Source organism: Macaca nemestrina, chromosome 5, assembly GCF_043159975.1.
Source record: "Macaca nemestrina isolate mMacNem1 chromosome 5, mMacNem.hap1, whole genome shotgun sequence".
Taxonomy (NCBI): domain Eukaryota; kingdom Metazoa; phylum Chordata; class Mammalia; order Primates; family Cercopithecidae; genus Macaca; species Macaca nemestrina.
The window spans coordinates 14,625,635-15,202,350 of record NC_092129.1 but is presented as its reverse complement, the minus strand read 5'-3'; the positions used below and the strand labels follow the sequence as shown (position 1 = coordinate 15,202,350).

The 576,716-nt window shown below is 40.7% G+C and overlaps 6 protein-coding genes, 1 long non-coding RNA gene and 1 pseudogene across 36 annotated transcripts; 5 read left to right on the top strand and 3 right to left on the bottom strand.

The window, feature by feature from the left end:
• The first annotated feature begins 70,378 nt into the window (after window positions 1-70,378).
• Window positions 70,379-71,666, top strand: LOC139363281 (heterogeneous nuclear ribonucleoprotein A1-like; annotated as a pseudogene).
• A 5,567-nt stretch (window positions 71,667-77,233) lies between these two features.
• LOC105492069 (solute carrier family 22 member 16) lies at window positions 77,234-129,723 on the top strand. 7 transcript variants are annotated; one of them, XM_011758937.3, is made up of 9 exons: window positions 78,221-78,479; window positions 78,896-78,961; window positions 97,021-97,500; window positions 107,421-107,538; window positions 111,703-112,234; window positions 115,616-115,743; window positions 118,485-118,594; window positions 123,184-123,283; window positions 129,324-129,717. In XM_011758937.3, the coding sequence occupies exons 1-9, from the start codon at window positions 78,277-78,279 to the stop codon at window positions 129,531-129,533; spliced, it is 1,947 nt and encodes a 648-aa protein (XP_011757239.2). In that variant the 5' UTR covers window positions 78,221-78,276; the 3' UTR covers window positions 129,534-129,717. The 7 variants fall into 7 exon arrangements, with proteins under 7 accessions (XP_011757240.1, XP_011757241.1, XP_011757245.1 ...); XM_011758938.2 differs by lacking the exons at window positions 78,221-78,479; window positions 78,896-78,961 and adding an exon at window positions 77,234-77,378 and having other exon boundaries at window positions 129,324-129,723; XM_011758939.2 differs by lacking the exons at window positions 78,221-78,479; window positions 78,896-78,961 and adding an exon at window positions 77,463-77,631.
• An 8,877-nt stretch (window positions 129,724-138,600) lies between these two features.
• On the top strand, window positions 138,601-169,713 carry LOC105492065 (D-aspartate oxidase). Of its 14 annotated transcripts, none has more exons than XM_071096296.1 (7): window positions 138,643-138,802; window positions 140,869-141,044; window positions 143,306-143,384; window positions 143,848-143,918; window positions 146,025-146,133; window positions 149,570-149,746; window positions 161,542-164,054. In XM_071096296.1, exons 1-7 carry the CDS (start codon window positions 138,687-138,689, stop codon window positions 162,107-162,109), a joined length of 1,296 nt encoding a protein of 431 aa, XP_070952397.1. In that variant the 5' UTR covers window positions 138,643-138,686; the 3' UTR covers window positions 162,110-164,054. The 14 variants fall into 14 exon arrangements, with proteins under 14 accessions (XP_070952398.1, XP_070952399.1, XP_070952397.1 ...); XM_071096293.1 differs by having other exon boundaries at window positions 143,848-143,954; XM_071096298.1 differs by lacking the exon at window positions 149,570-149,746 and having other exon boundaries at window positions 138,639-138,802; window positions 143,848-143,954; window positions 161,542-169,713.
• Window positions 169,714-196,196: 26,483 nt separating this feature from the next.
• On the top strand, window positions 196,197-320,179 carry LOC105492063 (methyltransferase like 24). 4 transcript variants are annotated; one of them, XM_071096290.1, is made up of 6 exons: window positions 196,197-196,564; window positions 231,607-231,705; window positions 239,064-239,203; window positions 257,989-258,217; window positions 306,111-306,239; window positions 307,729-315,859. In XM_071096290.1, exons 1-6 carry the CDS (start codon window positions 196,235-196,237, stop codon window positions 307,768-307,770), a joined length of 969 nt encoding a protein of 322 aa, XP_070952391.1. In that variant the 5' UTR covers window positions 196,197-196,234; the 3' UTR covers window positions 307,771-315,859. The 4 variants fall into 4 exon arrangements, with proteins under 4 accessions (XP_070952391.1, XP_070952392.1, XP_011757231.2 ...); XM_071096291.1 differs by lacking the exon at window positions 307,729-315,859 and adding an exon at window positions 319,871-320,179 and having other exon boundaries at window positions 196,199-196,564; XM_011758929.3 differs by having other exon boundaries at window positions 196,202-196,564; window positions 306,111-315,859.
• An 83-nt stretch (window positions 320,180-320,262) lies between these two features.
• LOC105492064 (cell division cycle 40) lies at window positions 320,263-370,266 on the bottom strand. Its single transcript, XM_011758930.2, has 15 exons — window positions 369,893-370,266; window positions 358,042-358,128; window positions 350,300-350,429; window positions 343,971-344,054; window positions 342,340-342,479; window positions 341,589-341,685; window positions 340,120-340,259; window positions 339,234-339,308; window positions 337,029-337,074; window positions 334,616-334,717; window positions 332,944-333,059; window positions 332,557-332,690; window positions 326,203-326,279; window positions 323,545-323,689; window positions 320,263-322,566 (listed from the first exon to the last, which is right to left on the bottom strand). Exons 1-15 carry the CDS (start codon window positions 370,079-370,081, stop codon window positions 322,389-322,391), a joined length of 1,740 nt encoding a protein of 579 aa, XP_011757232.1. The 5' UTR covers window positions 370,082-370,266; the 3' UTR covers window positions 320,263-322,388.
• Window positions 370,267-370,544: 278 nt separating this feature from the next.
• On the top strand, window positions 370,545-444,557 carry LOC105492062 (WASP family member 1). 7 transcript variants are annotated; one of them, XM_011758924.3, is made up of 10 exons: window positions 370,547-371,086; window positions 411,094-411,137; window positions 420,123-420,283; window positions 430,962-431,096; window positions 435,690-435,843; window positions 437,163-437,280; window positions 438,796-438,968; window positions 440,821-441,000; window positions 442,156-442,784; window positions 443,699-444,557. In XM_011758924.3, exons 3-10 carry the CDS (start codon window positions 420,151-420,153, stop codon window positions 443,854-443,856), a joined length of 1,680 nt encoding a protein of 559 aa, XP_011757226.1. In that variant the 5' UTR covers window positions 370,547-371,086; window positions 411,094-411,137; window positions 420,123-420,150; the 3' UTR covers window positions 443,857-444,557. The 7 variants fall into 7 exon arrangements, with proteins under 7 accessions (XP_011757230.1, XP_011757226.1, XP_011757227.1 ...); XM_011758925.3 differs by lacking the exon at window positions 411,094-411,137 and adding an exon at window positions 373,313-373,352; XM_071096288.1 differs by lacking the exon at window positions 411,094-411,137 and adding an exon at window positions 372,321-372,381.
• Window positions 444,558-498,945: 54,388 nt separating this feature from the next.
• On the bottom strand, window positions 498,946-500,804 carry LOC139363111 (uncharacterized). Of its 2 annotated transcripts, XR_011623020.1 has the most exons (3): window positions 500,584-500,804; window positions 500,372-500,487; window positions 498,946-499,244 (listed from the first exon to the last, which is right to left on the bottom strand). It is a non-coding gene; the product is annotated as an uncharacterized lncRNA (long non-coding RNA). The 2 variants fall into 2 exon arrangements; XR_011623019.1 differs by having other exon boundaries at window positions 500,372-500,804.
• Window positions 500,805-560,984: 60,180 nt separating this feature from the next.
• LOC105492060 (G protein-coupled receptor 6) lies at window positions 560,985-563,426 on the bottom strand. Its single transcript, XM_011758921.2, has 2 exons — window positions 563,270-563,426; window positions 560,985-562,650 (listed from the first exon to the last, which is right to left on the bottom strand). The coding sequence occupies exon 2, from the start codon at window positions 562,630-562,632 to the stop codon at window positions 561,544-561,546; it is 1,089 nt and encodes a 362-aa protein (XP_011757223.1). The 5' UTR covers window positions 562,633-562,650; window positions 563,270-563,426; the 3' UTR covers window positions 560,985-561,543.
• Between the last annotated feature and the right edge of the window lie 13,290 nt (window positions 563,427-576,716).

Sequence of the window (576,716 nt, the reverse complement as noted above, 5' to 3'; positions counted from 1 at the left end):
GAGGGATGGGGCTGGGGTCCCAGGGACACTCGTGCACCTAGAACTCACAGGAGAGAATGCTGGAGAGAAGAAAGCTGCACACGGAGAGAACTCTGGAGCTCTGCAGAGTGTCATCTTTGGGTCTGCAGCAAAGTATTGATCAGCACATGCATGTGAGGAAAAGAAATGAGGCCAGAAAAAGCATCACCCAAAAAAGTTAGAGGGAACAATTCCTGGAGCTCCCACCAGCCAGAGAATAGCCCCTGTGGCCACCAGCCACAGTTGAAAACTTTCTAATTCATGGGGCACTGAGTAGAACACTCTGAGGATTGTCTCAGTAATGCAGCCCAATTCAGCTTACTCTAAAGGCTCCTGTGGCCCACTCCTAACAAGGCTTAAAAGCAAGTCTTGGCTGGCACGGTTGTGCGTGCCTGTAGTCCCAGCTACCCAGAAGCGTGAGGGCTGGGGCAGGATGATTGTTCAAGCCAGGAGTTCAAGACCAGCCTGGGCAATATAGTGAGACTCTGTATCTTTTTTTTTTTTTTTTTTTTTTTTTAACAAAAAGGCCGGGCACGGTGGCTCAACCCTGTAATCCCAGCACTTTGGGAGGCCGAGGTGGGTGAGGTCAGGAGTTCGAGACAAGCCTGACCGACATGGAGAAACCCTATCTCTACTAAAAATACAAAATTAGCCAGGAGTGGTGGCACATGCCAGTAATCCCAGCTACTCGGGAGGCTGAAGCAGGAGAATCACTTGAACCCAGGAGGCACAGGCTGCAGTGAACCGAGATCGCGCATTGCTCTCCAGCCTGGGCAACAAGAGCGAAACTCCGTCAAAACAAACAAACAAAAAAAAACAAGCCATGAAAGGATCAAACTGTTTTCAAGTAAATTAACTGTGTAACTGTGTCCTGGAACAACACTCAAAAGTTTTTTTGTGTATTTGTTTGTTTTGTAAAGAATATCCAGGCCAGGCACGGTGGCTCACACCTATAATCCCAGCACTTTGGGAGACTGAGGAAGGTGGGTCACTTGAGGTCAGGAGTTTGAGACCAGCCTGGCCTCAAACATGGTGAAACTCTGTCTCTTCTAAAAATACCAAAATTAGCTGGGTGTGGTCAGGGGGTGCCTGTAGTCCCAGCTACTAAGGAGGCTGAGGCAGGAGAATCATCTGAACCCGGGAGGTGGAGGTTATAGTGAGCCGAGACTGCGCCACTGCACTCCAGGCTGGGTGACAAAGTGAGACTCTGTCTCAAAAAAATAAAAATAAAAAGAATATCTAGCACTCAGTAAGGTAAAATTCAAGCAAGAGAAACATGAAGAAAATTATACCAAGGCATATCATAATCAAATTGCTCAATACCAGTGATAAAGAAAAAATCTTAAAATTAACCACAGGAAAAAAATTATGTTAGAAACAGGAGAACAAAGATAAGGATGGCAGCAGAGTTCATGTCAGAAGCAAAGCAAGTGAGAAGACAGAGGAACAATAATCTTTAAAGTAATCAGAGAAATATATTGTCAACCTAGAATTCTACTTTTTTTTTTTTTTTGGTCTTTCACATGAAATGGCCACTAACCTAAAATTCTATACCCAGCAAAAATGTCTTTCAAAAACAAATGCAAAAGACTGTTCAAACATACAAAAGCAAAAAAAAGACCCCCCTGAGGACCTATACGATAAGAAATGTTAAGGGGTGTCCTTCAAGCAGAAGGACAATGATACCAGATAAAAATCTGGCTCTACACAAAGAATGAAGAGCTCTGGAAGTGGAACTTCAACTACTCTAAACATGCAACAAGCTATGAATGGAGACCCTTTCTGTGGAGGCTTCCAGGACCCAAGAGTGAGGACAGAGAAGTACTCTGCCTGAGCTGACACCCACCAGAGCTGAGAACCAAGGATTCCTAAGAGGTGACATATGTGGCTGTGTTACTGCCAACTCCACCTTCTACCCAGTAAGACTGGGGAGGAGGGAGAGAGAGAAGTAAGTCTAAGGGTCACCAGAGCGCAGGACGTGTGAGGAGTGGAGACTTGCTGCCCTTCCTGCGGTTATGGGTAATGGGGTGGCTGTGCTTTCTCCCTAGTAAGGTTCTAAGAAAATGATTCCACAAATATTGGGATGTAAAGTAGCTGCCCATTGGACATTTGATTAGGAAAAGGATTTTCTGGCTTATTCATACATCATTAGCGATAGAGGAGGGTTTTGGAGAAAAAAGAAAGGGCGGAAAGAAGAGCTGCAGGGGCAGTCTGAACTCACCCAGTTGGTCAGGGCCAGAAAATGCATTTCCTGCGGTTCAAGTGGATACTACTTAGAAGGTGGCTGGATTTGTTCTATCCCTACCCCAACCGGGTTCTCTCTCTATTTACCGGGGAGCTTGAGCTGAGAGAGTCCGTAGAGTGCATATTCAGTCATGGGAGTTGAGGGGCATGGAGGTGGTTGAGCCTGGATTTACCATATCCCTGCCCTGCAAGTCTCTCTAAAAGAACCCAGATGTCTTCCAGAGAAAGCTAGCATGTTGATGCCTGCCTCACAGCCAGTCCCAGTGGGCCACCACTAGAGAGAAGGCTACCGCTGCCCTGTTAGTTTACGACCCTCTGCCCTTTCTTTGTCCTACCTCTCAGCCCAGTGCACTAGAGGAACTAGTTCCCAAAAGGAAAAGCGAGAGTAGGGGAGTGTTCCAGAAATAGAACTCCCTCATTCAGGGTCCAGGTCCAAGCTTGCACTGGACTGGGGGAGGACAGTGGCACTGGGAGATGAGGTGAGAGTAGAATCAAGTTTGGAATTGATGTTTTAAAGTGGACTGAGGGTTAATACCCGAAAACAACGGTAGAATTTTGGACCCGCCCAAGATGTAATTAAGAGATCTGCTACCCACTGGAAAAGGTTGAGCACATTTGAAAGCGTTTCAGAAAATGAAAAAGACTTTTCTGTCTTTAAGAAAACAAACAAAAAACCAAAACAAAAGAACAAAAAATACTGTCTTTCCCCAACAGGCACAATTACATTTGTAAAGATGGTTCCCAGCAGATGGTGAGGTGCTAATGAGTCCCGTGAGGCGCTCAGGAGAAAACTCACCTTCACCACCTTGCTCCTGGTGACTCCCAGCACACCTGGTCCAGCCTTTCCTCTGCAGCTGTTCTTCAGTGTATGGCTTGTCCGCCTGGAAGGAAAACTGGAGAGGGTGAGCTGATCCAGGGAGCAAAGGCTTCATGTGCCCTCTGGCCTTTTTCAGCAGGGTTAGCGGGGTGGGGCCCTGGGCCCACTCTCAGGTTTGGGGCCATCACTAGGTCCTGGCAGCTGCAGTCCAGTCTGGCCCGCAGGAGGCCACAGGTGGTGGCTAGGCCTGAGGAGAAGGTGGAATGTGGGTACCCCACATGGCTCTCCCGGGAAGGGCCCTTGGCAACATCCGCAGAGCTGGGCTCCACCCCAGTTGCAGCCTTGACATTTGGTTATTTTCTATTCTTTTTACTCTTCAAATAATACATGTTCTTTATAGAATCAGTTAGAATGCACAAATAAGCAAATAAATAAACAAATACTTCTCATAATCTCAGCACCAAACAGCCACTGTTAATAACATTTTTGTGAATTTCCTCTGAGATTGGGTGAGTGTATGAAATACACACACACACACACACACACACACAAGCAAAATGGATTAATATTCCATACACATACGTGGGACATTCATATTGTTTACAACTTTCTGTTATCCTAACTAAATAGGGTGTGATGAACACTTTTACTCATAATTTTTTGTGCATATGCCTTATAATTCCTTTGAATAACTTCCCAAAAGGAAGCTATACCAGGGAAGTTGTTTTTAAAGTCTAGTAGCTGAATTTCTAGCAAGTACTGGTGGAGGAGGAGGACCTGGAGAAGGGGGTGGGGGCATGGGGGGAGCTGGGCCTCAGGGGAGGCTCGGGAAGCTGCCCCTCTCCTTTGCTTCCTTCGGTTTCCCTGTTTAATCCTTCCCTCCTTCCTCAGGCTCCTCTTCCCCTGGTCTTCTCTCTCATCCTTTAATTCCTTCACCCTTTGGCCCTTCTGCCATTTCAACTCCAGATTTTTCCTCCAGTGCTCAAACCTCATTCTGTTCCAGGGATTTGAATGTCCCTCACTGCTTGGTCTGCCTTCCTACCCCCCGTCCCCACCAGGTTCCCTGTGGAGACCACGTGGTGGCAGCGTGGGCTTCCTGCCCTCTCAGGTTTGTGACCTGCAGGGAAGAGGGAGGGTCTTTTCTAGTGGCTCCCGCAATGCCCTAAGGACTCTCTGATTGGCTTGGCGTAGATCACACGCCCACCTCTGAACCAATGACTATGCCCGATGTTCACCGCGGCCTCATCTGGGCCACCTGCTGGAGCCCTGGAGTTGGGGTGAAGCCTCACCCAGCCCACAGGAACTAAAAGTGGGGCAGAGGAGCGTCCTTGGATGAAGGTCAAGCTCTGTTCTGGGAATAGTGGAAATATCCTTGGGACATTAATCTCCCATAGACAGTGAAACGCTGCTTGCCCATGGGAGGATATGATAAACGTGAAGATTTTGCTTTTAAATGTAAGAATTGTCAGTGTCATACCTAAGAAATGATGGGAAATAATATTAAATATTTAAGAGTGTTAAAATAGATCAACTGCAAACGTGTGTTCCCAGGACATAAATCTGAAGGGCATACATTAACTAATAGACGGGTTATTTTTCTTTAAAGAAAAATCCCTCATGTGTCTTATATATACAAAAGGGATTCATAAGGAAGGACTACCTAGTCTCCCTTTTCACCCCAAATTTACAGTGTTAAAAATAATTTTACGGCTGGGCATGGTGGCTCACACCTGTAATCCCAGCACTTTGGGAGGCCGAGGCGGGAGGATGACTTGAAGTCAGGAGTTTGAGACCAGCCCGGCCAACATGGTGAATCCCCATTTCTACTAAAAATGCAGAAATTAACTGGGCTTGGTGGAGCACGCCTGTAATCCTAGCTACCCAGGAGGCTGAGGCAGGAGAATCACTTGAAACTGGGAGGCAGAGGTTGCAGTGAGCCAAGATTGTGCCACTGCACTCCAGCATGGGCGACAGAGTGAGTGGGACTCCATCTCAAAAAAATAAAATAAATAGATAGATAAATAAATAAATAAGTTTACTATTAACTGAAAATCTTTTCAGTGCCAGATCTTGAGTTAGGCTCTTGATGTGTTGTTATTTTTAATCCTTACAACAACTCTACAAAGCAATCTTAGTACTCTTCATTTACAAAGGAGGAAAAAGAGGCTGAGAGATTATATAACCTTCCAACAGCGACAGCACTAGTAATACCCACCAAGTGATCAAGCCCAGGTTGTATGTACCAGAATGCCCTTCTTGGCTAAGAAAACCTAAAATTCCCTAACTTGTGTTTGGCTGAATTTCTGAGGGCTTTGAGTGCCCACAGTGCTCCTGCTGCTTCAAAAGCTGCAGCTTCAGCTGCTTTTGAACATCTTAGTGACTGCAGGGACAGAAATAGCACTAAGTGGAAAAAGGATCCAAAAGAAGAATCTAAAACTTCAGCTATTATATAGACACAAAGATATACTACTTAGGTCTTTCCAAATGGATGAAATGATGCCATACCTAGGTTTTCCAAAGAATTCATTCCTTTTGGTATGGCTGAACTGGTGAGGATTCTTAAGGAAGGACTACCTAGTCTCCCTTTTCACCCCAAATTTATAGTGTTAAAAATAATTTTACGGCCAGGCATGGTGGCTCACACCTGTAATCCCAGCACTTTGGGATGCCGAGGCAGGAGGATCACTTGAGGTCAGGAGTGTGAGACCAGCCTGGCCAACATGGTGGGGGCTTCTTAAAAGCATTCTGATGCCATCTCCTGGTAAAGCCAAGGGCTTGGGAACTGAAATGTACAAGAAATAAACATGCAGTGAAACACCTGAGAGTCTATTCTCTTTGTGCCTCCCGTCATTTCCGCAGGCTGAAGTTTCCATTTAATTTTTGCATCACATCTTTAGCACTATTGGACATCCTGGCAATCTCATTCACAAGATTTCAAGTTTGAAGTGATAGTGTTCGCTATCAGAGCCCCTTTTATGTCAAAGAAATTAGAAGCAGGAAGGTTGATGCATTCCCCCACAGGTGAGTCACCAAGAAAATGTTTGAGTCTTCAAAAGGCGATGGTTCCACTCTTAGCTGGTGAATTCCATGAGCATACAAAGCTCTGTTTGTAACCCTGTCAGATAAGAAGAATCTGGGGCGTGTTTTTTATTTGGTACAGGAAATAAGAGGTGGATGATGCCAGTTTGTGGAATTTGACAGTCTTCTGTTCAGTCAGTATCTCTTATTTTGTTATGCTTATTTTAACAGAAAAGAGGTCTTTTAGAATAATATGAAACTCACACTCTGCATGGGGACAGGTAAGGAGGGAAGCGTGGGATGTGTACAGAGAAAAAGCAGCATGCCTGTTTGCAGCAAAGGAAATGTGGCATGGGGTGGAGGGACAGGGCCACCTCAGGGAGCATTGAGAGCTCAGCTATGGAGTTTAGGCTTTCTTCTCAAAGTAGTGGGAGTTAATGAAGGTTTTTGACTAGATGTATCAGAATTGTGTTTTCTGTTTTTTTGTCTGTCTGTTTATTTGAGACAGAGTCTCTCTCAGTTGCCCAGGCTGGAGTGCGGTGGTACGATCTCAGCTTCCTGGGCTCAAGCCATCCATCCTCCCACCCCAGCCTCCTGAGTAGCTGGGGTCACAGGTGCATGCCACCAAGCCTGGCTTATTTTTGTGTGTATATATACATATTTGTAGAAAAGGGGGTTTCTCCATGTTGCCCAGGCTGGTCTCGAGCTCATGGGCTCAAGTGATTCATCCACCTCAGCCTCCCAAAGTGCTGGGGTTGTAGGCGTGAGCCACTGTGCCTGGCCAGAACTGTGTTTTAGGGAGAATAATTTATTCACAATATAGGAAATAGAACAGAACAGAGGGTGGAGGGAGGCAAGCCTGTGAGATGTCTACTATAGAGTCCCAGGCTGACACTGGAAGGCAGGTGTTAGCATCAAGGGTCAGAATGGAAAAGACGTCAGGAGGGAGAAGCTACTGTAGAGATGGAAGTTACGGGTCAGAGTGGATAACGAAGGAAAAGATGGTGCTGCACTGGGTGATTGCATGGGTGGTGGTGCTGTGTACAGATTGGGATGAACATGGAGGAAGCACAAGTGTTGAAAGAGGGGATCATGGGTCCACTTTTGAACACACTGAGTTTGAGGTGTCAGTAGGACATTTGTGTAGGGATGTGAAGAAGAAAGTTGGAAATACGCGTGTGGATACAGAGACAAGTCCAGGCTTCAGTGGGACTCAGACAAGTCCAGGCAGATGAGGAGGAAAGGGGCTAGAGAAATGGTAGAGAAAGGAGAGAACAGAGATCTGGGAAGCTGAGGGAGGAGTTTTAAGAAAAAGGTGGGCCAGGCGCGGTGGCTGTAATCTCAACACTTTGGGAGACCAAGGCAGGGGGATCACTTGAGGCCAGGAGTTCAAGACCAGCCTGAGCAAGATACTGAGTTCCCATTTCTACAAAAAAAGAAAAAAAAAAAAGTTATCTGGGGCGGTGGTGTATGCCTGTAGTCCCAGCTACTCAGGAGACTGAGGCAAGAGGTTTGCTTGAGCCCAGGAGGTCCAGGCTGCAGTGAGCCATCACACCACTGCACTCCAGCTTGGGTGACAGAATGAGACTTTGTCTCAGGGAAAAAAAAAAAAAAAAAAAAAGAGTGGTGTGGTTAGCAGTATCTGATTTGGTAGAGGGATGAGAAGGTTGAGGATAGACGCTGGTAGACTTTGGCTTTTACCCTCATCCCTGTCCAGTAAGAGTTCTCAAATTGCAAAGCATTTAAAAGTGAGTGGGAATCATTAAGGGAACCATACATTTCAAAATGATTAAAATGGAAAATTTTATGTTATATTTTGCTACAAAAGAGTAAATGAGAGAAAAATGTTAACATCTAAAAAAATCATATTGTTCTCTACATGTTTCTCTTTGCTTGAAACATAATAAATTGCCTTGAAAAGTAAGTGGTAGGTCAAAAACAGAAGTATTGATACAAACCACACTTTGGAGAAATGTGATAGCTAAGTGAAGGAGGGAGAGCATGAGTGACTCAGCTTAATGGGTAACAGGAAAGAAAGAACTTGTTTTTTGTTTGTTTTGATGAGGCAACTTGTTTATCTTTCTGGGGGCCATCACTTACCCACCACCCGCCCCCCATCTTTGTTTCCACCTTCATTGTGGAGTCTCACACTCAACCTGGAAACAACTCAACCTAGAAACAACATGGTGAAGGTGAGAATGAAGATGGGGGCCAGGTGGTGGGTAAGTGATGACCCCCAAAAAGATACATCCACATCCTAGCTCCTGGAACTGTGGATGTGACCTTATTTAAAAAGAGGATCTTTGCAGAGGTAATTCATAAGGATCTTAAGATGAGATCATCTGGATTATCCAGGTGGGTCCTGAATCCAATGACAAGTGTCCTTATAAAGGGCAGAAAAGGAGAAGACAGAGAGAATAGGAGGAGCCCCTGTGAAGATAAAGGCAGAGTTGGCAGCAATGCAGACACAAGCCGAGGAACACTGGGTATCACCAAAAGCTGAGACAGGAAGGATTCTCCCCTAGAGCCTTTGGAGGGAGCATGGCACAGCTGACACCTTGATTTCAGACCTCTGCCCTCTCAGAACCGTGGGAGAGTGTATTTCTGTGGTCTGTAGCCACCATATTTGTTGTGGTGATTTGTGAAAACAGCCTTAGGAATCTAAGAGGGGTGGGGAGCTTGGCCCCAGTCTGGGGTCCTGAGCAGTAGGGCTGTGTCTCAGGCTTCTCATCTTCCGCGCCCCACCTGGGGCCAACACAATCAGTTATTATGAGTTTATTCATTTTGGGCTCAAATTCACAAGATAGTATTTCACTCAAAGTGATAACTTTGTCTTCATTTTTTTTCCTTTCTCATTCCCAGGGGATTTTAGAAAATCAACAAATATTTTATTCCTTTTTTAAATTTTTTTTCTCACACCTTTACCCCAGAGGATAGAAAGTCAACAAATATTTTAGTACTGATATCTTTCTCTTTCACTTCAATTTTTAAAGCTGGGACACTGGCGCCAGCGGGGCCCAGGGCTTGCGAGGGTAGCTCCTCCCTGGAGTCCCACTCCTGCCCTGGCACACAGACCAGGTGACGGGGGGCCTGTGACCGAGCAGGGCAGCACGTGGCAAAGGGCAGGGGGCCAGGGAGGCCTCCCTCTGATAACTGCTGTGCATTCGAGCTGCTGATGGGAATGTCCCAACCCTTCTGAGGGTCATGAGGTGTCAGCTCTCAGCAAGCAGGGGGACTGAACTGTGCACGAGACCTCAGGGCCAGGCACCTGAGGAATGGTGATCCCTGTCTTCCCCCTGACTCTGCCTGGGTGGAGCTAGGTGCTGCTCTGGCTGAGATCCTCCTCCAAGCCAGACCTGAGGTTCTATTTTTGAGGACCAAAGGAGGAGAGGGATCTTGGTCTAGAGAGAGCTGACATAGCTGCCCTCCCTCCTGTGCCCGGGAAACATTTTTCCTTGGGGACTTTCAAGGTATAAGGACCTCCAGGAGCCGCTCCAGTCCTCTTGTGTGCTGCTGTCTGGCAGCCCTAGGGGTGACTGCTGGGCAGGGTGGCCCTGGGAGAGACTGCAGCAGGGTTCTGCGCTGCCAACACTGCCACTTCCCAGCCACCCAGACCCAGCCTCACTGGTCCTGGTGACTGCCTTTCTCTTCCATCTTCCCTGGGCCAGCGAGCCACCGAGTCCTTTGCTTCTTTCCCGCTTCAAGCACCTCTGCTCTTCTTTCTCTAGCTGACTTGTCCAGGAGTCCTTATCTGGAACCTCTGGTCTTTGTACCTCCTGGCCTGCCCTCAGCTGCTCCATTGTCTGGGTCCCAGTGCTTGCCCACAGTATTCAGGGGACATCCCGGACTCCTTGGCCACCACCCACACCATTCTGTATTCTGCTCCCCCTAACAGCTCCCAGTCTCTGCATGAACCTCCCACTCTGACTACACTGCACTATTGTTTCCTGGACACACGGCGCGCACTCCTGCCTCCACACTCCTGCTTCCTCCTCCTGGAATACCCTCTCTACTGGCCTACCACCACGCACTCCTTTAAGAGCGAGCTTTCCTCCCTCCATAAAGCCACTTCTATGTGCTCCAGGCCACAGAGTTCTCTCTCCCATGACAGTTTCCTTCCTGTACAATAGTATTGCCTCTGGAGCTTCCTCACCTTCCACCTGGTGCTGCTACGTTTCCACATGTGTGTGTATGCTCTCATTCATTCATTCTTTCTAACATTTGTTCCGAAGAAAATACATCATGTGCTTATTATGCATCAGGCTCTAGAATATAAAGATGAGTAAAACCTGGTCCCTGAATTCTAGAGGTCTCCAGGTGTGGTGTGTGTGCTGTGTGCCTCCCTCTGGCTCTTCCAGATCCAGCCTCTGCTCTGCTTATGCCCTGGGCAAAATGGCCCAAAGCCAAAACAAGCAAACTGGCTCCCCTATAACCAAACCAGACAGCTTGGGGCCTGGCAGTGCCAGGGGAGAGCTGGCATGAGCAGGGCAGAGGCTGACTCATATGCTGCCATCCACAGGCCCCATTGCCCTCTGGCTTCTGGTGGGCTGTGGCTGGGCAGCCCCCCAGGAGAGCAGAAGTTGAAGCTGCAGGGGCTGGATTGCCCTGCCCCTCGCTGTGGGGTCGCCCTGTCAGCTGTGTCACGATTCCTGTTAGTTCCCACTCTGCTGTCTCTGGATCTAGTGACTGTTCCCTTCACCCTCAGGCCAGGGGTGCTGCCCTCGCCCCAGCCCCCAACCCTATTCCCTGCTCACACCTTTGCAAATAGTGTCTTTACTAAACTGTCCCAAGTGTCTATGTGTGCCATTTCCTTCCTGCCCAGCACTCTGAGTGAAAGCGTTTTGAAACCAGGGAGAAGCTGGGGGACAGAGGCACACAAGGTGCCGAGGCTTCCACACAACCAGAGTCCAGTGCACAGCGGGCATGCTCATGTCTGCAAAAGAAACTTCCACTTTTCTTAATTCAACCCATATCCCACTCTACTGCCCACGTGGATCATTTTATCATTGCAGGATGACCAAAGTCATTAAAAATTTGTAAAACGCCTGCTTTAGTGAAGAGCTTCTGGCGAAGGCCTTTGAATCTGTGCCCCTGAGGGCTCCAGAGCAGGACTCCAACTGGTAGTGTAAGACGTGATGTCCTGATGTGGGTGGCAGTTGCTAGAACAGGGACTGTTTCATTTCATTAGCAGTGAAGTGTGCTGTCAGCCGTCAGTGTTAGCCACGGGACAAGATGCAACCTAATCTGACTCTGAACATCCTGTCCTAGCCACCACTGAGCTCTTCCCCCTTAGGAGGTCGCCAGAAGAGTGTTGATTGGACAAGGAGAGAGAGCCCTCTTGAAGAGGAATGGTGCTAAAGTCAACCTGAAGCCTTCTGAAAATTCAGCGGCCCTAGAACGGTCCCAAATGCTATTTACTGCAAAGCAGAGCTCTGTATCCAGAGGGATTGTCCTGGACTCCACTCAAGAGGTTTAGCTTTTAAAAAGCCTAAAGGATCCCTGGCTTATCTGTTGGGTGAGCGTAAGAGTCAGATCCCAAAGGATTACATGATATGATGGATGCTTCAGCTGCTTCACAGGAATTTAACAGAAATATAAGATTTCTCAGCTGAAGCAGAGTGTCTAAGAGACAAAACTTTTTAAAACCCCACTAATGTACAACCTCAAGCCACAACTGGATTCAATTACTGCGTGGAAAGAAAGGCATTTTCTTATAAAGTCACTCTGTGTCCGTGCCTGGCTGTGAGCTGGGTCAGCCATGACAAAGACAAGCTTGTGTGTTGTTTTTGGCTGTTTTTCCTTTCAAGCCCTTCCCCTGGCACTGCCAGGCCCCAGGCTGTTTGGGTCGGTTGTGTGGAGGCCAGTTTACTTGTTTTGGCTTTCAGCCTTTCTGTTCAGCATTGATGATAGAAGAGTGGGCCTGTGTCCTGCATGGCCAGTGATGGGCTATCAGCATGGCTCGGTGGTGGCACCATGCCCAGGTGCCCCTTAGGCGGCACACAGTGTTCGTTTAGGAGGCACACAGTTTGTGAGGAAGGTGAACATTCTATGGAAGGAGCCCGGCAGAGATTGTAGGGGACTTGAGATGGGTCTGGGCACATGTGGGTTTGGGTGTTGCCATTCTTAAATATTAATACAAGTACCTAACATGTGGAGTGCTTACTCTCTCTAGGCCCTGTCCTAAAAGCTTTACATGTATTACTTCATTTAAGCCTCCCAACAATTCTGTGAAGCAAATGTTACTATTATACCCACTTTACAGATGAGGAAATTGAGGAACAGAAGGGTACAGAGTTTGCCGAAGGTCACACAGTAAGTAGCTGAGGGCCCACGTGCTTGATCACTCCATTGTCAAAGAGTATGGTACAGAAACTTTAAAACCATGATATGTGCATTTATGCAGTCACTAAATATTTTTAGTGTTCTTTATTCATTATTTTCCTTAACATAGCATATTATATTAATACCTGAAAGACATATTTGTATTGTTATATAACATGTTTGAAATCACAAGAATGGAAAGACCCATTTGGTTCAGTCTGCCTTGGGGAAGATAAGAACATATGTACAGAAAGACCTAGCCAGTGCAATAAGGCAAGAGAAAGAAATAAAAGGCACCCACATAGGAAAGCAAATCAAACTATCTCTCTTGCTGACTATATGATTCTATACTTAGAAAACCCTAAAGACTCTGCCAAGAGGCTACTAGAACTGATTAATGATTCTAGTATGATTTCAGGATACAAAATTAATGTATAAAAATCAGTAGTATTTCTATACACTAAAATATCTAGACTGAGAATCAAATAAAAAACACAGTCCTATTTACAATAGCCATGAACAAAATGAAATACCTAGGAATACAGCTAACCAAGGAGGTGAAAGATCTCTACAAGGAGAACTACAAAACGCTGCTGAAACAACTCAGAGATGACACCACTAAATGGAAAAACATTCCATGCGAATAGGTTGGAAGAATCAGTATCATTAAAATACCACTACTGCCCAAAGCAATTTACAGATTCAAAGCTATTCCTATCAAACTACCATGTTATTCTTCACAGAGTTAGAAAAAACTATTCTAAAATTTGTATGGAACCCAAATAGCCAAAGCAATCCTAAGTAAAAAGAACAAAGCCAGAGGCATTACTCTACCTGACTTCAAACTATACTGAAAGGCTAGAGTAACCAAAACAGCAGGATACCAGTACAAAAAACAGACACATAGACCAATGGAACACAATAGAAAGCTCAGAAACAAAGCTGTACCCCTACAACCATCTGATCAACAAGGCTGACCAAAAACAAACAAACAAACAAACAAAAAGGAATAAAGGACTTTCTATTCAATAAATGATGCTGGGATAGCTGGCTAGCCATATGCAGAAGAATAAAACTAGACCCTTACTTTCACCATAAACAAAAGTTATCTCAAGATAGATTAAATATAAGACCTCAAGTTATAAAAATCCTAGAAGAAAACCTAGGAAATACCCTTCTCAACACTGACCTTGGCAAAGAATTTTTGGCTAAGCCCTTAAAAGCAATTGCAACAAAAAACAAAAATTGGCAAGTGGGACCTAATGAAATGAAAGAGCTTCTGCACAGCAAAAGAAATCATCAACAGAGTAAGCAGACAACCTACAGAATGGGTTGCAAAATATTCTCAGACTATGCATCTGACAAAGGTCTAATATCTAGAACCTATAAAGAACTTAACAAGTAAAAACCAAATAACTCCATTAAAAATGGGCAAAGTACATGAACAGATACTTCTCAAAAGAAGACATACAAGCAGCCAAGAAATGTATGAAAAAAGTTCATCATCACTGATCATCAGAGAAATGCAAATCAAAACCACAATGAAAAACCATCTTGTAACAGTCAGAATGGCTAATATTAAGCAGTAAAAAACAACAGATGTTCGTGAGGCTGTGGAGAAAAGAGAGTGCTTATACAGTGTTGATGAGAATGTAAACTAGTTCAGCCACTGTGGAAAGCAGTTTGGAGATTTCTCAAAGAACTTAAAACAGAGCTACCATTTGACCCAGCGATCCCATTATTGGGTATCTACCCAAAGGAAAATAGATCATTATACCGAAAAGACACATGCAACTGTATGTTCATCACAGCAAAGACATGGAAACAACATAGGTGCCCATCAGAAGCAGATTGGATAAAGAAAATGTGGTGCATATAAACCATGGAATACTATACTGCCATAAAAAAGAATGAACCATGTCCTTTGCAGCAACATGGGTGGAGCTGGAGGCCATAATCCTAAATGAATTAATGCTGGAACAGAAAACCAAATACCCATGTCCTCACTTACAAGCGGGAGCTAAACATTGAGCACACATGGTCGTAAACATGCAGACAACAGACACTGTGGACTACTAGAGGGAGGAGTGAAGAAGCAAGATGTGGGTTGAAAAACTACCTATTGAGCACTCTGCTCACTAACTAGGTGCAATGTGCCCATCTAACAAACTGGAACGTGTACCCCCTGCATCTAAAATAATGGTTGATATTTTTAAAAAACAATATATATAATCTTACATCTATTCTATGTAAAATACATATATTTTAGGGCCTGGCACACGATAGTAATGACTCATATGGAAAGCCAGCAAGCTTTCATAAGATATTGCACACAAGGAAAGTTAAGAACCAGCTTGCTGGGCTGTCTGATCACCAACTCAGGCTTTCTGCATGAGCTTGGCTTTCTGATAGGAAAATCCAGGGCTCTGAGCCTGGAATGAACATATGCATGGCCCAAGCTCCACCAGCAGCTTAATTCACTGTGACAGTTATCAGTTAGTTGCCTCCCAGCTCCAAAGTCGCCCTTCATTACTCGCTCTGCGAGAATGGTGAGGGTAGGCTTTGTCAGTATGGAGTCCTGGAGGGACATTGTGAGAGAAAATGGTTGCTCTTCCTAGTTCCAGGGGGCTTGCTGTCTCAGGCTCTTGCAGCCTGCACAGCTTTCTCTGCAGCCCCAGGCAGCCAGCAGCCTGAGATGCCTTCCTGTGGACAGCTTCCCTGGGCACCTGCCTGTGAATGACCTCTGCCAGATCCCCCTCAGGAAGCTTTGCAGTAGGGTGCAAAAAATGGGGTATTGCCCCTTGGATGGCTTCCTTGGAACCCGCTTGGGCATCTTTGCAATGGATGCCTTCCTCAGCACTCCGGAGACAGGTTTCTGGAGAGCCTCAGCAGTGAGGCCCCTCATGAACTTTTCCCCCATCCTGAAAGCCCTGGCCAGACCCTCTCCCATGAGGCCTGGATCTCAGCTCTTCCTTGAATGCTCTATCTCAGTCCTAGGGGAGAAAGCTGCTGTCTGTATCTGCTATTCCTATATTCTTTAGAGCTCTCTTTACCGGTTACTAGCCAATCTTTCACCACTCCAATCCCCTGTTACTAATCTGTTATAGTTAACTTTTCTTGTAGAAATTACTGATTTGTCTCCTGATCAGAGTTTAGTACATTCACCATATTTTTTCAGTCCACCATTTAAAATAAAAATGTAGCTCCCTACATGAAAAAACCTGCAAGAATCATGGAAGCAACAAAAACAATATGAAAACACTTTCACCGTTAATTTACTAAGTTAGAAGTTTCCATATTCTCTTTCAGTTCTTGGCTCTCTGTTTAATTTTTCTGTATTTGGAACCTGCGTGCATAATTGAGTCTGCACTCTAAGTTTATGAGTTGACCTTAGTTTACGTAAGCAGTTTGATAGCCCGATAGTCCCCAAGTAGCCACTGGTCACATAGTCCTTGCGTTTATGATCAGGCATGGCGATACAATATTCCATTTTCTTCCCGTGCTGAAATTTGCTAAGCTAGTTCCTGATTGTTGCATACATGGGTTGGTTCATGCTTTTCCATATTACAAAAAGCACAGATCAAAATATTTTTGTTCAAGTTGCATCAACCCCACCTAATTTTTCGTCTTGTTTCTTCCTTTCTCGGTTCTCTAACAGCTGGGCTCACATATTTTCCCACTGGGAGACAAGAGATTATAGGAAAAGGAGTGAGGAATCCAGAGAGAATGTCTGCATAAGAAGGAGGGTGGAGATTTCTTACTGAACTAAAGGCTTCAAGAATCGGCAAATACCTGCTCAGTAAATATCTCCTGCCAGGAAAAGAACCAGTCTCAGAGGTGGAGGCAGAGAGGAATCATTGGTTGGAGAGGAGGAATTTAGAGTCAGGAAGCAAGGTCGTTCTGGAGATCAAGACTCTTTTCTTGAGTCTCTCATAGTGTAACCTGTGACTAACGCATTAGTCATACTGAGCACGTGGAAACTACACAATATACACTAGAAAAACATTTTAGTTCTCAAGAATAGCCTCAAAATCAGACAATGCCTGAAGTAATTGAGAGTGGGAAGCACATTGTACGAGTGATTACTGTTCTCTGACATTTTAAACCACCAATAACTCAATTGTTTCCTGAATTCCCAGAGAGTCAGGGAACATGAAAAAACCTTCTTTGTCCCTCAGTGGAGTAAATGTTAACCTCATACTTAAATCTTTTTCTTTTTCACATAAAAGTGTTCCTGGTATGAAGCCCAGAAAGAAGCTTAAGCATAGCGCCCCCTGAATTGTTCATTTTCTTGTTCGTACATAATGCTTACCTGGAAATTCTTTATTTCACACTCATTCTTAAAAGGAATTTTGCTGACTGTTTTCAAAATTTTCTTCCATTTTTCTGACTTGGAATCACTAGAAATTAAAACTGTGCTTTTCTTAAAGCTCTGTAAACTGAAGCTAGCAACTTAAACTTCGGGAGAAACAATAGCAACATATGTATGTATATGTGTGTCTCTCTATATATATATGTACAACTTTTGTGCCTGCCTGCTGATGTATGGACTTCTCAGAAAGTCCACTTGAATATCCGATTCAAGTCACAATCCAGAAAAATCTGGATTGCAGTGGCAACCTGAAGATACTTGAGAGACTCTAGAAAAACTAGTCTATTGACTGCTCCGGGACATTCACCTTTGCTTTCCTTCTGTTTCCGTAGAAATGCCTCCTAATAAAGATCTGATTGCCTGCATCATATATAGTGGCCCACCCCGTCTACAATGCCACCTCCTAGAATGAGACACAGCTGTTTAACTGAACTGATCTATTCTCAGGACTAAGAGACTGACTAAAGAAGATACGAGGATGATATATTTAAATTTGCTCTTTTCTGTTCATTCCAATTTGTCTTTCTATTTCTTTGTCTATCTCTAACAATCTCTAAACCAAATTTCTCCAAAGCTATTTGCTTGGCGTTTAATATGTGAATTTTTTTAAGTTTCAAAGTGATGACTGAAATATTTCACCCCAAAATATGGCTCCCTGGTATAGTGAGTATGTGAAATTCAATGCCCTTAGAGATCAACAAGCACTAGAAGAGACTTTTCCCCGTAAAGATAGGACTGACCCACCGAGGAGAACAGTTGCTCTTGTTAGCCTCCATTATCTCATTATCCATTACAGGAAAGAAGACCAAGAATGTAACACCAGTTCCTATACAACCCTTGGGATGCACACCTGTTCCTATACAACCCTTGGCAGGCACACCTGAACAGAACCTTTTTTGAGATAACGACTATCTCCAAGGATCATTTAAATTCCAAGAACTACTTACGAGTTAATTTCTGCTCCCTGATCCAACCATTTTCCTTGGTGATCATTTACTGCCCCTCAATACAATTCTTTTCCTCCCCATTCACATAACGCATTTTACCCAGATTCAAGGCCCCATTCTTTCTGTAACCTCAAGACGGCATGTAAGCTGCTGTACCACATTGAGAAGATGGGTCTTCATTCTGAACGTTCCCATGTGTACACATTAAATAAGTTTGTATACCTTTTCCCCTATTTATTATTATTATTATTATTATTATTTTTAAGACAGAGACTCCCTCTGTCGCCTAGGCTGGAGTGCAATGACGTGATCTCGGCTCACTGCAGCCTCCACCTCCCAGGTTCAAGCGATTCTCCTGCCTCAGCCTCCTGAGTAGCTGGGATTACAGGTGCGCACCACACCTGGCGAATTTGTATATTTTTAGTAGAGATGGGGTTTCACCATGTTGGCCAGGCTGGTCTTGAACTCCTTACCTCAAATGATCCACCTGCCTCAGACTCCCAAAGTGCTGGGATTACCGGTGTGCACCACTGTGCCTGGCCATCTGTTCCCCTATTTTTTTTTTAAAGTAGTTTTGCTGCACATGCAATTCTCAGTTATTTTCTCTTATCACTTTGAAGATATTGTTCCACAATTGTCTAGTTTCTGTTGCTGTATAAAGGTATGTTGCAATAATCTAATTGTTGTTTCTTTGTAGATGATCTATCGTTTTTCTGCTTTAAGATCTTTTTGAGTTTAGCATTCTGCAGTTTTATTACTGCTTTTTGCAGACTGGGTGTAGACTTTTAAAAATTTATCCTGCATGGTATATGGTGTGCATCTGCAACTGCCTAGTAAGTTCTTCTTGCCTGCTGCCCAGATAGAGCCAATTTATCAAGACAGGAGAATTGCAATGGAGAGTTTAATTCATGCAGAGTTGGCTGAATGGAAGAGTTTAATACACATACAGCAAGCTAAATGGAAGACTGGAGTTTTATTATAACTCACATTAGCCTCCCTGAAACACAGTCTTGCAGGCAGGGGGCTAGGGAATGGGGAGTGCTGATTGGTTGGGTTGAGGATGAAATCACAGGGAGTCCAGACTGTCCGCTTGCTCTGAGTCAGCTCTTGGATGGTGGCCACAAGACCAGAGGAGCCAGTTTACCAGTCTGGGTGGCGCCACTGGATCCATCAGAGTGCAGAGTCTGAAAAATATCCCAAACACCAATCTTAGATTTTACAGTATTAATGTTATTCACAAAAGCAATTAAGGTTAGGAATCTTATGCCCTCTGGCTATATAACTCCTGAGCCATAATTTCTAATCTTGTGGTTAATTTGTTAGTTTTACAAAGGCAGTCTGGTCCCCACGCAAGGAGGGGGTTTGTTGCCGGGAGGGTTTGTTATCATCTTTGTTTCAAACTATAAACAAAATTCCTCCCAAAGTTAGTTCAGCCTATAACCAGGGAGGAAGAGGGGCAGGTTGGAGGTTAAATGCAGGATGGAGTCAGATCAGATCTCTTTCATGGTCATAATTTTCTCACTGTTGTAATTTTTGCAAGGGTGGTTTAACTTTCTGTATCTGGGAACCCATCTCTTATCAGTTCTGGAAATTCTCATTTATTATCTTTTTTAATATTGGTTTTTCATCTATTTTCTCTAGTCTTTTCTGCCACTCCTATTACATTAAATCTTATTCTATCCTCTATGTCTTAACCCCTCTTTTATGTTCTATGTTCCTGTCTCTTTGTGTTATATTCCAGGTAATTTCTTCAGATACATTAGTTAAATAATTCTCTTTTCATTTGTTTCTTATACACTGTTTAATTTGGTCATTGAGTTTTTAATGTCAACAATTACGTTTTTCATTTATAAATGTTTTACTTGGCTCTTTTCCAAATCTGCCGGGTCATATTTCATAGTATCTGAGTTACTTCCACACATTTATGATCTCATCTTGGATTTCTTTAAATATTTCCTATACAACCCTTGGTATGCACAATTTTGCATTTAAAATGCACTATTTTGCATTTAATAATTCTAATACCAAAGGCATGGGAGTATACATTTATTGTTTATTATTTTTGCTTTTTATTTCATATGCTGGCTTATTCTCTTGCTGTTTGGTGGTGGTCTTTGATCCTGAATACATTGTGCTTGATCACTGGGAGTCTTGGGGGCCTAAATTGAAGTTATTTACTTCAGAAGAGGTTGTCACTTGCTTCTTCCATGGCCCAGAGGACTGGTTGAGCCTCCTTCAAGGGTCATGGTTTATAGTGGGAGACTTGAAGTTGGCTTTTGCACCTTGCAATGGGCTTGGGGCTTAGTGTCAGATTTTATCCCACACTTACCTTTTAGCTCTTTCCTGGATTTCAGCTCACTGCCATTGTTTCTTTGTTTGGAGAGTTTGTTTGCCATTGCTGCAAGCCCAGCAGTGCATTAAAAACATGTTGCATCCAGAATGTGGTAGAATTATAGCAGGAGGCCTTCAGAGGGTCAGTTTTGTCAGAAAAGTGAGAATGGACGGCAGGTGTTCATAATGTTCAAGGTATATGAACACAACAGCAAGAATTAGACAGGCACAAGTAGGTGTAGCCCACCCTTCGAAACCTTAGGAACAATAAGACATAGACATAGGAAAGAACTAGAGCACATTTCAAAGCTCTCCTCTGTCTCTCTTTCTCTGTCTACATCTGTCTATCTATGTCTATATCTACAGCTGTATCATCTAAATGTCCTATACGTAATACCAAGGTAGAGATGGGTGAAGAACTGATACCCAGAGTAAGCGTAGGATTTCCTTTAAAGGCCTGAAGCTGGTACTCAGGGTGGAGGAAACAGCATGAACAGAGGTGCTGGGAGGGAATAAGTATGGGATCATCTCTGTGTCTCTGTTTATAACAAGGGCCTTGCCTCACTGTTATCCTTCTGGCTTCATAATTGCAGAATTTAACTAGTAATTTTGTGTACAAATATCCCTTTTGAGAGACTCCTATAATTTCCTTATTTACAATATGGATGCCCATTAGAGTCCTCATAGTCTTATCAGGTGGCTTTTACATGTGGACAATGTATGACTGTATTATTTACTCCTTTCATGATCATTGTAGCTAGGTGTGCTGAAATCGATCAAGCAACAGCGTCTCAGAGAGATGCACCTTGTTTCCTACTTTTGCATGCAAAATTGCTGTTTTTTCCTTTCGTTGTCCACTTATTGAGGTGAGGTTTGAGAGTTCTGGTTTCTGTTTTTTAACACTGAAATCACCGCTGACTTGTCCATCAAGTCAGCAAAGTCTTTCCTTGGTACAACAAAGTCTGTCTGGCTGAACCTCCATCTGGGCCTGTGGCATTCTACTGAACTTTGTAGTTTTCTCTATTCTTCAAAGCATAACTATCTGAAACAGGGTCTACTTCTGGGTTGTAAATTAGTTGTAGAAAATCTGGGCTTTGAACAAAAACCACATTTGAAGGCACATGTCTTCTTTTTTTATTGGCTTTTGCTCTAAAAAGCAAAGGCTGAAAAACAGCTGTTAGCTGTTTATACAGTTTTTTTTTTTTTTAAGTGTTAGACAATAGCTGTTTTCTTCTCCACTTACAATGGCACATTTTTTCTCAGGCCATTAAAGTCCTCTCTCCGTGTGGCCATGGGTATTGGTATGCACCTCCTCCCTTTCCCTAGGTTTCTGAGGAGACTAAGGGTTGTTGTTTTTTTCTTCCTTTCTTCAGTTTCTGGTTTTTGGTTTTGAATTCAGACTTTGGTCTCTCAGGATAGATGGCCGAATTTGGTCCCAGGCCAGAATCCTTCTGGGCCAACTTGACCCACGTATTCACGCAGGACGCTCTAGAGGAAGCTTCTAGAGGCGCACAGTGTTGATGGTTTGTGGCTAGATGACATGGGCAGAATTAGATATTGATGTAGTGGTTATTGCTGTCTATTCTACAGCCCTGAACATCGATTGTTTGCTTTCCTCTCTTAGGAATTCAGAAGACAATGCTTTCCAATCCCCTTGTCCTTGGACGTGCTCTGAGGATGCTGCCATTTCTCATTATCCTCATGGTCCCAAGCAAGCAAGATCAGCAGGGCTCAGGGACACACTGCACATGAGTGAAAAACACTCCCCAGCCTGCGAAAGGAACCAGCCAAAATGTTTTTCAGCACTCTTGTGCTGAGTGTTACCATAGCAATTTCTACTGTTTAAGACCATGGTAGCACCATCAAGTTACGTGTTATACCAGGTTTTACTGGAATTTTATTTGCCTACAATTTGCCTCCTTTTAATCAATTTCTGTTCTTTCAGGTCATCAACTTGTATTGATTGTACTTATGGGGGAGTAGTCTAGCCTGTGACTTCTGGAAAAGATAGCTTCTTATACCTCACTAAGAAGACACAGGGGCTGGGTATGTCTCCCTGAGATCTCAGACATTCAAATCCCGCCTAACGAACATGAGCCTCTCCCTTCATTTACCCATCCATCACACCATAGGCTGGGCCACCTCTAAACCAGTTTCTAGGACTTGGGATTTTTTTTTTTTTTTTTTTTTTGAGACAAGGTCTCACTCTGCCAGCCAGGCTGAAGTGCAGTGGCATGATCACAGCTCACAGCTCACTGCAGCCTCTTGCTCCCCAGGCTCAGGTGATTCTCCCACATCAGCTTCCCAATAGCTCAGGTGACAGGAATGCACCACCACACCCAGGTAATTTTTGTATTTTTAGTAGAGATGGGGTTTCGCCATGTTACCCAAGCTTGTCTTAAACTCTTGGGTTCAAGCGATGCTCCCACCTCTGCCTCCCAAAGTGCTGGAATTACAGGCCTGAGCCACCACACCTGACAAACTTGGGAATTCTTACAAGGTGACGCCAGGGAAGCACTGCAAGCTTGTTAGAAACTGCCTTTGCAAAACTTATAACAGTTAGAAAATTATGACAGTGAAAAAGATCTGACCTGACCAACTTCATCTTACCTTTAACCTCCAAACCGCCCCAGTCATTCCTGGGCATGGGCCAAGCTAACTCTGGGAGAATTTTATAGTTTAAATGATAATAACTCTTCCCAAAATAAAACTGCCTTTATAAAACTAATAAAAGGCCACAAGTTTAGGATTACGAGAGGGACTTGAATTCTGCTAAAATGTAGGCACAAAGGATTATCAGCCATTGTTCCAGAGGTCACAAGCTTTGTAACTTCCCCAATTACTCCTATAAATAACATCACTATTGTAGAACTTTTGAGATGTTTTTCCAAACTTTTGCATTTCTGATGACCGGATGACTCCACCTGGACCCGAGACTCATGACTCACCCTGTCCTGTGGCCCCACCCAGAAGTGGACTCGGAGCAAAAGGACCATTTTCTATACCCCAGTGAGCGCATCCCCAACCAATTAGCAGCACCCATTCCCTAGCCCCCGACTGCCAAACTCTCCTTGAGAAACCATAGTCTCCAAATTTTCTGGGAGGCTGATTTGAGTATAATAAAACTTTGGTCTCCTATGTAGCTGACTCTATGTGTATTAAACTCTTCCTCTATTGCAATTCCCCTGCCTTGGTAAGTCAGCTTTATCTGGGCAGTGGGCAAGAAGAATTCACTGGGTGGTTACATGTTGAAATAAAGATATACCTGGATAACAGACAAGCTTTGTACCCTTCACAGAGACTCTAGGGATTTGTAAATCTATAGTGACAATGCCGCCTCCAATCCCCCAACAACCCTCCCCAAAGTACTCCTCCGTCTTATTCTTCATCACACATGACTAAACACATTTTGCTCTTATTTAGTAAGGGAACAGCACATTGTGATTGTTGCTTTTAGAATAATTGGTCCAAATTAGATAATTAGAAAAATAGTTCCCATAGATGTAACTCAAAACAGTAGGTTTGTATGACACTATTTCAAAAACAAGTTTTGTGGTTAAAATAATACCTCCCTTTGGGAGATAAGAGTTTTGGCATATTAAAGGCTCCAAGAAGTCCTGTGACAAAGACATTTTGTGGAACTCTGTTTTCACAGGACATCTATTAACCTCTCTCAGTACAGCCATGGGGAAAACATTTCCTGAAATCTGTCTTGAAGTTCAAGTTGTCAGCATCCTCAGGCACATTTGCCCCCTGGGAATCCTGGTTTCAGCTGCCCCATCCTGCCGCTGCCCTGTCTCCACTGATCCTCACCGATTTCCTTTGTTTATGGGACAGGGCTCAATAATGGGTCAGATCAGGGTCCCACACACTTCCTCAGAGTTTAAACTAAGAGGGGAGGGGAGCTGATGGTGGAGGGAAAAGCTGCCTCTTCTCCACTGTTGTCCTCACCCACCCTCTTGCTTACAGGGGGCTGCTTCTCTTGTGTGGCACATTTGCTGTCACTATTAATAACTGTATAGTTCATTTGCCATCCTGTTCTAATTGTGGCTCAGTTGGAGGAGGGCATAGACATAATGTGTGAAGAAGGATGCTGACCCACAGCTATTCTTCCAGAAAAAGGCAGGCACCCCCAAAGTATAAGGGGAAGGGCACTTCCCCTTAGCCAGGTGGAGGCTGGCATGGAACATAAAGTCTAAGTTGAAATGGATATGGCCACCACAAAGAAACATGTGACTTTGCAAAAAGAGACAGATGGACAGTGACTTGGACAACTGTACCATATCAGAAGCACACCAGCTCCCTGAGCACAGAAACATCCATCTCCAGCCCAGAGATAGAAATGTTTGTAAAACAGTGTAACAAGTTCTGCCCAGTCTCCCACTAGGTGTCCGGGGAATGGGTTGGGGGGATGAGGAGGAGGAGGAGGAGGAGGAAACAGGCGTGTTCTGGCCAGTAATTCTCTCAAACAGGGGATGAGTATTGTTGCCAGCAGGACTTCTCAAAGGAACGTATCTTAGTTCAGGCTGTCATAACAAAATACCACAGACTAGGGGGCTTACAAACAACAGAAATTTATTTCTCACAGTTCTGGAGGCTGGTACTCCCAAGATCAAGGTGCCAGCAGGTTCGGTGTCTGGTTATGGCCCTAATCCTCATAGATGGCCACATTCTCACTGTAACCTCCCAAGGCAGAAGGGGTGAGGGGTCCAAGGCAGAAGGGGTGAGGGGTCCAAGGCAGAAGGGGTGAGGGGTCTCTTGGGGCCTGTTTTATGGGGACACTAATCCCATTCAGGAGGGCTCTTTATTACCTAACAACCTCCCAAAGGCTCTACCTCCTAATACCATCATTTTGAGTGTTAGGATTTCAAAATACGAATTTGAGGGGGGACACAAATATTCAGGTCATAGCAGAGGGTGACTTCCATTTGTCAATGAAACCAGACTGTGTATGTATCACTCTTGCCATCCATGCCATGGTTTGCATGTGATGTTGGGCAACAGGTTTATTTGGCCACATTCATGCCCACATCCACTAGACATGCACACCCTTCCCAAGGAGAAGGGGGAAAAAAAGCTAGAAACTGGTTGCGTAACAATCGTTAGTTTTATAACTGAGTAAGTTATGAATAATAGTGCTTTCAGCGATTTCATTACCAATCTGCCCCCAGGAGCAAGATGAAGCTGATAAAATATTTATGGGCTAGTAAATATTTTCTACTAATTTGCAAGGCTGTAATAAAATCCATGAACCTGATGGCCTGCAGGAAACATAACAAGAACTAGGAATGTAGAGTAATTTGGAGCTAGAAAGCCTCTTAAGACCCTACAGGAAATGACTCCCAGAAAGCAGATGAATCACAGTATTTTAAACAGAAAATAATGATGTTACGTTTGTACTTAACCAGTTATAGCCTGAGAACAATTTTCCACAAGGAAATTGAAATTTCCTGCTCTCCATTATTCTTGCGTTGAGAAATAAAATTAATTTAAGTATATAGAAAACAATATTCAAATAAATAAAAACAGTTACTGGAACACTGTATCCTGTAATGAATATGAACTTTTAGGATTGTAATTTTTAAGAAACTACAGTATGCACAGTCACATTGTGCCCTCTTGTGGCAGAAATATTGTGATCCGAGGACACGCCCTGGTGTATTTTATTCAGTAATTAATCGGGTTTGTTTGGAGGAAGTTTGTTCAAGTGAAAAGACGGTTTGCAGAAGGTAGTTGGCAAAGCATTGTTTCTGGGGCACTCTAGAGGGTGCACACCTGGAAGGGGCTGTTCTTAGCCAGGGGAGCAGCTGTCAAAAGGATTCTTGATGTTTTAACACATGCTAAGAAATACCCGTCACAGAACGCTGCTTCAGTTGTCGTCTAATGTTAAGCTTGCTCATTTAAAATATTTTATTATTGGTTATCCTCATCTATAAATAACAGTAATTGCTATTATTTAGTGAAACAGGCAGCTGATACACAGTATCTCATTTAATCTCAAAACTATGAGGTAATATAAGGAAACTGAAGATCACAGATATTAAGTAATGCTCTAGTTTACCTAACTAGTAAATGGAAGAGCTGGGATTTGAATTTAACTTCCCCTGATTCCATAAGCCTATGCACTTCCCATTCTGCCAAGCTGACTCTCTAGCCAACTATTTCTTGTACTGAATACATGTGAGATGCTGCTGCTGGGTTCCCTGGAACTGACAAGGTGTAAGTAATATACTCCCATCCTTCAGGAACTTACGGCCTAAATAGGGAAATAAAAACATACACGGAAAAGAAACCGCCATACGAGGCAGCATACAAGGAATATCCATGTAGAACTATTTTTTAAACAAACACACAAAAGATCTGTATAGTCATGTACATTTCTCCCCATCAGTGCAGTAGAGCTATATATTTTCTGAAGTTACTCTCCCATTGCTTTTGGCTTTGAGTGTGAGCAGGGCTTGTGGCTTGCTTCTAAGCTGTAGAATATGGCAAAGCTGTTGGGATGTATGTGATTATGTGTGACTACATGATTATGTTACATAAGATATTAGCACCCATCTTGCTGGGTTCTCTTTCTCTCTGGCTTTGAGGAAGCAAGTGATTGCATTGGGGAACACATGGCAAACGTGTGGGTGGTGTCTAGGAGCTGAGGGCAATAATTGAAGTCTTCAGTCCCAAAACCATGAGAAACTGAATTCTGCCAATGAGTGCCTCCAGTTGAGCAGTAACATTGTTACTCAACAATAGATAACTAGTACATTTATCTTTTAAAGTGTTATAATTTTAAATCTCGCATTTAGGTCTTTGATCCATTTAAAAAAAAAACCTGATTTTTGCTTTTTTTTTTTTTTTTTTTTGAGACAGAGTCTTGCTCTGTCACTCAGGCTGGAGTGTAGTGGCAGGATCTCAGCTTACTGCAAACTGCACCTCCAGGGTTGAACTGATTCTTGTGCTTCAGCCTCCTGAGTAGCTGGGATTACAGGCGTGTGCCACCACGTCCAGCTAATTTTTGTGTTGTTAGTAGAGATGTGGCTTCACCATGTTGGCCAGGCTGGTCTCCAACTCCTGGACTCAAGGAATCCACCCACCTTGGGCTTCCAAAGTGCTGGGATTACAGGCATGAGCCATTGTGCCTGACCTCATTTCAAGTTAATTTTTATAGATGGTGCAAGTTTCCCATTGTAAGGTACAGGCTGACATTCTCTCTCTCTCCCTTTTTTTTTTTTTTTTTTTTTTTTTCTCACTTTTTTCTCTTTTTGGCATCTGGCTATTCAAATGTTCCAATAACCAATGTTGCAAATATATCTTCTATCCATTGAATTGTCGTGGCATCTGTATTAGTCTGTTTTCACGCTGCTAATAAAGACATAGGGCCGGGCGCGGTGGCTCACGCCTGTAATCCCAGCGCTTTGGGAGGCCGAGGCGGGCGGATCACAAGGTCAGGAGATCGAGACCACGGTGAAACCCCATCTCTACTAAAAATACAAAAAATTAGCCGGGCGCGGTTGTGGGCGCCTGTAGTCCCAGCTACTCGGGAGGCTGAGGCAGGAGAATGGCGTGAACCCGGGAGGCGGAGCTTGCAGTGAGCCGAGATCGCGCCACTGCACTCCAGCCTGGGCGACAGAGCGAGACTCCGTCTCAAAAAAAATAAAAATAAAAAATAAAAAATAAAAAAAATAAAGACATAGGAAAGAAAATAGGTTTAGTGGACTCACAGTTCCATGTGGCTGGGGAGGCCTCACAGTCATGGCAGAAGGCAAAAGGCACTTCTTACATGGTGGTGGAAAGAGAGAATGAGAGAGAAGCAAAAGTGGAAGCCCCTTAAAAAACCATGAGATCTCATGAGACTTACTCACTACCACGAAAACAGTGTGGGAGAAACTACCCCCATAATTGAATTCTCTCCCACCAGGTCCCTCCCACAACATGTGGAAATTTATGGGAGTACAATTCACGATGATATTTGGGTGGGGACACGGAGACAAACAATATCAAAATCTTTGTCAAAAGAAAATTGGCCATATATGTGTCTATTTCACTGCAACCTGCACCTCTGGGGTTGAAGTGATTGTTGTGCCTCAGCCTCCTGAGTAGCTGGGATTACAGGCATGCACCACCATGTCCAGCTAATTTTTGTATTTTTAATAGCGATGTGGCTTCACCATGTTGGCCAGGCTGGTCTCCAACTCCTGGACTCAAGCAATTCACCCACTTTGGGCTTCCAAAGTGCTGGGATTACAGGCATGGGCCACTGTCCCTGGCCTCATATTTCTGGACTTTCTGTTCAGTTGCTCTATGTATCTGCCTTTACGCCAATGCACACTGTTTTACTTATTGTAGCTTTTTAATAATTCTTGAAATCAGATAGAGTAAGTCTTCCCACTTCATCTGTTTTTTTCACCAAAGATATTTGGCTATTCTAGATGCTTTACATTTTCATAAAATATTAGAATGCAAGTTCATCACAGTGCCAGAGCATTCCCCCTTTTCTGCCCTGTTGTCCCAGGCCAAGAGCCTTAGCCTCTTTGCTTTAGTTTCCTCAACCCTGGGTAACCTGTCCTGTGGCTCACAATTTCAGGGGACCTGTGTCAAGCTCTCTGAGAGGCTTTCTTGAAGCTCCTCTTCGGACTTATGGTGAGAAAGTGTCATCACCTCTCATAGGGTAGCAGCAGCTCTCACCAGGAACTCTTTCTGTAAACCCACTCCCAGTGGAGTTCCAAGGGGAGAGTCACCAGACTGTTTTGTGCCTTCTATGTGACCTGTATTCTTGGCCACTTGCATTGAATGTCTTCATCTTGGTCTGTCCCAAAATTTGCTTTGTGTCCAATATTTATCATGTCTTGGTGTTTCACTCAACACTTCCAATTCAATATTTTGTCACTCATCTAAATTTAAATGTTACTCATTTAGATAATTTCATCTAGAATTTTTAGTTGTTTTATAGAGGGAGGGATGTCCAGGGAACTGAGCTTGCAATAGTCCCGGAAACAGAAGTTTGCAATTATTTGCTTACCCATTATTGCTGCTATTTTCTTCCTGTTACCATTATAGTTATAGATCAATCATATGGAACGTACAAATTGTTTCTCTGTAGTGCAATCTCATCATAGAACAGAGAACTATCCTATTTGGGGAGGCAGAAGAAATAGAGTAATACTTTGCCTTTTGAATACATTGGGAAGAAGAAAAGTGCTCAGATCTCAGTAAAATCTGAACATTTCCAGGTACTTTTCAATATTTAGATGTAGCTCTTGTGAGTACTAAGCCCACCTCCCAGCTGGGGAATGTTACATAGCAGCATTTAAATGGGAGATGAACAATCTTAACCACATGCTGGTTCTGAGGCACTTTCCTGCAGAATGACTATATAAATCCAGGTGAGTGCTTGTAAAACATACAATTACACCCCCACAGAGTGGACTGAAAGCACGTAGTCAGGCAATGAGCACAGTTTCTCAAGATTAATAATAGGGCTATAAAAGAAATACAGGATCTCCTTCACTTTTTTTTTTTTTTAAAGGAAAAGGCCAATACTTATGCTTGAATGTCTTTATAGTTTGAGACACATTTTTTGTTAAAATAAATTAATACATAATTGATGATGTGTATATACATATGTACCTTGGTTTGGGGTTGATTTTTTTTATAACCTTGTAATTTAAATCCAAGGGAAATTTTTTTAAACTGGTAATTTACTTGAGTTTTAAAAACCTCATGATGAGGGTAATAATTAAAATAGTAGCAATAGCAGTGTAGTATATGATAAAGGCAGCATTTGAATCAATGGAGAAAAAATGGGTTAGTGTCACTCCACAGTCTTGGGACAATTGGCAGTTATTTAGAGGAATGTATCTATGTATCCGTACCTTTTTCTTTTCTTTTTCCTTTTTTTTTTTGAGTTGGATCTCACTCTGTTGCCCAGGCTGGAGTGAAGTGGCAGTCATAGTTCACTGCAGCCTTGACCTCCTGGCCTTAAGTAATCCTCCTGCCTCAGTCTCCCAAAGTGCTGGAATTACAGGTGTGAGCCGCTGCTCCTTGTGACCTTACTCTTTCTACCAATAAAAATTCCAGATTGTATTAGTCTGTTCTCACACTGCTATAAAGAACTACTTGAGATTGGGTAATTTATAAAGAAAAGAGGTTTAATTGACTCATAGTTCCACAGGCTTAACAGGAAGCATGACTAGAAGGCCTCAGGAAACTTACAATCATGGCAGAAGGTCAAGGGAAGGGTGCACATATTTACAACGGCAGAGCAGGAGAGAGACAGACAGCAAAGGGGGAGATGCCACACACTTTTACACAACCGGATCTCGTGAGAACTCACTCACTAGCACGAGAACAGTAAGGGGGAAGTCTGTCCCATGATGTAATCACCTCCCACCAGGCCCCTCCCCTGACATGTGGGGATTACAATTCAAGATGAGTTTTGGGCAGGGACACAGAACCAAACCATATCACAGATGAAGTTTTACAGGTAAAACACGAAGAAACACAAACCTTAGAGCAACAGAATAAACCCATATATATGTATGTGTACATATGTGTGTGTGCACACATACACATATACATGTACTCATGTAAAAATTTTGTAGCACCCAAGGGTGTAAAGTAAAAAATAAATATCCCCTTCTTCACCCAACCTTCCTTTTCTACTCCCTGGGAGAAAACAAGTTATCAGTTTCTTGCATGTCCTTCCAGAGATACTCTGTATATATTTAAGCATATATGTGCATACTTTTATTAAAAGACATTCTATTGGATAGAAAAGATTATTCCATTCACTGTTTGGTAAAATATTAATATCTTGAACATCTTTCCACTTAATACGTATTGTTCTACCAACTCATTATTACCGATTGCCTAGTATCTCACTGTATAGAGGCACCATATTTATTTAAACACTTTCCTAAATTGCTTTTCTCATATGGCAATGTTTCATGGTCTTCCCCTATAGCCCATATGGATCTCATTATGGGAGATATCTCTACTTTATTTTCCCCTATTGCATAGTATTCCACTCTAGGAATATACCACAATGTATTAATCCATTGACAGGTTGTTTCTAACTTTTCTCTATTACAAACAATAGTTTCTAGTACATGTCCTCTTATGAGAATTTCTCTAAGACAGCAGTTCTCAAACAGTCAAAGGATCACCCTGGCTATTGTGTTGAGAATAGACATGGCGTCAGGGATCAAGAACAAAAGCAGTGACCGTGGCAGGCCATCGCAAATAGTCCAGATAAGTGACTGAGTGGCTTTTACTAGAGAGTGGTGGCAAGGATGGTGGTGACAAGTGGTTGGAATGGGGCACATTTTGGAGGTAAGGTAGCAAGACTTCTTGACCCTTAGGTGTAGAGTGTGAGCAGAAAAGAGACATGAATGAAGATTCCAAAGTTGGGGGCCTAAACATCCAAGAAAATAAAGTTACCAATGACCAAGATATGGGACACTGGGAGATGAGCACCTTTGGGGACAAGATCAATGTCACAAAATCTGTTTTGGACATATTAAGGTTGAGTGCCCATCAGACTTCCCAGTGAGATGTCAAGAAACTAAGAAAGAAGGAAAAGATCCAGGGACAGACATTGACAAAAAGCAGCCAGTGAGACAGGAGGTAATCAAGGAAGCACAGAGTCCCAGTTTCCAGGGAAAGGAAGTGATCTAATTTCTTAAATGCTGCTGACAGGTAAAATATGAGAAGACGTACAGCACACTACAGGAATTGGCAAAGTGGAGTTCACTGTACAGCGCACTACAGGAATCGGCAAAGTAGAGTTCACCAATATGGGCTAAAGCCTGACTGGTGTAGGTTCAAGGGAACATGGAAGAAGAAGAATTAGACACAGTGATTAGAATTACAACTCTTTGGAGAGTTTTGCTTTAAAAGGGAACAGGAGGCTCGGTGCAGTGGCTCACACCTGTAATCCCAGCACTTTGGGAGGCTGAGGCGGGCGGATCACGAGGTCAGGAGTTCAAGACCAGCCTGACCAACACGGTGAAACCCTTTCTCTACTAAAAATACAAAAATTAGCCATGCGTGGTGGCACATGGCTGTAGTTCCAGTTACTTGGGAGACTGAGGCAGGAGAATCGTTTGAACCTGGGAAGCGGAGATTGCAGTGAGCTGAGATCATACCACTGCACACCAGCCTGGGCGACAGAGCGAGACTCTGTCTCAAAAAAAAAAAAAATTTAAAAAAAGGAACAGGAAAAAAGGGACAGTAGCTTGAAGGGATGTGGAATCAAGTGAGGATGCTAAGATCACAACATTCTTGTAGGCTGCTGGGAGATCCCAAGTCGAGAGGAGGAAAGTGCAGGGAAGAAAGGCACTAAGGATTCAATTGAGGATTGGCGTCCTTGAGTATGTGAGAGGAGCTGGGGACCCAGTGCACAGGTTGTATGGCTGGCCTTAGGTAGGAGCACAGGAGTTTGTCCTTCATAGCAATGGGAAGACAAAATACACGAGCATAAACTCAGGAAAGGGGTTAGATGTAGTGCTGGGAATGTGTAGAATTTCTCTACTAACTGTTTATTTTCATGGTGCATTAGGAAGTTAGGATCAGCTGAGACCGACTGGCTAGGTGATGAAGGGCAGTCATGCAAGGGATGAATGCGAAGTTTTGCCTGTGACGAAGGACAGATGGTCACAGCTGTGCCATAAAAGACAACTGATTTGGCAAGTGAAGACCATCATGTCCCCTGGCAAGGCAAGCTGGTAAGCTGCCCTAGCAAACCAAAAACCAAGGAAGCGTAAGGCCAGATGGGCAGTGTGGTTCTGGGGAGGGCCCCTTTACTGAGCAAATCCTGTAAACACTGGCTGAGAGCCGGCACTAGGCTAGGATGGTGAGGTGGGATTGTGGGGGAGACAGGCCACCCCTTCTTCGACTGTTTAATCTACAGAGATATATTTTTCTGCAAGAATAAACCTGATTTTTATAATTGAAATAATTGGGGGGAAAAAGATGATATCCTCAGGTATCTGGTGAGAACAGGTAGAAGAGGGAAGGGAAGTTGGGAGAACTGAAGAATGAATTTGCAGGAAAATGGGAGGCACAATTTTTACAGCTTGGAACAGACATGCACTTTCCTCGTTAGGCTCAACTCTCCTTTTTACTTGAGTTATGCAGAGCTAGCTGCACACACTGTGCTACCAGGTGACTGGGTGGACTTTGACAAGTCCCTTTACGTGTAAAGCACGTCCTGGAAGAGGTGCTTTCTGAGGCCCCAGCCCACAGCCCAGTGATTCTGCCACGGGACCTATTTTCCCTGAGCAATAATGGGAGAAGTTGGTTTTTAAAATAGACAAAAAGAAAATCCATCCCAAATATTAACTGTTTTTATAAACCTCTTAAGTCATTCTGTCCCTTTCCTCTTTTATGGTTCCAAGTAAATCCAAGAAGGTCATCATTAAATAAGCCCTAATTATAAAAGACGTGCTAAGACTTAGTGTGCTTGGCCGCCTCAGCTCCTTAGCCGGCAGTAATAAAACAATGAACCCCAGCAGGACTCCGTTCCAAATCATATTCTGCAGTTATTGTTTTGACTCCTTTCTTTCATAATTGCAAACAGAATCCCACTGAGCTCACACACTTTCAAAACGACTGTTTGCCCACACTGCAGAAAGTCGTGCGGCATTTTCGAAGAGCCGCTGTTGTTTTCCAATGGCACATTTATATCTCAAACCTACATTACCTAATGCTTGCTGCACGTTATGATTTTAATTTGCTTCTTATTAATGCCCTTCCTTAATGAAGTTTTAGAAAATACAGTTTTATGTCAAACTTTTTGCTACCTTTTTTTTTTTTTTTCCGTCTTTGATTATCTCTTTGTTCCACTGGACACAAAGCAGTACTTGGCAATAATCAATTCTAGGCAACCACATCAAAGAAGCTGTATTAGCATTTTCTGTTAAGGTCTCATTACTAAATAGTTGGTAAAGGCAATAATATTGTTTTTGTTTTCTTGTTCTGGCCTTACAAATATTCTTATTTGCCCATGTATTCTTGTATATTTCAATGATATTTAATCACACAGTGCTAAAAATTAAGTGATTCTAAGTTTTTTCTGCTGTTGGAAGAAACTGGTATGTGATTGCACAAATCGTTCTGTATATTGTAAGCTGGGATAAATCTTGAAGTGCTTTTCTTCATGACTGTAGGTCTATCTATCTTTAAAGCTTAGTATGAATTCTTCATATATCTGTGCACGAATAACTCAAACAACAAAGAAACATATTGGTTTCTATAACAGAAAATTCACGGGTGGTTGAACTCAGATAAGGTCTGATCCAGAAAACAATGTTTTTTTTTGTTGTTGTTGTTTGTTTGTTTGTTTGTTTTTGAGACGGAGTCTCGCTCTGTCGCCCAGGCTGGAGTGCAGTGGCCGGATCTCAGCTCACTGCAAGCTCCGCCTCCCGGGTTCACGCCATTCTCCTGCCTCAGCCTCCCGAGTAGCTGGGACTACAGGCGCCTGCCACCTCGCCCAGCTAGTTTTTTGTATTTTTTAGTAGAGACGGGGTTTCACCGTGTTAGCCAGGATGGTCTCGATCTCCTGACCTCGTGATCCACCCGTCTCGGCCTCCCAAAGTGCTGGGATTACAGGCTTGAGCCACCGCACCCGGCCTCAGAAAACAATGTTATGTAGGAGAAAAATATTAGAGAGAGGACCAGGACATTCATTAATACAAATACTAGGCTAGTTTTTCAGATTTTGTGATTTCTAAATAATAATTGTCAGCATTTTTTTTGCTGCGGGTGAGCATGTGTCCACATGTGTGCATCTGAATTGGTTTGCAGGTTTTGTGTGCCTCTACTTTCGTGTTGTGTTCTTTTTAAAAATTTTAACATTATGTATTTTTTTTAATGAATGAATTTTTTTTTTTTTGAGACAGGGTCTCCCTCTGTTGCCCAGGCTGGAATGCCGTGGCGCCATCAAAGCTCACTGGAGCCTTAATCTCCCTGGGCTCAGGCGATCCTCCCACCTCAACCTCCCGAGTAGGTGGGACCACAAGCGCATGCCACCACGCCCAGCTCTTATTTGTAGTTTTTGTAGAGATGGGGTTTTGCCATGTTGGCCAGGCTGGTCTCAAACTCCTGGGTTCAAGTGATTTGCCCACCTCGGCTTCCCAAAGTACTGGGATTACAGGCATTAGTGATACTCCTTTCCCTATTAATTTTTTAAGTTGAGAAAAGATAACTGCATATATTTATCATGTACATGTTGTTTCGAAATATGTACATATGGTTGGGCGTGGTGGCTCAGGCCCGTAATCCCAGCACTTTGGGAGGCTGAGGCAGGCAGATTGCCTAAGCTCGGAGTTTGAGACCACGCTGGACAACATGGTGAAACCCCGTCTCTACTAAAATGCAAAAAACTTCGCTGGGCTTGGTGGCACGGGCCTGTAGTCCCAGCTATTCGGGAGGCTAAGGCAAGAGAATTGCTTGAGTCCCAGAGGCGGAGGTTGCAGTGAGCCGAGATCGCGCCATTGCACTCCAGCCTGGGCTACAGAGTAAGACTCCATCTAAAAAAAAAAAAAAAGAAAAGAAAAAGAGAAAAGAAATATGTGCATATTGTGGAATGGCTGAATTGAGCTAATTAACATATGCATTATTTCACATATGTATTTATCGGCTTTTTAAAATGTGTAAAATATTGTGATTTCTTTTCTTATTCTAAATGACTTTGTGTTTATAATTTTTAATCTTCTAAAATGGTTCCCCCAAGTTATATAAACTTTAAGTCTCACAAAACCTGGATCTGCCTCTGCTGAGCAAAGGGTAAGGTTGCTCCCAGAGGAAAAGATCTTGTGCACACTCAGGAGAAAGGATACCTAATGGCAAAAACAGGGCATGACCAGTAAAGTTTTAATCTTTTCTGAACTTTCTTTGCTTTGAATTCTGCCTCTATGAGGCTGATAAATGTTTTCATTGGCAATGAAGATATTTTAAGGCAGGGATTATGTGTTAAACCTCTCTGGTTGTGCACCCAGTAATCAGCGAACTAACTTGTGTGGAAGAACATATTGCTGTATTAACACTTCTTTCCAGTAGTGATTCCAAAGTGATTATACAGTCGTCCCTTGGTATACCCATGGGATTGGTTCCAGGACCTCTCCGCCTCACCCGCCCCCTCACCTATATACCAAATCCATGCATGCTTAAGGCAAGTCCCACAGTCAGCCATGCTGAACCCGCACATAGGAGAACTCAGCTGTCTGTACAGGTGGGTTTCATATCCCTTGAGTACTGTATTTTCAATCCACATTTGGTTGAAAAAAATCCACGTATAGGTGGATCTGTGCTGTTCAGACCTGTGTTGTTCAAGGGTCAACTGTACTTTTTTTTACTTGAACACATAAAATTTTCATGGAGGAGTCCAAATTCCATAAAGGAGTTACATCATAAACTGAAAAGGCTCTATAGAGAAAGATTATTACAATAGCAAAACATGTTTGCAGAACAAAACAATGACTCAAGTCTTGGACGTGGACCCACTTATTTCAAATAACCATCCATTGGCTGTGTCTCTAGTATTTGTTGAACAGAACTTCAGCTACAGTAAGAAATCTTGCCTGATGAAAGATTATGATTAAGAATTACTGAATGTAACTCAGTGTTTTCTAACATCCTTGAGGAGCATATATTTGTTTTAAAGGTAAATCTGGAAAATGAGTTTTAGGAAAAAGTTAATGTGCATTTACTTGGGAGGTAAATAGTTAAATTAGACTCTTTTCCTTGGCCTTTCCAAGGAGGTTTGGGTTTCATGTTGAGTTTTGTTGTAAATTGAAATTCATTTGCAGTGAGAAAGCGTGTTGAGAATGGATTTTGTCAGGTTTGTCCAGAGACTGTTGTCATTGGTCTGGAGAGGGAAGGATCTTACTCCCGTGGAATCTTTGGCTTCTTCCAGAATGTCCTCATTTGGCAATTCTGGGTGAAACACGTTGGTACATTTTTAAGTAACTGTAGTTTGACGTCTTGGAGTTTGTTGGGAACAAATCCAAATAAACCGGCATCTGCCTTCTGTTTGCCTTGTTCATGCTTTGCTGTTGGCCAAATCACCTCTCTCAGCAGAGTGTCCTCTTTTTTTTTTTTTTTTTTTTTTTTAACAGTGTCCCCTGGTAAAAACCAGGGGGTTGTTTCCGAATGAACTCCGAGGTCCAGTTAGCTGCAACATTCTCTTATTCTAGGATTCTATTTTCAGGAACACAGATACTTTCAGACACATGTTAAAAGGCTTGGTTAACGTTGGAAATAGTTCCTCAAAACTTAGAGGTTAAAGTACTGTACTGTTAAAGAAGTTAAAGTACTGATTTTAAACTTTTCTAGAAATTTTCTGGGAACAAGCAGTGTTTTTCAAGATTTCCTAGAAGGAAGAGACCTTTTTTCCCTACCAGCAGTCTGTCTATCTTTTCAGACAATCATTTTGGATTAAGGATATTTATGTAAGTGGTTAGTATGCTTCAGAATGCCTAGGGTTTATTAAACACAGGTGTATGCATTGTCATATATTATAAACATCTTTCCACCTTAATAAATATGCAACTAGGCCATCATTTTTACTTTCATTTTAAAATTATATATTATTGGCCAAGCGCAGTGCCTCATGCCCATCATCTCAGCACTTTGGGAGGCCGAGGCCAGTGGTTCACTTGAGACTAGGAGTTCAAGACCAGCCTGGCCAACATGGTGAAACTCTGTCTCTACTAAAAATACAAAAATCAGCTAGCTGCGGTGGCACATGCCTGTAGTTCTAGCTATTCAGGAGGCTGAGGCATGAGAATTGCTTGAACCTGGGAGGCAGACGCTGCAGTGAGCCAAGATTGTACCACTGCACTCCAGTCTGGGCAACAGAGACTCTGTCTCAAAAAAAAAAAAGAAAAAATTATATATTATTTATTACAGAAGTAATAACATCCTAGTATGAAAACCTCAGAAGATTCAAGACTGTATATTCCCCTATGCCAAAATATAAATTTCAACAGCTGCATAGTACTTTCTTATATAGAAAACACCATAATTTACTTAACTAGTCCCCTGTGAACATTTGGCCCTTAAGTTGCTTCCTTTTTGCTTTTCTTATAAATAATGCTATACTGAAAATATTGTACATAGACAATTGTGCATTTCTCTGATTATTTCCTTATTTTAATACCCTTGTGATTATAAGGGTAATATACTGTATACAGTATTTAGTTATAGAAAATATAAAAATAATAAAAATACTTTTATCTGAGGCAGTTAGGACCAGTAGATAGACTATTAACTGAAAAAGTTGGTAAAGCAAAGAATCATAAGAAAAGAAATTTTATGAAAGATCCAGATGACTTCAATGCTATTTGAATTGTTTCAGAGCATAAAAAGAGAAAATACCCAAGTTATTTTATATGAAGCCAACATAACATTGAAAACAGTGTGCAACAATGATTGCACAGGAAAATTCTAGACTAATCCCATTTATGAATATCAATACAACAATCCAACATAAAATATTAGCAACCAGACTTCAGCAGCACATGAAAAGGATAATAAATTAACAATTAGAGTTTATTACAGGAATGCAATGACCATTCTTATTTTTTTTCTGAGATGGAGTCTTGCTCTTGTTGCCCAGGTTGGAGTACGATGGCACAATCTCAGCTCGCTGCAACCTCTGCCTCCTGGGTTCAAGCAATTCTCCTGCCTCAGCCTCCCGAGTAGCTGAGAGTACAGGCACCCACCACCACGCCTGGCTATTTTTTTGTATTTTTGGTAGAGATGGGGGTTTCACTATGTTGGCTAGTCTGGTCTCAAACTCCTGACCTCATGATACACCCACCTCAACCTCCCAAAGTGCTGGGATTACAGATGTGAGCCACTGTGCCCAGCCAATGACCATTCTTTATTTTGAACTCTTTTATTATGACATGAGAACATTAATATTATCTTTTCAATAGGTACTGAGAAGGCATTTGATACAATCCAGTATTCATTCCTGGTGAAGATTTCATAAACCAGCAATAGATGGATACTTTCAGCATGAGTAAATATCTCTATCTTGGTCTAAAACCTAGCACTGAGCATAATGGAGAATGGAGGAATACCATATGTTTCCATTAAAGTAAGAAACAAGGCAAAGGTGTCCAGGCACACTGCAATTATTTAACATTATTCTGCAGGTACTAGCTAATTCAATTAGATACAAGAAACTAGGCATCAACTGAAAAAAGAGGAGGTGGCCAGGCATGGTGGTTCATGCCTGTAATCTTAGCACTAGTTGAGGTGGGTGTATCACTTGAGCCCAGGAGTTCAAGACCAGCTTGAGCAACATGGCAAAACCCATCTCTACTAAACATATGAAAACTGAGATGGGAGGATCACCTGAGCCTGGGGAGATGGAGGCTACAGTAAGCCATGATCCTGCCACTGCACTCCAGAGAGACACCGTCTCAAAAAAAAAAAAAAAAAATAACATAACCATCATTTGCAGATGATATCATGATATATCTGGAAAATTTAAAAAGAGTCATTTGAAAAATTATGTCAAACAATATGGGAAGTAATTTGGCTTGGTAAAAATAAATAAATACAGAGAAATAGTCCTTTTTTTTTTTTGACAGTCTCACTCTGCCACCCAGGCTGGAGTGCAGTGGTGTGATCTTGGCTCACTGCAACCTCTGCCTCCCAGGTTCAAGCAATTCTTATGCCTCAACTTCCCAAGTAGCTGGGATTACAGACAAGTGCCACCACACCTGGCTAATTTTTGTATTTTTAGTAAACATCAGGTTTCACCATGTTGGCCAGGCTGGTCTCAAACTCCCGGCCTCAAGTGATTTGCCTGCCTTGGCGTCACAAGTTGCTGAGATTACAGGCGTGAACCACCACACCCAGCCCAGAAATAGCCTTTTAAGTATAAAACAATAATCAATGAGAAGATGTAATAGAAGATCCTACTTACATTGTAGCTGAAAAAGTAGATTAAGCTTAAAAGAAATATAGAAGTTCCAGTTCAAGAAAATTTAAACCCTACTGAGAAATACAGGAGAGAATGTGAACAATTGGAAAGGCATGGTCTGCTTTTGAGTAGAAAGACTCATCATAATCATGTCAACTGTCTTTATTTTAATGCAATCTCAGTAAAAACGCTGTAAGGAGGGCCGGGCGCGGTGGCTCAAGCCTGTAATCCCAGCACTTTGGGAAACCGAGACGGGCGGATCACGAGGTCAGGAGATCGAGACCATCCTGGTTAACACGGTGAAACCCCGTCTCTACTAAAAAAGATACAAAAATATAGCCGGGCGAGGTGGCAGGCGCCTGTAGTCCCAGCTACTCGGGAGGCTGAGGCAGGAGAATGGCGTGAACCCGGGAGGCGGAGCTTGCAGTGAGCTGAGATCCGGCCACTGCACTCCAGCCTGGGCGACAGAGCAAGACTCCGTCTCAAAAAAAAAGAAAAAAAACCCAAAAAAACAAAAAACGCTGTAAGGAATTTTTTTTTTTTTTTTTGAGACCAATTAAGGTGCCTCTCAAGTTAATATGAAAAATAAATTAGGCAGGAAGAGTTGGAACAATTATAAAAAGAAGGGGTGGAGAACAACCCAGATATTAAAGCATATTATTATATAAAACCAGAATAATTTATGTAGCACAGTGCTGGCATGTTACAGGCAGCTTGATGGAACAGGGTATAAAGTCCTGAAATGCATATCAGACATCATTTATGATATATACTGTTGTTTTGCGATATGATAACAGTGCATTTCAAATATAGAAGGAAAAAATGGATTACTTAGTTAATGGGAGTGAGACAAACCAGATGCTCTCTGGAAACAAGTTGAATTCATATTTCACATCTTATACCAAAATACATTTCAGATGGATCCAATATTTAAATATAGGAAGTAAAGAGAATGTTTTCATCATGAAATGGGGAAGAAATTTCTGAGTATAATATGAAACCCAGAAGAAAAGCTTGATCAATTGGACTGTATAATAATAATATAATTCAATATGACAAAAATAACCATAAGGAAAGTGAAAATTCAAACAACAGACTGGGGGGAAGTATACAATTTCCATCATATGTAAAGGTTTTATATTCCTGTTATACAAAAAACTCCTACAAACAATGAAAAATACCAACAACCAACAGAAAAATGAAAAAAAAAAATGTGAACTGTAGAAGAAAAACACAACAGGGTCTTAAGCATATGAAAGATGCTCAATTATATACATAATAAGAAAATATGAGAAAATACTAACTATAAAGTAGTAACATTTTACATGCCAATTTGGCAAATCTCAAAAGTTTGCTAACATAGTGTGTAGGTGAAAGTGAGAGAAAAATAAATAGTATTACAACATACTGAATGGAGTGTAAATTGGCACCATGACTATGAAGAATAATTTTGCAATATCCTTCAAGATGATAGATATAAATATACTTTCACCCAGCAATTCACCTCTGGGAATTTAGCCAACAAATAGCTCTCATATGTGCAAATAGCACATATTATTACGGCAAAATTATTCATGGTAGCTTTATTTGTAATTGTGAAAGACTGGAAACAATCCAAATGTTCAACAATAGAAGTTTGGTTACAATGTTTTTGGTTACTGTTTCTTTTTTTTAAATAATGGAAAAATATTGTAGAGCTATTTAGAAAGAGAAATATAGTGGCTTGAACTGTCCTCTACGACAGAGTAGAGCAAGTTACAGAACCATTTGTGTAAAAACAAAAGGAAGGAAACAAATATATTGATTTTTGTTTTTTTGCTTGTTTATGCATAAAATATTTTTGAAAGGATACCCAAATACCTTAGTTAGCTGGGGTTGCCATAACAAAGTACCATAGCCTAGGTGTTTTAAACAACAAAAATTAATCTTTTCACAGTTCTGGAGGCTGGAAGTCCAAAATCAGGGTGCCAGTATGTCGGGGTCTGTTGAGGGAGACAGACTATGAAAGCTCTTCAGTGTCTCTCTCTTTTTTTTTTTTTTTTTTTATGAGATGGAGTCTAGGTCTGTCACCCAGGCTGGAGTGCAGTAGCACGATCGTGGCTCACTGCAACCTCCGTCTCTCGGGTTCAAGCAACTCTCCTGCCTCAGCCTCCTGAGTAGCTGGGATTACAGGCGTGTGCCACCACACCCGACCATTCTTTTGGTATTTTTATTAGAGTCGGGGTTTCGCCATGTTGGCCAGGCTAGTCTGGAACTCCTGACCTCAGTGATCCACCTGCCTCGGCCTCCCAAAGTGCTGGGATTATAGGCGTGAGCCACTGTACCCGACCCAGTGTCCCTTCTTCCAAGGGTACTAATCCCATCATGAGGGTCTCACCCTCATCAACTCATCCAAACCTAATTACCACCCGAAGCCTTCATCTCTAAACACCATCACATTGTGAATTAGGGCTTCAACATATTAATTTGATGAGGACACAATTCAGTCCACAGTACCAAGAATTTGATCATAGTAGTTGCTGCTGGGCCCAGAGAGGAAAGCAAGATGTAGGAGAATAGGATTGGAAAGGTGATTTTTCATTGCTTGCTCTTTGTACCTCTGTAATTCTCTGTTTATCTGATATCAACCAAGTGTCCAACAATTCAATTCAGTTCTGACCCTCTGTGTTACCGACCACATGTTCTTGGACTCTCAATAGAAAGTGACATGAGTCTGAAAGAGTTTTTCCAGATAAGACATCACTGGAGGTTATGGCCAGACACGAAGGCGGCATGAGATGGAGAGACATCAGGGTAGGCTATGCAGGTTGAAGGGTAGGGTATGCAGGTTGAAGGGTAGGCTATGCAGGTTGAAGGGTAGGCTATGCAGGTTGAAGGGTAGGCTATGCAGGTTGAAGGGTAGGGTATGCAGGTTGAAGGGTAGGGTATGCAGGTTGAAGGGTAGGGTATGCAGGTTGAAGGGTAGGCTATGCAGGTTGAAGGGTAGGGTATGCAGGTTGAAGGGTAGGCTATGCAGGTTGAAGGGTAGGGTATGCAGGTTGAAGGGTAGGCTATGCAGGTTGAAGGGTAGGGTAATGCAGGTTGAAGGGTAGGGTATGCAGGTTGAAGGGTAGGCTATGCAGGTTGAAGGGTAGGGTAATGCAGGTTGAAGGGTAGGGTATACAGGTTGAAGGGTAGGCTATGCAGGTTGAAGGGTAGGGTATGCAGGTTGAAGGGTAGGGTATGCAGGTTGAAGGGTAGGGTATGCAGGTTGAAGGGTAGGCTATGCAGGTTGAAGGGTAGGGTATGCAGGTTGAAGGGTAGGCTATGCAGGTTGAAGGGTAGGGTATGCAGGTTGAAGGGTAGGGTATGCAGGTTGAAGGGTAGGGTATGCAGGTCAGCATTATCTGCTCAGGATGGTTTTCTTGAGTAATGGACCACCTGGTGGTCTGACCAGCAGCAACAAGGCTGTAATCAATTGTCCAGCATTCCTTCCCAGGTGGGACACTCCACAACTTTGGTTTGATATGTAGATTTCCTAAGGGCAATTCCTAATTCTTTAAGTAAAAGGCATAAACATTATGAAGGAGGAGCCACGTCTCATTCCTATTCTATCTCATATATACTTAGGGTTAGTGTCAGATTCCATAAGTTAAAGGACTCAGCCCCACAAAACCGCCCCCACTTCAGATGCTGGTCTTAAGTCATGGGCCACTCATACCTTTTTTTTCTTTTTCTTTTTTTTTTTTTTTTTTTGAGACAGAGTCTCTCTCTGTCGCCCATGCAGTGGCACGATCTTGGCTCACTGCAACCTCCGCTTCCTGGGTTCAAGTGATTTGTTTGCCTCAGACTCCTGAGTAGCTGGAATTACAGGCGCGCACCACCATGCCCGACTAATTTTTGCATTTTTAGTAGAGACAGGGTTTCACCATATTAGCCAGGCTGGCCTTGAACTCCTGACCTTGTGATCCACCCATCTCAGCCTCCCAAAGCGCTGGTATTACAGGTGTGAGCCACCGTGCTCAGGCCCATATTTCTGACTAGCTGTAGATTGGTGATTGCCATGAATCCCTCCTCAGTTTGAGTATTTCGCTAGAATGTCCCCCAGAACTCAAGAAATCATGTTCCTTATGTTTATCAGTTTATTATAAAGGACACAAGTGAACAGCCAGAGGAAGAGGTACGGAGCGTAGAACCCCAGAGAGTCCCAAGAGCAGAGGCTTCTGTCCTGTGAAGTTGGAGCCAGCCACCCTCCCAGCACGGGTTGGATGTGTTCACCAGCCCATGAGCTCTCCAAACCCTGTTGTTAAGGGGTTTACATGGAGTTTCTTACATAGGCATGATTGATTAAATCACTGGCCAATGGTGATCCGATTCAATTTCCAGCCCCTTTTCCCTTTCCAGAGGTTGGAGGGTGAAGGTTCCAATAATCTAATCAAGGCTTGGTCTTTCAGGAGAAGAACCTCTATCCTCAGGCTATCTAGAGGTCCTCCAGGAGTCACTTTATTAGCATAAACTCAGGTACAGTTGAAAGGGGCTTGTTATGAACAGTAAAAGATGCTCCTATTTTCTCTATCATGCAGGAAACTCCGAGGGTTTTAGGAGCTCTGTATCATGAACCAGGGACAAAGACTCAGTATATATTTTCTATTATATTTTACCACAGTGTTAATGAAAAGGGGTCCTGATCCAGACCCAAGGAGAGGGTTCTTGAATCTCATGAAAGAAAGAATTCAAGGTGAATCCATAGAGTGAAGTAAAAGCAAGTTTATTAAGATAGTAAAGGAATGGCCGGGCGCGGTGGCTCAAGCCTGTAATCCCAGCACTTTGGGAGGCCGAGACGGGCGGATCACGAGGTCAGGAGATCGAGACCATCCTGGTTAACACAGTGAAACCCCGTCTCTACTAAAAAATACAAAAAACTAGCCGGGCCAGGTGGCGGACGCCTGCAGTCCCAGCTACTGGGGAGGCTGAGGCAGGAGAATGGCGTGAACCCGGGAGGCGGAGCTTGCAGTGAGCTGAGATCGTGCCACTGCACTCCAGCCTGGGTGACAGAGCGAGACTCCGTCTCAAAAAAAAAAAAAAAAAAAAAAGATAGTAAAGGAATAAAAGAATGGCTACTCCATAGGCAGAGCAACCCTTGTGGATGCTGGTTGCCCACTTTAATGGTTATTTCTTGATTATATGCTAAATAAGGGATGAATTATTTATGAGTTTTTGGGGAAAGGGGTGGGCAATTCCTGGAACTGAGGATTCTTCCCTCTTTTGGACCATATGTGGTAACTTCCTGATGTTGCTATGGCATTTATAAACTGTTATGACACTAGTGGGAGTGTCTTTTAGCTTGCTAATGCATTATAATTAGTGTATAATGAGCAGTGAGGATAACTAGAGGTCACTTTCATTGCCATCTTGGTTTTGGTGGGATGTGGCCGGCCTCTTTACCACATTATTTTATCAGCAAGGTCTTTGTGACCTGTACCTTGTGCCGCCCTTCTATCTCACCCTGTGACTAAGAATGACTAACCTCCTGGGAATGCAGCCCAGTAGGTCTCAGCTTTATTTTAACCAGCCCCTATTTGAGATGGAGTTGCGCTGGTTTGTATACCTCTGACAATAGTACCTTTTGAATTTTGACCTATGTATACAAACACACACACACACACACACACACAAGTATTAATACTGAGTAATACTGAGGGTCGGGGGAATGCTCAGACAGAGTTACCCAAGTTCGCATAATTTGCCATGGTGAGAGTTGGACCTCAGGTTTCCTTACTTCTGTCTGAAGGTTTTTTCCCAATATGCTGTGATTACTTTTTCATCTCTTTGAAGATGTTTACTGCTTTCATGACTGAGTATTCTGGTTTTTAATATTTGAAGGTGAATCCTTTAGATTTAGGGGCATGGGGGCCACTTGTGTAAGGTCAATGATGTCTCCTCACATATTAATGCAACTTTTCTCTAATATTCCATGCAAGATATAGTATATAGAGAGGCAACCATGTGTATCATGCAAATTGAGAAAGACTTGGAAACTGTCCCATCCAAAAGTACTCATCTATTAATCTGCTCAAAGAAATGTGAAAGAAAACTTAGAAGAAATCCTACTACTGTGTAGTATCTCTTAAGTAAAATGCAAATACTTCTAGGAGAGGTACTCTTGAAGTGGGAGAATTCCCTGGCTACCCTTACAGGACATGCAACAGGGCTATTGCTCATGTGTTGGGTCACCACACACTCAAACCCCTAACAGGAGGGAGAGCACACAGAGGGGCAGGCACAGGAGCTAGGGCAAGTGCTTTGAGGCTCCAGCCCCAAGGCAACATCTGGGGTGGGTGCCTGTGACTCCCAAAGCCCAAGTGGGCATGGCATGTGTTATAGTGTGCTCTTTTAGCTTTGCTGTCCACAGATGGCTTAAGTGTTAACCAGTTCAGTGGATCTTCTGCCTTTTTGCAAGGGCAGACGGCCAGTGTGACAACTTTCTGTATCCCAAGCTCTTGTCCAACATCCCGGAAGAATCAGGTCACACACGGACTTGAAGGGTAGTGAATGTGGGGGTTTTACTGGGTGGTGGAGGTGGCTCTCAGTGGGATGCATGGGGAGCTAGAAGGGGGATGGAGTGGGAAGATGATCTTCCCTTGGAGTTCAGATGCTCTTTCTCTTCTCTGCCACACCATTCTGCTGTTCTTCTGCTCTTCTGTTCATCTTCTCATCTCCTTGTCTGCTCATCTGCTTCTGGAGCCTGAGGTCTGTTATATGGGTACAGGATAGGGGGGTCAAAAGACAACTTCTGGGACATGAAAACAGGAATGCCTGTTCCCATTTAGGGCCTCGAGTAGCTAGGCTTGAGGATGGAGCCTTTGCTGGGAAACCATCCTCTTCTACCTAGTATCTCTCCATCTCCTGACTATATTACTATTACACTGTCAACAACTATTATTAACTCCTGAAAAAATGAATTTAACAGATTTCTGCTTCCAGGTCAGATTCTAAGAGCAGGCTTCTACAGAAATGGGACAAGCGGTTGATGAAGAGTCAAATTCTGTAAAATATTTTAAGAGATTTATTTTGAACCAACTTTGAGTGACCATAGCCTATGAAAGAGCCCTCAAGAGGGCCTGAGAACATGTGCCCGAGATGATTAGGCTGCAGCTTGGTTTTATACATTTTAAGGAGATATGAGACTTCAATCAAATTCATTTAAGAAATACATTGGAGGCTGGGTGCTGTGGTTCATGCTTGTAATCCCAGAACTTTGGGAGGCTGAGGTGGGTGGATCACCTGAGGTCAGGAGTTCAAGACCAGCCTGGCCAAATGGTGAAACCCTCTCTACTAAAAATACAAAAATTAGCTGGGTATGGTGGTGTTGCCTGTAATCCTCGTTCCTCGGGAGGCTGAAACACAAGAATCGCTTGAACCCAGGAGGCAGAGGTTGCAGTGAGCCGAGATTGCACCACTGCACACTCCAGCCTGGGTGACAACGTGAGACTCTGTCTCAAAAAAAAAAAAGAAAAGAAAAGAAAAGAAAGAAAGAAAGAAATACATTGGTTTGGTCCTGAAAGGTAGGACAACTTGAAGCAGGTGAAGCAGGGGTTTCCAGCTTACAAGTAGATTTTAAAATTTTCTGGTTGGCAATTGGTTGAGTTTATCTAAAGACCCGAGATCAATAGAAAGGAATGTTTGGATTAAGATAACAGGTTGTGGAGGCCAAATTTCTTGTTGGCAGAGGAAGACTTCAGGTAGTAGGTTTCAGAGAGAATAGGTTGTAAAATGTTTCTTATGAGACTTAAAGTCTGTGTTGATGTTAATGCTGGAGAGGTATAATGAGGCATGTCCAACCACCACTGCCCATCATGGCCTGAAACAGTCTTTCAGGTTAAATTTTAAAAGAGCCCAGGCTGAGGAGGAAGTCCATTCAGGTGGTCGGGGCGTCTTGGAATTTTATTTTTGGTTTACAAAGGGATAATAAATTTTGATTTAAAAAACAAAACACCTGAGCGTGGGCTCAGTGGCTGAATCCTATAATCTCAGCATTTTGGGAGGCCAAGGTGGGAGGATCACTTGAGGTCAGCAGTTTGAGACCAGCCTGTCAACCACAGGGAGATCCTGTCTCTATACACACACACACACACACACACACACACACACACAAAATCTGAGGATCTTCGTCTTTTTTTCTTCAAAGACAGGCTCTTACTATGTTACCCAGGTTGGATTTGAACTTCTGGACTCAAGGGATCATCCCATTTCAGCCTTCCAAATAGATGAGACTAAGACATGTGCCACCACATGCATTCTCTCAGTTTTGTCATCTGTAAAATGAGTGAGCTGGACTAGTGTGTCCTCAGATTTCCTTCCTTCTGAGCTCCGTTCTGGCTAAATGATTTTTCAAATCCCTTATCTCACTTGTATCCCGTGGAAAACCTGGGGAGGGTGGAAGGGCAGGGGAGATTATTTTTTTTACTTGTCAGATGAGGAAGCCAAGATTCAAGAGGTCCATGATCACCAGCTATCTTAATCCATTTGAGCTGTTATGACAAAATGCCACAGACTTGAGTCAGTCACTCATAAAAAATCAATTTATTTCTCACAGTTCTTGAAACGAAGAATTCAAAGATCAAGGCGGCAGCTGATGAGTTCTCAGTTCCTCTGCTTCCAAGAAGGGGCCTTGGGGCAGCATCCTACGGAGGGGATGAATGCTGTCCCCTCACATGGTGGAAGGGAGAACAACAAAAAAGGACTGAGTGCTACATGGAAGCCTCAGGGCTTTAATCCCATTCACAAAACATAATCACCTCTTAGATGCCACACTTCTTAATACTATTACATGAACCATTACGTTTCAACACATGAATTTTGGAGGAAATCACTCAAACCATAGCACCAGGCAAGGAGCCTCTTTAGCACAGGCACTGAACTCCAAGTTTAGTTGCCTTTCCACTGTATCATACTCATTCATTCATCTTTTGACTACAAGGTGCTGGGGATGCAAAACCAGAAAGATAAGCCTCCTGCCCTCTGGGGGCTGACAGGGGCTGGAGAAAATGAATGCTTAGAGAACCTCATGGTCAGCTTCCTGCTGGAAAGCGAGATGGAGGAAGGAGGACAGAGAGTATCGGGGACAGAGCAAGTTTCCTGGGAGATGCCCATCACTGAAGCTGAACGAGAAAGGATGAATAGGTGTTTGGTATAAAGAAAGGGAGAGCCTGCGCTCTCAGGAGACAATACTTCATCCTTAAGTGGGATACTTAGGGTGCCATGTCAGTCGTCTGTGGTGGACTACAAGACAGAAATTTTTGGGTAGAGGGGTTTTTCAACCCTTTTTGGATAAGATTGTTTGTCACTACACTGTTAACGTCTGTGTCAGATTTTCAGGGTCATAGGCGCCTTCTAATTTGCTGTTCTGCCATCCCCTATGCGGTCTTTATACAAGAGGCTACATTGTGAAAGACTGAAGCTGGCAGACAAGTAACAGGCCATGCCATAATTACTACTTTGGGTGGTTTATAGTTGGTTTCACTTCCCATATTATGAAGGGGGATTAGCATTCCTCTTCAGATTGTCAAAAGACTCAGTAACTCACCCAAGTTTCAAAGGCAAAACACAAGAGCAAATTTTCATCACTTTAAAAAAAAAATGTATTGTGGATACTGCCTGGGCTGAGGGCTCCCTGGAGCAGGGACACGTTGCTTCCAGGTAGCATCAGTGCACCACATTCTGCAACTCTCTGCTTCAAACCCCAGCCCCTTAAGAAATACATTTTGGAAGCACAGCTGGAAAAATTTCTCTTTTGCCTTTCTCAGCCCTGCTCCTTATTTTTTGATAGCTTTGGCCAGTGTCACTGCGAGAAGCAGCTGTCTGGAAGATGTTGCTACTCTTCAGCTCACTCACAGACCTGTAAACACACACACACACCTTGCACCTCCCTACTGATGCTGGCAGAACCCGTCTTCTGCTACATTCTTTGGATTTCTAACACCAACATGTTATAACATTCAAGGTTCCTAGGCCAAAATTGTATCCATTTCTTGTTCTTTGAAAGAGACTGACAGTAGCTATTCTAGGTCTTATGCACATTCTACAGATCTCCTGTTTTTCTTTTATGCTAACAGGAAAACATTTCATTCACTGGTACCTTTCTTAATTTGCTACATTTGTTTAGGAACGAATCCTTTCAAAACTGCTCCACGTAGAGCCCTCAGCAGGTGTGCACGTGAAACGCATCAGAAAAAGACTGTGCTGCCCACGTAAGAGGAAAACATGCATCATTTTGAACGAGTGGAGAAGAAAGAAAAAGAGGAAAAGAGGGAGGAGGAAAGAAAAAAGCTGGAAAGGTCAGACTGAGTCCGGAATTCGTGGGTTCTTGGTCTCGCTGGCTTCAAGAACAAAGCCGCCGACACTTGCAGTGTGTGTTACAGTTCTTAAACATGGTGTGTCCGGAGTCTGTGCCTTCTGAGTCTGTGCCTTCTGATGTTCGGATGTGTTTCCAGTTTATTCCTTCGGATGGGTTTGTGGTCTCCCTCGCTTAAAGAGTGAAGCCGCACGCCTTCACAGTGTTACAACTCTTAAGGTGGCACATCTGGAGTTCTCTGTTCCTGTTCCTCTTGTCCAGAGTTGTTCATTCCCACTCATTTCTCCAGGTGGATTCGTGCTCTCCCTGGCCTCAAAAATGAAGCTATATACCTTCCTGGTAAATGTTACAGCTCATACAATCTGCGCAGACCCAAATACTTAAAGAACAAAGCACCCACGCTGCACAAAGCGACCCCAGCCAGTTGCCACTGCCCGGTTTGGGCAGCCTGCTTTTATTCCCTTATCTGGCCCCACCCACATCCTGCTGATTGGTCTGTTTTACAGAGAGCTGATTGGTCTGTTTTACAGAGAGCTGATTGGTCCATTTTGACAGAGTGCTGACTGGTGCATTTACAATCCCTGAGCTAGACAGAGGGTGCTGATTGGTGCATTTACAATCCTCTAGCTAGACATAAAAGTTCTCCAAGTCCCCACTAGATTAGCTAGACACAGAGCACTGATTGGTGCATTTACAAACCTTGAGCTAGACACAGGGTGCTGATTGGTGTGTTTACAATCCCTTAGCTAGACATAAAGGTTCTCCAAGTCTCCACTGGACTCAGGAGCCCAGCTGGCTTCACCTAGTGGATCCTCGCCAGGGCCATGGGTGGAGCTGTCTGCCAGTCTCGGGGCCCGGCCGGCACTCTTCAGTCCTTGGGCGGTCGATGGGGCTGGGCGCTGCAGTTCAGGGGATGGCGCTCGTAGGGGAGGCTTGGGCTGCTTAGGAGCCCACAGCGGTGGGGGAGGCTCGGGCATGGCAGGCTGCAGGTCCCGAGCCCTGCTCCGAGGGGAGGCAGCTGAGACCCCGGGAGAATTTGAGCTCAGTGCCAGCAGGCCGGCACTGCTGGGGGACCCGGTGCACCCTCTGCAGCTGCTAGCCCGGGTGCTAAGCCCCTCACTGCCTGGGGCTCACGGCGCAGGCCGGCCGCTCCCAGTGCGGGGCTGCGGAGCCCATGCCCACTCCGAACTCGCTCTGGCCCTCGAGCTCTGGTGCACAGCCCAGGTTTCTGACCGCGCCTCTCCCTGCACACCTCCCCGCAAGTAGAGGGAGCCGGCTCCGGTCTCGGCCAGCCCAGAGACGGGCTCCCACAGTGCTGTAGTGCGTCGAGGGGCTCCTCAACCACTGCCAGAGTGGATGCCAAGGCTGAGGAGGCGCCGAGAGTGAGGGCTGCTAGCATGTTGTCACCTCTCAAGACCAACATCCTCGCAGACACTCAAGCTTGTAACCTCCTCTCCCCTCCTCACATTTATTTGCCCACCCCAGGGAGTAGGTTCCCAAAGCCTGTCATTCTTCCCCATCATTGAATGAAGCCCTTTATTCTGTGTCTACTATCATCTCTTTAACCTGGAGGCTGAATACTAAGCTCCCAGAGGATCTTTCTGCCATCAGCTTCTCCACCCTCCTCCACCCTCTGCCACACCCCCATTATCAGACCAGTCTTCTGACAGCACCACTCTGGACAAAACCTTCAGTAGCTCCCCACTGCTCAATAGTCTTGGCCTAGAATTCAAGGCTCCCCTTGTTGTGGCCCCAACTTTATTGAGCACTTATCACAAGCCAGGTACTCTGTTAAAAGCATTTAAATGTAATTTTTCCATCCAAAATCCCTTTCCAGGAATGTACTTTCTCCCCCACTTCCTCTCCCACTCTCTGAAGTGTTGTGCTGCTATTGATGAGAGATAAGCATATGATGCAGGCCAGCCAGTAAGAGCATTTCACAGCCTGGCCACAGGCCAGCCAATCTGAGCATTCTACCCTCTACCACCCCACCGCCACTCTCAGCTTGCTTGCTTTCTTTCTCTCTCTCTTTCTTTCTTTTTTTTTTTTTTTTGAGATGGAGTCTCGCTCTGTCGCCCAGGTTGGAGTGCAGTGGTACTGTCTTGGCTCACTGAAACCTCTGCTTCCTGGGTTCAAGCTAGTCTCCTGTCCCAGCCTCCCAAGGAGCTGAGATTACAGTCACGTGCCACCACATCCGGTTAATTTTTGTATTTTTAATGGAGACGGGGTTTCGCCATGTTGGTCAGGCTGGCCTCGAACTACTTACCTCAGGTGATCTGCCTGCCTCAGCCTCTCAAAGTGCTGGGATTACAGGCATGAGCCACTGCGCCTGGCCCCATCCTTAGCTTTCTGAAATCTGTGTAGGTGTGGTGGAGAGGGGGCTTCTCTCTTCTGGGTTTGAAATCTACACAGAGAAGCAGAGAGGAGAAGTGAGGGAGAATGAGAGAGAAAGGGAGACCTGATCACATTGTCTCTCTGGATCCCATGGCGCGTGGGGCTTGCTCTACCTCTGGACTTTACCCAGAGTAAGTCAAAAACGTCCCTTGTTTTCTTCAGCCTGTTTGAGTTAGGTTTGCTGTTACTTGCAACTGAAGCCATGAAAAAAGTGTCAGGGGTGAGCGACGACTATCTGGCCGGTGGCAGGGAGGTAAAAGAATTTACTAAGACAGACCAGGCGCGGTCGCTCACGCCTGTAATCCCAACACTTTAGGAGGCTGAGGCGGGCAGATCACCTGAGGTCGGGAGTTCACGACCAGCCTGACCAACATGGAGAAACCCTGTCTCTTCTAAAAATACAAAATTAGCCAGACATAGTGGCGCATGCCTGTAATCACAGCTACTCAGGAGGCTGAGGCAGGAGAATCACTTGAACCCGGGAGGCAGAGGTTGCTGTGAGCCAAGATCGCAGCATTGCACTCCAGCCTGGACAACAAGAGTGAAACTCCGTCTCAAGACAGTTGTAGGTAGAAAAAGGCAGATTCATTAGAGAAAGTATGAAAATACCTTTCAAGGAAGCAATGGGCAGGCTCAGCAGAAGAGGCATTGACTGCAAGGAAACAAAGGCTTGCTGGACATTTTATAGGACGGTTCTGGGGCTACAGAGTGCCGCACTCAGTACTGATTAACGCCAAGGTTGCAGGGAGCTAACTTGGATTTTTTCGTATCAGCGGAAGATCTGGTGATAGCTGGGTATAGGAAGATTGTGAGTTATTTGTGCAGCAGGGCTGTGCTGGAGCATATACAAAGGCAGACTTGTAGCTTATCTGCTTCTTTTTGCTTTCCCCTGCTCCCACCAGCCTGACTCCCTTTCCCTAATTAGGACGCCAGAGAGAGCACTTAAGAGGGCCTATGTCATTTGATCCTCATGACCACCATGAGGCAAGACTGTTAGTTCACCATTTAGATGGGGAAGGGACACCTGAGTGATAAGCCAGTGCCCAAGGTCTCACAGTTTTTAAGTGGTAGAGACAGAATTTACAGCCAGGCCTATGACTCTAGGCTGCTCTCTTAATGATGAGTTCCAAGGCCTTCCAGGAAAATGTACCCGGTATTTCCTGTGTGCCGGGCACTAGGCTAAGTACCACACACTTGTCCTCTCCTCATCTGCTGCTGTTCCCAGCGTGTTCCACACACCCCTCAAAGAGGCCCTAGGTTTTCCCACATCTGCATCTTTACCTGGAACATGCTCTTTGCCCCACCTCTGTCTGGCAATATTTACTTATTTTTCCAATCTTGGATCAAATGTCGAATCTTTCTGGAAGTCTCCAATACCACACTCAGAAGCGAGTACTTCCTCCCTGGAGTCTTAAGGCGTTTGATTTGACCCCCAGGCCAGTCAGCTGCCTTTAAGCGCTGATGACACAGGAACTGGTAGGCATTTCTTAGGGAGAGTGGGGAACTGACAGTCTGAAGTTACCAGATTTAGGTTTTAGTTATTTTGATGGCATCTTGGCAAAACACCACACTTTTCGATAACAAGAAATGCCACTGTCATGGAATGGGCAGTGGCTTTGGGGTAAGACAGGGCTGGGTTTGAATCTGACTCTGCAACTCTAGAGCTTGGGTGACATTAAAAAGATTACCCATTCTCTCTGAGTCTCATTTTTCTTGTCTGAATATGAGGATGAGAGCAGTGTTGATCTTAGAGAATTGAGAGAAGTAAATGGGATAATGAATGCTAAGGGCTTAGCACAGTGTCTGGTGCCATGTATATATGTTTTTATATAAGGGATTACATCTTAAACTCATTTTTGCCCCTGCATGCAGAGCAGATGCAGGTAACACACATATTATTAAATGAAGGACCAAATCTTATGAATATCCCTCCTTTAAACCTTCTCCTAGTCTTTGATAGCAACTGGCCACCTGTAGTTGCTTAAAGAAGCTAAAGAGAATTGGAAGCAGCAGGATAGAAGAGAGGTAGAGGGAAATGGGAGTCAGAAAATAAACATCCTTTTAAGACAGGCCATCATGCTGGGCACTGTGGCTCACGCCTGTAATCCCAAGACTTTGGGAGGCCGAGGCGGGCTGATCATGAGGTCAGGAGATCGAGACCATCCTGGCTAACATGGTGAAACCCTGTCTCTACTAAAAATACAAAAAAATTAGCCAGGCGTGGTGGTAGGCGCCTCTAGTCCCAGCTACTTGGGAAGCTGAGGCAGGAGAACGGCGTGAACCCGGGAGGCGGAGCTTGCAGTGAGCTGAGATTGCACCACTGCACTCCAGCCTGGGTGACAAAGCAAGACTCCATCTCGGAAAAAAAAAAAAAAAAGGCCATCATAAGAGCAGCGCAGGTGTTCCAGCAAGGCAAAAACCAGGATTAATTTTGTTCCTTAGATGATCCACTTCATTCCTTACTTTGTCTTTTCTCGGAGGACACTGGGTGAGATGACCAATGACATAGGCTGCATTGTTCCTTTTGGAATTGTGCAGTGTTCCCAGTTCAATCTTCCTCATAAGCGGGCGTGAGGCAGTGGTGCAGTGGTGGTGCTGCCATGGTGGTAACAGCAGCTGCCCAGCAGCTTCCTGACCTCTGGGTTGAAACTCTGGAGGTGTGACCTTGAAACCAATACTCATGTTATGACCCCTGACTTCTCCTCCAGTCCTTCCAACAATGTTGAAAGTATACAATTATCTTTCTTATATCCCTCTCTGCTTGAAATACTTAGAGGGGTTTCTGTTTCCACCACTTAGCTCTGATTTATACACATAGCGTATAGAAACAAGCATATTAAACATTAGTTTTAAATTGGGCATGGTCACACTCCTATATTCCCAGCTACTCAGGAGGCTGATGTGGGAGGATTGCTTGAGGCCAGGAGTTTGAGGCTGCAGCAAGCTATGATTGCACCGTTACCGGTGGAAGACATCAGAGTGACTGGTGGTGAATCTGTACAGGTCTGCAGCAACCTCAGTTCTTGCTTTTTCAGAAGAAAGAATTCAACCGAGGAGCATAAGGCAGAAAAAGAAACTGAGGCAAGTTTCAGAGCAGTTTATTAAAAAAGGCTTATTTTTTTAAAAAAGACTTTAGAATAGGAAAGAAAGGAAAATTCACTTAGACCCAAGCAGGCACCTGAACGTCAAGTGCAGTGTTGAACCTTGATCCTAGGACTTTATAGGCTGGTCCCTTTCCCATGATTCTTCCCTCAGAGTGGGCTGCCCGCATGCACAGTGCCCTCCTTATCCTTGGGAGGTGAGCATTCGCAGTGTTTAGGAAGTTGTACACATGCCCATCTGAGGCTTTCTTCCCTTTTCTGGTGGAGTGCCCTCAGAAGGTCATCCTTTGCCATTTTGTCTCTCTCTTTTTTTGTGTGTGTGAGACGGAGTTTCACTCTTGTTGCCCAGGCTGGAGTACAGCGGCGTGCTCTCAGCTCACCATAACCTCTGCCTCCCGGGTTCGAGTGGTTCTCCTGCCTCAGCCTCCCGAGTGGCTGGAATTACAGGCATGCGCCACCATGCCCGGCTAATTTGGTATTCTTTTTTGGTAGAGGTGGGCTTTCTCCATGTTGGTCAGGCTGGTCTTGAACTCCCAACCTCAGGTGATCCACCCGCCTTGGCCTCCCAAAGTGCTGAGATTACAGGTGTGAGCCACCCTGCCGGGCCTCCATTTTGTCTCTTAATGCACATGCCCAGGAAGTTGTGTCTTCCTGGTGCCTGCATTCAGTTAACACTTCAGTGCAACAGGTGTGGGCCATCAGGAAATGCCTTCTCCCTGGTGCGGGCTGCCAACGTATCACTTTTAGAGAGGCAATGTGATCATTGCCAAAACATCACCTGACATTCCTAGCGGGTGGGGGAAGAGCCCTCTCCAGCCCCACTCATGCTTGTCTAACTACCTGTAACAGCGCTACTTGCACTCCAGCAGCCCGAGTGACAGAGTGAGACTCCATCTTTTTTAAAAAAAGAATTTTTACAACGTGAGTCAATTTATTTAGAAAATTACAGAGATATGACAGTTACGAAGATGGTCATCAGTGGTGGGATGCTGAAGTGTGGGAAACACTGGTCATATTTCATAATCATAACCAGGTAGGCATTATCGTTACCTTCAAGAGAAAGCGAGGTTAAATGAATCCCTCAGGATTACATAGCTGTTAGGTAGTGTTTCTGACTCCACAGCTCACTTTCTGAAGCTGGAGAAAGGAGTTGGAACTTTATTTGGTCGGCATCAGAGACCAAACATCAAGTGGCACTGTAACTGCGTCCTGAAGAATGAGTAGGATTTATCCAGTGAGGTGGGGAGGGATTTCCAGGCTGACATGGATAAAGGTGTGGTGGTGTGAGTGGGCACCCTGCGTCTTGGGAACTGATGGAGCCCTGCAGTTCTAGAGCAGAGGAGTTGCATGGAAACGTGACTGGAGGTGATACCTGAAAGGTGAGCAGGAATCTAGTCCTGGGAGTCCTTCAAAGCTGTGATGAGGAGATGACACAATTCTGAAAGCCAAAGAGCCATGGAAGGATGTTAGACAGGGTGACCTATTTGCATGGGAATCTTAGAGAGGTTACTTCATCCAGTGGAGAGCTAGGGCTTAGGATCTAAGCTGATGAGGGAGGGGTGGGCTGAGGAGCCTGTAGGTGTGTGATAAGAACTGAAACTATTTCCCTCCACACAGCTGGCTTTCTACATTGACATCATTTTACTATTTTCCTGTCTTCATTAACATGACTTTACTATTCCAGGAAACTCTTGCCCAGAAAGATATAAGTTACAAATACCTTGTGGTTCATTTCAAGAACTTCCCAAACTCATTTAGATGAATATCAAATGGTTAAGCTTTTCAGTGTAAAACAACAGTTTACTCCCCAGAATCTTTTGAACCCCTTGCCTCAAAATCCCCACCTCACTATGTCCTCCAATCCTAAACTCATATCAAGATCCGTATCAAACCCCATTCCAGCCCCTCCATTGAAATACCTGCCGGGAACCAGACTCCAAAACCTCATCTCCCTTCGTCCTCTGCTTTCTAAACACTATTAAGACTCTGGCAAGGTTGCTTTCCCTTACTGCTGTGAGACTTGGCTTTATCAAGTAGTAGTAAAACCGCCTTTGCAAAAATTATGACAGTGAGAGAAATCTGATACAGCTGGCGTCATCTTGCTTCTAAAGCCTCACAAGCTGATCCCCTTTGTTAACTTTAAAACAAAGAGGATAACAACCTCTTCCCAAAACTAATCTCCTTGCCCAGGAACTGAAACTGTCTTTGTAAGACTCCTGAAAGTCCCCAAGGTTAGGATTATGGGAGGGGCCTGAATTCTGCTAAAATGTAGGCGTAAATGATTACCAGCTATTGTTTCTTAGCTTGCTTTTCTATAAACCCTTACAGCCCAAGGTCACGTAGCTGGAGGGCACAAGATTTGTAACTTCCTCAATCCCAATTGCTCCTACAGATAACATCATTATTGTCAAAACCTAAAAATTGATCTTTGAGATATTTTTCAGACTTTTGTATTCTGGCAACCAACTGACTCCACCTGGACCCATGACTCATACCAAGGAACATGACACCCACACAGAAACTCCCATCCAGAAACTAACTCAGCATGCGAAGGCACTTTGGACACTTCTATATTTCATTCCCAATCAATCAGCAGGACCCATTTCTTAGCCCCCTACCTGCCAAATTATACCTAAAAGCCCTAGCCTCCAAGCTTTTGGGGAGGTGAATTTGAGAAATGTTTCCTTTCCTTCTGCTTGGTTGGTGATAATTAACTTTTTTTTTTTTTTTTTTTTTTTTGAGACAGGTCTCACTCTGTTGCCCAGGCTGGAGTGCAGTGGTGCCATCTTGGCTCACTGCAGCCTCAATCTTCTGGCCTCAAGTGATCCTCCTTCCTTAGCCTCCCTACTAGCTGAGACTACAAATGCATGACCACCATACCTGGTTAATTTTGTTACCGGAAAGGGGTCTTAATCCAGACCCCAAGGGAGGGTTCTTGGATCTCGCACAAGAAAGAATTTGAGGTGAATCCATAGAGTAAAATGAAAGCAAGTTTATCAAGAAGGTAAAGGAATAGAGAATGGCTACTCCATGGGCAGATGCTGATGGCCCATTTTAATCATTATTTCTTGATTATATGCCAAACAAAGGGTGGATTATTCATACCATCCCTTTTTAGACCACCTAGGGTAAATTCCTGACATTGCCACAGTATTCGTAAACCATTTTGGCACTGGTGGGAGTGTAGCAGTGAGGATGACTAAAGGTCACTCCCATTGCCATCTTGGTTTTGGTGGGTTTTAGCTGGCTTCTTTACAAGCAAGGTCTTTATGACTTGTATCTTGTGCTGACTTCCTGTCTCATCCTATGACTTAGAATGCCTAACTGACTGGGAATCCAACCCAGCAGTTCTCAGCCTTATTTTACCCAGCCCCTACTCAAGATGGAGTTGCTCTGGCTCAAATATCTCTAACATTTTCCCACTTCCTTTTATAAGAGAACCCTTAGTCCTAAGGGTTACAGAGGGATGAAGATCCATCTTCTGTAACTTCATGCTGAATAGGTGCGATGATATTTCTGCCTAACTATTATTAGGGTCTCTTGTATTGGGGGTAGAGAGGAGCTCAGTCAGAAAGGATTGGTATGGCGAGGGTCATTTATAGTCTTTAAGTTCTGACAAAAGGTGATATCCAGAAGATTAATAAGTGTCCAGTTTAAGAGAACATTGTGTAAACTTATCCTGCATTCCTACACATAAGATACAACAGCAATATATTCCACAAGAGTAAAGCTAAATAAGCAATATTATACCAAGTAAATGAAATAAGAAGCCTTTCTATGAACTGGGCAACTGTTGAAACCAAGCTGATATGATATGGGGTTGCTAGATGATTCCAGTATGTGTCCAGAATTAGAATATTGTTCAAGAATTTTACATTACTCATCCTTCTTGTTTCTTCTGAGCAGCAGCCAGAGATCACTAGTTGGTTCACAGGAATAAGTAGAGTTAATCTAGATTGTAGAAAAAAAAAAAAAAACCCTCAAAAACAACTGATGGGGCTAGAATCTAATAACAGGTGTACCATAGTTCTTGAAACATATTTTTTTCTCACTCCAGTCTCTCACTTTTACTAAAGGCAAATCATGGTATGACTGATTTACTTTATTATACTTGGCCTGATTATTTGTATAAAGTATAGCAAGAATAATTATTTTTCACATAGGCTTTTAAAGTTGGCTTTGTTCTATAAGGAATTTCACATAAGATTTATTTTTAAAGCTGAGCCCAGCCATGGGTTTGTACCCTCAAATACCTATGAGTTGGGTAAATTCCTCTCCTCTTGAGGTCCTAAGATAACCTGGGGCTCTGAAGCCTGTCAGAAAGTGACATTCTTTACTTACCAGAGATCGGGAACCCTATACAGGGGCTGTGTAGACAAGGTATGGAACCCTATACAGGGGCTGTGTAGACAAGGTATGAGGTCAGTTTTCCCAAGGGGCTTTTATTGACTCTCTAAGTCAAGTTTGATTCCTTAAAGAAAAGCATGCCATTCCAGTCAAAACCTCAGTAAAATAAACAGTTTCTCTAATTGTGCCCTGTTACAAATGAAAATAGATGTTTATTGTACTTCTGCAAATAACTATATTAACATAAACTAAGAATACTTACAATCTTCAAATTCTAGAGAAATCAGGTAGAAAGAAACAAATGTGCCCCAAATTTTGTTCACAGGAGTATACTTTACTCAATTGTTAAAAGCTGTAAATAGCTCAAAGGAAAAGTTCTCTTGACTCGGAAACACAAAACAAAGAATCAGCAATTTTTAAAGCAAAAAGTCAAAACAGATTCCAGTCTTCTGTTCGTTCATTCTATTCAGCTAACTCCCGTTCTGCTGATATTCATGAACATTTCAGCTTCTCATGGGTTTTTTTCCTCTATTGTAATGTCACGATCTCCAAAGTTACCAGAAAACCTACATTTAGGAACATCTTTTAGAATTCGATAGTTGATTATAAACCATCTTATGAAGAGATTAAAACAAGACAGCAGTTGTCTGTGAATGACAAAAAGTCTTAGGACAGCCACAGTCATAAACACAATTGAGGCCAGGCGCGGTGGCTCATGCCTGTAATCCCAGCAGTTTGGGAGGCCGAGGTGGGTGGATCAGTTGAGGTCAGGATTTCGAGAGCAGCTTGGCCAACCTGGTGAAACCCCGTCTCTATTAAAAATACAGAATTAGCCGGGTGTGGTGGCGTGTACCTGTAATCCCAGTTATTCAGGAGGCTGAGGCAGGAGAATCACTTGAACCTGGGAGGCAGAGGTTGCAGTGCCAAGATCACACCATTGCATTCCAGCCTGGGCAACAGAGCAAGACTCTGTCTCCAAAAAACAAAACAAAACAAAAACAAAAACAAAAAACCATGATTGACAAAGAAATTTGTTACCTCTGTGACACACAATAATTTAACATAACAGTTATTACTGATAATGTACACTAAGTTCTACCAGAATTATAGGAGTTTCACATAACTTTTGAACACATACCAGTAAAATATTTATACAAATACAGCCCAAAGAAAGTCAAACATTATTCATATTTGACAATGCTTCCTGTATACTTTTTATGCCAAATAAGCCAAATTATGTTATTTTTGGACTTTAGGAAACCTAATATCTTAAAAGATTAATTAGGTCAGAAAAAGACATAATTTATAATTTTTGTTAAAGAGCAGATCAGTGCTCTAACAAAAACCTGTTGTGCTTTTATTCCAATATTCAATTTGTGGAAAAACTAAATATTATTCGTTTAACTTTAGCCAATATGTTCACACACATAATTTCTTTCGCAAGACCAATTTTTCACAAATGTTCCAAAGAGTCAAAGAAGCAGTTCATTACCTTAAAGCATTTAGCAAATCTAATATCTGACCTGCCTAATTTAGACCAAATGTCTACATTTTTGAAGATATTTTTATTTTACCAATAATCTTCAAAACCATTTTTATTTCTCAAAGATTACTCAAGTCATGTGAACTAAAAGGCATCATGCTTTTTACTTTTCTGACAAAATATTTGCTACCTAGTTATTATACACCAAAGTTCTCTCATAATGGGAAGTAATTTTTAATACCCCCAAAAGTAAAAAATGTCAGGTAATGCAATGCAAAACAGTACAAAGCCTTCGGTTTTGAGAGGAATCTATCCACTTTTTAATTCCTGAGGTTCCATGAGGAAAACAGGTTTTTCCCAAAACGGGATCTGTGGCTCCTCCTATGTTTTTCCCAAGGATTTCCAGACTGTTAGAGCTTGAATAAGCTGACTTAACCACAGTGCTCTTTTAAAAAGTCTTTTTAAATCTCGTATTACCAGACTTTAGCCAGGCCAAATGGCCAAGATTCCTGGCTTTTGAACTTTATCAAAAGCAACCTCACGGGTGAAACCAACAAGTCTTAACTAAAGTTATGGCTTAATCACGAGTCTATGAGGTATTTTCAAAGAGGTAGTAAGCAGTTTTTACAAGATCTAGAATCTCCAATGGTAGCTGAAAGAAAGGAAGATTCAAGAAGGGAAACCAGAAGTTGTACATGGAGGGGAAGAGAATCAACAAATGTTAAAGGTCATGCAGAAATCAAACCAGAAAGGAGTCATCCCTTAAGCTGGAACTGAACCCAGGCCATCATTGTAAAATGGCAGAGACCAAGAGATAGTACGGTCACATGGTTACAAGGTCACGCTCCCAAGGACATGAAACAAGATGAGAGGGAAACTTTATCCAGTTTTTTTTTTTTGGTTTCAGAGACCTGCAGCAAAATTTGTAACTGACAGGTTTGCTGGGTCATCTTGAATAGTGAGTTTATAGGGGTCCTAGGCTTGCATTCTGTCCTAGGGTACCCATCTTTATGACAGAACAATACAGAAAGACACACAAAGCACACCAGATTTGCTACAGTGTAAGATTACCTCACAGATCCTTTTTCCCATTAATCAACACTTTAGAGAAGATAACAGAGATTTTCACCATTCATTCAATCAGTTTGCACAGCAAGAGAGAGGGGTCAGAAGTCTGACTGGTAAGAAATTCTTACCATTTTGCCAGCATGCCAGGCTTCTGGGTTCCCTTTCCCTGAGTGGCCCTAGTGACCTGGCTTGCTGCACCGTAGCCCTGGGGGCCAACCCTCAACACAAAGGAAAACTATCTTTTTCCATTCCGGCGGGAGCAAAATACATGTGATAAAACACAGACATCAGCCACTCTGCTTAGCACCCAATATCAAACTGGCAAGGCTCAGACTTTACCCCAGTTGGCCCCATAATTGTTAATCCAACCTCCAACGAGGAGTTTCAACTTGTGGGGGTAAGATGGTAGCCCTGGGTAACAGAAAAGATAAGAAAGAGAAAGAAGAGAAAAGGAGTAAAGCATTGTCTGTGGTAGGGTGGGGAAGGTGAAGAGCTCAGAGAGGTCAGAGAAAAACCCACCTATCCCAGCGATGCTGAATCAAAAGTTCAGTTTGTCAGTCACAAAGGGATCTTTTCCAGCAGTTTCACCACCTCTCAGGTTTCCCCCTTTAGGGAGGAAAAAGCTCCCCATGTCCCATGATCCTGTACATGACTAATTCTGTCACCCACAGCCATAAGCAAAGAGTGCAAGGCACACTAATCCAAAGAAATAGCAGTTAACATCCTGCAATGCCAAACCTGTTCTTAGCAGAGAGGGACTTTGTCAAGACAGGCCTCCAACTCCCTAAATTTTAGGAAGGACTCTATCTTCCTACGTTGGGCCTTGGACCCAGGTTTGGTCAAGCATCCTTGCCTTTTATTAAGAGGGGCCTTGAAACCTCTCTGTCTGAGGAGAGACTCTAACTCCTCTAAGTTGGGCCTCTAACTCAATCCCATCCTTTACCCGGGTATTCCACCACTTACCCATAGTTAACCAGTCAGTGCTAGTCTATTTCCTTTGGGTCAAGGGTCTTCTCAGCAGAGTCTCTTCATGGCTCTCCAGAAAGATGTTACTGGAAAAGGGTCCTGATTCAGACTCCAAGAGAGGGTTATTGGATCTTGTGCAAGAAAGAATTCAAGGTGAGTCCATAGAGTAAAGTGAAAGTAAGTATATAAAGAAAGTAAAGGAATAAAAGAATGGCTACTCCATTGGCAGAGCAGCCCCAAGGGTTGCTGGTTACCCATTTTTATGGTTATTTCTTGATTATAACCTAACAAGGGGTGGATTATTCCTGCCTCCCCCTTTTAGACCATATAGGGTAACTTCCTGACATCACCATAGCATTTGTAAACTGTCATGGCGCTGGTGGGAGCATAGCAGTGAGGATAACCAGAGGTCACACTCATGGCCATCTTGGTTTTGGTGGGTTTTAGCTGGCTTCTTTATTGCAATCTGTTTTATCAGGAAGGTCTTTATGACCTGTATCTTGTGCCAACCTCCTGTCTCATCCTGCAAATTAGAATGCCTAACCAGCTGGAAATGCAGCCCAGCAGGTCTCAGCCTTCTTTTGCCCAGCTCCTATTCAAAATGGGGTTGCTCTGTTTCAAACACCTCAGACAATTTTGTTTATTTTTTGTAGAGATGGGGTCTCACTATGCTGCTCAGGCGGGTCTCAAACTCCCAGGCTCAAGTGATCCTCCTGCCTTGGTCTCCCAAAGTGCTGAGATTACAGGTGTGAACCACCATGCCCAGCTAATTAAACCGTTTATTTGCTGCAACACCTCATGTTCTTAGTGCATTAGCTTTTCTGGACAGTGGGCGAGACGAACACATTAGGTTGTTACAGTTTGGGTGGTATTTTCTGGGATCTGGACCTGGAGAATCTACTCAGTCAGAGGAGGGAGCCAGCTGTGGTGGCATCAGCACCTGTAAGTCCCAGCTACTTAGAAGGCTGAAGCAGGAGGATCACTTGAGCTCACGAGTTTGAGTCCAGCCTGGGCAACATAGTGAGACCCTGTCTCTAACTTTATGAAAAGAGAGACAGAGAGAGGAAATAGGGGAAGAAGAGCCAGGGATAAGAAATGCAGGGGATGGCTGGATGTGGTGGCTCACTCCTGTTATCCCAGCACTTTGGGAGGCTGAGGTGGGCGGATCACGAGGTCAGGAGTTTGAGACCAGCCTAGCCAGCATGATTAAACCCCGTGTCTACTAAAGATACAAAAAAAATTAGCTGGGTGTGGCGCATGCCTGTAATCCCAGCTACTTGGGAGGATGAGGCAGGAGAATTGCTTGAACCCAGGAGGCGGAGGTTGCAGTGAGCCAGGATTGTGCCATTGCACTCCGGCGACAGGGTAAGACTCCATCTCAAAAAAAAAAAAAAAAAAAAAAAAAAAAAAGAAATACAGGGGACATCAACATTCAAAGGCAGTAGGGGAGTCAAGGTAATTTTTCGACAGAGAATCCAACGTTAGCCTAAATTTCATCTAGATTCACAGGCCCTGAAAAGCAGGACTTTGGAATTTGGAACCAGGAGCCCTCAGCTGGGTAGAACACAGTGGGTGCTAGGTAGGAGTGAGGGTGGCAATTAGAAACCAACCCCAGCCTGGCGCATGGTAGGACAGAGGTGATGGGGTATCTGGAATTGGAGAGAAGTGTGGGAAGCAGAGAGAGAGGGTGCTGAGACAAACTGGACTCTGGAATTTCCCCAGGCAGGCTCTGACTGGGCTCTCCTGAGGAGGGAGTTCAACTTGGTAGCTGGAGCAGGCTCCCTGGGCCAAGGGGAGGACAGGGTGGGGCAGAGCCTATGAGAATGGCTGCAAGACTCTTACTGCAAGAACTCAGTGAGCTGCCATCCTCCCCCTCCCCCACCACACAAACTCCCCTTTCCACTTTGTTGGTGATTTCTTATCTCTGGACGCTTCGGGTGCATTTATAGCTAACCTTATAATCGAATGCATACTTGTCATTTTATAAGTATAGCTCTGGGTTACTCTTTGCCCATCAATTAACTCAATTATGGTGTTTGCTGTCTGTCCTCTTTCTACTTTCTGGATACCTTGTATGGACCTAGATGTGGTTCCCGGGACACTTTGAATAGAAAGGCCAGGCTGAGATGAGGTTTGGGCCTGGAGGCCCCTTGGACGACAGGACATCAGAACATTTACTCACATGCCAGGGAGTCTAAGTCACCTAACTGAACAACTACGCCTTCCAGATTTAGAAGAACGCACATACATAGTTTCCTCTCAGACCCCTGCTTTCTCCCCTCCCTCTTCCCCCACCTCCCTTCCACTCACTGGCAGAAATATATCCACCCCGTATTGTGTTAAGATGACTGTATTGTATTTCTAAAAGGCAAGTGTGTTGTTGATAGGCCTCCCTTTAGGAAGCCGAAAGGCTTGCCTGAGTGGTGGGTGGGGTTAGAGCCAGGCGCCCAGTCTTCTTCCATTCCTGTGTGGAGAAACTGCTTTTAGGAAATTGCTTACATTTTGTTTTATTATTTCCTATGCTTGGACTATGTCCATTCATTCATTTATTCAACATGTATTTATTGAGCACCTACTATATGTCAAGATGCCTACTCTCGTGGAGCTTGTATTTGAGAGTAATGATATCAGAATGCACATATTATATATGTATTATATATGCATGTATTACATATATATATATATAATTAGGTCGAAGAAAAACAAAACCAGGTGGCATGGTAAGGGGCTAGAAAGTGATGAGGACTGATATTTTAGGAGGAGCAGAGAACAGTGACCTGACTGAAGTGAGGAAATAAGCCATGTGGCTCTCCAGGACCAGAAGTTTCAGGCAGAGGAATAGCACGTGTAAAATTCAGAGACTAGAGAGGAAGGTGTTTACTGTGTTTGCTGTCTTTGAGGATGGGCAAGGATGCCAGTGTGGCTGGAGTGGAGCAGGAGTTGAGAAAGAGTGGTAGGGAGGTGGGTCAGAGAAGCAGCCAGAGCCATGGCCGGACTTTGCATTTTGTTCTGAGCATGATAGGAAGCAGCTGAGCAAGGCAGGGACTTGATCTGGATTCTATTTCTGATGAGCACTTTCCTGCTATGTGGGGTGAGGGAGGAAGCAAGGAGAGCAGCTGGGAGAGACAGAGTGTAATAGAATCAGGGTCTATTATAAAGGAAGAGCAACCAGAATTTTCTAATGGAAAAGGATATGAAGTGTGAAAGCAAAAGAGGAGTAGTAAAAGGCACCAAGGGTTTTGACCTGAGCAACTCAGGGACAGGGGTGTCATTTACTTAGATGGGAAGTGCTGAAGATGTGTGGTGGAGATGCGGAGAAGGTGGAAGTGTTAACAAGTCTAGAGTGCTGGGGTGAGGTCAGGTTGGACATGTAAATCTGGGGGTCATCAATGTATGTTTTGAAAGCCATTAAGATTGTCTGTAAAGAACCACATGGTAAGTGTTTTAGGCATTGTCCCAACCACTCAACTCTGCCGTTATAATACGAAAGCAGCCATAGACAATATGTGAATGAATGATTGTGACCATGTTCCAATAAAACTTTATTTTAGAAAGCAGATAGTGGGCCAGATTTGGCCCATAGGCTATAGTTTGCCAACTGTTAGACAAGGTGGTATTACCTAGGTAAATTTTAAAAAGAAAAGAGAAGAACTCAGAGCCTTGGGGCACCCAACACTTAGAAATTGGGAAGAAGAGAGGGATCTAAGGGAATGAGATATAGCAAGCAGCAAGGGAAGAGGCAAATTAAGAGATTGGGGTGGCATGGGAGATGTCAGATATTTCAAGAAGGACAAACCAATATTATGGTGCCAATAAACATTGTGAAATACATTGAAATGGACAAAAAAATGGAGTGTTCTGTCTAGTATACCTTCAGGGTTATATTCATCTTTCATTGCTTTTGATCTATTTTACAGCTTTGTGAGTTATAGAAAACTGACAATAATGCAAATGATTCTTGTCTATGAAAACAATTATATCTGGTTGAATGCAATTACTTGCACTGGTAGAATTGGTAGAATGCAATTGCCCTGTGAATAAACCAGTTTTGCATTTGTAATCATGTGATGCTTAACCACAAGGATATGTTCTAAGATGTGTGGTATTGTTAGGCAATTTTGTCATTGTGCAAACATCATACGGTGTGCTTACACAAACCCAGATGGTATAGACCACTACACACCAGGCTGTAGGATAGCGCCTATTGCTTCGAGGCTGCAAACCTGAACAGCATGTTACTGAACTGAATACTGTAGGCAATTGGAACACAATGGTGAGTATTTCTGCATCTAAACATATCTAAATATTAAAAAGGCACAGTAAAAATACAGTAAAAAAGATTTGAAATGCTACATGTATGGAGTGCACTTACTTTGAATGGAGTTTACAGGACTGGAAGTTGCCCTGGGGGAGCCAGTGAGTAAGTGATAGTAAATGTGAAGGCTTAGGACATTATTGTACCTGATGGCAGATTTTATAAATACTGTACACCTATGCTACACTAAATATATTTAACACATTTTTCTTTCTTCAATAATAAATTAATCTTAGATTACTGTAACATTTTAATCCCATGAACTTTTAAATTTTAGCAATCTTGTTGACTTCTAATAATATTTAGCTTAATACACAAACACATTGTACAGCTGTACAAAAAAATTTTGTTATATCCTTATTCTATAAACTTCTAACATTTTTAAATTACTTTTTTTTACTTTTTAAACTTTTTTGTTAAAAATGAAGACAGAAACACATACATTAGCCTAGGCTACACAGGGTAAGGAATATTAATATAACTGCCTTCCACCTCTACTCCTTGTCCCACTGGAAGGTCTTCAGGGGCAATAAGATCCATAGGGCTGTCATTTCCTATGACAACAATGCCATCTTCTGGAGCACCTCCTGAAGCACTTGTCTTAGGCTGTTTTACAGCTAAATTTTTTTTTTTTTTTTTTGAGTTTCACTCTTGTTGCCCAGGCTGGAGTGCAATGGCATGATCTTGGCTCACCACAACCTCTGCCTTCCGGTTTCAAGCGATTTTCCTGCCTCAGCCTCCTGAGTAGCTGGGATTATAGGCACCCGCCACCATGCCTGGTTAGTTTTGTATTTTTTGTAGAGACGGGATTTCTCCACGTTGGTTAGGCTGGTCTCGAACTCCCAACCTCAGGTTATCCGCCCGCCTCAGCCTCCCAAAGTGTTGGGATTACAGGCATGAGCCACCGCGTCTGGCCTACAGCTAACTTTTTGCACTCTAAAATAATGATGAAGGTACAGTATAGTAAATACGTAAACTAGTAATACAGTTGTTTATGATCATTATCAAGTCCTATGCACTGTACATAATTGTATGTGCTATGCTTTTATACAACTGGCAGTACAGTAGATTTGTTTACACCAGCATCACCACAGATGCACTGCGTAATGCATTGCGCTATGATGTTAGGACAGCTATGATGTTACGAGGCAACAGGAATTTTTCAGCTCCCTTATACCCGATGGGAATACCAACATATATGGGGTCCGTTGTTGACTGAAATGTTGTTTTGCAATGTGTGACTGTATTAGTAAACTTATAAAGCTTTCCTTATTGCTTTTGTATGTGAGGTTCATGAACTTCTTTAAACTGGTTGTAACATCTTACTGGTTCCCTCATTAGCGAGTAATATAAAATCATTTACATGTGTTCATTTTATATTTGTATGTAAGTCATGATTTTACTTTTTGAAATTATTATTTGACAGTGGAGATTGAGTAAAATAAATATTAAGAATTCACAATTAAAATTGGCAACATGTAGATCATGGTGACTTTGATAAGAGCTATTTTGGAGTAGGAAGTGAAAGACTGATTGGAACAAATTGTATAAAGCTATAATAAAGACACACGGGCACAGGGGTAAATAAATAGACCAATGGAACAGAGTTAGAGATCCCAGAATAAACCCACACATAAATAGAAACTTTATAGATGGCAGAGTTGGCAATGCAGGAAAAGGATGGAGTCGTCAATAAATGGTGCTGGTGCAATTTGTCATCTATATGGGAAAAAAACAAAACTGAATCTCTACCTTGAACAAATCAATCTGTTCCAGTGAATTTAAGACTTTGATATGGTTTGAATCTCTGTCCTCGCCCAAATCTCATGTCGAATTGTAATCCCCAATGTTGGAGGTGGGGGCTGGTGGGAGATGACTGATCATGGAGGGGGATTTTTCATGAATCCAACCTCTTGCTGCTGTTCTCCATGTGAGTGAGTTGTTGTGAGATCTGGGCATGTGAAAGTGTGTAGCACCTCTTTACCTCTCTTGCTTCACTCTGGCCATGTGACATGCCTGCTTCCCCTTTGCCTTCTGCCATGATTATAAGTTTCCTGAGGCCTCCCCAGAAGCTGAGCAGATGCCAGCACCATGCTTCCTGTACAGCCTGCAGAACAGTGAACCAATTAAAATTCTTTTCTTTGTAAATTACCCCACCTCAGGTATTTCTTTATAGCAATGTGAAAAGGAACTAATACAGACTTTTAGAAGAAAATAGAAGAGAATATTTTTATGTCCTCATGTTAATGAAAAAATGTTAAAATAAGACACAAAATCACAAACTTTAAAGGAAAATATTTATGAATTTGACACCATTAAAATTTTAAAAACACGTTTGAATGTCAAAAGACACATTAGCTTTCTGCCCATGGACGCCGCCGAAGAAGCATCGTTAAAGTCTCTCTTCTCCCTGCCGTCATGTCTAAGTCAGAGTCTCCTAAAGAGCCCGAACAGCTGAGGAAGCTCTTCATTGGAGGGTTGAGGTTTGAAACAACCGATGAGAGCCTGAGGAGCCATTTTGAGCAATGGGGAACGCTCACGGACTGTGTGGTAATGAGAGATCCAAACACCAAGCGTTCCGGGGGCTTTGGGTTTGTCACATATGCCACTGTGGAGGAAGTGGATGCAGCTATGAATGCAAGGCCACACAAGGTGGACGGAAGAGTTGTGGAACCAAAGAGAGCTGTCTCAAGAGAAGATTCTCAAAGACCAGGTGCCCACTTAACTGTGAAAAAGATATTTGTTGGTGGCATTAAAGAAGACACCGAAGAACATCACCTAAGAGATTATTTTGAACAGTATGGGAAAATTGAAGTGATTGAAATCATGACTGACCGAGGCAGTGGCAAGAAAAGGGGCTTTGCCTTTGTAACCTTTGACGACCATGACTCCGTGGATAAGATTGTCGTTCAGAAATACCATACTGTGAATGGCCACAACTGTGAAGTTAGGAAAGCCCTGTCAAAGCAAGAGATGGCTAGTGCTTCATCCAGCCAAAGAGGTCGAAGTGGTTCTGGAAACTTTGGTGGTGGTCGTGGAGGTGGTTTCGGTGGGAATGACAACTTCGGTCGTGGAGGAAACTTCAGTGGTCGTGGTGGCTTTGGTGGCAGCCGTGGTGGTGGTGGATATGGTGGCAGTGGGGATGGCTGTAATGGATTTGGTAATGATGGAAGCAATTTTGGAGGTGGTGGAAGCTACAATGATTTTGCAATTACAACAATCAGTCTTCAAATTTTGGACCCATGAAGGGAGGAAATTTTGGAGGCAGAAGCTCTGGCCCCTATGGCGGTGGAGGCCAATACTTTGCAAAACCACGAAACCAAGGTGGTTATGGCGGTTCCAGCAGCAGCAGTAGCTATGGCAGTGGCAGAAGATTTTAATTAGGAAACAAAGCTCAGCAGGAGAGGAGAGCCAGAGAAGTGACAGGGAAGCTACAGGTTACAACAGATTTGTGAACTCAGCCAAGCACAGTGGTGGCAGGGCCTAGCTGCTACAAAGAAGACATGTTTTAGACAAATACTCATGTGTATGGGCAAAAAACTCGAGGACTGTATTTGTGACTAATTGTATAACAGGTTATTTTAGTTTCTGTTCTGTGGAAAGTGTAAAGCATTCCAACAAAGGGTTTTAATGTAGATTTTTTTTTTTTGCACCCATGCTGTTGATTGCTAAATGTAATAGTCTGATCGTGACGCTGAATAAATGTCTTTAAAAAAAAAAAAAGACACATTAAAGAGATTGAAAATACAATTACTCATTAACACTTAACTGACAAAAGATAGGTATCCAGATTCTGCAAAGAACACTTACAAATCAATATAAATAAAAATAACCTAATAGAAAAATGTTCAAAAAATATGAATAAGCACTTATCAGAAGAGAAAATTCAAATCATCAATGAACATATGAAAAGATGTAAAACCTCACTGCTAATTAGGGAAATGCAAATTAAAACCCCAATATAACACTATTTTATATCCCTTAAACAGACTAATCTTTAAGAGTCTGATGATACAAGTATTGGCAAAGATGTGGGGAAATTAGAACTTTCATACTCTCTTGATTGGAAGATAAATTGATATAATCACTTTAGAAAGCAATTTGGCTTTTAAGTTTTTTTAAGGTATATCTCCAGGAGTTGTTGTGGTATAGGATATGCATATAACACAGCAACTCCTGGAGCTATGCCTTAGAAAAACTCACAAATATGTACAGAGGGACAGTTTATAGCAGTGTTGCTGTAGTAAAATTTTGGCTATAACCTGCCTATCCATTAATAAGAAAATGGTGAAGTGACTTGTGGTTTACTGGGACAATGGAATATTATGTAGTAATGAAAAACAAAGGATTAGAGCTGCATGTATCAATATGGATGAATTTCACAAACAGATGTTCAAGAGAAAGAGCAAGTTGCACAATACATGTTCATACCTAGTTTTCAGTGTGCAGATCTCACATATTTTTTGTCAGATTTATCCCTAAGTATATTTTTAGTGCTATTGAAAATGGTATTTTAGGCTGGGCCTGGTGGCTCATGCCTGTAATCCCAGCATGGCTTTGGGAGGCTGAGACAGGAAGATTGCTTGAGCCTAGGAGTTCAAGATCTGCCTAGGCAGCATAGCGAGACCTCCTCTCTACAAAAAAAATAAAAATAGCCAGGCACAGTGGATCATGTCTATAATCCTATCATTTAGGGAGGCAGAGGTGGGGGTACAGCTTAAGCCCAGGAGTTTGAGACCTGCTTGGGCAATATAGCGAGACCATGTTCTCTACAAAAAGGGGGAAACAAGACAAAATAAATAAAAATTTACAAAATTAGCTGGGCATGGTGGTGCATGCCTGAAGTCACAGATACTCAGGAGGCTGAGGTGGGAGGATCACTTGAGCCCAGGAGGTTGAGGCTGCAGTGGGCTATGATCATTCCACTGTAGTCCAGACTGGACAACACAGTAAGACCCTATCTCAAAAAAAAAGAAGAAAACAGTGTTTAAAACATTCCAATTTCTAATTGTTCCTTACTAGTATATTGAAATACAGCATACTGTTGTATATTAATCTTATATCCTGCAACTTTGCTAAAATCACTTATTCTAGTAGCTATTAAAAATAGATTCCATCAGATTTTCTCTATATATGACCATGTCATCTGTGAATAAATACGGTTTTATTTCTTCCTTTTCAATTTGAATGCCTTTTTTCCCACCTAATGCTCTGGTTAGAACCCCCCATACAAAACTGAATAGAAGTAGTGAGAACAGACAACCTTGTCTAATTCCCAAACTTAGGGAGAAAACATACAGTCTTTCACATGATGTATACTGTTAGCTGTGGGTTGTTTTTTGGAGATGCCCCTTATGAGATGGATATAATTCCCTTATATTCTTAGTTTGTTCAGTGTTTTTATTATGAAAAGGTGTTGGCTTCTCTCAAATGTGTTTTTTGCATTGATTGGGATGATCATGTTTTTTCATATGGTCTGTTAGTATGGTAAATTATATTGCTTGATTTTCGGATATTAAATCACTCTTTCATTCTTGTGATAAATCTCATGTGTTCATGATGTACTGTCCTTTTAAAATATAAAGAGACATCCAATTTGCTAAAATTTTGTTAAGAATTATTGTATCTATGTTCATATAGGTATATTGGTGTATAGTTTTCTTGCCTTGTAAGGTCTTTACCTGGTTTTGATATCAGAGTAATGCTGGACCATTCAGTGATTTGGGAGGTATCCCCTCCTCTTCAATTTCCTTGAACAGTTTGTGCAGAATCAATATTATTTCTACATTAAATGTCTGACTCTGAGGTTTTCTTTCTTTTCTTTTTCTTTTTTCTTTTTTTTTGAGGCAGGGTCTCACTCTGTCACCCAGGCTGGAGTGCAGTGGCCCAATCATGGCTCACTGAAGCCTCGACCTTCCAGGCTCAAGCAATCCTCCCACCTCAGCCTCCCAAGTAGCCAGGATAACAGCCATGCACCACGATGCCTGGCAAAATGTTTTGTATTTTTTATGGAGATGAGGTTTTACCATGTTGCCCAGGCTGGTCTCAAACTCCTTGGCTCAAGCGATCCTCCTGCCTCAGCCTCGTAAAGTGTGAGCCACTGCATGTGGCCAATCCTGGGGTTTTCTTTGTGGAAACATGTGTTAGTTTGTTTGCATTGCTATAAAGGAATACCAGAGACTGGATAATTTATAAAGAAAGGAGATTTATTTGGCTCATGGTTCTGCAGACTGTACATGAAGCATAGTGCCAGCATCTACTTCTGGTGAGGGCCTCAGGAAGCTTCCAGTCATGGCAGAAGATGAAGCGATGCCTAAGTCACATGGTGAGAGAAGGAACAAGAGAGAAAGAGGAGGAAGTTCCAGACTCTTTCAAACAACCAGATCTTGTGTGACCTCATAACTGAGAATTCACTCATTACTGGGGAGGATGGCACCAAGACATTCATGAAGGATCCGTGATCCAAACACCTCCCACCAGGCCCCACCTCCAACATTGGGGGCTACATTTCAACACGACATTTGGAGACGACAAACATCCAAACCATATCATAAAGTTTTTAATTGCATATTCAATTTCTTTACTAGATGTAGGCCTATTCTGGTTATCTATTTCTTCCTGAGTGTTGTTAGATTGTATTTTTCAAGGGATTTGTCCATTTTATCCATATCGTGCCATTTCTATCTGGTGTAATCAGAATAGTGTTCATATCAAAATTCAGTTTCTCCATATCTTTTCCAGGTAACTCTCCCTTTGGTGCTTTGAAGCAATAGGGCATCTTGACTGGCTACCATGGCCCCCACCTTTCCTCCTAGGCTCAGCCCTTGACAAAAGTACTCCTCACTACTCTCTCATCTTCCCCCCACCTGTATCCCTCTAGCATTCCTCACCTGAAGAACTTAGGCTTTCTTAAGTCTCTTTAGTTAGCAGGAAACTACCTAATTTAAAAACCTGGTCAGGCCTGTAATCCCAGCACTTTGGGAGGCCAAGGCGGGCGGATCACCTGAGGTCAGGAGTTTGGGACTAGCCTGACTGACATGGATAATCCCCGTCTCTACTAAAAAAATACAAAATGAGCCGGGAGTTTTGGGGCATGACTGTAATCCCAGCTACTTGGGAGGCTGAGGCAGGAGAATCGCTTGAACCCAGGGGGCGGAGGTTGTGGTGAGCCGAGATCGCGCCATTGCACACCAGCCTAGGCAACAAGAGCGAAACTCTGTCAAAACAAACAAACAAACAAACAAAAAAAAACTCTCCAAGCTGTTTATTACTTAAGGGTTTAGTCCTTCCAAGAGTATTTATGTTTCAGAAGAGAATGTCTAGACAGGATTGTGCATAACAAAAGTAAGTCAATTTTTAATGGTGTTATTGTAGGCTCTGTGACGTAGGGGAGGGAAGCACTTTGGGAAAAGGACCCTCCTCTTTTTAAAATACTATTCAAGTACAAGTTTGCTCTTATTACTCTTCTGCTTTAAGACTGTCTACAGGGAGTTCCCTTTGTCCTTTGGTCAAAGTAAAATGTTTGACACAGCCTTGCAAGATCCTGCCTCTTCTCGAGCCATCAGACCCAGTCTTACTGCTCTGCTCTGCTGGAGCTCTGTCCTGGCCCTCAAACTGTTGGATTTCTCTGAGAAAGCGATAGTGTGCTCCGATTTTAAGGATGAGGTGGAGAAGTTCAAAGAGAGGGCATTTGCTATGGAACTGAGGCTACCAAAGTGACAAAGAGAATGCATCCCGATAGTGGCCTTATAAAGTGGAGTAGCACACTGACAGTGCGACCAGTGACTGCCAGGCTGACTAGAGAAGGCAACTCTCGCTGTGGATATAGTTGGAAACTGGCTTTTCTGCTTCAGCGCTGTGGACCAGCCATTGGCCTTTCTTCCCTAAAGTTCATTCACCTGATACCTTCCAGAAGGAAGGCCACCTCGTGCCTGGGTTGGCCATGTGCCAAACCCCTGCCCACTCCAAAGTGTGGCTTGGAATGATGTGATCTGCTTATTAAAAATCAGATTGCAGGAGGCCAAGGCGGTCGGATCACGAGGTCAGGAGATCGAGACCATCCTGGCTAACACGGTGAAACCCATTTCTACTAAAAATATTAAAAATTAGCCGGGCATGGTGGCGGGTGCCTGCAGTCCCAGCTACTTGGGAGGCTGAGGCAGGAGAATGGCCTGAACCCGGGAGGTGGAGCTTGCAGTGAACCGAGATCGCACCACTGAACTCCAGCCTGGGCAACAGAGCGAGACTCTGTCTCAAAAAAAAAAAAAAAAAGAAAGAAAAGAAAAGAAAAATCAGATTCCTGTGCCCCAGGCAGACTGACTCATCAGGGGTGGAGTCTAGAAATAAATTTACATTTATTTATTTTTTATTTTTGTATAGACTAGGTGTCACTATACGATGGTCTCAAACTCCTTGGCTCCAGCAATCCTCCCCCTTCGGCCTCCCAAAGCACTGGGATTACAGGCCTGAGCCACCGCGCCAGCCTAATTGTACTTTTTTTTTTTTTTTTTTTGAGACAGAGTTTCACTCTTGTTGCCCAGGCTGGAGTGCAATGGCAAGATCCTGGCTTACCGCAACCGCCGCCTCCGGGTTCAAGCGATTCTCCTGCCTTAGCCTCCCGAGTAGCAGGGATTACAGGCATGCACCACCATGCCCTGCTAATTTTGTATTTTTAGTAGAGAAGGGCTTTCTCCATGTGGGTCAGGCTGGTCTTGAACTCCCGACCTCAGGTGATCCGCCCGCCTCGGCCTCCCAAAGTGCTGGGATTACAGGTGTGAGCCAGTGCGCCGGGCCTTAAATGTACCGTTTAAACCAAGTTCTGCAGTAGATTCTCAGGCATGAAAATTTGAGAACCATGTTTGTGAGGGGCGTCATGCGGAAGGCCATATATTCTTGCAGCCAGTAGACTGAACCCGGACCTTGCATCCCCACCCTGGGCTCTCTCTCAGCGACAACTTTTCCCAGGTGTCGGGGCTTCCCTCCAGCGTGACGACCCCACGGATACGGTGCCAAGAGCCAGGCTGGCGGCTGGGCGGGCGGGAGAGCGGCGGGGCTGGGGGCGCGGGCACCATACGACGGCGGGCTCCGGGACCACAGCGCGCCGGGGAGGAGGCCGAGGCGGCGGGAAAAAGCCGAAGATACTTGAGGGGACGGAGGGACCAAGCGACGGAGGGAGGAACAGAGTACAGCCTCGCGCTCGTACCGAGCACTGGGACGCGCGGGGAGCGCAGGAGGCCGGGCGGGGAGGTTCGGGGCGGGGCGTGCTACCCGCAGCCCCCGGAGCTCGGCTAACTCTGCGCCCAGTGCACGGCAGCACCATGGGGTCCCGCCACTTCGAGTGGATTTATGACCACGTGGGGCACTTCGGCAGGTAGGGGGCGGGGTGGGGGAGGGGGCGCCACGCGGGAGGCGGCGCCAAGGGGTCTGTTTCTTTCGGTTGCGGCAGGGTTCTCGCGCGGCGCTCGCGATCCGAAAACATCTCCACTCCCTCCTTCCCCCGCGCAGTCCGGACACAGGCGTCCAGATGCCGGCCCCGAGCTGGGCTTGTCCCCTAGGACTCTGGCAGCGGGGCCTGGCATGGTGATCAGAGGCGCCGGGCTCGCTCGGGGTGCGCCTGTTGCCAGGCAGGTGGGACCTGAGTGCTCTCCGCGGCAGCCGATGCTAGAGGCCCCCCAGGGGCCAGATCGCACGCTTAGCGGGTGCCTGTGCCTGGCGGCCCGTTTCTCTAATCCCTTTTCTCACTTCCCTAGACGGCTGCTGCCCCCTTCTGCCCCGCGCCGCCGTAGGGCCTCCCTCTGTGCCTGGCAGGTGTTCCCCGGGGACAACCGTTAGTCAGAGTTGGTTGCCGTTTATTAAAACCTAATATGTGCCAGGTACACTGTACCGAGAGCTTACACACAGTTCTTCATTTGATGTTCACCGGGACCCTGCAAAGGAGGTGTTCAAATCCCTATTTTAGTGATTGGGAAACTGAAGCTGGCGGGGTCAAGGACTCATAGCCAACGCATGGTGGAACCACGTTTTACCTCCGTACACCCTCTTTTCATTTGTCAAACGGATTTAAAATTTTTTAAATTATTCATTCGTGCGTTCATTTATGGACAGAGCTCCTTTATCTGACTCAAGAGTGCTTTGAGAAGAGAGGTAGCCCGGTGAGGGGCCATGCAGCGTGACGGCCGGAGATTTGGAGCTGCGTCTGAATCCTGGCCTGCTACTTACCTCTGATATGATTCTGGAGATACTTTGTGTCTCAGTTTCCTATCCAGAAAATGGGAATTAGGGTTAGCGAAGAGATGATGTGGTGCTGTACTTCAAGGTGGAAGGTTGTATGCGTTTTGGTTTTGATTCCCAGTGTCTGCAAAAAAGAGCTGTTAGGACAGAGGAAAGGAGCAAGAAGCCCCAGCTGTTCCCTGCTTCCTTCTGCTTGCATCATTGAACGCTGTCTTGTGCCTGGCTTGGTCATAAGCCGTTGGTACGTGTTGCTTCCTTTAATTTTCACTACAGTCTGATAAGGTTGGTAGTATCACCCTCTTTTCACAGATGAGAAAAACAAGGTTTCTGCCTAAGCGTAAATCTAATACTAGCAGGGCAGAATTGGATGCCATTGGATGCCCATCACCTCCACAGCCCACACTCTCAACCATGATGCACTCCTGAGCACGGTTAGGTGACGGCCCCTCGGCTGGGCCAAGCTCTTTATGTATGATCTCATTTCATCCTTTTGGAAGCAGAATAGCACAGAGGTTAAAAGATCAGTTTTAAGGCTGGATGTCTGAGTTCCCATTCTGGCACTACTATACATTAACTATATGGTCTTGAGCATATTATTGACCACTTTCTTATCCATAAAATGAGGCTAATAATAGCAGTACAAATGTTTTCAAATAGGAGTAGTGAAAATGTGTATATGAAGACTCCGCATGCAGTTTCTCATCCTCACAGTAACTCAATGAGGTAGGTGGTACTAACACCTTAGGTCCCCTGTGTTTTTTAGGGATTAGCTGAGATAATTATATTAGCTCGTGTTTGACTAAGGTACCCTATCAAACAGATTCCTCAACTGGAAGTTTATAACTCTCCAGTTGAACTGCCCACAGCAGGATCTGTGCCACAAGGCCATTCAGGGGCCCTGACAGGTGGGGCAGCTCTGCCATCCATGGCATGGGGCTCCTTGTCTGTGCATGGAGCAGCTGCTCATCCATAGTGACAGCTCACTATGGTGAAGAGGGGCCAAATGGGTTTGAGGAGACAGCTCTTAGCTGGCCACCATAATGTATGCAGAAGTCTTATTATTCAGTAAGTTCTCAATAAGTCATGGCTATTATTGTTACCTGAGTTCCCATATTGGTGGTCAGGATTGACTTGTGAAAGCAGCTTACAGGAGGGAAAAGGGTAACAAACCAATGCTTATACAGTAGAAGGTGAAAACAGTGTGACTGTAACACAGTACCCCATTTTTCTCAGATATTTGTTCTAATTGGTCTCTATTTTTATAAACAGAAAAGAAAGTTATTGTGATGATTATTTAGTCCTCTTTTTAAGGGAACCTAGTGAAAGTGTTAAGTAGAGCAGTGGTCTCCAACCTTTTTAGCACCAGGGACCCGTTTTGTGGAAGACATTTTTTCCGCAGACCTGTGGTGGGGTCGGGGGGATGGTTTCAGGATGAAACTGCTTCACCTCAGATCATCAGGCATTAGATTCTCACAAGGAGCTCTCAACCTAGATCCCTTGCATGTGCAGTTCACAATGGGGTTCACGCTCCTGTGAGAATCTAATGCCGCGGCTGATCTGACAGGAGGTCGAACTTAGGAGATAATGCTCCCTGGTCACTGCTCACCTCCTGCTGTGTGGCCCAATTTCTGCATGGACCAGTACTGGTCTACGGCCCGGGGCTTGGGGACCCCTAAAGTAGACAACCCTGATTACCTCTCATTTCTCATTGATCATTTCTTGAATAAGGAAGCACTATTCTAGTCACCTTGAAAAGGGGGAAAACAGGCCAGGCGCAGTGGCTCATGCCTGTAATCCCAGCACTTTGGGAGGCCGAGGTGGGCGGATCACGAGGTCAGGAGATTGAGACCATCCTGGCTAACACGGTGAAACCCCATCTCTACTAAAAATACAAAATATTAGCCGGGTGTGGTGGCGGGCGCCTGTAGTCTCAGCTACTTGGGAGGCTGAGGCAGGAGAATGGCATGAACCCGGGAGGCAGAGCTTGCAGTGAGCCGAGATCGCACCACTGTACTCCAGCCTGGGCAACAGAGCGAGACTCTGTCTCAAAAAAAAAAAAAAAAAAAAAAAAAGGGGGGAAACGGGATACCTGAGAAGAACTAAAATACCATTCCAGGATTTCTCCTGAAACCATATTGTAGTTCCATAAACTTCACAGCTGAAGCTCCATATGGAAAGAAATTGAGGAGACTGAGATTTAGGCACCTGTGTTGGGAGGACCTGAACCTGGATCCCTGAGTTAGCTGTCCTGGGATAAGAGAAGTGATGGTTTAAAAGTTTAGAGTTGGAATATGGAGCCTGTGGCAGACCTTCATGGATGGACAGAGGTAGGGTTTTGTCTTTTGTTTTTTTTTTCAATATGTAGTTTTTCTGGCTCTTTTTGGACTTCAGCATATGAACATCATAACATCTACCATTTATATACAGCTGTGGTGTGCCATACAGTGCTTTCCAGGTGTTAACTCATTTCATTCCCACAAAGCCCATTGTTCAAATGAGGAAACTGAGGCACAGAAAGGATAAGGATCTTGCTCATGGTCCCTGGTGGTAAGTAACAAGGCCAAGATCAAACCTTGGCAGTCTGGCTCCAGAATCCATGCTCTTAACCACGATGGGCTCCACCAGTTATGCTTTTATGAGGAATGATATAATCTAGGACTGAAAGCAATTTTCTTCATCGGTCACCCAGATTGCATGGGCCCATTGCCTGGGGCTTCTGGCCACCCTTGCTCTCCCTCGCCTCTGGGTTTTCTGCCGATTGTGTTTGTGTGATTCTTTTTCCACTCATATGTCGTATCTATAAGCCTGTTGTCCTGGTTGACCCCTAGGTTGGGTACATGCATGACACCTCTGAGGGCCAAGAACCTTTGTAAAGGAGAGAGTGATGTGTTAGAATGCTAGACGCCTAAGGACATGGGGTTTGCTTTTTCAAGAAGTTATTCTTGCAACAGGGAAAGGGAAATTTGAATTGAAGGAGTGCTTAGGACCTTTCTAGCACATGGAAAGTGTGTTTATGTGAACTAGCATGGCTTGATTGGGGGCCACTTAGTGGTTGTTTTTGGGGTATAAGATATGAGAGTGAGAGAGGCAGGAGGTAAGCTTACAGTCATCTCCATGAGTGTTTTTGTATGTCATACTGCAGAGTTTGGGTATCAGAAGATTACTTTGCAGTGCAGAGGGTGGATTGGAGGGGCAGCAAGTGGGGCAAGGGGACCAGTGAAGACCTAGATAAGAGCCCAGGTGAGAGAGAAAGAGGGTCTGGACAGTGGGAGTGTGGGCAGGGAGAACCAGACGGTTTTAGCAGGCGGAGTTGATGGGACCTCTTGGCCCTAAGGCATGAAGGAGAAGTGAAAGGGACCACATGCCCCTCCTAGCCCACCCCATGCCCCATGCCCAGGATTTCTAGTTTGTGTGGGTGATGGTACCCTAAACTCAGAAAGTTACCTTCCAGGTGGGGCAGGCCTAGATACTGAGCTCAGTTTGAGATTGGTTTACCTTGAGTTCCTTGTGGGAATTCCAGGCAGAGACATCCAGTGGGAAGTTGGGTAGATAATCTGTTGCTCAGGGAAAATGCCCCCTTGTTAATATGGATCAGCTGGCCATCCAGGGCTGCAGTCCAGCTGGCCAGTGCCTTGTGGACAGATTAGGCATGCCTTGGCACCTGTTCCAGCTGTGTCTCAGCAGGGGCGTTGCTGAATACTTTTCCCTCTCCCTGGGCCCTGTAGATAGAAAACTTTTAAATTGATATATTGCATATATGCAGAAAAGTGTGCACCATAATCTACAACCTGATGAGCTGTCATACAGTGAACACACCCACGTTACCCCCGCTGAAATTATCTCCTCTTATGCCTTCTCCCAAGCTGTACTCCATCCCTGTCACCCAAGCTCACTATTCTCCTTACATCAACCATACTAAATGTTACATAACTGGGGTAAAAAGCTCGTGCCCTTTGGCTTCTTTTGTTCCACACTGTGTTTGTGAGATCCACCCATATTGTGTGTCACAGTAGTTAGTCGATTTTTATAGCTACCTAGTATTTAATGGCAAGAATATTTCACGGTTCATTCATTTACTGTCAACAGACGTTTAGACTGTCTCCAGGTTGGGCTTGTTATGAGTTGCCTTTCTTGCATTTGTCTTTTAGGGTACGGTTATGTGTCGCTTAACGACAGAGATACTTCTGAGAAGTTCATCATTAGGTGATTTTGTTGCTCTGCAAACATCACAGACTATATTTACACAAACCTGGATGGTACAGCCTGTTACACACTTAGGCTCTATGGTATAGCCCACTGCTCCTAGACTACAAACCTGTACAGCATGTTATTGTACTGAATACTGTAGGCAATTGTAACACGATGGGAAGTATTTGTGTACCTAAACATGGAAAGGGTATAGTAAAAATATGGTATTAAAATTATAATCTTGTGGGACTACTGTTGTATATGTGGTTCATCATTGACTGAAACGTCGTTTTGTGGTGTGGGGCTCTACTTGTGTGTGCATTTCGCTGGGTATATACCTAGGAGATGATGTCACAGGTGGTGCATGTGGTCAGCTGCCAGATAGTTTTGCAAAGTGCTTATAAGAAATGTCACCCTCATAGGCTATTTATTGGTTTTTCAGTTGCTCCACAACAATTGTCCAGTATTTTGAATGTCAAACCTTGTATCAGTACATAGTTTAACCAGAAAAGTAGATATCCTGGGGCAATGTTTTCATCCGTATCAGCATCTCCTAGGAAGCTTCTTAAGCTTGTAGAGGCCTTGACTCCACCTTAGACCTCCTGAATCGTGATTGCTAAGAGGGGGGCAGAAAAGACAAATCCTCGCTTCAGAGGCCTGCCAGGGTGGGTGCTGTGTTGGGGTGTGTGTGTGTGTGTGTATGTGTGTGTGCAGAAGAGAAAAAGAGACAAAGAGAGGAGAGGGGAAGAGAGAGAGAATAGTTCTGGTGATGACTGTGGGGGTCAGCTAGCTGAGGAAGAAAAAACTGAGGCCAGAAAGGTAGCGACAAACTGAAGAAGCTGGTAGGATCTGAAGACTGGACGTCTGAATGGTGCTGGAAATGGGGTCAGTGGGAAGGATGGGGGGAATAAGAGGGTAGGAGGTCATAGTCAGAACGTGAGCTTTTCAGTGGTGGAGCTGCTCCAGGTGGTGAGACTAGTTAGGGAACAAACCCAAATGCCTCAGGTAAACTATAGGCAAATTATACATGCTGCTGTTTGCAGGGGCTGTATTGTCATTTGCTGAGTTGAAATTTCAGGGATGGGAGTCAAAGAATATAAATATGTGTGTCATACATACATGATTTATGTTCTATTTCCAGTCATATTCATATGGGATTGTTATTATAGGATGCTCCTTAGGCCCTCAACAAAATTTAGTTTCAAGAGGACCTGATTTTCATGCCTCTTATTGCCATGGTGTCTAGTGGGTAGATGGTGGTCCATGACAAGCCACACTGTAATGATCTGGATGGGGTGATTCTCAGACTAGGAATGCTCCTTTAGTTAAAAACTGCATGCTACCCTTTCCCTCTGGGATGTCCTAGGAGTATCTATACTTTTATCATACTTTCACCATAATTTCTTTGACCAGTCTCCTGCCAATGGACATTTCAGTTTTCTATGTTTTGCAGTTATAGATAGTGCTGAAAATGAAATTTATAAATTCACTTTGGGATAGTTGATATCTTTGTGATGTTGACTACTGGTTACTTTTAGGGAAGTCAAGTTTTATTATTATCAAAAGTAGACAGTAACACCCATTAGTGTAATGTCTTTTAGCAAAGCAGAGACACCTAGGTGCTTGATTTTACAAAAAATTAGTGCATATGAACTGTTTTCTTAGGCAAGATTAGTTTTCCATTTTATTTACATCAGCGATTCACTAAGCAAAGATTTTTTTTTGTCTGTACAGTTCAGCTAGCTCACAAACTCTGATGTATGTTGAGATGATTAAATGAGATAATGAGTGTGAACATGCTTTAAAGTATGATCCAATGTAAGGTGTTAGTATTTATTTATTTATTTTCGAGACAGGGTCTCTCTCTGTTGCCCAGACTAGAGTGCAGTGGCGCGATCTTGACTCACTGCCACCTATGCTTCCAGGTTCCAGTGATTCTCCTGCCTCAGCCTCCTGAGTAGCTGGGACTGCAGTCGTCCACCACCATGCCTGGCTAATTTTTGTATTTATAGTAGAGATGGGGTTTCGCCATGTTGGCCAGGCTGGTCTTGAAATCCTGACCTCAAGTGATCCACCCTCCTCAGCCTCCCAAAGTGCTGGGATTATAAGCATGAGCCACTGCGCCCGGCCTAAGAGATTAGCATTATAGAATAAGCACAGTGACCAAGACAATGCTGAATAAGCTGTACATACAGCACAGGCAGGTATGAACAGAGTAGAGTGGAGAGGGGAGAATTGACTTCTGCTGTGTAAGATGAGGCCCATCTACAATCTGTGCAGTAGAAGCAGACTGGACTGCACTGTAGGGTCAAGGAGTCTCCTAAGAGAGCCATTTTTATTGACTGGAAGATGCTTCCTGAGAAAATGCCAGGGAAGGAAGAAACACCTCCTGAATGGACAAGCCTGCTTCCCAAGGGCAGGTGACCCATCAGCCATGCCAGGTGCTCACCCCCATGAGGCCACAGGCAATATAGCAACCCCAAGGCTCTGTGGTGACATGGCAACCAGTGCAGGGGCTGGGGACGAGGGATTCCGGCCTGGAGGTGTGAGGGTCAGCACCACTCATCTTCAAGCCAAGATGTTAGTCTGTGGGGTCTTTTGAGCAAGAGCAACACAAGCCTGTCTTCTCAGCCTACTCTTCCTGCCCAACCCCTCTGTCTAGGATGGACTGAGGCTGATTTCTTTTTTTCTTTCTTTATTTTTTATTTTTATTTTTATTTTTTTGAGACAGAGCCTTGCTCGCTCACCCAGGCTGGAGTGCAATGATGCGATCTTGGCTCACTGAAACCTCTGCCTCCCAGATTCAAGCAATTCTCTTGTCTCAGCCTCCTGAGTAGCTGGGACTACAGGCACGTGCCACTATGCCTGGCTAGTTTTTGGTGTTTTTAGTGGAGACAGAGTTTCAGCATGTTGGCCAGGCTTGTCTCGAACTCCTGTCCTCAGGTGATCCACCTGCCTTGGCCTCCCAAAGTGCTGGGATTACAGGCATGAACCACCATGCCCGGCCTGATTTCTGATCATTTTACTGCTGGCAGGGACATGTTAATATTTCCTGGAAAAAACAGAGCTAGCTCCCATTAGCCCATCAAGCACTGGGGCTCCAAGCTCTTCTCTTGGCTGCTCATCCCAAAGAGACCCTAAGAATAGGAATTAGTGTGTTCTCTCTCATCCTGGAGCTAGAAGAACACTACTTACTTCCCACCTGCATTTTGCTTTGTATTTTTCTTTTGTGGACTAGCTAGCTACCAGGGCCAGTGTCACAGATAGAGTTCAGTTTTGAAACTGTGGCCAACATGACCAGCCTGTGGTGTCCTGATAGCCACAAGACTTGAAATTAATTCCATTCAACCTATTATTTATCTATATGAGGTTCTATGATAAGTGAGGAGTGGTGGCTACATGCCAGCCTGGGTTATCTGTGAGGACTTGGAGAGGTCACTAGGTTGCGATAGTCTCCAAAGCAGGGTGTGTTCACCAGTGGGGGGTAGAGATGATCCCTTGGAGTGCCACCAAAAAAACACTCATTTTATATATGAATGTGTGTATAAAAGTCAATACATACAAATGGAAGTTTATATTTCCATAGACATAATATGTTAATTTAGCATTATATGAATATGTGTGTGTACATATGTTCACTTTATATGTCGACATGCACATCTGTGCACGCACACACTTTTAAAAATTTAACTGATGGGACACCCAGGCTAAATTTTTGGATACACTGGCCTATTGAACATCTCTCTTTACCAGGGTACTGAGCATGAGTCAATTTCAGCGCTGTTCATTTTCAGCCCAAGGTATTCTCTAGCATGCTATAGCCACTGCACTACACACTGTGCTGGGTGCTATGGGAGATACGAAAGTGACTTAACCACAGTTTCTGCTCTGATGAGACTTTAGCTCAACCTTTTGTAGGACTTCTGTTGTTGGTTTGGTAGAGAAATAGAAAACATTCACCTGGTGTTCTTTAAAAAAATCAACATAAATAACAGAATGGTACTTCAGCTGCATATTGTGTTCATAGAAGAGAAGGAAAAATGGGGACTAGAAAATGCATAAATGAGTGAGAATGGGAAAGGGGGAAGCAAGTAAAAAGACAGGACTGAGAGAAGCTGTCAGTGAAGGATAAAGAGACTGAAAATCGGTATTTAGGTTGGAGGGAAAAAAAAAACGTGGAGAGAGAGGAGTATGAGAGGAACAGGCTAGACCAGTAGGTCTCAAAACGTGAGAGTTCTTGTAGGTCTTTGAAGTCTGCAAGGGCAAAACTTTTTCCTAGCAATACTAAGATATTAGCTGTCTTTTAAAAAACTCTCATTCTCTCATGAAAGTACAGCAGAGTTTTCCAGAGACTAGGTGATGTGTAATAACACATCAGATTGAATGCAGACACAGACATGAGAAACCAGCTGTCTTCTATTAATGCAAGTATTAACTGTGGAACAGTGCCACTATTCTTACTAATTTTGTTTCATTTTGTTTGGAACACTATAACTATATGTTATTTAATGTTAATATCTAGTGAATTTATTAAATTTAATGAATTACTAAGCATTTAAAAATTTCTCCATTTCCAGTCCTTTTTCTTTTGCCTTAGGAATTGCATTTATTTTTATTTTTGTTATTTTATTTCATTTTAGATTCAAGGGTACATGTGTGGGTTTGTTAAATGGGTATATTGTGTAATGGTGTGGTCTGGGCTTCTAGTGAACCCATCATCCAAATAGTGAACATTGTACCCAATAGGTAATTTTTCAACCCTCATCCCTGTTCCCTCTCTTTCTTCTTTTGGAGTCCCCAGTATCTATTATTTCCATCCTTTTTTTTTTTTTTTTTTTTTTTTTTTTTTTGAGACGGAGTCTCGCTCTGTAGCCCAGGCTGGAGTGCAGTGGCCGGATCTCAGCTCACTGCAAGCTCCGCCTCCCGGGTTCACGCCATTCTCCGGCCTCAGCCTCCCGAGTAGCTGGGACTACAGGCGCTGCCACCTCGCCCGGCTATTTTTTGTATTTCTTAGTAGAGACGGGGTTTCACCGTGTTAGCCAGGATGGTCTCGATCTCCTGACCTCGTGATCCGCCCATCTCGGCCTCCCAAAGTGCTGGGATTACAGGCTTGAGCCACCGCGCCCGGCCTATTATTTCCATCTTTATGTCTATGTGTACCTGTGGTTTAGCTCCCACTTATAAGTGAGAACATGTGGTATTTAGTTTTCTGTTTCTGAGTTATTTCACGTAGGATAGTCGTTTCCAGCTCCATCCATGTTACTGCAAAGGATGTGATTTCATTCTTTTTTATGGCTGCATAGTGTTCCATGGTGTGTATATATGCCACATTTTCTTTATCCAGTTAACCATTGATGGACACTTAGGTTGATTCTTTGACTTTGTAATTGTGAATAATGCTGTGATAAACAGACAAGGGCAGGGATCTTTTTGATATAATGATTTCTTTTCCTTTGGGTAAATAACCAGTAATGGGATTGCTGTATCAAATGGTAGTTCTATTTTTGGTTGTTTGAGAAATCTTGATAATGTTTTCCATAGGGGTTGTACTAATTTATATTCCTGCTAAGAGTGTATAAGTGTTCCCTTTTCTCCACAGCCTCACCAGTATCTGTTATTTTTGACATTTTAATAATAACTATTCTGAATGGTGTGAGATGATATCTCATTGTGGCTTTAATTTGCATTTCTTTCATGATTAGTGATACTGAGCATTTTTTTCCTGTTTGTTGGCTGCTTGTATGTCTTCTTTTGGAAAGTGTCTGTTTATGTCCTTTGCCCACTTTTTAATAGGGTTATTATTATTTTTTGTATTAATTTGTTTGAGTTCCTTATGGATTCTGGATATTAGCTCTTTGTTGGATGCATAGTTTGGTTTGCAAATATTTTTCCCATTCTGTAGGTTATATACTCTATCGATTGTTTCTTTTGCTATGCAGAAGCTTTTTAGTTGAATTAATTCCCATTTGTCTATTTTTGGTTTTGTTGCATTTGCCTTTGAGGACTTGGTCATAAATTCTTTGCCTCAGCTAATGTCCGGAAAAGTTTATCCTAGGTTTTCTTCTAGTGCTTTTAGAGTGTCAGGTCTTACATTTAGGCCTTTAATTCAACCTTAGTTAATTTTTGCACATGGTGAGAGATAGGTATCCAGTTTCATTCTTCTGCATGTAGCTAGCCAGTTTTCCCAGCACCATTTATTGAATAGGGAGTCCTTTTCCCATTGCTTATTTTTGTTGATTGTTTGATGGTCAGTTGCTTGTAGGCATGTGGCTCTATTTATGGATTCTCTATTTTGTTCCATCCGCCTGTGTGTCTATTTGTGAACCAGTTCCATGCTGGTTTGGTTACTATAGCCTTGTAGTATAGTTTGAAGTCAGATAATGTGATGCCTCTGGCCTGGCTCTTTTTGCCTAGGATTGCTGTGGCTATTTGGGCTCTTTTGTGGTTCCATGTGAATTTTAGAATAGTTTTTTCTAATTCTGTTAAAAACAATGCTAACTCTATAGGAATTGCATTGAATTTGTAGATTGCCTTGGGCAGTATGGTCATTTAAATGATATCGATTCTTCTTTTTTTTTTTTTTTTTGAGACAGAGTCTTGCTCTGTCACCCAGGCTGGAGTGCAGTGGTGCGATCTCCGCTCACTGCAACCTCTGCCTCCCAGGTTCGAGCAATTCTCCTGCCTCAGCCTCCCGAGTAGCTGGGACTACAGGCGCCTGCCAACACACCCGGCTAATTTTTTGTAATTTTAGTGGAGACGGGGTTTCACCATGTTAGCCAGGATGGTCTCAATCTCCTGACCTCGTGAGCCACCTGCCTCGTCCTCCCAAAGTGTTGGGATTACAGGCATGAGCCACCGTGCCTGGCCCGATTCTTCTAATCCATGAGCATGGCATGTTTTTCCATTTTTTGTGTCACTTCTGATTTCTTTCATTAGTGTTTTGTAGTTCTCCTTTTAGAGGTCTTTTACTTCTTTGGTTAAGTGTATTCCTAGGTATTTTGTGTGTTTGTGTGGCTATAATAAATGGGATTGACTTTTTGATTTAGTTTGCAGCTTGAGTGTTGTGTAGAAATGCAACTGATTTTTGTACATTAATTTTTGTTTGTAGAAACTTTACTGAAGTTGTTTATCAAGTCTAGGAGTCTTTTGGAGGAATCTTTGGGATTTTTCTAGGTATAAGATCATGTTGTCAGGGAACAGAGATAATTTCACTTTTTTTTTTTTTTTCAATTTGGATACCTTTTGTTTCTTTCTCTTACCTAATTGCTATGTTTAGGATTTCTAGTGCTATGCTATTTAGGAGCTGTGAGAGCGAAATCCTTCTCTTGTTCTAGTTCTTAAGAGGAATGCATTTTACTTTTCCCCATTCAGTATGATGTTGGCTATGGGTTTGTTATATACAGCTCTTATTATTTGGAGGTATGTTCCTTTGATGCCTAGTTTGTTGAGTTGTTTTTTTTTTTTTTAATCATGAAGTGATGTTGGATTTTATCAAATGCTGTTTCTGCATTTATTGAGATGACCTTATGTCTCTTGTATTTAATTTTGTTTATGTGGTGAATCACATTTATTGACTTGCATATGTTGAACCATCTTGGCATCCCTAAAATAAAACCCACCTGATTGTGATGGATTATCTTTTTGATGTGCTGTTGGATTCAGTTTGTTAGTATTTTGTTGAGGATTTTTGTATCTATGTTCATCAGAGATATTGGCCTGTAGTTTTCTTCTTTTTGTTGTGTTCTTATCAGATTTTGGTATCATTATGATACTGGTTTCATAGAATGATTTATGGAGGAATTCCTCTTCCTTAATTTTCTGGAGTGGTTTCAATAATATTGGTTTCAGCTCTTCTTTGTACATCTGATAAAATTCAGCTGTGAATCCATCTGGTCCTGGGCTCTTTTCTTGTCGTAGTTGTTATATATTTTTTGTTACTGATTCAGTTTCATTACTCATTATTGGTCTGTTCAGAATTTCTATTTCTCTTGAGGGGTTGTATGCTTCCAGGAATTTATTCATGTACTCTGGGTTTTCTAGTGTGTGCACTTAGAGATGTTCATAGTAGTCTCTGATGATCCTTTGTGTTTCTGTGTTATCAGTTGTAATGTTACTTTTATCATTTCTGATTGTGCTTATCTGAATCTTCTCTTTTTCTTTGTTAATCTAGCTAGCCATCTAACAGTTTTGTTTATCTTTTCAGAGAACCAACTTTGTGTTTTGTTGATCCTTTGTATGATTTTTTTGGTTTCAATTTAACTGAGATCAAATCTGCTCTGATCTTTGTTATTCTTTTCTTCTGCTAGTTTCATGTTTGGTTTGTTCTTGATTTTCTAGTTCCTTGAGGTGTGGCATTAGCTTGTTAATTTGAGATCTGTCTTTTTGATTTAAGCAATTAATGCTATAAGCTTTCCTCTTAGCACTGCTTTTGCTGTATCCCAGAGGTTTTGGTATGTTGTGTCTGTTTTCATTCATTTCAAAACATTTTTTTAATTTCTGCCTTTATTTTATGGTTAACCCAAAAGTCATTCAAGAGTGAGTTGTTTAATTTCCATGTACTTCTGTGGTTTTGAGGGTTCCTCTTGGTATTGATTTCTAATTTTATTCCACTGTGGTCCAGGAAGATCCTGATGTGATTTTGACCTTTTCTTTTCTATTTTTTTTTTTTTTTTTTGCATTTATTGAGACTTGCTTTGTGGGCAAGCATATGGTGAATTTTAGAGAATGTTTTATGCACAGATGAGAAAAATATATATTCTGTGGTTGTTGGATGGAATGTTCTGTAGGCGTCTCTTAGTCCATTTGGTCAAGTTTGCATAATCAAAGCAACAGATCAAGCTCAATGATCTGTCATCATTGACAGCTTATTCGTGTCAATATGGTATTGAAGTTCCTTTTATATGACTCTTTTATATGACTGTCTATCTCTTTTTGTAAGTCTAGTAGTATTTGTTTTATAAATCTGGGTGCTCTGATACTGGGTACATATATATTTAGGATAGTTAAATCTTTTTGTTGAATTAGACCCTGTATCATTAGATAATGCTATTCTTTGTCTTTTTAACTGTTGTTACTTTAGAGACTGTTTTATCTCATATAAAAAGAGCAACTCCTGCTCCTTCTTGTTTTCTATTTGCATGACACATCTTTTTACACCCCTTTACTTTAGGCTATGGGTATCTTTACATATTAGGTGGTCTCTTGTAGGTAGCAGATTGTTGGGTCTTTTTTTAAAAAAAATCCATTTTGCTGAACTATATCCTCTAAGTGGAACATTGAGGCTGTTTACATTTAAGGTTAATAATAATATGTGAGGTTTTGTTCCCGTCAGAGTTTTGTTAGCTAGTTGCTCTGTAGTCTCAATTGTGTAATTGCTTTATGGGATCTGTGAACTTTGTACTTATATGTGATTTTATGGTGGCAAGTATTGTCCTTTCATTTCCATGGTTATAACTTTTTTAAGCATTTCTTATAGAACTGGTCAAGTGGTGATTAATTCCCTTAGAGTTTGCTTGTCTGGGAAATACTTTATTTCTCCTTGCTTTATGAGGCTTATTTGGCAGGATAAAACATTTTTGGCAGGCTTTTTTTTTTTTTTCTTTCTTTAAGAAAGCTAAAAATAGGCCCCCTAGGCCCCCAATCTGTTCTGGCTTGTAAGATTTCCACTGAGAAGTGTCATTAGTCTGATAGGATTTCTTTTATGGGTGATCTGATGCTTCCCTCCAGATGCCTTCAAGATTTTTTTCTTTAGCATTAAACTTGGATAGTATGATGACTCTATGCCTTGGTGACATTCATCTTTTATAGCATCTCCCAGATATTCTCTGAATTTCTTGCATCTCAATGTCTACTTCTATAGCAAGATCAAGGAAATTTTCCTGAATTATTCTCTTAAATATAATTGCTTACTTTTTCTTCTTCTCTCTCAGGATTACATATAAATTATACATTTGGTCCCTTTACATAATTGCATATTTCTCAAAGACTTTGTTCATTAAAAGAATTCTTTTTTCTGTATTTTTGTTTTACTTGTTTAAACAGAAAGAGTGGTCTTCAAGCTCTGAAATTATCTTTTCTGCTTGGTCTAGTCTTTTACTATAGTTAAAGTTTAATATATCTATCTTATCTTTCATATCCTAAGTTTTTGGGGGTTGATTTTCAACTTTCTTTTGCATCTCGGTGAGCTTTCTTACAATCCATATTTTGAATCCTTTATCTGTCATTTCAGAATTTTCATTTTAGTCAAGATCCATTGCTAGAGAGCTAGTGTGATCCTTTGGAGGTGTCAAAACACTTTGTCTTTTTGGATAGCCAGAGTTTTTATGCTGATTCTTTCTCATCTGAAGGAGCCTGGTATACTTTGGTTCTGTGTTCCACCTAAATCTCATCTTTTAACTCCCATAATTCCCATGTGTTGTGGGAGGCACATGGTGGGAGATGACTGAATCATGGGGGCAGGTATTTCCCATGCTGTTCTTATGATAGTAAATGTGTCTCACAAGATCTGATAGTTTTAAAAATGGGAGTTTCTTTGCACAAACTCTCTCTTTGCCTGCTGTCATCCACATAAGATGTGACTTGCTCCTCCTTGCCTTCTGCCGTGATTGTGAGACCTCCCCAGCCTTGTGGAACTGTAAGTCGAATAAACCTCTTTCTTTTGTAAATTGCCCAGTCTTGGTATGTCTCTATCAACAGTGTGAAAATGGACAAATGTTGAGCTGTTGCTTCCTATTTTTTAATTTGCCAACATTTGAATGAGACTTTTAAAGTTTGTATTCTTTTTTCCCTTGAGGGTGTGGCTGTAGTATATATTGTGTATGATTGTTTGGCTTTGTTTCTGGGGGCTTTCAGGGGACCAAGGGTCTCTATGGGTTCCTTGGTTATGGATATCATTTGTGTGGTTGCTTTCCCAGATACTGCTTGTTGTAGTGATGTGTAGGGTGTATGAGCTGACACAGTATCTTCTGTAGGGCTAGGAGTGTGGAGGTCTCAAGAAGCTTATCTCATATACTAGCACTGCACTCTTCTGACAGCAGGTTTTTTGTTTGATGATGCAGTTCAGTCTCTAGTCCAGTAAGTGTCGCTTAAGGGTAAGAAGAGCTAGCTCACCCTCAGGTCATCTGATGGTGAGTGGAAACCCCTGCCTTGATGGGTGTGCTGAGGTCTTAGGGGTAGGGGCCAGCAGGGGGCTGCACCAGTTCCTCATCCTGGGGCAGGCAGGAACATGATTCACTACCTATCATGTCCCTTTCACAGCACTTGTAACCCTCAGTTCATATAAACACTGTCCTTTGGCTCCTGGCCACTCCTGAGGTCTGTGAGAATGTTTCTATTGTGGCTACCACCAAAATGGCCTTGGGTCAGAGCCTCTTTTCCCAGTCCAGAACAGTCAGCTCTGTGACTTGTCTGTCCTCTATTGCAGGGACATTGCTACTTTGTGTAGGGAGCGGGAGATGGGCCCTGTTTTTTCTGAAAGACGAGGCAGTACCACCTCACTTTCAGTGGGGATGCAGCCACTGTGAAAAGTGCTAGAAAGCCTTTCTTCAATTGCATGAGTGCCAGCTCCCAGCAGGGAAAGTTTCTGCTGCATCTACAACAGTGAATGGGTGGAGTAGGAAATAGTCCCCTCTCCATGTCCCTTCCAAGCTACTACTACTGCCCCTTTCAGAAATTGGTGCTGTCCCTGCATTTCCTTTGTCCCAAGGAGCACTTTGGTGGGCTGTGCTCCCTGCTCCCCTAGAAGCAACCTGCACTGAGGGCTAGATTTCTGGGGTTCCTGCAGCTCCCCGGGTCCTGCCAGTCCCCCATGGTTGCCAAAGTCAGAGTGATTGTGGGGTATGTTTCTGGGGTATCTGGTGATACAACATCACAAAGGCTGAGGTTGCTTGGGCAGGGCGGTGGCTCAGAACAGGTGCACAACCAGTATGGTGCCCACCATCTCAGTTCAGGCCTGAGGGGAGTGCCAGCACACCTGCCTGAGTTGGTCACCTGGTATTCTATTCTCAGGAAGTTCCCAATTCACCACTGACAGCATTGCCCAGGGTCACGAAGGCAGACGGGGCTCTCCCACAATTTGGTATTCAGCAGTTTGTTATGGGGGTGAGGTGAGAAGGGATGCACACCTATCTACCCTTTCTGTAAGACTCCAGGCTCCTCAGGGGTCAGTCTGTGCCAGATTCTTTCTGTTTTCCTTTTCTCTGCCCCAGCTTCTAACTTTGGGCTCCCTGGAAGATCCTGGCTCTCTTTCCTCCTCTCCTTCTCCATTTTAATTTCTAATACATAAATGGAGATAAATATGATCCACATAAAGAAAGGCCTTTTGGAATCTTCAAAACTTGTAAAAATATAGAGGCTCCTGAGACCAAAAAGTGTGGGAACTGCTGAGCTGAGGGATAGTCAGAAGCATCTTCCAGTGAGAGGGAGCATCAGGATGCAGTGGGGTGGGCAGGTCTGCAAAGGAAGAAGGGTGATGGAGATTGCATATGTCAGTGGTGCAATTTGACCTCAGTTTGATCTGACAGGACCTATCTCCTACCTTCTATTTTAATGGTTTTATGGGAATGTTGGTGATTGCCTGAACTGATTCCGTTTTCAATCTAAATAATTAAGTTACCTGTTCAAAGGTCTGCTATACTTCTTAATTTCAGGGGTTGGAATTTTGTGGGGTAATCCAAATTTTATCTGTTCTATCCTGTTGTCCTGTGGGCATAATTGTCCTTATGAGGCAATGTTTTATTTCAGAAAATATGTCGCTGTTGGTTTGAGTCTATAAATTTGGAGACTGTATTTTTTAAAATTTTAAATAAACTTTTTATTTTTTGATCATTTTAGATTTATGGAAAAGTTACACAGATAGTACAGCATCCCCATATGACCCTCACCCAGTTTCCCCTATTGTTAACATCTTACATTACCATAACATATTTGTCAAAACTAAGAAACTAATATTAATACATTACTATTAACTAACTATATACTTCATTTGAATTTCACCAGTTTTTCCAAGTGTCCTCTTCCTGTTCCAGGATCCGGTCCCAGAGCACCACACTACATTTAATTGTCTATAGCAGTTTCTCAATCTTTCTTTATTTTTTATGACCTTGACAGTCTTTAGGTGTATTGGCCAGGTAACCTATAGATGACTCCCAATCTGGGGTCTTTTTTAAATTACTAAACTAGGGTTATGGTTTTTGGAAAGAAAACAACAGAGATGAAGTGCCCTTCTCATCAGATCATAGCAGGGATACAGCATATCCACATGACGTCACTGGGGATGTTAACCTTCATCACTTGGTGACATTAGTGTTTGCCAAGTTTCTAGGTTTCCCCACTATAAAGTTACTATTTTTCCTCTTTTCCTGCTTTGTTTTTTAGAAACAAGTCACTAAGCCTAGCCCACGCTCTAGGAGCAAATTGCGGGAATTAAACTCTACTTCCAGGAAAGAAGGAATGTCTATAGATAGTAATTGAATTCTAATGTAAGAAAGATTGGTCTCCTCTCTCCCTTTTATTTTTTCATTCATTTATTTATATGAGTATGGTGTATTGTATTTGTCAAGCTTCTCCAGAGAAAGAGAACCAATAGGATACACACACAGACACATACACACACACACAAACACCACACATACGTACATATATATGAGATTTATTATAGGAATTGGCTCACATGGTTATAAAGGCTAAGAAGTCTCATGACTTGCTGTCTGCAAGCTGAAGAACTAGGAAACCTAGTGGTGTAATTCAGTCCCAGACTGAAGGCCTGGTGTAAGCCTTGGTCTAATTCCAAAAGTCCAAGAACCAGGAGCTCTGATGTTTGAGAGCTGGAGAATATGGATGTCCCAGCTCAAGCAGAGAACAAATTTGCTCTTCCTTCACCTTTTTGTTCTATTGAAGCCCTCAAGCGATTGGAGGATGCCCACCTCAACTGGTGAGGGTGATATTCTCTACTCAGTCTACTAGTCTGCTAATCTCTTCCAGAGATACTCTCGCAGACACACCCAGAAATAATGTTTTGCCAGCTATCTGGGCTTCCCTTAACCCAGTCAAGTTAACACATAAAATTAACCACACAGTATGGATTCATATATATTTATTTTATGCTTTGGGATATATTATGCCATTTATGTTGTTGCTCAAATTGTTTCAGCTTGCAACTGACCATTGGGAACTTTTTCAGATTGCTACCTGGGCCCCTTTCATATGCCCTTATCCTTTTGTTTTTTGAGTATTTCCTTACTTTCTGGTATTATAAGATATTCTGGGCTTATTTTGTATTTTTCTTGTCCTGGCTTTAGAATCAGCCACTTTTTCTGGCTTCTCTCACTGGAGAATGGTATTTAGAAACTAAGATCTGGGCAATGGGTGTGCTTGTTGCTATTGGGATGTCATTGCTTCTAGGCCTTCTCAGTAGATGGAGCTAGGTAATATATGTATATATTCTAACTCACAGATATAAATATATCTATAATTATTTCTATATTTATCCATTTACATATATGTTAAGATAAACATGGTGGAGACCCTTCGAATTTGCTTATGTTCCTTTTCAGCCTATAGACCAGATATAATAATTAGCTTTCCTTCTCTTGCAGATTCCAGAGAGTCCTCTATTTCATATGTGCCTTCCAGAACATCTCTTGTGGTATTCACTACTTGGCTTCCGTGTTCATGGGAGTCACCCCTCGTCATGTCTGCAGGCCCCCAGGCAATGTGAGTTTGGTTGTTTTCCACAATCACTCTAATTGGAGTTTGGAGGACACCGGGGCCCTGTTGTCTTCAGGCCAGAAAGATTATGTTATGGTGCAGTTGCAGAATGGTGAGATCTGGGAGCTCTCGAGGTGTAGCAGAAACAAGAGGGAGAACACATCAAGTTTGGACTATGAATACACTGGCAGTAAGAAAGAGTTTCCTTGTGTGGATGGCTACATATATGACCAGAACACGTGGAAAAGCACTGCAGTGACCCAGTGGAACCTGGTCTGTGACCGAAAATGGCTCGCAATGCTGATCCAGCCCCTATTTATGTTTGGAGTCCTACTGGGATCGGTGACTTTTGGCTACTTTTCTGACAGGTAAAATCAAATATTTAGGATTGTTGCATTAGTGTAGGGTTTATTTTCCTATCTGATTTTCTTGGGAGACAAGGAATTATGTTTAAAACTTGTCATTTTTATACTTCCTGTCTAAATTCCTACCTCTATGCTGATCCATTATTTAGGGATGTATAATGATAAGGATAGGCTCTGAAGACAGTATACCTGGATCCAAATCCTGGTTCTACCACTTATTAACTGTGAACCCTAGGCAAATTGCCTAACTTACCTGCATTTCAGAATCTTTGTCTATTAGCTGGTGATAAAAAATATTATCACTTACTTCAAAGGATTATTGCAAAGTTAATACAGAACAAAAGTACCCTGGGCATATAACCACTCAATAGATACTTTGAATATTTTCTTCTCTTTCAATAGACTTACTTTTTAATAGGAGTAGCCTGATTCTAAGCAGTATATCTGTAAAATTATGGGCTTGATATAACAGCCTCTTTTAGTCTTTTTGTGCTGCTGTAACAAAATACCACAGACTGGGTAATTTACAAACAATAGAAATAGAACTATTTCTCATAGTTCTGGCAGTTGGGAAGCCCAAGATAAGGTGCCAGCAGCATTGCTGTTGGGGAAGGCTGTTGTTTGCTTTCAAGATGATGCCTTATTGCTGCATCCTCTGGAGGGGATGAATGCAGTGTCCTCACATGGAAGAAGGGGTGGAAGGGCAAGAGAGTGCTCGCTTCAACCTTGAGCTCTTTAGTAAAGGTGCTAAGGGCCCTGCTGTCGTGACTTTATCACCTCCCAAGGCCACCCCTCTTAATACTCTTGCGCTGGAGATTAAGTTTCAACATGAATTTTGGAGGGAATACTATCATTCAAAGCATAACCTGGCCATATATTTTTAAAATTTACATTAAAATGAATATGTAATTCTTAAAATAAACAAAGTTTTTATCGCTGTATGAACATGGACTACACCAAAGCACAGAGATGAACTTATTGGGTCTCCATAGTTGTGGATTTTACAAGCATGTGGTGGGCATTGAGTAGCTAAAGACAACAGCTTAGATCGGAAATCCCTGCTCTTGAGATATACCAGTCTAATGGGGCTGATAAACATGTCAAAAGAAAAATCATAGGGCTTTGTCATGGGCAGGACCATACCGCTCATAGTATGTTCAAAGGTACTAGGTATTAGTGTTTTCATTCAGCAAGCTGTTACACAAATTATCACTTGGGCCTTTTCTGTAGAAATGTGTTCACTGCTTGACTCTTGAAACTCAAAATATTTGCAACTACATGTATGAAATGTACTAAAATACATTTGCTGTATGACAAAAATGGAATATAAATAATGCTTATAACAAGGTCAGAGTACAAAATACATTAACTGAAAATAAATTTAGTTCCTTTGTCTGAACTTGGTATAGTTATATAGACATATATTGAACACTTACAATCACTTTGATAGATGCAGAGATGTATATATGTATAATAATATATAAATAAAAATATATTAGTGAAATTATACATATATTTCACTGAAATATATGTAGTATATAAATAAATATATATTACACTGAAATATATGTAATATATAAGTAAATATATATTATTATTATTAAATATATATTATTATATATAAATATATTACATATATTTCAGTGAAATATATATAAAATATATATTTATATATATAATTATATATAAAATTTATATATAAAATATATATTTCACTGAAATATATGTATATAATATATATATATGAAAGCAAGTTTATTAAGAAAGTAAAGGAATAAAGAAGGGCCACTCCATAGGCAGAGCAGCCACGATGTATATTTTTAAAAGTCCTTGAGAATTTGCAAACCGTTAACTGGTATTCATTTGGATGTGTAGCTTGAATTCAAATGACTTGGGAGCTCCAGAAAAACCGTCAGCTAAAAAATTGGTTTGACATGGTCCATGACTCCCAGTGTCTGTATTCTCTCAGAGGAACTTGTTGAAAGAGACAGCCTCCTTGCACTTCTTGTAGTCTTCTACACTTCTTGCTGGATGTGCCAAGATGGCAAGTCCCTGACCACTTTTTCCTCTGGGTCATTTCTCAGAGCTGTCTATGCAGCCAGTACCTTAAAAGATGAGTGCTATGGTTTAGATATGATTTGTCTGTTCCCACCAAAGCTCATGTTGAAATGTGATCCCCAGTGTGGCGGTGTTGGGAGGTGAGGCCTAGTGGGAGGTGTTTGGGCTATGGGGCGAATCCCTCATGAATGCATTGGTGCTGTTCTCATGGCAGTGAGTGAATGAGTTCTGGCTGTCACAAGACTGGATTAATTCTCACAGGAATTGATTAGTTCCTGCAAGAGTGGATTGTTTTAAAGTGAGGACGCCCCTCAGGTTTCTCCCTGTTTACATGTGTCTGCTTTACCTTTGACCTTCTCTGCCATGTTGTGATGTAGCATGAAAGCCCTTGCAGGAAGCCAGTACCCTTGATCTTCCCAGCCTGCAGAACTATGAGCTAAATAAACCTCTTTTCTTTATAAATTATCCAATATCAGGTGTTCTTTTATAGCAACATAAAATTAACTGATATGATGAGATAATGTCCCCTCTCTGCCCCAAAGAGTAGGCTTCCTAACTGCTTGCTACAAAACCAGTGAATTCCCCACATGCAGTGTTCCCCCTCTCTAATTCAACCCACTATCTGTGAAGTGTCATCTGGTTTATTGTGGGACTTGGGGATTAGAGGAACTGAGACAAAGATGCTGCTGCCCTGCTGCTTGCTACTGAAGTAAGTAATGAAGTTCTTTGTTTCTGACCCAACCATCTTGTGTTTTTGCCAGCAGCCCTTAAACAGTACAGATTAATGTATTAACTTAGAGTAAAATAAAATTTAATACTCTTTGTTTACCCTCATCTTGGGCTTGAGAGGATTCTCATAAATTATTTTTCAAGGTGAATAAGTAGCTCAGTGAAAACCAAAACACATGGGTAAAAGGGACCATGAGTGAGAATCAGCAGAAACAACTGGCAGCAGAAGCAGACTTCTGCACAAAAACTTCAAATGCTAGAATTATCAGGCATAAATAACTATTTTTAAAGAAATAGAAGACAAGCTTAAAAATATTGATGGGCCAGGCGCGGTGGCTCAAGCCTGTAATCCCAGCACTTTGGGAGGCCGAGGCGGGTGGATCACGAGGTCAGGAGATCGAGACCATCCTGGCTAACATGGTGAAACCCCGTCTCTACTAAAAATACAAAAAGCTAGCCGGGCGTGGTGGCGGGCGCCTGTAGTCCCAGCTACTCGGAGGCTGAGGCAGGAGAATGGCGTGAACCTGGGAGGCGGAGCTTGCAGTGAGCCGAGATCGCGCCACTGCACTCCAGCCTGGGTGACACAGCGCGAGACTCCGTCTCAAAAAAAAAAAATAATAATTAAAAAAAAAATATTGATGAAAACTGCACATTGTATTAAAACTGACATAAAATTGAAGAATACCTAGGACATCTACAGATAAAAAGTGAAATAGGTGAATAATAAATCACCTGGATAGTTTTAACAACCTGTCTTGCACAGCTACAAAAAAATCCATGAAATGGATGATAACTCAGAAAAAGTTATCAATATTAAAGCTCAGAGAGACAAAGAGGTGGGAAATATGAGAGATTAAAATTCATGGAGGCTGAAAAGGGAAAAGATCTGAAATTTATTTAATATTAGAAACTAATCAATGGTGTTTACCACATTAACATATTAGAGAACAAAATTCATACGATCAACTCAATACTCATAGGAAAAGCATTTGATGAATTTCAAAATCCATTCATGATAAAAACTGAAAGTAGAAGAATGCCTTTAACCTGATAAAAGTTTTCTACAATAAGGTTTACCATGAATATCCTAATTGTGAAGTTTAAAATATTAATTAATTTCTTTTTTCTTTCTTTCTTTGTTTTTTTTTTTTTTTTTTTTTTTTTTTTTTTTTTTTTTTTTAGACAGGGTTTTGCTATGTTGCCAAGGCTGTTCTTGAACTCCTGGGCTCAAACAATTCTCCTGCCTCAGCCCTCCCAAATAGATGGTATTACAGGCATGCACTACTGCACCCAGCTCTTAATTCTGAAATGTTAAAAACTTTTCCTTTGAAATTAGGAACAGACAAGGATGTATGAAATACGTCTTCTACTTAGCATTGTATTGGATAGTCTAGCCAGTGCTATAAGGAAAAAGAGAGAGAAAGAGGGAGAAGGAAAGGAAGCAAGGAAGGAATAATGATTGGAAAGGAGAAATAAAAAGTCATTATTTGTAGTCATTACAATTTTGTATGAAAAAGTCCTACATGTGAGTTGTTAGAATTAATGAGCATTTAAAATTAATTATATTTCTATATACCAGTAACAAATAAAAAATTTTTTAAAATGTCATTGCAGAAGCCTAAAAATATGAAATATAAATGGTTAAATATAGCAAATAGTGAGGAAGGCCCTCTGTGGAGAAAATTATAAACTTTAAGAATCAGATCATTGAAGTAAATAGATATATCACTAGACAAACAGATTGAGGCTCCTTCAGAGGCTCCTGGAATAGACTTGTGCATTCATAAACCTAAGTATAGACACATAAGGCATTGTATATTAACAGGAAAAGGATCAATCAATAAGTGGTGCTGGGACAGATGTCTAGCCATATAGAAGGAAATACAATTGGATTCATTTTCTAACATTTTACAGTACAATAGTTCCAGAAGGACTAAATGTGCATATGTGAAAAAGCAAAACTATACAACTTTAGGAAAATAGTTTAGGAGAATATTTTCAGAACGTAATGGAAGGAAGGATGATTTTTTAAAACACAAAAAGCATTGACTATGAAAGAAAAGAGGGATAAATTTGACTTCGTTACAAGAATTTTTGCCCACCAAAAGACACCATTAAAAGAGGAAAGATATGAATGTGCACACACAAGAGAGAGAAAATATTTGCTTTACATATAACTAAATTATTAGTGTCCAGAATAATCAAAGGATTGTTGCTTACATCAATGGAAAAAAGACAACCCAATAGAAAAATGGGAAAAAGATTTTAAGTCACTTCATAGAAAAGAAAATCCAAATGGCTAATGAAAAGATGAACTGTCAGTGATATATAATCACACCATTTACTTTTGACCAGTTGTCAGAAGTCAAAAGTTTTGTAATGCTAAGTGTTGGCGAGGACATGGAGTAATAGGATCTCTCATCCTGCTGGTGTGAATGCAAATTAAGAATCCAAGTTGGGTTAACCTTGAAGACTGATTTGGTATCATATAGAGTTGGTGATGTGCACAGGCACATGCTCTGGGGCATATACCCTGAGCATGCTCTTGCAAAGGTCCACAGAGGTACATGCATAAAAGTGCTCCCACAACATTGTTCCTAACAGCCCTGCACTCTGAACAACCCAGATGCCTTTCAGTCGTCTCATGGACACATGTATTATAATATATTCTTACAGTAGGATATGTAGGCATAAAAATGAATGAGCCACAGCTACATGAAACAACATAGATGAATCTCCTATACATAATGTTTGGTAAAGGAAGCAAGTCACAAAATAATACATGTGGTATTATCCTGTTATAGAAAATTTAAAATCATAATAGCAAAACTAACCTATACTGTTTATAAACAGTAATCTGTATTGTTTAGCATTGCTTATAAAAGTTGTAAAGTGAAACAAAAAACAAGAGATTGTCACCAAAATTAGAAAAATGTTTCCTCCTAGAAAGGGGAAGGGGATTTGTAGTCACAAGAGAGTTGCAAGAAGCTATCAGGAGGCTGGCAATCATCTCTTTCTTGCCTTGGGTTGTGATTTCTAGACATTTGACTTTTTATTATTCTTGAAGTTGTATATATTTTATGCATCGTTATATATGTATAAAATATTATAATAAAAAATCAAAGAAATAAGATCTGATTCCACCCTTAAGGCGCTAACAGTGGAGAATATAGACTTTTAAACAGGTAATTTCAATGAAATGTGGTAAATGCTTTTCTTTTTCTTTTTCTTTTCTTTTTGAGAAGGAGTCTAGCTCTGTTGCCCAGGCTGGTGTGCAGTGGTGTGATCTTGGATTACTGCAATCTCTGCCTCTCAGATTCAAGTGATTCTCCTGCCCCAGCCTCCCGAGTAGCTGGGACTACAGGCATGTGCCACCAAACCTGGCTAATTTTTGTATTTTTAGTAGAATAGGGGTTTCACCATGTTGGCCAAGCTGGTCTTGAACTCCTGACCTCAAGTGATCTGCCTGCCTTGGCCTCCCAAATTGCTGGGATTATAGGCATGAGCCACGATGCCCAGCCAGTAAATGCTTTTAAAATAATAAAAACTCACATTTATGAGCACTTTATTATACACTAGGTACTATTCTAAATGTCTTATATATCATCTCATTTAATTATTTAAAGAAGTCTGAGAGATAGACACTATTGTCCCCTCCCTATTTTTTTTTTTTTTTTTTTGAGACGGAGTCTTGCTCTGTGCCCCAGGCTGGAGTGCAGTGGCCCGATCTTGGCTCACTGCAAGCTCCGCCCCCCCGAGTTGACGCCATTTTCCTGCCTCAGCCTCCCGAGTAGCTGGGACTACAGGCACCCGCCACCTCGCCCGGCTAGTTTTCTTGTATTTTTAGTAGAGACGGGGTTTCACCGTGTTAGCCAGGATGGTCTCGATCTCCTGACCTCGTGATCCGCCCGCCTCGGCCTCCCCAAGTGCTGGGATTACAGGCTTGAGCCACCGCGCCCGGCCCCCCCCCCCCTTTTTTTAACCAATAAGGAAGAGAAAGCATAGAAAGTTCACATGGAAAATAAGGGATGGAGCTGGGATTTGAGCCCAGGCCAGCATCCCCAACTACTGCATCACACTATTTCTGAATTTCTGCTATGAGACCCCAAGGGATGATCAATGGAAGTTGTCAGATAGAGAAGGCCCCCAAGGGAAAGGAATAGCTTTGTGTCATGAAACAACCTGGCATGTTCAGAGAATTGTGGGAAAGTCAGTGTGGCAGAAGTAGAGAAGGGCAGATTGTTAAAGGAAATGACAAGAGACAAAACCACGATGGGGATTATTTCATTTCTAGGAAGTGTGGGAGGTGTACTGGTGTGCGGTTAGGAAGACCAGCTGGGAAGCTATTGGGATGAATTATGTAAGAAATGGTGAAGACTTGAGTGAAAACGGGAAAAACAGGGAGGAAAAGATGAAGACATATTTGGGAGGCATTTCTAAACTGACAAAATTTGATGACCAATATGCAGGAGGGTGCGGAGGAATGTATTAAGGTTTAGAAGCCTGATGGAAGGGGATTTTGCTAACCAGTTCAGGACATATTAAGGAGAGAGCAGCTTTAGAAGAGAAGGGAACACATTTGGATATATTCCAATGAGCTTGTCCTATCCCTATATTAAGAAAAACAAAGTGAAGATGTATTCAAAGTTAATACCAATTACAACAGCAATAAGAGATTGCAGCTCTACAGGACATTAAAGTGGAGAAGAGCAACTGGGGCCAGATGGTGGGTGGGGAGTTAATAGCCTATACTTAGGAATCCAAGCCAGGGAAGTGGATGAAATTGCAAGGGCAGAGTGTGCAGCAGAGGACTTTAGGGAGTGCCAGCATTGAGGCAGGTGGGTCATCAAGGAGGTACAAGCTGAACCAGATGAGTGGGATATTTCGCAAGCCAAGGGTAGGCACAGTCAGTGGCACTAGAGAGGACAGCCAGAAAGGACCAGGAGAGGCAACGTGCAGGTCCCTGGTGACTGCAAAGTGAGCTCAGAAAAGCTGGTTGCACCTGGTCATCATTGGCTGAGGAAACAAGTAGGAGTTGAGGAAAGAAATATTCCCTTCCGATAAATCTGTCAAGGGAGGAAATGCAAGGTGGCTAAAGGAACAATGGAGTCAAGAGAAGATTCTTGTCTTTGGTTGGAGGTGATGAAAACTGAATGGAAGAAGTCAAAGGAGAGGGAAAAACAAAGGAAAAAGAAGTGATGGGTTTCAGAGGAAGTGGGAAGAGGCACAATCCAATACAGAGATTGCAAAATGATATTTGGAGAGAAAGGGGCATGTGTCTTCAGAGAGGCAGGAAGAGAAGGCTGAATGCAAATGCAGTTCGTGTTGGTAAGTGGACAGAGCAGGAAGTTGTGGGGCTTCCTCTCTGATGGTTTCTGTTCTCTGCAGGAGATGGCCATTCATCTACTGAGAGAGAATACACTGGAGGTGGGAGAGAAGGTCAGGCAGTGATAGGTAAAAATAGTTGTAGGTGGCATTCAGGGCTAAAATTGAATTGGGGAACATTCATATATAGGGCCAATAATCCCCACTAATGTGCAAAGAAGCAAAGAAGGCTGAAGTGTGAAGAAGATGACGGTTTCTTGTTTATTTGCATATCCTCTGCTGCACCAAGCAAATCTGTTGGTTGTAATCTCCAGACAATATCCTTTTGCCTTAAACAATTTGTCAGAGACAACCCATAGGTGGAAAATATTCACAAATTATATATCTGATAACGGCCTAGTATCCAGAATATGTAAAGAGCCTTACAACTCAATATTAAAAAAGCAATAGACTAATTCAAAAATGGGCAAAGAATTTGGATAAACATTTCTCTGAAGAATATATGCAAATAGCCAATACGCACTTGAAAAGATGCCCAACATCATTAATCATTAGGGAATTGTAAATAAAAACCACAATCAGATACTACTTCACAGCCACTGGGATGGCTATAATGAAAAAGGCAGACACTAACAAGTAGTGGGGAGAATGCAGAGAGATCGAAATGCTCATACATTGCTGGTGGGAATGGAAAAATGGGGTGACCATCTTGGAAACCAGCTTGGCAGTTCCTCAAAATGTTACATACAGAGTTACCGTATGACTATCATATACAGTAGTAGGAATTTAACTACTAGGTATATACCCAAGAGAATTGAAAACATAAGTTCAAACAAAATCTTGTTCATAAATGTTCAGAGCAGCATTATTCGTAATAGCCAAGAAGAGGAAAATGAGCGATCAACTGATGAATAGATAAATGTGGCATAGCTGTAGAATGGTGCCACTCAGAGAGAAAAAAGGAATGAAGTGCTGATACATGCTACAACACAGATGAAGCTGGAAACCCCAATGCTAGGGAAAAGAAGCCAGACACAAAAGGCCACATATTGTTTGACTCCATTTATGGGAAATGTCCAGAACAGACAAATCTATGGAGACAGAAGGTAGATGAGTGGTTGTCAGGGACTGGAGGGAGAAGGGAATAGGGAGTGGCAGCTCCCGGGCACAGAGTTTCTTTTGGGAGGGATGAATGTATTCTGGAATTAAAGAGTGATGATGGTTGCACAACCTTGCAAATATACTAAAAACCACCAAGTTGTCTACTTTAAAAGGTTGAATTTTATGGCATTTGAATTATATCACAATTTAAAAATCTGTCAGAAATAGTATTTGTTTTTTAAACAAAGAGATGCCTCTATCAATTATGAAAAGATAGGGCAAGTAAGCACATTATTCTAGAAGTAGAAGGTAGGAAGGCCTCTGTTTTTAGAGGGGCTTGGCAAGAGCTGTCATAGCCTTGGTGGACAGAACCAGCCTGGCAGGGAAGATGATCCCACAGGCAGCCAAAGTCCTGGAAGGGAGAGGACAAATTCTCCTCTCTCTTCACCCAATCCCAGGTTAAGGGGTCCTGCGGGGATGACTCAGAGTGATCAGGTATGTATATTAGCAACTCAGGTAGAGGTCTCTCCACTGAACAGCTGGTTTTTTAAAGAAGCCATGGATCTTATGTTTTGCTCAAAATAAATAAAAGAAAAACAATCAATACATAAGCTATTCAAGGTATATGGGTAAGCCTATCTTTTATGAATTGGAGTGGATGTTTAAACTGTTACAACTCTACCTTCCACTATGTGACTCTTATTTTTCAGGCTAGGACGCCGGGTGGTCTTATGGGCCACAAGCAGTGGCATGTTTTTGTTTGGAATAGCAGCGGCGTTTGCAGTTGATTATTACACCTTCATGGCTGCACGCTTTTTTCTTGCCATGGTGAGTTGTGTTTTTTACCTCTTTAATTCCGCTGCAGTATTTTCATAGGAAATCTTAACTCTCTTCATTTTGCTCATTTAAGATCTAGTGAGCGAGATCAAGGACTAATCTTTGTCCACTCCACTGCAGAAATCTGTCTACAGTATACCAATGCCTTATGTTTAGAATGGAACTCATTAAAGTGAAAAATTGTTGCTGGCTAGGCAGAAGTGTGTTTACCTCTGTGTCGGGCATGTGGTCCACATCTCACAATTACTGAGGCATTATTTTATTTCTGAGTAATTATATTGGTCTAGTTAGGGCCTGTTCACTTGAACAAACAGACACTTAAGGTGTGTGGTTAAAGTCACTTGTATAATGTACAAGAAGAATGAAAACAGGAAGGCATTAGGTCCTTATGTTACCAAAAACAGGAGTTTAGTGGAAAGGGCATGAGCTTGAATACCAGCTTTGTCATATATTGGCTTGTTAATTGTATGACTTTGAGCACACTCATTATCCTCTTTGAACCTTAGGTTGTAGTCTGTAAACTGTCCATGTTATTATTATTATTCTTAGGATTCAGGGAGATTAATTATAAACAACCACAGTACAGCACCTGGTTACAATGGTAACTGTTACTAGAAATGGACTGGCCAGCAAGGAAGCTGTTTCCATGCTCAATGAGGCTTCCAGATAGATTTCTAACTATCAAACAACAGCAGCGGTGATTTTCGGTTGGAAATCACTGATCTAGGATAATAGAGGGAAGTTTCCATCTGGAGGAGGAGCTTGTGATCTTCCTAAACGCAGAGCAGCAGGTTGGATGGTCTGAGGGTCCAGAGAGAAGCAAAGGGCTTCAATCTCTCTGCACCCCCTCAGAGAACAAGATGGGGTGTCAGTTTTGGAGTCTTTTTTGATGGATAGAAAGGGTTTCTAGCAAACCGTACAGATGGCCAAGGATAAGGGAAATGCATAAAGATAAATCTAGGAGACTAGAAGATGTTGTACCTCATCAAAAAATAAATACATATATTTAGGAATGTAAAGAATTTTAAATACAAGATAGCAACCAGTAGTTCTGTTTCCACAGAGGACATAACTCTGTGACTGTACAGTGAGATTTCATGAGAGAAACCTTCTGGTGGGACTGAAGGTTCCACAAAGGCACAGGTACTGAGAAAGTATAAAGGTCATCTTTTGGAAGACTTAAGAGGATATTTCTGAAAATATCTGTTTCAGTCTTGCAAAATACCATGTGTTGGTTTCCAGACCCAAGGAAACAAGGCCACACCCACAGAATACATCTGTGAAATGTGGCCTTAATTTTCTGTGACTATTTCCTTTGATGTTCATGGGAAGTGGATTTGTGGTAGAATTCTGAGGATGGGAGATGCAGGCAGATTCAATTACTTAACGCATTTACTGATCTGCCCACAGAGTGTAATGCTAAGTAAACCAGACTCAGCTGTCTCAGTAAGTCTAGTAGGAAAGGCAAGACATTGATCAGCCATCTTCAAAAATAAATAAAATGTTGACAGTGAGGGCATAACAGCAGTGGGTCTGGAGGGTTCACCAGGGTCTGGAGGGTCAAGGGCTTCCTTGTTTTGAGAGATGGGTGAGAGAAGAACATTCCAGCAAAGATAGAAGCAGATGAAAGGGCCCTGAGATTAGAAAGAAAAGCCGAATGTCTGGAGAATAGAGAGGAGGAGAGACGCATAGATAAGGCTGAAGGGGTCAAGGCAGTTAGGTGGGGCTTTGTAGGATTGTCAGGATTTTGCTCTGTCTCCTAAAGGCAATGGCAATGCACAAAGGGAATTCTGGGAATTCTGGCTGCTATGATGGGGTGGAATCCGAGAAGATGTGAGGAGTAGAGTATTATCGGTGGAAGGGATGGGTGTGAGTGGATTCACAGTGTTTTGGAGTTAGTTGTATATGGATTTTCTGAATCCAATGACAGAAGAAGTTGTAGCTGCCTCATGAGAAATAATTAGCATTGAAAAACCTGACAGGGACAAATATTACAGCTTAATTTAACTGGGAAATTTATAGTATTTGAAAGTTATCACAATCTTTGTTTAGTGTAACAGCATCACTTACCAAAAGCGACTTCTGGATTCTTGGATATAGGGTCCCGATGATCTGAGTCTTGCCATTACAAAGTTGCACAGAGAAATAAAAGCTGTTGTCACAAAAATGTTAAACTGATTATGAATACATTAGTACTCATCGAGTACCTCCCTGCCTCCTGCTAGTGTCAACCCTTTCTGACAGTAGGAATATTCTTGTAGGCCACTTCTTTGTGACTGTCTGATGCAAGGCGAAATTGCAGTTATTACAAGGGACACGTGTTTACAAAAAGTCTTTAAAAGCAATGAGGGAACATGGGAACACTGTCTGAATCTTGCCCACAAGATTTGGCCAGTTGGGATTTGGCAGAGAGAGACCTGTTAACTTTTGAAGAAATTAACATCTGCAAGGATAATCACATAGTGAGCCTTTGAAAGAGTATGATTCAAATATCTAATGATTAAGAGAGGCCTTTGGGGAAATCAGTGGTGCTCTCGAATAATTTTACAAAAATTAACTTTATGATTTGTGCTGTAGAAGTCAAATATGAAATAATTTTGTAGAAAAAATAAATTCTTAGCCCCTTCCTCCCAAAAAACCATCATTGGACTCATTCTTTGTTTATTCCAAGAATGGTCACATATTATATTCTAATCACATATTGTAATCTAATTTTTATTAAAGATAGGCATATTTTCAAAATAAAGTTTTTCCCCAGTTTTCCTTCTTGTGGTAAAGTACACATAACACAAAATTTACCATCGTAACCATTTTTAAGTGTACAGTTCAGTGATATTAAGTGCATTCATTCTGTTGTGCAATTATCACCACCGTGCATCTTCAGAACTCTTTTCGTCTTGCAAAACTGAAACTCTGTCCATTAAATAATAACTCTCTGTTCCCTGTCTCCCTAGTCCCTGACAACCACCATTCTACATTCTTTCTCTATGAGTTTGGCCACTCTGGTACCTCATGAAAGTGGACTCATACGATGTTTGTCTTTTTGTGACTGGCTTATTTCACTCAGCGTAATATTCATTGTATGCATAGACTACATTTTTCTTATATATTCATCTATGGACAGACACTTGGGGCATTACTTCCACGCTTTAGCTGTTGTGAATAATGCTATGAGCAGGTGTGTACAAATATCTCTTCCAGACCCCACTTTCAACTCCTTTGGATATATACTCAAAGGTGGAATTGCTGGATCATGCTGTAATTGTTTTTTAAGCAATCGTCATATTGTTTTTCCTAGAGGCTGTACCATTATACATTTCTATCACACATTACACATGTGTTCCAGTTTCTCTGCATTCCCGCTAAAACGTGTTATTTTGGTTGTTGTTGTTTTTTTTAATTAGCCACCCTAAGGGGTATGAGGGGGTATCTCTTTGTAGCTTTGATTTGTGTTTCTCAATGATTGGTAAACATTTGTATTTCTTCTATTTGAAATGTCTATTCAAAGCCTTTGCCCATTTTTGAATTGCATTGTTTGTGTTTTTGTTGTTGTTGTTGGGTTTTAGGAGTTCTCCATAAAATCCCTTATCAGATATTTGATTTGCAAGTATTTTATTCAGTCCTGTAGGTTGCCTTTTCACTCTATTGATAGTGTTCTTTGATGCACAGTTTTAATTTTCATGAAGTCTAATTTGTCTACTTTTCTTTGTCTGTCAAAATAAAATTTTGATTAAATCTGTTTTTCTTACCACTAGTTAGCGTAAAGTTTTTGTCTCCATTTAGCAATTAGGATTTAACAATAAGGACCTCCTGGATACAGATAACTTGATGTGTGCATTTACAAGGGACTGAGAAATACATCCACATTATAATGGAATATTTCGATGAAACAAAAGGCAATGTCTAACATTTATATCATAAATAATCTCTAAAGTTTTGCCATTTTGGGCGGGTATGATGAGGGAAGATGAAAGGACCTATAAGAAAAAAAAAAGATAGATAGGATTGAATGTCATTTTATACATCTGATAGGGGTTTCAGAAAGCAAGTCTTTGTCATTTTCCTTTTTGCCTATATATGATTTGCAATGGGGTCAGACTCCTCAATAGTTATAAATGTGATCTTGAATATAGATCCCTATTATTTGTTTTTCAGGTTGCAAGTGGCTATCTCGTGGTGGGGTTTGTCTATGTGATGGAATTCATTGGCATGAAGTCTCGGACATGGGCGTCTGTCCATTTGCATTCTTTTTTTGCAGTTGGAACTCTCCTGGTGGCTTTGACAGGATACTTGGTCAGGACCTGGTGGCTTTACCAGATGGTCCTCTCCACAGTGACTGTCCCCTTTGTTTTGTGCTGTTGGGTGCTCCCAGAGACACCTTTTTGGCTTCTCTCAGAGGGACGATATGAAGAAGCACAAAAAATAGTTGACATCATGGCCAAGTGGAACAGGACAAGCTCCTGTAAACTGTCGGAATTTTTATCACTGGACCTACAAGGTCCTGTTGGTAATAGCCCCACTGAAGTTCAGAAGCACAGCCTATCACATCTGTTTTATAACTGGAACATTGCGACAAGGACGCTTACCGTTTGGCTAATTTGGTTCACGGGAAGTTTGGGATTCTACTCCTTTTCCTTGAATTCTGTTAATTTAGGAGGCAATGAATACTTAAACCTCTTCCTCCTGGGTAAGTAGTTAAAGTATATTTAAATTTGACAGTGAAGTGAGATTTCTACCATTTGTGTGTGTGTGTGTGTATGTGTGTTTCTGTGTGAATTTGAGAAAAAGAGTGTGTTTTTAATGGGCCTTTTAAAACCAAGAACAATACTGCCAACCATATTATTATGATATCTCTTAGCATTATGTTGTAACACATGTACATATGAGGGGACTTCAACCAGTTCATGGAAAAATGGAATTAAAAGATAAAAATCTAAAACATAAACTTTCTCACATGATTGCCGTCAAGGTCAAGACATTTTTGTAAGACATCAGCCATTTAGTCCATCCCTGAAGAACTGAGGGTCCTGAGAATGTACCCATGTCAGTGCGATCTTATTTACACTATTAACTGAAGAAAAATGGGTGCCGCGTACAGATTTTTTAAGATTAGGAAACAGAAAGAAGTCAGAAGGAGCCACCATGAGAACCGTAAGGTGGCTGCCTAGTGATTTCTCATCAAAATTCTTGCAAAATTGCCCTTGTTTGATGAGAGGAATGAGCGGGCACGTTGTCATGGAGGAGAAGGAATCTCTGGTGATGTTTCCCAGGCATTTTTCTACAAAAGCTGTGGCTAATTCTCTCAAAACAGTCTCATCATAAGCAGATATTTTCATTCTTTGGCCCTCTAGAAAGTTAACAAGCAAAATGCCTTGAGCATCCCCAACAAACGTTGCCATGACCTTTGCTCTCAACTGGTCCACTTTTGCTCTGACTGGACCACAGCCCTTCTTGGTAGCCATTGCTTTGGTTGGGCTTTGTCTTCAGGATCACAGTGGTAAAATCGTGTTTCATCTCGTGTTAAAATTCTCCAAAGAAATCCTTCAGGATATTGATCCCACGGGCAGTTTAAAATTTCCATGGGCAGTTCTACCCTTCTCTGCAACTGATCTGGGAACAACTGTTTTGGCACCCATTGAGTGGAAAGTTTGCTCAACTTTAATTTTTCAGTCAGAATTCTGTAAGCCAGACTAATTGAGATATCTATGGTATTGGCCATTGCTTCTGCTGTTAATCTTAGTCCTTGTCAATTAGGGCTTAAACAAGATGTATTTTTTTCCTCAGTGTGGATGCTCTGGCCCTGTGGTCTTCATCTTCAATATTGTCTTGTCCTTTTCATAAGGCATCAGTGATTTCACCATTCTTCCACCCAAGCTTCACCATAAATTTAATGTTTGTTCTTGCTTCAATTTTAGCAGAATTCATGTTGCTCTAGTGGGACCTCTTTTCAAACTGATATCTTATTCTTCTGAGTGCCTCAAACTAGCTCCTCTTCAGATATGTTCTAAGAAGTTAGTACAAATTTCTTTTAGTGCAGAAAAAAATCTGAAGACACATGCATAGTTTTTTCATAATATGCACTTTCCATTAACTTTTTTTTTTTTTTTTTTTTTTTGAAACGGAGTCTTGCGCTGTCGCCCAGGCTGGAGTGCAGTGATGTGATCTCAGCTCACTGCAATATCCGCCTCCTGGGTTCAAGCGATTCTCCTGTTTCAGCCTCCTGAATAGCTGGGATTATAGGCACATGCCACCATGCCCAGCTAACTTTTGTATTTTAGTAGAGACGGGGTTTCACCATGTTGACCAGGCTGATCTCGAACTCCTGACCTCAGGTGATCCGCCCACCTTGGCCTCCCAAAGTGCTGGGATTACAGGCATGAGCCACAGTACCCTGCCATCCTACCTTTTTGAAAACTCCTTGTATTTTCCATTTGAAAAAAATGCATCAGAAGAATTTAGTTCCTCCCTTTCTGCCTTCTCTCCTTGCTACCTTTTTCACACCAGTCCTTAACCCAGAGCTCTTCCCAGGGGTAACTTCTATAATGTTTGGGTTGCACCCTTTCAGATCTATTTCTGTGCATTTGTGCCGGGCATGGTGGCATGTGCCTGTGGTTCCAGCTACTTGGGAGGCTGAGGTGGGAGGATTGCTTGAGCCCAGGAGTTCTGGGCTGCAATACACTATGCTAATCAGGTGTCCACACTAAGTTCAGCATCAGTATGGTGACCTCCTGGGAGCAGGGAATCACCAGGTTGCCTAAGGAGGGGTGAACTGGCCCAGGTCGAAAATGGACCAGATCAAAAGTCCTGTGCTGATCAGATCTGTTTCTATGCATTTCCATATATTTGTGCATATAAATGTTTTATATTTTAACATAAATGAGATCACTCACTATATATTGTTCTTTGTAAGTTGCTTCCCTTTTAAAATTTAATATGCCTGGGCTATCTGGCATCTCTCAACCTTCAGGTGTCCTTAATTTATAAATTTTAGTTGGTAAAATAACTTTTAAATACATGCAACTATAATTTTTGTTGTCATACCTGTTTCATTTTAATGGCAGGTTAAATCACTTTAGATAGCTTGAGATGTGACTCCTAGCATAAACCAAATTTGAACTAAAATGTGAGAGAAATATTAGAAACCTCTTTTTATCCATCTAGTCTTAACTCCTGGTTATTTCTATGTAGGCTGCCTGTATTTTATATGATCCTCAAAACATCTTGCTTCTAAATTTTTATACATAGACATCGTGCCATCTCATTAAGGTGCTCTGATGACACATCTAGTTTTTTTTTTTTTTTCCTGATTTCCTCAGCAGACACATCTGCTTTTGTTTATTATAGCTCAGCAGGAATTATGAGAGAAGTCGTTTTAAGAAAAAAAGATTTACTCTTTTTTTTTTTTGAAGCCAACTAACAAGTTTATAGAAAGAGCTTGTCTTAACTTCAAACTCATGCTCTATGACAATTTGAGATGGTGCAGTATCTCTAGAACAGAGTGGCCAATAGTAGGTGTGTGGAGTGTGGCTGCGGAAGCTTAGGAAGGCTAGAAGTTGAGATCTTCGTGACATAGTTTTTTACTTTTGCCAAAGACATAAATTCTCAAAAAAACTGGGCAATCTCATAAATACAAAAATGTTCCCAAAGACAAACACACATGGTTTTATATTATCTACCATTTTGGATTTTTCACGTCAGTACCCTTCCCACTAGTATTGTTGCAGATGGGTGCTTCTGCTCAATAGTTCTCTGCTGTGAAATTTTTGAACAAGTTTTTATCTCCTGAGATGGTTTGGGCCTGGTGGGAATTTGGGCTCTGGTTTTGTGCCATTTGCAGGTGCGAGGAGGATTATGAGCATTAGAGCATTTCACAGGAAACGCTCATCTCCACTGCAGTGAGTTTAAAAGTGGCAGGGCTGGCTGCCTCGCAGGGATCCTTAGAGAGTTTCTAAAGGCCCTGGAAGTGAGGAGAGGGCTGCTCATGCCTTTTGGGTAGTGGGTTAGAAGGTGGGGTCCCCTTATGCTGTCGGGTGCCTAACCTTATAGAGGGCTGCTTGCTCAATGACAGGTGTAGTGGAAATTCCCGCCTACACCTTCGTGTGCATCGCCATGGACAAGGTCGGGAGGAGAACAGTCCTGGCCTACTCTCTTTTCTGCAGCGCACTGACCTGTGGTGTCGTTATGGTGATCCCCCACGTGAGTTATCTTATGTTTTATTTAGGGAATTGTTAGTTATACTGTGACTGTTTGATGGGAAGAATTTAGCTTATTACAGTTAAGTATGAAGGTCAATTCAGAGTATGATTTCGACAGAGTATATAATATTTAAAATATGTTTTCTTTAAAACATTCTGTTTCTGTTATATAAGTAATATATGTTCATTTTAGAAAATTTAAGGAGAAACACGTAAAAAAAAAAAAACAAAAAAAAACCTAACCTGGGTGCAATTACTCACACTTATAATCCCAACAACTCAAGAGGTTGAGGGTAGGAGGATGGCTTGAGTTCAGGAATTCAAGGCTACAGTGAGCTCTGATCACACCACTGTACTCCAGCCTGGATGACAGAGTGAGACCTCATCTCAAAAAATAAAAAATATAAAGTTCATAATCCCAATTCCCAGAGATGACCAGTGTTGTATTTTGTAAATGAAATAATCGTGTGTGAGGAAAGTCGATCACACTTTCCAGCATCATCATACTGAACATTCACTCATTTATTCATTCAACAAACATTTATCCACCATCTTTTATGTGCCGGGTGCTGGGAACACACAGCGCAGCCAGTTTCCATCAGTGTAACAGGAGGGCATATGGGACCCGTGTGTACTCTTTTGTCTAGGGTGGTCGAGGATGGTGTGCCTCTCAGAGGAGGTGACATGTGATCAGAACCCTCAATGAGGGAGGCAGCCATGGAGACATCTGAAGGATATGAGTCAGATATTCATGACTGTTAGAGTTTCAATACACTGTTTTTCATTGCAGGAGATTAGTAGTTTCCAGTGTCTGGTATGCATACACACCCCAAGGAGCTTGTTTTGAAAAACAGTTTCTTAGTGAGAAACACTACCAAGAAATTCCTGAAATGACTTCCACACTCCTATATTTTGGCAAACTGCATCCCCGCAAAATACCTCTTGCATCCAGAAGTGCTTCCCCTCTTCTGAGAAAAGATGTTTTCAGACCTGTATTTTAATTCTTGATTTGGAAAGTGTCACTATAACAGTACTTAAAATATTTTATTTAATGTTCTCCTGTGATTATATAATCATTAAGCAATAGTATATCAACATTTAGAGCAAAGCATTTTAAGTTTTGCATATCGTTTGAAATTTCATTTAAGCTAACGAGTGACTTCCTTTTATAGTAGCACTTTACTTAATGATTAGGATCGGTGAGCCAAATATTTTATGTAACGAAATTTCCGGGCGATTGATACCAACTAACTGAATGCAATAAAACTACTCAGGACAAGGAGGTCTCTGCTAATTCGAGGGAACGTCATCCACACCTTTAAAAAAGTAGTTTGCAGTTAATAGTAGTTGAGTAGATGACAGCTGCCTTTAAGTTGGTGAAGAGTTGGGGAACACCAGAACCTTTGAGATCTACAGTAAAAGGGAAGATGAAAAAGAGATTTCTAGAAATAGAGCATTAACCCACAACCACAAATATCTCCCTTCCAATAAATTTTTCCCCAAATGATAAGGTCAACACAATACAAATATTAATTTAATTAATAATTGTTAATTTAATTTACAATTGTAATTAAGGTGACATTAGCTCTTTAATAGAGGCATCCCAGCATCTCAGTGACTTAACATAAAGGATGTTTGTTACCTGCTCATAGAAAGTTCCATGTATTTGTACCTAGTTGGCCAAAGCGGGAGTGGTGAGTGGGTGTTTGGGTCCATGGAGTCATTCAGGGATGCAGACTGACAGAGGCACTGCCGTCCTTAACACATCAGCCCCAAGGCCACCCTGGGTCTCAGCGTCCAGCTGGCAGATGGGGGAGGAGGGAGATTTCAGAATACAGGGTGTATTTGTTAGTTACCTTTGGAAGTGGAACATGTTAGGGAGAATAAAAACCCAGGTGGAGATAAAGGTTTTGCTGTTGAGGAATGTATCAGCCACAAAGAAACAAATGAACAAAAAGTCTGTACTACTAGTTCAGTTACCACTTTCAAATTATTTTCTGAAGATAATTTATAAGCCAGGGATTACTGCCACAAAGGACACAATTTGTTTGTTTGTTTTTTTCTAAAGTAAATAGATTAAATAGGTACAAGATGTCACTCTGTTACCCAAGCTGAAGGGCAGTGTTGTGATTATAGCTCTCCGTAATCTCGAACTCCTGGGCTCAAATGATCCTCCTGCCTCAGCTTCTCCAGTAGCTGGGACCATAGGCATGTACCATCACACACAGCTAATTTTTTTGTTTTTCTGTAGAAATGGGGTCTTGCTATGTTGCCCTGGCTGGCCTAAAACTCTTGGCCTCAAGTGATTCTCCTGCCTTAGCCTCCTAGTGGTGGGTTTACAGGTGTGAGCCACTGGGCCCGGCCCACAATTTGTTTGTATGGCTCCTTGATTCATTCTGCTGGATCAGTTCCAGAAGGAGTGGGGAAATTCTTGGTGCCACCAGCACTATCTGGGTGTGTCTCCTTCCAAAACAGTCTTCCCAACTGGCTTTTATCACAGTTCAAACCCTCCAAAGTGGATGGGGAGGAGAGACACTAAAACTTTCCTCTACGTTTCATAAAGATGAAAAGCTTTCTCAGACTGTGTGTAGAGTTTAATATATTCAAACAGAAAAATAAGGCTCTTCATTGTTCTGAAAAAATACTGAAGGAATTAGAATGTTTTAAGTAGTGATTTTAAAGATTTTATATTTTCCTTTAAAAATATTACTTGTGATGATCTATTCTGCTAAATTTTTTCAGAAACATTATATTTTGGGTGTGGTGGCAGCTATGGTTGGAAAATTTGCCATTGGGGCAGCGTTTGGCCTCATTTATCTTTATACAGCTGAGCTGTATCCAACCATTGTAAGGTAAGGATGAATTATTTTCTGGTTGTTTTCCTGTTATCTTTCACTTGTGTGTCATTTCATTGTATTTGGCCTTTAAATGTAAATGCTTCTTTTTCATAGATGTTACCTGGATCTCTGAGATGGGAAAATGACATGCTGATACTAATTTTTAGTCTGAGGCTTTGTACCATATTAGCGAGGATATTAAACAAATTATTTTGAAATATCACTCTATTATTCCAAAAACATTTTAAGTTTCAAGTACCATAGACTTCCACTGAATCTCTGTATTGACTCAAAACTAATTTCTCAGGATGTGTCTCTCCATGTTCTGATGCCAATTGTGTTAGTCTGCGTGGGCTGCTGTAACAAAATACCACAGGCTGGGTGGCTTAAACAATAGAAATTTATTTTCTTATAGTGCTGGAGGCTGGAAGTCCAAGAACAAGGTGTCGGCAGGTTTGGATACTCCTGAGGCCTCTCTCCATGGTCTTCAGGTGGCACCCTCTTGCTATGTCCCCAAGGGGTCTTACCTCTGTGTGCACCACTGATGTCCCTCCCTCTTCGTGTAAGACACCAGTCATATTGGATTAGGGCCCCACCCTAACAGCCTCATTTTAACTTAATCACCTCTTTAAATACCTTATCTACAAATGCCGTTACATCATAAAGTACAAGGGGTTGAGACTTCAACACTTGAACTTTGGGAGGCACAACTCAGCCCATAACATCAGTAATCATTGGCTCCCTGAGATTACCTCATCTGGAGGTTCTCAAAGCTGGCAGCTCATCAGAGTCATTGAGGCATTTCATAAAAAATACCAGTCTTGGGTCCTTACACCAGACCTGCTGGATCAATCCAAGAATGAGACTCGGGATTTTTTTTTTTTTTCCTTTTTTCGAGATGGAGTCTCCTTCTGTCGCCCAGGCTGGAGTACAGTGGTGTGATCTCGGCTCACTGCAAGCTCTGCCTTCCGGGTTCAAGCAATTCTCTTGCCTCAGCCTCCAGAGTAGCTGGGATTACAGGTGCACACCACTACACCCTGCTAATTTTTGTATTTTCAATAGGGATGGGGTTTCACCATGTTGGTCAGGTTGGTCTCGAACTCCTGACCTCGTGATCCACCAGCCTTGGCCTCCCAAAGTGTTGGGATTACAGGCGTGAGCCACCGTGCCTGGCCGAGACTCAGGATTTTTAACAAGTCTGCAGGTGACTTCAAGTTTCCACCCCACCTCTTTGGGGATGTCTGATGTGATTCCCACTGATCTGGGAACCTCAGGAACTTTCAGGCTTTTAAAAAGCTTTTCCAAACACATTTTACTTGGAAACTCTTTATGTGGTGAAGAGGACAGAGGTCTTTTATGGAAGCTCTGTTGGGTACCTGGAATCCCCCCAGTGCTCCTGCCTTCTTGCTCCAGGGGGCTGCAGCAGAACTTCCAGGCCTTAACAGTGCATCCTTTGTAAACCACAGTTCTTGTTGCAGCCCTGTGTCTAGATAAGACAGCTGAGAGCAGGGAGATCAAGTACCTGGTGCAAGACACACAGCTGGGACCCCAGCTATAAAGGGAAAGGATCCTTTCTCTGATTCTCCATTGGATTTTTTTTTTTTTTTTTGAGACAGAGTCTCACTCTGTTGCCCAGGCTGGAGTGCAATGGTGTGATCTTGGCTCACTGCAACGTCTACCTCCCAGGTTCAAGCGATTCTCCTGCCTCAGCCTCCTGAGTAGCTGGGATTGCAGGTGTACACCACCATGCCCGGCTAATTTTTGTATTTTCAGTAGAGACAGTTTCACCATGTTGGCCAGGCTGGTCTCGAACTCCTGACCTCAAGTGATCCACCCTCCTTGGCCTCCCAAAGTGCTAGGATTACAGGTGTGAGCCACTGCGCCCGGCCCATCAGACTTTTTGACTCTTTTTTTCAAAATGATCCTGTATTTTAAAGTGTAAATAGTGATTAGGGTCACACTGCTGCCAAGAGATGTTTGTCCCACAGATCTCCCTCTGTGAAATTCCATAACAGTTTCCTATCTGCAGTCCTCCCTTAAATCCTCCAAGTGGCATTTTCCTAACACCTGCTTTATCAATAGAAGTTTTCATTTTCTAAGGGAAAAAATTTGTTAGTGAGCATTGATAATTTCTTAGCCTGTTAAAGACCCAATCTTAATGGCAACAAATAAACAAACAAGATATTAAGGTGTTTCACAGGAAACTTTAAAAAAAATCTAACTGCTCAGCTAGTGGGTTCATCCCTTTTAGGAGTATATTATTTGTCATGTGTTACAAGTGTGAAAGGCAAGTGACTTTCTGTAGAGATAAGTCCATATAACACCAGCCCAGAGATGCCTCCTCCTTGTCTCCACAAGCAGGAGGGATGTAGGACCTGGAAAATCCATTAGTCAAGAGATAGCATAAATCGTTCCCTAGGAATTTTCCATGCCCACACACCTGCCTGCTGAAATGCTAGGGCAGGCAGCCCTGTGGACCAGGATGGGTAAGTACATTTGTGTTGGCTGTAGATAGATTAATGGATATCTAGATGGATGGATGGATGGATAGATGGATGGATGGATGGATGGATGGATGGATGGATGGACAGATGGATGGATGGAAGAATGGATAGATAGATAGGTACACAGATATATCTAAGAAAAAAGTTTATCAGACTAATATGTGACCAGGGGTATGGAATAGCAGAGGAATAACTCCCTATGTAATTGTCTATTAGCCAAGTTGTCTGAGAGTAGAGTTTTTCTTCTTCCTTCCTACTTCCCCTCTAGGTCACCCAGAGTGCTTGGGAGAGCAGTCTAATAATAAATACATCTTCTGTCCATTTTACAGGTTGTGGAACTGGGATGCACACAAGATTAGGGTCATGGTCAAAGGCACCTGGCTAGTCAGTGACCCATCAGAACTCAGATCCACATCTTTTGGCCCTTTTGGATATCCAGTGAAATACATGAGAATTTTTATGGGAGACAGTGCTTAACATTAGCAAGGGATGAGTTGCTAGCGGTAGAGCTTTAGTAGCAGAGGGGAAGAAGGTATTTTGGGGTAAGGGCTGCGTGGACTCTTCTCAGATCATATTGTGAAAGTGGCAGCCCTGTGCAGATGTACAGTAGCAGACAGGCAGAATAACAGATTACATTCTAGCGCTTACAGGTTGACAATGGTGGAGACTAGTTGAATGCAATAGAGAGTGAAGTTGCATAATTGCAAACTTACGTTGTGGCTTTGGCTCCCTTGTGCCTGACCCAGGGAAGAAGTCGCTCTAAATCAGGGAGAATATCTTTGGCATGTCCTATGGGACCTTCTGGCCTCTCAGGTGGATTTCTGCTCAGCCAGGAAAAGCTGCAGATTTTCCCAGTTCAAAATTCAGATTGGACCAGATCCATGCAGTGCCTGGCACATATTAGACTCTCGACACACATGTGCTGAGTGAATGCATGTTATATGCTAAAACGGTGACAATCCAATCAAATAATGTCAATGTGCATTGCAATTATGAATGTTGTAGTATTTTTTAAGATCTTTTTTGTTGGCTTGGTTGTTGGTTTACAACCTCAGGTACATGACCTCAAAAAAATCCTATATGTAAATATTTAATACAGGAAATCTTTAACCAACTCTATGAGCTCCCTAAACACCCTAACACTGCATGCAAAACTTTACTTATGTATGATTTCTTTCTCAGAAGAATGCCATACTTTTGATCAGTTCTTTATAAATGTGTGTGACCCAGAAAAGATGAGGCACCATTAATTTGTAGAGGTACTTACTCACATAAAAGGACAGTCTTTCCTTACTAACATTCTATACATTTTCCTTAAGTAACCTTTAAAGAAAAGCACATTAAGATATTCCTTGACTCTAAAAAATTGAAATAGAATAGTCCACAGGTATACAGACACTTTGTTCTCTCAAATTCCCACTCCCTACCTGAAACAAATTCCTGCTGTAGAAGACCTTATTATTCTCAATGTTAGGCTGGATCAATACACATAAGGGCCTCACCTGCACAGCAGATGAAGAATGGCTTACCTCCGCACTCCTACCTTTTTTTGTCTTGAATTGTCTTGAATTATGTGCACGCTTGTATACACCACTGTTTCACACAATGTAGGTATTGTGATTTTTGAAAAATTTCAGTAAAATTATTTTCAAGCTTACATTTTTTTATGGTCATATGTTGCTTAATGATGGGCATACGTTCTGAGAAATGCATCCTTTGGTGATTTCGTGGTTGTCAGAACATCATAGAGTGAACTTACACAAACCTCGATGGCTCAGCCTGCTACACACCCAGGCTGTGTGGCACAGCTTATTCCTCCTCGGCTGTGACCCTCCACAGCATGTTACTGCACTGAATACTGCAGGCAGTCTAACACAGTGGTATTTGTGTATCTAAACGTATTGAAAGAGAGAAAAATTCGAGTTAAAATGTGCTATTATAATCTCATGGGGCCGCCGAGGTTGACCAAAACGTTGTAATGCGGTGCCTGACCGCCCTTATCCTCGTTGGGGAGGGTGGGAAAGGAGCTGCAGAAAGCAGGTCCCTCAATCCCGGGTCACTTGCGCCTTACTCCTCTCGGCCTCTCTCCTCTGTTTCCAGGTCGCTGGCTGTGGGAAGCGGCAGCATGGTATGTCGCCTGGCCAGCATCCTGGCGCCGTTCTCCGTGGACCTCAGCAGCGTTTGGATCTTCATACCACAGGTGCGCTTCAGTTTGCAGACCCTTCCCGAGGCGACACCGAGGCAGTTTCTAATTGCCTATTAGCGACTTCTCTGTCGTTATTTATCAAAAGCCAGTACATCATTTCCTAACGGGGTTTGTAGAAACAACCCCCTTACCAACAGCTCGCCAGTCGGTGAGTAGGGTGGTGGCTGCTTTGTGATTGGCTGTTGGTGGCCTTCCACCACCGCTGAGCTGTTCATTACAACTCTGCCTGCCACAAAAGGGCGTGTCTTCACCCTTCCCTGGAAGCCAGGCCTGTCCCCACCCCCAGGCCTGGCCTTGCCTCTGTGTTTCCACTGAGTTCCTGCTGGGCAAGGCAAATTCTGGGGGCTGCCTGCTCCAAAAAGATTCTGTGGTGTCTAATGGAGAGGGTTAGGAACCCATGGTTCTCGGTTGACCCGAACCTGAGGGGCTCCGTTTCTGGCTCCAGCAGTGTGAGCCATTTGCCTGGCTTCAAAGAGTAAGAGCAGGGACACTTAGTTTGCAGATCCTCAGGTAGGGGCTGAGAGGCCGGGAAGGCACGTGAGCACTGCTGCACCTGGTGGACTCTTTTGCTCAGGAAGAAGATGCGGGATGGGTGGAGGGCAGGTGTGACTTGCCAGCCCGCAGACCCTCCCTCTCCCTCCCCTCCAGTGCCTCCTGTCTCTTTTCTGATTGCCCCTTAGATAGACTCAGTCTGCAGGATTTCCTCCCGGCCTCCTCCCTGCCCCCTCTCCTCCCGGCTCCAGGCACGGGTTTCCTCCAACCTCATGGACATTCTCCCTGGATGTCTCACCACAAACTCAGTGTCTCCCAAGCAGAACTGGCCAGTGACACCTGTCTCCCTCTTTTGGTTAAGGATAGGTCAGTGGCTTCAAGCATGACACTGTGGCATCGGCTTCTTATTCATCCTGTTCTTTCATCACCAAATCCTCACATTCTCCTTCAAAACCACCCCTGCATGCCTGGCTCCAGTGCCTCCCAGTCTTCTCCTTGCTCTTCATCCCCCACCCCATCTGGGTAGCATACAAGGCACCATGGCCATGACCCAGTGCCCCTGTCAGTGTCAGAATAAAAGTCCAAACTAAGCGCTATCCAGGTCCTTTCCTGATTGACCCCTTGCCCAGCTCCCCTATTCTGTTCCTCAGGCAGCTTCCCCTCCTCTCCACACTCACCCCCACTGCAAGAGTTCCCCTCTCTTCTCTGTCCCTCCTCCTCCCCTTCCATGCCACTGCCCAAATGACCCCTCCAAAAAGAGCACTTCTCTCTCATGTTTTCTGTTAAGTAGCCCTCCAGGTATCCTCTTTCCAGGAGGCCACCCAGATCTAGTGACCCCGCCTCTCCTTTTCTCAAGTGTGTCCGTATAGCATTCAGTGGGTGCCTCTTTCACAGTTGCTGTCGCAGTGTGGCTTTATCATTTGCACGTGTGTCTTCATCACCCCAGTCAGGCTGTTGTGCTTTGCAGAGCAGGACATTTTGCATCCCCACAGCTGGCCCTAGCCGAGTGTTTCTCTCAGCTTGTGTGCCACCCATGCTGTTATTCACCTACTATTTTAGATCAAATAGATTGACTTTTGGAAATTAGGTTTGTCCTAAACAATAATATCAGTGAGGTCATGGGTGTTATACTAATTATGTGTTTTTCTGAAAGACACCAACATAATCTCACAAGTAATAAAACAGTGCTTGGCATCCCCCGGAGCTGCCTTGTACACACAGCAGGTACACATACTGCTCTTCCGGAATCACTGACTTGGCATGAGTGTCTCCCGCGTCCCCGGAGCTGGCGCTCAGTAAAGCGCTTGGATGTGCCATTGGGGTGTTAGAGCCCAGCCTCTTTCTCAGGCTGACTCTGAGGTTAAGAAACCATATGGGCTGTGTGGGAGGTGTTTTGGGAGAGTCTACCACCCTTTTTAGGTCATGAACTTTTCTAGAAGAATCGCCTTTGTGCTAGCACTTGTTTTCCTTATTTTTTTTAAAAAAAGATAAAATGGAAAAGTGTTTATTAAAATAATCAGTTGAAACATGCAAATATAAAATAGATAAATTTATAAAAGCTAATTACCAAAAATAAAACCAAATAAATATTTTTTAATGGATATCTTTAAGGCTCAATTAAGGACTACGGACTTAGAAGGGATCTCTAATTTTATTTAACAGATATTTAAACAAGCTCCTTTTATTTTTATTATTTTTCTGAGACAGAGTCTTGCTCTGTCGACCAGGCAGGAGTACAGTGGTCTGATCTTGGCTCACTGCAACCTCTACCTCCCGGGTCAAGCGATTCTCCTGCCTCAGCCTCCCAAGAAGGTGGGATTACAGGCATGTGCCACCAAGGCTGGCTAATTTTTTAAATATTTTTTAGTAGAGATGGGGTTTCACTATGTTGGCCAAGCTGGTCTCGAACTCCTGACCTCAGGTGATCAGCCCATCTCGGCCTCCCAAAGTGCTGGAATTACAGTCATAAACCACCATGCCCTGGCTACACAAGCTCTTTTTTAAAGTGCTTTACAAAAATTAGTCTTCATGTAATGCAGATGCTGTTATTCTCTTCATTTTACAGATGAGGAGACTGATGGACAGAAAGTAATTATTAGCCCAGGGTCACACACCTTAAAGGTGACAGAGCTGGGATTTGAACCCAAATACCATGCTCCCTTGCCTTTTACACAAGGTCCAACAAACAATCTATACAAAAACGAGCACAGAGCAGTCAGCTCCTTGTCCAGCCTGGCCCTGAGTAGCCCGTTCCTTCTCTAAGACAGTCTCTGGCCGCCAGGTGTGGTGTATATTTGTGGGAGTAGTCTGTGAATGTGCTTCCTTTGGATCTAACGAGTATTGCCTATTGTTTGTAATGAGTCAAAAAAAAAATCAAATTTCCCATTAAACTTGTTTATGGATGTCAAACTGCCTGGGGATCCAGTGTTTCATATAAACATGGAAGATGTTTATATTTTCTCTTTTGAAAAGAGGCACATGAAAAATCACTCATTCTGATGCTTTTATTATCAAGCATTATTTTCTAGTAATCTAAAAAAGGTGGACACGTTAATTAGCTTTTTGTGTGTTCATTAACTCATTTGGCAAATGTTGACTGAGTGTTGGTTTTGAACTAGCCACCCTGCTAGGTGCTAAGGAGCAGATGAAAGAAATAGCCTGTCTTGAGGGACGTCCAGTCTGGTGGGAAGAGCAGGAGAGCAAATCATCACCAGCCCCGAAGAGAAGGGCTGGAGTGGGGAAATGCCAGGTTTGGTGATTTAAAAGATACAACAGTGGTAATCATGGAACATTAAGAAACATCTTGTTTTTCAATATATCATAGCAGTAAGGCAGGAGCGGTGGCTCACACCTGTAATCCCAGCACTTTGGGAGGCCAAGGCAGGCAGATCACAAGGTCAGGAGTTCGAGACTAGCCTGGCCAATATGGTGACACCCCCATCTCTACTAAAAATACAACAATTAGCCAGGTGTGGTGGTATGTGCCTGTAGTCCCAGCTACTCGGGAGGCTGAGGCAGAAGAATCACTTGAACCTGACTGCCTGATTAGTCTTACTACCACGCTAAGAATATATATATACACACTGTATATATATATACACACACTGCATATATATGTTGCATATATATATACACCGCATATATATATATGTTGCGTATATATATACACACACACAGAGTAATGAGAGCTTACATTTAATTTCATCCTCTCAACAGTCGTTTGCGACAGATACTATCCTTTCATCCATTTTACAGAAAAGGACTCTGAGGAGCAGAGAGGTTAAGTAACTTGTCCAAGGCCATACAGGTAGCAGGTGCCAAGTACCCAGGCAATATGCATATGGAGATTATAAATGGGTCAAGAACATTTCTTTTTCCTTACTTTTTTATTTTTATTTTTTTGAGACCAGGTCTCTGTCACTGAGGTTGCAGTGCAGTGGTGCAATCTTAGCTCACTGCAACCTCTGCCTCCTGGGCTCAAGCGATTCTCCCACCTCAGCCTCCCAAGTAGCTAGGACCACAGGCACGTGCCACCACACCTGGCTCATTTTTGTATTTTTCTTAGAGAGTTTCACCATATTGTCCAGGTTGGTCTCGAACTCCTGACTTCAAGAGATCCGCCAGACTTAGCCTCCCAAAGTGCTGGGATTACAAGTGTAAACCACTGCACCCAGCCTTTGAGAACTGTTTTTTTTTTTTTTTTTTTGAGACGGAGTTTCGCTCTTGTCGCCCAGGCTGGAGTGCAGTGGTGGGATCTTGGCTCATGGCAACCTCTGCCTCCTGGGTTCTAGCGATTCTTGTGCCTCAGCCTCCCAAGTAGCTGGGATTACAGGCATGGGCCACCTCACTCAGCTAATTTTGTAATTTTAGTAGAGACGGAGTTTCACCATGTTGGCCAGGCTGGTCTCAAACTCTTGACCTCAGGTGATCCACCACCTCAAGCCTCCCGAAATGCTGGGATTATAGGCATGAGCCACCATGCCTGGCCCTTTGAGAACTTTTTGTTGAGGGAAAATAGCCAGCAAAAAGGAAAAGATCAAAAATCTGTGAGAAGGAGGTTGGACCATGGATGGAGGGAGATCTCTGAGGAGGAGGTGAGAGGCGATAGGGTCTGGAGAGCGTGAAAGGATCTGCCTGGCCGGAGGAGGGAGGGGTGGGAAAGGGGGGACTTATTTCGATGTTTGGTTTGGGGTTTGTGGGCTTGTGGGGAGCTGTCAGGGGAGCAGGAGTGAGGAGGAGGTGGAGAGGTATGATTTGTTTACTGCCTGACTAGTCTTACTACCAAGCTAAGAAGAAAAATTCCATTCTGTTCTGGATCTTCCATTTGATTCTATTTTGCTTTTAGACTTACTCAGTGTTTTTCAGACCCTGACTTAGGGCTCTTCTGGGGTTTCTAGATCACTGGATATACTTGCCATGTCTTGAGAGACCAGAAAACGTCTTTTAAATTCCTTTGGAATGTCACTTGTAATTCCGCTACTGCTTCTGGGTTAAGCTTACTCATATATTTCTAAGAATTAGGTTATCAGTGCTCTGCAAAACAAAATAAAAGACTGCCTTCCCAAGTCTCATCTGTTATGGATGTGATCTGGCATCGCTTCACTTTTGCTCTATGTATTTTATGATTCTCATTCTCAGATGCTATAAACATACCAAGCGTGTAGATTTATGAGAAAAGCCATACCTCAATTTATTTTTATAGGGTCTTTCCAGCAAATATATTTTGCTAAAGGAGTTTAAATTAAGTAAGGATGGATTGTGTTTTTACAGATTGCATGAGATTTAGCTCTGTTAATAAAAACCACCCAGCATCTTCATGATGATAAACAGAGAATAGATATGCAGACTTTAATTTTTAATATGACCTGCATTTTTAAAAGCAAATGCCTTGGCGCTAGTCTAAAAGGCTGCCTTTTATGTGTCAAAACCTGGAAAATAAAGAAATCATACCGAACTGTATAGGAAATTATATGGATCCCTCCCCCATAAAGTGGCAATTTGTTTTCACTGCCTCTGGTTAGCTTCCCCCAAATTCCATAGATTCCGGTTGATTGAAACCTGTTTTCATTCATTCATTCCCTATCATTTACTGAACTCTGATAGTGTACTGATTATTGGGGCAGGGACAGGGTTGACTAAGACACGCGTGGCATGTCCTAACCCAGGGCTCAGTTGCTTGTCTCCTCCGCAAGACTCTGGGGTCTGGAAAGATGGAGCAAGGGTCTTTTTTTCATTGTGACCACAGCTCCTAGGACAGCGCCTTCAGGAGTAATAATGCAGACAGTAGCTGGCAATTGAGTAGGCGCTCCACGGTGGCTCATGAATGAATGAATGAGTGAGTGATGAGATTAAGCCTCATTGGTGACGAAAAGAACTCGAAGTCCAGCACAAGTAACCAAAGGTCTCACTGAGTAATCACAGTGACAACTGTTATGTCAAATTCAATTGCATTACCCTCTGAAAACAGTTAGGAAATTCTGTTCTCCGAAGGGTGTGTTCCTTTCTTGATGTGTCACTTATCATTATTTTTAATTCCTTCTAGTTGTTTGTTGGGACTATGGCCTTCCTGAGTGGAGTGTTAACACTAAAGCTTCCAGAAACCCTTGGGAAACAGCTGGCAACTACTTGGGAGGAGGCTGCAAAACTGGAGTCAGAGAATGAAAGCAATTCAAGCAAATTACTTCCCACAACTAATAATAGTGGGCTGGAAAAAACAGCAGCGATTACCCCCAGGGATTCTGGTCTTGGGTGAATAAATGTGCCATGCGTGCTGTCTAGCACCTGAAATATTATTTACCCTAATGCCTTTGTATTAGAGGAATCTTATTCTCATCTCCCATATGTTGTTTATATGTCTTTTAAATAAATTTTGTAAGAAAATTTTAAAGCAAATATGTTATAAAAGAAATAAAAACTAAGATGAAAATTCTCATTTTTAAAAACTGCTTTCTTATTGCTGCAAAACTATTTTTCCGCATTTGCTTTTCTATGTCGTTGATTCTCAACCTTTCCCCACCACCCCCTACCATGCATGCCGGAGGGAGTTCACCTATTTCTATCCCACCAGTGCCACCCCTCCACGGCTTCCCAAAAGAAGGGGGCATGTGAGAATGCTTTTCTTTTGACAAAGCTCCTTGCAGATTCTATTTCTGATATTTTTTCCCCTCTTATGAAAATCATAGCTCTAAAAACAAGTGCTATTCAGAAATGCCCTCTCAAAAAATGCTTACCTTCACAATTAAACCATAAAAAAATCAGAGCTACGAAAATGATGTCTTGCTTCCCAGAACCTTGAGCCAAGAAGGCTTGAATGTGCAGACAGTCGTGCTTGTGTTTGGTCCAGATAAGGGACACATACCTGCCAGTGTCCAAGAGTGAGCTTTCTAGTCTGGTGTCCTTATTGTCCCAAAGTTACCAAATTCTCCCTATAAGTCTCCTTTACAGACCAGAGAGGCCGTGACTTTTTAACCCACTGCAACCTTTTTCAGTTGTCAGATCATCCAGGAAACTGACTTTAAGCACCATCTGGATTTGTTGCCAGTGTGAAAATGTTTGTAAGTATTCTTGCCTTTAAAAAAGTAATTTACATGAAGACTTTACTCTTTTGTTTTTTTACTATACATTTTTTCCCAACTCTACTTTAAACCATAGTCTTTCAAAATTTTTCAAAAACATTAATATCCTGGACCCTTCAACTGCAAATTATGTCATCTTCTTATCTGTGGAAGAATGCATTTCAGATTTACAGTCAGTTTCCCATAGGTTTTGGGTTTTTCCTTACTGTGGTTTCATCATAAGTTCATTTTTTTTTCGTTGCTCTTGAGATTTTGCTATAGGGTGGTATGTCTTATATCCTGCATTTGAATTGGTGAAATATTAGCATTATCGGCAGAGGCAAGTAAAAGAAGGCAGTTATATAGATGTTGTGAGTTTAAGAAGCATTGCCAAGGGAAAAAAAAGGAGGGATTTAACCTGAATTATTGACTTTTTATATGACTTTAGTTCCCTGGGTAATTGCTTAGTTCTTCACTTGGTCTTTCCATTAACAAAGGAAAAATAAAGCCAAAAACTTTTCTCCCTTTATAAAAGAAAATAACATACATAGGAGTTTATGGAGAAAAAGGAGGAAGACATTTCTTGAGCTTTTCTCTCATTTCTTATTTTGTCTCTTTTTTCTTTTCCCTCAGCCTATTTTTCTATTGCCATTAAAGTTCTTCCTCTTAGTTAACATTTGATTCTTTCTTTCTTTCCTTTTTTGAGACAAGGTCTGGCTCTATCCCCAGGCTGGAATGCAGTGGGCTTACTGCAACTTCCGCCTCCTGAACTCAAGCGATCCTCCCACCTCAACCTCCCGAGTAGCTGGGACTGCAGGCACCTGCCATCATGTCCAGCTAATTTTTGTATTTCTTTGTAGGATTTGTATTTTTTGACAGGATTTCACCATGTTGCTCAGGCTAGTCTCAAACTCCTGAGCTCAGGTAATCCACCCGTCTCAGCCTCCCAAAGTGCTGGGATTACACAGATGTGAGACACCAGGCCTGGCAACACTTTCTTGACTTTACTTTTATATTCTGTTAGTTTGTTTAGGTGATCATAGCAAAATACCACAGACTGAGTGGCTTAAACAAGAGAAATTATTTCCTCATAGTTCTGAAGGCTGGAAGTTCCAGATCATGGTGTTGGCATGGTTGGTTTCCTCTGACACCTCTCTGGCTAACAGCTGGTTGCCCTCCTGCTGTCTTTTAACATGGTCATCTGTTTGTGTATACACACCCCTGGCTGGTATCTTTCCCTCTTCTTTTAAGACCATCTGTCATATTGGATTAGGGCTCCACTCCAATGACCTCATTTTAACTTAATCACCATTTGAAGACCTCAACTCCATATATGGTTGCATTCTGAGGGTTGAGATTTCAACATATGAATGTTGAGGCATTTCTTTACATTTTTAATGCCCACTGTCTTTGTCAGTTTGGGCTGCTATTCAAAAAATACCACAGAATTGTCAGCTTAAACAACAGAAATGTATTTCTTACAGCTCTGGAGGCTGGGAAGTCCAACATTCATGTGGCAGAAAAGTAGGTTTTATTGCAGGGCTTTTTCTCTTGACTTTTAGTTGGCTGCTATCTCACTGTGTGCTCAGGGGACCATTTCTTTGTGTGCACAGATGTGGAGAGAGAGCAAGCTCTCTGGTGTGTCTCTTATCATAAGGGCATAATCCTGTACAAGGGCCCCACCCTCAGGACCTCATCTAACTCTAATTACCTCCGCAAAGCCCCATCTTCCAATACCATCACATTGATGGGGGGTAGGGCTTCAACATATGAATTTTCAGATCATGACATCTACATATGTGTGACTGTATCAGTCAACGTCTAGTCAGGAAAACAGAAACCACCAGAAATAATTCAAACAGAGAGGAATTTCATGCATAGTTAGTTATCAAAGTGCAGGAAAAACTGGTGGAACAAAATGGAGAAGTTACCTAGGGATCAGGAAGCCACTACCATGACTGGGTTGGGAGCCCACAAGCCTGCACTTTCTGCTTTCACTGCTCGGGCTGAAACCACATTTCTGCTGCTGACCAGAAACCTAGGAGCCCACATCCCCCACGGATTCTACTGAAACTGCCTATTATGCTTTCAACTGGAAGGGGTTGAACTTTTAGATTAAGTTGGGGAAAATTCACTCTTTTTTCTGGTATTGACTCTTCTATCTGTTATCATGGATTATCTCTCTCCATGTACTTGGGTCATCATTAATATCTTTTAATGAAGTATAAGTTTCTCCATAAAGGTTGTACATGTTTTTTGTTATATTCTTACAAGTAAATTTCCATTATAATTAGAAATGAGAAGTTTCTAATAATTATATTTTCTGACTGTATATTGCTGGCATAAAAGAGATTGATTTTATATGTTGATTTTGCATCCATCAACCTTGATTAAAGTATTTTTAATTCAAAAGGAAAAAATTTTCTTTACTGGGGCAGGGTGCAGTGGCTCATGCCTGTAATTCCAGCACTTTGGGAGGCTGAGGCGGGCGGATCACCTGAGGCCAGGAATTTGAGACCAGCCTGGCCAACATGGTGAAACCCCATCTCTACTAAAAATACAAAAAAATTAGCCAGGCATGGTGGTGTACACCTGTAAGCCCAGCTACTCAGGAGGCTGAGGCAGGAGAATTCCTTGAACTTGGGAGGCAGATGTTGTAGTGAGCCGAGATCTCACCATTGCACTCCAGCCTGGGTGACTCTGTCTTTAAAAAAAAAAAAAAAAGTTTTTTTTTCTTTACTGGAAGAAAAATTAGGCTTTTTGTTGTAAAAGTTCACAAAAGTGTATCATGCAGGAAGCCAAACATACTTTGTTCCTTCAGCATTTCTTAATATGTGCAGCCTTCTGGTTTTATACTTGGAAAATGGTGATGATCTCTAATAGTTGGAACCTAGCCGTAACACATCCGATCTGTCTCTGATTGCAAATATTTCAAGGAGTACTTCACCATAGCATTGGAATGATCAGAGAACAAACCACATACAAGTAGGTAAACTTCAAATAGGTGACCTTGTTTCTCAGTTCTGTGTCACTGAGGTTCATGCACTAACTTGACTTTGACAGGCCACAAAGTGTGAGAGGCAATGGAAGCCTGGAAGTAAAAAAGCCCTGGCTATAAGCTTCCTACTTAAGCAAACCAACCTCTCTTTACCTCAGTCTTCTCATTTGGAAATTCAGGATTATCATACAGTGTCCCTCTGGGAATGGGAAGATTAAATGAAATAATATATCAACATCATTTAATGCCCCTCTGCACAGCCCCGATATTTTACAAGGCTATTTCTCCATTCACTGTATGTGATTCCACCCACATTAGGTGTCCTGTCCACTCTTGGTCTTGCCCAGTGGGCATGGGGGCCCCGTCTGTCAGTGCTCCACATGCTGTCGCTGTCCTGACTATGCCCTACCACATGCTGTTATCCTCCCTCGTGGACTCTGCAGTTCAGCTACCTGGAGATACCTCTGCAGTTTCCCTTGTGCTCTGGTGGTTAGTTTCCATCCGTGATAGCTGCAGGAAAGACTGTGAAGCTAATGACACATAAACTTCAGGCCCCTTCAGTTGGACAGGCTCCTGTGATGGAGCTTAGTAATAGGTCCACTTGGACATAAGCTTTCACAGAATTTTGTAAATTTTGCAAAAGTAAGATCTAGTCACTACAATCAGCTGAGACCACTGTCTTTTTCCACTTGGTTTTTCCTTCTGTCACATTCCTCCTCTGTCACATGGCATCAAAGTGGTCACAGGCATTGTTTTCTTTTGTGACTTTGTATTTTTTTCCTCTAAAGAGGGCTCTTGAAACTGTACAAACTTCAGACCCCATAAAAGCTGAATCCGTCCCCTGAATCACTGTTAAAAGGTGTGTTGTTAGGGAGGTTCACACTCAAAATATGCTCTGAATATACTCAATTAAATGCTCTGTTCTGAGGGGACCACCTGTGTCCTTTCTCTCACTCCTATCAAATATGTAATGAAGACATACTAAATGCAAAACGGTGTAGGCAAGGGGGTACTTAATAAAATCTTTTACATGGTGTAGAGGAACATTTTCTTATCGAAGATGGTAAAGTTGACTATGGCAGCCAATGTCTTTGGCAACTTCCCCCAACAGAATATCTGGAAGTTTGGATGTTTGTTGTTTTACCTGAATTTGCCAGAAGTCAGTGATGGCTGCTCTTTTTACGTCTGAAGTCTACAGTGCACCAGCGTTTCACTGACAACTGCTTGTTCTCTAAGTAAGTTAATTTTTTAAAAATTCCCGGCCTCTCTCTGGGTTCACCCATGCCAGTTGGTGTCAGCCATTCTGCTGGAATTGAGGATCTAAAGAACACCTTAAGCAATTCTTGGGAAAAAGATCCACTGTCAGGGATTTTACCTGTAGCAACAAGTTGGGGGAGCAGGTGGTCAGCATCAGCATGCTACCTGATTCTTGATTAGTTAGCAGTTTCAGGGAAGCAGTTCAAAAGTACACCAACCCACTCTGGTCAATGTCTAACTAGAATTCTCCCTAAAGCCTGGTGTATAATCTCATTAACCCTGTGAGGATGATTTCACTGTCCTACTTCCCTGCCCCAAACTGCGGTACACATGGGAATCCCTGGCCCCTGAGCCTGGTATCTTCAATAGTCTTCCAAAGAATACAGGCTTAGGTCCTGCATTTACTGGCCACGGACACACCAGCAAAGCTAACACCCTGCAAGCCAAGAACACCCATGGGGAGCACAGCAGGAGGGGGAGGGTGGCTAGGGAAACCCTAAATGTGCTGCAGAGGTGAGGCCCTGGGGACCTCTGCAGCCTAAGTTTAAAAGTCTCTGAAGAAGTGTTGGGAAGATGATGAAGCCCAGCTGCCGTGCAGTCTCAGGGAGATCACGTCAATTCTTTGGACCCCAACCACTCACCTGGATAGCAATAACACTAGATTCTCCCCAGGTGGTTCCTGAGGTCCCTTTTAAAAGTCATCCTCAATGATACCTAAATCAATTTTCCCATCCATTTTCTGAAGGACCCTTCACTCAAGTCATAGTGCAACAGCTCTGTGTTAAAAAAAAAAAAAAAAAAAAGGTTTATTAGTCCTATCTGTATAGACTCTGCACTACTACAGAGAAGCTTGCTTTCTGGGTTTCACTTCTGAGTATGTTCTCCTCTTGTTGCTTTTCAGGAAAACATAGAATCCTAACATGTGCCAGGGGAAGAAAGAGCCTTCTCAGATCTCTTCCGTGGCTCCCATTGCTTTTTGCACACAGTCCTGCCTCCTAGCCAGATTTCCAGCACTTTCACACCCTGGTCTTGCACAAGCCTCCACATGAACCTCCCACTCTTTCCTCAGCTCACTTTGAACTTCCTGCCTCTGGGGCTTTGTCTCTCCAGAGATTTTTCTCCCCCCTCTTCTTTGTCCATCCAAATCCCACTGATTGTTTGGGGCCTTCCTCACTTCCCATTTATGCTCCTGGACCGGCCACTGGAGTCCACCATACTCTTCTCTCTCCTGATCCTTCACAGCACCTGCAGTAGGTGCTGTTGGTTAGAGGACAATCTTATTCTGCCTTGTTTCCTTTCTTGAGGGAGAAAACATCTCAGAAGTTCTTAAATCTTTTATAACCCTTGCAGTATGTCTTGGACAAAGTGACTGCTCTGTAAATGTTTGTTGATTGATTTTTTTATAGTAGGTGCTCAATAAAATATGTATACCACCTGTGATACTGGGAACTATGTATTTGGTCTTCATTCCCGTTTCCTTACATATGACTCCTAAAACCCTTGGAATTTCCAGAGTGATAAGATCGTCTTTTGTATGCTAATGAGATATCTGGTGGCTGGGGCCCCCTAGTAAGCTTCAGGATGGGAGCTGGTCATCTGGAAACAACAAGACGTGATTAGAGAGTGGGGACTTTCAGCCTTATCCCCAACCTCTGGGGAGAAGGAATTGAAGGTTAAGTTGGCCACTAGTGGCCAATGTTTTAACCATCGTGCCTACATATTAAAGCTTTCATAAAAAAAAGAAAAACACGACAGTGTTTGGGGAGCTTCCAGATGGCTGAATACGTGGAGGTTCCTGGAGGTGGTGCCCCCAGAGAGGACATGGGAGCTTCTTGTCCCTTCCCACATGCCTAGCCCTGGCTGTCTCTTCCACATGGCTCTTCATCTGTATCCTTTGTAATATCCATATTAATAAATGGGTAAAGGTAAGCAAAGTGTTCTCTTGAGTTCTGGAGCCACTCTACCCAATTGAACCATTGTTAATTGAACCTGAAAAGGGGCCTGTAGGGGCCCTGATTTTTAGCCCATCAGTCAGAAACCCACAACCTGGGGCTTGTGATTGGCATCCGAAGTAGGGTAAGTCTTGTGGGACTGAGCCCTAAACCTGTGGGATCTGACACTCTCTCCAGGTAGCTGGTGTTAGAATTGAATTGAGTTAGAGGACATGCAGCTGCAGTGTCTGCTAGGCAATCTGCAGAATGGGATGCTTAGTGTGTAGGGAGCCAACCCCCACACACCCAGTCACAGGAAGTGTTCTGTATTCAGTGACTGTGACAGTATTGAGCATAGCCGGAGAAAAAGCTGCTTTCCCGCACCACCCCCGCTCCGGCCCTCAGACCACTTTACAAAGAATTGGACATATCTCAACTTATCAGAGACCTACAACAGCTTGCAAGGGATTCTTAGTTCATTCTTGGTTTTCAGGTGGGCAATCAAACCCAGAAGTCAGGCGATTTGCTCAAGGTAAAAATGCAGGTCTCCTCACACCAAAGTTTGTGCTTTGGTTAAAAGCTTGAGCTTTGGCCGGGCGCGGTGGCTCACTCCTGTAATCCCAGCACTTTGGGAGGCCGAGGTGGGCAGATCACCAGGTCAGGAGATCGAGACCCTCCTGGCTAACGTGGTGAAATCCCATCTCTACTAAGAATACAAAAAATTAGCCGGGTGTGGTGGCGGGCACCTGTAGTCCCAGCTACTCAGGAGGCTGAGACAGGAGAATGGTGTGAATCCAGGAGGCAGAGTTTGCAGTGAGCGGAGATTGCACCACTGCACTCCAGCCTGGGAGATGGAGCGAGACTCCGTCTCAAAAAAAAAAAAAAAAAAAAAGAGCTTGAACCTTGACGTCAGATACCCAGACTGATTTTACCATTTAAGAGACCCTGGGCCCCTTTCTTACTGTCTTAGTCTCAATGTACTCATCTATAGAATGGGGATAGTGATAATAGTACCTACTTCATAGGGTGGTTGTGATACTTGATGTCATACGTGTGTCTAGCACGTGGTTAATGCTAAATATATGTTATTGAAAATCTTATTGTCACTATTTTGACACATGACACTGCCTCCCTGTAAACAAACTTGTTAACCGATGCCTAGAGCTAAAGCTCATGCCTAGAGCTCAGTAGACACTCATCAAATATTGAATCCCTTCTTTGAATATGTGGGCTAAAGCAGCGATCCCAAATCCCCAGGCCACAGACCACTACCGGTTCGTGTCCTGTTAGGAACTGGCCTCACAGCAGGAGGTGAGCCGTGGGGCAGCAAGTTAAGCTTCATCTTCATTTACAGCCACTCCTTATCATTTGCATTACTGCCTGAGCTCTGCCTCTTGTCAGATCAGCTGAGGCACTAGATTCAATAGGAGCACAAATCCTACTGTAAACTGCACACACAAGGGATCTAGTTTGCATGCTCCTTATGAGAATCTAATGCCTGATGATCTGTCACTGTCTCCCATTACTTCTGGAGAAAACCATCTAGTTGCAGGAAAACAAGCTCAGGGCTCCCACTAATTCTACATTATGTTGGGTTTTATAATTATTTCGTTATTTATTACAATGTAATAATAATAAAAATAAAGTGCACAATAAATATAATGCACTTGGATCATCCTGAAACCATATCCCCATCCCCAGTTTGTGGAAAAATTGTCTTCCACGAAACTAACCCCTGGTGCCTAAAAGGCTGGGGACTCCTGGGCTAAAGAATCATGTGGTTCTATCCTAGATTATCTCCTGAATAGTGCTTCTAGCTCCAATCAATCAACAACATTACTCAGCCCTCACCCCCTCCTTATTGCTTCCTCACCAGCTGACCCAGCAGAGCCAGGCACCCGGCTAACTGTGGGCAGCCAAACGAGGTTGGAAGTTGGACAGGCTCACCTATTATTCACCATACCTACAAATCAGCTGGAGAAAGCCCAGGCTGGCAGCCAGATGGAGGGCTCGCGGGCCAGAAAGGGAAGGGCTTGGCAGAGACAGCACCATGGAGATGACAGGTTGAGGTCACTTGCTCCTTTCTCCAGGGCAATGGATGACAGAGACAGCTGTGCAGGCCAATGGAAAGGAAGACCAGGGGAATGTCCTGAATCAAGTCACCAATGGGAAGCAGTTTCGCTTTCCCTCTGTCTCAGGGCACGAGACCAGCCAGGCACTGCAAAACAAGTTTTGGTGCCAGAGACTTTGGTGGTTTCCAAGACTGCTTTTTCAGAGACAGGTAATTGAATTCTTGCTTTCAGCTGAGGGGTCGTTCTGCCCGTGCTCTGGGAGTTTGGGGGTGTGAATAGGGTCAGGGGACAGTGATGGACAGGCCACTGTGCCAGGACACACCACGTTGCTGGCTCACTCCTCCTCCCTGGCAGCTGGTTATTCTTAGCCACAGATTGCTTGCTCTCTCAACTTAGTTGATTAGAGCTGTTTTGAGAGAGTTCCTGGACACGGGAGGCCGATGTGAAACAGCGAAGCCAGTAAGGGCATCGGTGGCTGCAGGGCTGCGCTCCTCAAGCCGGACCCCACCAGGCTGCTCCAGCCTGGGCCCCTTCCCTTCTCTTCCCTCAGCCCTGGCAGGCCCGCTCTCTCTCAGCTGACCAGCCCACTGTACAGCAATCAAATTAATGAATCAAATTAACACAGAAATGCATAGACTGCTCAAGGAATAGGAATAACACACTAAATTTCATTGGAGGGTTTTAAAGTCTCATAGTGTGAGAATCTTCAGAACTGGAAGAGAAAGCAGAGGCCACTAACAACCAAGCCCACGTTTCTCCTGCAAAGAGCCCGTGCTGAGGAAGCTGCCCTCCCTTCCGGAGGAAAGGTGAACCTCTGTGTGTGGGTGGCCATGGTTTGTACCATGTGGCCTCCAGTGCCCTGATTACTGTGCTTTGGACAGAGAAGGGCAACTATGCCAAAGTCAGATTCAGAGGCTGGTTGAGCCCAGCAAGCTGGCCTGGTGCTAGAATTTTCTCCAACAGGGGTGGCAATGACCAACTGGGACAATTGCATTTTCTCTCTCTCTGGAGTTTAAACCTGAGCCATACAGAGTCAGAGCAGGAACAGATGGGGAAAGCCAAGAACAGGGAAGCAAAGGCAGATGGGGAAAGCAAAGGCAGATGGGGAAAGCAAAGGCAGATGGGGAAAGCCAAGAACAGGGAAGCAAAGTGCGGGGATGCTGACAGTGGAGCAAGGTTCCATGGGTGAGGGGTAGGACACTGGGTGCCAGCCCCAGAACACCCGGCCGGGGCTCCGGGATGTCTGTCCCCTGTATTTCCATTCGGACTCTCCCAAGGAGCCCCCTTTATGAGACCACCTCACTAGGTCTCTCCTATTTACCACCCAAAGGAGCAAGTAATCCATTTGTTCTGTGTTACAGATGAGGGAGTGGAGGCTAGGATACCACGGGCTGCTCCTCAGGTTACAGAACCAGTCCAGGACAGAGAGGGAACTGGTGACAGTGGCAGATGGCAGAGGAGACTGAGTTCAGCTGCTGGAACTTTCTGTAATGTCCTTATTATTAGAAACAAGTTTGTAGACAGAGTTGAATTTTGAGTTGCTCATGGATCATGCCCCTCACCACTGCTCCTCAGGTAGTTCTGGGAGCAGAGACTACAGCTCTGTGGTTTTCCATCAGCCTTCCCTAGGTTGTGCCTATAGGGAAAATGGTTAAGGAAAGGGGGATGAGGCCAGGCACGGTGGCTCATGCCTGTGATCCCAGCACTTTGGTAAGCTGGGGCAGGCAGATCACAAGGTCAGGAGTTCGAGACCAGCCTGGCCAACATGCTGAAACCCTGTCTCTACTAAAAATACAAAAATTAATCTGGTGTGGTAGTGGGCACCTATAATCCCAGCTACTCAGGAGGCTGAGGCAGGATAATTGCTTGAACCTGGGAGGCGGAGGTTGCAGTGAGCCGAGGTCTCGTCACTGTACTCCAGGCTGGGTGACAGAGCAAGACACCATTTCAGAAAAAAAAAAAAGGAAAGGGGGAAGAATGTTTAGAAAACTCCCTCCAAATGCAGACCTACTTACTGGCTGGGTGTTCTAAAGGCAAGTCCAAGCCAGTTTTGTGCTACTCTCTAAAAGCCCATGGACACCTTGTTGCCCATACCCCAATATTTAATGGAAAGCAAGCTTATAGGGATACTCTCTTTATCCCATAAGAAACACCGATAGGCTAAGTCTTATTCCAAGTGGCTGAAGACCTAAGGAAAAAACTGTCAAGGCCAAACTTTGTCTGGTTGGGAAAATCCTCAAAACAAGGTGTATAGTCCCCATTTCCCTCGTCACAGGCCCATGGACACAGCACGGATTGCAGTTGTCGGGGCAGGTGTGGTGGGGCTCTCCACAGCTGTGTGTATCTCCAAACTGGTGCCCCAGTGCTCCGTTACCATCATTTCAGACAAGTTTACTCCAGATACCACCAGCGATGTGGCAGCCGGAATGCTTATTCCTCACACTTATCCAGGTGAGAGATTTCAGCTCCTCTATCAGATACAGTAGATGTCAGATAGAATGATGTTAGTGGAATTCTGTTGACAAAGACAGCTGGCTATAGATGTAAGTGTAATATGCAGGGTTTTTTTTTCTTTTTTCTTTCTTCTTTCTTTTTTTTTTTTTTTTTCTTTTTAGATAGGGTCTCTCTCTGTCACCCAGGCTAAAGTGGAGTGGTGCAATCTTGGCTCACAGCAGCCTCAACCTCCTAGGCTCAAATGATCCTCCCACCTCAGCTTCTCGTATACCTGGGACTACAGGTGCACACCATCATACCTGGCTAGTTTTTGTATTTTTGTAGAGACAAGTTCTTGCCATGTTGCCCAGGCTGGTCTCCAACTCCTGGCCTCAAGTGATCCATCCCCCTTGGCCTCCCAAAGTGCTAGGATTCCAGCCGCCATGCTTGGCCGTAATGTGCGGTTTTAACACCCTGCTGGTTCATCTCTTAGGACAGCCTCAGTTATGCCACAGGACAGAAACAACCTCCAAATCTTAACAGCTTAAAAGACAAAAGTTTGTTCTTGCTCACACTACATGTGGATTGAGCATCAGCAAGGGGCCAGCTTGTCATCAGGGACCTAAGCCGATGGAGCAGATGTCATCCTGATTGTCATCAGAGCTTGTGCCCAGGGACGGAGGGGCGGGGACCTCTGAGGTTCTCACCTCTGTGATTAAACACTTTACAGGAAGCAACTTTCAACGTTTCTGATGATGGCTCATTGGCAGAGTAGGCCACATGTCTCCACACTCAGCAGGAGGCCAGCAAGTGTGATTCTGTAGTTCCCAAAAGATGGATAGCAGAAGCATGCGATGAACAGCACTGACGACTACATGATTAGCGGCTCTCTCTTTCCACTGATAACAGTAATGACTGTCAAGTCAGAAATTACTTGTAATGGAGCTAAAATTATCCTAACTTCTAAGCCTGTATAAGAACAATTATCAGTACGTTTGTAATCAGTCAATCATAATTAGTCAATATGTATTAAGGCCTGAGATGCATGGATTTGTTTTTTATTATTATTATTATTTTTAGACAGAGTCTTGCTCTGTCACCCAGGCTGGAGTGCAGTGGCACGATCCTGGCTTACTGGCTCCCTGCAACCCCACCTCTGGGGTTCAAGAGATTCTCGTGCCTCAGCCTCCTGAGTAGCTGGGACTACAGGCATGTGGCACCACGCCCAGCTAATTTTTGTATTTTTAGTAGAGACAAGGTTTTGCCATGTTGACCAGGCTGGTCTCGGACTCCTGACCTCCCAGATTGCTGGGATTACAGTCATGAGCCACCATGCCCCACCAATGCATTGATTTTTGAACATGTCCATGCATCCTTTCCTTTCCATATTTTCCACTTGAAATGGAGGAGGAAGAAAATAGCATTAAATAGAAACCAAAATCACGTTGCAGTAATAAGATACATACTCACCGTCCCCATTTCCTCATTTCCACTCTCTTTTTCCTCTTTAATTTTATTTTTTTTAATCAAAGTTATATATGCCCATAGTTTAAACCATCGAATAGGTTACAACATTGATTACAAACCCCAGCAATCTGGAATATAAAAATTGCCCTGTCCTTTTAATCTGGAAACTCTTGTTCTTCAATTTAAGAAGCAATCTTTGAGTTACTCAATTGTTAACTTCCTCCCTTCTGAAGTCCTTTTCCCTCTTTCTGGAAATGTTAATATGCTGGACCTCCCAGACTGGTCCTCCAATTCTTTTAGCTTTCTCCCCCTCCTAGTTATCTCTCTCTGTTTTACTTTCTGGGAGACTTACTCAATTTTATCTTTTACCTTGCTATTGAATTTTTATTTCTACTATAACATTTCTAATATTCCAAAGCTCTTTTTTGTTCTCTGAATTTGCCTTTGTTATAACATCTTATTTGTGTTAGAGGGTTGCAATGTCCTCTCTTATCTTTATGAAGATACTAATAACAGTTTTAAAAAACTTTCTCCCTGAATAGTATCTGTGTATCTGTCATCTCCAAACTGTGGGGTGTTTTTTGTTTTTGTTTTTTTATTTTCTCATTTTTCATGATAGAGGTTTTTCTTGGCCATGTGGTATTCTTTACCAGCCTGCTGATGTTTCCGAGTGGGACTCTGAAGAGCAGATGGGAATTTCTCAGTGTTTGCGTAGGGCTTGTTGCCAATGAGCTCACTGGAGGAAGAGGGCAGGGCCATTTATTTGGGGACATCTGTGAGACATCACAGTTTAAGTTTTTCTTCTTGGGCAGGTCATGTTTCCCAGGGAAGAGGCTTCCATGTCCTGCCTGGGGAAGGTGAAGGCCCAGATGCCAGCTGGCATTCTAGAAGGTGACAGGGGAAGAGGCTGGGGTCCTAGCATCCAGTTTGCATGTATTTCCTTAACCCTCCTGTTTTCAGCATGGCATCCCTGCCTTTGCTGGTGCTTGGTATTTTCCAGTCCAAAGACCCCTAAGAAAGAATAGACACATCTTTTATTAGGGTGGTAATGGCAGGGACCTTGGCATTGCAGGTGCAGGAACTTGGCTGGTCAGCTCCTGGGAACTGCCTCCCAGGAAACAAACACGGGCACCTGGTGTGTCCACCAGATGCCAGCTGATATAGCTTGGCTATGTCCCCACCCAAATCTCATCTTGAATTGTAGTTCCCATAATCCCTATATGTAGTGGGAGGGACCTGGTAGGAGGTAACTGAATCATGGAGGCAGTTACCCCCATGCTGCTGTTCTCATGATAGTGAGTGATTTCTCAGGAGATCTGATGGTTTTATGAGGGGCTTTTCCCCTTTTGTGCAGCTCAGCTCTCATGCTTCTCTTCCTGCTGCCATGTGAAGAAGGACTTGTTTGCTTCCCTTTCCACCATGATCGTAAGTTTCCTGAGGTCTCCCCAGCCATGCTGAACTGTGAGTCAATTAAATCTCTTTGGTTTATAAATTACCCTGTCTCGGGTATGTCTTTATTAGCAGCGTGAGAACAGACGAATACACCAGCTTACACTAAGTGCTTTTCTTTTGATGAGAGTTCTTGGGACCATTTTCCAGGCTCTCCTTTGCCTGCATCAGGCCTAAGTGAGTGTTCAGAAGGCTGCCAGCTAGTCATGGAATCATCCCTCAAAGATGGTCGCTCATCTGAGGGTTCACAGGGCCATCGAGGCCCGAGTTCTCTCTTTGGCCAGGTGGCTGGGTCTCCTGGACCAGGGTTTTTCTCTCTGTGGTGCTACTAGATAAAGATTTTGGTCTTCTCTTTGGGTTTCTTTCCTACACACTATTCAGACGAGCCCAGTCATAACTATCTCCTGTGCTCATAAATGTCAATACCATATGGAGACCATGCCTGATCTGTAGGGTTGTTGTGGGGATTAAATGAGTTGACATATGAAAAGCATTTAGAACAGTACCTGGCACATACTAAGCACTATATCGGCATTTGCTGTTGTTCCCACCATTCCAGCTATAGTTCTGTTTTAGCAGCACTTGAGCATGAATTAGGTCACCAGGCTTCCTAGACCCACTGTTGGATGGGAATTGTCTGTTCTTTGGGATGACTTCTGCAGCATGTGAATCTCAGTCGCTATTTTGTTTGTAAGGTTTGGGATGAGAACAGGGAGTTGCATTTTGGTACAACCTCACACACTGGCATAGATTGTTGGGAAAATCTATTTGTGGTCTAATTTAGTTCCCTCTGCAGCTTATTTTTTATTTATCCCTTATTTCTAAAGCAGCATCCCCAATGTGAAATTTTGGAATATAGTGTTAATTTCACATGGGCACATGTTTAAAGATGGCAGTACATGTTTGCTACTAAAGAAATATTTATTGGCTCTATAACAAGCGAATTGTCTGAAAATCCCGCTACTGACATGCCTTCAGTGACTTGGGGGCTTTGCCTGGGAAGCAGGATGTCTCCAAAGGTCTTTCTATCTGTTCCTTGAATTTCAGGGACACCTCTCCAAGTGAAACCAACTTAGCATCCTCTCTGCCTCAGTTCCCTCATCTCCTCTGTGGCTTCCCTCATAGCAGCCCCTGAGGCTTATTGTTCCCTGGTCCCTAACCTAACCCTAGCCACTCTCTCATGATCCTTCCACAAGAATCAGACGGCCACATACTTCAGCCACAGCTGGATTTGTCTGTGATTTTAGGTCGTTCCTGCTATCTCTGTGCCTACACTGGACACTATTATTTTGAGGCTTAAACCTCAAGGCCTCTTGTTTCCTCCCCAACAGGCCTGGCACTCTTCCAAAAGTTGTGTCTGGGTCCAACCCCATGTGCTCTGGCAGAGGTGCCTGGGAGATGGTACAGTCCCTGCATGCCCCTGCTGGCCTCAGGAGTGCTACTCTGGCTGGCACCTGATTCCATGGTGTGGAGGGTAATGGCAGCCCCTGTTGGGAAGTCTGGCCTGCAGGGGGCTTGCCTCCAGCATGCAAGCCTTGTTTTCTTGTACCAGGAGGCAAGCCCCTGGGACTCCCCATCGAGGTGCAGTCTGTCCTCTGTCCTGGTTGGCCTGGTCCCCACAGACCTGCCCATGTGATCCACTATGTTTTCAGCCCCCAAGAAAGAGGCCCTCCGTCCTTCATCCTATTGTCTCAACTGTGTGGCCAGCTGGATCCCACAGCCATGAACTAAGCTCTGCTCAGGTTGGTTACAGACCTGCCAAGGACCTCTGTAATACCCCTAGTACCAAAAACCACCTTCCAGCTGGCTCGCATACCAGGTTTTGACCTTATTGGCCTGTTTTCCCTCCATTGATTAATCATACGAGCAGATTTGGACAGCGTGTGTCAGCATGCAAATCTCTTGTTGCTGACACATCCTCTGCCACAATGTGGCACTTTATATCAATATTCCTCCCTGCTTCCTTATTTTATTTTTGCCTCCTTAGTTTTTTTCCAAGTTTCTAGGAAGGAGCTTATTGGAAGCACTGTCATTATCATCATTTTCCTTTCTGTTCCACTTTGCTTTTCTCCATGATTACAGACACACCCATTCACACGCAGAAGCAGTGGTTCAGAGAGACCTTTAACCACCTCTTTGCAATTGCCAATTCTGCAGAAGCTGGAGATGCTGGTGTTCATTTGGTATCAGGGTAAGTGAAGAAATTTGAAGTTATTTTAGAATGTAGCATAATCTTAACAGGCATTAGAGTTCAACATAAAATATTTACTGAGTACCTGCTGTGAGCAGAGTGCTGACTTTGATGCAGGAGGATTCAGAAAGAGCATTATAGACTTTACCCCAAAGAACGGAAGAAAGGCAAGTTGTGGTATTAGACTTTTTAACAATAAACAACAATCACAGTTTCTCATCACAAATAGGATTGATTTTGGGTTTCCTCAGAGACCATGCAGTGATTTGCAAATTTGGTTAAAAAAAACATGTAGGAGGTAAATGCTGAGTTTGGGTGATGTGGGGATGGTGCAGCCGATGGAAAGCAAACAGGTATGATGCTGGGATGGCTGCAGAGACCTAAGGGATAGGGACTTCTTATTTATTTGGTGTCCTTGGAGAATGAGATCTTCCAAGAAGGAAATTTTGTAGGTCACTAAACTTGCCTTTTGAAGTGCCATTTGGAAAAAAATATTTCTGAAACTGTTAGCACACTTCTGTTTCATTTTTAATGTATAATTTCAGTAGGCATGCATAATTAAATGAAAATTTGAGAATAACTGCTATTTAACATTTTTATTAGTAAGAATAGCACTTAAAACATGACATCTTTTAATATCTTCCTAAACTGAGATCACTTAATATTCTATCACTTTCAATTTACATCTCAGTTTCATCATATGACATAACATACATGTCACTGGTGCATATTACACATGTAACATACATGTGTTAATCTGTGTGATAACAGTCTTTCTGCGGCCTTCTGAAAAAATGTGTCTTACCTCCTCTTTTGATATCAGGCTGCCCACTGACGTTTTCTGCTAGTCTAGTGTATACACTTGCATTGGGTGAATGTCTACCCTTTTCTCTTCTTGTTTTTCCTGACCGTCACAAACACCAAGACGATGCTGACGTCAGTAATTTCCCAAAAGCCCCTCCCCAAAGTAGTAGCTTTGCTTTTCTATCAATCTATGGATTGATTCTTCTGTATAAGTAAATCTAGAGCCAGTTGGTGAACCAAGTAGAAAAAACATTCTCTTTGATTTATGGTTATACTGTCTTTGTCCAAAACCGACATAAGCCAGTCTAATTCACAAATTTTGGCTCTAAGTAATTTTTGGAAACAGCCCTGTCCAAAATTCAAATGCCCTGTGCATCTTTGGCATAAGTATCTAGGCTTATTCATCTATTTATTCCTTCAAAACAACATATTCAGCATTCTTCAGTATCAGGTTCCTTCTTAGGTATTAGGGATATAGCAGTGAGCAATTTAGTAATACTGCTTGGTATATAGTACATGCTTGACAAATATGTGTTGAGTTAATTTTTAAGGAAGCCAGACACAGTCCTGCCCTTATGTAGCTCATGGTCTGTAGAGAATGCAGTAAATCAAATGAGTTACCAAACTCACTGGGGGCATGCGTTACCAAAAGGAAGAAGTTAGGGTGCTACGGAAGCATATGTCTGGAGAGGAAACTTGCTCTGGGAAGTGATGAGAAGCCATCCAGATCAAAGTGTTTCATCCAAGACGGTCAGGAAGAGCGTAAGTTAGTCTGGCGATGTTGCAGAGGTGAAGTGGGGGCGAGGCAGGGTGGGAGACGAAGGAGACAGCATTCCAGATGGAGGAAACAGCATACACCTAGCCCTGAGTCTAGGGCGACTGTGGTGTGTGGGAGGGACTGAAGGAAGTCCAGAGAAATGGGAAGCCATTGAGGGAGTTTACACAGTGAAGTGACTGGTCATAATTGCATTTCAAAAATATGTTTTCTCTAGTGTGGAGAATAGATTTGTGGGAAGAGATGATGATGAGATAGATTGGGTGTGGATAATAGAAACAGAGAGTGGATGGACTTGAGAAATGCCTAAGAGGAGATTTGATAGGACTTGTCAGTTGATGGTGTGTGAGAGGTGAGTAGGGAGAGAGAATCAAGGATGATTCTTGGGTTTCTGGCATTAGCACCTGCATGGATGGGTACCATTTTCTGAGTTAGGTAGGATTGGGAAAAGGGTGGATGTGTGTGCGTGTGTGTGTGTGCGTGCGTGTGTAAATGCATGAGACTTCTAAGTGGACTGATCCAGTGGGGAGTAGGTAACATGGGTCTGGATCTGTTTTTGGAGCTCAAGAGAGAGAATGGACTGGAGATATAACCTTCTAAGTGCTTAGGACTGGAAATGTAGCCTTCTAAGGGTCTGGCCTGTAGGTTGTGGTGAAGATACCGAAGAGGGCAGTCTAGCCCAGGGCAAGAGTGGGCCAGCACAGAGCCCTGCAGTAAAGGACATTAGTACCTTCATGGGGACTGCTCTGAGTCAATTACCTAGAGATATACACATTCTGATGTGGAAATTATTAGCAACTATGCACAGCACTCAAATTATTTTCCTTGCTATTTTTGAGCAATGATGATTTATAACTTTTTTTTTATTTTATTATTTTATTTTTTTATTTTTAGGCAGGGTCTCACTTGTCTAGGCTGGAATGCAATGGTCCAGTTCAGTTCACTGTAACCTCGACCTCTCTGGGCTCAGTTGATCCTCCCACCTCAGCCTCCCCAATAGCTGAGACTATAGGCTTGTGCCTCCACACCCAGCTAATTTTTGTAGTTTTTGTAGAGATAGGGTTTCACCATGTTGCCCAGGCTGGTCTCGAACTTCACCTCGGCTTCCTAAAGTGCTCGGATTACAGGTGTGAGCCACCATGCCTGGCATTATAACATTTATTCATTTACTGATGAAAACAACCCAATATTACAAATCTAAACATTTGCGTAGCAGCTATTAGTAGTACTATTACAACCTTCTTGTTAACAACCAAATCTAGACAGGAGCTTTTTAGAAAAGGAGTACTAAATTCCATCTTATAAAGCATGTTACTTTTAAGATGTTTTATTTGCCCAGTCACCAACAACTGCTATTTAGCTACTGAGTTATCTGAACCTAAGAGAATAGTAAAATAGATCATTTTCTCTTTGTATTTATAGAAACTAAAATTTTTAAATGCTCTAGGACAAGTGTAGTGGCTGATGCCTGTAATCCCAGCACTTTGGGAGGCCAAGGCAGGCAGATCACTTGAGCCCAGGAGTTTGAGACCAGCCTGGGCAACATAGTAAGACTCTGACTCTACAAATAATTTAAAAAATTAGTTGGGCGTGGTAGCACGCACCTGTGGTCCCAGCTACCTGGGAGGCTGAGGTGGGAGGATTGCCTGAGCCCCGGAAGTTGAGGCTACAGTGAGCCATGATTGTGCCACTGCACTCCTGCCTGGGTGATGGAGTGAGACTCTGTTTCAAAAATAAAATATAATAAAACAAAACAAAATAAAATAAATAAAAGCTCTAGAGAATGTCACGTGAAGTTTACTAGAAATATGTTATTTCACAAATGTCAGGAAAAAAATTTCACTTAATATGTTTGAGTTGGCAGATATTTCAGAGCACTCCTACCGAAGAACTGCCATTCTGGGCTGACGTGGTTCTGGGATTTCGAAGGATGACTGAGGCTGAGCTGAAGAAATTCCCCCAGTATGTGTTTGGTCAGGCTTTTACAACCCTGAAATGCGAATGCCCTGCCTACCTCCCGTGGTTGGAGAAAAGGTCAGTTGAAATGCTCCCTGCTATTTCCTTATCTGTCATAGCCATAAATCACTTCGTAGCTATTCATGAAATACATACTGAAAAGCCTCTGCCATCCCTCAGAGCTCTTTTACATTGCCTTGCCACTCACAAATGGCTAGTGCTTTGTAAAACAATCCGAAGACAGTGTTTGTGTCACAAACACTAAGTCACACCATGCTTCTAGTAATTTGTCTTCTATTTTTTGGTGTGAACTTTGATGCCTGACTTATTCCCTATCCTTCTTGCCCCAGGTAAAACCCTCTTACTGAAACAGTATCTTAGTTTTCCTCATCTGTAAACTGGAACACTTTGGAGAATATATTTCTAGCTATAAAATGATATGATTTACTCTAATTCTTTGGATGAGAGAATCTTTTGCTTATTATAAATTATTTTTGAATTTTTTCTCATTTGTGGTAAAGAAAAAAAGTTTCATTATTTCCTTTTATCTTAAATAAGAACTCTGAAATTAAGGACCTATCCAAATTATGCCACTGCTTCCTCACTAAGCTCAGTCCGTGATACCTTGAACTTGCATTTTGGCTTACTTTTCAGGACTTTCAGGAAACTAGTACCTGGTTTCCAGTTAGGAAACACATCAAGAGTATCTCCATTTGAGATACATCAATAAATCTGTCTTTAGTTTAGTCTGGACTTGCAGGCATGTTGAGAGTTGTGAAACATTGATCCTTTCAATTCCCATAGGTGTATATTTTGGTAAATAGGAGCGATGTAAATTATTGGGTAATGTTGGGAAAGTGACTTGAAGTAGGCCGGGGCAACAGTGATCTGGTACCAGATGTAGGTTATAGGATAATTGGTTCATATAATTCAAGAATTACACAACTTTTTGTTGAACACTTACATATAGCTGGCATTATGCTAGAAGCTGGTCAAAAAGAAGGATAAAATATGATTTATTGTAAAAATAATTTCATGGTCAATTGGGGATGACTGCGTGTGTATGTGTTTGTATATTAATTAACAATGGCAGTAACATGCATAGTAAAATAAACTACAGACTTATGCAGGTTGGAATGGGAGTAGAAAGAAGAAAGCCTAGACCTGCTAGGCACATGTCAGTGGCATCACAATCTAGTTTTGTAGCTTTTCAAGTGCTCTTCTCACTTTTACCTCTTAGCAATTTATATGGGACATTTTGCTTCTATAAGTCCTAGTTTCATAAAACCCATGCCCTTTTGTGCCTTGTTCACTGGCCCATAAACCGCTGTTTAAATGCCAAGTTTGGACTTGTCTACATCAGCTGATAAACGTATATTTTGAGCTATCACATGATGGAGTTGCCCACTAGCCAACAAGCAAATTTTAGCAGCATCTCCATCTTTCCTGTGTGGCAATAGTGTGTATTGTTGAATTTTCCCCCTTATAAAAATGACCAGAAATATAAAATTGGAAGCATTGATGCTAGTGATAAGCAATTGAGGCATCATATAACTTATCTTAATAAAATCCAGAATAAAATATAATAAAACAAAAAAAGTTAGAACATGTGGAAAAAGGCAATAAAATAAAATAAAATTTAGGTAAGTAGAAATTATTAGGCATGGCAAAAAATAGTAGAGTTAACTTTAATGCAATGCATAATTTTTTAGATTATGACCCAAAAAAAGCTCAAAATGGAAGAACATGTACAAAATATTGTGTATAAAAGGTGAGGTGTCATTAAGGAGTTCAACTTTTTTTGGTATTACTAGTGGTTTGGGTGTTGAAGTTTCATTATTACCCCCAAGTCCATTGTGTGGCTTTCTCATCTTGGATTTTTGTCTTAAGGATCAGTAAGGTTTCCAGAAAACTTGGCTGGAGCCCTGTGGTCTCCAGCAGATCAGAAAGAGGCAGATGAGTGAGAACCTAAGAGTGTTGTTCTCCCTCAGAGACATGGTCTAGGGCTGATTAAGGGCTTTCCTGGGTGGGGACAGCCAGGGGTATGTGTCAGGGATGGTAATTGAGAGAGAGCTAAGGGAGGTAGACAAACTCTAATAAACTCTTCATACAGATTCCTAACATTTCGCTTCATTATTTTTGCTTTCTTTTTACTCCTTATACATATTTTCTTTCAGAACCATTTGAAAGTAAGTTGCAGTTTTCCTCTTGTGGCTCAGGCTGGAGTGCAACGGTGTGATCTCGGCTCACTGCAACCTCCACCTTCCGGGTTCAAGTGATTCTCCTGTTTCAGCTCTCAAGTAGCTGGGATTACAGGTGCCTGCCACCACACCCGGCTAATTTTTGTATTTTTAGTAGAGATGGGGTTTCACCATGTTGGTCAGGCTGGTCTCAAACTTCTGACCTTAGGTGATCCACCCGTCTTGGCCTCCCAAAGTGCTGGGATTACAGGCATGAGCCACCGCGCCTGGCCCCAGGTTTAAATATTTAAATACTTGTTCTCAGAACAAGGGTATCCTCTTACATAAACACAGTAGTATAATAAAATCAATATCATTATATTGACACAACACTAAAATCTATGGACCTTATTCATATTCTGCCAATTGTCCAAATAATGTCCACATATAAATATAAATACACACAACCCATAATTTTTTCCAGTCCATGATCCCATTGCAGTCACACATTGTCTTCAGTTGTCATGTCTCTTTAGTCTCTAGTCTGTCTGTGTCTTTTATTACATTTACAAGTTTGAATAGTACAGATCAGTTGTTTTGTATAATAGAATGTCCCTCAGTTGGGGTTTGTGTGATGTTTCCTCAGGATGGGATTGAGGTCCTGCATTTTGGGAGCTTATAGGTAATCAGGGAAGAGAATGCATAGAAGTAATGTTGAATACTTATTGCATCATAGCAGGAGGCAGACGATATCAGTTTATCCCCTTATTGGGGCTGCTAACTTTCATCACCCAGAATGTCAGGTATCTCTACTGTGAGGTTACTGCTTTTTCTCTTTGTAATTACTAAATATTTTGTTGTGACATACCTGAGACTATGTAAATATCCTATTCCCATGAAATGAGTTCCCATGAAAGTAGCACTTTCACCTACGAGTTTTAGTATCCATTGATGATTCTTGCCTGAACTATTTATTACTGTGATGTTTGCCAAGTGATCATTTTATAACTCCATCTACATAGTTTGCTTTCTACTGTAAAGAAGTTTTCCTTTTCCTATATTTATTTATATCAGCATGAACTGATGGATACCTATTTTATTCAATGAATTATAATTTACTCCCTCTAATTATTTTGATGTTCAAATTGTCCAAGATTAGCTGAGTAGGAGCCCCTTCAAAGTGCTCTTGTGTCTTTTTGATATGTTCACTTGATATGCTTTTTTTTTAAAGCACTTTTTTACTTTGGGGCACAACAAAATTCCACACACCCCAAATTTTGAGAAGAAAAACGTTTTCTTTTCATGAATATTTTCCACCATCTTTCCCTTAACACAAACCGGATGCAATGCCACAATTTAAATTTATGAATTCAGTGAAGAAAGAAACCATCTTTTCTCTTTTTCCATTCTCTTTTCCTCTGTCCCCTGAAATTTTCACTCTGTTGCAACGTAAATCCTGATTTGAGGTGTAGCTAAAGAACACACCCAGCATCAGACCCACCTCTACCACAACCACCAGGAAGGCCAAGTTGACATTTAGGATTTCTAGATTCCTAAGAGTGCTGCATCTTCACATGGCAGCAAGGGGGCCCAGGGGCATGCCAGGAAGCACCCACCCTCTTTCCATATCTTCCCTGAAGACAGTTGTCCTTGGCCACTCCTTGGGCTCCGGGGTGCACACAGTGGCACAGTCTGCCCCTGGGAGGAAGACAGTGCAGGCCCTGGAAAAGGACAGGGAATAGGGGGATCCTGGGTCCCCAGAAGACGGGCTAGAAGTGAAGGGAGAGGACTCTGGCTGGGCGCATGCCTGAGCTCCACACACTCAAGAAGAAGGGTATGGCTGGAGAAGGGCCAGAGCGGGGTCCTCTGGTTGACCAGCCGAAAGAAGGTGCGGCTCAGATGAGCCAGAGTAAGTTTTGAGTCCTAGTGATAGCCTTGAGCTTATGAGTAATCAGGGAAGGGGGCGTGAAGCTTTCTTCACAAACTTTCTTCGCCCAAACTTGCACTGAAGCATTGGCTGTAAAGTCTAGAAGTGAAATGCAAATGCTTAACTCCTCCTGGGAGAGAGGGCTCATTGCTTTCATTTTGCCTTAAGGGGCAAATTGTTGATAAGGCCCTGGGGAGATGAGGAGAGTTCTGATGGGGCAGGGAGGGGGCGTGAAGGCCCAGGGTACTTGAAGAGGTGTCACTGTGGGAGGGATCAAAGGCAGGGACGCCAGCCTCCCCCCCAGCACACAGTCACCTCCTCTGAGGAGTCCTCCTAAGTCTCCCAGTTGGCCTGGTGCCGCCCTGCGTCGTGGGCAGTGTCTTCCTCTGCGAGGGGATGGGGCTCCCCACGCGGGACGGTGAGTGGGCGCCAGTCCCCGCCCCGGCCCGCTCCTGCGCACCCTCCCGGCTCCCACTACTCCGAGAGAGAGTGTTTGAGCTCCCGGCAGCCCGCGTCATTTCCACGCCGAACCAAATACTATCTGAATGATGTCTTCTTCCTGCTTCCAAAGCATCGCCTTCTAGAAGACAGGCCCCGGAGTTCCATCATCGCTGTGTTTTCAGGCCTGACTGCTGACCGCGGGAGGAAGGCTTAGGTCAACCCTGCCACCCCGTCCTCAGCTGCGGGCTTGCGGTCGGCATTTCCCGCCACTTAAAATGACCCCCGCCAGGGGGCTTCAGGCCGCGGGGACCGCAACGCCATCGGCCTGAGACCGGCGGGGGCGGCGGTGCCTGGGAATACGCCGCCTCCGGGCTGTGAGTCGGTTATCGGCAGCGGGGAGGAGAGGACCGAGGGCTGCCCTTGTGCCCCAGAGTCCTGGGGAGACCTTCTTCAGTCCGTTTATTTGATATGCGGGCCCGCCAGGAAGGCGGCGGAGACGTGAGTGCCTCAGACAGAAGGCACCGGCTGTGCTGCGGAGGAAGACTTCGGCGCCTCTGCTTCTCAGTCCCTGGTACCCCCGAGACCTGGCTCCCTCCTGACCCCGGTGTGGGGCCTCCACAGGCAGCTCCCGATGGCCCCTGGCCATGCAGATTAGCTCCCTGCAGCCCGGAGCCTGAGTCCGACCAGGCTGGTGGAAGAACAAGGCCACATGTCCCCTTTCCTCCCGCAGGAGGCTTTGCAGCGTCGGACTCCTCTCAGCCCAAGACGGGCCTTTCAGGGCGAGCACTTCAGGCGGGGTGGGCGGCAGGGCCACGTCCCGGTGAGGGAGCGACACCTGGGCCTCACTCTGGGCCGCCGCCCACTGACCTCCTGCCAGGCGACCCAGATGGGACGCCACACAATCTCTGCTTGTTCCTCACACTCAGGGTCTATTTTGTTGCCACCTACGCCTCTTCCACACAATGTGAGTGTTCAGCCTTCAGTGTTCTCACTCAAAAATAAGCATTTTCTCAGCAAGCCACACAGCAATGGCTTCAGCCTAAGCACGATTCTTCTGAAATAATACAAACTTCCACAAAAAATGTTTTTGTACTACAAATTAGATCGTTATTGTTTTTCAAAAGATAAAAGAGATCATCTCCTTCTCCAAAATAATAATAATAATAATAATAAAACAATAATGCCCGATAATATACAGAACAAACACAAACAAAAACCCCACAGAGTCCGAGTCACCTATGCAGGTCATATTTTATATCATATTCTGCCAGTGGAGTTAAATTCTGCTGCTTTATTACTGGCTCCTTCCAGGAAATGAATCAGCGAAGCATTAAGTCTTCCTCCAGGCAGCCCATCTAAATCAATCCTCCCGGAGGGACCAGGATTGTCCTGCCTTTGATGACATTCAGAAAACTGGGTGGCCCATTTCTGTGCTGGGCCGTGGTAACATGGACACACTTATCTCTTTCCAAGAGGCCATGCCTTATCCTGTGTCCCCAAGGAGGCCCCATGCTGACCTCAGCGCTGACCTCAGCACTGACCACACTGAGCTAGTTGCCTGGTACTTTCCCTGCCCCGCCTCTGATTAGGCCTCTCTGTAACTTTCTCTGGGAGAGTCCTCTAGCGCCCATCTTTTTCTTCTCCTGTATCTTGTGTTCTCCTGCTCGGCCTGACTCACAGCAATGCCTACGAAAGAATCTGGCTTCCTTGGCACCATCATTAGCCCCATTAGACAGCCGTGTCTGCCCTGGAGCTCACCAGGAGCTTGTCCTTTCCCCTGTCCCCCCTTGTCGTTGACGGGCTCTCCACATCACAGCCCCTGCCTCCCTGTTTAGTGCTAGCTGAGATTCCTTTCTTGCCATGGCTTCAGCTTCAGTGGAGTATGGGAATTGCCTCTGATACCAAGAGCACAGAGGGGATGAGGGGACTCTTTGCTCCTGGGAGGTCGAGTGTGTGTGTGTGTGTGTGTGTGTGTGTGTGTGTGTGTGTGTACATGTGCATTTAAGATTTGCTTAGTGGACCCTTGTTTTCCTCAGGGGCACAGCCAACTCAATTAACCTCCTTGCTGAAACTCCCAGTGAGGTGAAGGAAAGGCGCTGAGGATGACCATCCTCCATGTTTGTGGATCAGGCTGATGCAGTCTAGCAGAGGGCTAACTTAAGCTTGGGGAAATGGACGCTCTTATGTTTTAGGGTGATGACCAGAGGATGTTAGGCTGGGGCTATTTCATGAGTCCTGCTTCTTGAGTGCCCCCAACCCCATTTCCTCATGGGAGGTTGGGACAGTGGTGTTCTCTCTCTCTGGGATGAGGTCTTGCTCAGTTGCAAGAAGCCCCAAGAGGAAAGTCACCATGCTTCTTGTACCTCCAACCATGTCACCCCAAACTTGCAGAATAACTACCTCATATGGTCATAAAAGCAGCCTGGTAGGCACTTGGTCACCTAATTTAACATCTGACTTCTGGGTACAGTTTCCTCCTATGCATTGGTGCCATCTTATGCATTGCCCATGGGGTATATAATAATGACTGGGCATCGCTATGTGGTTGCATTACAACAGCATGAAGAAGACCAGTCTCCAGGCACATTTAATGAGTTTTCCTCTGGGATCCAAGGCCTGGGAGCAATGCAGCACAGGAAACCTGACAAGGGCTAGCCACTAGGATAGCTTAAGAAGTCACTAAGCACAGGTTGGACTTTTATCAGTAGCTTGACCAGCAGGGAACCCTTGAAATGGAAAAGAAAAGACATTTGCACTTATTGAATTCTTGCATAATCATCATAAAAACCGTGTAAGCTAGGCACTCTTATCCCTAGGAAACAATTTCAGTGAGTTTTAAAAATTTGCTGAAATCCCAAGGCTGACAGATTCTCTTATTCCCCCGAATTACGAAAATAATTCTGAGTTTTAATTAATTAGGATATCTGGAGCACAGAATATAATGTTCAAATATTAACACATGGAATCTACAATGTAAGAATCAAAAAACCCCACAAAATCAAAATAATGTTCAAATAATGATCAGTTAAAACTTTTCAAAATTGAAATATCATCCTTAATGAAACATAAGTGACATACAGGTATGGAGGATAAGAATACTCATAGATGATGCACTGGGTCTTGCATTTTACAGTAGCATGAAAAACCCCTAAACACTTTTTAAAAATAAAAGGTCTTTATTGAGCAGCTATAGTGTGTTAGGCACAGTGTTATGCTTTTTCCAGATGTTGTCTCATTTCATTTTCACAACGAGCCTAGGGAGTCAGTATTATTACCCCCATATTATGAATACGGGATTAAAGCTTAGAGAAGTGGAATAACTTGACCAAGGTCATATGAATCGTAAAGGGTAGAGGCCTCCTAAGCACTTTTTAAAGGTGTTTTCTTTGTGTTCACCTTTTGAAAGATTATAAACACACTGAAACGTGTTGCTCAGTATTACTACAAAACTCCAATTTACTCTTCTTTCTATGCCAATGTTAAGGTGAAAAACAACCTTTACAGAGTTATTTTACCTTTAAAAACATTTATCTATTACTGTATGTTTAAGAACATAATTTAAGTTTCTAAATTGGTTGTTCTTACCGAGAGAGCCAAAAAAAAACCTGTCCCCATAAAATTTGCTACATTAAATATTTTTTATCTATGAACAGTTTTACTTATAAAACAAACAAACAAACACAACAGTAGCTCCAGCTTCATTCTCTCTCTTTTAACTACTTTTAGTTACACCAAAAAGTAATTCATTGGCTTTATTGGTTCTCTGTGGCCCCAAAGTGTAGATGCTTGCCCGATTCTTTTCTTTGGTTTGCTCGTCTCAGGTAAACAACATACTCCCTTCCTTGGATTTTTAGAATAAAAAGCAACTGAATTTAGGTTCTGTTGTTTGAAGCACTGATGCTGGCAATGCAGCTTGCATTTAATAGGAAGTGCGTTGCAGGTTCATGTGATCTCAGAGCCAGCGGAACCTCTGAGTTCTTCTTGCCTCCTGAGGGTGCTGGACAGAGTACAAGCCCTCAACAAATATTTGTTGAATAATCAATGAGTCTAATCCAGAGGGTTCAAACTGTTCTTGAAACTGCTCAGTGGAGATACTTCAGAGGTCTCTGCAGAGGGAAGGAGTGTGAAGAGACTGAGCAGATGGAGCTCTGCCCAGCAGCTTGGCCTTCAGTCAAATGCAGAGAACTGCAAAGATGCTGAGACGACAGCCTGTGGCTGGTACTTGATGGAATACGAAGCTGAGCTATTGGGGTCAGGGTCTAAGATGCCACTGAGTAGCAATGTTGATCTCTTCCGCACTCATCAACGTGAGGCATTTTTTTTCTTTTTCATTCTTTCTTTCTTTCTTTCTTTCTTTCTTTCTTTCTTTCTTTCTTTCTTTCTTTCTTCTTTCTTTCTTTCTTTCTTTCCTTCTTTCCTTCTTTCCTTCTTTCTTTCTCTTCCTTTCTTTCTTTCTTTCTTTCTTTCTTTCTTTCTTTCTTTCTTTCTTTCTCTTTCTTTCTTTTCTTTCTTTCTTTCTTTCTTTCTTTCTTTCTTTCTTTCTTTCTTTCTTTCTTTCTTTCTTTCTTTCTTTCTTTCCTTCCTTCCTTCATTCCTTCCTTCCTTCCTTCCTTCCCTCCTTCTTTTCTTTTCTTTTCGAGATGGTGTCTTGCTCTGTCTCCTAGGCTTGAGCACAGTGGCGCGATCTCGGCTTGAACCTACACCTCCTAAGTTCAAGGGATCTTCCCATCTCAGCCTCCTGAGTAGCTGGAATTACAGGCGTGTACCACCACGAACGTGAGGCATTTTCTAGAAATGCAATTCAGCATCAGAAGGCCAGTTTTCTGCTAATCTTAATACAAGTTTCAATTAAACTTTCCAACCGGGAAGTGGGGTGGAAAGTTAGAATCACTTCAAAGAGTCCCTCCTTGCTAAGTTAAAATTAGTTGTCAAACCCATGCCATCATTGACCACCATAGCCACTGCAGAAATTTCTGTCTTTTCTTATTATTTTCCTTCACATTAAATCTGTTTATCTGGCCTTGAAAGTAGATAGTGCTCAGAACTGCTGTGATGATCACTTCTGCTCTCTCAGGGGCAGGCAGGATACAAGCACTCTGTCTCCATTTTCGAGGTCAGCCCTTCCCAGTTTCTCCCTGAAATGGCTTGGATTGCAGCAGTCGGAGAAAGAAGATGCCAAAGTTGTGCCACCCTGTATTTTTCTCCAGACAAAAAGAACCAATAGGATGTGTAAGATCGGCGTGGTGAGTTGGCAGGCAAGCAGGAGACCCAGGAGAGCCGATGGTGTAGCTCCAGTCCAAAGGCCAGCAGGCTTGAAATCCAGGAAGAGTCAACGTTTTTGTTCCAGTCCAAAAAGAGGAAAAAGCCAATGTCCCAGTTGGAAGGCAGTTCAGCAGAAGGAATTCTTTCTTCCTTGGAAAAGAGTCAACTTTTTTGTTTTAATCAGGCTTTCAACTGATAAGATGAGGCCTACCCACATTAAAGAAGGCAATTAGCTTTACTCTGCCTATGGATTTAAATGTTTTTCTCATTCAAAAACATTTTCTGCAGAAACACATAGAGTATGTGTGACCAAATATCTGAGAACCCATAGCCCAATCAAGTTGACACATAAATTAACCATCACAGGCCCAAACCAGGATTTCATATTGTCTTTAGTATTGGCTAACACTTACTTCCAGTCCACTAGGTGTGGGGCACTTAGCTGGGTCATAGGGATGGTAAGAAACATAAGATACAATCTCTCCCCTTGAGGAATTCGTGATTTATTGATAACAGTCCTCTAAAATGTATTGTGATTGATGACTGTTCAAAGTAGTGGCCATTATTTTATTGGAACCTCACAACCATCCTGTGAGACAGGCAAGGGAGGTATCCTCCCCATGATGCAGACGAGGAAACTGAGATTTGGAGAAGTGAGGTGAGTTGGCCAAGAGCTCAAAGCTAATGTGAGGCAGAGCTGGGACATAAAGCCAGGCTTTCTGATTTCACACCACTTCTCCTTTAAAACTTAGTCAATTCTGCCAAGCGTTTACACTTCTGTCTGCCAGTTCCTCTGTCAGCCCTTGAGGAAGGGCACTGCCACTCACACCCTTCTGGTCCCTCTTAGCAGTGCCCTGCATGCAAGCATTCGGTCTGCATCTATTGAACAGAGCTGCTGATAGTCTCTTTCTCTATTCTACAAGTGACCTGTGAATAAGATTACACGTCCTGGAGGTTATTGTTTATTGGGTAGACTTTCTGTTTTGTGAGATTAAAAAAGTTCTGGAGGCCGGGTGTGGTGGCTCATGCCTATAATCCCAGCACTTTGGGAGGCAGAGGCATGTGGATTGACTGAGCTCATGAGTTGCAGACCAGCCTGGGCAACATGGCGAAAACCTGTCTCTATCAAAAATACAAAAAATTTGCCGGGCATGGTGGCACATGCCTGTGGTCTCAGCTACTCAGGAGGCTGAGGTGGGAGGATCACTTAAGCCCAGGAATTCAAGGCTGCAGTGAGCTGAGATCATGCCACTGCACTCCAGCCTGGGTGACAGAGTGAGACCCCATCTCAGAAAAAATAAAAATGTTCTGGAGATGGATAGCTCATATGGATGGTGATGATAGTTGCACAACAAGGTGAATGTGCTTAATACTACTGAACTTTACACTTAAAAATCATCAAAATGGTAAATTTTATGTTATGTGTATTTTACCTCAATTTAAATAAAGACTACAGGTACTGGATAAGCCATTTCTTTTCATGATTGATATAGTTGGTCCAAAAAACATAACAATTACCAATCACAGCTGCCATTTAGCTCATCAGCTACAAATATTTTGTGTTCTTCTCGTGCTAACACACTTGTAGACATAAAGCTGGTGGGGATATGACCCCTGTATCTTTTAGTTAGGGAGACCAGACTAATACAAAGGAGCATGCAAGAGTTAACAATATGAGATAAAATGTATCAAATTTAGGTGTTAAATAAGTAGTAGAAATAAGAAATGCTTGGACATTTAAAATATCAAATCAACTTGGCATTTATTCAGCATCTATAACAATATAGGAATTCTACAAAATTTTAAAAGGGCAAAGCATGTAATTACCTTTGTTTTGAACTTTCAAGTGGTTTCCATTTAGATTCAGCTTTAGAAATCCCCAGTTCCTAGGATGTGAAGCAGTTGATGGCTCGAATTTGGCCTGATTGGGCCCTGGAAGCTCCTGGGGTGTTTGTTCATCAGATGATTGCCTAATTTTTGTTCCTGGGTTCCTTTTCTTTACTTCCTAGAAGTAGTTGATCAGGATGCTGACAAAGGTTCACTTCATGACCTCTCTTCCATAGGATAAAAGGAAGTGGAGGCTGGATGCTCACTCGGCGAATAGACGACCTGTGGGAACTTTATCCGTCCTTCGACATCGTGGTCAACTGTTCAGGCCTTGGAAGCAGACAGCTTGCAGGAGACGCAAAGATTTTCCCTGTAAGGGGCCAAGTGCTCCAAGTTCAGGCTCCCTGGGTGGAGCATTTTATCCGAGATGGCAGTGGGCTGACGTATATTTATCCTGGTACATCCCATGTAACCCTAGGTGGAACTAGGCAAAAAGGGGACTGGAATCTGTCCCCAGATGCAGAAAATAGCAGAGAAATTCTTTCCCGATGCTGTGCTCTGGAGCCCTCCCTCCACGGAGCCTGCAACATCAGGGAGAAGGTGGGCTTGAGGCCCTACAGGCCAGGTGTGCGACTGCAGACAGAGCTCCTTGCCCGAGATGGCCGGAGGCTGCCTGTAGTCCACCACTATGGCCATGGGAGTGGGGGCATCTCGGTGCACTGGGGCACTGCTCTGGAGGCTGCCAGGCTGGTGAGCGAGTGTGTCCATGCCCTCAGGACCCCCATTGCCAAGTCAAAGCTGTAGATGACATAGAATGACAGCAAATAGACTGAGAGACTGTTGATCAAAGCACAGAATAGGTTCAAATGACTTTTCCACTGCATGTAAGTTTAATTAGACATTTCTTTGTTTTCAACATTAGAAGTGGTATAACATGTAAGCTGAGCACAGTGGCATGCCTATAGTCCCGGCTACTTGAGAGGCTGAGGCATGAGGATCACTTAAGCCCAGGAGTTTAAGTGCAATCTGGATAATATAACCAGACCCCACCTCTAAAAAACCCAACAACAACAAAAGAAATGATGCAACATGCAGGCTTCCTTAGGAAGTCTACCATTAATGACATAGGGCATAAAGCTCTATTTTTTGTTAAAAATACTTCTTATAGAGTAAAATTTCTTTAGAACTGATGTCCAAGGACCTATGCAGATTTATATGAATGTTGGAAGCTACAGAGATTTTGATATCATTTGGCTTATAAATCCACACGAAGAGATAATGTATGGAAAACGCTTAAATCACTGTCAATTGTAGAGCTGCCCGTGATCTTCGTAGGTTATAGCCAAGTCAGCAACATAATTCCTCTAAATAAAATTACATGGTGCTCACACAATGCAGGATTATTATGTTTAATTGAAGACAAAGCATGCTTGCTCCTAGTACTGGCGGCAACCTTTTCCTCCCCTCAGCTGGTAATGATGGTAGGAGACAGAGATGAAGCTGCCTGTGGATGTCATATCAATTCACTAGCTGCCTGGGGTCAAACACCTAGGGGTTGTACATTCCATTACTGTAAATGATTGAGAGCTGGTTTGCAGTATGGTTGGGTTAAGCATTTTTGAAGATGAACAGCATGTGCAGCCAAAGAACTAATTTGCTAATTAAGGTGAAACAATCATTCTGAATGAAATATAATCAGAGTATTCTGCAGTTTGTTAAGAAGTTTTGGGGAGGAGGGGAATGTGTCTCACAATAAAATGAGTTGGAATTGTGGAGCTAAATGAATTGAACCTGTTTTTTGACTCAGGCCTACTCAGAGCCTTTAATGTGTGCATGTGTAATGTGAATCCTCTAGAGAGCTTGGGTGGATGGAAAAGGACGTGCTGGTATTGAGGTAAAGAGGCTTGAGGAGGCTGGGCACGGTGGCTCACACCTCCAATCCCAGTACTTTGGGAGGCCGAGGTGGGTGGATCACCTGAGTTCAGGAGTTCAAGACCACCTTGGCCAGCATGGTGAAAGCTCATCTCTACAAAAATACAAAAATTAGCTGTGCATGATGGCGGGTGCCTGTAATCCCAGCTACTTAGGAGGCTGAGGTAGGAGAATCGCTTGAGCCCGGGAGATGGAGGTTTCAGTGAACTGAGACACACCATTACACTCCAGCCTGGGTGACAGAGGAAGACTCCGTCTCAAAAAAAAAAAAAAAAAAAAAAAAAAGGCTTGAGGAGAAATGGCTTTAATTTTAATTTTTGGGGAAGATGACTTCTGTTAAATGATACAGTAAATTCTATTTTGGACATCCTGAGTGAGATATAGGGTTGCCAATGAAGAAAGTGTGGGAAAGAGAAAGCTCTTAGCACAGCTACAGCTTTGCTGTTGTGTTCATTCAGAACTTGCATATAATTTTGTTTGCAGAGAACATTCTGCTGGTAGACAGCGAGAGAAGAGCCCACCAGTGTTTTATGCAATCAGAATCATTCCTTGCAGTATTAACATTCTCAAGGAAAATCAAATGTGGGCTCTTTTCTATAGACTTCCACCAGGGGGTGGTGTTGTATCAGATTCAGATACATTGGTACATTCAAAAATTTAGAAATGACTAGAAATAAAAGATGGATACCAGGTATATATATAGTGTGTGTGCTTCTTTTGAGATTTTGGAGTTTATACACCCCAAGTGCAACTCTTCTGAATTCTAAGTATTTGAGAAATGTATAAGTTTAGACAGACTGGAAACACACATATGTATCATACATAATCTGTGAAAAATAAAAGGTTATGATAAAATTGCATTTTTTAAAGAAGGAAATAATTTTTTAATAGTTAAAAATAAAAATGAAGGCCACGGTTCAGAATAGGTAGAATTTCTGTCATTTTGAGGCAGCTTTAAGTGTACTCCTTTGTTCACTGTGCCTGTGGTTTAGATCCTGTGGCATTTTCATTGCGTGTGGTGGCTCAACTTCTATGACCTTTGCGTATTTGCTACTCTAGTTCAGCTTCACTCTGCATTTTATATTTCTAAAGTGCAACGCTGCAAGAGTGCAAGATTGGAGGCTTCTTGAGAAAGTGGTTGTGGCTGCATGCCCTGATTTCATTTTCACTAATTGCTAAGTATTTGTTCGCAGTGTCTCTGAAATATTATTCATTTCGGTCAGTAGCTGCCAACCTGGGCTGCACCTTAGAATCACCTGGGAAGTTTTTAAACAATGTCGACGCCCAGCACTGCTTTATGAAATTAGAACCTTTGGTGGGTGAGGCGGAGCTGCTGCATCAGTGTTTACTTAAAGCTGTCCACGAAGTTCTGAGAGCCAGGGCTGAGAACCACTGAGCACTCCTTCCCTCCTCTCCTTCTAGGCCCCCGCTGCTAGCATCACCATTATCCTTCCCTTCCTTCCTCACTAACTTGGTGCATGGAGCTCAGAGGGATGTGCTCACTCAGGCAAGTGTGTCCTTAGGCACTTCTGGGCAAGCTGGCCTAGAAGAATTAGCTGTCTCCCAAAGTAGCTCTTTAGAAATACTGGAACCACCTTGCTGGCTATCGGTCAGCTGCTCCAAGACAGCTATCTGTCTTTATCTGAAAGACAAGAGACTGAGTGTACAAATGGACAATGGCTAGACCACATATAAAAATAGAACTCTGGCCCACGAGCTGCAGCAACCTGCCCAGGAAACCAATTCCCTTATCTACAATAAACAACACAGGAAGCCAGCCTCCTATGTGAGTATATCAGACTTGCAGGAAGCCAGATTGCTATCTCTAGAAATAATCCAGAAAGATAAACAATAACTTCTGTAACAATTTGCACAAAATGGCCAGGACTTGATTAATAACTGACAGCATCCCTAATTTTTGCCCCTACCTCTAATTTAGAACAAATCAGAGAAAAAAAAATATTTGCCCCCACTTCTAACTTAGGACCAGCCGCATAGGATGTTCTGCTTCTAGTTAACTCGCCTACAGTGTCCCCAGGCCTATCAGGACATATATGAAGTCTTCTCTTTTTTCTGTTGTGAAGCTTTCTCACCCCTCTGCCTACCTTTGAATCTCTGCCAAATGTAAGTGTGTAAGTGTGATGGGCTGACTCCCTTGCTATAGTAAAATCTAAAGAAATAGGCTTTGCCTTTCTCATTTGACTGGTGTATTAGTCAGGGTTCTCCAGAGAAACAAAACCAGTAGGACATATGTAGATACATAGAAAGAAATTTCTTATGAGGGTTGGCTCACACAATTCTGGAGGCTGAGAAATCCCATGATGTGCTGTCTGCACGCTGGAGGCCCGGAAGCGCTGGTGTAGTTCTAGTCTAAGCCTGAATGCCTGAGACCCAGAGGAGCCAGTGGAGTAAGTCTGAAGGCCACAGTGCTGAAATCCAGGGGCAGGAGAAGACAGATGTCCTAGCTCAAGCAGAGAGCAAATTTGTCCTTCCTCACCTTTTTCTTCTATTCAAGCCCTCAACAGATTGGATGATGTCCACTCACATTGGTGAAGACAATCTTTTAACTTACTGATTCAAATGCTTCTCTCTTCCGAAGATATCCTCATATATACACCCAGAAATAATGTGTTGCCAGCCAGCTGGGCACCCTTAGCTCAGTCCATTTGACACATAAAATTAACCATCACAGCTGATCTTCATTTACTTCAAAGATTTCAATGTTTATATAAGTTGAGGTCTTCCTGGGTAATCGGTGCTACTGCCTGAGAATAGACTGCTTTATTTTTTCTTTCTTGTTTTCTGTTTCAGAACATCTTTTATTTTTTTCTGAACATGAAGAACAACTGATTTCCTTCTTAAATCTCTGCTTTCAAGTGTCTGGCCTTTGTGGCTGAGTGTCTGCCTGCTGTGTCTGTGACCCAGAGGATCGAGGCTGCTTTGAGCCCTGTCAGTGCCAGTGCGTGTTTCTTCTGCAGGCAAAGGTTATGCACAAACTTCTAGGATTTTTTTTTTCAACTTTTGGGATTTTATTTGCTTAGGAAGAAAAAATGTTAAACAGAAAGGCCATAGCCCAGTTGGACACAGTTGTATAGAAGAAAGGCTATTTTTAAAAATGACATATATTCTTCTTTTTATTGAATAATGCATTCAAATCAACTCATATTTGAACCAGTTTTTCTCAATCAATTAAAAGCTTTTGGAAAAAAGGAAGAAAAGGTTGGTGGAACATGTGTCCACTGGGAGTTGTAGTTCTTAGAAACCTGTTCCAGGACTTACATAACTTGTCAAATATTTGAAATAAATGTAGCATTTTTTTAATTTCTCTCATTTTTCTTCTTAAGGGTGTGAATGATGGAGGCACATTTGAAACCTGCTTCCTCAGGATATCATTCATTCAAGAAAAGCCAATTGAGATATTTAAGTGGTCCCTTTCTTCTTGAAAAATCTCAGCAGTTTTCCACCAGGCCTGGGGGTTTTATTATCCTAAGTGACTTTGCTGCCTATAAATCACAGCCCTAAGTAGCCAAAGGGAATGCGTTAACCAGATCTCTTATAAATATAACCAATGTTTCTTCAATTATTAGCAGAACAATTGACTTCCATCTACTCAGGGCACCTGTCAACCTGGTTTGCAGCCATGATTCCCACAATTCCACCTGCCAGAGACTGTTCCCCTTGAATTATAATTTTTTTATCCTGGTGTGTGTTCTATGGTAGGAGTCCAGGACCCAATTTTTCATGTATCCCAGTATTTCTCTTCCTTGCAGATCCAAGTCATCTGGCAATGGAACTCAACCTTTGTGATTGAAACTCCACAGGGTCTTTCTGCTCTGCCCAGGACTCCTTTCCTGGGAAATCTACTCAGACCTGGAAGATTCACTGTGTGGGCAGTATCCCTCAGGCCCTACCTCTCTGGTCACAGCTTATTGGATCAGAGGAAACTGTCAGGTTTAGGCCCCATTGCAGGTAACAGAAACCCCCTAAATAATCTGTTTAAACAAGGTGGGCATGTATTTCACTCACATAAAAGAAACCTCGATATAGGCAGTTTAGGGCTGTTGTGAGGTCTCCAATGGTCATCAATGATCCAGGCTCCTTCCAGCTCATACTGTGCTATCTCAAGGGTGTGGCCCTCGTGCTCACATCCAACATGGCAGTCAGAGCTCCAGTCATCACATCATTATATCCACCCTCCAAGGACACTTCCTGGAAGGTTCACATGACACCTTTGCTTGTATTTTACTTCATAAGATTTAGCCCCAGGGTTACACTGAGATTCAAGGGAAACTGGGAATGTAGTCTTTTGTCTTGGTGGCAGTGTAAAAGTCAGGGTTTTAGTAGGCTCTGCAAAAGTATCAAACTAAAAATTGAGTTAGGTCAGTGTTTGGGCTCAGAAACTGAAACCCCAGAATATGGCACGTTGACATGCTGAACTGAAGAATTCTCAAGGTCTGTCTGACCTCCTCTACCCCAATCCTCTGTTTCTCCCAAAGCACAGGATGCAGCTGTTCTCTGAAGTTCCCTTATTTGCCTGAAGTCCAAACCACCAAAGAAAAAATCAATTACCTCTGGTACCTTCCCTGAGTTTTCATCAACTGAACTCATATGACAGGAAGAAAGACCGAAGTCTGTCAACACACCTGGACAGACTTCTGTCACAAACCATGGTCTGCTCTGCAGACCCAACAAACTTTGTCCCAGGCCATTATATGTTCTTTAAACCCATTGAATTCCCCTAAAGATCATTTACAACTCCACTAAAATCATCCACACTTTCCCATCTTCTTTTCCCCTACCAAGAAGGGCATAGAACCATCTGTACCCCATTGGATTGTGGGGACTCACTCTGATTCACCCCTGTGCACATTAAGAAATTTGTATGCCTTTTCTCCTACTAATCTGCCTTTGGTCAGTTGATTTTCAGTGAACCTTTAGAGGGTAAAGAGGAAAATTTCCCTTGACCCCTACACCAGTCTCATTAAGAATTTGTACAAAGGATTTCCTGGTGATGGTAGGCTCTGGAGACGTGTAGACTGGGGCTTGACAATCCAGGTTGTTTAGGTTTACACAGTGGAAGCCAGGCAAGAGAGAGGAAGAAGAGAAAAGGCAGAGATGGAAGCACCAGGGCCCACGTACTGCTGGGGAAGCAGTGAGAATGACCTCAGTTCTGCTCCAGACCTATTTCTTATCTTCTGTCTCACTGGACAGTCAATTCTACATTCCTCAGAAACCTCACATTAAAAAAAAAATGCCTTTAAAACAATTATTGTTTTAAGAAGGTAAAAAAAAAAAAAAAAAGTGGGAGCTGAAGAATTTCAGGTTCCCAACAAAATAGTGGCTTTTTCTGTAATCATTTCAATAATAAGAATGCTTTTTATAGTTGTAGAGTAAAATCTAAACATCACAGATCAAATCCAGCATTTAGCAACTTTTGCTTAAAAATCTTGTCCCTTCTTTTCCTATCACTAACGTGATATTTTTACAAGTGCTTTTCTCCTTTATTGTTATAACCCATGGTTAAGATAAATAAGGTCAAAGCTACCCAAACAAAGCCTTTGCATTGCTCAGGCAACAGTTTTTTGTTTTTTTGTTTTTTTCAATTGGTGCTAGCTTCTAAACGTATTATTAGTTCCTAGTCAAGATCTTGTTATAACCAGTGGTGACCTCAGTAATGCAGATTATTTTCTTTAATTAATAGAACTGAGTTATGGCAATTTGTGTGACAAAACTTATATTTTAGGAGTAATGCCTGTATTTAGTTTCTTGTTTATGGATTCTATTGGGGGAATATTTTATCATAATCCTCCTTTTTCCTTGAGCCCATTAAGTGGATTCTTTCCTTTCAACTAAAAACCCTGTATAAGTCAATTTTTAAAAAACAAGTGGATCACTGTGATAGGAAAGCAGAGTTCAACTATCCACTAGACCAAAGGTCAGCAAACTGCTTCTGTAAAGAGCCCAGTGGTAAATACTTAAGGTTTTGCAGGCTACACAGTCTCTGTTGCAACCACTCAATTCCTCAACTTCACCATTGTAGTCTGAGAGTGGTCATAGACAATGCATAAACAAATGATCATGGTGTGTTTCAATAAAACTTTATTTAAAAAAAAAACAGGCAGAGTACCATATTTGGCCTGAGGACTATAGTTCACCTTATATTAGACAATAAGCTCCATGTGGTCAGGGAGATGTCTGATTTAGCACTTTATAGCCAGCTCAGGCACCAAGTCTGGTACTTGATAAACATTTGTTGAATGACTAGGTAAGTGAACTATTAATGCAACATCAATGGATAGATTATCCCAACTTAAATTTGATTTTTTTTAAAAAAGCAAGTCCCATTCAACAAGCTGGTGTTTTGGCCTGCTGATTGATTTTCCTTAAAACTGTAAAAATCTATCTACTACTAAAATTTCACAGCTTGAATATACCATTGAGAATACATTCATGGCCTAGATTCTCAGGCAGCTGAATTATCAAACCAGCTAAAAGGAACAGGCTGTAGAAAACTTTCTTGGGAGCAAAGCCAGCATGTGTGTGCCTTCACCCAGGTCTGCATATCTTCCTGGCATTACTCTACTAAGCCATGAAGCAGGGGCCATGAAGTAAGGTAAGAGGGCCTCTGGTAAAGGAGCAGCTGAAAGCCATGTCTCTTCCCTGTTTTTATGCCTTCTGCAGTCTCCAGGCCTGTTGTACCTGGGATTTGGCTACTGCCACAAGAGCAACAAGATAATAGATTTTTTTTTCTTTATTTCTTCTAAAAAAAAAATCAGTGCAGAACTTGCAGGTTTGTTACAGAGGTATACGTGTGCCGTGGTGGTTTGCTGCACCTATTGATCTGTCCTCTAAGTTCTCTCCCTTCAACCCCCACCCCCCAACAGGCCCTGGTGTGTGATGTTGCCCTCTCTGTGTCCATGTGTTCTCAATGTTCGACTCCCACTTATGAGTGAGAATATGCAGTACTTGGTTTTCTGTTCCTGTGTTAGTTTGCTGAGGATGAAGACTTCTAGCTTTATCCAAATACCTGCAAAGAAAATGATCTTATTCCTTTTTATGACTGCATAGTATTCCATGGTGTATATGTACCACATTTTATTTATCCAGCCTATCATTGATGGGCATTTGGGTTGGTTCCATGTCTTTGCTATTGTAAATAGTGCTGCAATAAACATACATGTGCATGTGTGTTTATAGTAGAATGATTTCTATTCCTCTGGGTATATACCCAATAATGGGGTTGCTGGCTCAAATGGTATTTCTTGTTCTAGATCCTTAAGGAATCACCATACTGTCTTCCATAATGGCTGAACTAATATACATTCTGGCCAATAGTGTAAAAGCGTTCCTATTTCTCCACAGCCTCACCAGCATCTATTGTTCCCTGACTTTTTAATAATCACCATTCTAACTGGCATGAGATGGTATCTTATTGTGGTTTTGATTTGCATTTCTCTAATGACCAGTGATGATGAGATTTTTTTCATGTTTGTGGGCTACATAAATGTCTTATTTTGAGAAGTGTCTGTTCATATCCTTTGTCCACTTTTTGACGGGGTTGTTTTGTTTTTTTCTTGTAAATATGTTTAAGTTCCTCGTAAATTCTGGATATTAGACCTTTGTCAGATGGGTAGATTGCAAAGATTTTCTCCCATTCTGTAGGTTGCCTGTTCACTCTGATGATAGTTTCTTTTGCTGTGCAGAAGCTCTTTAGTTTAATTAGATCCTATTTGTCAATTATGGCTTTTGTTGCAATTGCTTTTGGTGTTTTTGCCCATGCCTATGTCCTGAATGGTATTGCCTAGGTTTTCTTTTAGGGTTTTTATGGTTTTGGGTTTTATATTTAAGTCTTTAATCCATCTTGAGTTAATTTTTGTATAAGGTGTAAGGAAGGAGTCCAGTTTCAGTTTTCTCCATATGGCTAGCCAGTTTTCCCAGCACCATTTACTGAATAGGAGATCCTTTCCCATTGCTCATTTTTGTTAGGTTTGTCAAAGATCAGATGGTTGTATTTGTGTGGTGTTATTTCTGAAGTCTCTGTTCTGGTCCCTTGGTCTATATGTCTGTTTTGGTCCCAGTACCATGCTGTTTTGGTTACTGTAGCCTTGTAGTATAGTTTGAACTCAGGTAGCATGATGCCTCCAACGTTGTTCTTTCTGTTTAGGATTGTCTTGGCTATACAGGGTCTTCTTTGATTCCATATAAAATTTAAAGTAGTTTTTTTCTAATTCTGTGAAGAATGTCAATAGTAGTTTGATGGGAATAGCATTGAATCTATAAATTACTTTGAGCAGTATGGCCATTTTCACGATATTGATTCTTCCTATCCATGAGCATGGAATGTTTTTCCATTTGTTTGTGTCCTCTCTTATTTCCTTGAGCAGTAGTTTGTAGTTCTCCTTGAAGAAGTTCTTCGTATCCCTTGTTAGCTGTATTCCTAGATATTTTATTATCTTTGTAGTGATTGTGAATGGGAGTTCATTCATGATTTGGCTCTCTGTTTACCTATTGTTGGTGTAAAGGAATGCTTGTGACTTTTGCACATTGATTTTGTATCCTGAGATTTTGCTGAAGTTGCTTATCAGTTCAAGAAGCTTTTGGGCTGAGATGATGGGGTTTTCTAAATATAAATCATGCCATCTGCAAACGGAGACAACTTGACTTCCTCTCTTCCTGTTTGAATACCCTTTATTTCTTTCTCTTGCCTGATAACACTGGCCAGAACTTCCAATACTATGTTGAATAGGAGTGTTGAGAGAGGACATCCTTGTCTTGTACCGGTTTTCAAAGGGAATGCTTCTAGCTTTTGCCCAGTCAATATGATATTGGCTGTGGGTTTGTCATAAATAGCCCTTATTATTTTGAGATATGTTCCATCGATACCTAGTTTACTGAGAGTTTTTAACATGAAGTGATGTTGAATCTTATCAAAGGTCTTTTCTGCATCTATTGAGATAATCATGTGGTTTTGTCTTTGGTTCTGTTTATGTGATGGATTACATTTATTGATTTACATATATTGAACCAGCCTTGCATCCTAGGGATGAAGCCAACTTGATTGGGGTGGATAAGTTTTTTGATGTGCTACTGGATTTGGTTTGCCAATATCTTACTGAGGATTTTTGCATCGATATTCATCAGGGATATTGGCCTGAAGTTTTCTTTTTTTATTGTGTCTTTTCCTGGTTTGGTATCAGGATGATGCTGGCTTCATAAAATGAGTTAGGGAGGAGTCCCTCCTTTTCAATTGTTTGGAATAGTTTCAGGAGGAATGGTATCATCTCCTCTTTGTATTTCCAGTAAAATTCAGCTGTGAATCCATCTGATCTTGGGCTTTTTTTGGGTTGGTAGGCTATTAATTACTGCCTCAATTTCAGAGCTTGTTATTGGTCTATTCAGGGATTTGACTTCTTCCTGGTTTAGTCTTGGTAGGGTGTATGCGTACAGAAATTTATCTATTTCTTCTAGATGTTCTAGTTTATTTGCATAGAGGTGTGTATAGTATTCTCTGACGGTAGTTTGTATTTCTGTGGGGTTAGCGGTGATATCCATTTATCATTTTTTATTGTGTCTATTTGATTCTTCTCTCTCTTCTTCTTTATTAGTCTAGCTTGTGGCCTATCTATTTTGTTAATTTTTTCAAAAAATCAGTTCCTGGATTTGTTTACTTTTTTTTAGGGTTTTTTCATGTCTCTATTCTTCAGTTATTCTCTGATCTTAGTTATTTCTTGTCTTCTGCTAGCTTTTGGTTTAGTTTGCTCTTGCCTCTGTAGCTCTCTTAATTGTGATGTTAGGGTATTGATTTCAGATCTTTCTAGTTTTCTGATGTAGGCATTTAGTGCTATAAATGTCCCTCTTAACCCTGCTTTAGCTGTGTCCCAGAGATTTTGGTATGTTGTCTTTTTGTTCTCATTGGTTTCAGAGAATTTCTTGATTTCTTCCTTAATTTCATTATTCACCCAGGAGTCATTCAGGAGCAGGTTGTTCAATTTCCATGAAATTGTGTAGTTTTGAGTGAGTTTCTTAATCCTGTGTTCTAATTTGATTGCACCATGGTCCGAGAGATTGTTTGTTATGGTTTCTGTTCTTTCACATTTGCTAAGGAGTGTTTTACTTCCAATTATGTGGTCAATTTTAGAATGAGTGCCATATGGCACTGAGAAGAATGTATATTCTGTTGATTTGGGGTAGAGAGTTCTGTAGACGTCTACTAGGTCCACTTGACCCAGAGCTGAGTTCAAGTCCTAAATATCCTTGTTAATTTTCTGTCCAGTTGATCTGTCTAATATCGACACTGGGGTGTTAAAGTCTCCCAGTATTATTGTGTGGGAGTCTCAGTCTCTTTGTACGTCTCTAAGAACTTGTTTTATGAAACTGGGTGCTCCTGTAATGGGTGCATATATATTTAGGATAGTTAGCTCTTCTTGTCGAATTGCTCTCTTTACCATTATGTAGTGCCCTTCTTTGTCTCTTTTGAACTTTGTTGGTTTAAAGTCTGTTTTGTCAGAGGCTAGGATTGCAACCCCTACTTTTTTTTTGCTTTCCATTTGCTTGGTAAATTTTCCTCCATCCCCTTATTTTGAGCTGGTGTGTGTCTTTGCATGTAAGATAGGTCTCCTGAATACAGCACACTGATGGGTCTTGACTCCTTATTCAATTTGCCAGTCTGTGTCTTTTAATTGGGGCATTTAGCCCATTTACATTTAAGGTTCGTATTGTTATGTGTGAATTTGATCCTGTCATCACAATGCTATTTGGTAATTTTGCACACTAGTTGATGCAGTTTCTTTGTAGTGTCATTGGTCTTTATATTTTGGTGTGGTTTTTGCAGTGGCTGGTAATGGTTTTTCCTTTCCACATTTAGTGCTTCTTTCAGGAGCTCTTGCAAGGCAGGGCTGGTGGTAACAAAATCCTTCAGCATTTGCTTGTCTGTAAAGGATTTTATTTCTTCTTCGCTTATGAAGCTTAGTTTGGCTGGATATGAAATTCTGAGTTGAAAATTATTTTCTTTAAGAATGTTGAATATTGGCCCCAATCTCTCTGGCTTGTAGAGTTTCTACTGACAGGTCCGCTGTTAGTCTGATGGGCTTCCCTTTGTATATGACCTGGACTTTCTCTCTGGCTGTCCTTAACAGTTTTTCCTTCATTTTTACCTTGGAGAATCTCATGATTATGTGTTTCGGGATTGATCTCTGTATGTTCTCTGTAACGGTGTTCTCTGTATTTCCTGAATTTGCACGTTGGCCTCTCTTGTTAGGTTGGGGAAGTTCTCCTGGATAACATCCTGAAGTGTGTTTTCCAGCTTGTTTCCATTCTCCCCATCTCCTTCTGGTACTCCAGTCAAGCATAGGGTCAGTCTTTTTATAAAGTCCCATATTTCTTGGAGGCTTTGTTCATTCCTTTTCATTCTTTTTTCTCTATTCTTGTCTGCATGTCTTATTTCAGTAAGGTGGTCTTCAAACTTTGATATCCTTTCTTCCACTTAGTCAATTCAGCTGTTGATACTTAACGAAGTTCTTGTGCTGTGTTTTTTGGCTCCATCAGGTCATTTACGTTTCTCTCTAATAGACTGGTTATTCTAGTTAGCAATTCCTCTAATCTTTTATCAAGGTTCTTAGCTTCTTTGCATTGGGTTAGAACACGCTCCTTTAGCTCATTGTTGTATTTATTACCCATCTTCTGAAGCCTGCTTCTGTCAATTCGTCCATCTGATCCTTCGCCTAGTTATGCGCCCTTGATGGAGAGACACTGCAATCATTTGGAGGGGAAGAGGCACTCTGGCCTTTTGGGTTTTCAGCATTTTCTCATTGATTCTTTCTCGTCTTCGTGAGTTTGTCTAGTTTCAGTCTTTGAGGATACTGACCCTTGGATGGGGTTTTTGTGGGGGCCTTTTGTTGTTGTTGTTGTTGATGCTGTTGTTGTCACTTTCTGCTTGTTTGTTTTTCTTTCAATAGTCAGGTCCCTCTTCTGTAGGGCTGCTGCACTTTGCTGGGGGTTCAGTTCAGGCGCTATTCATCTGATTCGCTCCTGTGCCTGGAGATGTCACTCAAGGAGGCTGAAGAATATGGAAGATGAGTGCCTTCTCCTTCTTCTGGGACCTCTGACCTTGAGGGGCACCAACCTGATGCCAGTAGTACCACTCCTGTATAGGGTATCTGACAACCCCTGTTGGAGGGTCTCACCCAGTTGGGTGGCATGGGGAGCAGGACCCATTTAATGAAGCACTTTCTCCCTTGGTGGAGAAGGTGGGCTTCGCTTCGGGAAACCCACTCGTGTGGGCTTCCCAGATTCCTCAGAACTACCAGGACTCCGGAGAGGCTAAGTCTACTGGTCTGCAGAGATGGGGCCACTTCTCCCTCTAGGGGCTCAGGCCCAGAGAGATTCAGATTCTGTCCCTGAGCCTCTGGATGGCGTTATTGGAGATTCTGCAGGGAAGCCCCGCTCAATGAGGAAGGATGGGTTAGACCTGAAGAGGCACTCTGGCTGCAGACTGCCACAGGTGGTGTGTTGGGCTGTGGGGATAAGTCTTAGGACCAAACCATTCCGCCTCCCTGGCTCCAGCAGGGGAAAGTGCAGCCTGGAGGTGTAGAGATGGGTGCCGCCATTCCCCTGCCCAGGAAGCTTAGCGTGTTAGGCAGTTGTGAGTCCCAGTGCTGGCTGCTGCCCCGCCCCTAAAGAGCTCAAAAGACTTAGACAGCAGGCAGCCGCAGCCCGCAGCCCGTGCTGGTCACTCCTCCCTCAGGGAGTTTGGTAGGCTTAAGCAGATTCCAGCTGAGAGGCCGTAAGAATCTGCATGTTCCAGGGTTGGGATGCTAGGCCCCGGAGCGTGGGTTCGTGAGTGAGAACTTCCGATCCGTGAGTTGCACAGTTCTGTGAGAAAAGCAGTTTCACCTGCTGGGTAGACTGCTCACTCACTGACTGCCTTGGCTGGAGGTGGGAGGCGGTGAGTGAGGGGCCCAAGGGTTCCCCTTCCCTGTGTGGCTCTCAGGGGAGCAGCCGCATCACACTGCTCTTCTTTCTCTCTGTGGGTCACGCTAGCCTTCTAGTCAATTTTGATGACAGAACCTGGATACCTTGGTTGCTGATGAAGGATTCACACACTTATTATGGCTTATTTTGGATGGGAGCCTCTGAGCGCTGCTGCCTCTAGTCAGTCATCTTGGCCCCCAAGATAATAGATTTTAAAAAGTCACACCTGTGTCAGCAAATTGCTTTGGCCAGAAAGCCTTCTGGTGAGGCTGTTGGCTTGTCTCTGCCTGGCCCTTCCCACACTGCCCCAGGGCGCTGCTGTCTACCTGGCCCACCAATAGCCCTTCAGTATGTCGGATCTTCTCCAGGGCTGGCCTTGCCCCTGCACTCACTCAAATACAAGTTAACTTCCTTGAACAAAATCCTCTGGACCAGGAGTCTTCAACCCGGACTGTGCATTAGAATCACCTGGGCAGCTAAAACCAACCCAAACCAACCAACTGGACAAACTAAAAAACATACCCAGGCCCACTGCCAGACCAAGAGAATTAGACTCTTTATGATGCAGATGGCAAGTATTAGTATTTTTTAAAAATCTGCTCCCAGCCCCACCTTGGTGATTTTAATGTGCATCAAGGATTGAGAACCACAGATTTAGATTTCCAGCCCTGGTTATACATTAGACTCACCTGGGGAGTTAAACATATACAGGTGCTTAAGCTCTATTCCAGACCTCACAAATCAAAATCTCACAGGGTGGGAACCAGGAATGTCTATGTTTGACAGCTTCTCCAGGAGCTTCCTGATGAACAGCTAGGGCTGAGAACCAGGCCTTAGGCCATGCCAAGAGTATACTGTTATAATGTGGACCTGGGCATGGGCATGCTAGAACCTCAGCCACCTGAGCCTGTGGGGAGGAGAGAAAACCTGGGCTAGGCCAAAAGATGGATGGTGTTGCAGCCCTCCAGTCCAGGTCCAAAAGACCTCTGACCCGGACACCCACCTCAGTCCCTTGGCCAGTGCTGTCCAAGCCTGGCAGTGTAGGGGACGCCCAGGACCTTGAATCAGTCATGGCATTGTATTAGTCTGTTTTCACACTGCTGATAAAGACAAAACTCGAGACTGGGCAATTTACCAAATAAAGAGGCTTAATGAACTCACAGCTCCACGTGACTGAGGAGACCTCACAATCACGGCAGAAGGTGAAAGGCACATCTCACATGGTGGCAGACAAGAGAAGATAACTTGTGCAGTGAAACTCCCCTTTATAAAGCCATCAGATCTCATGAGACTCATTCACTATCACAAGAATAGCATGGGAAAGACCCGCCCCCATGATTCAGTTATCTCCCACCAAGTCCCTCCCACAACACATGGGGATTATGGGAGCTACAATTCAAGGTAAGATTTGGGTGGGGACACAATGCCTAACCATATCAGACACCAAGGCTGGCATGTGGGAGGCCTGAGCACTTACCAGCCAGCAGGGCTGAGGCCAAGCTTTGCAGATCTGGCTGATCTGCTACCTGGGGGGTTCTGGTATATCACTGGTTTCTGTGCCAGAAAGAGGATCCTGTGTTGAACCCCATCTCGTTTCCCTGAGAACTTGAGCCTCTGCTTAGATCTCACCAACTCCTTCCCTCTTCCTCCCCAGGAGCAGACTTGCTTCTTGTGCCTGAGAAGCACCAGAAGAGATTTTAGAAATATACCTCCTAGGTCCTACTATCTGAAATTCTGATTTATTAAGTCCGGAATATGGCTCATGATTTAGGATTTTGAAGTTCTTCAGGTGATCACGATGAAAAAAAAAAAGCATCGGATATTTTGCCTCAACCTAGGATCTAGTCTTCCTTCCCACATTCCTCCTCCCCCTCAAACACTAGGAGCTCCTTTTCCTTAGAGCCACCAATTAGACTGCTTGTCTAAATAACCAGTCCTGCTGAATTACTCATGCTCCCTTTTCCCTTAATGTGTAGTTCACCCAAGGTCCCCCAGACATGATGCCATAGGATTTTTTTTACCTCCTTCCCCCATTCCTGTCTTCCTAGATTGATCAAGTTTTCTTTTAGTCCTTCCCCTCTCCACTGCCACTAGTGAAGATGTTATACTTCACTCCTTCCCTCTCTCTCTTTCTCTCCCTTCCTTTTCCTTTCTCCTTTCCTTTTTTCCTCCCTCCCTTCCTTCCTATTTTCCTTAGTAGTTAACCTAAATATTTAGTATGCATACTTGACTTAAAAGGTGTAAAGTTGACCTCATCATTTTCTTCCCGATCAGTATAAGAATCTTAGAATACTGTAATCCTAAGCATCTCTCCCATCTTTTATGTTATTGTTGTCTTATGTTTTGATTCCACTTGTTTTTAAGTCCTCCACATTTGCTATTAAGAATTTTAAAGGCTGGGTGCGGTGGCTCACACCTGTAATCCCAGCACTTTGGGAGGCCGAGGCGGGTGGATTACCTGAGGTCAGGAGCTTGAGACCAGCCTGACTAACATGGTGAAACCCCGCCCAGAATCCCAGCTACTTGGGAGGCTGAGGCAGGAGAATAGCTTGAACCCTAGAGGCGGAGGTTGCAGTGAGCTGAGATGGTGCCACTGCATCCAGCCTGAGCAATAAGAGTGAAACTCCATCTCAAAAAAAAAAAAAAAAAAAAAAAAAAAAAAAAAAGAATTAAAAAACTACTCAGATGTAGCCACACATTTGCTTATATAGTCATCACTTCTTATAGTTAACTTCTGCCTGAGTTCAACATCCTTCTTGAAGCGTAGTCTCCTTTCCTCAAGGGTCCATGACTGTTAAACTCTCTTGGTAATTAAAAATGTCTTAATTTTGACTCCATTTCTAATGACAGGTGAGCTGTGTATGAACTCTGGGTTTGAAGTTATTTCCCTCTGCTTCTTGAAGATGTTATTCTGTTTCTCTGGCTCCCGTTGTTGCTATGGAGAGGTGTGCTGTAAGTCTAGCCGTTGTCCTTTGTAGGTAATTGGCTTTTCTTCTCTGATTGTTTTGAAAAATATTTTACCTTTGTCTTTGGTGTTTGTTCTGCAGTTTATTTTTAAATAATATGTCTAGGTGTGGATTCTGTTTTGCTAGACTGCTTCTTCAACCTGGGGATTTAGGCCTTTATTATTCTAGAAACTTTTCAGCCACTATTTGTTCAAAAATGTCATCTCTTCCTTTCTCTCTGTTCTCTCCTTCTGGATCTCCTATTAGATCTTCTCCAGGCTGCATGCCTATTAATTTCATGTTTTAAAAATCTCCACCTCTTTGTGTTCTATCTGAGTAATTGCTTTAGATTAATTTTCCAGTTTTTAGTCTGTCCTTGCCTGGGTCCAGTCTGCTTTCTAACCTATCCAATTAGTTTTACATTTCAGTGATTGTATTTTAATTTTAGAAATTGTATTTAATTGTATTTAAATTCTATCTTTCTTTTTTCATTATATCTTATTCTGTTCCTCTGGTATCAATTATTTCTCTTATCTCCTTAATCACTTTGAATATACACATTCTATAATCCAGCATTCAAAAAAGTTCTAGTTTGAAATTTATTCTATTATCTCAAGACTTTGGGGGAGGGTAGTAATCTTCCTATTTGATTTATGTGGAAATTAATACATATGGTGGATTATGTCTTCATGTATTTTGTAATTTGGGAGTTGTGGGACTATCTTCAGCTGATATTTTCTGCTGTGGAAATCCTGTAGCCTGGGTTGGGGAACTGTCTTTCCAGAAAAGTTTTGAATTGACTTCTGTCAACACAATCACCAATCTAAAACCAGTTTTTATATTGATTTCTCTTTGGGAATTTCTGCATCACAGGAGATGCCCAGAATCCTGGATTGAGGTAAACTTCTTTGAAATTTCCCTCAGCAGATAGATAGAGGTTTTATGATTCTCCTCATAGATAGGCCCACGCTTCACAGGTTTCCCATGCATCATGTAGGGATGTCATTTCTAATACTTTCTTTGTGCAGCTTCAAGTCCTCTTCCCTTGAACCTTTCCTGGATATTGAAACCCAAACTCCCAGGCGTGTAGCCATAAGGTCATTCTCTGCATATGTTGTTCTAGTATAAACAATCATTTTGAGAGTAGGATAGCGTATATCCAGAATTAGAAAGAAAATGATTTCTCTAATTCTGCAGGGACATAGTTCTACAAATATATACCTTTGATTTGTGAAACAAGACACTTCTATCATGCTAGGAAACTTTCTTCAGTCTCTACAATCTACTCCATTCCCCCCAGCAGGGAAAGGGGCTTCTTTGTGATGCTCACCGGTGCAATTCCAATATCTAGTCAGTGCTCGGTACACAGTAGGTTCTCAACCATTATTGTATGATGAAAAATGACCAACAGGTTAATATCTGCAAGACTGAGAGAGTCCTTACGAGTCAGTAAGATTTAAAAAAGGGCAACCTGATAGAAAAATGGGCAAATGATATGAACAAGAAGGTCACAGAAGACCAGTCAAGTGACTGATACATGTGTGAAAATATGTCCAATGTTACTTTTATTTAAATAATTATAGCTCAACAATGAGATTTAATTTTCCACTAACCAAATCAACAAAGATTATAAGGAAAGTTGATTTCCAAGGGTGTGGAGAAATAGACATTTATAAACTATAGGTGAATGTATAAATTGCTTTTTAGAAGGAAATAGTCTTGGTTGTTTTAAAAATTAAAAAATATTTGTTCCCTTTGACCCTATATTTCTCTCCTAGTAATTTATCCTAAATAAATATTGGTACATCTACATGATGGAGTACTTGCAATCATTCAAAACACTGTAAATCTATATGTACAAATATGAAAATGTGACCAGGATATGCTAAGTAGAGCAAGTTGCAAATAATGATGTACTCTAATGTCTTTTTTGAAAAACTATTAATAACAACATATAAATATTTATATTTCATTGTATACCAAAGGAAAATTTGAGACATATCCTCAAAATGTTAACCTTGATTGTTTTGGAGAAGAATTGTGGGAGATGTTTATTTTCATCTACATATAGATTTACCGTGATTACATTTTGTGTTATAAAGGGATGTTAATTGTATAATTTTTTAAAAGAATAATATAAAAAAGAAAAAGACCTACTGTTTTTGGTATTTAGGAGGATACTGGGGACTTTGCCCAATAGTTTCTCTGGGAGGTTGCAAGTGAGAACCAAAATGCAGGAGATTGAGGAGTGAATATGTTGTGAGGAAATGAAAATGGCAAACATAGCTCTTTCAAGAAGCTCATCTGTTGGTTCCTACAGGAAGCAAGGTACAGGGAGAGCCGTTTCAGATGGGAGAGACTAGAAAATGCTCAGATGCTGAAGGAAACAGACCCCAGGATGGGAGAAAAGGAAGATCCAAGCCATCGAGGGTTAATGTGGGCAAAGGTCAAGGGACCTTGATGTACAGAGTCCCTTGGGGAAGGCAAGGGAGAAGATGACAGAGAGAACTCTGTCATGACAGAGAGAACTCTGTCATGACAGAGAGAACTCTGTCATGACAGAGAGAAGGCCAGCAAGGGGAAGTGGATGTAGGCACGTTTGTAAGCATGGGTAAAGACTCTGCTGGAGGTCTTATCTATAATGACCTTAGTTATTCCCTGTAAAGTGGGAAGCAAAATCATTTGCCGATAATGGGTGGGATACCGCAGGATGGAGAAGGAGTTTGAAGAGAAGAGTGAGGTTTTAGAAGAGCCATATGAAAGATATCTGACCAGGGACACCTGAAATTGGTCACCAAGTAATGCCTGGAAGTTGGTGATCCTAGATTGGTGGTGCCCCAAATCTGCAAAACTAATTAATTAATTAAACAAAGGCATATTTATTAAGTGCCAATGGTGTGGTCAGCAATGTTTTCAAACAGGGGGAAAGAGTGATGAATGAGATAAAAGTCTAGTCTTCATGGAGCTTATATTCAACGGGGGGAGACACCATACGTAAGTACATACCGTAATTTGAGGTAGTGGTGAGTGCTGTGAAGAAGAAAACGTTATTTTTAATAGAGAAAATCAGTGTCTGCTATTTCACATAGAGTGCTTTAGTTGGGCCTCTCTGAGCAGGTGGCACTTGAACAGAAGCTTGAGTGAAGTGAGGGAATTATGATCCATGTGAATATCTGGGGAAGGACATTCCAGGCAGAAGGAACAGCAGGTGCAAATGCTCTAAGAGAATGAGTGTGTTTGGCATGTACAGGTAACAGCGAGGAGGCCAATACAACTGGGTGCAATGAGCAAGAAGGAAGTGGGAGAAGACTGGGTCAGAGATGTAGAACCAGGTCAGATCCTGCAAGATTTGGGGCCATGGTAAGGCTTTTGGATTGTGTACTAAGCACAATGGGAGGCTGTTGGAGAGTTGAGGATAAAGAAATGATATAATATCATTATTCTGGCAGCTGTGTAGATAACTAATTGAAGATGGGGCAAGAAAATGAAAAGAGAGAAAGCAGTGAGGCGGCCATTGCAACAGTCCAGCAGAAAGAGGAGAGTGGGTTGGCCTAAAGTGGCAGAGAGGACAAGAAGTGGCTGCATTCAGCATGTATTTTGAAGGTTGGAATTATATAATTTGCTAATGGATTAGATGTGAGATGTGAAAATTTAAAAAGGAGGTAAAGCTGACTCCAAGGCTTTTGGTCTGAGCATCTGGATGAATGAAGCTGCTATGTTCTGAGATGGAAAACATTGAGGGAGGAGAAGGTTTAGCGAAGGGGATGGGAGGTACAAATAATCAGGTGCCAGAGAAGCCATCACCACCATTCAGTTCTCAGTGCCTTGGAACCATGCAGCCCTGTAATCAGGGCCAGGTTAGCCTGCAGGCAGACTAAAAAGCACCCAAGCCCAGTGACTTCAGGGTACTCAGAATATCCTCTGTTTCCTGACTTTACTGCCCTAAAATTTCACCTGAAATTCTATCTGTTATATGTAGCGACTTTTAATAGGAAGAGAATTTCCTCTCCATTCTTCTCACTGGGGGTGGGTTGTGGGAGAGAATATACAAGGAGACTTCAAAAAGTTCATGGAAAAACAAAATTAAAATATAGAAAATATAAACTTTATTTGTCATCAGAAGTTTCGTCAAGTTCAAGACACCTTTGTAAATCATGATACAGCCATTTAGTTCACCCTTAGAGAACTGAGGGCCCTGGGAATTTACCCATGTCAATGCAATCTATTTTACATTATTAACTGAGAAAAAATGGGTGCATTTTATACATTATTTTTGAAGATCAGGAAACAGAAATAAGTCAGAAGGAGCTACATTGTCCTCCTAAGTCTAAGGTGGATGCCTAATGATTTCCCATCAAAACTCTGCAAAATAACCCTTGTTTGATGAGAGGAATAAGTGGGAGCGTGGTCATGGAGGAAAAGGACACTCTAGTGACATTTTCCATGGCATTTTTCTGCTAAACCTTTGGCTAAATTTTTCAAAACACTCTCATCGTAAGCAGATATTATCATTCTTTGGCCCACTAGAAAAATGCCTTGAGCATCCCGAAAAACCATTGCCATGGCCTTTCCTCTTGACTGGTCCACTTTTGCTTTGACTGGACCACGACCACCCCTTGGTAGCCATTGCTTTGGTTGTGCTTTGTCTTCAGGATCACACTGATAAAAGTGTGTTTCATCTCCTGTTACAATTCTCCAAAGAAATGCTTCAGGATCTTGATCCCACTTGTTTAAAATTGCCGTTGAAAGTTGTGCCCATCTCTGCAGCTGATCTGGACACAACTGTTTTGACACCCATCAAGTGGAAAGTTTGCTCAACTTTAATTTTTCATTCAGAATTCTGTAAGTCAGATCAGTTTTGAGATGTCTGTGGTGTTGGCTACTGTTTGTGCTATTAATCGTCTATCCTCTTCAATTAGGGCATGAACGAGATTAATTTTTTCCTCATAAATTGACCTGGATGGTCTGCTGCTCTGGCCTTCATCTTCAACATCGTCTCATCCCTTCTTCAAAAGAGTTATCCATTTATAAACCGCTGATTTCTCTGGGGCATTGTGCCCATCAACTTTTCAAAAAGCATCCATGATTTCACCATTCTTTTGCCCAAGCTTCACTGTAAATTTGATTTTTGTTCTTGCTCCAGCTTTAGCAGAATTTGTGTTGCTCTGATCAGGGCTTGTTTAGACTGATATCTTATCCTTCTTAGTGCCTCAAACTAGATCCTGTTCAGTCATGTTATAACAAGCTAGTATGAGTTGATTTTGGCAAAAGAAACTTTTGAAATTTATGTGTAATTTTTTCATAATAGGCACTTTTTATGAACTTTTTGGAGACCGTCATACATGAAGCATGGAGAGGGACGGTGTGTCAGAGTCTGAAGGAGGTGCATGAAAGGAACAATGCCTGAGAAGGCACAGCTCTTCAAGCAGACACCAGTGGTTTACAACTTAATGTGAATGTGTTGCAGGTCTCAGCTGAGAGTTGGCTTTGATAATGTAGAATTGGAGATGAAGAGGGTTGTTGCAGTAAAAGGTGGAAATGTTTGGGAAATCCACATATATTGGGTCTTTGCTCGGGTCAGAAGAGTTTGTTTCCGAGGGGTGGTGATGTGCTGAGCACAGAGGTATAGGAAGATACGTTTTGTTGAGGGTGAGCCATGCCTATACCCATTAAGGCTTATGTGAAAAAGTAGAAAATACTGACATGTACAAATGTAAAATGGGTATATGAACAGTAGGCAATGCATTTGCTAGTTCTTAAATTCGGAAGGAGACAAAGGAAAATGTATTTAGAAGAAAGGACGTGAGGGGGTCACAGGGGAATACTTTCAATCCTAGACAAGGCAACGCTGCTGAGATTTCTCTGTTGGCTAACCCAGGAAGGGTTTGTAGAAACTATGTGGTTTTGTTTTATTTTTTCCTTTTTGTCAGTCATGTATTAAATACTTTTGGGCTATGAGTGGAATGATTTAAAAGAGCTATTCAGAGACAAGGGAAATGACTGCTTGATCAGCATAATCCTGGGCTTTTAATGGGAGAAGGCTGAGATGGGTTCATTACGACTATTTTAAGCTTGCAACAAAGGGGTTTATCCACAAAGCATTTCTGCAGGCTTTCCTAGGAGAATTAGAAACTTTCACAACTATCTAATTTTAATCTTCCCAACATCCTTGTGAGGTAGGTAAGAAGGAATATTTTTACACTTTTTTTTTTTTTTTTTTTTTTTTAGCAGATCATAAAATTTCATGACAAGTATTTTCCAAAGAAACCATGTGGGGCCAAAGTGCAAAGCCAGTCAGAGAAGTCTGTCTTCTAAGAGCAAAGCTGTTTTTGTTGCTGAAGCATTTTGTTTAGTGTGTACTTTCTACTTTCTATTCTGACCTTATGGCTGTTGATGGCCTTCAATATAGTAATGCAGAGTTTAGCATTGATCACCTTAGTTATAAAGGCTTCCTTATGGTTTTAAGAGTGGACTGTGCATAGTGTGTGTGTGTGTGTGTATATATATATGTGTGTGTGTGTGTATATATATGTGTGTGTGTGTGTATATGTGTGTGTGTGTGTGTATATATATATATATATATTTTTTTTTTTTTTGGCCAGACATTTGTAGGTTTCAGAGTTGCAGAAAATTTCTCTGATACATGAAGCTGTTGAACCTTGGAAGCAATCTTTTGTTCAGCAGCTCAGAAAGCCTTTCCTGGAACATGAACTGCTAATGAAAGGCAGAAATTTTTTTTAAGTCATTGCTAGTTATTATCTTCATACTTCTTATTGTCTGAGGGGAGAACTAATTCTATTGATCTGCCCAGCTAAGTTTTACCCGTCAGTAACAAAGACTTAAGTTCTAACAATGGTGATGGATAACAGACAAACATAGCCAATTTATCCTGGGTTGTTAAACCTGAAACATAATGAAACTTTCCCCCTTTGTTTAATGTGGGATTTGAGGCAGACTACATAGAAATAGTTGTACTTCATTAAAGCATTATGGTCAAAAAGATAAAGACCTTTGTGTTAAAGAGGGTTTCTATGTTTTAAAGAGATTTGATTGTGACGGGTTATGGATTTAGCTTTCATTTTTATTTCTTATCAATGAAAGTTTAGATATCTCCTTTTCACATTTAATTTGTTAAAAAAGCTCAGGGCTGGAAGACCCCTGTGAAGTCAACGCCCTTTTGCTGTTAATCCAGAATTAGGCAACCTGAAGGATTTAACTGGTCATATTGTAATGCTAATGCTCACCACATACCCCATTATGCTGAAAATGAGTGCTGGAATATGATGATGTGGCTTGTAAACAATTTTCATTATCATCCACTAAACATAGGAAGGCTCTAATCTAATGTATCAAATGTACGAAATCAAGATTCCCTTGAAATTTCGTCAGTGTAGCTTTTAAGTGCTTCAAGAAAGACACTTTACATGTACATTGTAACATTGCTATGAGGCTATTCTTGGTGCATTCTGTGAGGCTGCAGCAAAAAGTGAGAGGATTTATTCTGAAATAATTATGTTACATCATTATCTAATTTTGTATAAAGAAAATGCACAGTTGGGCAATGGCCACTTTATTTTGTTAAATCTCTACGTTCAAAACTTATAAAATTCTATAAGTTTCTAGGAGAATGTTCTATGGTAAAGAAAGAGACTCATTTCAGTCTTTGTTGGTAAGAAACAGAGAAAGGCCTGGAAAAAGTTCTTATTGGCTTCAGAAGGTCTAGAATCAAGCTTTTTCAATGTCAACATATCTGATGTTTTATGTTTTACAGTTTGGTACTGTTTTATTTTGAAGAATATAAGGTGGGGGCCTGGGGAGTACCACAACCTGCATTCTTGGCGTTCATGCAGATCTTAATGAGATCCTACTTCAAATTATGCCAATGTCTTCTGCTCAAAAACCATCAGTGACTCCCCATGGCCTATTTAATGCAATTCAAACTCCTCAGCCTGCTCTTTTCCAGACCTACCTAGAAACCATCCCATTTCCATGGGAGGGCTCATCGTGTTCTTTTCAGGCAGAGGGAGTGACAAGTTTCAGAGGCAGGAAAGCACAGCCGGTGCTGGGGTACAATGAATGAGGGCACCTGAAGGTCAGGTTCACATACACCAAGTTCAGCATTGTGGATTTTTTGACATCCTCTGTTGCATCCTCTATTCACTGAACTCCTCTCTGTGCCAGAGACTGGTACCAGCAGGGAGGCAAAAATTAATAATTCACCATCCACATCCCACCCTGCATCTTCTGTGGGACTTAGGCTGGTAAACAGTCACCGCAGAGGCAGCTACGTGCTTTGACACCTGGTGGGTCCAAAGTTATAGCAATAATGGGAACTCGTTTCCTGAATTTTACATACTCTTTCCCCCCATTAAGGCAGAATTTAAAAACCACAAAGACATTAAAATAAGGACTGCTGCTATTAAAAACCTTACCAGTGATCTCATAGTCGGTGGTTGAAGCAGCTAATGTGCACACGCCAGCAGTAAAATAGCAAGACACAGACTCTTCCCCACTCTTCTTTGTCATCCATCCTACAGGGGCTTTTCTCCTGGCTGCCCTTTGTGATAGGGAACTAGTTCTCTGTCCTTCTCTCTTAGCAACAGCAACATTCTTGCAGATAGCATTTGCCTCCCTCTCTGAGCAACCACCTGAGTCACTGGGGTGGGAGAGGCGGGGTAGCCCCTGGCCTTCTGCTCTCTGGGGAGGAAGCTACTCTTGTCTTTAACACTAGAAACATTCTTGAAGGAGGGATGGGTGAAGTGTGCTCTGTAATTGGATTTGTATGGAATACTGATGGTGCCAACTCACAAATGATCAGGGCTTAGGCTATTCCAAGGGGCCAGTGATAAGGAATCAGGTGACAGAGCTGGAATAGTACCAAGAGCATGCTTTGAAGAGAAATGAAGTGTGAAGTGAGCAGAGAAAACAGGAAGAGAAAGGTGAAGGAGAGAAAAGTGGTGTGGTTACATGGCACACAAACCCCACAGAAAGCAGAGATGAAAGGAAGAAAAGAGCTGTTTTAGAATAGCACAGGTGGAAAGGGAAAGGATCCACTAGTTAAATTGGACCAATGTGCTTTTCTAGAACTAATAGAAACCTTAGTGAGATACTCCCTGGCATGTGATGACTTCAAGGAAAAAGACTAGGGGTTTGCTGGTAACAACAGCAGCATAGCTCTGGTTTCCGTTTCTCTTCTCTCTCGCTCTCTTTTTGTAATTGAGAGAGGGATTTCACTATGTTGTCCAGGCTGGCCTCCAGCTTCTGGACTCAAGCAATCCTCCCACCTCAGCCTCCTGAATAGCTAGGACCACAGGCACACACCATGGTGCCCAGCTTCATTTCTCCTCTTATTTCAATTGAGTTGAGATCCAGTGAGCCCAAGCCCTGAACAATTCAACCTGAAGGCAAGAGAAAAAGGAACATAAATAGGTGCAAAACTAAAACAAATGTCTTTATGATTTATAGTGAATGGCAACAATAACAAATTATATATGATAGTACCAGGTACCAGGTGCTTCAAATCTGTTAGCTCGTTTAACCATCTCATGACAAAACCTCAATACCCTATGAGGAAGTTACTATTATTACTGTTATTATTCTTCTCATTTTAAAGATGAGGGAACAAAGCACAGAGGGTAAGGGTAACTCATGAGCTGATGGGCATTGCATCCCAGCTAGGGCACTGAAGACTTCTGGGTGTTACTGCCTCATCAGAATAATCAAGGGACAGGCTCTCACCGTACAAGGTACCTATGGGTAATCACAACTCCTTCCTTTCACTCTACAGCTTTGGGAAATTCCCAGAGCACATAGGCGAATGAAGGAAGGAAGAAATGAAGAAGGGGGAGAGGGAGGGAGGAAAAGAGGGAGGAAAAGAAGGAAGGAAGGAAAGTTCCTTTTGCACTCCCTTCACTTCCCAGTGAGGTGCTGGGGGGAGAACAGAAGGGCTGCCAAGGGGGCTCCTGCACTTTTGAATATGAAGACCCCTTGTTAATGCCTGAAACTTTGCTAGTAACTATGCTTAGAGATTTGAGGGGGAACATTTGCACCATGGGTACAAGGATACCTTGTAATAAAAACTGCTCCCTACATATTGCCCCCCCCCCACCCTCAACCGTCACCACCGTGGGAGCCAGTGTGCCAGGGTTTCTAAAAGTTTGATCGTGGACCACCTGTAGCTTAGCTTTGGGGGAGTCACCACTGACTTAAAACTCTCTGGAGGTGGGGCTTTTGAACCTGCCTTTTAATAACTCCCTGGGGTATTCTCATGTACACGTAAGTGTGAGAGCCTCCGTATTATGATCTGAAATAATACAGTTCTTAGCCTTTCCCCAAGGCAAAAGCAGTAATGTGATGAGAAAGAAATATGGCTTTTGACCTCAGGATTTTTAATATATTCACAAGCTGAGTTGAAATGACACAGCCCTGAGATATTTGCCTTTAAGCATGCTGTGCCTCACTTTATCCTGACAGTTCCCTGGTAATCATTTCTGACCTTAAAAGGTTTTTTTTAAAAGCCTTTGACTTTGGGAAAGTTTTAACCAGGATTGTTTTTGACTTCAAAGTGATCTGTAGCTGGGAGATTATTTCTGGCATATGTCATAACGCTGAGATGAGTGGAAGGTGCAGGAGGGTCCGCACTGTATAGGTGGTCCTATGAAAAAGGCGATGTTTTGATCATTCTTAATCTAAGCCCTTTCATTGTCATAGAATCCAGGAATGTCTCATTGTGGGGGCTAATGTCTGTGAATAAACCTCTCTAACAATGCCTCAGATGTGTTTTCCGAACACATCCAAGAAAGTGGGTATGTGTGTCTGTGTGTGTGTGTTGCATCTTTCATCAGAACTTCCTGCCCAAGGGCTCCATAACCTAGGGTTCCCTCAGAGCCACCACTGCAGTGTTCACCCTGTCCATGCACTGTTCTCCCCACACCCACATCTTTGACCTCCGTTCTTTGTCCCCCAATGGCTTATGTGATGCATTGCCTGATTCTTTCCAAGTTCCTTCAGGGAAACCAAAAGGTACCAGGTTGGAGGTATTATTATTTGTGAGCCAGCCAATACAGGGTTGACTATGACTCTTCTTAGGTTAGGATGGATTAGCAACAAGAACTGTGGTATCTTGAGTCTGACTCCAGCAGAATTGGGGTGCAATGTCTGTTGTCTGTTAACAATTCCAGAGACATGATTAAGGCCTACCCCGTGCAAGGTATTGCTGGTTGTGCAGAAGTGATGAAGACCCCCATCCCAATGCCTGAGAAACATCCCTGGTAGAGGAAGGATAAAACAAGTCCGCAAATGTCAGAGTAAGAATGGGAGAATACGGTGTGAGGGGGAGCTAAAAAGTGTCAGGGAAGCCTTGTGCTCTCTTTCCCTGCCAGGTCTGGGCATTAAGACTTTCCCCAGGCATTTTCCATATGACCAGCCCAGAGCCAGCCTTATTTGGTTGTGGAATAGGCAGTAGTGTGATTTTAGGCAGGGCTCCCAGCCTCAAATAGCAGTTCCAATGTCTGTCATTCTATTATAACTTTGGTCTTCTAGGTCTTGAAAGCTTTCATCTTGATGGGTTCTTTTTGAACACAGATGTTTCTGTTAGGGTCCTAAGTCATGGTGAGCTGGTATCGTATGTATGTATGTATGTATGTATGTATGTATGTATTTATCTATTTGAGACAGGAACTGGCTCCATCATCACCCAGGCTGGAATGCAGTGGCATGATCTTGGCTCACTACAGCCTGAACCTCCTAGGCTCAAGCAATCCTCCTACCTTAGTCAGCCTTTCGAGTAGCTGGGACTGTGGGAACACACCAACAAGCTTGGCTAATTTTTTTGTATTTTTGGTAGAGATGGCATTTCACCATGTTGCCCAAGGTGGTCTCGAACTGCTGAGCTCAAGCAATGCACTCAACTCAGCCTCCCAAAGTATTGGGATTACAGGCCTGAGCCACCATGCTCGGCCTGAGCTAGTATCTTAATATTTAGCTACATCTTTAGGGTGGAGAGGAGAAAACTAATTGACAGTCCAGTGAACACAAATCCTATCTGGGATGTGGCTTGGGATTGGCATTTGAGGGGAGTTGAAGAATGGGTTCAAGTGTAGCAACAGGAGAATAAGAGGGAACTAAAAATAAACTTCGCTTAGTTCATTCTTCTGTTAGGGGCTGGCTCAAGGGTACCCTTTGAGGTTTCCCAACAATAACAAAGGAATATTTAATGGCTTTAAATGGGATTAAAACAGCCTTTTTTGGTGGACTTAAAAATTAATGATAGCACTTCACACTGAAAGACTTATGATTTTGCCTTCATGTAGCATTCCACTTTTAAGAATTTAATGTGACAAAATAACTATGAATGCACGCAGACTTGATTCATTCCTCACTCTTCAATTCAACAACTATTTATCAAGCATACACTATATGCCAGATACTGTTCTAGGCACCAGGATTATAGCAATAATCAATGGAAACAAAGTTCCTGACCTCATGGAGCTTACATTCTAGTTGGGGAAGACATCATAAACAAGGCATTATGTTACCAAATCTTACAGTCAGTTTCCAGTCCACATCTTATTAGACCTCTCAGTCTGTTACTTCTAGAAATACTTTCTTCATTTGGATTCTGGAACACCACATTCTCTTACCTTACTGCTTATCTGTCTCAGTACCCTTTGCTGGATCCTCATCTTCCTGACTTTAAACTGGTGAATCCCAGAATTAAGCCTTCAGATATTTCACACCTGTATGCTGACGATCCAATTTTCTATTTCCAGCCCTCACCACTCCCCTGAATTTCAGTCTTTTACATCCAACTGCCTATGTCACATCTCCATTTGGATGTCCAGTAGGTTTCCCAAACTGAATGGGACTACCAAAATCATACTGGATTTTCGACTCTAATTGCTGAGTTGAGTTTTTCCCTTCTCAGCTAACAGCAACTTCATTCTTCCAGTTACTCAGGAAAAACCTCGGAATCATTCTTGACTTCTTTCTTTCTCTCACACTGCACATCTGCTCCATCAGATTTAGCTACAAAGATGTCCATCACAGCATTGTTTATAAAAATGAAAAACTGGTAATTACCCAATTGTTCAACAATGGAAGAATGATTAATATGGTACATGTTGTAGTTAACAGGTTACTGTTTAAGGACATTTTCCTTATGGAAAATTTCAAATATGCTCAAAAATAAAGAGCTGTGAACCCATCATCTAGCTACGACAATGATCAACTCACAATCATTCTTGCTTCATTTACACTCCCACTTCTCTCCCATCTCCCCACTAGATTGTTGTTAATCAAATTTCAAACAACATATTATTTAATACATAAACTATATAACATATTATGTTACAAAAGCACATTATAAAGAAATATGTATAATATGATTTCATTTTTGAAAACCATCTACATGTGTAGGATAGCTATATCTGAACCATGTTATGAATGTTGGTATCTTCTTTTGCGTGTATATATTTTCCACAGTGAGCATGTACATAGAGAAAAGGTGATGAGGAGATGGGGGATGTTGATGCCAGACATTCTAACTTCATTTTTTCGTAAATTTGATTACTTTAATTCAGACCGGGTGATATGGTTTGGATGTTTGTCTCCTCCAAATCTCATATTGAAATGTGACCTCCAATGTTGGAGGTGGGGCCTAGTGGGAAATATTGGATCTTGGGGGTGGACCCCTCACGAATGGCTTAGCACCATCCCCTCTTTGTGATAAGTGAGTTCTTGCTCTATTCGTTCATGGGAGATCTGGTTGTTTAAAAGAGGCTGGCAGCTCCTTCCTTTCTCTCTTGCTCCCATTCTCACCATGTGATGCACTGGCTCACCCTTTGCCTTCTGCCATGACTGTAAACTTCCTGAGGCCTCACCAAAAGTGGATGCTGGCACTATGCCTCATGTACAGCATGCAGAACCAAGAGCCAATTAAACCTCTTTTTGTTATAAGTTACTCAGCCTCAGTTATTTCTTTATAGTGACACAAAAAAAGGACTAACACACTGGGTATGTCACATTGTGAGATAAAAATAACCATTTGATGGAGGTGAGGATACTGTCGCCTCTGTTTTCTCTTTGGACAGTCTATAATTTAAAATGGCCACATTAGCATCTAGAGTTACAGCAGGTTTTCTCAGCTTCCGCTCTCCTGACATTCTGGGCTGGACAAGTATTTGTTGTGGAAGGCTATATTTTGCATTGGAGGATGCTTAGCCATATCCCTGGTTAATAGGTAGCCATTAGATGCCAGTAGCGTCCCCTAGTGGTAATAACCAAAAACGTCTTCAGACATTGCCAAATGTCCCCTGGGGGGCAAAACCAACCCTGGTTGAGAATCGCTGCACTACAGCAGGTGTCCAAGTTGAAATGCATGTTGTTTAGGGGATTAGAAATGTTCTATTTCATGCATTTTCTTGGCTAAAACCTCTAGGAGGATGTAATTTGTGATCTGATGAAAGCTGCTATTGTGGTTTACTGACCTGCTTGTCTAATTAACCAACCTATGACACAGTGGTTAATGATTATCTGCATTTTTGAGACACATCCAGAAAGGACTGAGACAAGTTCAACTCTATAAGAAAAGCAAAGGTCGTGAATGAAAGCTTGCTTGTCAGCTACAACAGTGATCCATTAGATTTGCCTCTTCAGCCCACAGACTGACCCATTTTACTATTCATTATTATCCACAACACAGGAAAATACTGTGTGGAAGTTAAAAATAGATTTCTTCCAGAAAATTGATGCTACATACATATAAACAGTTCCTTTTTATTAGTAATAAACACATAGACACAAACACAACTGCAAAAGATAAAAGGCTATTTAAATATTCCATGTAATTTGACATTTTTTCCATAATGAAAACATTTTATTAGAGAACTGTAGAAATGAGATAAAGGAAAATATGAGGTCATCCTGCCCATTCTCTTCCAGAACTACACTGTTTTGTATGCACCCCCACTCCATCCTCCACCCCCAGCCCAGAGTCTTATTAAATATCCCCATTTTAATAATATAAAATACTGCTTATACTTCCTCCCACCCCCAGAGAGAAACTCAACAGAGGAGCAGAGGGTACACGCTAGTGGCACCATGATCTTTAAAAGATTACTTCTCTAGTTAGCGGTACTGTGTTGACTGCATAGAAAATAAAATTTCCAGTAAAGTCTACACCAGACATTACCAATCCAGGTTTATCAAGCACCCTACAAACTCTTATACATATTAACAGAGTTCGTTTCTTGATGCTTAATGGTTATTTTCTTGAAATTATTGGGTACTCTGAATTCCAGAGAATACTGCATAAATTATTTGTAAATTTCCTTATACTTTATCTTTGCCCACTTTGGAATCAATGCTTACCTTTTCTTTTTCATGACAACATCCAGGATTTTCTTTAATGGTAAATAAAAAAAAAATAATTACTACTGAGACCCTTCTGTGAGCCAGGTATTATTTGGGCATGAAATATATAATATTTTATGTAACATTTATAATCCTGCCATATATATAGGTCTGTTTATTCATGGGAAAACAGAAACTCAGAGAGGTCCAGTACTTTGTTGAAAGTCTCACAGTGCTTGAATGGCAGGGTCCTGGTTCAAACACAGTTCAAGTAAATAGTCACAGGATGTGAGGCTGGCTCTCAGTTTGTATAAGGAAAAACTCGTACTTGTTTAAATTTGTTAAAATAGAATCCATCTGCAATATCCCCTGGACTCATCTAAGAAAAAAGCAAAAGTCAACCCTAATGGAACGTTCAGGATCCTGAGGACCCGGTGTGGCTAGGGGGTGGACTAGATTGGGTGGAGATATTTTGTTAAATGTAGAGAAACAGCCCAACTGCTTTGTTCACTAGCAGGGAATAACTTGGGTCTTTCTTAAGCCAGGAAGAGAAGAGGATTTTAGAGACGAGGCCTCCCTACAGAAAATACCCAACATTCACAAGGGCAGGGAGGTAGGGCTCCGTATTTGTTGTCTCTTGTCCATGCTGTAGGCTGTTACCGGGGAAGAGAATAGGTCGGCAGGCGCAGTCTCCCACGGAAGCATGGAAAATGAAAGAGTAAAGCAAGGAAAAAAAGAAAAGTGACCACCGCTTAAAAAATTCTAAACCCAAACTCAAACCTAAAACCCAAACCCACCCCAACTGGGTTGTGGGAAAGGATTCTACTAACAGTTGAAAATGGAACATCCACCACTGGACTTCAGGCTGTGAGAGTTCAGTCTGATTAATTAAGGTCAAGGTGGTGATGGAAATACCAGCTGGGGAGCATTTTGCCGAAAGATAAATTTGTCCCTCTGTGTTTCTGCGAGACAGCAGGGAGGTGTGTGTTTGGAGCTAAATTAATTTGATTTACATCATGCCATGGTAACTTCTGTTCTCTCCCCACCCCCACCCCCCACCCGCTGTCAGATGTCTTAGCTGGCTTTTTCCCTCTCCTTGTTCACCCCCACACATTTCATAACACGGAAAGAAAGTACGAATTGGCTTCAGGCAGAATTTAGATATAGAATAACTCTAATTTGATTATTCTGCATTGAGTGCTATTCTCTTCTCCCCAATCCCTTCTTTCTTGAGAGAGAGAGAGAAGTTGTAAACCCGGGCTTAAGTGCTATTTATTTTTATATTGTGCTTAATGGTGCAAACTGCTTGACTGTTCCTTGTATGCTCACCTACCCTCCTCCTATGTTTCTCCAACAACACTAATATCAGAAAATGAAGCTGTGGCCCGGGATCCCGTTAGGAATGCGCTTTTTCTGGCCCTACATCTTTCAGCTCCGTCAGGCTTTGGAGGCCGGGGCGGAGGGCACCTCTTGAGGGAGCCTGCACAACCGGGCCCTGGCACCTCCGGAGGGACGGAGAGGGCGCCCTGTTACCGCGCTCGGCCCACCACCCTTCCAGCGGCAGGGCGCGCTCGGCAGGACAGGATAAGGTTACGCCGAGGCTTCCTCGGTCGGGAGGGAGGGAGGCGGGTCTGAGCCCGCGCCCCGGCCCGCGGGGGAGTTCCCACAGCTGGCCGCTCCGGCCTGCGGGGCTACATCACTGCTGCCGGTCAGGCGGGGCCCGCGGGACCCCATGGGTAGCGCCATGGCCCGGGAGAGGCCTCCCCGGAGGGGCTGCGGCACCCTGCGCCGGTGTCTACTCGGCGCCGCGCTGTTGCTCGGCCTGCGGCTGTGCGCGGACCTGCGGCGCGCCGGGTCCGGGTCCCCAGCCCGCAGCGCCCTGCCGGGCCCGGCCTGGCGGCCACGTGGGCCGCACCTGCAGCCTGCGCCAGGCTCGCCGCGTGGCGCCAGCAGGAGGCAGGTGACCTACGTGCGCAGTGGGCGCCCGGCGCCGCCGGGGGGCGGCGGGAGCGGGACGCCGGAGCCTGGCTGCTGTGCCCCGCGCGGGCGCCCCCGCCAGAAGGTCAGTTGCAAAGCCGTCGGTCTTGGGCCTGGGACCAGAATCCCCCTCCCGACCCCGCTACGGAGCCCGGCGCTCGGGTCCCGCAGGTCGCCCTGCGGGGACCTCCGCGGAAGAAGAGGCTTCCGCTTCTTCTCTTCCCCCTGTGCTCTCTTAGGCGGCTCCACGGGTCGCATTCTTCAGTGCCCAGATAGACTGAAGTGCGGCCGAGCGGAGTGCATTCACTATTCAGCCAGTATTTGTTGGGCGTCGCCGTGGCCAGGCGCCGTTCTAGGCTCCGCGCATCCGGCGAAGAAGGACGGAGCCCTATTCTCACGGAGGGTACATTTTAGTAGGGGAGGGTTTGCGTGATAGGCACGGAAAGGGAAAGGAAGGCGTTGCGGCTGCCATTCGTGTGCTGTGCTGCTCCCAGCCTTCCGCTCGAGGCCTGGACAGAGCTGGGTGGGTATCGCCGTGAATGGCCTGTCCACGCCACTGCCGTCATCTCGCTGAAGATCCACCAGCTGGCCGAATTTCCCTGGAGTCCCATTCCAGGCGTTGGCTGGGGGCTTGGAGGCTGGCGCCCGGTGAGAAGCCGAGCACCCAGCCCCACTTAATGAGAAGTTAATTGGATCCTCGAGGACCCAAGTAAAAACCTGGGTTTGTCTTATAATTCTCGACCGTGTTGTGCCTCCTACCTCATTAACTTATTGGCTCACACCTACTTGATTAGTCCAGTTTTAGCCTCTGATTGTTAAGGTTTTGGGCTCATCTCCTTTTTGGAGCTCGGTAATTTGCGTCATACAAGGAAATGAAAAGAACCACAGGTATGAGCTCTCCTCATCCTTTTACCCATCAACTCCTGCTTCCAGCCTCAACCACGTTCTCCAAAGCAACTACTTTCCGTTGCCTGGCTATTCGTCCTTTCTTTTAGACATCCCCCCCACCTCCACCCTGCTTCCCACCACCGGTCCTGGAGGGGAGGGAACAACTCTTCCTTTGCCTCGCTGCTGTCTTCGGCTGCCCAGTGCTAGCCTACTTTTCAGCACCACAGCCCAGCACTGCTGCCGCGGCTTCCCTTCCTCGCTTCCTTCGGGCCTCGCCCTCCGTCTTTCCACACCACTGCTGTTCCTTGCTGGGCCATCAGTGCTAACTTCCTGGATAAACTGAAATACCTTTTTCTATCTTGCAAACCTCACCTCCTGTGTAAAGTCTTAATGAGCTCTTCCAGAAGAAAGCAGCCACTTCCTCTCCAAGTTCCTAACTCACTGTCCGTGACACCATGTTAAACATTCAGCACAGTTTTGCCAAGGGCTTACCAGGTAGGCATCAGGTGCTGGAGGCACAAAACGAGTTCAGATTCTCGTGGAGGAGGCTCTTAGCACAGGCATCCGGTGATTTCCAAGCCTGTAATTGAGCCTTCAGCTCTGCCTGGGGAGTCAAGAAAGGCTGCTCAAGGCGGGGGACATTTGACCTACAATGTGATGTTTCTTTTTTTTTTCTTTTTTGAGCCGGAGTCTTGCTCTGTCGCCCAGGCTAGAGTACAGTGGCTTGATCTTGGCTCACTGCAACCTCTGCCTCCCGGGTTCAAACGATTCTTCTGACTCAGCCTACCGGGTAGCTGGGATTACAGGCATGCACCACCACGCCGGCTAATTTTTGTATTTTTGGTAGAGATAGGGTTTCACCATGTTGGCCAGGCTGATATCGAACTCCTAACCTCAGGTGACCCAACCGCCTCAACCCCCCAAAGTGTTGGGATTACAGGCGTGAGCCATGCGCCCAGCCAACAGTGTGATGTTTCTTAAGAGTGGGACTTCTTTTATTCCCCTGTGGATGTCCTCAAATATCCCATCCTTGACACCCTCAACCCCACCCTGCAGTTTTCCTTTTAGATTCACTCAGCATCTGTTTCTGCTGTCACCTGTCAAAGCATTACTCTTAACTCTTTGTCTCTACCTCAGACAACAGTACTGATGGCTGGAGCCTGTCCTACAAAGGACAGGTTTGGAATGCATAGACTCAGTGGGGCTCTGGAGGGGAGGTTCACACCCATCCTCGCTAGGAGCTTGGAGGCTGCCCTGGTGATTCAGGCTGGAGATGGGGGTGGCTTGCTGTGGTAGGTGTGGAGGTGGTGAGAAGTGGTTGGTTTCTGGATGTGTTTGGAAGGTGGATGAGGAGGAGCAGTTATTTCTCTCTTGTTTGTTTTGTTTGGGAGATAGATGGAAAGCAGGAATTAGGTTTTAGGCACGTTAAGTTTAAGATACCCTTCAGGCATACATGTGAAAATGTGAAATAGGCAGCCGGACGCGTAAGTCCAGAGCTTGGAGGAAATGTCCAGGCTGAAGGTGGTGATTGGAGAGTCATCTAAGTACAAGTGGCACTAAAACTGAGAGATTGTATGTGGTCATCTAGGAAGTGAGTGTGGCTAACAAAGAGAAGCAATCTGAGCCTGTGGCCTGGGGCTCAGTTTTATTAAAATTAAATTAGGGAAAAAAGTAAAGGAAATGTTTAGCTTTGTGCCTGGCATGTTTAGCTCTCAATAATGGTAGCTTTGCTTTCTACAGTCTGCCCCAGCTTTTTAGCCTCAGCCAGTCTCCAAATGTCATTCACTGTAACCTACAAAGGGGGCTTATGCTGACTCCTCTACCTGCAAGGTCCCATCCCCCTTTCTTATGACTCCTGACCTTTTCATCCTTGGACATTCCTCAAGTCAAGGTTCATAGCGCAGAAACCTTCCCATAGCAACCCTGCTTCATGCTGACCCCTCCCCCACTTGGAATGACAACAGAAAGAGTCTGATTTGTGCATTGTTTTGTACAAGTTGAGTCCTGATAATCCATTTTGGATGGAATGTTTTGTCTCCACAGTTGTTCTTGATGGGAAGAATTGCATTTCCCATAGTGATCCCTAGTAAATGTTTACTCCTGAGACCCCAATATGTGAAAGTATAAAAATCTTACTATTTCAGCCTATTCAGTAACAGTAAATGTCTTTGGTTAAAAATTTATAAGAAATAAATGAGCCTTTTGCTATTTCTAAAATATTAAGTTTTTAGCACCCTAAGGTAAAAATTTTCTTAGATTTCCTTCTCCCTAGCTATTATTTTCAGGATATACATCTAACCTCCGCAAATCCCTAGATAGTGATGATCTTGAATTTGTTTTATTCTCCCATTATTTCACAGTTGAATTAAAATATTCCTTAAAACTATAGAAAGATCAGTTATCTAATCCATCCTCCCACTTCTGGGAACACAGCTCAATAACCCCATGTCTCTCTAGGGACAAATCTTGTTTCTTTTCAGCCTCACATCAAGACAGCAGTGTAATATAAGCTGAATATACCATTAAGTAATTGAATAAAATTAGGAAGCTATTTGTTAAACTCCTTGGATCATAGTGTATTTAGATTTTGTTTGTTGAGAATACAGATCAACAACACTCTCAGGTTCTTGGTTACTTTGCCCCAGGCACCTCCCAGATTGATAAAGGAGAAAAAGTTCCATTCTATTTTGAGGACAACTTTCTGGGTAGATGAAAACCTGCATGAAATAATCGGGTTGCCAAGTATTTCTTGTTACTCTGCTTCCATACCAGGTGTTAGAGGCACCAAAATTCTGCCACTTTAATCATAGCTTATGCTCCTCTTAAAGAAAACAATCTACTATAAAAAAGAGTAGTGAAGTGTAGTCCTAATATAATTCTTTCTTCCCTCATCCCCTTCTTCACGGAGCCATGCAAGAACTAGCTCTAAATATTTTCAGTTCTTTTGACATCAGGGGTTCTAATCTTCAAGCTTTGCGAAATGAGAGCCGATGACAGATGATGGATAAATACTGCCCTTTCTGATTATGTGCAGCCTGGAACCTATATATTCTTGTGTATTACAGATTCTTCAAGCATTCTGTCGGGACTCTTCGTCTCCAAATTTCGCATACTATGCATGCATAAAAATATCACTGTGATTCTTTCATCTTCTCTCTGTTTTCTATCTGCATGTGTTTCTGTTTGGGTTTTTTTCTTTCTTAAATGAAACAGACCTTTATTATGATTATGGATAAAGTTCTTTTTGAAGGGATTTATAGAGGACTAGATATGGTCTCCATGATTTATGCTTTTTAATGCAGCTCTTGGGTGGATGTTTTATCTCTTATAGGTTGGCAATCTGACTAAAAAACAGATGCAACATACAGGGCTCATTTGCAAAGGAGAGACACTCACTTAGTGGCCAAGCTTCCCGAAAAAATTTCATCTCTCTTATCGGATGTATTTTACTTGACATTTAATATGTTGGATAGAAAAGTGACTTCTGAGTCACAGAGCTCCAGAACCCAGCAACGTGCTGGCTTGGTTCGTTAGTTACAGATCTTTTGGAACCATGTGTCGGGGGGGGGGTGGGGGGGGGAAGAACTGTTTCCTCGTCTCCTGAAAAACCATATGGCAAAATTTAGTTTTCTTTCTCACTTCTTGTCATCCTCTTAATTTTCTAATTCTGTGATTGTCATCAAGAAGAAAGAGGAAAAATGGCATAGGATGCCCCCTGATATATCCAACTGCCTTAGGAGTCCTTACGCTTTACAAAATACTTGAAGGTAGATTTGAATTGCTTGTGAAACATGGCCCAGCAGTAGTTTCCAGCTCTTTAGGTTTTTGTCTGTGTACCTACACTTCTGTTCTTCAGGGAGCAACATTAATCAGTCCTCTCACACTGTCCTTAGGAGGCAAAGCATTTTCATTTTAAACAAAGTCACTGAGGGTAATTGAATAAGCTCCAGCAATATGTGGGTGTGAAATAGCAGTAGCTTAGTTGCACAAAGAAAAGCAGGTTTTTATTACAACTTTGATGTGTCGTGGATGAAGAATAGAGGCCTGCACTTTTTCCAAACCCCGTAGTTCCTCAGAGAGCATTCTGTGGGCAAAGGAACTGCTAATGCAGGCTCGATTGTTTTTCAACCACTGGTGCTGGAGATTTTAGCTTTTTGTGTGTAATTTGTCCCAGTCCATTTTCTCCAAGGAAAAGAATGTCTTGTCAGTTTTCTCAAATAGAATTGAATTTCCTTTTTAGTCTGTGAAGAGAATCAGGTCAAGTAGTTAAACCAAAGACTGTCAAGGCTAGGCATTTGAGTTTTTCCATCTGTGCTGTAATACCTTTGGAGTCCTTGTGTTTCTAAGGAGTTTGGCATGCTTTGTTCTGTGGTTCATAGAAAGTAACATGAGCCTGTTTCACTTACCATAAGACACACACTGAGGCAGGAATCTACCGGCATTGATAAGCTTCTTTTAAAAACACCACTTGGGTCCACTAGATACCTCACATTAGCTCCATTAATGTCTTATGTTCTGATAAAAAAAAAAGATAGGAAAATTTGCTGTGCAAGAAGCATTTTTATCCTGTTCAAGTAATTGAATGAAAATTGAATTTTAAGAGCCTTATAATCTAGACCCATATGTAATATAAACCAATAGCAAGCTGGGTTGCTAGTTGACTGTTCAGGAGGTAAATTTGGCCCATGAATTTTATTTGAAACACACAGTGTTTTAAGTATTTGAACATAAATATATTTATATGGGGCTTATAGTGAGTCTGGTGAGGTCCAGCTCACCATTCTCTCTATTTACCTCACCTGTCTGATCTCTGAAGGCATTTGAAGTTACAACTATAAGCCAGAGGTTGTTAAAATTAGCAATTATTTTCCTAAAAAGTGACAATCAAGGCTAAGGTTGCTAAGCTCAGTGACAGGGTGGCACATGACTACTAGGTTCAGAAAAGCCAAAGGTCCTTTTAAATTGCTGCCGTTAAGGAAGATGAGTTACGTAAGGCTGGAGCTGGATATTGGGGAGGGTAAGATCGTAGGGGAATAGACTTAGTTAATCTAACATTCTTTTGCTTACAAACAGGAACTGGGCTCTAGCCTAACTTAAACAAAAAAGGAAGGAAAAAAGAATTAAAGAATAAACAACTCTATGTGCCTATAATAATTAACAATTAAATTTTTTAGAATGAAATTTATTGGGAAACCTTGGGATTTCTCACTGAATTGGAGGAAGAGTTAATGACTGCGGTGTGGAGGAGAGAAGGAAAAGGGCTGCTATGGAAATCCCAGCTTTCTGAATCCTTTGATTTTCTCCCTCAAGTGCTATTGCAATACAGCTCGCCTCACTGGACTCCAGGGCTTCCTCTCTTTGTTTTTTTTTTTTTTTTTTTTTTTCAAATTTCCAATGGCATTTTTCACAGAAATAGAAAAAGTGATTCTAAAATTCATGTGGAGTCACAAAAGACCCTGATTAGCCAAAACAATCTTGAGAAAGAAGGGCAAGTTTCAGGCATCACACTTCGTGATTTCAAATTATATTACAAAACTATAGTAACCAAAATAATACATAGTACTGGCATAAAAATAGACGTATAGATCAATGAAACAGAATAGAAAACCCAGAATAGGGCTTCCTCTCTTTGATATTCACCCTGGATCAGCTGGCTCAGGCCACGTGACCTAAACAAAGGCCAAGGGCCCCTGCCCTGTCCTGGAAGCCATTCTTAGTGAAAAGAGAAACGTTAAGTTACCCTAAAAAGTCCTTGGCATGCCTTAAGTATTCAGTATAATTTTTATGCAGTTTTGCTCTTAGGTTTTTGTTTTTCTCATATTTTATTTTGTTATTTCAACCAGCCCTTGGACTTGAGCACCTAGAAACAGAATATAGGGTAGTTTTGGTTTTACTAATCCTGGACCCTAACATCAATGTGTGTGTGTATGAATATATGTCTATACCTATCTAACTAGCTCTATCTTTCTTTAAACATTAACTATTTCTCTATCTACATATAGTCTTATAGATAGCCTTATTTCCAAGTAGCATTGACAATAAGTTGGCACCTTTGGTATACTACTGACATTTTTAATTCAGTGAATATATGCCCACATGATCTATGTGTATGTAATATTTTTTAAAGCAAAAAGTTATTTGTGAAGACATTTATTAATTTTTTACTTATTTATTTTTATTTATTTATTTGTTTTAGAGACAGGGTCTTGCTCTGTTGCCCAGACTGGAATACAGTGGCACAATCATGGCTCACTGCAGCCCCGACCTCCCAACTCAGGCCTCCCAAGTAACTGGAACTACAGCACTGTTGCCCAGGCTGGAGTGCAGTGGTACAATCTCAGCTCACTGCAACCTCCGCCTCCTGGGTTCAAGCAATTCTTCTGCCTCAGCCTCCCAAATAGCTGGGATTACAGGCGCCTGCCACCACACCCAGCTAATTTTTTGTATTTTTAGTAGAGATGAGGTTTCACTCTGTTGGCCAGGCTGGTCTCAAACTCCTGACCTTTTGATCCGCCCGCCTCAGCCTCTCAAAGTGCTGGGATTACAGGCATGAGCCACTGTGGCTGGCCTAATTTTTTATTTTATTTTATTTTGTAGAGACAGGGTCTCACTATGTTGCCCAGGCTGGTCTTGAACTCCTGGGCTCAAGCGATCCTCCCACCTTGGCCTCCCAAAGATTTGGGATTACAGATGTGAGCCACCACGCCCGACCCCCATTTTGAGGACTTTTAGTAGAGAACCTAAGTATCAGTATTTAGCCCGTGATCCCAATTAGGGTTCTCAAACCAAAGTCTCATATTCTTTGATTTTTTTTTTTTTCTGTCATGCATAGTTACCTCGCAGGAAAAAAAGAAATCTGCAAATTTCTTCAGGGCATCTAAACATTCACAGCCCCCCTTGCAACTGGCTAGCCTGGGATTCTTTAATGCATGATTATTTCTGTATCAGTTAGGGCTCTCTGGGTTGCCAGTGACAGACCCAACTGAAAGTAGTACAAGCAGGGATTGATTGAAACCCTACTGGAGAGAAAAAGAAGAGCTGCAGGCACCAGGAAGGCCCTGGAAGTTGACTATGACTAAAATGAGCACTGAAGACCTTAGTTATCCATATTAGGCACTACCACAGATATAGTGAGTATTTACTATTCTTTTTGGTCACACCTTTGAATATCTTTCCTGTATGTGAGAAATTCTCTTCCTTTCTAATAAACAAAACAAAAAATCATTGCCACTTGTTTTTGCACTCAAAGTGCATTCATGTGACCTAGGCTTCACCATTTAGATACACCTGCATGAGAGTTTGGATTATACCCTACAGATGCAAAGCAGGTACATGAGGGCCACAGAGTAGCTCAGTGGCTGAGATTCTAGCAGAGGCATCCAGAGCTCAGGGTGGTGTCCATGCCCAGCAATGAGGCTATGTCATCTACACTGGCATGTCTGGAGATGGTGTTTCTGCCCTTGAGATTCTGTAAACTAATAAATCTTTAATCAATCCTTTTCTGCTTAACTAGCCAGAGTACTTTCTATTGTTTACAACTAAGAACCTTGGCAGACCAATAAATTGGAGCTGGCAGTTTGGAAGGTTACAACTGTAACTTTTCCTTTTCAATTTTGCTTAGGTCTATTTAATACAGATTTTGGAACACGGTGATCACTTGGGGGCCCAAGTAAACTATGGGCGGAAGGACCTTTCCCTGACAAGATAATAACATTTTACTTCAGATACTAAATTACACGAATCTGTTAACTTATTACTAGATCAACTCAATTTAATCAACACCAAGCCCTTTTTCGTGGCACCTTGTACCCGAGGCATTGGGTGAGAGGGGCCAGTTTATGCTGTGGTCACAAACAACGCTCCCGGCTCATGATAGCAGAGGTTTATTTCTGCCTTTGCCAGATATCTGTTGCGAGTGTGGGGCGCTGCTTTGTGCTGTCACTGCATCTCTCTGGACCCCAGGCTAGTAGTGCAGCTGCCATCTGGAACATTGCTGGTCACCTTGGCAGAGGGTGAATACTCTGGAGGATCTTTGCATGGCATTGTTAAAAGCTCTAGCCTGGAAGCAACACACATTACATCTGCTCACAATCCAGTGCTCAGAGCCAGTTGCTCAGTCCCACCCAATGCTAGAGGAACCATCCTGCTGTGTGCCATAGTCAGAGAGTTAGAGATGGGTGGCAAGCAATGTCAACGGTCACCACAGTATAGTAACCCTTCAATCATCCACGTCTAAATGGACATCATCTAGGTCATGTTTCACGTTCGCTGTTTGGGATGGCTCACTGAATCTGCACATTTGACAGTACTGAATACAGCACGGGAGCCTCTTTTCAGGGGACCGAGATCTAAAATGAGGCAGATACCTGAATTTAGCAGAACAGTGAAATAAAACAAGACTCCATTTACATCTTACAAACAGTGCCGTGGTGCATCCTGGAGTTATGCAGTGATTCTTGTTGACATTGTTTATGTTAGATTGTTTGCAAAGAACAGGGGTGGAATGATGGTCTGCTGGTCTTTTTCTCTAGAGGGGTGGAATAAAGCAAATTATTTGAATAAATAAAGCCTTGAGTGTAAATGGGCCAAAGGCCTCTGATGAGATGAATCAAACTCCATGTCAGTCCGTCTTCATGGCCATCACTTACTCATTTGTAGTTGGAGCTGGCTGAATGACTTCCAAACATGTTTTCAGCATCCGGCCCTAAATCAGAGGCAATATTCGTGTTTTATAGCATTTGCTATTGTGCACAATGCGACAGCAAGTCATTTTAGTTTATTTTTCATGTACTTCGACTAGAGCACAATCACTTAAAAATCCCATTTAGCAAAATATGTGCTCATTGAGCTCAGAGTAACTAGGCCATAGAAGGAGGTCTTTTCCTTCAGCAGTTTCAGGAGTAGCACACGGGAGAAGTCAGTGAAAGTAATACATGGGATCTTGGAGTCCTGTTTACATGGTTTTACAAATTTCATGAAAATACTTCAGTCTGGTGCAGCTTCATCTATAAGATGGGCTTATATTTTCATATTTGCAGTCAGCAGTTTAAATTCTGCTCTCCTGCTTACTGAATAGGGACAAGTGGCATATCCTTTCTGAACTTGAGTTTCTTCCTTTGAACAAACGTTACTGATACTTAACTCACAGGTTGTTGTGAAGATGAAACAAGAGCAGGTAGGTGAAAGCACCTTGCAGGTGTTCACATGGAAAGAGTTCAGTCAATGAATCTGGTCTGTGTTCAGTCTTGTGTTTCCAGCTGGGGCACTGGCCTGTGAGTACCAAAAACGTGTAGATGTGTGTGCTTGTGGTGGGTAAAACCCAATATTCCTTGCCATTTTTAATATTTCTTTTATTATTCTTGAAACGTAACGCATATATAATATGCTCAGGGATCAGAGGAGTTGGAATTTTTCTTTTTAATCGGAAATAAAAGCTAGCCATAACTAGTACATTTCTGTTAGTGTTTGTATTATAAATGTATTCCCCATATAACTCATTTATTATGAAATTGTTAAGGCTTATTGTTCACATTAGTTTGTGATTTCTTTTTTCTCTCAAAACTAATTACAAATATCTTTTACAACATGCTGTTCTATGGATTTTGGTCCATAGTAGGATTGACAGTATAAATGGGATTCCAGGCTTTTGAAATACCATTTTCCCTCAAAAGAATGTTTACAAATTTCCTATTAACTGGGTCACTTACTACCACTCTGTTACCTCTTTAGTTCAAGGGAGGACAGTTGGAGTAATTGTGGGTTAAAGAGCTAATTGCTAAATTGTTTTTCTGGTCTTGTCTTCCACATTTTAGTCAATTAAGTGCATATTATTATACTTTGTGCTTTATATGCATTTTAAAGATAAACTCAATCAACACAATAAACAAAGTCTAAGTATCCATGCTGTGCATGGTTTTATGCGGAATATAATTCCTTCAAAGCGGCTTATAATTTAAGAGTGAGGTAGGAGGGGCCTACTATACTAGGAGAGTTGCATATATTCTTTCATTTAATTCCCAAAACAAAACCGTGAGGTAGGAATTGTTCTCATTTTGCAGACAGGGAAGTCAGGGCTCAACACTTTAACAAATTTGGGCAAGACACAGCTATAAGGGATGAAATGAAGGTTTAAACTAAAAATCCATGCTTTTTTCTATATTTGCCTGCTGAGAAGGGAGCTAACAACCAATTCTCATATATAGTGAATTCTTTACCAGATACAAATTAAAATCTTATAAACAAGAGGCACCACAAAGTTAACAGACAAGTGATAGTCTGGGAGAATATATCTGTAATACATAGCACCAATAAAAGATCAATATCCAAAATTTTAAAAGAACGCCAACAAAGTGAAAAAGAAAACTGAACAGAAAAATAAACGAGAAATCAGTCAGGGATTAATGGAAGAGGAAACCTGAAAGTCAAAAAATATATATATTTACATATAATGATGATTAATAAGAAGGGAAAGAAAATCAAAACACAGTGAGATTCTATTTCACCTCCATCATACTGGAAAAAACACAAATGTCTGACTGAAAAAAAAGGATTGATGGCCATATGCGCTGGCTCATGCCTGTAATCCCAGCACTTTGGGAGGCTAAGGCGGGTGGATCAGTTGAGGTCAGGAGTTCGAGACCAGCCTGACCAACATGGTGAAACTCTGTCTCTACCAAATACACAAAAATTAGCTGGGTGTGATGGCACATGCCTGTAATCCCAGCTACTTGGGAGGCTGAGGCAGGAGAAAAGCTTGAACCCGGGACGTGGAGGTTGCAGTGAGTCAAAATCGTGCCATTGCACTCCAGCCTGGGTGACACAGTGAGACTCCATCTCAAAAAAAAAAAAAAAAAAAAAAAAGGATTGAGAATAATGTAGGGACAAAGGAACTGGTTATTACACTGCATCATCCAAAGTAGCTTCCTATCCCTACTCCTCCAATATAGTCTCATTTTCTCCATAGCACGACCACTCTCTGACAATTTTTTCTTGCTTTAACATTTGTTTGCAGTCTCATCCCCCAGGAAGGTAGGGAGCTCATCTGTCTTACTCACCACAATATCCCCAGTGACTATGACAGTTCTGGCACATAGTAGGTTCTCAGGAAATACTGGCTGAAAGAATGGTTGTTTCTATGACTGGGGGACTAGACCGATGGGTTCGAGGAACAGCTGGATCTTTCAAGCGCTACTTCAAAGTCCATTTGAGGTGTCTAATTTCTGAATCAGAGTATTGCATTACAGACTCTCTACATAGATAACCCAGCATTCACTTTGCTTCAGATAACAGTGGCTGCAGAATAGAAGTTGAGAACCACATGTAGCTTATGTACGGCCCATAAGCTAAGAATGGTTTCTGCAGATGAACATTTGTAATCAGTTTGATGTTAGGATAAACTAAGTTTGTTTTTTGTTTTGTTTGTTTTTATTTCAGGTTCAGGGGTACATGTGCAGGTTTGTTACATAGGTAAACTTGTCTCATGGGGGCTTGTGGTACAGATTATTTCATCGCCCAGGTACTAAGCCTGGTACTTAATAGTTATTTTTTCTGCTCCTCTCCCTCCTCCCACCCTCCACCCTCAAGTAGGTCCCAGTCAGTGTCTATTGTTCTCTTCTTTGTGTCTATGAGTTCTCATCATTAGCTCCCATTTACAAGTGAGAATATGCGGTATTTGGTTTTCTGTTCTTGTATTAGTTTGCTAAGGGTAATGGCCTCCAGCTCCATCTTGTTCTGTTTTACGGCTGCATAATAGTCCATGGTGTATAGGTACCACATTTTCTTTATCCAATCTGTCACTGATGGGCATTTAGGTTGATTCCATGTCTTTGCTATTGTGCATAGGGCTGCAATGAACATTTACGTGCGTGTGTCTTTATGGCAGAGTGATTTATATTCCTCTGGGTACATACCCAATAATGATTTTGCTGGGTCGAATGGTAGTTCTGCTTTTAGCTCTTTGAGGAATCGCCACACTGCTTTGCACAATGGTTGAACTAATTTACACTCCCACCAACCATGTATAAATGTTCCCTTTTCTCCACAACCTTGCTAGCATCTGTTACTTTTTGACTTTTTAATAATAGCCTTCTTTTTTTTTTTTTTTTTTTTTGAGACTGAGTCTGGCTCTGTCGCCCAGGCTGGAGTGCAGTGGCTGGATCTCAGCTCACTGCAAGCTCCGCCTCCCGGGTTTACGCCATTCTCCTGCCTCAGCCTCCCGAGTAGCTGGGACCACAGGCACCCGCCACTTCACCCGGCTAGTTTTTTGTATTTTTTAGTAGAGATGGGGTTTCACCGTGTTAGCCAGGATGGTCTCGATCTCCTGACCTCGTGATCCGCCCGTCTCGGCCTCCCAAAGTGCTGGGATTACAGGCTTGAGCCACCGTGCCCGGCCTAATAATAGCCTTCTTACTGGTGTGAGATGGTATCTCATTATGTTTTTGATTTACATTTCTTTACTGATCTGTAATATAGAGCTTTTTTTTTTCATATACTTGCTGGCTGCGTGTAAATCTTCTTTAGAGAAGTGTCTGTTCATGACCTTTGCCCACTTTTTAATAGGGCTGTTTTTTTCTTATAAATGTAAGTTCTTTATAGATGCTGGGTATTAGACCTATGTCAGATGCATAGTTTGCAGACATTTTCTCCCATTCTCTACAGGTTGTTTGCTAACTCTGTTGATGGTTTCTTTTGCTATGCAGAAACTCTTAAGTTTAACTAGATCCCATTTGTCAATTTTTGCTTTTGTTGTGTTTGCTTTTGGTGTCTTTGTCATGAAGTCTTTGCTCTTTCCTGTGTCCAGGACAGTATTGCCTAGGCTGTCTTCCAGGGTTTTTATAGTTATAGGATTTACATTTAAGGCTTTAATCCATCTTTAGTTGATTTTTGTATATGGTATATGGAAGAGGCCTAGTTTCAGTCTTCTGTATATGGCTAGCCAGTTATGCCAGCACCATTTGTTGAATAGGGAGTCCTTTCCCCATTGCTTGGGAAACATTAATTTGAGGTATATACATTCCAGGTATATACCCCAGTGGAAAAAAATGCTATCAATAAATTTCATTCTTCTCATTAACAGATCTGTATTACTAAAAATTGTGCACAATTATTATTTTTTGAATTTCATCAATAAAAGTTGTAGAAATTTATCTTTTTATATAAGTACCTATTTATTAATAATATTCTTGATATTGCTTCTTGGCTCACAAAGTTTAAAGTATTTACTGTGTGGCTTTTTTCAGAAAAGTTTTGTCAACCCCTGCTACAGAAGTGGCCTCAAGGCCCTTTAGCTGTGACTGTTGCAGGAGGATGGGTGAGAAAAACCTTCAGTGGACCCAGTCATGTCCAGGAGACTCTTGTGCTGGAGTTTTTTCATCTGTAGCTTGAGAACAGTCCTCGACTTCCACAGGGCACTGAGAATGTTTTGGGACTTTTTGACCATTCATGGGAATGGCACTGCAAAGTCTTGAAGGTCGTGAGTCCATTGTCATGCAGTGAACATTAAAGTGGTAAATCTTGGATTTGCCTCCTACTCCCTGTTACCCACCCTTTATAACATAACTGTTGCATTGTTGGGCAGATTATAGCATGAAAGGCAGGTGATCGCATCTCTTCCAGCTTCTGGGGTCACCCTTTCCCCTAATACTTAAAATGGCTTGAGCCATGTACTACAAGTTCAGTACCTTTCCTTCCCTCCAATATTCTGATAATAATGGGGCTTATCTGTTCTGGTCATCTCTCTTTGAATTCTTGCTGCTAGCTCAGTGTTTCACCTCTGGCCACTGCTGTCTCCTCTTTGCTCTGCACTGCCCACTTCTCTAATCTTCCAGAGTGACACCAACACAGGCCTTACCGAAGGTCTCAGGGAAAAGGAGGAAGATGACAATGTAGTTCAAAACAGAAATCAACTAAAACTAAAGTTTTCTTGGCCATTGGGATTTCTTACAGGCTGTCTTTTCTTCTTAGGCCCCTGCTTTCTTCTTAGGTTCCTGCCTTCTCTTATCTACACATCAATCCCTTTTCCATTTTCAAGCCTTCAACACCCCTACTCCCTACCTGGCTCTAGCAAATAAATGTCATTTTCTTTGTCAGGCAATTTAGCTTCCTTTGTTTTTCCCTTTCCTTCCAGGTCTGTCCTAGACATGAATTATGCCACTCTGGCAGACGGCAGAATTGGCTGCAGTGAGTGTTTGTTTCCAATAATCCTGTTTCTCCTTTCCTCTCTACTATTAGACAATCCATAAAATGTGCTCAGCACAGTGCCTTGTGCATAGGAATCACTCATTATATGTTCATTGTTCTTATTATTAAGAGGATTGTGCCAACTTAGGCCCAGTGCTGGTCCCCTCATCCTAACTATGGCTACTGCAGTGTTATGGTACAGGGGAAATACATTACTAGTGGTACTTTGAGAGCAGCTATATATTGCTTCATGCAGAACCCCTTTTTCCCTTTCTACCTGTCTTCATTTTCTCCTTTGGCTTTTGGTGTTCCTTGTGAACTGTATTTATTTCTGTCTGCCATGGAAATGGGTACACAGAGGGTGATGACATAAACTTTAGGGTTCAAAAGTGCCCAGAAATGACCCAGCAATTGCATTCCAGGTAAATACCTAAAATAACTGAAAACATGTTTACACAAAACTTGTCCATGAATATTCATAGTATCATCTACCAAAAGTTGGAAACCATCCAAATGTCTATCAGCTGATGAATGGGTACACAAGATGTGGTATACCCATACAGGGGAAACTTATTCAGCTATAAAAAGGAATGAAGCACTGATATATGCGACAACATGGACGAACCTTGAAACCTAATGCTAAGTAAAAGCAATCACAAAAGGCCACATATTGCATTACTCATTTTTTAATGAAATGTCCAGAATAGGCAAATCTAGAGAGACGGAAAGTAGATTAGTGGTTGCCAGAGGCTGGGGGTAGAGGGGAATGGGAAGCAACTGCTGCTAGGAATGGAATTTCTTTTTGGGGTGATGAAAGTATTCTGGAATTAGATAATGGTGTCAGGTGCACAGGCTGTATATATACCAAAAGCCACAGTGAAACGGTAAATTTAAAAGAGTAAATTTTGTGGCATGTGAATTATAGCTCCATTTTAAAAAAATGTTCAGAAGCCCATGGAATGCATGACAGGTGTGAAAGTACATGATTTTCTCTGTTCAGATAAAGAGAAATGAACTGTGAGTGTCCTCTGGGACCTTAGCCTGATGGTACTCACTTCTGGGCGCAGACGCGTTCAGCAGAAATGTGGAGCCCACATGCTGGCCTCTCTAGGTAGCTCCTGGCTTGGCCTCTCAGGAATCTTCTTCTGGCTGCTGGTGAACTTCATGGTTCTCCTCCTCCCAACAGCTCCCCAGGTGTGGCAGGTGCATTGCAGAATCAGATACACACAGCCCTGCATTAGAAACATAGGAGCTTGCTGTTTGCCAGAGCAGAGAGAGCCTCAAGCTGCCATCACTGTGAGCCTGCTGACCTCCTAGTGCACTAGCTTTTTGCACAAAGCACTGACACTGACCACCAGGGTTGTCAAAAGATGTGGCCAGGAAGCTGCCAGCCCATTGCACCTCTTATACAAGAGAGCACTTGTTCCGCTAAGGATTTCAGCTACCTTGGCCCTTCTTTCTCACCTTCATTCCCACCCAGATAACTGTTGTCACTTCATTCTAATGACTTGTGTGCAAGAAGCATCCTATGCATTTTGGAGGGCTTTTGCGTTAAAAAAGGAACAGCATTTATAGTACCTTGCTTTTAGACAGCTCTTCCCAGTTTACAGAGGCTTGTTCTGTTGTTATCCCAAGTGATTCTCATCATAACCTTATGAGTGAGACGGACATTATTTCCATTCCACCAAGAAGGGATCTGGTTAAATTACTGGATTGAGATAAATTGCGATTATAATCCAGGTCAGATGAGGTCAGATTTCATGTTCTTTCTGCTCTATACTGAGACTGCCTCTATGCTGAAATCTGGATCTCAGAAAAATGTGTTGATTACTATACATTTGATATTAAGGCTTCTTAGAAATGTTCCAAGTGAACGAATATATCTTGAAGCTTGATTTCAGCAATTTTGTCAGGTTGAAATTTCAAGTCTGTCTTACATTTCTTAAAAACAAATTTGAACTGGTTATATAATTATAATAGGGCATGTCCTTTTGAATAGTGAATATTCATTTTGCTCAGAAATAATACAAAAAGGCTTATTTAACTAGTGTGCACTTAGAGGAACCTCACTCAGGAGCAGAGAGCTCCATCAGTTTTGAAATTGAAATGCTTGAATTTATTTGGATACCCTGGTTACAGAGAGTTGTTTTGGAAAATCCAAATGCCTGGGCCTTATTCCTGGGCAGGGAATGTTCTTATTTATAAAACCAAACTACCAGCACAGATTGGAGCCTGTTTAACACATACAACATTGTATCCTTTCTTGTTATGGTCATGTGTTGAGACAAGACACAGGAGAAAAGAGTGCTATCTATATATATAATTTGTTATTTTAAAAACATAGGTAAGCCATGATGCTGACAATTAAAATAAATATGTGTATATTTGTTCAAGTCATTAACTTAATAGAAAAAACAGACATAAAGTGCCCTTCATTGTTTTGAAAAAAAGTGTTTTAATAAAAAAACCATACAGGAATGTGAGAAGTAGGGTAAGGGAAATTGGAAATTTACTTTTCTGTGTCTTTTATCTGAGGAATTCTTAGGTTATAGTTATTTTGAAACCCAAACTTTTCAGTGTAAAAATAGAAGTGAAGAAAGAGGAACAGATTGGAGTCTGGAAAAAAAAAAGTAGAGAGAGAACGTACAGCAGGAAGGCTGTGTACGGGGGAATGCTGTGTTCGGCCTCATCTCAGATTTCCTCTGTACTGTGGAGATAACCAGGATGGTGAAGACTTGAACTGAGTTCAGAACAGTGGTTCTCCATGTTTTTGAGTTACAAAATTTTGATGAAAACAATTTGATGGAAGCTGTGGACAAGCTCTCCAGAATACTGAACATTTGCACACATGCCCATTCATTTGCAGTTGATTTCAGCAGATTCACAATTCTCATGAAGGTCGCTCATGAAGAGTGGGTCAGAATTGCCCATAGGAGTTTTCGGAATACAGATACCTAGGTCTCCCCTAGCACAGGGCTCCTGTGATGGACCACTCTGGCAGGGAGTCATGAGTGCCAGGTTAAGACGTGGCCAGTGGTGGTTGTGATGGTTGATTTCTAAACTTGGGATAGAGAGTTCAGTAACGGGTGTTCATCTTTAACTGAGAGCTTCTCCAGTGTGATGGGCTTCTCTCTCCTGGAATCACTTCACTCCTGGCTGGGCTGAACCCTCAGGAGGTGGACCTGCTGTCCTGGACAACAGCCCCTAGAGTCAGGACCCCTCCTCTCCACCCCCACACCCCTGCCCCTCTGCACCCCAGGCCTGGCCTAGCTACACCCTCCTTGTGCCAGGTGTGTGAGCGCCTTCGACTCCTTAAGTTAGACCTTGAAGAAGAGCTGTGTTTTCTTTTCAGGATAGTAGCCAGTGGTTCCTCCCTGCTATTGATTTTTGTGTTGTTTCATTTGTAAATAAGTGCTTGTTCTATGCTGTTAAAATGATGAATGCTGAAACAGTCTTTAGAGTTGGGAAAATTCATAGCTTCTTGAGAAAATAAATATAAAGGAAGTTATGGGTCATCTCTTCAACCTTGTCCACATCCTGGTTTATGTTCATATTCCTCCAGCTCGGCACCAACATTACTCTGGCATCTCCTAAGTTGATGAATAACATTGCACTGCCTCCATCTATACACTTGTGTCATCTCTACAATCGTTTAATGAACAAGTTGAGTAGAAGCCCCATATCCAAAGTCACGAATCTGTAGTAATTGGTCAGTTGTATACAATAAAATGTGGTTAAAACAGTGAATCACAAAAACATATACATAGACCGTCTATTTTAACTGAAAACGTACACATGTACGTTTGTTTGCCAATCTTTTGTTGTGTGCATTGCGCCTGGCTGGAGTTGTGATCTTTCTTGCACATAGCCATCTAAACTATATCACCCACCCTTCCCAGTTTTGGTTTCTTCAAAGTGGAGCAAGAATTTGACACTTGTAAAATAGCCTAAGTGCAGAACACCTCCAGATTTTAGTGACTTTGTTATTCTTTTTTATAGTTACCTCACCCATACCTAATGCACAGTATTTAGAAATGGCACCTAGCCTTTATTGACTTGTTTGTTTCATAGGAAAGAAAACTCATTTTCTTTCTATGCACACATTTCATTGGTTTACCTAATTTTCAATTAAATTATGTCATTTCAATAACTCGTACAACTGATAGAAACTGGTTTGGGAGCAAGTCAAATGACTCCTAGCGGGAGAATGAACCAAGCTGTTAGCAGCAGGAGTACACAGAGAGGGAAAATTCTGAGTTGGTTTTGTAGAGACAGATTAAGAGTGCTTCTATTGCAATGTGTGTTGAAGAAAATAAAAGTCGTGCTCCACGTTTTAAGGTACACTGAAGCTACTTTATTTTACTTGTAAAATAAATTCCTTTAAGGAGGAATGCACTTACTTAACTTTAAGAGAATCTGCACAACATCACTATCCAGGATGAATGATTAGAAGTAGACCAGAGTAGTTATGACCAGGAGGTTATCTCTGGGAGGTCATCTCTGTGGGATCAACCTCTCATGACAAACACTGTTTTCGTCTTGACCTTCACCAATTACTTTTTCTGCATTTAACCAATAAAATTTGCAGTAACAAATATTGATAGTTGCAAGGTTACATACCAACAGTCTTTGGAATTATGAAAGCTAACTTTCAATATTATAGACTAATTAGCTCAGTGCTGTTAAACGATTTGGACAAAACCTAACCTTATGATTTCAAGTAGACAACTTATACAGGTTTAGCTTAAAGTTTATGATAACTGGTATGTAAATACTTAACTTTTTAATCTATTAAAACAAATGCTAATTTTTAATGAAGTGTTTTAAATTCTCAAAAATGTTTCCTTGTAGTTTTTCTCAGGGTTCCTGCTAAACTACTTGTCATCTCTGGTTTTAATTTTAATTTGAACAAAGCTGAATCAAAGACATGTCGGGGGTTTTGTTGTTGTTGTTTTGATTTTGTTTTGTTTTTTGAGACAGGATCTCGCTCTGTTGCCCAGGCTGGAGGGCAGTGGCGTGATCTCAGCTCACTGCAACCTCCACCTCCCAGACTCAAGCGATTCTTCTGCCTCAGCTTCCTGAGTAACTGGTATTACAGGCATGCACCATCACGCCCAGTTAATTTTTGTATTTTTAGTAGAGATAGGGTTTCACCCATGTTGGCCAGGCTGGTCTTAAACTCCTGCCCTCAGGTAATCTGCCCACCTTGGCCTCCCAAAGTGCTGAGATTACAGGTGTGAGCCACCGCACCCAACCGACATGTAGGGTTTATAACAATTTATTTCCACCTAAAGAAAGAGTATGTCTATTTAGCTAGATTAAAGTATTACTGTAAAGTCCAGTTAGTGAATTTCCCTACTTTCTTCCAAAGTCATTAAAACAAATTGTCCTCAGCCCTAAGGATTATATCATGTTCTTTCCTCCCTGGCATTTAAATCAGTGTAAAAATGTCCCTTGGAATCATTTCTGTGGGGGACTGTAAAAGCAGTAAAACACATGGCATTTTCACAGGGCTTGTAGTCTGGTTAGAGAAACAAGATTGACACACTTGAAACAGATTATACCAAATGTTTGATTAAGTACAAAATGGGAAGTAAAAGTAATAATTGCTGAAGCACCTGCTTTGCATGCTCTATTTTGCACATAGTAGAGGCTTGAAGGATTAGGAAACTTGAGGGAATATATGGAACTAAAACTAGAGTCTGAAGAATAAGTGGAATCTGAACTGACTAGTGAATAAGCGGGAGAATTCTGGGCAAGAGGAAAAAGGCCTGACGCATGCAGTCTGTTGGGGGCATGATGCACCAGGGCACCAGGATTTGTTTTATAACTGAAATTTCCTTATGGTCTATCTGGGCACTTCCTAACTTCCCTGAATCTGATCTTGACACTGACTTGTCCTTGGTTGTACTTTTCTTTCCCTAACCAAGAATCTGCATAAGACCAATGATCTGTTGTAGCCTACCATTCGATCTCTGATGGTGTGACATTGGGAAAGTCCTGTAGGGGTGCATGCTTAATGATAACCACCTCTTTTTTTTTCATTCTGTGCACTCTTTTTTTCTAACTTTTATTTTAGATTCTAGGGTACATGTGAAGGTTGTTACATAGGTGAACTCGTATCACGAGGGTTTGTTGTACAGATTATTTCATCACCCAAGTATTGAGCCTAGTACCCAATAGTTATTTTTCCATTCTTCTCCCTTCTCCAACCCTCTACCCTCAAGTAGACCCCAGTGTCTGCTGTTCCCTCCTTTGTGCCTATGAGTTCTCATCATTTAGCTCCCACTTCTAAGTGAGAATGTGCAGTATTTGGTTTTCTGTTCCTGCACTAGTTTGCTAAGGATAATGGCCTCCAGCTCCATCCATGTTCCTGCAAAAGATATGATCTTGTTCTGTTTTATGGCTGCATAATAGTCCATGGTGTATAGGTACCACATTTTCTTTATCCAGTCTGTCACTGATGGGCATTTAGGTTGATTCCATGTCTTTGCTATTGTGAATAGGGCTGCAATGAACATTTACGTGCATGTGTCTTTATGGTAGAATGATTTATATTCCTCTGGGAACATACCCAATAATGGGATTGTTGGGTTTAATGTTAGTTCTACTTTGCTCTTTGAGGAATCACCACACTGCTTTCCCCAATGGTTGAACTAATTTTCACTCCCACCGACGGTGTATAAGTGTTCCTTTTTCTTTGCAACCTCGCCAGCAAATGATAACCATCTTTTATCGAGTACCTTTTAGTAGGTGCTTGCATGAATCAGGAGAGGCTAGGTTATGACGCAGTAACGAACATTCACATGGATGTTTGGATTTCAAATTTCAGTGGATTAAAATGAAGAACTTTTATTTCTTGCTATGCTACATGGCCAGTGTGTGTTGGTAGGGATGAGAGGCAAGGTCTCAGCTTGTTGCTGTCATTCAGAGACTCAGGCTGGTCCCTGCCTCTACTTACATATACCACTGCCACTCATCAGAAAGGCCCAAATCCTTTCCCCTGACACGTTCTAATTCTCCTTTTTAACTTACTAAGGATTCATCCTCCATGACATTTTCAGAGCCACTAGCGAACTTTTTAGTGTGTTCTGTATCTTATGGAGAAAGAATTTCATGAATTTCTTACCTGTTGCACTGAGTTTATCAGTGCAAGACAGCCATTTTGGTTTTCACCTGGGAATCCTTTCTGAAGTACTACTGGGCATGCCATGTCTATATTCTCAACTAGCTTTGGGGAGGATAAAACTCTGATACCTGGGATGGAGGCAGCATGGGGTAGTGGAGCAAGTATGGGACCAGCAGCCTAGAGGCTTGGGCCAAAATCCATTGCTGTCACCTCCTACCTGGGTGACTTTGCCATGTCATTTCACCTCTCTGAACTTCATTTTCTTCAATTATAATATGAAGCAGCTAGTCTTGGTTATTGTTAAGGTCTCTTTTAATGCAAAGACCCCCCTACCAGTACAATAGGTGCAGCGTAGGCCCAGCTACTTGGGAGGCTGGGGCAGGAGGATCACTTGAGCCCAGGAGTTCAAGTCTAGGCTGGGCAATATAGTGAGACCCTAGTCTTAAAATTTTTTTTTTTCATTAAAAAACATACACTGATTCCCTACAAGTACAAAGAAGTACAATTTAAAGCTTGAAATTGTTTGTGTCTTTTGGATTCTCTAACTGCTTTGTTTTTTTAAGTTTTTACTTATGGACGGAAGGTTGTTTTTCTTTAATGAAAGGAATATTAGTCATTTCTCATACAATTAAGAAATATATTCAAGATTTCGTCAGCTTAGATCTGCTATGTTGTACAGTTTGTCACCTGTACTCTCATTTTTTCCAGTCTGAAGTGGGAGAGGGGCCTGGGTCGAGGTCAGTTGCCACTTTGGCAGCTTCGCTTCTAACCTTGGAGATTCTTGCTCCCATTCACCAAAGAATCCTGAGTCCAGAGAGTTCCACAGCAGCAGACCCGATTAGAATTGATTGACTTCCAAAAAAGTCTGCTTCCTTCAGCAATTCTTCATGTCCCTGAAAAAGGCCACTTTGTAATAAAGACTGTGGATTTTTTCCTTCCATTTAGGGTTGAGGTTGAAATACTTTTGGTTCCAGAAGAGTCCAGTGGACTCTGCCTGCCTTGTTCTGCCCTGGTGGTAGCTTCCCAGAGATTCAAAAGAAGCTTTTATGTGGCTTCTCCTAACTTGTCAGCTACTATAACTTATAGTGCATTCAGACAGAAAAATGTTCTATACATATAGAATCATGCAAGGAATGTCCCGGAACCAGAATGTTATCTCTAATTGTCAGGTAGGATTTACTGAGACTACCAAATACTGTATCACTGTCAAAGGGCAAGAGAGTAGCATAGGTCAGTATGAAACATGAACGATATGAAAATGACAAAAGAGTTAATGAATGAATGAATGCTGAGAACTGAGAAATACATACATGTATACATGCACGGTTATGTGCAACCAATGACATATTCAATGGGATGTGATAGCCTCACGAGGAAACCACTGCTACTCTTCAACCATGTGGTAAATGGTGTATGGCTTTGCTGTCCCCCATCCCCCAACCCCTGGGGCTGTCCTACTCATGGCAGAGCACTTTATGTCCTGCTTGCTTTTGTCCTGTCTCAGAGGAGAGGATCCAAGCATCAACCAGTGTCTACAACTGGTTTCCAAGAAAGGCTGTGCTTCCCATCGATGTCCTGTGCCACGTGTGGCCTCTGTCTCCTTGTCAGCCTTTGGGGTGGCTGTGGGATGCTGCCGCTCTGTGTTTTGGGTGCTCTCTGTGGCCGCTGGGATGCATTCTTTCTGCCACGATCCCTGTTCCCCTGCACTAGGTGAGGCTGGTGCTGACTAGGTGAGGCATTTTAATTCTTTTCCATGATAAAAATCACGTCTGGTTTAGAGCCTGGAGTGGAAACACTTTCCCCGGTTTGAATGAAGTTGAGACTGATATGGGCTGAGAGCCACCGAAGAGACCGCGGGGAGCCCTGTAGACCCCCTGGGTTGCAGGTTCTCTTGTGGGGAAGATGGAGATTGCTGTGCAGGTGTTGTGGGAAGACCCCCCCGTGAAATGGGTTTATAGGGGTGCAGCAGGCCTTCCTCCTGGATACACAGTGTCTCAGGGCTGGTAAATGTGTGGGGGAAGGGTAACTGACTGAAGTAAGTCAATGAACATAACAGATTGGTATTGATTCAGATGATGTTAAACTTCCGAGTTTCAGAAAGTCCAGGTAACCTTATGTATTTTGAGTAGGGTGTGTATACATGTGGAGGCAGGGTGTGTGAGAGAGACAGACAGAGACAGGAAGAGGCAGAGAGAGAGATAATCCTTACAAATATGGTTAGTGTTTTTCTAAATTCCCTTTGCTTTCCTAGGCACACTTTCTCTTCTTTTTTTTTTTTTTAGATAAATGTTCTCCTTCTGTTGCCCAGGCTGGAGTGCAGTGGTGCAACCATAGCTCACTGTAACTTTGAATTCCTGGGCTCAAGTGAACCTCCCACCTCAGCCTCCCAAGCAGCCGGGACTACAGGCGTGTACCACCACGCTTGGCTAATTTTGTAACTTTTCATAGAGATAAGGGTCTTGCTTTGTTGCCCAGGCTGGTCTTGAACTCCTAGCCTTAGGTGATCCTCCCACCTCAGCCTCCCAAAACTCAGGATTATAAGCCTGACCGTGCCTGGCCCAAATATTCTTATATAAACTTACTTTCATAAGAAAACTGAAACTCGTCCCTTCTTTCCGGGTTGATGTGCTACCTCAATGAAACCCATAATTTGACATCTGAATCTGTACTATGTATGCAGACACTGTATAGTTTCTACCTCATGAAAACAAGTGAAAACCTTTGCCTTTCACTGGATCCACTCTAGGCATATGGCTTCTCTTTTAACTGCCTATGATAAAAATCCAAAATATATCAAATTTTATTATCTTAGCCATCCCCTGGTGTGTTTCAGTCTTGCTCACATTTGAACCATTTTGACCTATACAGAAAATGTGGTGAGTTTAAAGATGTCAGTTTAAGAACAAACTCCAACTCAAATTTGTTTAGCCACTCTTTCCAACTTATCAAGTTAACTTAGAGGATAAATCCAGAGCTGAGTGTTTATTCCTTCTTGTCTTTTATTTTTTATTCGTTCCTAAAAGTTATCAGGGCCTGCTTGAATTATAGTGCATTTTTTCTTGTCAGAGCTGATTTGATTTCTGGCTCCCCTGCCTCCCAGCCTACCCTCTGTGTCATGCTGCAGAGGCGGCAGATTGGCGCTCTGGATTTGAATTTCAGCATGCCTGCTGTCTACTGCCAGAGACATTTAGCAGATGGGCTTGCAGAGGGAGAGCTGGGTCTCGACAGGGAGGGGGCCTCAGGGGAAGAGGCTCCTATGGGACGGGCTGGCTCTGCCCGTTCTCACCTTGCCATTTTGACCCTGGCCCACTACTGTGTCTGTCACAAGATTAGCAGAGGCTCAGTTTTTGTTGTTGTTGTCGTCTTTAATATCCAGCACTTTGCTTATTTTGCATCTGGGTATGGAATTCTTCGAGTTTTCCTCTGAGGGGTTTGCAAAGCTTCTTGAATCTTTTTTTTTTTCTTCTTTGAGACAGAGTCTTGCTCTGTCGCCCAGGCTGGAGTGCAGTGGGGCAATCTCGGCTCACTGCAAGCTCCTCCTCCCAGGTTCATGCCATTCTCCTGCCTCAGCCTCCCGAGTAGCTGGGACTACAGGCACCCGCCACCTCAACCGGCTAGTTTTTTGTATTTTTAGTAGAGTCAGGGTTTCACTGTGCTAGCCAGGATGGTCTCGATCTCCTGACCTCGTGATCCGCCTGCCTCGGCCTCCCAAAGTGCTGGGTTTACAGGCGTAAGCCACCGCACCCAGCCAGCTTCTTGAATCTTTAGGCTATATTTTCCATCATATATGGGGATCTTTCTGTCGTTCTTCTTCTTCTTTTTTTTTTTTTTTGTGAGGCAGGGTCTCACTTTGTTACCCAGGCTGGAATGCAGTGGCACAACATGACTCACTGCAGCCTTGACCTCCCAGTCTCAAGCAATCCTCTCACCTCAGCCACCAGAGTAGCTGGAATTACAGGCATTTACCACCACGCCCAGCTAATTTTTGTATTTTTGTAGAGACAGGGTCTCGCCATGTTGCCCAGGCTGGCCTTGAACTCCTGAACTCAAGTGATGTGCCCGCCTCAGCCTCCCAAAGTGCTGGGATTGCAGGTATGTGCCATTGTGCCAGGCCTCATTATTTCTTTATTTATTTATTTTTTTCCTGCACTGCATTCTTTCTTCCCCTCCTCTGGAATATGAGTGACATGAATGTTAGAGCTCTTGGTATTGTTGCACAGGTTCCCAAGGCTCTTTCCTCCCGCCCACAATAATTTTTCTCTCTGTTGTTCACATTGGATACTTTCTATTGATCTGTCTTCAAGTTCACTGGCTCTTTCTTGTGTCAAATTCATTCTGCTATTGAATTCATCCCCTGAGATTTTATTTCAGTTATTGTATTTTTCTGTTCTGGAATTCCCGTTTGTTCCCTATGCTTCCTATTTCTTTGCTGAGACTTTCTATCTTGTCCTTGGTTTCAAGCATGTCCACCTTCACTTCATGGATTATTTTGTAATAGTTGCTCTTAAGTCTTTGCCAAAAATTTCAACACCTGTATCATGCCGACATTGGCATCCGTTAATTGTCTTTTTCCCATGTAAGTTGGGATTTTCCTGATTCTTCATATGCTGAGTAGTTTGGGATCGTATCCTGAAAATTTGAATATTATAAGGCTGAGTTTTGTTTCAATACTGGATAATGTCGATATATTTGTTTTAACAGGCAGTTATCTTGGTTGGGTCCAGGCCTCAAGTTCCCACCAACCTCCTGTGGGTTGTAATTTCCATGTCAGCTCTGTTTTCAAAGCCTTTGTAGGGGTTTCACCTCTGTCCTATGTATATCCCACCTAGTAGCCGGTCTGGGGCTTGGGCAGAGGTCTGTCGGTTAGCTCCAGAGGTCCGTCTCTTAGCTCAGCTCTCAAAGTCTTTGCTGTACCAGCCAGGATCAGATCCACACATGTACAGTTCTAGAGTGAGCCCAGGTGCTTTACAAACTCTTTAATGGGGCCGCCTTCCCAAGCTACTCCTTCTCCCCAGTTTCCCCAGTATTATCCAGTTCCCTGAGGTTTTTCAATCTATGGCCAGAAAATCTGAGCTTTTACCCCTGCTTTGCCTATGCTCTGCTGCACACTTCCTGTGACTGTGCCTGAGTCCAAGGCCAAGCTGCGGGAAGAGAGTGACAGAAATAGTCAATGAGGATTCACCCCACTCTGTGGAGGCCACTGCCCGAGATGGGAGAGGAAATTTCCGTTTTCACAGAGTTCTGGGTGCCTTCAGGCCCCCACTGTGGCTTCTACCATCTTAGTGGGATTACTTGGGAGGGAATGCAAGAATGGAGAAAGGAAAAAAAAAGGAGGAAAAGTGGGGATTTCCTCTACTCTCCCTGAGCATCAGGAGACGCCCTGCCTCCTGGAGCCTGAACTGCAGGGCTGCTCCTGGTGCTTCCTGGCTGTGCCAGTGCCCACTACCGGTGCCAGGCAGCCTAGAGTAGGGGCGGGCAGGATACCAGAAGGAAAAGCAATGACGACCTGGCTCCTAGTTTCGAGGTACTTTGAATTCTGGTCTTCTTCTCCAATCTGCCCGCTACTGTTTACTTTTCAGATTCCTCAAATAACCGCTCTGTGCATTCTGTCCAGGTTTTGCTGCTGCATTCCGTGGGAGGCGCGGGGTGGGAGTATGGTTACCCAGAACGGAAACTGAGATCCTTTGTTTTTAAATGAAGTTTTTGCATGGGTTACCTGAATTTTAAACATCACTGCACAATGTATAACTGATTCTTGCTCTTTCTGAAGCAGGGCCGGGTCTGAGAAACAGTCCACTTACAGGAGACTGCTGAGGGGAAGGCACGTGAGCTGTACCTGGCACTCCCCCCGCAGCCTTCAGAAGCGCTGGGCACACACTGAGGGCGTTACAGAAACGTAACAGCAGTGCTCACAGCCTCAGCCAGGGCTGGAGTCATGTTCTGTCCAGATACCATTTTGTGCCTCTCCCTCCCCCAACTACTCCCACCCCCACCCCCTCTAAAAAGGAATAAACAATTTCCTTCAGTCATTGTTTCCTGCCCACTAACAGATGCTCTTAATTAGCACAAAATTGCAGCAAAATTGCTAAATAAATCTATTTTACTTGTTTTGGATTTGTTTCTCCCAGAAAGCTTAGGCTTCTCCATCATCAACGCATCAACACACACTCACTTTATTGTTGAGTTGGAGTCAAGGACTCACAACTTAGTTCCTTGTTCGTTTCCACGCACACAACTGTGATGCACAGAATTGATGGTTAGCCATCTTTCCCAGCAGAGAACTGCTGGTTTTGAAACCCTTCAGGAGCTCACTAGGGGTAGGAACATGCATTTGGGAGTATTGAAACTTTATAAAAAAATATCCCAAACACTCTATCCGTTATCTATCGTGATAAAGAAACTGATCATTGACATTAGTCATCATATAATTTCATCCTCCAAAGGATTGTGTCCTTGAAACACAGAGGAATGGAGCATTAGAAGCATCCTTGTAGTTTATTTTATACAAAAAATGTAGAAACATGCTTGTAAAAGTGATGGTGGCACTATTTTTTGGTGATTTCTGCATGGCTGCCTAAGGTCATTCATGGGTGTGAGGATATGGTCTGTGAAGGAGGAAGCTGCTGTTCCAAATTTTAAAACAAAGAAAGCTTTTGCACAATACCGAATCGATAGCTCTCTTTTCTAGGTCATGAGTGGGCCTGCTTTTTTTCCTGTAAAATTTTTAAATGCTACAAGTTTTGCTTGAGGCTCATGGTCTTGAATTAACATATTTCTATTATGTGCACAAGTGTAAGCTGGTAAGCAAAGGAGTATTTTAAAAGATTGCTTTTTTTTGGCATTATCTTTTAGGAGTAAAATCTTGGAATTCAGCTTCATGGCTTGAGAGAATCATTTTCTTTTTTTCAAGAAACGAAACTTTATGCTGAGATCACAAATGGTAAAAATATCCCAAAGCCTCATGGCTGTGCTTGTTGCAGTCTTTTTGAGTCAAATCCATTATCTCCATGCACTGAGTGACTCAGTGATCACTTTTTACCCTTCGGAAAGTAGAATCTCAGATATCTGCAAAATAGCCACTAAGTAACATGAGCTAGTTGTGTATGGAATCTTCTGCTGTCCTTAATCTGAATTTTTGGAATTTTTTTCTAGTAATGAAAACATTTGCCTCTCATTAGAAGAAGCCTGCTCACTTTTCAATGCACATCTTCTGGACAAGGTGCCAGATAAGGCCTTTGCAAAACTGAAAGGAGGCTCCTTCCTTACCTTGGAAATCAGGACCACGCCTGCCCTGAGAAATGCTTATCTGAGGTGGGGCAGGCCTCTTCGTATGAATGCCCTGGTGGTTAGAAATAGAGGGGGTCCCCATTCCTGCAGGAGCTGGGGAACAAAGCTGCTTCTGTGTGGCAACTCATTGTAATACTCCATTTGACATTTCAGCTCAGGCCTGCTGGGGACAGACAAATAGACCAATCCAAAATGATGGTATTTCCAGCCACCTCTGCTTAAACTGCTCCTTTACCTGTCTGAAGAGGAAGTACAGGTGGCAGGCAGGATTGGGAATCCACGTTCCCACCTCCTGGGAGCAGTGGGGGTGGCATTGTTATGGCCACTTGATATTTGAAGCATGTGGATGACAGGCATTTAATGTACCCTGGCATTTAGGGAATTGTTTGGAGTAAAATCACATTGATTAAAAAAAGCTTTTAAAAAGGGAAAAAGGATTTTTGTCCTTTTCTATTTAACCTGCCATTGATGTTTTAAGGTGCTCAGAGAATTCTCTTTGTGGGAATTTGGGAAGGACAAATGTTGATTTGTACAGTAGAGAATTAAGACAATGATAATTGAAAGAGATGATAAAAGCTAGTGGTTTCCATGGGGAAATAATCACAAACTGCTGTCAGACTGATTCCAATAAGAACATTGCTTTATGTGAAATGTTTTTTAAACAGCTCAACCAAAGCATTAAGCCAGAGCACTTCCGAGGGCATCTATTTGCGGTGTTTCTATTATATGCCCATCTGAGACTCCTCAACTTAACATTATTCACTGTTCCAACTGCTGTGCTTAGCTCCTTTGTGGTCAACACTCAGTTGGAAATGACAAATATTAGGTGGCAAGAAGAATACTATTTGAGGACCCTTAAGATAATTCTATAGTTTCACCATATTGATTTACCATATGGATTCTAAATTATTGATCTGTGAAGTTACTTTTGTGTGTTAGCCCAGGTTAAATGCTACTACTGTGTTTAAGGTGTCTCTTTAATAATGCTGGAAAGACCTTTGATGTGCTTTTGGGCTTCTAGCAGTGGAGACTGCCTCCCACGCTCTGCCTTTGTATTTTCAGGCATTTATTTTGGAGTAATACTCAGGCGCTGCGCCTTTTTGTGCTCCCAGTGTTCCCCGTAGAGATCTCTGTGAGAGCCCCTATAACCTTTTTGGCATTTATTGGTTTACACAGCTGTGGCCTATATTAAATTGTAACACAGAGCCTGGCATGTGGCACAAATGCCCACTGAATGAATGAATGACTCCTTGATCAAGTCTCACTGCCTGTTTCCAAAGAATGCTGGAACAAGAAACCTTCCATTTGCCCCTGCTGGCCCAACCTCCACTCTGCTCCACCCCAGGAGGCTGACGTGCAGGGATCAAGCACAGCTTCACTCTTCCCTGCCTTTCCTTTGAGTTTGGTCAACAGGAGGCAGGAGATCGGTGGGTGGGGCAGACAGTTAGGGTGGAGTATGTAATAGGATTGGCTGTATTCCTCTACTACAGACTTCTCCATCTAGTTCCCTTAGGCTTGTAAGGGCTCTCTGGTGTTACTAGACACAGGTATTGCATTATTTATTCCTTATTGGTTTCCTTAAGCCCTGCCCGCACCTTTGTAAATAGTCTTTTTGTTAACTTCTCTCGAATTAGCCCGTTTGAATGAGCCCACTGGATCCTGCTGGGACCCTGACTGGTTGCCCAAGTCACCCAGATGACAACATTAGTTATAATCTAGACATCATAGGGAATAGGTATAATACCTTTCCTCACTCATCGTAAGCATATGACTAACACTCCTTTAACAAAAGACAGGTCAATGAGAGAAAAGCGTAACCAATTTATTTAATCAAAGTTTTACATGACATGGAAGCCTTCAGAAATGAAGACCCAGCGATGCAGGGAAAATGATCTGTTTTAATGCTTAGGTTCCATGAAGATGGACAGCTACATAGAAGTGTGATTGGACAAAAGGGTGTGATCTAATGGCAATAGGCTGAGGGGGGAACCCCAGCAAGGCCTGTCTGGTCAGCTTCCTCTTGGTCTCTCTGTGTAGCATTTCTTCCTCCTGGGTATGGGGCAAGATCCCTCTGGAACAAAGGTATTCGGGGAGAAGGGAGAGAGTGACCTTTGTAGATTTCATGGCTTGCTTTGGGGAAGAGGGTCTCCAGTTTCTCTCACCTGCCTTACAGAAGAGGAATTCTGGTTTCTAGAACCCACTCTGGGGAAGAAAGAGGAGTGAGAGACAGGAGGGCCACAGAAGATCAGAGAGAACTCGCCTTTGAGGCCCATCCAATGTCCTTTTGAGACAGCCAAGTATACAGGGGACCCCGGAGAAACTCTGACCAGCCTGTGCAATGGGAGGAATGTACACTGGGCCAGAGCCCCTGGGGAAGTTTGCATCATTTGCAGTGGGGAGGAGCCTGGCCTCTGTTGTTCTGGGGTGGAACCTGAGATTCAATCTGTGAGGCAGGAAGCCAGCTAGCAGAACTTTTGCTTTGCTGAGAGTCCCTGTTTCCCTTTTCTTCCTTTTTGCCCAGTAAATTCCATTTTTCTCATCCTTCAAAGTGTCTGTGAGCCCAATCTCTCATGGTCATGTGACAAAGACCCCATTTTACCTGAGCTAAGGAGAAAGTCTTACAACACTTTAAAGTTCATACCATGCCAAAGCACCAGACTTTGGGGAATCATGTTCTGAGCCCCAACAACATCATAGCCTGCCTCCCTTGCATTATTTCAGTAAACCTCCTCTTCTAGGCCAGCCTACCTCTGAATTAGAATCAGCTGGAGCAGGAGTCGGCAAACTACAGCTTGCAGGCCCAATCCAGCCTGCTGCCTGTTTGTGTAAATGGAGCTTTATTGGAAGACAGCCATAACCATTTGTTTACTTACTGTCTATGGCCGCTCTTGAGCTACAGCAGGAGGCAAGGAGTTGCAACAGAAACTGTGTGGCCTGCAAAGTCTAAAACATTGGCTATTTGACCCGTTATAGAAAAGATTTGCCAACTCCTCATTTTGAGGAAAACCATAACATGTGAACTCCATCATTTTCATCCAGGGACTCCTGGGCCAGATGCTGGGGGCCCTTGTGAGTGGTCCATGACAGTGACCTGGGAGGTTTTAAACCCCGGGCCTAGCTGAGTGCTCTTGGGACATCATGTTGCTGTGCTAGCTGCTGCAGTAACCTGGGAAGCACTCAGTCTGTCAGTGTGACCAAGCAGGACTGGAAGCATTTGTGTATAAATGTGTTGATAATTTATGATTTCAGAATCGAATAATTTCCTAAAGAGAACGACTCTCCTGAATATTTTAGCATTTTACTATAGAAGTTATTTCGTCTATGTCTGTCTCCCCCACCTGACCATGAGTGCTTCTTGGGAGAGCCTGCACAGGTTGCATGCCCATGCAGCTGGCCCTGCTCTGTGGGCTCCTGAAAAAAGAGGCAGCCTGTGGGAAACCAGGGAGGCCTCCTTCACTCTAGAGGGACTGTGTGGTGCTCAGCCCCTACAAGGGTGGTACAGGCTGTGAGGATGTGAGACTGTGGGCTCTACAGGGATCCTTCAGTGGTGTGTGTCTAATAATGCCTAAACTGAATAACCCTTGATCACTCCAAAGTGCTTGCATTGATCTCAGACCCCCATGTGAGAATGGATTCCTCTTCCCCAAACCCAGACTGTCTGCTTCACACAGACTAACCTTGTTCCCCACGACTTCCATGTTTTCTGTGTAACCCCGAGTCACCTAGGCCACCCCATCTAGGGGCAACAAACCACATTTGTACTAAAGCATCTCATGGCTGGCCTGTCTAGATGTGTCTTTTTTGGGTGCAGACAGTTCCTACCACAGTACCTGACTGGAGAACACTGTGTATATGTGTATTTACCAGTGCCTGGCACAGAGTGGCTAAAGCTCAATAAATATTGTTTGACCAAATGGTAATCAACATCAAATTCAGAGAAGGAGAAAAGAAATAAGGGTGTGGGAGGCATTAACTGGGAAGATGTATGACGAACATTCTCCAGCTTTCTTACTAGAGTCTCTGCCTGCTCAGCCTGTACAGAACAAGAAGAGCTGTAAGAGAAGGCTGTTCTTCCAGAAGGTGCCCCTCAGGGGAGACTGGCGACATGATTCGTGGGCCCAGTATAAAATGAAATGCAGGGCCTCTTGTTCAAAAATTATTAAGAATTTTGACTAACTCTAGGCACGCTGCCTGTGAGTTAGCCCTGCTCTGCAAGGAGCAGTAATAAAAAAATAATAAAATTACTAAGAATTTCGAGACAGCATCAGCAGAGCATTAAACTGAGCATGGCCTCCTAAGACTGCACATATCTTGCTCCCAGAACCCTCCCCTGCCTACTTCCTCACCGTAAAAAGGGGTTTAGGGGGCTGGGCACGGTGGCTCACGCCTGTAATCCCAGCACTTTGGGAGGCCGAAGCAGGTGGATCACGAGGTCAGGAGATCGAGACCATCCTGGCTGACATGGTGAAACCCTGTCTCTACTAAAAATATAAAAAATTAGCCGGGTGTGGTGGCAGGCACCTGTAGTCCCAGCTACTTGGGAGCCTGAGGCAGGAGAATGGCGTGAACCCAGGGGACGGAGCTTGCAGTGAGCTGAGATCACGCCACTGTACTCCAGCCTGGGTGACAGAGCGAGACTCCGTCTCAAAAAAAAGGGTTTAGGGGCCCATTCTCACTACACTGCAGGAACCCTATGCTATGACACCCAAAACCTTTCCTGGCGCTAGACATTGACCCCACCAGCTCCTGGAGCTCTCCCTTTCCCCAGCCCTTCCCCAGCATGCACGAGCCCTCCCCACCCCTGGGAATTGCAGCGAACCTCCTGGACATCTCCTGGTGCTGACAAATGTAGGTAGGGAGTTCTGAGCTCTAATAAGGATTTCCTGACTAGTGCCCCCCTTTTTACTGGAGGGGCTCCCATTTTTGCTTCCTCCAGACCACTGCATTCCCCCAACCCTTCATCCACCCATCCTTGCTGCAAAAGGGGGCTGAGCAGGTCATCCTTAACCACTCTGTTCATGGGAGCACCTCGAAACCTCTGCTAACAGGTGGTGGCTGCCTCACAGTGCTAGAAAGCCACCCTCCCCAGCCCTGGTGTTGGCAGTTCTGGGGTCCTCGCTCTGCCTGTGCAGGGTCCCAGCAGCCAAGGGCCGTGGTCCCATCTTCCTGCACTGAGGAAGATAAACAAATGCCCAGAACAAAGACGAGTCCGCAGCATTATGGTGCTTTGTTTAGAGAGGCACATATTTTTGAAGCTCTAAGCTTTGGGAGACTGTCATTGTTAAGGGAGTTTCTCTTCCTAGTGGAGCACAGCCTCAAATAAAATAAACTGCAGCTAAGGGAGAGCCCAATGGGGTCAAATGGAGTTTGCCTTTGATCATAAATGCAGAGTCAGACAGTCCCCGGGGCCTTTGCATTCTCCTGCTTAACCTGGGAGCTGGGCTGTCGCAGACCTCATTTGTCTCCCTGTGACTGATGTGGCCTTAAGGACAGCAGCTCCCAAAGAGCCCCCTGCTGCCTGTATGCACATGTGTGTGTTTTGCCAACAGCTAAAGCAGCCTTGCTTCCTCTCTGATACTGTGTCCTTCTCCTCCCACCCAGTTCCTACTTCCTTACACACAACCTATATTTTCTGTCTCTTGCAGGGTCCACGGTGGCATATAGATCTCCAGCCTTGGGCAGGCCCTGCTCAGTCCCTGGATGAAGAAGCCTGGAGATTCCTGAGATATATCAGCACCGCCCAGGTTGTGTTTCAGGCTCAAACGAGTTAGAGAAGAATGCAAAAGATCCTGATTGCCTCTTTCAAAAGAAGGAGGTGGGGAGGTTCTCAGCAACTCCTGATGAGGACTTGATGGGGAAGTGTGTTCAGAGGCGTTGTTGCTTAAACTCATCCACTCACTTGGAGGCAGATAAGATGCGTTCCATTTGCTAGGGCATGTTCCTTCCTCCAAGAGTGTCACCAACCTGAAATGTTTAAATGATTCATCCCAAAGTGTTTTAAAGATCCACTTTAGAAAATTGCTTTGGAAAACCATTTGAAATGACAGATTGGTCCCCGTGAGTAGGCAGTCGAGTATGTCACAAAACAAAACCATCATCTAGAGGTTCAAGCACCATTTTGTATTTGGAGGAACTTGCCTTTCCACTCTTCTGCCGCAGATGCTTGGCAGCCAGGGACGTGCTAGGCAAGAGAGCAGAGGAGGCTTTGCAGGCAGTGTGCTGAGGAGTTAATGAATCCAAAGGCCCTCTATCTCAGAGCACTTTAAATCATTACTGAGCACAGGCCTTTATTAGTGACTTAACACATTGTGGCAGCTCCTGCCCAGGTCCAGGCTGAGCCAGTGCCCCGAGCAGGCAAAGAGACTGTCCATTAAGGAGAGTCTATGGCTCTTGACATGTTAATCAAGAGGTTCCGTTCTCTCAAGTTGCCTGATCCCAGGGGGAAAGAGAGACAGAAAAGGAAATCAAGGCCCAAGGGAAATTTAGCCCTCAACTGAGAGGTGCTAGCAAATTAGGAGCTCAGACTGCCTGGGAGCTGCAGAGCGGTTCACTCAGGAAGCTGCACTGTGGAGCTGGTGCTGTACGCCGGATCCTGGATTTTTAAAATCTCCCTCAAGCCCACTCTTGACATCCTTGTTCTCCTCCCCAGCCTCTCTGGCAGCAAAGCACTTTTCCTCCATAGGAAAGAATATATTTCTAGATCTTTAGGAGGTTAGTTAGTTTAAGGGTAAAAGAAAGTCTCATTTCTCATATAAAGCAATGAGACAAACATAGGAATTTTAGTATTTATCACCCAGACATGGACATAAAAGCTGGTTGAATTAATCATGAGTGATGGGATGTTGAATTCGTCCCTGTGCTTCTCATGATTTTATCTTATTTTGCTGCTGCAAATTAATTTGATGGACTTAGGCAGACTTAATTAAAATACTGAAATTTTAGTTTTGTAGTTTGATTTTACGTGAATGATAAGAATCTGGACCTCTTAACTGTGATTTTCAAAAGCCCTTAAAGGCTCCAGAAGAAAATAAGAGGTGCTAATTTTATGAATTGAATTTGAGAACTATGGACTTCACTCACCAAAATAAATTTACATAACACAAGCTACCAAATTCCATTCTATATGTATTTCATGTTAATGTTCCATAACTTATAAAAGGCCTGTTTGCTTAGAAGAAGCTATTGAGGCATGAAATGGTCATTTTTAGATCCCTCTTGGATTTTTCCCAGAAACTACGGACTGAGAGGAGAAAAAATCTTTTTTTTTTCTTTCTTTTTTTTTTTTTTTTAAAGACAGAGTCTTCCTCTGTCGCCCAGGCTGGAGTTCAGTGGCACAATCTCAGCTCACTGCAACCTCTGCCTCCCAGGTTCAAGTGATTCTCCTGCCTCAGCCTCCCAAGTAGCTGGGATTACAGGAACCTGTCCCCACGCCTGACTAATTTTTGTATTTTTAGTAGAGACAGAATTTCGCTATGTTGGCCAGGCTGGTTTTGAACTCCTGACCTCAGGAGATCCACCCTCCCCAGCCTCCCAAGGTGCTGCGATTACAGATGTGAGCCACTGTGCGTGGACACACTTTTTTTTTTAAAGGCATCCTCCATAGTCTGATCTTATAAACCTGGGTACTTTACTTTGCTTCTCTGGCTCTCCTTGTTCTGATCCTGAAATGGAAGAGATTGTATCAAAATTATTTCTAAGGTCCCTCCCAGTTCTGTGAGCTTGTACTGTGCATAGAGTAGTATAGAATGGTTATTAACCAGGTATTTTTGAGTGCCTACAAGGTGCCAGGAATTGTTCTGGGCCCTGAGGTTATAGTCTCTGCCCTTAAGGATCTAACCAACTCGTTGTGAAGGTGGATAACTGGAAGTATAATTATTATTCAGCTTGATGAGCAATAATAGAAAATTTGTTGTTGAAGCTCACTAGAAGGATTTTTGTCCTCCAGAAGAATGATGTAAAGTTCCCGACCTCACAATGGTTTTTAATGCGGGGCCATTTTAGCCAGATGAGGTTCTGTGCTTTGATGTACTTCCGGGTTACTAGAAGATCAGCAGATGGGAGTCACCAGAGATGACACTAAATGGTTCTTAATCAGAATCCTTTACTAACCAATGCTCCCTATCCCTCTGTATGTAATGCAAAGCTTTATGGTTGCTTTTGTGGCTTATGCCTCATTTAGAACGCATCTTGACAATGAAAGCCTACAAAACTAGCAGAATATTACAGTCACTGTTACCTAAAAACTTCAGTTAGCAGAAGTGAGTCATCATGGGCAAGGAAAAAAAAAAAGCTCTGAAGATACTAATGCGAATTCCACCCCCATCCTCTTATGCTGCTTTTTTAACATTAAGAAATATGCTTCCCTCAAATCTGTGCTCAAGCTTGTACAGCAAGGCCGGCATTTGGTATGTGCGTCGTTGATGTATCCATTCCTCAATCCAGAGGGTATTTGTTGAACACCTGCTTTATGGCTGGCACTGTGCTGGGCCTTGGGATATTAAGCCACAGTAAAACACCCCCCACACTGGTAAATAGTTAGGGTGCAAGAGAGTTGTGTGTTCTCTAACAGGGGGCAGACAGATGGGTGGGGAAAGCTTCCTAGGCCGGGGGAGCCCGGGAGCAGAGGCATAGGGCTTAGGACAGCATGGCGTGAGACAGCAATGGGCGTGGCACCTCTAGACTTGTGCATTGTGGTCCTGGAGGCATGGCTGGGGCCATGAATTTTTAAATGAAATTCCAGAGGATATGGTGTTTGCGTAGAGTATGCAGAACATCAAGCTCAGTTTAATTAGGTACTATTTGTTTTTGTTTTTGTTATTGTTTTCCATATGAAAGACCGTGATACATGGCAGAGTTCTGCAGTCCACGGTACACTGTCTGCTGCTAACAAGAAATAGTTAAATCATAAATACAGTGCTCTGTTCTAAGGGAAGTCTCCAGATTCAGCTTTTCATGGCATCCCCCAAACCATATGCCTCCAGGAAGCATGCCTTGCAGTATAAAATTAATCTAAGCAACGGTGGCTGTTTTTAAAAAGAAAAATAAAATATGGTTTAAAGCCTGTTTTTCTGTCTATCGTCTATCTATCTATCATCTATCTACCTACCTACCTTTCTATCCACCTATCCATCTATCCATCCATCTCTACCTCTTTACCTAGTTGTCTACCCATCTATCCATTTGTAAGAATAACCTAAGAATAAGAACCCATGCTCTGGATATTCAGAATATAACTTTACAACAATACAATAGTATCTGTTGTATTTACTGCTACACACACACACACACACACACACACACACACACCCCGAGATGAAAACAATAAGCACAAAATTCTGCCCGTGAGCCTTTCAAAAATAATGGTACTATATAACCACACAGCATGGAGTTGATCGTTCTGTAAACATGCAGAAGATCATCGAAGTGATTCTCAAGTTCCAAAATTTTAAGGGTTTCCTTTGCCAGATTCTACTTATGGGTTGGCAGAAATACCAGTCAAGCTTTTGGGATACAAAATGAAATGAAAATAAATTAGATCCCTTTAAGTTAAATAATTAAAAAACATTTCACAAAATATTTTTTCCTAGAGTCTGTTTTGCTTTGTCTAGGCCTAATTTGCTTTATTTGGCTAAAATTACAAGGGGAATTAGAGAGACAGAGGACATAATTAGTTGAGCTGGAAGTTAGCTAGAAGTTACTGCCCTCACTTATTTTGCTTACAAGAGAGTTTATTGAAGCCCGGCCATAAATCCTAACTAGAAAGGGTGAAAAATCAATACTTAATTAATTTTTAGGAGCAGAAGTTTATGGAGGATTTTCAGTTGTTTACAAAAGCTAATGTCTGTTAATGAGATGGTTAATAAATGGTTAAAATTGAATAATTCTTGTGTTTTATTTCTTTTCTTTCTTTCTTTCTTTTTTTTTTTTTTTTTTTGAGGTGGAGTCTTGCTCTGTTGCCCAGGCTGAAGTGCAGTGGCACAATCTCGGCTCACTGCAACCTCTGCCTCCCGGTTCAAGCAATTCTGCTGCCTCAGCCTCCCGAGTAGCTGGGATTACAGGTGCACACCAGTATGTCTGGTTAACTTTTGTATTTTTTTTAGTAAAGATAGGGTTTCACCATGCTGGCCAGGCTGGTCTCAAACTCCTGACCTTGTGATCCATCCACCTCAGCCTCCCAAAGTACTGGGAATACAGGTGTGAGCCACCGCTCTTGGCCCTTGTGTTTTATTTCTGAGCTAAGAAAGGAAGAGGGGATGTTATCAGGGGGAGTGAATGAAAAAGAATGTCTCGTCAATGGAGATATATCTGTCCAAGATGAAATCTGTAGAAGAAGAAGAAATGCTTAAAGTAAACAAAGTGCCATCTTTAATAAAATAAACCCCTAGTTCCCGACTTTAGCAAAGGAGGAGCAGCTGGATCTGAAAGCCCTGACTCTGGACCTTCCATGCCTACCTGACTTTTGGAGGCCTCTGGCTAACTGTCAGTGCCAACCCCTTCAGTCCGTTGTTAGGGGTGGGGGTCAGAGGGGCTGCTGTTTTCAGTTTAAAGTTCTGGCCCAAGTGTAGCCTCTTTTAATTTGTTAAGGCAGAGATGCGACTCGCTGGAAACTTTCACTGGGGCTTTACAAAAGGCCTCCAGTAAACTCAAAAGGTCATCTGCATAAAAATCTCCCAGGGGGAGCTTATTAAAATGCATGTTCTCAGGTATCAACCTCAAAGATTGTGAGTTTGTAGATCTGGAGGGAGGCACAGGAATCTGCATTTTAAGTACCTCCCCGGTGATTCTGATGTAGGCGGACCGCACATTGAGAAACACTGTGGGAAAGGTCAGAGCTAGGTTTGGATGGCATTAGGAGGGAACGAGGAGCAAGGACCTACAAACATCACATCTTCATCTGTCATTATGGAGACATGTACACAAAGAACAATAGCAAATGGGGATCATCATGCCACTCTAATAAAAATATCCCAGGAGACTTCCCTCAAGCAGATGGCTCAGGCTTATAAGGTCCAGGCATGCTTTGGGGGCACACACAGCTGCCCTGGACTAACTAGTTTCCCACTGGAGGTGGGGCTCAGGAAGGCACCCATGTTTAAGGCACAGTAATCTGCCCACTAGCAGAACAGGGTCCAATGAACACACTGAGTTCTGACTAACTAGATTAGCAAACTTCTCTTCCCTTAGGTGAGTGGGTGGGGAATAGAAGGTGGGCAGGCAGAGACATAATTTCCATTTATCTGTGGGAGAATAGTAGGAGATGAATTATCAAATTAACATGTTGACGCACCCAGTTAATAAATGTATTCTGTAGCTGTTGCTTGAGAAAAGATTCAATTCCATTTTCTCCAATTATTTTGTCCTTTAAACAGTTGTTGAAGATCGAGAAGTAGAAAAATACTGGATTCAGAGAAAAGATATATAGGGGTTTCACTTTTTCAGCTTTCCTCTGAGATGTCCAAATCCTAGCAGAAGACACATTCACTGATAAATGGTGCGGGATGATTTTGCCAGGCTGGCCAGAGGGGATAGCAAGAGTAATGCAGATGCCGTGTTAGTTGAATAGGCTCCACCTAATATGCTCTTCTTAGATTAAAAATTTGGAAAATTAGTTAAAGGATTGGCCAAATCTAGAATATCTTTTTTTTTTCTTTTCTTTTCTTTTCTTTTCTTTTCTTTTCTTTTTTTTTTTAGACAGGATCTGGTCTCGCTCTGTTGCCCAGGCTGGAGTGGTGCAGAGGCGCAATCATGGCTCACTGCAGCCTCAACCTCCCAGGCTCAATTAATCAACTCCTGTGAATAGCTGGGACTACAGGCGCATGCCACCATGCTCGGTTAATGTTTGTATTTTTTGTGGAGATGAAGTTTTGTCATGTTTCCCAGACTGGTCTTGAGCTCCTGGGTTCAAGCGATCCTCCTGCCTCGGCCTCCCAAACTGTTGGGATTATAGGCATGAGCCACTGTGCCTGGCCCTAGAATATCTTCTTAGGAAGAAAATTGCTTGCTGTTAATGTTTTCCAATGGATGAAAGCAATGAATCTCAAAACATTCTTTGCATCTGGAGCGGTCTCTGGTCTATGCTGTGACAGCAAAAGCTACTGCATTCATGAAGCATCATGATGACTATGAGAGTTTTAAGGGATTGGGGGAAAATACTGTTGCTCAGTAAGGTAAATATCTTGGCCACAGAACTTGTTTTCCTTATTTTCTTTGGTTTCAGCAGCCTCAGCTGTGCGAAATGTACTAGCCTCAAACACAAGTCAGAATCCCTTATGAAGTATATTTGCTTTGTGTGCAGTTGAAGTTAGAGACTTGCTTCTGCTTGACTTACACACAGGTTCCCTTTGGTTTTCTTATCTAATTTTGGTGGATGAGTTAAGAAAAGTGCTTCTGTTAGCTCCGGAAGAGCCTCCTGCCTGGGGCTGTTGCCCTTCTCCCCCAGGAGGAAGCGCGTTCGAGCAGTGTATCACAAAGAACACTGCCTTATCAGCAGGGACTGCCTATTAACTTCACTTGACCCGTGGTCAGCTGTTTACCTTGGATAACACCTGCCACCTTTCTGGACCTTAGTGGCCCCACCTTATCTGCCTGAAATAAGGGATAACTAATCTTGGGAGTATGCTTCTGAGATCTATGCCTATGATTGTGCCTCACATCTTATAGTAGGCCCTCTGTGGGTAACGAAGACGTGTGTGCATGGTGAGCACTGTTGTCTGTGTCTGGAATGCCCTTCTTGGTCCAAGTCTCCCGGTTCATCCTCCAGGACTAGCACCCCGCTACAAAGCCTTCCTGACACCACCGCTCCTCCCACATTCTGCTCCTGATTTGTTCTGCCCTACACACCCTGTGCACATGGCTACAGCAGCTCTTAAATTCTCTCCAAACCTGCATATATTCTCCATGAGATTACTTATTATCTGGTCATTGAAATTCCTCCAAACACTTTATAGCAGTCTTGTGGTTCCCTGGGGAGGGGAGTAGTTAGCATTGGAGGAGGATATAACTTTCCTATTATGGTTTTCAGGGATGGGGAAGCAATAAGTCCCTACCTGATATTTATCATCCAACATTTCAAATTATTCACATTGATTTCCAATCTTTACAGATTGCATGCAATCACATGAATACAGACAGCCTGGCTACTGACTCTAGTCCTACACACAAGCCCTGGTCAGTGTGTCTTGACGACAGATTCAATTTAGCTCATCAAATCCGCAACAAGCAGTGCCGCCTCTACTCCTTAGGGTGAGTACTTTTCTTACAGCAGAAGAAAACACAAGCACTGCCTCAGGCAGCTCAGACCTTTTGAGCAACACAAAGTTGGAAAATGGTTGCAGTGTATAACAGGTGCCATGCTTTGCTTCCTGTCATTATTTCAGACAGATCTGTCTGTTGTGTAACTGAAGGCATGTACAGATCACTGAGATCTCCGTGGTCAGAGGCACTTTCCCTCCCATTCTGCTGGTAACAAGTTGGAAGCCCCCATTCTCAGCATGTGGATGATCCTCTGGGTGAAACCAGTGATTTCCAGCTAGACTAAGAGGATCCTTAGTATAAGGAGAGAAGAATATTACTGTGTGCCGGAAAAAAAAAAAAAAAAAAGAGAGAGAGTATGTTAGACTTTTTTTTTTTTCCTTGAAAGGGGATCTCAGTCTGTCACCCAGGCTGGAGTGCAGTGGCACAATCACGGCTCACTGCAACCCCTGCCTCCAAGGCTCAAGTCATCCTCCCACTGTAGTCTCCCAAGTAGCTGGGACCACAGGCACACACCCACCACACCCGGCTAATTTTTTGTATTTTTGGTAGAGACAGGGTTTTGCCATGCTGCCCAGGTTGGTCTTGAACTCCTGAGCTCAAGGGATCCACCTGCCTCGGCCTCCCAAAGTGCTGGGATTACAGGTGTGAGCTGCTGCACCTGGCCATATGTTAGAAATTTTATGCACAGTTATGATGTATAAACCAATACCAATAATGGCTATTGTTAGATTTGTATGTTTTATACCAATGATAAATCTGTATCTAGTTATATTTTTAAAAGGAACAAAAGGGAACTCTTATAAAAAACTATGTCATTTTGTCAAAACAGAAAAATTTATATCCAGTTATTCAGGTTGAAAATGACCTAGATGTACAAATGGATTAAGTGAGCTTTTTTGTAAAAGGATGGCTACAAAGTAATGGGACTATTTCACCAAATACACCAGTACTTACATAAAAACAGTTCCGAACTTACAAATGATATATGGCTCAAGAAAAAGAAGACAGGAGGAAATTATTTTTGTCAGGAACATCCTGTTCCATAGACTCTTTGTAAGGGCAATGTAGATTCTTAGGCTAGACCACTGAAGTCTTTAAGTCTTTTATAAACAGCACTGGGGACCCTAATGTGACATTGATTGTCTCCATGTCACATGCTTCCTCCTCACCTGTAGGTTTCATCACTTCTAGAGTCTACATTCAGGCCCAGGTACGACAACCACGAGCTAGAATCCTGGGTGGTCAGGGTTAGGGGCAGACATCTGGGCGATGTGGAGACCTACCCAAAGATTCCAATGTAGAGAGAATCAGCATCACTGTCAAACTATAACAAACAAGAATTACCAGTCATTGTGGATTTTATTCTTTCAAAAACAAAATAAGAGTTTAAAGATAGGGAAACATTCTCATATGGGTTAAATGAAGAGCAATGGTGTATATCGGTGGAGCTTGGCACATACTAGGCACACAATACGTACTTGCCATGTAGAAGATCGCTGGAGAGGAGAGACTAGAGAGGAAAGCTGGTTATGCTGTGATGGAAGTGTGGAGGCTGTGGATTGGAAGATGAGATACTCAGCCAGTTGATGGGCAGAGCTCTCTTTCTGGAAGCCCACCAGCCCACCTTCAAGATTGGAGGGAGGATGGGAAGTTGTGACAGCAGAATTTATTTTATGTCACATTAAAAATGTCTGAAAGTGGGTCATAAAAAGTGGCATAGTACCACATGCAAGTTGCTCCTGTTTTCTTGCTCCAAATTGCCTCTGTATTTTACTTAATATTTTACGCCCTGGGATAATTTCATTTAAAGGGATAACTGAGTAAAATAAAACTTAGAAAGGAGTTTTGGGGGAAAGTTTCTAAATTCCTTTTTGCTTTCCTTATACTTCAGAGCTGTTGGATAAGATAGCTCTGCAGGAAGAGTTCAGATTATTACATGTAAAAAGGTAGTTTCCTATTTTAAAATATTTTTATTGACACACAATATTTGTACAAATTAATGGGGTACATGTGATATTTTGTTACAGGCATAGCATGCGTAGTAATCAAGTCAGGGCCTTTAGAGTATCCATCACCTCGAGCATTGATCATGTCTATGTTTTGGGAGCATTTCCAGTCCTCTCTTCTAGCTATTTTGAAATATAAAATTTATGGTTGTTAACTGTAGTCACCCTACTCTGCTTTCAAATATTGGAACTTATTCCTTCTGAGGGAGGAAAATAGGCTCTGGAGGCAGGGAACATAAGGCCAATTCACACTTCAGCTATGACAGGGCATTTCCTCTCCGTAGGGCATATGCCCAGTAAATGACTTTGTAGCTTTACTTGGTCCTCTTCATTTACATAGGGTGTACACAAGTAACCAATGTAAACCTCTAGAGGGTATTTAAACCCTCAAAAATTCTGCAACAGGGCCCTTGAACCCCTATACTCCGGCCTGTTCCCACACTGTGGAGTGTACTTTCATTTTCAATAAATCTCTGCTTTTGTTGCTTCATTCTTTCCTTGCTTTGTTTGTGCATTTTGTCCAATTCTTTGTTAAAGGTGCCAAGAACCTGGACGCCCCTGCACTGGTAACACTTTTATCTAACTGTATGTTTGTACCCGTTAAACAACCTCTCTTCACTTCCCCTCAGACACCCTTCCCAGCCTCTGATAACCATCATTCTACTCTCTCTACCTCCATGAGGTCAACTTTTTAGCTCCAGCATATGAGTGAGAAGATGCAATATTTGTCTTTCTGCGTCTGACTTGTTTCATTTAACATGCTGACCTCCAGTTCCAAACATGTTGCTGCAAATGACAGGATTTTATTCTTTTTTTTAATGGCCAAATAGTATTCCATTGTGTATACACGCCACATTTTCTTTATCTATTTATCACTAATGGACACTTAGCTTGACTCCATATCTTTGTTATTGTGAATAGTGCTGCAATAAACATGGGGGTGCAGGCATCCCTTTGATATACTGCTTTCCCTTCCTTTGGATATATACCCAGAAGTAGGATTGCTGGATTGTATGGTAGTCCTATTTTCAGTCTTTTGAAAAATCTCCATACTGTCTTCCATAATTGCTATACTGATTTACATCCCCATAATCAGTGTGTAAAAGTTCCCTTTTCTCCAAATTCCTTGCCAGTATCTGTTATTTTTTGTCTTTTTAATAATAGCCATTCTAACTGCGATAAGATAATATCTCATTTTGGTTTTGATGTACATTTTCCTGATGATTAGTGAGGCTGAGCAGTTTTTCACATATTTATTCAAAACAAAAATAGACAAATGGGACTGTGTGAAACCAAAAAGCTTCTGCACAGCAAAAGAAACTATCAACAGAGTGAAGAGACAACCTGTTAAATGGGAGAAAATATTTGCAAACTATTTATCCATCAAGTGACTAATATCCAGAATATACAAGGAACTCAAACAACTCAATTGCAAAACAAACAAACAAAAATTCTATGAAAAAGTGCGCAAAGGACATGAACAGACATCTCTCAAAAGAAGTTTCTTATTTTCATTTAAATGTTTACCATTGAAAATTAACTTTGGGGCCAGGCGCAGTGGCTCACGCCTGTAATCCCAGCAGTTTTTGAGGCTGAGGCAGGCAGATCACTTGAGGTCAGGAGTTCGAGACCAGCCTGGCCAACATGGTGAAACCCCGTTTCTACTAAAAATACAAAAATTAGCCAGGCATGGTGGTGCACGCCTCTTGTCCCAGCTACTCAGGATGTTGAGGCTGGAGAATCACTTGAACCCAGGAGGCAGAGGTTGCAGTGAGCCGAGATTGTGCCACTGCACTCCAGCCTGGGTGACAGAGCAAGACTCCGTCTAAAAAAAAAAAAAAGAAAAAAGAAAAGAAAATCAACTGTGTAAAGAGCATCTGAATTCCACTGGGAAAAGAAATGAATAGATGACAATGGCCAATATTTTCCTAAAAACATGAAAGCACTTACTTAATTGAAAACTGAAACTAAAGAAAATATTTCTGATGCCTAAAAAAAGATGCTTTGGGTTGTGAGTAATTATGTTGATTGCACTTACTAAGGCTCCAGGACCCAGACAAGTATGCCCCTGTTCAGGTTGAATTGCTTGCCTGGGGCACAAGTAGATAACTGGCTGACAATACCTCAACTGATACTGAGGGAAGAGTGAGACCCAGACCAGAATTGGTGGTCCTGAAATTAGGAGTGAGAACAGGGAAGGTGGCCCCGGGTTCCCAGCACCAGGGAGTGTCAGAACAGTTTTGAGCTAGGTAGGGAGGGCAGGTGGTAAGTGAATTGTGTGGCCCTCTATATAGGCAGGACGTGCTCCTAGTCCCAGGGCCGCAGCAGCAACAAGACCGTGCCACTGCTATACCCAGTAATTCCCAGGCAAACCGAAGACAATGGATGCAGCTGCAGCTGGGAGTAACTTCCTGGCAGGAGGGCAAGGAGGGCTCCAAGGACACAGGGAGTCAGAAGACAGAGGCTGATGGCCCCACCTTCTAATCTGTCTCATCTCCTTTCCTCCACCCCTAAGAACTGAAGCAGATATCACCTCCATCTTCTCTTTGATGGCTGAAGTTTATTTACTAGGAGTCAAAGCTTTTTATTCCACAGTTAGTGGAAAAGGCATTTGTCTGTGAGCGTGCACTCTATGTCATGTTCAGTTGAAAATGAAAATTAGATCCTTTTCAGTTTTGAAATGAGGTAGACTAGACCAATTAAGATGGAGAAGACACTGAAAAAGAAAGGTACAGATTATGGAGAAAGGGATAGAGAAGAGAAAAAAGGAGAGCCTGTGGGTTCGGATGACAATATCATCTACATAATGACTTTAGACATTATGTAGGCCTGGCCTGCAAGTCTTCTTGTGTCTGGAGTGGGGAAGGGTGATGGTGGGGCAGTGGAGGGGAGGGTGGGGATGAGAGTGGTAGATAAAGTGAAAGGGGAAAATCACCTTTTCTCCTTTTTATGTCAAAGATTGTATTTTAGGGGTAGGCATGGGCATGAGAGGAAAGATTTGAAAAGGGCTAATACATAGGTACATATTTTTTGTCTCTTTTAGTTCTGTTGTAGGTTGTGCTTTTTAGTTTCAAGACATAAATTCTCTCAGTCTAAGATAGTAGATGATTTCATAAGTGACACATGGTTAGATAGCAAGAGCCCATATTTTATACAGGAAATCTGGGACCTTTGGTTACCATGAGCATTTCCAGAAGAATGAAAGAGCCAAATATTTTCATCTTATAATAGTTTAACACAGCAGGAAGAGTGTTCGTCTAGTGTATGTGAAAACCATGGACCTCAAGCTTCCTTTTTGGGCATTTTTCCCCCTATTACCCTTTCCATGAAAATTTAAAACCATAGATATACTGTACGTCTATTTATGTAATATGTACATATCCGTGTTTTATAAATAAAAAGAGGAAGGGTTTGTTTTTGTTCTGCCCCTAAGAATACATTTTACCCTTTGGGAGTGATTTCGTCTGATAAGGTTTGTCTGTGTCCCCACCCAAATCTCATCTTGTAGCTCCCATAATTCCCACAGGTTGTGGGAGGGACCTGGTGGGAGATAATTGAATCATGGGGACAGGTCTTTCCCATGCTGTTCTCATGACAGTGAATAAGATATCTGATGGTTTTAAATACAGGAGTTTCCCTACACAACCTTTTTTTGCCTGCTGCCATCCATATAAGACATGACTTGCTCCTCCTTGCCTTCTGCCATGGTTCTGAGGCCTCCTCAGACACGTGCAACTGTGATACAATTACACCTCTTTCTTTTGCAAATTGTCCAGTCTTGAGTATGTCTTTATCAGCAGTGTGAAAATGAACTAATACATCGTCCCTTTTGAGGATATGTTTTAGATAAAATGTGGCATTTCGTGTAAGGTTATTTAGTAAAAATAAACAATTATAAAGTGTTTTTACCCAGTACTGTGTCATTTATGCTTTAGGAAGCCTATTTCTCCCCCTCTGATAGTTGGCAGCTTGAAGATCTAGATAGATATTTGGCCAGATTCTGTGGTTCCTGCTAGGATGAAGAATGGAGGACTGAAACTCCTAGGGAAAACATTAATTATCTTACCTCTTTTAACCCTCTGCCTTCGACGGGAAGGTTAAAAACTTTCCCTGTCTTTGCTCTGAGTTCATTTTATTTGTTTTTTTTTACCTTTTAAAAAATGCTTGTTAAAATATATTTCACATGCCATACAATTCATCCATTTAAAATATACAATTCCATGGCTCTTTTAGTCACTATAGTCAATTTTAGAACATTTTCATTACCCCGAAAAGGAAGCCTCTGTACCCAGTAGCAGTCACTCTCAATTTCCCTCCAACCCTCTTCTCTCCATCCCCTGTCCCCCATCCTCAGGCAATCACTATTCTACTTTCTGTTTGTGTAGATTCACCCATTCTGGACATTTCACATAAATAAAAGCGTATAATATGTGACGTTTTGTGACTGGTTTCTTTCACTTAGCATAATATTTTCAAGGTTCAGCCACATTGCAGCATGTATCAGTACTTCATCCCTTTTTATGGCTGAGTAATATTCCATTGTATGAATTTTGGTATGGTTATATCACATTTTATTTATTCATTCATCAGTTGATAGACATTTGGGTTGGTTCCACTTTTTGGTGTTTATGAATAATGTTGCTATGAACATTCCTGTACAAGTTTTTATGTGGACATATGTTTTCATTTCTCTTGGCTATATACCATTTTGCATTCTCGCCAGTAATCTATGAGGTTTCCTATTTCTCCCTATCCTTCCCTACACTTACTATTATTGATCATTCTGATTGTAGCCATCCTAGCGGATATGAAGTGGTATCTCACTGTGGTTTTCATTTGTATTTGTAATGATCTTCAGCATCTCTTCATGTGCTTATGTTCTGAGTTTTTTGTTCCTGGAGAACATCAAAGGCCATTCACTTTAATACTTTCAGGACTATTTTTAAAAGAATAATCAAGGGCCTGAAACAGTGCCACAACCCACCCCTTCTGCCCTTCAGCAGCGTTAAACGGCATGGGACTACAGTACCACTTGCAGCTTGTCCAAAGAACACCTTTATACAATTTGGGAAAGGGCACCCCTCCCTCAAGAACTTTTACTGCTAGAAAATCATTTTTATGGTGATTATGATGGGAATGACATCTCCCAGAGTTGTCCAGTGCACAGTCCACACAACTGCCTGCAGGGATCCTAGTTGTTTTTCTCTAAGACATTAGAGAAAGAGGATCAAGATGGTTCCAATATTATTCTATTACCTTTGAAAATTTAGCCCTGTAAATCTCCCCCTTCCTATTTCTTCAACAGCTCTCAGATTTAATGGTCCTTCTATGTTGAAAAGTTTGTAGTTATTTCTAACCCCAGCATTAATATATGCAAAACAATATTGTCAGGATGAATTACATAATTTTGTTTCTTCCCCACAGAGAGGGAGAGGTTGCAGTCTTAATTGAAAGGTATATAGCTTTGAATATACATATTAACTGGTTAATTATTTCAGAAATGGGTTGTAGCAGGCACTACTCATTGTCCCTCAATATTTATTCTCCCCTTCTTTTTTTGTAACAGAACTCCTAATATTAGCAGGGCACATGGCCACCTTTCTGATGGCTGTATTTCCTAGCCTTCCATGTAGCTGTAAATGGCCATATGAATAGCTTTAAGCAGTGAGCTACAAATGGAAGTGGTGTGTGCAACTTCTAGGCCACGTCCCCAAGAAGACAGGATGAGACTATCACTTCCCCTTTTACCTTTCCTCATGGCCAAGGTACAAAAAATGGAATAGTTATCTTAGACCTTGAGATGGAAGCCATATGATCTATACTTCTTGCCTCATTAAATAAACATTAAATAAAATATTTCTGTCAAGCAAAATTTTCTATTTGTATTCTCCTTCTAGTTAAATAGCAGCAGAACATGATTTCCTTATAGACTACATATGTTTTCGCTGTAAATAATGGTTGTCTTTTTATTATAATTATTTGTTCAAAAATCTTTCTTCATTACTACTTTGTGAACTTCTTCAGATCAAGGACCATGTTTAATTTATCCATTTGTCCCTGGTGTCCAGTGTAGTTCCTTGCACACGTAAAATGCTCTGTAAATATTTGTTTATGAACATGAATAAGTCAGTGAAATATAGCTCACCACAGGCAATATTTGGATATTGAATATTGTACTGTGTGTTCTGGGAATTCCAGACCCTGCCTCATAGTTTTATTTCACTTAGGGCAGCATTTTGTAGGTCTGTCTGTCATCATTCATCTATTCAGCACTGAGGATTTAGAAATGAGCAAGATTGACATAGCCCTTTTCCTCATGGAGCATTACTGTCTGGTAACGGACAGTTCCCTAGACCTGTGATCACAAATATTCCTTCCATGATCCTGTGTCCTGTGCTCATCAGCAACCAGGTGGTGTATAGAGAGCACGTGCTCTGGGTCTACCTGGATTGGATTTGACTCCTGGTTTACCACTTTGGGCCATGTTTTGTAACACCTGTGCATATTACATTTGCTCCTCCTCTTGCTTTTTACATGACCACAAACTTGACCAATTTCAACTACACTTGAAGAAGTACCATTTCAAATAAATGAAAGTAAGAACTTTATATATCATTTAACAGAATATACTTTATTACATTCCAATGTGATACATGTTTATATATTAAGATTATAGTAAAAGTATAACGTAAATTAATCCAAAAATTACAAATTATAAATAGTTTTATGTTATCTAATGTATTATATAAAAGTCTCCCACTATTTAATGACTAACTTATATGTGTATGTGTGTGCTTATGATATTTATAATAGAGAAACACTTGTATATATGTAGAAAATTTCGGAAAAGATATATAAAAAACTGCTAAACATGATAATCTCTGGAAATTAATGGCTAAAATTTCTAGTGGTAAAAAACTCTTTTCATCTTTTTTAGTTTTATTTTATTTAAATAATATTTACTTATTTATTTATTTATACTTTAAGTTCTGGGACACGTGCAGAACGTGCAGGTTTGTTACATAGCTATACATGTGCCATGGTGGTTTGCTGCACCCATCAAACCGTCATCTACATTAGGTATTTCTCCTAATGCTATCCCTCCCCTTAGCCCCCACCCCCCGACAGGCCCCGGTGTGTGATGTTTCCCTCCCTATGCCCATATGTTCTCATTGTTCACCTCCCACTTATGAGTGGGAACATGTGGTGTTCGGTTTTCTTTTCCTGTGTTAGTTTGCTGAGAATGGTGGTTTCCAACTTCATCCATGTCCCTGCAAAGGAAATGAACTCACCCTTTTTTATGGCTGTATAGTATTCCATATTGGATATGTGCCACATTTTCTTTATCCAGTCTAACATTGTGGGCATTTGGGTTGGTTCCAAGTCTTTGCTATTGTGAATAGTGCTGCAATAAACATACGTGAGCATGTGTCTTTATAGTAGAATGATTTATAATCCTTTGGGTATCTACCCAGTAATGGGACAGCTGGGTCAAATGGTATTTATGGTTCTAGATCCTTGAGGAATCATCACACTGTCTTCCACAATGGTTGAACTAATTTACACTCCCACCAACAGTGTAAAAGCGTTCCTGTTTCTCCACATCCCCTCCAGCATCTGTTGTTTCCTGACTTTTAAATGATTGCCATTCTAACTGGCATGAGATGGTATCTCACTGGGGTTTTGATGTACATTTCTCTAATTAACATGATGATGAGATTTTTTTCATGTTTTTTGGCCACATAAATGTCTTCTTTTGAAAAGTCTCTGTTCATATCCTTTGCCCAATATTTGATGGAGTTGTTTGTTCTTTTCTTGTAAATTTGTTTAAGTTCCTTGTAGATTCTGGATATTAGCCCTTTGTCAGATGGATAGATTGCAAAAATTTTTTCCCATTCTGTAGGTTGCCTGTTCACTCCGATGATACTTACTTTTGCTGTGCAGAAGCTCTTTAATTTAATTGATCCCACTTGTCAATTTTGGCTTTTGTTGCCATTGCTTTTGGTGTTTTAGTCGTGAAGTCTTTGCCTATGCCTATGTCCTGAATGGTATTACCTAGGTTTTCTTCTAGGGTTTTTATGGTTTTAGGTCTTACATTTAAATCTTTAATCCATTGAATTAATTTTAATTAATGCTTCCTTTAGGAGCTTGAGTTAATTTTAATTAATGCTTCCTTTAGGAGCTCTTGTAAGGCAGGCCTGGTGGAGACAAAATACCTCAGCATTTCCTTGCCTGTAAAGGATTTTATTTCTCCCTCACTTATGAAGCTTACTTTGGCTGGACATGAAATTCTGGGTTAAAATTATTTTCTTTAAAATTGTTGAACATTGACCCCCACTCTCTTCTAGCTTGTAGGGTTTCTGCAGAGAGATCCGCTGTTAATCTGAAGGGCTTCCCTTTGTGGACCTTTCTCTCTGGCTGCCCTTAACATTTTTCCTTTGTTTCAACCTTGGTGAATCTGATGATTATGTGTCTTGGCGTTGCTCTTCTCAAAGAGTGTTTGTGGTGTTCTCTGTATTTTCCGAATTTGAATGTTGGCCTGTCTTGCTACGTTGAGGAAGTTCTCCTGGATAATATCCTGAAGTGTGTTCCATTCTCCCCGTCACTTTCAGGTACACCAATCAGATGTAGGTTTGGTCTTTTCACATGGTCCCATATTTCTTGGAGGCTTTGTTCGTTCCTTTTCATTGTTTTTTCTCTAATCTTGTCTTCACACTTTATTTCATCAAGTTGATCTTCAATCTCTGATATCCTTTCTTCCACTTGATTGATTCGGCTATTGATATTTGTGTATGGTTCATGAAGTTCTCGTGCTGTGTTTTTCATCTTCATCAGGTCATTCATGTTCTTCTCTAAACTAGTTATTTTAGTTAGCAGTTCTAACCTGTTATCAAGGTTCTTAGCTTCCTTGCATTGGGTTAGAACATGCTCCTTTAGCTCAGAAGAGTTTGTTATTAACCACCTTCTGAAGCCTACTTCTGTCAATTTGTCAAATTCATTCTCCGTCCAGTTTTGTTTCCTTGCTGGCAAGGAGTTGTGATCCTTTGGAGGAGAAGAGGTGTTCTGGTTTTTGGAATTTTCAGCCCTTTTGCACTGATCTTTGCTCATCTTCATGGATTTATCTACCTTTGGTCTTTGCTGTTGGTGGCCTTCAGATGGAGTTTTTGCCTGGTCATCCTTTTTGTTGATGTTGATTCTATTGCTTTCTGTTAGTTTTTTTTCTAACAGTCAGGGCCCTCTTCTGCAGGTCTGCTGGAGTTTGCTGGGGGTCCACTCCAGACCCTGTTTGCCTGGGTATCACCAGCAAAGGTTGCAGAACAGCAAAGATTGCTGCCTGCTCCTTCCTCTGGAAGCTTTGTCCCAGAGGGGCACCTGCCAGATGCCAGCCGGAGCTCTCCTGTATGAGGAGAGCTCATGTAGGAGCTCCCTGTAGACCCCTGCTGGGAGGTGTCTCCCTGTCAGGAGGCATAGGGGTCAGGTACCCACTTGCAGAGGCAGTCTGTACCTTAGCAGAGCTCAAGTGCTGTGCTGGGAGATCCACTGCTGTCTTCAGAGCCAGCAGGCAGGAACATTTAAGTCTGCTGCAGCTGCACCCACAGCCTCCCCTTCCCCAGGTGCTCTGACCCAGGGAGATGGACATTTTATCTATAAGTCCCTGATGGGTTGCTGCATTTCTTTCAGAGATGCCCTGACCAGACAGGAGGAATCTAGAGAGGCAGTCTGGCTGCAGCAGCTTTGAGGCGCTGTGGTGGGCTCTGCTTAGTCCAAACATCCCAGAGGCTTTGTTTACACTGTGAGGGGAAAACCACCTACTTAAGCCTCAGTAATGGTGGACGCCCCTCCCCACACCAAGCTCGAGCATCCCAGGTCAACTTCGACTGTGGTGCTAGCAGCGAGAATTTCAAGCCAATGGATCTTAGCTTGCTGGGCTCCTTGGGGGTGAGATCTGCTGAGCGAAACCATTTGGCTCCCTGGCTTCAGTCCCTTTTCCAGGGGAGTGTCCAGGCACCACTGGGGTATGAAAAAAAAAAAAAACAAAAAAAACAAAAAAAAAAACTCCTGCAGCTAGCTCAGTGTCTGACCAAACGGCTGCCCCGTTTTGTGCTTGAAACCCAGGTCCCTGGTGGTGTAGGCACCCAAAGGAATCTCCTGGTCTGTGGGTTGCGAAGACCGTGGGAAAAGCGTAGTATCTGGGCCGGAATGCACGGTTCCTCACGGCTTCCCTTCACTAGGGGAGGGAGTTACCAATCCCTTGTGCTTCCTGGGTGAGGCAACACTCCACCCTGCTTCTGCTCGCCTTCTGTGGGATGCACCCACTGTCTAACCAGTCCCAGTGAGATGAGCCGGGTACCTCGGTTGGAAATGCAGAAATTGCCCGCCTTCTGCATTGATTTCACTGGGAGCTGCAGACTGGAGCTGTTCCTATTTGGCCATCTTGCCCAGAAACTCTTTTCATTTTACATACTTCTTAGAACTTGAATTATTTCTATGTGTGTTTATTTGTTTAATTATCAGCAACTAGTTTAAATAGAAAACATATCAATATATAATAAAGTGTCTTAAACAAACAATTACAGAATTGTATGTAGCTAATTTACTTTTTTGAGATATATATACATCAATATTGTTTCTTGAAGACAACATTCTGACAATTCAGAGGAAGAAATTATTCACATATTTCACTCCAGATTTATATACAAATTATATGTAACGAGTACTTTTTTGACATAATGTTCTCTTAATAAACTATAAAATTGCCCTTGATCTACAATAACACTGCTTTGTTCATCTAAGTTTTGACTAATTAAGTGAAAATTCCTTTTGGATATGTGAGTTCTACAATATTCTGATCTATATAAAAACAAATTTATCTACAAGAAAAATGCTTTGTAGTTTCAACTGCATCTCTTGAATTTATATTTAATGCCAGGTGTATCAGTTAGCTATTGGTTGTGTAATCACTCTAAAACTCAGTGGCTTAACAATCACCATTATTTACTGTTGCTTGTATGTCTTTACTCTTGCTTGTATGTCTGCAGGTTAGCTGGGCTTCAGTTGATCCAGGCTGGGCTCAGCTGCGAGGCTTTCTTTCTTTCTTTCTTTTTTTCGTTATTATACTTTAATAATGTTTATCAAATAGTAAATAACTATTTAATAATAGTTCTAGGGTACATGTGCACAACGTGCAGGTTTGTTACATATGTATACATGTGCCATGTTGGTGTGCTGCACCCATTTAACTCATCATTTACGTTAGGTATATCTCCTAATGCTAGCCCTCCCTCTACCCTCCCCCCACCCCATAACAGGCCCCGGTGTGTGGTGTTCCCCACCCTGTGTCCAAGTGTTCTCATTGTTCAATTCCCACCTATGAGTGAAAACATAAAGTGTTTGGTTTTCTGTCCTTGCAATAGTTTGCTCAGAATGATGATTTCCAGCTTCATCCATTCCCTACAAAGGACATGAACTCATCCTTTTTAATGGCTGCATAGGCCTATTCCATGGTATATATGTGCCACATTTTCTTAATCCAGTCTATCATTGATGGACATTTGGGTTGGTTCCAAGTCTTTGCTATTGTGAATAGTGCTGCAATAAACATACATGCGCATGTGTCTTTATAGCAGCATGATTTATAATCCTTTAGGTGTATACCCAGTAATGGGATGGCTGGGTCAAATGGTATTTCTAGTTCTAGATCCTTGAGGAATCGCCACATTGTCTTCCACAATGGTTGAACTAGTTTACAGTCCCACCAACAGTGTAAAAGTGTTCCTGTTTCTCCACATCCTCTCCAGCACCTGTTGTTTCCTGACTTTTTAATGATAGCCATTCTAACTAGTGTGAGATGGTATCTCATTGTGGTTTTGATTTGCATTTCTCTGATGACCAGTGATGATGAGCATTTTTTCATGTGTCTGTTGGCTGCATACATGTCTTCTTTTGAGAAGTATCTGTTCATATCCTTCACCTACTTTTTGATGGGGTTGTTTGATTTTTTCTTGTAAATTTGTTTGAGTTCTTTGTAGATTCTGGATATTAGCCCTTTGCCAGATGGGTAGATTGTAAAAATTTTCTCCCATTCTGTAGGTTGCCTGTTTACTCTGATGGTAGTTGCTTTTGCTGTGCAGAAGCTCTTTAATTTAATTAGATTCCATTTGTCAATTATGGCTTTTGTTGCCATTGCTTTTGGTGTTTTAGACATGAAGTGTTTGCCAATGTCTATGTCCTGAATGATATTGCCTAGGTTTTCTTCTAGGGTTTTTATGGTTTTGGGTCTGACATTTAAGTCTTTAATCCATCTTGAATTAACTTCTGTATAAGGTGTAAGGAGGGGATCCAGTTTCAGCTTTCATATAGCTAGCCAGTTTTCCCAGCACCATTTATTGAATAGGAATCCTTTCCCCATTGCTTGTTTTTGTCAGGTTTGTCAGCGATCAGATGGTTGTAGATGTATGGTATTATTTCTGAGGGCTCTGTTCTGTTCCATTGGTCTATATCTCTGTTTTGATAGCAGTACCATGCTGTTTTGGTTACTGTAGCCTTGTAATATAGTTTGAAGTCAGGTAGCATGATGCCTCCAGCTTTGTTCTTTTGGCTTAGGATTATCTTGGCAATGTGGGCTCTTTTTTGGTTCCATATGTACTTTAAAGTAGTTTTTCCAAATCTATGAAGAAAGTTATTGTTAGCTTGATGGGGATGACATTGAATCTATAAATTACCTTGGGCAGTATGACCATTTTCATGATATTTATTCTTCCTATCCATGAGCATGGAATATTCTTCCATTTGTTTGTGTCCTCTTTTATTTCATTGAGCAGTGGTTTGTAATTCTCCTTGAAGAGGTCCTTCACATCCCTTGTAAGTTGGATTCCTAGGTATTTTATTCTCTTTGAAGCAATTGTGAATGGGAGTTCACTCATGATTTGGCTATCTGTTTGTCTGTTATTGGTGTATAGTGATTTTTGCACATTGATTTTGTATCCTGAGAGTTTGCTGAAGTTGCTTTAATCAGTTTAAGGAGATTTGGGGCTGAGACGATAGGGTTTTCTAAATATACAATCATGTCATTTGCAAACAGGGACAATTTGACTTCCTCTTTTCCAAGTTGAATGGCCTTTATTTCTTTCTCCTGCCTGATTGCCCTGGCCAGAACTTCCAACACTATATTGAACAGGAGTGGTGAGAGAGGGCATCCCTGTCTTGTACCAGTTTTCAAAGGGAATGCTTCCTGTTTTTGCCCATTCAGTATGATATTGGCTGTGGGTTTGTCAGAAATAGCTCTTATTATTTTGAGATACGTCCCATCAATACCTAATTCATTGAGAGTTTTTAGAATGAAGGGCTTTTGAATTTTGTCAAAGAGCTTTTTCTGCATCTATTGAGATAATCATGTGGTTTTTGTCTTTGGTTCTGTTTATATGATGGATTACGTTTACTGATTTGCGTATGTTGAACCAGCCTTGCATCCCAGGGATGAAGGCCAATTATCGGATAAGCTTTTTGATGTGTTGCTGGATTCTGTTTGCCAGTATTTTATTGAGGATTTTTGCATCAATGTTCATCAGGGATATTGGTCTAAAATTATCTTTTTTTGTTGTGTCTCTGCCGGGCTTTGGTATCAGGATGATGCTGGCCTCATAAAATGAGTTAGGGAGGGTTCCCTCTTTTTCTGTCGATTGGAATAATTTCAGAAGGAATGGTACCCGTTCCTCCTTGTACCTCTGGTAGAATTCGACTGTGAATCCGTCTGGTCCTGGACTTCTTTTGGTTGGTAGGCTATTAATTATTGCCTCAATTTCAGAGCCTGTTATTAGTATATTCAGGGATTCAGCTTCTTCCTGGTTTAGTCTTGGGAGGGTGTATGTGTCCAGGAATTTATCCATTTCTTCTAGATTTTCTAGTTTATTTGCGTAGAGGTGTTTATAGTATTCAGCTGAGATGGCTAAGGGAGGTTCTGTATTTTACAGAGGGCCGGCGGACTGGCTGGAGTGCAAACTCTCCAGGGTACGTTTTTATCATGATGACAGTGTAAGAGAGAGAACAGAAGCACTCAAGGCTTAGGATCTGGACTGGCATACTCCCACTTCCTTCCATAAAGCAAGGCACATGGCCAAGCCAAAAAGTCAAGAGACAGGGAAAGACTCTTTCTCATGATGAGCATGGAGTAATGTGGATGGTGCAGGGTTGAAGGAGCAGAGTCAACAAGTCAATCTGCCACATCAGATTTGATCATGGCAAACTGGGGGAAAACTGGGGCAGAGACTTGAGTGGTCTGAGCTGTGTGGATTCAATAGGAGGTAGAAAATAGGGAACAAGATCTGTTAGGTGGAAGAAATGGAAGTGCTTGTGAGAGGAGTGCTGAATTTTCTTTAGGCAAAAAGGGTTGAAAAAGCTATGGCTTAGGGACATCAGAGGGCTGACTTACCATGGGATGCAGTGGGAAAAAGAGCAGTGTAGTTGGGTGAAGGGTGAGGAAGAGGCAAATGAGACTATCAGCACCCCTCCACACCCATGGAGACTGGTTGCAGGACCACTGCAAAGATCAAAATTTAGGATGCTCAAGTCCTGGATATAAAATGGTGTAATATTTGTATATAACCTATGCACATCCTCCTGCATCATTTAAATCATTTCTGGATTCCTTATAATACCTAATACAATGTAAATGCCATGTAATAGTGGTTATACTGTATTGCTTTTTATTTCTACTATTTTTAATGTTGTATTATTTTTATTTTTGTTTTTTTGAATATTTTCAATCTGCAGTTGGTTGAATTTGTGAATCAGATCTGTGGATACAGAGGGCTGCCTGTATTAAGAATGTCTAGGTGGGGTGCCATGGCTCATGCCTGTAATCCCAGCACTTTGGGAGGCCAAGGAGGGTGGATCATCTGAGGTCAGGAGTTCGAGCCCAGCCTGGGCAACATGATGAAACCCCGTCTCTACTAAAAATACAAAAGTTAGCCAGGCATGGTGGGGCACACCTGTAATCCCAGCTACTTGGGAGGCTGAAGCAGGAGAATTGCTTGAATCCCAGCAGCAGAGGTTGCAGTGAGCTGAGATCGTGCCACTGCGTATCCAGCTTGGGCGACAGAGCCAGACTCCATCTCAAAAAAAAAAAAAAAAAAAAAAAAATTGTCTAGGTGGATGATCTCTGAACCGAAGGCTTATTTTAGTTAATTAAAATAAGGTAAATAGTTATTATCCGCTGAACTTGTGTATTTCCAGATTATGCAATCATCAGTCATCCCTCCATATGGGGTTGGCAGTTGGTTCTAGGCCACCCTCTCCCCACCAACAGATATGAAAATCCACGAAATACCAAGTCTGGCTGTAGAACTCACAGATACAAAACATTGGCCCTTCATATCAGTAGGCTCCTGCATCCCATCAATGCTGTATTTCTGATCCATGTTGGTTGAATTTGTGGACATGGAACCCATAGCTATGGAGGGCTGACTGTATTTATTGAATAAAATCCACTTACAAGTGGACCCACGCAGTTCAAACCTGTGTCGTTCAATGGTCAGCTGTAGTAGAATCTACTAGATTGAAGTGTTTCTGCACTGCGTTTAGGTTCGGCCAAGTAGTGTAGCTACTCTGTGGGATTTTGGTATCCTAAATCACATATAAGTACAGTATTTGGGGCAGAGAAACCATAATCACCATTTAAAAAAATCATTCTCAGTTAATTTCATGTTTTACATTAAAACTGGTGCTTTAGGTAGGTCGCAGTGGCTCACGCCTGTAATCCCAGCACTTTGGGAGATTGAGGTGGGCAGATCACGAGGTCGGGAGTTCAAGACCAGCCTGACCAATGTGGTGAAACCCCGTCTCTACTAAAAATACAGAAATTAGCCGGGCATGGTGCCATGCGCCTATAATCCCAGCTACTAAGGAGGCTGAGGCAGGAGAATCGCTTGAACCCGGGAGGCAGAGGTTGCAGTGAGCCGAGATTGCACCACTGCACTCCAGCCTGGGCAACAGAGCGAGACTCAGTCTCAAAAAACAAAAAGAAAAACAAACAAACAAAAAACTGGTGCTTTAATCAAAGTGACAATCCTTGCACCATTAAATAAGGAATATTTCTGAGTCAATTCAATATTCGTAAGTTTATAATTTTCCATATGATGTGCTACCTATTGAGTACTTAAGTACAATTAATTCATAATTTCTTCCCCTTTTGGTGTGAATTTAGGTGAGGGAACCTTCTGCTTCTTGCGTTCTGGATGCAGCAGATTCACATACATTTGCCTTTTTTCTTATCTGCACTATTTAAAAATATATTACATTTCTAAGAAAACAGCTGTTGTCTTTAAGTCAAATTGCATATGCAGCACTGTGGCCATTAGAATGGAGACAAATTACCTCATTAGTAGAACACACCTCTCCTCAAGAGAACTAATCCTGGGGCTTATATTTTTGGACATATTCTGAGAAAATCTAAGACTATTGGATAGTCTTCTTTGTTTCATTGCTACTGTGCTTTACATCACTTAAGCCAATTTGATGTTGCATCTACATGTTTGAGTATGTGATTCTCTGGTCTTTGTTTAGCAGATAATTTATCTTTCATCCAGAAGCTTTAAGCAATAATACTTTTTTGTGAAAGAAAGTTTATTGAATGTGTATATTAGCCATGGGTTAAAACAAGAGAAGGCTTGATATAACTAAGAACTTTGGCCTTGGAAGTGTTATCTTGTCAGTCCAGCACTTCGCTTCATCGCATTTTTAGTTGTTGATTTCCATCCTCTTTCTTTATAGGCTGGGAAGTGATGATACCCATTTTGAGGTCAGCATGGCTAACAATGGATGTGAGGTGCATCGTTTTGATCCTAGTGTCAAGTCAGCTCACGTTCTGGAGAGTCAGCACCTTTGGTATCACCGCTTGTCCATTGACTGGCGGGATCCCCATCCAGCTGTTGCTGCCCAAAAACCACATAGCAACACCAGAAAACTGGGAAGCATTTTGAATGAATTTGGGCATCACAAGGTGAGGTTTTCATTTGATTTTTTACTTGAATAAAGTGAACAAACCCATCAGCTTTTTAAAATGCAAACCAAGAATAGCAACATTGACATTGGATTGTTGAAGGTCCAATTTTAATCTTACTAATCACCCAACATTATTTATAGAGTCGACTCTAGACATAAAGTGTTGGCAAGGATAGACATATTTAAATTGATGTGAAGATTTTAGTTGCTGTTGAGTAATGTTAATGGTCTTGTCCAAGACTAGGCAAGAAGACTAAGGAACTTACTTCTGGCATAGGCTGAAGAATACCATTTTCATTTGGCAACTGACTTACACTTTTCAGAGAGAGCAAACTACTTATGTTGACCTCAAATACAAAAAAAGAAAAAAAGAAAAAAGAAATCGGGGTTATGCTTACTAAGATATTGCTTGTGTATCATGTTTCTCACTGTTGTGACGTGTTTCTCACTATTTTGAATCACTAGGCTCTACACAGAAAATATATATAGCTTTGATTAAAATTTACTTTATAAAGTTGAATGGACATTATGTATGTTACAAATTATATAAGTATATCAAAGGATGTCAAATCTCTGCAAACATTTTATTATGAATAGACAGCAAAAAAGAAACCCAGTTTTTGCACTGTTCTTTAAAAGCAATTTTTAGTGTAGTATACCCGAGCTAATTGTATTCTGTAGGCAGATACTAGAGAATTTCTCCTGAGTGCAGTTGGCTTGTGTTTGATCTTCAGTCTTTCTTGGGTTTGGCTATTTTGGTCTGTATTCCCAGCCGGAGATGCCATGTAGTTTAGAACAGGTCAGAATGGGTGTTTCTATTTGAGAAACAGTGTGCATGAGACTCAATTTTAAACTTGAGTTGGCTTCTTGATCTTCAGTAAGAGGTTTTTCCAGGCCGGGCGCAGTGGCTCACGCCTGTAATCCCAGCACTTTGGGAGGCCGAAGCAGGCAGATCACAAGGTCAGGTGATCGAGACTATCCTGGCTAACATGGTGAAACCCTGTCTCTACTAAAAAATACAAAAAATTAGCTGGACGTGGTGGCGGGCACCTGTAGTCCCAGCTACTCAGGAGGCTGAGGCAGGAGAATGGTGTGAACCCAGGAGGCGGAGCTTTCAGTAAGCCGAGGTCACGCCACTGCACTCCAGCCTGGGCAACAGTTCGAGACTCCGTCTCAAAAAAAAAAAAAAAAAAAAAAAGAGGTTTTTCCCTGCATTGTTATTCCTCCTCCTCCTCTTCCCCATCTTCCTCCCTTTTCTCTGCCTCCTTTCTTCGTCTTCCTCTTCCTTCTCCCTCCTCCCCCTCTTCTTCCTCCTCCTCCTCCTCTTTTGTTCTTTAAACATCCTTTAATTAGATAGCCCATGCTTCTTCAAGAACAACTTCAAAGAATTTGCTGTTCTTTTAACACACAATTAACTACTGATTTGTATTTTACTTTGCCACCAAGGGTAACTGGTGGCATTTAATAGTCAGGAGCCTTAGTGAGACACAGGTAGGATTTTTGGGTAAAACCTCAGAAGAGAACTCCTTTTTACATGCTGTTAATGTTTTTCATATGTGTGGGAAGAAGCAGGAGCATTTTTCAGAACCTTATTTAGGGTTTTGTTTTTTTCTTTTTTGCTGCTTGTTACCTTTGTAGATCTGTTTTTTACAGCTGAAAATTACAGGCCTAATTCTCTAATATGTCAACTTTAGATTATTCAAAGAGCTAACTACTTATTTTTTTGTGTTCAGTTAGGAGTCTTGCTGTTCCTCCTTTATGCTCTTTACATCTTAGCCCTCTCCAGCACCACTCTTCAAAGAAAAGACTGAGTAGGAGAAAAAGAGAAACTCAATGCCGTTTTGCTTATTTTTTTTCCCCCAATATTTTAGCAAAAGATTTGGTAAAGATGAGGATAAAATAAGACTTTGAAAAAGTGATCTGTGGATATAATTGATCTAACCACATTTCCTATGGGAAATGTATTTTTAGATAACAAGGTACCTACCTGAATTGTGTTTGTTTAGCTCCATGGGAGCTGCGGCGGACCAACCTTTCTGCTAAGGATAAAGCATGAGGCCTTTTGCAATGCTGCTCCTGAGATAGCAGAAATATTTACAATGATGCCTAAAAAGGAGCAATGTTTATGTTTCTAAGGCTACTTATTTTTTAAAAAAATATTTACAATGAAAGTGATCTGGCACAGAATTATCAGGAATGCATTTCCTCCTTTTTTTTTTTTTTTAATTCCTTGTTGAAGAATTTAAAAGATACTGATATGCTTCCGTAGAGATTTTCTTTTTGGGTCAATGCTTTAAAACAAAAACAACAAAACTAAACCCATCAGCAAGTGATTGCTTTCCTTAGGAAAATGCTTCTAGGAGCTATACGGGGCCAGATAAATGGAAACCTTGTTTGTGTGTTGTAGCAAGCTCGGTCTGTTTTCATTTTTCTGCATGTACAGATAATGGTAGATAGGATGTGGCTGTGGCAGGGGAAGCAAATAGAAAAAAACACACTAACAAATGTCAGCGTTTCTGCCTTCACACCTTCACTCATTTATTCTGAAAGTGAGTGTCGATACCAAAGCGTTTTTAGCTGTTTTATTTCAGAACTTTAAACTATTTCATATAGTTTTGTAATAATTTCCCTGTTCTGCTGTTAGTTTTCCTATTCTGTATATCTACACCTAAATTCCAGCCACTCAAGTAAAAATATGGGCAAAAATGGAAGCAGTATTCTGAGATAGTGACAGAAAGATGCATATGGCTTTTGTACTGCTTTTAAAACTCTTCGGTAATTTTAACTTCAAACTCGAAATCAAAAGCCTGTTCTAAAGCATCAGGCTAGAGCAGCTGCATCAGCAAAAGCATGTGGACCAGAAGCCCAGTCTGTCAGGGAATAATATCACTTGAATCCAGCATTATGTGAAATGATTAACTGTCTACTCTTTGCAGAAGTGGTTATTGTTAACTAAGCATACAGTTTTTTCAGAATGCAACTAGAAATATTGAATCTGAAATTTCTGCTCATTTTAATCATAATGTATGGTTTTTTTCTAAAGTCTTTGTTACATTCAGAGTATCCTCAATGAGCCGAGCTAGGTCATGAGGAATTATAACTATTAGTTTTGGTCTTAACCATGCTGCTGATAACTCTGAATAACAGAGCTGCCTGAGGGTTTCCCTGTGTAAGCTCATTAATCTTGGTTTGAAGCATGGTCCTCTTACTGGCTTTTGACGCTGGGCGAGTCATTTAACCTCTCTGGCACTCAGTTTGATTGTCAGTTAAATGAGGACAAAGATACGCCCAAAATTGTGGGGTTTTTCTGAGAAGTAGGTCTGAGAACACAGTGTGAAAGTCTCCAGCAGAATGCCTGGTGTGAATTAGTCACTCAGTTGTTTTCAGTAAACTCAAAGGGTTTTTATTAACAATTTTAGTAAATTTTATAGAAAACCTTTTTTTTTTTTTTTTTTTTTTCCTCTCTTTCTTTCTTTCCAGGGTAAATATATCAGAGATTTCTCTGGAAATTGCTAACCACCTAGTTCCAGTCAAGAGTTTTTAATGAGAGCTTTGTGTGAAACTCAAAGGCAATTGGTCCTTCAGAGGTGGTTGTAGAGAACTATTGTTTGGTGCCTCCAGGCGCTGAACAGCTTTGTGGGTAATTGTATAGAAAGTAAATACTGTGCTGTATAGAAATTAAATAAACTGCTGAGAATTAATTCAGATACATGCCACGCAGAACAGATGTAGGCCCTGGGGCTGGGGCCCTCTGGTCAGACGCCCTGGGATAGCTGGCCTCCCTGCCTGTCAGCTCAGGGAACTGTGTCTTCCTTCATCTGCCCTTGTCGCCACCCAGGCCGTGGCTCAGTGTCCACCTGAACCCTCACAGGACTACCAGTTTCTGCCTCCCTTGGCTGGGAGCTCACCATTGATTCCAGAACATCTGTTTTGTTGTGTGGTCACTATGATTACATTTGAGAGAATATGGGCTTTGAAATTACACAACTGGGGTAACATAGCAAGATTCCATCTCTACAAAAGATTTAAAAAATTAGTTGGGCATAAGATTTAAAAAGTTAGCTGGGCATGGTGGCATGTGCCTGTAGTCCCAGCTACTCAGGAGGCTGACGTGGGAGGATTGGTTGAGTCCAGGAGGTGGAGGCTACAGTGAGCCATGATTGCTCTACTGTACTCCAGCCTGGGTGACAGAGCCAGACCCCTCTCTCAAAAAAAAAAAAAAAAAGAAAGAAAGAAAGAAAAGAAAAGAAAAAGCAATTAAAGACTCGCTTTTTGTTTTTCTTTTTACTTATCAAATTGGTAAATATAAATAAGATATTGATACTGCCCTGTATTGTAATGCTTGTTGGGAATAATACACTTTGCTGCTGGAAACGGAAAACAATATACTCTTTCAGGAAAGAAATATGACCATATGTATATAGTGTGTCAGTTTTCATTTCTAGAAATATTTTTTGCCTTAAATTCTGTTTTATCTGATGTTAGTTCTGCCATACTTGCTCTCCTTTGATAAGTATTTATGTGAAATAACATTCTAGATTCTTTTATTTTCATTATTTTCGTATAGTTTTAGTTTATGTATGGCTTCTAAGAGCAATGTATTCAATATATGTCTGGATTGTGTTTTTAAACCCAACCTGAGAATGTCTTTAAATAGTTGTGTTTAATGCTTTTGTATTTCTGTTTATTGGGATTTCTGGCATATTGGGACTAACTTCTACTCTTTTAAATTTGGCCTTTGGCTTTCTGCACTTCCCCCTCCCCCCAACTTCTTGCTAAAGCTTTTATTTCTATTCTTCGTGGTTACCTTTAGATTTAAAAAGTATATAATTAACTCTAAAATTTTAATACATATAAAATTATTTAGTATTTCTATATTCCTTCTAAACATGATAAGGATCATCAAAAGTTAACTACCCATTGAACCTGGGTGCCCACATTACTATTATCTGGAGTTTTATATATTTTTATTTTTATTTTTATTTATTTATTTTTTTTGAGACGGAGTCTCGCTCTGTCTCCCATAAAAAATTTCAAATGCCAATGTTGCTAGAATAGAATGAACCCTCACATATTTTCCACTGGGATTCACCGTTTTTTATTATTTTGCCACATTTGCTTTCTCTGTCTCACTGTCTCTCGCTATACACTTATCTCTGCAACATAAAAAATAAAAAACTCAATAGAAAGCAGTGGATGAGTATTTCCATAATAAATATATCTGTATATGTGAGTTTAATCCATTTGTATGTATTGTTTTTGCTGATATATTTGGATTAATTGCTTCTTACTTTGGTATATCTTAGTCCAAGAGCTGACATCATAATTAATGTAGAAACAGTGGAAATATCCTTATTAAATTCAGGGAAAAATAAGGATTTTTATCATTACCATTAAAAAAAAAGATTAGAGCTCTTTAAAAAAAAATTCACATTTTGAGATAGATTCACGTGCACCTGTAAGAAATGATACAGAGATTACAGATAACGAACATTTCTAGCACTACAAGGATCATGTTTCCCTTTCATAGCCACACCTACCTTCTTCCCCTTACCTCCTTCCCTAACCCCTGGTAACCACTAATCTGTTTTCTATTTCTATAATTTTATCATTTTTAAGAATGTTTATAAATGGAATCATACAGTGTGTAATCACCATTGTTATTTAATACAGTTCTTAAGATAATAGCTAATACAATAAGAAAAGAAAAAAAATTAGGAGGATAAATTAAGAAAGAGGTAAAAATTTTATTATTTGCAGATATTGTTATTATTGAAGGACATATTATTTGAAGATAATATGATGGTATACTGGAAAACTCAAGATAATCTAATGAAAAATTATCAAACAATAAGAAAATTTAATGAGTTGTCTGAGTACAGTATACAAAAAATTTTTAACTACATTTTTGTGAATAAAAACTAGTTAGAATACAAAAAGGAAGTAAAGTTTATTTACAAAAGCAACAAAAGTAAAGCTAAAAATAAACTTAATGAGACATGTGCAAGGTCTACAAGAAGAAAACTTAGCCACTCAAGGACGTAAAGGAAAACTTGAACGAATTCGAAAGCATAGTACCTGCTTTGATGTAAATACTCAACATCATAATGATTAACTCTTTCCTATGTTAATCTACTGATTTAACATGTTCCCAATAAAATTGCCAATAGGATTTTTTTTTCAGAACTAAAGAAGCCAATTCTAGAGTTCATATTGAATTAACAAGCAGAAATAACCAATCAAATTCTGATAAAGGAGTAATAAAGGAGGTTAACTAACCCTATGAGATAATAAAGCTTCTTATACAACTATAATAATAAAAATGGTACTATTGCATGAACAGATAAACAGATTAATGGAAGATTTTAAAAATCCAGAAATAAATCCACATACCTCCAGAGCTGATATATGATAAAGGTACTATCTCAAATCATAGAGAAAAGGTGGATGTTTCAGTAAAATTATGGGTACTTATTTAAAAAATGTTTTTTAAGCTTTATTTGATGGCTTTTGCCAAAAAATTTAAACCAATAAAGTTTTTTTAAAGACCATAAAAATATTAGAAAGAAAACTATGGAGACTTAAAAAAAAGTCCTAGAGTTAGGAAGTCACAAAAGAAAAGAATAATTAATTTGATTACGTACAAAATTTCCACATGGTAAAACTACCAAAAACAAAATTAAAAGACAAATAACAAACTGAGAAAATACTGACAATTCATTTTTTAAGCAGAGAGTTAATTTCACCAGTATAGAAGGGCTTCACCAGTATAGAAAGACCCACAACTTGATAGAAAATTGGATGAAGAAATAGTTGATGAAAAACAGTTCACAGAAAAGGAGATACAGATGGCTTATATGGAAAAATATTAAAACTTGGACATATGAAGAGAAAGACAAATAAAACTATAGTTGGATATAATGTTTTCATCAGATTATCAAAGATAAAAAGTCGCAGAAATATAAATTGCTACAGCGTTTCTGCAGGGCAGTTTGGCAATATCTATCACACTGCAAATGCAAATCCAGCAATTCTACTTCTGTGAGTTTGCCCCCCAGTCATATCCCATATGTGTGAACCGATATATGAATAAAGTTATTGTTTTTTGCAGCATTGTTTGTAATAGCAAAGGGTAGAAAACAATCTGCATAGCCACCACTGTGGAAGTAGTTAAATGGAGAATTGTATATCTTTTCATGGACAACGTATGAAGCCACTAAAAAAAAGACAAAGCAAATTTTAATCTATTGATGTGGAACAATTTCTGAGATACATTTTTAAGAAAGGGAATTTACAATGCAAAGCAATTGCTAAACAGTTTTGAAAACAAAGAACAAAGTTAGAGAGCTTATGCTACTTGATTTCAAGACAATGTAAGGAATAGCAATCAAGATAGTCTGGTACTGACGTAAAGATAGACATATAGATCAATGGAACACCAAGAGAATTTGGAGATGGAAACACATATATACATTATCCTTAGCAAACTAACACAGGAACAGAAAACCAAATACTGCATATTGTCACTTTTAAGTGGGAGCTAAATGCTGAGAACACATGGTCACATAGAGGGGAACAACAGACAGTGGGGCCTATCAGAGGGTGGAGGGTGTGAGGAAGGAGAAGATGAGAAAAATAACTAATGAGTTCTAGGCTTAATACCTGGGTGATGAAATAATCTGTACAACAAACCCTCATGGTACAGGTTTATCTATATAACAAACCTGCACATGTACTCCTAAAAGGGAAATAAAAGTTTTTTAAAAATCTGCAGTGAAGAAAAAAAAGAGAAACACATATATAATTAATTGATTTTTATGAAGGCATCAACATAATTAAATGGGAAAAATTATAGTCTTTTCAACAAATGGTGCTGGAACAATTGGTTATCTGTAAGGGAAAAAAGTAAAACCTGACCTGAATCTCACATCATCATGAAAATTATTTTGAAGTGGAACATAGACCTAAACATAAAAGCTAAAATTATAACACTTCTAGAAGAAAACATGGGAGAACATCTTTACAACCTTGACACAGGCAAAAATTTTTTAGACAGTATATTTCTTAGCATAAACCATAAAAAATTTTTAAAAAGACAAATTGGACTTTATCAAGATCAAAACTTCCTGCCCATCAAAAGACATTGTGAAGAACATAAAAACTGGGAGAAAATATTCATCACAAATATATCAGAAAAGGACTTGTATCCGGAATACATAAAGAACTCTTACAACCAAAAATAAGGAGACAAACAATTCAATTAACAAACTAAAGTTTAAACTGGCACCCCACCAAACAAGATATACAGATGGCAAAAACACCCATGAAAAGATGTTCAATATGATTAGTTATTAGGGTAATGAAAATTAAAGCCACAGTGAGATACCACTTCATAACTACCAAAATGGCTAAAATTTAAAAGATTGATGTTACTAAGTGATGATGAGGATATAGAGTAACTGGAAATCTCAAACATTTGTAGTGGGAATGCAACCTCTTAGGAAAAGAGGTTGGCAGTTTCTTAATTTCTTAATATATTTACCAATTGATCCAGTAAACCCATTCCTAGATATTTACCCAAGATAACTGAAAACATATGTCTGCACAAAGGATTGTAACTGAAAGTGTGTAGGAGCTATATTCATGATAACCTCAACTGGAAACAACTCAGATGTCTGTAACATGTGAATGGGTAGAGAAGTTACGGTATGAATGTATCTCTTAAATGTACCATATACCTACCACACATCCATATAGAATGAAATACCACTGAGCAATAAAAAAGAACAAGCTTTGTGACACATACAACACAAATGAGTCTCACAGACTTTATGCTGAATGAAGGAAGCCAGATTCAAAAAACCACCTGTTATGTGATTCTCTATATAAAGTTCTAGAATAGACAAAAGTATTCTATGATGATAGAAAACAGATCAGTGGTTGCCTAGGGCAGGTGGTGAGGGAGCAAAGTTGGAGATTTACTGAAAAGATCACAAGGGAACTTTTTGGGGTGATGGAAACATTCTATATTTTGAGTATGCTGGTGGTCACATGGGTATATACATTTCAAAAGTTGTTGATTAGCTGGGCATGGTGATTCACACCTGTAATCACAGCACTTTGGGAGGCTGAGCAGGGTGGATCTCTTGAGGCCAGGAGTTTGAGACCAGCCTGGACAACATGGCAAAGCCCCATCTCTACAAAAAATACAAAAATTAGCCAGGTATGGTGACACACACCTGTAGTCCCAGCTACTCAGGAGGCTGAGACAGGAGGATCAATTGAGCCACTGCACTCTAGCCTGGACAACAGAGCAAGACCCTGTCTGAAAAAAAAGTAATTGACCAATATACTTAAACTGTATGAATTTCATTGTATATAAATTATATTTCAATAAAAGCAAATTGCAGAAGAGTGTGTGTAGATTTCCACCATTCTACTACTCACATAATTGTTTTTGAAAGTATATGCAAGAAACTAGTGATGCTGGGAGACTCCAGGGAGAAGAACTAAATGACTGAGGAAGAAACTCTGTACTCTTTATATCTTTTGATTTTGTACCTTGTGAATATTCAAACAGTTAAAATATTTTCCATGTTTTCCTATCCATTTTTTAAAAAAATTATCTACTTTTGGAGTTCCTTTTAGATGTATTTTGGAGCCTCTGAGTCTATCCTTCTTGTCTCTTCATTACTTTTTCATTCACTCTGTCCTATGTTAGGGTAAATTCCTCACTACTAGCTTCCAATTATTTAATTTTCTTTTTAACTATATCCAGGCTAGAGTTTATACCATTTATTGGTATTTTTACCAAAAAAAAAAAGACTATATTTTTCACTTCCAAGGTTTCTAATTGGTATTTTTCCTATCCATCTGTTCTTTTCTAGTTTTGCATGCTTTTATTTAAAAGTGTGTTGTCGCTGCTTGCATGTTTGTGAAAGTTGATATTCTTCTTGCCTGAGCTGAGCATCCTAAACATACTTATTTTAAACTTTTGTCAGATTTTTCAACAAAATTAATCTTGGAATGAAGTAGCATTCTAATTATTGCGTTGGTTGTTTCTCTTATCCTTTGACTTCAGTGTGTATTTTGGAATTTTGGCTTGCTGGCGTATTTTCAGTAGAAGGTTTTTGGTTTGGTTTTGCTTTTCTCTTTCTTTTTGGCCTGCCCTTCTCTGCCTAGTGAGTTTGCAGTAACCTTCAGGACCTGGTTCTTCTAGGCATTTGGCTCTTACTCTTCCCAGTGGTATGTGGACTATTCAGACACTGAACCATCAGAGGTCCAGCTCATTTGGTATTTGCTAGGGTTTATCACTCTCCTCCCATCTTCTTAGGCCAGCAGCTAGTTTTATGCCACAGCTCCAGCCAGTGGTTGTTAGTGTGTTTCAGTCTCCTTTCTGCCGCCAAGGAGTTCCACTCCTGCCCCTGGCTTTAAACAATGAATGGGCTCTGGCCGCTCTCTCAGGGGAGCACCTTGAGTTCCTATTTCCTGTAAGAGATGCACACCCAGCACCACTGCCGCCTGCTCTAAGATGGAAGCCCGCCATTTCCGGCCTGCCATTCTGCTCACCGCCCTGTGTTCATTCATGAAGGTGCTCGTCTTGGTTTTGAGTCCTGCTGTGTCCTTTTTGTTTCTTTTCCTCTCTTTCTCCCTCTCAAATAGTTCTCCCTATTTTTGCTTTGTGTTTGGCGTGGGGGAAAGGGGTGCATCTCACCTTCATATTTTTCTTTAAATCAACTTGAAATGGAGTCAGCTTTCTTAGAATTATCTGAACAAATAATGTCCATAGACTTGTGAGTCAACTGTCCTAGGTTTGTTTGTTAATACATTTTTAAAATACCTAACAAATGAAAGATTTTGAAATGTTGCCTCCAAATCATATCCTACACCATTATTTCTCAAATTTAATGTATGCATGAACCACCTTGGGAATGTAATTAACATGCAAGTAGTGATTCTGGAGGTCTGGGGTAAGACCTGAGGTTCTGTATTTCTAGTAAGACCCAAAATGATGCTGATGGTGCTGGCTGGGAAACTGTACTTTGAGTAACAATGTGTGTACCACACTTGGAGAAACAGGACCAGAGGAGAAACACATTGCCCGTGACTATGGCTTCATAGTCATGCGCAGTGCTGAGACTTGAATGCAGTCCCCGCAGAGCACAAGCACTGGGCTACTCTGTGCCCTGTTGATGCCTTCTGCCCTCAGCCTGAGACCCTGGTGTAAAGGACAGACACTGTCATAGTTTCATTGTTTTTATTCCCATGCAGCCTATCGTATCCGATTTCTGTACTAGCTGTTGTACTGCAACACATTTTTTTCTCAAGACGGAAGCTCTTTTATAAAAGTGTTCCCTGCCGGTCTGCCACACCAGGTCAAGGTCCAGGCATGCCTGAGTCTTAGATAATGATTCACCCTCGAGTCGGAGCCTTGCTTCTGAGTTCTGTGTTCCTGAATGAGCTGTGTGCCTCACCGGCAGAGACTCCTTATTGTACGGATCCCCATTCCAAGTACCTAGCAAGGTTCTGGAACTAGACAGCATACATGTTGGCCTTTTTCTCCAGCACCTCCCTAAATAAAACGTACAAGGCATGAACATTTGAATACCTTATCTGTGGGCACAATCTCCCCTGGAGTTAACAAGCAGCAGCCCTGAGCGTCCAGAGACCTTAGCTCCTGATGTTTCAGAATGCTTGGGCAGGAACCCTTACGGAAAACCAGATATGCTGTGGTAAAGGTGGAAGTCCAGGTGATTCTTTCAGGTCCCAGGGCAATTTCTCTCTAAATTTGTTTAAATTCCTTTTTCAAAGAGAGGTGTCTATCTTTCTGTGTATTTGAAGGCAATTTCGTTGTGCAGAATTGTGATTTAATCAGGAAGGTGCTGTGTTTCTGTGAAATAAGCCAGTGGCAATTTAGCAATAATGAGTCATTCATGGTGTTGAATTGCAATTTGAAATGCAGAGACGTCTTTCGGTCTCTGTCACTCTGCAGTGGACCCTAAGGACAAGCCATCTTGGGAAAGTGAGTCAAGAACTTCCGAACTCAACATTTAGGAACTTTTTTTTCCTTTTTTTTTTTTTTTTTTTTTTTTTGCCAAAATTCATCCATAAAGGTGAGATTTAAGGTGTAGCTAAATGTCTTGGCTCTTTTGAATATTTTTCAAACCATTCAGTATTTAACTAACATGGAGCTGCAATAGAGTAGAAAGCCCATCTGATGAGAGAACTAGCTACATCTGGCTTTAGCTGTTGTGTTAGAGTTCTCCAGAGGGACAGAAGCAATGGAATAGATACATATATATAAAGGGAAGCTTAGTAAGTATTAACTCACATGATCACAAGGTCCCACAATAGGCCGTCTGTAGGCTAAGGAGAAAGGAGAGCCCAGTCTGAGTTCCAAAACTGAAGAACTTGGAGTCTGATGTTCAAGGTCAGGAAGCATCCGGCTAGGCCAGTCTCTCCTTTTCACGTTTTTCCTCCTGCTTACATTCTAGCTGCGCTGGCAGCTGACTGTACCCGCTCAGATTAAGGGTGGGTCTGCCTTTCCCAGCCCACTGACTCAAATGTTAATCTCCTTTAGCAACACCCTCACAGTCACACGCAGCATCAATTCAATCAAGTTGACACTCAGTATTAACCGTCACAGCTGTGGTTGGTATTTTCTTTGAGGTGTTCTACCTTCCATTTTCCCTGGGCAGAAGCCATGACTGGCAAGGTTGTATGTACACGGTGCTCTGGAATCTGGAGACCACTCCCAGCTGTACAACTGTGTGGGGCTTAGACTCTCGTATTAGAATGGGGAACACTGGACAACAAACCAAAACAATGTCAATAACACACCACAAGCAAAGAATCCAACCACAAAGGGAGCTTGGTTAAAATGTCACCCAGGCAGGGTCAACCCCAGAGATTGTGACTTAGTAGTTCTGGGATGGAGCCCAGCATTTTTAACCAACCCCACCCACCTCTAACCCAGGTGATGTGAAGATCATCTCTTTGAGGAACCTATGTGTGTGGAAAGGACTTAAGTGGCTCAGCCTTCCCTTTGCAAATCCCCCACCCTCTTTTGTTCATAAAGCCCTTGAAACAAGAAGGGGGTCAGGAGCCTGACTGTCAGCTTCTGCAGCATCCCCTTTGTCTCCCCACCAAGTCTCTGAGTTTCCCATTCCTCAGTTTCCCCTATCGTAAGGTGCATGATCTGAACCCTTGCCACTGGAGAATGTTGTGGAAAAAAATGAGCATGTGTTAGTGAGAGAAAGGAGTAAGGAATTTTCATCAGACCAGATTTGTGATTTCATGGTGAATGATGACTGATTATGGCTTCTTCGAGATTTTTCAAAGGACCTAGTATTACCACAAAAGAGGAAGATTTCACACATGGAAGAAATCAGTCCCCAGGGTGCTGGCATTTTTCTTTGTTGCTATGTACAAGGAGTGGGCGTACTTGTCTGAGAATCTTGCCATTTTCGAGAAGTTTGGGGGAATGAGAACCAAGTTCTTCTTGAGGGAGCAGAGGGCTGTTAGCCCATGTGGTTACCTGGGTTTCCCTTTGTGTGACTTCCTTTCCTAAAGGAGATGATGGGTCTGTAGAGGAATGTTATGTTCAGTGAGCACAGCTCAGATTTGCAAGGTCATGCCGCTCTGCAATTCCTTTATGAGTGTTAAAAAACAGTTAATGCCTTTTGACAGGAAGAGGATGAGAACCTGCTATCATATTAGTGAATTCTCTGAGGGAATGTGTGTTCCTGAGCAAATCCTTCCAGGTCACACACATGCTGGCCATTTCTGCCTGGGGAGCTCAGCAGTGCCAGTTTTCATACATGCCCAAGCATAACAGACACACCCATGAAACAGGCTCCAGGTGCTTGGGAAAAGACGGTGATAGTTTCATTCAGAGGTAAAACCTGATTTATTTTCCAGCCAGTGAAAATATCAGGAAAGGAAGGTTTCATTTCCCCCTTTTTAGTTAAAAACATAAGGACCTTTTAAAAAACACAGCTTTCCTAGCATGGAGTGGCATTCAACAGTTTTGCAATTAAAATGATAATGAAACATTTCTTATAAGAACTTCTCTTTAAAATCAGCATGATGGGTTCACAGCACACTATTAGAAGGAATTATGTAAAGCAGCCTCTCTGTTCCCAGTTTTATTTTAAGATTTAATTTATTCCAGATTCTGCAGGAAAAAACCACCCATGTGACAAGCCTGCTAACAGATGTCAATTTAGTTTTATAGCACATGCCTGCACTTCAGAGTCAGAAAATGGAGATTATTCTTTTTGCCTGCTGTTTATTACATGACGCAGCTTCATAACATTGTGCCCCAGAGGCCAGCTGATTAATAACCTGTGGGCCAGCAACTTATCCTTGCTTCTATCTGTCTTCTGCAGTGTTAAGTGTAAGCTTTCTTTCACATTACCCTTTTGGATTAAGAGAGGTGCTGGAAAGAGCAAAGGTGACAGAAAATGGATTTTTTTTTGTTTGTTTTAATGTCATCTAGCTCAGAAGACAGATTATACTGTAGTATAGGTAGCAGAAGAGAAATAAGATTAAAAAATAAAAATTATTAACTAGACAATACCAGATTTATACTAAAATTTTTTTGTGGTGTTGGTGGGTAAAACAGTAAAACAAAGTTAACTCTACATGATAATTATTATGTTAAATTCAACCATAATAAGAAACCTTCACTTCTTCATATTCACAGGGATCATTTCCTTATGTTCCCATGATCTAGTAATTATCAGCTTATATGTATATTGCATTTCTGTTCACATCCCCATCCATCTTTCTCTCCATCTGTCTGTCTGTTCATCCATTCATCCATCCAATAAATATTTATTAAGCATCTACTGTGCGCAAGGTCCTGTGCTTAAATAATAAATGTGGAAGGATAAAGAAGTCTCTTTTTAATTTTTAAAAATGTTTAATTGAGGTAAAAATACACTTACCACAAAATTTGTCAACGTAACCATTTTTAAGTGTACAGTTCAGTAAAGTACATTCACATTGTTGTGCATTCAATCTCCAGAACTTTTTCATCCTGCAAAACAGAAATCCTGTGCCCATTAAACAATAACTTCCCTTGCTCCACTCCTACCTGGTAACCTCTAATCTTCTTCCTGTCTCTATGAATTTGCCTAATCTAGGTACCTCTTATAAGTGGAATCACATATTATTTTGCCATTTTGTGTGTAGCTTATTTCATTTAGCATAATGTTTTCAAGGTTCATCTGGGTTGTAGCATGTGCCAGAACTCCCTTCCATTTAAAGGCTAAATAATGTTCCATTGTATTAGGTTAGTGCAAAAGTAATTGTGCTTTTTGCCATATGTATAGACCGCATTTTGCTTATCCATTCATTTGTCAATAAACGCTGGAGTTGCTTGACCTCTTGACTATTATGAGTAGTGCTACTGTGACCGAGGGTGTACACATGTCTCTTCAAGGCCATGCGTTCAGTTCTTTTGGGTATATTTCCAGAAGTGGAATTGCGGATCAGATGGTGATTCCATTTTTAAGTTTTTGAGGAACCACCGTAACTGTTTTCCATAGCAGGTACATAATTTTACACTCCCATAAACAAGTCTTTTAAGATGTAGCTTAAAAGAAGTATGATGAGTGCTATAAAGTAAGAGTACAGTGTGCTATGGGAATGTTTAATAGAGAATGCTGGTCTAAGCTGTCATTGGTTCCCATATTTCTGATGCCTCGTCCACAGTGGAGGCTTGGTAAGTGTTGAGTGGGTGGGTGAATGAGCCATCCAGACCCTTGGTCATTAGACCTCTCTCCCGTGTTTCCTTCCTGCTATTCAGTTGCCCTCCTTTCTACGGAATGGATCTGGGGAGCGGTGAGAGGATTTGTTAGCTGCTTCTTGGTTGCCTCTGTTGTTCTCTGGCAAGATTATGGAAAAAAATTTTCTAGTAATTTTTTTCTCATTCTGTATATGATGTAATATATTCAGAGATGTTGAGATAGTTTTGCCAGATACATCCCTGCCTTTTCTTTGGGGAGGAAAAAGGGAACCTGCCCGTGGATGTGAGATGAAAGTGTAGTGCATGTAAGATAAAAGTGTAGTGGATATAAAAGTGTAGTGATGTTAGGAAGTGGTGGGGTATTCACGGAGAAAAATGTTCTTTCTATTCTTAGAGCATTGCTTCTGTTTTCTAAAGAATTTTGTTCTATAAAGACAGCAAAAAGGTCTCTTGCTCAGTTCCTCATTTGACTTAAATCAGTAGCATTTTATGTTATATAGCTAGTTTAAATGGAAATTTCATTCTTGAGATTTTTCAAGAGAATTCCAGATATTTAAAATATATAGACATTATATTTGAAGACTTAAACTTCTTGTTCCTGATGTTATAAAAAGAATCTGTTTATCAGATCCCCAAACTAATGAAAGACATAATTATTATTCTGTCCAATTTTTCATGCTAGCAATTCAGGCAAAGAAAGAGGCTGGCCACAAAAAAATATCACAGCTCTTTCTTTAGAAATTTGTATTGGTTTTGAGGTTTGCCATGGTGTTATTATTCTGATCAGCTAGAAGGATCAGTTGTTGGTCTGAAATGAGTCCTGAGGGTTTCTTATAATTGCTCTGGTCTTGGTATTGGCACAGGAGAGCAATGTTAATGACATTTTCAAGATGCTGGCTTTGGATCAGGTAGAAGGCATTGGGCCATGGTGCCCCGTGGGAGTTGCTGGCTCCCAACCCAAGACCTGAATATCAACTTTACAACCTGTTTGTTGTGTGACTAGCAAGGTGAATTAAGTTCTTTGAGCCACAGTCCATTTTTTCCATGAAATGGGGGTGTTGATATCTTTCATGCAGGACTGTTGAGGGGATTAAAGACAAAAAGGACTATAAAGAAACTAGCACAGTGATTGGCCAGTTACTCCCCAGATGGGCACTATTTATTAAGTAGTTATTGGGTTGGATTTATTTGAATTGTTTAAGGCCTATATTCAATTACTGGCGATGGAGTATTATGGTATGGATGATTTGGTATATTTTATTGCCCTTCACTTTCTTAGTGATGGGGGAACTTCTATTAGGTTAACCATTTACTGCAGAAAATGTTAAAGAGCGCCAATTTTCTGGATTGGATTCTGAAAGTGTTTAGAACAGCAGCAGTGTGACTCTGATATCCAGACATGCCTTTAGTGCTCTTGGGACTCATCTTTCTCCACTGACAGCCATGGATGTAACTGGTGTGTGTTTCAAATAGTCCACCTGCTTCATGGCATTGGTAGGCGTCTTGTAATTTAGTGATCTTTCCCCTGTGCATCTCCTGGGTGTAAGTATTTAAAGTCATACAGGCTTATTGAGGATATTATTGTGAAATAATATAGGTGGTGAGTATTCACATCTTTGAAAACATTTTATGTAGTGACCGTTCAATACTTTTCACTACATTTGACTTATGTCATTGTATTTCCCTTAAGGTTGAACTCCCTCTTTCTGATACCTTCTGTTATGTGATTTTGACTCCTTTTGGGGACATATCAAGTATAGTGCTAAGTGTTGGCTGAACTAAGTGCTCGGGAATATACTGGATAACTAAGTTCTCTGACTACATGAAAGTGGTGTTACTGCCCACCTCTGTCTTTGTTGTTGTTACCACCCCCCACTTTTTTTTTTTGTAGACAGAGTCTCACTCCATCACTCAGGCTGGAGTGCAGTGGCGCGATCTAGGCTCACTGCAACCTCTGCCTCCCGGGTTCAAGCGATTCTCCTGCCTCAGCCTCCTTAGTAGCTGGGATTACAGGCATGAGCCACCACACCCAGGTTTTTGTATTTTTAGTAGAGACGGAGTTTCACCACATTGGCTGGGCTGGTCTCAAACTCCTGACCTCATGATCCGCCCACCTCAACCTCCCAAAGTGCTGGGATTACAGGGGTGAGCCACTCAGTGTGTTAAATGTAATCACCCCATTTGATGTGTTAGGTCTCAATTCAATTTCCCAACCTCTTTATTTTTCACTACTTTGCTATGGCTATCCTATGCTCTAACCTAACTAGATGGTTTTACTTGCCTAAACTTTCTCATCCTATGTAGCTTTAATCATAAATCCTGTTATCTTTAATATTTTCTCTGTATCTGAACAAGTATAAAAAAGGCACCCATCTTTCCAGTCCTATCCCAAATGCTGTCTCTTCCACAAAACCTTTCTCTAAACCATTTATTTTAATATTTTAAATCACATAAGTGGCATATGTTCACTGTAGAAAATTTATATAATAGAGAACTCCAAAGGAAAAAGGATGAAAATTAAAGTCACCTGTAATTCTGCTGCTGAGATAACTACTATTAATATAGATAATCTCAGGTCAGGCATGGTGGTGGCTCATGCCTGTAATCCCAGCAGTTAGAGAGGCTGAGGTGGGCAGATCACTTGAGCTCAGGAGTTTGAGACCAGCCTGGGCAACATAGTGAAACTTTGTTTCAACAAAAAAATTGAAACATTAGTTGGGTGTGGTGGCACAGGCCTGTGGTCCTAACTACTTGGGAGGCAAGAGGATCACTTGAACCAAAGAGGCCGATGCTGTGGTAAGCCATAATAGCATCACTGCATGCATTCTAGCCTGGGTGACAGGGCAAGACCCTGTCTCAAAAAAAGAAATCTCTCCTTCCACACTTTTGCCCCAGTGGTATATACATGTTAACAAAATTAAGGTGGGATGGTCATATATACTATTTTATAGTCTGAGTTTTTTAATCTTAAAATATCTTGAACATTTTTACGTAGTATTAAACATTTCATCTACATATATTGCAGCATTGTTGATAATAGCAAAATTCTGGAAACAACATATTTGCTCTTTAATAGGGAACTGAATACATGAAATATAATAAAACCCATTCAATTGAATACTTGGTGACTACTGAAATACATGGTATATATCTATATTTTGCTGATATGGAAAAATATCCAAGATAATTTGTTAAGGGCCCAAAGCAAAGACCAAACAGTGGGTATACTATGACACCCACCATTTGAATAAAAATAAAGAAATGTTCATACAGTACGTGCTTGTTTATGTACTCTGAGGCACAGGTCTTTGGAAATGGTTTTGGGTAAAAGTGCTGATATAGTTTGGATATGTGTGTCCACCCAAATTGCATGTCAAATTGTAATCCCAAATGTTGGAGGTAGGGCCTGGTATAAGGCAATTGGCTCATGTGGGCAAGTTTCTCGTGTAATGTTTAGCACCATCACTCTTGGTACTATCCTCACAATAGTGAGTTCTCATGAGAGCTGGTCACTTAAAAATGTGTAGCACCTACTCCCTGTGTCTTGCTCCTGCTCTGGCCATGTGACGTGCCTGCTTCCCCTTTGCCTTCTGCCACGATTGTAAGTTTTCTGAGGCCTCACCAGAAGCCAAGCAGATGCCAGCAACATGCTTCCTGGATAGCCTGTGAAACTGGGAGCCAATTAAACCTCTTTTCTTTATAAACAGCCCAGTTTCAGGTATTTCTTTAGAGCAATATGAGAATGGACTAACACAAGTACTTTGGGTTTTGGAGTGAAGGGGTATCTTTGGGTCAAGGCACTTCGGGTAAAGTTACTAGGGATTCTGGGGTGGGAGAAAGACACTTCACTGTCCTTTTGACGAGTTTGAACATTTTTCTTACCATATGCATTAATATTTTATAGTTTTTCTATAAAATCTTATGAAATACTTATCTACAATGTAATTTGTAATGCCTACTTATATTCTAATGAGTAAATGTATTGTAGATTATTTAACCACTTCCCAATTGTTGGATATACAGATTATCTCCAGTTTTTTACTACCATAAACTGTACAGTCTTAAGGCTTTTTATATGCTTTGCTAAATTACCCTCAAGAGAGTTTGTGCCATTTTACTCTGCTGGGATTCTTCCAATGGATGTAATGGCTTACTCATTGGAATTCCCATAAAGCTTTGTTTTTGTTTATTTTATGGAAGTTAGCTAGATCCTTGCATCATAATTACCTGGGTACTTAGGGTATCTCTTTGATACACTATTTATCTGTCTATATACTACATCATGTATCTATTTATACCATACACTGAAATTGTTGAGACAGCAATTTTGTCATATTCACCTTTTTCCACAGCAGCCCACAGCATAGTGCTTGCCCATGTGAAATGCACAGTAAATAAATACTGGATGCATTGAGATGAACTAGTTTTCATGCTGTTAGTGAGCATCTTTCTAAAATGATAGTAGTGAAACTTGTTCAGCTGGCTGAGTATGCTATGGTCATAACCCTTGTTAGAGACCACCATACTCTTTGTGGAGCATCATTGTTGCCCAGGCTGATTGCAAAGGCACAATTACAGCTCACTGTAGCCTTCACCTCCTGGGCTGAAGCGATCCTCCCACCTCAGCCTCCCAAGGAGCTGATACTACAGGTGCATGCCACCATGACCGGCTCATTTTTCTACTTTTTTTTTTTTGAGATGGAGTCTTACTGTGTTCCCCAGGCTGGTCATGAACTCCTGGGCTCAAGTGATCTTCCCACTTTGGCCTCCCAAAGTGTTAGTATTACAGGCATGAGCCACCGTGAATAGCTGTTTTTATTTTTAAAGTAAGATTTCCTATATGAATCTGTTCTCTTATAATGGAACTCCCTTATAATTGATCTGGAGAAAAAATTGTTTTAGCATATTTTTAAGCAGTGTCCAAGACAGTGCTTTGTGATAAGTAAGAGTTTTTCTCTTATGGGTGAAATTCTGGTTAACTGTTGTGAGTTTTCTCTTCAGCTAATGGCTATTATTTCAGAGATGTTCCACTAAAGAATATGTCTTTGAGGACAAAAGTCTCTGGTCTCAGGCCTAATACAGCCAGGCTCTAAAATTTCACAGAAAAATTAAACTCACCAAATTTCCTATTATCACCACTATAGCCATCGTTTTCAGTCTCTTCCCCTAATCTAGATTTTAATGCAAGCTGTTTCAAAGAGGAAAGTGCAGGGATAAAGTTTAGCCTCTTCTAGCTTTTGTGTAAAAAGTGATCATGTGTAGAGAAGCCTGAGGCATTAGCAAGGAACATAAACAGAAGGAATATTTCACCTGCAGGAGAGGTAGCGTTCAGAATGCCCTTTTCGCAATTCACACATGGAAACCAGAAATGAAATACTCAGCATGCCTGTGAAATAATTACCTTGGTCTGAAAGAATTACGGAGCATAGAAAGGATAGGAATTTGGCCAATAGTGTTGCTACAAGCAATGCTAAAAAACAAACACACTAATATCATCGGTGGCACTTTCAATATGCCTCCCCCTGACAATAACACAAACTTTACTCTCTCATGGTTGGGCTTATAACAGGCAAAATTTGAAGAAAATTTATCATGTGAAGAATGCCAAACACCCTTCTTTTTGCTTCTTACACATTCTGTTATCAAGGATATTTTTTCTTGAATGTTTGGGGGCAAGTTGGAATAGTTTTGCATGGTTTAGTTCAGAATAGAATATTCCTATTTATATTTTTTGACATGCTAAGCTAAGTGTTTTTAATCTAAACAAATTCATTTATTTATAAGAAGACTCTACATTGAGGAATCAAAATGAAGAATAAGCTATTATAGATTTTAAAAATCTTCTATACAAGTAGAATAAGGTTTATTGGGACAGCCAGACATGTTAAAAGAACTTTAGATTTCTATAACATTTTCCTGACAAAGATTTCTTTACTGTAACTTAAACAGCACTTTTTTGAGGACCTTTTCCATTTAGAGTGAATTTAACAATCATAGATTTAATATAGGGTAGCAATTTCCAAGAAATTATTGGACAGCAAAGGATAAGTGAGTCCTGTTCCCTAGGCAACCTCATGGAGGGGTATAACATCCTTCAAGCTCCTAAAATGAAGTTTAGAGTTGCTACTATTTTTGGTTTCAGCTTCCTCTGGAAATGGTTTTTATTCCTTGAAATTATTCTTGTATGTAATGAAGTCTGAGCTCTTTCCAATTATTTTCCCTGTAACGTTAGTCTTGTATGTAACAGCATCTCCATCCTTTGATCTCAGCATGTATGGCTATAAGAGGAATGGCCGCCCTGGAAATGAGATCAAATTGGGGATAGCAACGAATCTCATGAGAAGCGAGGGAAGAGCAGGGACATTTCCAGCCATTTGTCAGGCTTTTGTAATTTCATGAAGAAAAGTACTCTGGGCTTTTCTGACCCACGCAATCTTTTGTGATTTTTTTTAAAAGCGAATGTACTATGGGACACTCAGCTTTAGGTGGAAAACATTTTAAATAGAAAAAATGTTGGAATGGGTGCATTTCTGATTCTTTCAGTAGGCTTCTTGTGTGAGTGCCAAGTGCCATCTATTTGGGCATGGCAGCTTCTATGTGGTTCCCCCAGGATTGTCATTCTTTCTTATCTGCCATCTTTCTCTTGGCCCTTTTTCCCTTGTTCTCTTTGCCCTAATTCTGTTTGTATTATAATGATTTTTTTGTTTGTTTTTTATTTTTGTTTTTGTTTTTTGTTTTTCCCGCACTAGGCCGACAGTGCATACTGAGTGATTGCAATTTTAGGAACACTCATTCCTTAAGGAAGGCGCACTGGGAAATCCCTGCAGAAGGGCCAGGTGTCGGCAACCTTTCAGAAATGGAAGGAGGTCTTGCTGCTGACCCCCACCTCTTCAACATGTTGGAAGTGGTGATATCTTGTGGCCTAGAAAGTCCAGGGGACTTCTGAAAGTGTATTCTACCAGTTAGATTCATTTGAGCTATTGAGCTCATCTTTGAAAAAGATATTCCTCTCTGGGAGACTGAGTTTATTCTTGACAGAGTATAACTACTTAAGTCATGTAATGTTTTTTGTTTGTTTTTAAGACACAACCTCACTCTTTCACTTAGGCTGGAGTGCAGTGGCATGATCACAGCTCACTGCAACCTCAAACTCCTAGGCTGAAGGGATCTTCCTGCCTCAGCCTCCCGAGTAGCTGGGACTATAGACACATACCATCATACCTGGTTGATTATTTATTTATTTATTTTTAATTTTTTTTTTTTTTGTAGAGATGAGGGTCTCACTATATTGTCCAGACTGGTCTCAAACTCCTGGCCTTATGCAATCCTTGGAGCTTGGCCTCTTAAAGTGCTGGGATTTATAGGCGTGAACCACTACACCCAGCAAGTCATGTAATCTTACTGGTTTCTCACATAGTTGTTTGTGGTGCTTGGCTAAAGGAATGGAAGCTGGCAAAGGTGGAATGGGAGAAATGTTGGCATATGGCTTGGTGTGTGCATTCTACAATAAGAGCTGTGGCCAGCCAGAGGGCATCTGACAATGAAGGCTGTGGGTGGGAAGGCACAGGAGGTGGGAGAGAAATGCAGAGGAAAGTGGGAAGGAGAAACACTTGGGAATCATTTGCCTTCTTTGCCATTTTGACTGAGGCTATAGACGTGTCTCTCTGCAGCGTTCCATGGTAAGATTTCCTCATGCAGGTGAACCATACATTGTTAATTTATGCTTGTTATATATTAACTACTATCTAGTTCATACTCTATGCCATAGGTGAAGAAGAGAGGCTGAATTTTTTTGTTGTTGTTTGCTTTTGCTGGATAATACTGAGAATTATTTAGGTATTCTGTAAACACTTTTTGAAGGCCTCCTGTCAGGAATTCAACCAAGGACAGGGAATCCATGCTGAAGGTCCTTGCCCACAAAGACATCATGGTCTCTAAGAGGAGATAAACATTTGTACAAAAATTATATAATCTTACCATGGCACCACAAGGGAAGCAGAAGAGAGGTAGCTTATTTGGCTTGGGGAGTTAAGGAGGGGGCATAGAGGAAGTGATATTTCAGATGGCTCTTGGAAGCTGAACAGGAATTTACCAAAGGTAGAAGAAGGAAGGGGAAATGGTAAATGCAAGGGCACAGAGGCAAGAGAAAGAATGAGACATTCTGAGAAAGGTAAAAAACTCAGCATGGCTGGCACAGAAGGTAATTTGTGGAGGGAGCAAGGGCATGAGGCAAGAAAGGGGGGTTGGGCTCAGGTTTTGAAGAGCTGGAGTGGCTGTAAAGGCATTCAGATTCATATGCAGTTGCAGGGAGCCAGCAGGGGCCTGAAGCAAGGGACTGAAATAACTAGGTTCAAAATTAGATACATAATTCTGGAAACATTGTGGAAGGTGGACAACTCCAAGCTAAGATCTCTTGAGAGAGTAGACATAGGTTATTAAAAATATCGGGCAAGTAGCCAGGCACAGTGGTTCACATCTGTAATCCTAGCACTTCGGGAGGCTAAAGTCGGGGGATCACTTGAGCCCAGGAGTTTGAGACCAGTCTGGGCAACATGGTAAAGCCCTGTCTCTACAAAAAATACAAAAGTTAGTTGGGCGTGGTGAGGCACACCTGTAGTCTTAGCTTCTCAGGAGGCTGAGGTGGGAGGCTGAGGCGGGAGGAATGTTTGAGCCTGAGAGGTGGAGATTGCAGTGAAGCCAAGATCGCACCACTGCACTCTGGCCTGGATGACAGAGTAAGACTGTCTCAAAAAAAAAAAAAAAAAAAAAGGAAGAAGAAGAAGAAAGAAAGAAAAGGAAAGAAAAAAGCTACCAAAATTTAAAATGTCAATGGGCATGAGGGACCTTTACTTTTTGCTTTATACATTTCTGCCTTAGTTGTATTTTTACAATCAATTGTTTTTAACTTAAAAACATTTTTTTTTATGTCAATAGTTTTTGGGGAGTGGGTGATTTTTGGTTACATGGATAAGTTCTTCAGTGGTGATTTCTGAGATGTTGGTGCACCCATTGCCTGAGCAGTGTTCCCTGTACCCAGTATATAGTCTTTGATCCCTTATCCCCCTCCTACCCTTTCTCCTGAGTCCCCAAAGTTCATTGTATTATTCTTATGCCTTTGCATCCTCATAACTTAGTCCCACTTATAAGTGAGAACATCTGATGTTTGGTTTTCCATTCCTGAGTTACTTCATTTAGAATAGTGATCTCGGCCACGCGTGGTGGCTCACGCATCCCAGCACTTTGGGAGGCCAAGGCAAGTGGATCACCTGAGGTCAGGAGTTCGAGACCAGCCTAGCCAACTTGGTGAAACCCTGTTTCTACTAAAAATACAAAAATTAGCTGGGCATGGTGGTGGGCGCCTGTAATTCCAGCTACTTGGGAGGCTGAGGGAGGAGAATCGCTTGAACCCAGAAGGCAGAGGTTGCAGTGAGCCAAGATCGTGCCACTGCACTCTAGCCTGGGCAACAGAGCAAGACTCCATCTCAAAAACAAAACAAAACAAAAAAACTCCATCCAGGTGGCTGTGAATGCCATTATTTTGTTCCTTTTTATAGTTGAATAGTATTTCATGGTGTATATATACCACATTTTCTTTATCCACTCGTTGGTCAATGGGCATTTAGGATGGTTCCATAATTTTACAATGGCGAATTATGCTGCTATAAACATGTGTGTGCATGTGTCTTTTTCATATAATGACTTCTATTCCTGTGGGTAGATACCCAGTAGCGGGATTGCCGAATCAAATGGTAGTTCTACTTTTAGTTCTTTAAGGAATCTCCATACTGTTTTCCATAGTGGTTTTACTAGTTTATATTTTCATCAGTACTGTAAAAGTGTTCCCTTTTCACCACATCCATGCCAACGTCTAATATTTTTTAATTTTTAAATTATAGCCATTCTTGCAGGAGTAAGGTGGTATCTCATTGTGGTTTTGATTTGCATTTCTCTGATAATTAGTGCTGTTGAGCATTTTCGCATATGTTTGTTGGCCATTTGTATATCTTCTTTTGAGAATTGTCTATTCGTGTCCTTCCACTTTTTGATGGGATTATTTGTTTTTATTTTGTTTTGTTTTGTTTTTTCTTGCTGATTTGTTTGAGTTCCTTGTAGATTCTGGATGTTAGTCCTTTGTCGGATGCATAGTTTGCGAATATTTTCTCCCACTCTGTGGGCTGTCTTTTTACTCTGCTGATTATTTCTTTTGCTGTGCTCATGTTCTTTGCCCACTTTTAAAAGGAGAAAGGTCAAATCCCACTGCAATAAAATTTTGTGCTTTAGCAGAAAACACTTAAAATCTCCATTTGAGAACCTAGAAATAAAGCCAAATACTTGCAGCCCACTGATCTTCAATAAAGCAAACAAAAGCATAAAGTAGGGAAAGGACACCCTGTTCAATAAATGGTGCTGTGTAAACTGGCAAGCCACATGTGGAGGAATGAAACTGGATCCTCATCTCTCACCTTATACAAAAATCAACTCACATGGATCAAAGACTTAAATCTCAGACCTGAAACCATAGAAATTCTAGAGGATAACATGGAAGAAACTCTTCTAGACATTGGCTTAGGCAAATAATTCATGACTAAGAACCCCCAAGCAAATACAACAGAAACATAAATAAATAATTGGGACCTAATTAAACTAAAACCCTTCTGCACAGCAAAAGAAATAATCAGCAGAGTAAACAGACAACCCACAGAGTGGGAGAAAATATTCACAAACTATGTATTCAACAAAGACTAATATCCAGAATCTACAAGGAACTCAAATCAACAAGGAAAAAAAAATCCCATCAAACAGTGGGTGGTAAAGGACATGAACAGACAATTCTCAAAAGAAGATATACAAACGGCCAATAAATATATGAAAAAATACTCAACAACACTAATTATCGGGGAAATGCAAACCCAAACCACAATGAGATATCACCTTACTCCTGCAAGAATGGACTTAATTTAAAAATTGAAAAATAATAGATATTGGCATGAATGTGGTAAAAAGAGAACACTTTTACACTGCTGGTGGAAATATACATTAGTTCAACCACTATGGAAAACAGAATGGAAACACTATGGAAAACTAGAAGTAGAACTACCATTCAATCCAGCCATCTCACTACTGGGTATCTACCCGGAGGAAAAGAAGTTAGTATGTGAAAAAGACACATGCACACACCTTTATAGCAGCACAATTCGCAATTGCAAAAACATGGAACCATTCTAAATGCCCATCGACCAACTAGTGGATAAAGAAAAGCTGGTATACATACACCATGGAACACTACTCAGCCATAAAACAGAATGAAATAATGGCCTTTGCAACAATTTGGATGGAGCTGGAGGCCATTATTCTAACTGAAGTAATTCAGGAATGGAAAACCAACTATCTCATGTTCTCACTTATAAATGGGCTAAGCTATGAGGATGCAGAAGCATAAAATGATATAATGGACTTTGGGGACTTGTGGACGGGGGAATGGGTGGGAGGAGGGTGAGGGATAAAAGACTACATATTGGGTGCACCAAAACCTCAGAAATCACCACTAAAGAACTTATCCACGTAACCAAAAACCACCTGTACCCCCAAAAACTATTGAAATAAAATAATAATAATAAAGTTCTATTCAATACTTTATTTTTAAGGGAAATACTCATTCCTAAAGTATTTAAAAATTCCTCTAGGGCTTGGTATAAACAAAATTTGAACTGGGCTTTTTGTCTAGGAAGAAAATGGACATATGTCTCATTCTCCACAAACAATGAAATCTGTTTTTGCACTATCAGTAATTTATTATTTCCCCAGGAATCCTATTAATCTAAATTGCAGATAACACCGAATAAATACTTTAGATCTACCTATGAACTGTGCATTTATAATTGCATTTACATGTGGGTTTGGAAATCACCCTATAGATAACTGAAAATTGACTGTTTTAGAAAAGAAATGTAGATAGATTATATAAATTTTTTACATGGACTATGGACTCGCTTTTGTTGATCCTTCCCTGTGAACTGTTTTAAGTTCAAATGTATGTGTGCCTTAAAATTTTCAGCACATAGATCAAGAATCTCACCATTAATACAGACTTGTTCATCACACTCAGTTTTTTGGAATCAAAAAATTGAAAATGTATGTTCTTAATTAGCCAGGTGTGGTGGCATGTTCCTGTGCCTGTAGTCCCAGCTACTTGGGAGGCTGAGATGGGAGGGTCGCTTGAGCCTAGGAGGTGGGGGTTGCAGTGAGCCAAGATGATGCCACTGTACTCCAGCCTGGGCGACAGAGCAAGACCCTATCTCAAAAAAGAAAAGAAAAAGAAAAAGAACATGTATGCTTTTAATTGAAGATGCTAGAAAGCTGTCTTCTGCATGAACTTATTAGATAAACATCCACTTACAGTCCTTCAGAGTAAAGTAACCAAATTTGGCAACTGCACTTCAAAAGAACCAAGATGGCTCGGTGTGGTGGCTCACACCTGTAATCCCAGCACTTTGGGAGGTCCAGGCGGGCTGATCATCTGAGGTCAGGAGTTTGAGACCAGCCTGGCCAATGTGGTGAGAAACCCCGTCTCCACTAAAAAAAGAAAAAAAAAATTAGCCAGGCGTAGTGGCGCATGCCTATAGTCCCAGCTACTTGGGAGGCTGAGGCAGGAGAATCACTTGAACCCAGGAGGTAGAGGTTGCAGTGAGTTGAGATTGTGCCACTGCACTCCAGCCTGGGTGACAGAGCAAGACTCTACCTCAAAAAATAAATAAATAAATAAAAATAAGAAAGAATCAAGATGGTGCTGTTCTTCCTCCCCTCATGTAATGTAAGACAAGACAATTAGAACTCATTTTTCTCCTTTACGACATTTATGGAAAACAGTGGTATGAGGATTGTTAGTAATTTAAAAAATGTAGAGTAACTTAAACGTGCTAATATAACGTCTTGTAAGAGATTTGGCTTTAGAGGAAGTTCAAATATTATTATATGCCTGAAAGAAGCCGTTATTTAGGCTGTGAGGTAACAATTCTCATTCTATGTAGCTAAATTCAGAGCTCTCTTTGGTGCCTGAAAATGTCTGCCTGAAACCACCCACTCCTCAAAATGTAGTGCATACATTTTATTTTGGGAAGGTGTTCATGGTGATAGGTTAGCAACTGACTGGCTGCTTAGCTCCATCAATGGTGTACACACACTGGGAAAGCTGCATTCTACCCTTTGTTTCCATTGAAAAAAATGCCATTGGAACCCCCACCCTTCCCCCCACCACCAGCTCCAGTAAAACTGCATTGCCTCATGGCTGAAACCTCCCAGGCATCAGCAATTCCTTTAAGGAAGGAGGATGAGTAAGAGGATAGAGGATCCTGGAAACCTCAATCTAAAAATTTTAAAACGAGCCACCACTGAAGTCAAGTAAGATGACACAGTCCCTGGTTGACAACCCATAAAACTTTAATGATTATCTCTACTCTTTGTGTTCTGAGCCAACATATGCACTCAAAAAAATCTGTTATATGTATTGATCTCTTTGATTCAGTTAAAAGTATATATTTTTGGATGATTTTCAAAGGATCATCGTTTGCCAAAATCTCCAACATGTCGATTAATATCAACAAAGAAATAAAAGAGTCTTTTTACTTTAACTACTAGACGGCCATCCTACTCTTTTCTCTGTTGTGGGACTGAGGAGTAAGACAGAATTTAGGGCGGTCAGAGAGGATAAATCTCAATCAGGAGTCCTCTAGAACACTCCTCTTCCTTGTTCTTTTCCTTTATATGCTCTTCTTCTACCTCCTTCTTGTCAAACAAATGAGATGTTTAACATCATATGAATATTTAGATGACTCATTCCTCCAGTGCTCCATCCCTTCCTTCCTTTTGAATTTGCAATCTTTCCTGCTTCTGCAGTTCAAAAATTGCCAAGTGTGAATCAGTGGATGTTGTGAAACATGAAAAAAAAAAAAAAAAACAACAACAAAAAACTTCTTCCTAATTCATATTAGCATAAAAATACAATGGCCACAATATTTTTTCAGGGAGGTCAGCTCTCATTTTTTATCATAGCTCTATGTAGGTTAAATTGTGTGGGTGCATTTTAACTACTATGGGATCAAAAAGTCTCAGGACAGCCTGCTGAATTACGCCTAAGAGAAGCTTAGGCTGTTTGCAGTCATCGATGGAATGCTGAAGTCAAAACATTGAAATGATCTTTTCCTTAAATATAAGGAAGCTGTTCATGAGTATTAAAAAAAGATGCCTTTTTAAAGGGAAAACAACAGCAACAACAACAACAAAGAACTCACCAGAAACACATTTTAGAATTATATGTGCTATTTGATCTCAACTATTAATATTTTCTAAAGTAGATAAAATACTGCAAGAAATATAACCAAAAGTTGATAGACATTTCCTCTTGGGACTGGGATTTTGGACAATGTTTTTCTTCTTTATATCTTTGTTACTTTTCTGATGTTTAACAATTACCATATTTTAAACAGCAACAGCTTCCCAAATTACTGTCCCTTCCTAAGGAATGGAGAGGCTTGGGGTGGGGTTGGGATGTCATATGTTTGTTTCTTGGTATATTGGGTCTCAAATAATTTTTTCTTTTTGACAATTTAACGTGCAACACGATGTGGAAGGTAGACCTGGCCTCTTACAATTAGACCTAATCCTGCATCTGAGAATTAAAGAGAATAGCATAATCCATTTTTGGTGTGGAAGGGGATGAGTTAAGGGAGGAACCCCTGTGTAGCAGAACAGGGAGGGGTTTTGTGGCAATTATTCCAGGTTCTACGGCTGCAAATGATGGCTCTCTTATTATGTGATTATATTAATTTATATGGAATTTTATAAAACATGAAATGGCAAAGAAAATGTCCTAGCCCCAAATTATGCCATTTGGTCACACAGAACCTATGAAGTTACTAGGAATGGCAATGTCATTACTCTAAAAAAAGTACACAGAACAAGGAGGTGGGAGAGGGGGCACTAGTTCTAATGATGTCGTGAGCTACAACTGCTGAAATGTGTGTGCCTTTTTTTCAGCCAGGCTGGATTTCTGCCACTCACTCCCAGGAATGGCAGCAAGCAGGCCATGCACGTGCTAGAAGTTCAACAAAGACTCAGATTAATAAATACTCCACATTTGCTTTTCTTCTATCATTTTTATCAAAGGAACTGTTTAGTTATGAACCCTCACCAATATTGTATTTTGTGCTTGGATCCTTTAATATTGTGGGGGTGTTAAGAACATGCTGCAAGAACCCCTATTTTGAAGTCAGACCCAGTTAGAATCCTGATTCCACCACTTAATAGACATGTGTGATCTTGATGGGTTGTTTAATCTCTCTGCATCTCAGGTTTGTACGGACACTGTTTGCCATTGGTCTTGGCTTCAACTCTCACAAACTGTATGACCTTTCTAGACCTCAGTTTTCCCATCTGTAACATGAGGATAACAAAAGTGCCTATTTCATTTGCTTGTTTGAAGATTGATTGAGGCATTCCTTGTAGTGTTTAGCCTGCTGACTGGCTGGTTACATGATTTGGATGTTTGTCCCCTTAAAATCTAATGTTGAAATGTCATCCTCAGTGTTGCAGGTAGGACCTGGTGTGAGGTGTTTGGATCATGGGGGTGGATGCCTCATGAATGGCTTGGTGCTGTCCTCAGAATAGTGAGTGAGTTCTCTCTAAGTTCACACAAGATCTGGTTGTTTTAAATAGTCTGAAATCTACCCCCTTGCTCTCTCTTGCTCCTTCTCTTGCCTTTTGATGTGCCTGCTCCCCTTTCACCTTCCACCATAATTGTAAGTTTCCTGAGGCCCTCACAGAAGCAGATGCCAGTGGCCTGCTTGTACAGCCTGCAGAACTGTGAGCCAAAATAAACCTCTTTTCTTTATAAATTACCTATCCTCAGGTATTTCTTTATAGCAGTGCAAAAATGGCTTAATACAGCTGGACACAGAGCAAGTGCTTAATTAAAGTTAGTTATTAGTTGTGTCATTATCAGTAGATATAAGATAAACAGATAAACATCATGTTCTGTGGAGTGGTGCATCCAAAACAAATGTTAGGAATTTTTCAGCAATATCCAGTGAGAGCCAATGAATGGTTATTTCTGCAAGTGAATTGTCTAAGCGCTCTTACTCTGTTTTTCCATCTAATCTATGTCTGATATCTGGTATGTTTGTTTGGTTATTGTATGGGTGATATGTATAAGTGATAGGTACTGATCTTTCTGTGTAGAAAGTTTTTCCCCTCTCATTCTAATTGCTACACAAATTTAAAGGAAGTTCAAAACTCGTACCGCTTGAATTTTTTCTTGCAGGTTTTGCTTTTCTTATTTCCTGGCCTTTAGCCATACATCTATTTATAGTTTGCTTTCACTTAATCCCTCCTTTTCTCTTGGGCAGGGCCTTGTATATATGTGTTGATTATAAGCAGAGGGGACTTTACCATAAATTTAGTGAAACTCAAGTTTTAGGGCCTGTCACTTGCATGGGCCACAGGCCCCTTCCAAGATCTTCACTTAATTCTGTATTAGATGTTATAATTTTGTATTAAAAAAAAAACAAAACAAGGTCCCTCAAGTGAAGCTTGAGGCCCCATAAAATCTGGATCTGCCCCAATTATAACTTACAGCTTTTTTTTCAGGTTAAAGACTTGACACATTCAACTTAAAATTGTCTAAAGTGAATGTTACTGTGGGAGCATTCTGAGACTAAGGATATTTTTGTTTTCCTGTTCTGCTTGAGGTCCTGATTACATCTTGCTCTGCTTCTTCAAGAAAAATAATCTATGCCTTCATTAAAGTCCTTTGGCTGGTCAAAATAATGTCAGTATCTGGCTTCTTAAGTATATTCCAGAATTTCAAATGAATAGATAAAGAGGACACCTAACTTTGGGAACGTGCTGCCTCAAACTAAATTCCTTTCGATTTTTTAGTGTAAAGGAAGTGACCAGGTATGATTTTGCAGCCCAGTTTTGCTAAGCACTGTAGATTTCCAGAGTAAGAGAGCAGGGATAGTGCAGTGTGGTGATCATGAGGACTGTTGCAGGAGAACTGCCGTGATCCTGGAGCAAAGGAGGAGGAGGCAAGAGGGAAGGATGTAGGGAATCTAGCCAAAAAATAGAGATCCCAGAATTCGAAAGCTGCTTACCAATTTGGCAGTGCCAAATATGAACAGTAGATGTTTAGGTGGGAGCTTTAAATTTCTAAAGACACAGATTATCGGCCTATTGCACATCCACTAACCACTTCTTTACAAAAGCTTTGAACTCCCAATGTTTCCAATGTGGATATCACCCAATAAGTAGCCGAGAATACTAGAATATGTTGAATGTATTTCAGATTAGGTTGAGTTGCATGTGAAAAAAGTAACAGTGGTTTAAAAATAGAAACATTTTTTTTTCCTGCGAGACACAGTGGCTCATACCTGTAATTGCAGCATTTTGAGAGGTTGAGATGGGAGGATCGCTTGATGCCAGGAGTTCAAGACCAGCTCGGGTAATATAAGACCCCATCTCTACAAAAATTTTTGTAAAAGAGCCTGGTGTGGTGGTATGCACCTATAGCCCCAGCTACTCAAGAGGCTGAGGTGGCAGGATTGCTTGAGCTCAGGAGTTTAAGATTGCAGCGAGTTGTGACTGTACCACCACACTCCAGCCTGGGTGGCAGAGCAAGACCCTGAGAAGAAGAAGAAGAAGAAGAAGAAGAAGAAGAAGAAGGAGAAGGAGGAGGAGGAGGAGGAGGAGGAAGAGGAGGAGGAGGAGGAAGAGGAGGAGGAGGAGGAGGAAGGGGAGGGGGAAGGGAAGGGGAAGGGGGTGGGGGAATAAAAAAAATTTTCTTCCTCCTCTTACATAAAAGAAGTCTGGAGGGAGGTAGTACAAATCTTGCGTGGAGACTCCACAGTCATCAAGAACCCAAGCTCCATCCAGCTATCCCCACCTCCTCCTCTAGCATGTAATCCTTCTTCCTATGGTTCAGTATTGCTGCTGGAGCTCCAGCCATTACATCCTCACTGCAGTTGAAATGATGGAGGAAGCCCTAAGTATAGCCTTTTCCTTTAAGGAAACTTTCTGGAAATCTCACATGACACTTTTACTTATATCTTATTGCTCAGATTTTAGTTACATGGCCACACAGTCATAAAGAGACTGAAAATACAGTCTTGTTTGGGCAGCATTGAGGTCAGCTAGAAGTCAGGGTTTTGTTGAGGAAGAAGGAAGAATGGATGCATGGGCAAGCAACAGTCCTGCCATGCTATATTTACCTTTAAACTACAGTATATATTGGTATTTTCTTTATTTTATAAAATGCTTTCTTCAGTACATTTCATAGGATCTGAATTTGTACTAATGTGCAAACTGGTATTGATCAGAAGTAAATTTAGAAAACACCAGATTGTGCCTTTCTGGGCACTCCTGGTGCAGAGAGATTCTTGGCATAGAGGGATATTAACTTTCAAAAGATATTGGGAGAAAAGAGGGACTGTGCTTCTTTCTAAAATATTGTGGCTGTCTTTAAGTTTACCTAGCTAGCCCTCAACTTCTAAGGAGGATGAAGACTTAGAGTTGTAGAGACTTGCCTCAAAGCCGTGGTGTGTGTGTGTGTGTGTATGTGTGTGTGTGTGTGTTGTGTGTGTGTGTGTAAATGCATCTAAGACTCAGAGCAGAGGAATGATGTTTGGGATGTGGAATCCCCTGTCACTAATTAATTACTTTGTGATCTTAAGTATATCATTCGGTTTTATGTGTTAAATAAGGAGTTGGATCAGATTTTCACAAAGTCCCTACTGGCTGTAATCTTCCATAACCCAGAACCTGTGAGGTCCATTTAACCATCCACCTATCCACCCATCCACCTATCTACCTCTCCATCTGGTCTGTTTGTCATACATCCATTCACCCACCCAGCTACCCATCCATCTATCAAATATTTTTGAGCACCTGCCAAGTGCCTATAGTGTGCTAGAGGCTAGGTATTAAAAAATAAATAATTATCAGGCATATAGTCCAGTATAAGGCATAAGGAATATACACCTCTTTTGCCTCTTGTCAGATGAAAATGCAGTTGAAGAAACTTTTCAATTTCATCTGCTAATGTACTGTATATAGATGGCTTTTGGCTATCATGTTTGAGATACTTCTGTATATTTCCTGTACCAAATTTTAATTTTGCCTCTGAGCCACCTCCCAAAATATAGCTGCTGTTATTCACAGAAGGCACATTTTGATAGTAACTTAAATCAGACTATCTTAATATTTTTTGGATTATGGAGAATGGGTGAAAATAACAACAGCTAACACTGATGGCGCTCTTACTCTGTGTTAGGTTCTGTGCATGGTGCTTCACATGCATTTCTTGTTTAGCCTCAACACAGCCCAATGATATGGATGATATGGGTCCTATTGCTTTCCTCTGAAGCACCGAGGGGCTAAACAACCTGCCTGAGAGTCAAGGTCCCCAACCACGACATTGTTCTTAGGAAAGTGCTTATGTGCACAGGCATACATTTTTGCACACAGTTCCAGAGACTATAAGCCTCGCTGAAACCTTGGCATGTGTTTAGGAAATTCCAACCTTGTTATATCATAATTAAGAAAGCAGCTGGTTAGAAAACTATCCTATACCTTCCAAGGCCAAAGATTACCAGCATGTGGATATTTTCTGCATCTGAGTGTGGGCTGAGGCTGAGAGTGTTGTGCACACATACCATGAAAAGCTCACCTGGTGTTATCAGCCAAGGCCAGTGATTCTCAAAGTGTGGTCGTTGTACCAGCAGCATCACCAGCAGCTGGGCTCTTATTAGAAACACAAGTACTTAGGCTCCACTTCAGATCTACTGAGTGAGAAGCTCTGTTTTTATGAGCCTTCTTGGTGACACTGCTGTGTGTGATCCTCTGAGTGGCACAGTCCAGTAGGACTTTGTGTGGTAATGTAGATGTCCTGTGTCTGCACCGTCCAGTATGGTAGCCACTAGCCATATGTGGCTATTGAGCACTTGAAATGTGGCAGAGAAACTGTAATTTTAATGAATTAATTAAAATTAAAGTGGCCACATGTGGCAAGCCTCTACTGTTCAGGATAGCAGCTCAGTGGTTTTCCTAAACATTCCAGTGCCTTACATCTGAACAGTTCACTTCCTTGTACACACCCACAACAAAATAAGAAACTGAATGCCATTTGGATAATTACATATTGATATTATCCATTTCCTTATTTCAGTGTTGATCTCATTTAACTAGAAAATATATTTGAGATGGGAGCCTTATAGTTTAATGCTAATGAAATATTCCATAAGATAAAACCAATTTGTATCTATTTCCAAGTCCTATCAGAATTTATGTTAAGTCATCCTTTCTCAGATTATTGCCCCTGCTTTAGATCATGGTGATAAGAGTTTTAGAAAAATCCAGCAATGCAAATTTCTTGATGCAATGCGCCTGTACTTGAAGGGCAGTTGTGGTGCCCTGTATACTGTCAGAGGGGGAGATGACCAGCAGAAATTCCTGGTGTTCCACAAAAAGGAAGTGACATGAATAGAGAAATGGGCAGAAAGGTTTTAGTGGCATTTTGAGGAATAGCAAAGAATTACATTTGGCTAAGTGTCGTGTGCATAAAGAGTTGAAAATCAAGACCCTAACACAACGTTTGTGCTCCATGGAACAATGGAATTGATAACTGCTGTTATTCGTAACTGCCAACCCTCGACCTCTCTTGTCTCCTCTCTTTCCATCAGTGAGGTCTGAAGCAAGGTGATCACAGAGGTGGAGGATGGGAGGCCAGGGGGAGGGTGTTACGGAGGCAGAATAAGTGGGACTTGTTATCTGATAGGATATTGCACCTGCTGTGAGCCAGGACCTCTGATAGGAACTTGATACCTAAAGAGAAGTTAGATTCCTGCCCTGAAGGAACTTACAACCCAGGTAAGGGAATCAGAAGATCAACACAAGAGTGACCATGCTACCTACTTCACTAGAACTCTGCGTGGGGTTCGGAAATGGAGGACATCAAGGTGGCTCTGACAGGTCTAATGTGAGTTGTTGTGTTGGGGTTAACTGCAGCACTGGGACTCATATGTTGTATGACTGGAGAGGGAAAGTTGAGACTTGGAGGTTGATTAATTAAAGGTGATACTAAAGTCTGAGGCAAGGCTAGACTCAGTGGTAAAAATAATTTCCTGTATATATTTTTTCAAAGCTGTATTCCTCAGTCGTGTGTGTGTGTGTTGTGTGTGTGTATGCACATGTGTGTACACACACATCCGAAGACTTCTTAATGTTGTCTCACCTCCTCTCATTTCTGGCTTCTAACACTTGACCCCACTCACTGCTGATTCTTTCATTATTTTTATCCCTAGTTTCTTCTCACTTATATTTTAGTATATGCTTAAAACACAAGCAAAAACTAAATACCAAATGCGTTTCTTCTGTGTCCCTCTAAATTAATGCTTGCTTTTTGCATTGGGGCCGTGTTTTTTTGTTTGTTTGTTTTTTCTTAAGTCACATTACTGGCTCCAGCATGCTCTGAGGTTGACCCAGTTCCACCATCTAAGGGCAAAGATTCTCCTACTGAACCCCAAGAGCATGTCTTCCTGAAGATTTTATTTGGATGTTTACTTGGGTTATTTGTTTATACATCTACTCATTTAAGAATCATTTATAGATGTCTGAGTTTTATGTCCCATATCCTCCCAAAAATACTTTGGAACACTTGCAGATAAATTAACCAGGTGATGTAACTTTAAGGCATTGGGTTCTGATCTTAAGGTGAGAAATTTGTTTTCAGCTTCCCAGGGAAGTAGGGTACAAATGGAAATAGAAAAGCAGCTGCCGGGAGCTGTCCGTGGTTCTGCCGTTGACCTTCTGCCTGACTCTGCCCTCGGCCAGGTCGCTTGCTACCGCCTCGGTCCTGCCTACGTTTGTGCTGCTTGGTTCCTGCTTGGTTCTTTACTGTTGCATAGGAATCATCCTGCTGACTTCTGACATCTTGGCTGGTCACCAGCTCACCCATCATCTGTCCCTGACTTGGGTTTCTGGGGCTGCGTATTCTATCACCTCACGCAGCTCAGGAGATTCTTGCTCAGCAGCCTCAGGTTGGATTATTTCATCAAGCTCCATATCTGGCCAGAAAAAAAGAGTCTTTGCTTGTAAATGTTTTCCTCATTTCCTTTTTAATTCATTTGAAGAGTGTTGTTCCCTGCAGAGGTCATTTTTGTAAGCTAATTACTACATAAAATTATTTTATTTTATTATCAGTTCAGAATTGGTCCTACATTAGCTTAGAGTGACCCTTCATATTTCTCGTAATCTGTAGGGCAAACTTCATCTCTTTTTTTCCTAGTGATAGCAGAAATCTTGTACTATTATATTTCTGCCCGTTGACAGTGATAATTGAAACTGATTTAGTGTGTTTAAAGTCTAAGACTCTCAAAGAGACTTTTAATCCTCTTGTTCACATTCACAATAGATTAATTTGTTCTATTTTTCTGCAACAACAAGACCCTCTTTCTAATGCATTTAGCTTCTAGTTTTGCAGGTACAGATATGTCTTCCTTTAAGTAAACTTGATATATAAAAGCCTAGATATATTTTATCATTAAATAACAACTTTTCACCATTAAACGAAAAAGCAAGAAGTTGTATTGATGTAATTATTTTAAAATTGTGATTGAATATTGGCCCAAAATGTAATGAATATGGAGAATGAATGTTGATTTGTTGGGGTGGTAGGGAATTGATGATAATCCAATTATTTATTTATTTTTATGTATTTATTTTATTTCTTTTTGAGATAGTCTTGCTCTGCTACCCAGGCTGGAGTGTGGTGGCATGATCTCGGCTCCCTGCAGCCTCCGCCTTCTAGGTTCAAGTGATTTTCCTGCCTCAGCCTCCCAAGTAGCCGGGATTGCAGGTGCATGCCACCAGGCCTGGATAATTTTTGTGTTTTTAGTAGAGACAGGATTTTGCCATGTTGCCCAGGCTGGTCTCGAACTCCTGGCCTCAAATGATCCACCCACCTCAGCCTCCCAAAGTGCTGGGATTATAGGTGTGAGCCATCATGCCTGGCTGATAATTCAATTTAAAAAATATTCATAAATAACTAGATGATGTGGCTAAATAAATAACTGAACTCATTTACAACACTTCTTTTCAGAATTCTGTTTTACAAAATGAGAAATTTCATAAAAGGCATCAGTAAGTGCCTTAGAGTATATAATTGTGGCCCCAAAGCATGGAGGCAAGCAGCTGAATTTGCAGGTCAATTAGAGCCTGAGTGTAAAGCCCCTCGTTCTGGTTAGGGGATTGATAAACTGCATGGTTCATATTGACATTTTATTGGTGTTACTTGTGTAGCTTTGGCTCTTAGGGGGCTCAGTTGTTTTTATAATAGATAGTAATTGCCAGTTTTAAACTCTAATATGCATTTTCCAGGTAGGAAAAAACGTATATCCTTTTAAATATTTAATATAAAACAATAAGTTGAAGCATTTTTTATCAAAATATTTAAAATGAAACATTATGTAAAGACAGTTTAACATGTATTTAGTTAAAACGGATTTGTTCTCTCTTCCTTTAAATAGCATGCAGGTTTTTGTCTACTCGAGGGAATTGTTCAGACATGGAGGTGGAGGTGGGTTTAGGAATGCCCTCGCGTGTCATGTGGCTTCAGGATGAGAAAAGCAGCTGGGTGCTGACTGGGCTGGTGGCAGCAGAGGAGGCTTTTATGGTTTGTCTGCACTGGGCTCCCAGCTTAGCACAACCTGCCTTGTCCTCAGTGCCTCAAGAGCCAGGGACAGGAAGGTGTTAGGACAATTAAAAATTGTAAACCACAACCATTTTTTGAACCTGCTATCCTGCTTTCGGGGATTTATGCTAAGAAAATAACAGAACACACACACAAACTTGGTTGCCCAGTTTGTTGATCACATCAGTTTGTAACATCATCCATTTGGGAAAATATCTAAATGGCCACCAGAAAGAGGACTGATTAAATAAATTAGATAATTACAAAAGCTGTTAAGAATAAGTTATTGACAGAGGCTTTCATATTTTTTTAAGCAAGAGAGCTCTTTTCCCAAATGAAAATTTGTGAGGGATTCCAAATATGTCAAGGAGATCAAAGGGGAGCTGCTCTTGAATTGAGATCTGGAGCTTCACCCACTTGCCATCTTCCTCATCCCTCCTGGGGAACCGCAGTCACCTCCTTCAGATTCTGAAAGCTCTGAGGGCCTCTGAGAGAAAATTTTAGAGGAAAATTTATTGACATGGAAATATATTCATGGTCTGTTATGTTAAAAAGCAAATTTCAAAACATAGGATAATTTCAATTTTGTAGAAAATATGTGTTCCAGTTATGCTCATACGTGTTAGAATTTGTCGTGTGTGTGTGTGTGTGTGTGTGTGTTTACAGCAAAGAAAAATGTTTGGGAGTTCAGAAGTAAACTGTTTTAAAATTCTAGATTATCGGTATTTTACTTCTTTTTTCTTTTTGCTTATCTATGATTTTAATTTTTAAATAATGACCATGTATGCTTTTATAAGAAAATATTTTTTGGTTAAATGCATATTAATTTCTAGAATGCACAGCTTTGGAGTATATAGTACTTGACACAATACAAGTAACTTTCACCTTTTTTAAGAAAGATTTTCATAAACAGCACTTAGTCTCTGTTCTAGTTATCTATTGCTTCATAATGAATTCGCCCCCAAGCTTAGCTTTTTAACCCAGCAACTGATCCTTTGATGCTCTCTCGTAGTTTATGTGGGGCAGAGTTTTGGGAAGGGCTTTGCTGGGTGCTTCTGGCTCAGGGTCTCTCATGCAGTTGAAGCCAGATGAAGGCTTGGAGCAGCTGGGGGTTGGCCAGGCATCTCTCTCTCTCTCTCTCTATTGACTCAGGACCTCTTTATGGGTCTTTCTGCAAAGGCTAGTTTGGATTTTCTCATAGCAGTACAGCCTCAGGGCAGTCAGACACCTTTCCTGATGGCCAAAGTTTTCAAGAATGAATATACCCTTGAGCAAGGTAGAAGCTGCATTACCCTTTACCACCCAGGCTTGAACGCCACTTAGAATCACTTCTACCAGACTGTGTTAGTCAGTCAGTCATTCATAGCTCATCACAATTCTGGAGGATGGGCTACATAATTGGTGGGGCCCAGTGCAAAATAAAAATGAGGGGTCTTTTGTTCAAAACTAGTTAAGAACTTCAAGACAGTGACAGCAGAGTGTTAAATCAAGAACTAAACCTTTCTAGGCTTGGGGCCCTGTGTGACTACATAGGTTGATCCCATGTCTCAGTGGTGGGGGTGTCAAGGCCACGTGTAGAAAAGCATATTAGATGGGAGATAATGGTGTTACATCTTCGGAAAATAATATCTACTACATTCTCTGTGACTCATCTCCAATTAATTTGGTGGCTCACACTTTTACTATCTAAAACCACAGTTAGCCATTAACTGTAGAGGAGACACTACAGGCTGCCATAATAGTAAAAAGGATGTATTCTAAAAACCCTTATGGAGATGATGGTTGCCTCTAAATAGCAAAAATACCTGGTTTAGATTTGTTATGGGTTGAAGAAATTCATAGATTAAAGCCCTAACTCCCAGTGTGACTGTATTTAGAGATAGGGGCTTTAAGGAGGTGATTAAGGTTAAATGAGGTCATAAGGGTGGGACTCTAATCCAACAGGACTAGTGTCCTTGTAAGAAAAGGTGGAGATACCAGGAGTGTGTGCAGAAAGGCCATGAGAGGACACAGGGACAAGGCAGCCATCTGTAAGCCAAGTGGGGAGGACTCAGGAGAAACCAAACCCGCTGACACCTTGATCTTGGGTTTCCAGCCTCCAAAGCTGGATAAAATAAATTTCTGTTGTTTAAACCACCCGATCTGCTCTGGTTTAAATGTTTTTATCTCCTCCAAAATTCATGTTGAAACTGAATCCCAATGCAGCAGTTTTTTGTTTTGTTTTGTTTTTTAAGGCGGAGTTTTGCTCCGTCTCCCAGGCTGGGGTATAGTGGCACCCTCTCGGCTCACTGCAACCTCTGCCTCCCGGGTCCAGGCAATTCTTCTGGCTTAGCCTCCTGAGTAGCTGGGATTACAGGAGCGCAGCACCACACCGGCTAATTTTTGTATTTTCAGTAGAGACGGGATTTCCCCATGTTGACTAGGCTGGTCTCGGACTCCTGGCCTCAAATAATCTGGCTGCCTTGGCCTCCCAAAATGCTGGGATTACAGGCATGAGCCACTGCTCAGCTGTATGCAGCAGTATTAAGAGGTGTGGCCTTAGCCGGGCACGGTGGCTCACGCCTGTAATCCCAGCACTTTGGGAGGCCGAGGAGGGCGGATCACAAGGTCAGGAGATCGAGACCACGGTGAAACCCCGTCTCTACTAAAAAATACAAAAAATTAGCTGGGCGCTGTGGCGGGCGCCTGTAGTCCCAGCTACTCGGGAGGCTGAGGCAGGAGAATGGCGTGAACCCGGGAGGCGGAGCTTGCAGTGAGCCAAGATCGCGCCACTACACTCCAGCCTGGGCGACAGAGCGAGACTCCCTCTCAACAACAACAACAAAAAAAAAGAGGTGTGGCCTTTAGGATGTGTTTGAGTCAGGAGGGCTCTAGCCACGTGAATGGGATTAGGTGCCCTTATAAAAGGGCTTGATGGAGGGAATTTGCCTCTTTACTCCCCTTCCATCCTTTCTGCCATGTGAGGATACATAGGTGATGCCATCTCTGAAGAACAGGTTCTCACCATACACCAAACCTGCCAACCTTGAACTTGGACTTCCCAGCTTCAGAACTGTATGATATAAAGTTTTGTTCTTTATAAATTACTTAGTCTAAGGTATTTTGTTAGAGTGGTACAAACATACTAAGACACAGACCTAGCAGACTAATACAATATCTAAGACTTACAAATATTTACTTTAGTTGTCCTATTTATTATTTTCTTTATTAGTCATCTTAATCCATTGAATATCCCAGGTTCTCTGTCAACTGTCAAGTAAAACCAAATCTAATAGCAGATGCCAGTTTTATTAATATTCCATCTTTAAAAGCATTCTGATGAATAAAGGCTTTATTATTCATTTTTTCTGGAGTATTATTTGTGTCCAGTAAAGGTTCCTGTCCACTGTACTACTGTAGTTGATTTATGGATTTATATAAAGTAATATTGCTTTTAATAACTAGGGTCAATTGTTTGCAAATTTAGCCACGAATAACTTCTCTTCCCCTTTCTGTGTGTGCCACTCCTCCCTTCAAGGGCTGGAATCTATTTCACCTCCCCTTGAATGCAGGCTGGGCTTGCAATTTGCCTTGACCAATGGAATGCAGTGAAAGTGATGTTTGTGACTCCCAGAGCTAGGCTTTACTTAAAAGGTGTTGCAGCTTCCATTTCTACCCTCTTGCAGGCCAGCAAACATGTCATAGAATCTGCGTGTTTTGCTTGAGAGCCCCCTTAAAGGGGAAAAGGCTCAGATTAGAAACTGTAGATGTGAGGATATTGAGTAGTCTGAATGAGTTCCCATACAGGGAATAGCAGAGGGCCAAAGACAAACTGCCCCTACTAGGCCTGATTGTGTGGCTGAGAAGGAACCAAGGAATGAAGTAGAGGAGTTTCATGATGGTGGTTTCAACTGACTTTGGAAACTTGTTGACCTGCCCTGGGTTTGGCACTTGGCGAGGTCAGAGCTGTCAGTGTTGGCTGATATAAGGACTTATCCATTAGAATGATAACCATAATTGTGTTAGATGGTTGCTGGCCCTTGGATCTCCGGAGTAGGGCACTTTTTTCTAACCATTGGCCCTGGGAATTGGCTCCTAAACACATTGCAGAAGCTCTATTGCAAAAGCTACCCTGAACACTGTGAAGCGTTGAATTTTATCTCCCCCAAATTAATATGTTGAAATTCTAAACCTTAGTACCTCGGAATATGACCTTATTTGGAAATAGTGTCATTCCAGATGTAATTAGTTAAAATGAGGTCATACTGCAGGAGGGTGGTCCCTATTGCAATCTGACTGATGTCCTTATAGAAAGAGGAAATTTGGACAGACGGAGAGAATACCATGTGAAGATGAAGGCAGAGATCAGGTGATGCAGGAGCCGAGGAATGCTGAAGATTGCTAGCAAGCCACGGGAAGCCAGGCAAGCGGCATGGGCACATTCTCTCTCATGGCTCTCAGAGGGACACTTGATCTTGGAATTCCAGTCTTCACAACTGTGAGACAATACACTTCTGTTATTTAAACCTCCCAATCCATGGTCTTTTGTTACGGCAGACCTTGGAAATGGATACAAGCACCCATGCCTCTTCCTCTCCTTCCCTCGAATCTCTGCAGTTCTGGGTGGATGATCACAGGGATAAACTTGTGCCTATGATGAGGAAGCTGCCAGGTGCCATCAGGTTTAATCTAATTAAAAATGAAAATTCTCATTTCTTCAAAAGATTTGTGAAAGTCAATTGATTGGATATTGCAGGTACAAGGAAAAGGAGATAATTTTTGATAGGAGGACCCCTTTAATACACTGGAAATAATACCAAATACGTTGTTTCATCTACTTTCTTTGAGACCTTTCTACCCAAGAATGTCACTTATTCCAGAGTTTTCTGGGTGTTAACCTTAAGTTGTTTTTCTCCACAAACCTGATTTATCCTAACTGTATTAGTATTGGCGCTTGATTATTCCCATCTAATCATTTGTATGATTTTTAGTGGCGTAATTGTTGAAAGCTGATATTAGAATCTTCAAAGTGGCATATCCTATTCAGCAGTGTTTAGTGCTTTATAATAACAATAATATTGGATGCATTATGCAGTAATAATGGAAATCACATTTGCAAAATCATTGCAGTAATGGGACGTTTTAAAATGCGAGAAATAGAAAAAGCACACTGGAAGAGCAGAGCATGTTTTATTCACAGCCTTTTGGCTGCCTGTACTCTCAGGTCAGAAGGCAGAGAAGAGCTTATGTGCTCCCCAGAGGGCACCACCCTGGGCTGCATGATTTAGGCGGCTTTTCAGTCACTGGAATCAGAAGAGGGTGGGAGCATTGTTGTGTTTGAAAATACTTTTTGCTCTTTAGAATAGATTAGCATTTTATAAATGAAAATTGGATTTTCAAAGAAAGGCTCTGCTATGATTTAGCCTAATGATTTGGTTCCCTTTGATTTGCTCATAACTTCTGATTGATAGTTTATTTTTAAGATGTTTGGAATAAATATACAAAATATATTCCTTATACATCACTAATAGAGTTTTTAGGTCAATTTAAAGCTGATGAACTTTACTCTGTCCCTTTAATACTTCGATGTATTCCTCACATTCAACATATGCAAACTCACAGAAAACCATGGTGAACATGACTCTGTAAGGAACCTAAAACATTCTTGGCTATGTGAATTGATAGAACAAATGCTGGTTTTAGGTTCTGGATATTTTCTGTACCAATTAGACAATTTTATGAAGTTTTGATTAAATATTTCCTTTGGCAGCTTAATTCCCCTTATTCCAGGATTATTCCGTTTAAAATTTGCCAAGATTAAACAAAGCCATGGACATGCCAGGGCAGCAGAGTTGGGAAAAATGAGTGAAATAATTTATTTATGAATAGTGTTTTATTTTTATTTATTTATTTTTATTTTTTATTTTTATTTTTTGTAGAGATGAGGTCTCACTATGTTGTCCACGGTTGTCTTGAACTCCTGGGCTCAAGTGATCCACCTGCTGGGATTACAGGCATGAGCCACTGCACCCAGCTAAATTTCACTGTGTCTGATTCACAACAATTATTTTAGCCTGTTATGTATTCACATGCAACCTGTCTTTGCTCAGTTCCTCTCATGAAGAAAGGTTTTGTTTTGTTTTAACTTTTTCTCTTTGAGTTTGGAACTATTGAACGGACAAGCTGGTTTACAGACACCCAGTCTTTCCTAAGGCACTCAGTATTCTTGGGGTATTACCATCACTTTTTCCTTGGTGGACCGGGAGGTACAATCCAAGGCAAGAATGTGAAACCGTGTCTCACAGAGTCTCAGGCATCAGGACAAAGCCCATTTTCTTGTAGCTGTTATATGTAAATTCTGTGTACCTTCTCTTCCATTCAACTCTGAAATCACCCAAGGAATGTGTGTTAGGCTGCTGTTGTGTTGCTATAAAGAAATATCTGAAGCTGGTTAATTTATAAAGCAAAGAGGCTTACTTGGCTTATGGTTCTGCAGGCTGTACAGGAAGCATGGTGCCGGTACCAGCTCCTGGTGAGGCCTCAGGGAGCTTACAATCATGGTGGGAGGTGAGGAGGCTCCAGCCTGTCAGATGGCAAGAGAGGGAACAAGAGAGAGGGGGGCAGAGGTGCCACACTCTTTCTAAACAGCCAGATCTTACGGGAACTCAGAGCTAGAACTCACTCAGTATCTCGAGGACAGCACCAAACCATTCTTGAGGGATCCACCCCTATGACCCAAACACCTCCCACCACACCCCACTTCTACCATTGGGAATCATATTTCAAGATGATATTTGGACAGGACAAACATCCAAACTATGTCAGAATGTTTCTGTGGCATAAGGAGCCTCACATTTGAGCCTCATATGAGAAACTTATCAAACAGACATACAATGAGAAGGGAAATAATGGGTAGCATACATCTTGGTGTTTATCTGTTTTTCTAAACAAGCAAAGTTATTTTCACTTTCATGGGGCAGGATATTCATGACTTCAGTCAGCAGCTTCCTGAAGGGCTGCTTAAGGTTCTGCTGTCCCCTCGTGGGGCTACAGCCTTTGCAATGATTTCCTCCAGCCTCATTATTCCAGTTTATGTCTGAATGCTGTCAGCTTTCCTCCATGTGGTAAAATTATGCCCCTTGAAAAGTGCTCTGCAAATGTAAACTGGCAATATTGGTAATAATACTTTATTCACTGACCTATATTCGCTCTCTAGATAGCACCTTATTTTCCAGACTTCAAACCTCTTTGGGACTCTGAGTTACCCATTTTTCCTCTTGGGTGTATTGGAAGAGGCAATGTTATGTAGGGGTTACGAACACAGGCTCTGTAGACAGACTCTGTTCAGAGTTCACCACTGCCTCTCTAGCCATGTGACTGGGGATGGGTTCCTCACTGAGTCTGGTTTCCTAAACTTTAGGGATACTCACAGAATCACCCTTACAGTGTTGTTGAGACGATTAAATGGATATTGTAAGGGGAAACCCTTAGCATGGTGTCAGGTACATATAATTACTTGGTAAAGATGAACTTTCACTGTGTTTGGGGTTCTGGTGTTCTAACGGATTTTTTGCATGGGCAGTGAAGAGGAGCGGATTCTCATGACTTGATTAATTGCAAAATATTGATCTTCCAATCCTCTTCTTCCTTTATTCTGTCTCACTTGAATGTGAACTTGTGTTCATTAAATAAGCAGAGGATGGTGTTCCTGCTTTTTTTTTTTTTTTTTTTTTTTTTTTAGAATGCTATACTGGTATGTACATTGTAAAGAAATCATAGAATAATAATTTTTTTTATAGTCCAATATTCAGATACTCAATAACTTTTTCCTTGGTGTCCAGTCTTGATGAAGTTGGAGTTGGGGGAATGAGGCTTGCAAGATAGTCCCTGCAGGCAGTGGCCCTCTGTCACTTCCTTTCTGTAGACACCTTCTGTCAGGACTTGGCTGAGTTTCCTGGGGTGGCAGATAGTTTGTGGGGTGCACAGAGGTCTGTGATACACTCGCTCTACCTTCTCCTTCTCAGATATCCATTCCCACTGGGCAAAAAGCAAGACAGTCTGTTGTGATTTTTGCCTGGCATTTCATCATTTGTGTATTAACATATGTTAACATAACAGGCTCACGCCTGTAGTCCCAGCTACTCAGGAGGTGGAGGCAGGAGGATTGCTTGAACCCAGGAGTTTTATACCAGCCTAGGCAACATATTGAGACCCCCATCTCTTGAAAACAAGAACAAAAAACCAAAACATTTAGTATGGAATGGGGTTAGAAATTCATGTCATAAATGGCCACTTGAAAACCACCCTCAGCTCTAAAATTTTAAAAATTCTTCTTCCTTCAGAGATAGTTATAATGTGAAACTCCCGATATCAAGATGGCTTTACTAAATCTGCTGATCTCATTTCATTGCTTTGTTATAGATTGACGTTCTCAAGGCAGATCTGGAAAGTGCAGAATGGAAAGTTTTGGAAAATCTTATTCTGGAAGATGTTCTTGAGCGGATTGGACAGCTCATCTTTGAGATCCATCTCCACTGGCCTGGGTTTGAGGTCAGTGGCAGTGACAGCAGCGTCGTGAGGTTCTGGTACAGCCTTCTCAAAGAGTTAGAACAAAAGGATTTCAGGCTTTTTCACAGTTATAAAGATTTATCTAAACCTCAGCTATTCTTGAAGAAAGACATTTTCAATGCAAGTAGCTGTTACACTCTGAGTTGGGTGAATACAAGATGGAAATAGGATGCAGGATGTCCTCAAGAGCACAAGAAAATATTTGAAGAATGGAGCATGTCCGCGATTCTAATCATGAGTTTACTCATCCAGTCTCCCGCTAGCTTGTGCCCTGCTTGAGGCAGGGAGTGTGTTATTGCCTTTGCAGTGCATGCAGCCTGGTGCTTGGCATGTGATAGGGGCACAGTTAATACTTGTTAAAGGGAGGAACACAGTCACCCCTATTTGCCCAGACGCTTCCTTCACCGTAATCTGGAAGATTATCCCCCATTCATCTCAGTTTTCCCTAAAATTCTCTGTGTATCTGTAATCTATGAATTCACCAACATTGAAATGAAATTATATACATTTCCTTTTTTACTAGGTTGGTGAGATTTTTAAGTTCTTCACCTACTGTTTAAAATAGGGTTTTAAATTTGAATTTGACTCTGCTTTTTCAAGATTTTTCTTATTTACCTTGTCAGTGATATTCTTTACAACATTGTTGATTTCAGTCATTCCTTCTCAGCCTTTGCTGAGGCCGTGCTGTGGCTTTATAAGCAGCAATACTTCTGATTTCTGGGAATTTGGATGCACCAAATTCTGTCACTGAGTTAAAGAGACTAGACTATCAAGAGTTTCAACTTGAAGGTGGAAGTTCCAGTTCGAGACCAAGTCTGAAGGCAGGAGACCCATGTCCCAGCTTGAAGACAGCCAGACAGAATGAATTCTTCCTTACTCTGCCTTAGGTTCTATTTAGGCCTTCAAGTGGTCGAATGAGGTCCACTCACACTGAGGTGAAGAATCTGCTTTATTCAGTCTACTGATTTAAATATTAATCTCATCTAGAAATATCCTCATAGATATACCTAGAATAATGTTTAACTAAAGATCTGGACGCCCTTTAGTCAAGATGACACATAAAATTAACCATTGTAGGTAGGTAGGTAGATGGATAGATAGATAGTTAGATATATAGATAGGTTTTCCTACTGGCATGTTTCACCATTTTCTTGACTCACATATTCTTGTTTCCATCTGGCTCCTTCAGTCTGTGCTCTCCTCGCTGAAGTAAGTCCTTTAATGCTTATTTTATTATGAGTCCATGAGTGATATGGTTTGGCTATGTCCCCAACCAAATCTCATCTTGAATTGTAGTGCCCATAATCCCCACATGTTGTGGGAAGGACCTGGTGAGAGGTAGTAGAATCATGGGGGTGGTTTCCCCCATGCTATTCTCGTGATACTAAGTTCTCATGAGATCTGATGGTTTTATAAGGGGCATCCCCCTTCACTTGGCTCTCATTCTTCTCCTTCCTCCTGCCATGTGAAGAAGGATGTGTTTGCTTCCCCTTCCACCATGACTGTTTCCTGAGGCCTCCCCAGCCATGCTAAACTGTGAGTTAATTAAATTTCTTTCCTTTATAAATTACCCAGTCTCAGGTATCTCTTCATAGCAGTGTGAGAATGGACTAATACAGTGGGTATTACACTTTTTAGATTTGACATATTTGAAAAAGCACTTGCTTTTCATACCTGAATAAAGTTTATTTGTGCACAGGAAAAAAAAAGAGCTTCAACTCAAGATGTTTTTTATACTCAACCTTAATTCCCCTTCACTTCCTATTAAACTAAGCACAGAGCAGGATCTGGGTATCTTTGCTCTTGCCTCTTCTGCCTTCAAACATGATTTTTCCACCCACAGACTTGCCTATGCTGTCAAATCTTTTTTTAAAAATATGTTATGTCTAATAATGTTAAGTGCATTTTTCTTTACTCGCAGTTGGCATCACTTACACGACTGTGGCCTGAGGACCATCGTCTCATTTTCCTAGGATAGTTAGACAGTTTTTCAATAGCACCAATCCTTTCTACATTAAAAATTAAATGGAAAGTTTAGGTTATCAGTGGTTCAAATGCTCTCTCTCATTACTATTTACAGGATTAAACACGTGCATAATTTTCCAAAATCCTATTTCAAATAAATAGCATAAAAAACAAATTATTACTTTATTGTCAATTAAATATATTTTTTGGCATTTTTTTTTTCCTGAGTATAAAACTGTATGTATATTGTTCAAGAATTGGGGGGAGGGAGTAGAATACTGATTATTACTAGACTTTACCCCTTTTCCCAATTTTGTACCTCCTTCTACCCTCAGACATTCCCCAGGTTGGCTCTTTGTTTCTTGAAGTGGTTTGAAAATGCCATTCCTCAAGTGAGAAATCAAACCATATTAGACTAGGATGAACTCACTAGCTTGAGTTGAAAGAGAACAGGACTTTCTGAGTTAGTTGTGATAATTAAAAAATACATATACACATGAGCTTTTTATTTGAAAACTCATAGTCCACTAATAAAAGTTGTTGAGCTGAGAGGACCAGCTTGAGTAAGCGTGATCTGAAAAGGCAGTTTAGTCGTTTCAATGTACAGAGGTATTTCAGATGTGCGGAAGCGTCCATGCACACTCTAAATTGGTTTATACTGTTAGTTTATATGGTGTCATCTCCAAAGCAAAGCTTTAGGCCAGTTCCGTTTGGATTATATAACAGATTTATTTTCATAAAACTTTTATATGCTGAAATATATAAACATTTTTATACATTAAAATGTGGAAAGTGTATTCATCTTAAATGTCCAGTCTGATCAGCTTTTAGATATGTAACACACCCGTATTAAGATTTTTAATTCGTGGAATTGGAGATTTAGGGCATTACTGAAAGCCCCTTTGTCTACGGCAAGTTAACTATTTACTTCAGGTTGGTGGTGTCGAGCATTGACTTCATCATGCTATATGTATCTGAAGCAAGAATGAATGTACTGTTAAAAAAGAATAAATCATGAACATACCCAGCCACATTCACTGACCAGGCAGCCTGTTTAATAGTTATTCATACTTATTTTATGCTTATTTCTAAAATGGTCCCTTTCATTCCCTTCATGGATAGTTTGAAATTTGTGATGAGTACTCTGATGGTTGTTAAGGTGTCCCTGCCTCTAGAGTTTATTATGTTTATCATGGTAGCCAGGGTTTCTTAACCTCAGCACTATTGCCATTTGGGCTGGATAATTCTTTACTGGGGGAAGGGCTGTTCTGTGCATTGTAGGATATGTCCCCAAGGGGGCAAGATCACCCACTGTGGAGAACTACCGGTGCAGGCCATGAGAAGGAGACCAGGCTACTGTAGCACTGTTTGCTTGTGAACACGCAAACACAAGATCCTCTTATGAGGAACAGGCAAAACCATAATCATCACCACCACAACCACCATAAGAGCAACACAAACAACACACAACAAACAAACAAAATCAAGTTACTCTTTACTGAGAGCTTACTGCCCGCCAGACCATGTGCATAGCTTATTCCTGATTCTCCCAACAAGGAAGTTTATTTTTTTCCAATATTATGGGTAAAGAAATTCTGAGAGAGGCTGGGTGCAGTGGTTCACGCCTGTAATCCCAGCACTTTGGGAGGCCAAGGCGGGCGGATCACGAGGTCAGGAGATCAAGACCATCCTGGCTAACACGTTGAAACCCCGTCTCTACTAAAAATACAAAAAATGAGTGGGCGTGGTGGCGTGTGCCTGTTGTCCCAGCTACTCGGGAGGCTGAGGCAGGAGAATTGCTTAAACCTGGGAGGTGGAGGTTGCAGTGAGTCAAGATCACGCCACTGCACTCCAGCCTGGGGGACACAGAGAGACTCCATGTTAAAAAAAAAAAAAAAAAAAAAAAGAAGAAGAAGAAAGAAACTCTGAGAGGTTAAATGGCTTACTCAGATTACTCAGGTTGTAGATGGAGGAACAGTCATTTACATTTGGGTCTGTCAGATCCCCAAAAGCCCGTGTTTGGTCCCATCCACAATGCAGTTTCCAAAGCCTGTACCAAACATAAGATGCTGTGTCCAAAGGACACATTTTTGCCTCCCTGTTAGTAAAAGCGGAGTGGGGGGAAACTACAAATAAAAAAGGCCTGCAAGTTTGAGTCAGAATTATTTTGTAGCATGCAGGGTTGCTGAACTTAAATAATCTACTTGATTAAAGTGGGCCTGCCAAATGGAAGCTTACTGAAGAAATATGGAGACCCAACAACTTCTCTGTCAATATATTTAGGTTGCCAGAAAAGCTCTTGCAGGCCTGGAAATGACTCTTCTTCTGGCTTGTCCCAGTACTTGTCACTTTCCTCCTGGGTTTTAGAAATGGCAGTCACTTGGAGTTGCTTAAGCAAAGTAATTCTCCTTTGCTTAAAACTAGTCTTTGACTTCCAGATAAATGAGCTAAGATGTGAATATCTGTGACATGCATCTCCTAAATTTTTACTAGAGCAGTGTTCATAAAGGATTCTGAAAATACCCATTTGATAATGCTCTTATCAAATAAGTAACAATGCTCTTTTATAGGTGTAAGCCATATGAGGATGAAAGAAATTCACAATTTGCCTTTTGGCATAAACTGTGTCATAATTTGTTAAAGAAAAACGATTTTCCCCTTCTTTTCTTACAGTGCTTATATTTGATGCAGTTAAAATAGAAAAGGTTATCATATAAATATTTGTAACTATTTGACATGTTCAAATGAAGAACCAGGGAGAAGTGAACAAATTTCTGCTAGAATTAACCAAAAGTCCGAATTTACCTCAGGATAGGAAATAAACAAACTCATGGGTTAACAGTGTTTAGTACAAATCAGTTATTCATGTAAGCATTTCTGCTTTAGTTATAAGATCTTTTAGTAAGTATAAGAATTGCATTTTTTAGCATTAAATGTTTAGATTTTGCAAAGCTTGGATTAGTCCCTGGAAGCCAGGCTTATCATATTTTGCAAGTGTAAAAATGATGACCTCATTTAAATAGATCGTTATACTTAACAATACAACAGTACCTCCAAGCTCAATTAGTGTAATGTTCTTTTCTGATGGAGATAAATTTATGTTTGATTCTTAAGCAGTAACATAATTCTTTCTGTACTAGCCAATTGCTGATACTTTGTGGATTCAATAATACATTTAACCTTATGCTAAAATGTCTTGCTTTTTCCTACATTGAAAGAGGTGCCTGAACTTATCAGATAAAATCATAACCCAAAGATTCAATATATTCTTAGAACTGCTTACATGTAGAGATTGTTCTTTAAATGACTTGATTATTTCTTAAGAAATATAAATCAAGCATTCTTAATGTTGTCATGCTTTATAACTATGTGGAGGCTGGGTGCAGTGCCATGTGCCTGTACTTCCAGCTAAGTGGGAGGATCACTGGAGTCCAGGAGTTTGAGACCAGTGTGGGCACCATAGTGAGACTCTATCTCAAAACAAACAAAAAAACCAAACAAACAAAAAAGAGAACTATGTGGAAAAAATGGTTCCCAACACATTAAAATTTAATGCTTTCTTAAAACCAGCAACTTCTTATTTTTCTCAGATAGACTATTTTAACTTTTTGTTAGTGATTAGTTTTGTACAATGTGGCTATCTTAAATAATAAGGGATTTAAATTTGGGGGATTGAATTTGACTAAACTATTCAAGACTAGGGAATTTTAATAGAGAAACCAAGTGTGCCCAGGACTGATATCTAATCAGTGTGTACCAGTAGAGAAGAGCTATGTGCAACCTGGTGATTATAGTTAATAGCAATGTATCGTATACTGGAAAATTGCTTAGAGAGTAGATTTAAAATATTATCACCACAAAAAATAAGTATTTGAGGTATTGGATGTGTTAGTTGATTTAGTATTCCACAATGTATACATATAACAAAATATCACGTTGTGTGCCACAAATATATACAGTTTATTTGTCCACTAAAACAAAATATGTCCCTTGGAATACATTGGACATATTTATACTTTTTAAAAAAGTACCAGTAGAGATACAGTGGTTCCCTAATGGTCCCTCTCCACTGGAGACCCTCTCCCAGGATGCCCAGGCCTCTCCCCATGACTGGGCAATTAAAGGCTAACGCACAGCACAAAAGGCAGCTTCCAGGATCCCGACCCAGCGCTGTGGCTTGCTTCTGTTCTAATTGGCCTATCTTTTGCCTTACTTGTCATTGGATATTTTGAATATCACTCCTGGGTGAATCTATATAATAAACAAAGGTCCAAGTGTGTTCTATAACATAATGAGAAACTGCAACTGTGCGTCAATAAAAATTATCTGTATAAGAAAATACTATTTCTCAAGGTTTGATGTCAGATTAAACATCATTTTCTCAGGGACCCCTCTTATTTAAAGCTCCCAGCTATGTGTCCCCACAATGTCCTCTATTCTTCCTCTCTTAACACTGTCTGTACTTTCTCTGCTTGTATAATGTCTGGTTTTCCCAGCAGACTGTACACTCCATGAGGGTAAGGGCCATGTCTACAACCCCAGTGGCTAGGTAAAAAGGGTTCAATACATTTTCGTTGAATATAAATTTAAAAAGCGATTTCCATATAATTTTTCTAAAAAATTATTTCATCATTTGTTATTGAAGTTTTTTCTGGCATTAAAAATATCTTTGGAATTTAGATGGACCACTGTCTCTCATTTTGTTATTTAAATTTGGACACAATTTGTTCTCTTCTCGACATGGCTTTTCATTGCACTGCATGTGGTAGTCCCTATTCCTGATTAACGGACGCCAACCTGGAAATCTTGGCCTTGGGGAACTGAGAACCATATAATAATTGAATTGAATGAATACAATAATAATTGAAGGCTCAATTATTATTAGAAGATATCTGAGTCCTAGGATATTAAACCTCAATCTTTCTCATTGTCCTTTCTTGGAAGCAACTCCCAGCAGTCTTTTTGTGAGTCAGTATATGGACCCACAATTCATAATAATATGGAAATATTTTTCAGTTAATGAGAGAAGGAAGGTAGGATGATGCGAGGCTATTTCTACCAAAGATAGGGGCATTTTTACAAAAATGATTCAAGCCATAGTTTTTATAGGACATGGAGTATAAAGTGCATAATAAAGACAATAGTTGAAAGAGTAAAATCAAGGTGAGAAAAGATATTGTAGAGACTGAAACATGAGCCAGAGATTTCCTTGTGGGCAAAGAGAAAGTGATGGGGGCACAACTCTAACGGAAGGAGCCGTGAGAATGTCTTCAGTTACAGGTTTTGTTTTACTAAAGGATGAAATAAACGCTATGTAAATAGTTGTTTCTTTTAAATTACCTAGCTCAGAGACAGCAAGCCTAGAAACCACAAAGGTTATAACACGAATCCAACAGTTTTAAAAATATACAATTAAGTGGCATTATATAGAGGCAGGACAGTAGGATGAAAAGAGACTCTTGATACTGCTGCTGACTAGCTGTGCTGTATCAAGCAAGTTTTCACCTTTCTTGAACTATTTTCTTAGGTTAGAATATTTAATTTCTAAAGTTTCTTCTAGCTTGAAAATTTCATTATTTTGACAACTGTGATTACATGAGGCTTAGATAATGGTAAGATAATTTCTTAATTTGTATGCTGCTATGGTCTGAATATTTTGTGACCCTCCAAAACTCATATGTTGAAATATTCCTAATGTGTTGGTATTATGAGGTGGGGCCTTTAGAAAGTAACTAGGTGATGAGGGCAGAACCCTTGTCAATGGGATTAGTGCATTTATGAAAGGCCTGAGGAAAGTTTTTCCCCCCTTTTACAATGTGAGGACACAGTGAAAAGGCACCATCTTTGAAGAAGAGAACTAGCCCTCATCAGACATCGAATCTGCTGGCACCTTGTTCTTGGACTTCTCAGCCACCAGAACTGTGAACAATACATTTCTGTTGTTTATAAATTACCTAGTCTGAGGTATCTTGTTATAGCAGCCTGAACGGATTAAGACAAGTGCTGTAAAGGGAAGTCTTCTGATAAATTCAGAAGAAGCCAAATGATGTGCTTATGCAGAAAAAGCCCAGATGAAAGGTGAATCCATTATGATGGTTCTCTGGTCATCGCGATGAAGTACCCTTAGGAAAGTACCTTTTTGTATCACACACTGAAACTCACATGGTTCTAAAAATCAGAATGTAGTATGTTTTTTAGACTGCACTAGATTACATCCCTGTTTTTAGACATTTCCAATAACATGGCGACATCTAAAGATACAAAATACAATTATACATAGATCCCCAGAGATCCTTCCATATATATACATGTATGTGTATATATGTGTTTGTATACATGTGAGTACATATGTGTGTATATAATATATAAGTATGTGTGTGTATGTGTGTGTGTATGACTGAATGTCTAAGAAGAACACATTTTACAGATACAAAAGCCCAGAGGGAGGGAGCCTAGAGCCACACAGGTAGACAAGAACCTACATTGTAGTAGCCCTTGGAGTTTAGTGTAACCAGTAATGGATAGAGGCTAGAGCACCAGATAAGACCTGGTACTGGGGAGAAAGGATTGGGGCTAAGGACACCTACAGCAAAGAGGACCCTTAGAGGACTACAACCTCAGTGAAAAATGGACTTAAAAATTCTACATCCACCAGCACAAGGACGCTTATCTCTGCTTATAGCTCTGAGTACAAAGAAAAGTATTTATGAGAAAGTGAAACCTCAGGCCTGTGCAAGGAGTTGAATAGTTGAATTTATCCTAATCACATGATGAGGAAAACCATAAGCTGAGAAATTAAGATAAAAAACTGGTTCTACCCAAAACTATAAAAACCCTGTAAGAAAACCTAGGAAATACCACTCAGGACATAGGCGCGGGCAAAGATTTCATGACGAAGATGCCAAAAGCAATTGCAATGAAAGCAAAAATTGACAAATGGGATCCAATTAAACTAAAGAGCTCTGCACAGCAAAAGAAACTATCGTCAGAGTGAATAGACAACCTACAGAAAGGGAGAAATTTTTGCAAACTATGCATCTGGAAAAGGTCTAACATCCAGCATCTATAAGGAACTTAAACAAATTTACAAGAAAAAAACATTAAAAAGTGGGCAAAGGACACGAACAGATATTTCTCAAAAGAAGACATACATGTGGCCAACAAACATGAAAAAAAGCTCAACATCACCGATCATTAGAGAAATGCAAATCAAGACCACAATGAGATACTATCTCACGCCAGTCAGAGTGGTTATTATTAATAAGTCAAAAAACAACAGATGCTGGCAAGGCTGTGGAGAAAAAGCAACGGTTTTACACTGTTGGTGAGAGTGTAAATTAGTTCAATCACTGTGGAAGACAAGTGTGGCAATTCCTCAAAGACCTAGAGGCAGAAATATCATTCAACCTAGCAATCCCCTTACTGGGTATATACCCAAATATACATAAATCATTCTATTGTAAAGACACATGCACATGTATGTTCACTGCAGCACTATTCACAATAGCAAAGTCATGGAATCAAGCTAAATGCCCATCAGTGAGAGACTGGATAAAGACAGTGTGGTACAAGAACAGAAAACCAAACACCGCATGTTCTCACTCATAGGTGGGAACTGAACAATGAGATCACTTGGACTCGGGAAGGGGAACATCACACACCGGGGCCTATCATGGGGAGGGGGGAGGGGGGAGGGATTGCATTGGGAGTTATACCTGATGTAAATGACGAGTTGATGGGTGCTGACGAGTTGATGGCTGCAGCACACCAACATGGCACAAGTATACATATGTAACAAACCTGCACATTATGCACATGTACCCTAGAACTCAAAGTATAATAATAAAAAAAAAATAAAAAAAATAAAAATAAATAAAAATAAAAATATATTTCCACTTAAAAAAAAAAAAGAAAAAAGAAAATGTGGTACATATACACCATGGAATACTATGCAGCCATAAAAAGAACGAGATCATGTCTTTTGCGGGAACATGGATGAAGCCGAAGGCCATCATCCATAGCAAACTAACACAGGAACAGAAAACTAAATACCTCATGTTCTCACTTGTAAGTGAGAGCTAAATGATAGGAACTCATGGACATGAGGGGAACAACAGACACTGAGGCCTACCTGAGGGTGGAGGGTGGGAGGTGGGAGAGGAGCAGAAAATAATAGCTATTGGGTACTGGGCTTTGTACCTGAGTGATGAAATAATCTGTACAACAAACCTCCGTGACATAAATTTACCTATATAACAAACCTGTACATGTACCCCTGAACCTAAAATAAAAGTTTAAAAAAGTGAAAAAAAAAAAAAAAAGTGTGGTATATATACACCCTGAAATACTATGCAGCCATAAAAAGGAATGAGATCATGTCCTTTGCAGGGACATGGATGGAGTTGGAGGCCATTATCCTTAGCAAACTAACACAGGAACAGAAAACCAAACGCCGTATGTTCTCGCTTCTAAGTGGGAGCTAAATGATGAGAACATAAGGACACATAGGTGAACAACACACACTGGGGCCTGTTGGAAGGTGGGGGATGGGAGGAGGGAGAGGATCAGGAAGAATAATGGATGCTGGGCTTAATGCCTGGGTAACAGTATGATCTTTGCAGCAAACCACCATGGCACACGTTTACCCATGTAACAAACCTGAACATCCGACACATGTATCCTTGAACTTAAAATAAAAGTTGGAAATTAAAACAAATAAACAGGTTCTAGGGGTGATACCTCAGGGGTATACTGCAGAAGCAGATGCAAAACCACTCTGAAAGGACTTTTCACCAATCCAGGCTACAAAGTATTTCCTTAGAAAAACAAGACCCATAATAAAATATTAGAACTGACAAGGAAATAAACAGTCCCCTATGAGGTAGAGTTAGCAGACACAACAAACCATGTGATTTTCAGCCCAAGAACTTGAGATAACAGAATAACAGTCTTAAAGAAGGTATAATATACATGATTTATCATGATTAAAGGCATAAAGGACTATATAGGAGCCATAAAAAAATACGACACTGTGAAAAAGAACAGGTAAATATAAAAAAGTACAAATACACCTTTCAGAAAAAAACAGCCATGGAAACAAGTTTAATGGAACAACGGGACACTGGACACAGCTAAAGAGACTTTAAAATGAACTGCAAGACAGACCTGAGGAAATTACCCAAAATGTAGCAGAGAAAAATACAAGCATTTGTATTTTTTATATAAGATATTTTATGATCAGATTGAACCTTACAATGTTTTTCAGAAGATGAGGCAGCACACTGAGTATCTGAGCCACTCTTATGTAAAAAGTGGTACTAGAACTGTACTGTGCAATATGGTAGCCTCTAGACACATGTTGCTACTGAGCACTTAAAACTGTGGTTAACTGAGAAACTAAATTTTAAATTACATTTACTTTTAATTCATTTAAATTAAAAATATTATACAGTCACATGCCACATAACCTTTTGCTCGGTGACAGACCACCATGTGATGGTGGTCCCTTGAGATGATAATGGAACTATACAATGGAGTAGGCTATACCACCTAGGTTTGGTACATACATAACTCTATGATGTTCGGACAACGACATCACCTCATGACACATTTCTTAGAACCTATTCCCGTTGTTAGGCAACATGTGACTGCACTTGGTTTAGTTATTGGAAAACTTTGAAGTATGTTTGAAACAATTTGGGCACGTAAATCTACTTTGTATGAAAGATAAAATACTTTGATGAAAATGTAGTGTCTGAATTGAGATGTGTGTAAGTGTAAAATATATACCAGATTTAAAAAAAAGTAAAATATTAATTTTTAAAATAATTGAGTACATCTTGAGATAAAATTTTGGATATGTCAAAACATATTATTAAGTCCCTTTTAAATCTGGCTATTAGAAAATTTGAAATCACATATATGACGGACATATACCTATTGGACAGAAGAAGTGTATTAGAACAAATAAAAAATGGAGATCCGAGTTGCTCCCTCAGATCTAAAATGCTGGAGGCTGGACAGTGGGGCATGAAAGAAACTCATCTGAAGACAGCTATTGCAGATATAAGAAGCTGTAGGATCAAGAGTTTCACTTTCACTTACTGTCACTAAAAATAAAGTCACTCTAAGGGCGTTGGCTGCAAGTCTGTGACTTCTTTTAAGTTCCAGATAAAATTGCAATTAGGTTGAGAAGGTTGTTTCCACAAATTTTAAAGTGACTATGAATATGGAACATGTATATATAAATATACTATGCACATACATTATACACACATATACATGCACATATACACATGTACAGTGCATATTTTTGACCAGCTAAATTTCTCTTTTACTTTACATGTCCCAAATAGTCTAGTTTCCCAAATGCCCAAGATAAATTCGGGACTCTACCTCAGTGGTTCTCATTTGAGGATCTTGCTAAAAGTGCTGACTTTGATTTGAAGGTCTGAGTTGGGAACAAAAATTCTACATTTAAAAAAAGCTGGCTGGGCGCAGTGGCGCATGCCTGTAATCCCATGAGGGAGGCTGAGGCAGGCAGATCACCTGAGGTCAGGAGTTCGAGACCAGCCTGACCAAGAGATGGAGAAACCCCATCTATACTAAAAATGCAAAATTAGCTGGGCTGTGGTGGCGCATGCCTGTAATCCCAGCTACTTGGGAGGCTAAGGCAGGAGAATCGCTTGAACCTGGGAGGTGGAGGTTGTGGTGAGCTGAGATCGCACCATTGCACTCCAGCCTGGGGAACAAGACTGAAACTCTGTCTCAAAAAAAAAAAGCTTTCTAGTGATTAGATATGTATTTGTGTGTCTACATATACATATTAATATATACTTTAAATTTGAATCTTCAGTTAGTTCATTCATTTTACTCAGTGATCAAAGAAACATTTTACAACATGAATTTTGAGCCCAGTGCTGCAATAGACACTTTCCTTCCATTGGATCTTCTCTTCTTCTCAGGCCCTTCGTACTTGCCTTGTTTTCACTGTATTTCATCAATTATTTTACGATACACTAAGAAAGAATTGAATGCTGCCCATTAGACTATGACATTCATTTAACTATAGCCCTATTCAAAAATGTCAAAATGTGAAAAATATGCATCTGTGATGATAAATGGAATCAGTTTCCCCAGGTCTTACTTTGAGACCCACATTTAATACTGCTGATGGATACTGGGGCCTGGATGCCACTTTATACCCCTTCCCATACATGAATTCATGATGTCTCCCCCAAATAATCCCTACTTTCTTCTGAATTCTATATCTCAGTAAGCAACGCAAGCCCTAGGTAATTCAGATGCAGACAGTTCTCAGTCCATACCCTGAGAAACAGTGTTCTTCAAGGAAAGTCTCTATAATTGTTCTCAGTGTTGTGATATTTATGGTTACCATCTAAGGGTTTGCTAGTTCAAAGTCAATGTTTTCTTACAGGTATTTTATAAATATACCAAGGATACCAGCCAGCCCTACAATGTAGCCTCAAGAACTACTTAGAAATGTGGCTGTGTAACACTACTCCCTGTTTTTGAATCTTAAAATTTGCTCCTTGTTTAGGACAAAATATTTCCGGCTTGTGACTCAATATATAATATTCATTCTAGTAAATCTTTCACTAAAGCATCACTTTTATCCTAACTTTTAGGAAGGAAATCTGTCCTGGATATGACAAAAAGGCTGCAAAAAGGAAAAGGAGCCAGATGGTAACCACTTAAGTCCAGTAACCACGTGATCTTGAGACTTTTTATGCCGAAATATAACCCCACTCACTTATGTACTCTAAAATGTTGTATAATCATGACTTAGTGCCACCACTAAATGAATAAATATGGAATGTGTTACATTTAATGTGCTCTGAGGGTACTGCTGTGTATTTTATTATATAATCATAAACCCATTGATATACCTGAATAAACCACATCCACCTCTAAAGCATCATTTCTCTCCATATGATCCACTTAAAACTGCAAATGGCTTAATCTAGTGTCTCAATACACTTAAGACTTAAAAGGAGACTAAAGATGAACAAGATGAACATTTTGATAGCACTTTCTACAAAAAATGCTTTATTTAAAAATATGATCTTTTTAAAAAGGAGACAACTTTTATATACACTTACTTTAGAAACAGTCAAAAACACAACAAAATAAATCCAGATTTAGAAATGATGATTTATAACATACAATACTGGTGTGCTGAACAAGACAGTTTAAATGTATGATTCTTTTTGTCCCTTCACATTTCAATAATTCACATTTGTTAAAACTAGTGGTTGGGACTAAAGAAAAGGTCATATCTGAATCCTTTCCCCTTCAGAAATCTGTCATCCTTCTGGGCAGTTACAGAAATGGCAGCAGCTAGGCAGTGTTTGTATTTCTTTGGGTGCCTGCCTCTGTGCCAAAAAATATCTCTCTGCTTTTATTAATTTTTCTATGAAATTTATTTTTATGTGGCTATAGGGCCTGGTCATATGTCCCAGGCCTTTTAAAATCTAAATTTCTAAAAATGGACACTCCGTAAGGGCAAGGAGCATACACTGCTATGACCTCACTGGACTCAGAGTTTAATGCTCTTAGGTTATCAGCAAGAGACATGATTTTATCTTCCAGTTAGCACTCCGAAGAGCTATCAACCAATCTTTTTCAGCATGGTAGTGAAATATTTCAAACCACATTCAAACATCTAATATAGACTTATAATAAAACAGGAAAAACGGCTTGCCAAATTAAAGTGCTATGAGCTACTACATTCAAGAGGTTATCTTGATTTTCTTTTATTTTTTGAGATGGAGTCTCACTCTGTCGCCTAGGCTGGAGTGCAGAGGCATGATCTCAGCTCACTGCAACCTCTGCTCCTGGGTTCAAGCAATTCTCCCTGCCTCTCAGCCTTCTGAGTAGCTGGGACTACAGGTGCCCGCCACCAAGCCTGACTAATTTTTGTATTTTTAGTAGAGATGGGGTTTTCCTATGTTGGCCAGGCTGGTCTTGAACTCTTGACCTCAGGTGATTCACCTGCCTCAGCCCCCCAAAGTGCTGGGATTACAGGCGTGTGCCACTGCGCCTGGCCTATCTTGATTTTATAATCTGATGTTTAAAAACTATTTTCCACCATGGTCACCGCTTCTCAAACTGGGGAATTCTAGCCATCTTCCGGGAGTGTCACTTTTTTTTTTTTTTTTCAGACATAGACGTTTAAAAATTTTTTTAATCTTAAAAAGTCCTGTTGTATATATTCACAGGTAAAATAGGAATAATTTTAAAGATAAAACACATGGCTTCAAAGAAATTACAAGTTGACATCTTGGACTCTACCCATCATACTTTATCTCCTCTGAGGAGGATTTCAGTAATTACAGCTGCGAAGCAATGACCTAGGAGATCTTGATTTCTCAAAGTGTAGCTAGGTCTTTACTGACAGTGAATGTAAATAAAATTCAAAGTCTTGGTGCATCCTCCTGAGTTCCATCTTCAGATATAATGTAATTCTCTGATTAAATACATACAGTCCTGTCTATACTGATCAGGAATTAAGTCAACGAAAGAACTCTGGACTGATTTTTATTTTTCATTGTTTATAATTAGAGGAATGATGCAGTTAAAGAAGATTACTGCTTTACAACTAAAAATACACAACATGTGTCATCAAAGGGAGTGGAACTCATGAAGCCAAAAGATTAGAACTTGACCCAGTGAAAATAATGGGGACAGTAACTGGGTGGTTTTTTCCTTCTTCCAAATTTACATTAAATTATATTATCCCTATTCTTTACTGCCCTTTTGGCTGAAGAGGTAAATACATGGTATTTTTCTGAATAATTAATTACATTACCTCCTCTAGAATCCCAAATCCACTAGGGATTCTTTCTTGACTCCAAAAGGATGCTTTCGGTATGTCATGGGTATAAACTCAAACTGCTTGCCAATTGTAACTACTTGTCAAATAGAAAGTCAATAGCCATTTTCTGTATAAATAACATTTATAAAGAACAAAATTAAGTTGCAAATGAAATTATGTCAAATTTACAGTTTCTTTTTTTAAACAATGGGTCAATGTCATCAACATTATCTGTAAATCAAGTTATCATCTGATACATTTAATAATTAAATACATTAAATATGACAATGGATCAAAAATGATCCTAGCTAGTTTAAGGATTAATCTAATTAATCCCACAATTTAATGAGACCATCCCAACCACATGTTATGACCTTAGAAGTTTCATGAGGATGCCACACTGCACCTATACACACTTTATCATGAGCTTTAAATCGACTGTAGAGTTTTGTGGTCTTCCAGTCCCAAATGTTTAATTTTCCATTTCCATCTCCTGAAATCACATAACTATAATGGGAAGAAAAATAAATTCAAATTATTCAAATACCTTAACCTGGTAAGGTGAATGAAGAATAGGGGAAGATACTGTCTTTTCACATTAACATTAAAAAAAAATCCAATGCAAATATACAATACTCAGAATAACAGGTAGAACATGAAGCAGTCTACAATTTGAAATTCTATTTTAAAAAACCTCCCAACCAATCTAAGAGTAGAAAATTATTTTTAACTGGGAAGACTGGGAGTCCCAGGGGCCACAATGAATGAGGTTACACAATCAGTCTCTAGATAGTCAGAAACAGAGATTGGAGAACCAATTCCACATATAGCTAGGGAACACTTTTAGATCGATTCCATCATAGTAGCTCTACCACTTTCATAATTACTTTTTGGCTTTAATATCTTTTGAATACATCTAAGACTGAATCAGAGGTAGGCCCAATTACTAAGCTAAACATACAAAGTTACTGGGATTTCTAAATTACTTCTACCTATACATTTTAACTAAGAATCATGCTGTAGGCTTCACAAATCCAGTGTGACCTAGAAATATTCAAAAGCTGGATTAGAGGTTTCAGCACAGACAAGCTGTAGTGAAGCTGTAACTGCAACACTGTAACACACAATTAATTCTTCTGGTGTTCATTCAGTCATAGCAATACAGTGATTATAGCACTTCTAGTCTTGCTTAGAAAAGCAGAGAGAAAATACGACTTTGGTTATATTGACAGGGATTTATTAGGTGACTAAAGGGCATAAGCCTAAGTAATAGAAGGGAATATACTAAAGCAAGAACCTAAAAAAAGCAAAATGTAATTTTCCTAATTTGTTCTCGCCTTTATAGCCAGCATTTTGAAAATGTTAACAGATTATCGAGTTTTCATAAAAATATATTATGTGAGAGTGATGTGTAAAGTGTTATTTGTACAACAACAGTTTATATCATATTTGAATACTAGAACGGGTTAGAAGTTTTAAACTTACCTCATGTCTGGTGAAAAGTCCACCTGACAAGCGTAGCCTGCTACCATATGGCCCTTAAAAATTTTTTTCTTATTTAATCTAAATCTGTTCTGTGCTCCAAAAATTAAGATTTGGTTGTCCATTGATTGGCATGCTAGCCATTTTCCTGTAAATTCAATAAATGAGGTATTTTAGAGAAAGACTAAAACATTTTTTAAAACTTTTTATTTTAAATATGTTCATTGTGATTAATATAACTTTTGCTCCCAAATACTTTATAACACTAAAAAATAAATTTACTATACCACCTGTAAAGTGTTACAAATATGTCACTGGCAAGAGGTATTAATATATAAACTAAAGGCTTTTGCGTATACAATCCTATAGCATTGAGCACTCTCATATAAAAGCTTTTTTTTTTAAAAGAATAAGGAAATATAGAAATTCCAAGTTTCATGTTAAAGAAATAAGCTAAAAGTTATGAAATGAAATGAATTTATAGTAAGTATAGACAACAGAACTATGGGAAATAGGAGAAAGAGACTTATCTGTGGTAATTATGGAATAAAGAAAGATTAACTGGTGAGAAAGCCTAGGGTTATAAAATAAAACTATACAAAAAAAGAGGTAATTTTAAAAAATTATAGTAACTTTTTTAACAGCCACAATGCTTTTCTCTACTTAGGATTCATCAAAGCCCCTAGAGCCTAAACTGCAGTGTCTATAGTCATGCGCCACTTAACAATCTTTCTGTCAATGATGGACCACACATATGACAGTGGTCTCATAAGATTATAGAGCCAAATTTTTACTGTATCTTTTCTATATTTAGATATGTTTCAATACACAAATGCTTACCACTGACTAGATTATTCAGAACAGCAACATGCCATACAGGGGTAGAGCCTAGGAGCAAGAGGCTATACCATACAGCCTGGGGTAAGTAGGCTATACCATCTAGGTTTGTGTAAGTACTCTGTATGATGTTCATAAAATGACAAAATCACCTAATGCTGCATTTCTCACAAGTACCCTTGTTGTTAGGAATGCATGACTATACTTCCACCCTATATATAGTCATTCCTTGGTATCTGTTGGGAACTGGTTCCAGAATCTGCACTCCCTACCCAATACCAAAATCCACAGATGCTCAAGTCCCTTATATAAAATGGCATAGTATTTGCATATAACCTACACATATCTCCTGTATATGTTAAATCACCTCTCGATTACTTATAATGCCTAATACAACATACATGCTTTGTACCTAGTTGCTATCCTGTGTTTTTTAATTTGTATTTTTAATTGTTATATTGTTATTTTTTACTGTTTGTTTTGTTGAATATTCTGGACTCGTGCTGGTTGAATCCCAGGATGTGGTACTCATGGACACGAAGGGCCAACAGTACATGTAAACATTACTAAGTAAGGAAATAGACTCAATGCCTGAGTGGGTAAATGGCCTTGTTCAAGATGGGCACAAAATTTGTAACAGGTGGTTTAAAAATAAGCTACGTGAAATGTAGATGCACAGTGATGAAGTATATAATCTAGCAATTATCAAAAAAGGATTCACTTAGGTTGCTTTTCTTATAAAAAAGATAGAGCATTTGACAACTATTACCATTTGCTTGTGTCAGAGGCCCTGATGGAACAGCAAACTCTTCCTTGCCCCATTATGTGAGTTGACAGTGGCTTCGATGACAATGTCCCCCAAATATCAGAACCCTCACTTTAAGACTGTCATGTAGAGCTATAATTACATCAGTATATTGTCAGTATATCTGTAGCACAAATTATCTTGTACTGAAGACAATGGATTAAACAATATTAAATAGATTTATCTTTTTAATTTTTGCCTGAGAAAATTTTTTATAGTGAATTGCTAAAGTGTTCTCATTATAAAGAATCAGACCAAAATTTCCTATCCCCTGAAAGAGATTACAATAAACCATTATTATTTTTTTTTTTAGAGAGAAGGGTCTTGCTCTGTTGCCCAGGCTGGAGTACAGTCATGCAATCATAGTCAACCTCCTGACTCAAGCAAACTGCCCATCTCGGCCTCCCAAGTAGCTAGAACTACAAACGTGCACCACCACGCCAGGTGATTTTTAAAATTTTATTTTGTAGAGACGAGGTCTCTCTATGTTGCCCAGGCTAGTCTCAAACTCTTGGGGTCAAGTGATTCTCCTGCCTTGGCCAATCATTATTAAATAATGTACTGAACGTGATTCTCTTTGGAAGGAGAATGAGAAAAGAAAACTCTGGCCGGGCATAGTGGTTTAGGCCTGTAATCCCAGCAGCTCGGGAGGCTGAGGAGGGAGGATAACTTGAGCCCAAGAGTTTGAGACTAGCCTGGGCAACAAAGGGAGACCCTTGTTTCTTAAAAAAAGAAAAGAAAAGAAAACTGATTGTTAAACAGAAATCTTCTGATGTTCAATCAAGGTTAGCAGTAAATCATTTTTTAATTTTTATTTAAAAAAAGACACAGAAAAGTAGGTGAGGTGACTTACATATGAAAGCCAGTAATTCTTTCTAATATTGTAAAGATTACCTTATACAAGTAATGGCACTGTGACAAACTTTGCCAAGAAGGAAGGGGCCAAAGTTCTTTTGAATACAGAAATCACACCGTATCTTAAAAGCTCATTTAAAAATACAACCTACACACGAACTCACCATTTGGAGACAAAGTCACTGCAGGCATTGAGTGCATACTGGGTTCTGCTATATACTTGAAATCCACAGGGATATCCCTAAAAATTTTAAATAGGATATCGGAATAAGCAATTTTTATAAAGTACCTTCTGAAGAATTATCTCTGGAACAAAGGAATAATATGCAAATAAAAGCAAACTCTTGAAATTATGTATTTAATAAATCTTTCATGAAACTTTCTGGAAGAAGAAAAATCACAAGATGACACTGTATTGCTTATGGTGAATCTTGTACTTCATAAATGACTTTCCATGGTCATTATAACAGTGACAGTGATTTTGTTTTCTATTTGATTTAAACCCGGCCTTTATGTTAAAAAATCTGTTACTAAAAGTTCTTTAATAATGTACCATGGCAACGGGTACACTAAAATCTCAGAATTCATCACGATATAATTCATCCATGTAGCCAAAACCCATTTTTAGTCCAAAAGCTGTTGAAGTAAAAATAAATAAATCAATTAAAAATGTACCATGGTAGGGCAAAGCAAGATGTCTGAGGCAAGCCTGGGGGAAGTGTTATTTTACCAGCCAGTCAACCTTAACTCGAGGGGGTGAGAGTGTTAAAGAGCCTGCAGCAATGCAGGAGGATGGCAGGCAAAGCTGTCAGGATCTGTGAGCTGGTCTAGCCCATCCAGAAATGATGATAAATTATGATAAATAAATGCTTGGTACCTGGACTATTTTCAGTTTACATGTAAAGCATTTCAAATGTGTTTGGTGAAGGAGAAAAAACATTAAAAAAAAAAAAAAAAAAAACTCATGTGAGTGATACAAAGAATGAAAGAAAAAAAAATCAAAAACTAGCCACCTAAATTTAGAACCATCAAAAGTTCTAAGCGCCTTTTCATTTTCAATATTCTCCAAGCTAAAAATCCTTTTCTGAAAGGAGTTTTGGTCTTGTTGCTTTTCATGAAACCAGAAATATTTTTTACAGAGTAATGTGTGGGAAATGTAATCTGATGAGTAACACAGATTATACAGCAGCAATTTCAATTTCAAACCCTGTTTCAAGTTCCAATACTCTGGTTAACTGTAAAACAATAATAATGTGCCTTAATATAAGGATTTTCTCTATTTATCCATCCATCCAGCAGAAGGAGCAAATGACTAGAAGAAACTTCTATCAGGGTCGTGGTCAGAGGAAAACATTTTCAGGTATAACCTGGGGAATAACATCATTTGTCAGATCTCCAACCCTTTATAAACCTCTATGGTACCAATGAGAACTGACATTTAGAATGACTCAAATGTATTAAAAAGATCTGCGATCGACAAAAGGCTTGTTTCTTCCTTCCTTGTACTTATTGTTAGTGGTTAGTTATTTTACAATATGAATTAAAACATGAGAATTTTCTAGATTAACCGTATTCCAGGTTCATATTGATCAATGTGTTAACAAAAGTAAACACAGAAATTCAAATGGATACCTTCTTTCAAGGAATCTTCATACCAGGAGCTTGGAAGAAGAATTGGAACCACGCTGTGGACTTCATTATTTCTAGCAACAATGCCTGCTAGGCATAAACACAACATGGCTCGGCACGGTGGCTCACACCTGCAATCCCAGCGCTTTGGGAGGCCAAGACGGGTGGACCACCTGAGGCCAGGAGTTTGAGACCAGCCTGGCCAACATGGCAAAACCCTGTCTCTACTAAAAATACAAAAATTAGCTGGGTGTGGTGGCACAGGCCTGTAATCCCAGCTACTCGGGAGGTTGAGGCAGGAAAATTGCCTGAAGCCAGGGGGCGAAGGCTGCAGTGAGCCGAGATCATGCCACTGCACTCGACACTCCAGCCTGAGCGACAGAGTGAGACTCCATCGCAAAAATAAACAAACAAACAAACAAACACAGCACTATTTTCTAATTGGATACTGTAACTCAGTATAATAAGCTAGTAATTCATATCTTGCAAATAATCTCCAGTTTAAAAATGAATTCACCAAAAAAAAAACCTAATAAATGTCTATGAATTTTTAAAGCTAAAATATAAACAGTAGTGTCAACTTCCATAAAATTTTCTTTAAGAAATATTTTACCAAAATAAATACCTTCTGGAGAAAACACGTCTATGACATTTCATGCATTTGGTCAATTAAAATACCATGAGTTGGCCCGGTGCGGTGGCTCACGCCTGTAATCCCAGCACTTAGCGAGGCTGAGGTGGGCGGATCATGAGGTCAAGAGATTGAGACCATCCTGGCTAACATGGTGAAACCCTGTCTCTACTAAAAATACAAAAATTAGCTAAGCGTAGTGGCGCATGCCTGTAGTCCCAGTACTTGGGAGGCTGAGGCAGTAGAATCACTTGAACCTAGGAGGTGGAGGTTGCAGTGAGCCAAGATTGTGCCACTGCACTCCAGCGTAGGTGACAGAGTGAGACACTCCCTCAAAAAAAAAAAAGTTGCTGAATATCTAATACAGTCTTTTATTCTCCTTTAGAACATAATACAATTAGTTTGTATAGTTTTACTTAAGAAAGCCAAGTTTCCTTTTCTTGTATTATTATGGTACTCTAAGCAGGTACAGAGTATAAAAGTTTGGCAAACACCACTTGTCTGAAGGCCCCAGTGTTGCTAATTTTCCCAGAGAGGAGGTCAGCTGTCACTTTGCGGAGGTCAGGGCGTCCCTTCCTCTCCTAAGCAAGTGGCCATCACTAGTAATTGCTCTTAGGGATGATTTATGCAGTGACGCACAGTTCCAGGGCTCCTGAGCTGGTTTTGCTTCCTACTTGTCTTTGTAGCAGGACAGACCCTCACATTTATTACTTTCTCACTAATCAAATCAAATACAAGTTATTACTACCTTCTCTCCTTACCAGTCCCCTCATTCATCTAACTATCCATCCACATGATCAAGAATTCAAGTTTTGTGAGGCCAGTAGTTTGTGACCAGCCCAGCAAACAGAGTGAGACCCTGTTTCTACAAAAAACTTAAAAATTAGCCTGGCATGGTGGCATGCACCTGTAGTCCCAGTCACTCAGGAGTCTAAGGGAGGAGGTCGCTTGAGCCCAGAGCCCAGTAGTACAAGGTTGCAGCAAGCTATGACTGCACCACTACATCTAGTCTAGGCAACAGAGTGAGATCCTGTCTCTTAAAACACAAAAAACAAGCTTTGGAATCAGTTTGACCAGAGTGTGAACTCTGGCCCTTTCGTGTCCTATATAACCTTGGGCAAATTACTTAAACTATATTAACTTCCTTATACATAAAATGGGAATAACAAATGTACCTATCTTATAAGATTGCTTTGCACACTAAATCATATGGTTCAGGTGAAATGCTTAGCATAGTGACTGGCATATAGAAAGAGCTCAATCAGTGTAACATCATTGATAATTATACCAATAATGACTTCTTTAGAGATACAGCACATATTGTGTGCCAGGCACTGTGTTGGGAACAGACAGTAAGCATGACTCATACTGTTCTTTCTTTCATGGTTAAGAACTTGTCAGGAAAGAGAACAAACAAACAAGCACTTGAAGTATGCTAAAAGCTGTGGAAAGCCAATGACAGTGTGGGATGATAGAGAGGAGGCACCTAATCTTATCTGAGGACTGGTCAGAAAGGCTCTCATAGTAACGGTTAAACTGAAATCTGTTTTTTGTTGTTGTTTTTTTTTGTTTTTGAGACGGAGTCCCGCTCTGTTGCCCAGGCTGGAGTGCAATGGTGCAATCTCGGCTCACTGTAACCTCCACCTCCCAGGTTAAAGCGATTCTCCTGCCTCAGCCTCCCAAGTACCTGAGATCACAGGTGCACACCACCACATCTAGAGATGGGGTTTTACCATGTTGGCCAGGCTGGTCTTGAACTCCTGACTTCGTGATCTACCCACCTTGGCCTCCCAAAGTGCTAGGATTATAGGTGTGAGCCACCGTGCCCAGCCTGCAATCTGTTTTTTTAAAATTACATATTTATTTATAATTTTTAATTTTTTTATTCAGATGGGGTCTTGCTCTGTCACCCAAGCTAGAGTGCAGTGGCACAAGCATAGACCATGGCAGCCTCGACCTCCCAGGCACAAGCAATCCTCCTGCCTCAGCCTCCCGGGTAGCTGGGACTATAGGCCTGTGCCACCACACTAGCTAATTTTTTTATTTCTTGTAGAGACGGGGTTCAAGAACCCAGGCTGGTCTCGAACTCCTGGGTTCAAGCGATCCACTCAAATCAGCCTCCCAAAGTGCTGGAATTATAGGTATGAGCCATTGTGCCCAGCCAAGTTAAAGTAAAATCTAAAGAATGACGTCATTTGTAACAAAACAGTATCATGACTTTTTAGGAGTATTTCCTAAGATCTGAGAGGAAATAAAAAAAAAAAGAAACATACTAACATTACCATTAGTTTAACAAAAATTCTTGGCTGACCAATGTTTTACTTTAGAACACCCACATACACATATCCTTAAGCCCTGTAATTGCTCGATTGTTTAAATATTTACCAACTTCTTTTATACCACTCTACATTTAAACTTGAAAATATCTGAAGGTAGAAACATCAGAAAGTTTGAGTATGATCAAACTGTTAAAGTACATAAAACAAAACAGAACATGTATATGTATGTTTATTCTCCAGAGTCTGTGCAAATGATTTAAGGTGGTTCATATAAAACTTGGGGTCCATATTAGATACTCTGTAAAAAAACATTTCTGAAGTAAGAAAGATCTTAGCTGTAAGGTAGTCTCTAACATGGGCTATATGTTAAGACTACTCTCCACTACTTGGGGATAATCTGAAGGGGTGCAGTGGTGGTGGTGGTGAGTGTGGGAGAAACTACAATTAAATTACATTAAATGTTCAGTCACCCAGATTGTCCTGACAATGGTTAGGGACCTGCTCAGGTCCCCAAAGGGACTTAGGTATAAAGAGGAAACCACTGGCTGTGGTTCAAGGCTTTCCACTTGTTAAAGCAGAAAAACTTGTGGGGGATGGAAAGATACACTTTTTAGTCCTTGCTAGGAGGACTCATGGCTGAGCTGTGCTTCATAACTGACTGGTTTCCATTCAGTCATTCATTTTAACAAAAAGGTTAGTAAGCATTTTTTTGCAACTAAATTATAGAACACACAATGATATGTAATGAAACTAGTATATTGCTTAACTTTAGAAAAATATTTTTTTCCCTAGGAAAGTACAATTAACCAATATATGACTATATTCTATAAGTAAAACATTTGTACCAGAGTGATGATATGGGGTTACATGGTTTGGTTCTGTGTCCCCTCCCAAATCTCATCTTGAATTGTACTTCCATAATTCCCATGTATTGTTGGCGCGACCCTGTGGGAGATAACTGACTCATGGGGATGGTTTCTCCCATACTGTTCTCGCATGGTAGCGAATCAGTCACACAAGATCTGATGGTTTTATGAAGCGAAACCCCTTTCACTTGGCTCTCATTCTCTCTCTTGCTGCCGCCATGTAAGAAGTGCCTTTCTGGCCAGGCGTGGTGGTTCACGCCTGTAATCCCAGCACTTTGGGAGGCCGAGGTGTGCGGATCACAAGGTCAGGAGATCAAGACCATCCTGGCTAACACAATGAAACCCCGTCTCTACTAAAAATACAAAAAATGAGCTGAGTGTGGTGGCGGGCACCTGTAGTCCCAGCTACTCGGGAGGCTGAGGCAGGAGAATGGCGTGAATCTGGAAGGCAGAGCCTGCAGTGAGCCGAGATCACACTGGTGCACTCCAGCCTGTGCGACAGAGCGAGACTCCATCTCAAAAAAAAAAAAAAAAAAAAAGGGCCTTTCTCCTTCATCAATGGTTGTGGGGCCTCCCTAGCCATGTGGGACTTAAGTTCATTAAGCCTTTCTTTTATAAATTGCCCAGTCTCACGTATGTCTTTATCAGTAGTGTGAAAACAGACTAATACATGGGGCATCTTTCAGTACTGAATAATCATAAAAAGTGGACATTTAAAAAAATTAAGATATACGCCACTACTTTCTTTGGGTGGTTCTAGGGCCACGATCTCATGCTCAATCCCCCTCCTCCTTGCCAGTTATTTTACAGAGATGAATAAAGAACCTAATAAAGAATGTAAGACAGCAAAATACAAATCCAGCATCACTATAAGAAAAACAACTCAAGATACACATCCTTTGAAAAGACTATCCAAAGATTATAAATGGTAGCATGTTTAGATTTTAATCTCCACATTGTCAGTATTTACATAGTTAAAAGTTTGATTGGCAAGCCAGGATCACAGTTGCAAAAAATATTCAATGGTTCCATATTATCAGGCTTCATCTTTGTCGATATAATTTTTAACTGCTTGCTTTATATAAATCACATTTTGTACTGATGGAAACTCACCATTCCCAAACTCTAAGGCTTTTATCATCAGATGTGCTCACAAATCTCCTATTCTCATCCACAAAAACGATGGTGTTGACAGCTCCCAAATGCCGATCATATTCCTGCACAATTTCTCCACTTCGAATGTCCCACTGTATATCAAGCAAGAAAAAAGGTAAAGACAGAAGTAGAGTGGATTTATGAAAGACCATAATTCTGGAAAGTGGAGAAGGAGAAGATCTTCAACATGATGTTTTTATAAATGTAAATTTTTCTAAGAATGGTGCATCAGCCGTCCCTAAAAGTAGCAAACATTAAATGAGTAACATTAGCTTATTAACTTATTCCATCCCCTTATACAACATAAAGCTTAGGAGTCTTAACAAAATACTGTGAAAAACTTACTTGCACAATCTTCTTATCAGACATCCCAGCCACAAAGAGATTTTGCTTATCTTCATCAGGATTGAATTTGACACAATAAGGTACTTTTCGGTTTGTAAATCTTGATATACACTGTCCTAAAACCAAAGACTCAAATTAAATAGGTAAAATAAATTTGACCACTTAAAGATGACTGTGAGATTAAGATCTAGAGGTCACCAGCTTAATAAATTTTGAAGAAGGGCTGCCTGCTTGCTCTTTACTGTAAACTACATTTGTTCTTTTTCACAGATTTTTAATGATTAAAAATAATTTTTTCAAAAGTAAATCTGCACTACCAATTGTAGAATAAATAAATTATAACTTCATTCATATAATGGAATAGTGCAAGCAATAAAAAAGATCAAACTATTGGTATAAGCCATGAGGGACTCTCAGACATTATGCTGGAGCTAGAAACAAAAGAGAAAAAATGGTATGATTTCATATATAAGAAGTTTAAGAAGAGGAAAAATGAATCTGTGATGACAGAAGTGGTTACCATGGTTACTGGGAGTGGGCACAGACTGGAAAAGGCATAAGAAACCTTTACTGAGTGCTGGAAATATTCTATATCTTGATCTTGGTGGTAGACAACTGCATAGGTATGTTTACAAAAAAAAAAAAAAATCACTGAATATTTAGGCACTTCATACATTTTACTGTATGTATATTTTATCTTGATTTTTAAAAGAACCTGCAAAATGGTAGTCTCTCAGCCTTGGCTACACGGTACAATCATCTAGTCTATACACTGTACCAATTACGTAAATACCTCTGAAGGTGGGACTCAGGTATCAGTAACATTAAAGCTCTTCAGATGATTATAATGTGTGGCCAGAACTGAGAACCACTGCTAAAGTGCTGAAGAACATGGGCTTTGGCATCAGAGAGAGCTTCGTTTGAAACCAAGTCTGCCACTTACTAGCTGTGTGACCCTGAAAAAGTTAGCTCTTTAAGCCTCAGTTTCCGTATCTATAATCTAATAATAGTACTTACCTCACAGGGATAAATTAAGATCGAAGGAGATACTGAATATCAATGCTTAGCAATTATGCCTATTAGATGACGTTTAATAAATATTAACTATTATCATTTACCCTTCAAATACAGTAAGGGTAATGATAATAAGACAATAAGATAATAAGATGATTTTTCTAATTACATAAAATTATACTAGCCACAACATATTAATGTGAATCAATTAATAAGCAGCAATTAGTATGGCTGTGAATATATAAAACCAACTGGCCTGTGAAAGTTTAGACCTACATTTTAATCAATTTGTGCAAACACATTTAATTTTGTTCATTAGACATTTATTGCACTTCTGTTATGTGCAGTGCACAGTGTGAGATGATGTAGGGGAACAGAAAGATCAATTAGATGGCCTATACAAGATTTTGACTTTGCTTATCTGTCAATATGTTTGCTTTATAAACTCTATCTGGTGGAAACAAGTTTCACAGTAAAAGAGCTACTTATGCTCAGTTTCAACTCTACAAATGTATTCTGTGATATTTGCTGACAGTGAATGGTAAGAGAATCAGCAGTTAGAGAAGGTGCCATTTGGCCACAGAAGACTACTCACACCATTTCATACATAAACGATAACTTGTAAGATGGATATGTATTAGCATAAGTGAACTCTTACCTGTCTCAGTGTCCCAGAGCTTAAGATACCTGTCATAGGCTGCGCTGAGGAACTGTGTTCCTGCAGTATTGAAGCAAATGTCCCTAACAGCCTTACTGTGACCTAAAGGTGGAGTCAACAGAAACAGCAATGAGGTGAAGCATCATATCTTCTCTTAAAACATAAACACCATAAAGAGACACAGCACTAAGCAGTGGTTCTCGGCTGTGAGTCAAGATCACTGGAATGCCACTGCCTGATTTACTGACTTAGAATATGTTATGTGTGGGCTTCAGAATGTGGGCGTTTTTTTCCCCTTGAAGAAGCTCCTCAGGTGATTCTGATGCATAACATCTTGGTTAAGAACCAAGAGAAAAGGTTTAACTTTTCTTTTAAGTCTGTCATAGCAATTTCTTAATATGCAGTACATACAAGTGACGACTAGCTAGCCAAGAATTTATGAATTTAAAAGACCAATTATTGCCAGTGAAAGAAATGGCTGCTGGAATTTTGGAGGTTCACTCTCAGACTGTTCACCAGGCTGCAAGTGAAAACAAAGTGACCTAAACCTAAAGCTCAGGAAACTGTAGCCCTTGTTCAATAATTGCATATTTCTGTGATCATATTACCAAATTTCATAGAAATTGATTCAGAATGTAGGAGACTTTCCAAAAACTACTATTAGCTTGCATTGGTTTTTTATTTTTGAGACAGGGTCTCACTCTGTTGCCCCGCCTGGAGTGCAGTGGCTGGATCTCAGCTAACTGTAAACTCAACCTCTCTGGCTCAAGCGATCCACCCACCTCAACTTCTCGAGTAGCTGGAATTACAGGTGCACATCACCACGCCTGGCTAATTTCTGTATTTCCTGCAGAGACAGGGTTTTGCCATGTTGCCCAGGCTAGCTTCTATTGTTTTAAGATGATGTTTTGACAATACACTAATTTTAAGGTGCTGATTACACTTTACTTAAAAATGAATATTGCCAGACCACTCAACTCTTAAAAGTTACAGGGAAAAATAAAATGTGGCTAAACAAAAGCAAAAATGTTCCACCCCACCATGACAAAGACACATACAATTGTGCAAAATGAGCACGGCACAAATTGTTAACCACATGCAGCAGCTCTAAACCATCACCTCCAGTGAACTCTCATCAGGAGGTATGTGTCATGGCAATTAGCCATCCTTTTCTACAGCCGGAGTCCCAGTCAGAGCTGCTATCATCTCCCTCAGGAGGAAAATTTCAGTTTTCCACAGAAAAATGGTCTGTCAGTACAGGGGAGACAGATGCAGACCAAATCCACTCTATCTGACGGAGACATTTTGTTCCCCTGTACACAGCTAAGAGCCCTCCACAAGTCTTCCTTTAGGCTGCGGTGTCATCTTAGGCAGAATTAATTTGTACAGGGAGGCCCTAAAATCATAAAGCACTGCCGAACAGACTCCCACTTTAATCTAAAAACAGAGCCACTAAGAGTCACACCATTTCAATGTGGTACAGTTAAATCTGGAAAGAGTAACTAGCCTTCACATGAAATTTGACAAAGACAATAAACCTTTCTCTACCAAAAAGGCTAGCTTGTCACAAAGCTGTCCTCCCTTTGGCCTTCTTTCTTTCTTCAAGGAGTTCTCTCAATCTCATCCTTTTTTTATGCTTTAGCTGCCAATTCTCAGTCTCTCTTCAAAGCTCAACATTTGGCTATTTAATTGCTTACTGGACATTTTCACCTCAATATCCCAAAGGCAGCTCAAATTTGGTATATCTAAAACCTCACCATCATCTTATGTTCCTTCTTGGTGAATGGCACATCATTCATCCAGTCTCATGGGAGTCACCCTAGATTCCTGTCTCACTGTGATCATTCACATGCCATTACTAAATCTCACTGACTTTAACTCTAATATGTCTTCTCTCTCTGCTGCTTTGGTTCAGACTCTCATCATCTCTAAACCAGACCTATGAAATAACTGTGTAATTCATTTCCCTTCCTCCAGGCTTGCCCTACCAAATCATCCTGCGTATTGCCATTTGATCTTCGTAAACTTCAAATCATGTTGCTTTCCGGAAAGAGCTCTTTAATGGTTCCCCAATGCCCTCACAACAGAGGCTAAACTCTTTATTAATGGCACAGGAGGTCTTCCACGCTCTGGTCCCTCTCTTGCTACTTTTCTCTGCTTTTGTTTCTCACCATCCCCCATACTCTGACAATCCTGAAATGTATGTGGATCCCCTCAGCAGCACGCTGCCTCACGCTACTTTTGTTTTGCATCTGCTGCTCTTGCTTCCTAGTTCTCTTTCTTTGTCTAACTGGGGACACTGACTCCTCCTTCCAGATTCAGCTCAAGTCTATGAAGACTTTACTTCCTATCAGTGTAGTAAAATTACTGTCGATTCTTCCCAGATTTATGTTGGAGAGAAAAGAAGCATTACCAATAAATGTTCTCAGACAGCGCCGGTCTCCATAAACCTCCCATAGCTGGGGTAGAAAAAAAACAACACATAGAAATATTACATTTAGTAAAGGTCTTTCAATCAATAACACCAGCCCTTTGCTGGTTACGTGTGTGCATATCTGTGTGTGTAAACACACAGCTTCAATCATTAAATATTAAACACTGAATATCATTAAATATTGCTTGGTGCTGCCAGTTTGTGTTATATTATTTGGAAGACACACACACACACACACACACACACAGTCACATACACTCAAAACTAAAGAGTTTTAAAGATGTTTACATCAAAATATCAAGAAACTTAACTATAGATGGAGTTAATTCAAGTGAGTTTTCATTTTCATATTGCTCTTTTCTGTTTCATACATTTTCTAGGACGAAAAGTTTCTATTTTTGTAGCACTACAAACGACTTTTAAAGGAATTAAATATTATTAAAACCGCCATGTATACCAACTTTTAAAGGAATTGTGTTATTAAAACCGCCACTTATATATTTGATACTGAAAGGCTTTTTTGTTTAGTTTTCTGAGGTAACAAGTATTACAGAAGCTATAAGAAAATGATGATCTAGACTAAAATAAAAGGTTCATAATTCTCAGCACATCTAAGGTAGATTAATACAATAGCTTCAAGGCTAGCTTTATTCTTGACTGCCTTGAATCCAATCCTCAACAATGTTACTAGTACTCTAAAATAGAAAGCATTTCCTTGCCACCAGTGCCAATATGACACAGTCTCAGTTACTGTAGCATACTAGGAAAGGACCTCTGAGACCTGGTTTCTTGCCCAAGACTGCAATCATTCCTTGTCTCTTAGATGTTACGCTCCAGCAAGCACAAAACTGTTATTTTCAGCACACACTATGCTGATTCATTCTCTTCACTCTTTTCAGGCAAACTCTACTCCTGTTTCCTTATTCTTTACTTATTTAACCTTCTTACTAAGGTATGCTTCCTCTTTGAAACCAGCATATCTTGTGCTTACCTCTATAATGATCATTTATATCGTAATAAAATGATCATCCTAAGGGGGAGGGACAGTGCCTTCATAAGCTTTTACTTTCAGTCCCTTCCACATAATAGAATGTTTATAGAAGTCAACTAAATTGAATTCTATGCTTTTTTGGTTGGTCAAAGAAAAGACCAACATCTCAATTAACATGGCTTGTACCAAGTAAAAGTAAAATGGGGGTTTTTACTCCAAAATGTTGGCCTGTCATTTTAAGCTATTAGAGACAAATGCCTAAATGGTTGCTCTTATCAAAAGAAGTGGCCTTTTTCATTGTTAATATCCATGAATTATTTACAAATGATAAAATTTTAATGACTCAACTTTTGAAGCCCCAAGAGTACTATAGCGTTGGTATTTATTGAACCATCATAATGGTCCAGACAAAGAGAAGACACAAAACCGGTAAGAACTATCCTTTCAGATTTAAAAATTTTTTCAAGACATTCTGCATATTCAGGTTGAGATGCATTGGCAACCGAGTTTTTTCTACCACACATTCTACAACTGAACAGAAGCTAAAGATGGAGCTTCCCAAGACTAGAAAAGGTGAAAGAAGGGGCTGGGAGCAGTCCTGTTACTTGGTTTCTACTAGTATTTAGAAGAAAATGGATGAATTACATTTTCTACTTTCTAAAAATAGGATTTCTATCATATGTCCTCTCTATTTCATAAGGTTTGGAGAAACAAATAAACTACTACATATATAAAATCTCTACAATGATTAGTGATTAAATATTTGTATGTCCAAAGCCAACATGATTGGATTACATTCTCATCAGTTTTCTAGGCTTAAAAAGCGGCCTAGCCACTACAGGCGCCTGTAGTTCCAGCTATTTGGGAGGCTGAGGCAGGAGAATGGCGTGAACCCAGTAAGTAGGTGGAGCTTGCAGTGAATTAAGATCATGCCACTGCACTCCAGCCTGGGCGACACAGCAAGACTCCATCTTAAAAAAAAAAAAAAGGGGGGGGGGGCTAGCTAATTGGACCACAGAGCCATATGGAATTTATGTTTGGAAGTAGTTCATAAATTGTTGCATTTACAGGATCTAAGAGAAAATAATTAGCTTCTAATTGCCTAACAAACCCAAATTTTTTTATAATTAACCAAACAGATTTAAACAAAGAACTAGCTTTGCAGCACTCCTACTCTGCTACTGAAAACTCACCTTAATTTTACAGTCCATGGAACAAGACAGCAATAAATGGCCAGAGAGAGGAAACAATCTGACTGCACTGACGCCCTATAAAAAGGTATTACAGTTATCAACCAGAAGCATTCAAAAGATCAGCTCAAATGAAGCATCAAGAAAAGACAGTATATATTAAGTACCCTAATTTGCTATTTTTCATTCCAAAAATCACACCCCAGAATAACTTTCATTAGCATTCCAAGAGCAGACCTTATTGACACCAAGCTTTTGAAGATTTTTTTTTCTAACCTTTAATATTGAGTTCCTCACCCAATGGAATCCTGAGTCAATCAAATTGCTACTGCCCCCACTTCTCTTCCTTTTTTTACTTAGTCCCTTTGCTCTTTGCAAAGAGTTGGAAATTACAAGTTGGAATGGTGCATATGACAAAGAATATCAACATCAAAAATTTTCGTGTACCTTATCTCTGCATTAGTTTAAAAATTACCATAGTTTATAAACCAGGGCGCATCTAATCTCTGAAGTGTGATAACCACAGAGCTAAAGCAAAATTACTGAAACTAAGCAGGAGACTTGGTGCTAGTACCAGCCCATTACTCACTGATTTGGTGCCCAAAAGGAAGAAGATTGTAGCAGGAGCTTATGGGGAAAGGCCTGGCTACAAGGATGCAGAACACTAAATCATGAACGCTATATCATGGCCAATTCAGATGGCTTGAAGACTGATTAGTCACCTGTGATGGATGTGCGGGCACCTCCAAAGCCTAACCCAGAATTATATTCAATTTGACTTCCCTGCACCTTTACCAGAAACACTAAATGTTCCACATCAACAGCTAAAACTGTATGTTGGCTTCATTATAATAGCATTACAGCAAACAGAAACAACCAACTTGCTTACCTTCGTGTGTCCAGACCACACATGAATTTGTTTTTTGGGAAGATAACACTTCTCAGGTGGCATAGTTGACCGTAGATTAACACCAACATCCTGAGGTATGTGAAGATAGGACCTGCCTTGATAGTCATACATTTCTTTAACTGAAACAAAAAGGCAAAGAAAATCAATAAACAAATACAACTCATAGTCATGAAACCTATATTTTTAAAATCACATTTTTTTCACAGGGATATCTTCCATATTAAGGTTCAGGTAGTAACGCTCCAATGATGTAAAGATCAAGAGTCAGCTAAGATATAAGTGCTTAAAATAACTGCTATCATTTACAACTAGAGGTAGTATTTCGAAATTCCTAAATACCCAGAGATTACAGACCTTTAGATAAGATCTATACTTCTTTTCATCACTTACACATCTTAGTAATCTATAAAGACTTCACTGTGGCATAATTATAGCAAGGGAAGATAATACTTGGGCCTTGTGAGTCACTGGTAAAGAAGCAGAAGTAAAACAGGTTAAGAAGGAAGTTAAAACAAAACAAAATATATCAACTATCCTTTTCCCGTGCTTTCCTCTTTTATGCCCTTCCAGTTCCCTTTCATTTATCTTTTCCTGCTTTCATCACAAATTTTACAATAAGGTCACCTGTGAGATTTAAATGACATACTGTATATAAAGCAATTAGCAACATGCCTGGCACAGAGTAAGTATTCAATAAATGTTATTATATTATTGTTATTATAGTTTTGAGCATCATAGTACTGAATAGACTCCTTGGAGATAAAACTGAAGCTTGAAGAATGAAATATGGCTTCATCAAACCTAAATATCTGATGTAATATGACATTAGAATAAGCAACACGGTAAGCACTAAGTTATTCTTTACAGTTTTAGATAATCACTATGTAAGTTCCTAAAATATAACTAATTATTAACTAACAGGTACATTCTAGAATACTTATGATTTATTTTGGTGAATATGCATTTCCTTCTACAAGTCAAAATAAGTATGAGAGCCTTAATCTCCATCTTTTCACATGAAAATCCAAGTTTATTCTGAGTATAGCTGAATAACGGTTATGAACTGTGTGGATACCTGAGTATTTGGCTTCATTAAAAACAGTTAAAATGACTCGGGCACTATTAATACACCAAAAGAGTCAACTTTATCTTACGAAAGAATAGACTGTGGACTATTCAAGTTTCTTCTTTATCTACCATTTAATAAAATTCATTAACACTTGGAAAAAAATTATCTGTGGCTATGATTAATCATGCTATTTTTTCTCCTTTATCAGTGTACAGAAGTCTGCTGTAATTTCCTTGGGATACAAATTGTCTAACATAATTATACTCAACATAATGATTTTATGACAGCTGATAGTAAGGGTAATGATACTGTATGAACAGCTAACAGAGTAAATATAAAGGTTTTTCATAAAAATGAAGATGTATAAAAAATATGTTACCATGTAAGATTGTCTTCTCCTCCCCAGGTTTCTCTTCTTCCTGCTTTCCTTTTTTCTGCCTCTTTGCTGTGATTTCATCCAATTCTTTTTGTTCTTCCTAAGAAAATTAAGAAGTGAAATTTAAAGTGAATGTTCTAGAACCTCATTATACCTAAAGTTGGTGCTATAAATTATTTATAATGAGGTCTACATATCTGGTCCAAGTATGTTCCCAGGATAACAAGCTCAACACTTTTTTTTTTTTTTTTCTGAGACTGGCTCATGAAGACCGTGAGATTAGGAGGTGAGGAAGGGAATGGCAGAGCATTTACTTTACAAACTTTATAGTAGTTTTAAAAATACACATAGAGATAAAATTTGTTTAAAATTTTAAATAAATTCATAAATCAATAAAACTTCTAATCAATTCTAGTGTCATAGAAGGCTGATTTTGTAGTTACTATCTGAATGTCTAGTATCAGAAGAACAGCTACCATGGCAGCCTAATAGCAATATCAAGGAAATCTTTATGAAAATTGTTCAATATTGTAATTCAATAAAAAAGCATGAGAGAAAACAAATCAGCAAAAAAGGTAAATAAAAATATTTCAAAGAAAAATAAATTTTATTGTATATTTTCAATCAACTAAAGGCAGAAAAATTTTGATGAGTCATTTGGTTCTCTAAGGAAATCTCAAGTTTATCAATGTAGATATCCTTCATAGAGATACAGCATATACCTGAACTGACAATTAAAAACATCAAAGCTTACTTCTGAAGGTTTGGCTACATCTTTTTCATCCACATATTTTGCCCATGGTCCCAAGAAACCATCAATATTGGATGCATCATTTTCTTTAAACTTTTTCCTCTTTTCTGTTTTCTTCTGACCAGTTTCAAATACAGTTAAACCTATGGTAACCAAAAAAAAAAAAAAAAGAGAGAGAGAGATGTACATTTTCTAAAGAAATATGAACATATGTTTATTTTTGTTTTATATGGTTAAAGAAAGATGATTGTTCAAGTGACCATAGAGTCATTAAAAAACAAACAAGCTACACGAATCTACCACATACGCTGACTCATGCTACACAAAAAGGGATTCAACCTTCTGGGCAAAGATACTTAAAACTAATTCAATATTCTGCAAATTCTAATAGTGTATACTTGAAGAAGAGACCCAAATATGTGTTCCTACAATGGCACACAAGCCTTTTATTGAATCAAAAAGCCGTGTCAGTGGATTTGTATGACTTTCTGGAAAAAACTGAGGAACTCATTATGGCTAAATAATGATAAAGTGACCTTTGGAAGCAAGAATAAACTGTAATTTATCATTTTAAAACTAAAACTAAATTACAGTAAGTACTTAATAACTTATCTTCACTTCACTTGTAATGCAAAAATGTAAATCAAACAAGGTTTCACCAGAAGTGGTACTTCTTCCAAGTGACTTCAGTCTCAACTTCACCTCTAGTATCATTAACGTTAACAGTAAAAGAAAAGGAGAAGGAGGCTGTTTCTGGTTGAGATTTTGATTTGATTAATAGGAGGTGGCATACTGTGTATAGTCATTAACCTGGAAAAAGAAAGGTTTGTGGAATCATAGTCACAAGTTAACTAAGAATCTAGCTACCTTTAGGTGGGACTTACAGAGGTCTAGTTCAAAGAAGATATGTCTGCCTATAGTAATTCAGACTATGTTTTATAGCAAAAGCCTGTTAAAATTCTATTTTAACAATAATCTAGCTCATGTACAGAGAGCAGCCTGATCACATAGGGTCTATAGCTACTAAGCAGAAGTGTCCCATGCAACCAGCAAATTACTTTTTTAACTGCATTTTATGGATACTACTCTAATGGACTGATGAGCCTTGTGACAAGTTAGCGTTTAGCATACGATGTTTTGTCTTATTGTAAGTACAAAATGAATATGAATACAAACATACATTAAAACACATATTCAAATTCAGCCTTCAAAGCTACTCTTCAAAGACAATCTTCACAGACTTACCAAATAAAGTATTTCTACTCTGTTAAAATGAAGCTTGACATAAATGTTGAGAAGTCAATTGCCAAAATTATCTATACATTAGTTATAATTTATTGAGTGATTTCTACAGGGTTGGCATGGTGCCAAGTATTCAAAATAACTCAAAGATATATGTACCATTATTTTTTCTACAAGGTTACACAACTAGTAAGTGGCAAAAGCAAGCTCTAAACTGTAACATTTCTGAACTATATTGCTCTAAACTGTATTGCTCCATTGTTTCAACTTAAAAAAAACCAAAAAAAAACCAAGTGCTAAATACTATTTTTTACTGTCTAATTAAAGTCACTCTGCAAGACACTAATTATAGATGTGTACATATTTGATATTAAATGTTTCAAATAAATTACCTTGATTTTTTTCAGCTTCTTCTACAGAACCAATATATTTAGCAGACACTTGATGATTATCTAATGAAGGGTCTAATGCATAACCTGAAAGGAAAAAAGTGAAAATTATTAACTCCATTTTGCTGTTAAATTCATTTTATTATTATAATACAAATATACACATTTCACATTTTCTTTCCCAGATGTCAAAAATGATCTCTTTAACTCAGGACCAATCAGGACCAATCATTCTGCCCTGAGCTATATTGCTTCCTTTTTTTTTGAGACAGGGTCTCACCCTGTTGCCCAGGCTGGAGTGCAATAGAACAATCTTGGCTCACCACAATCTCTACCTTCCAGGCTCAAGCAATTCTCCTGCCTCAGCCTCCAGAGTAGCTGGGATTACAGGCATGCATCATTACCTCTAGCTAACTTTTTAATTTTTCTGGAGAGATGGGGTTTCACCATGTTGGCCAGGCTGGTCTTGAACTCCTGACCTCAAATGATCCACCGCCTTCGCCTGCCAAAGTCCTGGGATTACAGGCGTGAGCCACTGCTTTCGGCCCCTGAGCTATATTTCTATTTAGAACCCAAAGCTATATTTTTATATTTAGAACCATAATATGTTTCTTACAGGATGAATTTTGCACACTGACATTACATTACTAAGAGCCTCTCTGGCCAAGACATCAAACTTTAGTTTTAAATATTCTAAGAGCTTGAAAATACATGTACATGATGCATTTGGAAATCCAGAAACCATTTTCCTTTTCTTCTTGGTAATGGATATTGCAGGCAGGGCTAAGTTTATCAAATTATATAAATTATTAAATAATAAAAAAGGGTAAGAAGATTACATAAAATCTAGCTATTATTTTGAAAATACCATTCGCAGTAAGGACAGTCTTCCTTCCCAATCTTAATATATTTCTATTTCATCAATCATTCTTTATATTTCCTTAAGAGAAGGAAGGAAGGATATCTACCAACATATGAATGCACTTCTTAAATTAATTATAGAGTATGTAGCTACATACAAATGTGGTCCTCCGTGGTCTATGGCAATTCAAGGAAAGAAAGTCTACCTAAGTTAGCTCAACTCAGTTTTTTTCTCAAGTGGGTGTGCTAGCACAATAAATGTTTGGTAACATTAGTCTGGTATACTCACAAGAGTGCTAGATCACTGATCAGTTTATGGCCTACAACTCGTGTGTACAATAACAGAATACATAAAAAAGTACTAAGCCCATTTTTTTTAAAGGGTACATCCTAGTAGATAGACTTATTATTTTCATTTTTCATCCAAAGTAGTCCCAGCTACTTGGGAGGCTGAGGCAGGAGAATGGTGTGAACCCAGGAGGTGGAGCTTGCAGTGAGCTGAGATCGCGCCACTGCACTCCAGCCTGGGCGACAAAGTGAGGCTCCATCTCAAAAAAAAAAAAAAAAAAAAAGAATATAGGGAACTTCTTTTGGGGAACAAGATAAAGATTCATCATGAAACATGCTCTTTAAACAAGCTAAGGACATAAGTGCTCAGCTCACTCTCATGATATGCTAGAACAGAACCAACCACCTAGCGATTAGCTGATTTGCACATAGATTTTTTTTTTCAGCATTAAAATATGTTCTCAGCCAGAGGAGAGAGCTTGGTGGCAGAAAATCAGCTTTGGAGTAGAATCTCTGAAATCACAGGTTCGAATCCCATGAGTTATTTTATCTTTAATCTCTTTGATGTACAGAATAGTGTTCTGTACATAACTATTTCCAAAAAATGAGACTTTTATAAGCTCATACCAAGTTAAAAGTTCCCATTTCAATAATAAAAAACATATCCGGCTAGAATGTAAATTTCTACTTTGAAAGGAGACTTAACATCTACATAAATGGCATTTCGAGATGTGTCCGGAGGGGTGAAGGAGTAGACAGAGAGGGAGGAGGTATCTCTGGTCCTTGTCTCTGTGTAAGTACCATTCCCCAACTCATCTGGCCATAGTCTTGTAACTCAGAAAAATAAGTTATGCTTTCCTCTTGCTCCGCATCCTCTGTGGTAAAAATCTTTACTGCCATACCACCAACCCCACTACTGCCTTCCACCCCCGGTGATTAAGAAACGATATTATTTTCCTTTCCTTTACAAATAAGAGTTAAATATTTGGCCTTACGTCTTACTACAAATCAGCCAGTGATAGAACAAGATCTAACTCTCACACTACTAAATTTCAGTCCAATTTGTTTTCTCACTATCTTGTGTCTCAAATAAGTGATTATTTCTGCATTTCTTAAATATTCTTATCTATCTTTCTGAAGCTTATTTTCCCTTTTATCTTTTTAATGGAGTTAACGTCTACTTCCTTCCCTTTGGTACTCTTATTTGAAATGGCTATCATATTGATTTTATTATTATACCCTTCAGATAATCAAACTAATAATAATTATTAAAACTAATTCCATTAGGTAAATGAAAGGGACTATAAACAATTTGCAAAACAATGGTCATAAATAAACGAAAAAACCTTCGACCTCACTGGTAGTCCGGAAAAATCAAGTTGCAGTAAAGAAATACAATATTTTAAGGATCTAGAACTACAAATACCATTTGACCCAGCCATCCCATTACTGGGGATATACCCAAAGGATTATAAGTCATGCTGCTATAAAGACACACGCACACACATGTTTATTGCGGCACTATTCACAATAGCAAAGACTTGGAATCAACGAAAATGTCCATCAGTGACAGACTGGATTAAGAAAATGTGGCACATATACACCATGGAATACTATGCAGCCATAAAAAAGGATGAGTTCGTGTCCTTTGTAGGGACATGGATGCAGCTGGAAATCATCATTCTCAGCAAATCGCAAGAACAGAAAACCAAATACCGCATGTTCTCACTCATAGGTGGGAATTGAACAATGAGATCACTTGGACACAGGAAGGGGATCATCCCATACCGGGTCCTATTGTGGGTAGGGGTGGGGGAGGGATAGCATTAGGAGATATACTTAATGTAAATGACGAGGTAAGGGGTGCAGCACACCAACATGGCACATGTATACATATGTAACAAACCTGCACGTTGTGCACATGTACCCTAGAACTTAAAGTATAATTAAAAAAAAAAAAAGAAAAGAAAAAAAAAAAAGAAGAGTAACAGCAACAACACACAGGAGTCATGCTTTCTCAATGAAAACCTCAAATATATAAACTGATGCCCTGTTGTTTTCTTTTTTTTTCCCTTTTCTAACAAAAAACTTAGTATACAGAAATAAAATCCTAAAAGTCTGAAAAAAAAAGAAATATAATATTTTGATTATCAAGTAAACAAAGGAAAAACAATCATACGGATCTTTGATGAAGAGAAATAGGGCTGGGCATGGTGGCTCAGGCCTGTAATCCCAGCACTATGGGAAGCCGAGGCAGGCAGATCACTTGAGGCCAGGAGTTTGAGACTGGTCTGGCCAATGGTAAAACCCCATCTCTATGGGGAAAAAAAAAAAAAAAAAAAAATTAGCTAGGCGTGGTCATTCACGCCTGTAATTCCAGCTACTCAGGAGGCTGAGGCACGAGACTTGCCTGAACCCCAGAAGCAGCGGTTGCAGTGAGCAGAGATCCCACCACTGCACAGCCTGGGTGACAGAGTGAGACTCTGTCTCAAAAAAAAAAGAGAAGTAGGACTTTTATACTCTGTGGCGGTAGAGTAGGTTTAGAGAATTCTTTTGGGAAGCAATTTGATAATATATAGCACAAGCTTTTAAAACACATATTATTTTACCTACTTTTGGGAACTCATTAAGAAAATAATATAAAACAATATAAAACCTTATGTACAAAAATATTCACTACCACATTTTAAAAAGCACTTTGTAGCATAACATATACATCACATTTTTAATAGTGAAAACTGGAACCAAACTGAAATCTAAGTGATACAAGTAATATATTTAAAAATTATATCTTTGTTCAGTAGACGATTTTTAAAAAATCATTTAAAAATGTTATTAAATGATTTCAAATATTGAAGTTAAAACTCATGTTAATAATGACTATTGTGAGACTAAAAGTATTTATTTAAAATTCTATTTTCCACTTCTATAGGTGGGTGTAGAGAAAATTCTAGATGAAAGTAGAACAAAAGGAAGAAACTTCACTGAGAAGCCCCAAGTAAGACTGGCAGGGGAGCAGACAGAAAACAAGATGAAATTCACGTAACCACTGAGGGACTGAGAAGTCAGGAGAAATACGATAAATGCAAGCTAAAAGCAAAACTGTAGAGTGAGTAACTCGGATGACACAGTAAATGAGACCATTTTCAGTGATAAGGACTCTACAGGTGGGCTCTATGAAAAACTAACTGTATTGTAGAATACAAATCTTCCAGAAATAATTCACTGGGATTCTAACAATCTTACAATATTGAAAAATGGGAAGAAAATTAAAATAAATGTTTGTACTATATTCCAGCAGTGATAGCCCAGGGTTATGAGATTGAGGTAAAACTGAATTCATGTGTCACCTCCCGTATATCTGTTAGATAACACTACTACGAGGGGTAAGAAAGGTTTGCTCCCTTGCACTTTGCAAATGAGGGAAGGTAACAGAAAGGTCTCACAGCCTTATATTTCAGGTGGAAGGGTTAAAAAACAAGAGCAACAGGAACAAAAGTTGATAGGAAACTGGTATAGGAATTACTATCAGAAGTCAGACAAGAACTTTCTATAAGAAAATTATAGGAGAAACTAATAGAAGTCATATACTTGTTCACTGCCTGGGAGCAAAGAAAAAAGAGACAGTGTTAAAACTGAGGTTTAAAGAGACAGTTGTTAAAGCTTAGATAAGGCTGATCTTATTTATTAAGTTTACTTATTAAGTTTACTTGAACTTAATAAACTGTCTCTTTAAACCTCGGTTTAAACCTCGATCTTACTAAGTTTACTTGAACTTAATAAATAAAATCGATCTTATCTAAGATCTATCATAAAGGAGACAAACCAAAATTTTCTGAGTTTTGTAACTGGCCATTCCTTTTATTTTAGGCTGCCTAATATACTATAGCCCCAAATTCATTTTTTGTCTTTAACTCAATAGTTCAACCTGTGTCCTAGCTCTCTACTTCCTAGTGGGAGAGGCAAAAATCTCCCACTTTATTTTATTTTAGGCTGCCTCATATACTATAGGCTGCCTAATATACTATAGGCTGCCTTTATTTTAGGCTGCCTAATATACTATAGCCCCAAATTCATTTTTTGTCTTTAACTCAATAGTTCAACCCATGTCCTAGTTCGCCACTTCCTAGTGGGAGAGGCAAAAATCACCAGATACTTCAAACAAACAAACAAACAAACAAAAAACACAACCCATTTCTGAAACCAGGTCTAAAGCCAGCTGAATAGTTTTAAATGCTTATTCTTGTTATAAGGTAATTTAAGAAGAAAAGTAGGTATCAGTATAAACTTACTTGGACTTTTTTTTGTTTTGTTTTAAAGGAGACAAGAGAACTAAATTATTGCTTAAGGTTCTTCTAAAGTTGAAGACAGTAAGTCGTTAAAAGTCTCTTATAGGTTAGAATATAACAAAACCATGATGTAACAGTTTATTTTTATGTGCTGCACATTACTTTAGATTTACATGGGACCCCTTACACAAGCAAGGGGTATAATGTATTATATGTAACCATTTTATTGGACTGGAAGTGTCATAGAACTGCTTTGGGTGATTTAAGTGGTATATAGTCTTGGCTGTGATTTTTGGTACATTCTAAGTCTATTACAATCTTACCATGGTGAAATATGATCTAACACATGATAATCCTTTATACAAGCAGTTTCCATGCACATTAAATTTTTAAAATCCCACCACTGACAGGATGTAATTATTTTACATAGTGAATTTGTGACTATTCTCTTTCCTGACACCCTTCAGTGATCAAGAGAAAGCATTTCCAAGATAAGATCTGAGAAACAGAGTAAAGTTAAATAGCCCATAATAAGATAAAAAAGTAATCTCTTAACACTATCTTTTCATTTGCCAACTTTAATAGCAATCTACATGTAATGGACATAAAATAACAAGTGTCCATTACCCAGAATGCAACAACAAAGAGCATTCTGGTTAAGATCACGAATATTTCCAGTACTCAGAAATCACAGTGGATTTACAATGACAGCTAAAAATATGAGTTCACCTTCCCATTTACATAAATATTTAAGGATATCTATAAGAAGGCATACTATCCTTTTTGAAGGAATCCAATGAATTTGAAAAGCCAGAAGACAAAACAGATTAACACACACAGATCACACTTCTAATAAAGCCAAAATTGAAACTGTTTTAAGTCTTATTGCCTTACCATATGTTGCAAAAGTTCTCCTTTGCTGCTCAAACATGAAATCATTGATATGAGCTGGTTCGGCATATCCAGAAAGCATATTTCTAGGTGCGGCCATTTGCTGTGTCCTAAAGGGATTTTCTGGTCCAAACTGCAATGTCACAAGAAAAAAATAAATAAATAAATAAGAAAGAGACAAAAGTTCTGAGTATATGGAAGTTAGAATTACTGGAATAACTGTACAATTTTTTTCAACTATAAATCACCAAGGGCCTATTAACCTATCTGGGAACACATTAGCCTGATACGGTGCAGTGCAGCTGGGCAATGGCTGAATAGCACCATTTGTCAGCCCCTGGGACAGAAGGAGAGGAACCCCTCTCACTCAAATCTATATGTAGCTATTTATTTCAAGAGCTCAGTAGCCACATGTGGTTGTCAGCTACTACATTCGCATTATTGCAGAAGTTCTACTTCACAGTGATGCTCTAGATAACTGAGAGTTACTATAGTTGGCCCAAACCATGATTGCGGGGATTTGGGGTGACTTTTATATCAACAGCGGCACTGTGATACAATTTTTTTAACAAATACATGTTTGTTTTCCACTAGTTCCTCAAAGCGGAAGACTCAGAATACTCAATATTTACCACAGTGCCTGGCATATAGAAAGTACTAAGAAGGAAAGATTAATCAGAATTCCATTGCGGGTGGAGGATAGAAAAACAGACAACAAAATAAAGTGCTTGAAAAAGTCCCTAGGAAAAGACATTGCAAATGTCAATAAAATATCTCCACTCTGAAAAGTCACACTTTGAAGAGTCACATTACTTGTCTTATACCAAATAGTGCCATTTTTATCTGTTTATAACACTTTTGCGTTTCCAGAATGCTTTTCCAAATGCTATTTAATTTGATCTGTACATAAATTCTGACAAGTTAGAGAAGTATTCTCCTTTTCGTGTTGCAAATGAAGAAAAAACCCCCAAAGGCAATGTATTTTACCTGCCCTAGGGTCAAGAGTTTTATTAATTGGCAGAAGCAGGGCTAGAACAAACCATAGTCAAGCATTCTATTACATCATAAAGTTCCTTAAATGCACAATCAGAGCCTCTAAGTTTTAAAAAACTGGGTAAAAAATTATCAGAATATGTCAAGTGCTATTAATTTAATGCTATTATAAAAGGTACTGGGAAAACCCAACTCTTTTTTTTGTTTGTTTGTTTTAAAATAAAGAATCAAATGAGCTTCCCACTTTGAAAAGGGCAAAAATAATAGGATATTTTTATTTGAACTCCGTAAGACCCACTGTCATGATGAATTATTTTGACATTAGAACACTGTAGGTCATTACCGTTAGAAACCATCCCTTCTATGATATATTTCCAGAGCCACAAATAAAAATTACTCATCTTCGCTTAACCAGTACACTGCATTCTCTAGATATCAACATTATACTATGTATGAAAATCTGAATTTAAATGTTAGCTGTGCCTTACTTTTTTTTGCTTTAGAAGAAAATAAATTGCTACAAGATTCCTATATATTGACAGCTTCCATTTATATGTTTAAAATGATTCAATTTTAAAATACCTGATTTATATACAAAGCTTTTATTAGTATATATTCTTAATTATAATGGATAGCGCAAGACTTTGCAGCCTATATTAGTCCTTCCTGTGCCTGCTGATGGGTGAAATATGTTGGGGAAAAAAATCTAGATTGCTGAATGCTGGAAGTAGCAGTCAACTTCATTCAGTCATGAAATTTATTACAAAAACAGGAGCAGCCATAAAATTACAGATAACAGAATGATTTAAAAGTTTCCTAGATGCTCTACCCGGTACAGTCAGCTATCATCCACAGAGCAGCATCTGCTATTTCTGGACAGAGGTGGCGTGGAGGGGGCATGGTGGGGAATCTAAAATGATAAAAATCCCCACTGTCCTTAATTGTTACTCCCATCACATATAACAGATGACCAATCATTGTGCTTTAAGTAACTTTCCATTTAAAAAAAGGAGACTACAATTTCCATATTCTTATTTAATTCAGATTTTACTAAAAAAGAAAGAATAATTCTTCTACAGGCCATACATACCAAATTAGCTCCACTTTTTAAAGAAAAAGTGTCAGTGTAAAAGAACTGTGATTTCTATACAAAGACAGATCCATATATTAAAGCTATGTATTATATAAGGTACTATACCTAAAGCAATCTAAAAATTTACATGTGCCTATGTCTCATACAGATTTAAGCTGAGGCAAAAAAAAAAAATCTTCTAGTGATACAGGGAATCAGTGGGAGGAAGATTCATCAACTGGTAGCTATTGGAGCTGACTTCAAAGACATTGAATGTTAACAGAGGAAGGCAGAGAACACTATTTAGCAGGACTCAGCTCTTCCCAGTTACTCAAGATACGTCTCTCAGATGTTCTTGGTCCCTGTGAATATGCAACTCTTTTAGTTCTGGAACAACCATTAAAAAAATACAACAGAGCATATAGAAAACACACAAATCTGATTTGCAAACACTTCCTTTCAAGTTTTGGTAGTTAACTAAGTTTAAGAGTAAATTTGGGTTCAAGTGATTTTATAACAATATGTAAGTAAATACATAACATAAACATGAATGTATAATATATTTAAGTTCATACGCATATTTAACAATTTTTAGCTAAAACAATAACGAAGAACAATATAGTAAATTACAATCTCCTTATATAAAACATACACATTTAAGCGAGAAAATGTTTGTAAACCATACATCTCATAAGGGGTTAATATCCAAAACACACAAGGAACTCAACTCAATAGCAAGAAAATAAATAACTTGATTAAAAATTGGCAAAGGACCCGAATTTCTCAGCATTTCTCAAAAGACATATAAATAGCCAACAGGGGCCAGGTGCAGTGGCTCACGCCTGTAATCCCAGCACTTTGGGAGGCCAAGGCAGGCGGATCACTTGAGGTCAGGAGTTCACGACCAGCCTAGCCAACATGGTGAAACCCTATCGCTACGAAAAACACAAAAAATTAAGCATGGTGGCGCATGCCTGGAGTCCCAGCTACTCAGGTGGCTGAGATGGGAGAATCACTTGAACCCAGGAGACAGAGGTTGCAGTGAGCTGAGATCACACCACAGTACTTCAGCCTGGGTGACTGAGCGAGACTCCGCTCAAAAAAAAAAAGCCAACAGGTATTTGAGAAAGTACTCAACATTACTAATCACCAGAGAAATGCAAATTAAAATCACAATATCATCTCAAACCTGTCAGAATAGATATTATAAAAACAATAAAGGGTAACAAGTGTTGGCAAGGATGTTCTGGAGAAAAGAGAACACTTGTACACTGTTGGTGGGAATGGAAATTAGTGCAGCCACTATGGAAAATGGTATGGAGGTTCCTCAAAAAATTAAAAATAGAACTACCATATGACCCCAGCAATTTCACAAATGGGTATGCATCCAAAGGAAATGACATAAGTATGTCAAAGAGTCAGTCTAAATGGCTCTCAATGTTTGAATGCATAAAGAAAATGTGGTAGGTCTGCACAACGGCATACTATTCTGCCTTAACAAAAAGGAAGCTTGTCATTTTTGACAGCATAGATTAACCTGGAGGGCATTATGTTAAGTGAAATAAGCTAGGGGGTGGGACAAGTATCACATGATCCCACACGTGGAATTCAAAAAAGTTGACCTCACAGAAGCAAAGAGTAAATGATTAGCAGGAGTTGGGTGGGTGGGTGGGGATGGAATGGGATGGAGGGGTTTTGGATGATGTTGGTCAAAGGATATACAATTTCAGTTAGATAGGAGGAGTAAGTTCAAGAGATCTATTGTACAACATGGCGACTACAGTTAATAACAACGTATTCTTGAAAACCACTAAGAGTAGATTTTAAGTGTTCTCACCAGAAAAAATGATCAGTACATGAAGAAATGCATATGTTAATTAGCTTAATTTAGCCATTCTACAATGTGTACGTATTTAAAAACACATTGTACATTGTAAATATATACAATTTTTGTTAACTAAAAAATTAATTAATTAAAAAATATGTAAGTACTAATTCAAATCACTACCCCCAAAGTATGTATGATGTTCCCGAGGGAGGTAACTATCCTTAAACATCTGTCAACTGAATGAAGTAGTGGTTTACTTACAGGGTTAGGAGAAAAGCACTCTTAATTTGTGAAGATGCTGGTTGATAACTCTCAGAGATCTGATACTATTGTGGATCTCAAAAATCTTCAGTAGGTAGAGTATTGGTGAGTCAGAATTTTAGCAGCATATTATAACATTGCAGGAATTAAGACAATTTATACTACTAAAAAAGGGCTATATAAAATCATAGTTGTAAGTTCACATACAGAAAAATAACCCAAATTACGGAACAGACAGTAGTACACTAGATTGTTGTACATTTTTCATTCATATTTATTGTAGTCATTATTGTTCAAAATATTTATAAACAAATTTTAAGGTGAGAAGAGTCTGTTAACTTAGTTATTTCCTGCAAATTAAGAGAAGATCCCCACGATTCAATTTCATTGGTGGAATATGTTCATCTTATAAGACATAAAAATATTAGTATGAGAAAATTTCATTAGTGCTGGTTCTATGACCTTTGGCCTCAGTTTCCTCATCTACAAAATAAAAGATCTGAGCTATATGATTTCTAACAGTAACTGGTGTTTTTTTCCTCTTAACTTTTATATTTTTTTCTATTCTGAAGTACTACTATTTTAAAGAGTCTGGAATTCTTCCTGAGACTTACGGATTTTATGGGGTTAGAGAAGCTAATTAATACATTTTTGTCTAAGCAGATTTAAAAAGAACTGAGTGAAATGAAGAAATTACTAGACTAAAACAATGGCTACTATGTCTTCAAGTTCTATCCGTTATGTGAGAAAAAATTATCTGTATAACCACGTAGACTATTTGGGAAAAGTCCTTGGTCAGAAGAGAGAAACAGTATTTTATAAAATAAAATAAGCAATTGAGTAAATGTTCAGAAGTAGCAAAGTCAAAGGCAAAGGGGTATACCCTGCAAACTCCACAATGGCCTTCAAACTGGTCTTCCAGTTTTAGAGAGACAATTAAGACTGATCTGGACTCAAATCTCTACATTTGCCACTTGCCGGCAGTATAACTTAAGACTTGGTTTCCTCGTTATAAAATAAGGACACAGGTACTTACTTCGTAGGGTTGTAGTGAGGACTAAAGGAGATGAGGTATGTAAATCTTTCAGTAGGTACCTGGCATACAGTAATAAATGGTGGCTTTATTTCACTAATCTATATCCCTATTCTTTTCCATAATGCAAACTCATACCAAATAAACCTTAAAAATTCAGCTTTGATTATGCCACTCCCCTATTTAAGATCCTCACAAATCTATTTATCATTGACTAAATCAAAACTCTTCACCTTGGCCCCCAAAGCCTTGTGCAATGTTATACAAAGTACCATTCTAGTCTTATCTCTCGATTCTTTCTTCTGGTAAGGACTTGGGCATTCCTGTTCTGTAGATCTTTTATGATTTGACTCATGCTGATCTCTTCTTGGAATCTCTCCTCATAAAAGCCTACCTAGTCACCAATGCCAATAATTAATATAAACAATAATGATGACTACCATTTGTTAAATGCCTACTCTGTGCCAGAGAGATTTTTTTAACTATATCATACATTATCCGATTTATCTTTATACCTCAATAAAATAAAAATTATCTTCATTTTACCTACAAAAAAACTAAGAACTTCCAAGGTTACACAGGGCTAATAAGTATTCAGCTTAACTCCAAATCTCATGTTCTTGACCTGGATTGAATTGCTCAATTCAAATACTACTTCTTTCAGGGAACTTTTAAAAGAATTTACAACCAGATGCAATTTTTCCTTAAGCTTGAGTAGTACTTTAGAGGCATAATTAGAAACAGTCTGGTCTCTATCATTTAAAAAAAATTCATTTGACCAAACCAACAAACAGCACATCCTCTCTGGGAAACACTAGCTTGAGGAGAGGGATTATATCTTGTTTCTAACAATGGATACTCAAAATACAGGAACTTAAAATTTAAACTGGTGAAGTTCCTAGTGATACTTTTCCAGACTTTGTCAAGTGATACACATCCTAGCCAAGTGATAACACATCCTGGTCATAGAAGACAAAAGTTCAAAATTTGTTTAGTTACAGAGGATTCATTTGGCAACCAGGAACAATTATAATTTTGCTTCCCTTTTAAGTCCTATCAGTCCTTTCTTACTTTGTAAAGAAGTATTGTAGTGCTCCTCACATAAACTAATTTATATATTTAATGTGAGGTTCTCCAACCCGAGGAAAAAGAACATTAAAGGACTGAAAATCCCACAAAGAGAATGACAGGCCTTTTGTCAATATCACCACAAAAAATTTTTAACTGGTCTTTTAAATTGTCCTTGAAAGTGTTGGAAACTAATTACATAGCAAAGTATTAGTTATGCATGAAATTTAAGAACTCATGAAAAAAGCAGGCTTCAGAGAAAATAATATGACATGAGAATGTTACATATCAGAATGCTTCCAAATTTTCTTATTTACCTAATTCAATGGCTCCATTTTATGAAAGTACTTTTCATTTTAAAAAATCATGAAACATATATTTACATATAATACACAACCTCTCTTCAGTGGGATGGCTAAAATGGTGTCAATAGATATGAGACAGCCTGTAGTCTGACAGGCTAGAAGGATTTAAGACACAATGGAATAAAAATTAAAATGTGCCATAGTGTCAGAGCATGGGAAGATTTTTGCTAAGCGCAGACCCAGTGAATCGCTGGAGCTCTGTCTAAACACAAGCACTAACATCTCTGGCTGTGCTACACATTTCAATGGTCATCTTTTAAGTGACTACAGAAATCTAGGCAGGGAAAGTACTATATGAAACAGCTCCATGACTCTCACATGTCACAAAAGGGCTAATTTATGCTACAAAATGAAAAACGTTACATCATTTTCCACCAAGATACCATAAGATATAGCTCCTCAACTCCATCTTGAAAGTGCTTCTTAAAGATTCTGCTGTATTTCAACCGAATCTGTATTTCTTCGTTTTATAATTACCATTTTCTGGTATCTCTATTTCATCAATCAAGCATTCTTTTCTATTTTAAAAGGCAAAATATCTAGAAGTTTAATCTTTTCTGTAAACTTTCCTAAACGGATAATATTCAAAGACTTTCTTCAACGAACAATATTAGCTGTTTCTGCTTTTTTTTAATTGGGAGAGGAAAAAAAACCCCCAGTACTTTGTTTTATTCAGAGCAGGCTTCAAACACTGTGACTACTTTCTAGCAGTGTGTCAGTATGACATTTCAGGGGCATCTGTAACTAAATGTTTCATAATATACTACATATTGATGCTGGTAAGCCCCAATATTTTCCTTTATGGTTAATTATAATACTCCCTCATCAAGACTAAGGAAGATGTCAACTAAGTTCATATTTAAGAATCAGATTTCCTTTTTCAAAAGACATAGTTCCATGTTATCAGACATTTGTATGTAGACAGATAAGAAACTAGTGGATTTTTAAAAGTATTCTCACAAAAGCATACTACCTAAACTTGTGGAGAATAGAAGGATGTATTTTCTAAAAGCTTAAATAGTATGCTTATGTGAGAAAACCTTTAAAAATTCACTACTATACCTAATTATCTACTATGATTTAAATTCTTTAGCAAAACTCAGAACCTTAAATATGTTTTCTTACCTCAGGAGCAAACATGGTCTCATAGGTAGGATTATACTGAACTTCTTTGACAGCAGGGTCAAGGTGAACTCCAGTCTCCAAATCTTCCTAAAAAGAATACGAAATAAATATGAAAGATCTGATAAATGACTATTTTATTTTAGAAGCCACATTAAAGTCACACTAGCCATCTTTAACATCTATTTTATGGTTATAATGTATCATATGATTAATAATTCTAATCAAGATTAATAAAATTAATGCATACAGTTAGTGTTAGAGGTTAAAATATATAAAAAAATTTTTCTTTTTGAAATACTAACTTTATTAAAACTTTAAAATTTTTAAATTTAAAACTAAATAAGTTAACATTACTCAAAGTCTTAAATTAGTTTAAGATATTCCAACTCTTCTTTGTTATTAACTCAAAAGACCCAAACCTCTACTGCCAAATTCAAAAGAGGTATTTCTTTTTGTATTCAGCAAACTGTATTAGATATGTAACCAAATTGCACTTGGTTGGGTACTGGACAGGAAACAAAAGGAAGTGACAGGGCCTGAATCTTCTAAATCTAAAGTCTTACGATCTCAGTTAATATTTCAAACATCTTAAATTCATTTCCCAGATTACTGAAAATAAAAATCTCATCTCCACTGACGAATCACTGGTAGTATAACTTTTGTGTAACTCCACCACTTACAAATATGACAATTCTCAAATTGGTATTTTTAGCCTGGACCTCCCCTGATTTCTAGAGACTTGTATATCCAACCTTCAACTTGGCATCTCTTCTCCCAAGATATCTAAAAGACATCTCAAACTTAATATATCCAAAAGAGAACTCGTGGCCTCCCCTCCCTCAATGAATCCTTCCAGGCTTCTCTTAGTTAATCGCAATTCCACCCTTACAGTTACTCAGGTGAAAATCTGAAGTTTTCCTTGATTCCTCTTTATTTTACACTTTATATCCAATCCATCATCAAATCTTGTACCTTCTACAAAAATCCAGAATTCAACCACTTCTGACATCCTCTATTGAAGTGGCTCAACTTAACATCTTGTATCTGGGTTTTTGGAGTAGCTTCTTACCTGGTCTCCCTGTTTTCTGTCCCTGACCACCTATAGCCTCACTTCCCACAGGAGATAGTATGATTCTTTCAAAATATTAGTCAGGTTATGCTACTCCTACGCTCTAAACCCCTCAGTAGCCTCCCTAGTCAGAGTAAAAGCCTAACAAAGGCCTGACAAGCTCCATTACCACTGGTTCTCAGGAAGCAGGCAGGTTCCCTAGAGTAGTTTTACAGGGTATTTTTGTTTTCCTCTGTTGTCCTGTCTGAACATTCACATATTAAAAACATATTTGATTATAAGTACCTTTCCTGTAATTACTGCACTTACGTTCTATTTTAAAAATTGTAAAGAAGTTATATATCATCTACAAATTATATTTCAATAAAGTTGGTATTATAACATTGCTGTCATAAAATGACTGGTTGAGAATTTCCCCTCCATGGTCAGCCCCCTGCCCCTACTAACTTCTGTCTTCATCTAGCACTATGCCTGTGCTCACTTCACCCCAGTCTCATTGGCTCATCTGCTATTCCTAGAATAGGCCAAGGAACAATCCTGCCTCAGGGTCTCTACACTTATTGTTATTTTCCTTTGGAATGAAATGTTTTTCCTGTGGATAGCCACACGATTGTTATCTCTCCTTTTAAGTCTCTGCTCAGTTTTTCTGCTTCCCCCTTACCTTGTTTTATTTTCCTCCATTATATTTATCCTCAATGGACATATATATTATCTCGCTCTCTCCACTAAAATGTAAACTACACAAGGTGGATTTTGTACACACAAATGTACAATCAAACCCTTGAACTATCCCTATCATATCACCATCTTTATTCTGCTGGCCTCTTGTTGATGGTAGGATATATCCCCTAACACAATGCAAAGACAATGCAAAGTAACATCACGCATTCTGCAAAATAGATGGGATTTCATGAAGTTGATACTGATGTTGGAGAAGCAGCAATGCCACAGATAAGTGAAGATCTGGTAGAGTTAGACTAGCTGATGACCAAAGACTAAAAAACCGACAAGAAAAATACCATAAACCTACATTCACTGTTCCAAAATTTGACCACTCTTAAAAACACTTTACCATGGCCCCTGTATCAAAACAGGCAACTTAGTTTCTCTACTTCTTAAAGATTCAGAGCCTATCAGGTCTCTTGAGCTTCTCTTCTCTCTAAACTGCCCATATCTTTACCCTATCTTATCCTATCCTTTTCATGACTTCAATTACCACCCCCAATTTTTATCTGCAGCCTTAATCACACACCTAACTTTGGATCCACATATCCAACTGCCTACTAAATTTCATTATATGAATGTCCCACAGCATCAAACACTATGCTATGTCCAAAAGAGAACTTACCATTCCCCCATGACTCCATCTTCACTAATAAATCAGGCACAGTCTTGCTGACTCTACCTGTGAATATTTCTCCAGCAATCTCACATTTACCCTCCCCTTTTTGCATCCCAGCTATACTGGCCTAGTTAGGGCTTCATTATATTTGCCCTGGCCTATTGTAATACTTCCTTATCTGCTTTAATACACCCTCACTTTTGCCATATTAGACTAATTGCTGATTTTTAAAAATAGCAAGCACTTTGACGTTTTCTGTGCTGCAGGCAATGTTACCGCCTTACATCTTAGGCAATGCCTTTATTATTTTATGTCGCCTTATTTTTCCTGATACCTTCCCTCCTCCTGCCTCAGGAAAACTGTTGTTTTGTTTGTTTGTTTGTTTGTGGTACTAAAAAAATGCTGTACTCTATTTGATAGTACTTGTGATATATTATTTGTTGCACATGGCTTTTACGTACATCATATATCTTCACTGCTCAGTAGAACACAGGGCATTCAGCACATATTCAATAAATATTTGTTAAATTAAATTGAAGAAAAGCCAAATCCATAGAGAAATTAAATAGGATAAGGCTGGCCAACAATCACTGGATTTGGCAATTATGTCATAAAAAACCTTTGCGAGAGTGACTTTGTTAGTAAGGACTATGGAAAGCCATCTGCAAGAGGCAGAGGTGTAAATGAGGATCTAGAAAAACACCGTATAAACCTGTACTGAAAATATTTGGTGATAAAAAACAGAACAGATGGGGTATCAGGTTGAAGGATTTTCAGGGTCAAGTTTTTCTTCTTCCTTAAGAAGAGACTAAGTCAAAGATGTGGTCAATCGTAGGCTAGAAGGCAGGTTACGGCAGGAAGAGACACATGACAAAAAGGACCAGATAAAGGTACAGTTGTCCTGGAAGAGGTAGGAGGGAATAAAATTCAGGACACAGTTGAAAGATTAGCCTCTGAAAAGAGGAGTGCTCTCTTTGGGATGAAATAGAGATGACAAAGGTAAAAATGGGTGATAGATGACAGATGTTTGGAGATGTTGGGAATCATAATTGATCTCTTTATTTTCTTGGTGTAGTCAGGGCACAGGCATCTTTATAAAGCAAGCACGGAGCTCCAGATTCATTTATTCATTTAACAAATTTGATTGTGTGCCTACTATGTGCCAGGCACTGTCCTGGGCCCACAGAAACAGACAAAGATACCTGCCCTTGTGGAGTTTATATTGTAGCGGAGGCAACAGACAATAGACTATATAACACCTAAATAAGTTATACAGCTCTCTAGAAGAGGCTAAATAACATGAAGAAAAAGAATTTAACAACACTAATGTGCCAGCACCAGAGTAGACACACTATTTCATATAATCTGTGAGGGTAAGTGTTAGTAGGATTAAGTCACTTAACCCGAGCTACTAATAGAATAAAAGGGAAGGGGAAGAGCTCAAAGTAACCACAATGAACAATGTTAAAGAGACCTAATTAGTGACAAATTAAACAATCACTGGCAGAGTAACTAGGTGTATCAGTCAGGGTTCTTGGTTGCAAGCAGCAGGCTGACTCAGCATTATAAAATCCTTATGAGTTTCTCTTAGAATTACCAGGAAGTGTGGAGAATAAGCTTTGACAAGTAGGCAGAAATAAAGGGTCAGTATACATTTAATAGATGAAATCGCAATTCAAAATTAGTCATCACAGAACCCATCAAAATTAATCATCACAGAACCCATCCAGTGAGGATAATGACTGAACACTACTACTTAACTGCTATGGCTACCACTGGATGCTGCTATTGAAACTACTGGCCTGAGAAACTAGAAAACGTTGACTACCATTGCCAATTTAAGTCCTCTTTCCTGGCTTCTTTGCGGATAAATTTCAGATTAGAAAGCTTAGGTTGGTGCATCTGTTTGGCTGAGCCCATCAGATACACCCACCCAACAGTCCTGAGCCTTAGCTGAAAGGGAGCTGAATGAGAATAATCTGGGTTTTCAGCTTCTGAAGATGGGTGATGAACAGGGATGTTCTTCACATTAAAACCCTTAAGAAAGGGGTTTCAAATGCTAGGCCACTGAAAAGATGACAAATATTATCTATATCACCCCAGAATGAACACTAGAATCTTCACTGATGAAAGATACTATCTTGCATATGGCCCAATAGCAAACTCAGTACTATAAAGTCAGCAGGTTACATACAAATTGCTTAAACTGCATAAAAGCTAAATTAAATGCTTTTCCCTCTTAATATTCAACTCCTAGTAACAAACTGCTTAAAATAACATGAGGCTTAGCCACATTCATACCTTCCCAAAGGATTTTATAGTGTACAGTTGCTAGAACCACTTTATAATATGGGATATGAGATCTTTCCAATTAAGGGTATTTAAAATATTCTAAATTGAAATTATTTTGAAGAGTATCATGACACATCAATTTTTAAATGCAAAGTACAATGTAAGAAATTACTGTTTATATAAGCAACACTGGCAACCAATAAAAAATATAAGTAAGTCCCAGTCTCTGACTCCTGCTAAAATTATAGAACAAATTGAACAACCCTCAAGAAAATGAAGGGCTGTTATTTTACAAAAATTTAATTAGAAAACTTGGACAATACCACAACCTTGTTTTAACACCCATAGGAGTTCAATACCAATTAGGCATGCAATTGGAATCACCACAAAATAACAAATAATTTCTATTCAGTTTCAATTATCCACAAAAATTAAAATGCAGGAAGTGAAGGGCACCCTGTGGGCCAAATAAGTTTAAATAGTTTATCTTTTGTTGATTCAAAGTAATTTGAGAATAAAACTAGGTAATATTCACTTTTTAGTCTTTTCCACATTTCTTCCTGTGTCCAAATAAGAAAAGAGGCATAAAAACACCATGTAAACTATAAAGCGGGTCACAAATATTATTATTATAAATTACTTATCAATTTATGGCACAGTTTTTTTTTTCATCCCAGGAAATAGAAATGACTAAACTTCCTAATAGAAGAATTTAGGTCAATGATATAAAAGAAGAGAAATTCAGATAAAGATATCCTCTGAGTTTGGCCCTTAACAGATTGCAGAGGAAGAAGTGGTCCATTTGAAGCTCACAAATACAAGAAACACCACTGTTTCTTGAAAAAAACTGAAAATATGCCTCAAAATTAGAGGCAGAATTTTTATTTTACTTTAGTTGGCTATGCTAAGGCAAAGAATACACTGGGGGGAAGTAACACAGTCACTGGTTGAAATGAGAGAAAGCCAGATCTGCTTTTGTTTTTCTAACCTTAAAGTCACTTAATAAGCAACTCTTGCAATCCAACAGGGTCCACTGCATGAATTCTAAAGTGCAAAACCTTACACTCTTGCATTCAAAAATTTTTATTTAGAAAATACTCATTGTCATACATATACCGGAGAACACAAATATGCATAATTGGAGTTCCAGAAGAGAAGAGAGAATAGGACTAAAATAATATGTGAAGTGATAAGAACTGACAACTGCTAAGAAATGTCCAAAGGTCCACATTCCAAACCAATTGATCCACAATTAAAGAAATCCAACAAATTCTGAACAGAAAAAATAAAAAGAAATCCATACACATGTATCCTATAATAAAACTAAAGAATGAAACCGTATCTCAAAAAAATTGGGGAGGGGGGTCTTAAAAGGTGTCAAAAGAAAAAAGAAAATCACTTCCAAAGAGAAACAGCTACACTAACAGCCGATTTATCAGTAACAATGAAAATCAGAAAAGAGTAGAATATCTTAAAAGTGCTGAGAGAAAACTGCCAGCTAAGGAAACAACCCAGTGAAAATATCCTCTGAGAAATACAGTTAAATGAAAGCATTTTATTTATATATTTATTTATTTATGAGACAGGGTCTCACTCCGTCTCCCAGGCTGGAGTGCAGTGGCGTGATTCTGGCTCACTGCATCCTCTGCCTCCTTGGCTCCAGTGATCTCCCTACCTTAGCCTCCCAAGTGGCTGGGAAGTGCACGCCACCATGCCCAGCTAATTTTTGTATTTTTTCTAGAGACAGGGTCTCTCTATGTTGCCCAGGCTGGTCTGGAACTCCTGGGCTCAGGCGATACGCCCGCCTCGCCCAGCCAAAACATTTTAAAAGACAAACTAAAACTGAAAGCATTTGCCACTAAATCCTCACTAAAGGACATTCTAAAGAATGTGCTACAGGCAGAAAGTAATACCTTGCATATGAGATGCAACAATCATCATCATTCACCATCATCTTGTGGAGGGTGTATGTGTATATGTAAGTGCATGCATATATACCAGACAACAATAGCTAAAGTAGGAGTACAGGGGATGTGAATAAAATTCAAGTGTTCTAAGGTTCTCGCATTGTTCAGTAGAAGGTAAAAGTACTGATCAAATGTGCTATGCTTTCTAGGGGTAACCACTTAAAGAACGGAAACTGACTGCATGACTTAAAACAAGGACAGGGACAGAATGTAATGATTTAAAAAAATCCAAAAGAAAGGATGCCTAGCATACTAACTTTCTGCCTTTCCTTTTTTCTGTGATATGTGTTTATGACTATACTTTTAAAAAAATTGCCATGGCTGCATCTCACATGTTCCGTTGCATAGTTGCTTGGAAGTGCAATGTCACAATTTTCAAATATGGAAATTTTATAGCTATCTTTTTGTGGTTAGTTTCTAGCTTACATGTGCTGTGGTCAGAGAATGCGGTAATAAGATTTTAAATCTGTTGAGACTTATTTTATGCTCCAGTTCAGGGGTGGCTAACTACAGTCTGTGGGCCAAATCCAGTCCACAGTCTGTTTTTTTGTATCAACAAGCTAAGGATGGTATTTGCATTTTTAAAGGCTTAAGAAAAAAAGATGAAGAAAAAGAAAGGGCGAAAAAGAGAAAGAAAGAAGTGACAGAAACTACACGGTGCCAGCCCAGCCTGAAATATTTACTGTCTGGCCCTTTACTGAAGTTTGCCAATCCCTGGTCTAGCCCACGGTCATTTAAAAAATGTTTCATTCTGTTTCAATGTTTCAGAATGTTTTCAGTGCCTGAAAACAACATTCTGTGTTGCTGAGTGCCATGTTCCCTAAGACCTTTAGATGTAGTTTACTAATTTTTTCACATATTCTGTATCATTATTGATATTTTTTGCTTGTTCTATCAATTATTGAGAGGTATATAAAAATCTCCCACTGTAATTGTATATTTGTCCATTTCTCTTTGTAGTTCTGTCAATTTTTCCTTAAACATTTTGAGCTTACATTGTTTTATATCTCTCTGTGAACTGAACCTTCCATCGTGATGAAGTGACTCTTTTGTCTCCCGTAATGCTTTCTGCTTTAAAGTCTATTTTTATTGATGTTAACACAAACAGTGCTAGCTTTCTCTTGGTTAAAATTTGCCTGGTACATCCTTTTTATTTTTATTTTAGATCTTCCTGGAGGTGGTAGTCAGCATGGCAAGGCAAGAAAAATAAATAAAAGAAATAATGATTAAAAGAAAGAAAAAATACTGTCATATTTGCAGCTGATATGGCTATGTAAGTAGTAAGATCAGTTGTAAGTAGTAAGATCAGTTAGAAAGTTAAATAAATGAAAAATACAATAGCATAAAAATAAGATACACCTAGAAATACCTCTAATAAAACTGTACAAGATTTTGATATGGAGACAATTACAAACTTCGGAAGAAAAAAAAAACTTAAAAAAGGCCTAAACAAATGAACGGATATAACATTATCTCTAAGTTGACCTATGACTCAATGTACTCCCAAACAAAATCCCAACTGGGTATTAGTAGAACTTTCCAAGTTAATTCTAAACTGTATATAGAATTACAGGGCCCAGAAGAGCCAGCCAAAACATTCTTGAACAACAAAAAAGGGCAAGGGAACTGCCCTATCACCTGTCAAGCCATATTATTAAGAATGTTCACACTACAGACAAAAATTAATTTCATACGGATTAATGACTTAAATGTGAATAGTGTTCCAGAGATAATACAAGAGAATATTTTCATGACTATGAGTTAAGGATTTCTCAAACAAGCAACAGGAACCACAATACATAAAGGAATAATTTGATAAGCGCAGACTATATAAATAATTGTTTGTAAACAACAGGGAAAAGTGAGAGACAAGTCACAAAAAGAAAAAAATTTTGCAACACACACAATTGACAAAGGATAGTATCCAGAAGATGTAAAGATCTCCTAAAAATCAAAAGGAAATGACAACCCAATAGTTGCTTTCAAAAGAAAAAAAAATTAAACCACCAATAACATATATGAAAAGATACTCAACTGCAGGAAAGAGCTCAGAAAAAACATGGATTAAAAATGCTGCATAAATGTATTCTCTGCCAAAATGCTTGCTATTAATCATAATATAATTAGTCAACTACAGATGAATATATTTGCATGCTTCACCTCTCCCTTGGTCATTTTCCAATTTTCCAATCATTTGCAGTCATTGTATTTACTATGCATAAATTTGTTTTCCCTTCATATAAACAAGTGTTGGTTCATAAACTAACAATGAGCAATGCCCTGTACTCTCTCATAGAACCCAGACCACTGGGTGGACTAGCCCCAGCTCTACTTCTAATGGACCTCTGGTACCTTATGCAACCTTTCCTCCGGGGTTTCCTTATTTATTTGTGCTTGAACTAAGTGAGTTCTACACAAACACCTCCAACCCTGCCACTGCCTGTCCAGCTCTACATTTCTGATTCTTAATGTGCATACTTTTACAAGACTTTCTTTTTCATTCTATTCTCTTACCAAATATACTTCCGTAATCTTGTGTACCAGGCACCGGAGACACAAACGAACGGATACGTCTCTGGACCCCAGGGTCTCACAGTCCAGGGCAAAGAAAAAGATGAACAAGTCACGGCAATGTGCTAAGTGCTATAGTTAAGATATGATAAAGGGGCTAAGGTAGAATAGGAGGAAACGCGCAGTGAGACTGAAGGACCATAGTGTTTGGAATGGGGGAAGGAGGCACTAGGCAAGGGATTTCCAGGCAGAAAGACTAGCGTGGGCAAAATCTTCAGAGGAAGAAAGAAAATTTGGCTTTCAGGGCTTTGTAAAGAGTTCAGCATGGGAGAATAGCAGCCCTCACGTGCTACCAAAAAAACTTAGAAATTACCCACTGGACAATATGGTGTCTTTGGGCAGGGAAGTGATAGGACGCAAGTGGAATTTACAAAGATCATTCTAGGTGCCCTGTGGAGAAAAGAATGGGGTATAACACTGGGAGACAAGAAAGGAAGAAGTAGAAATATCAGTTAGAAAGCTACAACTGCCTGAAGAGAAATGAGGAGAATCTGAACTAAGCAGTGGCAGCAGAAGACAGAGATTTGATGAATATCATTGAGTTAAAGTGGACAGGACCCACTATCCAAAAGAAGAGGCTGAAAGAGAAAGAAAAGAATAACTCCTGGGAGAAATAAGGAAGATATGAAGCCTGCGCCAGTGAAAATAGTGAGGAAGGAGTTGCTATGAGATAAATTAATGAAACAGAAATGTTAGAATCAATTGAATGACTAGCTTCAGGGGCTGAGGAAGAAGGAAGAGAAAAGGATACCTCCTTTGTTCTTGGCTTGAACTAGTGGGTGGATCGTGGGATCATAGATCAAAATGGGGAAAACAGAAATGGATTTTGAGGGAAAGAAAATAATTTTTCAACACACTGAACTGGAGGTGGCTGAGTGCCAACCTGCAAGAAACAAATGTACAATTACAGTGGGAGATTTTTATATACCTCTCAAGGTTGTAAGCTAGCAAGGAGGATAGAACTGGAAATAAAAGGATAGCAAGCATGTGGCACTGTTAAAAGGGCTTTACATCTTTTATGGCAATTCTTATAATTCTGTTAGATCGGTACTACTGTTATTCCTACTTTACAGATCAGTAAAAATTAGGTGCTGAGCATTTAAGCAACTTATCCAAGGTCCCCAGGTGGGTAAGTGCTGGAGGCAGGATTTGAATTACAGTCTTAATTCCAGAGCCTGTGCTAACCATTTCACGGTGTTCACCTTGAGCTAGGGGCAGCACAGACTGAGGTTGAAGGTATGGAAGAATATGTGGAATGCAAAGAGGACCAAGAGCAGAGTCCTGGGAAACACCAGTATTGAAAAGGGAGAGTAAAATAATTGGAACAGAATGCTGAGTAGAGCCCCATGGAAGCGAAACGGAGAGAAAGTTTCAAGAAAGAGGAACTAATGAACAGTGTCATTTGATGCAGACATTTAAGTCAGATGGCTGAACTTGACAACTGCAAGGCCTGGGACATCACTCACAGACAGTTTCCCAAGAGGGTAGGGCCAGACTGCATCGGGTTGAGGAGAAAATGAGATGAAGACAAAAAGAGAGCTCCAAAAAGCTGAGCTGTGAAAGGAGAAGACTCAGGAGGTTACTGGAGGGGCGTAAGTTTGGAAAGTTTTGTTTTGATAGGAAGTTAGGATTCTAAGCATTCTTTCATGCCAGATGCCCATTTTTAAAAAGTAAAATTCACAGTTTGTTAAAAATCTATAAAACACTTCTTAAGTCATTAAACTAGACTTGGGGACATGATACAAAGGAATTTTTGGACACCACCTCCCATCTTCACATCTTGAGCTGATCACCTACCTCGGGCTCTACTGGGCCTACACTATCAATTGGTAGATGCTCTCATCAGGCTCTAGACACATCAGCTTTTCCTCAGTTCTTCAAACACACTAAGCTCTTTGCCTTCTCAGGCTTGCCTGTCACCTTTGCCTGGAAACTCTTGCCTGAATCAGCTTCCTCCATTGAGATCATGCAGCTGTTTCTCAAATCCAAGGCCTTTTTCTCACTGTATTAACATACATAATCATAAAACATTTACTGCACTCTCACTAGTTACCAGGCTCTGTGCTATATGCTTTATTTGTGTAATTTCACTCAATTTTCACACTCATCTTCTCATGTAGACAGGTGTTTTGAAAATGATCTCCGCTTGTACAGGTGAGGAAAGAGAGGAGGCTGCATAACTTGCCCAAGTTCACATAAGTGGTGGTGCCAGGATTAGAACCTAGTTTTTCAAAAATAAAACAAATCGAGGCCACTGCTCACTTCAAGTGAAGGTACAATACTCTAGTTTGGGAAGTCCTGATCTAATTTTATTTATGTTCCGAGATTACATCTGCACTTTACAGGCTATGTCCCTAATTCACAAATTCAAATTTCACCCCCTCTTTCCACTTGCTTTCTGATGGCGGGAGGTAAGGGCAGAGAGCATCGGAGGGCTATTCCGAACTTCCAATTCTGCTTCTCCCGAGGATGCATGTGGGAAGGAGAAGAAATTCAAACGTTAGCAACTTATCTCTGAGCAATGAGGTAAGCCGGGACCTAACAAGCGGCTGGCAGTTTTGGAGCTGAAGCCAACAATTCCCACACCGCATCAGTAGCAAAGGTGCTTACCTTAACTGCCACCTCCGGAGCCGAGTCCACTGCCACTGCTAGAGACGGCTTGGCTGAAGGCGATTTAGTCAAGTGCATGAGGGAGTCGGCGGCTGGCAGCGGACATCGACTGCTCTCACTGTCCGAGTCCGATTCGGACCCTGAACCCGAACCGTAGGAAGCGGCCAGAGCTGCAATCGCAGCAGACATGACGGCAACAAATCTTCTGCGGGGACCCTGTCAGGGCGGAAGAAGAGGAGGCTCCCAGGTCCTGACAGATTGCCATGGAACACATCATTAACTTTCTTTGCTAAGAAATAATTTCTTACATTTTAAAACAACAAGCTAATTATTATTAGAATAACTACTGTCGAAATGAGAGCTTAAAAAAGTTTATCTAGGGAAAAAGAGAGAATTATAATAGCTTATAACTTTCAGGACCTAGTTGACTAAAGAATACGAGTTCCAAAATACCTTGAGGCCTCGCGGTCCTGCACTCCCAGCGTGCAGCGCGGCAGGAAGCACCAGAGGGCACAATGGGAAGTGTAGTTTGGAACGAGGGGGCGGGACGGGGGCGGGTCCCTCCTTGACCCCGCCCCCGAATGGATGTTCCATTCAATTGGCTGTCATCTTCCCTCATTCCCTAGCCAAGCACTGTTCTCTCCGTCCCCCTCCCCCAAACTGAGGATTGGGCAATACCACAGAACCTCAGGAAAGGGGGGAAGAGCGAGCTTCGGCCCCACCGATGGAGGAGTGGGCGGAGGCTGGGTTTCCCACCTCGACTGCACCTGGGCACTCGAGGGTGAAGAGGAAAGTGAGAATCTGAAGTTTTGAGACCTCTGACTGGCCGGGAATAGCTCCTGGGGCAGGGGGCAAGGATGGGACCATAGCCGGAGAGAGTCCCGCGGTCCCCCCTGCTTCTGGCGCGGGTCCCTGCGTCCGGTTGTGGAGCGTCTCGCGCGGGGAGGGGGCGGGGGGAGCGGCAGCTCGCGGTGTTGTTCACTCGCGCGTCGAGCACACGGTGGGTCCGGCGGCCGGTGGGCGCCCCAGGCGGCGTTCCCAGTGGCCTGGCGCCTCGGCCGCTGTCCTGAGCGGGTTCCGCCCCAGAGCCCGACCCTCCTGGGAGCCCTAGGTGGAGTCCCGCGAGCCGAGGGGGACCGGCGACCGCTGCCGAAGCATGAAGAAGGGGTAAGCGAGAGCCCCCAAGATTTCACGGTGAGCGCGAGTCCCTGAGGAATTGCTTTTTTCGGGGAGGGGGTGCTGGGAGAGGAACTCTTCCTCACCGGCCGGAGCAGACCGAGGGGTGTGTGGCCCGCATAGGTGACGGGGATGGATGGGCGCGCCTCCCCCGCCCCGGCCCCCACCCCCATCCGCGGGTTTCCCGAGCGCCCACCGCCCACCCGCCAGCCGGGCTGGGTGCCGAGGGAGACGGCGGCGGGCGCGCCCGGGGTTCGGCTGCAGGGACCGCCCCGGGGCTGCTTTCGCCGGAGAGACTGCGGGTCTCACCTGAGGTGCCACCGCCCGGGCTTCCCTGCCCACCCGCGCCCACGGTCCGCCCCGTGCCTCTTTCCGGGGGAGGCGGTAGCCCCGGGCGACAGAGAAACCTCTGCTCGCTCTACGTGCCTGGAGCTTAGTAAAGCCGGCTCGTGCGTTTGCGTGTTTGCTCCGCGAGTCGGTGTCTAAAGACATAACGGTAAAAAAGCGAGTGCAGGCATCCTTTTCTTGGTTGGAAGGGTAGGCGAAGCAGTGCCGTCGCTTCTGGTGCCCGTTCGTGGGGGCTGCCTCGGGCAGAGTTAGGGAGCCGCTCACTCAGCGCTCATGTCGGCAGGACTCGCCCATTGTGCCACCCAGATAATTATTCAACTATGCAGCATCCATTGCACCTTTCCCATTTTTCTTTTCCCCTTGCTACAGCATGCCCCCTAGCTTCGGTACTCTGACACCTTCTCTTGCACTTGCGGATGATGAACTGGAATAACGATGAAAGAAAGCACATCCTATCTCAACATACACGACCTGCCCTATAACCGATTAATTAATTGATCCCCAGCTAGACTAGGTGCTTAAATATGACTTACTCTAATCATTTCCTTTTCTGTATAATGTGTGCGGTGGATTCGACCTAAATTTTTTCTTTGGTGTTAGATTCACGGTTAGCTAAGGTCTTTTTTCTTTTCACTAATTGATGTAATTGACTTATGGGTTATTCAATCCGTCTAATGTTCTTAAATTTAAACTTGCGTGGTAGGTAACATTCATTTTTCTGATCATAGCACTATATCATGATTAAAAATGCAGTCTAAATTTGAACTCTCTGAAACAGTTTATCCTTTATGCTCTAAGTTTCTGTTAGGAAACATATTTTTGTTTATATTGAATATTCGAATGAAGTATTTGATGTAAAATTTCGGAAGTTTTGAATAAGAAAAGTTTTGTATTTGTTTTTCAGTAACAGAATATGTCATTACTAATCGTTACCTTCCATTGAATGGAAGAATTTAATATTTAAGGTGAGGATTTTAACCACCGTATCAGTCATTCCCTAATTTATCCGATTTTATTTTTTATTCACTTTTGTCTTTGCAATATCTTGTATTTAATTATTTGTTTTAGAATCCAATTTTTTTTTCTAACTTCGATCTACAAGTATAAGTAGGCTTCAGTTTTGCATGATCTACCTGAAGGATGAATTTTTATTTGAAAATACAAGAAACAGCTGTTGGTTACTTGATTTTTATGTTAAAAACTGTTTACATCTCATTATTTAAATGATTCACTATCAAAAATAAGTGTTGTATTTTTATAGTTTTCCTTTTCCATCTTGTTTACGCTTGTTGCATTAACCCGTCTGATAAAAGAGAATCACATATAAGCATTGCAGAGGCAGTTTTAAGGTACGGTAATTGTTTTATGGCACTTGGAAGTGGCGCACATATAATATAAGTTGATGGTGTAGGATTAGTTGCTTGGTTAGGAAATGACCTTGCAATTTACAAAATGGACACCTTTGTGCCTTGATTTCCTTATATGTAAATGGAGATAATATTTAGTAGATAGTGTGCATAAATTCAGGAGAGGTGTGTTTTTGTAGTCCTTTTAAAGAAAATTTAAATAGCTGATGAATGATAAAAAAATTTCTGTGAAAAATAAAATGGAAAAATGTCAGAATTTTCCTTGTCATGTTAGAATGGCTGATTAACATTGATTCTTGCTTTGGAGAGAGACGCCTCTGAATTGAAAAATGTTTCTCATCTATCAGTGGTTTTAAATAATTGCAGACATAAAGGTTATTACAGTTAATACCTACCTGTAGTTAAACATATAGATAAAATAGTTAATAGTAAATAAAAATTATGACTTGATAATAAGAATATTGAATTAAGTTAGTGAAGAATAATATAGTCAAAAAATATTAAGGCCTTTTTTGTTAAAAATTTGCAGGTGTTACAATCCAAAATGCTTAGTCGTGATCATTTATAAGGTATGCTATAGAGTTACTTTATTACTCATGTTTGTAAATATCCATATATTCAGAGACAGTGTATTAATATTGTACAAGACTATAATTATACATTTTGCTTTATTTTAGGAATAACTTAAAATATCTTTCCAAGTACTTGATTTTCATTATCATAGTACATAGTACCTTGTGATTTCCTTATTGGACTACTATCAAAAGATTATATTATTAGCACTTTTACCAAAACAGTGCTTTTGGTTACTTTGTGAGAAAACGTCATATAGATAAGACTATTAAAGTGTGTTTAAAGTTAACTATTGTATGGTTTCTTTTTTGAGAGTGATTGTTTTATAATGTTTTCTTGAATTAAAATTTAGCTGTCACTGTCACTTGGGTAAATGCAGTAAAGTCATGGTTTTTTTAGTTATTTGAGGAGAGGAACTGACCTGCAGCTTATTGTCGTAAATCCAAAGTTGTCAGTGTAGTGTTTAACAAATAGTAGGGGTTCAATTTTCTTTTTTGAACAAATAAAATGAATGTGTAAAGAATATCCATTGAATTAATATACTCAGTGAAACATTTTTAAAGATTTATCAAACATTTTAATTAATGAAATGTATAACTTTATCTCAGGAGAAAAGAGAAAAATGAATTTGGAGGTTCTTTGAACTCCATTTACCTGTTCAGATCTAATTCCATTATCTGTACACTTTTGAATTGGCACTAGATACTTAGCAGTCTTTGATTTATGAAATATTAACAATTTTCTTCTTATAGCTCACTTTATGAAGATGTATGTCAGCATATTTTTTGTTTTCCCTACACTAGATAGAAGTGTGTTTGATTCTTTGTGACTTAACTTTTCTAGTGAAATAGTAATACAAAGATATATGTAAATTAAATCCTGTGCTAAATGCCTGAGTACCTAGTTGTTAAAAATAAATGACCCCTGAGGTGGAACTTTTTATAAAATTAAGAATCTTGTGTTTTTAGTTTATCACATTCAGCTTGTAATTTTGTGAATTGGTAGTTCTAACTTACTACATGATTGATTATATTTTACAACTTGTAAAATGGTTTGGAACTTGGGTCTTATTTTCTCAGAAACGGTATGCTTAGTGGTTAGAGTCACAGACAGCCCACTACTTAAATAATAAAATACCTGAATTATAAGATTATGTTAATACTAAAAAAATCATAAAATTATGTTAATAATTAGCATAAGTATATTCAAATACCTATAATAATTTGTATGACAGTCTTTCTATGGGAAAAATAAGTTTCAGATCTACCTTGAAATGCTAGGATCTGTAACTCTCATGTTAGACATGACAACATTAGGAACTTGTTCTCTTTCACCCAGTGGACTTGAAGAGGAGGCTGTTTCTCAGTTCAGTGAGTGGCATAGCCTTACATTATCTGGGACGAGAAGTTAGGGCATGACAGAAATTAGAAGGAAATGCAGTCTTCTGTGTGACTTTACTTCTCAAGATATTTGATTATAAAATGAAAAGGTAGATGTCGATGACTTCTGAGGTGTGTTTTAGCTACAAATAAAATTCCAAGGCTTGATGTAACTTTGAAGCTTGATGTAATCCCACTTTTTTCTGATCATTTTCCCTAATATTACAGCTTACGTATCTCTGTGAGGACGTTTCTTTCTGGACCTACCTCTGAAAAAGAAAGTAGCCTTAATCCTTTCTCACATGCCTGTTCTCAGAAGCAGTATTTTTTAGTCTCTTAAAGGTGTTATTTTTGTGATGGGTTTTACATTTGTTTTAAGTTTTAAAATAAACTCCCAGCACTGTCAAAAAATAGGATTTTTCTTTTGGATTGTTTCCTTTGTTTCCTTATTTTGAGCTATTAGTAAAGCCAGGGTAGATTTTATTCATACTTTGGAGAATGATCATATCCAGTGAATCTCCATAGAATTTTTTAAAGGAAAAAATGGAATGAGGTGATGAAGTGGGAGTATGAAGATACAAAGATGGGTTATTGCCCCATGAAGTATGGGGCACCTTGTATTTGTAGCAGCCTTACCTGAGGTGCAGTGAAGCTTTGGTATGGATGTCATGGGACTGAAGGCAGATTGAGAAAGTGAATCTATGAACTCCTTGAGGACGGTTTTGTTGTTAGTGTTTGGTTGTTTTGTTTTGCTTCATTTTTGTGTTCCTAGTGCCTGTTTTTGGTTTAAGCTAAATGGAATGGATTTTGATTGTATGCAATTACTACAGCATAAAAGAGAAGTCATTCTCTTCCTAGGTGGAAAGATCAGGGTGCTGTGAGGGAAGAGGTAAAAAAAACACAGCTATTTTTGTCATATGCATTGGAGTATTTAATAGGTTTTTTAATTAACTCCTTATTTGGAGATCAGTGATATTAAAAAATAATGTGTAACATGGTCCAAAAGGAAAAGAAGTAACATTGTTTGCTTGCTATATGTACAAGACACTGTATAGGTACTATCACATTTATTATTTCTCTTGTTTAGTTGCTACCATAGCCCTATGAGGATTTAATTGAAGAAAAAGGTTAACTGAATTGAACAGGTTGTTTGTTCTGCCTAGCAGAAGCCCAGATTCTCTCAGAACTGCTTTATCTCCCCTTTTACCGATAAGTTACTGTTGGAGTAGTTGTTTTAATAACTTGATAATAGCAATTCTGCCTGCCTGCTACCGTCCCCTCATTTGTAATTGGTTCATTTAGTGGATCCTCCTTGTTAAACCAATGATTCGTAGTTCATAATCAGCACATAATTATTGAGGGCCAAGTAGGTGCTAAAAAGGATAGGTCTCTATTCTCTTGGAGTTAACAGTATAGTAAAAAACAGGTGTTGAACAAAACATTTGTACTTAGAAATTTTGGTGAATGCTATAAAGGAAAAGAAGAGGGAACTGGATTTACATTGGGAGTTAGGGGAGGCTTCTTGGAGGCAAGATTAGTGGAAGTTAGCTAGGTGGAAAAGGAAGAGAATGCAAAGAACAGATGAAACAGTTAAAGCTTAGTGTAAGAGGGATTGTGACTTGATAGGAGGTTGCGGAGGTAAACAGAAGCCAGACTATGCAGAGGGCCTACATGAGGCTTGGTTTAACAAAGTTAAGGATTTTAAGTCTCTTGGGGAAGGCCATGAAGAGTTTTAATCAGGTTAATTACTAGATCAGATCTATCTTTTATAAAGATCACTTTGGCTTGGAAGGTGCCAGAGAGACCAATCACAATTCTGTTCATTTCTGTGGTTTATTGGCCTGATTTTAGACACTTGCACTAAGCCAAGTCACTCAGAACTTTTCCTGGATCCTCCATGCCCAGAGGTTGAATAATTTGTTTTCTCTTCAATTGCTGAAGCTGTGAGATACAAAACTCTGGAACTGTTAATGGCCTTGTTTCTTGCCCTGTGAGCTAGATAAGCTGGGGCTTCTAGAACAAAGAGTGCAAAGAAGCAGATGCACAGAGTCCTGACTGTATTCGAGTTCCTTTGTCCATGGTCCTGAGATTGGGTTCCAGAGACATCCTAGTTATCTTTGTCATAAGTCCTCCTTTTTGCATAAACTGTTAGAATTGTATTTGTGGTACTTGTCAGCCAGCAAACTGAGTCCTCTCATAGATCAAGTAATTTGCTCAAGGTCACATGGCTAATAGAAACGGAGATGGAATTTGAACACAGATATGTGTGATTTCAAAGTCCCATTTTTTCCCTACTCCCTTATGCTGCAAAGGTACCATTTCTTAAACTAAAGGTCCTAAAGGAATTCTAAGGAGGTGGATTTCAGGTGTGGTGACATCTATTGGATGATGATGACAGCAAAGTTTTTTTGTTTGTTTGTTTGTTTGTTTGTTTGTTTGTTTGTTTTAATTTGGTGTGCTTGATAATAGTTAATCCAGCATCTAGCCATTCGTTATTCCTAACCCCTAGCCAGGTGTACTTCAATAAAGTTACATTGACTAACTTATTTGAAAAGAAGAAAAGCTTATGGTATCAGGGCATGGATTAACTTGTTTGATTCATTTACCAGAAAATATCAAGTCTCTTATGTTTTCACCTTATGCTACAAAAGTAAGCTTGTTTTCTAGTCATTTTAATGGGGACATCTCTTGTCTTATTTTGCTGAATTTTCATAACATACATGTGCTAGAGGTTATGCCAGAGAATTGTGGAAAGGTTAAATGAAAAGGGAGGAACAGTGAAGCATTTTATATTATGGTCGAGGATGAAGACTAGCACTCATTTCTTAAAATTATTTTTATAGATTTAGAGGGTACAAGCTACATGGATATATTGCATAGGGGCAAAGCCTGGGCTTTTTAGTATAGTGTACATTGTACTCATTAAGTAATTTCTCATCCCTCACCCACCGTCTATCCTTCCACTCTTCAGAGTCTCCATTGTCTATTATTCCACTCTTTATGTCCATGTATACAAATTATTTAGCTCCCACTTATAGGTGAGAACATATGGTATTTGACTTTCTGTTTCTGAGTTAGTTCACTTTAGATAATGGTCTCTGGTTCCATCCATGTTGCTGCAAAAGAGATGATTTCATTCTTTTTAATGGCTGAGTAGTATTCCATTATTTGTATTTAAATTTTCTTTAATCATTCGTCGATGGACACTTAGGTTAATTCTGTATCTTTGCTATTTTGAATGATAGCACTCATTTTTTTAAAACCAGAATAAAAGCCCTGTGTGGTACATCATAATACATGACTACAAATTTATCAATTTTGTTATTTTCAAAGAATCTTCATTTAGTTTCATTGATTTTTTTTCTCTTTATTTCCTGTTTTCAATTTCATAGATTTCTGCCTTAATTATTCCATGGTGTATATGTGCCACAGTTTCTTAATCCAATCTATCATTGATGGACATTTGGGTTAGTTCCAAGTCTTTGCTATTGTGAATAGTGCCACAATAAATATACGTTTCCTTTTGTCTTTATAGTAGCATGGTTTGTAATCCTTTGGGTATATACCCAGTAATGGGATCGCTGGGTCAAATGGTAATTCTAGTTCTAGATCCTTGAGGAATCGCCACACTGTCTTCCACAGTGGTTGAACTAATTTACACTCCCACCAACCTGTAAAAGCGTTCCTATTTCTCTACATCCTCTCCAGCACCTGTTGTTTCCTGACTTTTTAATGATTGCCACTCTAACTGGTGTGAGATGGTATCTCATTGTGGTTTTGATTTGCATTTCTCTGATGACCAGTGATGATGAGCATTTTTTCATGTGTCCATTGGCTGCAGAAATGTCTTCTTTTGAGAAGTGTCTGTTCATATCCTTTGCCCACTTTTTGATGGAGTTGTTTTTTTCTTGTAAATTTGTTTGAGTTCTTTGTAGATTCTGGATATTAGCCCTTTGTCGGAAGGGTAGATTGCAAGTATTTTCTCCCATGCTGTAGGTTACCTGTTCACTCTGGTGGTAGTTTCTTTTGCCGTGCAGAAGCTCTTTAGTTTAATTAGAACCCATTTGTCAATTTTGGCTTTTGTTGCCATTGCTTTTGATGTTTTAGTCATGAAGTCCTTGCCCATGCCTATGTCCTGAATGGTATTGCCTAGGTTTTCTTCTAGGGTTTTTATGGTTTTATAGATCCTTTCTGTTTTCTAATACAGACTTCATGATATTTTCAACTTAAAACAGGTTTATTGGGATGTATTCCCATCATAAACTGTGGACCATCTGTATATACACTTGGTGCCATAAATTCCAAGCACTGCTTTTCATGCATCCCACACATTTTTATAGATTGTATTTTCATTTTCACTTAATGCAAAGTATTAAGAAATTTCTCTTGAGACTTTGAACCATGTGTTATTTAGAAGTGTGATGTTTAATCTCCAAATGTTTTGAGATTTTCCCATCTATCTTTCTGAGATTGCTTTCTAGTTTAATTGCATTGTGATCTGAGAGCATATACTCTGTTAGTTCTGTTCTTTTAAATTTTTTCAGGTGTGTTTTATGGCCCAGAATATAGTCTGTCTCAGTGAATGACTTATGTGAGCTTGAGAATAACGTGTATTCTGTTGTTGTTGGTTGAAGTACTATATAAATAGCAGTTAGATCCAGTTGATTGGTGGTGGTTAGTTCAACTGTATTGTTACTGATTTTTTGCCTTTCAGTTAATTACCGATAGAAGAATGTTGATATATCCAGTTGTGATCATGAGTTCATGTTTCCCCTGGTAGTTTTATCAGTTTTTTTGCTCCACATTTTGATGCTCTGTTAGGTGCATATACATTAAGAATTGTTAGGTCTTGGAGAATTTGCCCCTTTGTCAGAATGCAATGCCTTTCTTTATCCCTGTTAATTTCCCTTGCTCAGAAACCTACTTTGTCTCAAATTGATATAGCTACTTCAGATTTGTTTTGATTCATGTTAGCATGGTATATCTTTCTCCATTTCTTTACTTTTAATCTATTTCTATATTTAAAGTGGGTTTCCTATATACAATATATAGTTAGGTCTTTTTTTTTTTTTTAATGTACTCTGTCTCTTACCTTTTAATTGGTATATTTAGACCATTCACATTTAAAGTGATTATTGATATAATTGTATTAAAATCTAATGTATTTGCAACTGTTTTTTATTCATTGCACTTGTTCTTTGTTTCATTAAAAAGAATAAGTTGGCTGGGCTGGTGGCTCACACCTGTAATCCCAACACTTTAGGAGGCTGAGTCAGGCCAGTCACTTGAGCCCAGGAGTTTGAGACCAGCCTGGGCAACATGGTGAAACCCTGTCTCTACAAAAAAATACAAAAATTAGCCAGGTGTGGTGGCATGCACCTGTAGTCCCAGCTACTTGGGAGGCTGAGGTAGGAGGATCACTTGAGCCTGGGAAGCGGAGTTTGCAGTGAGCCAAGATTGTGCACTATACTCCGGTCTGAGTGATGGAAGGAACCTCTGTTTCACCCCCTCCACCCCCCAAAAATGTCCTCTCTTTTTCTGCTTTCTCTGACTTTAATTGAGCACTTTGTATGGTTTCCTTTTCTCTCCTCTCTTAGCATATCAATTATACTTCTTTCTTTTTAAAATGTTTTGTAAGTGGTTGTCCTAGTTTGCCTCTCTTTTTGTATGATTACTGAGGAGAAGTCCAATTTAATTTTTATCACTATCCCTCTATAGGTAAAGTGGTTTTTCTCTGTCTTTCAGAATTTTTCTTTGTCTTTGGTTTTCTGCAGTTTGAACATCACATGCCTACGTGTAGATTTTCTGGTATTTATCCTGCTTGATGCTCTCTGAGCTTCATGGATTTGCTGTTTGGTTTCTTAATTTTGGAAAAATTTTGAGCACCTGTATATGCTAGGCATTGTACTAAATATCTTATGTGTGTGATTTAATCCTCACGACAACCCTGTGAAGAAGTATGATTCTCATTATTTGTGGTGGGAACTAAGTTTTAAATATAGACCACTACAGAATTTTTTTACAATAGTCACTAAAATTTAACTGCCTTGGGCTTACCCCTTAAGCTTCCTCTAGATGTAATGAAAAAATTGAATTATTTTGATTTACTTGTTAGGTCACAATACTGCAGGTGAGTGTTGGGGACTGATTTCAGAGTTCAAGTCGTGTGCAGTGTATCAGATTTGTGTACCATCAAAGGAGTTGAATGAAAATGGCTATATTGTGTCCTTTTGATGAGATGCAACTATTTTACCAGCAATTTGCATACATTTGAAAGTTGACTGAACCAATTAATGGAGAATCCAGTACTTTGCTTTAATTTAAAGATGATCTCAATTCTTAAGTGATTGGGTGCTGTTACTAGAAATAGAGAAGCCCAAACAATGAGTAGGTTTCCTTTTTGGGGAGAGTGGGGAATGATGGATAATGAATTTGATTTTGGATATTTTGAATTTGAATTAGTGAGATGTCCCTGTGGAGCTATCTGGCAGACTGATAGCACAGGACTGTATATTGTCAGGACTGTTATGGCTGATTGTATAAGTTTGTGTAAGTAATTTAGAACCCTTAATGGTTAAAGATCTGGCAATGATGGATGATGAGGAGAAAGTGTAGAAAGAACTAGGTATAACAAAACTGTTGACTCCTAACATTGAGTGGAAAGAAAAAGGAGAGACAGAAGAGGATGCTGAAGGTGTGATCAAAGGATGTAATGTGTTGCATTCTTAATATGACTGTTCTCTTGGGACAGGGGATAAGGCCTTGTGGTCTGGCCAGATCTCCGAAGAGGAATGCCAGATGCTAGTGAGTAGGAAGGGAAGCAAAGAAAAAGTGTGTTGATGGTTTTGAAAGCAGAGGAGAATGACGGTTGCAGGAACTTGGTAAGGACAAAGTTGTTTTATAATAACGAGGCAATGAATGGATAGGGTAGAATATTTATGTCAGAAAGAGACACTTCGGAGATGGAGATCTCATAGGTAGAACTATTAAAAGAGTCTGTGCACAGACACTTGATGTGCTTAGTAGTAGAAGGAAAGGTGCTACTCCTCAGGACTGGAAGTACTGGCAGTGGAGCCCTCGAGAGATGGGGTTCAGTTTTTAAAGCCTTGCTCTTGTCTGTATACTTCTAACAGTTGCTCTAGGCTTGGCAAGTAGTAAAGCCACATCATTTGAAGTGAGAATCTTAGAGGGATGAAGTAGGTTATGTGTTACTACTGATTCCTGTATTTTAAAATGTATTCTTCTTGCTTGCAAAAACAAGTCTTTTTTATTGTGATAGAGGCAGTGCACAACTGCATGCCTTATATACAGTAGATAGTGTTAACATCATAAAAATCACCATTTTCACTATCACAGAAGGAAATGAAATAGAGCATGTCTTTCAGTGGATTTGTACATACAGAACTTAATTTCATTCATTAGCATTCACAAGAAAATGTAAATTTTTTGATAATGCTGTACTAAGTACAGAAAGATGACATTAATGACTTCTTATCAGTTAAACATGAATTTCAATATGTATTTCGTATAGTAGGGATGGATTTATGAGTTCCTCAACAATTTTAATTAAATTCATTAAATTCACTCATTATTAATGGTTATGTGAGAGGTCATGTTAGGAACAGAAAGTGCAGTGAAAATAGTATTTGTTTTACTATTCTAATGAAATCTTCTTTGAGGTATAAGAGATAATTGTTATAAAAGGGCTTTTGGAACAAGTCTATATTAATGTAAGATGCTACTGTTAAATTTTAAGACTAGGGAAATAGGACCGTAGACGAGATCATGATTTACATTTTTCATTAAATAATCAGTGTGGTATGTAAATGTTTCCAGTGTAATCAGTGACTAGAATAAACAAATATTTGTTTTGGTTATCATCAACTTAGCTTTATTATTTTGAATTTTAAGTGACTATACCAATAATATTGAACTTAAACTACAGAAAGATGGTGATGATTTATTGAAAATTAAGTCACTTATTTTTAATTATGTTGTTTCTATTTGAATTTGTTTTTCATTTGTAGCTGCCTCACCAAATATTAGTAGAATTATCTATAGTTGACCTTATTTGAGGGTTATGGTGAAACATGTAAGTTATAGATGTAGCTCATCTTAAGAAAACATAATATGAATGAGATTACTAATGGAGTGAGTTTGGATAAAAATAAGAGAAAAGGTACAAGGACTAAGTCCTGGAGTCCTCAAAGAATTAGAGGTACAGAAGATAAAGAAAAGGATGCACTAGCAAAGGAGACTGAGAAGGAGGTGGGAGAAAAGCCAAGAACTTGAGGTACCCTGGAAGTCAACTTAAGCAGGTGTTTAAAGGAGTGAAACGCAGTCGAGTTGTATCAGATGCTGTTAATAGTTTGAGTGAGAAGAGGTCTGAGAATTAGCCGTTGGCTATAGCAGATAACTGACCGTGGTGAGATGGTTTGGCACAGTGCGGGGAATGAAAGCCTGAACAGGACAGATTTTAGTGAGAATTGGAAGAGAGAAATCAGATAACTCGTTCAAGAAATTTTGCCATAAAGGAGAACAGAAATTGGGAGAGGAGTGGCTGGAGGGAGAAGTGGGACCAAGAGAAGTTTTTGTTGGTGGTGGTGGTTGCTTTTTTTTTTTTTTTTTTTTTTTAAGATAGGTGAAATTATAGCGTGTCTCTATGCCAGTAGAAGTGATTCAGAAGAGGGAAAAATGATGATACAGAAGAAAGGAAGGATAATTAATTCATATTGCTTAAATAGGATTTGGGAACTGGCCTAGAACTTTGCCACTGGGTGAAATGGTTTCTGTGGAGAAATTTTTGACTTTGACATAGACAAATTACAAATGCCTAATAACGCAATTCATCTATTGTTTTATAGTTGTAGATTATCTTTATTGATGTGCACTGTACTCTTTTACATATTTTAAAGCTTATGTCTAATATTACTAAGTTTAAATCAGTTATTTTTTGTGACTAGGCCATAGCAAATAAGCATTTTATAGTATGTGATTATTGTCTTTAGTTGGAATAGTTAATGCTATTTGATTAAATGGATTTTTGAAAGCTTTACTGAAATACAGTTGACATGTAATAAACTGTACAATTGGATGAGTTTGGATTTATGCATACACTCTATCATGACATCAAAATAATGAACCCCCAAAAGTTTCCTAGTTACTTTTATAATCCCTGCATCCTACCTCTCCCTTCTGCATCTACAAACCCTCACCCCTTCCCTAAGCAATGACTAATCTACTTTCTGTCACTGTAGGTTAGTTTGCATTTTCTAAAATTTTACATGTATGGAATCATGTAGTCTGCATATAGTATGCAACACAGTCATGTGTTGCTTGATGACAAGGATACGTTCTGAGAAATTGTTAGGCAATTTTGTCATTGTGTGAACATCATAGACTGTACTTACACAATTCTAGATTGTATAGCCTGCTACACACCTAGGGTACATGGTAGAGCCTATTGCTCCTAAGCTACAAACCTGTACAGCGTGTTACTGTACTGAATAATGTAGGCAGTTGTAACACAATAGTATTTATGAAGATATTATACATCTAAATATAGAAAAGGTACAGTAAGTATGTGGTATTAATATAAGAGATTAAAAATGGTACACCTGTGTAAGGCACTTACTATGAATGGAGCTTACAGGACTGGAAGTTGCTCTGGGTGACTCTGAGTGAGTGGTGAATGAATGGGAAGGCCTAGGACATTACTGTATGTGACTGTAGTTGTTATAAACACTGTATACTTAGGTTACACTAAATTTATTATAAAAATTTCAGTAATAACCTTAACTTACTGTAACATTTTTGCTATATAAATGTTTAATTTTTTAACTTTGTGACTCTTGTAATGGCAGCTTAAAACACAGACTGTACAGCTGTACAAAAATATTTTCTTTCTTTATATTCTATAAGCCTTTTTTATTTTTAAAAATTTTAAAGCTTTTTTTGGTTAAAAACTAATACTGAAACACACACCTTATCCTAGGCCTACACAGGGTCAGAATAATTGATACTACTGTCTTCCACCTCCACATCTTGTCCCATTAGAAGGCCTTCAGAGGCAGTAACCGGCATGGAGCTGTCATCTCCTATGATAACAATGCCTTCGGGAATACCTTCTGAAAGAGCTGCCTGAGGCTCTTTCTAACTTTGTAAAATAAAAAAATATGTAAGTAGAAGGAGTACAGTGTAAAATAATGATAAAAAGTATAGGATAGTAGATACATAAACCAGTAATGTAGTAGTTTATTCTCATTATCAAGTATTATGTAACTATACTTTTATGTAACTGGCAGCACAGTAGGGTTTTTTTTCAGTATCACCACAAATATGTGAGATGGCTGCCTTACCTATGATGGCTAACATCGTGTGATGGCTGCAGTGTTACTAGGTGATAGGAATTTTTTTTTAGTTCCCTTAGAACATTATGCTACTACCATCATATATGTAGTCCATCACTGACTGTAACTCATGACTGCAACTCCAGTTATTTTAAGATAGGGTAGCCATTTATCCTTGGAAGATTCTGCTTTAAGAAATACTTAAAAATTTTTTTCACACACAAAAAAAATGTTTTTGAGTTTTGTGTGCTATGTGCCAGGCTTTATGCTAATCATTGTATCTTATTTGATCTTCATAAACAGCCGGCCAAAGAAGGCAGGACTAGCTACAGAGGGATGGAGAAGTTAAGGTTCTTTGCACAGTTTGTAAATGGCAGAGCCAAGATTCAAACCCATCTGCTCTGTGGTCAGACTCTGTACTCCTAACTGCTATTTTGTCTACCTTTAACTGCTATTTTGTCTACTCTGCTAAATTTTACAGATTAAATACAACTAGCAATATTTTTGCTTGAGGACAGAGTAAATAAAAAATTGTCATCCGTTGCTACAGTATAAAATACCAATATTAGCTTGTTATTTAAATGAATGTAACACTAAAACTGAAAGACCTTTCATTTCATGTTAACTTTCTGGTATCCCTGGTCATTTTTTGAGCCCTGCTTTCTATAAAATGAGTAAGCTAACTGTTCTCATTGTCTTCAGGATAGTCTTTGTAAAGACTATACTTTGGTGTGTAAATGTAATTTGGGAAATACCACTGATTTTTTAAAACATTTAAAATCTTTTCAGGGTAAAAGAGTTCAGAAATATTTTGGTCAAAATGAGAACTCAGATTAGGAGAATTATTGTAGGGCTTTTTTTTTTTTTGGGTAAACTCTCTTCTTAGTCTTCTTTCTCCCTGGTTTCCTGATCGAAGACACTGTTTCTTTTTCATAAGCATTCATCTGCTTTCCCATTTCCTTTATTCCCTAAATAATGTAGAATAAATGGCTTATCATATTTTGGCTTGCAGTATCACCGATTTTTTCATGAATGATTCTCTTTTCCCATCTATATCCTTGACATCTTTAAAATTTAACTTTGCACTACTGCATTTTTACCCCTTCTCCTTTTACAAAAACTGTACCTATTTGACTTTCATTGTGCTTAGCTTCTTTTATTCCTGGAATTCATGCATCTTGCCAGGAACATAAAGGGAGCTAGAAAGGTGCACGAGAACTAAGGCTTCTAGAACCTTGTACTCAGACTTTATCGTGCATCTTGTTAAAAAGTAGGTTCTGATTCAGAAGATCAGGGGTGGTACCAAAATACACAGTTCTTACAAGTTCCTAGGTGATGTTGATGCTGCTGATGCTGGTTTAAGGACCACCTTTTGCATTATCACTGGTATAGAAGATCCATGTCAGAAGGAAGTAGTTAGAAAAAGTATTGCTTTATATAACAATATATTATAAAAAAAGAAAAAGTATTGCTTTGAAGGGAATACATTCTTAAATGATCATGTTTATAAAATAGATGAATTCAAAGGAGAGGCAAAAGGTCAGGTAGGTAGTTTGAGAAAAAATAGAAAGGCGACAGACATCTGAATAGAATACCTTAGTTACTAATGTTGCTAGAACTCTCTTATGACATTTAAAAAATTGTGGTAAGATACACATGAATTAAAATTTACAATTTTAATCATTGGAAAGTGTATAATTCAGTGGCATTAAGTACATTCACATCTTCCAACTTCTTTTTTTAAGATACTTTTATTTTTAGACCAGTTTTACGTTCATAGCAAAATTAAGCAGAAAGTACAGAGAGTTCCCATATATTCTCTGACCCCACATGTGTATAGCCTATCAACATTCCGTATCAGAATAGTACATTTATTACAACTGATGAACTTACATTGATAAATCACTCAAAGTTAATACTTTATACCAGGGTTCGCTCTTGGTGTTGTACGTTTGATGGGTTTTGATATGAGAAATGTGTAATTTCACCTATCTGCCATTTTAGTATAATACAGAATAATTTCAGTGCCCTAAAAATCTGTACTCTGCCAATTCATCCTCTCTCCTTTCCTGCCCCTGGAAACCACTATGCCTTTTCTATCATGTCATGTAGTTGGAATCATGTAGCCTTTTCAAATTGGCTTCTTTTGACTTGGTAATATGCATTTAAGGTTCCTCCCACATGTTATTTTCATGGCTTGATATTTCTTTTGAGTGCTGAATAATATTCCATTCTTTGGGTGTACCACACTTTATTTTACTTACCTACTTGAGGACATATTGGTTGGTTCCAAGTTTCAGCAGTTATGAATAAAACTGCTAAAATGTCAATGCTGAGATTTTTGTATGGGCGTAAGTTTTCACCTCATTGGGTAAATACCAAAGAATGTTTTTGCTGGATTGTATGGTAAGAGTTTGTTTCATTTTATAAGAAACTGCCAAACTGTCTTCCAATTATGCATTCTCAAGAGCAGCGAATGAGAGTTCTTGCTCTGCATTCTCTCCATCATTTGGTATTGCCAGTGTTTTAGATTTTGACCATTCTAATAGGCATGTAGCAGTATCTCGTTTTAGTTTGCAATTTGCTACTGACACGTGATGCATGATGTTGAGCATCTTTTCATATGCTTATTTGCAGTCATGCAATCAGTGTATCTCTTTTGGTGAAGTATCTATTGAGTTGAGAACTTTTTCCCAATTTTTAATCAAGATGTTCATTTTCTTGTTGAATTTTAAGAGTTCTTGGCCGGGCGCGGTGGCTCAAGCCTGTAATCCCAGCACTTTGGGAGGCCGAGACGGGCGGATCACGAGGTCAGGAGATCGAGACCATCCTGGCTAACACGGTGAAACCCCGTCTCTATTAAGAAATAAAAAAAAAAAACTAGCCGGGCGAGGTGGCAGGCGCCTGTAGTCCCAGCTACTCGGGAGGCTGAGGCCGGAGAATGGCGTGAACCCGGGAGGCAGAGTTTGCCGTGAGCTGAGATCCGGCCACTGCACTCCAGCCTGGGTGACAGAGCGAGACTCCGTCTCAAAAAAAAAAAAAAAAAAAAAAAAAAGAGTTCTTTGTATATTCTGAATAACAGTCATTTATTAGTCTTTTGCAAATATTTTCTCCCAGTTTGTAGATTGTTTTCTCATTCTCTCAACATTGTCTTAACAGAGCAGAACTTTTTAATTTTAATAAAGTCCAACTTACCAATTATTTTTCATGGATTGTGCCTTTGGTGTTGTATTTAAAATGTCATCTTCAAACCCAAAGTCATCGTGATTTTCTGCTGTGGTACCTTCTAGGAGTTTTATAGTTTTGGATTTTATGTTTAGATTTATAACCAGTTCTCAGTTCATTTTTGTGAAGTGTGTAAGGTCTGCATCTAGATTCAGTTTTTTGCATGTGGACGTCCAGTTCCAGCATCATTTGTTGAAAAGACTATCTTTTCTCATTTGTATTGTCTTTGCTCCTTTGTCAAAGATTAGTTGACTATTTGCACGGATCTGTTTCTGGGCTCTCTATTCAGTTTTGTTGAACTATTTTTCTATTTCTCCAAAACTACACTGTCTTGATTATCATAACTTTATAGTAAGTCTTGAAGTTGCATAGTGTCAGTCCTTCAATATTGTGTTGTCTATGCTGGGTCTTTTGACTCTCTGTAATAAACTTTAGAATCAGTTTGTTGATAGTCACAAAATAACTTGCTGGAATTTTTATTAGGATTGTGTTGAATCTACAGATGAAGTTGGGAAGAACTGACATCTTGACAATATTGAGTTTTCCTGTCTGTTATGGACTGAATATGTCTCCATCCCCCACCCCGAAATTCATATGATGACATCCTAACAATGTGATAGTATTAGGAGATAGGACTTTGGGGAGATGATTAGATCATGAGAGTGGAGTCCTCATAAATGAGCGCCTTTATGAAAAAGACCCCATAGCACTCTCTCGAGCTTTCTGCCATATGAGAACACAACAAGAAGTCTGCAACCTGGAACAGGACTCTCACTAGAACCTGACCATGCTAGCACCTTAGTCTCATAGAGTTCCAGCCTCCAGAACTGTGAGGAATAAATTTCTGTTGTTTGTAAGACTCCTGTTCTGTGGTACTTTGTTATGGCAGCCCCAAATAAGAAACTACCAACGAACATAGAGTATCTCTGTATTTATTTAATTCTTTGATTTCTTCCGTCAGAATTTTATAGTTTTTCTCATATAGATTTTGTACAAATTTTATGAGATTTATGCTTATTTCATTTTTGGGGCTTGCAACATATGGTATTATGTTTTTAATTTCAGATATCACGTATTCATTGTTAAGATGTTGGGAAGCAGTTGACTTTTATATATTAATCTTGTATCCTGCAATCTTTCTGTAATTGCTTACTATTTCCAAGAGTTTTTTGGTTGATTCTTTCAGATAGACCATTATGTCATCTTTGAACAAAGACAGTTTTATTTCTTCCCTCCCAGTCAGCATACTTTTATTTTCTTCTCCTATATTAACTAGGACTTTTGGTGTGATACTGTAAGAGGGAACATCCTTTCCTTGTTCTTGACTTTAGCAGGAAAGGTTGTAGTTACTTGCCATTAAGTATGATGTTAGCTGTAGGTTTTTTGTAAATCTTCTTTTCAAGTTGAGGAAGTTACCTTTTATTCCTAGTTTGCAGAGAGTTTTAGTAATGAACGGGCATTGGTTTTTGTCAAATGTTTTTCCAGTATCTTTTGATAAGATCATGCAAGCTTTTCTTCTTTAGCCTGTTGATATGATAAATTATATTAATTGATTTTTGCATGTAGAACCAGGCTTGCATATCTAGGATGAATGTCACTTGGTCCTGGTATGTAATTATTTTCACACTTTGTTGGAATCGATTTGTTAATATTTTGTTGAGGATTTTTGCATTTTTGTTAATGAGAGATATTGGCATTTAGTCTTTTTTTTAAATCTTGTGTTTATCTAGTTTTGTATTAGGGTAATGTTAACCTTATAGAATGAGTCTGCTTCTGTCTTTTCCTTTATGCCTTTTGAAGCAAGAAATATGTTGTCTGCCTGACAAATCTTAATTTATACCTTGCTTATTTTGAGAATGCTGAATAATGAAAAAGCTAAGTTGTGATTAGGTCAGAGTCAACTCTCAGAAGAGTCTACCAAACAGGAGGAGAGGAGAAGCAGAATTTGTCTATGTTCTCGGACCTGTCCGAAAAAACAAAGTTTTTTATTCTTAAGTAATAATATTTGATATGTTCATATTATTTTTACTCTTTAAAAAGTACATTGCATGTATTTTCTTAAAATATATTCGCTGAAGTGCCCAGTTTATACTTCAGATATATCAGTGATACAGATAGAATTCTGAATTTTACCACTTGTACTCTTTCAGAATAGCTTAATAATAAACTTTAGATTTATTAAACTCATTTGGTGATAACAAGGTCCTCCATTTTGTTTTGTGTTAGACCTCTTTTCTTTATTTGCATATGTGGGTAATCATATTATTTGAATAATTTCTGCAAGGATTAGGTTCTTGCTGAAATTGTGGTCCTTTCATAGAGGTCAGGTTAAGGCTGGGCCTTGGTTCTTCCTGTCATGTAGCTTGTTCATAGAGTACAAAGCAACATGGTTCATCATAGTAAGTAAGAAATCTGGAATGTAAACATAATTGTAATAATTCATTGTAAAAGGTATAATTTCTTCCCAGTTTTTTGCTGAATGGCAAGGAGTGGGGGATTCCTATTTGGTTCTTTAAAAAAAGCTATAGAAAGCAACATATACTATCAATTTCTTCAGGGAAAACATAATACAGTGCGATAAATAAAGTCTCACATATCTTGACCATGTAAAAATATCTGGACAAGTAAAGTTTAATCTAGTAAAATGAGGTACTCTTGACTCAAGAATGGTCCACTGCTATCTAAGAGGCTCATGTGAGTATAATGAGCTTATTCAGGGGATCAGTATGTGGAAGAAAGAGGGATAGCCAAATTTATCCAACAGTTGGTAGGATTTTTGGATGAGTTTCATTGCTAGTTAAATGAAACTTTAGTTAGTACCTCCCTCCTAAGAACATATGTTTTCTTCTAAATAAGATGATGATAATGAGTAAAACGAGGTTAGTTGGTAGAAAATGTAATACGCTGTTTAGTACAGTTAAACAGTGTATCATGAGTAAAAGACTATAACATAAGTAAAAAGGTACTTAAAATATTTGTTGAATTAATGAATTTAGAATACTGCTTTTTATCTTCTGAACTTAGAAGTTGGAGGAAGACACCTTGAGAGGACTTACTGATTTATTGAGCCTTAGTTTTTACAGCTAAAGATTTTCCAGTCAGATACGTCTTTAGTAGCAATAGGTAACTTTTTTTTAATGAAAAAATGTTTCAGACTTTTGGGTAAGCAAGAATTGCATTTATTTCATCTAGGTAATTTCAAATTCATAATTGGTAGAGTGTGATTAATGAGGGTTTTGCTATAGTGATCCTCTCCTATTATAATTAAAAGTAATTGGCTAAACTTAAATTACTCCTTAGGCCTCATGTTTCATTGTTCTAATTATTCAAGGAAAAAGGTAGGTTCTTTGAGTATGAGAAACAAGAAATAATAAATGTTGGATATTATTTTTGTTCTCAATTTTAAACAGTGTTGGAGAAATCAGCATGTTAAAACAACTGTTGATGATAGCTTTTGGAATAAAGTTGCAGTGGAAGCTATGGCTGCAAAATCATTAAAATCTTCAAGATAAAATTAAGAAGTAATGTATCTCAATAGCAACTCCTGATAGCAGGTGTCAATTTAAAGCTACTTCTCATTTCTGCTTCAAAAGTTATATACTAATAAAAGTGGAATGGTCTTGAAAGCATCTTCTACTTTTAAAAATTAAGTGTGTAGGGACAGGATTAGAAAACATTGTTGGTTTTACAATAGGTTTGGAACTAGCTCCTCAATTTTTTTTCATTTCAGTTAAAGGTGGCATACTCTCCTAGGCTCAAAACCTGTCTTATTCTGTATCTAATGATTTTTCTTCTCTTATTTCTGACTACCAACAGTCTAAAACCCAGATCCTCATCAATTCTTAAGTGGTAAATTATAGGTGCTCCTCAAAGAGTCCTATATCTGATTTTCCCATTATTTTTAGTCCGTCCAGCAGTTAGCTAACATATTATTCTTCCTTGGCTCGTAGTTTTCAGTAGACACTTGATTTTAAATCAGCTATTTTTCTTACTATACTGTTTTATAAAATACTGTGATGTAACAAGTATAATATTTTTAATATAATTTTGTGTATGATGAAAGTGTATATTCTGTTTTTAAATTAGACTTATTCTAACTAGATAAAACTTTCAAGTTGGTATTTTTGAATGTAAAAGGGTATTTTATATACTAAATAGGAGTTGAAAAATTGGTGAAGCCATGGTTCTTTTAGAGCTGTGTTAAAGAAATAGATGCTTCCCAAGGTACAGGTTGATCATCCCTAATCCAAAATCTGAAATGTTCCAAAATCCGAAACATTTTGAGCACCAACATGACATCACAAGTGGAAAATTTCACATGTAGGTACTTAAAAACACTTTAATGCACAGAATTATTTAAAGTGTTACATAAAATTGCCTGTAGGCCATGTGTATAAGGTATATATGAAACATAATGAATTTCATGTTTAAACTTGGGTCCTATCCCCAAGAGATCTCATTACATGTGTGCAGTATTCAGATGTTTTTGAAACTGGAAACACTTCCGGTCCCAAGCATTTCAGATAAGGGATGCTCAACTTCTAACTGTGGTCTTATGAATAGTGATGTTTATTTGGTTTGCTGGCCGTAGCCTGGCATTAGGCTCCAACAGGTACCATCTGGTGTCAGTTGGAGTTGCTATTTGAAGACCTCTTTCAGGTGCCAAAGATAAAATTAAAGGTGTGGAAAAAATATTGTAATGTCACTTCACTTCAGTGATAATGTTCCTTTTCTCAGATTCTGGCAGTGTCACACAGTTATCCCCTATATCAATGGTTCTCATCTTAAGTATACATGGAGCTTGGTCTAGAACCTTACTATCTTTAACTCAACAGACTGTTTTCTGTTTTTGTTTTTGTTTCCTAATGCAGGGTTGACTCTAGCTACTAACCTGTGTATTATTTTTACTTATTTGCTCTTTTTTCTTTTCTTATGCTTGCATCTCCGAAATTTGCCTTCCCCGGTTTTCAAAGTAATCTGTAATTTTCTGTTCGTATTCAACCAATTCTGAATAGTCAAAACACAAAATGTTATTAGTTGCTATGGGACATACAGAGAAATATAAGATATGATCCCTGTCTTCAGGGAGCTTATGGTATGACTGAATAGACAAGATGTAAGCATGGAAAACTGAAATAGTGTAAGAAACAGTTCAAGAAAGATCATGATGCAGTAAATGGCTATTTGGTTAATAATAATAATTACTAGCATAGAGAATAGAACTCTGAATTCAGAGGAAGGACTAACTCACCATAAATTGGGTATATTAAGAAGGTTTTCATGGTGAAGGAAGGATTTGTTCTGGACATTGAAGGATTAATTGGATTGAGCTAGATAGGGAAGAAAGTAGACATCCATTCTAAATAGAATAGTAGCTGGTTCTAATCTTCACTCTTAACTCCAACATGAATCATATCTTTTTTAAAAAAAAATTACTATGCTTATGGAGTGTAACATTGACTCAGACAAGTCACCTGAGTGAATTATTCACTTATTTTATCTTAGGGTCAAAGAAGCTCATGTGAGGGTTCCTCATTCCCTAAAATTCCCGTTTTATATTATATAAGATGGTAAACAAGAAGGCACTTTAGAAATAATGTAGTCCAACCTGTAATCTAGTAAAAACATCTCTTCTAGGGGTAAATAATTTCCTTATTGGAAATGTCTGATATAAAAATATTTTTTTCTGTTCAAATTAAATGTCTTCTCATCACTTTAAGCTATTGATCCTAGATTTGCTTTCAAAGAACTCTCTTAACTTCATTCCAAACCAGGAAATGATAATGGCAAAACAGTTTAACCAAATCTACCTTTTTAGTTTCTGTTCCAGTTTGTGCTTATAGCAGATAAAAAGCATACTTAGGTGTATGTTGTGATGGTATATTGATATATCGAGGCCAAAAATAATGCTTAGGCCGGGGGCGGTGGCTCAAGCCTGTAATCCCAGCACTTTGGGAGGCCGAGGCGGGCGGATCACAAGGTCAGGAGATCGAGACCACAGTGAAACCCCGTCTCTACTAAAAATACAAAAAATTAGCCGGCGTGGTGGCGGGCGCCTGTAGTCCTAGCTACTCAGGAGGCTGAGGCAGGAGAATGGCGTGAACCCAGGAGGCGGAGCTTGCAGTGAGCCGAGATCGCGCCACTGCACTCCAGCCTGGGCAACAGCGTGAGACTCCGTCTCAAAAAAAAAAAAAAAAAAAAAATGCTTAAGAGTTATTGAATTAATAAGAGCCCTGATACTTAGGGAGAACTATAGATTAAGTAAATCTATATTGATTTACTCTATAGACAAAACTGAAAATATATAAAGAGTCTGGTTATTTCGGGCTATTAGGAGCACCTGGTTCATTACTTTTGCATACCCTAGCTGGAAGTCATCCACTGTGAAGGTATCTCTTTCAAAAGTATCTATTTCATTAATACTAGCTATCCTATGTATAATTTCAGCATATTATATCCTTTTATGTCTTATTTGGCGTTAGGATGTTCTTAGCAGAATTTTTTACGTGTGCCTGACTTTCACCAAGGACGAATTTACATAAGATCCAGGCTTTGGATCCTTTTAGTCTTTGCATTTCAATTTTTATCCAAATTCTCTGATTTTTTTTTTTAGTGCAATAAAGTTATAAACCATGGCTGAAAAATATTTAAAATCTTCAAATGACTCTGTTGCAATATTTCGAAGTTTGTGGTATGTTTGTTTGTTCCTGTATAAAGTAAATTATCAATCAAAGGTAATTATATTCAGGTGTATAGTTTGGATAATTTTATTAATAGAAAAGTTTATAATCTTTATAATCATGTTTATTAAAATGTTTATGATAATGGATAAATTGTGAAGTGTAGGGAACAACTATTTTTATCCTCATTGCTTCTGTATGGAAATTCAATCAAGTGAAATTTTGTGGAACTTTCTTTTTATATCTTTCTCTTAAGGTACCTTTTTATAATATGCAATTACTGTCCTGGCTCAAACCATGCATGTATTAATATATTTTAGGTATTACCTTTAGAATTCTTTTCTAAAGGAAATCAATAAATTACTTGCTTCATCCTCTTCCACTTTGATATTAAAAGTTATTTTTAAGTCCTGTGTTTCTATATGATATTGTTAGGTACTTTAGAATGTTCTTTAGGAGTGTTCATTCACATCATTGTAATCCATATGATATTGTATTATATTAGGTGTATAGACCACAAAATAAAAACATTGAAAATTATGTTGGAAAAAAGTAAACTCAGAAAAAACAGACTTAAGTCTTTGCCTGTCAGTCCATCTTCCTTGCCATCATTCAAATAGTTTGTTGAACCTCACTTCCTCTAACATTTTTTCAGGTATAGAAAAGGAGAGTTCACAACTTCTCCTGAAATTTACTTTTGGAACTCAAAGGAATCCCTCTAATTTTCACTCCAAATGTATCCTCAACTCTTCCTCTCCCTACTTAAAACAAACTTATATATATTATTGTCACATTTAAATATAAGCGCAGTCCCTCTTATCAAATGTTTTATAATATTCTATTTATTCTAATTGAGTTTGTTTAAATCCAGGTTTATAGCATAAACCTCAAATTACCACACACACACAAATCCAAGTTTTCCTATTGTTGGCTTTTTTTTTTTTTTTTTTTTTTCTGAGATGGGTCTTGCTGTGTCATCCAGGCTGGAATGTAGCAGCACATTGTAGAAACCAGCTCTCACTATGTTACCCAAGCTGGTCTCGAACTTCTGAGCTCAAGCAGTCCTCCCACCTCAGCCTCCCAAAGTGGGATTACAGGTGTGAACCACTGTGCCCAGCCTTGTGTTAGCTTTAAGCAGGATAGAAAAATGCATATTAAAATTATGAGCTACCACTGTACATGCACTAGATTGACTGAAATTAAAAAGGTTGACTATACCAAGTTTGGGTGAGAATGTAGTGAGAAATCAACATAGATAGATTTAATCTTTGGCTTCTTTTAAATATTAGGGCTCTTACTAAATCAGTCTTAAGCTTTCTTTTTGGAAAGAAAAAGCTAGTTATTCTTTTTATTTGCCATAAGGTCAAACTGGAACAGAAACCAGAACGGTAGATTTGGTTTAACTATTTTGCCATTATTGTTTCCTGGCTCCCTATCTTCACCTAGAACTCTGTTGGTGGAAATGTAAAATGGTTAAACTGCTTTGGAAAGCAATTTTGTAGTTTTTTACAAAGCTAAACATATAACCCAACCATTCCACTCCTAAGTATTTACCAAGAAAAACAAAAACATCCACACAGACTTGTATAAAATGTTCATAAGTTACTTTATTTATAATAATCAAAACTGGAATATTACCCAAATTTCCATAAACAAGTGCAACAACATGGATGAATCTGAAGCATCTCAATCATTAGGCTGAACAAAAGAAGGCAGATAATAGTTACTACTCTGTGAATCCATTTATATAGAATTCAGCAAGCAAATTAATCTACGGTGACAGAAAGGTCAGTGGTCCTTGGAAACATGAGGGGAGGAAGGGATTACAACGGGGCACAGAGAAAATCTGGGGGATGATTGTGATGATTTCACAGTATTAAGCCATGTTAAAACTGTTTTAAACCTAATCAAATTTTATACCAGTATGTGCAGTGCATTAGTTTTCTATCACTGCTTAATGAATTACTACATATTTAGCAGGCTAAAACATCTCTAGTAATTATCTTACAGTCCTGTAGGTCAGAAGTATGAGTAGACTTGGCTGGGTTATCTGCATAGGGACTCAAAAGTCCAAAATTATGGCAGTGACAGCTACATTTCTTTTCTGTTGGCTCTGGGGAACAATCAGCTTACAAGCTCATTCAGGTTCCTTGTAGTTGTACAATCTTAAGCTTCCCTTTTCATATCTAATAAGTACAGAGGCAGATTCTATTTTTCCTGATGGTTATAATTCTTCAATGAATTGTGAATTGTTTCTCTTGGACTGTGAAGACAAAATGAAAGTTTGGAAGAATTTTGATAATACAGACATATATGAAATAATAACAGAATCCCAATTTAAGGAGAGTAGTTAGCCAGAGTAAGTTTTTGTTGGATTTAATATTATTGTTCCTGGTGTCCAGGTTCCTGTCTTCTTCCTGGGTGTCAGAAAAAGGTTTCTAGCTCCTAGAACTGCTTTCAGGTTCCCTCCATCTTTAAGCCAGCAGTAGCTGCCACATCTCCCTCATGCTTCAAATCTTTGCCTCCTTTCTCTGCTGTCAGCTGGGGAAAGCTTCACTTTCAAAGGTCTCATGTGTTTAGATTAAGCCCACCCATATAATCTCCCGATTTTAAGGTCAGCTGATAATTGACCATAATTATATCTTTAAAACCTCTCTTAACATGTAATATAATCATAGGAATAGTGCTAGAGACTGGATATCATGGGGCCATCTTAGAATTCTGCCTGCCACATGCTGTATGTTGTGCCTCACTTAATACCTCAATAAAATTTGTATGTTTTTTTTCCCCAAAAAACAGGACAAAAAGATATAATAATATGGGCATGTAATGGGATGGTTGTGACACCCAAATAAGATGTAAGTTGATTTTTCTCACTGATTTGATTTGGTATAGCATTTCTATGTCCAAATGGGGAAATAGAACTAAGATAATAAATAATATACTTACCATTTTCTCTATATTTTTTATTTTCTTTCATCTGTGATGTTAAGAAACAGTAGAAAGGTGAGGATGTAGCTAAAAATAAAACATAATAGAGGTGATTTTGTAAGTTTTTAAAGTTCATTCAAAATTGTGATTAATATTGTGATTTTATGTATGTCTACAAAGTAGTATTTAAAAATTACTATTACTTTATTAAACTTGCACAAGAGATGAATCAATGTAAGTGTGCATTTTGTTGATCCTATTGTTTAGACCAATCTTGGAATTCTTGAGTTTATAGAATTCTCGTATTACAGGATGTAGGAAATAACCGTTTTTGTGACATGTAGGATGCTTTACCTCCACATTGTTTATTTCCTAAAAAGGATTCAATCAAGAGTAATACATTTAATATTTTATTATTTTTATTTATGACCAAAGGTTTTAGAAATTAAAAATTTTAGTAGACTAGATGAAACTTTAGAATGAAATGTGGTTAGTCTTGCTTCGATCCTCAAATTACTTGTGTGTAATACCAAGTGTTACCGAGAATGTCAAACAGCTGGAACTCTCATAAGTTGCTGATGGGGGTATAAATTAGTTCAAGCACTTTGAAAACTATTTGACAATATTAACTAAAGCTGTATGAATGTGTGTGTGTATATACCCTATAACCCAGTGGTTTACTCTCTTTAGTCATTCCACATTTACTCCATAATACACATTAAAATCTCTTTAAGATCAAATGTTTGTCATCTTTTACTCTTTTTTTTTTTTTTTGAGACAGATTTCACTCTTGTTACCCAAGCTGGAGTGCAATGGTGTGATCTCAGCTCACTGCAACCTTCGTTTCCCGGATTCAAGTGATTTTCCTGCCTCAGCCTTCCAAGTAGCCGGGATTACAGGCTTGTGCCACCGAGCCTGGCTTGTTTTTTGTATTTTTAGTAGAAACGGGGGTCTTACTATGTTAGCCAGCCTGGTCTCGAACTCCTGACGTAAGGTGATCCACCCGCCTCAGCCTCCCAAAGTGCTGGGATTATAGGCATGAGCCACCGTGCCCAGCCCTTTTACTCCTTTTTAAGAAGACTTATTTGTTCCTCATTGACTACCAAAGTTCAAAATCTTCAATTTGATTGCTTTTTAAAAAATCTTTTATTCCTACTTCTGTTTTCCTTTCAAGCAAGTGTCCTTATTTTTCCTCTCTTATTCTCGACTTAAAATATCCTCTGTCCATGCCCTTTTGTTTGTGATGGACGTCAGTGCTGTCCAGTACAACTTTCTGCAGTGAAGGTGGTGTTCTCTAACTACCCTGTCCAGTATGGCTGTTGAGCACTTGAAATGTGGCTAGTGTGACTGAGGAACTGATTTTTAAATTATTTACTTCGTTTTAATTTAGCCACCTGTGGCTAGCTAGTTAATTTATTGGATGCAACGGTCTGAATTACTGCCTTTCTTTAACCTCTTTGGCTTGTTTTGATTTCATTCTCTCAAATGCATAATAATTTACCTTAGTCTACTTTAGACCTTAGCTATATGTTCATTTTTATTGTTTTACATTTTTTGTTACATATTTTTGCTTCCTGATTATTTTGTAAGCTTCTGGTTGGTGAAGCTATTTTACTTCTTTTCTATTCCTTTCACTTTCTATATTTTAACTATAATATGTAATCTGTAAATATTTATTGAAGGAAGTAGTCATCTGGGAATTGAGGAACATTATTTGGAGCTTCAAAATACCATTGAAAATCTTTTAGGGTATTGTGAAATTTGGGAGGCCAATTTGTCAAGAATACAAAATAGATTTAAAAACAGTAACAAGGCCGGGCATAGTGGCTCACACCTGTAATAGGAGGCTGAGGCAGGAGGATTGCTTGAGCTCAGGAGTTCGACACCAGCCTGGGCAGGCAAGATAGGGAGACCCCGTCTCTGCAAAATAATAATAATAAATAATAAATCATAATAATAGTAACAGATTAAGAGGGTGGGAGGGGGCTGAGGGATAAAAGACTGCATATTGGGTACAGTGTACACTGCTCAGGTGATGGGTACACCCTAATCCCAGAAATCACTACTAAGTCACTTATCCATGTACCCCGGAAACTGGAAACAAAAAATTAAAATATGTATACTGACAGAAATACAGTAGAGCAAGCAGTAGATGCAAAATCTGAAAACAAAATCTAGTCTCATCTCTGCCATTAATTTTGTGAACTTAGAGAAGTTTCTTACCTTTTTCAGGTAAGTTTGCTAATCTACAAAAATGAGATATGAATTAGTCGGCGTTTCAATATCTCTTCCAGGTTGAGATTCCTTTTCTTTTTGTTTCTTTCCTCTTTTTTTTCTTTTGACAGAGTCCCCCTCTTCCATGCTGTCTTCTACAGAACTACAGAAAGAAGATGACATTTCATGTGAATTGTGGGGCATTGGAAGGTGAAATGCTAGAAATATTGTGTTTACCCTGGCTCTCTAGAAGTCAGGTGGACTGAAGTTACAGGGCATAGAGAATGACAACGATGTAGGGGAACAAAGCAATTAAGTAAATCTAAGATTTCTCCTTGGGACTGAAATAGGTAAAGTGGGCATATGCCATATAGAATAATGAAATATAAGGGAAAAAATGAAAAGGGAAAAAAAAGGAAAGCCTCTAAATGTTCTCTTGCTTTTGCAATTAATTTTGGCTTTAAAACTCATCATTCTCCCACTACCCTGTCCCAAATACCATTACTCTCTCCATGAGCCCAGTTACTTGGTTGTACACATTACTAGAGTTAGTCATAAATCTTTTCCTAATCCCATAGACTTTGTGGATAGGGAGTCATATATTGATATAATTGATCTGCTTTAGAAATAATTTTCAGTTTTTGGCTGACTGTCGAAAGTTTCTTAAGCCAAGAACTTGTGCCTCACCCCTTCTGGTGATCCAATCAATCATCAACCTGTTTCCTGCTACCTCCAGGATGTATCTTGAGTTGACATGCTTCTGTATCACTGTCACATAGTCCAGTGACTACCATCTCTGTCACTGAACTACTTTATTCATCTTCTGTCTGGTATACCTGCATTTATTCTGCCATTCCCCACTACCCAAGTCTCCATAGAGCAATTAGAATGAATAGTCATTCCTGATCTTGGCACTCCTTTGCTTAAAATCTTTCAAAGGTTTTCCATTACGACAACATAAAAAATTGTCAATATGACCTTCAAGGTCCTACCTAATCTAACCCTTGCTAACCCTGGAGTTTCTCATTGCACTTCACCCATGATGGCCTGCTGTCATTATTATTCCCTGTTCACCTTTCATTCTAAGAATGAAAACACATGCACAAGCTTCAGTTTCCCCAGCTTAGCTAGCTTAGCTAATAATCCTTTTGTTCTTAATTTAAATGTTACTTCCTTAAGGAAACAGGTCCCTTTTATAGTGTCCCCTACTTTTACTTCATTACACTTATAAGTGTAATTAGATACTAGATTCTAGGAAATACATGGGGAATTGTTTGGTTTTGCTCACCCCTTTGTCTTTAGCACTTGGCACACAGTACTTGCTTCACTGATGTTCAGTAAATGGTTGATGAGGTGAATGAATCAATGGATGGTAGTGTGTCAGTACTGCCATTTTTCATATAAAGTACAACGTATTTGATAGGTATATGTTTTTAGAAATATTTTCAATATGAAGAACACAGTCTTGTTTTTCTAGTAGCTTAATTCTGCGTTTGTGGTTTAGATGCCTCAAACTTCAATTTTAACATCTTTTAAACCACTAAAAATAAACTTGGTGGTTGGGTGCAGTGGCTCATGCCTGTAATCCTAGCACTTTGAAAGGCTAAGGCGGGAGGATTACTTGAGCCCAGGAGTTTGAGGCCAGCCTGGGCAACATGGCAAAACATCGTCTCTTCAAAAAATTTAAAAATTAGCCAGGTGTGATGGCACACCCTGTCGTCCCGGTTACTTGGGAGACTGAGGGTAGGAGGATCGCTTGAGCCAGGGAGGTCGAAGCTGCAGTGAGTTGTGATCATTCCACTGCATTCCAGTTTGGGTGACAGCATGAGACCTTGTCCCAAAAGAAAAATAATACAGTAATAACCTTGGTGCAATATTATGCTTGTATAGTGATTTGTCAAGTAAGTTTCAGTAGTGGTTATATTAATTTAAAGGAAGTAATATTTTCTTTGAGAGTAACATGGAATCACATAAGAAAATACTACTATTTAGTGGATTGTATTACTAACATGACTATACAGAGTCTTCTTTCCACTCTATAGGTGTCTAATACTATTAATTATTTCATTAGCATACAGTTTTCTTGACTGTATCAGAAATGTTGGTGTTATGAATTGCTGAGTATGTAGGTTATTTCTTCATTTCCTTTTTGCTTTAGTTTGCTTAGCAATGTGTTATTTTCAACTTTAGTAGCCTATCAAAATTTAATGCTGTGCTGTTGTGACTTCAGGTGACATAATTTTTTTTTTTTTTTTTGAGACGGAGTCTCGCACTGTCGCCCAGGCTGGAGTGCAGTGGCATGATCTCAGCTCACTGCAAGCTCCGCCTCCCGGATTCATGCCATTCTCCTGCCTCAGCCTCCTGAGTTGCTGGTACTACATGCGCCCGCCACCATGCCCGGCTAATTTTTTGTATTTTTAGTAGAGACGGGGTTTCACCGTGTTAGCCAGGATGGTCTTGATCTCCTGACCTTATGATCCACCCTCCTCGGCCTCCCAAAGTGCCGGGATTATAGGCATGAGCCACCACACCCAGCCTCAGGTGACATAGTTATTTATATATTTATTTTTGGTAAAGATAACACTGGTTTTTGGGCAGTTTTTTTTAAAGCAAGAGCCAGAGTACCTCAGAGCAAATAACTGGAGATGTTCAGCATGATGAATAGTTCTTTAGTCCTGTGAGTACCTAAATTGGTTTTATCATTTTCCTATGAATCTCCTTTAGACATTCATGAGTAGTGAGTAGTTTTAAAGTTTGCTGCTCACAACAAAGGGAGAAATTTATGATTTCTATATATTTCTGAGGTCGTTTTGCACAAGAAGCACAAGCTTCTATTTCACTAGTAAGTGAAGTTATTTTTAACTTCAGTTTTTTAGTTTACAGTAGTGAAACAGTTTGAGATAATGTGCATTATAGATTTAGGGAAAGGTAAGTTATAAAATTCTGTTTCTGATGTACTTCTAAACAATAACCTTTTAAATTTATTTTATATTAAATCACTGTTTAAAGACCTATGGTTTTGTATAATTGAAATATGGTTTTAAAATTAGATATATTTTTTAATGTGCAGTTCTTCATGCATTCTTATTTAAAATTTTTATATTTAATAATATCTGCCACAATTATATTTCGTCATTGGCATAGGAATTTGTTAAGGAAATTATTTCTATGAAGAGCAAAGCTCTATTTAAACATTCTCATACTCAAATTATTTCACTGGTCAATTGTGCAAAATTAAGTGACTTCTATTCTTAAGAACGGAGGACATAAGTATTTGCCCTCCCCAAAGTTCTTAACATATTTGAAACATTAAAATTGTTTTTATTAGAATACTTACTTTAACCTGTTCCTTTAGGTCACATAATATAATCCTTTAGTTTGAATAAGTATTTAATACTATATTATGAAAATTGAAAATTGTATTTCTATAACATATAATTTTTTAATGTCATTTTAAAAATACTGAAACACCTTTAAATGATCATAAATTATTTCATTGACCATGAATGTAAAGAATCACTTGTCATTGATGAGGTAATAAAATACTTTTCTTATGTTCTTTATATAACCCATAAAGCAATTATTAACTATTAATATAATTATTTTTGTGACATCTTAAAATAAGCAGCTATTTTATTTTCCTCTGAATTGTTGACTACAAGGAGTCCTTTAAACATTTTAAATAAACTTTACTGGCCATTTTGAGTTCTGAAATCAGAATTTAGATAGTGTACTTTTCTGATTTCTAAATTTGTAAAATCATGACATCTGATCTTGGGTTATTTTTAATACTTTATATATTGCTTATACTCATCCATGTATGTGCCTCATTTTGAATCAAGAGAAGGCATTCTTAAACTAACAGAATATATTATTAATATTAGTAGTAGTCATCAAAATAAACTTTCAATTTAGAATTCTGTCAAACATTTTGCTATGGTTAGATTTCAGTAGTTTCGTTTTCCTTGCCTTCCTAAAAAAGGGCTTTCAATATAAGATATTGTGATATAAACAGTATTGTGGCTCATTTTATTTTTAATGTTAAAATCTATGTCAGGATTTAAAAGTATACCCATGAAAAGGTTTTTTTTTTTTTTAAATTAAAAACATTATTAAGATTTTAGCTAAGTTATTTGTTCTTCAAAATTATTTTAAAATCTTTTTGGGAGATATATTCTTTAGTTTACATACTCTTTGATGTTTGCTTCAGCAATTGACAGTTTAATTGATAAGAACATAGGAAAATAAGAGAAGAAACCTGGGAATTGCTTTAGTTTTTTTTTTTTTTTTTTTACATCATTGGGAAACCAAATTACTTTTGGAACCACTTGTGTTATATAATAGTTGGGAAATTCAAAAATTGGTTATTTTATGTTTTAGCACAGTATAATTTAGCCCTTTTTAATAAAAGTTTCCCCTTATTAAGCGAATTAGGCACTGATCGATTAAAAGATGTTAAAATATATGTAATTGGTTCATTCTATGCAATGTTTAAATTCTTAAACAGTGTATTATTTGCAGTATTAAAAATACTGAGATGAATTTGATTTTATATTTGCTTGATAATTAAATCATACCTGTTAGCATTTAGAGTTTCTTCTGGTTTTTGATTTTTTAAAAATTACTTTCTAGCCTGACAAAGGATTCCATGAAAAAGATGGTGTTGGGATTGCTCTAAAATGGGAATCAGGCAGTTTTCTCAGGATTTAGGAGATAAAGTTATTAGGCTTTTTTTTTTTACTTTCTGCCACTAAGATTTTGATAGTTGAGTTAGATAAATGACATTAGAAATCACCAAGGAATAAGGTAGAGAAATAAGAAAATGAGTTTGGTGTTGAAACTGAAGTACAAAGAAAGGATGAGGAAAGGTTTTCTTTCTAAAAAGCTTTTGCATCGTACCTAAAGACACTATTTTAATCACAATGAAAGCCATTTTTCTTTTGAGATTTGGATAATATTTCAAAACTAGTTTGTATGCTGTACATTCCTTTCATCAAAATGTGTGTGATTGCTATACCCTAGAACTCAGAGCTAGCCCATAAAGATGAAGAAATGAATAAGATACCATCCATCCTTGCTTTTTCTTAGGGGAGTGAAAGAAGCAAGCCTATGTTTCCACAATACATTTGTAAGATATTATTTTTCTCAAATGTATTTCTTTTCCATGCACATACAAAAAAGCAACTCCTTAGAATCATGATTAAATAGTTGCTTTAGAAAAGTGCATGTGTGAGGCGGGCGGATCACGAGGTTGGGAGTTCAGAACCAGCCTGACATGGCGAAACGCTGTCTCTACTAAAAATACAAAAATTAGCCGAGCGTGGCGGCACGCTCCTGTAATCCCAGCTACTCAGGAGACTGAGGCAGGAAATTGTTTGAACCTGGGATGCAGAGGTTGCAGTGAGCCGAGATCGTGCCATTGCATTCCAGCCTGGGTGGCAGAGCGAGTCTCTGACTCAAAAAAAAAAAAAAAAAAAAAGTGTATGTGTGTCTATCTTCCTGCAGCAACCTATTTTTTCTTTTTTGGCTCCCTTAAAGCTTGTGATTTTGTTATTTCTTCCATTTATGTATTGATTAACTGTTGAGCATCTTCTGTGTTCTAGATCTTGGAGATATAAGTTGAGTAAGGCAAGATTTTTGCCTTCTAAAAGCTGACATTCAGGCATAGACGTGTAAACAAATAAGTACAGTATAGTAAAGTATAATTGGTAGTAAGTAGGTAGATGCACTTGTGAATCCAAGTTGAGGGCATCAAAGAGTAGATGGTTCCATTTACCTGAGGGATTCAGTTAGTCTTCAGAAAAGAGTTGCTGCCTGAGTCTAGTCTTGAACGATTGTGTATTCTCTATTGAGAATAAAAAGTGAAATACATCCCAGGCAGAGAGCAGCATGAGGAAAGGCAGGACTATAAAACAGCAAGATGTATTTAGAGTAATTAGAGTATAATGTAGGAGTGTAGTGAGAAATGAGGGTAGAAGTGAGGAGGGGAGGCTAAATCCTGAAGACCTCATACGTTATGTTTGGACTTTACCCTGACAACAAGGAACCAAGGAAGGGTTTGATTTTGCAGAAGGACATTTCCAGATTCAAATTTTTTATAATACAATAGTCCGCCTCTCATTCATGCTTTTGCTTTCTGTGGTTTTAGTTACCAGTGGTCAACCATGGCCCAAAAATATTATATGGAAAATTCCAGAAAAAAAGTTCGTAAGTTTTAAATTGCACATCATTCTGAGTAGCATGATGAAATCTTGTGCCATCCTTCCTGGAATGCGATTCATCCTTTTGTCCAGCATATCCACACTGTATATGCTTCCTTCTCATTAGTCATCGACATCCTCAGCTCCTGACTTTCAACCATTGACATTGTCATGTCTGCTTCTGACATAGCCTTACACTATGTCACAGTGCCTATGTCATTCACCTCAGTTCATCTCATCCTGTAGGCATTTTATCATTTCACACCATCACAAGAAGGGTGAGTTCAGTATTGTGAGTTGAAGAAACACACTCAATGTGTTTTTCCTCTGCTCTCACACCACAGTAACAATCAACACAGAATACTTGTGTGATCAGCCAAGCAAGCAATTAATTCTTCAGCGGACTCTGGCTGGGTGTCCTTCAATTCAGTTCTGACACTATCTACGTGGAGATAGTGTCAGATCCCACAGATTGAGGGTTCAGTCCCACAAGACTGCCCCTTCTTGAGATACCAGTTGCAAGTTCAGGCCTCTGGAACTTCTGTTCCTACCCACTTCAAGTTAGGTTCCCATTTCTCCCCCTTTGGGTTTGATTAATTTGCTGGAGTGGCTCACAGAACTCAGGGAAGTACTTATACTTACCCATTTATTATAAAGGGTATTACAGGAACACAGATAAGAATGCATGGGGCAAGGTATAGAGGAAGGGGCATAGAGCATCCATGCCTTTCCAGGAACCTCCATGTGTTTAGCTCTCTGGAAGCTCTCCAAACCCATCCTTATGAGTGTTTAGGGAGGCTTCATTACATAGACATAATTGAATAAACCTTTGGCCATTGGTGTCAACTTAACATTCGGCCTATTTCCCCTCCCTGGATGTTAGGGGGATGGGGCTAAAAGTCCCAACCCTCTAGTCATGCATTGGTCTTTCAGGTGACCAGCCCCCCCATCCTACAAAGAAGTAACACTTTGGAGATTCTAAGGAATTTAGAAGTTGTATCCCAGAAAACTGGGTGGAAAACCAACCAAATAAATATTTCACAATATTACAAGTACAATTAGATGTTTTGAGAGAGAGCAAGAGTCCACATTCATGCAACTTTTGTTATAGTATATTATTGTAATTGTTCTATTATTAGTTATTGGGTTATCCTCTTACTGTGTCTAATTTATAAGTTAAATGTTACAGATATGTATAGGAAAAAACATAGTATGTATAGGCTCAGTACTATTTGTGGTTTCAGGCACCCACTGGAGGTCTTGGAATGTATCCTCCATGGATTGGAGTGGATCTGCTCTATTATTAAAGCAGTGGTGTGGGATGGGTTGAATTGGTGGGAGTGGTGTGGTATAGATGGAATGGCAAGGAGAAAATATAAGACTGGAGGAAGAAAGTCTGTCAACCTGAGATAATCAAAAGGATCAGAATCCAGTTTAAAGAGTTTATTCAAGCAAAAAGCTGGGAATAGCCATTTAGGAGATGCAGACTCCAGAGAAATGGGGTCAGTGCTCTGAAGTTAAAAGTTAAGGTTTTGCTTATGAAGGCAACAGCAGCCCATATGTAGCAGCTGCTGCAAAGATGCTGGCTGCAACGGGGGAGGAGCGGTCAGGGCTGGGAACAGGTGGGAGCCCTGTGCTCTACCAAGTTGGTGGGGTGGGAGCTCTGTGCTTCTGGGCACAACTGCAGCCACCCAGCCATGGGCTCTGGTCCTGGCCATCCCTGTGCTCTTGGGGGCCTGGGAAGCCTCCTTGCCCCCACAGGCTTGGAAGTGCCTGCTCCCATTCTCTGGCCTCTCCCCCATCCCGGCACCTGCTCCAGGGCAGAGCAAAGTTGTGACTAAGCCCAGGTAGTGTCACAACCTGGCAAAGTGTGTGTGCACTCAAGACAGTGCTGACACACCAACCCCTGCCACCGTGAGCCCCTCCAGACTTTGGGTGCCTATGAGTGTGGGAGGAAAATGGAAGTGGGGGCTGAGGGCAGCTCAGCTCAGGCCTGCAGGCACCCCTCAGCATGAACAGCATGGGTGCCATGGACAGCATGTTGACGGTGACAGGAGGCAGACAGGCTCCTGGGTAGAAAGGGGTGGGTCCTGGGTGAAACCCCATCTTCAAGCCGGGAAATGCCTGAAGCCTGGGGGCTGGGCTCTCAGTTCTGTGTACCAGAGTGAGAACTTACGGTGCCTTTTCCAAGCCTACCCATGGCTGCCTGTGGACCAATCAGCATGCACATCCTACTTTCAGAGCCCATAAAAACTTCAAACTCAGCCAGATTCACACAGACGTTAGGACTATCAGCTGCAGGAAGGAACTACCCACTTTGGGTCTTCTCAACTCATTGGGACAATCTCCTTGTGAAGAAGAGCTACCCACTCCTGGTCTCTTCTCTGCTGAGAACTAGACACTCATTGGGATGACTGTCTGTGGAAAGGAGCTACCCACTTCGGGTGTCCTGAGAGCTCTTCTGTCACTCAATGAAGCTCCTCTCCATGTGCTTCATTCTTCCCAGACGTGGGACAAGAACTTTGGACCTGCTGAATGGCAGGACTGGAAGAGCTGTAACACAGAGCTGAAACATGATACCCACTTGCCACGTTGCAGGCAATGAGAAGAAGAGAAGAGAGAAGGAGAAAAGAGCTGCGGCCCTTTGGAGATCCCAGATCTAGGAGCTTCCTAAGCTAGGGCTGTGACACCCTTTTTGGGGCTCTGCAGTTCCTGGTGTCTCCAAGCTTCTGGGCACCACAGTGTTCCCTGGTTCCTGCTGTGGAAGCCACTTGTGGTATACCTAGTCCAGCCGCAGCTTCTCAGGGAGCCAGCACCTGTGCCAGAACCTGGAGCTGCCTGCCCCACTGCAGCCAGCATGCTTGGCTATGTGCAGTGGCCAGACCCTGTGCTCGCTCACACATGCTTTGCCACTCTGTGCTTGGCTCACCCTTGGCAGGTATGGGATCTAGGCTGATAGTGTGAGCTGAGCGCAGCCTGCCAGGCTGAGTGAGCGGAACATGCCCAGCAGCCCTGAGCAAAACTCAGGCACAGGTGCCACTGGCCACAGAGGTTTCCAGCTGGAAAAGCGACACCCTAAGGATCCTGTGATACTTACATAGGAGGAAAACAGAAATTTAATAGGATTGCAACTTTTTTTAATAGAAGGCTGGTTTATGAGTTACAGTAATTAGTTACAGTTTGTTTTCTTTTCCACCTGGCTTTTCTTTCCTTTACAGCTGTTTTTAAATTTCCTTTCTGATTTTAAAGAGTATACTTAACATTCCATCTTATGACAGTGTGATAGCCACAAAGTCTGTGTGTGAGAAAGGTCAGAGGGAAGTTAATCCATGATGAAGATCAGCAGTGAAGAGGGAAGAGGTCTTCCCTGGGGTCCTTTCGTCATGTGCAACATTTTACAAAACAGTGTAGGTAAGGAAGGAGGCCAATATATAATCAGAGAAACAAAGGTTACGGCTGCACAAGTTACAGCTGCCTGTCACGTGACTGAGGTCCCGTAATCACGTTCCTTTAAGGTGCAAAATAGAGTCCAACAGCTTAGATTTTGAATTACCTGTTTTCATAAGTCTAACCAAGTGAGAGAGGACTATGGTTTGAATTAAAGTAGTAGCAGTTAGAATAGAAAAGGATTATCAGAACATGAGAGATGTTAATGATAGAATTAATAAGGCTTGATCCTCTTTGGATATAGAGAAGAGACTGCAATGGTATGGCAGAATTGAAGATGATGCCTAGATTTGAAGAGGAAAATGTAAGGAATTTGGCTTTGAATATTTTGAATTTAATAAGTTTTATGAAACTTCCAAGTAAAAATTTCTAGGAGTCAGTTGCATAGGCATATCTGCAGCTTAGGAGAGAGATTTGAACTCGAATTAAGAAATTTTGAGTTATTCACATATTTAATAACAGAAATTTAATAGGATTGCAACTTTTTAAAATAGAAGGCTGGTTTATGAGTTACAGTAATTAGTTACAGTTTGTTTTCTTTTCCACCTGGCTTTTCTTTCCTTTACAGCTGTTTTTAACATTTAACATTTCTTATGTGCCAAGCATGTACCGGGCACCAGGGATACTGTAAAACACATGAAACGTGCTTTATGACTAATAAAGGAGACAGAAATCAATCATGAAGATACATAATTACAAACTGAGACAAGTGTCATAAGGAAAATTTAGAGGTTGCTGTGAGAAAATTTTAGCAGGAGGACCACATCTCATTGAGACTGGGGGATCAGGGAGTGTTATCATTGGAGCTAGAATTTGAAGAACAAGTAGGAGTAGGGCAAGTAGAATATTTTGGGCAGAAAGAACATTAGCTTTATACCAATAAAAGTATTCAAAGGTTAACAGACTAAGTTAAAGAAAAAGCAAAAGGCAGCAGCTAACTGTATTCTGTGAAGAGACGTGTCTAAAACAAAGATGGAAGAAGGTTGAAAGGAAAAGCTCTATTATGCAAACACAACCGAAGGAGCTGGTATGGCTACAAAAAATAGACTTTTAAGCAAAAACCATATTATTAGAGATAGAGGAAACTTGATAATGGTAAATATACCTAATAACATAGTCTTGAAATATATATATCATATGGAGAATTTAACAACTCTGTAGTCATAGTGGGCAGTCTTAACATGTCTCTCTGATAGACCAGGAGACAAAAATCAGTAAAGCTATAGAAGATGTAGGTACATTAGCAAATGTAACTAATGGACATACGTAGACCACTGCAACCACCAATAACAAAATGTATATTATTTTTCAGTATCCCTGGAATGTTTACAAAAATTGACTATTTTGGACAATAAAGTAAGTGTAAATACATTTTAAAAGGATCAAATGATACAAAATGTATTTTCTGACCACAATGTTCTTATTCTAGAAATTAATACAAAAACAAAAAACTTTTCAAGGACATTACATTAAGATAATGGACCATTTTGGCCGGGCGTGGTAGCTCACGCCTGTAATCCCAGCACTTTGGGAGGCTGAGGTGGGCTGATCATGAGGTCAGGAGATAGAGACCATCCTGGCGACAGTGAAACCCCGTCTCTACTAAAAATACAAAAAAATTAGCCGGGCATGGTGGCGGGCGCCTGTAGTCCCAGCTACTTGGGAGGCTGAGGCAGGAGAATGGTGTGAACCCTGGAGGTGGAGCTTACAGTAAGCTGAGATTTCCCCACTTCACTCCAGCCTGAGCAACAGAGCGAGACTCTGTCTCAAAAGAATAAAAAATTAAAAAAAAAATGGACCGTTTTCTCTCATGAATGTAAATGCAAAAAACTAATCATATTAACAAACCAAAACTATACTTCATCTTAGCCAAAAGGCCAAAAAGTGATGACAAACCAAAACTAAATCCAGTAATCAATAAAAAACAGATAATCTTCCTATTTTGAGGTCAGCTGATTAGAAATCTTAACTCCATCGACTACCTTAATTCTAAGCCCTTTGCCATATAATATAAATATTCATAGATTCAGGGGAATAAGATCATGGGTAGCTTTGGGAGACCATTATTCTCCCTACCACATACATCTCATCCAATTAGGTTTATTCCAAGGATGCGGGGTTGTTTACCAACAATAACAACAAAAAAACCCAGTCAATGTAATTCACTACACTAACAGAGTAAGAGTCACATGATTATCATAATAAATGTAGGACAAACATTTGATAGCATGATTTTTTAAAATCTTGGGCAGCTAGTAATAGGAACTTCCTTAGTCCTAGCCAGAGCAATCCGACAAGAAAGAAAGGGCATCCAGATCAGTAAAGAGGAAGTCGAACTGTCGCTGTTCACCAATGATATGATCATATACCTAGAAAACCCTGAAGAGTCATCCAAAAAGCTAGAACTGATAAATGAATTCAGCACAGTTTCAGGATACAAAATTAATGTGCACAAATTAGTAGCACTGCTGTATGCCAATAGTGACCAAGCTGAGAATCAAATCCAGAAACTAACCCCTTTTAAAATAGCTGCTACAAATAAAATACTTAGAAATACTTAGAAATATACCTAACCAAGGAGGTGGAAGACCTCTACAAGGAAAACTACAAAACACTGCTGAAAGAAATAATAGAAAACACAAACAAAATGGAAACACATCACATGCTCATGGGTGGGTAGACTCAGTACTGTGAAAATGACCATGCTGCCAAAAGCAATCTACAAAATGCAATTTCCATCAAAATACTGCTGTCATTTTTCACAGAACTAGGAAAAAACTCCCAAATTCATATGGAACCACAAAAGGGCCTGCATAACTAAAGCCAGACTAAGCAAAAAGAAGAAATCTGGAGGCATCACATTACCTTACTTCAGACTATACTATAAGGCCATACTCACCAAAACAGCATGGTACTGGTATAAAAATAGGCACATAGGCCAGGTGCGGTGGCTCACATCTGTAATCCCTGCACTTTGGAAGGTTGAGGCAGGCAGATCACCTGAGGTCAGGAGTTTGAGACCAGCCTGAACAACAGGGTGAAACCCTGTCTCTACTAAAAAAAAAAAAAAAAAAATTAGCCAGGCATGGTGGTGGGCACCTGTAATCCCAGCTACTCAGGAGGCTGAGTCAGGAGAATCACTTAAACCTAGAAGGCAGAGGTTGCAGTGAGCTGAGATCACGCCACTGCACTCCAGCCTGGGTGACAAGTGTGAAACTCCATCTCAAAAAAAAAAAAAAAAAAAAAAAGCACATGATAACAATGGAGCAGATTAGAGAACCCAGAAATAAAGCCAGATAAGGACACCCTGTTCAACAAATGGTGCTGGGATAATCGGCAAGCCACATGTAGAGGAATGAAACTGGATCCTCATCTCTCATCTTATAAAAAGATCAACCCAAGGCCAAGCATGGTGGCATACACCTGTAATCCCAGCACTTTGGGAGGCCGAGGCAGGTGGATCACCTGAAGTCCAGAGTTCGAGACCCAGCCTGACCAATATGGTGAAACCCCATCTCTACTAAATATACAAAATTAGCTGGGCGTGGTGGCGTGCACCTGTAGTCCCAGCTGCTCAGGAGGCTGAGGCAGGAGGACCGCTTGAACCCGGGAGGTGGAGGTTGCAGTGAGCTGAGATCATGTCACTGTACTCCACCCTGGGCAACAGAGTGAGATTCCATCTCAAAAAAAAATAAAAATAAAAAAATAAAAATTCTAGGAGATAACGTTGGAAAAACCCTTCTAGACATTGGCTTAGGCAAACACTTGCTGACCAAGAACCCCAAAACAAGTGCAACAAAAACAAAGATAAATAGATAAGACTTAAACTAAAAAGCTTCTACACCGCAGCAGAGTAAACAGACAACCCACAGAGTAGGAGAAAATCTTCACAGTCTGTACATCTGACAATGGATTAATATCCAGAATCTACAAGGAACTCAAACAAAAATCAGTAAGAAAAAAAATCCCATCAGAAAGTAATCTAAGGACATCAATAGACAATTCTCCAAAGAAGATATACAAGTGGCCAAAAACGTGAAAAAATGGTCACCATCACTAATAATCAGGGAAATGCAAATCAAAACCACAATGTGATACCACCTTGCTCCTGCAAGAATGGCCATCAATAAAAAAATCAAAAAACAATAGCAGTTGTTGTGGATGTAGTGAAAAAGCATTTTCACACTGCTGGTGGGAATGTAAACTAGTACAAACACTACGGAAAACAATGTGGAGATTCCTTAAAGAACTAAAAGTAGATCTACCGTTTGACCCAGCGGTCCCACTATTGGATATCTACCCAGAAGAAGTCATTATACAAAGAAGTCATTATACAAAAAAGATACTTGCGCTTGCATGTTTATAGCAGCACAATTTGTAATTGCAAAAATATGGACATATATAGCATGTATATAGCACAATTTGTAATTGCAAAAATATGGATGTATATAGCATGTATATAGCAGCACAATTTGTAATTGCAAAAATATGGAACCAGCCCAAATGCCCATCAGTCAACAAGTGGATAAAGAAAAGTGAGTGAGAACACACGATGTTTGGTATCCCATGGTGTGTGTGTATTCCATGGTGTGTGTGTGTGTGTATATGTATGTGTACATACACACACACACCATGGTGTATATACACCATATATTCATGGTGTGTATGTGTGTATATATATATACACACCATGGAATGCACATACCCTGGGATACTACACAGCCATAAAAAAGAACGAAATAATGACATTCATAGCAAGCTGGATGGAATTGGAGACTATTACTGTAAGCTATGAGGATGCAAAGGCATAAGAATGATACAATGGACTTTGGGGACTTGGGGGAAAGGGTGAGAGGATGGTGAGGCATAAAAGACTACCTATTGGGTACAGTGTTCCCTGCTTGGGTGATGGGTGCACCAAAATCTCAAAAATCACCATTAAAGAACTTATACATGCAACCAAATACCACCTGTTCCCCAAAAAACCTATTAAAATAATAATAAAGGAACTTCCTTAATCTATTAAAAGGTGTCTATAAAACAAAATAACCACAAAATTCCGTATTACAGACACCTTGTGAAATGTTGAAGGGTTTTCCACTTGCGTTGAAAAAGACAAGGATGTTTGCCATCATCCTTATGTATATGAAATACATATTTCACATTGTTTTAAAGATTATAGCTAGTGTGGTAAGGCAAGAAAAAGAAATAAAAGATGTAAGATGGATTAGAATGGAGGAAATAGTCACTATTCACATATGATTGTGTGCATTTAAAAATCCAAAATAATTGCAGATAAGTTAGAGATTAGGAAGGTCTCAGGATATAGGGTCAATATTAAAAAATCAATTTGTTTTCTATATAATACAACAATATATATTGTGGTTCCAGTGTTATAAAGACATCTACATACAAATAAATAAGGATTTATAAGACTTCTCCTTAGAAAAGTATAAAACATTAAGAGACTTTTAAAAATCCTGAAATAGTTGGAGCAATATATTATGTTCGTGGATAGAAAGAAATGATAAATATCAGTACTTCCCAATATGATAGGTTTAATACAGCTCCAGTCAAATTCCCAATAGAGGGGTGTGTGTGTGTGTGTGTGTGTGTGTGTGTGTGTGTGTGTGTGTGTGTGTGTGTGTGTGTTATGTGTGACTTGATAATCTTATTCTAAAAATTTACATGGAAATACACAGTGTCAAGAATAAACAGAACATTTTTGGAGAACAGGATTGGAGAGCTTGCCCTATTGTGTATCAAGACTTACTATAAGCCAGGCGCAGTGACTCAAGCCTGTAATTCTAGCACTTTGGGAGTCTGAGGCAGTTCGATTGTCTGAGCTTAGGAGTTTGAGTCCAGCCTGGACAACATGGCAGAACCGCATCTCCTAAAAATACAAAAAAATAGCCGGGTGTTGTGGCACATGCCTGTAGTCCCACCTACTCAGGAGGCTGAGGCAGGAGAATCGCTTGAACCCAGGAGTTGAAGGTTGCAGTGAACCAAGATTACACTACTGTACTCCAGCCTGAGCAACAGAGTGAGGCTCTGTCTCTTAAAAAAAAAAAAAAAAAAATACTTAATATAAAGCCTGATTAAGTCAGTTTGTCATTAGCTCTAGGTTAGTCAAAAAGAGCAGTGGAATAGTACATAGCTCAAAATCTAATTTAAAAATACGTGGAAACTTGATTTATGACAAAAGTGCCACTGCAGAGCAATAGAGAAATACTAGGGTTTTCAATGAGTGGTGCTGAGATAGTATATAAGAAACCTAACTACTACATCACACCATTCACAAAAGTAATTCCACATCAATTACAGATTAAAAGTATTAGCAAAACAAAGCTAAGATATAAAGCGAAAGGTCATATTTATGATCTTGGTATACAAAAAGATTTTAGAAACCATGCTTTTGTTCTAAACTTGAAAAGATTGAGAATATCCTTCCCACATTGAGCATAAAAACTTCTGTTCATTAAAAGACATCACTAAGAAAGTGGAATAGCAAGTGAAAGAAGAGATTCACATCACTTACAACCTTCAAATGGCTCATATCTAGTGTTTCTGCAAATCAGCCCTAACACAACAAATGGCCAAAAATGGACAAAAGGATTGAACAGCCACTTCCCAAGAGAAAAATCCAAAAGATCAAGAAACATGAAAAGGGGCTTAAATTCAATAATTGGGAAACACAAATTAAAACTCTAACAAATGGCCACAACATACACTCAAGAACAGCTAGAATTTAAAAACTGACAGTGTCAAGTGTTATGAGGATGTGGAGCAGCAGCAGCCTCTTAACGGCTGAAAGTAACGTGTTGGTACTGTCTCTGGAACAGTTTGGCATCATTTCCTAAAGATGAAGTTGTGTGTATCCTTAACTTGGCTATTCTTGTCCTGAAGTATATTCACAATAGAAATGTGTACACTAAGACACATGTACGTGAATGATCAGTGTAGTGCTCTTCATAATAGCTTCAAACTGGAAACAACTCATTAACATTAGAATGGGTAAATAAATTGTAATGTCATATAGTGGACTATTATACAGCAATGAAAATGAGCAACCTGCACAGAGCAATATGGATGAATATTACAATGTGGAATGAAAAAGGCAAGGTTTAAAATAATATGTATTATATTAGTCTATATAAACTTCAAAAAGCTGTCAAAACCTATAGTGTTTAAAGTTGCTTGTGTAAGTTGTGAAAAGAAAAAGAAAAAGAAATGCTTTTTATAAAAAGAATAAAGGTTACCTGTCTTGGGGAGGTAAGCAAGGATGATTGGGAAGAGGACCCAAGAGTTCTGGCAATTGGTACAGGCAATGTTTTATTTCTTAATGGGGTTACATGAGAGTTTGGTTAAATTTTTGAGGTGTACAATTTTGTATGCTTTTTTTCTTTACATTTCATGTTGCAGACTTTTAGAATGGATTAAAAATGTAGAGAGAATGCTTAACAAATAGGTCAGAGGAAACAAATTTATGCAAAAGTTTTTTAAAGCATGTTGATAAGTAACACTTAACTGCAATTAGGCTTCTTTTTGTTTGTTTTTTGAGACAGAGTTTCACTCTTGTTGCCCAGGGCTAGAGTGCAATGGCACGATCTCGGCTCACTGCAACCTCCACCTCCCAGGTTCAAGCGATTCTCCTGCCTCAGCCTCCCTAGTAGCTGGGATTATATGCATGTGCCACCACGCCCGGCCAATTTTGTATTTTTAGTAAAGACAGAGTTTCTCCATGTTGGTCAGGCTGGTCTCGAACTCCCGACCTCAAGTGATCTGCCCGCCTTGGCCCCCCAAAGTGCTGGGATTACAGGCGTGAGCCACCGCGCCCGACCCGCAATTAGGTTTATCTCAAACTTCTCATTTGTTAGTCATTAAAGCTCAGTAATTAATAAATTGTTTCCTTTGGTAACCATTGTTCACTGATAGGTAAGTACAGTCATTCGTTTCTCACTTTGCACAGTAGTTCAGGACTGTAAAAAATGACAGTATAAGTTGAAACCATGAAAAACGATCTTAATAAAAATGGGGAAAGTTACAATGTTTTATGTACACTCTAAAAATTTTTGTCAAGACAGTAAAACCTCTTATATTGTTGGTTTAAATGTATAGGGAAAATTAAAAGTATTTATTTAGCACAATGTCATTTAAGATATTGGAGTCAAGTAGAATTAGTGTTTTATTTCTTTGTAAAAAACACTTATCAAAGGCAGTTTGAGCAGTTCTTGTTGTGTAACTACAATAGCAGAACTAGCAGAGTGAGCATCTTTTCTGTGCCTTGGCAAATTGTCGTACTCCTTTCTTTTAAATTAGGATTAGCTTCCAACATTTTATCTTTTGCGCTTCCACTGTTACGAAGTAGCTCCAAGAGTTTCCTAAATGTGAAGGCTTTTTTGCTAGTGTCACTTCTTTTGGAACATATTCCTTCTTTTTGTCACAGCCACACTCCTCATTTAGGTCTGTAGGTTTGCCTTCACTAAGTTCCTCAGGCTGCATATCTAGAAGCTCTCGAACAGTGGCGGTGGCAACATTTCCACAGTCAGCTGCTTCATCTGTTACTACACTTAGGTTGGATTTGAATTTCATTTCCAGTGTCATCATTTTTTTTGTTTTTTTTTTTTTTTTGTTTGTTTTTTGCTGCGCTTCTGTCTTTGTTGGCCAATTCCTGCTTTCATGTACCTATTTAGTAAAATTTCATGTAGATTTAGCACTGGAAGGCAAGAAGGCAACAGATGCATGCTTTGCTGTCTGTGGGTGAATTGACTAACAGATGAGGTGTAACCAATCATCTGCTGACTTTGAAAGAAGTGGTGATTGGTCACTGATCATGAGGTACAGCTCTTATTAACAGTGATTTGTGGACTACAGCAGCAGTCTCCTTGTTTTTGGCACAAGGGACTAGTTTTGTAGAAGACAATTTTTACACGGGCCGGGGACGGGGGGTATGTGTAGTGGGGGATGGTTTCAAGATGAAACTGTACCACCTCAGATTGTCAGGCATTAGACTTTAATTAGATTCTCATAAGGAGCGTGCAACCTAGATCCCTCACATATGCAGTTCACAATAGGCCTCCTGCTCCTATGATAATCTAATGCCGCCACTGATCTGACAGGAAGTGGAACTCAGGCAGTAATGCTTGCTCACCCACCTCTCACCTCCTGCTGCACAGCCCGGTTCCTGACAGGCCTCTGTTCCTGACAGACCACCGTTACTGCTCTGCAGCCCGGGGGTTGGGGAGTGCTAGACTAGAGTACTAGAAATGAAGTTTGTATTTGTGCAATTACTCACAGTTAATATACTGTGAAATTTGAATCATGGTGTTGGGCAGTGTTGTTACTTAACTAAACTCGAGTCACTCAAATTTGTGCATATGGGAAGCATGCAAAGTGAGAGCAGCCTGTAATTCAAAGACGGTTGAACTTTTTGATCAGTTAAATAAAGATTTGGTAGATTCCGATAAGATTTCAAGTGCAGGGCTACTTGGAGTATTTGATCTGAGCTGTTGAACACCTGATACATTTTATGTGATAATGTCAATTTGATGTTACTCTCACAGCTTCCTTAATCCTTTTATGCACTTCCTTAGAGAGAACATCTCACACTAACTCTCTAGAACAAAATCCGTATTACAGTAAATAAAAACAGTGTTTTTAGGAGAATAATAGTGATGATGATTGTAAATTCACCATGTAGCAGCTGACATTGAAAGCAAGTTTTTAAAAACTGTTTTGTATAATGTTGATATTCTACTAATTGAAAGTTAAATCAATTTTGATTATTTTAGTTGGGTAATTTCATTTTTACTGTCTTCATACAAGCAAAGACAGTTGGCCCTTGAACAGCCTAGAGGTTAGGGGCACCAACCCTCTGCATTGCCGAAAATCTGTGTATAACTTCTGACTTTCCAAAAACTTAACTACTTACAGCCTACTATTGACCAGAAGCCTTACCAAGAACATAAACTGTTGTTTGACATATTTTGTATATGTATTATATGCTGCATTCTTACAGTAAAATAAACCAGAGAAAAGAAAATGTTATTAAAAAAAATCATAAGATAAAGTACATTAACTGTTAAGTGGAAGTGTATCATTATAAAGATCTTCATCCTTGTCATTTTCACATTGAGTAGACTGAGGAGGAAGAGGAGGGGTTTGTCCTGCTGTCTCAGGGGAGGCAGAGAGGGAAGAAAATCCACATGTAAGTGGACCCATGCAGTTCAAACGCATGTTGTTCAAGGGTCAACGGTGCTTTGTTCTTCAGTGTGAAAAATAGAGTCTCATTCTGTGTTGGCTGAAATTTAATATTGTTCATTTATTTTTGATTTCCTACAGGTGAACTGGCACAAAGGTTAATCTCAAGATGCCACTAGTGAAAAGAAACATCGATCCTAGGCACTTGTGCCACACAGCACTGCCTAGAGGCATTAAGAATGAACTGGAATGTGTAACCAATATTTCCTTGGCAAATATAATTAGACAACTAAGTAGCCTAAGTAAGTATATATCAATTAAAAATATACTCCCAAACCTGAATGTTATGCTTTAGAGTATTAAGAAGTTGTGCTTCTGATTAATTTGGGAGTGTGGTTTGGTGAGAAGAGTACAAAATTATCCTGAAAAATATAGTCACGAGTATGATTATTGAGTTTTAGAATAATATCTTCTTCTTCTGCATGATGTTTCTTCTGGGAAAGGAAAATACGGACAGAATCTCTAGAAACAGTATCACATGATGAATTAAAATTATTGAGATTGTTTTAAAAATATATAATCTGTGAAAGGACCAGAGTTGTATTTTTGCTTGGTTATTATCACTATTTACTCTGTTTAAAGGCCTCAACTATTTGTGTTTTCAAACACTAGTATCCATCTCCTTATATATATAATCAGTTTAGGGAAATATTTTTATATTAGCAAAGATCTAAAGTGAAAGGTATGGGGTCATTACTAGTCAGAGGAGTAGGCTAGTCAAGTGGTTGTCTAAGAGACATTAGGATATAAGTCAGGAATCTGATATGCAATGTGGTGTGAAAACAGCAAGTGAACCTGGCCTCTGGCAGAAGTCAAGCAGGTTGGCCAGAGAATAAAGGCCAGTGAAAGAGGCAGATTAGAGAAAAGGAGACAGGCAATATGTTCTCATTACAAATTTACAGAATAGAGCAACTTGGTTAAAGAATTAAACAAATTATTTTCTTTTTTTTTTTTTTTTTTTTTGCTTTATAAAACAAATTATTTTCTAATCTAAGTTTAATCAGAAAATTTTAAAAATAAATCTGGTCTGTCTTTTGCATTGAAGGATTAGCTTTTTCATAAGACATTGATATTTCATTTTAAAGGTAAAACAAGGTGTTCCTGGCAGAGATAATATCTACCAAGTGGTCCTAGATTTATCTCATCAGCCATATAAATTCTGATAAGCAGGCTTGGCTTTTCTTTTCCTTTCAACTTTTGTCCTTTCTTTTATAATTGAGTACTTAGCACAAGAGGTTGTTAATCTAATTTGGTTCCAGTAAGAAAGTTTAGGCATACATCTGTAGCGAGAGCAACATAAAAAGTTAAATTTGAATATTCTCTGTGAGAGTACTAGTTTTTTGCATTACCTGTGAAATAGTAAGAATAAATAAAAGGCTATTTTATTTTAATTTTGTTTTAAGTATATTCCTTCCATTCGGTGATTATTTTTTTCAGTTTAGTGAATCACTAAAATATTGTATTGTTTACTTGAGACTAATTAAAAAAAGTGTTAGAGTTCCCAGATTAAATATGATTAACTATATTGTTTAAAGATTTTTGCATATTTTTTGTGACCTAGCATGGATTGATTCAAATATAACATGATGTCATATAAAATTTGTTTTATATACATTATGTATATACATAAGTATATAAACAAGTTAATATTAAAATTCATGTTAAGAAATAGAAATGGCATTAGTAATTTTGTATAAAATATTTCTTAAAATAAAGATGAATTCTGGATCCAGTACAGGCATCTTATTTTAGGTATATACCCAATATAGAATTTAGAACTAATATTATGATTAAGGGTGATAATTTGCAGTACTAACCCATTTGTTACAAAACTTAAAGATGAAAAGTTAAGGAATTTTTAAGTCTATATAGTCTATATAAGCAACATCTATCAGCAGGCACATGGTTATGCTGTAGCCAAACTCTGAAAATTATAAAAACCTAGTAACAATATAACTAAATTAGATGTTGGATGCTTCACTTTTAGAATCAGAGACCTGGAAGGCATCATTTAAGCAGTTTGTAGAGATTCAGAAAGAAAGAGAAAACCCATAAAATACTGTAGCAAGGTGTGACAATAGTTTACCGCCCTGATATTAACTTCTCTGGCAGCTTTCCCACCTGACATAGTTGAGAATCTGGAATTAAATTTAAAAGGCCTCTAGATAGCCAGAATAAATAAACTCACGCACTAAAGACCATGCACATAAAATAAGCAATTGATCCCTCTCTCAAAACCTGTTTACTTTTACTTTGATAGTTCAAACAGATTTGATGATGTGGTTTCCAAACAGTTATGCTTCAGGGGATAAAAGGAGGAAGCATGGGAGGAGATACCAGAAGGAGGCATCACTGAACCCAACCAAAAGGAGGTAGTTTACAGGAAAGGACAAAGTGATGTAAGGGAAGATGCAACATAAAAACTGGGAAGAAGCCATTTAATGTAAAGCAAATATCTTTATCCATTTCAAGGCTGTTTCTGCCTAGGATAATATTTGATTTTCAAAATTCATGCCCATGAGTCCCTAAGAAAAAATTAAATTATATTTAATTTTATATTCCATTTAAGAAGAGGGAAGCTTAGAATACATTTCACAAGTTTCCATCCAAAATAGTTAAAATAACAATTGATGTATTAGATAATCTCTGAATTACTTAGAAAACTTGGCTATCCAAAATGTTTCTAGATAATGGAGATTTTCACTTTGGTGCTATTATTAGTACAAAAAGTGCTTGAGAGTATAGCAATGAAAGTAAACTGTGGGGATCTACATGGCTTAGGGCTGGATGTCTTCCTGACCCTTTCCTCACAAAAATGTACTTCCTTTTTTTATTTTTTTGAAACAGAGTCTTGCTCTGTCACCCAGGCTGGAGTGCAGTGGTGCAATCTTGGCTCACTACAACCTCCACCTCCCAGGTTTAAGCAATTCTTGTACCTCAGCCACCCAAGCAGCTGGGATTACAGGCAAGTGCCATCATGCCTGGCTAATTTTTGTATTATTTTTAGTAGAAATGGGGTTTTGCTGTGTTGGCCAGGCTGGCCTTGAACTTCTGGCCTCAAGTGATCCACCCACCTTGGCCTCCCAAAATGCTGAGATTACAGGCGTGAGCCACCATACCCAGCCAGTACATCTGTTTTTTAAGAGATTTTTCCTAGTAGAACATAATTCTGTTTATATTAGGTAATTACCACAAACCTATAATTCACTTTGTGTCAATTTCCTCTTGCTCATTTTATTGCTTTCTTAATGATGCAAGATTTTTTACTCCTTAGCTGAGCTAGGTCCGGGTTCTTGTCTCATGACGAGGAAGAATTAGGCACACAGATACTCGAAGAGTGAATGGAGTAGAATTTATTAAGAGAAAGGAAAGCTCTCAGCAAAGAGAGGGGTCCTGAAAGCAGGTTCCAGGTTGCCCCCTCACAGTTGAATACAAGGGCATATGTCCCCTCACAGTGGAATACAAGGGCATACATATGTATATAGAAGCTGATGGGGCTGGGTTCCCTATTTGTATAAGGCACAAATTACTGGTGGCTTCACCACATTCTCCCAGTGCACATATAGGCCCTTAGTTCGCTGTGGGCATGTTTAGGCAAGCCCCCTGTGCAAGTTCCCTTATCTGCCCAAAGCATCTGGTGTAAGCACTTGTAGGGTGGGTCAGAGAGTCTCTGGGGACCCTTCCCTTACTGTCTGCCTAAAGCAAGCTAGCTAACTCCTTTCATTAACAACCATTGGGATTCTGCATACCTAAGGGATCTCTTCCCCTGGCTTTTCTCTTATTGAGTATAGTCAGTTCTTATTGCCAAGATTAGTCTTTTTCATCTCTGTATCTATACCTAGCATTTGTATCCCTACCAATTGTTGAATAAATGAATAACTTTATACCTGCTTTTTCTTCCATTTGGGTTGCTTCCCCTATCTGCCAGAGAAACTGTCTCTGGATGTATCTTGATCACCGAGTAACTTTTGACACCTGAAAGTGAGGTACTTCTATCTCTGCTGTGTTGCTGTTACCTTATATTAAGAGCTGCCTGTTATTGAGCTCCTCTGTATTAGGTGCACTTCAAGTCTCTTTGCTTACTTCTTTTAGAGACAGATATTTTTATTCCTATTTTACGGATAAGGAAATTGATACCAAGGTCTCACAGTGAATAGAGCAAATATTTGGACTTATTTATTAAATTGCTTTAAATATTTGTTTAAATGTCTGGTTCTCCCTCTGTTCAAAATTCAGTAATGACAGGGATCTTCTTCCAGTTATTTTGTTTTACTCTTTTCAGTAATAAGAACTTACACAACTAGAGGAATACAGTGATTTTAGATTTATCTTTTTTTTTTTTCAGAAATTGTAACGAGAGTGTAAAAGATCTCCTAAATTTCTGAATCTGTATTTTGGGCATACCTGAGACAAGTCATTTACTAGGTCTTTGATGAATCTTGGGTTCTTCCATTCGGCCTAAAATTTATTTCTACCTAATACAAATGCTGATTATATAGCTGATTATATATAAATGCTGATTATATATAAATGCTACAGTCTACATATAAATGCTTTCAGATTGACAGGCATATTATTTGCATATATATTTGCATCATAATCTTCTCTAACCCTCCTCAGGTGGACAGATATAGATAAAGCAAGTAATTTCCATTTTAACATTTAACAGGAAGTAGTAGAACAAGGTTTAAAAGCAAGCTTCCCACGGTATCTCTTTTCTTTCCCTCCCCCACTTTGTCATGGCTGGGTGACTTTAGGGTTTAAAGTTTAAAATACAGTTGGCCCTTGAACAATGTAGGGGTTAAGGGCACAGATCCTCAGTGAAGCCAGAAATTTACATATAACTTTTGACTCCCCCCAAAACTTAACTGTCTATAGCCTACTATTGACCAGAAGCCTTACCGAGAACATAAACTGTTGCTTAACATGTATATTTTATGTTGTATGTATAGTAGTATACTATATTCCTACAATAAGGTAAGCTAGAGAAAAGAATATGTTATTAAGAAAACCATAAGAAAAAATGTACTTACTGTTCATTAAATGGAAGTCATAAAAGTCTTCATCCTCGTTATCTTCACATTGAGTAGGCCGAAGAGGAGAAGGAAAAGGAGGAGTTTGTTTTGCTGTCTCAGGAGTAGCGGAGGCAGAGAGGTGGAGGAGGTAGAAGTAGTAGAGATGGGCACACTGTTGTAACTTTACAAAAGCACATCTTGGTTTCTGACTTTTTTGCTTCTTCATTTCTCTAAAAATGTTTTTATATGGTACCAATCCTCCTCTTATTTGCTTTAGTTTCGGTACCTGTATCACAGAAGGGTTCATGTTGTAAAATAAATCAAAAGTAGTCTTGGATAAGTGGAACCCTTTTGACAGATTCTCTAATGTTAATTTGTTTTCTGACACCACTTCTTCTATGTCGTCTTTTTTTGGGGGGGGGGGTGATTCCATTTTTTTAAATCTGAGATTTGCTCCTTTATTTTTTATTTGTTATTATGCTTTAAGTTCTAGGGTACATGTGCACGATGTGCAGGTTTGTTACATAGGTATACATGTGCCATGGTGGTTCGCTGCACCCATCAACTCGTCATTTACATTAGGTATTTTTCCTAATGCTATCCCTCCCCCAGCCCCCCACCCTCTGACAGACGCCAGTGTGTGATGTTCCCTACTGTGTGTCCATGTGTTCTCGTTGTTCAGTTCCCACCTATGAGTGAGAACATCTGGTGTATGGTTTTCCAACCTTGTGATAGTTTGGTTAGAATGATGGTTTCCAGCTTTATCCATGTCCCTGCAAAGGACATTAACTCTTCCCTTTTTTAGGGCTGCATAGTATTCCATGGTGTATATGTACCACATTTTCTTAATCCAGTCTATCATTGATGGACGTTTGGGTTGGTTCCAAGTCTTTGCTATTGTGAATAGTGCTGCAATAAACATAGTGTGTACATGTGTCTTTATAGTAGCATGATTTGTAATCCTTTGGGTATATACCCAGTAATGGGATCACTGGGTCAAATGGTGTTTCTAGTTCTAGATCCTTGAGGAATAGCCACACTGTCTTCCACAGTGGTTGAACTAATTTACACTCCCACCGACAGTGTAAAAGTGTTCCTATTTCTCAACATCCTCTCCAGCATCTGTTGTTTCCTGACTTTTTAATGATCACCATTCTAACTGGCATGAGATAGTATCTCACTGGGGTTTTGATTTGCATTTCTCTGATGACCAGGGATGATGAGCATTTTTTCATATGTCTCTTGGCTGTGTAAATGTCTTCTTTTGAGAAGTGTCTGTTCATATCCTTTGCCCATTTTTTGATGGATTTTCTTTTTTTTCTTATAAATTTAAGTTCTTTGTAGATTCTGGATATTAGCCGTTTGTCAGATGGGTAGATTGCAAAGATTTTCTCCCATTCTATAGGTTGCCTGTTCACTCTGATGATAGTTTCTTTTGATGTGCAGAAGCTCTTTAGTTTATTTAGATCCCATTTGTCTATTTTGGCTTTCGTTGCCATTGCTTTTGGTGTTTTAGTCATGAAGTGTTTGCCCATGCTTATGTCCTGAATGGTATTGCCTAGGTTTGCTGCTAGGGTTTTTATGGTGTTAGGTCTTACATTTAAATCTTTAATCCATCTTGAGTTAATTTTTACATACCGTGTAAGGAAGGGATCCAGTTTTAGCTTACTACATATGGCTAGCCAGTTTTCCAGCACCATTTATTAAATAGGGAATCCTTTCCCCATTTCTTGTTTTTGTCAGGTTTGTCCAAGATCAGATGGTTGTAGATGTCTGGTGTTATTTCTGAGGACTCTGTTCTGTTCCGTTGGTCTATATATCTGCTTTGGTAGCAGTGCCATGCTGTTTTGGTTACTGTAGCCTTGTAGTATAGTATGAAGTCAGGTAGTGTGATGGCTCAGCTTTGTTCTTTTTCCTTAGAATTGTGTTGGCTATGTGGGCTCTTTTTTTGTTCCATATGAACTTTAAAGTCGTTTTTTCCAATTCTGTGGAGACAGTCAGTGGTAGCTTGATGGGGATGGCATTGAAACTATAAATTACCTTGGGTAGTATGGCCATTTTCATGATATTTATTCTTCCTATCCATCAACATGAAATGTTCTTCCATTTGTTTGTGTCCTTTTTTTTTTTTTTTTTTTTGTTGAGCAGTGGTTTGTAATTGTCCTTGAAGAGGTCCTTCACATCCCTTGTAAGTTGGATTCCTAGGTATTTTATTCTCTTTGAAGCAGTTGTGAATGGGAGTTCACTCATGATTTGGCTATCTGTTTGTCTGTTATCAGTGTATAGGAATGCTTGTGATTTTTGCACATTGATTTTGTATCCTGAGGCTTTGCTAAAGTTGCTTTAATCAGTTTAAGGAGATTTTGGGCTGAGACGATGGGGTTTTCTAAATATACAATCATGTCATTTGCAAACAGGGACAATTTGACTTCCTCTTTTCCAAGTTGAATGGCCTTTATTTCTTTCTCCTGCCTGATTGCCCTGGCCAGAACTTCCAACACTATATTGAACAGGAGTGGTGAGAGAGGGCATCCCTGTCTTGTACCAGTTTTCAAAGGGAATGCTTCCTGTTTTTGCCCATTCAGTATCATATTGGCTGTGGGTTTGTCAGAAATAGCTCTTATTATTTTGAGATACGTCCCATCAATACCTAATTTATTGAGAGTTTTTAGAATGAAGGGCTTTTGAATTTTGTCAAAGACCTTTTTCTGCATCTATTGAGATAATCATGTGGTTTTTGTCTTTGGTTCTGTTTATATGCTGGATTACATTTACTGATTTGCGTATGTTGACCCAGCCTTGCATCCCAGGGATGAAGGCCAATTGATCATGGTGGATAAGCTTTTTGATGTGCTGCTGGATTCTGTTTGCCAGTATTTTATTGAGGATTTTTGCATCAATGTTCATCAGGGATATTGGTCTAAAATTATCTTTTTTTGTTGTGTCTCTGCGAGGCTTTGGTATCAGGATGATACTGGCCTCATAAAATGAGTTAGGGAGGATTCCCTCTTTTCCTATTGATTGGAATAATTTCAGAAGGAATGGTACCCGTTCCTCCTTGTACCTCTGGTAGAATTCGACTGTGAATCCGTCTGGTCCTGGACTTCTTTTGGTTGGTAGGATATTAATTATTGCCTCAATTTCAGAGCCTGTTATTGGTGTATTCAGGGATTCATCTTCTTCCTGGTTTAGTCTTGGGAAGGTGTATGTGTCCAGGAATTTATCCATTTCTTCTAGATTTTCTAGTTTATTTGCGTAGAGGTGTTTATAGTATTCAGCTGAGATGGCTAAGGGAGGTTCTGTATTTTACAGAGGGCCGGCGGACTGGCTGGAGTGCAAACTCTCCAGGGCACGTTTTTATCATGATGACAGTGTAAGAGAGAGAACAGAAGCACTCAAGGCTTAGGATCTGGACTGGCACACTCCCACTTCCTTCCACTATTTCATTATTTCCTTGACTGACACTGTTACAAACGCTGTGAGGTCATGCAAAACATTTGGACACAGTTTTCTAAAATTTTATGAATTTGTTGTCTTGGGCTTGATGGTTTTCTTGGCTTTTTCAGTAACAACTATTACATCTTTGATGATATAATCCCTCCAGACTTTCATGATGTTCTCTATTGGGATTCTCTTCCATAGTGTTGACAGTCTTCCATAGAATACTGTGTGTAATGAGTCTTAAATGTCCTTATGACCTCCTGATGTAGAGGCTGAATTAGAGCTGTCATGTTTGCGGGCAAGTGGACCACTTTGACACCTTCAGTGTGAAACTCATGGAGTTCTGAGTGGCCAGGGATGTTGTACAGTTATCACAAAAATTTTAAAAGACAGTCCCTTAGTGGCAAGGTACTTCCTGACTTCAGGGACAAAATGTCAATGGGACCAATCCGGAAAAAGGATTCTCATTGTCCATGCCTTTTTATTGCCTTGCCTTCTTCTTTTGGCCTTCTTTTCCCTTCAAGGCTTGAGGTTAGCAGCTTTATAGATAAGGGCAGTTCTGATGATAAACCCAACTGCATTTGCACAAAACAGTAGAGTTAGCATGTCCCTTCCTGCCTTAAATCCTGGTGTTCACTTTTTCTTACTAATAAATGTCCTCTGTGGCTTTTTTTTTTTTTTTTTTTTTTTCTGGAATAAGACATTCTCATCTGCATTAAAACTCAGTTCAGGCAGATATTGTTTCTACTCAATTTTTTTCTTTTTCTTTTCTGTTTTGTTTTGTTTGTTTGTTTCTTTGTTTTGAGAGAAAGAGAGAGAAGGTCTCACTTTGTCACCCAGGCTGGGCTGGAGTACAGTGGCATGATCACAACTCACAGTAGCCTCGACCTCCCAGGCTCAAGTGATCCTCCTGCCTCACCTCCCCAAGTAGCTGGTACTACAGGCGCATACCATCGTGCCCCACTAATTTCTGTATTCTTGGTTGACATGGGGTTTCACCATGTTGTTCAGGCTGGTCTCAAACTCCTGAGCTCAAGCAATCTGCCCACCTCAGCCTTTCAAAGTGCTGGGATTGCAGACAGTCATACCTGGCCAATTATTATTATTATTTTTTTCAAGCAGCATACATGGAAACCAATTATTTTCTTAATGGCATCTGGGAACTGATCTGCTGCCTCTTGGCTGACAAAAGCTGCACCTTCTCTTGTTGTGACATTTTTAAGGCCAAACCACTTTCTAAAAGTATCAAACCATCCTTTGCTGTCATTAAATTTTCCAGGTTTAGATCCTTTACCTTCCTTTTGCTTTAAGTTGTAGTATAAGGACTTCACTTTTTCTCAAATCATGTTAGAGTCTATATGTAGACTTTTCTTGTAACAGCCATGCACCCACAAAAAGTGCATTTCGATACAAGATTAAAAGATATTCACAAAAAAGTACAAGGTTTTTGTGTCTGCTGATGTAGCTGCAGCAATGGCTTCATGATTTTCCTTTTCTTTTTTTATAATTGCCCTTAAGTTTGATTCATTTATCTTGAAATGCTAAGCAACCACAGCTGTAGACCTCAATCTGTGGTTCATATCAAGCAAATCAACTTTTTCTTGTAATTTTATGACTTTCCTGTACTTGAGAGTACTTCCAGCATCACTGGTGGCACTTTGAATGAGTCTCACAATGTATTCAAGGTTTACAGTATTGCATAAAACATGGTGAAAAATACGCAAGAACCATGAGAGATTACTTCCTACTCTCATATACAATTTATGGAGAGAGAACTGCTCAAACAGCATTTTAAGTGGATACAACACTAGCGCTAACTGCAATATCAACAGAGGGTGGCTATAAAATTATTACAGTAATACAGTATTACTACACTTAAATTTATTGTTATGATTTAGTACTATTAGGTTGGCAAAAACCGTAATTACATTTGCACCAACCTAATACATCTTTACATTTCTTTATGTTTCTCTTGACTATGAGTGGCATTATGTATGTTTGTGTTTTGTGTGTAAATTTTGATATGTTTTAACTTTTTATAATAGATTTCTGTATATTTTGTGGTAGTAAATAATAAAATACACTCATATTTACATATATTTTATGCATTCATAACGTATCTTTAAAATATTTTTTAAATTTTTAAATATTTTTAGGCTATGTGGTTTATCTGCAAATTTTTTCAAATTGTCTCAAATCTCTAAAATTTTCAGTGTAATTATTGAAAAATATCCACATGTAAGTGGACTAGCACAGTTAAATGATTTTGTTCAAGGGTCAACTGTAATTCCAAATAAATGCCAAATTCAACAGGACACCAGTTTTAATATTACATTGTTCAATATTTATCTCTGATCACAAAGTATCTGAGGCAAATATCATGCTAGATTTCTACTGCTTGCAAAGATAAAAACTCAGTGCTCTGGATATTAAATTTTATGATACATGTTTCATTTTTGCTTAGGTAAATATGCTGAAGATATATTTGGAGAATTATTCAATGAAGCACATAGTTTTTCCTTCAGAGTCAACTCATTGCAAGAACGTGTGGACCGTTTATCCGTTAGTGTTACACAGCTTGATCCAAAGGAAGAAGAATGTAAGCTTATTAATATTGTATTTTCTTCTGTGTATATATTTTAAGTTAGATGAGATGAATGATATATTTAAGAACAATATTAATCATGAATGTATTACAGATCATACCCATGTCCTTTGGTGTACATATTGTAATAAATCAGTGAATTATCTAAAAATGCCATCGGTATGACTCTCCTGGCTTTTCTTTTCTACTGTTTTAAATCTCTTCTTTTTGTACACTAAACAGCTCCTAATTTTGGCATAAATAAGTCATTTTAACCAGATATTTTCCTCCATTCTCTTCATTCTCTTTCTCTTTTCTCCCTTATAATTTATTTGTATACTTTTGTCTTAGAAATAAAAACTATTAGAAAATTACCTGAAATCTTTAGGTTTGACTCTTCAAGAATGTAACTACTTTTTTTTTGAGACAGAGTCTCACTCTGTCACCTATGCTGGAGTGCAGTGGCGCGATCTCAGCTCACTGCAACCTCCACCTCCCAAGTTCAAGTGATTCTCCTGCCTCAGCATCCTGAGTAACTGGGATTACAGGTGCCTGCCCCCATGCCTGGCTAATTTTTTTATTTTTAGTAGAGATGGGGTTTTGCCATGTTGGTCAGGCTGGTCTCAAACTCCCGACCTTGTGATCTGCCTGCCTCAGCCTCCCAAAGTGTTGGGATTACGGGCATGAGCCACCGCACCCGGGCATATAACTGCTTTTAATATGCTTTTTTATGTGTATATTGCTAAAGTCTTACTAGTTATTTAACTGAATGCAACTTCCTACTTTAAATGAACATTTCAAAAACAAATTGCCAGTATGTAGGGTGTAAACATTCTATACCAAGATATTAAATCAGGAATAATCAGGTAAGGAAGCCACCCTATAAGCTAAAATAACTGTAGAAACTTCAGTGGTAAAATCATGTTTTATGCCTTGATAGAATACGTTCAATGCCGATGTTTCCTAAATGCCTCTTTTTGTTTGTTTTACAAAAAGAAATGTAATACTAAGAACATAATTTGCACTTATCTACCACAGAGAATTGTTTAATGGAATTTCTTACACTCTCTTCAAAATATGTTTGTTGCATTAAATAATATATATGCAAATTATATAATAGATATAATTTTTCGTGTAAATGCAAATTATATAATAGATCTGAACTTTAACAATAAAAATACTAAAGGATGTCACTGGAAAGAACAAAAATATAATGTAATGACGGATGTCTTAGTGATGGAACCAGCTATTTTTGAAATAATCTAATGTGTAAATAAGGAGAGGTAAATACTTGGCACACTAGATTTCTACCACTTGTAAAATGTAAACTCAGGGCTCTGGATACAAGAAAAAAAGGAATAATACTTAAAAAATAGCTTTATTAAGATATATTTCACAACCTACCTATACCTTGCAGTTCACCCATTTAAAGTTGAAGTGTACAGTTCAGTGTTTTTTAGTATATTCAAGTTATGCAACCATCACCACAATCAATTTTAGAGTATTTGTATCACTTCAGAAAGAAGCCCTGTACTCATTAGCAGTCACTCTGTTTCCCCTTCAGCTCAACCCCTAGCAATCACTGATCTTTCTGTCTGTATGGATTTGTCTGTATGGATATTTCATATGAATGAATAGTACAATATGTGGTCTTTTGTGACTGACTTCTTTCGTTTAGCATAATGTTTTCAAGGTTAATTCATATAATGTGTATTTATATTTCCCTGATGGCTAATGATGTTGAACATCTTTTCATGTGCTTATAGGCCATTTGTATATCTTCTTTGGAGAAATGTCTATGTAGTTCCTTTACCCATTTATAATTTGGATTGTGTTTTTATTTTTGACTTGTTGGAATTCTGTGTATATTTTGGATCTAAATCCTTTATCAAATAATGATTTGCAAATATTTTCTCCCATTCTTTAGGTTGTCTTTCTTGGTGGTGTCCTTTGAAACATGTGCATGTATCAATACATTAATTACACCTCATGGAATTCTTGAAGTAAAATCATTGTTAGTGATGAAAAAATACTTTATGGTCATGCTTTCAGATATATAATTTATAGCCAAAATTTGTTTTTTAGATAGCTCAACTATTTCTAACTTAAATATAAATTTATGCCATCAAATAATAGAGAAATACACGGGCAGTTCTCATATGTAACAGAAATAAAAGTCAACATTTAGTTTCAAAATATTGTTACATTTTAACAAATGTCTTAGAACCACCGTTAAACTTGAAAGTGAAAATACAGATAACAGTAAATAAGATGTTTGTGTTAAAAAACAAATTTTAATATTTCAACAACTATACTGTCAGAATTATACATAGTTTCCTTTAAAATTTTGTGGAGCAGTGGGGGAAGAATTCAGAATCTAAAAGCTGAACTACTTCATTTGAAATTGTTTTGGAGAGGTTGTATTGAAGGAGTTTTCAGTTATTTAACCTTGGTTTTTTAATTCAGTGGGAGTTCAAAAAAAATAACATCATGTGTACAGTACTAAATTGCATAGTGTGGTATCAGTTTTTTTTAACCATTTTGTAGTAACTGAAAACTATCAATTTCAAAAATATTTTTAAATGAATTTTAAACAAAGACTTGTACAATTATATTTAAGTCAATTATGTTTATAAACATTATACCGATTTATTGCTTTATAATTCTATTTTATTACTATCAGATGTTACTGTTGGCAAGTGGAAGGGGCTTCACCACAATGGTCAGTTTATAGACAAGCGATAAATGGGAGGAGTTGAAGGTAGAAAAGTACAACATGCTTATTACTTTACATGTTTCTTATATCCTTTACCAAGGAAGTTTGGGGAGACTAAACACTAGGTTTCATCTTAGTTACGTACTTATTGATTAATAAGTGGGGTAGGAGAGTGGCAAGAATTGATCCACTTTGACTGCAGAAAACACAAGCCACTTCTGCCAGGAGCCTGCAAACAGTGTGTGGTATTGTGGCAAACAAATTAGCCTTAAAGGCAAACAGATCTGACTTCTGTGTTCTGGCTCTTCTGTTTATTAACTGTTTAACCTCAGGTCAGTTATATACTATGTCCTAGCCTTGGCTTTCTTGTAATATTTCAAAATGGAATAATTCATATCTTACTGAATTATGAAGATTAAATGAAATGAAAGTTAGTGAAACCATCTAGCACATACAGTACGTACTCATTAAATACTGTATCTCCAGTGCCACTTTTTAGTGACAGTGGGGAAAAACTTTTTGCTTCTCTGAATTTTATTTTAGTATTTATAAGTGTGTTACAGGTCATGCAGCAGTGGAGTTGCTAGAAATGCAGTTATGGTGCCGCCGTTGCAGAGCCAGCCTATTGCACCACCTGTGCCATTGGTCCCGTGTTCATGTTGAGTGAATTTACTTGAGAAGATGATAGGAAAATTATTTTAGGGAGAAGGATAACTTAAGAATTGTTGGCCGGACGTGGTGGCTCACACAGCACTTTGGGAGGCCGAGGTGGGCAGATCACGAGGTCAGGAGTTCAAGACCAGCCTGGCCAACATAGTGAAACCTCATCTCTACTAAAAATTTAAAAAAAAAAAAAATTAGCCGGCCATGGTGGCAGTTGCCTGTAGTCCCAGCTACTTGGGAAGCTGAGGCAGGAGAGAGGAGGAGGACGGAAGAGGAGGGAGGAAGAGGTTGCAGTGAGCCGAGATCGCACCACTGCACTCCAGCCTGGGTGACACAGTGAGACTCTGTCTCAAAAAAAAAGAATTGTTAGGATTGTTATACTGACCTTGCTATGAGGGTATTTGTCTGTATACTTAAGGCCATATTAAATATCTAAGAAACTATTTTTTAATATCAGGAAATCACTCTAAGAATTAAGAATGCAGCATTTTTGTGTATTTGTTATTTTAACATGCTGCACAGTTCAAAATAAATGAAGTTATTTTTAAATCATCACATATGTGATGGGGCTGTGCTAGTTACTAGGAATACTAATGTATAAGATAGTCTGAGTCTTCAAGAGCTTATAGTTAGGTAGAAATCCTTATAGTACAGATAAAATATAAGTTAAAAAGAATAATATAGATCACCCAATACTTAAAAATATTTCCTTTACAGTAAAGTTTGTTTTAACTTGATAGTACACACAAAAGATTTATAGCATACGTAGTGTAGAGGTTAACAGCGTGTTTAACCCACAGTGCCACTAATAAGTAAGTAATTCCTTTCAGAGTTACTGATGTAAGCTAAAAAGAAGGAATAAAGGGAGATGGAAAAGAAGATTAATAGGAGAAGAGAACCTAAGTTGGTGGGGGCCCATGATGGCAGGTAGAAGAAAGAAAAAGGTATATTTGGTTGAAATGTAGATATGTTTCAGATGTCTTTAGGGCCTTCTGAGCCCTAGAAATCAAAGGTTAATTAAAACCTATCTGATTGGGAAATTAGGCACAGAATGATAAGGGTAAATATAATGATAGAACATTTATAATGTGGTTTCTGATTCATAAGCCACTAAGGTCACAACCTCTTGAACCGTGCTGACTTTTAGACAAATACAGTATATGAATTTGCCCTTATGTTAAATCATCTTAGTAAAATAAAATAAAATGAATTCTTGATTTTTGTTTCAGTGTCTTTGCAAGATATAACAATGAGGAAAGCTTTCCGAAGTTCTACAATTCAAGACCAGCAGCTTTTTGATCGCAAGACTTTGCCTATTCCATTACAGGAGACGTACGATGTTTGTGAACAGCCTCCACCTCTCAATATACTCACTCCTTATAGGTAGGTAGGTTAATAAATGGTAGCCCTATTATTTATCTCAGACTTCAGATTGAAATGCTAAATCCCCAAACATTCTTTATTTCATTGGGCTTCTAGCCAACACATAGAGCCCTCTCTGTCCACCACCTTTGGAAAAACCTTTGTTTTATTCACTGGATGAATTCCTAAGATTCTGGCATACAAAAGACAAGACCTATTCAAAAGAGTTGTTTTGACAAGTTAAGAAAAGCCACTGGTAAACTTATTAATATAAAGAGATAAGGAGTCATTATTGTCCTTTTAATTTAATTTTTAACCAAATGGAAGAAGCTCAAATTTCTGTCCTTCTAACAAAATAAACGTTATAATTTTTGCTTGTTTTGTCTACTCTTTTTTTTTTTTTTTTTTGAGGCAGAGTCTCGCTCTGTCACTCAGGCTCACTGCAAGCTCCACCTCCCGGGTTCATGCCATTCTCCTGTGTCAGCCTACCGAGTAGCTGGGACTACAGGTGCCCATCACCAAGCCCGGCTAATTTTTTGTATTTTTAATAGAGACGGGGTTTCACTGTGTTAGCCAGGATGGTCTCCATCTGACCTCGTGATCCGCCCGCCTCGGCCTCCCAAAGTGCTGGGATTACAGGTGTGAGCCACTGCGCCCGGCCTGTTTCGTCTACTCTTGATTTGTGTGCATTAACTTCTTATATAATGAATAGGTAGTACCTTAAAATGCTTTTTACCACTTTGAATAAAATCTGGAATTATTTAACCTTTTTTTGAAGTTCTTTCACGTGGTTTGTTAAATGGGTAATTTAAGATGTATGACACACCCTGAATAAAATAGTATTTAGAGAGTTATTTGAAATTATAAGTCAGTGTGCAGATCATTAGATATAAATGTGACTATTAGAATGACTATTACGTGATGTATTTTGGATTTAGTAAGATAAATCATAGTATTGGCAGAAACTTCAAAATTTCTCTATTCTAGATGATGTTATTGTCTTTTCAGGCTTTTATCTTTGGCAGAGCTATTTGTAATTATTGGAATTGCCCAAAGGACTTTTGAGAAAATTTGGGATTCAGCAGAAGTTAGGGATGAAAATTGCCCAGCTGTACTTTGAAGTATTAGTACTAACTCAGAAAAGCATCTGGTTTTCCTCTTTTCTTTGTTTCCTCAGATTTGTGAGAAATTTTCTATTGGTGCAATATTCAATTTTATTTTGTCAATATTTTAACAGGAGCTGTATTTTATTGATATAAGAGGATAAACATTTTAGTGAAATTATTTCTGTTCTGAGTGCCTAAGTCTTACTAATGTGTGTTTTAATTGATACATTTCAGAGATGATGGTAAAGAAGGTCTGAAGTTTTATACCAATCCTTCATATTTCTTTGATCTATGGAAAGAAAAAATGTTGCAAGATACAGAGGATAAGAGGAAGGAAAAGAGGAAGCAGAAGGTATTACAAGAGATTAAAAAATTGAGGTTAATTTTTGTATATTTGTGTTTTGTTGCATATATTGAACTTCATTAATCTTGTATTTTGACAGTTTTATTTTATTGGGTCCATATAGTTAAATACTGAAGTCTTTATAACTCCACAGAAAGAACACAGTCTGATGGGGAGCAGATGAGCAATTAGGTTATTAGAGTATGGCATAATAAGTGCCGTAGCAGAGGTATGCATAAAGGGTTTAGATAACACAGAATAGCATCTGCTTTAGCTAGCAGCCAGGGTAAACACTTCCAACAAAGCTTATAATGAATCTTGAAGAACAGATAGGAGTTAGTTAGGTGGACCAAGGAAGAGAGGAACATTTTGGTAAGAAGGAACAATGGAATCTTGTACAGATATTGGTAACGTAGATTAAGCTAATATTTTCTGGCTACAGAGCACATCCTAAACGTTTCTCTCCTAAATGTGTTGGAGAGGTTATTATATTCACATGAAATTTCTGTTATTTCTGTTGTCATTTTCCACTTTCTAATAAAATTCACTTCTATCTGCTTTATATTTCATGTTAATGATAACTGAAAACACAGAAGGTTGAAGCAAAGTTAGATTTAGGCTGAATTATGAAGGAGGCAAGTTCTGTCTTTATCATCTCTCTGGTTCTCCTGTAACTATCTCTGCTTTCCCTAATCCCTGTATAATGCCGTTGTATTGTCTTCTTTGCTAGATGGTAACCCAGTATTCTAGCTAACATTTGCAAACTAGTGACTGGCAAGCCAGATTATGCCTGTAGGGAGTGTTTCATTTGCCAAACACAGAGGTTTTTAAATTTTGGAACTAGAGTGCCTGAGATGGACATATCTGTCTAGCTCACCACATGCCCCATCTTACACCCGACTGACTTCATTCATGTATGTTATCCGCTTGGCCGCTTTGGGCATTTGAATTTGTTACACTTACTCTAGCCCTTTCTATACTTTCTCCCCCAGTTTTGAATCACTTTTTGTTTTATTGTTTAAAGACAATGTTTTCTGTTGAGTGATATAGTTATTATGGGTTAATTAGATAATTGAATTTTTTTCTAATGTGTTGGCTAACTAATCAGTTACTTCCCAGATAACATAACCTTAGTACATTTTTACATTTTGATTAGAGGTAGGCAATGCCATTAATGGTAGAAATTTCAAACTAATGCCTGTGGAGCAAGGGTTCATGAATCTTTTTTCATGTGAAAGACTTTCTGACCTCAAATTCTATTCTTTAGGCGTACTATTTTGTGTCTGGCGCCATCAGTTCGAATTAGGGGTTAAACAAAACATGGCAGGAAACTGGGAGTGCAGCACACTGGCTAAGATTTAACTCGGAATGTACAAGTGAACCATTTCTGTGTTACTTTTACTATATTACGATGACATTGTCTTTTTTAGTGTTGATGTTAGAATGTTATTTTGATTGTTATAACCTCTTTTTTAAAAAATTAGCACTTAAGCATTTGACTTTGTTTCAATACATCTGTTATAGCAGAAAAATCTAGATCGTCCTCATGAACCAGAAAAAGTGCCAAGAGCACCTCATGACAGGCGGCGAGAATGGCAGAAGCTGGCCCAAGGTCCAGAGCTGGCTGAAGATGATGCTAATCTCTTACATAAGCATATTGAAGTTGCTAATGGTCCAGCCTCTCATTTTGAAACAAGGTTTCTTTACTTTTGTTTTTGTTTTTTTAAAAAAATGATAAAACATTGGCTTTATTTGTAATATCTGTACTTCTAAGTCTTGAGTCCTAAACTGTTGAACAGGCAGACCCTGTTATAAATATAGAGATTACTTCAAAATCCCTACCGCTGTGGGCCTACTAAAGTCAGGCCTTGAGCAGGTCATTTTCATACCTGGACTTTAGTTTTGTCATCTGTAGAAAGAGGTGGTTGGAGTGGCTGATCTTTAGGGTTGTTTTAGCTTTAGTGTGAAATCTCAATAGTCTCTCAATATTTCGGGCACAGTCTGCTAGAATTTTGTAATGGAAGTGTAGGGTCTGGGATTTTTTTGAAATACTATTGATTTACTGCATATAAAATAGGAGTGAAGAAGGGGTTCTGTTTTGTTCCTTTTGCTTTCCCCTGTCTTCCTTTCTTTGCCACATCACCCACCTCAGATACATTAGGACTTTCAAACAAAAGTACTCATCCCTTTTGTAGAAAAGAATAGGTCTTTTTCCTTTCTCAGTGGCCAGGGGCCCTAACTAAATAACATACTACCAGCAAACACATTAAACTGGCATCTCTCTATGAAGACATTTACTTGGGTATAGTCATGTTTGTTTGTTTGTTTTGAGACAGAATCTCGCTCTATCACCCAGGCTGGAGTGCAGTGGTGTGATCTTGGCTCACTGCAACCTCTAACTCCTGGGTTCAAGCGATTCTCCTACCTCAGCCTTCCAAGTAGCTGAAATTACAGGCACACGCTACCACGCCCAGCTAATTTTTGTATTTTTAGTAGAGATGGGGTCTCACCATGTTGGCCAGGCTGGTCTTGAACTCATGACCTCAAGTGATCTGCCTGTTTTGGCCTCCCAAAGTGCTGGGATTGCATGCGTGAGCCACTGTGCCCAGCCTAGTCATATGATTTTTTAATGGAGAAGAGCTTAAGGTTTTCTTTTAAGTAATATACATATAAATTATTGGGCCATAAGTGTGCAACATCTTGACCTATTTTAGGAGAAATATACATCTGAGAGATACTATTTATCTGTATTACTGAAAGAATTGACATTAAAAAATTATACACACATTTATTTCTACTACAGTTGAGTAATTAAGGTATTTATCTGGCTCACTAAATACAGTAATTTCTGACTTGCTGTGTGTACATCTGTTAAATCCAACTTTGTCCCCAGAATGTACTAGTAAATATTTATAAATCTTAACATGTTCGAGGTATCTGAAATTTTGCTTACATCTAAGTCACATGTTGCTATGTTACTCAGCTGTTTTCTGAGTACCCTTGCACGTTTAAAACAGCAGAAGGACAGAAACAATATAGCTAGCCACCTCTGTGCTGTTAGTATCGGGGAGGCCTTTCTCTCTGGTGCAAGACTTTTAGAAGTCATTTGAGAGCACACTGAGATATACTAATAGTAGAAAACTCATTTTCCTATTCTACCTTTCTGTCATTGGCATCTTCTTGTAAAGAAAAAAACTGAAATAGAGGCAGATAGCTTTCCACACAATTTGCTAAAAGTTAATTATTTTCTTGTTTATTAGATTATGTATGTAATGCTTTTCATCCTGTGAGTTGAATTAGTATTCTGTTATAAAATAATAACTGATGGTCATCATAGTAGATCTCTAAATCAACAAGTAAGGGTTACATTGTGAGCAGCATTCTTTGTTTTAAAAGCAGGATTAATGTAATACTTTTCTGAAAGTTTCTTAAAAATAGTTAAAATGTTGGCATTGAAAGGATAAACTTTAAATATTTAATATCTCATGTAGAACACTTTTCCTCCCAATAATTCAAGAAAAATTCACTGATACTATATATTTCTTTTAGACCTCAGACATACGTGGATCATATGGATGGATCGTACTCACTTTCTGCCTTGCCATTTAGTCAGATGAGTGAGCTTCTGACTAGAGCTGAGGAAAGGGTATTAGTCAGACCACATGAACCACCTCCGCCTCCACCAATGCATGGAGCAGGAGATGCGAAACCGATACCCACCTGTATCAGGTATGTTGGAACAAGCATATGATGTTTTATCTTAGGAGTCAGTAACTTTTTCTTTCAAGGACGAGATAGTAAGTATTTTTGGCTTTCAGGGCTTACAGTTTTTGTCACAAGTACTCAATTCTGCCATTGTTGCATGAAAGCCACCATAGACTATACATAAACAAATGTGTCTGCATTTAAATAAACTCTGTTTATAAAAACAGGGAGCAGGTCTGATTTGGTCTGTGGGGCATTATTTGTAATCTTCTGGTTAGAGCTGACACACTCTCCTAGGAAAATTTAGCTAATAAGAATTTAAAGACTAAAGCCTGTTTCATTTTATTATAGTGTTGTTATTAAGCATATCATGTGCAGTGTATTAAGAAAAATTAAGGATTTTTTGGAATGTGGGTAACAGTCTAAGAAATGGGAACCAAAGATGTGATTATTAATACTAATTTGGTATTAAGGAAAATACTTAAAGAATTTCAGAGAGGATTGGCAGTTGCTCATAATAATCTTTCTGTAAAGCTATTTTGAAGTTTAATCTTGTCAGTTATTATCCAAATGATAAATTTCTAATAGAGAAATATTAGGGAAATTTTCTAATAGAGATATAGAGATCAGCTTTACAATTTTCAGTTAAAAATCCAATTTTCTATCACTGACTCATTTGATGTTCCATCTTCAGGAAAAGAGAGAGCTGTGAATTTCTTTCTGTGGTTTGTAATTAGCTGTCATTGATGTAACTGAAATAGCATATGATGAGACTTAATAGTTTCAGTATAAATACAGCATTATATTGGCCACAAGTATTGCTACAAAATTGCATTATGATCAATGTTGAGTCATTACAGAGACTCCTGTCAGTATAGAATTGAGCATTTTATTTATCAAAGTGAGCATAAAATGTCTGAGTGGATGCAAAAGTTGCATGAAAGAATGAGACTATTTAGACTATTACAAACCAAAGCACCACTCATTAACTTTTTTTGTTGATGTGCTTTTAGTTCTTTTTTTCCCTAAATACTGTTGAAGATGTTAAATTTCTATAGGAGCATGTTAATGGATCTATTTTGATATAATTACAGATAGTCATTTATAGTTTGTGTGGTTAGATTTTCTCTTTAGGCTTTTCTCTTTTAATAACTTGCTAGAATCTCTTTGTCATTTCAGTTCTGCTACAGGTTTGATAGAAAATCGCCCTCAGTCACCGGCTACAGGCAGAACACCTGTGTTTGTGAGCCCCACTCCCCCACCTCCTCCACCACCTCTTCCATCTGCCTTGTCAACTTCCTCATTAAGAGCTTCAATGACTTCAACTCCTCCCCCTCCAGTGCCTCCCCCACCTCCACCTCCAACCACTGCTTTGCAAGCTCCAGCAGTACCACCACCTCCAGCTCCTCTTCAGATTGCCCCTGGAGTTCTTCACCCAGCTCCTCCTCCAATTGCACCTCCTCTAGTACAGCCCTCTCCACCAGTAGCTAGAGCTGCCCCAGTATGTGAAACTGTACCAGTTCATCCACTCCCACAAGGTGAAGTTCAGGGGCTGCCTCCACCCCCACCACCGCCTCCTCTGCCTCCACCTGGCATTCGACCATCATCACCTGTCACAGTTACAGCTCTTGCTCATCCTCCCTCTGGGCTACATCCAACTCCATCTACTGCCCCAGGTCCCCATGTTCCATTAATGCCTCCATCTCCTCCATCACAAGTTATACCTGCTTCTGAGCCAAAGCGCCATCCATCAACCCTACCTGTAATCAGTGATGCCAGGAGTGTGCTACTGGAAGCAATACGAAAAGGTAATTTTCTCAGCTCCATGAAAAGCATTGCTATAGTAGCATTGGAAACTTTCTAAATATTTAAGACAAAAATGTGTTCCTTATTTATAAAATTTTAGGTGATCATGTTGTGTACAAATGGCCTTTAGAAAGTAAAGCTATATCCAACTTATATTTAAAATCATTTTCCAGAAAATAGATCACATTTGATCATTTTATTTTCATGCTTTGTAGGTATCCTTAAAATGTTTATTGAGTGAATGAGAAATTTAATATATCAGACTTGTGTTATAGAATATTTAATTAAAACCCTTTATATTATGCTTAATGTGTATATTAACTCCTTTAAAAATAGTATTTTCTTCAATGTTAAGGCTGTTCATTTCGGGTATCCATGACACTTAACTCTACCAGATGCCTTTAAAGGAGTGAGGTTCTTCCCTTAGTAACAAAGGAAAGACTTCTCATATTCATTCATTTATTGTCATTATTTCCTAAGCAATGACTGTAGGCCAGGCACTGAGCATATAGAATGAATAATAGTGCCTTTCCCTCAAGTACAATGGATAATGAAGCCACAGAAAATATATTCAACAATGTTTAATTTATTTGACCATTGGGATGATAGAAGAAATGTACCACCTCATTAATTTTTTAGGGGGTGGTAAGCAAGGAGGTATAGTAGACCATGATGGATAAATAAACTTTAGATACCTACTGGGATACCTGGTAAGTTTTACCAACTAATAACACAGATAACATAAAGATTTAATGCCTCTCTCAGTATGATTTCTTCACATTCTTTTCTGATCTTTTTATTTTTCCTATTAGTATTTCTCATGTGTATTTGATTTTATTCCAGAAATGTTAATAATATCAAGTATTTAGTATTTAGTATTTTGATTTAAATGAATGGTTTGGATTCACTATATCAGGTATTCAACTACGCAAAGTAGAAGAGCAGCGTGAACAGGAAGCTAAACATGAACGCATTGAAAATGATGTTGCCACCATCCTGTCTCGCCGTATTGCTGTTGAATATAGTGATTCGGAAGATGATTCAGAATTTGATGAAGTAGATTGGTTGGAGTAAGAAAAATGCATTGATAAATATTACAAAACTGAATGCAAATGTCCTTTGTGGTGCTTGTTCCTTGAAAATGTTGGTCATTCTAGTGTTTTGCTTTCTTTTCCTTATAATAAATGACCCTTTTCCTCCATAACTTTTGATTTCTAAGGAAAATATTAGCATACATTTCAAACTAAATGTTTTACAGTGGCTTATCTTTTTCTTCCCCCTGAAAAGACTAATTTGGTCAAATAAACCACTAAGTATTAAGCATGGACAGCTGTTGTTAGAGTAGCAGATTCAGTTTTTTGATATATCTTAATTGTGTACTTTGTGAATTTTAATTTAAAGAAGGCAACTGAATTGAAATCTTGAGGGCAGCTGTATCTATTAATGAGCCTTATTCCATTTCCTGATGTTTTAAAAGAAGAAACACTGCCTTGATTATATGAATACACTCAGAAAGTACATTTAGCTTGTAGTGTTGAATTCTCTTAAAGGAATGCTTGAATTTTTTCATTATTGTTTTATTGTTTTTATATACTTGCCTTATTTGAATGTTTAGCAGTATCCCCTTCCCACTTATATATTGTGTGATATGATTTTGCTTGCCTATAGGAGTTAAAAACTTTTCCATGTGAAATACTCTGACTTAAACATACATGTAACTTACATAACTGTTAAGAATAACAGTCTGATTTAATAAATGGTTCATTTTAAAAGTTCATCAGTGTTTCTGTTTGAATAAAATGATTTATCATAATTTATCAAATACTCTATGGTAGGCTTTAAATAGTGAATGAAAATTTAAAAAACACTTAAGCTACATAATTTCCTCTTAATTGCACAGCTTCATATTGTCTACTGTATAAGGTAGCTTTTATGTTATTTTCCTCCTAAGTTCATAAACTCTATATTTCTCAACTGTTTGTGGTTTTAAATTAAAACCTCAACTTGTCATCTAATTTCAGCAAACCTTAATTTCAGTTTAACAGTGTTCTTGAAATTACGTTTTGCAGCCAGGCATGGTGGCTCACGCCTATAATCCTAACATTTTCGGAGGCTGAGGCTGGTGGATCACTGGAGCCTGGGAGTTTGAGACCAGCCTGGGCAACATGGCGAGAACCCCGTCTCTACAAAAGTGTACAAAAATTAGCCGGGCATGGTGGGGTGTGCCTGTAGCCCCAGCTACTTGGGAGGCTGGGGTGGGAGGATCACTTGAGGCTGGGGAGGTTGAGGCTGCAGTGAGCTGAGATCATGCCACTGCATTCCAGCCTAGGCAGAGTGAGACCCTGTCTGGAAAAAAAAAAAGAAAAAAGAAAAATTGTATTTTGCAATGATAAAATGAGTTAATGTTTGCACAACTTAGATTTAGGGGTGGAGGGGAAGCACCATTAATATCAGATTACTTCATTTAAAGAAACAACTCAACGAAGTTTGGGTAAGTTGATTGTAGAAGTGACTGTGGTCTTCAGCCTTGCCTATATCTACTCCTTTTGCAGTACAATTTCCAGTTCTTCCCATCAAGAGGTGAGTTCTGTTCCCACGCCCTTGAATCTGAGTGTCCCTGAAACTTGCTTTGGCTAATAATAGCATGTAGCAAAAGTGACGATTGTGCCAGTTCTAAGCCTGGGTCTCAAGAAACCTTGCAAGTTTTAGCCTTCTCTCCTTCCATCTCCCTACCTCCCTCTCTCAAACCTCTGCCATGAGAATAATCCCAAACTAGCCTGGCTGAAGATCAGAAACCTCATGGAGGAGAGGTATCTCAGGTGAGACCATCTTAGACCAGCCAAGCCCAAACTCGCTTGCTGGTGGTAGACAGATAAGCAAGCCTGGACAAGGTTAGCCTAGACTAGCCCAGCCCAGCCCACTGATTCAAAATTCATGAGCAAAAATAAATGCTTATTGTCTTACACCTAAGTTTTGAGCTGCCAGCATTATTGTGGCAATAGATGGTTGATGTGCGAGCTCACTTTGTAACTTGATAATTTGGAGGAGGCTATCTAGGCAGATAACTAATGACCTGTAATCTTTATAGAATAGGAATAATAAACCAAATTCTATTGTGGCAATTCAGTTTGGACATTAAAAAAACATTTTCTGATAGCTTTAATAAAATACTTGATTTGCTCTTTTGGGTAGCCTAGAAAGAACAAGAGATTAGAGAGCCATTTGAAGTTCCTTTCCAACGTCATGAAAATGTATATTGTCAAATTTAACTCAAGAAAATATGTCACAGTTTAAAGTCTAAGTGCTCTTACAGTCAAAAGGAGGCAACTAGTATGTATATTTTATAAAACTCAAATATATATATATATATATTTGGGGCGAGATAACCAAAACCTAATAGTACTGGTTTTGAAGCAGCTAAGGATGTTACAAAAGGAAATTGGTGAAGATTTCTTAATAATAGAAGCAGGCATGTTAATCAGTAAAGCCCTACAGTATATATGCTCAGTAGTCTATGATAGACTTTTTTCGTTTTTCAGAACATTTTTGGAAGATGAAAAAGTGCCTGCAGACTAAATAAGCCAGATATGTAGTGTCCATTTTAAAATCAAAATAATCTTTTAATCTAGATATTTAGCTTAACTTGCTGAGGGAATTTTGGAACAGAACATTCAGTGGCCAATTTTCATACCCTAAGAAGAATGAAAGTTACTGGGTAATAACTACCTTCTTGTTGAGTTGGTGTACTACTCAACAGGGTCATGCACAAGCATAGAATCAGGAAAAAAAAAAAAAAAATGCATTGTGTACCACAGGGGAAACAATTGGCTTCGCTTGTTTTGGTTGATGTCACCTATTTACCTCTATTATCAAATCCAATGAATGCTTTTTAATCCTTAATTCACATATTCTGTGTTTATTCTACTTCCTTGAAGCTTTCAATCTGTTGGGCCTTTGTTTTGCTGATCCTTCTTCTTCCCAGGAGGAGACAGAAGGAGGAGAGGGAAATACCTAGCAGCAGTGGTGTTTGGGATGAAATGCAGTCATTATGGAGGAAAAGGGAGTTATTCTATATCTTTTCCTAATGAAGGAATAGTCATAAGCTTCAGATTTATAAGGCATTTTAAGCCATCACCACTGCTTTTATGACTTACAATCAATCTGGGCAGATGAGATGACTTCCAAAGCATTTTCGTTTTGTAAATATTTACTGAAAGATAATAATAAGGTTCATTTAGGTTGTTTTCTATAAATCATGAAACATCTTCCTCTATTTTTACTTTTAGAAAGCTCTGCCCTTTAACAACCATCTCACATCTGTATTTTCATGAAGTCTTCTCTAATTACAACTGGAGCTCATATTCCTTTTGAATTTCTTTTTTGTTTTTTTTAAGACAGAGTCTCACTCTGAGCTGGAGTGACAGTGGGCTCAGAGTCTCACCCAGGCTGGAGTGCAGTGGCATGATCTTGGCTCACTGCAGGCTCCGCCTCCCGGGTTCAAGTTCCTTTTGAATTCCTGTAATTCTTTTATTATAAGCTTGTTTCAAGTGATACTCATACCATTTTGCATCACAGTTATTTCCTATTTGAGCTTGCCAAATAGATTACTTGCACAACAGCAAGGGTGTTGTCTTAAATACACAACTCACAATATCTCTTTGCATAAAGAGGTTCAGAAATACGTTCTTTTTTATTTGGTCCACTAGGCCTCTTAAAATTATTTCTTCCTAGGCACTGCTCCTGTTTAAAATTTCTTTCTCCACTAATCTCAGTAACATAGTTGATGTAAAACTAATCCTAATTTCATCAGAACTTTGTATGTGTGTATTTTAATAAATGAAAAGTATAGGAATGATTCTTCTAACCAAAATGTGAAATGTATTAGTGTTTCTGAAGTCATTTCTTAAAACAGCAAAATTGATCATGTGTTTTAATTTCATGGGAATTCTCATGAATTACTTTGAAAACACAGCTTTAACTTTGTCCTTAGTAAACATAACACTGCTGTTTATTTTTTCATTTTCACTCCACTACGTATATCTTAACCCCAGCTTTTTTTTTAAACCACTTTTCCAAACTGAAGCAAATCTAAAATAAATTTAAAGCTCCTAAATAGTTCAAAAATTCCTTTTAGAATACTTTATTTCTGTAATATCTACTCAGTAAAAAAGTACAAATAAACCAATGCAAGATATTAATCATGCAGTATCAGGATTTAAAGGATGGCTTTGCTGTGTTGAACTAATGAAATGGAATAAATATCAAATTATGGTTATTTCTAAGTTGTGCCATATTGCTTATGATTAATTAAAATAATCTACTGAAGCCAAACAGAATGCATAGGACCCTTGGAATACAAATAAGTTTTTTCCTCCCTTGATTCACTGCTGTACTAAGAGCAAATTTATGTCCTCCATGATTTGGCCCTAGAATGCATCAGTAATCTCTGTTGCTTTTCAAGCTGACAACCAGGCTCTGAATAAAGAATGAATACCAGCCTTGAATGAACATTTCAGGCACTTTTTTTTAGAAGGCTAGTCATCAATACCTTTTCTCATTATTGTAAGGCCAGCTGCTCTGGTTTTCCTTTAGAAAAAAAAAACATAACAGCATGTATTGAAGTCATCTTTCTCAAAATATTTATAGTTTCTTTTTTGTATATTTGTTTAGTGGTAATGATTTTGAATATTTTATAGTATCTATATAAATGCAATCCTTGTGTATATGTATGTGTTATAGTCAAAGACTTTTTGATAAATTTCTTATTTATCCTGCCTTTAAGCTAGCTTTTTCAATACCACTCTTTTGACACCAATGTCTCCAGGAGTATTAAAATTACCTATCTTCCTTTCTGGCCTGGAAACAATATAAAAGACACAAAAGCCATTAAGTCACAGTATGTTTTCCATTGTAACAGCTTCCAATATTACTTGAAGTGTCCGTTTCATTCTTACCTATGAAAACCATGAAATGTTATGCTTCTAACTTTAATGAAAATCTATAGGGACTGTGTATACCATTCCAGATAAAGGAGCACATCTCCTATTATTAATGGTTTATTTAATATTTTTATTATATATTGTATATCTTTTCATTTATTCAGCAGCATTTTTTGATGCCTGCAGAGTTTTGAGACTGCTGGATATTGGGGCCACAACAGTGAGTAGACAGAGCCCTACTTTCGGAGTATACAGATAAATTAACAAAGAACAATGAATGTTGTCAAGGAAGCCCATAGTAAAGAGAACAGTCCTAGTCTAGGAAGTCAGGAAAGGCCTCTAAAAGGAAATGACACTGAAGGTTTGCGATGAACCTAGACAAATGTTGAAGTGAGTGTGGAGTCTCCCAGGCAAAGGAAACAGATGCGTGTAAATGTATGCAAATGCTTGGTGCAGAGCATATAAGCAATGCAATAGCTGGAAATACATTAGAAAGATAAGCAGGAGCAAATCATAAGAGGATCTTAGGAAACATAGTAAGGAGTTTGCATTTTATTCCATGGGCAATAAAACTGAAGAAGTGAGTTACCAGTACAGCATTTTGGAAAGATAGCTGATGGCTACAAAGTGGTAAATGGATTAGGGAGAAGTCAGCTTGGAGGTCAGGAGACCACTCAGGCTGTTATAGTGGGTGGACAGATGATAGTTATGGTGGTGGCAGAGGACAGAAATAATGAGATTTAAGAGACATTTAGGATGTGGGATATACGAGGCTTGGTAATTGGAGAGGAAGGATTCAAGGATGACTTCCAGGGCTGACTTACTGTTGGGTGGAACATTAGAGGAGGAACAGGTTTGGGAGAATAGATGATGAAGTTTGGGACATAAGGCAGGGAGAAGATCACTGACATGGATGGGGGAGGAATTTTATATTTGTGGAAGGAAATCTCATATGCAGGAAGGAGAAAAGTATGCTGTAAGTAGTTAAATTGAAGATCTGATGCCAAAAAATTGGGTTTTATTTTTTCTTTGAGGTAGATGACAACATGGCTTAGGATGGTTGGGGAATAAGAGGAGTGTAAACAATGTTAAGAAAAGTAGAGATGGCTTAACAATAGTCATTGTGAAAAACGGGAAAACTTTCCAAGGAAGTAGGAAATTACCACAATATTGAAGCCATTGTTAAGGTTGCTGACAATGAATCGATAGTGGATCCAATTTACTATGTGTGATTTTTTTCAACAGTCTAAAGACAATTGCCAGAAACAGTTGCATTTGTACAGAGTTTGGGGTTTGAGTGGGGTGGAAGGACTATATCTTAGGAAGATTGACCAATATCCTTAATATCTGAATCCCACAATTAAACTCCCATGTAGAAATTCTTCACGTGTAATTTGCTGTAATGCGAGTCCGATCTTTTCTTATGAAGTCCATTCACAGGCTCTCCTGCATTGTCAAATCATGCAGATGAATCTTCCTATCTTTTTAAGACTTTTCATTCCACTCTCCTAGACTCATCATCATCTTGGTTTTCTTTCTGCTTAGGTATAGTATGCAGTCCCCCCTTTTTTTTCCTGTTAACACCTACACAATTTCTGTCTTATTCCCATTTTAACATGCCCAGCTATCCTTTATACTGCTATCTTTAAAATCTAAAAATCTTACTTCTAAGGATTCTGTCGGAGATAATTCTGCCTTGAAAGTTATGTAATTTGAAACAAGCAGCAAAGGCATTTGACATTTTGTCTATCCCTTTCATGTCTGAGTTATCTCATCTGCCTGATTTACTCTGTGGGCAGGAATCCTTTCTCCTTTGAAGAAATTTCCTTCCACTCAAAAAATAAATAATTATGCTCGATTGTATTACGATTTTTAGAGCATATTAAAAGTAGGCCGTATTTTTAGGTTTGATTTTTCGTTTGGTTAACTTTCTACAACTCTTTGGCAATAAACTTTTTACCCTTAGCCAGCCATCTCAGAAATGTCTGCCATAGGGTCTCAGCAAAAGAATGTGGATAATTCAATGTAAACTACGTATCATTAAGAAAATAACTCAAAAGAGAAGGGCCTACTAACCAAATACCAGGCTTTTCATCTTGATTTCAAAAATTGATTCATTCCTTTTGCTTGGTGGTTTAATCTTTGTATTATGAAGCATGCATACAGAAAAGTACATAAAATTTTTAACTCAGTCGTCTATTATTACAGTGTAACCACCATCCAGGTCAAGAAATAGAATATTGCCATCACTCCCGAAGTGCCTCTTGTGCACCCTCCTAATCACCACCCCTTTCCTAACTCCAATGCTAAGGATAGCCGCTATCCTGATTGATGGTAATCACTTCTTCTATTTAGACATTTGCCATCTCAGCATGTGTTTCTGAATACTGTAGTTCAATTTGCCTCTATTTTGGACTTTAATTAAAGTGAATCTTTAGGTATGTGCTTTTTATTGTCTGATTTCTCTTAAAATTTTGTGAAATTTAACCGTGTTGTTACATGTGACTATTTTGTTCCTTTTCATTGTTTTATAGTAGTCCATGGTATAAATATACCACAATTTACCCATTCTACTGTTGATAAATATTTTAGTATACAATTTAGGGCTTCTTATAAATAATATTGCTGTGAATGTTTTTGCATGTGTTTCTTGTTCATTTGCAGGGATTTCTGTTAAGTGTATACCTAGAGGTGGAATTACTAGATCATAGAATAAGCATATTTTCAGCTTTAAGTGGATAATGCCAAAAATGTTTTCCAAAAACGTTGTACAAATTTATACTCCCACCAGCATTCTGAGAATTCCTGTTCCATATCCTTGTCACCCTCTGGTATTATTCTGTTTCATTTTAGGCATTCTAGTGTGCAATATCTTAGTGTGACTTAAATTTTCATTTTTCTGATTACTAGTAAGGTTGAACATCTTTTTATGTGCTTATTGCCATATCTTCTCCCTCTCTGTGGCTTATTTCTTATTTCAATTTTCTTTGAAATTACTAATTTAATATAATCCATATTATCCAATCTTTTTTATGGTTAGTCCTTTTTATGTCCTGTTTAAGAATTACATTTTTATTCCAAAGTTATATGTTTCTCCTATATCGTCTTCTGGAGACTTTGTTGTTTTACCTTTCACATTTATATCTATAGTCCGTCTGGAATTAACTTTGTGTGTGGTGTGAGGTAGGAGTTAAGTTTCAGGTTTTCTTTTTTCCAATCAAGACAGTCCCATTTATTGAAAAGATTGTTCTTTCCTCACTGCTCTGCAGGACCAATTTATCAAGAATACATAAATACAGGCAACAAATAAATAATGCGTGTATTATTTATGTTGATATACAACTATATAATGTTGATGTGTAGGTACAAATACATGTCTATTTATAGGCTTTATTTTTATAACAGTATCACAGTTTTTTAATGTCACAGCCTTAGTAGAAAAGCTTAGTTTAGTAGCTTAATGAGACCCTGGTGTCAATATCCAGAAAGCAAGCCTGTCCACCTTGTTGTTTTTCTTCAAGATTATTATTCTTGGCTCCTTGCGCATCTATATACGTTTTAGAATCTGATGGGCAGCTAACAGGACATTCAGAGACAGAAGTAGCCATATTGGCCTTGGTAAGTGTGGGAGCTCATTACATAGCCTTTATTTCTGCCACTATGACCACTCTGTTCATGTGTCCTCATGCAAGTTTTCTTGGCCTTAACAGAGCACACCTGCTTCAACTGAGCATTTAAATGTCTCTAGAACTCTTTAATGAACAGATCTTCAGTCGGCTGCTCAGCTGTATCTGCTTTTCCATAGCTAGGAATAAGGGTCTCATTGTAAGCTACCAAACTAAGCTTTTATACTTAGACTTTAACTGCCTGTTAACAGCTCTCACTTTCTCATTATCCCTCTGCAGAGCATCATAGCAACTTAGCAATAACCAGCAAACCCCACTGTCCTTGTAGGCATTGTTTTCCCCATTTCATTCAAATGCCTGAATCTTTTCACATGCAAGATTATTCTCACCAGTATGTTTTCCCAGGTTACCATTAATGAAATCTTTAGCAATTTGGCCATTGCCTTGTGCCAGGGACTATCCATGCCCCACATACCACTCAGGATGACATCCTCTTTGCCCACCAGGTAGTGGAGAAGTCAGTCCAGTATTCTAACACATGTTTTTAGACTACTTATGCCACCACCTGTATTATTAGTGTAGGCCCTTGGAGATGCATATACCAAGACAAGGATTAGATGTGTAAGAGAATTATTGGAGGGAATGCCTATGACGAAAAAAAGGGAGGGGACCAGAGAAAGCATGTAAAAACCTTCCAATTGCAAAGGAAAGGAGGGAAAAAGGAGGATTGGTTGGAAAGAATTATAAATGTAATTATATAATTATAAATATAAGAATTAAATATTTATTATATTATAATGTAATAAAGTGTTATAGACTGCAGTGCTATTCTAAGAAAGTTTTGGCCAGGCGTATGGGGACTCCTCAAGCCATAGTTGCCTGTTAAAGGAATGGACCAGTATTACTGACCCTGCTGTGTTCCTTGGCTCTGAGTAGCATAAGGAAAGCTTGGTCTTAGCATAAATGTGGTAGTAGATTCAGAAGACTGGCAGCTGGGACCATCAGTCAACTCTGTTTCCCTCAGCAGATGTGCATGGTACATTTTCATAGCCACCACAGATTGCCGCAGTGTCTTTGTTAAGAATCAAATGACTGTAGGAGTATGAGTCTGTTTCTGGGCTTGCCACTGTTCCATTGATTTGTCAGTCCTCTGCCAGCACCTCAGTTTTGATGACTGGTACATTTTGTAAGTCCTGGTCAGGTACTCTAAACCCTCCAGTTTGTTCAAGATTGCTTTAGAGATTCTAGGTCCTTTGCATTCTCATGTGAATTTTAGAATTAGCTTAATTCTTTTTTTTTTTTTTTTTTTTTTTGAGACGGAGTCTCACTCTGTCGCCCAGGCTGGAGTGCAGTGGCTGGATCTCAGCTCACTGCAAGCTCCGCCTCCCGGGTTCAAGTGATTCTCCTGCCTCAGCCTTCCGAGTAGCTGGGACAACAGGCGCCCACCACCTCGCCCGGCTAGTTTTTTGTATTTTTTAGTAGAGACGGGGTTTCACTGTGTTAGCCAGGATGGTCTCGATCTCCTGACCTTGTGATCCACCCGTCTCGGCCTCCCAAAGTGCTGGGATTACAGGCTTGAGCCACCGCGCCCGGCCTTAATTCATTTAAGAAGAATTCCTGGGGTTTTCTCTGGAATTGCATTCAATCTATAGCTCAACTTAAAGGAGTATTAGCAGCTTAATAATATTGAGTCTTCCAGTTGATAAGCATGGTTTATCTCTATTTAAGCCCTCTTGAATTCTCAGCAGTGTTTTGTAGTTTTCAGTGTAGAGATTTGGCATGTCTTCTGTTATATTTTTTCCTAAAGTATTTTATGTTTTTGATAGTACAGTATTTAAATTTTAAAATTTCACTTTCCAGTTGTTTGCTGTCAGTAGACAGAAGTATAGTTGATTTATGTTTATTGACTTGGTGCCCTACAAACCTGCTAAACTCACTGATTAGTTCTAATGGTTGTTTTGTAGATTCCTATAAATTTTAACGTAAACAATCATACTGTGTGAATAGAGGCAATATACTTTGTTTCTGATCTGTAGACGCCTTTTATTTCTTTTTCTTGTTTTATTTCCATGGCTGGGACTTACAGTGCAATGTTGAATAGGAGCGATAAGAGCAGGCTGCCTTGCTTTGATCCCATCTTTAATGAGAACACATTCTGTATTTCACCATTCAGTATGATATTAGCTGTAGAGTTTTTGTAGATGTGCTTTATCAGTTTGAAGAAGTTCCCTTCCTGTCCACATTTGTTGAAAGTTTTTATCTTGATTTGGAGTTGAGTTTTGTCAGATGTTTTTCTGTATCTATTGAGCTGGCGATATGCTTTCTCTCCTTTTTTTATTAATATGATCAATTACATTGATTTTTAAACATTAAATCAACCTTGCATTTCTAGATTAAGCCCTTGCTTGACCATGATCTTTTAAATACATTACTGGATTTGATTTGCCAATGTTTTGTAAAGATTTTTGTATTGCTGTTTAGGAGAAATATTAGTTTCCTTTTTGGAATGTCTTTTTCAGATATTCCTGGTGGTATTATGCCAGCCTCATAAAAGCATTCCCTCCTCTAGTTCCTGAGAGGTTGTATAAGATGGGTATTATTTCTCTTTTAAATGTTTGATAAAATTCACCAGTGAAACCATCCAGGCTTAGAGTTTTCTTTATGTGGTGGATTTGTATAAAAGATTTAACTTATTTAAAAGGCATCAGATTATATTTAGATTTTCAGTTGTGTCCATTTCATCCAAATTGTTGAATTTATTGGCATAAAGTTATTCATCATATGTCCTTATTGTCCTTTTAATGTCTATAGAATCAATGATGACAGGAGTTTCTTTTTATTTATTGTTCTTGGAGTCCAAAGGACTTCTTAAATTTGCAGCTTGATACCTTTCATTAGTTTTGGAACATTCTCAGTCATTATCTCTTTAAAAAGTTATCTGCCCTTCTTTTCCTCCTGAAATTCCAGTTTACCCACATATTAGACTTTACTACTTTCTCCTTTGTCTCTTAATTTTCTTCTGTGTTTCCCATCTTTTTGTCTGTGTTTCATTTGGATATCTTCTTTTGGTCTCTTTCATAATCTACTTAATCTGTGTCTAATCTGTTATTGTACCTATTGGCCAAGTTCCTAATTTCTGTTATGTTTTTAGCATTCCTAGAATTTCCTATTTTTAAAAAGTTTCTAGTTTTCTGTCAATTTTTAATCTTATATTTTATGCCCTTGAACATTATAAGCATAGCTATTTTATAGTCTCTGTTGGATAATTCCAATATTTGGGGCCCCTATTCAGTAAGATTGAATTGCACCCCTTGGAAGGCCTGTCTATTTCTAATTCAACCTTAGTTGCAGGGTGCAGCCCTTTAGGGACTCAACCTAAAGCGAGGAGGTTCATCTGACCTCCCACTTTGGCCAGTTCCATACTTTAGCTCCTATCCTCCTAGCACTCTTGAGTGTGTCAGAAGTACTGCTTATTTTTTCAGTAGTCCTCTCAGGAATCATAAACTTATCCAGGAGAAAAGTGATCCCCAAAATTGAGCTATCAAACACTCCCAGATCTTGGCCTGGTAATTCTTTACTATCTGGATATCTCTCAGGTAGTTTCAAGTGTATACCTTTAATAGTTTGTGCAGTTTTTCTAATTGTCCTCAAAAGATAGTAGATCCAAATTACCTAGTCCATCATTATCAGAAGAGATTAGCCAGCCCATTTATCAGGAAAAAGGAAATTAATGTGAAGCCCAGTTTTGGTACTTATAAAAAGTGGTATTAATAGCCAAAAGTTTTTTCTACCCTGAGTTATAAAAAATGCAGGCCGGGCGCGGTGGCTCACTCCTGTAATCCCAGCACTTTGGGAGGCCAAGGCGGGCAGATCACCTGAGGTCAGGAGTTCGAGACCAGCCTAACCAACATGGAGAAACCCCATCTCTACTAAAAATACAAAAAATTAGCCAGGCATGGTGGCACATGCCTGTAATCCCAGCTACTTGGGAGACTGAGGCAGGAGAATCGCTTGAACCCAGGAGGCGGAGGTTGCAGTGAGCCGAGATCACACCGTTGTACTCCAGCCTGGGCAACAAGAGTGAAACTCCATCTCAAAAAAACAAAACAAAACAAAACAAAAAACACAGTTTCCAAATTTTGACTGAGTTTGTTAAGACCACAATTAAACCATTTGTTGCATGCAGCTGCATTTAAAGACATACCAAAACAAAAAAAGAGAACTGTGAACAATTCAGCTTATTTTTAACTAACAAAAGAAAGTGTTTGAAAGTATAGATAGAGAGGCTTACATAAGTGGAGACAGTGCATCCCTGAAGTATTTTGAGGAATAAGAAAAAACAAGTGACAGACCTGTCAAATGGTTCCCATTTGGCTCCCGATTTACTGCTCGGGGACTTACAGGATGCTATTTGAAGCTGAACAACTTGCAAAAACTTCATCAAAAATCAAAATTCCCCCGTGGCACTTTGAAGCATTCTTGCTTAAGGGAGGGAAATATGTTTGAAACGTTTATTTGAACTTCAGTTCTATTTTAACTTTTTAGTGACTGTAGAATCTTTGTTGATTACAAATGATCTCCTAGCAGGTATCATTAATCATACCTCTGCTAGAGGGTATAGACGGTCATCTTTCTACTCCCAGTTCTTGGTACAATAGATGTTCATTAAAACAAAATATTAGACCTCTAGAATCTTTTAAGAAATAAATCATTCTGGATAAGTCTCCTTTTCAGATAATGAAGGGTTAAAATTTTGCCTACTATAAAAGAAGTGTTACTATTATCACCCCCACCTACCACCACCATCTATTATTTTTGTGCCAAGCACTGTCCGTCCTAAGCAGTTTACATTCTTTTTATTTTTATTTTTTTTGAGATGGAGTTTCACTCTGTGACCCAGGCTGGAGTGCAGTGGCGTGATCTCCACTCACTGCAAGCTCCGCCTCCCGGGTTCACGCCATTCTCCTGCCTCAGCCTCCCCAGTAGCTGGGACTACAAGCGCCCGCCACCTCGCCCGGCTAATTTTTGTATTTTTTAGTAGAGACGGGGTTTCACCGTGTTAGCCAGGATGGTCTCCATCTCCTGACCTCGTGATCCGCCCGCCTCGGCCTCCCAGAGTGCTGGGATTACAGGCGTGAGCCACCGCGCCCAGCCAGCAGTTTACATTCTTTCCTTCATTTGATCTTTTTAACATTGGGATAAGGTAGGAAAAGGTATTATCTCCATTTTGCCCAGAACTGAAGTTTGGAGAAGTAACTTGGCCCATGTCTCACAGCTTCTATGGAGTAAGGGCTGAATAAGGCCCAAATTTGAATCCAGGTCTGTCTGACTCCACAGCACATGTCTGAAGTCAGTGTTATTAATGAAAGCGACTATGAATTTCTCTGACTTTTAAAAAAGAATATTCTGGACATAATTTCCATTTAAAAAATGATACTAATGTAGCATTTATTAAAATGTATTATAACCCCGTCTCTACTGAAAATACAAAAATTAGCCCGGCATGATGGCCCGCGCGTGTACTCCCAGCTACTCTGGAGGCTGAGGCAGGAGAATTGCTTGAACCCGGGGGGCGGAGGTTGCAGTGAGCCAAGATTGCGTCACTGCACTCCTGGGTGACAGAGCGAGATTGTCTCAAAAAAAAAAAAAAAAAATTGTTTATATTACTGTTTCCAATTAGACTGTGAAAATCTTGAGCTGTATCTTGTTCATTTTTGGGTTCCCAACCTTCAGTATAGGCTGTAGTTCATAGGAGGTCTACATGTTTGTTAAAATAATGAAAGAATGAAAGAATTAGTGTCATGATATCAGAATTAGTTACTGTGAGGTGCTAAAAATATAGAAGCAGAAATAGATAAAGATGATTGTGGCCAGGCACGGTGGCACATGCCTATAATCCCAGCATGTTGGAAGGCTGAGGCTGGAGGGTCACTTGAGCCAAGGAGTTTGAGACCAGCCTGGGGAAGATGGCAATACCTTGTTTCTACAAAAACAAAACAAAACAAATTACTGTGTTTCACAAAGTTAAATAGGTAATGTTTCCATCCTTACTCCTGAACTGTGCTTTCTTTGAGAAAAGTTCCAGGTGTCATTTTTATTTTTTGCTTATTTATTTCATTCATTTAACTAATATTTACTAATAATTATTATATACCAGGCACATAAGACTACTCATGTAGTCTTACATGACATAGTAGTCATTGTTTTCTTTTTACTGTACTTTAAGTTCTGGGATACATGTGCAGAACACGTGCAGGTTTGTTACATAGGTGTGCATGTGCCATGGTGGTTTGCTGCACCTGTTAACCCGTCTAGTAGTCACTGTTGATTTAAAATTCCCTGATAGTTTGAACAAGAATAGATATTGTCTGATAATTTTTGCAGTTCTGATAAGTGTGAAGCAATATCTCTTTAGTTATCATTTTTCTATATGTATATTGGTCATTTAAGTTTCCCCAGCCTATTATCTATTAATATCCTTTGCCCATTTTAATAGGATATTTGCCTTTTCCTTATTAATTTATATTATACAATAATATGAACTATATAAATATCTTCTCCCAATCTGTAACTTGCCTTTTGAGTTTTACTATGCAGAAGTTTTAATTTTTAGTATTTAATTTGATATTATTTTCCTTTATGGTTTATACTTTTCATGTTAGGTTTAAAACATGTTTTTGTACCCTGACATCATAAAGATATTTTCATATAATTTCTTCTGAAAGCTTTAAAAACTAGCTTTTCACATTAAGTCTTTAACCTTCTAGAATATATTTTTGTTTAGGGTATGATACAGGGAATCTAATACCATTTTTCTTTATGAACTATTGTACAGTCCCTTCTATCCCCACTGAATTGCAATGCCACCTCTCTCATATATCACATTCCCATGTGTGAATGAGTTGGGGATATAATAGTCCTCCTCTACAGCAACAATACTTTTCCCTAGTTACTATCCATTTCTAAGTCTTAGTTTCTGATAAGCCAAGCTCCTTTTGATTCTTTTTAAAAATAATCTTGGCTATTCTTGGTCCTTTATTCTTCTAAATGAATTTAAGGGCCAATTTACCCAATGCCATAAATACCTTTTTTGAGATTTTGATTGGAATTGCATAGATTGCTATTAATGCATGGATTGCACAGATAAAATATGACAGCAGTTTTCAGGAGACACATGTCAAGCCAATCCCAAGGACTTCCTTTCCACACTTAGATGGTAACATCAGGCTCAGTCTCCAGATTTTGCAGCTCAGCCAACAACTTGCTAGAGAATCCACTGTTAGGCATCTACAGTCTCTGTTAGTCACTTGAGCCCTCTGCCCTATCCATACCTACTCAGCTATAACCATGGATTACCACATTCCTCGTAAGACCATGCTGACCACTCCATCTGTCCTTGTCAATCCTCTACTTAATACACAGGGAAGGAATGGTGGTGGATGATAGTAATTCTGCATTTCCTAGAGAGAGGGTTCTGATCCCATAGGTGGTTTGTTTATGGTAGTGTTCCTGTAGATGGTATATTTCATGACTTTGTCCTTGCTTTTGGTCTTTAACAGTTCTAGGGTAACTGAATAGAAAATGGTCCAGCTCATTATCTGTTTATAGTTAGATTATTATTAGATACCTTTAATCTTTTTAGTTATAATTAAAGTTATCTTTATAATTATGTTTTCTAAGTGGTGATACATAATATTTTTCTAAATATTGGTGCTTAGCTGAACTTGCCTAATAATTCTACTAGTTTATGGATTATCTTGTATTTTCTAGGCAGATATTGTAAAATCCTTGGGAATGGGCACAATGTCTTATTAAACTTGGTATCCCTAGCATTAACACAGAACCAGTACAAAGAGAGTGTGGCCAATAAATGTTTTCTGGAATAGAGGGAAACCATATATGATTTAAAAGTTTAAATTCTTGATTTAAAAAAAATTGAGCATGATAGTGACTCTGTACCTTTGAAAGCTTGGGAATGAGAGAAAGGTTTTTGAATGTTTGAAAAAAAAATTAAAGTCTGTTAATTTCATTATGAAGTAGAAACCTTCAGTGAGGTCTAAGATGCAAAGTAGGGTCGGTATGCAAACAACTGCAGCTAATACCCAGGACAAGGAAACATCCAAAGCAGAGAGGAAAGCAGTCCAAATCAGGGGCAGAGACCAAAGTACCATCTCATAGAGGACAAGGGATGAAAGGAAGGGCTCAGGGAGGGGAAGCAGCTGCTGAGGGTCAGAAACAGACAATGCAAGCAAGAGAGCTCTTTCCCATCTTCCTTGGGAGGCTCCATTCTCCTTATTTGGTAGGGACCTGCTTTCTTTCTCTACCTCTTCTACTTAAACAAAGATGAGACCTTGGATGAGCTATACTTCCCCTCCCATCCATCTGTTCCTATCTACTGTTTTCCTGGACAGTCTACCCACATTAGCTCCATGCTGAAAATATTTTGGTTTATGACTGATACCCTGCACTATGCTTCCCATTAGTCATATAACTGTTGCTGAGAGGGACTTTGTTGGAAGACAGTCCTCAATGACTCTTGCACTGCAGTGAGGCCCTGACCTCTGTTTATCTGGGTCATTTCTCAGGGTTGTTTTCGTAGTGAGCAACCTTGAGGGAGGAGATAATGTCTCCCTCCAGGACAAAGAGTAAACTTGCTTTTTATAAACTTGCCAGATCTAAAACAGCATTTACCCAAATCTATCCTGTAATGCAACCACTGCACATGCTGGTCCATCTATCTAGGTCCATTCATAACACTTGTGGGAATTGGAGCTTGGGAAACCATTGCAAACATTTGGAAATAATGTAAAATTTACAGAAGAGTTGTAAGAATAAGAACAGTACAAAGAAAAAAATTAAAGTCTATTATGTATGATTTTAAAATTTTAAAATATTAATAATTTTCTCGGTCAGGCACGGTGGCTCATGCCTATAATCCCAGCAGTTTGGGAGGTCGAGGTGGGCAGATCACGAGGTCGGGAGATTGAGACCATCCTGGCCAACATGTTGAAACCCCGTCTCTACTAAAAATACAAAAATTAGCCCAGTGTGGTGGCACACACCTGTAGTCCCAGCTACTTAGGAGGCCGAGGCAGGAGAATCGCTTGAACCCAGGAGGCAGAGGCTGCAGTGAGCAGAGATTGTGCCACTGCAATCCAGCCTGGGAAACAGAGTAAGACTGTCTCAAAACAATAATAATAATTTTCTTAAGGATTTTATGCATGTTGGCAGCGTATGGTTTGTACTAGAAAACAGCAACAAAAGAACTTTGATAATCTCATTGAAAACACACGCAAATGCGAATACCACACAACTATTAATTATGGCTTGTAGTAACTACACATGGTACCAGTCTTATGTGTAGAAAAAGAAAAGTAGCTTAAAGAAAAGATACATATGAATCATTTGATAACATTAATTTTTTAATTTGTGGGATTCTGTACACATGGTTGTGGCACCACTGTGATGCCAGAAAAATAAGCAGAAAATATTCTTTGAATATTTTAATAGAAAATTGATAAATTCAGGAAGAATATTAGGAGTGGTTTATACCTCATGAAAATATGATTTTATTGTTGGCCAATGGTGATTTATAACACTGAAACCTGAAGATATAAGCAGAAATTGTAGCCAATTTGTTTATGCTGGTTTAGAAACGTAGTGCCAGATCCACACTGATTCCAGTTAATTTTAGGTGAGAAAAGAGCTGGTTTTATTTAGGAGTGAAGTTTTCTACAGTGACTTGGGCTGAAACAAGAGAAAGTGTCAACTTAAAATGACAGAGGCTGTCTTCCTAAGAAAATAGAACCACTAACAACTTACCATAATTGTACATTGTAGGAAGGCAAATAATAAATGATTCTATCAGAATTTTAGCTAACCTTAATAAAATATCTGAATTACCTTGTTACAGCAAAAGCAGGAATGTATTTTTATTTGTTATGCAATAAATAAAATTTGTAAACTCCATAATGAGTATATTCTCTACCACATATCCTCTACCCATCTGAGGAAATATACACTAACCAATACAGCTGAAGCTACTTCCTGTCTCCTTGCAGTTTTAATTACTACCATGAATTTAGTGTGTTGTTTCCATACCTTTATTTATATTTTTATTATATGCATATTTCACATATATAGTGTCAGGAAAATGTATGTGTGTGTGTATCTCTAAGAAATATACAACATTGGCCAGGCGCAGTGGCTCACACTTGTAATTCCAGCACTTTGGGAGGCCGAGACAGGCAGATCACTTGAGACCAGGAGTTCGAGACCACCCTGGCCAACATGGCAAAACCCCATCTACTAAAAATACAAAAATTAGCTGGGCGCGGTGGTACATGCCTGTAATCTCAGCTACTCAGGAGGCTGAGGCAGGAGAATTGCTTGAACCCGGGAGGCAGAGGTTGCATTGAGCCAAGTTCATGCCACTGCACTCCAGCCTGGGCAACAGAGTGAGACTCTGTCTCAACATAAATAAATAAATATAAAAAAAGATAGCGTTGTTGTTAATAGCTTTCAAACTATATTCATGGTTTACTACATAGTTTTCTGCAGCTTGCTTTTTTCTTCAACAATATGTATTGAGTTTCATCCATGATAATATGTAGGGCTCTAGTTCATTCACTGCCAGAGCCAGAACAGTATGCCAGTGGAGGAATAGACTGTAAGTGATTTATTTAATCTCTCGTTGCTAACATTCACTGGGTTGAACCTTATGTTTCTGTTTTCTCAGGAAGAAACGATTAACTTTCTAACATTCTCATGTGCACACAAACAGTGTGACTCTCATGAAGGAAGACCCTCCCTGGTATAACTTAGATATTCCAAGGACTACGATGGGATATATAGCACCAAGGAGGCTTTTCAAAGATGTGAGTCTAGAAATATTCTCCTGGGAACCAGAGGGAGATAATTCGATAGAGGGAGAGGCTGGGAACACTCAGCTCACTACTTTAAGAATCTGACAGTGAGGACAGGGAAGAATAAACTTAAAGACTGGAATTTGCTAATGAGAGATGGTAGGGAGATGGATGCCCAAGGCAAGTAGAGTAAGGTGTGTCAGTGATTTCTGAGCAGAGCCTCGAAGACAGTGGGCAGGTTGGTCTAGAAAGCTAAGAGAACAGCTTTGATGTCAAAGCTGGTGGACTTGGCCCCAGACAGGAAAATATACTTCTTTTCCCAAGACAGTGTCTGAAAGGGAGAACTCAACCTAGCATGGGGCTTAAAAGCCTTCAGGGCAAACAGTCCCCCAACCTTTCTCCCACCCTCCGTCTCCACAAGGCTGAAAACTAAAGGCCTCACAGTATGGTCTGAACAGGACAGCTTTAACATGTGTCAACCATTTTACCTTATATCTATAGTACTACAGTAAAGATTACAATACTACAAAGATTACAATATAGCTATCATGGAGTGACACAGATGGAGGTTCAACTAAGGAAGAAGAGTGAAGTAAAATCTTGAACTTAAGGAAGCTGCCTCCCTTTGGGTGGAGGAAGAAGAACTTCTAAATAGCAGCTAAAAGTAAACCAAAGCAAATTATTGAACCATGACAAAAGGGCAAGTTTGGAGGAAGCGGAAGGTATACCATGGGAAGCAGCTCTTAGGTTTTCTCACAAGAAAAAAACAGCATTGGAGATAATCATAATCCCCTGAACTGTAAACTGCTATGGTTTATTGCCACATGTGGACGCCATTACTAGACCCTGGGATGTCAGAGGGAAACCTTACAGTAGAAGAGGGAGAAATAATTTAAAAAGCTAATACTTTTTTTCCATTGGTCACATTTTTACAAACTAAAATTGATTGCAAAATTGCCCACAAAATCTGAATATAAAATGTTTCTATTATTAAGTAAAAACACAGCTAACACTTACATGGCATGATGTGCTGTGCTCCATTCTATGTAATTAAATGTATTATGTTATATTCACAGCCATTCTACAGAGTAGTTATTAATGTGGTCCACATTTTGCAGAATCCAATACATGTCTCGAGGTCACCTAAGTAGTACAGTAGTCCTCCCTTATCCACAGTTTTGCTGTCTGAGGTTTCAGTTACCTGCAGTCCAGAAATAATAATACAGGTAAATGGAAAATTCCAGAAATAATTCATGAATTTCAAGTTATGCACTGTTCTGAGTAGTGTGATGCAATCTTGTGCCACCCCTCTTTGTCCCACACAGCACGTTAATCATCCCTTTATCCAGCGTATTCATGCTGGATACACTACCTGGCCATTAATGACATGAGCTATTCTGACATCCAGCCATGGATCATCATGGCTCAATGATCCAGGATCACCTGAAGCAGGTGATGACATGATGATGTCAAAATCCTGACATCACCATGCCTCAGTGATCCAGGATCCCCTGAAGCACATGAGCCTTCTGACATGTTGGTAGAAGGTCAGTAGTAGCCTAACACTATGTCACAATGCCTACTTCATTCACCTTACTTTATTTCAGCATGTAGGCATTTTATCATCTCACATCACCACAAGAAGAAGAGTTAGCACAGTAAGTTATTTTTGGAGAGAGACTACATTCACATAACTTTATTTTATTAGTAGTTAATCTCTGTGCCTAATAAACTTTATCATAGATACGGCTGTATAGGATAAAACATAGTATCTATAGGGTTCAGTACTATCTGGTTTACAGCATCCACTGGGGGGTCTTGGAATGTACCCCCACGGATAAGGGGGAATGCTGTAACTGATAGAACTAGTATCTGAGCCCAAATAGCCTGGCGCCAGTGCCTGCGCTCTTCACCACTGTGTGATACTGCTTCTTATACAGTGTGAATATTTTCAAGGTCAGATGCCTAGAGGTTAAGCAGTTTATACATCTACGTTAGCTGGACCTTTGGTAAACTCAGCTGGATTTGAATTGGTGACTGTTGTATGTGTGCACTATTGACTTCCTGGCTCTGGTCTGAGGGTACATGCCCTTAATAACAGATCAGCTATTTTAGTCGTGTTCAACTTACTAGGAATGTGGGCAGTTTTCTCTTTAGAAGAGCCATGTGTCTTTATTAAAGTTCTGGATGTAATGATGAAGCTTTGTCTCTTTTTAAACAAGATATTAAATGTTATATAGTCCCAGTAAGGGAAGGCCCATTTGGACCACAGAAAATTCCACCACAAAGACTATCAGGAAATATAGAAGAAAATTATTCAGCCTCTATTGTTATATTTTAAAATAACTGAATGGATGGCTACAAAGTGACTTTGTGCTTCACAGAATAATAGGCCTAAAACCCCATCAGTAGGCTATAGTCTGTGTTCAGGCAAGAGAAGCTTTGGAATTAAGTGGTCCCAATAGAACAAAATTAACCTTGTGATTAACAAACCACCATGTGTTCTGAGGTCTACCAGCTTGTCTAAAAAATTAACCCTAGGACACATTAATACCATTCTTCCACTCTTGTAGATGCTTTTTTTTTTTTTTTTTTTTTGGTCTTAAGTCTTTTTTATTTCTTCCTGAGTTTCCTTTTAAATTGTAGCTACCCCTGGGAGAGGGTGCACTTTTGGGTTTATCAGCCCACACCAGATACTGTTCATCACTTTAGCAAGAGTTAGATGACAGGCAATCCAGTGGAAGAATGGCTCATGGAGTCAGGCAGAAGGGTGGGATAGAAAAGGTACAGAGAAGGGTCGGAGACAAACTGTTACTCCACAGATTTTCCCATGCTTGGTCTGCCTCCAAAATCTGATGTGTACAGTATTCAACCTAGAAAAAAAGGCAGCTTTTGAAAGCCTTTTACAAAGAATGTCTTGTTTGATGGTGATTCCACCATTCTTTCGGTCTCTTGAGTTTAAAATCTTGATTCTAAGGCGTAGAGAGTTCACTTCTTTCTCTCCATTCCCTGAACCAGTCATTTATCAAGTTGCATCACATGTCTCTTTGCATTGTTTTTTCTATTTACCCCTTTCTTTGAATTCTAACTTTTAACATCATAACTCAGACCCTCTTCACTTGCCTAACTTACTGTGTTGAGAGGTTGCTCAGGGCGATCGTAAATTCCTCTGAGATGTGTAATTTCCAAATGAGGTTCGGAAGTCCCTGAATGGTTTGCTCTTCATAAGCATTGTTCCGTCCTAACTGTAAATTCGGACTCACTTCCTAGTGAGAGTCAGTATCATGAAGAAAGGACAGAAGAAAAACGCTGAATAGGGTCAGGGACTCAGAAGGCTGAAAGGGGTTAGGAAAATAAGATTGGAATAACTCCACCCTCAGGTAGAGAAGAAAGGGAAAAAGCAGGAAGCTCTTGGGTACAAGGGCCTCAGAAATATCACTGTGAGAACTTTTAAGGTTCTGGATCCTCTTTCTGGACCCTCGTCATTGCCCTTTTCATTCTCCTTAAAAAATACTTAAACGAAGAAGGGCCTACATGCTTAGTTGTAGGGATAGAAGAGAGAAGGGAAAAAGCAAATTACCGAACAGTGCTTAAAAGGATATCATTTTAGTTAATCCATGTATGCAACATTTGCTTGAGCGTGCATAACCCAGCTCTGCAAGAACACCTCAAGAACTAGACGTGTGGTGACTTCAGGGAGGAAAACTGAGGCCGAAAGACGGAGAAGTAGGCAGGCTAGTAGTGTTTGGCTCTATATTGTGTGCCTTTTGAGTGTTGTGACACGTGAATAAAATATCTCTCCAAGATTAGTAAAATAGGGAGTGGTATTGGGACACATACTTTTCTACAAACTGTTCTATGTGGAATGAGAACTTCAAAAAAGGAAAGTCAGGTAAACTCCAGGGAACTATGGGAAGAAAGAATGAGGTACATGGGAAAACGCATGATTCAGGACACTGTCAACCTAGGTTTAAGCATCAGCAGACCTGACTGTCTAAAAAAGTACTGTAAAGATCTCAACTAGGGATATAGCAACCTGACCAACATTCCTAAAACATAATATTTCCTGTGTCATGTTCCCACTCAAACGCCATCAATGGAATTTGACCTTCCAGTGGTTTCAGTGGTGGGTGAGTCCCAAATTATGACTATTTTGTAAAAGTCCCTCAGATGATTCTATTGTGTGGCCAGAGTTGGGAATCATTGCTCTAATCTGAAAGTGATCTTAAATTCAGAAGTCTGTAGATAGTGTGATGGAGAACACTATTTTAGGGCTTAGCCTGTGGAGAAGATGCAGGCACTTTAAGTTCAGTTCAGCCTCAGCCTTCTGTATACCATCTTTCCGTGGACTTGTGGGTAAAGTTCTGTGGAGAAGCACTGAACATGACATTGACAACCAAAGAGATCCTTGTGAAACACAGAAAGAATTCTGAATCCAAATTGCAAATAAAATTTTATTTTTCTTGAAAGAAGGACACATGGGGTCAAGCTTAAGTCGATCATGAAAATACAAATCAAATGTGTGGGAGATGCATAAACTTCCAAAATTTATTTTCTTGGTAGAAACATAGATTTTATCTAGTTTTTAAAATAATTTCAGCTTTTTGATTCAGGGGGTACATGTGCAGGTGTGTTACCTGGGTATATTGTGTGATGCTGAGGTTTGGAGTATGATTGATCCCATCACCCAGGTCCTAAGCATAGTACCCAATAGTTTTTCAACCCTTGCCCACCTCCCTCCCTGCTCTAGTAGTTCCCAGTGTCTGTTGTTCCCATCTTTATGTCCATGAGTACCCATCGTTTAGATCTCATAAGTGAGAAGATGTGGTATTTGGTTTTCTGTTTCTGCATTAATTTGCTTAGAATAATGGCGTCCAGCTGCATCCATATTGCCTTAAAGGACATGATTTTGTTCTTTTTATGGCTGTAGTATTCCATGGTGTATATGTGCCACATTTTCTTTATCCAAATCACCATTGATGGGCACCTAGGTTGATTCCATGTCTTTGCTATTGAGAATAGTCCTGCAATGAACATATGAGTGCATGCGTCTTTTTGGTAGAATGATTTATTTTATTTTAGTTATATACCCACTAATGGGATTGCTGGGTCAAATGGTAGTTCTGTTTTAAGTTCTTTGAGAAATTTCCAAACTGCTTTCCCCAGTAGCTGGACTGATTTCCATTCCGCCCTACAGTGTAGAAGCATTCCCTTTTCTCCGCAGTCTCACCAGCATCTGTGGTTTTTTGACTTTTTAATAATAGCCATGGATAACTCATGTGAGATAGTACCTCATCATGGTTTTGGTTTGCATTTCTCTGGTGATTAGCGATGTGGAGCATGTTTTCACGTTTGTTGACCGATAGTACATCTTTTGAGGTTTCTGTTCATGTCTTTTGCCAATTTTTAATAGAGTTACTTTTTTTTTTTTTTTTGCTTGTTGATTTAAGTTCCTTATGGATTCTGAATATTACGCCTTTGTCAGATGCAGTTTTTGAATATTTTCTCACATTCTGTAGATTGTCTGCTTATTCTCTTGATAGTTTGTTTTGCTGTAGAGAAGCTCTTTAGTTTAATTAGGTCCCATATATCAAATTTTTGTTTTTGTTGCAGGTGCTTTTGAGAACTTAGTCATAAATTCTTTCCCAAGGCTGATGTCCAGAATGATGTTTCCTAGGTTTTCTTCCAGGATTCATATAGTTTCAGGTCTAATGTTTAGGTCTTTAATCTATCTCGAGTTACTTTTTGTATATGATGAAAGGTAGGGGGTTCTTGTAAAACCCAGCCATGCTGCGTATGACTAGGCAGCTATCCCAGCACCATTTATTGAATAGGAGTTCTTTCCCTGTGGCTTACTTTTGTCAACTTCGTCAAAGATCAGATGGCTATAGGTGTGTGGCCTTGTTTCTCAGTTCTCTATTCTGTTCCATTGGCCTGTGTGTCTGTTTTTGTACCAGTACCATGCTTTTTGGTTACTGTAGCCTTATAGTATAGTTTGAAGTCAGGAAATGTGATGCCTCAAGTTTTGTTCTCTTTGCTTAGGATTGCTTTGACCATTTGGAATCTTTTTTGTTTCCATACGAATTTAAGAATAGTTTTTTCTAGTTCTGTGAAAACTGATATTAGTGGCTTCATAGGAATAGCACTGAATCTCTAGATTACTTTGGGTAGTAAGTCTGTTTTAATGATACTGATTCTTTCAATCCATGAGCATGGAATGTTTTTCTATTTGTTTGTGTCATCTCTGATTTTTTTTAGCAGTCTTTTATAGTTCTTCTTGTAGCCGTTTTTCACTTCCTTGGTTAGATGTATTCCTGGGCATTTGATTTTATTTTTCTTGTGGCCATTGTAAATGGGATTGTGTTCTTGATTGCCAAAATCTATTTTTACTTTGTTCCCAGACAAAAGATGAGTAAAACAAGCCTAGGATCTAATCAGAAGCTTGTTGATTGAGGAGATGACCATTCTCCAGAGTTGACCTGATGGAACAGCCATAGTAAATAGCCCAGAAGAGAATTCATGTCAGCTTTCCACTGCCTGGCAATGTGTCTTTGGACAAGCCACTCAAATTCTCTTGGCTGTCATTTCTCCATCTGTACTATAATGGAAGGTGCTCTGTGGGTGCCTCTGCTCTCCACGGTTTTGTGAAAGAGCACCTTCCCACCTCATGGTGGTTAGGAGTATAGGATCTGGGGTGGACTGCCAGCCTTTGCATCCCAGCTCTGCTACTCACTTGCTATGTATGTGGCCTTGGGCAAGTTTCTTAACCTTTCTAAGCTTTAGCTTTTTCATCTGTAAAATTGGGGCAATAGTAGTACCCATTTTTTAGTGATGCTGTGAGGATTTAAAGGGAAATACACATAAATCATTTATCACAGTGCCTGGTAATAGTTAAATAAGTGTTACTTATAACTATGGTTATTATTCTGTGTATAGAATTAGAAGGCACCACAGAGTTAGATGGACACCATGTAGCTCCATCCCCTTGAGTTAAAGATGAGGAAACCGCAGCCCAGAGGAAATGAGTGACTTGCTCAGGGTCTCATATTTCACCTTGTATGTTTGGGTATTGTAAAATCAGACTGTGTCCGGCAATGCTATTTAGCACTAAGACTCCATCTGGGCAACACAACGTAGTCTGTGAATGTAACAAAATTAAGAAACAGAGAGAGTATAGTCTGCACCAAGTTTAAAAGATGTGTAATCACTCATTATACATGAAAACAATAGAATGAAGCTTAGTTAAATGTACTTTTTAAGTAGACACCAGACACTACCTTATAATGAAAGAAGTAAAAAGGAAAAAAAAAATTACAAAAGACGTTCTTTCCTTCTTAAACTGAGCTAAGATAAAGTCCCAAATACTTGCTTTATTTAATCTTAGCCACTTTTATAAAATGCTCCATTGGCCCTATATTTAGCAGTTGGTAGTTAGTACTGGTTCCATCATAAAACTCCTTTACCACTCACTCTCCAGCGGCAGTAATCTCTTAATGGGATCTTTCAAGCCAACTGGGAAGAGCAGGGAACGTGGACCTGGACCTCCCACTCCCACTTCCCACCAGCCATCTGTTACCTACGGTGTGACCTCAGTCAAGTCACCCAGCTTTTCATTACCTTAGGGTTTTCATTGTTAAAATGAGGCATTTCAACCTAGTGGTCTGTAAGGCCTCTTGTAGCTAAGTACAGAGAGACTGCGCCGGTGATGAAGAGCGTGAATGTTAAAATCAAACCTCCTTGACTTGAATCCCAGCTATATATCTTACTAGCTTTGTAACCTTGGACAAGCCATTTAGCCTCTCTGTGCTTTGGTTTTCTCATCTGTGAAATGGGACTGCTAACAGTACCACCTCACAAGATTGCCATGAGGATTAAACAAGTGAATGTCAAACAGGTGGCGTATCATTAATGCTCAGTACATGGTAGTTAAAATTTAAAATTCTGTAATTATATAGAGGGAATTTTATTTATTTATTTTTAGCAACTAGAAGAAGTCCTCTGGGAAAGGCACCTGTATTACCAGGATGCCTTGGGGGATGAGCTTAGGACAGGTTCCTCCTAACTCACGCAGGTTGGAAGGCACAGTTTATATTTGCTTTTGGGGAGGAGGATATAGGGAGAAGACTCTTCCAGATCTAAAATCCTACTTCTAATTCTACTCAGAGTCCTCTATTAGCTAAATTTCTGAAATCTCTTTTATAGCAAAGGAATGGAATAGAGCCATGTTTAACCCCAAATGTTGTTAATTTTCTGGCAGTATGATTTATCTTATTACCTGATTTGTTAAAGAAACCAGACCATTTAGCAACAAAATCGAAAGAAGTTTAAAAACTGCTGGACCATTATGTGTCACAGCCAATGTGTTACACAAAAATACAGTTGTTTTGTTTATGTATGTGTTTATTCATTCATTTATAGATATTTGCTGATCACCCACCATGTGCCAGGCACTATTCATGTTTCCTAGGGGGGAAGCAGTGAACAACAACAAGAAGTCCTCACATTCTACTGAGGGAGTCAAATTACCTATGATAATATAGGCAGTGACTAGTGTGACAAAGAAAAATAAACCAGGATAAAGGAATGGAATGGAATGTAGGGGTGGGGGTTGTTAAATAAAATAGGCAGAGTGGTTCTCTCTAAGGAGAGAACAGAAACTGGGATAAAGGGAATGAGTGATTCCAGGCATTCCAGGCAGAGATAACAGCAAGTGGGAGGCTCTGCAGTCATGTTTGCAGCAGCAGAGAAGGCCCACATGTCAGGAGCAGAGTGAGCCAAGAGGAGAGGGTAGGGAGTTGAAGAGGAAGCGCACCTGCTCATGCTCAGCGGCTGCGGCGAGAACTTGGGTTTTTATTCCTCCTGCGACACAAAAACATGGGAAGGTTTTGAACAAGGTAGTGATGGGATCTGATTTGTATTTTTAAAAGAACCTGGCTGTGGTATGGAGAATAAACTGCAGAAAAGGGCACGGACAAAGGCAGGGAACTCAGGAGGCCATGGGAGCAATCCAGTGTTGATTGGGGGCAGATGGTGGCCGAGGAGCAGACTTGGAGGGCTCTGATTTGGGAGGTACTTTGGTGGTGGAACTATCTGTCTACTAAGAGAAGACAGTCTGGGGCATGCCATGTTTGTGACACCTGTTAGACATCCATGCGGACATACTGAGAGGGAGGTCAGCTATAGCAGTCTTGAGTCCAAGCAGTCTTGAGCTGCAGATTTTTTTTTTTTGAGACAGAGTTTCCCTCTTGTCACCCAATATGGAGTGCAGTGGTGCAATCTCGGCTCACTACAACCTCTGCTTCCCGGGTGCAATAGATTCTCCTGCCTCAACCTCTGAAATATCTGGGGTTTCAAGTGTGCACCACCAGGCCCAGCTAATTTTGTATTTTTTCAGTAGAGACAGGGTTTCACCATGTTGGTCAGGCTGGTCTCAAACTCCTGACCTAAAGTGATCCACCCACCTCAGGCTCCCAAAGTGCTGGGATTACAGGTGTGAGCCACCACATCCGACTAGAGTTACAGATATTAACAGGAGTCATCAGTACGCAGAGGTGGTGAGAACCACGACATTAAATGAGGCCATATAGGAAATGGAAGAGGAAGACTTCCAAGACTTAGGTCACCTAGAGTTGGGGAGTAGAAGGAAGATCCTACAAAGGGAAGGGAGCAAAAGCCTTGGTGGGGTCGCAGGAAAACAGGAGAGTGAGTTCTCCTGAAGTCACGTGGAGGGAATGTTTGATGAGGAGGAGGTAGTCAGCTACATTGAGTGCTGCAGCGAGATGCATGAGCTGAGCCTCCGGCCGTGTCCAATACAGTACACTAATTCAGTATGAGAGATGCCTACCTTCTGCTGACTTCAGAGACCAGCTTGCCGAAGGTCACTGGGCTTCACCTGGCATAGCAACATTCATTTAACCATATTTGCTCCAGGATTTTTAATATAAAGTATTTGATGAGAAGAACTAAGATTCTTCTATGGGATCAACTATGCAGTTTACTAAGTTAAACTTAAAAAAAAATTGCTGCCAACTACAAAATCTAACCATATATGGTGGGTTACTGGTGTTAACTCCAGTCCTCCTTCCTGTGGAGTTGGTGAAGCCTTTTCTGGGAGCCTGAAGGAAATACCCGTACCCTGTCTGGGTCCTATTAATAACTCATCCTGGTTCCTGATTGTGTGCTGATCTTTCCCTGTGTTCCATGCCAGTTTGTATTAGAATGGTCACAATTGGGCTGATGTATTCATTACACATAATTCTCATTCTGTTTCAAGAGTTCAAAATCCTCTATGTTCAGCCTTCCTCAGCTGTACTGCTCATTCTTGTTCATCATTTGCTCCTTCATAGACCCAAGTAGTGCAGAAAGTTAAGGAGGTTTACTTTCCTTCATGTGCCCTTTGTGTGGCTGGCCTGCTGCCTCTCTTGAATAGCTTCTGTCTCCCTGTGGTGTGTCAGTGGGAGTGCTGACAAGGCTTACCTGATTTTTGGCAGGGAAAGAACAACTTCTAAAGCAAGTTGCTATAGTTACCAAGTCTTCCCACTGCATAGCAGTCACTGACTCTATGCTACTTTTTAATGTTGCTCTATCAGACATTCTCCTTGGGTATGGCAGCTTGGGGTTTTGTTATTTAATCATTTTATGCCCACTTATGCGTGGGTTACATAGAGAGTGAGGAGAACAGGGTCCTATTATGGGGAGCATACACGTACACCCACACATGCATACATGCATATTTCAGGTTTGACATGCCTGAAACCACAGCTGTTTTTCCACTCAGATTTCTTGCACCGAGTCCATTTTAGAAGGTTTTCTACAAGGATAACAGATTGTATGTGGAATCATTTTGTACGTTCCAAAGAAATGTTTGTGTCTATGTTTCTAGACACAAATTATGTGCGTGGAAAGTTTCCCCAATTCTTTTCTCAGTAATTATCTATTTTCTATCTCTAGGAGAAAAAAATAAAATAGAAGTTGATTATAGATGAAATGATTCATTTGTGAGCATTTTTGAAAGTTAATGTTTCAGATCAGACCCATTGTTGAGCTTTTTCTATTGTTTGTGCATGACTGTAATTACTAGAAATTGTGACATTTGGAGGCTAATTGAACTGCTGTCTTATCTGACAGGCACAAGTGTTCTGGGTAGAAATTCAGAAACTAATATAGTGGGTGATGAACATTATGTGAACATCATAGAGCCTTTCTCCCCACTTAATTGACCTGCTGTCGAGGAAACACACACACATCACTAACCAGAATTGTAGTTAGTCCAGCATCATGATGTAGGCAAGGTGGCAGAGCTTGGCATGGTCCTGGGTCTTGCTTCCCATCAGTTCCTCAGCCCCATCCTCTCAGCCTCCCAGAGCTGTCTCACCTGGCCAGGCTCCGGAATGGCCGGGAGTGAACAGCCCCTGGCCCACTCTTAGAGTTGGCTTTCTGGGTGGAGGTTCGGCTTTGCTTTTCCCTCCGGTCTGTGCAACTTCGTGGCTCTGTGCGCTGATGCTGGCAGCACTAGGTCTTTGGCACCTACAGCTCAGGTTCTTGGGCAGATTGATTTGGGGATCACTGCCTCTGTATAAGGATGTTGGTCCTAACTAATGACTGACACCAAAGTAAGGAGGCCTTTGGCCTGTCACTGCCTCTGAGGTACGCAAGGATGGGGTCAGCTTAGGGACTGCATAGACTAAAACACGACACAGTGATTTGGAGAACGAACGTTGGACAAAATGGTAGCCATGTGTCTCTCCCACAGAGCTGGTGGGTGGGCTTCTTTCAGCTGTTTCTTACCATGAAATTAACAAATAGGTGTGTTGAACCCCAGACAAGTTTCTCCAAAGACAAACTTGAGTCAGAGCAGCCACCAGTCTGGGGAGAAGGAGGTGCCTGCCCTGGCTAGGACCCTGGCAGTCCCGAAGACCCTGAGAATCCACTCAGCCTGCATCACCCCTGTACCCAGTCCTTCCACACCTGAAAAGCTGACCCTCCTTTCACCCATGGACGTGCACTCTCCAGGCAGAATGGGCTCCTCTATCACTTCTCCCACCTCGGCTGCCTGCCATGTTGTCACCCACTCGTGAGGCTGTTCGCAGCTAGTTCCAGGTCCCAGGGAGAGCTCAGTGTGATCACAGGTTTCAAAGCTCTCTGGAAGAAGAGAGAAGAGAGACTAAATTGGTCTCCCCGAACTCTCACTTGTTTCTCCTTGACCCAGGAAGACCATCAAGCTCTGTTGCTCCTGCCTCCCTGCCTGGAGCCTGGAAACTCAGGCAGCTGGCTGTGTCAGTTTCAGGAGACGTACCTCATTTATTTCTCTTCTCTCAGGGATCACTGCCCTGTGCTGCCTGAAAACCATCATTGAATGTCTGAGTACCATGGTTGTATACACCTTGTCTGTTTTGGTAGCTGTTTAAAGAAGGAGGGTAAATCTGGTCCCTGTTAGTCTATCATGGCCATAAGCAAAGTCCTCTTCTTCATTAAACACTTCTTTCCCATTAACTTCCGAGACCTGACGTTCTCCTGCCTTGTCTCTAACTCTCCTCTTAGCCTCCTTGGCAGGCTCATTAACTACTGGAGTTCCTCAATCATCCCCCATCCTGTTCTTGTCTCCTCCCATTCTGTAATTGCTCCCTGGGTGAACTCACCATGCTGAAGGCTTTGGTAGCCACCTCTACCATAAATGAGGTTTCTAGTCCAGAGCTCCTGTCGCTAGGACTTCAACTAGGATTTCTTGCACTGGAACCATTTTAGAAGGCTTTCTACAATAACAGATTGTATGTGAAATCATTTTGTACATTCTAAAGAAATGTTTGTTTCTATGTTTTTAGACACAAATTATGTGTGTGGAAAGCTTCCCCAATTTTTTTTCTCAGTAATTATCTATTTTGTATCTCTAGGAGAAAAAAATAAAATAGAATTTGATTATAGATGAAATGATTCCCAGATATCCAACTGCCTCTGACTCCACTACCTGTATATTTCTGTGCATCTCAAACTCAACATGTCTGAACGTGTTCGTTGTCTTTACTCAGATTTGATCCCCCTCCAACTACATAACCAGTTATGAAGCCAAAGCCCATATATATTTCTTAACACCACCTTCTCCCTCCCCACCACATCAAATCCACTGCCTAGCCTTGCTGCCTTGGTGACCCTTCTTCAGAAAGAGCTCTGATGCCTGTTTCCTTCCCCATCTGCACAGCTGCCACCTCTGGTCCAAGGAGTAACCTCTTAACCCATCTCTACCATTTCATTCTATTTTGTTCTGTGCTGCAGCCAATAGTGACTTCTTAAAAATGCAAATCTGATTATTTTGCGTGACTGCTTCAAATACTTCAAAGACTTTCCATTGTTCTACCTGATCTGTCCCCCTCTGGTCTCAGATTACAGCACACACCCTTCAGTCTCCCATTTCTACCGTCACTGGCCTTATTTCAGTTCCCTAGAGGCCCACACACCCTCTTGCCACAGGGCCTTAGCACATCCATTCACTCTGCCTGAAATGGGCATCTCCCTGCTTTGCGTTTTCTTCCCTAAGTCAGCTCAGTCACACGTCCTAGGGAAGCCTCACGAGGGCAGGCCCTCTGTTACATGCTTTCATGGTGCCATGTGCCTCATTGCCCTGGCATGTGGCACAGTTATAATTTTACTTTGATTTGTCTAATTCTGTGATTAGTGTTGGTCTTCCTTCCTAGACTTGGTGAGCTCTGTGACAGCTGTTAAACTTCTCTTTCCCCTCACTGTCATCGTGTTCCCAGCCTTGATGTAGGGTTGGGACTTGATGAAAGTCCTGCTGAGCACACACATGAAATGGTGGGGGCACCCGGGGAACAGGAGGGGAGCAGCCTGGCTCCTCAGCGCTGGGAGGGGCTCTAGGAGGGGAAGAGGAGTCTGCACACACTGAGGGCTGCAGGGTCACAGCTGCCCCATCACCATCAGAAGAGGAGAAGCCTCTGCTGGGGCTGGGGCACCCACAGACTTCTGTGCTTCCGACATTGGAAGTGTCCTCTGCTATCAAAATGGCAGAACTCTTCTAAGCTTTTAAAGTGATCCACTCGACTTTCGTTTCCTTTCCATACTTTCATAAAACATTTAGAGGAAAAAGACAAGCAGGACAAATGGAACTCTCACCTTAATAACCAACAGAGAAGACTACAACTCCAAGCTGTGGGTACTTGCCTGTGCAGCAAGGCCCAGGGCTGCAGGTGCAAAAGCCAGATGCCACCTCTGTCCAGAGGCCTTCCCAGCTTCAGAGCATCTCTGACTGTGGATTTCTCCCAGGAGCAACAGCACAGCCCCACGCCCCCGCTCATCTTCCCTGACACTTTTGGCACTTTTGTGAGAGAAGCACCAGGAAAGCATGAGAGTGAGCCTGGGGCCAGGCCTCAGGGGACCACAGAGCCACATGCAGTACCACAGTCATTTTGGATCCCCTGCATGAAATGAGCAATGTGGTTTGTGCACATGAGGACCTAGTGGTTAGAAACACAGCAGGTGGTTCTTTGTAGTTTCTTCTTGATGCTTCTTGTGGCCCGCAGCCCGGCAGGGCTTTGCTGTGGGGAGCCGCAGGCCCCTTGTGCAAGGTGAGGTTTAGCTCACAGTCAGGGCTCCCTTCTGAATCAGGCAGGCTCTGGGTGGTTTTGCTACAGCATGAACAGGACCACCTCTTTATGAGATCCTAGGCAAAGACCAAAGTGTTTACACTTAGACAATGTTTCAGCATGTGGCAGGCGAATCTGGGGATGATAGGGAGGGAGAGGGAGGGAGAGGGAGCGAATGCGTTATAATGACTGTCCCAGAAGGAGAGTTACTAGCTGTGCTCTGACAGCAGATTGCATTTGTTCTCAAAGAATGCAACAACTCTTGATTCTGCCTTGGAAACTGAAAAACAGCATTCCCCTAGCTCTGATCTTTTCAGGAATGGGGGTGGAGGGCAAGGGTAGAGGTTGGGCTGATGAGGAGCCATGGTGGGGCAGCCATTCCTGGGGCTTCGTTGTCAGCCTCTCCTCTCTGGGACCCTGCGTGGAAAGCACCACCTCAGCACTGAGGGGAAGCCCCATCACCCAGAGCCCTCTGTCCCATCCCCCTGGAGCCTGACATTTTTGCTGCTGAAGTTGCAAAGGCATCTGAAGCTCTCCTTAGTGGCCTAGGGCTTCCCGCTCCCCTTTGGGAATTTTCGACATGAAAGCAGAAGGCCTGGCACAAAGAAGTGTGTGTGATGTGTGTGCATGTGCATGTGTGTGTGTGTGTAATGAAACTAGGCCTGGGGCATGGAGTGACAGGCGCCTGGCCAAGGGAACTGGGAGTGAACAGCCCAGTGGATGTTAATATTCCATATTCCTGCCCAAGTGAGGATGGGAATCCCTCAGAATAAAAAGTATCCAAAGTCTTGAGAGTCAGATTTTGTAATCAAATGCCAAGTTTCCCATTTGACCAAGTTACTTATGTTCTCAGAGCCTTGGTTTCCATATCTATAAAGTAGGAATATTGCTATCTATCTCCTGGGATGTGTTAGGTCCAGTTCCTGGGGAACAGACTCTGAGGCAGAGATGGGGAATGGGGGCCAATGCCTGCAGGGGCAGGAAGGACTCAGGACTGGGCAGGGGAGTGGTTGGGACGAGCACAAGACCTCGGCCAGTTTCACAGGATGCTCTGACGGATGGCCTTTCAGCGTTGTACCACCTTCAGTCAAGGGGGCCAGGGTCTTTGTGTCTCATCTACAATTCCCCACCAGCCAGCCACTGGCCGCTGGCCGCCCCTGGGGACAGGGTTCCTAGGGTAAGGAGACTTCGTGTGAGCCCCCAGACATGAACACTCCATCCCCTCCTGCACCAGCTGAGGAGGGCTTGGGCTGTGCACTATAGCAATTCCTGCAGGGCTGTGGGAGGGAATCAAATGACACAGAACATATATAGTATATATATACTATATATATACTATATATATATACACACTATGATACAGAACATATATAGTGACAACAACAGCAAACCAACTGATTCATCGTGCCCAGGCTTATCCTTGGAAAAAGTGGGCTTGTGTTTTTAAAGTTATCAGATGTCCTTCAACGCAATAGCCCTCGGGGTAGAGGAAAAAGTTTTGTTTCAAACTTATTTAGTGGGAGGAGGCTGGATGGTCCCAGCCCAGCTGGACGGAGGCAAGGTTTGGAGTAAAAGAGATGAAAATGACCTTGATTTTAAAGTGTGTGATGGGGCTGGGTGCAGTGGCTCATGCCTGTAATCCCAGCACTTTGGGAGGCCGAGGCAGGAGGAGCACCTGAGATCAGGAGTTCGAGACCAGCCTTGCCAACATGGTGAAACCCTCTCTACTAAACACACACACACACACACACACACACACACAAATTAACTGGGCATGGTGGCAGATGCCTGTAATCCCAGCTACTAGGGAGGCTGAGGTGGAAGAATCCCTTGGACCCAGGAGGCGGAGGTTGCAGTGAGCCGAGATTGTGCCACTGCACTTCAGCCTGGGTGACAGAGCAAGACTCTATCTCAAATAAATAAATAAAGTATGTGATAGGAGAGGAAGAAAAATTCTTTAACACTGAGAGCGGATCTGTGGACATGGATTCTGGAATTTGTGAATGTTGGACCCATCTCATTCCTAGTTAGTTCTCTAGGAGGTGGTATATGCATTTAGGGGTAGGAAGATTATACATTATGGGTGATTACTTTGGAAATCTCAGAGAAAACTCCCTGGGCTGGTGGTGGCTGGCACAGACAGAGCCGAGCAGCCTGTCTCCAGAGACTAAGTCCCCCAACAGGCCAGTGGGAGCCAACAAGCAGGTGCCCTTTCAGCAAAGATCTAGGCTGCAGGAGACTCATTCTTCTGGGACTTCTGTAAGATCCAAGGAAGGGAAAGCTTCCTTCATCACCGAGACTGACTTTTCTCCTAGCCAGGTGGGAGGGGGCCCAGAGCGGGTTAACTAATTTAGACAAGTAGATGAAAAGAAATTTATGGAGTAAATTTCATACTCAACTCACATATTTAGTACTTAACAAATGCCTGGATTTAGCGGGTACACAATAAAATAATCCATTCCTTTTTCTTTTTTATTCCCTTTTGTCAGGGATGTACCTATACCTTTTAACCAGCTGAACCTTTTCTTGTTAAAAAAACAAACTGGAAAGAAGGATATACTTCTTTGTTAGCTTTACCAGTCAATTACGAACATCGATTAACTATTTACTATATTAGGTTGCTAGCAAGATGGTAAAACTAGCTCAAGCTGCTTGCTAATCAATGCTGCAGAAAAACAGAAGCAATGGGGAAATGTACATTTGGGGAAACAAACAAAAACAACAATGAAAGCAACGAACAAAACTCCCCAATAAACAGGAGCCATGGTGGGGCAGCCATTCTTGGGGCTTCGTTGTCAGCTTCTCCTCTCTGGGACCCTGGGTGGAAAGCACCACCTCAGACTGAGGGGAAGCCCCATCACCCAGAGCCCTCTGTCCCATCCTCCTGGAGCCTGACATTTTGCTGCTGAAGTTGCAAAGCCAACTTGAAGCTCTCCTTAGTGGCCTAGGGCTTCCCGCTCCCCTTTGGGAATTTTTGACATGAAAGCAGAAAGCCTGGCCCAAACAAGTGTGGGGTGTGTGTGTGTGTGTGTGTGTGTGTGTGTGTAATGAAATTGTACCCCTGGTGCATGAAGATTTTCTTGAACTGTAGTTTGTGGAGGGGTGGCTATATCCCAGTGTGGATAAACCCGAGGCAGCAGTGAAGAGACTGTCTGGAGAAAGGCAGTCCTTTGCCACCTCCTCAGTGTAAAGCTCTGTGGCAGCAGCCTGGACTATTGGTACAGGTGTCTGCAGAGCAAGTTCATGGCAACACCAAAGCCCTGCCAAAGCGAAAAAGTGATGAAAACATCTGTAGACTGAACAACTAACCTTCTACATTCATCCATTATGTCCTCTCCACAGCCCAAGTGATGGGACCATCTCTTTTCCATCTTGCCTTATCCTAAAGGTTTTAAGATGAAACCTTGCCCCGAGAAGTTGTCTGACTACTCTAAGCCAACAGCCCACAGGAATCAGTCGTGATTCCACGGTGCATAGGGCTCTCCACCAAGAGCTTAAGCCATCATTGCGCTTTTCCCGATACACATCACAAAATGGAATAGAGGAAACATTACAGGTAGGGTTAGTAGAGGAGAGGAGAAAAAAAAAGAAGCTCACAAGCCAAAATGACTAGAACAATACAACTGCCAAACGAACAAGCAAACTGTACAACATGTACCGCCTGGCAGAAGTATTTGAACAGGTGGACCAAGAATTTAAAATAAGCATTATAAATATGTCTCAAGAAATAAGAAAATATATTAACAAAAATAAAAATCACACAAAAGAACCAAGTAGAAATATTAGGTATGGAAAAGGCAAGCAATGAAATAACTCCATAGATGGGGTAACTAGTAGGATGGATACTATTAAAGAGCAATTAGTTGAGAGATCAGATTGAAAAACTCTCCCAGAACACAACAGAAAAAGGTCAGAGGAGAAAGAAAATATGTAGTTTTTAAAAAGAAGCTGAGATATGGAAGACAGAGAAATGTCTACATCTGCATCAGATACCTAGAAAGAGAAAAAAAGGAAAAATGACAAAAGGCAGTATTTGAAGACATAATGGGGATAAATTTTCTGGAATTAAAGAATTGTATCCCACCAATCTCTTAATCAAATGTAATTACATATTAAAAATATCCCCAGGCATATGTAGCTTCAAGAGTCTTTCCACAGGAAGAGCCACCTTGAAAACACTCTGGGGAGCCCTTAAATAACAAGAGAAATAAATCCACACGAGGAAGCAAGAGTTTTAGGAAGAAAGGGTAATCATATATCTTGGTAGAGTTTACTATTGTCTTAAAAATTAGAATGGGAGGGAATATATTTATGTAGCAGCCCAGAACTAAAGTTCTATCCGCATGATGTAGGGTGTCAAAATGAGAGGAAGCCCAGCGGAACATGAGATTAATAGTAAAGCAAGAAAGATGATACAGATATTGCTAAGTTCAATAAAACAATAGATGTAAACATGATGAGTAAGGAAGGTCAACCACCGTATGGCAAAAGCAATGTATAATTTTTAATCTTACAGAAGAAAACTTGTTCTATTCAATGGAATTTAGGAACAGAGAACAGAAAAAGAAGAATAAAGCAAATGGAAAATAAGACAATGGAACTAAATCCTAATTTAGTAGCAAAAGGGTTAAACTTACCAAAGACGCTGTCAGATTGGATTAAAAAAAACAAAATATAATACAACAATATGCTGTCTTAAAAACACGCACTGAGGACAGTAAAACAGAAAATTGAGAATAAAAGTATATAGAAAAATACATACCAGGTAATCATAAAGTAAAAGAAAACTAGTGTAGCAATATTAGTATCTTACAAAATAAGAATTTAAGGCACAAAATATCACAAAGGATAGATGATAGACATTATATATGCATAAAAGAAGTAACAAAAAGAAAAGATACATCCATTGTGATCATATATATGTGTAATTAGAAAGCCTCAAAATGTTTCGACCACTGAAAGAATTGCAGAGAGAAATAGACTATCTTACAATTGTAGTTACAGAAACAGGTTGATCAAGCAGACAAAAAAAAAAAAAAAAAAAAAAAAACCCAGAGATATTAAAGACCTACCAATGAAATTAAACAAGCAAAGATTTCAAGTACACATGGAACATTGACAAAAATAATCTATCAGGCAATAAACGAATAAATATATGCAGAAGTCAGTAAGAAAAATAGAGCTAAACAATCTCTTCTGTTTAGAAACAGAACAACATACTAAATAGCCTTTGAGTGAAAATTGTAAAGTTTAAAAATACTAAAACTATATCAAAATTGTAGGATCCAGCTGCAGTGCAGTGGCACAATCACTGCTCACTGCAGCCTCAAGCCATCCTCCCACCTCAGCCTCCTGAGTAGCTGGGACTATAGGAGTGTGAAATTTTTTTCCTGAAAAAAAATTTCAGGAAAATTTAGGTTTTAAAAAATATTTTGTATTTCTTTTTGAGACGGAGTCTCCCTCTGCTGCCTAGGCTGGAGTGCCATGCCACAAACATAACTCACTGCAGCCTGGAACTTCTGAGCTCAAGAGATCCTCCTGCCTCAGCCTCCCAAGTAGCTGGGACAAAAAGGCACGCAACACCACGCCTGGTTAATTAAAAATTTAGTATTAAATACATTTATTAGGAAACACAATATGTTAATGATAAATGCAGTCAGCAATTAATGGAAAAACCACAAAAGAGCAACAAAGCAAACAAAAAAAAGAAGGAAACAATTAGAGGGCAGAAATAAAAGAGTGCACAACAAAATCAGTGGAAAGGATTGGCCCAATTTTTTAAAGTATTAAAAAGAGATCTATAAAAAAAGGATTAAGAAAAAAATAAGACATAAATGAAAATACAGAATGGGGAAAAGGAGATCACAACACAAAGATGAGAATAACGAAGAAGAGCACACAGATATCTATCTGCCATTAGATTCGAAAGCCTCGCTAGATGAAAGAAAGAAATTCATAGAAAAATACGAGATGCTAAAATTGGTACAGGAAATAAAACTTGAACTAGGTCAGTAGAATTAAACAAATTAAAGTCAAAAGCCTACCTTCCAAAAAAAATCACAGGCTCAGTCCGTCTCCCAGGCGAATTTTACCAAACTTCGAATGGTGTGACATGTATTAAAAAGATATCCATTATCATCCAAATCAAGCTACATATCAAATGCAACTTTAATCAAAATTCCAGCTAGATTGTTTTTTGAGGTACTTGGTTAAATTAATTTATATAAAGACATAAAGATTCGTGACTAATCAACCTTAAAAAAAGAGTGTAAAGATAGGGGAGGGGGCTAATCCTACTAGATGGTGACACGCTGTGAAACCACAAGTAATCTTTTAAGTGTAGTTTTGGAGCAAGAACAGAGAAGTTGGTCAATGGAGAAGAATGGAGAGGTCAGGGACAAACACAGATATATGTGGACATGAATGAAGGACAGATGCGTTGCCACAAATCAACAGGGAAAGGACAGATTGTGTAGTAAAAATGTTATTAGGAAATCTGGCTCACTATATAGAAAAAAAATAAAACTGGGTCCCTACTCAGTACCACATCGCTGGCACACTGAAAATAGACTAGAAACCAAAATGTCTTCTAGATAAAATTATAAAATTAATCCAAGAAAATACCAGAGGTGTCTTTATGACCCAGAAGCAGGGAAAGACTTTCTAAACAAAATTTCAAAAGCACAAATCACATTGCAAAACAACAACAAACAATGCAACAAACAGCAAACAAATGAACTGAATTAAATCAAGATTAAACGTTCCCGTTCAATAAAAAACACCAGGGACAAACTTAAGATGGACAGACGACAGAATAGGAGAAAATATTTGCGATGTCTAAACAAGACCTGGGATTAATATTTAGGTTATACAAGAACCTCTTGCAACTAAAAAATAAAAAGAAGTTCCAACAGAAAAATGAGTAAAGTATAGGGACAGGCAATGTACAGCCACCCCAGAAGCTAATTACATAACACTATACAATACATATGAGGAGATACTAAAAATAACTAATTAGACAATGCAAATTAAAATGTGAGATATTAATTTATGCCAGTTAGCCTGGCAAAAAATACGAAGTTGGATGCTGCCAGCTGTTTATAAGAACGTGGGAACCCGTATGCACTGATAGAGGGAAGGAGTGGCTGTTTCAGTCTTTCTGGAGAGAGCAATCTTGTCCCTTTTAGAAAAGTGTAGCATATGCAACCCTATGCCCACCGAGTCTCTCCTGCATATTTATCCTGAAGAAACTCTCACCAGATCTACAAAGAGATTGCTCATTACAGTATTGTTTGTTGGGGTAAGGAGTTGGAAATGAAATTGGTGCCCCTCACAAGGAGAGCAGAGGTGACACGTGATGGGCACATAGCATGGGTTATTTTGCAGCAGTCGTTCCCAGCCAAGTTACTATGAGATGGCAGCTTGGATGGATCTTGAAGACAGAATGTTCAATGAAAAGTGTAAGAAAGAGGCCGAGCATGGTGGCTCACATCTGTAATCTCAGCACATTGGGAAGCTGAGGCAGGTGGATTGCTTGAGATCAGGAGTTCCAGACCAGCCTGGGCAACATGTTGAAGCCCTGTTGCTACAAAATACAAAAAAAAAAAAAAAAAAAAAAAAAAAAAAGAGTGTGGTGGCACACTCCTATAGTCCCAGCTACTCAGGAGGCTGAGGTGGGAGGATGGCTTGAGGCTGCAGTGAGCAGTGATTGTGCCACTGCACTGCAGCCTGGGTGACAGAGCAAGACCCTGTCTCAAAAAAAAAAAAAAAAAAAAAAAAAGAAAGAAAGAAAGAAAAGAAAGCGCGGCCATAGAATACAATACCACTCACATAAATAAATAAAGTACAGGTATACAAAATAACAACATACATTTTATAGGAACACTGAAAAGCAAAATACACATACATAATGTGGAGGAATATTTGCCTATGTGAAAGTGATAGGAAAAGAATGAGGTTGGGTTGTGTGGGTAAAGGAATACATTTTTTTAAATGAGTGAACAAATAAACAAAAAATGTGTGGAACTCATAAACAGCTGGGTAAAGTCATTTTAATGGATACATCATTGAAAAAGTTTCTGTTTCATCATGTCAAGTTGATTTGTGCTTTTGAAACTTTGTTTAAATTTGTGTTGTGCAAAGATTTTAAAAGCTATTGTCATTTCCAAATTGTTCTCATGATATCTCACTGTGTAATGGAGTTTAAAAGATAATTCTAAAAGCAAAACTGTGTGTTTCCCGTTTAATTTTAAAAATTAAATTTTAGAAAATACAGCACCTGAAAGGAAAAGGAAGGGAAATCACCAAGTCAGACAATGACAGGATAGTCCGTTCCAGTGCGGTAAATCATTTAAAACAACGGTTGTCACTGTAGTTTTTTCCCTATAGCCATTATATATATTCATGCTGAACTGTGAACTCATTTACTCCTATTTTATCTTCTGGGCGCTGTCACCCTCTCTATGAACACCAACGTGTCTAACTTCCCTGAATCACTGACCCCTTGCCTTCTTAGGGCCAGCATTGGAGACCATGGCAAGGCCTCCCATCCCCAAACGCCTGCTGTCACTGCTGATTTCCTGAAGGCCTCTCTGTCTCTAGGAATCCATTAATAAAATGCAAATTGCTCTTTGAAGGGAACTCTTGGTTGAAGCAGATTGGTCAATACTCTTGGATGTGTGGATAGTTGGAAGGCAGCCAACAGCTGGGCAAATGCAGAGAGGAAGAGAGGATTAGGATGGAGGAAGGAAACTGAACAGGGCAGTGAAAACACACTTTCACCCCTCACACTTTTCTGAGGCTGCTTCTCTCCTGGTAAGCTTCAGTGTCCTGTGGAAGATGAGCAAAGGGCATGGTCAGCTGTGGGTTTCCATACAGTTGGGTTCAAATGATGTCAACTTTCGCCTTCCTGTGGGTTCCCTGGGACTCCGCTGCAGCTTTCTATGTTATTTTCCCAAAGGCTTGATGGGTGCTGAGGCTGCTCCCCTGACTGCAGCCTGTGAGGTGAGTTCTGCAGCTCCATATCCACTGGCTTTTCAACACAGTAAGAAGCCTTGCGGGTGGCCTCCAGTCTGAGATGCACCACCACCCCCAGCTCCTTTTCCAGCTGACTCTCCAGCTTTCGAGCCCCTGTCTTACCAGGTGTGAGAACCAGTCCTAACTGGCACCACACCCTCACCCTCCCAGGCCATGCACACAGGTGTCAGCAGCGGTCAGGAGGGACTGGTCTTGCTTGCTGCCGGTCAAAGATGACAAACTTCTCTGGGTCTCCAGCTGATGGCCCTTGGGGTTCCTCATGCTGGGGAAGGTCCTGCTCTTGCACACTCTGTCTGGGGCATCTGGGCTCCTAGAGGCAGCTACAGTCAAGGATGGTTTGAGCACAACCTCCCCTCTGAAAGAATGAGAGGGAACCATTCTGATGTATGCAGGGAGAATGGATGCGCAGCCATTTCCCCAGTCAGTCTCTCGCTTCATGTATTTCTTTTCCATGGGCCCAGTGAACTGCCCCAGTGTGGTACACTAGGGAAGGTGTCAGAGAGGGCTCTGTTTAATTGTCTTAAAATAGGATTTCTGGGTTGGGCGCAGTGGCTCACACCTGTAATCCCAGCAATTTGGGAGGCAAAAGCAGGAAGATCTCTTGAGACCAGGAGTTTGAGACCAGCCTGGTCAACATGGTGAAACCCCGTCTCTACAAAAAATATAAAAATTAGCTGGATGTGGTGGCATATGCCTGCAGTCCCAGCCACTCAGGAGGCTGAGGTGGGAGGATTGCTTGAGCTTGGGATGTTGAGGCTGCAGTGAGCCGTGAGTGTGCCACTGTACTCCAGCCTGGGCAACAGAGTGAGACCCTGACCTCCCACCCACCCCCACTGCCAAACACCAAGGAAAGAACCTCTGCAATAGAATTTTCGATGTTGTCCATAGTTCAGAAAATTCACTCATAATGTCTTGCCATCATGTCCCCAGAACCATACAGTGTGGGAGCTGGAAGTCCCCGGCCCTCAACTACTGGTGAGAGCCCTCAAGGCAAAGAGCCTTGCCCAGACCCACAGCCAGGAAGTGGCTGTGCAAGGTCAGAGCCCACAGCTTCAGGCTTGAAGTTCAAGACTCCTTTACTCCTTTGACCCTACATAACTTTAATATATGCAATGGGGACCTGGTTATTCAAAGGTGACTTTGAGAATAGGGAACTGGTATTAAAAGGTGATTTAAGTAGATTTACTCATTATTTGTGTAAAAATTGACACACAGTACAAAAATATAGGATATTGGATTGTTTAAGTACTCAGCACTAGTAAAAGGCTTTTTTTCCTTTTTTAAAAGTGTTCATGGAAACGTGTTTGGGGTGAAGCAGGCATTCTGGATGATCAACAGGTGGCAGTGTTTCCCTGCTTTATGCAGTCCTGCCAGTCTATTCAAGGGAGGAATATTGTTCGTGCGTCTGGGATTAGACTCTAATCAAAGGACTTTTTAGAAACTGCCAGTTGGAGCAACAATACAGTGCCTGGCAGGGTCCTCCCTGAGCCTCCCGCACCTATTTGACAGCAGGTGGTAATAGAAGGGTCACTGGGTAAAGCACAATCCTCCGCAATGACCCACCTTCATCTCTCGGAGGGAAAAGGGTTGAGGAAGACAGAAAATCCATGCGCCCGTGCTGGGCTTAACTGGATTGTTTATTCCAGTGTAATTTAGAACGTGTTTTGAATATTTCTTTTCCATTTACTTTTAATTTGAAAGCACAGAGAGGCGTGTTCATGGTAAGAGGTGAGATCTGGGGAGACGGGGCAACCCTGTCCAGTGTGAGCTGCTGTCTGGTGATGAGGATGCAGCCAGCTGGGTCCTTGGGCTGAAGGGACTGGTCCAGGTCAGGTAGGGACGCAGGAAGGAGAGGAAACTACACCAAAACACACAGACCGTTGCCTGTTACTTGTGTGCCCCAGACCAAAAAATAGAGCAATAATAGCAGCAAACCTTTATTGTGGGCTTACTATGTGCCAGGCGCTGTTGAAAGTTTTTCATTTATTTCTTACTACCACCGGGAAGGTAGATACTATTATTATACCCATTTGACAGATGAAGGAACATTGAGTTTCAGAGAGAAAAACCTGACCATATAATTAGTAACAGAGCCAGAATTTGAACCCTAAACCCAGGGAGTCTGACTCCATGCTCCTGCCACTGGTTGACTCCAGCTGTCCTGCGCACACGGGAGCAGAGCCTCGTGAAGCTGAGGCTTGCTGCGGTAGCTCCGGGAGGCCCTGTTTCTTTAAAAAGAGCCATATTCACTGGCTGAGAAGGAACTCTGTGGAGTCGGCCTATGATGCAACAGGGCGCCCTGTCCTGGAAGGGTGCATACTTCACATCTGGATTGAGAGGACTGATTGACTGATTTGGAGCTCATCATTGGTGAAGAATTATACTTACCATTTTGGAATGATAATCGCAAATTCTTGTGGCTTCCTCAAATAGAGGGGGCCCATCCCAGAGTGAAAGTACTGTGGACAGTCTGCATGGAGTCTTGCGGGGTCCTCAGGGCTGCGTGGAACGCCTACCCATGCTGGAGAGGTCAGTAAGGAGCCACAGCCTAGGCCAGGATTTGGCAGGAACAACATTGAAACCTTCCAACTGAAACTGAAGGGATGCTTGCGACGGTTCCAGACCGGAGAGCCATGTTCCCTCTGTTGGGCAGTGATCTTACACAGTACTCAATCTGGGGTAAAACACCTCACCTTTGTATTTGGTTTGTGTTTGTGACTTCTACTTCACAGAATGTGGTTTAGGCCTCTATTCATTCAATCCTTCTGAAAGCCTTTACTGACACCTGTTATATACAAGGCTCATATAGGAAGAATAATAATCAGCAGCAGGGACACCAGCTAACATTTGTTAAATGCCTATCAAATACCACATCCTATGCCAGGGATCCTTAAGCCTTAGGAAGCTGGTCTGCTCTGGATTCACATAGTGGGTGGCTCTGGTTTCCCTTGCTTTCACCAAACCCTATGAGGGAGACACTACTAGTATTCTCATTTACATATGAAGAAACTGAGGCCCACGGAGGTTAAGTAACCTGCCCAAGGACGTATGCTTAGAACATACGGAAGTAGGATTTCAGCCTAAATGTCCAGGGTCCTTGGGCTCAGCCATTGTGCTACGCTGCATATGTGTGGTACATGAATGAGAAAATTGTCCCTGAGGAAGGTCTAGAAAGTGTCCGTCAAAGGTGAATAGCAAGTACCAGGAAAGAATATGAGCCGTCCTCCAGAGTTTGAACCCAGATGTCTGACTCCTAAACCCTGTTCCTAACCATTTGTGCTATACTGTCTGTGTTAGAGAAACGGAGCCAATAGGATATAGATATTTATCTATTATATATAATAAGGAACTGGTTCACATGATTACAGAGGCTAAGCACTGGGATATATATATATATAAAATGAGGAAGTGGCTCATGTGATTATGGAGGCTGAGAGGTTCTGATGTGCTATCTGCAAGCTGGAGGCCCAGGAAAGGGTAATTCAGTTTGAGTCCAAAGGTCACAGAAACAGGGGAGCCAAGGTGTAAGCCCCAGTCTAAGGGTAGGAGAAGATGAGATGAGATGTCTCAGCTTAAGAAGTGAGGCAGAAAAAAAAGAGGTGAATTCCTCCTTTCTCGGCATTTTGCTCTATTCAGACCCTCAATGGATGATGCCCACTCACACTGGGGAGGGGAGACCCCATTGTGGGATTACTGAGCCCACCGATTCAAATGCCAGTCTCATCCAGGAACATCCCCACAGACACACCCAGAAATAATATTGAATCTGGGCATCCCAAGGCTCAGTCAAATTGATACATAAAATTAACTGCCTATTGAAAAGTATATAGGATGCAAGTTCGGATGCTATAGCAAAGACGGAAACAGCAGTGGACAAAGCAAGAAAGAAGTTGGTTTCTCTTTCATAACAGTTCAGGCCTAGTGGTCCAGGGCTAGTATGCTGGTTCAATGGTGTGGGAGACCCAGGTTCTTTCATCTCATTCCACAGACATCCCCAACACATGGCTTCCATCTGATTGTCTAAGCAGCAGTGACTCCACTTACCATGTCTGCATTCCAGCCAAAGGAGAAGGGGAAGAGAAGGGGAAGCTTCTTTCCCTTTGAAAGCACCATTTGGAAGCCATTTACCTCATTTCTTCTTACATGGCAGTAGTCAGAACTAATTGACTGTACCTTGCTGCAAAGAAGGCTGGGAATATGTTATTAGTGGCCTGAAGTTATACTCTTTTATAACATAGAGAGAATGAATAGTGGAGTATATCTAGCATTTGTTTCCACAGGAAATATTTACCAGAGGTGAGGCATATAGAGGATCAGATGAACGAAGTTGATAGGAGTGTACTGGTCCCTGCTGCAGAGTTAGAGGTGTGGGACCTAGTCAGGCTGCTTGAGTTTGGATGCTGGTTGCACTCTTCATGTGTGTGATTTTAACCACAGTTACTTTATCTGTAAAATTGGGATAATAACACTTTATTTGGATGTCCTGAGTATTAAATGAGATAATTCATCTAAATGTTTCCCTTTTTTTTTTTTTTTTTGCTTAATCTGGGTTCCCTGGAAAACAGAACATGAGGCAAAGTCGAAGTACTAATGCTTTTTAATGAAGCGCAATAGTAGGGCAGCCAGTGTGAGGCAGGGAAGGATGGGAAGCAAATGCCGGGCCCCGCTGCTGACCTGGCCAAGGCTTCACAAAGACACAGTGTGCCAGCTGGCCCCAGGAGATGCCTTTTGGACAGGCTGGAGGAAGGAATAGCGGGCGACTTGATCTGCAGAATCCCTCCTGACTCCTATCCCCAAACGATCAAAGTTCATCCCCTGTGGAGTTTCATATCCCACACTCTGGGGTGGCATCACCTGACCCTTTTAGAAACTGCTGAGGAGTCCATCCCTGGTGCTTTGTGGTGTGGCTCTTCCTCCAAGTCTGGGAGGGGTGCATGGAGTCATCAGCTCTGGCTGCTGGTCAATGACTCCATGCTCTAGTGTGGAATCATCTGGCAGAGTCAGTTGATGCAGGAGCTGCAGAGTTTACATGGATAATGGAGGGTGGAAAGATGTGGAGCTTAAATAGTCTAAGGCAGCTCATAAGATGTATCGAGTCCATTATTGCTTTGACATTAGACAGCACTACCATTCTCTAGCTACGACACTTTAGGTTTAATGCACCCTCACTGAGACTTGGTTTTCTCACATATAAAGAGGTGGTGACAACGCCGGCTTGACAAGCTATTATGAGGATTAAATAATGCCGTTGATGTGAAAGGACCTGGTGCTATGCCTGGTAAACAACAGCTTCCTGCCTGGTTTTCCACTCTGCGGTCATGGGAACCGGATCCTCCTTCCCCTGCCAGTGTTTGGTATGTGCAATTGACATGTATCTCATGCATCTTTTGATATTCTGTAAAGGGTCACGCAAACAGGATTTTAAGACAAGTATCCTATCCCCTTCCAACAAGATAGCCACTCCTAGAGTATTTCTATGTTCAAATTCTAGAACCGAGACGATCACCCTGGGAAAGGTAGGAAGCTCCTGGCTGCTGTTCAGGAGAGCTTCTCCAATTCCAAACCAGGCCTTGGCAAACCACCCCCTCCACGGAGCTACTTGAGGGCAGACAACACGTTTTCCTGATTCACTGCTAGCCTAGAAAATCAAGAGCAATAAAAAGAGGGAACTATGTTTAGTATTTTACGATGAGCTAAGTAGCATTCTAAGGAGGTTTTTGACTCTACTTTAAGTCCTATAACAACTCGGCAAGAAAAGAACTAATATTAATGCCATTATTCTCCAAGCAAGGTCACCAGGCCATCTTCACCAGAATCACCTGAAGGCTTCTCCAAATGCAGATTTCCAGAGTCTACCCCAGATCTGAAACGGGACCTCTGGGGTGGAGCCAAGAAGCTGCATTTTTAACAAGGTGCCCAACTGCTTTTTCTTACCCAGAAACTCTGAGGTCTAACCACTGACTCAACTTCCTTTTGAGATCCCAACTGACCAATCCTACAGTGATGTGCATTATTGATCTCCAAGTGAGAATATTTCCTTTAACCATTAACCCTCTGCTACACATAGAGAAGTTGAGTGATTTGCCCTGTGATGTGGGGTTAATAACAGACAGACAGGCAGTCACAGCTCTAGAACCCAGACAGCAATTCTTTCCAACACATAATAATGTATTAGATATATCTATGAGCTTCCCCAGATTCTTTAAGTTCTAAGACTTCTGGCCCAGAGTAAGCTTGAGTAGGGAGTCATCCAAGCTGGATTCAGAAAGGTTTAGATACTTGTGTTGCTGTTGTGTTGTTAGATCTCTACAGCAACTAGTGACTATCCAGGCACCAGAGCAGCCACTGGGTGGATTCCTGCATTCCTACTTCATGAGCCTGACACTAAGCCCCCTGGGGAAAGAATAGAGGGTGACTTGATCTGCAGAATCCCTCCTGACTCCTATCCCCAACTGATCAAAATTCATCCCCTGTGGAGTTTCATATCCCACACTTTGGGATGTCTAAAAGGGTCACCTGACCCTTTTAGAAACTGCTGAGGAATCCATCCCCTGTGCATTGCGGTGTGGCTCTTCTTCCAAGTCTGGGAGGGGGTGCATGGAGTCATTAGCTCTGGCTGCTGGTCAATGACTCCATACCCTATTGTGGAACCATCTGGCAGAGTCAGTTGATGCAGTGGCTGCAGAGGTTACATGGATAATGGAGTATTAAGTGTATTAAGTATATTAAGTAGTATTAACTCACATGATCACGAGGCCCCACAGTAGGCTGTCTGCAAGCTGAGGAGCAAGGAAGCCAGTCTGAGTCCCAAAGCTGAAGAATTTGGAATCCCGTGTTTGAGGGCAGGAAACATCCAGCACAGAAGAAAGATGTAGACGGGAGGCTAGGACCAACTAGCCTTTTCACGTTTTTCTGCCTGTTTTATATCCTGGTTGCACTGGCTGCTGATCAGATGGTGCCCACCCAGATTAAGGGTGGGTCTGCCTGTCCCAGCCCACTGACTCAAATGTTAATCTCCTTTGGCAACACCTTCACAGACACACCCAGGATCAATAATTTGCATCCTTCAATCCAATCAAGTTGACACTCAGTATTAACCATCACACTCCAGTAGCTGCTCTACAGAAGCTGAAGAGCCTCCTGAGGTAGAGAGTGAGGGACCTGGGATTCCTGTACTCCACGAAAGGATACTCCTAGTCCAAGGGACTTGCTCTTGGCTCCCCTGGGCACAGTTAGACCACGGAATTTCAGGGTAAGGATGGCATCTGGGCACCTTGGTAAAGTTCAGAGGGGAGACCCTGGGCATCTGCATCTTAAAAAGCCCCAGGTGATTTTGGAAAAGGTGCCCTGGTGGCCTCACATGGAGAATCCTGGGTGTACCAGCTGCAGCTACCCTTCTACCTTCCACCATCGTCTGGACCTGGGCTCCAAGGCCCTGCTACCAGAGGAGGCAGGGCATTTTTAAAGGCATAAACATGTATTTCTTTCTTCCACTAATTTTTAAGACTAGTTACTAAATAATGTAGTGAACATTTAAAGAAATAGAGGGCAAAGTGAGCCATTTGTCAGGCTGATCCTTCCTTGGGGCCCTTGTTGTGGCTCAGGAGGCACAACAATGGGAACCGGGAGAACCCTGTTAAAATCCCAGCCTCCGCTGCCACCAGCACGTGCTCCCAGCTGCCCTCCTAATCTGCACAAGCATGTTGTTGACTTGATTTGTTTGGTTGACGCCTCATTTCCCCAAATATAAAATAACTTGAAAATAAAGGAAGAAAATGAAAGTTAAGGAAAAATGGGCTGTCAAAGTAGACTCAAGATTAAAACCATTCATACCTCTCATGAGGCTTGGGTGAGCCGGTGGAGAGATTTGTTCCAGAGATATGAGTCTTCCCCTGCTCTAACTGAGGTCAGGGGAAGTTTCTGTTCTCCCATCTATCCCTGCAGTAGGACAGGATTCCCCATGCCCACCAGAGACCCCCCAGGCCCACCTTACCAGAAACAAGGACCAAGTTCGCTTGACATTGGATCTCTCCTTCCTTTTGAGGTCCCAACTACCAAATTGCACAAATTAGTATATGCATTATTCATCTGCAAGTGAGACTTTAACACGGTGAAAGGAAAGGAAAGGAAAGGTTCTATTACTTATGAACCCAACGCTTGTCAGTGCTAAATTGCCTTGCTTATATATAAAAGCTCTCTGGGATTGCAGAAGGCAGAATGCCATTGCTGTTGTTAGTTACATGGTTGACTTCTTTCTGATGGGTCTAAATTGTTACCTTAGTGACTTCCTGCCATGCTGCATCCAAGTTTTGTGGGGCCTGAAGCTTATATAATTTTGGAAGCTTTCTTAAAACAAAAATACATATTAAAAATGTACGTATAAAAGCATTTATTTAGAATGAGAAGTCACAACGAATCAGAAATTCCACAAATATCAAATTCAAACAACATACTATTTTTATTCATTAACTCTTTGAAACACCCTTATAACACTATGTTAACACTTTATTCCCTTCGTTCATTCCCCGTCTTCTTTTTTCTTCCATACTCTTCAATCGCCTCTTCACATGACAACTTTATGGTTTTTTGTTTTTGTTTTTGTTTTTTTTACGGAGAGAAGAGAAAGATAATTCACTTTTCCTCAAACACGGTGGAAAACATTTCTTTATTATATTTTACCAAAGTTTCTTCCAGCTCTTTATCGGCAGTGTTATGTACATTTTCAGGTTGTTGTCAAATGTTTGAAACCTGGTGTCAGGTTTCACACGTGAGCTGTGAGAACTGGATGAATTTTCCGCAGACTCGCTTCTGGCTCCATTATTCCAAATTCTTCCTCTCCCTCACGTTGCCGCACAGCCCCTGGCCTTGCACCTCTGGGGCAGGAGGGCGGTGAGACTTCCCAAAGCCATTCCTCAGAACAGCTAGCAATTACTTAACACATAGAAGTAACTGTGGAACATATAAAATATCCCAAGAAACCCCAATTAAATGTTCCATGTATTTAATTCCCCTTAACCGGATGCTCAGAACATCCTCTGTCACTCTACAAAAGGCGCTGTGTGATGGTAGGTACGCCGGGAGGGAAAGAGTCTTTTCACTGGCTGAAGTTAAGATCGCTTAAATCTCTACAGTTTACAAAGACACACGGCATAGGAACGCATTGCTGGGGCCCTTCCCAGAGCCTTGAAGTGAGGTACTAAAAGCTTCATTCACTTCAGGGTTAATCCTTCTCTGCTTGCTGCTGGGTCTGCGGAAGTGAAGTGGGGTCTCCCTGTCATGCTCTGTGATTAGCATGTGTGCTGGAGACACATGTGGGCAGGGACAGGCCTGTGCATGCCCATCCCCTGCCCCCCCTACCCCCGCCCCAGCACCAGGACAACTCTCAGCTCAGCTTGGGCAGCAGGCTGGGGAAGGCCTTTCAATCCCCACTTACTTTGCTGAGATACAGGAAACTCAGGCCCTCGATTTTCTGGCATCAAAACAGCTCAGGTGTGGTGGCTTACGCCTGTAATCCCAGCACTTTGGGAGGCCAAGGTGCAGGGATGGAGAGGTCAGGAGATCGAGACCATCCTGGCCAACATGGTGAAACCCCGTCTCTACTAAAAAAAGAAATAAAAAATAAAATTAGCTGTAGTTCCAGCTACTTGGGAGGCTGAGGCAGGAGAATCACTTGAACCTGGGAGGCGGAGGTTGCAGTGAGCCGAGATCGCGCTATTGCACTCCAGCCAGGGCGACAGAGCCAGGCTCTGTCTCAAAACAAAAACAAAACCAAAAAAAACAGAAGTGGCTGTTTCCACGGTCTGGTGGTTTCTGCCCCAGGGAGAAGCAAGGCACACTTGGTTTCTCTTATGGTCCAAAGGAAGTGTGTGGGGGAGAAGGGGAGCTGGGGGCAGGGGTGCTGGTCTAATGTCCTGTGCGGACTAGTGTTACAGCAGTCCAGTTTGAAGGCTCTGGTCATGGGAATGGCTTCTTGGGAGAGCTCCATATGTCAGGAAATTACTTATCAGATGTAGAGGTAATAATAGGACATGCCTGGCAATGTTTGAGGGCACTGAGAAGGCAATAAGACAGAATGGTTTTTTTTTTTTTTTGCTTGTCTCTGCCAAGCCAAAAATGTAGGCCAGCATCAACAGTCTGGTTTATAGGGAAACTAGAGGTCAGGGGGCCAAAAGGAGATATTCTGTGTGGGGGCTCAGTTTTCATTTTTGCATTTTTTGTGGGGGTACAGATCTGCCATCGGAGGTGCAGGTTCAGGCCAGCTGGTCTGTAAAAGTCCCTTCCAGGATAACTTTCTATAATTATTGTCTTTGGCTTAAAGCACAGGCTGTTACCGGATGGAAGGTCTTGACTGTGAGTTGTCCAGGTTCTTGGTGTGTTGAACACAACACACAAAGCAACAAAAGAATGAAACGAAAAAGACAAAGCAACAAAAGAACTGAGCAACAAAAACACAGATTTATTGGCGTGAAAGTACCTTCCACAGAGTGGGAGCAGACTCGAGCAAGCGGCTCAGGAGTCCCCCTGATTTAGGGTTTTTATTAGGCTAAAAGAATTTGGTAACACCCCTAGGTGCCCTGTAGAGGCAGCCGGTCGGTTATTCCCTATGAAGGATTGGCCTGAGACCAATCAGAGGCTGAAGTGGAGACTTCCGTCTTGTTATCACAGGAGCCATGATGTGGCCTCTATGCTACCTAATCCCACCTAGAACTGTCTGCACCTGTTGTTCTTTTGCTTCTGCCTTAACCCTTGGTTACCTTCAATGCCTATTCCCCTGCGTCAAAGCCCCACGATAGGGCAGCTGCCTTTGGAAAGGGTAACACACTACGCTGTGATGACCACACCACAGGGAGAATTTGTTCACTAGCAAATTCCACAGACTTGGTGTCTGGGAATATCAAGAAGGGAACCAGCCTTGTAAAGCGTTAGGGGGAGAATGTGGGAGGGTCCAGGGCTCTGTCCTCTCACTCCCTCCTGTTTTTCCTTTAGAGTGAGGGGCCCTAAGCAGTCTGTGAGTAGCAAGAAGGTCCTGGTGTCAGAAGTGAGGGGAAAAAAGTGGGGGAGGTGGAGGTGACAGAGTGTCAGAAGGACATTTCAGTTGATTCATGAACCAGTACCACTTTGTGAGAAATGAATCACTATATATTGAATGTAAAAATTATTACCCTAAACAGGATAAACTTTTGACTCCCCTTTTGTTCATTTGGATTAAGTAGTATAATACTTAATTTTGACATTTGACTCTTAAGATTATGTAACCTAGCTACTTCAGGATGGCCTTAGACTATTTTTCGAGTAATTTGCTCCATTTCCTGACTCCTCCTTGCAAACAAAACGATAGTGACACTTTATCCTGATTTTTTCTTCTTTTTGGTTTATGCCTATTCTAATTAAATGTGTATACATAAAGTTAAAAAAAAAAACCTGGAATCTAACTTGGAATCTCTCGGAGAACAAAGTGTTTTGTTCCTAGAAGCCCTGCTGGGGAAGAAAGGAAGTGATGTGGTTCAAGGTTGGTACCAAAGTGACCATGTTCTCGGACTGCCCAGGGTCCAGGCGATCCCAAGTGGTAGCAGTAATGACGTCGACCATTCAGTCCCCCACACTCACCTCTTTCTCTTCTCTCCCTCTAGTCTCCCCTTACGTCTGTTTCTCTTTCCTTTCTCAAATATAGATTGAGTCCCAGTTACTCTCCCTTGTACTGAAGTGACACAGAAGTGAACAAACATAGACCAAGTCCTCAACCAATCGCTGATAGGTTAGACATTATCCTAGGTGTTTATGTCGAATTTTCCTAACAACTCAGAAAATTGGGTTTATTATTCCCATTTTACCAACATGGGATTAAGACCTAGGGCGGTGTCTCAAAGCCTATGCTTATTTCATAGAACAAATGAGTAAGCAGAAGCACCAAGAAGGTAAGTGGCTGATCTGTAACCACACAGCTCCCAAGTGGTTTCGCCTTGGTTTGGCTCCAAACTTGCACCCTGCTTAACCTTTTAAATTGGATGGGGTTGAGAGGTTACTTCACCTCTGGTTCTGTGACCAAACCGAACTTGGGTCCGCTTGCCTAATGCACAGAAAAAGCCAAATACTGACACCAGGATTTGCAGTGAGAGAAAGTGAGACATTTATTGCAGTGAGCAGAGCCAAGGAGAATGAGCAGCTATCGCTTAAGACCCGAACTCCCTGATGGCTTCCAAGCAGGGGTTTTTAAAGGTGGCAGGGTGCAGTGTGTGTGGGGGCGTCTCCAAAGTGAGAGAATTTCTGGAACTTTTCAAATCTATTTCTTGGCTTCAGTCTGTCTGAGATCACTGTGAAGACAGTTGGCATTTTCCATCAGGTGGGAGTCCTGGTTTCTTAAAAACAACTCAAGGACATATGTCAAGACGTTATCTTTAGTTTCTGTAGGGAAACAAACATCTTGTGACTCTGACTTATTTGGGTGGCTATTGTAAAAGTTATTATGATCTTCTCACTTCGTGGGTTATGTATTCAGTTCTCTGATTGCTGGCCACAGGGCTAGCTGGGTGCCTGGAATTCCCCTTGAAGGACTCCAAATTTTTCCATGCTGGGCAGGGGACAGCGGTTGGGGGAGCCTGGCAGGCCCCTAAGATGGTTCCCTGCCTGTCTCAATTCTGGAGACTGAGGAGAGTGAAAATCACCTGGTGACCATTGAACGGGCCCGGGAGATAAAAACTTATCTGAGCAATTCAGAAAGGAGCAAAGACCACCCGGTGACCACCAAACAGGCCATCTGGAGGCAAAACTCCTTATCTGGGGAATTTAGAAGTAATCAAACTTCTCTAGTGTCTAAAGTTGGCACCTTTAAGCTGGGGTGCTGTGGCTCACGCCTGTAATCCCAGCATTTTGGCAGGCCGAGGTGGGCGGATCACTTGAAGTCAGGGGTTCGAGACCAGCCTGGCCAGCATGGTGAAACCCCATATTTGCTAAAAATACAAAAATTAGCTGGGCGTGGTGGCACGCTCCTGTAGTCCCAGCTACATTGGAGGCTGCAGCAGAAGAATCGCTTGAACCTGGGAGGCAGAGGTTGCAGTGAGCCGAGAACTCGCCACTGCACTCCAGCCTGGGCAACACAGTGAAACTCCATCTCAAAAAATATAAAATAAAATAAAATAAAGTTGGCATCTTTAAACTTTTAGAGGTTCCAATCCTCTTTCAAATTTTATAAGCAGCTAAAATTTCTATACATCTCCAGAATGCCGTGCTGAAGCTCATTTTACAACCCTAAGCTCCCACCTTAAAAGGTTCATAAATGCTGGGAAGGAAAATCCACCAGGGTGCGCTCAGTCCTCTCGCTGAGGTGCCCCACTGCACCCTTTTGCAGCGTTCTTCCTTTCTAATAAACGTTCCTTTTTCAAACCTGTACTGTTGTCGGTAAATTCTTTTTACCAGCCCTCCAGTCGAGCACTTCCCGGTGCCGGGGCTCTGACACCAAGCGCGCAGAGACAGAGGCCGGCGGCCCTCTCTCTGCTGCCCCTTCTCCCTGCTGGTCTCACCAATGCTCTCACCTGAGTTTCTCCTTTTCCATTTCCTCCTTTACCAAGGGCGCAGCTACTCTTCGGAGAGGCGGTTGGGTCCATAGGGTCAGCTGCCTCTTGGAGAGCTGTGTGAGGCGATGAGGGAGCTGAGGGGAAGGAAAGAGAGGGTCCAGTGTGCCTCACCTTGGTCCCGCACACCGAGGGAAAGGGTTTCAAATAGGACTGGTGGATTGCTAACACACCGTCCATTTTGAGAAGACTTCTTGTATGGGCGGCAGTGTGCTTCCCCAAAACTCGTATGTTGGAGCCCTAACCCGTAACACCTCAGAATGTGACTGTATTTAGAGAATGGATTTCTAAAGAGGCGATTAAGTTTAAAGAGACCATTAGGGTGAGCCCCACTCCAATCTGCCTGCTGTTCTTTTAAGAAGAGGAAATTGAACCTGCAAGGAGCTATCAGGGGGCCTCGTGCACAGAGGGATGACTGCGTGCAGAGGCCACAAGAGGGCGCCCTCTGCAAGCCAAGGAGAAACCTCAGACGACACCAACCCTGAAGAGGAAATTGATCTTGGACTTCTGGCCTCCGGAAGAGTACATTTTTGTTTAAGCCACCCAGTCTTTTTGTGTGTGTGTGTGTGTGTGTGTGTGTGTGTGTGTGCGCGCGCGCGCGTGTGTGTGTGTGTGTCCCTAACAAAGGAATAAAATTTTGTTCTCATATCCTCAAAAAACTTAGTTCATCTGAAGAATTGAAAATCTGAGGAATTGCCACTTACAAATACTTTGGTGGGTTTTTTTTGTTTTGGTTTTTGTTTTGGTTTTTGTTTGAGACAGGGTCTCACTCTGTCGCTTCAGGCTGGAGTGCAGTGGCACAATCATAGCTCACTGCAGCCTCAACCTCCTGGGCTCAAGTGATCCTCCCACCTCAGCCTCCCAAATAGCTGGGACTACAGGCATATGCCACCATGCCTGGCTAATTTTTTAAATGTTTTGTAGAGACAGGGTTTCACCATGTTGCTCAGGCTGGTCTCAAACTCCTGGGCTCAAGCGATCCACCCACCTCAGCCTCCCAAAGTGCTGGGATTACAGGTGTGAGCCACTGTGCCTGGCCAACAAATACTCTTTTGAGGGAGGCAGTCAAGCTAGGCAGTTTCTACAAGTTTTGTGTTTTTATTTTTTTAAACAGAAATCAATCATTTCTCATCTTAGCTTCAAGTAATTACAGGAGAGCTGTTCAAACTTGAGCATGCATCAGAATCACCAGAGGGCTTGATAAAACTGAGATTGCTGAGCTCCACTCCCCGAGTTTCTGATTCAGTAGGTCTGGTGTAAGGCCTAAGAATGTGCATTTCTACAGCATTCTCAGGTGATACTGATGCTGCAGGTTTGGGGACCATATTTTGAGAGCCAATACATTCTATTTTAATTCCACCATTAATGGTTAATTTTTATGTTATTTTTTAGAGACAGGGCCTTGCTCTGTTCCCCAGGCTGGAGTGCAGTGGTGCAGTCATCGTAACCTTGAACTCCTGGGCTCAAATGGACCACATGCCTCAACCTCCTGAGTAGCTGGGACTGTAGACACAGGCCACCACCACATCTGGCTAATTTTTTTTTTTTTTTTGTAGACACAGAGTCTCGCTGTGTTGCCCAGGCTGACCTCCAACTTGTAGGCTCAAGTGATCCTTCCACCTTGGCCTCCCGAAGTGTTGGAATAACAGGTGTGAGCCTGCACCCCAGCCTAATTCCACCATTTATTTGTAAGTGGTTTTTGCTATGTTTAAAACTTCTTGGAGGACACTTAGAAGCCTTCTTCCCCTGTGTCCTCGAATGAGGAGTAGGCACTGTGAGTCAGGGTGCTCGGCTAGGAGGTTTGGTCCTCGCATTTGGGGCTATTTCCTGGCCCTTCTGACCCTGCCCACCCAGGAGGGGAAGAGAGTTGTCTGTGGTCATCAAGGATACTACAGCAGGATGTGAGGGCCCGGGCGACAGGGTAAAGAGCTGCCAGCACGTGTGGCTATTCTGAGGCCTAGAATTTATGTAACTGGAACACAAAGTCTCAATCCCCAGGGCCAGAGAGGGATTTGGGTCAATGGGAAGTTGAAAACAGCACGAAAATGAGCCCGAGTAGCTCCGTGCACGTGAAGCAAAACTCAGCCTCTGCATGGGCAGTGTGAAATAGGAAATAATTAAATGTTGTCTGGGGCTCATGTAGTCTGCAGGTTTGGGACATTTACCCACGAGCCAGCTGGGAACATTTCATAGAACTTCTGACTAATCGAAAAAGCAGCTTTTTCCAAAATCAAAAATCAAAGCCATTTTCATTTGGTTGCATGTAAAATGCCCAGTCATATCGGAGTCATCTATTAGAACCCAGGGGTACACACGAGTGCTATAGTTGACTCTTTTGTTGGTAAAGAATAGTACCCCCTCCTTCACTCCTCCCCAGATAAAGCCACTTCTGGTTTGTTTCCTTTCAGACCCTTTTCCATGCATTTGGCATGACTGGTACCTTTGGAACATTTTTACCAAGCTGTGAATTTCTTGAGGGTATCATCCGTTTCTTCATTTTAGTAGGCCCAGTGCCTAGCACATAGTAGGTGCTCAGTAAGTATGTCTCTAATGCACTGAGTAAAGGAAGAAATAAATGAACTAGTTAATTTTCAGCGAGGAGAGTGAGAGTAAGGCAAACAGCTCTAGCTACTAAGAGCCTGGGAACAACAGATGCTTGCTCACACTGTAGTTCATGTTGATGCTAATTTCCTTTAAAAAACCCTAACATTTGTATAGTGCATTGCAGTTCATAAAGCATGTTTTCATCATCCCCCTATCCAGGTCTCACCAACTTCTTTGTTGCCAACTTTTACCGGACCTATGGGTCTGAAAGAGAAGCACAGTCCATAGGGCTTCTCTCGTTTTAAGTGTGGCTCTCTCAGAAGCAGGTGTGACAGCTGCCACCCCGCTAAGAGAAAGACGTTTCAGTGTCTGCCTCCTAGGGACAGAGCCTCCTGGTGACTCTGAGGATGGCGCAGGACTCTCCCAGCTAACACCACACAGAGGCTCCCCCTCTTCATGCCACCCCTTTGCCAACTGCAGCCTGTGTGGACCCAGACACTTCTGACCCAGGCTCCAGTGCCCGCACATCTGATGGCCTGTGTTTCAAACACTAGGCACTCCTGGACATTCCCTCTCCACAGTGTGTGATGTTATTTTTCAGACCCATTTACTGTTGTCCAGTGGCCTGCCAAGACGTTTAGGTGAAGATGCTGACTCCCTCACCTGCTCTCCTTTGTTATTTTAAAAAACATGTCAGGGTGGAATGCACATCCCTTTTGCTTCACCTTCCAGGTTTGCTACCCCTTTAATGCAGAAAGACTGTCTTTTGTGTGTGTACTCCACAGAAAAGGATCAGTGTTTACCCCTTGTGCTGATTTTGCATCAAGGATAGCATTCAGTGAAGGTGGCTGGGACTGCCTTGCATTTCAAAACCATTTTAAAAGCAGAAGCTAACTCCGCAGCCTATGCTGCCCCAGTTGGCTTTCCTACATTTCCATCACAGTGAGCCAACGACAGCCCATGGTACTGCCATGGTCTCCATAAGGAAGGGAGAAGACCAGCACAGGGCGAAAGGCTGCAGGGTCCTTGGTGTCTGCGCTCCAAGTCCCTCTAGCCACCTTCCACATGGCTCCCCAAAGACAAAGTTTCACCGTGTTGCCCAGGCTGGTCTCAAACTCCTGGGCTCAAGCAATTCACCCACCTCAGCCTCCCAAAGTGCTGGGATTACAGGTCTGAGCCACTGTGCCCGGCCAACAAACACTCTTTTGAGGGAGGCAGTCAAGCTAGGCAGTTTCTACAAGTTTTTTTATTTTTTTAAACAGAAATCAATCATTTCTCATCTTAGCTTCAAGTAATTACAGGAGAGCTGTTCAAACTTGAGCATGCATCAGAATCACCAGAGGGCTTGATAAAACTGAGATTGCTGAGCTCCACTCCCTGGGTTTCTGATTCAGTAAGTCTGGTGTAAGGCCTAAGAATGTGCATTTCTACAGCGTTCTCAGGTGATACTGATGCTGCAGGTTTGGGACCATATTTTGAGAACCAATACATTCTATTTTAATTCCACCATTAATGATTAATTTTTATTTTATTTTTTAGAGACAGGGCCTTGCTGCGCTTCCCAGGCTGGAGTGCAGTGGTGCAATCATTGTAACCTTGAACTCCTGGGCTCAAATGGACCTCATGCCTCAGCCTCCTGAGTAGCTGGGACTGTAGACACAGGCCACCACCACGCCTGGCTAATTTTTTTTTCTTTTGTAAACACAGAGTCTCGCTGTGTTGCCCAGGCTGACCTCCAACTTCTAGGCTCAAGTGATCCTTCCACCTTGGCCTCCCAAAGTGTTGGAATAACAGGTGTGAGCCTGCACCCCAGCCTAATTCCACCATTAATTTCTAAGTAGTTTCTGCTATGTTTAAAACTTAGCAGAAGCTGCACCTTTCCCTCAGCAATCAGGGAACAGGAAGTAACCAAGTTCTCAAGACACCTTCTTATTTAACTACTTAACCAGCGCTAGCTGCATGCAATTGAACACTGAGGAAGACAACTTTCAGGTGCCAGGAGTTAGGAGCCAAGGCCCCGGGCAGGTGCCGTTTCTTCCATGCAGCCTTCCCTGATTCCCTGTTTGGTGGTGGTTTTCCTTTCTCTCTGCCTCCAGAATGCATTGCCTGCTTCTCCATTAGAGCATTCGCTGTGTGTCACCCTGAGTTGTGGGTATGAGTTGTAAGTCTTGCATGTTCTTGTAAACCTCTTAACAGTGAGGACTGTGTCACCCAGGAAAGTGGTTTGCAACACGGTAGGTGCCTGAGGTTTGCTGGATTGAAATGAATTTTAAGTTTTAAATGTTAAGTTCTTATCTTACTATTTCAAACTGTCATCACAGCCAATTCCAGGTGATGCTCTTTCCCGGGTTCCAAACAACACAGGGGCTTACTGGGGTGAAGGAGAGCTCCCCAGCACCTGGGCCTGGGAGCAGCTTGTGGCCTGTGTGGGGTGGGGTGGGGCAGGGGTGAGGGGTGCGGGTGGCTGACCTGGCCTCACCTTAGGGCTCTCCACTCTGCAGATGCTCACCCCAGCGGGGGAGTCCCGTGCCATCTTTCTCTGGGATCTGGACCCGCTCGGGGGCTGACTTTCTCTTTCCCTGCCCTTATTTAGAGCAAAGCTCCGTCCTTGCCCTTTCCAGCTTCTGCCACGTGCTGCATGAGGCTTCAGACAGCACAGGTCTGTTTTTAGATTTTGCCTCACGTGTGTGCAGCTAACTTAATGAGCTCTCTATAGGGGTAGCTTTCTTGAGAGACCGTTGCTAAGGGCCAGTCACACGTTTCTCACCGTGTTGTGATGGAAACGTGATTAGATGCTGATCTGTGCTCAGCAGACCCTGCTGGAGTGTCTGGTTGGAGTGGCCTCTTCTCTATAGGGGCCTGAGGGATTTCACAGGCCCACAGACCCAGCCTTGTGATTTCAGCAAATGGACAAGGGGTGGTAAAATGCAACGGGTGGAGGGTTTTGGAAGACCTCAGATCTCTATGATTGATGGCACTGATCCACTTCAACAGCTTTGTCTGAGCACTGTCTGTGGTGGGTACCAAAGACGCTGGAGCTCTGGCCTCTGCCCTTTAGGAGCGTATAAGCAGTTGGGGCAGTGACGGTAGACAGCGTTAATTAGCAATCTAAGGCTTCCTGGGCCTAAGGGCAGCCGGTTAGGGGTCCTGGTGGAGGGAGAAGCTGGGGAGTAGTTCAATGGGCTGGAGTGATTAGAAAAGTTAGCACTTTAACCGGGTCCTGAAGCACCAGCCTGGAGGATTGGGAGTGGTGGGGAGGAAAGGTGAGGGGCCTGCAGCAGGGCTGGAGGCAGAAGTGAACTCATCTGGCAAAATAACAGTGATGACCACCATTCCTTGACCACCCTTTTTGGGCCAGGCTCCCTTCTAGGTGTTTCCTCTTTCCATCCTCACAACCACCCTGAAAAGTTGGTGCTATGATCCCAAGTTACAGAAGAGAACTGGAGCCTGGAGAGGCTCCATACGCCGTTCGTTGTCCCACAGCTGGGAGGCAGCCGTCCAAAGTTAATCCCAGGCTGTTCTCACTCCCCAACCTGTGCCGGGATGGAGGGGAGTGGAGGGTGAGCTGCCTGGAAGAGGGAGAGGTCTGGGCTGCGGTGCAGAAAGAGGCTTGGCTTTAGGAGAGAGGGGGTCCAGGCTGCAGAGCCAGGGAGTTGCCCTGAGGGGCTTGTCTGGCCACTTCAAAGCTGTGTGAACTTGTGTGAATTTCCCAGCCTCCCCTAGCCTCACTTTCCTCACAGGTGAAAAGGATCACGATACGTATCCACAAGGTAGTCACAAGGATGAAAGGAAATATGCTGTGTGTGTGTTTGGCACTGTATGGCCTATGACAACGGCTAGTATTGTTTTATAAATATTATTTATTCTGGTGCATCTTGGGAATAAGGCAGCTTCCGGGAAATCATACCTGGGGCAAAGGCCAGAGCCAGGCCCACCACGTGGGGGACCGGTCGCCCAGCCCTTTAGTCCCTCCTGCCTCTAGTCAGGGCTGGGGAGAAAGGAGGATTGTAGATATGAGGAATTAGGCCAGGTAGAACAGCAGCTACCCAAAACCTAAGCGTAAGTTGTGAGGAGGTTATTGTCCTCTAATGACAACAATTACAGGGCCTGCTGGAAGTTTCTCACCCAGCCACCCCCTCCCCATCTCAGGGTCTCTGCCCCAGCCACTGACTCTGTCCAGCCTGCTCCTTCCACAGTCTCTGCCAGGTTGGCTTCTTTTTGCCACTGATGAATTTTGACTGTCATTTTCCCAGAGAAGCCCTTCCTGACCATTCCATCTAAAGCTGCCCCCAATTACAGAGCCCTCCACCCAGCTACAACAGAATACTCGTTTTTTTCAAATGTACATGGATCATTCACTACAGTAGGCTGTACGCTGTTCATAAATCATGTCTCAATAAATTAAAAGGATTGAAATTATGCAGAGTACATTCTTTGCCCACAACAAAATTAAAAATCATTAACCAAGACAAATCTGGGAAATCTCCAAGATTTGGGAATTAAATAATACCTTCCTAAACGAGCCATGGGTCAAACAAGTCATAAGGGAAATTAGAAAATATTTTCAACTGAATTATAATGAAAATACAACATAACAAAATTTGTGGGGTGCAGCTAAAGCAACGCTTTAGGAGGGAAGTGTTAGCTTCAAATGCCTGCATTTAGAAAGAAGAAAGGTCTAAAGTGGACAATCTACATCCACCTTAAGCAAAACATACAAATAAATATAAGGAAAAGTGAAGAATGGGACAGATAGAGTGAAAATTGATGAAATATAAAATGGATAGCAATAGATAAAATTAATAATACCAAAGCCTGGTTCTTTGAAGGCTCAATAAAACGGATTAACCTGTAGCTCAGCAAATCAAGCAAAAATTAAAACACAAATTGACAACACGAGGAATGAAAGAGGAAACATCACAAACATTCTACAGACATCAAAAGGACAATAAAGGGTTATTATGAATACTTTTAGGCACTAAGTTTGACAATTTAGAAAATATGACAACCCTTCATTATAATAAAAAGTCTGGCACCATTTTTAGATGTTTGACTGCTGAAAGCTTTTAGGCCTCACCCCTTGCTCTTTCCTTTGTGCCCCACACCTGGACAAGTTGATAGAAAGCCGAAGTGCTGTCCCCTTTGTCATTGGTGGAAGGTTCAAACCATGCAAGACCCTTTCCCCACGTTGCACAGGAACCCTCACCCTGAACTACCCCATCACTACCATAAAAATCCCAAGCCAGTCTCATTTTTCTACCGTCATATAGCCAAACCAGATTGTGTACTCAGTAAACTAGGTTCCAGCCATCAGGCTATACATTTCCAAAAAAATGCAGACAAGTTGATGGAGGGTGTTTCTAGGGGAGTTTTAAACTTTAAATAGCACATTATAAATCACCAGCCAAAATATCTCATTCCTATTGTGGCCAAGGGTCAGTTTCATGGCTCCATATGTCTTCAGAAATAAGCACGGAGCTGCATAGGCTAGCTTCAAGTTAAACTTAAAGAACATCTACAAAAATCCTACATCTCGCAACGTATTTAATGGTGAAAGATAACACTTTAATGTCAAGAAGAAGGCAACTCACAACTCCAGTGCAATATTATACTGGATTCTACCTGGTGCAATAAGGTAAGAAAAAGAAAAGCCATACAAATTGAAGAGTTGGGAAGTAAAACTGTCCTTATTTGTAGATGTCATGATTGTATATGTAAGATATCCTAAAGAATCTACAAAAACTGCTAGAAATAAAAATCGAGTTCAGTAGGGTTGCTCAATACAGGGTCAATGTGTAAAAATTAAGTGTATTTTTATATTCTAGCAGCAAACAATTGTATTAGGTTGGTGCAAAAGTTATTGTGATTTTTGCCATTAAAAGCAATGGCATTAAAAGCAATGGCAAAAACCGCAATAACTTTTGCACCAATAATGGTATGAAAATTTAAAAATAACACCATTTATTTATAACAGTATCCAAAGAGACTAAATAATCAGGTATACATTTAACAAAGCCTATAAACCTTCTATATAGAAAAGAACAAACAATGTTGAGAGAAATTAAAGGACATTTACACAAATGGATTAGAAATGTCACTATTGTTAAGACGTCAATTCTCCCAAAACTGATCAGCAGAGTCAACAAAATTCAAATCAAAATTCTAACAGGTGCTTAAAGAAATAGAAATTCACAAGTTGATTCTAAAATTCACATGAAAATGCAAAATTACCTTGAATAGCTGAAATTACTTTGAAAAAGAACGAATTGGGAGATGTTATACTACCTGTCTGACAAGACAGTAATCAAGACAGGTTAGTATTGGCATAATGATAGTCATAACCATCAGGAAAACAGAATAACCAGAAAGAGATCCACACGTGTGCGTTCATTTGATTTTCAATAAAAACTAAAGTAATTAGATGGGGAAAGGACAGTCTTTTCAGCAGATGATGTTGATATCCATTTGGAAAGAAATGAACCTAGAATCTTATGTCGTACCATATGCAAAAATTCAAAATGGATCACAGACCTAAACATAAAAGCTAACATTGTGAAACTTCTAAGGAAGACATAGAAGAAGAAAATCTTTGTGACCTTGGGGTAGACAAAGAATTCTTAGGACACAAAAAGCATACACCATTAACAAAAAATTGAAGTATTGGGCTTATGAAAAACTAAAGGCTTCTACTCTTCAAAATAAATTATTTTAAAAAACGAAAAGGCAAGCCACAAACTGGGAGAAAATATTCTTTATTTATAATATAAATTATATATAAATGTATATTTATTTACATATTAATATAAATATATATTTTACATATTATAAAATATATATTTATAAATATTAAATATATATTATATTTATATTTCATATTATATAAATGAAATTATTTTATTCACAAATATTTAAATATATGTATCAAATATATTTGTGAATATTTTGTGAATATCTAAATCTATCTAAAATAATAAAAGGCTTATATTCAGAAGACTCAAGAAGATGATGAAAAACCCACTGAAAAAATGGGCAAAGCTTTGAACAAGCATTTCACAAAGGAAGATATACAAAAGGCCAGTAAGCACATGAAAACATGCTCAAAGTTATTAGTCATCAGGGAAATACAAATTAAATACACAATGAAATACTATGACACTCTCTCTAAAACAGCTAACATTGAAAAATAAACTGACAATATAAACTATTAGCAAGGATTTGAAATTACTGGAACTCACACATTGCTGAAGGGCGTGTAAAATGGTATTATCATTATGGAAAAGTCTGGCAGTTTCTTAATGAAATTAAACATATACTTACCATATGACCCAGCAATTTCAGTCTTGTATATTTGGCCAAAAGAAATGAAAATATATGTCTGCAAGAAAGATTTTCATGCAAATGTTTATAGTAGCTTTATTCATACATGCCCCAGATTGGAAACAGCACAAATGTCCAACAGATGAATATTTAAACAAAGTGTAGAGCATCCATAGAGTGGACTACTACTCAGCAGTACCAATAATCCAACTTCTAATGTAGACAATATATTGCTTTTATTTGTATGAAACTCTACAAAGCTAATTTATGGTGACAGAGATCAGATAGGTGGTGATGGGGTAGGGGATGGGGGCAAAGGATTGACTGGAAAGGAACTTAAGGGAATTTTTGAAGTGATGCTGAAAATTGCTATATCCTGAATGGGGGTGATTGTTCCACGGTGTATGCCTTTGTTAAAACTTATAGGTCTAAATCTAAAACCAGTGCATAAAGTTGGTATTTAAAAAATGTTAATATCCTACCTTTTTTTTTTTTTGAATAGCTGAAATTATTTGTTTGTTGCCCAGGCTGGAGTGCAATGGTGCAATCTTGGCTCACTGCAACCTCTGCCTCCGGGTTCACGCCATTCTCCTGCCTCGGCCTCTCGAGTAGCTGGGACTACAGGTGCCCGCCACCATGCGTGGATAATTTTTTGTATTTTTAGTAGAGACGGGGTTTTACTGTGTTGGCCAGGATGGTCTTGATCTTCTGACCTTGTGATCCACCAACCTTGGCCTCCCAAAGTGCTGGGATTATAGGCGTGAGCCACCGTGCTTGGCCAATATCCTACTTTTTAAAAGAGATCAAATTAATTAATTTTGTGGGGGTGAAATTATTAGGGCTCAAATCAACGATGACTTTGATCCCACAGTTAGGTTTCTTAGAGCAGGGCTTATCAGGGAACATGCCAAACACAGCCAGGGTGGCCCAGGCACCTGTCTCCAGATACACCTCTTCAGGTTGTCTAATGTCAAAAGAAATGGAATCAGAGGCACTCTGGCAACAAGCATAATCCAACATCTGATTAATCTGTGTGCTTTCTTTCAAAAATGGGTTGGAATCAGCTTATAAAAGTATCTATAAGAGGATAGAAGATAAACAGTTGAGGAAATGGAAACAAAGGGAAAATAATGAAGAGATAAAGCTAGGAGTGAAGCAAAAACACTAAGATAGCTACTGCTATGGTCTGAATCTGTCCCCCAAAATTTGTGTGTTGGCAACTTGACTTCCAGCACAGCAGTGTTGGAGGTGGGGCCTTTTGGAAGGTGGTTGGTCATGAGAGCTCTGCCTTCATCTATGGATTAATGCTGTTATAAAAAGGGCTTGTGGGAATGGGTTCTTTCTCTTCTGTTCCTCTGTGAGGACAACATTCATCCTTTCTTGCCCTTCTGCCACGTGAGGATGCAGCAAGAAGGCCCACACCAGATGCCAACACCTTGATCTTGGACTCCACAGCCTCCGTAACTGTGAGAAATACATTTATGTTATTTATAAATTACCCAGTCTGTGGTATTCTGTTATAGCAGCACAAAATGGGACTGAGAGCTACCTAACATTAAGTCCTATACAAGAGTAGAAGTGGGCTGCAAAATTGACTGAGCCTCCTAGCAACTGAAGCAAAAAAGGAAACATAATCACAGTTCAATCACAGTAGCCATAGATAAAAAAAAAAAAAAAAAGCCTGTTGCTACAAATGGTATATTTAGCACATCATTTTTCTGAGAAGATTTGTTGGGCAGAAAGAAGACTTGTTAATATGGACTTACATGAGATTTGTCAGGAAATCTGAATGCTTTTTACTATCATTATTGTTTTTGACTTTGCAAAAATTCTGTCCTTGCTCATGCATAAATTGGAAATATCATGACTTCTGAACATTGGATCTTTCAGCTCCTGACCAAGTTGAAAATCACAAACTTGCCAGTAGATTTTGAACCCACTGCACATTCTCAATGTTCTTAAGCCTCAGGAGTATCCCTTTGTTGAGGTGGATTCCAGAGAGAAACGGACTTCTCTGGTTCCAGTGTAACTGATCAGAGACAACCTCTGGGATGTTGCAAGGATTGTGGGAACCCAGAGCTAAACAGTGGATTCTTCCAGGGCATTAAGGGCCAGAATAATAATGTTATCTTGTCCATACAAAGGAAAAATTACAAGTTTTATAGCTACTAAATACAAGGCTCTTCTGGCATTAGGCATGATAGGTATCTCAGGAATGTGAAAAGGTCAGTACTCAGTTGAGTAAAGGCTCCCTAGATCTGAGGAAGAGAAGTATTCCAGGTGGCCTGAGGGGAAGACTGGCATTCCCTTCAGTCTTCATTCTTGACAAGACTTACTATTTTAAAATCATGGTAAGATAGATATTAATTATGGGAGAAATCTCTTCCATTTTGTATTTTAACTAAAGTATAAAAAATGAGCACTGATGTTTTCATATTTTTGAGATACCTATAATGCCTAATGTTAAAAGATACTTACATTTATTAGCTATGAAACTTTTAACTTTTCAATTGTTTTGGCAAGATAACATTAATAGCCAATAATATGAGATAGAAAAAAATTTACCCACAATTATTTCTATACAATATATCATTCTTATTTTGTAATTCTGCTTTTGTACCAAATGATATATCATACAAAAATTTAATGTTATGCAAGCATATTCATAATTGCCTTTGTAAATGACAATATTACATATATAAGTTAGTTAATATTTCCTTGTACACTTACATTTATCCAGTTGTTTCACAATTATAGATCGTGCCTTTGGTAAAGCATTCTTTTCTTTTGGAATATATTACTCACATAGCATTTCAGAGTTGAAAGCCTTGAAGGTTTGAATGGCTTTTAATATGTATTGACAAATTTTCAAAATTCTGCATCAAATTGCAATAACACCTAGCAATATATGAATACACAAGTTTTACCAGTCTCATCAACATTGGGTTTTATAAGATTTTCTATATTTGGCTAATCTATTATTTAATTTTTTAACATAATACATCTGGGTTTTCTTTTTAACCTTTCTTCCTTTTTATTTTTCTTCCAACTTTTATTTTAGATTCAGGGGATACATGTGAAGGTTTGTTACTTGGGTATATTGTATGATGCTGAGGTTTGGGGTATGAATGATCCCATCACCCAGGTACTAAGCATAGTACAAAATAGTTAGTTTTTCAAACCTTGCCCCTTCCCCCTGCCCCCTTTAGTAGTCCCCAATGTTTATTGTTGCCATCTTTATGTCCACGAGTACCCCATGTTCACCTCCCTTTTAAAAGTGAGAACATGTGGTATTTGGTTTTCTGTTTCTGCATTAGTTCATTCAGGATAATGGCCTCCAGCTGCAACCATGTCGTTGCAAAGGACATGATTTTATTCTTTTTATGGCTGTGTAATAGTTCATGGTAATACATACAATTTAGTTCTTCCCTCTTGTATGAATTTTTGGTTGTATGGAGAGGGATGCAGAACATTTTTTCATATGTATTTTGCTAATTATATCTTTTCTGTGTGGACTGTATCACTTCTCATTTATAAGTAAGAATCTCAATATTTTCTTTATAAATCATAATTTCTTCATATTATGTAAATGTTAATTCTTTACATTTTTAATAAAAATATTTTTTTCTATTTTCTTAGTTATCCCATCAAACTATTACACTTTTATGTAGTTGGTTCTGTTAATCTTTACTTTTGTACTTTCTTTGATCACTTAATAGCTTTAAGTTAATCCACCAGAGATTTGATAATAACAGTTTTGTTTTCTGCTGATTTTTCTGTTTTATAAAAAATATTTAACTCTTTAATACACATACAGAATTTATTTTCAATGTGTGATATGAAGGGTTAGATTATTTCTTTCAAAATAGCCTAATTATCATTCCTGAGAACATTTAAATAATCCTTCTTTTCCTCATTTTGTGATGCTTCCTTTATCACATAATTAAGTTTTCACAATAAGAGTAAGTCTCCTATACTTTCTGTTCTATTTATTCACATGTCCATTTTCTTTCATCAGTAGCCTATTGCTTTTACTCATTGTTTTAAATCATACTTAAATATCTGGTAGAACTAGTTTTCTCTGATGTTCTTTAGAGGAATATTTTTTGTTTAAAATTAGTTAATAATCATAACAGCTAATATGTAATGAGTGCTGACCTTGTGTTAGGCACCATGCCAGGCTCTTCATTTGCACTCTGCTGTTTAATCTTTGCCACAATTCTATACGGTAGGGTTTATTGCTGTCCTCACTGTACAGATGAGGAAGTGATTCTTAGAGAGGTCAAGTCATTTGTTAAAGGTCAGACAGCTGAGGCCAAAGCCTTATCAGTTTATTTTTGTAGGGAGTCAAAAATAAGATTTTTGGCACATGCCAAGTCCTTTTTTACTTTGAATGGGATTGTTCCCAATCTATAAAGTAATGAGAAGAAGAGTTGGCATTTTGTCAATTATTTAACAGTTCTCTTGGTCCCTTTTCCATATTGAGGGCTTCTTCATTTATGTCTCTTGCTAATGTTTTAAGATCTCATGCATGTAACATGAGGCTTTTTGCTAAATATGTTCTGTGTTTTGTTGCCATTATGTCATGAGTGGAGCCATTTCTGCTAAGGCTACCTCAGAGGGTTCCTCTGGAAATGGCACCCTAACATGGTAACATCTTTAACTTCCACACTTGCAGGCCCACAGCAGGGACAGAGCCCACCCTGCATGACTCAGGTCTTACTCAACCAGGACACCCTTTCCTTTCATGCTGGCATGGATATTAACACAAAATATGTTCCTTCCCCACTATCTCATTTTATTGGAAAAGCAGGTTTCCAGGCCAGTGTGAAAAGAGAAAGGAGAGGAGGAAGAGGGGATGAAGTGGAAAGGCACATTACAATAAATTCAGAACCTACAAGCACACTGCATTTTGTAGTGGAACCAGGCTCGTTTCTTGAAAGCAACTAATCTTGCATTCTGGGTACAAGCACTTACATTTTTCTGGAAAAAGTCATTTGATCAGCAACATTTATTGAGCACCCATTTTGGTATCTCTTGGGGCCACAATATAAATGAAAGGACTACTTCTCCCCTAAAAGAATGGGAGGTTATGGGCCTCTTTGTTTTCTCTTTCCAGGGAGAGAACGAGTCTTGAAGCATCAACAGCTCTTTGAACACTTCCCGGGAAGACTGTTCGAGGTAAAACATGAGTATCTTTTACAGCAGAAATCCTATCATTATCTATCAGAAAGGGATAGGGAGCAGAGGATGGGCAGGACGTTAACAGCCCACATTTCACCCTGGCCAGGACCACACCACGTGCAGCCCACCCTCACCACTGCAGAAGAGCCTGTCGTGCCTTTGCCCTGCCTCTTGGCAACCTTCACCCACTGGCAGTGCAGGGACTGTGAGACTCCGAGCTCTACCATTAACTGATGCTGAAACTGTGGGCAAGTTGCTTGATTTGGGTGAGAGTTCATTTCTTCAACTCCAAAGTGGTAAGAGATTTATTAAAACAACAAGTGGCCATTCATGGTGGCTCACACCTGTAATCCCAGCACTTTGGGAGGCCAAGGCAGATGGATCACTTGAGCTCATGAGTTCGAGACCAGCTTGGCCAACCTGGTGAAACCCTGTGTCTACTAAAAATACAAAAAATAGCTGGGCATGCTGGTGCCCGTCTCTAGTTCCAGCTACTTGGGAGGCTGAGGCATGAGAATTGAACCCAGGAGGCGGAGGTTGCAGTGAACCAAGATCACAACACTGCACTCCAGGTTGGGTGACAGAGTGAGACTCTGTCTCAATCAATCAATAAAACAAGTAATAGCCAAAAATAAATAAGTCAGTCAGTCAGCATAAGTGCCTGACTGACAGGGATTTCAGAGGCCTAGGATGTACTGACATATTATCTTCGAAAGATTTTTGTGAGAATCGAAATGTGATAATACAGATATTAAATAAGAAGTATTCAAGAACAATTTCTTTTTTGAAAAAAGATGCAAAAATCCTTTAAAAACATTTACCAAACTGAATCCAGCTATGTACAAAAAGGACCATCATGACCAAGTGAGTTTATCCCAGAAATGCAAGATTTGTTTAACATACAAAAATCAGTCAATATAAGCCATCACATTAAACAGACTAAAAATAAAAAAATATAATCATCTCAACAGATGCATAAAAAGCATTAGATAATATTCAACACTGATTCATAAAAACCAAACAAAAAACAAGGACTAGAAGGAAATATTCTCACCTAGGTAAAGGACACTGACAAAGATACCTATATTAATACATACTAAATGGGGAAAGGCTGACTGTCATGCCCTGAAGATTGGGAACAAAGTAAGGATGTCTACGCTCACCATTTCTATTTAATATTATACTATCATTCCTAGCCCATCTGATAAGATTAGAAAATATATAAAAGGCCTACAGATCAGAAAGGAAGAAATAAAACTGTTTATTTTTGTGGATGACATGGTTGTCTAAAGAAATCCTAAGAAATTTACAAAAAACTATTAGAGCTAATACATGAGTTCGGCAAGGATGCAGGGTATAAGGCCAGCATACAAAAATCATCATTTTTATATACAATCAATGAGTAATTAGAAACTTAACAATATCATTTATAATGTCATGAAAATATTAAATACATAGGGGTAAATTTAGCAAAATATGTGCAAGACTTGCACAATGAAAAAATGTAAAACATGGCTTACAGAGATTAATGAAGACCTAAACAGAGACGCATATCATGCTCATAGATGGAAAGACTCAATGTTATCACAATGCCACTTCTCCACAAATTGATCTATACACTCAACATATTTCCAATCAAAATCCCTGAGGGAGTTCTGCAGAAATTGACAAGCTAATTCTAAAATTTGTAGGGAAATGCAAAGGATCTAGATCTGTACCCAGAATAGCCAAAACAATTTTGATTAAAAAACACAGTCATAGGATTTACAATACCTGATTTTATGACTTCATCTAATGCTGTAGTAATCAGGAGATTGCAAACATAGGTATATAAATGTTTAGTTCTGATCACTAGTACACCAAACATTTAAGAGAAAGAACTACGTGTGGGCTGAAGCAGAGAAGTTTTCAGGGGTGGGAACAGACAGGGAAATGGAGAATGCACACCTGGATTTAAGTCTGCAGATTCCAAGCAGTTGATAAGATTACAGAGTGTATTGACAGATTGGACGAAGACCACCTGCCCTGGGGAGGTCAATCTGCTTTACCCAGTTTACCAATTCCAATATTAATTGCATCCAGAAACACCCTCACAGACACATCCAGAATCACGTTTAACCAAATATCTGGGCACCTTGTGGCCCAGTGGACACACAAAATTAACCATCACATAAGGTCTCAGCTCCACCTTGGAAAGTACTGATTCTGTAGGTCTGGAACTATATTTTTGATGGGTAACCTGGGGTGGTTCTGACGTACAGGTGTCTTTTTAACGCCGGTTCCTAACCATGGTGCTTAAGCGTTGTGATAAGGTGGTGTGTGGGAAGGCTTCCTGCACGGGTGAGATGAGAGGCTAGTGCTGCCTGGAGCCTCCTGAAATTATTCACACTAGCCACTCGTGGGATACTTACCTTGCCTCACTCATTCCCTCTTGCGAAAGCAACAATAGAGCCTTTTGCCTGAGCTTTCCCCTCGCTCATTATGCTTCCTGCCCAATGCTGGTGCTTTCCTGTGTGGCTCTCTGCATGGTGGACAGCCTCCTGTTTCTAGGGCTCCGGAAGTAGAAACTTCTGCCTCCATAACAGTCATTTCCATGTCTCTGTGTTTTACCATACCTAATTTAAATAAATCCTGGGTACATTTTAAAACAAGATGCCTGTAGAAAAACAGGGAAGGTGCTGAGCCTTTCATTGCTAACACTTTGTTTGGATTTTTGTCTTCACGTGTCCTCTGGATAAGAGAAAACCTCACCAAGAAAGACCATCAGACTAAAGGCTGGCTCCAAGAGCGGTTATCTCTGTGGGCCACAGACACACATGCGGGCTCCCACTGGGGCATACTGTGCACATACCCAGCCCGGCCTTCTGTTATCTTTGTTGATGTTACAATGCAAGTGCTAAATTTTAGAAACTGCCAGAGACAGACTGTCCCGTAACAAGAGCCAAAGATAGCAATAAGACACTTGATTTTTACCTGGAACCAATCTCATGAGGTGAGTAATTTAGGAGAAATAGAATGCAATCTCAGGGTTTTGTGACAATGAGCGCATTAGGCTTGGAGCTAATGCCTCACAAATCATCTTTTGCCAAGCTTTGAAAGGGGAGTTTAGGGGCAGTTTGTTCAGTGCAGAGAAAGAACATCTTTTTTACACAGTAATCATTGTTTAACATCACTAAGATTGTGATTTCTCCTCTCATTTCCTCTGCTCCATCTTTCAAAACATTTTGACCTGATAGTGAAAATGATTTTGATCTCTAGTTTTCTTTTTATAGTCTAATTATTTTTGACAACTAATTGCATTTGCTCTCTCATATGCTTGGCCTGCTCCTATAGGACATCTCTACTGGAATCAGAATTATTTCCTTGGTGATGGAGAGCTCCAAAAGCCACAGGGCTTGGAAGTGAGTATTGTGTGGTTGGAGATAGTTTGCGGACTTCAGATGGTAGCTGTGGATGGTGAACTGAAAGTCATCCTCAGCTTAATGACGAGTTGTCATTTATAAAAGATATCCAAATTTTTTATTGCAATTTTATAGAAGTGATCTCACATCTGTTCTCCTTTTCTCTGCTTCCCAAAGGTATTATACAGAAAAACATTGTATAAAGTATTACCCTTTGAGGAGTTTCATCTCTTTCATTAATTTTTTCCTTTGTACCTTTTATAAAATTTAAAAATTGTAACTTTGGTATTTGCCTCCTCGTTTTTGTTTTTCCTGTGAAATCTCTCAGTATTTATATTGCCAATGCCAGCTCTTTCCAAGTTGTACTTAATTTAATAAGTCTAATATGAATAGCATGAGGGTTTTTTTTCAGGTGGAGGATGCCACATGAACTCTCAGATTCTCTTCAGAGTTTGGTCCTCGTAATTCAAGCTCTCATGTTCCACTTCTCCCTTCCACCTTCAAGAAGCTCTGCCTTCCCTCCCATCCTCCCTCCTGAGCTCAGCTCTCCAGCTCTGACCCTGACTTCCCTCCCAAGCCCAGGTCTGCATTTCAGTCATTTCCTGGAAGTCTCCACGTTAATGTCCGTGGAACCTGGCTGGGTTTGTTACTGTGAACCTCGAACAAGTGGGAAACTACTTGCAGGGGAAGCCTGACTTGTCCCTCACCGGGGAAGCCGGGGGTAAGAGGTGGGACTGGGGTCCCGCCCACGATCATTCCCCAAGCGCAGAACACCAGTCTTCTGTCCTATAAGAAAACAAAACCACCCGTCAGACAGGGAAGTGGGGCCTGATGGGCAGTCCGAGTGGGCTTTGGGCTTCAGAACAGAAGGCGGGAGCTATGCTGTCCTTTTTTTTTTTTTTTTTTTTTTTTTGCACCTGGGAGGAACTCATGAGAAGTAACCAGGCTTCAGACACAGGGTGGCTCCTCCACCTAGGATGCTGGGCCAGGGAGAATCAAGAATCAGAGCAGCCCTCTGAAAGCTGCAGATGGGAGGGAACATGCTTCAAACTCAATGGAGGGAGAGAAGGGCAGGATGTAGGATCCCATCCCCAAAATGCATTCCACGGAACAGATGTCCTGTGAGTATATAGGTCTCCCATGAAAAAGTAGTTTGTAATCAAATGCATTTGGGGGAAGCTGAGCAAATCAAGTTCAATAAGTTTCTTGACTGTAGGAATTCTGAGTCTTTAACAAGCTAATGTTCTCTGCGAAGGGGGAACAGCACACAGAATTTTCCACAGGTACCTAAGTCATATGACAATCTCTGTCTCTGCATATAAAAAGGATGTGGAATTGTGGAATGCTAGAATCGTGTAAAACAGTTTCTCCAATAACTAGTTACTGACTGAAACACCACCTACCTCTGAGATTACCAAATAACATGGCAAAGGGTTTACCAGAATCCAGAACTGTGGACAGCCTGGGAGGGTAAAGAAGGTGAAGTCTCCATGCAGGCTGGTCAACATAGCCCAAGGCTGGGAGAAAGAATTTCCCTGAGGTCAGCAGGCCAGAAATCAGGGTGCGTGCATGGTGGTGCTCCTGGCTCATGCACACACACACAGCCTCATGCACCCAGCCAGGGTGGCTGGCAAGTGTGGGTACCTTGTAGCCATGGTGTTAATAGACGCTGGAAGGGGTCGAGGGTACCTCAGAAAGAGTGACGAAATCTAGCACACCTGCTCCTGTTTTGCAGGCTTTAAGCCTCTGCAGTCTCTGAGTCACTCTGGGTCTTTTTAAGTGCTGCTTCCCAGGGAGGCAGGCGGTGCACAGGAGATCACTCTCACCTGAGAGAGGAGACGGGGGCATGGTCCTGGGACACTCCCCTCCCCTGCCACGTGTCCATGGCAGAGGCACCTGACACTGGTAAATTCACTTAAGCACACCCTGAGAATGACCCGGCATGGCAGAATCACCTGAATGTGTGCTCCAAGTTCTGAGCTAAGGAATCTGGGCGTGGCCCATGTTCTTATTTAATTTTTATCTATGAGGAACATCTGAGCCCCTGCCTATCCTGTGGCACTCAGGCCAGACAGAGGATGGAGGCCCTTTGTTTTGAGTTAAATGAAGGTTGCCAGGTGGGGGTTGTTAGGAAGCGTGCTAAGGGAAAATACTGTATCAACTGCACGCTTTTCACAAGCAGTGGTGGTCTTCCTATCCAGCTTGCGGCCCCGGGACCGCCCTGTGGGTAAGTTCCCACTAATAAAACCCTACGTCTCTTCTGCCGGCTCTGTCTCTTCAGCCTCTTGGATCTGGTGCTATCCTACTGATGTCAATAGGGGTTTGGTACAACACCCCACTCTCCCAGCCAGGTGACCTTGACTGAGACTTTAAGTTTCTTTGAGCCTCCATTCTCTTTCAGGAGGGGAGCAAACATTCCCCCCACCACACCCACCTTACAACAAGTTTGTTATGTGCCATAAATGAAGCAAGGACATCGTGAGTGGACTTCGTAAACGGAAAAGCACTATTTAAGTGTCAGGGGCTCTTAGGGAGTCATGATCCCTTGGGAAATATGTGGAGGGCAGATTGGGGTTGGGGGAGCTGCTGAGGTAGAGCGTGTTCTGACCCTGGCTCTCCCTTGGGGTCCCCTCACAGCAGTCACCAGAGGCCCCTGTGTGGGTGACTATGGCTCTGGTGAAGCTCAGGGAGCTTTCTGTCCTTGGCGATGTTACTTGTATATTTCTCTTCATCGGTTTCTGTTGACCCTTCACTGTTCCTCAGACAGGTAGCAAGATTCAGTTCCCAGGTACTCAATGTTAGGGCCACTGAAGTAGGGAGTGGCTCAGCCAATGGCTTTTCTACTTCGGGGCATTCTGTTAAAACATACATGACTGGGTGCCACCCCCTGGAGTTTCTGAATCAGCAGAAATGTGCATTTCTAACAAGTTCCCAGGGGGTGGTGATTCTGTTGGCCCCAGGCACTGCCTTGGGCTGACAAGACTGGGGAGTATAGGGAGCCTTCACTTTGGGGCTAAAAGATCAAAGCTGTCTACTGGTCTAGGGTCCTCTTATAGCCCCTTCCCTGAAAATCCCAGAACTCAGTGTTTCTGTTAGGGCTAATGTGCCAGGGCCTGGCTGCCCACGGTGCCCTATGTGAGGATCGGGGATAGTCTTGCCTGCCATGTCACCATCCAGGCTTTTGCCCGCTAAGAATTACGGTGGGTGTGCACAATGGCACCATGCTGACCTTTTCTCAAAGGATGCCCATTTGTTTTCCGATTTGGAAAGTTAGCCAAGGTTTGCCTCAGGGGTCTTGCGTCTGTGGGCCAAGAGTATTTATTAGGTTGGTGTAAAAGTAATTGCGGTTTTTGCCATTATAATACCAACCCCAATGATAGCTGAGTGCCAGCTGTGGTCCTTGACCTGAAAAGCCCTGCAGCCAGCAGTTGGGCTGGTGCCAGGTGGTGGATCCAGCTCAGTGATCCAGCAGTCGCTCCGGGCACTGCTTCCTGCTCTTACCCCCAGTCTGCCCTTGCCCTTCCCCACATACGTTTCTCAGTTAACCCGCCAGTGGTTGCATTTCTCATCATGCTGTCCTCACTGCGGCTGTTTGGCTCTTCCCTGAGCCCTGCTGCCTGGGGCTCTCCCCTGCCTCCGGGGTCACGGAGCACCTGCTTGCCTCATTCAGGCACCATTTGCATACCACTGACCTCTCCCAGCTCAGAGTGAGATCCTTAAGTGACTCTCAACGCAGCTTTTCCCCACCTCATTTCTCTCCTTTTCCACTCAGATTCAGTTTGCGTCACTCCTTTTCCACACCCAAAGGCCCAGTGTTTAATTTTCCTTCAGATTTTATTTTGTGGGGATGGTGTTAAGCCCTGCAACACTTGCTTTCTATGAAATAATGATCCTAATCTATCTCATAAAGGTGCTCTTGATGGAACTCCACGGTTTGTTTCCTGTGGGAAGATAAAAACTTAGTTTTTATACTCTTCTGTTAACAGCTCTTCTGAGATATAATTCACATGCAACACAATTCAGCCAATTGGAGCATACAATTCAATTGTTTTTAGTATATTCACAAATCTGCATAACCATCACCACAGTCAATTTTAAAACATTTTCATCACCTCAAAAAGAAACTGTGGAAACGGGAAGGTTGCTTGAGCCCAGGAGTTCAAGACCAGCCTGGGCAACAGAGCAAGACCCTGTCTCTACAAAACATAAAATAAAAATAATTATCTGGCCATGGTGGTATACACTTGTGATCCCAGCTGCTCGGGAGGCTGAGGTGGGAGGATTATTTGAGCCTGGGGGCTTGAGGCTATAGTGAGCCATGACTGTACCACTAGCACTCCAGCCTGAGGAACGGAGCAAGACCTTGTCTGAAAAAGAGGGAAAAATCCCAAAAACCTCTGTACCTTTAGCACCTTTAGCTATTATCTCCTCATCTCCCCACCGTCCCATGCCTCCCGCCCTAGGCAACCGTGAATCTACTTTCTGTAGACTTCCCTGTTCTGGGAATGGAATCACACAATGTGTGATCTTTTGTGTGACTGGCTTCTTTCACTTAGCATAATATTTTCAAGGTTCATCCATGTAGTGGCAGGTGTCATTCCTTTTTATAATATTCCATTGTAGGCTAAACAACATTTTGTTCATCCATTGATGGACATTTGGGTTGTTTTCACGTCTGGCCTAGTAACTCCTTATAGATTCCTAGGAAGCTATAACTGAAAAGGCCTTTGAGTCTGGAAATCCCAACCCTTTGTTTCATAGATGAGGGGCCAAGCGCTCTGGGAGGTCGCCTGGACTCTGGTCCAATTATTCCTTGATTCCCTGATAGCTGGAATGGAAGCCCAGTCCTCTGACTTCCAGGTTGTGTGCATCCCCTTCCTCTAGCAACAAATCTCCTAGAGAAATCTGAGGAATTATCTAACCCTAACCTTTAGGGTTCTCAAAGCACTTCTTCGTCTCCTGGATGTTCTGAGCTTTCCCTACCTCCTACAGGAGGGAATGGTTGAGGCAAGTTAGAAATTTTTTTGTGTGCATTATTTCTTGATGTTGTAATCCTTCATATTAAAATCACAAACATCTGTCCAGGAGCTAATGTTCTATGATAAAATAGAATAAAGATAGAAGTACTACTGAGGAGAGAGGGATAATCTGTTGTCATGTAATATTTCTTCAATTATTCGTATTTACCAAAAAGGGCCCCAAAATGATTTCATGGTGACAAAATATGTCTTGAATAGAGTCAGACAGGGCTCTCTTACAGGGGCACCCAGCTCTGTTTCCCCCAAGGTTGCTCCCCATGGTCACCCTCCCCCGATCTGCTCTGGACTTCACTGCTGCCACCATCCTCTTGTCTACCCAGCCCTCTTACACTTCCCTCCGCCAAACCTACCCTCCCCTTCCCCCAGGAGATCACAGAAGTCCAGGGACAGAAAAAATAGCTTCTTTTGTCTGACAGAGGCTCAGGGACTTGTGGTTTAACTCATAATAGAGTTCCCGGAAGAAAGGAACAATTAATTAAAGATGAGAAACAAGCTGCTTCTTGAGGGGAAATTGCATTGGTAATTTTCCTTTTTCTCCTACCAGCTATGGGAAAACCAGAGCAGTGAGTTGCTGAAGTGACCTAGTTCACACTGAGCAGCCTAAGGCACGACTGGGTGATTTTGTATTAATGTGAAACCATATAATTTAGAATGAAGAGGACAAGACCCATTCACACAAGTACCCCAAAATAATGACTACAAAAAGAATTCAAAGGTGCTAGCAGCTATTTTTACATTAGTAAAATAAAGGGAAAATGGAATTGGACATTAGTCCAAGCCCTGGGGACATTTAGAAATTCTGAGGTCTGGAGTGGGGTGGAGAATTCGCATTTCTGTCAGGTCTCAAGTGATGCTAAGGATACCAGTCAAGAGCCACACTTTGGCAGCCATTAATTTAGATACATTTTCAGCCCTTGAATTTCCCTTTATTGCTAACACTTCCCCTTTTCTTTCTCATTAACAATATATTAGGGAAAACAACATGCCCCTTCCTTTGAACCAGCTCTAGAAAATCATCTGCAAACACTTCCCCTGATACTTATATTCAATTGCATTGCCTTGTTGCATGCAAAAATAATGCCAAAATAACTATCATCCCAGTGCTTTTAATAGAATCAGCACCTATGGAATAATGTTGCAGCCTTTACTAGGATTTGTACCTTTGTATACAGAAGAGTTGTTTGGATAATAGTAACAAAAATAAATAAAAAACATCCAAAAATAAATAAAAAACATTACTTTATCTGAGGCTGCATATGCTGGTTAATCTCCAAGCTCCTTTTTCCCGGCATCTTCCCTCTGAACTCAAAGCAGGTGAGAGTGGAGCAAGGGATCAGGTGTGTGGTTCAGGGGAGTTAGAAAGGGAATTTTTTTTTTTTTTTTTTTTTTACTTCTAGTCCACTGGGTATTTTCTTTTCCCAACCCCAATTTATTGGAAAAGAATGTGTTTGTAGCCAGTATTGAAAGAACTTTTATTTCTATTAAGATTCAAAAACTTAACTTTCAATCATGTGTTTACTGATTCAAAAAGGGTAAAAAACAAGGAGAACCCGGAGAACAACATTTTCCCCTTTGCCTTAGAGGTGGTAACATGATGAGGTTACAGATGAGTCCTCACTGCAGGAAGCTCACAGAGCCAGTGCCTTTTGATGCCCTGGCCATGGATAGAAATGCATGGCACATGACTTTGGCAACATTTTTTTTTTAACCTTATTAAAAACCACTTTGGGAGGCCAAGGCAGGCAGATCACCTGAGGTCAGGAGTTCGAAACCAGCCTGACCAACATGGAGAAATCCCGTCTCTACTAAAAATACAAAATTAGCAGGGTGCGGTGGCACACGTCTGTAATCCCAGCTACTCGGGAGGCTGAGGCAGGAGAACCGCTTGAACCCGGGAGGCAGAGGCTGCAGTGAGCCGAGATTGCACCATTGGACTCTAGCCTGGGAAACAAGAGTGATATTCCGTCTAATAAAAAAGACACATGACTTCATGGAAAGAACTCTACAACTTCCAACAGGAATACGTTTTGGTGCGAAAGGTGAAAATGTGACGAATCCCCACTGTCTCCTAACCCCCTACATCCATTGGTTGCCCAGAAGCACAGGACGGTCCTTGGGTGAGCCTAGGTGGTCACACTGTTTCTGGTTTGGGACTTCACTGCCTTCACATTTCTCAAGGGGGCTGTCAGTGCCTCCCAAGCAGGAGGTGCTCACCTCCAAAGAGAATGGCAGGCGGGGGAGGCTCTGTTGGTGATGCAGCTGTCACATCCTATTAGTGCATAGGTGGGTGTCATAGGGTACAGGAGGTATGTCATTTATAGACATAAATTGCATAATTAAGTTTGATAGAATTTTGATGCTTTCTTGGCATGTAATTTGTTCGTCAAGTGAAAAGCCTTGAAGAAGTCGATCATGTGGAATTTGGAACTCCAAAGTTCAAGACGAGGTATTTTTCACAGTGGAATGGGAGCTCGAGAGCAGATGTGATTTAGAGCAATCATAAAGCCTCCTGGAACATCCTGCTCCCGCCTTTGGCTTCTGGCCTTATACACTCAGGAAAAGAGGATGAAGACAGAGCCACATTTTTTCCCAAATTGTTTGAGAATATGGACATATGCATGGACTTTAGTTCTTTCCTATTCGTTTTTCTCTTTAAAAAGTCATTTTTTACTGTGAAGTATAACTCACAAGTGAAAAAATAGACCAAACAAATATATAGCCCAATTATCGATGGCAAAGTGAACTCTAGTGTATCTGTCACTTGTCATGACTTTGACCTTTGTTATACAAAGGGACCCAAACAATACGTATGCCTTTGTGTCTGGCTTCCTTCATTCAGCACTGTGTGTGTGACTTTCATCCACGATGGGGTGTGTAGCAGTAGTTTTTCACTGTCATGGCTGTGTGGAATTCTATTGTGTGACTAGATCTCAATTTATTCTACTGCTGAGAGACATGATGGCTGTTTCTATGTTTTCACCATTACAAATAGTGCTGCTGTGAACATTTTTGCACATGTCTGCATAACTGAAGCATTTGATAGAACTATAATGCCTAGAATCTACCTTGGGAAATTCTAATTCCATGGGAATGAAAATGGTTGAGGCATAAGACATGGGTATGTCCAAAGTTCTTAGATTATGCAAAACTGTTTTCCAAAGAAAATGTAACAATCACCCAGTGAAGTAACTGTATTTAGGATCTGACATCTTTTATGACTAGTCATGCCAACATCTGATTTCCACCTCAAAGTGACCCCTGATAATATACTTCAAGGTGCATATGAACATTCTTGTTCAGTAAGAAGATTCAGCTCTGCCTGTTTCTGGTCACAGGCTTTTAGAAATGTCTTCAAAAGAACTTATTGGAATGGCTTTGTCACAAAAAGCAAACAGGAGGAAAAAAGGGTACAATTTGATACTTCACCTAAAATTAAAAATGTCTTTTGGTGGTTTTCTAGAAGCTGACCATCAATGATTTTATATTTTTCTATTGGCTGATGAAGGAAAAACAAACTTGTTTTAAATTGCAACAGACCTAAGGAAGCACACATTATGAGGGGAAATATAGTATTCTGTAACACTGTGTGGAATACCACACTGGGATCCTTTAAAACTTTTATGTAGATTTTATCAGAACAAAGACTTTTGAGATGAAAAGCAGCTCTGGGCATACCTGGTTCCTGTGAGAGCTGTCACCCATGTGGGGAAGAAACAACAGGGGGCTCTTACCTCTTCAAACTCTTTCCTAACAGCCCCAGATGTTGATGTTGCCATGTTCTGTACAGTTAACCAAAAAGATCTATCCCCTTCCTAGACACACGCTCACCCACACACTGTATGGACAGTCCCAACAACTGGATGTCAACATCCAACCTGAGCCACAACACCACTTCTGAGTTTTCAGTCAAGTTGTGCTTTTGTGCCTCTGCCTCACTTAGGAAGAAAAAGACTGAAGATTTGTGCCTTGCCACCCTTGCATGCTACCAGCACTCTCTCAGTAATAGCAGCACTTGCAACTTCCACGTGAGCTTTTGGCGTGTGACTGTGTGTGCCAGTCTTCCAGCTGGCATTTTAATTTGAGATTGTACACTAGCCAAGGTGGGGAAGAAATCCAAAGGCAGCATGTCAAGAAAGAGGAGGGGGAGGAGGAGGAGGATTTGTCAAGTGGTAGAAGGACATCTCTGAAGACTTTTGGCAAATCAGCAGATCGACCATGTGGCCCCCAAAATGGGGTAAGATCCTGTCCTGGGAAAAGCGTTGAATAATCATATTGTTAAAAGCATCACAGTGTGTGTGAAGACCACACCACTGTCATAGATACATTAACTGTACTCCCACTTTCTCAAAAGAAAAGGTTAATAGAGTTTCCCAAAATAGTTGTCAAACTAAAGAATGGCTTTTAAATATTTAGTAAACTCCATTTGGGCTAGAGTGGTTGGGAGTAAAACCATCCGGCGGTGTGTATGAACAGCTTTGGAGGCAGCATCTTTCAGGGTCTCGGAGAACAGGCTCTGCAGTTGGATGCCTGGATCGAACCCAGTGTTATCAATTCCTAGCTCAGGTGACCTTAGGAAGTCACTTAACTGGCTCAGTTTCCTGAGTAAGGGTTGCTGTGGGCATTAACTGACAATACGAATGCCTAGCACATAAACAGGTGCTCAATAAATGTGAGCTGTTATTGCTCATGTGAGAGCAAGGATACTGTAGGCCCTAAGGGATGGCCTCTCAGGGCCCCTCATGCTGGGCTCCTCAGAGTCAACTTAATGTTGATAAAGTGGGACTCAGGGGACCTGAAAACACTACACTGTTTTCTGGCATCTTATTAAGATACCCCCAAACATCAAGTGGCTTCTTAGATGATTATCCCTGTGGCTTTCTGCCAAGAGACCACTAGGGATGTGACCATGAGGGCTATGGCCAACACCCATTCCTACAAGTCTAGGGAAAGTGTTAGCCTTTTACCGTTCAGAAAAGGTATCCCAGCCATCTTATCTCAGCACCAGGGGGGCTGTCTCTTACCCCTCTGAACTCTAATCTCTGATTTCTTTAATTTTGAATCTTTCCTCTTCCTTTGCTATGTAACTTGCTACTCATTTGTTTATGTAAAAGTCTTTGTTGGGCACCAACCACACATTACAAACACTTAGAATATTGCAATGGGCTTTGCATTCTTGTGAGGGAGATAAATAAAATCTCAGCTAACAGACAAATAAATAAAACAGTAATAAATGGTAAGAAGTTTTACACCATGAAAGAATTCAACAAGGGACTGAGAGAAGAGGAGAGGGGATGCCAATTTGAACCGAATGGTCAGGAAAGGGCCTTCCAGAAGAGGTGACATTAGTGCTTAGACCCCTCCAATCCAAGAAGTAGTGTCTATGCACAGTGGGCAGTGTGGGGAGGCATCTGGGCTGAGTGGCCCATGTGGCAAAGGTCTTGAAGTAGGAATAAGCTGGACCAAGGAAGAGTAAAGGGGCCAGTGAGGTGGGAGAGAGGGAGCAAGGGGAGAATGGTAGGAGGTGAGGCCAGTGAGACCAGGGAAGATGGTGTGGGGCCTCGGAGCCATGGAAGGGAGATAGGCTTATTGTAACTGGACTGGTTGGCTCTTCTGGCAGGGAGAATGCTGTATTTCTCTTCATGTGTCGTGATTTTTCCACTCTCACCCTGTATTAGTCTGTTCTCACACTGCTAGTAAAGACATACCCGAGACTGGGTAAATCTACAAAGGAAAGAGGTTTAATGGACTCACAGTTCCACATGGCTGGGGAGGCCTCACAATCACGGCAGAAGACAAAGGAGAAAAGCAAAGGCACATCTTACATGGTGGCAGGCAAGAGGGCATGTGGAGAGGAACTCCCCTTTAGAAAACCATCAGATCTTGTGAGACTTATTCGCTGTCATGAGAGTGGCATGGCAAAGACCTGCCCCCATAATTCAATTACCTCCCATCAAGTCCCTCCCACAACACGTGGGGATTATTACAATTCAAGGTGAGATTTGGATGGGGACAGAGAGCCAAACCATATCACACCTCAAAACCAGCCCCATCACCTATCCCAATGTCATAGAGCAGATACAATAAAGAGTTGCTGAATATGATAACCTCTGCTAGTTTGGCTGTACATTAAAGGGCAAATTAGTGAGAAGACCTGGAAAATGAGAGCTGGTGGAGCTCCCAGCATACAATTCGTCTTTGCACTTGGTTTTACATTTGGAAATATCTTTCATAAAGGTAAATGCTGGGTCTTCTCTAATTCTGGAGATGATTTCCTGAGAAAGCTTTATGTAGACAAGTTTTGTCTTACAGTAGGGGGGCTGATTGAAGAAATCCAACTTTGAGTTATTTTCTACAACATAGACCTATTATGAAATACAAAAAATAAATCCTCAATCATTCAAATGCAAGTTTGTATTTTTGTAAATGTCTAATGCATGACCTGGGCCTAGTTCCCTTGGGCCGCCCACATGGCCCAATTATTGTTAATATCCTCCACCTGAGCCTGGCTCGCCTTGACCAGGGATGGGAGGAAATTGCTGCATTTTGTAGCCAGCAGTGAAGAGAGAATCTTTACTTCTCACCACATAGGGAAGATAGCTAGGTTTTTAAAAAATATCGTGTATTAGGCACCTGTGGGCATTGTCTTAAATGTATTACATGCATTCTTTATTCACTTTTTATTTAACTGATGAGGAAGCCAGTGCTCTGAGGGATGGAGATTGTTGTCTAAGCCCATAGTAACTGCCAGGATTGGAACTAGGTTTTGCTTTGACTTAATTTCTGAAGGGAAGCCTCACAGATACCATTTCGGCCACTTTTCATGTTCTGACATGTGAATGGACATGCAGCTAATAGGACACACTAGACCAGGCTGAATGTCTAAGCAAGGCTGTGCTGTGGGGTGAGGGACAAAAGGGAACTAAACACAGAGAGGAAGTTATTGTTATTTAGCCTTATAAAACACAGTTTGTTCATCTTCAGTCTATGGTCCCCTAGCTGAGTGATTTTCTTGTTGGAGAGCTTTATAAAAAGACACATTTCTATTCCACTCTTAGAAAATGGTCTGTAGAACTGGAGTGAGGCCTGGAAATGGACATATTTAAAATTCTCTCTCCAAGGATTAGGCTACGTAGCCAGATTTACAAAGCGCCTCACTGCTTGGCCCCCAGCCTGCCTCACTGAGGCATGTACCAGTTTACTACCCAGAACATCCTCAAAGAACTTCGAACTCCCAGAACCCCCAAATTGAGATTTTTAAAAGCTTCTTTTCCAACTGACATCCTGTTTGTTAATAAGGACAGTTTCTTCCTCTTCAAGAGAAATAGCATCCATCCTTCAAGTCCTAACCAGATAATAATCATTTCGGTCCAATGCCATCAATCTGACATTCAGACAAGAGACAGCCTTCAAGGCCTGGGAGTAAGGCATCATAGTGTCATCATAACCCAATGTCCAGAACACTCCAACCTCCTCCCCTTTCGAAAAATTGTTTCCTGGGTTTTATTAACAGAGGTCCTGCTTTTTGCTTCTGTTGCTGTGTCATTGAGTTTTGATACATCAGGATCAGCATTTTAATTGCTAATATAGGTTAGATGCTACCTATAAAATTCAAAACCTTTCTGAGCCTAATTCTTCCTGTATAAAAGAGAGATGAAAAATATTCACCTCACGGGGTTGTTTTAAAGATGAAATGAGATTATATATCTGAAATACTGGCTTTTAAACATGGATGTATATTGGAAACATCTGGGATAGAAAACAACTGATGCCTGGGTTCTACCCCTAGAATTAGATTTAATTAGGGGTTCCACCTGAGCATCAGGAACTTTAAGCAGCATCTAGGTGGTTCTTAAATGCAGCCTAGGGAGGCTGAAGCACCTGCCTGATGCCTGATCTAAGCACAGAGAGGAAGGCTGGGGGCCAATCAGTGATCTAAAGCCCCTGCCTGGTGCCTGACCCATTAGTGGGGCAGACAATCAAGAAAGCCAATGGGGAGAGTTTGGGGACGGGACTGATGTTAACATGTCATGAGTAATTTGGAGAATTATCTCTAATCTGCATGCTTAAAACTAATTTCCTAGGCTATTCCAAATGGCTCTTCATCACATTTACAAACTTTTCATTGCTCCCCTTGATCTATTAAATGTTCCCAAGCATATGTAATAAATAACACTTTTACACTGTTGGTGGGATTGTAAACTAGTTCAACCATTATGGAAAACAGTATGGCGATTCCTCAAAGATCTAGAACTAGATGTACCATATGACCCAGCCATCCCATTACTGGGTATATACCCAAAGGATTATAACTCATGCTGCTATAAAGACACATGCACACGTATGTTTATTGTGGCACTCTTCACAATAGCAAAGACTTGGAATCAACCCAAATGTCCATCAGTGACAGACTGGATTAAGAAAATGTGGCTCATATACACCATGGAATACTATGCAGCCATAAAAAAGGATGAGTTTGTGTCCTTTGTAGGGACATGGATGCAGCTGGAAACCATCATTCTCAGCAAACTATCACAAGAACAGAAAACCAAACACCGCATGTTCTCACTCATAGGTGGGAACTGAACAGTGAGATCACTTGGACTCGGGAAGGGGAACATCACACACCAGGGCCTATCATGGGGAGGGGGGAGGGGGGAGGGATTGCATTGGGAGTTATACCTGATGTAAATGACGAGTTGATGGGTGCTGACGAGTTGATGGGTGCAGCACACCAACATGGCACAAGTATACATATGTAACAAACCTGCACGTTATGCACATGTACCCTAGAACTTAAAGTATAATAATAATAATAAATAAAAATAAATAAATAAATAAATAAATAAAGAATTGACCTTAGCGATAGGACACGTTATGGGTCTCAAAGGCACAGTGAGGACGTACACCAGGGTTTAGGTATCCTTAAATTCTCAACCTGCTTAGCACTGATAGCTGTCCAATCATGTTGAATGAAAAAACATGTGATGGTAACGCCTTATTCCAGGCGACCTTGGTTTGAAATGAATTCCCGCTGTTCCCCTAGTCCCTGAGTCTCAGGCTGGAGTGTTCATTCCTGATATGCCCTGCCCTGCTGTGTCACTCAGGCATTCAAGCTCCAATTGCCTGCAGACTAACAGGAAAATTTCAGCCAAGTGATATTCAGTCTGTAGACTGATTCTAAGTGGGTGGAAGGGGATAATATCCCTGCTTGTGGTGCTTGAACAGAACATTTTTTCCTCCAACTTTTTTAGCCTTTGAATTGTCAAAGTCATCTTTGGTGATTTGGCTCCTTTTGCTCTAATTTAGCCAGCAAATTTCTTTTTTCTTCTTCTTTTTCTTTTTTTTTTTTTTTTTTTTGAGACCGAGTTTCACTCTTGTTGCCCAGGTTGGAGTGCAATGGCATGATTTCCACTCACTGCAATCTCTGCCTCCCAGGTTCAAGCGATTCTCCTGCTTCAGCCCCCTGAGTAGCTGGGATTACAGTTACCTGCCATCACACCCAGCTAAATTTTGTATTTTTAGTAGAGATGGGGTTTCACCATGTTGGCCATGCTGGTCTCAAACTTCTGACCTCATGTGATCCACCCACCTCGGCCTCCCAAAATGCTGGGATTACAGGCATGAGCCGCCGTGCCCAGCCAGGAAATTTCTTCCTACTTTTTGATTCCAAGACTCTTATTGGTGATGGGTGATGAGATGACAAAGCAGAATGCAGATGAGTCCCTACCAGAAAGTACCTTCCTGTCAGGTTAGAATACCTGCACTCAAATGCGTACGGACACAAGGTGTGGGCCCCCACTTCCATGACCAGAAACAATCTGAGGAGTCATCAAACGAGAATTTCAAGTGGACGTCACTGAAGAAAAGTAAAATTCCTACCGGGGCAACTTTTCTGATCTTAATCACATTTCAATCAAAAGCAATCGAACATTCTGTGTGTAAATAGGTAAGTCTCTCATCGTGAGCTTGAGTGATGTGAGCCAACTGAACAAAAGGGTCTCATGACAAGGTGTTTGCCTTTTTTATGCAAATATAAAATACATATTCATGAACTTTATTTTAGGGAGAAAAATTCTAAATGGCAAAACTAATTTAAGTTTTATTTCACATGTGCACAAATATCTTAAATCCTTCTGAGAACAACGTAGGGGTATAATTACACGTTTTTAAATGTACAGGTGTAGGTGTACTTTTTCATATACACCCATTTTCACTGGAAATCAGATACTGAATCATGGTCAATTCCTATCCAAGGAGGATGAGGATGGCTTGAAAAATCTCAGAATTATTATTATATGGAAATCTCAGGCCTGGCGTGGTGGCTCACACCTGTAATCCCAGCACTTTGGGAGGCCAAGGTGGAAGAACTGCTGAAACCCGTGAGTTTGAGACCAGCCTGGGCAACATGCTGAAACCCTATCTCTACAAAAAATTAAAAAATTCTCCAGGCATGGTGGTACATGGCTATAGTTCCAGTTACTCAGGAGGCTGAGGTGGGAGGATCACTTGAGCCTGGGAGGTTCAGGCTGCAGTAAGCTATAATCGTACCACTGCACTTCAGCCAGGGTGATAGAGTGAGACCATGTCTCCAAAAATTATAAAAAAAGAAAGAAAAGAAATCTCACAGTTGTTCACCCAGGAATTCTTTGGACCTAATTATATCAAAGCAGCAAGTGGGCTGAGATTGCCCAGCTAGCTAAACTAGTATTGTCTTGTTTTCTTTCAACTGTCTTCAATACAAATAGTTTTTTCCTTTTTATGCCAGAAAATATCAAAATACCAAAAGTAGAGAGAAGGCTGTAAGGAATCTCTGTATGCACCACCCAGCTTCAGCAGTTATCAGCTCATGGCCCATCTAGTTTCATCCATAATAATCCATCTCCACTCCCGATAAGTTCCATGCAAATCCAAGATAGAATATTATTTTATCAAAGCTTTTTGTCTTGTAAACCAAAGTTGAAATAACCAGTTGTTCAGAAATCAAAGGTATTAACCAATTTCTATCTAGTCGTAAACTGTTGATTGACCAAATTCAGCTGCTAGAGGAAGCAAAATAATTGTTAGGCTAAATTTAACTTAAATAGTTTATGTAATCAGATTCAATCGCTGTTTATAAACTGTTCTGAACATAAAGTAGCAAGATGCTAAGCTAGCTTTAAATTCAAAAATGTTAAATACTGGCCTTAACCTTCTGGGCTCATCTCCTAAGAGATGTGTTTCTGTCTGCATCTATGTGTGATCCTAGGTCTCTGGTTATCTCACAAGACTGCATTCAGACTCTCCTGTGCCTGCAACTTCAGTTTTTGATCTGTTGGTTATGATGTTTGTGATTTACAGATGTGAAAATTGTTATCCCATTGTTTTTAGGTAAGGCTATGGAAGAAAAATCAGGATAACTGGAAAATGCTTATAAAGCTTTTGTAAATTTTGCTGAGTGTTAAATACATTAGACTTCGTTTCTCAATTAAAATGGTGTTTGATGTTTTGAACTTAACAAAGGAAGTCTTTTAGGTACAATTTATATCTTGAACTGTGGTCATTAATGGTTATTATGCCTTTAGAAAATCATTTCACTTTGCTTAAATAGTTTTCCAACTATTTGTTAAATTAGTCACCACTGATTTAATTAAAGTATAATGCACAGGGAGAGAGTCATTAATCTGGACAAACTGAGGTGGTCAGTCTAAATTTTAAATCTGTTAAAAAAAACTTTAAAAAACTGACATACACTGAAGCTTGTATTGAGATGTTTCCATATTAAGAGTAATGAACAGAAAATACATATCTGAGAAGCTTGTTTGCATAAAAAGATTTCAAAGGATTATATTTACATTTTTTAGATAAGCAGACCACATATATCTTTCTGAAGTCTTATTCATGTTATTAGTTTGCTAGGCACACTCTTTCTTTGTGGATTATTCAAAGGCAAAATTTTAGCTATTCCAGCTGAGATAGAATTATAAAAAATTCTGAATGAGTAGACTGCAAATTAATGAAAATTTAATTTGCAAAAAGATCAGGCTGGGCATGATAGCTTACCCCTGTAATTCCAGCACTTTGGGAGGCCAAGGCAGGAGGATCACTTGATGCCAGGAATTTGAGACCAACCTGGGAAATATAGTGAGACCTTGTTCTACAAAAATTTAAAAAATTAGCTTGGCATGGTGGAGTGTGCCTGTAATCACAGCAGCTTTGGAGGCTGAGGCAGAAGGATCTCTCGTGTCAGCAGTTCAAGGCTGCAGTGAACTATGATTGTACCACCACCTGGTGACAGAGCAATACCCCATCTTAAAAAAAAAAAAAAAAAATTGTACCTATCCGGATACCAGAGAGTAAATCATTTAGGAAAGCCAAGTTTTCTGGATGCTTGAGACTTTATTCTTTTAAGAAAATTAGGGGAAAAAAATCTTAATTTTTATGAGACTCTTTTTTAAATAACCTAAATAATTCCTTGTTTTCTTAAGGATAATTAACCAAAAAGCCTGTCTTTTTTAGGTAATGAAAAGTAAGCTTTTTGAACAACAATGACATGTTCAGAGGCATGAGGTTTGCTTTATCCACTGAAATCAAGTCTCAGAAAATGTGTCTGTTGTGTGTATGTGTGTGTGTGTGTGTGTGTGTGTGCACATTTATATTCCTGCATATTTCTGAATCACCTCACTGTTGCTGTGGTCATTATGTCCACCTATAGTAAAGTACTCCACTCAACAAGACCCAGTCTCCAACTTGATACTCCCATGAACTTCTGTCTCCTTGGGAAGCAGATAATCGTGTTTATTAGAATGCTGTCTAACGTCAAAGCCATATGGCTCTGTGTGAAGCCCACTGGGCTCCTGGAAATGGAATGCAGGCTGCTAAGTCAGGGGGCATCAGCACCTCTTGCTCTGGAGGCTCAGATGTTGTTCCTGCTTACTTTCTAGTTCTTAATTGGGTCCCAGATTGATAAGGGCTGAGGCACCAGTGCTTCAAGCTGGAGTGACATTCTTGTATTTAACACCTTCTAGTTCCTCTTCAGACCAGTAGAAAGGATGCTGGTTAGAGGACATGCATGTAGAGGACAAGTTAGAGGACATGCATATAGAATATAAGTAACAATTAGAAATTCTTAATCCCTACAATAAAATAGATTCATTGCTAATCAAGCCAAGAAGACTCAATCAATATGTTAATTTAAAAACATATATTTGTATCATTAAAAAATTATTGGCCTCATAGCTATGAGATAAATACTGGTTTTATCTTAAATATTCATCTCTATCAGAAAAATGGATGAAGCTACTAAAAGATGAGCCTTCTCTAATTTGGGCACTTTTTTGGGCCACATTACAGTACAATTATCACACATAACAGATACAACATACTTTCACTAGTTAAAAAATATTCTCTATATTTTCAAAAGTATTTGTTAATTTTAATCAAATAGAATATTTTTGCTATACAATAGTGTGGTGGGTTGAATAATGGCTATGCTTCCTCTGAAGTCCGTGTCCTAATCTCTGGAAACTGTGAATGTTACCTCACATGGCAAAAGGGACTTTGTGATGTGATTAAGTTACAGATCTTGACATAGGGAGATTATCCTGGATTATCCGCATAGGCTCAGTGTAATCACAAGGATCCTTATAAGATATTTATAAGAAACAAGAAGGTTGCAGTCAGACAAGAAAAGGCCATGTAATGATGGAAGCAGGAGTAGAAAGGGTGACATGATGTCACGATGGTGACACAGCCATGGAATGAGGACAGCCTTTGGAAGATGGAAAAAGCCAGGGATGGTGTCTTAATTCGTTTTCTGCTTCTACAGCAGAATACTACAGTCTGGGTAATTTGGAAGTAATAAACGTTTATTTGGATTACAGTTTGCAAGGCTGGGAAGTCCAAAATCAAAGGGCCACATCTGGTGAGAACCTTGTTGCCGTATCCTCCCATGGCAGAAGAGCAAACAAGGTAGAGAGGAAGGAGACCAACTTCTCCTTTTATCAGGAGCCCACTCTTGAAATACCATCGTTAATCAGTTCATGAGGGCAGATCTAATTCATGATCTCATCACCTCTTAAAGGTCCCACCTCTTAATATTGTCACAATAGCAAATAAATTTCAACGTGAATTTTGAAGGGGACATTCAAACCACAGCAGGTAGATTTTCTTCTAGAGCCTCCAGAAGAAACCAGCCTTGCTAACTTTAGTACTATGACATCGATTGTGGATTTCTGTCCTCCAGAACCTTAAGTGTCTTAGTCTGTTTTGTGTTGCTCTAAAGGAATACCTGAGGCTGTATAATTTATAAAGGGAAAGGGTTTATTTGGCTCTTGGTTCTCAGCTGAAAGTTTCAAGATTGGGCATCTGCATTAGATGAGGGCCTCAAGCTGCTCATGGCAGAAAGTGAAGGAGAACCCACATGTGCAGAGATCACCTGGTGAGAAAGGAGGCAAGAGAGTGAGGAAGATGCTTCCAGGCTCTTTTTTTTTTTTTTTTTTTTTTTTTTTTTTTGAGACAGAATCTCACTCTGTCATCAGGCTGGAGTGCAGTGGCGCAATCTCGGCTCACTGCAACCTCCACCTCCCAGGTTCAAGCGATGCTCCTGCCTCAGCCTCCTGAGTAGCTGGGACTAGAGGCGTGCATCACCACCCCCAGCTAATTTTTGTATTTTTAGTAGAGATGGGGTTTCTCCATGTTGGGCAGGATGGTCTTGATCTCCTGACCTCATGATCTGCCCGCCTCAGTGTCCCAAAGTGCTAGAATTACAGGCGTGAGCCACTGTGCCCAGCCCCAGGCTCTTTTTAACAACCAGCTTTCATGGGAACTACTAGTGTGAGAACTCACTTGCCCATGGCGGGGGGGCATTAATCTATTTGTGAGGGATCTGCCCTCATGACCCCAATACCTCCCATTAGGCTCTACCTCCAACATTGGGGATCAGATTTCAACATGAGGTTTGGAGTGGACAAAGCACAGCAAAGACAAATTTGTGTTGTTTTAAATCACTAACTTTGTGGTGATTTGTTACAGCAGCCATTGTAAACTAATACACATGGGAAATAAGATCTCCTGCTTAAATATAAGCAGACGTTAACAAACACAGAAATCACGTAGTCAACTCAGATTTTACCTTCCTTATCCTGCCTATTCTTCAACAGAACAGTAAGCATGGGCTTTCTTGTCTTTTTCAATTTTTAAATAAATTCTTAATTTAGAATTAATTAGCCTAAAAGAAGGAAATGTTCTTCCTAAGCTCTTTAAAATCTCTGTGGATTAAAGCTGCCTTTTTCTCTTTGGTGGACTCCCAAGTATCATGGCTTCCACTATTTACTGGTAAGAAAGACTTTTTGTAAAACCCTAACAGCAAGCGTACTTTTGAGTGACTCATCCTCAGTTCTAAAATGTGTTGCAAGGTGGTTGTTCTTACGGAGAGACAATTGCTGTGAGCCCACGCCATCCCAGCTCTTCGCTAGATGATTAAGAGTTGATTAAGAGTTGACTCTGCTACTGTGTGTTGAGAATCCTGGCAGGAAATTGAAGTAGAAATTTGGAACAAGAGGCCAAGTAATACATTTGTAATGTTTGTAAGAAGGTCACAATACTATGTTGTCTCTAATACTAGATAACATAGTCTCGTTTTATATTTTCTTTATTATAAATTAACATTTCCACTATTAATGTGCTATATCACAAATAATTTAGAATGCAGGAAAAATAAGATAAATGATCCATGCCCCTTTCTTAACATAACCACTCTCAGCATTAGTATATTTTCTTGTACTCTTTTACTCTCTGTTAAACAGTTGTTTTGTTTTAATTCAAATAGCTATCAATGTACCTATGGTTTTGCATCTTTCTTTTTAAACTGAACGCTGTGTCATAAACCTAAAATAATGATAACTCTGAACTTCAAAATATCTTCACATAAGGATCTAAGTTTATATCATGATTTGTTAGTTGTAAACAACAGAAACCAAGTTTGATCACCTTAAGCACAAAGGTAATATATTGAGAGATATTGAGAGGCTCACATAATAGACAGAAGGATGGAGAACCAGGAGAGGGACAAGAACAGGAACCAGGGCAGCTCTGGGCAGTGAGACAGCAGAAAGCATCCAGCCTTTTTTCCTGGCTACTGTCCTTAGAATGGATGCAGTCTTTTCTGTCCTTAAGGCATTGCAGTCAAGAATCAGATCTCGCAAGAAAGAGTTTGGTTGACCTAGCTTGGGTTCTCTGCCCAATTTCTGGCAAGGTAGGACAGGACACTGTGCAAGTAAAAGGGCCGTGAGAAGAGGGAATGGAAGCTAGGTGGCTGCGCAAAAAATGACCAGGTCACAGGATGGCCAGGAGGAACCCATAACACCTGCTGTTCACCAAAGTCAGCTCAATCGATCTTAGAGGCTGGTTGGAATAGGATGACCTTCCCAGGGAGGGAGGACTGCTCTTCACTCAAAGGAACATTTTAAATAGCAAATATTTTGATAAACTTAAATGAAGCATTTTACCTTATTTTGTTTTAGCAAAAGCAGACTGAGCTCCACATTATATTTCTATCTAATTTTTTATAAATATGAGGTCTTCTAACCAATGTGACAGAAAAAGTATGTTTTTCTTCAGCTGCAGTAGCTGCCTCTGAAAATATAAGAAGCATAGTTGCAGTGTGTCTTATATGTAAGCAGTTCTTCATAAGCATTTTGCTCATTAAACACCATTTGCTCATTAAACACCATTTACATATAAGACATGCTGCAACCATGCTTTTTCTAACGCATTATCTGCTTCAATTAGCAGACCCTTCAGTAACAAGTAGATTTCTCAGACTTCCCAGCTGGCTTTTTGGATGTTCCTTGCCTCTGAGACTCCACAGTTTTCCTGGGGATATGTGGTTTAGCCATGCTGGGTGGTTTCCAGATGCCTGAGGCCACTGTAAGATGTTGGGGGAAAGGAGTATCCTGCTATCCTGGGGCATTAGACTGTTGGAAATTAGCTAATGAGTCAAGAGATCAAAGTGGGAACGATTTAATGCTCTCTTTGGTTAAAAGTTGACTCTCTTCACTTTTTGCTTTTTAACTATTTAATTGGTCAGCTGATCTGCCTCCCGAAGCTGTGATGTGCTGACAACATCTAATAGCCTCATCATCCCCAGTCATTGGCATTGTCTGGAATCCCACTTGGAGTCCTTCCAACCCCAGTAGACATCTCTCCATCATTCAGCATTTTAACTAATCATCAAGTCACTTAACTAGAACATCTTTGAGGCTCTTGGGCCAGTTGCCATGGAAGTGCCAAAGAACGAAGGTATCTCTCTCACGAAGAGGAAAAATTCCTTCCATAGCTCTCATTTAACATGTACATTTTTTAGTACCTTCTATAGACCAGGTTTGTCAAAAGTCTTAGGACACAGTGGTGATAAAGGACAGGGTTTCTTGCAGCTAACAGTCTGGAAAGGAGACAGACAATTTAACAAATAATTATTATGAAGGGGGAAGAATACCAGGTGGGGCGATGGAGTTCAGGGCATTTGGGGAGCACCTCATGGAGACCTAATCTGATCGAAACTGGAGGAATACACAAGCTAAGACCTGAGTATGAAGGAGGAACATGAACACTATGATCTGAGTATGAAGGAGGAACATGAACTCTAAGATCTGAGTAAGATGGAGGAACATGGAAGCTAAGACCTGAGTATGAGTCGCCAGTTGGGAAGACGTGGGAGCAGCAAGATGAAAATAGTTCAGGCAAGAGGTAACGGTACACACAAAACCTTGGAGATAGATAGAAGCCAGCATATTTAAAAACTGAAAGACATTAGGCATATCCAGGGAGAGGAGATCAGTGGGAAGAAGTTGGCAGGGATCATGTTATTAATGGTTTTTCTTCATAAACCCTTTTTAGTCATGTTAATGAATTTGACTTTATTTTAGTAGCAATGGGGAGCTACTGGGGGTTTAAGTAGAATAACTGATGTGAAAAGAACACTTCTCTGCTGTTCATAGACCTTTTTCCAATGGAGCTGGAGCCTTGCGGGGAAGGAACTGCTAGAATAGGAAATCCCACCAAGTTCCAAAGAATTTCTGCTGCAGTCAAAGCCAGAAAGCCCAGAGTGGTCTCCCAAAATATCTCCCAAGATATTTAAGCAAGGGACCTCCCTGAGATCCCGAGGAATGGGCTAGTTCCCAGCCATCATAGCATCTCTCTGTGCTCCCTCACAGATAGGATCTTGGCCAGTCAACTGCTCTGAACAGAGTGGCAGGGTTAAAAGAGGCTTCAGAACTCATCTCAGTCAAAAACCCCTCATTGCTGATGAACAAGCTGAGGGCCAGAGAGGTGAAGGGCCTTATCTGAGGTCACATGGCCATTCAGGAGAAGAGCTAGGACTGAGGTCCCAGTCCAACTCCCAGGACACCAGCCATCAATGAGCAGAAATCACATCCTTCATGATCTGCCCAGGGTTGTATTGTATAAACCTACCTCTTGGGAGACTTTAGATGGACTTGGGTATCTAGGGCCTCTGCCTTGTCTCACATCTCTCACCCCAAAGATGGCTACACTGATAATTCTAAAGGGCAAGATGTACTTGAGGGTGAAGTCTCTGTGTGCTAAGACAATCTGCAGAGGTGCCTATCCGGACCCTGACCTGTCCCTTTCCTGTGTGGAGTTGGGGCAGTACAGGAAGAGGCTTGGGGAGGTTCCTGAGCGGAGTCTGAGTGAAGATGCAGGGGTTCCCCTGTTCCAATGCCTGGTATCTCACGTGTCCTGGAGAACTGTTGAAATCCTCTGTATTTTTCCACTGCTTGGTTCCCAGAACTTTCCACAATGTAGAGGATCTGAAGAGAAAACTAATTTATGATGAAAATAATCAATGAGAATTTCAAATGAAACGACTAAAAAAGATGCAGAGTGTCTGGACAGTTCCCCAGCAAAGCTTAGGATGACCGATGCTGGCTGTAAAAGTCCATTGTTCCAAGGCAAAAGTGCAAAGTAAGAAGCTGCAGGGAAAAGAGGGAAGAAAGCCACAGCAAGGGCGAGGGCCCAGCGGACATCAGCAGAAGTGCCAGATACAGGAGGAACTGACCATGGTGCTGCAATCCTACCAAAGGGTGGAAAAGGAACAACGAAGAGCAGGTGACCATAAAGAGGGAAGAGATAAAACCAGTTGCTAGAGCATTCCAGCTTTCTGGGGGAGCTTGAAAGCACTACAGGAAATGTATAAATGAACAAGCTGGCTGTGTACCAATAAAACTTTATTTACAAAAACATTGTGCTCTGTCTACTAAGACAGGAAAATATTATGCATCTTCCTTCCTTCCTTCCTTCCTTCCTTCCTTCCTTCCTTCCTTCCTCGCTCCCTCCCTCCCTCCCTCCCTGCTGTCTCCTTCCCTCCCTTCCTCCCTCCCTGTCTCCTTCCGTCCCTTCCTCCCTCCCTTCCTCCCTCCCTCTCTTCCTCCCTCCCTCCTTCCCTCCCTCCCTCCTTCCTTCTTTCTCTCCCTCTCTCCTTCCGAAATGGAGTCCCACAGTGTTGCCTAGGCTGGAGCACAGTGGCTACTCATAGGCACAATCACAGTGCATTGTATTTCCAGACTCCTAGGCTCAAGTGATCTTCCTGCCTCAGCTTCCTGAGTAACTGGGACTAGAGGCACATGCCACTGAGCCCAACTTTACATATTTTCTTAGGAGCTATTTGGTTGCTAGAAACTTAGCTGATTTGAGCTAGTATAGGTGAAGTCAAGGCTTTTTGTAAGGATTCAACAAACAACTATCCTGATAGACATCAAAATAGAAACCAAAATTCAGCCACATCCATGATGGCCAGGTCCAGAGAGTTACAGAGATAAACAGCTCCCTCCATCTCTAATGAAGCCATGTGTATGTGCCAGCCTCCATTCCCTGAATCTCTCTCTCTCAACTGATTCCCCCTTGTGTCCACTATTTTCTAACTGGGTTTTTTAGTGTTCTTATCCCAAGTTCTTGGTAGAAAGAATCTAAGTGGTTCAGCATGACCTAGATCCTGGCTTTGTCAATTAGCCGTGGCTTGTGGGAACCAGTTAATGTGGTAAAACTAAGGATTCCAGAACAGGAAGCGGGTGTGGGGGATGAGACCACAATAATTAGCATCACTACTGTATCTATTCTGCTGTACAGAACATTCCAAATACTCTTCTACAACACTGGAAAATTGAGGTAGAGATAAAGCCATTTGGGAAAGCTATTTAATACTACTTAGTCAAATGTCATCATTATTTGACTGAGAAATTCTGGGTCAAATGACCTAGTAATTCTGCTCCTAGGTATATATAGTTCAAAAATACCTGGGAATGTTCATTCTGATATTGTTTGTGGTGTTAGGAAGTTGAGAGTCATCTGGGCTTCTTTACGGGGAGACCAGAATGTGGTAAAAGCACATGGTGAGATTCAACAGTGAGAAGCATAATTTAGATATTCACATTGCTATAGACATAGCTTAAAGGCATGGTGCTGAGAGAAAAAGGTAAGGAATTCAATGTGATCTCACACAACACAAAGCCGTTAATGTAAATATAAAATACATGGATAGAAACCACACATTCTGCAGAAACACATTCAAATAGAATGATACCCATTAAAAACATATTAGGGATTTCTGACTATGATGGGCTAGCCTGTAATAAACTGTTTCTCCCACACAGAACAACAATAAAAGCTGAAAAAAACATATGTGTGAATGTGATCTTATTTAGGAAAAGGCTCTTTGGATATGTAATTAAGAATCTTGAGACAAGACCATCCTGGATTATCTTGGTGGGCCCTAAATCCGATGATAGACATCCTTATAAGAGAAAGAAGAGAAGACAGAGAGAAGAAGGCCATGTGAAGAAAGAAACAGAGATTGGAGTCATGAAGCCATGGGCCAAGGAATGTCTGGAGCCACCCAAAACTGGAAGGGGAAAGGACAGATTCAGTCGTAGAGCCTTCAGAGAGAGCACAGTCCTACTGAAAACTTGTTTTCAGATTGCTGTCCTCCTGGACTGTGAGAGAATAAGTTTCTGTTGTTTTAAGCTATGCAGTTTGTGATAATTTGTGATGGAACCTAGGAAACTAATACAGTACTGTCACAATTTCCCAGACACTGCAAAGGCTTTGTTAACTTTTCCACCATACAGTTTTTTCCTGATTCACACATTTCTACTCTTAGACAAAAAAAATTACTATTGTTTTATTTTAGTTCTACACATATTTAAAGCCCAACAGACTTTATGATTTTTGCTTTGTCAATATTTTATACTTTCATTTTTAAAATTACCTGACTTGCTAGATAAGAAATGGCATCTCATTTTAAGTCACATTTCTTTGGCAATACAATCCAAGAGTCATTCATTTTCCTTCAGGAAATACCTTTTATCTTTTTGTCAATTTTCCTGTTGAGTTCATTAACATTTTCTTGATTTGTAAAAATTCTTCAGATGTAAGGGAGTAAACCCTTTGTCATACATATTTTATTTATATGTTTATTTTAATTTTTTTTAGATGGAGTCTTGCTCTGTCAGCCCAGGCTGGAGTGCAATGGAGTGATCTCAGCTCACTGAAACCTCTGCCTCCCGGGTTCAAGTGATTCTCCTGCCTCAGCCTCCTGAGTAGCTGGGATTACAGGTGCACACAACCAGCTAATTTTTATATTTTTAGTAAAGACAGCGTTTTGCCATGTTAGCCAGGCTGGTCTTGAACTCCTGACCTCAGCGATCCATCCACCTTGGCCTCCCAAAGTGCTGGAATTACAGGTGTGAACCACTGTACCTGGCCTATTTTAATTTTTTTAAACTTTTTATTTCCATAGGATTTTGGGGAACAGTTGGTGTTTGGTTACATGAGTAAGTTCTTTAGTGGTGATTCATGAGATTTTGGTGCACCCATCTCCCGAGCAGTATATGCTGAACCCAGTTTATGGTCTTATATCCCTCATCCCCTTCCCACCCTTCCCCTCTGTGTCCCCAAAGTGTCTTTCTTATGCCTTTGCATCCTCATTGCTTAGCTCCCACTTATGAGTGAGAACATATGATGTTTGGTTTCCCATTCCTGAGTTACTTCACTTAGAATAATGGTCTCCAATTCCATCCAGGTTGCTACGAATGCCATTAATTCATTCCTTTTTATGGCTGAGTGGTACATCATATATATTTTAAATAATTCCTCTGCTGTGTTCTTTGTCTTTTAGTTTTGTTTCTGGCAGGGCTTGTTTTGGCACACATGCTTTAATTTCTTATGTACCTTTGTAATTTTGCCCATTGCTTTTAGAAAGTCTTCCTTATCCCAGAGATTTGAGATGTAGATACTCACTTGTATTTTCTTCTAATTTTTTAATAAAATAGTTTTAAAACTTTTAACTCATTGATCTATATTAAATGCAAATGGATGAGATGGAGGAGGTAGAAAACTCTTTTGACTCCCTGGGCTAAAAGCTTTACCTAAAGACCTTAGGATGGTCAACAGCATGATTTTGTTGTGGAAGATGGTGCTGAATGCACTGAACAAGACATGAGAGAGGTCCTGGACTAAATTACAGAGCTCAGGAGAGTTTGACTCTGGTATTAGAGATGATGGCTCAACTTGTCTACCAGCTCACTGAATGCTTAGCCAAAGAGAGTTGTCTACAACAATAGACCTGGAAGCTGCCACCAGACTCTGCCTCCTTGGTAGTATCATTTTGTCTTGTGAAGCTCTGAAAGAAAGAGGAAAGACAGCCACATTTTGAGCCCTGAGAGAATGATAAGCAGAGCATGGGGTTCACACTCCCTTCCCCTCATCACATCAAAGGGCAAGAACTCTGGAGCTGTGGGACCATCCCCTCTGGGCCTTATGTCCAGAAGACAGAGTGTCAGGCTCTGAAAGCAGCTCCATCAGCACCCTCTTTGCCAAAGGTCAGGCTTGCATCACCACCCCTAATAATGCTTGGAGCTCAGCCTGGGCACCAGGGTTGGTGGTGGAGTGCTGGCCCAGCTGTGTTCCTAGGACGTAAGGAAGGGACTTGTCTGAGAGCAGAGGGAGGGGCAGAGATGGGCTATAAGGACAGGCAAGAACACACCTAGGACTGTGTGGCTGACAGAATGCTGAACGCCTTATGTGGTAAGACGCCCTGGTAAACTGAATTCCAAATCTGTCTTCCCTATTTGCTAGCTGTGCAATCTTGAATAAGTGGCCTCTTTCTCTGAGACCTGATATCATGGAAAGCCAAGGGAGTTGCAAAAGATGGCTTCTAAGGTCCCTGCCAGCCTGATTCCCTCTGATGCTACAACCAAAACCCCCAGCAAACACAGTTGGCTCCCTGGATAGAGAAGGTGGCCCTATGTGGAGAGGAAGAAGGTCACAAATAGTCACAGGATCCTGGAGTTAAGTTCAAGCTGCAAGTCCCAGGCAGACTGGCTTTCACATGCACTTTGCGTGGCGTGGAAAGTTCTGCTGGTTTAGTACCAGCCCATTCAGTGACACCTGTCACATAGTAATTAAATGCCTCAGCAACAAAAATTGATGTTATCAGCTGTCAGACATTTCAGTAATAAAAGTGGATGGTCATACACAATAGTAGAAATATGATTTACCAAAATGTTCTCAAATTATTATTTAGCTGTCTTTACCTTCTGCCATAGTTTTCATATTTGTCCTGTGTATAATATTTGCAAAACACAAATTTAACACCCTTCCAGTAAAAGTAACAGTGCTGTCTCATGCTCATTTACTGTGTGTTTTCCCTAATAATAGTAATTTTTAAAATCTAGGGGAAATTATTCTTTTAATACAAGGTTTATTTCAATAGTACGGTAACACCCTACTGCAAGGCACTGTAATCGTTGTAGGGTTTGGTTACGCTACCATTTAAGCTGAGACACAAAGGAGGTCTGTGGCACACAGTTCTCTCCTGCATACTCAGACAGCCTGTAATACATAGAGCCTTTTCCTCCCACCCAATGTGCAGCGCTTGATAGGTGACTGTACTCAGAAATCTCTTAGTGACTGTAGGCCCTTCTTTCCCTTGTATTCATGTCTGTGTTCATCTAGCCACTACTCTGGCTGGAAATGTTGGTCTTGCAGTTTATGAATATGTGCTATGGTTTGAATTTGGTTAATCTCCACCAAAACTCGTGTTGAATCTTGGTCCCCAGGGTGCTGGTGCTGGGAGGTGGTGCCTTTAAAAGGTGATTAGGTCATTAATATGGATTAATGTCTTTCTTCCAAGACTGGGTTAGTTTTTGTGGGAATGGATTAGTTTCTGAGAGAGCAGGTTCTTATAAAGTGAGGTTGCCTTTCATGTTTTGTCTTGCCACTTCTCCACCAAGTTTTGATATAGTACAGGGCCCTCACCAGAGGCTGCCAGATGTAGCTGCTCAACGTCAAACTTTCCAGTCTAAAGAACTGTGAGCTAAATAAATATCTTTTCTTTATAAATTACCCAGTCTTAGGTATTTTGTTATAGCAACACAAAATGGGCTAAGAAAATATTTCTGGAGTTTATCCTAACAAATTCCTTTCTTATACTTTGTTAGGGAATAATTCAGTTTTGCAGACCATCCTTAAATGCAAACTACTACTGGGTGCGTTTTATATCCTCCCAGTGAGTGAGCCCTGGTAGGTCACAGGGACTCCCAGGTACATAATGTGTGTGTGTTTCTGTGTGTGTGTGCATGTGAGTCTGCCTGTGTCTGTGTGAATTAGAGAAAGAGAAAGAGACAGAGAAAGACAGAGACAGAGACAATGTGTCTGTTTGCTGGTTGTTTTTCTTTTTGGTCAGCTTTTCTGTACGAAGAAACTGGTTTCGGGGAAGCCAAGATGGTATAATCAGTGTTAATGTTATTCTGCTCAGGTGTTCTTGAATATCAACATTCTATTAGAAAACTGAAGACCAATATTTTATAACAAACACATAGATCTCCATTTTAGTCTATTGGAAAAAATGGACATACTATTAACTTGAATTGCTGTTTTGGAGATAAATCTTAACTATGTGTCAGTAATAGTTATTTTCAAAGCAGAAGCTAAAGATATCAAAATGGCAATTTTCAAGATTTGCAGATTACTGAAAACAGGTAACATATGAGAAATATTTTATGAGTGCAATAGAAGAAAACTTGAAAAGCAAAACACACTTAAAGCTATAAAATCTAGACTATGAAATTCAGCATTCATGAAGAGTGCTTAATAGTAATAGCAATGAGAGTAATGATAGTAGCTAAGGCACCTGTACCAGGCACTATTCTCACTTAATTTATTAACTCATTTAAACCTTACAACAACCCTGGTATATTGTAAAGTGCTGTTCTTTCTCTCTCCCCATCTTCCTGTTCTCTATACCCCTAAATGACAAGAGTACTACTCCAGTTTGTTTATCTGGCAAGTGGCCAACTGCTTACTCCCTTCTTCCTGGCTGGAGTGGAAGGGACATGCACTGTTTCTTGTCTGGAGCCTAGCTAGTTCCTCTTTCTATCCTCCTCTGGGTTGGCTAGTTCCAGTCTAACTAGCCACTGGGTCTCTCTCTCTCTCTTTCTCTCTCTCTCTCTCTTTCTATCTCTGCCCATCTCTCTCTCTCCACCTCCCAGGTATGGAGGTTTAAATTTGCTTTGGTTTGTTTGTAATGATTAGTGGCAAGATCTGAGACATGGGTTTGAGTATTGAGGGCTTAAATTGGGCAAAGCAAGTCATGCTTTGGACTGAGGTTCATTAGCCCTTCTTGGGTTAAGAGAAAAGGACAGTTTATATGGCCTAGCCCAGCTTCCAAGAATGCTCTGCATTTGGGTTATGTGCCAGAGTCACAGCTTACTGTCACAGTGAAGAAGGGTTTATGCTAAACCTTCACAATTCTCCCTTGCTGTGAGACCGGGGGCAAAGACTGGCTGAGGCTAGAAAATCAGACTCATCTCTGGAACAGCCCTTTCTTTATGTTTGCCTTAAGATTTTCCTTATTTATACTGTATTCAGCTAACTAAACCCTAACATCCTTATTACATAAGTTTTATTAAAGAACCATAAACTTCTGTCTAGTCTTAAATAATATTTGAAAATTTGGATTTGAACCTTGCAAATCTCTTCTCTCTCTGAAACCTGATGTTCATTTTGGGATGGCAAAGATGAGGTATTTGTTCTTGAAGCCATGAATGGTAAAATCTTCTCGAATGCATTCATTTCTGATTCCCCTTTGTTTCTGAGCACTCAGGAATAATACCCTTGTTGGTTAGGTCAGGTCATATGACTAGGTCTGTGAGTGGAAGAGTCACTTATGGACTGTAAATGGAACGGTCACTTATGGGCTAAAACATTTCATTGCTTGCATGAGCCCCTCCAGTACTCTATTCTCTGCCCCAGTAATTACAGAGAAGGCCTCAAGTTGAGGGGGTAGAGCCAGAAGATGAATGGCTATATTGCTGCATAGAAAAGCATTACATTGTGAAGTTTCCCCACACTGCAGGTAACATTGCACAAATGAGAAATCTTTGTTGTGTCAATCCACTGTGACTTGGGGGTTATTTGTTACTGCAGCACAACTTAGCCTATTCTGACTAATAAATCACCTTGGGACTTGGCATTTTATTTTCATGTGGTATTATATATTGGGACATGGCATTTTATTTTCACGTGGTATTATTTTAAATTATCTGCTATTGTACTATAGCTGTTTTTCTGACCTTTATTTATTACAAGCTTATTGAGGTATAATTGATACAGTGAATAGTACATCTTTAAAGTGTGTAATTTGATGACTTTTGATACATCTATGTGCTGGTGAAACCATCATCACAGTTAAGATAAGAAACATATTCATCACCCCAAATGTTCCTTTTTCTTTCTTTGTTTCTTCTAAAATAAAGTGGGATACATGTGTAGAACATGCAGGTTTGCTACATGAGTATACGTGTGCCATGGTGGTTTGCTGCACCTATTGACCCATCCTCTAAGTTCCCTCCTCTCAACCCCCAACAGGCCTTGGTGTGTGCTGTTCTCTTCTCTGTGTCAATGTGTTCTCAATGTTCAACTCCCACTTATAAGTGAAAATATGCAGTGTTTGGTTTTCTGTTCCTGTGTTAGTTTGCTAAGGATGATGGCTTCCAGCTTCATCCATGTCCCTGCAAAGGACATGATCTCATTCATTTTTATGGATGCATAGTATTCTATGGTGTATATGTGCCACATTTTCTTTATCCAGCCTATCTCTGATGGGCATTTGGGTTGCTTCCAAGTCTTTGCTATTGTAAATAGTGCAGTAATAAACATACATGTGTGTGTATCTTTTTAGTAGATTTATTTATATTCCTTTGGGTATATACCCAGTAATGGGATTCCTGGATCAAATGGTATTTCTGGTTCTAGATCCTTGAGGAATCACCATACTATCTTCCACAATGGTTGAACTAACTTACATTCCTACCAACAGTATAAAAACATTCCTATTTCTCCACATCCTCACCAACATCTATTGTTTCTTGACTTTTTAATAATCACCATTCTGACTGGCATGAGATGGTATCTCATTGTGGTTTTGATTTGCATTTCTCTGATGATCAGTGATGTTGAGTTTTATTTCATGTATTTGTTGGCTGTGTAAGTGTCTTCTTTTGCTGAAGTATCTGTTCATATCCTTTGCCCACTTTTTGATGGGTTTTTTTTTTCTTGTAAATACATTTAAGTTCCTTGTAAATTCTGGAAATTAGACTTTTGTCAGACGGGTAGATTGCAGAAATTTTCTCCCTTCTGTATGTTGCCTGTTCATTCTGATAGTTTCTTTTGCTGTGCAGAAGCTCTTTAGTTTAGTTAGATTCCATTTGTCAATTTTAGCTTTGGTTGCAATTGCTTTTGGCATTTAAGTCATGAAGTCTTTGCCCATGCCTATGTCCTGAATGGTATTTCCTAGGTTTTCTTCTAGGGTTTTTATGATTTTGGGTTTTACATTTAAGTATTTAATCCATCTTGAGTTAATTTTTGTATAAGGCATAAGGAAGGGGTCCAGTTTCAGTTTTCTGCATATGGCTAGCCAGTTTTTCCAGCACCATTTACTGAAGAGGCAATCCTTTCCCCATTGCTTGTTTTTGTCAGGTTTGTTGAAGATCAGATGGTTGTGGATGTGGGATGTTATTTCTGAGGTCTCTATTCTGCTCCATTGGTCTATATGTCTGTTTTGGTACCAGTACCATGCTGTTTTGGTTGCTGTAGCCTTGTAGTATAGTTTGAAGTCAGGTAGCATGATGCCTCCAGCTTTATTCTTCTTGCTTAGGATTGTCTTGGCTACACATGGTCTTCTTTGATTCCATATGAAATTTAAAATGGTTTTTTCTCATTCTGTGAAGAATGTCAATGGTAATTTGATGGGAATATATTGAATCTGTAAATTACTTTGGGCAGTATGGTTATTTTCATGATATTGATTCTTCCTATCCATGATAATGGAATGTTTTTCCATTTGTTTGTGTCCTCTCTTATTTCCTTCATCAGTGGTTTGTAGTTCTCCTCGAAGAGATCCTTCACATCCCTTGTTAGCTGTGTTCCTAGGTATTTTATTCTCTTGGTAGTGATTGTAAATGGGAGTTCGCTAATGATTTGGCTCTCTGCTTGCCTATTATTGGTATAAAGGAATGCTTGTGATTTTTGCACATTGATTTTGTATACTGAGATTTTGCTGAAGTTGCTTATCAGTTCCAGAAGTTTTGGGGCTGAGATGACAGGGTTTTCTAAATATAAAATCATGTCACCTGCAAACAGAGACAATCTGACTTCCTCTCTTCCTATTTGAATATCCTTTATTTCTTTCTATTGCCTGATTACTCTGGCCAGAACTTCCAATACTATGTTGAATAGGAGTGGTGAGAGAGGGCATCCTTGTCTTGTACAGGTTTTCAAAGGGAATACTTCCAGCTTTTGCCCATTCAATATGATATTAGCTGTGGGTTTGTAATAAATAGCTGTGCAAATAAACTAGAAAATCTAGAAGAAATGGATAAATTCCTGGATGCATAAAACCTACCAAGACTAAACCAGGAAGAAGATGAATCCCTGAATAGACCAATAACAAGCTCTGAAATTGAGGCAGTAATTGATAGCCTACCAACCAAAAAAAGCCCAGGACCAGATGAATTCACAGCTGAATTCTACTAGAAAAACAAAGAGGAGCTGATATTATTCCTTCTGAAACTATTCCAAACAAGTGAAAAGGAGGGGCTCCTCCCTAACTCATTTTGTAAAGCCAGCATCATCCTGATACCCAAACCTGGAAGAGACACAACAACAACGAAAAGAAAACTTCAGGCCGATATCCCTGATAAACATTGATGCAAAAATCCTCAGTAAAATACTGGCAAACCAAATTCTGCAGCACATCAAAAAACTTACCCACGATGATCAAGTTGGCTTCATCCTTGGGAGCAAGGCTGGTTCAACATACACAAATCAATAAACATAATCCATCACACAAACAGAACCAAAGACAAAAAACACATGATTATCTCAACAGATGCAGAAAAGGCCTTCGATAAAATTCAACATCCCTTCATGTTAAAAACTCTCAATAAACTAGGCATTGATGGAACATATCACTCCAAAACTTTCATTGTGTTCCTTTTCAATCCCTTCCTCTCTCTCCCATTCCTACACCCCCAATCCCAACCATTGATCTTCTCTATCACTATACACTTTAAAGGATTTTGTATAAACAGAATATTGCTCTATTTGCTCTTTTTTTGGTTTGCCTTCTTTCACTCAGCATAATTATTTGAAGACATATCTACGGTGTTGCATGTACCAATAGTTCATTGCTTTTAATTTCAGGGTAACATTCTATCATATGGATGTACCACCATTTGTATACTCATTCACAGTTGATAGATATTTGAATTGTTTCTAGTTTTTGGCTATTCAAAATAAAGCTACTATAAACATTCATGTGCAAGCCTTTATATAGACATATTCTTTTGTTTCTCTTGCGTAAATACTTACTAGTGGAGTGGTTGAGTCACATGTTAGGACTTTGTTTAACTTTTGAGAAACCACCTAAAGATTTTCCAAAGGGTTTGTACCATTTTACTTTTTCACCATTAGTCTATGAGAATTCTAATTGCTCTACATCCTTGCAGGGCTTATATGGTCTGAACTTTACCTTTGGTTAAATGATTACAGTGTCTCAAGTGCGCAGCTTTGTTCCCAATGTCATCAGCTCAGGTTCTCGATACTTCTTGTAACAGTCTCTTAACTGACACTCCTCCTTCAGATAAATCCAGGTTGTCAGGTAGGAACTCTGTGAACTTCCTCCCACCTCCCATAAACTTAGATCTATCAGTACCAATTATTCCCACCTTGCCTCCTGTCAGAGCAGGGGAACTGTGTCCCCACCTCCTCCTGTATATACTCCTCCTCTTTACTCTGACACTGTGTCCTGGACCCCATCCTCCTCCTGTCACACCTGGCTCTGACAGCCATCTTTCCCCTCTCCTGTTTTCAGTGTTTCCAGTTATGTGGTGCTTTCCCCTCAGTCTAAAAGTGAGAAAGATTATCTTGTGACCTTGTATTTCCCTCTAGATACTATCTCTCTCCTTCCATTTAAAGCTAAATTTATTGAAAAACATGAAAATTCCCATTTTCTCCTCAATTCACTCAATCTAGTTTTCATCCTACTCTCCATGGAAGCTACTCTCTCTGAAGTCACCAATGACCACCATGTTCCTAAATTGAACCCTTGCCAATACCTATTTTACTTGATGTCTTGTCAGCCTTTACACACTTAATCACATCCTCTCAGCTTCTCAAGCTCTTGCTGGATGCCACTTCTAGGTCTCCTTTTCCCTTTTTCTTTTCTTCATTCTACTTCCATATATTACTGGTCCCAGACTGTGACCTTGGCCTCTTCCCATTTCCTCCCATAGCTTCACTTCCACTGTAAGGTCAATGACTACAGAAATTATGTCTCCATTCCAAGCATCCTTGTGAGCTTCAAAGTATAAAAGATAAAATAACATTGAGCTCCAAAGCCACAGGGCCACTTGATATCTCACAGATCCTGAAATTCAATACCTAGAAAGCTTGACTCATTTTTCTCTTACTCAAATCTTCCTCTCCCTCTATGCTTCCATTTCAGTGAATTCACCCAGTTTAACACTCTTGACTTCTAAACTGCTCTTCAGCCCCTACAATCACTCTCTGAGTCTGAGACACTCTACTTCTTTGAGATCTCTTGAGTTCATCTCCTCCCCAGCCCTCTGCCCTGCTTAACTCACACTGTTATCACTTCTCACTTGCATTAAGAGGCTACAACCAGCCTCCCAAATGGTCTTTGGGTTCCATTCTTTTCCATCGACATCCATTGTCAGTGTAGCTCTTTGTGCTCTGGTTCCTTCTATCTCTCCAGATTCATCTCCTGCCACCTACTCCCTGGTCTCTGTATGTTATTCACTCCAGCCATGCTGAATGACCTGCATTTCTCTGAGTGGCCTATGCTTTTGTGCTTCATGTTACCCTCTTGGCCTAGAACCCCACCCCCTTCAATGCCTTTGCCTTGAAAATTTCTTTTGTTCTTCTAGACTCAGCTTGGTGTTTCCTCCCAAGTGGAGACCTGCACATTTTCCTGACATTCCTATTGGATCCTTTCCTATTCTGTGCATACTTTTGTTGTCATACTTTTCGTTAGTGCTCTTCTCAGAGTTGTATCTGTTGCCTTATATGGCATTTCACTCCAGCCTGGGTGACCGAGAGAGATTCTGTCTCAAAAATTTTTTTTAATTAATTAACTAAAATAAAATAAAATAAAATAAAGAACTCCTGGTGGGTTTATGCCTAGATCTGAAGAGTAGTCAAGGAGCAACTGTTTGTGTGGGTGAGACACTGTGTAGACAGTGGGCTGATACTGTGTAGACAGTGGGCTGATACTGTGTAGACAGTGGGCTGACACTGTGTAGACAGTGGGCTGATACTGTGTAGACAGTGGGCTGACACTGTGTAGACAGTGGGCTGATACTGTGTAGACAGTGGGCTGATACTGTGTAGACAGTGGGCTGATACTGTGTAGACAGTGGGCTGATACTGTGTAGACAGTGGGCTGATACTGTGTAGACAGTGGGCTGATACTGTGTAGACAGTGGGCTGATAGGCACAAACACTGAAAGTGGGCGACAAGACAGGAGGCTGCTATAGTAATTCAGGCAAGAGATGATGAGAGTGGTGTGGATGGTGAGAAGTGTCTGGATTCCGGATATTCTTTGAAGGTAAAGACAACAGGCTGACACATTGATTGTGAGGTATGAGAGAAATAGAAGGGAAAGTGTGAGTCTAAGGTTTCTGACCGGAACACCTAGAAAGATGACATTTTTGTTAACACATACATAAGGGATAAAGATCAGGTTTGGGGGTGAAGATCAGTGGTCCAGTTTTAAATGTGTTAAATTTAGGATGCCCATTAGACAACAAAGTGGGTAGGTAGGTAGCTGTTTGAGTGAGTCTTGCCTTTCTCCAAGACTGTATGTTTGAATATATATACTTACTATGTGCCCACAAAAAAATTAAAAATAAAGAAATTTAAAGAATTTTTTTAAAAGACTATGTTTCTAGCAACTAGCATAGGATCTTGCAGTAGGTAATTCTTAATTAATATTTGATAGGTCAAATGAATATGTGACTTTCTTCTGTGGAAATGTTTCAAGATATTCTCACAATTTTATATTTTCATATTCCTAGGTTGGTTAATATTAAGCCTGCTGATATTACACAGCCTGGTCAACTGTGTAAGTTGGCATTAGTAACAACTTGATTGTTTAATATCTTCTTATACTTGGCTCTCTCAAACATTTTGATTAGGACCAGGGCTGGTATTGAATATTAATAAGTGCACTGAAGACAGATCCATGGTTTATGTCTTATTATTCTAGTGTTGAACTTTCTTAATGTGATGATTGCAGGAAATTTTTTCTCCGTGAGTATAAAAGATAAAATAATATTGACTTCTTTGTTCTGCTTCTGAAATTATACTGTTTTCCCCATCACATATGGGAAAGTTGACAGCAAGAGCTTTTACATTTTAGTTCACTTGAATGCTTTCCAGATGATAATAGGACCTGAACCAGTGTCTGGTGATGCTGAAGAGTCTATGATGGTTAATACTTTAGAAAATTTTAATTTGATGAGTTGGCAATAATGCTGATCTTCCCTGATTTGAATTTATAGACAGTGTAAAACTCTACATCTATAAAACGTAGTGTGTTTTATAGCATTGAAAAGGTCACAGTTCTGCTGTGAGTTGCTGGAGACTAGATTGCTCATACATTTTCTCTTGTGCTTCTACAGTCAGGCTTTTTTTTCCTCTCTCTCCTGAAGCTTTTCTTGTGAAGTTCACCAAAGACATTCACATGACATCATCTTTAGCCATTTTTTAAAGTTCTCATTTTACTTACTCTCTCAGCTGGATTTGAGCCAGTTGACTACTTCTTCCCTACACACTTTTTTCTTTATTTTTTGGGTCGCTGTGCTCTTGGTTTCCTCCCACCTCACTGATCACTTTTCTTTCTCCCTTGCTTGATCCTCAATTTCTTCTTGATTTCTAAATGCTTCCATTTCCTGGGGCTCAGTCCTTGGCCCTCTTCCCTTTTCTGCCTACGAGTACTTGTGAAGTGACCCCTTCTAGACCCATGGCTTTACATACTACCTATATGTTGATAAGTCCCTAATTCATTTATCCTACTTAGACCTTTGTCCTGAATTCCAGATATGCATAGCTAACCTCTCTGTGCCTCCATTTCCTCAGCTAAAAAGTGGAGAAACAAGAGTACTGAGCTCACAGCGTTTGTGCTGGATATTCTGTTTGCACTAGCAGGTCTACTTCTCACCCTTCTCTATCTGCTCAGTGCCCAGAGAAGCTGATCTGTGTGGCCTGCACCAAAGAGTTGTCTTGCTGTCTGGCTTCTGACTGAGTTTAGTTAATGGAAGCCTCCATCAAGAGGTGGGACGGAGGGAAGAAAGTAATTTATTCTCCCAGATCTCTCCCTATCAAGCCCTAGGTTGGTTGTTGCTGCCTTCCTCTGTTGAAGGCCATAGCTCCTGCTGGACAGCCAAGACCTAAAGCCCTCTCTCCTGGTTCCAGTAATTACTCTCTCTTCTTCCCCCTTCTCACAGCCCTGCTGGTGCCAGCTCTGGGGGCGTTTCACCATTCTTTGTTGATTTCCCTTAACTATGCTCACACTTTTATAAATAGTCTCCTCATTAAACTCTCCTCAGTCACCTCATTTGAGTGTGCCATTTGCCTCCTGCTGAGACGTAACCAGTTTGGAATTAAATAAAGATGGTGATTAAATAAGCTAATATTTGTAAAGGGTTTAGAGCAGTGTCTGTCATATAGTAAGTGCTATAGAAGTGTTTGTGAAATAAATAAATGAATTAACTTCACACGTGAGCACTCTCTAGGTATTTAAAACTAACTTTTTAAATTTGCCACCCTTCCTGTATTAGTCAGCTTTCTTCAGAGAAACAGGACCAATAGGGTGTATATGTACATAGATATATCCTACCCATCAGATGTGCATGTGTGTGTGTGTGTGTGTGTGCACATATGTGCACATGAAGACATTTATTCTAAGGAATTGTTCAATGATTATGGAGGCTGACAGGTCCAAAATCTGCAAGGTGGGCCAGGAGTCTGAAGACCCAGGGAAGTTGACGCTGTAGTTCCAGTCTCAAGACCATCTTCCATAGAACCAGGAAAAGCCAATGTTGCAAGTGGAATCCAAGGGAAACCCACTGAAGACTTCTTTCTTGCTTGGGGGAGGCCCATATTTTTGTTCTATTCAGGCCTTCAAATGATCAAAATGTGTTTGACCAAATATCTGGGCACCCTATTGTCTGGCCAAATTGACACATAAAATTAATCATCACACTTCCCAATGTACTCCCCCAAACCCTCAGTTTTTCCTTGCTCACTAAAGACCCCTGCATTCCCTCATTTGATGAATTCTGAACATTTTTCTTTCATGCCCCACCTCCCATCTATCCTTCAACACGTTTCTAGAACCTACTACTCTCACCATCTCCCCCACTGCCATTGTGCTCCAAGCCACTGTCATTTCTCATGGGGATTATGTTTATAAACCCTTATCTCCTGCTGTCACTCTGACCCTCCTAGAGACTGCTTTCAACAGGATAGCTAGAGTGATTTTTTAAAAAATAAACATCATATCATGTCACTCAGGGTCAAAGCCCAAGTCCCTATAGTGGCTTGTGAAGTTTGAGATAATCATATCCCAGGTCCTCCAAGTTAACAGCATGCCTCTCTTCCTCTTGCTCAGTCTGTCTGGCCTCGTTGACCTCCTTGCTGTTCCTTGAACTTGACGGCCATGCTCCCACCTGGAAGCCTTCACACTTGCTGCTTCCTCTGTCTGGAAAGCTCTTCCCTTGCATGCTCATGCATCTCACTCTCCCTTCACTGAGCTTTCCTCCTAGATGTTATCTCCTCAGAGAGATCTTCCCTGGCCACCCTAAGTGGAGCACCCTATCCCTCATCCTCCTTTATTTTCTTTGTTAGCATTTATCCTAACATGACATTATATATTTGTTTGTTTGATTGTGGGCCATCTTCCCCACTAGAAGGTAGCACTATGGAGTTTGAGACTTCTTGTCTTTTTTTTCTTTTTTTTCACTTCCATATTCCAATCCCTGGAATTGTGTCTAATAACTCAATTGTAGTAGGATAGTGGGAACTCAATAAATTTTCTCGTGTGTATTTTCCTAAGGCCTAAGAGTAGCAATGACTTGTGCTGCTGTGCATATTAATTCACAGAGGGTTCAGAGCATGCCCTCATGTGTTCTCCGATTTATCCTCACATCATCCTATAAGAAAGGAAGGAGGGGAATCATCATGACTCACACCTATCAGTGGAATGGGAATGTTTAGTGCTTAAGGATTTTAGTGCCCTCTTTTGAAGACGAGAGTACCTCAAGAGAGGACACTGGATATACTTTTGTGTACCTCGTGAGATTGGAGATATATATATTGGAATTCTGTCTTGGAAGAAGTTATTCATTTTACCAGCCTGTGCATTTTACTGTAAGATCTGGCCAGCAACAATGTATTAAGTCAACATGAATTTTAAACATTTAAAATTCTTGCCATATGGGAAAAATTATAACTGAAAGTTGTGGTTTCAGGATTCACAAGTGCACAGGGAATGAGAGGAAGACATCCTCAGATACTTGTTTTTGAAACCCAGTAACTGAGGGAGTAGATTAACTTGCACAGATAACACCAGTAACGCTTTGTTGTCCTGTGAATACTGTTACATGAATATATTACTCCCTTCCTGCACCCTCCCTCCCCAACCACAATGATATAAATTTGGTGTTTCAGTGAAAGTTTATGAACAATGTGCAAATGCATATGCTTTTTTACATTAAGGTTTTCTCAGGAGAATAATGCTACATAATAAACTTGCAATTGCAAGGACATGGAACCAACCTATGTGCCCTTCAACCAATGGTTGGATAAAGAAGATACTATATATATATGAATATACTATGGAATACTACTCAGTCATAAAAAGCAGTGAAATAATGTCTTTTGCAGCAACCTGGATGGAGCTGGAGGCCATTATTCTAAGTGAAGTAACTCAAGAATGAAAAATCAAATACCATATGATCTCCCTTAGAAGTGGGAGCTAAGCTATGAGGACCCAAAACCACACAGAGTGATATAATGGACTGTGGGGACTTGGAGTGGGGAGAGGTTGGGAGGGAGGTGACGGATAAAAGATTACATGTCAGGTACAGTGTACACTGCTCAGGTGACAGGTGCACAAAAATCTCAGAATTCACTATGAAAGAACTCATCTATGTAACCAAAAACCACGTGTACCCTCAAATCTATTGAAATTTTAAAAACTTAAGACAATAAATAAAGTAAGCTGCATGCTGTGGCATGCCTGTAGTCCCAGCTACTAGGAAGGCTAAGGCAGGATTTCTTGGGCCCAGGAGTTCAAGGTTGCACTGAGCTGGGCCACTGCATTCAGGCCTGGGCAACAGAGTGAGACTCTATCTGGAACAAACAAAAGAGAAAGAAAGCAAGCAAGAGAAAGCAAGAAAGCAAGCAAACAAGAAAGAAAGGAAATAAAGACACTTATACACTTATAATTCAGCTTTCTAATAGTAATTCTATAGTCAGTCACATACCCCAAATTACATTCTTGTAATGGGTTTATTCGTGTACAAAATATGTTGTAATTTTTTGATGCATGTGCAGCAAAATATTCTATCACATACAACAAAAATACACCTTTTACTCCCTTTTCCCTGCCCTTGAAAATGGCAACACTGTTCTGGCAGTTCAGCAGCTAAAAATAAAGTGCTATAATTAAGCAGTATTGGAATGTATTCATTTGACAAATGTGATGTACAATTTGAGTATACAATCGTATCTTTTTCTTGGTTTTTCACAGAATAGGAAGCTCCACATCCTGAACACCTCCAGAAGATACAAATATTTGTATATATATGTACACATGTATACACTGTATATGTAAAGTGCCAACAAGCCTCTTTGTCCTTTTGAGTTTGTTGAATTTCTCTTTAGTCCCTTTTTCTTTCCACAGTCAGACTCACACCATTGGGATCTCAGAGTTCATCAGCAGGTACCAAGCTTACCAAAGGCTGGCTTGTTGGGGGTGTGGTGTTGGTGAGAGGACATGGAGCGAGCCCTTCAGACCTCGCTGGGGGACCTGGAACGAAAGGGCACTTTGGACTGGAAACAGCCACAAAACAGGAGCCACAGGGCGCGCTGAATCTCCTGGTTGCGGAAGGCATAGATGATGGGATTGATCATGGAGTTGTAGGTGGCGGGCAGCAGGGTGGCGTAAGTGTAGACTGCCGGGTCCTCGTGGCTGCCCACCACGCAATAGATGGCGAAGGGCAGCCAGCTGGCGCCGAAAGTGCCCAGCACAACAGCCAGCGTACCCACACCTTTTCTGGTGGCGGCGAGGTGGGGTGGCGCCAGGCAGTGCTGCTGCAGCGCGATCTGGTGCGCGTGGCGCCAGACCACCTGGCAGATGCGCACGTACAGGTGCAGCATGATGCCGAAGACCATGAAGAAGGCGACGGAGAGCAGCACCACGTGGCTGCGCGCCAGCGGGCGCACCACGCTGCAGGCGGCACGCTCTGCCAGGCAGTTCCAGCCCAGCACAGGCAGCAGCCCCAGGCCTAGGGACACGGTCCAGGTGGCGGCAAGCAGGAGGTGCACGCCCAACAGGGTCCGGCGCGAGTAATAGGTGAGCGCGTTATACAGGGACAGGTAGCGGTCCACCGTAATGGCCAGCAGGCTGCTGACAGAAGCGGCGAAGGAAGCCACGAGGAAGCCCACCGTGAGCAGACTCACAGTCTCCGAGGGCACCACGTACTGGAACACAAAGTGCAAGATGAGGCCACAGCCCGCCAGCAGGTCAGCGGTGGCCAGACTGCCCACCAGCACGAACATGGGCGTGCGCAGCGCCGGAGTGGACGCGATGAGCGCCACCACCAGCGCATTTTCTCCAGCGATCACTGTCCCCGACACGCATAGGAGCACGTCCCACGGATTCACCGCTGGCAGCAGGAGTCCCGGTGGCCCAGCCGACAGCTGCGAGGACAGCTCCAGAGACCCATTAGCTCCGCCGCCGGCTCCCAGAGCCGCAGCAGCAGGGGGTCCCCATTCGCCGGTGTCCGGCCCCCCTGTTGCTGTGGCCGCCGCCGCCGCTCCTTCGGCCGCCACTACCACCACCTGGGAGTCGTTGAGCGAGGCGGCGCTCGCGTTCATTGCGGCCGGATTTGCACCCTGCATAGGGAGGGAGTGCAGGCGTCAGGTGTACCCTTCAGGCTGCCAGGAAACTTTCCCACGCATAGAGCCTCCTCTCGCATTGCACCACTTGAGTTGTCCACCCCACCCTGGGACCCCAGAGCAAATCGGGGAATCATGGGTTAAGTGAGATCCCAAAATAAATACCTGTTGAGTAAGTGAGTGAAATACCCACGCGGACTTCTGAGTTTTTGCACAGATATACACCAGGACAACATGCACTCACATGCACACGGATCAATTCTCCAAGGATGCCTGTATCTGCACACGCATACGAGTGCACCAGCTAGGAGTGTCATCCTGGGAGAGTCCCGCCCGGGTTGTGGCGGCGCGACCAGGACATCTCCAGGGAGCTGGGCAGCGGATACGCTGTCCGTGGTGCTGAAAGCGAAGTTTCTGCCCTTGCGAAGCTTGGAGCGCCCTGGAGCCCAGAGACCCCTGCGAAGGGGGTCTGGGAGGAGAGACTAGGGTGTGTGTATGGGGGGAGTGGAGGGTCGGAGTCAGGCTTAGCTCCATTTCTCCTCTTCTGGAAAGACCCGTCCCCTGGCTATCCTTCTCCCCACATCCTCAAAGTTCCCTGGGGAACTCGGCCGCTCACCTGGGGCGTCAGGACTTCTGGAAGTCGCTGGTCATGGGCGCTGAGGCGGGGCGCCGGGCTGAGCTCCCCGCGCGGACTGAGCAGCTGCCTGCAGGAGGCGGCCCGGCCGGGAAGGAGGCAAGCGCGGGGCGCCTGTCGCTGTGCCGGCGCCGCGAGTGAGAGACACAGTTGGTGGCAGAAAAGGCGGCTGCGAGCGGCGCGCGCTGGAGATTGACAGGCAGGGCGTGGTGACGTCAGGCTCCCGGCTCCCGGTGCGAACCCAGCACTCACTCTCCTCGCCAACCCATCCTGCGCCCTCCCCGCCGCACTCCCCTTGCCCCCTATACTATCTGAGGGTCCTAGGAGGGAGGAAAAGCCAGAGCAGTCACCTCCAGTCCAGAACTTCCAGGAATGGGATGGGAGAGAGACAAAGAGAGGGAGAAAGGAGTGAAGAAGACCCTGAGACCAGGCGGCGAAGAGGGTGAGCTGGGAGAGGAGGGGTGAAGGATGAGTGGCACCTGCCGGGCAGCAAAGCCCAACCTCAAAGATCACCGAGGGATCAGATCCAAAAAGAAACCCCAGAGAAGGGGGAGGTTGGGACAGGGGTGTTTGATGGGAAAGTAGCTACCTTTAAAAAAAAAACGCCGCTCCCAAAACGGGAATTATCTGGGAAAAGAAATTCACTTTTTATTTTATTTTATGTATGTATGTATGTATTGAGACAGAGTCTCACTCTCGCCCAGGCTGGAATGTAGTGGCCCGATCTCGGCCCACTGCAACTTCTGCATCCTGGGTTCAAGCGATTCTCCTGCCTCAGCCTCCGGAGTAGCTGGAATTACAGGTGTGCGCCACCACGCCCAGCTAATTTTTGTAGAGATGGGGTTTCACCATGTTGGTCAGGCTGGGCTTTCCTGACCTCATGTGATCCACCTGCCTCGGCCTCCCAAAGTGCTGTTATTACAGGTGTGAGCCACCGCACCGGGCCTGAAATCCAGTTTTTAAAAAGGATGTTTGTGGTACATGCTCAGTTGAGTAGAGCCAGGGAAGAAATTCTGAGTTATGGGGAGCAGATAAAAGATGGATAAGAAGGGGACATCTGAGGAAAACAATCTCTTCTTTTGGAGGTTGCCTGTGCAGTTCCTCTCTTTGCCATTATCTTTCTTGAGCTCTACACAGCAGGTTTCACCATGATCTTTTCTGCCCAGTGTTTCCCCATTTCGGTAGCTGATAGTACCCTTGGAACTTGCACTTTAATTAAAGACCAGGTCTGCATCTTGCTAGAGAAAAGGAAAACAGCAAAATGGGATTTACTTTCTTGGCTTCAGACTTTGCCCTGTTAATTAGTTCCCTATAAAACAAATTACAGGACGAAAATAGTGATAACTCAGCTGCACCAGACTTCAGTAGGCAGGAGTTTTATTTTCAGCCCAGATAAATCATCCTTTTGTTTTAAAGGTGTTTTGTTTTGTCAGTAAGATACGAGTATTAGTCTTCTTCTCCTTCTCTTTCTTCTTTCAGAATGTGCAATAGCTGTACTTGGGCAAGAGCTAAAATAGTTGATGCCATCTGAGGTTCTAAAATAGATGATTGCACATTGGTATGATGGCATTGCACGGAGGCCACAGTCATAATATTCAGGACCACACGGTATGGGAAAAGTGAAAATTGGCAACATTTGTTGCTAGTGCTCCCCCTACTTCTCCCTGTGGACCTTCTCCTCCTTTCACTTTGCCTCTACCTCCAAAGAGGGGAAAAAGATACTCAGACTGTCCATGGATTGGAGGATAAGTTTACCCTAGGTTGCTGCCTTTAAACATGACCCCCAAGTCCAGACTAGTCCTGCCTCAATGCAGCCGAACTTAATTACAAGAACAAAGGACATATGACAGTTCAATTATTTGGTGCAATAGCTGATGTTGGACATAAAGAGAGTTCACATACAATTTATCCATTTGGGGAGCTTAAAAAAATCCACACACCACTATTTTCTTGAACCCAAAACTTGGCTGAAGTTCTAAATTTCTGCAAAGAGCCATTTTGTGTTTCAGTACAAGATTGTCATCTAAGAGTCAAGAATGTTATTTCAGAGCTGTCAAGTGAACTGTCAAACCACTGTAACAGCATGTTAACTGAGGATTTTCCAAATGATCAGATAAAAGCCCAAGGGTAGGAGACTCCTCCTTAATGTCTAAGTATTTCCATTTTCACATGCCACAGTATAGCAGAAAGTACCAGGTTAAAATCTCTGAATATCCTTAGGCTTCAACATTACCAACAATGGATTTCTCAGTGATTTCCAGAGGAAGACAACACATGTAGAATCATGCACATAAATGCTGGTTGAGAATTTGTAGACTGACTTTGAGTGATGCCAATTTGTGATTACCTCTCTTAGATGCTAGACTAGGTCCTGTGCGAACAGGGCATGTTCTTTCAAGCCCCTCTTTATCTCCCCCATATCCACCCATATTTGGAAGGTAGAAGATGGGAAAGCAAAATGTGTCTGTTTCATCAGTTAGGGATGGAAATTAGATGGACTTCTTTACTTGCCTTGCCTATAGCTACTATATAAGCACCTGCCCTTCCAATGGTCTCCTAAAGTGTTCAGCCTGTGAACCACAAGACATTTTCCACACATACCCTAGTTTATGGGAGGAGATTGACACCTTGCCTGAAGCTAGATAAGATCAGCTGTCCTTTGCTGGACTAGTGACCAGATCCTTTTCTGCTGAAAATTTGAACTAAGAAACACCTTAACAATGGTGAGTGAGTGTTGGGCTCTGGACATGAAAGATAGTGATAAATTAGAGCTGAATCACTTGTATGTTGGACCTTGTGTGAAGTGTTTAATCAGAGAAAGCCAACTGCACTGGAAGAAGGAAGCAGATGTGTGAAGAGGAACAGAGATGACGGAGATCAAATGACCGAGAGGTGAAAGGAGTGACCTCAGTCCCTGAGTGTCTGGTTCCTGGCTCTGGAAGCCCAAATCCCTTGATGCTTTGAAATTACCTTTTGGGTCTCTACCACAAACCTTCCTAATCTTCAGCTACCTTAAGTGGGTTTCTATTCTGTGAATCCTTGATAGTTGACTGAAACATACAACCAAATGTATTATTCATCCCCCAGTTTGTGTAGTTTTGTTTATATTTTGGGGTCTTCAGAGTTTGGCTTCTGATTGGTAGTCACAGATTAAATTCATTGTTGCCAACCCTTTGACCAACTCATCACAGGCTGAGGTGTCTTGTTTCTTTCTGTTCTGGCACTTAAGCATAAACATGAGGAAACTTTTCTTGTCTGAGGCTAAACCCAGGAATCACAACCTTTCAACCACAATCTTTCTTTCTCTAGTTTCCTTTGGTACCTCATTCCCATCTCAGCCTAAGCCATCAGTTCTCAATCCTAGCTGCATATTAGAATTATATAGAAAGGTTTTTAAAACTACCCATCTTTGGATCCCTCACCCAGAAATTCTGATTCATTTTGTCTGGAATGGGTATTTTCTAAAGACTCTAAAGAAAACTCAGGGTTGAGAACACTCATCTAAACAATCACTTTGTCAGTTTAGTGTGTAGTGAAACTCCTGAAATAGTGGATATCTTTTTGGAATAGTTGCAATAAAGAAATTTCAGTGAGAATCCAGCTGTAAGTCATTCAGTGTAATTTCAGGTTTAACACATTGACTACATCTCCTCTTCAGACCTTTAATTTTCCATACACACACAGAACCTCCTTCCTCTCTCAAGATAAAGGCTGGCACTTGGTTCTCTCTTGGCCCTGATGAATTCAATAGTCCCATCAGGGAGCACTAAACTCTGGCTCTGGTTCAGGTTGCCCCGAACCCTTTATTCTGCTGTAGGTTTCAAGATACCTCAGCATTTGCCCCCTTGCTCTGTGCTGATCTCACAGCTGCCTCCCAGGTGTGCCCTCTCCTGGCTCAAGTCCTTGCAAATCAATTCTGTTTTATAATATCAGGACTGCAGCCAGCCAAGCTGTCCAGAACCTTATAAAATGACGTTGGAAAGAAATTGTGGTCTCTCTGTCTCTCTCTTTCTCTCTCTCTGGGCATCTGCATACTCACACACGCACACACACTCCCTGTTCTTGATTCTTGGAGATAAGCAGTATAGTGTTCAACTGGGAAGTGTAAGTCTATCTGATGGTACCCAGGTGCTTATGCTGACATCTCAGGAAGACAGCAAGTGCTTGGTGAGATGTATGAAGCTGTTTATTAAGAAAGGTTGTTGCTACAAGAGGCAGAAATCACAAAGTGCCACTGAATACACTACATTGTTTGTCCAGATCCATGGTGTTGGATGGAGTGTAATCTTTTGGGGACACATGCCGAGGAAGACGAATTATATTAAAAATATCTCCTTTCTTTCTGTTTCTGCTTGCCCCCAGAGGTGCCCCTCATCCTCAGGCATCAGTGCTCTATGGTACCTACTTCTTCAGCATGTCCAGACACATGGGGGATGTTCCTACCTCATGCCAGGTGTGCAGTCCCCACTCCAAAGGGCTTCTATCCTAGGAGGTCAGCATCAACGATGTTCCCACCAAATTTAGATAAGGAGCAGAGCACCATTATTATCATCACATGTCCACAGGTTGCAGAACACTGCAGAAAAGTTGAGATTTGGAGTTTAATTCACTTAATGAACGTTATTTTGCATGAGAAATAAATCATAACATTTAAAGGCATTTTTTTTAAAAAGAGTGACAATGACTTTATTGAGTTTATGAAGGAATGTATAATATTACAACTTAGAGCACCAACTTTACTGATTATGAGAATGTTAATGAGAAAGTTGTTTCTATTAGTGTAATTAGTGTATTTGAAAATGAACACAGAGGCAGTCTTCCAATCTGCCATGCCCTCTGCCCTCCATTTTCTTTTCTCTCTCTCTCTTTTTGTGTTTTAATCTGTATTTCCCTGATAACATGTAATGTGGAACATCTTTTCAGATGCATATGTACCATGAGGATATCTTCTTTGGTGAGATGTCTGTTAAGGTCTCTGGCTCCCTCCGCCTTTTTTTTTTTTTTTTTTTTTTTTTGAGAAAGAGAGACAGTCTTACTGTGTCACCTAGGCTGGAGTCTCTCTCTCTCTCTCTCTTTTTTTTTTTTTCAAAAAAAGAAAAGTTTGGGGGTAGATGTGAAGCTTTGTGACATATGTAAACTCCTATCACAGGGGTTTGTTGTACAAATTATTTCATCACTCTGGTGTTAAGCCCAGTACTCAACAGTTGTCTTTTCTGCTCCTCTCCTTCCTCCCACCCTGCACCCTCAAATAGACTCTACATGTTCAAAGTGCTTTGAAGCTCATTCCATGGGTTCACACTTACTATTTCATTTTATTCTTCAAGACGATTACATGGAGTTTAAGGTTATGATCTTTGCAGGTGGGATAACTGAGGTTCAGAGAGATGAAGTTGTCCACAGGTACACAGGGCACTAGCAGGAGCCTTGAGCTTTGAACGGGTTCATTTCACCAGCGCCATACTTACTAAAGGCTGCTGTTTGCCAGGGACCGTGACAGGTCCTGCAGCTGTCAATGGAAAGAACAAGATGGTCCTCTCCCTCACCCTTCCCTGGCATGGCCATCAGGCCCCCTGAGCAGATTTCCCTCTCTTTCTATCCCTGTCTGGGCCAAGAGGGCAAGTGAGGCCTGATGAACCATGCAAAAGGAAGCAGCACTGTCATCATCAACTCTGGCCTCCAGGACACTGGGCACGTGGTCAGGGGTTTCCCCATGTGGTGGGACAGGTGCCTCCCCTTCCCACAGTTCTCATCTCCCCTCAGTTTCCCTGAAGGGCAGGTGAGCAGGGGCTTGGAGTTGAGTAATTCAAAAAAGGTTCCTCTCCATTTCTAGCATAGACTTTTCCCTACCCCACCTTACCCCAATGTTTCTGCTTTGAATGAAAAGAAAGGCTGCCCTTAAACTAGATAGCAAAATTAAGCCAGTCAAGGGCTGCCCAGCACCTGTTTAATCAGACAAATCCACTGTGTACAAGAGACTGACAATCTTGTGGGGAAGCAAAATCAAACATGGATCAAAGTGTGCAACAGTGTATAGGCAGACTCAAAAACTCAAAGAGGATTACCATGGATAGATGGATTCAAGATAATGGAGGTTGAATTTTTATGACTTCAGTATTACATGAGCAGCATTTGATAGACTGTTTTCTGTTTTTTAAATGTGCTTTGAACAATTAAAGAGAATTTTGAAAGAAAATCATTTCCCAATATTCCCACCAGCTAAACAAGATTGCTTTGCCCCCCCACCCCAAGACTGTAAACTTTTTGAGAGGATGGATCAATTCTAATTAATCTTTCCATTAGTATTATCTGGCACAGAGTAGGTGCTAAATAAATGTCTCTTGAATGATTATTTCCAAAATTTATCCACATGTATATATATTTCATGTAGGTTTATTGCATAGTGTGCAGTGTACTATACATACAGTTTACAATTCAAATTTTCACTTAGTAATAAAAGGTATGTTGTTAATATTTTTCTTTTCTTTCTTTTCTTTTTTATAGGGATGGGGTCTCGCTATGTTGCCCAGGCTGGACTCAAATTCCTAGCTCAAGTGTTCTTCCTGCCTCAGCCTCCTGAGTAGCTGGGATTACAAGCATGGCCCACCACACCCAGCTCTTTATTGCCCTTCTTTTTCTATGTTGCATTGTAATTATGTTTTTATACTTTGCCTAGTCATTCATTCAAAAAGCATTTATTGAGTGCTAACTATATGCTATGCATTGTGCTAGAAAATGACGCCAAAATATTGTCTGTATTCAGAGACAAGTAAACAGATTTTATGAGGACAGTGTAATGCATGTTATAAAAGATGTGAATATAAGGGTAATTAGTGCATTCAGGAGACTTTCACCCAGCCTGGAGGAGTCAGAGAAGGCCTCTCAGGGAAAGTGAATCTTAAAAGATGAGTAACTGTTATCTAGGTAAGGAAGACACAGAAGTGTTCCTCCAGGCCGAGGGAGCTGAGTACCCAAAGACTTGCAGTCAAAGAAGCCTGGCACAGGGCACTGAGACTGTGGGTAGTTAATTCTGGCTGGCCAGGAAGACAAACGGACAGGAGCAGAGATACACCAGGTAGGTGGAGACAATTCATGAAGGGCCTCTTATGGCATAGCGGGAGTTGGATTTTATCTTGAAGGTAATGGGGGATCAGTGCCAGATCTCCTTAAGCAGGAATGGTGGATAAAATCAAACTTGGGATCCTCTAACAATTTATGAAGGCCCCACCAACAACTGTATGGAGAATGGATTAGAGAAAGGTAAGAGTGAAGTCAGGCACACCTTTTAGGAGGCTTTTACAATGAGCTACTAAGAAAAGGATTATGAAAGCTTAACAGAGGGTTGTAACAGAGGGGATTGGAGTAGTTCATGAATCCTTCAGATATTTTGGACTTATATTAGTTGAAGTATGTCTAGTTGCTATGAAAGATAGTTTCAAAAATCTTGTTGGCATAAAGTACTAGGTGATTGTTTCTTACATGAAATTCAAAGCAGGCCTTTCTGCCAGGCAGGCAGCCTTTCACATTGTCAGTCCGGGGCCCCAGTTCCTTTCATCTTACAGCCCTGGGCTCCTCTATGATCTTGGAGTTTTCAGCTTTTACAATGTTAGCATTTCACCATTCTGGTGGTTGGAGCATGAGCTTGGGGAAATCCACTTGGAGTATTTTATGGGACATGCCTAGGGAGAAAAATACAGATAAAGGGAGAAAACGTATCAAGGATGTCTCCCAGTTTTCAGATATGGTCAGGAATGGGGTTGGGGAGGAGCTAAATTGTTCATGCAATTGTGGACATACGGAGTTTGAGGAAGAACAGCCAGGCAAAGGCCTCCAGTAGGACATTGAATACAGGAGTTGCTCTGAAGCTCAGCAAAGTATAGATTGAAAAAACAGAGTAGGGTATCATATAATAATAATAATAATAATAAGAAGAAGAAGAAGAAGAAGAAGAAGAAGAAGAAGAAGAAGAAGAAGAAGAAGGAGAAGAAGTATAGCTAGCATGCATTGAATGTGTAACATTTACTAGGTATGCTATGGGGTGGGTTCTATTATTATCTCCATTTTACAGGAAAGAAAACTGATGCTTAAGAGGTAGAATAACTTTGCCACATGTTTGAAAAGTGAGAAAGTCAGAATTTGAATCCCACATATCTGACTCCAGTTGAAGAGAGTTGATGAACCTAAGTGAAGAGGACCAGTGACTGTCCCTTGGGGAATACTATTTTTACAGGATGGGTAGAGGAAGAGGTAACCACAAAGGATGTTGAGAAGAGCAGTAAGAAAGGCAGGACATATGATGGAATCCCAGCCTCAGTGAGGGAGTGTGGGAGACAAGAGAGTGGGCTGTGGGAATCAGAGGAAGAGTGGTTTCAGGAGAAGGAGAGTCAGAATACACCCTGGGAGGCTAAATGGGCTAAGGTCAAGAAGGAAAAACTATTCACTGAACACAGCAATGAGGATGTTGTTGGTGGCCTTGCTGAAAGCACAGGGCAGCTAGGCTTAAGTGAATGTGTGTCAGTGAGGGGTGAGAAAGGTCAGTGCAGGTGCCTCTAACAAGAAGGTGGGCTTAAAGTGGGAGGGAGCAATAAGGCAGTAGCTAGATAGAGATGTAGGTACAAGGGAGAGCTTTTTGTTGAAAATGAAAGCAACAAGAAAGGAAAAGAGACAGCCAAGTGGCTAAGGTTGATTTCCGGGAGAGGAGGTAGTTGAGGGAGTGAGATGGTGGCGAACAAAGATAGGGAAAGTCTGCAAGTCAGGTGGAGAGATTAACCTGAGAAAGCGGGCAGGGGCAGAAGGATGACAAGCACAGATGGGGCCACACATGAAAGTTAAGTAGGGGGCCAGAAAACCAAGGGATTGCCTCCTAATTCATTGCGCAATCTGGGGATGAGGACATCAGATAAACATGAGATGGTAAATGGAAGGATTTATTCTGATGGCTGCACAATATTACATTGAGGACATGGGGCACCGTTTAATTCACCGTTCCCCTACTGTTCGACATTTAAATTGCTTGTATTTTTGCCATTGTAGATAACCCTACCAAGATTACTTTCATGCACATAATTACTTTTATTTTGCTTGATTATCGACGTGAAAATTGTCAGCCAAAGAGCAGAAATTTTCACGGCTCTTCAAATGCACTGCCAAATTGCTTTTCAAAATGATTGTAATAATTTACAATGACAATAGCACTCTGTGAACATAACAGCTTCTCTGCAGCTTTTCCAGCACTGGGTTTTATTATTTTAAAATAATCTTCCAATCTAATGGGCAAAGTGGTACCTCATTAAAAATTAAATTATATTTATTTGACTACCAATAACATTAAATATTTGTCTTTTTTGTAAGACAATTTCAATTTCCTCTTAGTTGAATGATCTATTCTTTACCCATCTGTTGGGACCTAATGCTGTACCTGTAGAGCTGATGAAATCCACCGTAGACAGTAATGCTTTGTACATCCAATTTGAGGGATTTTTTTTTTTCATTTTTTCTTTTCTAACTTTAGTTTTGATCATCCTGGACATTGCATTTTTATAAAGGTGGTTTTAAAAGATAATGTCCACTGAGCCTTCTAGCCTCAGAAAGACACATTCATGGCTTTACAGTGGAGCTTTTCTGTCATTTATTAGAGAAGACAGAGGATCGAGAACTTCTGGGGAGATAAAAGGTTCTGGAAGGGGGCAGGTCCAGAGGCAGGTCCAGTCTCCACCTGACTGCCCAGAGGCTGACTCTGCGGCCAAGGCCTGTACAATTTATCCAAGAAGGGTGTTAGCACATCAGGACAGCAGAGCCTTTGGGCAGCTGGGAGACCATAGCCCCCAGGTTCTGGCACTGAGTTCCCCAGGAAGGTCAGAGGCTAGAACCTCAGCTGCAAGAAAAGCCAAGAGGCTCTGCGCAATGGGACAGCCCAGCCCAGCAGGAGCAAGATGAAGAAGACCAACTCAGAGCAAGTGGCATCCAGGCAGGATACAACCTACTGCGGACCGAGCAGAGGAAAGGCCCTAAACAGAAAAATGGCCACATGGGAAAAGGAAAAGCGTGGGGAGAGGAATGTCACAGTGACTTAATCCCTTGCCAAGGGCCAGGCACAATGCAGGGTACTCTGTGTGCATGATCTGATCCAGCCACGCCCCTGTGGGACCATATTTATTCTTCCATGTTTGTTATTCTCTCCTGTGTATTATTGATCACACAAGAAAACAGAGGCTCAAAGGGGTTAAATAACATTCAGTATTACACAGTTCATTAGAGATGGAGTCCATTTGGTTCTCAAATGTGCATTTCCTTAAAAAAAAGGTCTCATGTCCGGAAAGGGAACCCACTTTGTCACTGGCTTCAGTGCAATGCAGGAGCTGGGAAAGAGCCCGCAGTGGGGAGCAGCGAGCTGATTGCAGAGCGGGCTGCAAGTTTGGTAGAGAAGGTTAGATTTGGTGCAAGAGGAAGCAGGGACCCACAGGAGAATTCTCAGCCGAGTTGATTTGAATTGATGCTTTAGGAAGACAGCGAGGGAGTGGTAAGCAGAAAGAAAGATGTTTTCCTGTGACACATTTGTGGGGACCAAGTCAATAAAGCAGGCCTACTAAATGAGAGCACACAGGAACTGAGATTTCTTAGTTGCCTGCTGAGATAAGTCACCACTCTGCATGCTTATCTGAAATGTAATCCTCTGAGCTTTTGAGAAGGATTCTAAATCCTAGGAGAAGTTGCTAAGGGAATAAAGCCCTAAGTATCATAAACAGCAGAATTCATAAAATAATTTTCCCAAAATATCATGAGCTCAATTCTCCAGCCAACATTAGCAGCACTTGAAGGTTTGGCTGGAGAAGGGGAGGACATTATTAATTTGTACTCTCTTTCCCCCTCCACTTTTCCTTCCCAGGGACAGAGAGGTGAGTCCCGCCAGGAGTTCATTCTTTACACCTGCATTCGCAGGGGTTTCACCACTCCCCCACGTGTTCCTTGAGCCAGGGACCCTGCCCTCTCACAGGTTCTGAATTCCTCCCAGCTTTTTGCATGATGTGAAATGGTCTCCTTGGATCCCCGAACTGAATGATGCATCAAGCAAGTATTAGTAAGTGTCTTGGATAACATGCTTATTTTATTAGGTCAAACTACAGATTTTTCTTTTGAGCTTTTTAAAAAAAGATAGATATTTATACACAGTCATAAAAAGACATTTGCAAAATGCAAACAAAAAATTACACATGGTATTGACTCAGTTTTGTAAAAGAAATTATATGTACACACACACACACACAGACACACACATGCTACATATTACAATGTTAACAGTGAGCCAGTGATTACCTCTGGGTGGAAGCTTTTTTTTGAGATGGGGTCTTACTCTGTCACCCAGGCTGGAGTGCAGTGGCACAATCATAGCTCGCTGCAGCCTTAACCTCCCAGGCTCAAGTGATCCTCCTGCTTCATCCTCCTGAGTAGCTGGGACAACAGGCTCATGCCACCACGGACAGCTAATTTTTGTAGTTTTCGTAGAAATGGGGTTTCACCATGCTGCCCAGGCTCCCAAGGCTATTTTTAATTCTTTAAAAAATGTGTTGCAGAAACTAATAGCTATCTTCTTATATCCACTCACTGTATCCTACAGTAATAGACCCCAAATTTTAACTGACACATGGTCACTTAGAATAAATACCATATGTCTACACCTCTCTTGCAGCTAGGTGTGGTCACGTAACTAAGTCTTGATCAGTAAGATGTACGTGCACGTGTGGCATGTCACCTTCCAGAAAGTGCTCTTGAAAGAAAGGAGCATGCCCTTCCCCTTCCTGTTTCTTGCTGGCTGGAATGCCAGCATGATGGCTGGAACTGGAACAGCCATCTTGGACCCTGACGTGGAAGCCATATGCTGAAGATGTTGGGGAAACAAGACAGAAGAAGCCTGTGTCCCCAATGACGATACAGCCACTATGCCAGCCCTGGACATTCTATATACACATGAGAGAGAATTACTTTCCCTCTTCTTTCTTGTTTAAGTCACTACTATTTTGAGTTTCCTGCCACTTGACAACTGAACCAAATCCTAGGTAATACATTTCTATATATTTAAAAGCCACAAAATACAGACGGATATATTGAGAATTCAAGACTAAGTCCTGTACATGGAATGATTTTTCTGGCTACAGCATTTTTCACTGAAACCACTTGTCCCAAGTTTCACTCATCTCTGCCCTTAAATTGCATCAGATCAGTGGTGAACACCATGTTCGGTTTTTTACAGAAAGAACTCATTGTGCCATCTCTGGTTCATGGACTATCTTGATTTTAATTCAAAGGGCTTCACAACTTTCCTGGGAATAAGATATTGATTGTGGCTCCACTGTGACGATTTTGGGTTCTTTGTGTTAGGCTTCTAGATTACTGGAAACACTGGAGGTCAGCAGGCCCCAAACTTTTTGGCACAAGGGACCAGTGTTGTGGAAGACAATTTTTCCACAGACCAGAGACAGGGGGATAGTCTCAGGATGAAAGTGTTCCACTTCAGATTATCAGGCATTAGATTCTCACAAGGAGTGCACAACCTAGATCCCTCACATACACAGTTCACAATGGGGTTCGCTCCTAGAGAACCTAATGCCGCTGCTGATCTGACAGGAGGCGGAGCTCAGGCAGTAATGCTCACTTGCCTGCCACTCACCTCCTGCTGTGTGGCCTGGTCCCTAACAGGTCATGGATCAGAACCAGCCCATGGCTTGGGAACCCCTGCTGTAAACTGAAGCAAAACCAAAGTCTCGATGGTCAAGATAGCACTTTTCCTGCCCAAATGAGCTGCTTCTGTCAACGTATTGAGACTACAGCCTGTGAGGTCAAGAGGGAAGCCAGAGTAGGTGTGTGTGAGGCAGCTGTGTGTTACACATTATTTGTGTGGGTGTGTTATGCTCATGTGCTGTGTGGTATTGCTGTGTGGGGAATACACATATATTCTTGAGGTGTGGGTGTTCATATGTTTTGGGGGCATATGTTTGCCAAACCTGTGTGCTAGGTAGGGGTGTATATGGAAATGTGTATTGTGCATTGTGTCACACAGATACGTGGGTGTGTGAATGCATATTATGTAGGTATGTGTTTGCAGTGTCTGTGTGTGTGAGTGCATGCTCACACATGCACGTGTGTCATATGACACTGACGTGTTAAATGATAGTGACAGGAGATACCTGTGGTAATGAGTCCTAAAGAAGGTTACAGTTGATTTAGAAGCCATGCCAGAATTAGTCATATAGGGAAACCCCCACCTCCTCCACACCTCCTCATACATTTCTAAATCTCAGGTGTCTCCATTCATTCCTAATAATAATGTAATGTTTACATTACACTTGGTTATCTAGACTGTAGGAGACTATCAGCAATTTAATTTTAACTTGGCTTCAGCTGGTACTTTTGCAGTTTCAAATGATTAGAAGTCATT

Coding starts and splice junctions, on each gene's coding strand:
- LOC105492062 (XM_011758927.3), top strand. CDS start 420,151: ATGCCACTAGTGAAAAGAAACATCGATCCTAGGCACTTGTGCCACACA. Junction 437,281..438,795: donor AGGAAAAGAGGAAGCAGAAG/GTATTACAAGAG, acceptor CATCTGTTATAG/CAGAAAAATCTAGATCGTCC. Junction 442,785..443,698: donor ACTGGAAGCAATACGAAAAG/GTAATTTTCTCA, acceptor TCACTATATCAG/GTATTCAACTACGCAAAGTA.
- LOC105492069 (XM_011758937.3), top strand. CDS start 78,277: ATGGGAATTAGGGTTAGCGAAGAGATGATGTGGTGCTGTACTTCAAGG. Junction 107,539..111,702: donor CACGCTTTTTTCTTGCCATG/GTGAGTTGTGTT, acceptor TTTGTTTTTCAG/GTTGCAAGTGGCTATCTCGT. Junction 112,235..115,615: donor CTTAAACCTCTTCCTCCTGG/GTAAGTAGTTAA, acceptor GCTCAATGACAG/GTGTAGTGGAAATTCCCGCC.
- LOC105492064 (XM_011758930.2), bottom strand. CDS start 370,081: ATGTCTGCTGCGATTGCAGCTCTGGCCGCTTCCTACGGTTCGGGTTCA. Junction 332,691..332,943: donor CTGATAAGAAGATTGTGCAA/GTAAGTTTTTCA, acceptor CTTGATATACAG/TGGGACATTCGAAGTGGAGA. Junction 323,690..326,202: donor AGTGACTTTGTCTCCAAATG/GTGAGTTCGTGT, acceptor TTGAATTTACAG/GAAAATGGCTAGCATGCCAA.
- LOC105492065 (XM_071096293.1), top strand. CDS start 138,687: ATGGGAAGCAGTTTCGCTTTCCCTCTGTCTCAGGGCACGAGACCAGCC. Junction 138,803..140,868: donor GACTGCTTTTTCAGAGACAG/GTAATTGAATTC, acceptor CCCTCGTCACAG/GCCCATGGACACAGCACGGA. Junction 141,045..143,305: donor TATTCCTCACACTTATCCAG/GTGAGAGATTTC, acceptor CTTCTTGGGCAG/GTCATGTTTCCCAGGGAAGA.
- LOC105492063 (XM_011758929.3), top strand. CDS start 196,235: ATGGGTAGCGCCATGGCCCGGGAGAGGCCTCCCCGGAGGGGCTGCGGC. Junction 196,565..231,606: donor GCGGGCGCCCCCGCCAGAAG/GTCAGTTGCAAA, acceptor TGTCTCTTGCAG/GGTCCACGGTGGCATATAGA. Junction 258,218..306,110: donor ATGAATTTGGGCATCACAAG/GTGAGGTTTTCA, acceptor GCTTTGTTATAG/ATTGACGTTCTCAAGGCAGA.
- LOC105492060 (XM_011758921.2), bottom strand. CDS start 562,632: ATGAACGCGAGCGCCGCCTCGCTCAACGACTCCCAGGTGGTGGTAGTG.